This window comes from Cupressus sempervirens, chromosome 9 (assembly GCF_028749045.1).
Source record: "Cupressus sempervirens isolate cs-2001-9-10 chromosome 9, ASM2874904v1, whole genome shotgun sequence".
NCBI lineage: Eukaryota > Viridiplantae > Streptophyta > Pinopsida > Cupressales > Cupressaceae > Cupressus > Cupressus sempervirens.
Genome location: NC_143126.1, coordinates 382,750,878 through 383,327,593, shown reverse-complemented (window position 1 = coordinate 383,327,593; position 576,716 = coordinate 382,750,878). Strand labels below are relative to the sequence as shown.

The following is a 576,716-nucleotide window of genomic DNA, read 5'->3' as shown; positions in this document are numbered from 1 at the left end:
GTACAATAAAAAAATGTCATAAAAAATCAACCTAGACCTAAGAATAACTTCCCCTTTCATGTGTCAGCTATGTTGGAGGAGGAGCTAGGAGTGCCCTCAATGGTGGATGGTCTGATCTACCAGTACACTCTGAGTACATTTGTACCCATTGATCCATAGGAACTGCAACAATTTATACCCCATGGTAGTAGGCTACCCTAGCCATATTTTTCCTTAACTCTCATCAGGCCTCTACCAAATTATCTCTTAGAGATTTCTCTTGCCTATCTGCCTCTACCCACACATCCATCACCTGCTGATCTTGCATAGTGATAGTCACTCAATCTGCCTGCAACTTAGCCTCTATAGCCCACAACCTAGCATATTTCTCATCATCACCTCTACCTAGCTACTCCACTTACATCTCCACTCACTCCACTCTCCATCATCTCAATGGCTCCTCCTCCTCCTCCCTCATGACCTGGGCCCATGTCTACCTCCTCCCAGCTCAAAAACTATTCCCAACCTCCATCTATCTAACTTTGACTTTGCCTCTACCACCATCTTAGGACCATTTGTCCACTGTCCTATTGTTGCAATTGGGGCATCTAACTAAGTAAACTATGGGAATAGATGCCTCTAAGTTTCATAAATATGTAAGTAGAATGAGAGCTAGGCTAAAATGCAAAAATGCAAGAATACTTCAAGTCTCCAAAATCACTAAGAAAACTTGTAGCATAACAATAGCATGAGAGACTAAGCACACATAAAAATGTATGCTATATTTTTGTCACACTTTAAAACCTTCTATACAAATGATTCCATGAGTTCAGAATACTTGGATGTCAGTTTAGAGCTCCCTATCCATTGAGTGTAAGAGAGTATGTTTCAAGCATAAGAAGACTCTTAGCTAAGCCTTAGAAATACTTGCTTCCTACCTAGAGAGTGTAAGAGAGTATGTTTCAAGTATAAGAAGACTCTTAGTTGAGCCTTAGAATACTCTTCTTTCTAGTAAACCATGCAATGGGAGGTTCTCCTAGAGACAAGATGAAAGAATGAAAATGTTCACAACGAATGCCTCAAAAATGCAATACAAATGTAGACTAAACTAGTATGAATATGCAAAATACAGCTATGTTAACAAGAATGAGAGCATTACAAACTAGCCTAATTATGCTATGTGAGATAGATTATTGTAAAATAAAATCTAAAGTAGCATGTGACATGATTCTAAGCTAAAATATTATGGTATGAGAGAATGTAGATAAGAAATAGAAGTTCTCCACAAAAGGCTCTCAAGAATTCAAATAGTAAAATTGTAGCATAATAGCACTCAATAGTGTGGATCCTTTGAACGGGAAGCTCTCTCTCTTTTAAAGTTGTATGGATGGTGGAGATCAAGATCAAGATGATGGAAGATCAAGGATAGAGTTTGAAAATGAGGTTGATCCATGTGCACACATAAGTCAACCAATAAACAAATGGTTGCCTTTGCATATGAGACAAAACAGTCTTTTCTTTTGATTTGCAAAATAGAAATATTATTTATGTGTGCACATTGAGTGGGTTAGAAGAAAGGGGGAATTTATTCAATTAAAATGGGACATGTTCTTTTAATAAAATGATGAACTTAGGATAGTATAGTCAAAACTATACGTTATAATCAAATTAATTGATTTTTGGCAAGTTGGCCTACGTAAATTATTAAATGATATAGCCAAAATGCTGAAAAGGGGGCTAATAGTCTAGATGACCAATTTTAGGTGATTGAAAATATGAAATTATGAAAATGCCAATGGATTGTTCTACATTTAAAGACATAGTAAAAACTTGGCCACACTTTAAAGAAGAACTTTATCATCTCAATATTTCACTAATAGTGGACAACGTCAATCCATTTGGAGATATGCGATCTATTTAGTCAATGTGGCCTATTTTTGTTATTAACAATAACATTCCTCCTTAGATGTCCATAAAGAGTGAGCACATAATGTTGTCAATGATTGTACCAAGTATTTTTTCATTTAATAGTTCTAAAATAATTTATAAACACCACATCAAAATGGTTAGATCATTATTATGTAATGTTTATATTTTTTCAATGAGGTAAGTACCGAGTTAAAGATATGAACATATATATTAAGTCCCTTATTTATGAGTTGTTAAAGTTATGGAAGGAGATCACTATGTATGACATCTCTAGACCAATAGGATAAAGACAATTTCAATTCCATGCAAAGCTTTTATGGACAATACATGATGCCCCTAGGCTAACTCATTTTTGTGGTATGTTATATTGTTAAGGTCACATATTTTTGGTATGTTATAGTGCTTATATATTATTTTTGTATGTTTAAGTTTTGCATGATAATTGTACATAATCTTTTAGGTCTTCGGACAAAGGAAAAATTTGCATGTCCAATATATGGTCTGAAGATGAAATCTTGGTATTCAAGAAGTTTAGAAAAGTAGGTGTTTGATAAGTTTAGGAACTTTCTCCATAATAATCATAAGTATCAAATTACTAAAAACATATTTTTAATGTGAAAAAAAGAGACAACATCAAGGCCATGAAGAATGAGACCTCATCTGTGGAAGTTGGAATATAATAAACTAAATTGCCAAGGTAATGTCATTCCATCTAATGATTTTTGTTTGAAATTTCTATTTTGATATTATCTTTTATTTAGTAATGATGTAACTGATGCTCATGAAAGTTTTCAAAGCATTAATGACCAACTTCCTAGAGGAATAAAAAGTAATCTTAGTAAATTTCATAAGTTGTACTACAAGGATCTCCCAATTGTGCATTTAATTGATGCTATGCATATTGGAATGAATGTAACAGAGACACTATGGAAATTATTGAATGGAAAGCATGAAAAAGAAAAAAATTTCAAAATTTGTAATGACATTCATAAATCTAATTATGTGCTAAATTTTTTTGTTAAATCAAATAGAAAAGAAATGGAGACTACATAAATACAAGTGTCCTTACTTAGTTATTAATGGAGGAACAAAGTGATGCATAAAAAGAAGTCATAAAAAAATAAATTCCCACGAGATTTGTCACAAATATAAGAAATCTTATATCAAAAAAAGGTGATTTTGGGAAAGGGTTGAAAAAATATGATTGGAATACCTTCATCAAGGTTAGTCATGTTCTCTATTTATAATATATTTGTAAAATTGCATATATTTTTATTGTATTATTTTATAATATATTGAAAAGATTATTTTTTAACTATTGCAATATGTCCTACCTCTATCCATCCTACACCAATTTGACAACAATGTTAAACAAGTATCTATATATATATATATATATATATATATATATATATATATATATATATATATATATATATATATATATATATATATATGATGTTGGAACATACATGAGGTTAAAAGTATTATTTCTTAGATTTATTGTACAAATATTATATTTATGACTTCCTTTATATTTAATGTAATTTATTGTACCTTTTTTTTCTAAAATCTTGTTTATATGTTCTTGCAAGTTAAATCGCTTTTAGGTGGTTATTATATAAATAATTTGATAAAAAAAAAAAAAAATATTGGAAGAGAAAAATTACCTAGCTTATGTGTCAAATGCAAAAGTGTCTACCTTCAACTTTTAATGCTCAAGAACACTACCTCATATATCATGTTGACAATATTGAATTGTGCGGATCTATACAAACTAGGTCAATATGGATGGTTGAGAGGTACTTGAAATTTATGAAGGGCATGGTTTGAAAAAGAGCACATTCAAAGGGTTCTATTATGAAAGGATATATGATATACCATACCATGGTGTACATTAGTGAATTTATTCCCAAGTTTACAACAAATATCCATGTAGATTGCATTTGGGATCCTAACTCTATTAACAAATTCAAAGGAGAGTATTTGATGGGGAAGGGTAGATTGAGGAAAGTGAGAGGTAATTATAAGAAGTTACCATAGTTTATAAATTCTTATAAATATTTAATATATGTTATTTCTAAGTGGTCTATTTATTTTCTTTACAATTGGTCATGGGTGGGATGCACTACATTTGTATTTCAAACAATCTCAATAAAATGGTCTCTCGTTAACATGGGATGGTGTTACATCATTGATTAAAGAAGCTCATCATAATGGAGATCTCAATTATATGCCAATAGTACTTGATCTAGTATATGGTTTAAGAGGTAGAAAGATATGTATATTTTTGCTAACCATGACACATAAGTTTAATATCAACTTACAGATCGATGCAAATAAATTTGACATGTTTGAATAATTACAAATCAAACACCACAAAGGTATGTACTACTATGGTAGTAAATTTTTCATAAAAAGGTTAGACGAAATGAAGAAAACTTGTGATTCTAGGATAAGTGTAGTCCTCGATGTCACTAATATTTCGTCTAGAAATGGCATACATCCTCAACAATCTAAAAATTAATACTATGACATTTTGGACAACATACTTGAGTGTGACTTTAATTTATTTAAATTAGTTCTATTTGTCATCAAATGGTACAAACTATGTCTAAATCAAAATGGTCCTGATAGGTTAGTTGTTGAATATGATAGTGGATTTATAATTATTAATACAAGATCATTTGAGCCAGTTGGAGATGAGTCCTATGTTCTTCCAAGCCAAAGTAAGAAAGTGTTCTAAATAAATTAGGTTGGTCATTTTTTGCTAGAAATGATCCAAGAGGAAAGATATTAAAGTATAATTTGATAGAAGAAGAAGATATTGAAGACACAAAAGAAGAAGTAAATGTTGATCATGAATGAGTGTTACATAATAATGATGATGATAATGATGATGATGAAGAAGAAGAAAATGATGATGATTTTGGTGATGCTGACGATGATGAGGACAATTATGATTATGGTGATGATAAAGGCCATGATGGTCATGATGATGAGTCATGATAATGATGATGAAGAAGATGATGATGGTGATGAAGATGGTAGTGGTGTTGGCAATGATGATGATTACAAAAATGATGATGATCAAGGTGACAAGTACGATGATGGTGATGATAATGATGATGATGATGATTATGATGATGATGATGATAGTCATGATGATGGCATAGATGAAGATGATGGCCAATAACATGATCAATGATATGTATGTCAAGGTATGATCAATGTCACATATGAGGAATTCATTTATTCATATAAATGTTTTTGACTTTTATGTTTTTATAATTAATATATTATGTGTTGAATTATAATTTCATGAAGTATATACAATATTTTTTCATAGCTACCACACACTAACTAGAGGTAAGGAATTAAAAATTATACAATGATTTTGATGACCACATCATGTAATGTTTGTCTTCTATGTAATTTGTAGCATACATATCATGTAAATTTTTCCTAACTTAAGATAAAACATTTACATATGTAGGAAATCTAATGCCTTTGACTAGGATCATGCATAGTAACATGGATAAATAGGTCTATTTAAGTAGACCTTATAGATACAATTTATTATTTGTGTATCTTCTCTTTACTATCCATATCAACTTTATTTAGATATCAAATTAATTATTTGGTAGTCTTCTCTTTAGTTAACAAAATATATAGATCCTACCATGTCTCTCATTCGATAAATTATAGGTGTCACCAAATAGGGTTTTCTTAATCTATCTTCCTCGAGTAAGAAAAATGCAAGAATAGAAGACAAAAGTGAGACAACTAGTAGGTCTTAAATAGGGAGATCAACTAGAGGTCAAAAGATTTGAAAAAAATTCAATAAATGAAAGCAACTTTTCCTTGCTAATGGGGATCACGTTCTTATGATAATAAGACCAAAGGCTACAGGAAGGTTCCCTTAAGGTACATAGATCTTTAGAAAAAATAGGTACCCAAGGAACTACCTCTAGTTAACACTAATTTTTCTATTGATGAAAGGATATATCACATAGCTCCATCTTTATTACATGGTTTGGGCTTATTTTCCATGGATGAAATAAAATTTAGTTATAATAAAGTTGTTGAATTGATGGGGTATATAGGACCTTGTTACAATTACAATGATTAGATGTAGATTGTGCAATAAAAAAAAATTATGCATAGGCATTCATTGTCAACAAATTATATAAAATGTAAATAAAAGAATCAAAGTAAAAGGATCACTATGTATATTGATGGAAGGCCAAAAGTAATAGGGAATATTGTAGGTTTCATGAATAGTTCTCAACTTGTGTAAAATAATAAGTGGTCAAATTGTATATTTGAGGAATACAAGGGAAATTATGTTTTTGTATGTGCTATAAAATCAATAAATGCAAGGGAAGAGCTTCTGATAGATTACAATTTGAATCGTATAAATCACTATCATGGGACTAGTAAGTATAACATTTAAACCAATTTCCTCCAATTAAAATTGAATCCAATATACAATCTATTATTTTATTTATAATTTTTTTTTGTAAGTATATTACTTTCATTTCACTACTGATTGCTAAGAATTACTAATCTTTGTCATAGGGTGACATGGATCTGCCACAAGGCATAGGAGGAGATGTTCCTCACACACCTTCTTCAGAAAAGGTAAACCTTAATTAGTTTAATTTTACAAATTATATTGAAATAAATGTCATATTATTATGTTATTTTCTTTATTGATTTAGAGTTATTTTAATAGAATTTTATTGATATTGATGTCACAAATTGATATTTATTGATAGAGAAAAGAAAAAATAAAAGCATATTAAATGTGATATGAAATTGAGGTGTCATTTTTAGATGACATCACATGTAGCATTGAACCTGGCTTCAAGGCTACTCATATGATAAATAAATGTAGTAAGGAAATTCTTACCCACATCCTAGAATAAAACAAAACTGAGGAGACAGAAGCACTCAAAGATGAATTGATACATAGAGTCAATTGTATAAAGGTAAGCAGTAATTAATCTTAAGAAATAATAAAAGTTCAATAGATGTTTATATTCTATACTATGTTATGGATCATGATCTAAAATATGATGTGTTCTTCTTATAGGATTTTTCAACACCTGTGAAATATGGTCAACATGGTGAGGGTTGTAGCACAAAACCTTCATGCAAATAATCCTTAAACCTTTAACCATTCATTGAACATTTGAATGCATTATTGACTTAACTTATGTTTGGGATGCTTCTATGATGGAGAAAAAACAAAGAAAAGAATGAACACATAGGAAAAGGGAAATATTATTATCAATGAAAAATGCCCTATGGGCTTACAGTAGTATGATTCTGGAGAAAGAAATCCTCTACGCAGTACCTTCTCTCCTCTAACTCCACTCAGAACTACCTTTACAATGCTAGAAATATTCTTAAATAGACCCCAATTCATTTAAGGTTAGGAATACATTCTAGAATATGCCAGTTGGAACCCACTACCAAAATAGAAGGTTCCAAAAGTCATGTTAGAAGTTGGCGTAAAATTAGAAGAATCCAAAAATGGTAGTCCAACTTCTAGGAGGCATAACTTTTGAACCGAGACTCTGATTGACGAACGTTTATAGTTTTGGAAAGATCTCAAAGTGCTCTATAGCCCTACGGACTAGCTTTTCTCATCCCCCATTTTTTGTCCCCGTACAAGGCCATTTGATGCCCCATATATGACTTTGAAGTGCCCTTAGGAGGTCTCTAGAAAACATCAAACTGCAATAACTTTCTAACCATGAAGTCTTTTGACTTGATTCTTTTTTTGGAGCTCTTTAAATTACAATTATAATCATCCCTCCAAATTATACCCTCTAACTCATCATAATTTTGGCTCTATTATAAAATAACCCATTTTCTACATTTACATGTATCCCAAAGTGATTAAAAACTCTAACCCAGAAAACTAATAGTGGAATTCTGGGAGTTGAAACTTTTATTTGACCCAAATGGGTATGAAAAACAACACATTAAATAAAAACTATCTCTAAGCATTTTTTTTTTTGGGTGATACAGGATTGTCCTTACACCACTGGATGCTCCTACATCAAACATCTAGGGAAAATTGAAAAGTGATCCTATCAATTTATGGTAGAGGAAAACCTAAATGGACAACCTCCACTACTAATATCCAAGTTGAGACCTCTATTGGTCATCCTTTCCACTCCACCAAGTACTCTTCATACTACCTATTTTTGGTAATCCTACCCATATGACTATCCAAAATCTTCTTCTATCTCCTTCTTAGAAGTAGGAATTGGACATGTATCCAGCATCAACCCCTCATCTACACCATCATCATGATATTCTCTTAAGTCTACAATGTCAAAGATAGGGGAAATGTGAATCCCATCTGGTAACTCCACCTCATATGCATTTCCTGAGTCATGCTTTTTCAAAATTTTATAGGGGCCAAATTTCTTCATCTTTAGCTTGTTGTAAGTATCCATTGGAAATTGTTCCTTTTATAAGTGCACCATAACCAAATCCCCTACTTGAAACTCCTTATGTCTCCTTCTTTTATCTTCCCTAGCTTTATACTATTGATTCATCTTGGTGATGTGTGCATGGACCTCCTCATGTAGGCTCTTGATATGTTCAACAAATTCTTCTACCTCGGCACTTGTCCTCTCCCCTTGCTCCATTTTTCTTAATTTTGGTGCAATCCTTGGGATACTTTCATACAAAATTTGGAATGGTGATCTACCAGTACTTCTATTTATAGAATTATTGTAAGACAATTCTACTTGTGTCAAAATCAAATCTCATCCCTTGGACTTATCTCCCACTAAACACCTCAAAAAATTGCCTAGACTTCTATTTACCAGTTTGGTCTATCCGTCAAACTATGAATGATGTGTAGAACTAAACCTCAATTCTATCCTTAAATTCTTCCATAAAGCCCTTCAAAAATACCCCACAAATTTAGTATCTTTGTTAGAAACAATACTCTTTGGGAGACCATGTAGTCTCACCACCTCTCTGAAAAAAAAAATTGTAATAAGTATAGCATCATGAGTCTTGTGGCATGGGATGAAATGTTCCATCTTGGAGAACCTATCAAACACCACAAATACTAAGTCATTACCCCTTTATGTCCTTAGCAATCCAAGAAAAAAATCCATACTTATGTCTTCCCAAGGCTTTGATGGAATAGGCAATGGCTGATAAAGTCTAGTATTAGGACTAAATTCTTTAGCTGCTTGACATACTTGACAACTTTACACAAATTTCTTCACATCTTGTGACATTTGAGGCCAAAAATAATGTTCTATAAGAATGCCAATGGTCTTTCTCGACCAAAGTGTCCTACTATTCCCCCACTATGTTTCTCTTTGATCAAGTTTTCTCTTATGGAACTCCTTGAAATGCATAATTAACTACCCTTGAAAAACATAACATCTTGAACCAAATAATCTAGCCACCTAGTTCTACCTATAGTAATAGGTTCTTTACAAGCTTTCTATGCTTAAACAAAATTGGGATCCTTTGGGTACAAATTCTTGAGTTCATCAAACCCAATCACTTCAACCTGCATTACTATAAGCAACAACTATCTCCTACTCAATGCATCTGCATCCCAATCAGACCTTCCACTTCTATGTTTCAACACAAATGTATAACTCTACATGAACTCTACACACTTCATATGTCTCTGGTTCAATTTACCTTGGCTATTTAGGTACTCCAATTCCTGGTAATCAGTATACAAGATAAATTATTTTGGCAATAAATAACGCCTCCATTTCTTTAAGGCCTGAATGATTGTGTAGAACTCCTGATCATAAACATAATACTTCTTCTTTGTATCATTCAATTTTTCACTAAAATATGCAATAGGATTACCTTCTTGGCTTAATATAGCCCCAATAGCACTGCCACTAGCATTACAATCTACCTAGAACACTTTACTAAAATTAGGAAGTTCCAACATAGGTTTTTCTATCACTTTCTTTTCAAAAATTCAAAAATCCTTGTAGGTGTTGTAGTCCACTTGAACTCTTTCCTATCCCCCCTTGTTGTTTTAGTCAAGGGTACACATATGCCACTAAAAATTCTTAATGAACTTCCTGTAAAAACTAACTAGAACATGAAATGATCTCACCTCAATAGCAAACCTTGGATTAGGCCATTCCAAGATGGCCTTTACCTTTTCTAGATCCATTTTGAGACCTTCAGATGATACAAAAAAACCCCAAGTAGACTTAACTCTTTTTTCACAAAGCTACATTTCTTCAAATTAATCAACATTTTCTCTTCCCTCAACCTTTCAAGGACACTACAAATGTGCAATAAATGTTCATCCAAAGTCTTACTAAAAATTAAAATATCATCCAAATAGACAATAACAAAATTTCTCAATAGTTTCTTTAGTACCTCATTCATAAGCTGCATAAAGGTGCTTGGCATGTTGGTCAGTCTAAAAGGCATGACTAACCACTCATATAGACCCTCCTTGTTCTTGAATGCAGTCTTCCACTCATCTCCCTCTTGTATCCATATCTAGTGATAGCCACTCTTGAGATCTATCTTTATGAAGTACTGAGCTCCACTCAAGCAGTCCATAAGATCATCCATTCTTGGAAAAGGACATCGATACTTGATGGTTATTCTATTTATAGCTTGAGAGTTTGTGCACATTCTCCACTCTCCATCATTCTTTGGTGCTAGTACTACAGGTATGGCACATGGATTCAGGATCTCTCAAATCAAACCCTTCCTCAATAGATCCTAAACTTGTTTGTTTAGCTCCTTAGTTTCAGTAGGAATCATCCTTTGAGTAGCCTTGTTAGGAAAACTGGCTCTAGGGATTAAATCTATCTTATGACTGATCTACCTTACTAGTAGCAACCCTTTTGGAACATTATAAGAGATGACATTTCCATACTCACTTAATAGGATTGAAAATTTAGATGGAATTTCACTACTACCTTCCTTATCTCTTCTAGGAATCAAACCATAACACATACATTGATGTTTTAGACCATCCAAAAAAAATCTTCCATGAACAAGACATATCCTAGCACTACTGCATACCTTTTCACCTTCCTTTATCAAGGGCCTTAGTTTGTGGTAGACTCGATCCTTTTTCAAAGAGTATGTATTTCCATGACCATCATGTACAACATGTCTATAAATTGCCATAGTCTTCCCAACAATAAATGGTAGACATCCATTGGAATAATGTCATAGAGAACTTCATCATGGTAAATCCCAACCTTGAACTTCACTAAACACTATTCATTGACCAGGACCTTATGATCATCCTTCACCCAAGCAATCTAATAGGGTTGGGGGTGTTTCTCCCTATTGAGCTTCAACTTAGAAACCAACTCCTTAGACACCAAGTTGTTAGTTTTTCCACCATCAACAATCGCATCACAACAGTTATCCTCACACTTGCACCTAGTACAAATCAAACTTCTCCTTTGTCCAGGTTTAGTCTCACTACTTAGTAAGATCCTCTCATTTATGAGAACCTCTCCTCTTTTTGCATCCTTAGAATGTGATGACTATGCATCCTCATCCATATGAGCAACGCTTGCTTGACCATCAGCTTTCCTACATATCCTTCCTTGTCATTGAGGGAATTCAAATGCACGATGACCTTCTTCATTGCAATGAAAATAGGTACCATAGAAGCCTACTCTTCCTGAACCTTGTCCACATCCTTTTCCTCTTCCTCTCTAATCTCCAAAGTTTTGATCATGGGAGTAGTTAAAACCCTCATTCCTCTAGTTCTTGCTAGTACCCACATCTTTATTTTTCTTCTGGGTCTCATTTTGGCCTCCAAATGACCTACCACTACCCCTTCCTCCTTGAGCATGCCCTATTTTCCTTTCATCAATTTTTTTTTTTAGCTTCTCTTCAACTCGTAGGGAAAAATGATATACCTCTTCAATGCTAGTCATTCTAACCAAACTTAACTCCTCTTAAATACTAGGTCATAACCCACTAAGGTAACGAGCAACCTTCTCCTTATTAGCTTTTGTATGCCCTACCCTAATAAGAAGTCGATAAAATTCCTCTATATATTCTTGGATAGATTTTCCTGTTGCTTTAACCCTTGAATTTTCTTAAACAAATCAAGCTCATAATCAAGAGGAATGAATTGCTTCTTTAGTTTGTCCACCATGTGATCCCACCTTGTGATTTTCTCCTTTCCTCTTCTATTCCTTTCCACCTAAATCTCTTGCCACCAAATTTTGGAATGGTCTTTTATTTTGGTCTTCACAAACTTAACCCTCTCTATGCCTCTAATATCCTCATATTCAAAATACTCCTCTAGTTCATTGATCTAATCGATCAACTCATCCAGGTTTAGAGTTCTTGAAAACATACATCAATCATAGGTCTTTTTCCAAGCTTATAAATGGTCCTAGAAAGCCTCTTCTCTGCCTAATTTAGGAATTCTTCTTCACCTTCCCCTTCTTATCCCATATTTTCTTCTTCTTCATTTTCTTCCTCACTTTCGTTACTTGTGGCAATATTTAGTCCTCTGTGGATCTCCTCCTGCAATGCCTAAACTTGTCTCTGGAGGGCTCTAACCTCAAGATTAAATACTCTAGCCTTCCACCATACTCCCTTCATGGAGGCATCTTCTTGTCTCAAACCCAGAACCACACAGTCCTAGTGCAAACTACCTCACAGTCGGTGCTTTGTCTACACACTCAAAAAATCCTACTTTGATACCACTTGATGGAGACACAACCACAGATTAGAATGAACACACAAGAAAAGGAAAATATTATTATCAATGAAAAATGCCCTATGGGCTTACAGTAGTATGATTCTAGAGAAATAAATTCTCCACATAGTACCTTCTCTTTAACTCCACTTAGAACTTCCTTTACAATGCCAAAAATATTCTTAAATAGACCCCAATTCATTTAGGGTTAGGAACACATTCTAGAATATGCCAGTTGGCTTCCACCACCAAAATAGAAGGTTCTAGAAGTCACATTATAAGTTGGTGTAAAATTAGAAGAATCCAAAAATAGTAGTCCAACTTCAGGGAGGTGTAGCTTTTGAAGTGGGACTCTGATTAACAAACCATTTACATTTTTGGAAATCTCTCAAAGCACTCTATAGCCTATGGACTAGCTTTTCTTGTCCCCTATTTTTTAGCCCCATATGAGGCCATTTAGTGCCCCATATCTGACTTTGAAGTGCTCTTAGGAGGTCTCCAAAAAACTTAAAATTGTAATAAATTTCTAACCATGAAGTCTTTTGACCTGATTATTTTTTTGGAGAACTTTAAATTACAAGTATAATCATCCCTCCAAATTACACCCTCTAACTCATCATAATTTTTGCTTTATTATAGAATAACCCATTTTCTACATTTACATGTATCCCAAGGTGCTTAAAAACTCTAACCCAGAAAACTAATAGTGGAACTATGAGAGTTAAAACTTTTATTTGACCCAAATGGGTATCTTGAAATAAAAACACATTAAACAAAAACTATTTCTAAGCATTTTTTTTTGGGTGATATAGGATTGCCCTTACACCACTAGATGCTCCTGCATCAGACACCTAGGGTAGATTGAAAAGTGACCCTGTCACTTTATATTAGAGGAAAACCCAAATGGGCAACTTCCATTGCTGATATCCAAGTTGAGTCCTCTATTGGTTATCCTTTCCACTTCACCAGGTACTCTTCATACTACCTATGTCTTGTACTCCTGCCCATACGACTATCCAGAATCTCTTCTATCTCCTCCTTCTTAGACGTAGGAATTGGAGATGGCTCCAGCATCAACCCCTCATTTGCACCATCATCATGATATTTTTTTAAGTTTGCAATGTTGAAGATAGGAGAAATGTGAATCCCATCTAGGAACTCCATCTCATATGCATTTCCTGAGTCATGCTTTTTCAAAATTATATAAGGGCCAAATTTCTTCATCTTCAACTTGTTGTAAGTACCCACTAGAAACCATTCCTTTCATAAGTGTACCATAACCAAATCCCCTACTTGGAACTCCTTATGTATCCTCCTTTGATCTGCCCTAGCTTTATACTATTGATTCATCTTGGTGATGTGTGCAAGGACCTCCTCATGTAGGCTCTTGATATGTTCAGCAAATTCTTCTACCTTAGCACTTGTCTTCTCCCCTTGTTCCATTTTCCTTAATTCTGGTGCAGTCCTTGGGCTACATCCATACACAATTTGGAATGGTGATCTACCAATACCCCTATTTATAGAATTATTGTAAGCAAATTCTACTTGTGGTAGAATCAAATCCCATCCCATTGGGCTTATCTCCCACTAAACACCTCAACAAATTTCTCAGACTTCTATTTACCACTTTGGTCTGTCCGTCAGAGTGTGGATGATGTGTAGAACTAAACCTCAATTTTGTCCTCAACTTCTTCCATAAAGTCCTCTAGAAATGCCCCACAATTTTAGTATTTCTGTTGGAAACAATACTCTTTGGGAGACCATGTAGTCTCACCACCTCTCTGAAAAACAAATCAGCAATATGTACAACATCATGAGTCTTGTGGCATGGGATGAAATGTGCCATCTTGGAGAACCTATCAACCACCAAAAATACTGAGTCATTACCCCTTTGTGTCCTTGGCAATCCAAGAACAAAATCCATACTTATCTCTTCCCAAGGCTTTGATGGAATAGGCAATGGCTAATAAAGTCTAGTATTGTGAATAAATCCTTTGGCTACTTCAAATACTTGACAACTCTGTACAAATTTCTTCACATCTTGTGACATTTGAGGACAAAAATAATTTTCTCTAAGAATGGAAATGGTCTTATCTCAGCCAAAGTGTCCTTCCATTCCCCCACTATGTTTCTCTTTGATCAATTTTTCTTTCATGGAACTCCTTGGAATGCCTAATTGACTACCCTTGAACAAGACACCATCCTGAACCAAATAATCTAGCCACCTAGTTCTATCTATAGTAATAGGTTCTATACAAGCTTTCCATGCTTTAGCAAAATCAGGATCCTTTGGGTACAAATTCTTGAGTTCATCAAACCCAACCACTTCAACCTACGTTACTATAAGCAAAAATTGTCTCCTACTCAATGCATCTATAGCCCCATTACACCTTCCACTTCTATGTTTCAAAATAAATGTATAACTCTACATGAACTCTACCCACTTCATATGTCTCTAGTTAAATTTACCTTGGCTATTTAAGTATTGCAATGCCTGGTGATCAGTATACAAGACAAATTCTTTTGGCAATAAATAATGCCTCCATTTCTTTAAGGCCTGAATGATTGCATAGAACTCCTGATCATAAACATAATACTTCTTTGCATCATTCAATTTTTCACTAAAATATGCAATAAGCTTACCTTCTTGGCTTAATACAACCCCAATAGCACTACCACTAGCATCACAATCTATCTAGAACACTTTATTGAAATTAGGAAGTGACAACGCAAGTTGTTATGTCACCTTCTTCTTCAACAATTCAAAACTCCTTGCAACTGCTATAGTCCACTTGAACTCTTTCCTATCCCCCATTATTATTTCAGCCAGGGGTGCACATATGCCATTGAAATTCTTAATGAACTTCCTATAAAAACTAACTAGACCATGAAATGATCTCACCTTAGTAGTAGACCTTGGAGTAGGCCATTCCAAGATGGCCTTTACCTTTTTTGGATCCATTTTGAGACCTTCAGATGATACAACAAACCCCAAGTAGACTAACTCTTTTTTCATAAAGCTACATTTCTTCAAATTAATCAACATTTTCTCTTCCCTCAACCTTTCAAGGACACTAAAAATGTGCAATAAATGTTCATCCAAAGTCTTACTAAAAATTAAAATATCATCCAAATAGAAAATAACAAATTTTCCCAATAGTTTCTTTAGTACCTCATTCATAAGCCGCATAAAGGTGCTTGGCATGTTGGTCAGTCCAAAGGGCATGATTAACCACTCATATAGACCCTCCTTGGTCTTGAATGTAGTCTTCCACTCATCTCCCTCTCGTATCCATATCTAGTGATAGCCACTCTTAAGATCTATCTTTGTGAAGTACTGAGCTTCACTCAAGCAGTCGATAAGATCATCCATTCTTGGCAAAGGAAATTGATACTTGATGGTTATTCTATTTATAGCTCAAAAGTCTATGCACATTCTCCACTCTCCATCCCTCATTGGTGCCCGTACTATAGGTACTACACATGGACTCAGGCTCTCTTGAATCAAACCCTTCCTCAATAGCTCCTAAACTTTTCTATTTAGCTCCTTAGTTTCAGTAGGAGTCATCCTTTGAGCAGCCTTGTTAGGAAAACTAGCTCTAGGGATTAAATATGTGTAATGACTGATCTACCTTATTGGTGGCAACCCTTCTAGAACATTATCATAGATGACATCTCCATACTATCTTAATAGGCCTAAAGCTTTAGGTGGAATTTAACTACTACTTTCCTTAATTCTTCTAGGAATCAAAGCATAACACATATAGTGATGTTTCATACCATCCAAAAAATTTCTTCCATCAACAAGACATATCCTAGCACTACTACATACATTTTCACCTTCCTTTATCAAGGGCTTCACTTTGTGGTGAACTTCATCCTTTGTCAGAGAGTATGTATTTGCACAACCATCATGTATAGCATGTCTATCAAATTTCCATGGTCTTCCCAACAATAAATAGTAGACATCCATTGGAATAATGTCGCAGAGAACTTCATCATGGTAACTCCTAATCTTGAACTTCACCAAACATTTTTCACAGACTAGGATGTTATGATCATCCTTCACCTAAGCAATTTGATAGGGTTGTGGGTGTTTCTCCCTATTGATATTTAGCTTAGAGATCATCTCCTTAGACACCATGTATTCAATGCTTCCACCATCAACAATCACATCATAACACTTATCCTCACACTTGCACCTAGTACAAAACAAACTCCTCCTTTGTCCAAGTTTAGTCTCACCACTTAGTAAGACCCTTTCATTTACGAGAACCTCTCCTCTTTTTGCATCCTCAAAATGTGATGACTATGCATCCTCCTCCACATGAGCAACCCTTGCATGACCATCAACTCTCCTATCTATCCTTCCTTTTCATTGAGGGCATTCAAATGCATGATGAAATTCTTCATTGCAATGAAAATAGGTACCATAGAGGCCTCCTCTTCTTGAACCTTGTCCATGTCCTCTAGCTCTTCCTCTCTAATCTCTAATGTTTTGATTATGGGAGTGGTTGAAACTCTCATTCCTCTGGTTCCTACTAGTACCCACATCTTCATTTTTCTTCTGGGTCTCATTTGACCTGCAAATGAACTACCACCACCCCTTCCTTCTTAACCATGCCCTCTTTGCCTTCTGTCAAAATTTTTGTTTAGATTCTCTTCAACTCATAGGTCAAATTGATATGCCTCTTTAGTGCTAGTCATTCTAACTAGACTTAACTCCTCCTGAATGCTAGATTGTAACCCACTGAGGTAACGGGCAACCTTATCCTTATTAGCTTCTACATGCCTTGCCCTAATAATAAGTCAATAAATTTTCTTTATATATTCTTGGATAGATTTTCTTGCTTGCTTTAACCCTTGCATTTTCTTGAACAAATCAAGCTTGTAATCAATAAGAATGAACTGCTTCTTTAGTTTGTCCACCACATGATCCCACCTTGTGATTTTCTCCTTTCCTCTTCTATTCCTTTCGAGCTAAATCTCTTGCCACCAAATTTTGGCATGGCCTTTCATTTTGGCCTCCACAAACTTAACCCTCTCTAGGTCTTTGATATCCTCATATTCAAAATACTCCTCTAGTTCATTGATCCAATCGATCAACTCATTTGGCTTGCCAAATACATACCCACATCAATTTTAGGTATTTTTCCAAGCTTAGAAATGACCCTAAAAAGCGTCTCCTCTACCTGATTTAGGACTTTCTCTTCACCTTCCCCTTCCTATCCAATATTTTCTTCCTCACTTTTGTTACCTGTGGCAACATTTAGTCCTCTATGGATCTCCTCTTGCAATGCTTGAACTTGTCTCTGGAGGGCTCTAACCTTAGGAGTAACAACTCTAGCCCTTCCACCATTTTCCCTTCATGGAGGCATCTTCTTGTCTCAAATCCATAACCACATAGTCTTAGTGCAAACCGCCTCATAGTCGGCACTTTGTCTACACACTTGGGAAAACCTACTCTGATACAACTTGATGGAGACACAACCAAAGACTAGAATGAACACACATGAAAAGGGAAATATTATTATCAATGAAAAATTCCCTATGGGCTTATAATAGTATGATTCTAGAGAAAAAAATCCTCCACACAGTACCTTCTCTCTAACTCCACTCAGAACTACCTTTATAATGCCAAAAATGTTCTTAAATAGACCCCAATTCATTTAGGGTTAGGAATACATTCTAGAATATTCTAGTTGACATCCACTACCAAAACAAAAGGTTCCAAAAGTCACTTTAGATGTTAGTGTAAAATTAGAAGAATCCAAAAATGGTAGTCCAACTTTCGGGAGGTATAACTTTTGAACAGTTACTCTGATTGACGAACCATTTACATTTTTGGAAAGCTCTTGAAGTGATCTATAGCCCTATGGACCAAATTTTATTTTCCCCCATTTTTGGCCCTATATGAGGCAATTTAGTGCCCCATATCTAACTTTGAAGTGCTCTTAGGAGGTCTCCAAAAAACTTAAAACTATAATAACTTTCTAACCATGAAGTCTTTTGACCTGATTCTTTTTTTAGAGCACTTTAAATTACAAGTATAATCATCCCTCCAAATTACACCCTCTAACTCATCATAATTTTGGCTCTATTAAAAAATAACCTATTTTCAATATTTACACATATCCCAAGGTGCTTAAAAACTCTAACCTAGAAAACTAATAGTGGAACTGTGAGAGTGGAATTTTTATTTGACCCAAATGGGTATCTAGAAATAAAAGCACATTAAATAGAAACTATCTCTAAGCATATTTGTGTGTGTGATACATGATTTCCTTTACACCACTGGATGCTCCTGCATCATTCTAGTACCCCGTTTGATCTTTATTCATTTCAAATATCTTTGATAACAATTTATTCTTCAACTCATGATGAAGTGCAGATGCATCCTTTGATCACCACTCTAATGCTACTGACTGCATTGTTGACAATAAGGAGCTTGTGTACATCTTCACATGTACCAACTAAAATTGGCAAAACCTTTTTTTCTGTATTTTGTTATCTACTATTCATGCATTGATTTTTTTTCTTAGGTTCAGTTTATACTCATGGACCTATTTTGTGCACTAATATATACACCTATAGTTGATACAAGATCAAAGACCAATACTACTGAAGCTTAACCATTTCCTAGATCATCCTGTGTTACTAGTACTAGTTCATTTTTGTTGAACATGAAAAATATGTTTCTGTTGAAAGTACCAAAGCTTCTAGGCACTTTAAAAGTATTATTACTTATAGTGTAATTGTAGTTTACTTATACATAACTCATTCTAGACTAATAATCCCATGATGTTTTTGTAGGATATGATTTTTTTATGATACTCTTTTTGAAATGACATTTAAGCTATTTGGGCCCAACATATGTAAAAGAAATGTAGCTCCATATCATTGGTACAACATTTCTCCTTTCTTCTATTTATTGTACTATATTAAAGTCATCTATCTAACAATTTATTTTTTTCAAAAAAGTTGGAATGAATAGGGTCCTAAAATAAAAATCAACTCATTAAATATTTAGAGGACTTCTTTGGAAATAACATTTTTGACAGTGCTCTAATTCTTAAAAGGGTATCCAAACATATAAAGATTGTGAGAGACCAATATAGAAGGGCTCTAAAGGATAACCCAAAGTATAAGAATCCTCCTATGATTCTACCAATGGAGTGGAATGAAATAATGAAAGATGCAAAAGAGAAAATAGTAAAGGGTAAAGGAATTCAACCAGAATGATAAAAGAAGGTATATCATGATAGAATTAAGTAGAATTTAATCATGCATTAATTAGTGATCTTTATAAATATATAATCTAACATGTTCAAAACTTTTCAAAGACTGAATGACAAATCAAAATCTACAAAAGTGAGAGTAAAAAGGTTGGCCAACAAAAACTTGGCTCTGGTGACTATATGAAACTTCACTCTTGACTTGTAAGTAGAAGCAATGGAATTTCATATCAATTTTTTTATATAAGGTTGCAAAAAAATTTGTTTAGTAAAATCATACATGAAAAAATGATAATATTAAGAAAAAAATACAATGCACAAAATTTAATGTAAAGCCCATGGATGAAGACAAAAAAATTTCCTTGAAGGAAGGCTATAAAGTCATGGTTACATGCCTACACCAAGAATCTAAAAGCCATACCAAATAATCTAGTGCACCCGATAACATGAGTAAATTGGTCAAATGAAAAGTAAATAAAATTGAATAGTTGAAAAATATAATGTTTGGTGTTAAATTCCAACATAAATTGATTATTTATGTTTTATATATCAAACAATGATAACAATGTGCATGACATTTCACTACAACCTTCAAATCCTATCACATAACCTATGCATGAAGAAGGCCATGATGTGCATCATAATGGTAGAGGTATTAATTTGATATTGAAAATAAATTATGTAATTATTAATAGAATTTAACATCTTAAATTGCAATTGGATGTGTAATCTTTTTTTGAATATTTAGAGCATGTTGAACATTATCGTAAATGAATGGATCAGGTTTGAAGTGTTCAACATGTTGAGGTGGTGGTTGATCAACATTTTACTATACATGATGTGGCATTTTTAGGTAAATAAAAATGCATGTTATGTTCTACTAGTTAATAAAACACTTGTAATGGTAAAAATAAAGTATGTGAATTTAATCATTTTACTTGTTATTGCAATAGACCCCTAGTGCAGGAGCACTTCTAATGCCTACCATTGCAAGCACATTAGGAGGATCAAACACAAGGGTTAGGATATGATTCTAATTTAGAATCCAATACTAGAAATAATGTCCAAGTTGTAAGGTAAGGAGACATTAGGTGTGTTATAAACCTAATTATCTACCTTAGTCATTTTTATGGGCATTTTCTAAATAGAATGAGGATAAGATAGTCTAGAAGGTTAAAAAAATATTTTTTATTGATCAAATCCTTCTTATAATCCTAGGTAGGGTCTAGGATTAAATTTTAGTAAATTTTTTAGACATTTGACAACTTTTGCGAAAAATTGTCAAAGTTGTCAATGTTGTATAATGTAATTTTTATGCAAAAATGCAAATTTTGAATCCCAACATTTACAACCACCTTTATAAATTGGAACTATTTTGGAGTGGCATAAATAAGGTTGAGAAACCTTTCTCAAGATAGAAGAGAAGAATCTATTGTAATCATTGTTTCAAATTAGTAAAATTTTATTGTTTTCCTATTAAAACTATCTGAGAAACTTCTTGTATAGATTCACATGCAATTTTGAAAGATTGGAAAATTTTAAAAATGTTCTTATGAAATATTTACAAATGGTTTGAACTTCTAAGTCATACTAGTTAAGAGGAATTGAATTTTGTTTGCTTGTTGGTCGCAGGGAGGCCCTAACTAGGGTTTCAAGAGAAAAATTCTCTTTTCTACCACCATGAGAAAAAGAAAAGTCTCAATGGAAAGAAGGGGGAGAGGATGTACATTAAGATTATTTGGGTCTTAGAATAGGAAGCAGAAGATGTTGGGAGACAACACTAAACCCATTGGATAGGCATCTAACTGTGGTTGTCTAGATTTGGGTTTTTGAGGCACAACTTGGCCCAAGGGTGGAATAGAACCATGGGAACTTAGAATTAGATGTTTTGACATGTCCATGAAGTATTCCAATAGGATTGGTTGGAAAAAAATTTGACTTTCTTGTACTTGTTTTGGAAAAGAGAACTAATTAACCCTATTAGTCCTAAGAGAGTTTTGCAAACAACTTGAGTTGGGAGATTGGTCAAGATGTCTGAACTTGATAGAGTTTGTTGATTTAAGGATTCAAGAGTTTGAAGGTGTTCAATAATTTTTGTGGTGGAGTTCCAAGAAGGTTTCCTTTAAAAATCCTTTATTTCTCCTTGTAGCCCTATTTGGAGTTTTAGGTGAGTAAGTTGATTTCTAAAGTATATGGTTGATTTTTAAAGTTCATAGTTGATTTTCCAAAGTATATATTCAGGGGACTTGTGTATAAAAAAATTTGGAGACCATATCTAAGGTTGGAAAAATCCCTATTTCATCCCTAAAAACCTCATCTTAAAGTTTATGTCTTGTTAGGCCTCAAAGAGGTGTCTTAGACTTTGAATTTGATCTAGTCTAAGGAGACGGTATTGGGAATCACATAGTGGAGTCTGGTCTTGTATGGTTGTGAAACATTTGTTCAACCATAAGGGACACACCTTATGTATATAAATGGGGACTCTGCTCTAGGTGGTATCAGAGAAACTTAGTAGATCTTTGGAGAAAGACAAGTTGCAACCATATCAGATGGTGGAAAAGAAAAGAAAAATGAACTTCCTAACAGAAAGAAAAATGCTAAACTACTGAGGGTGGTGAAAGAGCATGATGTTGAGAGGAATAAAATGAGAGGGATTGAAAAATTAAAAGAACAAGTTAGAAAAGGCTTTAGTGGGGATTCTAAGAATGAGAAGGAGGGGAGTGATAGAGAAACCCCTTGGTAGGAGGAGGAAGAAGAGATCCCTATAGAATAGAGGTTAAGACTTTGAAATCCATGGAGAGAAGGACCATGGACACTAAACTTGATCTTCTTCTCTATAGTGGGAAGATGGATTCAAAAGAAGTGATGGATTGGATTGATGTGCTCACTAGTTTATTTGACTTTAAGGAAATAATAGAGCATTAAAAGGTGAAAATAGAAAAATTCAAGTTGAAAGGATCTGCCTTAACTTGGTAGAACTTCACTCAAGAAGAGAGGGTGAAGATGGACAAAAACTAGATCAACACATGGAAAAAGATGATGGCCTTGATAAAGGAAGCCTATGTGCCTAAGGACTATGAGATTCTACTTCACAAAAAGAGGTAGAGACTAAGACAAAAATAGATAGATGTCTCTAGTTACATTGAAGAGTTACACAAACTCACTATGAAGTCCAAAATTGGTGGAAATAGAGCGTGTCAAACTTTCTAGGTATATGCAAGGTTTGAGGAGACAAAATGAGTTTGCATTCTCCTAAGACAATCTAAAAGTGTTTTCAAATTGCATTGAAGGTGGAGGAAAAGCTTAAGAGGAAACAAGACCAAGGAGGGAAAGGAAGAAATTTGAGAGATTTTGGCAATAGAGGAAGAGGAATACGTGGTGGCAGAGGAAAAACTCCTAGAGACCACAGGGAGACTAGTCTAGACAATTCCTTTAATGAGAATAATTCTAGAGGGTCCCATAGGTGTAGAAGAGGAGACTCAAGGGGAAGATATGGAGGAAGATCATTAGGACCTCCAAGATGTTATAGATGTAACCAACCAGGGCACTTGGCATCTAAGTGTCTGGAAAAGGCAAAGAATTAGATTGATAGGAGAGAAAACCTAGTCATGGAAGGGGATAGTCAAGAAGAGGAAAACCAAGGATCTTATGTAGCACTTGAGAAGGGATAATCCCTTATGATGAGAAGGACACTTTTGAATGCACTGAGCATCCATGAACCACCGTAGAGGAAGAATTTGATTAGAACCACATGCAAGTGTGGGGCCAAAGTTTGCAAGATGTTGATTGATAGTGGATCTACTAATAAATTAGTGTTTGAGGAGGTAGTAAAGAAGTTAAAATTGAGGAGGGTACCACATCCAAACCCTTATAAGGTTTCTTGGCTCACAAAGAAGTAGTAGAGCATCATAGAAGAGAAAGCTTGGGTAGAATTCCATATTAGAAAGTACAAGGACAAAGTTTTTTGTGATATTGTACCAATGGATGCTTGGCATTTGCTATTAGGGAGACCATGGAAATATAATGTGGAGGTACACCATGATAGTAAGTTGAACACATATGCCATCAACCATAGAGGTGAAAATGTATCTCTCTTACCATTACCAGATGTTGTAGAAGAGTAGAAAGATTCCAAAAATTTGTTTTTAGATGGAAAAAAAATTCTAATAGTTGTGAAGTAGGAAAAGGCTCCACGTTATGCTCTAGTCATTTTTTTCTAAGGATTGAATACCTAAGAAGGTTGTAAAGGAAGTGAATCCTTTGAGACATGTAGGTCCTAAGGAGGTTGCAAACTTATCAGACCAATATAAGGACATTGTCACAAAAGAATTTTTCAAGTGAGTTGCCCCCAATCAGAGATATAAGTCATAACATAGATCTGATCCCAAGAGAAACATTGCCTAACAAAGAAAAATATAAAAATTAGGAGATGTAAATCTAGATTGAAAAAATCTTAAATGAAGTATTGACTCAAATAACCTTAGTCCTTGTGTAGTAACTACCCTATTGGCACCTAAGAAATAAGGTACATGGAGATTGTGCACTAATTCTAGAGTAATAAATAGAATCACTATTAGGCATAGATTCTCTATACCTAGGATAGAAGACCTACTAGACCAACTAGGGGGAGCAATGCACTATTCAAAAATAGACCTAAAAAGCGGTTAGCACCAAATAAGGATTAGGGATGGTGATGAATGGAAGAATACTTTTAAAACCAATGAAGGCTTGCATGAATGGAGAGTGATGCCTTTTGGCATGTCTAATGCTCCAAGAACATTCATGATATTAATGAATGAGGTGCTAAAGCCATTCATTGGAAAGTTTTTCACAGTATACATTGATGGCATCCTTATTTTAAGCACGAGTAAGGAGGAACATATATAACATCTTATCTTGGTGTTGAAGAGATTGCATGAAGAAAATATTTTTATAAACTTAGACAAGTGTGTTTTTATGTAGGGAGAACTTGTTTATTTGGGATTTGTGATCTCTGAAGATAACATAAAAATGGATCCTAAGAAGGTTTAAGCCATCTTGAGTTGGCCTTCCCCTATGATCATGACTAAAGTTAGAAGCTTCCATGGGCTTTCTCCTTTCTATAGAACATTCATCAAAGGTTTTAGTCAGTTGTGTGCTCCTATCCTTGAGACAATCAAGGGTGGATAGAAGTGTAAGTTTGTGTGGAACAAGGATGTAGAGGAGGCCTTAAAAATGCTAAATGAGGTAATGGAGAAACCTATCCTAGTGTTCCCTAATTTTTAGAAAACATTTACTATTGAATGTGATGCTTCTAACTTGGCTATAAGAGCTATCTTGAGTTAAGAAGGGAGGCCAATAGCCTTTTTAAATGAGAAACTAAATGAATCCAAGAGGAAATACTCCTCTTATGACTTCAAACTATATGCCTTAGTCTAGTCATTGAAGGAATGAAAGAACTACCTCCTTCCAAAAGAATTTTTGGTTTTCACAGACAACCAAGCCTTAAGTTTCTTGAATAGCCAAGAGAAACTAAACCAAAAACACATGAAATGGGTATAATCCATTCAAGCCTACACCTTTTCAATAAAACACAAGAAGGGAGTTGCCAATAAGGTGGAAGATGCACTCAATAGGAGGAATCTAGTTGTGCAAGAAATCCAACTCCAAAGTGTAGGGATCTATGCCTTGAAAGGCATGTATAAAGATGATAATGAATATAAAGACATATGTAAGGTGTGCTCTAACTACTCTAGGGTATAATACACTGAATATGCTAACTACTTGATTCAAAATGGGCTACTATTCAAGGGGCATCAACTTTTCATTCCACAATGTTCTATGAGGGAGAACATCATTAGAGAAAAGCATGTAGGCAATGTGGGGGGACATTTTGGATTATACAAGACCTTGTAATAGGTGAGAAGGTTATAATATTGGCCAAAACTTTAAACTGTAGTGAGGAAGATTATGGAAATATCTATAATTTTTTAGAGGGCCAAGAGTACATCCACTAATATAGGATTATACCAACCTTCTCCTATTCCTGCAAGGCCTTGGGAGAGTTACAATGTGGACTTTGTGATGGGATTGCCTAGATCATAGAAGGGAAATGATAATATATATGTTGTATTGGATAGATTTAGTAAAATGTTCCACTTCATCCCTTGTAAAAGAAGCAATAATGCATCAGCAATTGTAAATTTTTTCTTCAAGGAGATTGTTAGAATTCATGGTTTACCTCTAACCATACTATCAAATAAAGATGTGAAATTTATTGGTCACTTTTGGAGGACCTTATGCAATAAATTGGGAGCTAATCTAAGCTTTAGCTATGCACCATCCACAAATAGATGGGGAAATAGAAGTAGTTAGCAAGTCTCTTAGAAACCTACTTAGATGCTTGAAAAAGTAGTATGGAGACAAGTGGGAGTTAGTCCTACCACAAGTAGAGTTTGCATTTAATGACTCTATCAATAGAAGCACAAGGAAGAGCCCTTTTCAAATAGTGTATGGGTAGAATCCAAGAGGTATCCTAGAACTCACAAAACTACTTTCCAACACTCTAGTAAGTGCTCATGGAGAGGAGTTTGTATAAATCATGAAGGAGATTCATGACTTAGTAAGGTTGGCACTTGAGAAGAGTGAAAAGAATTATAAGTAGGCTAAGGAAAAACATAGAAGAGATGTTTTATTGTAGGTTGTAGACTTGGTCAGGTTATACTTAAAGAAGGAGAGATTACCAAAGGGAAAGAATAGAAAACTACTCATGAAGAAAGTAAGAACTTGTCAGATATTGAAGAAACATGGAATGAATGCTTATGAGATAGAGTTTCCCTCACACCTTGGTATCTCTCCCATATTTAATATTTGTGATATAACCCCATATAAAGGTGATGTGAATGCAAGTTTAGAAGTGTATCTTGATGAACTAGAAGAAGATGTTGTAGGGATACCAACCCATGAACCAAGAAAACTTGACAAGATCTTGGACACCAAGGTCATCAAACAAACTAGGAAAAATGGATAAAAGATGTATTTGATTCTATGGTAGGGAAGTCTTGAGGAGTCTATATGGATGGATGAACAAGAGATCCAGAAGCATGGCCTAATTTTGCAAGAGCTTATCTCAAGAGGAATTGAGATCAATGCACCCCAGGAGTATGGTGCAGGAGCACTTCCAATACCTACCATTGCAAGCACATCAAGAGGATCAAACACAAAAGATTAGGAAAGAATTTGGATCCAGAATCTAATTCTAGAAATAATGTCCAAGTTGTAAGGCAAGGAGGCATTAGGTGTGTCATAAACCTAATTTTCTACCTTAGTCATTTTTTATGGGAAATTTCTAGGTAGAGTGAAGATAAGATAGTTTAGAAGGTTAAATAATGATTTTTCTAGAAGGTTAAATAATGATTTTTTATTGATTAAAACCTTCTTATAATCATAGGTAGGGTCAAATATTAATATTTAGTAAAGTTTGGAGACATTTGACAACTTTTACAAAAATTTGTCAAAGTTGTCAATGTTGCATAATGCAACTTTTGTGCAAAAATACAACTTTTGAATCTCAACATTCACAACCATCTTTATCAATTGGAACTATTTGGGAGTGACATAAATAAGGTTTAGAAACCTTTATCAAGATAGAAGAGAATAATCTATTGTAATAATTGTTTCAAATCAATAAGATCATGTTATTTTCCTATTAAATTTACTTGAGAAACTACTTACATATAGAATTGTATAGATTCACATGCGATTCTAAAAGATTTGAAACATTGAAGAATGTTATTATGAATTATTTTCAAGTGTTTTGAGACTTCAAAGTCATATTAGTTAAGAGGAATCAAATTATGTTTGCATGCTGGTCGAAGGGAGGCCCTAACTAGGGTTATGAGAGAAAAATTATCTTTCCTAGAGATTCCACCATGGGAAAAAGATAAGTCTTGGTGGAAAGAAGGGGGAGAGGATGTAAATTAAGATTATTTGGGTATTAGAATAGGAAGAAAAATATGTTGGGAGAAAATACTAAACCTTCTAGATAGGCATCTAAATGTGACTGTCCAAATTTGGACTTTTGATGCACAACTTGGCCTAAGGGTGGAATAGAACCATAGGAACTTGGGCTTACATGTTTTGACAAATCTCTAAAGTATTCCAATGGATTTTTTTGGAGGATCCTTTGAATTTATTTTACTTTTTTTTTGGAAAAGAGACCTAATTAGCCCTATTAGGCCTAGGAGAGTTTTGAAAACAACTTGAGTTAGGAGATTGGTCAAGATGTTTGAACTTGGTAGAGGTTGTTGATTTAAGGATTGGAGAGTTTGAAGGTTTTTAAGACTTTTTGTGGTGGAGTTCCAAGAAGGTTGAATTCACAAACCATTAGTTTCTCCTTGTAGCCCTATTTGGATTTTTAGGTGAGTAGGTTGATTTCCAAAGTATATGGTTGATTCTCAATGTTCATAGTTGATTTTCTAAAGTACATATTGAGGGGACTTGTGTATAAAAACATTTGGAGACTGCATCTAAGATTAGAAGAAGCCCTATTTCATCCCTAAAAACCTTAGCTTAAATTTTGTGTCTTGTTATTCCTCAAAGAGGTTTCTTAGACTTTGAATTTGATCTAATCTAAAGAGAGTGAGTGTTGGGAATCACATAGTGGAGTTTAGTCTTGTATGGTTATGAAACATTTGTAAAACTATAAGGGCAACACCTTGGGTATATAGATGGGGACTTTGCTCCAAACCCCCTTTAGTGTAGCAAACTTTTACTCAAAGCATGAGGAAGCATCATAATTTGATATTATAGCTACAAGAGGAGGAGAAGGAGGAAGATATTGATGCTCCTATTAGCCTTTTCCTTAAGAAATATAAGGAAAAAAAAACAAGGAATGATTTTTTTAAAATGCTCTTTGATAAAACCTTATTTGATAAGCTTTGTTGGATAATGAAAGAACATTGCTTTAAGAAATTATCTATGAATGTTGCGTATTAATATTGAATTTTATGTCATGTTAATGAATATTTCTATGTGTTAATGAATTCTTGATTTAGTGTTTGGTAGTAATGAATTTTATATCATATTAATGAATGTTATGTGATTTTATTGATTGAATGTTATAGTTCATAAATGGATGAATGAATGAATGAAGTATGCAATGAAATATTAATGGGGAATTTAGATTGATTTTATGGGGATGGGGGATGAGGCTAGATAAGATTCCAACTTCACATGGTTGGCCTTGTTAAGTAGATAATATTAAAGTATTCTTGAAACCAAGTGAACCCCAAACTAACATACCTTCATTAATTAATCAATTTCATTCATTCCAGGTCTTTGCTCATAAGTACATTTTGAATGTGTCATTGTTAGGCAACTATCAAATAAAAAATTGGAAGGGCTAGTACTCAACTTGTTTGGCATAATTCAACTTCATTTTGTGTAAGTATTATCTTCTTGAATGTGTGAAATCTATATAGTTCCTCTTGCAAAGATCAAGTTTTTTGTTTGACATTGAGATTAAATCCTTTGTAATTTGAAAATTATGATATTGAGAAATACCAAATATATTCTCTTTAATTCTACTATAGTTCTATTTATTGGTCTTATGATCATTGTTGTAGTTACTATTAGATTAAAACAAGACCACCTTCAATGATTGATGGGACATAGTAGGGATTGTTGGATACAATTGATTAATTATGTATTGTCTTTGATGTTACACAAATGTCATATCATTATCAGTTAGTGTATTCTAAGCTCACTCGGCTAGTGAAGATATTTTTATATGTCTATCAAGCATTCCTATGTTTGCCTAGTTTAGAAGGCAGTGTATACCAAGTTCACTCAAGTGTCAAAGGAGATTCTACAGAATATGAGTGTTAATTGAACTTACTTGGTTAATGAAGAAAAGTTGGATGGAATTGTTAGAATCTAAAAATATTAATAACCCAAAAAACTAGTACAAAGAATACATATCTAAACTATGAATGCAAATGATACAAAATCAAAATAGCAACATAAAGTTAATCTCCAAGAGAGTAATTCAAATGCTAGAAGAAAAATAGAATTAAGAGGATGCAAAAGAAATCAATGCAAATACAAGCTAGGTAGCATGCTTATATAGGCTAGGAAGAGGGAGGAGGTGGAAAAACTGACCAATGAGGAGCAACTATTTATCAGACTAAAGATAGCAAAATACCTTCCAAGATAGCTACTAGATGCTCACATGTATGAAGGTGACACCTCACAACCATTAACCTAATAAGACATGCTTTATTAACCTAAGTGAGTTTAGTAAAAGTGTAAGAAAAACCTAGCAATATAGGGAAAAATAAATAACCTATTAGGAAATTAAAAACTACACTAACACCCCCCATAAGCAAAGCTTAGATGGATGTAGAAATATGTCTTGACAAATCAAACCTGATGAGGTACCCATGTACATAAAATTTCCCCAAAAGAGAGAGAAAAGTGACCCCCACAAAAAAAATCAAGACTCTGAGTGAGAGAAAGACACCCCCCGACCACCCCCCCCACCCCCCCAAAAAAAAAGATGAAGCATCTTGCACCCCCAACAAAGCTTTCAAATGAAGGAACTTGCTCTTAGTGAAGGGTTTGGCGAATATATCAACAACCTACTTGGAATTCAAACAATAGAAAAGGTCAATGATGTAACCATGGATGAGTTCTCAGATGTAGTGCATGTGGATCTCTATGTATTTGGTCTGTTGATGATGGACTAGATTCTATGAAATCTAAATGGCACTCTAGTTGTCACAATATATGACTGATAGTCATCTAATTTGGATACCAAACTCAATGAGAAGATGTGGAATCCAAATGGCATCAGTTGTAGCATTTACAACCCCCCAATACTTAGCCTCAATAGAAGATAGACCAATAGTAGACTACTTTTTTCTTGACCAACAAATAGGACCTAAACCAAGTGAGAAGTTGTAACTTGAAGTAGACTTGCAATCCTGATAATCACCCACCTAATCTTAATCTATGTAGCCCACAAAATCAAGCTTAATACCTACTACATAGTGAATCCCACAACTGTGAGAATCCTGAATGTAGTGAAGGATCCACTTGGCTACTTTCTAGTGTAGCTCATGAGGCTCATGCATGAATTAAGAGACCATGCATACAACATATGAGATGTTTAGTCTTGTATGAGCCAGATAAATGATACTCCCAACAAGTTGGTAGTACAACATGCTATCAACAAGTGGAGAAGAACAATGAGCCTCAAGTTTGACTGTAGAAAGGAAGGGAGTTAGAGCAAGCTTACAATCAGCCATATGAAACCTTGAGAGTAAATCTAGAGTATACTTGGACTATGTGATGGTAATCCTAGAGGGAGACTAAAAGATCTCAATCCCAAGAAAGTAATGCAACAATCCCAAGTCAGTCATCAAAAAACTATCCTAAAGGGAAACTTTAATAGCCTTAATGGTGGGTGAAGAACTTCTTGTGATCAGCAAGTCATTAACATAAAAAACCAAAAATAGAAGTGAATCACCCTATTGCAAAATGTAGACATTAGGATCAGAATGGCACCAAGTGAACCCAACTGATAGAAGGAAGGAGTCCATCTTGGCATACCAAGCCTGAGGAGCTAGTTTGAGGCCATAGAGAGACTTCCAAAGATGGCATACAAGTGAAGAATCCTAAAGAAATCCCTATGGCTACTCCAGGAAGATCTCCTCATGAAGGTCACCATGAAGAAAAACACTCTTCACATCCATCTAATGTACTTCCCAATGATTAGCTACAACAATGGCAAGAACAAGTCGAATGGGATTCATTTAAGTAACTAGCACAAAAGTCTTAGAGTAGTCAATCCTAGGAACTTGGGTGAATTTTTTGGTGACCAAGCGAGCCTTGTATTTGTCAACTAACCCATCTACTACTAATTTTTTCCAATAGATCCTCTTAAATTGAACAAGTTTTCTTCCCTTAGGAAGAGGGAAAAGATCCCAAGTGTGGTTCCTCATCAAGGAAATATACTCTTCCTACATAGTTATATCCCACTCAAGAATACCAGAAGCATCATGAAAGGACTATGGATCTAAGGAAATAACAATGAAGACATGTGGAGCATCCTAGAATTCTGAATGAGTTTGCCTAGTGTTTAATAGATCCCCAGCCCAATCACCTCTAGACTGCAAAGTTTGTCTAGCCCAAAGTGGATAGAAAGATGGAGAATTTGGAGGGGAATCATTAACCTTTGAATAATGACGAGGAGAGGAAAGAGGTGAGTTCTCTGAATCACTCTCTACATCAAAAATGGAGGTGGACAACTACTCAAGTGAATCTCACTCATTAGAAGATCTGTCATATATTCCAAGTGACTCCAATATCAAAGTAGAAGGAGTTGGAAAAGTGAGAAAAGGTGAGCTTGAAGATTCCTCCTCAAACTAAACACTCCTCTCAATGAACAACTCATGTGTAGTAGGGTGGAGCAACCAATAACCCTTTACACCATTAGGATAACCTGCAAATATGCAAGGTCTACTCTATGAATCCAAGGCCTTGTGTTTCTCTACAAAAATGTGGGCCCAAATAGGAGAGCCAAAAACTTGAAAGTGCTTAATTGATGGTTTTTGACTGCTCCAAGCTTTAGAAGTAACTCCCTTTCAAGCTCTGCAAGGAATACAGTTCTAGATATAACAAGCATAATTAATGGCCTTTGCCCAATACTATGGTCTAAGAGATCTAGAGTGAATCATATAGTTTTCCATTTCCTTCAAGGATTTATTCTTCCATTCTGTAACACTGTTCTGCTGAGGATTGTATGGAACTAAATTCTATAAATCAATCCCCTCTACAAATCTTTCAAATTGATGGTTGACATACTCACCACCATTGTCTGTGCACAAAAATTTGATGGCTTTCCCAAATTGCTTCTCTACAAAATACATCTAACTTCTATTTGAGAAAGTACACCCAAGTATATTGAGAAAAGTCATCAATGAATGTGAGGACATATTGGGCCCTACTAAAAGAAGGATGCTAAAATGGACCAACCAAATCACTATGAACTAACTCTAGTATCTATGAAGCTCTCCATGCCTTACTTTTGTCAAACTTTTCCTTGCGATGCTTTCCAAGAATGCAACCTTGGAAAAAACTACCTAAGAGCTAAATCGAAGGAAACCTTGTGACTATGCTTTGTTGGATGAGCTAATGCAAATAGCAAAAGTTAAGATTGCCAAACCACTCATGCTATACCTTACTCACATCATTAGAGTGTGTGAGAAAAATAGTTGAAGAAGGATTATGAACAAAGTGAGGAAATAGATAGAGTTGTGACTAATGATCTACTCTCCAAATTGCAATTGTAGAATCACTGTGCAACTCACATATCTCTAGTAAATTAGGAGTGAACTCAACCTTCTTTCTTGAACCTATGTGAGTGATCTAGTATACTAATAGGAGATTAGTTGATAATGAGGGTACATAAAGAATATCATAGAATGTGCCATCCCCCAATATCAATAGACCCTCTCCCACACACCTCAATAGGAGTGTCATCACCCATCAAAATATAAGGCATAGTACATAGCTCCAAGGATGCAAATTCTTCCTTAGATGAAGCCATGTAGTGTGAAACACCTGAATCAAGAACCCAAGTGGATGGTGAGGAAGCAACTACAACAAGGGCCTTGCCCTTTCCTTTCCCCTTGCAACTTACTTTTTCCTTGTTAGACCCTTCATTAGAAATTTGTTTGATAAACTTAGGAATACTAATATTATTCTTCTCAAGAATGTATGTCAAGTGATCAATTTGTTTCTTCAAACATTTATATTCATCATGAACAGGTCTTTTACAATAGGCAAATTTGACTTTTTCTTTCTTAGGCTTATCACCCTTGGAAGATGGGGTATCAATAGTTTCTTTTGAAGCAACTAGTATCTAATCCTTCTTTTCCTCACTATTTTTTTCTCATCCTTACTATTGTTATTACTACTTTGTCCTTTTTGTTCTTTTGTGCCTTGGTTGGCAGCCAAGGCATGTGACTTAGAGGACTTAAGAGTGCCCATTTGGATTAGCTTGTCTTGTTCTCAAGTGAGATTGATAGAAAAAACATCTAAAGATGACATGGTGAATTGAGTACCAAGTGCACCCATAGTAGCATAGAAGGTAGAGACAAACACAAAATATTCTAAACTTAGCTTAGAGAGAATACTAAGAATCATTTGTTCATCTTTCTTTTCAATTTCATGTTGTTTTAATTATAGCCTTAGTGATTTCAATTTAGTGAAGAAATCTTGGATTGTGTTAAAATTTCCTAGACTTAAACAAATTAGTTCATTTTCCAACATATGACCCTCATTGAATCTTGTGTGCCAAATAGTTTTTCTAGCTTTGTCCATATTTTATTTGGTGTATGAAAAAACTCAATGTGAAATAGCAAGTCGGGAGAAATAGAAAATTATGCCTCATCACATTTGCTAAACCACTTAGGCTTATCTTCATCTTTATTAAGTTTAGTTTCAAGTCCCATAATTATCCTATTTAATCCAGCTTTCCTTAAGTGAATTGTCATGTGTGATTTCCACTCAAAGTAATTATATGGAGTTATGATGAGCATATTTGTTTGATCCATGATGAAAAAATGCTAAAAAGAAGAGAACCTAATCACGACAATTTTTCCTCCACCCTTTATACTCAATCAAAGAACTCCTCCCAAAGAAATATAATTTGGCACTTTATTTTAGTGCATTTAAAACTATTGCTAGGAAGAAATATTAAGTGGTCTTGATTTCAATGCATTACAAAATCCTTACAAAGAGCATATGTTGAAAGTGAAACTCGGGTACAATACTCAAAGAAACAAATAGCACCACTATAATCTACTTGAAATATCATGTAATTTCAAAAAAAGAATCACCTTGATACAAGGTTGTATGAGAAACTTATGATTCTCTGAAGTTTTCAAATGAGAACTGTGCAAAGTCGCGACTAAGAATTTGCAATTTCTAAAAAATTCATGCATGAAAATACAAAAATAACTACACTAGTGGATAGAGCACCAAAAATAGTCAAGATCATAATAAGAATCATCAAAATTGGAGTCTGTATGAGCAAGAATGAGGCATACAAAAGATGTAGCTATAGTGTAAATTAGACACCTTTAGCAATAAAAAAAAATAGCCCAAACAACCAAAAAATGACTCTAGCAACCAAAAGACATCATGAAAAGACTGATTAGCTACCTAAGTTAATAAATGGCATGCTAGAACCTACAATATTGACTAAAAACACCAAATATGCAAGCTAGTTGTTAGATTTGAGATTGAAACTCTATTTTTGCAACTTGTGTGATGACCTATGATCTTGGTGAAATGAAAGCCAAATTTGACTTTATCAAGCCTCCTAGATGCATTGGAACAACCAAAAATGTTGCCAGTATAACCAAAAATGCTACAATCACCCAAATTTTATAAAACATGTGTAAACCCTAGAGATTAAAACCATTTTTGTCAAACTTTCTAATTCTCAAGATCATTTGAAGATGCAAGAGAAGAGCATACTAGGTTTTTCAAAAACTTACAGTAAAATTTATTATCCCTCATACATCTCTCAAATAAGAAAACTAAAATATACTCTTGCAATAAAAAAGCTCTGATACCATGTTAGAATCTGAAAAGAGTAATAACCTAGAAAACTAGTGTAAAGAATAGATATCTAAACTATGAATGAAATGATACAAAATCAAAATAGCAACATAGATTCAATCTCCAAGACAGTAATGCAAATGCTAGAAGCAAAATAGCATTAAGAGGACGTAAAAGAAATCAATGCAAATATAAGCTAGGTAGCATGCTTATATAGGCTAGAAAGAGGAAGGAGGTGGCAACACTGACCAATGAAGAGCAACCATCTATCAGACTAAAGTTATTAAAGTATCTTCCCAAGATAGCTAATGGATGCTTACATGTAGGAAGGTGACACCTTGCAACCATTCACCTAATAAGACATGCTTTATTAATTGAAATGAGATTATTAAAAGTGTAGGAAAAATCTAGCAATATAAGAAAAAATAAATAACCTACTAGAAAATAAAAAACTACACTAATAGGAACCAGTGTTAACCAAGCTCATTTATTTGCCAAAGGATCTTTTCAAGTTTGCAATATTAATTGAGTTTATGTTGGTTAACATAGGGAATCATTTTTGGGTTAGTATCTACCAAGTTGGGTCTACTAATGAAAGATTTTCTTGTTTTGGCATATTAAGCTTAATTGATTTATTTATTGGTTCTAGCCAACTGAGATTATGAATATTAATTATTCTAAGTTGTATATTAGCCAACTTGGTAATATGAAAGATATAAGTATAAGGTCAAGTTGTGGATTCAATAAGAAGTAAGATGTTATGAATGAATCAAATATTTAATGATGAAGAGAGGAAGAAAATTTGAAGGATAAGTAGAATATCATTTTGGAGTAGAAAAGATATATTCAATCAAGAAGGATCAAGTAAAAGCCAGAACAAAAATTTGTAATCAACAATTCAATTACATTTAAATTAGGTCATCTCATTGTTACTCTTTAACCATTGTAGTAGTGATCTAAATCTCTTAATAGAGTTGGCTTAACAATTATTTGTAAATCTTCTAACAAGGTGGCAGTTCTATTGAATTATCTTAAGACCTCTAACAAGGCCACTCCTAATAGGGTGATTAAATCTTTTAATAGGGTCATACTTGATAGTGTGTTTTTTAACCTTTAATAGGGTTCTCTTAATAAGGTTCATTTTGGAAGAGTCAAAATAGCAACTAGTTGCAATTGATAGTTTTTTCCAAATTGGGTTTCCACATTAAATCCTAGTGTCAAATATGTTCATGTCATTTTCTTTTATGTTTTTGCAACTAAGTCAAAGTAAGGGTAATTACAAATAACATTTAAAGATTTGCATAATGAGTCACCGAGCATCACCAATATTTAGTTTTCAAACTTTATTTCATCGTAACATCTAATGGATCTTGAATTTATTTTAGTAGTAACTGATTCACCTTCCCCTTCTTAGTTACTCCTCTTATATTTCCAACAATTGCTATCAGAGCTTTTGGTTCTTGTATAGAAGGTTTCAAGGACCTAAGCTAAAGATCAGGATGTCTTATAGAAGAGAGATTCTAAAGCTGAACATAGACAATTTTAAAGCGTGGCAAGGACTTATGAGGTTATATTTGGCTACTATTAGTTATTTAGGGTGCAAATATCTTGATACTAAATACAAGACTCCCACTGGAACATTATCAGTTGAAGATATTTCTGAAAAGAAGAATCATAACATCATGATGACTGATATTACATCTACTCTTAGTTATGCTAAATTTGATGAAGTTAAAGATTGCAAAATAGCTCATGATATGTGGACCAAACTAAAATACATATATGGAGGAGATGCCAATTTAAGAAGAGCTAAGGCTAAAAGCCTTAGAGATCATTTTGTTTAGATGAAAATGAGAGAAGATGAGAACATTGCAAAATATGTGGAAAGAATCAAAGCAAGTGTAAGTGCAATCAAAGCATCTAGAAGAGACATTGAAGAGAAAATAGTTGTAAGAAAGGTATTTAGAACTCTTCTTCCTATTTATGCAATTAGAGTGTCTGCTATTCAAGAGATGAGATGAGATGTGATCCAAATAATAAAATATATTTGGATGCTCTAGTTGAAAGATTGATAGCTTTTGAGTTAGATAACTTTGATAACTATGTTCCTAGTTCAAAGTTTATTGAGTTTGTTTTTAAAGCTAAAATCTCAATCAAAGAAAAGGGTAAGAAATCAAAGATTAGTCAATCAGGGAGTGAAGAAGAAGAAATGGAAGAAAGTTTAGATAGTAATCTTGAAGTTGTTAAAGTCCTACTTGCAAGAAAGTATTCCAAAGGTAGAGGAAAATACAAAGGTAAATTTTCTCTGATCTACTTTTCTTAAAAAGAAGTTGGTCACATTGTTGCAAGGTGTCCAAATAAAGAAATCAAAGATGAAAAGAAAAGCAATACACACAAAGGCAAGAAGGATTCCAAGAACTACAAGAACTACAAGGACAAGGACAAAGGCAAGAAATCTTGTTTTATAGCCAAAGATTCTGATAATAGTGAAGATGAAATGGTATATATGGGTATGTGGAGGATCATTGTCAACCAAACTATGGCCTTAAGTGGTAGTGAAAAACTAGCAAATTAGGGTATGTCAACTTGAAACATAATTTTAAAGTGGTTTTGGACTTTATATAAAAAAATTGTAAGAAAATAATATGTAGGAAATTGAACGTAGTTTCTAAACTAGTAGCCTTTATCTGAGGAAAAAAATAATTGATTGGTTAAAATTTTGGATTTTAATGTAGTACTACAAAAACTTCAAGGTGAAAATAAAAAGTAGGTGTATGTCTAACCACCTTAATCAAAATCAAATGATAATTATTTTTAAATATAATTATAGATTAAAAAAATTAGACTCATGCCCGAATGTGATACATATTTTTAGATATTTTTATTTCAAATAAATAATTAAATATGAATTTTCTACTAAAATTTTTTCAGAAAAAGAAACTCCCATTCTTGACCACCTTAACTAATAGAAAACTTTACTAAATTAAATTTTTATTTTATTTTTCTTATACTAGATGAAGCATAGAATGTGACACAAGTTTTGGATTTAAAAAATGTTATACTGTTTGAAAGTTATAGCTATTTTTCAATTAATATGTCAATAAGCACTTTATAATCACCTTCATTGAAAATTATTTAATAAATACTTATCGAACTCAGAATTTGATAGATATTATATTGATGGAATCATGAGAGTTTTATAAAAAAACCCTTTTCGTTTCATTCAATTTCGATGAAAATAACATTGTCAGATGGCTACTTGAATTTTGAGTGTCAGTGAAACCCTTCTCAAACACATTTTTTGGGTTGACCAAATAGGCTTGGTAAACACTGAGCCTAATCGGATACTCAAAATAAAATGGGATATCTGATTTCAAATCAGATACCCAATTTGAAATCAAGTATCCGATCAGGTCTATGATTTTTCAATTGAAATTTTGGAGGGATATTTGAGAGGAAAGATATTCCAATTGCAATTTTGGAGGGAAGGAAATTTGAGAGGAAATAAATTTGAGAGGGAAACTTTAGAGTGTTTTAGAGAGAAATTTATTTGGGAGAAGTGTGGACATTGATATTATTATTATTATATATGATTATAATTATTATTATATTATAGTAATATGTATGATTATTATTATTAAATCTATAATCTAGTAACATATATGATTATTATTGTTATATAATCTAATAATATATTATTATTATATTAAAAAATATAATATTATATTATTATTAAATATAATATTGTCATAAAATGCATCAAAAGGGGTCATAGGTTAACCTATGACCCCTTTCAACGTATTCCCAATGGGTCCCTAGGGGTCCTAGGGGTCCTAGGGACATAAATTGTCATGAAATGCTTTGAGAGGGGTTATAGGTTAACCTATGACCCCTCTCGACACATTGGAACAACCAAATGCGTCCCTACGGGTCCTAGGAACCCTAGGGACATAGGTTGTGATGAAACACATGGAGAGGGGTCATAGGTCATCCTATGGCCCCTTTAGACCTATGGCCCCTTTCGACCCATATAAATGATTACAACATGTCCCTAGGGGTCATAGGACCCCTAGTGACATATGTTATCATGGAATGTCTTCTGACCCATATAAAAAATTATAATATGTCCCTAGGGGTCCTAGAACCCCTAATGACATATGTCATCATGGAATGTGTCAAAATAGGTCATAGGTCATCCTATGGCCTCTTTTGACCCATATAAATGATTCTAATATGTCCCTAGGGGTCCTAGGACCCCTAGAGACATGTCATTAGGGAATGTATTGAAAGGAGTCATAGGTCATCCCATAGACCCTTTTGACCCATATAAAAGATTCTAATGTCCCTAGGGGTCCTAGGACCCATAAAGCCATATATCATCATGGAATGTGTTGAAGGGGGTCATAGGTGATGCTATGTCCCCTTTCAACCCATATAAATGATTTTAATATGCTCCTAGGGGTCCTAGGGCCCCCAGAGACATATGTTGTAATAAAATGTGTTGAAAGGGGTCATAGGTCCTCCTATGACCCCTTTTGACCCATATAAACAATTATAATATGTCCCTAGGGGTCCTAGGACCCCTAGATACATATTTTGTAATAAAATATGTCGAAAGGAGTCATAGGTCATCATATGGCCCCTTTCAAACCATATAAATGATTATAATATGTTTCTAGGGGTCCTAGGACCCCTAGTGACATATGTCGTCATGAAATGTGTTGAAAGGGGTCCTAAGTCATCCTATGACCCCTTTTGACCCATATAAATGATTCTAATATGTTCCTAGTGGTCTTAGGGCCCCTAGAGACATATGTTGTAATAAAATGTGTCGAAAGGGGTCATAGGTCATCTTATGACCCCTTTTGACCCATATAAACAATTATAATATGTCCCTAGGAGTCCTATTACCCCTAGAGACATATGTCATCATAAAATGTGTAAAAAGGGGTCATAGGTCATCCTATGGCCCCTTTCAACTCATATAAGCGATTCTAATATGTCCCTATGAGTCTTAGGACCCCTAAAAACATATGTTGTAATGTGTTGATAAGGGTCATAGGTCATCCTATGGCACCTTTTAACCCATATAAATGATTGTAATATGTCCCTAGGGGTCCTAGGACCCCTAGAGACATATGTCATCATAGAATGTGTTGAAATTTTGACCCATATATATGATTCTAATGTCCCTAGGGGTTGTAGAACCCGTAAAGACATATGTCATCATCGAATGTGTCAAAATATGGCCCCTTTCAACCCATATAAATGATTCTAATATGTCCCTAGGGGTTCTAGGGCTACTAGAGACATATGTTGTAATAAAATGTGTCAAAATGGGTCATAGGTCATCCTATGACCCCTTTCAACCTATATAAATAATTGTAATATGTCCCTAGGGGTCCTAGGAGCCCTATAAACATATGTTGTAATAAAATGTGTCGAAAGGGGTCATAGGTCATCTTATGGCTCTTTTGACCCATATAAAGGATTCTAATATGTCCCTAGGGGTCCTAGGACCCCTAGAGACACATGTCATCATGAAATGTGTTGAAAGAGGTCATAGGTCATCTTATGGCCCCTTTCAACCCATATAAATGATTCTAATATGTCCCTAAGGGTCTTGGGATCCCTAGAGACATATGTTGTCATGAAATGTGTCAAAAGGGGTCATAGGTCATCCTATGGCCACTTTTGAACCATATAAACAATTCTAATATGTCCCTAGGGGTCCTAAGACCCCTAGAGACATATGTCATCATGTAATGTGTCGAAAGGGCCTATGGCCCTTTTCGACTCATATAAATGATTATAATATGTCTCTGAAGGTCTTAGGACCCCTAGAGACATATGTCATCATGAAATGAGTGAAAAAGGATCGTAGGTCATCATATGGCTCCTTTTGACCTATATAAATGATTTTAATATGTCCCTAAGGGGCCCTAAGACCCCTAGAGACATATGTCATCATGAAATGTGTTGAAAGGGGTCATAGGTCATCCTATGGACCCTTTCAACCCATATAAATGATTCTATTATGTCCCTAGGGTTCCTAGGACCCCTAGCGACATATGTTGTAATAAAATGTGTCAAAAAGGGTCATAGGTCATCCTATGGTCCCTTTTGACCTATATAAATGATTCTAATAAGTCCCTAGGGGTCCTAGGACTCCTAGAGACATATGTTGTAATAAAATGTGTCGAAAGGGGTCATAGGTCATTCTATGGCCCCTTTCAACTCATATAAATGATTATAATATGTCCCTAGGGTCACAAGACCCCTAGAGACATATGCTGTAATAAAATATGTCAAAAGGGGTCATAGGTCATCTTATGGCCTTTTTCAACCCATATAAACAATTATAATATGTCCTGTCATCATGGAATGTGTTAAAAGGAGTCATAGGTCATCCTATGAACCCTGTTAATCCATATAAATAATTCTAATATGTCCCTAAACATGAATGAAGATCACATACATGTACAAGCCAGTATGGCTTAAAAATTAAAATTACTCTATTATAAAAATTAACTTTAAGTCACATATGTTATAACAAAAAAATTATACATGTATTGACATAGAAGGAGTCCATGCCTCTACATTCTCCTCCTCTCTCACATTAGGGTTTGCAGCCTCTACATGTGTGTCTGGTGTATCCTCATCTAATACAAAATGATACTCAAGAAGATCACCTATGGGACTTATGAAAATATTCTGGCACATAATACAAGTTTGAGGCACACAAATGTGTGATGAGCTAGCCAATGATGAACAATGCTAGCATCATCAACATGGGGAGGTAGGACTGACCTAGTCTGAGATATCAATAGGCTACTCAATTTATGAATGGTTCTAATGGTCTAAGATCTAGCCTCTACCATAATATTAGGATGCTACACTCGAGGAGGGGGGAGATATCAGTAGGGGAGACAAATGTGCCAACTTTCTTCCATTGGGAAGAGGGTCTATCTTGAGGAGCTCCTAGTACTACACCCATGTTGGGCTTCATGCTCCAATAGTTCACTTTGAGTTTCAACACAAATTCTGCATATAATTTTCTAAGAAAATAAAATGGCACCTCTAAATTTCTATGTGGAGGGATATCAAAAGCAATCCACAAATGATCCCAAAAGTTTGCACATATGGCATCTTTTGTCCACCATTTAATCGATAGTTTGAGGTTTTGCTGGTCAACTGGTATACCAATTTTTGGATTTGCAAAAGGCTAGCCAAATCATCTTTGGTTATATTGAGGGCTGCAACCTCATCATAGTCCAAGCCATCATCAAACATCTCATGCATTTTTTCATCCCAATGAAGAGTTGTATTTTGTTAGTTTGTAAGGGTTTTAATGTTATCCACTATGGTGTTTAACATGGATAACATAGGAGCCAATGCAAGTAAATTATTATATGTTCTTTGCAAAGCCCTCAATTGGGTGAGATTTTCAATTATCAAATACTCGATTTGAGGAGGGTTTTAAGGGGGTAAAGGATCATTTGGTGGACAGTTTTGTAGGGGCATAGGATCATTTGGTGGGGGGTTACCAGGAATAGTATTCCTTGCCTCATGGTCATCATTTTGATCAACCATTCCTATTAATTTGCAAAACATAATTTATATTAAAAAACCCTAAATCTTAACAATTTCTATAAAAAAAACCCTAAATTCTAACAAATTCAAGTAAAACTAACAAATGTATGATAAAATTTACTAAATTTATATTAAAATTGATTAAAAAAACAAAAAAACCTACCTTATATTAGATACACGATATAAAACCCAATCTCTGAGCACTGAGCACGAAATAACACTGTGTAAACAACTTGTGGGTTGTCTTTTTTTTTTTATTAACACTGTTAAATATCAGGTATCCAATATTATATTGGATATTTGATATCTATGGCTATTAAAAACAAAAAAAGAGACAACTCATGGGTTGTTCATGAAACAAGACAATGAAAACAACCCGCAGGTTGTGTTTTGTTTTTTTTTAATAACACTAGAAAATATCGAGTATCTGATATCAAATCTGATACCCGATAAGGGTTGGGCCTTATTTTTTAGGTTTGGTACTTGGATATGTGAAAAAAATTCAAATTAGATTTTGAAATGCTTTTAGATGTTTTCAAACTCTATTTTTTTCACATCACCACTTTTTAGCACATCATGATCCTGCATATACCCATAGTATTGTAAAAGATGAATTTGATGATGAAGGAGACAAGATGACACTTATCTCTCATGTTAGAAAAAATTATATATGGATTATTGACAATGGTTATTCATATCATGTTATTGGAGATAAAATAAAATTTGAGCACATGGAATATTATAATGGAGGTAGTGTGAGATTTAAAAACAATGAACCTTGTAACATAAAAGGAAAAGGATGTATTTCATTTACTGAGGAACTTGTATGTGACAATGATTATTGAGTTGAAGGACTAAAACATAATCTACTAGGTGTGGCATAGTTTAATAACATTGGATTCAAGGTAGAATTCATGAATGGATAGGGAAAACTACTAGATGTAAAAGGAAATCGGGTTGGATCTAGCAAGCAAAAAAAAGGTAATCTATTTTATCTTGATCTCAGTGAATATTCATATTTTATTGCTCAAGTAGAAGAAATTTTTTTATGGCACAAAATAATATGTTATTTAAACTTTGATAATCTAGTTAAGGTAATAAAACATAGAAGAGTAAGAGGTATTCCTAGTTTGAAGAAGCATGATATGGGTTTATGCAAGAATTATCAAATGGGTAAGATGGCAAAGACTAGTTTTAAAAGAAAAAACTATCAGTTAGAAGAATTATTAGAAATTGTTCATATAGACTTATGTGGACCTATTGTAGTGAATTCAGCTCCAATGAGTTGAATAATTTCTGCATTGAAAGAGGAATTAAAAGACAAGTATTAGCCCTTGGTAAACCATAGCAAAATGCTATAGCTAAAAGAAGAAACATATCCATCATAAATTATGCAAGAATCCCGATGATTGAAAAATATGTTGAAATAAAATACTAGAAGGAAGCTATTAACATTATAGTTCATACCTTGAATAGAGTATAGTTGAAGAAAGATCTAAACAAAACTCCTTATCAACTATGGTATGGCTACAAACCTAATGTAAGTTACTTGAAAGTATTTGGTACGGAATATTATATCTCAAAAGAATCTAGAAAAGGAAAATTTGATGTGAAATGTGATGAAGACACATATTTCTAGGATACTCCTATAGAAGTAAAGCGTAAAAATGTTTGAATTTTTCTACTCATAAAATAATAGAAAGTGCACATGTTAGAATTAAAGAGTTTGCAGAAAAGAGTGAAGAAGAAAGCAAAAAAGAACCAAAGGATTACAAAAGATTTGTTTACTATGAAATTGATACACTACAAAACCTATTTGAAAGAAAGGAGGCTTCATTTCCTGAGTCCCCAAAATCTCCAATAGTTACCAAGTTGCAAATAGTGCAACCCGAGTCACAATCTGAAGGACCCCAGTCATAGTCAAAGGCTACCGGGCTAGTTCAAATCGAGTCTAATGGACCTGAGTAATAGATAGTGGGACCCAAGCTTGATACCATAATTCATGATGAAAATAGTGGAACTCATTCAAAACCCAAAAAACCTATATTAGCAAGATATATCAGAAGGCATCATGCACTTGATCAGATCATTAGAGACAAATCTGATAGAACAATGACAAGAAGCAAATTAAAAGGTACATGTTTACTTGTTGAATACGAACCTATAAATGTTAAAGGTACTCTAGAAAATGAAAGTTGGGTCGAAGAAATGCATGAAGAAATAGAACAAATAGAAAAGAATAAAACTTGGACTCTTATTCCTTGACCTAAGGATAAAAATGTAATTGGCACAAAGTGGGTGCTTAGAAATAAGTTGAATGAAGATTGAAAAGTTTCTAGAAACAAGGCAAGATTGGTATATAAAGGTTATTGTCAAGAAGAAGGTATTAATTATGGTGAGATTTTTTCTCTTGTTGCAATATTAGAAGGTTTTAGAACTTTGCTAGCATATGCAACACACATAAGTTTTAAAGTATATCAAATGGATGTTAAATCTACATTCTTGAATGGATTTCTTGATGAAAAAGTCTACATTAAACAACCAGAAGATTTTGTAGATCCTAGAAAAAGAGACATGGTTTGCATGTTACACAAAGAATTATATGGTCTCAAGGAAGCTCCTAGAGCTTGGTATGAAAGACTTCATAATTACTTGGTAATGATTGGTTTTCAAAGAACAAATGATAATAGTAGTCTATATATCAAAGAAGGACTAGACAAGAAGATTGTGTTGGCAAAAATATTTGTTGATGATACTTTACTCACATGAAATGATGACTTGTGCAAAGCATTTTCAGAAGAAATGAGTAAAGAATTTGAGATGTCCCTGTTTGGTGAGATACAATTCTTTGTTAGGTTGTAGATATACTAGAACAAAAATGGTATCTCATCACTCATTCTAAGTATATCAAGGAGATATTAAAGAAGTTTGGAATGGAAGATTCAAGATTAGTTGGAACCCCTATTTCTACTGGACATAAGATTTCCAAGGATGATGATTCCAAAGAAGTATATCAGACCACATGCAGATCAATGATTGAAAAATTGTAGCATGTAGTACATACCAGGCCTGATACTGCACTAGTAGTTGGAATGGTAGCAAGATCCTCAAAAAATCCTAAACCAAATCACATAGCAACAATCAAGAGAATCATGAGATATTTGAAAGGTACTAAAGACTATAGCTTATGGTACAAACTTAGAGGCAATTTGGACTTGAAGGTGTTTACTAATGCTGATTGGGTAGGATGTCTTGATGATAGAAAAAGCACTAGTGGTGGAGCATTCTTTCTTGGTAAAAAGACTAGTGCCTTGGACAAGAAAGAAATAAAATTGAATCTTTCAATCTATAGCAGAGGTAGAATATGTGGAAGCAACAGTTAATTGTTCTAACATTGTAGAGATCAAAGATCTAGTAGTTGTAATCACCTAAAAATGGTCATCTAGACTATTAGCCCCCTTCTCAGCATTTTGGCTAAATTAATTTAATCATTTACCTAGACCAAATTGCGAATAATCAATTTATTTGATTATAACCTATAGTTTGACTATGCTATCCTAAGTTCATTATTTGATTAAAAGAACATGTCCCCTTTTAATTAAATAAAAGACCCCATTCTTCTAACCCACTTAAAGTGCACACGTAAAGTCCTTTTTCTATTTTGCAATTAAAAGAAAAGGCTTTGTGACTTTTGTCTTATATGACAAGTCAACTTATATTCTATTGGTTGACTTGTGTGTGCACATGGATCACTCCTCTTTTTGAATTCCACCGTTGATCATCCACCATCTTCATCTTGATCTCTACCATCCATACATATTTAAAAGGGAGAGAGCTTTCCCCCTCAATCCATCCTCATTTTGAATATTGTTATGTTGCAGGTTTTTTAACAGGTTTCTTTGGAGCTTTGTGGAGAACTTCTATTTCTTGTCTACATTCTCTCATCCATGGCATCATGGCATTCTAGCTTAGCTTAGCTTTGATTTTTACATGTAGCTTAATCTCACATAGCTTAATAATGGTATTGTAACACTCTCATACATGCTTAACATAGCTGCATTTTGCATTATCATCTTAGCTTAGTTTCCATACTTGCATTGCATTCTTGAGGAATTTCTTGAAGATATTTACACTCTTTCTCTTGTCTCAAAGAACCTCCCGTTGCATGGTTTACTAGCAAGAAGTACATTTCTAAGGCTTGGCTAAGAGCCTTCATGCTTGAATACTAACTTCTTGTACTCCATGGATAGGGAGCTCTAATCCGACATCCAAGCATTCCACCTCATGGAATCATTTGGATAGAATGGTTTAGAGTGTGACACATTTCTAGTGTACATTTTTGGCGCCCACCGTGGGGCATGAATCAAGTTTCTAGCTCCATTTGCTTTCATTTTTCATCTCTAATTTTTTTTATAGAAGCATATTGGATCTAATCAAGTTCTTTTGTAGAATTATCACTTTGGTTTTAAGACTAACCCATATATAAATTGGTTTGAAGGCCAAAAATTTAGTTGGTTTAAAGATTTGATCATATCTTTTAAACCGATTGGAGTCTGGTTCTGAATTTTTTTTTACAAGTTTTTTATGTGTTCAAAATGTCTCCGTACAATTTTTAGAGCATTTTGATATGATTTGAAAAAGTTATAATTTTTTCTTTATTTTTCATAAAAAGTTGTTTCTGATTGCAAATTAGGACATTTTTCAAAAAAACTTATATTTTCAAAAATCCTTTTGAATTATAAGAGGGTTAATATCTTTTTTTTTTTGACTTTTTAGGTTGTATTAGGGATCAAAAACTCAATTTGATAAATCTAGCCTGTTTTGACAAAATTGATCTCTAGGGAGCAAATGAAGAGATTTTTTTGAATTTCTTACATTTTTGGAAATCTCTCTAATTTTTGGTAGGAGTCTCTTATTTTCATTTCTATTTTTGGATCCGAAATCATAGCAAAAAAGTCTAATCTTGTTGACTAGATCAAAAGCAAGGAGTCAAAATGAGAGCATTTGTGATTAGTTTGCACTTTCTTTGCATACACTTGATTGGAAGATAACTTAGATATTTGAGGCAACTAACCACTTTTTATTGTAGTATTTTATGTTATTTCACACTAACTTTTGGTGCTAACAAGTTGTGATTGTAGGTTTCCATCCTTGTGAAAAAAATTGAAACATTGCATAAAAAGAACGCATGTCAAAGCTTCAAATGCACAAGGGCTACTAACGATTATTTGCAGGGCTGCCCAATGCATAAAATTTCAATTTTTCTTTTTCTTTACTTTTACATGTGTGGCATATACTAGTTTTTTATTTTTAGGCACATTAAAACTTACAATTGGGATCTTTTGGTGATAGGAGAGTATGCTCTTCACCCTTGTGGTGAATCAGAAATCTTGACTTACCATTTGGTTTCAAGAGTAAGAGGCAACTAGATCTTCTTGGCATGTTTTGAAGAAAACAATTGGAATAAGAGAGTATGCTCCTCACCCTTGTGGTGAATCAAAAATTTTGACTTCCAAAAGTTGATCCACTCTTTGTGTAGTTTAGAATCTTTTAGAGGGCCTGCTCTCGGACAACCTGAGAGGAACGACCCAAGTGGGGACAAGCCAATTACCTAGCTCTTCCAACCCACTATAAACTAAAGGCTACCAAGGATACAAAATTTTGGTAGACATAGTGTTTATCTTTGCCTAGTGTGATCGCTTATGGGATTTCGACCATAGGGAGATCACTAGGCAAGAATCCTTAAGGTACTCTTGTGGTCGTGAGATCGGTTACTCATCACAAGTGAGGTGTCCTGTAATTGGGAGCAAGAGGAACACTATGAACGGAAGCCCTATCTAAACACCCTAAGTTAGTAACTACCATTTTTAGCCACTCAACTTCTTGGTGCAAGGATCGATCCTAGTGGACTACCCGGATCACCCCAAGATTTACACTCACCATATGTGTTCCCTTGGTTGTGCTTATGGCACTTCCATGAAAAAGCCAATATCTCTTGTGGGAAACCACTTGGTGTGAGGAAAAGGAGCATCAAGCATGGGCCAAGTTGTTGAGTAATGAACCATGTTCTTTAGGTAGATATTGCTTGATGTGTTATCAAATGTGGTATACCAGTGAAAATATTTTGAACATACACATGACGATAATTCTAGGGATTTCTTTTAAGACCTCACATATGCTTGTATCATGCAAGGTTGCTTTGTCCCTTTCTTGATTTCTTGAAGACTACTCCATGTGTCACTATCTTGCTTGGAAAGAAATTGCTTTTGAACATCAAACTTGCTATGCTATCAACTATTGTCAAACTTTGTTAACCAAGTCAAAGCATCAAGTCTTAACATTTTTCTTGTGTTGCTTGCTAAGGGGAGTCTCATCATTTGATTTTTATTTTCTATGTCTCTAGTGCTTAAACATGCTTAAAGTGGCTCTTTGGTCTTAGTGCTCTTGGTCTTTTTGTCTTCATGGTCTATACATGCTTGCTAGTTATCCTTTTGCTAAAATGGTTACCTTGATTTCTTGACTACACTTTTGGGTTGGAGAGTTGTTCACTTGTCACCCTGCTTGCTCTATCTATTTGGCTATTTGGGCATCTTGCCTAACTATTGACTTGAGTCATTCATGTCGTAAGTTTCTTGGACATATTGTTTGACAAGTCACTTTAATCTCTCTCTACTATCTTGGCAAGTGAACACTCTACCTCCTATAGTTTCAACATCAAGTTATCTTCTAGGCTCTTTTATGCTTGGTTTTGCATCTAAAACTATGAGATCTAAACCTTGTGCTACCAAACTTCAACCAAATCTAGATGATCATGATATCCTCCATGTCACTAAAGAGTTTCAAGATCTATATGTGCAATACAAAGAACTAGAAGAGACAAATGATCTTTCTTACCTTCATTTCTCTAAGCGCATGACAAAAATGAAGTCTAAACTTGAGAAAAGGTTAGAGGATAAGATTGCATCATTACATGAATCTTAATTAAGGTCTTTACATGCATGTGAGTCACCTTCTTTGAGGTCATCCTCTTCTTCTAGGTCTACATGCTCTACTTCAAGACATCAAATGTCTTCATCTTCTAGACCTAAAGACCTCTTTAGAGAACAAGCAAGTGATACCTCCTTTGAGCCTATGCTAAAATTTCATGATGGACCTATCTTTTACCAAGATAATGATGAAGACATGGATGTATACCATTCACTTGAGAAACAACAAGAAGATCCTAGACATATTTTTGAGAGGATTTTTACTCCCTTAGAACATTCTTATGATGACATTTTGCAAACACTTCTTGAAACTAAGCTCATCATGTTGCCTAAGTCTAGCTACTATGGAAACCCATTCTTGGATATCTATTGTGCTTATCATCAACATAATGAGCATAGTACTTAAGATTGCATTGAGCTAAAACATAAAATCCAAGATCTTATTGATAATGGAGTTATTGATACCTCTAATGATTCATGCGATGAGGATACTTTTCTTGAGCAAGATTACACTAATGAACCTATGTCTAGTAGAAGCTCTATTACATCTTCCACTTCTTCCAACACTCGTGCATCTCCCAACACTTCAAATCTTTCCAACATACCTCCATCAAATAAAGAACCTAATACTTTCCACATTGACTATGTGTATCCTCAAGGGCTATCTCTAAAAAAAACTCAAGCTAACCTTCACTTGGCTGCAAACCTTTTCCATGATACTAATCCTAAACATTCTCAACCTTCATGCACTACTATGCCTAATCCAAACACTACTCCATTCACTCTTTATTCTCCCTTGTCCTTGGAAGTGGCTCCATGTCAAGAGGACTCTCAAAAAGAAAAAGCTATAAATGTCAAGAAAGATCAAGATCAAGCATCCTTTCATCTCTTTCAATATTTTCCCCCTCCATATCCTATATCTTTTCCACCCCCGAAGTATGATGAAGATACCACTTCCATTATCTCCCTTGAGTTTACTAAAAATTATGAGAAAAGTTCTCTTCATATGCTATCCAAAGCTACTTGTCAAGATCAAAGCATCCCATCATGTTCTACTTCTCCACATCCACTTCAAAATTGTGCTCAAGCTTCAAGTTCTTCTATTAAAAATGTTGTTCCTATCAAAGCTACTCATGAGTCTGTTGATGGCTTTTACCATGTTGCTCACTCTAAAGATGTTGATATCCCTTCTCACTATCCATTTGCATATTCTAATTCTATCCTTGGTCCTCATCCATTAGAGCTAAAGCCTTCAAACCTTCCATCCATATTGGGGCCTTATGTTCCTCCATCTCCTACATTCACTCCTAGCTCATTCCCTAGCTCTCCTATAATACCTCAAGATCAACAAAGACACTCATCCTTGATGAATTTTCACCCATCTATACATCTAAACCAGTCATATCATCCTTATTCATCCACAAATCCCAAGTCCTTTGGAATTGAGAATAAACATAAGAATCCATTGAAAAAGAAAGATCACTATGTCCCATCTAATCGACATGTGAATGCTAAGAAGGAGAATGCACAAAAGAGACCACAAAGGTCCACTATTAAAAAAGCTAAATCAAAGAAAATATGGGTTCCTAAACCCATTATTGAAGAAATGTGTTTTGAAGTATCCAAAGGAAAATCTAAATCTATATGGATTCCAAAGTCTCTTTTAGAAGACTTGAATATTGAAAATACTTCAAAGTTGACATTCAAGCTTCCAAAGGCTTCCATTCCATCTTCTTCCAAAAAATTTTCTAAAAATATTCCAAAGCCTTCCACTCCACTTTTTTTCCAAATCTCTTCTACCACCTCATACATCTAAATCTCAAGCTATTTCATCCATGATTCCTCCATTTTTCCAATACCCTTCAAGTTGTGTGTCAATGTTGATCTTGTCCAATATTTTAGCTACCCACATGAAATCCTCTAAAGCTTACACCCCCTTTCTATACATGAACTCTTATCCTCCATATATTCTTCCTACTACCATTTCCCTTTCATCACCCTATCAACATCTTTGAGCATACCTTTCTATGGTCTTGGCTTATCATGACTTATCTTTTCTATAGGAGCATTATCTACATTCAAACAACTTTAGCTCTTTCTAAAAATTCAAAAAAAAAAAGAAAGAAGAAAAAATACAAAAAATGAAAAAAATGAAAATGTGCCTTAGTGAAAACCACATCTTGTGGCACCTTGGTAGCAAAAGTAAAGAGAAATAAATGCATCCTATGGTGAAAACTACTTCTTGTGGCACCTTGGATAAGTACCATGATGAAAACCTAGTAAATAGGCATCATGGGTAATTCTTCTATCATCCACCTATCCCCTCTTCTCTCTTTGATCTTGACAATGTTGATCTATCTTTGCATATTGGCTATCTTATCCACAAGATTTTCTATTGTGCTCTCCCATTCACTCATAGCCTCTATCTTGAGCTTTATTCTTATTGCTCTATCCCATTTCTATACTATCTAGTTGACCCCTTGGTCTTGATCACGATAAATAAAAATAGTTCTTAGGTCTCTTGACATGGCTACTCTTTTGGACTACACGCTTTCATGCTATCTTACTCATTAGCTTCCATCGCTTATCTTATATGCTATCGCACTTGTTGGCTTCACCACTTATCCTACATGCTATATTTCTCATTACTTCTATTGCTTATCCAAAACATACTTCATATGACTATTTCACCTCTTTCCCTAGCTTGGGTACTCTTGAGGAGTCAGTCCTTGAGGATCACTTTCACTTGCTTCACATTCCTTTCTTATGCATCTTTGCTTATCTATTGGCTTGTTTCTCCATCGTGTCCTATACCTTGCTAGACATTGGGAGAAAATGATGTGATCTTGCTTTAGAACTAGTAATCTCTAAAGTATTCTAAAAAATTCTAAAAATCAGAAAATGTCCTAAAAAAAAGATCATCTTAGTGAAAACCTAGCAATAGGTGCTTTGATGTATCACCAAAAAAAATCAAAAAATCAAAAATACAAAAAAAATTGAAAAAAAGTCTTGAAAAAAATCTGTCAAGTGGTGAAAACCTTGAAACAAGCACTACTTGAAACCCTTGCACCTATGTTAGTCAGTCTCAATCATCCATTTCACTACACATTTCTTGACTTGGAATTGTTTCCTATCCTTGTCTTGGGGGCATAGCTACTTAGCCTATTGAGGTATTCTTGTGCATGAGGGTTCTTTGACAACTCACAATACAGTGTTTCTCAACACTTCCCCCACCTTGACATCTAGTGTTTTTCAACACTTTTCAAATAGTTTACCTACGGTCTTTGATGTCACGATATTTCTCACTATCAGAATCAAGTCTTGAAGAAATGGCCAAGTGACTTACACACACACACTTTTAACACTTAAACAACTAAGCTATGCTGATCTTTATCTACTTTGTGTGTTGTCTATGACGATTTATTTACTATATGTTCCATCCCTAATAGTCTTTCAAGGATGTCATTGACTAGAAGACTGGAGGCATGGGGCATTTTTTTTTATTTCTGCTTGTGGGTATACTTTGTTTGTCTATAGTGTTGTAAGCATTCGTGCTTGTCCTATTCAACACTTTGACTTATAAATGTATCATCCTTGACTGTTTTGCAAGACCACACTTAGGGTTTATCCTAGCGCTTATGGATTGATACAGGTGTAATCTTGCTAAATTAAACTTAGAGAATCTAATCGTGTAGTTATCTTGACTTGCATGTCTCTGATGCTTAGATTGGATTTCCACATACCTATCTAATATTGATCATATTCATATCCTCATAGTTATACTAGTGATGGTTGTATGATCTCATGATGTCCCTAATAAATGCTCAATGATGAAATTAAGAGTCTAAATGTTATGCACTTCTTGCTAGTAAACCACTTTTCATATTAGCTTGCATTTTAGGTTCATTTTCTAGCTTAGTCTTGCATTCTTGCATATGGGGAGAGCTCTCTCTTCATCTTTTCACAGACATATCAGCTAACTCCTTTCATATATTTCTTTACTTTCTTCTTGTTCATGTCTTTTCACCTTCTTAATCTTTCGCTTCATCTCTTTTCTATCTTATCATCACATTATATAAATTTTTGACCTATTAAATAATTTCAATGTCCTAGATTCATTTTAGAGATCAAAATCCAAATTCGAGTTCATCTTGATGGTCAAAATTGTCTTTTAAAATTCTACTTTCTTCTGAGCAGTTAGCTGACCTTTTGAGGTCTAATCTCTAAATCATCACTGGGGCATCTTCATTTCTTCATGTCTTCATCATTTCCATACTTCATATCTACTTCAATTCACTATTTCATGTCTAAAATACCTTTCTACTCATTTCAACCTAATTTTTATGCTATATCCTTCAAGGTCAACTCTAGTCAAACTGAGGCATTTTATCAATTTCTTATAGTCATTCTTGGGTTCTAATCATCTATCTGTCATCTTGGACATTGCTCTATTCTAATTTTTTGATGTCTAGCTAGTTTTTGCATCCCCTTACCTCATTTCAATTTTGATCTCGAGGGGGCAGAAATACTCTATTGCTGATTGTTACAGCTATCTATTTCTTAGGAGCATTTGTTTGACCTTATCACTTGCTCTCAATCTATTCGCTTTTCTAAGTGTTAGCATTCTTCTTGAATTCTGACATCATATTTTCCTAGTGTTCAGTACTACCACTATCAGGCTGTACATTTAGGACTTGTTATCTTTTTCTACATTTTGTTCTTCAAAATCAGATATCTATATCTATCACTGCGTCAGGCTTTCTATTTTCTTTGACATAATGTGTTCCCAGATCGATCACGCATTAGTCAAAGAGGGGCAAATGTAATCACCCAAAAATGGTCATCTAGACTATTAGCCCCCTTTTCAACATTTTGGCTAAATTAATTTAATCATTTACCTAGACCAAATTGCTAATAATCAATTTATTTGATTATAACCTATAGTTTGATTATGCTATCCTAAGTTCATTATTTGATTAAAAGAACATATCCCCTTTTAATTAAATAAAAGACCCCATTCTTCTAACCCACTTAAAGTGCACACATAAAGTCCTTTTTCTATTTTGCAATTAAAAGAAAAGACTTTGTGACTTTTGTCTTATATGACAAGTCAACTTATATTCTATTGGTTGACTTGTGTGTGCACATGGATCACTCCTCTTTTCAAATTCCACCATTGATCATCCACCATCTTCATCTTGATCTCTACCATCCATACATCTTTAAAAGGGAGAGAGCTTTCCTCCTCAATCCAATCCTCATTTTGAATATTGTTATGCTGCAAGTTTTCTAACAGGTTTCTTTAGAGCTTTGTGGAGAACTTCTATTTCTTGTCTACATTCTCTCATCCATGGCATCATGGCATTCTAGCTTAGCTTAGCTTTCATTTTTACATATAGCTTAATCTCACATAGCTTAATAATGGTATTGTAACACTCTCATACATGTTTTAGCATAGCTCCACTTTGCATCTCATTCTAGCTTAATTTTCATTTGCATTGCATTCTTGAGGAACTCCTTGGGACATTTGCATTCTTGCATCTTGTCTTTGGAACCTCCCATTGCATGGTTTACTAGAAAGAACAGTATCTCTAAGGCTCATCTGAAAGCCCTTGAACTTGAAATACACTCTCTTGCACTCCGTGGATAGGGAGCTCTAAGCCGGCATCCAAGCATTCTGAACTCATGGAATAGTTTGGATAGAAGGGTTTAGAGTGGGACACTTTTGAGTGTACAGTAGTCATATATTGTGATAACACCAGAACAATTAATAATATCAAAGAATCCAGTAGTGCATACCAAAAAAAAGCACATTGTTATAAAATATCACTTCGTAAGAGAGTTGGTACAGGATAAAGAAGTTAGATTTGAATATTTAAATGCAAAAGAATAGATTGCAAACATATTCACCAAGTCATTACCTAAGGATGCATTTATGTATCTAAGAGATAAGCTAGGGGTCATTTCCCTATCTAAAGTTCACTAACTAAATTTTAGTGATGCATCAACTAGAGAAAGTTGAAGATCAATCAATTGGTGCAGAATTGATGAGGGCATATTACAAATGAATCAGTACTTATGGTACATTGATATTAATAGAGTTGTTGTCTTTGGTATGTGTTGTCAAAGAGGGAGAAGTTTACTATCATATCTCATGAGAAATTTTAATTAGAAGGAGAAGTTTATTGTAAGAGGGGGAAAGTTTGTTATCATAGAAACTTTATGAAGAGATATTTGTGAGGGAAAATGAACTTAGTAGAAGTTTTTATAGACAGAGCAAGAAATCAATGAAAGAAAGAGCTCATACTAATAGAGTGAGTTCTCATGAATAAAACTAGGATATGTTCCTTACTTTATTCTTGTTCTAAAATTCCAATGTGTTATTACATGTGTTTTCATCAATTCCAAAGAGGGAGATTGTTGGATACAATTGATTAATTGTGTACTATCTTTAATGTTACACAAATGTCATATCATTATTATTCAATGTATTTTCAGCTCACTTGGGTAGTGAAGATAGTTTTTTGTGTCTACTAAGCATTCCTGTGTTTGCCTAGTTCAGAAGGCAATGTCTATTGAGTTCACTTGAGTGAAGAAAGAAAGTTTGCAAAAGATGAGTGTTAATTGAGCTTACTCAGTTAATGAAGAAAAGGTGGATAGAACTAGTGTTAACCGAGCTTACTTAGTTGCCAAAGGATCTTTGTAAGTTTTTAAGTGTTAACCAAGCTTTTGTTTGTTAACACAAGAAATCATTTTTGATTCAGTGTTTATAGAGCTAGGTCAGTTAATGAAGAATTTTCTTGTTTTGGCATATTAATCTTAATTGATTTATCTATTGGTTCTAGCCAATTGAGATGATGACTATTAATTATTCTAAGTTGTATATGAGCCAACTTGACAATATGAAAGATATAAGTATAAGGTCAAGTTGTGGATTCAATAAGAAGTAAGATGTTATGAATGAATCAAAGATTTAATGATGAAGAGAGGAAGTGAATTTAAAGGATAAGAAGAATATCCTTGTGGAGAAAAAAAAATATATTCAATTAAGAAGGATCAAGTACAAGTTAGAATAAAGATCTATAATTAGCAATTTAGTTACATTTAGATTAGGTCATCAGTAGTGATCTAAATCTCTTAATAGAGTTGGCTTAATAGCTATTTATAAATCCTCCAACAAGGTGGCAGTTCTATTGAATTATCTTAAGACCTCTAACAGGGCCATCCTAACAAGGTGATTAAATCCCTTAATAGGGTCACACCTAATATTGTGTTTTGTAACTTTAACAGGGTTGGCTCCTAATAGGGCTCACTTCAGAAGAGTGAAAATAGTAACTAGTTTCAATTGGTAGTTTTTCCTAAATTGGATTTCCATGTTAAATTCTGCTGTCAAATTTGTTCATGTTATTTTATTTTATGCGTTTGTAACTATGTCAAAGAACGGGTAATCATAGATAACACTTAAAGATTTTCATAATTAGCACTTATCGAGTTACAACATTTTATGTGTGTTTATCGAGCATTAGTAGCATTCAATTTTTAGACTTTATTTTGTACTGACATCTAATGGTTTTGGGATTTATTTTAGTAGTAAATTATTCACCCCTCCCCTCTCAGTTACTCCACTTATATTTCCAATAATTAGGGGCATTGAAAAGGAAATAGATAGATTAACTACAATATTTGATGCCAAATTGTGACCAAAATTTGTGATGGTAGTGTAATTTGTCATGATTTCCAAATTTTTTCAATTTTTCCTCAACATCATTACAATATTGATTTTGGCATCGTAATTGTGACACCCACATGAGTATAAAAAAACATGACATAAAGCATTCCCTATTTTTTTTGAATGTGGAGAGTTTCATGTAATAGAGTGTGGAGAGCTTTGAACAAGGGTGGAGAGCTCTGAATGTTGTCATGCCCTTGTGATTGGTGCATTTTTTTGTTAGTCCCTTGTGATCTATGTTGTTTTTTGTTGTTCTCATGCTCTACAATTTTTTTATTATGTTGTGCCATTGTGATATTCATGCCCTTGCTCTGCAATTTTTTTCAAGGGCTATGTAAATGTTCTTTTCTTTTTCTTTTAAACTTGCATCTCTTTATATTTCCTTCTAAACATGTATGTCTTTATATATAGAGAGAGAGCTCTTTAAGGTGCTTATTACATCTTAGTACAATAGAAAAATTGATCTAGTTGTATACATATTCCAAATTCCAAATAAAAAATAATAAAACTCACTCAACCCATGCTAAGTGTCTTACCTCAAGATCCTACACAAAAATAATGCAGACTAGGAAAGATGGGTAGAGTTCGCAAGAAATTTTACAAAAACATATTACAACAGATATTTTTAGAAAGAAACAAGCCATAAACTAGTTAAATGGGTCTAGTTGTTGATTAGCTGGGTTGATTTTTGTAATCACCAAAAAATGGTCATGTAGAGTATGAGCCTCCTTTCTAGCATTTTTGCATAATTTATCTAATAGTTACCCTTGATCAAATCTCCAAAAATCCATTTATTTGATTTTATCCTATGGTGTGACCACTTTATCCCAAGTCTCTTATTTAATTAAAAGCACATGCTCCCTACTACTAACTTATCCTAAGTGTGCACACATAAGATATTTCCCTTATTTAAAACTAAAAGAAAATGCATTTTTGTCTACACATGAATGCACAATTTTTTGTGTGAGAGGAATCTTATATTTTTAAAATAACTTTGAATTCTCCTCCACATATTTCAAACCCTCTCAAAACCATTAATTGTGATTGGTTGAGATGCTTGTGCACATGGATCACTCAAGATGCATTATCCTCCCTTGATTATGCCTCTTTTGCCTCTTAATCTCTACCATCCATTTTTTTTTTAAAGGGAGGAGCACCTACTCATTCAAGGAGCATTCTTTTATTTTTACATTTTAGCTTGGCTCTCATTTAACTTACATTATGGCATACTTTTTAGCTTAGTTTCCTTTATGATTTATCTTAGTTATCTTTATTAGCTTTCATTCCATTTAGAATAACTTACATTTGCATTGCATTTTATTCTATATTCTTGGATATTGGCAGTCTATCCTTTACTTTTTGAATCTCTCATTCTATGGTGCTCCTTGCAAGGGTTACATAGTTTGGTTCATTTGAGGGCCACCATCTTATAGCCTTTGCATATCATATATAGAGAGCTATGAGCTTCCTCTTGAGATGACCTCTTTCATAAGTATTCTCAATAATAATGGTTTATAGAAGTGTGACACTTTTTGTACAAACAATTGAAAATTCCTATAGAACTATCATTAGATTAGGTACAATAAAATGAATAATTAGTTGTTCCTAACTAGCAGGAACAAATACAGTTTTCCAAGTTGATAGATTTGAATAGATGCATCACTTGCATGCTAGGGATGAAACACATTCCCCAATATATAATGAATAGTTAGATATAAAGGCTCCATATTCTATCCCAAAAATAGAATCCAAGAATATAACCATGCATGTATTAGCACAATCTCCCTATGAGGATCCTAAGTATCTACTATTGATGTTAATTTGGGAATTAGTATATGATCCAAAATGTTATGAATTACTAAAGCCAATAGTAACTTATCCTATGTCTCTAGAAAATGTATCATAGGTTCAAGTCCCTTGGCTCTGAGGAATTTGTAGTAGCTATTCTCACTACCGGAAGAATAACTTTAGTGAAGAGTTGAGTTTAAGGAGTTGAAGAAGAAATTTCTACTTCTGTGTAAATTGCATAATCACAAGGTTCATTCCCTTGTAGAAGCCTCTACCACAATGAAATTACCTCTAAACCATGCAAAGGATGTTGAAGTGGTTCCCAACCTTGAAATACTCTTATAAGTAATGGATACTTGGGATCATCACAAGAGACTATGTCAATACTTGAAACCCTCTTATAAGAAAATGCAGATACAAAACATGACAAATTGCACAACTTGTAATCCTCCCAATATTTGGACTATAAATTCTCAAAGAAACTTTCAAGTGATTCCAATACCATAGTACCTACCATGATACTATCTTGGATTCTATCTAGTGGCTCCCATAATATCCTCTATGTTGTCTAGTTTTTGTTTTTGCCCTGCAGTCTCTTTCTAATGTCACTCCTTCTCCTTCTAGTATATTTTCATGGACTCTCTCTTGTGCCTTCAATTTTGATTATCAAAATTCTAAATATCTATTTATACCATATCTAAATTAACTTCACATTTTTTTGTAACTTAAGCATAGGTGTTTATCATCGATAGCTTTCATTTCAGCATTCAAGTTTTCAAGATTGGTCAACACCTTCACTTGTAGACCTCTCATTTCAAGAACTTTCTATACAATTTCAACACCATGCTCTTGCTTTTTAGATATTGGTTCTTTAGGTGCATTTTCTTGTAAAACATTAATTTTTTTGAACAATTATAAACTCTTAGAAGTGCATTATTGTTTTCATGTATGTATGTATTTATGTATGTATATATATGTATGTATATATGTATATATGTATGTATATCCATACATACACACACATCTATGTGTTTATGTATGTATGTATGTAGATGTACAAAGAGATCTTGTGGATTGTGGATTATGGGTTATAAACAAAAAAAAAATACAAAATTAATCATTCCCCATTTGTTTTGATCAATTATGGAGAGTTGCATGTGAAAGAGGGTGGAGAGCTCCAAATGAGGGTGGAGAGATTTGAATGTTGGTGGAGATCAATGGAGATCTAGGATTTTATTTTTTTTCCCTTATGATCATTGCATTTTTTTCCATGTCATGCCCTTATGATCTTCATGCCCTTGCTCTATGATTTTATTCAAAGAAGAGATACCTATGTATATGTTATTTTTTTCCCCTAAATATCTATCTCTTTATATTTCCCTCATTAGGTAAATAGAGAAGTTTCTCTTTATGTATATACATACACAGTGTGCCTATGTATGTATGTATGTATGTATATATACAGAGATATCTTTTTAAGTTGCTTATTACATCTTAGAACAACACAAAAATTGATCCAACTACATAAATTTTCTAGAATCCAAATAATAAAACAATAAAACTCACTCAACCTATGCTAAGTGACTTACCTCAAAATCCTACACACAAATAGTGTAGACCAAGAAAAATAGGTAGAGTTTGCAGGAAATTTTACAAAAATATATCATAGCATATCTTTTTAGAAAGAAATAAGCCATAACCTAGTTAAATGGGTCTAGTTGTTGATTAGTTAGGTTGATTACAAATTCCTATAGAACTATCATCAGATTAGGTATAATAAAATGAACAGTTAGTTGTTCCCAGCAAGTAGGATCAAATACAACTTTCAAAGGTGATAAAATTAGATATGAAAATGCATCACTTGCATGTCAAGCATGAAGCACATTCCCCAACTTATAATGATTGGTTGGATATAAAGGTTGCATACTAATGTAGAGGTAAGGGTGGTGGGATTCAAAAGAAAGTAAATCACACTTAAACCTATAGGGGAAGTATAGGGTTCCTGAAACACTCTACAAAGAAAAAAGTACACAAACAACTCCAACACTCCCCAATGATTAGGGTGGGTTTATTAAGCCAAATCAAGGTGGATTTAAAAGGTTTCAACCAATTTTTTGTCCTCAAGTAAGATCAACCACCCAAATCCCCAAACTATCATAGAGGCCTAATTGATTTCATAGTAGCCCTGCAAGGAACAAAAGTAAACTTTCCTCTCAAACTTTCCAAAATACTTCCCAAAAAAATGGTGGATTTAGATACCCATTAAGCCATACTACAACATATAAGAAATTTTCCATGTGTTCCTTTGGACCATATCCTATTGTTACCATATTCTAGCACAAAAATGCATGAAAAGAGGGCAATTCAACAAAGAAACTACTAGTTTCTTGTATTCCCAAGACCCCATACTCTAGAAAATCTCTTATTATGTTTTAAATGTTCCAAATCCATAAGGAATTATTCCTAAAGCTTTTGTAACCCCAAATTAGTCTCCTACAAACCCTCAAAGTTAGGTTTTTCTAAATCTCTACCTTCTAAGCACCTTCAGACTCAATTAAAGGTTGTTTCACCTTGTCTCCAACATACCAAAGCACTTCCAATGATTAAACATTGATGTCTAATGGCTAAAACTCTTGGTGCTATTCCATAGCCATGAATTCAGTGCCCTTTACTTCACAAACTCCAATGGTGATCACCAATCCTTAAAAATTCCTATCAAAAAAATAATAGATATGATTTGTACATACTGTTACAAGATCATTCTATGAGAATCAAACTCCTAGATTAATGGAATGATCAACATTTCAAGTAGAAACTCATACTTGTGAATGAAAATAATGAAACCCTTAAGCAGTGACAACAAACTTGAAAGGAACGAACTTCACGAATCTTAGTGCATTAGGAATTGATAAAACAATATTCAAAAAGGCTTGTGAGATTATAAGACTACATGAAATCAATGATAGTCAAGCCACCATGCACCAAATGCTTTAAAAATGAATTTTTTATTAGCTCTCTTTACATAGTTCTTACAATTGATCAATCCCAATACTGCTCTCTCCGTACAATGCCTCAAACTTGACTTAATAGCATCCATTACAACTATGAAAACCAATTTGGATTATGTGAGCAATGTTTCTGGATTAGATTGTGTGAGTTTTTTTAGCATCAACGTTTCAGATCATACTACATGATCCATCATCAGGACGAGAGAACATCAGAATATGGAATGTGCAGACCAGGAAACCACAAGCAGTCCTAAAAAGAGAGGGAGGGAGGGGCACAAAGACCAAGAGGACCAAAAATAAAGACACAACCACCAAGAGAACCGGTACAGAATAACCAATCATATGTATAAATGCAGATAATGTATATATATGTAAAGGAATTTTATATAATGCATTAAAAAATGATAAAAAAATAAATAACTAAATAAAAAATAAAAAATAAATAAATAAGTAGATAAATAAAAAAAATTTAAATTTTAAAAAATTAAGGATCAGTGTGAAAAAGGGGAGGAAGCACACGATTATGAAAATGAATAAATAACTATAAGAGGTTAAAAATACAAAAATTAGGAATTAAAAAATTAAATATTAAAATAATAATAATAAAAATAAAGAAGACTCAATCCCTTACATATATATATATATATAAACAAAAAATAAATAAATAAAAGCATGTGCAAATATTAAGAACTTATATACAACTATATCGAAATCGAACAAGCCAAAAAAAAATTTTAACCCCAAGAGAAAAACAAGAAGAGAAACATTAGAAAGGACCCTAATACCATAACAAAGAAGCTAGAAACAAAATAAGTAAAATTAATCTCACGAGCAAAAAACCCTCAATAAATAGATCGAACCTAAAAACTAAAAATGCTACTAAAAGAAAATGTGAAAATAAGCCATAAGTGTGAAACAGACACAACACTGGAACCAACCCAGATTAAAGAATACAAGCACAAAGAGATGAAAAACAACTCATAAATAAATAAATGAGGATAAGAAAAAAACAAGACATCAAGATGGAAGACCCAAGGCTGAAACCAACGGCACAGGAAAGAGCTCGAGGGTTAGAGCGACACAGAGGGCTAAGACGAAATGAAAAAAGAGAGGAGAGACAACAGGAAGCAACCTGAAAAAAGAACACAGAGAACATGAGGAGGGAGGAGCTCAGAGACCACAAGGTGGGGCCAAGATACTGAAGACGAAAGGGGGGGGGGGCTTCCCCAAAAACCAAACAGGCCAAAACGGGGGAGCGACAAGGGAAGACTAGGGGACACACCAGGGGGGGCAGGAAAGCTCAAGAAGCATCAAGGGTGATGCTGAGTATTAAGCGAGCCCAGGAGAGGTTGCCAAGACAAGCTAATGGACCATCCATCATCTCGATTGAGGTTGATGGGATGATAGTTAATTTCAATAGCTTCCTTAAGTTTTCTTTTGAAGAAGTTATCCTCCTTGGAAAGAATTTTGGCAGTCTCTAGACAAATGTGATGTTTGGTGGTCGAAGAATGCTCAGCAAGGGCAGATTTATGGGTTCTGTCATGTCTGATGTCTACACCATGCTCACGAATTCTGGTATGAAAAGAATGGCCTATTTCCCCTATGTAAGGGGCCCCACAAGAGCACTCAATCTTGTAGACTCCCGAGTTGAGGAAAGAGTTTTTGGTGTGCTTAAGGGGAGGAACTCGATGACGCAACTGCGAAAGGGGTTTGAAAGCAGTATGAAGACCCTTTTTAGATAAGATCTTGGCCAACTTCTGAGAGATGCCATCGACAAAAGGAAGGGTGGCAAACTGGGGAGGCCAGTTGGGTGGAGGACTAAGGGTACACCTAGAAAGAAAGAAGGACTTGGCTCGGTTGATAGCCTTAGAGATTTGCTTGTGAGAATATCCATTCAACATGAATACATGACGAAGATGAGTGAGCTCTTCATGCAAGTTGTCGTCATCGCAGATTCTGAAAGCTCTGAGGGCGAGCATCTTAAGGATGCCAACCTTCTGGCTGGGGTGATGGTGGGAGGATGCGTGCAAGTACAAGTCAGTGTGGGTGGTCTTACGGTGAACCTTGCGACCGAATGACCCATCAGCCTTTCGGATAAGAAGGACATCTAGGAAAGGCAACTGATAGTCTGACTCGAGCTCTTTGGTGAAGGAAATGTTGGAGACCAAACTGTTGATGTGAGAGTGAAATAGTTCAAGGTTCTCAAGCCCATGTGGCCAACAAACATTAGTGTCATCAACGTATCGTTTCCACCATTTGGGTTTGAGGGGGAAGGACTGGATAGCCATCTCCTCAAAATGCTCCATGAAGAGGTTGGCAATGATCGGGGAGAGGGGCGAACCCATGGCTACTCCATCGACTTGTTCATAGAAGACATTTTGGAAAGAGAAGAAGGTGGATCTTAAACAAAGCTCAACCAACTCTGCGATCTCATCCCCGACCTTGCGTTTGACAAGATTGATGGAGTCAAGAATGGGGACCTTGGTGAAGAGGGAAACCACATCAAAACTAACCAAGATATCGCTAGGTTCCAACTTGGTGTCCTGAATGAATTGGACAAAATGGTTGGAGTCTTTGATGAAAGAGTCAGACTTTCCTAGTAGAGGCGAGATGATCTTGGCAAGGTGGGAGGCCAACAAGTACGTGGGAGAGCCAATGGTATCCACAATTGGTCTTAAAGGGATGCCATGTTTGTGAATTTTCGAAACCCCATAGATGCGAGGGGTCACCTCTTTAGAAGGTAACAATTTTTTCTTTGTTGACTCATCAAACGAGGACTTGGCCAAACTGGACTTGACTCTCTTAAGGATCACAGAGCAAGGGTTGCGAGAGAGGATCCTATAGCTATTCAGGTCTGAGAGTAAGTCCAGAACTTTAGACATGTAGTCCTGCCTGTTCATAACAACAGTGGCATTACCTTTGTCTGCTTTGGTAATGACAATGTCATTACTGCGAATTAAGTCATGGAAGGCGCGCATCTTAGAATTGGGGATATTGCGCTTGGGTGGCTTGGCATGCCTCAGGGCCACCGCACAGTCTTGCCTAATTTCTTCGGCGACAACCGCAGCTAGCCCACTGATGGCATTCTCAATCTCAATCAGAAATTTGACATGAGGGATGGCAATGGGGGTGCAGGAAAAATTGAGACCACGCTTAAGAAAATTAAAGGACAGCGGGTCAATGCTGGCACAAGATAAATTGACCACGAGTTTATTCTCCCAATCATGAACCGAAGAGGTGGAAAGAGGAGAGCTTAGGGGTACAGGCAGAATAGGGGGAGTGCACAATGAGACTGAGGAGGGCGAGATAGCCCGAAGGTTGAAAGGAGAGGAGGTCTCACCGAGAAGGGAGGGCAAGGAGGACAAAGGGACAAGAGAAGATGACATTGGCAAGGTCGAACCGAGGCCTAAGGCAGTGGTTACGGGGGCTGCTGACATAAGGTCGGCACACCTTTGGGTGATAGGACCCGCACCAATAAGGGGAGGGGGTAGGTGCGAGGGGCACCTCAACACATCAAATCCACGATCTACTAATTTAATGCGAGACTTATCAAGCACGAAAGAGGAGGACGCGTGAGCAGGAGGCATACCTGTGCAAGTTGGAAGAGATCCGTTGAGCAAAGATGACCGTTGAGAGGGGGAGGACCTCTGATCGAGCACACCAAGGAAGGGAGACTGCTGCAACTGAATACTAGAGGACCCCGTGATAGGAATGACCAAGGGGTCATTGTGCTGCCTGTGCACATTAGCCACCAACGAGTGGTGAGGATCAGGGCTAGAAGCGCTCCGAGGAGAGACACATGGATCCAAGACAGGAGAAGGCGCTGGAGTGATGCTCTGAGGAGCTGGAGCCAAGCGTCTGGGTGAAGAAGCAACCGGCGAGGGATAATGGAAGACTGGTGAGGAAGGAGCGTGCCAGGCTGAAGATGACTGGTCTAGATCATGCGAGTGATGAGGACACGCAACATTGGTCTCACATCAACAGTTTGGTCTCCAACATTTCCTTCACCAAAGAGCTCGAGTCAGACTATCAGTTGCCTTTCCTAGATGTCCTTCTTATCCGAAAGGCTGATGGGTCATTCGGTCGCAAGGTTCACCGTAAGACCACCCACACTGACTTGTACTTGCACGCATCCTCCCACCATCACCCCAACCAGAAGGTTGGCATCCTTAAGACGCTCGCCCTCAGAGCTTTCAGAATCTGTGATGATGACAACTTGCATGAAGAGCTCACTCATCTTCATCATGTATTCATGTTGAATGGATATTCTCACAAGAAAATCTCTAAGGCTATCAACCGAGCTAAGTCCTTCTTTCTTTCTAGGTGTACCCTCAGTCCTCCACCCAACCGGCCTCCCCGGTTTGCCACCCTTCCTTTTTTCGATGGCATCTCTCAGAATTTGGCCAAGATCTTATCTAAAAAGGGTCTTCATACTGCTTTCAAACCCCTTTCGCAGTTGCGTCATCGAGTTCCTCCCCTTAAGGACACCAAAGACTCTTTCCTCAACTCGGGAGTCTACAAGATTGAGTGCTCTTGTGGGGCCCCTTACATAGGGGAAACAGGCCATTCTTTTCGTACCAAAATTCGTGAGCATGGTGCAGACATCAGACATGACAGAACCCATAAATCTGCCCTTGCCGAGCATTTTTCGACCACCAAACATCACATTTGTCTGGAGACCGCCAAAATTCTTTCCAAGGAGGATAACTTCTTCAAAAGAAAACTTAAGGAAGCTATTGAAATTAACTATCATCCCATCAACCTCAATCGAGATGATGGATGGTCCATTAGCTTGTCTTGGCAACCTCTCCTGGGCTCGCTTAATACTCAGCATCACCCTTGATGCTTCTTGAGCTTTCCTGCCCCCCCTGGTGTGTCCCCTAGTCTTCCCTTGTCGCTCCCCCATTTTGGCCTGTTCAATTTTTGGGGAAGCCCCCCCCCCCCCTTTCGTCTTCAGTCTCTTGGCCCCACCTTGTGGTCTCTGAGCTCCTCCCTCCTCATGTTCTCTGTGTTCTTTTTTCAGGTTGCTTCTTGTTGTCTCTCCTCTCTTTTTTCGTTTCGTCTTAGCCCTCCGTGTCACTCTAACCCTCAAGCTCTTTCCTGTGCCGTTGGTTTCAGCCTTGGGTCTTCCATCTTGATGTCTTGTTTTTTTCTTATCCTCATTTATTTATTTATGAGTTTTTTTCATCTCTTTGTGCTTGTATTCTTTAATCTGGGTTGGTTCCAGTGTTGTGTCTGTTTCACACTTATGGCTTATTTTCACATTTTCTTTTAGTAGCATTTTTAGTTTTTAGGTTCGATCTATTTATTGAGGGTTTTTTGCTCCTGAGCTTAATTTTACTTATTTTTTTTATAGTTTCTTTGTTATATATATATATATATGTAAGGGATTGAGTCTTCTTTATTTTTATTATTATTATTTTAATATTTAATTTTTTAATTCCTAATTTTTGTATTTTTAACCTCTTATAGTTATTTATTCATTTTCATAATCGTGTGCTTCCTCCCCTTTTTCACACTGATCCTTAATTTTTTTAAAATTTTAAATTTTTTATTTATCTACTTATTTATTTATTTTTTATTTTTTATTTAGTTATTTATTTTTTATCATTTTTTAATGCATTATATAAAATTCCTTTACATATATATACATTATCTGCATTTATACATATGATTGGTTATTCTGTACCAGTTCTCTTGGTGGTTGTGTCTTTACTTTTGGTCCTCTTGGTCTTTGTGCCCCTCCCTCCCTCTCTTTTTAGGACTGCTTGTGGTTTCCTGGTCTGCACATTCCATATTCTGATGTTCTCTCGTCCTGATGATGGATCATGTAGTATGATCCGAAACGTTGATGCTAAAAAAACTCACACAATCTAATCCAGAAACATTGCTCACATACTAATGGATTGTGGAAATCTAATTATGTCAATTTGGATTAGTTTCAATGTGTACTTATGCCTAAAACTCATTAAATCTATGATGAAGGGTGCTCCTCTTAAAACCATAAACTCATAACAAAAACAAAGAAACAATAGCAAATGTGAGAACAAAATATGGACTCCTTATTTATATAGCAAGTGCAAAATTACAGAATTCACAAGGACAAAATGCTAATCCACATGGGCATCTTCATTACAGTAATTTGTAAGACTAATTTGTGAACTACCACCCATAGTTGTCCTAAATAATCTTTGGGCCTTTCTTAAATAGGCAATTTTATGCCACCCAGGAAGGTTCTAGACATTGAAACTTAATACTTAGGGCTGACAGACCCTAACAATACATATAGAGTTGACCAAATACATTTTTGATAATTATTTTAGATATTTCAGGTAGCCCAACTTTGAAAGGCCATAACTCATGAACCATTGCTCTGATTGGCTATTATAACCACTTTTTGAAAATGTCATCTCATGATCTATAGGCTTAGAACCATGCAAGTGCACTTTAGTTGAGTTTCAAACCTAACTTGGGCACTCTAAGGCCTGCAACAATGAGCCTAAAGATATTTTTGCAAATATTTCTACCAAAAATCTGCAATAACTTCTCTGATACTTAAGCTAGAGCAATGAGATTTTTATGGTAGGCTTATGACTCTATAATTAACCTTCATGTAGAAAATGAGAATATTTCAATCTTGTATGATAAACTTGCTAAAATAGCAAGTTCCCATAAATAGTAACCACCCTGTCTACTAGTCCTTATTAAAATAAAAAATATTAAAAATAAAATATTTTTAGGTGATGCAAAATTGCTCTTACACTAAGGATGCTCCTGCATCAGACACTCAGGGTAATTTGACAAGTGACTCTGTCACATCTTAGGTGTTCAAAGGGAAACCAAGATGGTGAACCTCCTCTCTTGCTAGCCATGATGAATCCTCTAATAGCCTCCCTTTCCATTTGACTAGGTATTCCTCATAAGTTTTGTTCCTTGTACTTTTGCCAACAAGACTATCTAGTATCTCCACAATCTCCTTTGTAGCCAAACTAGCTATTGGAATACTTCATACACTTCTACAACTTCATCTCCATCGCCTCCTTCATAATACTTTGTCAAATCTAAAATATTAAACACTAGGAAAATATTCAATTCAGTAGGCAACTCCACTTCATAAACATTTCTAGAATCATGCTTCATGGTCCAAACTTCTTCATCTTCAACTTATTATATGTATCCACTGGAAAATGCTCTTTTCTCAAATGAACCATGACTTCATCTCAAATCTAAAATTCCTTATACATCCTTTTCACATCTACTTTATCCTTATATTGTGTATTCATCCTTATGATTTGTTTCCTCACCTCCTCATGGATGTTCTTCAAATGTTTAAAAAATTCTTCTTGTTCAACACAACTTATGTCTCATTTATCCAACTATCTCAATTTAGAAACATTTATAAGACTACTCCCATATACAATTTGGAATCATGATTTACTAGTACTCTTTTTTATAGAATTATTATATGCAAATTTTTCTTGTGGTAAAATTAGATCCCATCATTTTGGTTTGTCTCCAACCAAACATCTCAATAAGTTTTTAAAATTGTGATTCACAACTTTTATCTATCCATCAATCTGTGGATGATGTGATGAACTAAACTTCAACTCTGTCTTGAATTTTTTCCATAATGTATGCTAGAAATACCCAAAAAATTTAGTATCTTGATATGAAACTATACTCTTTGGAAGACCATGTAGTCTCACCACTTCTCTGAAAAATAACTCTACCACATAAACACCATCACTAGTCTTCTTGCAAGGAATAAAATGTGCCATCTTTGAAAACCTGTCAACCATGAAAAAATAAAATCATGACCATGTTGCATCTTTCGTAATCCAAGAAAAAAATTGATGTTGATATCCTCCTACAACTTCTCTAGTATAGGTAATGGCTGATACAACCTTGTATTCTACTTCACTCCTTTCACCATCTAACATACTCTGCAACTTTATACAAACTTCTTCACATCTTGCTACAACTATGGCCACTAATAATTCTTAGCAACCAAAGCTATGGTTTTATCTCTACTAAAATGTCCAACAAATCCTTCATTATGCTTCTCCTTGATGAGATTCTCTCTCATTGAACTTCTAGGAATGCACAACTGGCTTCCTTTGAATAAAATACTATCCAAGATCATGAAATCCAACCATTTTGTCTTCTCAAGTGTAACAAGTTTTGTACAAGCATTCTATGCTTCACCAAAATCAAGATCATCTAGATACAAAGTATTGAGTTCCTTGAACCCAACCACCTCTATCTGCATTTATGTCAACAAAAAATTTCTTCTACTAAAAGCATCTGCAAATTTGTTAGACTTCCCACTTATGTGTTTAAAAAAAAATGTATAAATATGTAAAAACTCAACCTAAACTCAACCTACTTCAAATGCCTTTGGTTCAATTTTCCTTGACTATTTAAATATTGTAAAGCTTGATGATTAGTATACAAAACAAACTCCTTAGGAAGAAGATAGTATCTCCACTTCTTCAATGCTTGAACGATAGCATAAAATTCTTGATCATAAACAAAATATTTTATTCTAGCATCATTCAATTTCTCACTAAAGTAAGCAATAGGTCTACCTTGTTGGCTCATAATAGCTCCTACTATAGTACCACTAGGATCAGAGTCTACTTGAAACACCTTGTTAAAGAACTGCTAAACTAGGTTTCTGAGTAACTTTCTATTTTAATAGATTACAACTTTTATCTACCCCTATAGTCCACTTAAATTCTTTCTTATCCCCTCTCATTATTTTAATAATGGGTCCAGAAATACTACTAAAACCTCTTATGAACTTTCTATAAAAACTAGCCAATCCATGAAAAGATCTTACCTCTATCATACTCCTTGGAGTGGGTCATTCAAAGATAGCCTTCACCTTATTTGGGTCCATTTTTAGACATTCTATTGAGACTACAAATCTCAAGTACACCAAATCATTTACAAAACTACACTTCTTCAAGTTTATCAACAACTTTTCTTCCCTCAACTTATCAAATACCTTGTGAATATGGATCAAATACTCCTCCAATGTCTTACTAAAGATCAAAATATCATCTAGGTAAATAATAACAAACTTACCCATAAAATCCTTTAGTACCTCATTCATGAGCCTCATAAAAGTGCTTGGTGTATTAGTTAGCTCAAAATGCATGACTAACCACTCGTACAATCCTTCTTTTGTCTTAAAAGTGTTCTTCCATTCATCACCTTCTCTAATGTGAATCTTATCATATCCACTCTTCATATCTATCTTTGTGAAATACTCAATAATGTCATCCATCCTTGGAAATGGAAATCTATACTTGATTATGATCTTGTTGATAGTGCAAGAATCTATGCACATCCTCCATTCTCCATTCTTGTTTGGAGCTAATATTATTGGTACAACACATGGAGTTAGACTCTCTCAATTCAAGCCCTTCTACAAAAACTCATGAACATGTCAATTTAAATCTTCACTTTCTGTTGGTGTCATTCTGTGCACTACCTTATTTCAAAAATTGGCTCCGAAAACCAAATCCATCTGGTGACTGATCTTCCTGATTGGGGGAAATCTATTAGGTACATTATCTAATACAATATCAAAAACCCTCCCAACATAACTACAAATTTTGTAGGTACCTCATCTACTTCTTCTTTACTATCTTTTGGAATTATAGAAAAACACATATGCTCATACTTTATACCTTTGAGAAACTCTTTTAAATTAACAAAACATATATTGGTAGCACTACATGCCTTTTCTTCTTTCTCCTTCAATGACTTCAACTTTCATTTTACTCAATCCTTGGTCAGAGTGTAGGTATTTTCTTTCCCATCATGTACAACATTTCTATCAAACTACCATGGCCTACCCAAAAACATATGACATATGTCTATAGGTATGATATCACAAAGTACCTCATTTTGGTAGCTTCCAATCATGAACTTCACTAAGCATTGCTCATTGACCATGATCTTATGGTCATCTTGCTCCCATGCAATACTATATGGATGTGGGTGTTTTTGTCTCTTCAACTTCAACTTGGTGACTGTAGTTTTTGACAATAGATTGTCAATACTTCCATTGTTAATGATCACATCACAATAGTTATCTTCACATCTACACCTTGTGCAAAACAAGCTCCTTTTTTTATTGGGTTTGTTCTCACCACTCATGAAGACTCTTCTATTAACTAGAACTTCTCCTCTTTCAACATCTTTAGAATGTAAGGACCTGGCATCTTCATTAATATGTGCAACTCTAGCCTAGCCTTCTATGCTTCAATCTATCCTTCCTTGGTGTTGGGAACATTCAGATACTCTATGCCCTTCTTCTTTATAATGAAAACATTTTCCATAGAAGCCTCCTCATCTAGATCCTTGTCCTTTGCCTCTTCCTCAATCTCTATTGTTCTGATCATGGAAATGATTGGAATTTTTTCCCTTTGGTTTTGACTACTACTTCTAGCCTCATCCTTGTTCTTTTGATCATCATTATGGCCTCTATAAGAGCATTCACTATATCTTCCACCACAACCTCTTCTATTATTCTTGTTGTCAAACTTCTTGTTCAGTTTTTATTTAACTCTCAGGAAAAACTAGTATACCTCCTCAATACTATTCATTTGAACTAGACTCAACTCATCCTAAATGCTTGGCCTTAACCCATAAAGATGATAGGCCACCCTCTCCTTATCAGCTTTTGCATGGCTGATTCTAATGAGAACTCGATAGAACTCTTTGGTATACTCTTGAATAAATTTTCCTGCTTTCTTTAATCCTTGCATTTTCTTCAATAGATCAAGGTCATAATCCATGGGAATGAATATTTTCTTCAATTTAGCTATCATCCATTCCCATCTTGTGATTTTTTCCTTTTCCTTTCTATTTTTCTCCAACTAAACCTCTTGCCACTAGATCTTTGCATGTCCCTTTAGTTTTTTCTTCACAAACTTAACCCTATCAGGATCCTCAATATCTTTATACTCAAAGTACTCCTCCAGTTCATTGATCCAATCAATCAGCTCCTCTGGGTTAAGATTTCCAAAGAATGTGGGAACCTTAACTTAGGTCTTTTAGAACCCTAAAAAGCCTCTTTTCCTCTAGGTTTAGAACTACCTATGCTTTGGCATTTTCTTCTACTTTTTCCTCATCCTTGCTTTCATCTCTTATGGGAAGATTTATTCCTTTGTATATTTGTTCTTCCAATTCTTGCATTTGTCTTTGGAGGGCTAGGAAACCCTCATGTGTAACACCTATGGCTCTTTCGATACACTCTCTTCATAGAGGCATTTTTTGTGCTTCTGCTAAAACCCTAGTGCAAACTATATCACAATCGATGATTTATCTACACGGTTAGTCCAAACCATGGTCTTGGTGTGAACTGCCTCACAGTCCACAATCTATTCACATACTCAAGAACTCTAGCTTTGATACCATTTGATGAAGGGTGTTCCTCTTAAAACTATAAACTCATAATAGAAATAAAGAAACAACAAAAAATGTGAGAAAAAAATGGACTTCTTATTTGCACCACAAATAAAAAAATATTGAATTCACAAGTACAAAATGCTAACCCACATGGGTGCCTTCATTATAGTATTCTACAAGACTAAGCTATGAACTACCACCTAGAGATGTCCTAGACACTATTCAAGCCTTTCTTGAATAGGAAATTTTATGCCACCCAAGAAGGTTCCGAAGATTGAAATGTAATACCTAGGGTTGACAGACCCTACTAATACATATAGAGTCAGCCAAAAAAAAATTTGACAATTATTTTAGGTATTTTGGGTAGTCCAATTTTGAAAGACCATAACTCACAAACCATTACTTTGATTAGTTGTTATAACCAATTTTCAGAAATATAGACTCCTAATCTATAGGTTCAGAACTATGAAAGTGTCTTTCTGTTAAATTTTGAGACCTCATCCAGGAACTCTAAGGCCTAAAATGGTGAGCCTAAATATTTTTTTGCAAATATTTCTACCAAAAATCCACAATAACTTTTCCAATACTTAAGTTGGAGCAATGAGATTTTTATGGTAGGCTTATAACTCTAAATGAACTTTCATGTAGAAAATAAGAATATTTCTAACTCATATGGAAAACTTACTAAAAGTAGCAAGTTTCCATAAATAGTAATCACCCTATCTACTAGTCCTTACTAAAATAGAAAAGACTAAAAAGAAAATATTTTTGGGTGATGCAAGATTGCTCTTACACCTAAGATGCTCCTACATCAATCTAATTTCCCCCCAAAATGGAACTAACTGTTGTGATTCAAATATTTGAATTTCCCAACTTATAATTTATTGAACAAAACAACTAATTATCCCGCTAAAATTTCCTATTAGGTACTCAAGACCAATTTAAACAATCCTAAACCTTTCTAAGACTCCTAAGGACCCAATTAACTTCAATATACCATTATACCCATATTTCACTATCAAAGATCCTAAGGTCCTTAATAGGCCCTTTAGGATTCATTACATTTTTATCATCTTTAAAGCCTTCTAAGGCCATGATTAGCTTCAACACATGCCAATTGATTCGTTTGAACTCATCCTTTCCTTTGATCCATATTCTTTTGTCTTCTTTAGGGATCCTTGCATGTCCTAATGCTCTTGGATCACATATGTTGGCCCAACAATGGAAGCCAAGGATGTAACCATGCATGTATTGGCACTGTCTCCCTATGCGGATCCCAAGGATCTACTACTACTACTAATTTGGAATCACTATATGATCCAAAATGTTATGAAGTATTGAATCTAGTAATAACTTCTCTCATGTAACATAGCATAGGTTTAGGGTCCCTTGGCTCCCAGGAATTTCTACTAGCTATTCTCACTATTGGAAGAATAACTTTAGTGAAGCGTTGAGTGTAAGGAGTTGAAGAAGCAAGTTAGGCTTCTATGTAAATTCCATAATCACAAGGCTCATTCCCTTGTAAAAGCCTCTGCCACAATAAAATTACCTCTAAACCATGCAAAGGATGTTGAAGTGGTTCCTAGCCTTGAAACACTCTTATAAGAAATGGCAAAGCAAATGCAAATGAAATACATATATTACTATTATTTATGTATATGTATGTATGTATGTATGTATGTATGTATGTATGTATGCATATATATATGCATGTATATACATGTTAGCCAACTGGATGGGCCCGACAGTGTTTCTATAGCCGACAGGGTGATGTCTGGTGGTATTTTGTATTATGTAGCCGATGGGGTGATGTTCGACAGTGTTTCTGTATTCTGTAGCCGATGGGGTGATGTCCAGCGGTGTTTTTGTATTTTGTAGCCGATGAGTAAATAGTTTGTAGTGGATGTAATGGTGTGGCCAATGGACTCCTTCGGGAAGGTTCAGCAGTAGTATTTATATCCCGTCTGGGATCATTGTAAAGCATCATTCATCTACTATTGCGAAAATTATGAAGCCTAATGTATGTTCTGGCATATGCAAATATTATTCTTCTATTATTGTCTATATTTGTTAATTTCTTTACCTATATGATAAACAATACATATATATATGTATGTATGTATATATATGCATACACACACACATACGTGTGTGTGCCTATGTATGTATGTATGTATGTATATAGAGAGTTCTTCCCACAAAAAAAAATTTGATCTAGCTGCATAGATATTTTATAATCCAAATAATAAAATAATTAAACTCACTCAATCTATGCTAGGTGACTTACCTCAAGTCCTGCACAAAAATAATATAGACCAAGAAAAATGGGTAGAGTTTGCAAGAAATTTTACAAAAATAGATCATAGTAGATATTTTTAAAAAGAAACAAGCCATAACCTATTTAAATTGGTCTAGTTATTGATTACAAATTCCTATAGAACTTTCATTAGATTAGATACAATAAAATAAACAATCACCTGTTCCCAGCTAGTACGATCAAATACAATTTTCCAAGGTGATAAAATTACATATTTGTGTATGTATATATGTATGTATGTATATATATGTATATATGTATATATTTATGTATGTATGTATGTGTAAATGTATGTACGTATGTATGCATATACATATGTATCTATATATGTGTGTGTATATACATACATAAACACATATGTGTCTATGTATATATGTATGTATGTATGCATGTATATATAGAGAGAGATCTTGTGGATAGTGGATTATGGATTATGGATTGTAAACAAAAAAGGAAAACACAACATTAATCATTCCCCATTTTTTTGATCAATTGTGAAGAGTTGTGCGCAAAATAGGGTGGAGAGTTCTGAACAAGGATGGAGAGCTTTGAATGTTGGTGGAGATCAATAGAGATCTAAGATTTTTTTCCATGCCCTTGTGATCATTTTATATGTGTGTATGCATGTATGTATATAAATACATACATACCTACATACACATGTTTGTTTCTATTATGTATTTATGTGTATAAACAAAGAGATCTTGGCACAATAGAAAAATAATAAAACTCACTCAACACATAGCATGGCCACCAATGCGATATAAATTCCTATTGGTAAGTAGAAATTCCTCTTTTTCTCTCTCATTTTTCATGTCTTTATTTCACTTGAACTATTATTTCTTAGGAAGCATTTTGTAATATTGGATTCATTTTATACAAGAGGTGATGAGGACATTCTTGGATGTACCCATGTTAGATGTATGGAAACACTAAAGAATTATGATGAATTTCTCGTGAGCAATGAAGATGGACTTCCCCTAAGAGTAGCGCAACTTCTAGGTACTTTAAAGATTGATCCTTTCTTAAAGATTTTAGATGTTATAGGGGCTAGGGCCAACTCATCTTTGACCTTCATGTGGTTAGCCCTGATTAGTAGAGAACATTAAACTATTCTCAAAACCAAGTGAAGCTCAAAATTAACCTATGATTGCATGACAACTAACTTGTATAAATCTCTTGGTTTCAAGCAATGCTGAAGGATGTCATAGTTCAATATGTAATCTCTTGGTTTCTTCCAATCTAATTTTATACTATTTGATAATATAGAATCCTCCATTAGAAAGATTGAGACCTAACCATATGAAATAAGTACATCTTTATGTGCTATTTTGGATGCTTCCACCTCATTTGCTTGTACCTAGTATATGATAATGGGGTAGCATCTCCATGAGAGTCCTCTCCAACTTCTCCTTATATTGAAAGTAAGTTTTTGCTCCCTTTACTATTTATTTATTTCCTTTTCTTTACTTTTCAAGTAGACAAATATATTCTTCTAATGCATAAATGTTTTTTCTACGTTATGAAAACATGGGATGAACTAAAATTCTCTAATGTAATAAATATAGTTTTCATCTTGCAAGTGAAGATTTCTTTGGAAAAAATAGTGATATACAAATAAAAATATAAAAGAATGATTCACTACAATGGAATTATATTTCTTGATATGTTGATCCACCATATAGTTCTATTTGAACAAATAAAGCATGTGGATTGTTTCTTGTTCTAAGATGAAAGAATCTCAAATTGAAGCTCTCCAAAAGTTTCAAGATTTCTACAATCTACTATAATGTATAATTTTTTCTTTATCTCTCTTGTATTTTAATGATGAAATAGTCCTTTACACAATTATATTCAAAAGTAATGTAACAGATTTTCAAACCAATTGAAACAACAACAAATGAAGATGACCAAAAAAAGGGTTTACAAAAAAAGCTAATAAAATGGGTAGCCAAGAAACATAGAGAGGAAAATTCCTACGGATAGAAAACCTTAATAACTTCATCTGGTAATTATGATTTTTTCTTATAAATATATTCTACAAGTTATCTTTTGTAGGCTGCAACATTCAAGATGGCACAATATGCTTATTTCAATGGAAGGACATATAGTAATCAAATTGAGAGGTATAATATGAATTTAATATTTTTTAAATAATTTAGCTAGCCATTGTAATTGCAAGAGAACATTCTAATGGATATCCATCGCAATTGTGATGACACATTCTGATGGATAATTGTGACTTGCACAACACAACTATCACAACACCATTACAATTCTAATGATTAGTTCTGAAGGATCAACATTGCTTCCACAACACAATTGTCACATGGATGTCACAATTGCAATGATGTCAACATGAACTCTTGACCCTTCCTCCTTCCAAGTTGTGATAGTTTTATTCATTGCAATTGTTATGGATGCCCTTTTCATTCAATTTGTGAAAAAAAAAGTTTGATGGCATCTGATGGGAGCCAATTCATGGTTTTGTCACTTGAGCGATGGGTGACTATCACAATTTGGGTCCAAATATAGTAGTGATTTATTGGTATAATTTTACTTATCTTCAATTAATATGGCTTCACAATGTGCATTGAAAATATATGTTATCTTCCAACTTACAAAATGTAACTTGAACTTTTGAATTTAAACTAGTACTTCTACATAAGGATGCAATGAAAAAATACACTAGGAATGTACTATATGTAGTCTTGTTATCTAATCCACTTAGCTTGTGAAAAATTTCAAGTTACGTTCAAATAATTTTTAAATTAATAATGTTTCCTTCATCCCATCTATGGATGCAAATCAAAGATCAAGTATAGATTGAAATCAATTACATTTGACTGCCAAATTAGGTAGTAATTTGGTCTATGATAGAGTCACTTAGATGCATTCATAATTACTTAAAGAAAATTCAATATGATACTAATTAACAATAAAGTATATTACTATTCAAGTAAGAAGTTTATTATTGGCAATATGTCATTTTTATAACTCATATGATTTATGATCTTCTTGTTCATATTAAAAGTCTTCCCTTTTTGTTAAGCATCTTAACATTTATCATAAACACTATAATAGATTGAAGTTAATTGCATTTGAATACCAAATCAGCTAGTAGTTTGGTCTATGATAGAGTTACTAAAGGATGCATTCATAATTACTCATAGAAACTTTGATATGATACCGATTAAAAATAAAGTACATCACTATTCAAGTTAGAAGTTTATCATTGGTTATATGTAATTTTTATAACTTATATGATTTATGATCTTTCTTATTCATATTAAAAGTCCTCTTTTTTGTTACTTTTTCTATGAAATTTTGTATATGTTGTGCAACATGTGTTAGAATTCTTTAGAATAACTGAGAGGGGGGTAAATCAGTTATTCAAGGTCCAAATGCCCTATTAATACCTTTTTACTACTTTTAATGAATCCATACCCTTTTCATCTATTCAAACTTAAATCAATCATATAAGCAAGTTACAGTAAATCAACATGCAAAGATAAAACATTCAAGATCAACACATGACACAATGATTTACGTGGAAACCCAATTTGGGAAAAACCACCAGTAACATGCTACTTGATTCTCACCCTTCTGAAGTGATGCCCTGTTAAAAGCCTGCCCTGTTAAAGGCTTACAACACACTGTTAAATGTGACCTTGTTAGAGGATTTCACCAAACTGTTAGGAATGGGCCTGGTTAAAGGTCTTTAGAACATTCACTTGGAATGTCACCCTGTTAAAGGATTTTTCTAATGGCTGTTAAACCAACCTAAGTCCATAGGATTTAGACTTATAGTTACAATTGCTAGAAAGTAACAATAATGGTCTTTGATCTGATATAACTTACAACATACTTTGCAGATTTCAGATCACACTTTCAGTTCAATCCTTATGCTTGGCTTTAATCTCTTTAGTTCTAACTACTTGTCTTCCTCTCAAGCTTCGTCTCCTTGAGTCCTCTAACTCATTCTGCCAATGCAATCATCTTTGTGGTCATCTATACAAATAGAATTTCCTATGCTATCTTCTCTTAGGCACATTCTTCTGTTAACTTAATAAGCTATCTATTAATTTAACTAATAATATTATTTAGAGTTTATTATAAAAATGAAACTCCTAAATATATTATTATTAACTTAAATAAATATAATTACACAAAAATTAGAACTTTAATTAAATATTTTTTATTTTATTATTTTATTTAATTAAATATTGAATTTTCTTTATAAATTTTTTCATTAAATTTTTTATTAAATTATCTTTTAAATTTGATTCAATTATAACTGAAATTCAAAATAGACCCATAAGACTAAACATGAAGACTCATAATAAAGTATAGACCTTTGTTTGTTCATTTAATATTATAATTTATAATATTTAGAATTTTTAATATTAAATTTTCTTTTATTTAATTCTGTCTCTCAATTAATCCCATTTAATTAATTAAAATCAAAATATCAAAAGATCATGATATTATAATAATTTTTCCTTAAATAATTAAATTATTAATTAAATCTTTTAATTTAAGACTTAATTAATATAAAATTCACCATAGACCTCCAATTTTCTTAATAATTAATAAATTGATAGCATATTAATTAATTGATAGCATATTAATTAATAGGCTATCTTCTCTTAGGCACATTCTTCTGTGCTATCTTCTCCTAGGCACATTCTTCAGCATTTCATGCTTTTATGCTTGACCACTATCTCTCTTTCCTTCTATCCCCTCTCACTCTCTTATTAACTTATGTCTTCTTATATAGAAGTCTGATTTGCCTTTACCGCTCAATTCTCCCTCTTCAATTTTAGGGTTTCAAAATTGATTAGGTAGGATACAATGTATCTACCCCATATCTTGTTTTCTTCTTGAAACTTTTCTAGTTGTATCTTAAAAATGTTCTACATGGTGTTCTGTGCCACCAACTCATCATTCTTATCTTCCTTTTAATTCACAAATTTCTAGATAACAACCTTGTCAGCTTAGATCTGGCGAATCTTTGATTTCCTAAATAATGCAGCAACTCAAAATTATTGAGTTACTGGTGCTCGGCACCTATACCAGCTCGGCACTTGAACTTGCTCGGCACTTGAACTTACTCAGCACTTGAACTTACTTGGCACTTGAACTTACTCGGCACTTGAACTTACTCGGCACTTGAACTTACTCGGCACCACTTGACATCTGAAGTTTACTCGGCATTAACTAGAACTTGCTCGGCTCTTACTAGCTTGCTCGGTTCCTTCTCTCTAATGAACTTAGTTTGAGCTTTACAAAAGACTTAGCTAAAACCTTAAATCTTTGATATGTTTCAGTGTGCCCATTCTTTGTAGTATGTCATCAAATACATTCTTTCATCAATGGCTTAGCTGATCCTTGTACTTCATTACAACATCATAACTTCAACCTTTCTCTAGGTATTTTAGTTACATCTTATTAATTGGCTCTACCTTGACAATTAACTAATTGATAGTATTTGGATCACTAAAGCAATTGTCATCCTTGCAAGTAGCAAGTTTGACATCAATGACAAAACAATGATTGAGGACATTCTTTACTAGTTCCATATTTTATTCCAACAATCTCCCTCAACTTTTCTTATAATTATTTCAATCATTTCCAACAACATGTCTTTAAGATAGAAGAAGATGAATACAAAGAAGAAGAAATTAATTGGAGTGGCATTAAATTTCATAACAATCAAGATTTTTTGGATCTAATTGAAAAGGTCTTTTCTAATTCTATTTCCTTTTCTTTTTAAAAATAATTTATATGCAAATAAAGGATGTGTGGATAAATGCAAATTCAATGTTATTTTCAATGTCTCTTGATAAATGGTTCTATCAACCCATGTTTAAAGCTTCAAATACTAAATGTATTTCTATAGAATTCAGCATCTTATGGTGTAAATATATAAATTTAATGATCCTTTCCTTAAGTAAACTTGTAATGGATTTATGAGATCATAAAATCTTGATCAATTGAGAGAAATGTGCGGTTTAGCAAACCAAAAACCTCACCTCACTGACTTCACAATTCATCACTATAGAAAAATAGTGAGAAACTTCTTCTTTAACTCATATTTACAATATATTATTTGTACAAGTCTTGCATTTTTATAATAGGAATTCTCATCTCCTCTGTCTTATGGGTATGCTAGGTTACATATGAGACCGATTTATTCCTTGAAAAGAACAAAGATTATGATGTTGGAAAGCATCAAGATCTATTAAGTTCTTCAAAATGTACTTTTTCTTATAAAATTATTTCCTACTTGATATAAGGAACCTAAGGAACCTTCCAAGTCATCCAAATTCAACTCAATTGGTGCATATTTAGAGGTAGGGTAGATGCTTGCTTGTATACAGGTGACAATGTAGTTTCTAACTTTTAGACTTTCATGATTCTAACTTATTTTGTCTATCTTCTTACCTTTTATAATTTATTCTTCTTGGAATTTGTGATGGGTACTCATATGCATCTATGATTTTTTTGACATCAGTAATCTTTGAAGTATTGAAATGTTGATTTATTCTTTGTTTCTATTTAGGAACAATTGAAATTACTCCTAGTGACACTGAGCTCAATAGATCCTCACTACATATGATGTGTGAAGCCAAAAAATAATCAAGAGCCATGCAATATTGAGAACAATAACATTCTACAACAACTATATTGTGGAGTAAGCATCTTCTAATAATATATTTCTACAAATGATTCTCTAAGTTTGATAGTAACTAGAAAGTAGGCATATTTTCTTTATTAATGACTAATGAGATTTCTAGGATCAATCATTAAGATAAAATTCTTAAATATAGAATTTTCATTAGAATTTATGCTTCAACTATATTGTAGGTGTTATGGAGGTTATCAGAATCAACTATGTGGGATATCCTTTAAGGATACCATCTGAAGGGTTTCTTCATTGCTTTTATACTCATGTCCCCGAAGCCTTGGATAAGAGGTATGTTCATATTTTGCAACATTGATTTATTAAAAAACCTTAGTAATGGTCATTAGTGAAATTTGATACAATGGTTAATTTAGATAATTGTTTCTAAAATATAAATTTCTAATAGTTTTATTAATCACACATTATAGCTATGATAAGAAGATTACAATTCAAAATTTACTGGAGAAAGTGGATCTCCAAGGCTATCAGGTATGCACAATTTTATGTCTTGATAAGTCAAATAATTTGTTCATTTTGCATGACTATATTACATGTTAAATTGAAAAGCTAAATTTGGCTAATGTAAAATATCATATTTTAATGGTAGCTTGTCTAATTCCAACACTTCTCCAATAACATACCTCATAAATTCATGATTCCTCTTACACTTCTATGTTTACAACTATTGATGTTTAGATTATTCAAATTTCAAATACATTACCCACTTAATCATTCAAGAGAAATAAACATTTCATCAACTATAATTTTTATTCAACTTATTATGTAGATACCTCAAGTAAGCACATCTAATAATTGGTGCAGTTGCATCATTTGTGCCTATTCTTTACTTTGATAGCATCAACCCCACCTATGCTTATGGCAGCAAGGTCACCAAAGATTTCAAAGTGTGTCTATTCATCTCTCACCTAATATCATTGTTATTATCAAGAAATGTAACTTTGAGAACATGGTGCAAAATGTAAGCAAGATTTGCTATAGAAGAATAAATGAATCATGGGATATCATTGACAAAATACCTTCATTCCAAAAAATGAATTGGGTATTTAGAATACAAAGTAACACCTAAAGGTAAATATCTATACTAATCACTAACAAAGATGTCATTGGTGATTAGTTAGGATATTTATATTTAGGCATTATTTTTTTAAAACATTTTATATTCGTAAAGATTTTGACCAACCTTGGTCAAAATATTAACCAAGGTTGGTCAAAATTTTGAGCAACCTTCATCAAAATTTCAAAAAAATCACCGACCAAGGTACCATTGTGGCTTTGGCATCCTGGTCAGATGGACCAAGATTTTTGACCAACATTGGTCAAATTTTTGATGACCATAATGGCCAAATGTAGATGTCAATTTTAACCAAGACTTGAGTAGAAATTTTGAAAAACCTTGATCAAAACCTTAACCAAGGTTGGTCAAAATTTCAACCAACCTTCATTGAACTTTCCACCAAACCAATGATCAAGATACCACCATTGGTTTAGAATCATATTCAGATGGGCTAGGATTTTTGACTAACATTGGTGAAATTTTTGATGATCACAATGGCCAAATGTAGATGCCAATTTTGACCAATACTTTCATAGGAATTTTGACCTCAACAAGGATTTGTCAAAAATTTGAAAAGAAAAATACCAACAAGACCATTTGTAGATCATTCAACCAATTTGGGTAGAATATTTGACTAATTTTCATTGAAAATAGAGGCCAATTATACTAGTGTCACCTCCATTATCTAATCTTAGGGTTTTGATTTTCTATCCAGACTAGTTTTCAACTAGGGCTTTGAATTCTTTGAATTTGGATAACACTTTAAGTTATTCCTTTTGTTTAAGGAATTAAATCCAAGTTCTCTTGAATACTCATCTATAGAGATTATAGGGTAGAGACATCCATTTAGGGAAGGTACAAAAATAAGACCACATAGATCAATATGAATAAGTTCAAGTACAAAATTAGATTTTTGTTCACTTTTGGGAAAGGACCCTTTTGAATTTTTACTTAGGACACATGCTTTACAAATTCCTAAATGATCAGGTTTAAGACTAGGTAACCTAGTTACAATTTTTTCTATGGATGATAAGGCACAAAAATGAAGGTGACCTAGTATTCTATGACATATTTCATAGCTTCATGATTTAGGGCTAAATTTTTCTGGTTACAAAGTTTATGTAAACTTCCATCTCCAAATCCAATAGATATAGCTTTCTTGATATTGGAATTCTTTGGCCAAGATAGTACTTTATCTTCTTCGAAGGTGATTTGATACCCTTAATCAGCAAGACTGAAGATAGAGAGTAAATTTCTTTTTATGCCAAGTACAAAAAAGATGTTCTTAAGTTGAAGAGTAATACCTAAATTTAGTTGAATTTAACATGATCAAATACCTTTTACTTGGTGTCTAGAGTTGTCTCCAATGGTTACTTCTTTAGAGGAGTATCCTTCAAAGCTTTCAAATTTATCTCGAAAACATGTAATACAATGTGATGCACTACTATCTATAATCCAAGTTTTTTTGTTGGATTTTAATTCACTTGAGAGTGTTAGATAGAATGTGCAGTTTTCATGTTTTTTATCTTTGATTTCTACTAGAGTTGCTTGAATTTTCCTTTGTTCTAGGCACAAGTTATGAATGTGACCAAATTTGTCACATTTGAAGCATTACACTTTTGACCAATCTCATTTCTTGTATGATTTGTTAAATTCCTTTTTATTTTGTTTGAATTTACCTTTATTTCCTTTATTCTTTGTATTTTCTTGAAGAGCTTGAATATCTTCCTCTTGATTTAAGTTGATTTCTCTACAAACTAATCTTGACTCTTCTTAAGTACATTCGTATTTAAGTAGTTCAAACTTAGGAAGATTAGGTTGAGAACTTAGACCATGAATAAATATTTCCCAAGATAGTGGTAGTCCTTTTAGAGCTATAATATTAAGTTCTTTTTCATCTACTTGATTTCCAATAGTCACAAGTTGATCTTTCAACTCTAAAATTCTCAAAAAATAAGACACAATTGATTCTCCATTGTTCATTTTGATGTATAGTAGATCTTTCTTCAATGTTAATAATCTACTAGTGCTATTAATTTATAAAGTGTTCTTAATTGTGGAAAACATCTCAAAATTTGTCTTAAGACTTGATATAGAGAGGAGAATGTGATCCTTTATAGAATCTATGATAATCTTAATAGCTTTATTGTTGTGTCTTTCTCATGTTGTTTTTGTTTGAATCATTTTTTGGTATATCTTTATTTATCTCTATATATTCTTCCAATTCTATCTCTCATAGGATAATCATGACTCAAATTTTCCAAGATGCAAAGTTTGAAGCTCCTTTAAGTCTATCTTCTATCCTTATGTGATTCACCATTTTGAGAAAATTAGAATTTGATATAAAAAATTATGATTCTTGAATTTCTCTACCAAGATGTTTTTGATATTATGTAAAAGTATATAGGTTCTTTGATAGAGATCAATCATGATTTATATTTATGTAAATATATTGGTTCTAATTGATTTAGAAAGTCTAAATATGGTTCAACCTAAATTTCAAATATAACTAATAACATTTTAAATGTATTATAGTCTAATATTGTAAATGGTTATATATATAATGTATGATAGTCAAATACTGTGATGTGATATAGATTATATTGACCAACTAATGAAGATATAAGGCATTGTCATTTTGATTGATGCTTATAACCATGGTGGTCCTCATTATAAATATGAGCAGAGGAATATGTTAGAAATAGATAATACTAAGAGGGGTGGTGAATCAGTATTTTCAATCTTTTTGCCCACAACTAGATATTATTAATTACTTTGCCACATGCATAAGGAAGTAAACCAATAATGTTGAATAGTATAAAAAACCATACATAAAGAGAGCTCATAACACCATATTTTGTTAACTAGAGAAACCCTAGCCAAGGGAAAACCCTAGTGAGGATGAAACCCACAAGATGATTCACTATATAAAGAATCTGGTTAAGGATATTAACCTTGTTAGGAGTCTATGAAGAATGTATAGTTTCTTGACTATATGTTAGGAGACTAGGCCTTATTAGAAGCCTCAACCCTATTAGGAGTTTCTTCAACCCTATTAAAAGTTGGTGGTTAATATACAAATTTGTGCAAGAAGAGCCCACTGCCCTAACATGCAACTATACAATTAAGTTCTTCAAGAGAATAGATATACATATAATACTAGATCACTTATTGTACTTTTCAATTCTTTTGATTGCCAACTCTTTATACAAGCCTTTGGTAGACTATAGAAAACCTTCCCTTCTATTTCCTCAATATCATAAATAAGGAGTAACTATGCATATATCAATTTGCATCATATCTCACATAACATAACCTTGCATCCACACCTAACTTCATAAATGAAGTTATTTACTTACATCAATCATATTAATAAATCCTTGCTTAGTTATCTCACATATCATCCTTAGAGTTTTATCATCAAGAATTAGTAATCAAAATAATTCATTAAGTCATACAACTCAATTTTCTCACTTGCTCTATTTTTTTATTGTGAAGTATTTGCATTGATATTTCCTTCATAACTTGAACTTGGTTGACTGTGAAAACATGTGCACTATATACATCATCAGGATGTTGTCATGCATCTGTAGTCAACTATGCAAGAGAATATTCTTAAGGAATATTCAAGTATCAATAAATCTCATCATCTTGTTATAACATTGTCCAATACTTAGATAATTTTTCATCACAAACAATCATAGTTATACTATAAAATATATGTTTCCATAAATGCTATCATACCAATCAAAGTAAATAAACATACATAACACAACATAGTATATCTTAGATTATATCAAAAAGATTACATCCCTTATAACTCTGATTGAAAATCTTGCTTAAAGAAAGCTTACTACTATACTTCAAAATAAAACTATATAACTTACAATTACAATTTTCTTTATTTCTCACCCTTTGAAATCAATGAGAAAGGTGTCAAAAAAGGAAAAAATCTTGTCAAAATCTAAAAGCTACATCAAAATTTGGAGAAACAATCATTGAAGTCATTCTTCAATTACGCAAGGTGTTTCTTCCAACTATCTTTTAGTGCATCTGACACACTTATTAGCACACATAGGACATATGTAGCTAACTCTACTACATTCAAGCCTGTAGCCACAAACTTTTCATATGAATTTTAGATGCCAAGCATTCCTCCAACTGATTCTGTAACAATGTAATATGTGGGGATAAATGATTGCACAAAAGAGTAAATATTTTAGGGCTTTCTCTTTTTCTACTTGTATATCCCAAATGCTATCATGAATTGCTTCCATTGAATGCTCAATTTTTTCTAACTAATGATCTTGTTTTAAAAAATTATTAGTAAGTGTCTGTAGCTCAGTTATCTTTCCTTTGATCTATTCATCAAAAATGTGAAGGTGAAGGTATGCCAAGTTGCACTTAACATATATCTGCTTCCCTTCCTCCATAATCTGCCTCAATACCTTAATGCATATATTTAATGTTTCTATGTTATTCCTTATATTTGTACACATAGTATTAAGAATATTAGCATCATGCTCAGTCTATACTTGCATTGTAGCAACATTGGTAAGCATTGTAAACTCATTGTCAAAACTTTTACACACAATTGCTGCTCTCTACTAAATGTCTACAGATGTATCAACAAAACTTACTATCTTCTCTAATCTATCCAAAAATGAATTTAAACCCTTCTCAATTGACTTAACTAATTTCTTCTTTTCAATGAATTTATTCAAAGAAGATATAAGGTTTTGTGTTTCATCTTCATCATCTCACTATATTGTTGTGGTGACTATTGTCACTTGTGTAGGTGGTGTAAAGGGTTTTACTATTACTGTGGCTATGGGCACACTTGTAGTAGCTACCTCAGTGCTAGTTGACATAGTTTCAAATTTCTTTTCAAAAGATACATCTTCATTCTTTTTCTCCTCTCCTTCTTCATCAAAAGAGTTGTTGTAGTCAAGAATATTGGCAATAATGTTAGAGCCAAAATCTTTGAATGGATCTTTAGTTCCATCCATATTACATTAATATTATCTACTTGAATGGATTCACTATCAATGGTAATGTGTGTTGAATCACTTGGAATTGAAGCTTTAGCTAGTTGCTCAAAACTATGAGAAGGACTAACTATTGCCATAGTAGGGTGTATCTCCCCTAATTGCACACTCTTCTCATTCTCCTTAGGCATAGTAGACATGTATGTGACTATTACCTTTTGAGTTTCCATATTTACCTCTTCATAATTTCCTCCCAAAAGAAGAATAGATCTCTTCTTATTCCTTAGCAAGGGTGTTATACCTTTTCAAAATTTCCTTTTACCCATCCTCATTGTTTACTAAACATATCTTTTTCACCATATTCATCCTTATTTTTTTAATCTTCCTTAATTACTCTACTCTTTCTATTTCTCAGTCTATTATACAAATCTTTAGGGATTTGACCTTTTGTGCTATCAATCCTTTTATCTTTCATAATCATATTTTTAACTACAACATTCTCTAGCTGTCATCTATCCATATTATTGTACAAGTCAAAATACTTATTCAATTGCAAAAATTTGTTGTCATTAATAATTTTCATATTAATATTTTCTACCTTTGTCTTCCATGCTTTCCTTCCTATTGAAATATTTACTTCATGATCTGCAGGCTCTACTGATCTATCACTAGTCTCTTCTTTAGATTCCAAGGAACTAATCTGCACAGTTTTACTCATCTTACTTGGTTCACTTGTTTCCTTAATTCTCTTCTTAGGAGATAGGATCTATATAGGTTTTTTTTTCTCAAACCTTCTAGACTTTCTTGGCATTGATGCTTCCTCTATTTTCTTTTGGTTCCTCAGATGTTGCTACTGCATAACTACTATATATGACACTGCAAATGCTTGCACACTTGTCTGTGCAACTATGACCTCTATAGTAGGTCCAACCATTACAATAGGTGTAGGACTTAATAGTTTAGTTTGACTACTAGCCTTCATCTCCAAGGCTATCCCTTTCACCTCTTCAAATTCTTTTCTTGGCATCCTTGATTCTTTTAAGATAGAATTAATTACTTTATCTACTTTCTTCTTGATGTCCTTATCCATTAGATTTTTTTGGACCTCTTTCATCTTTTTAGTATATGTACCCCATCTAGGGTATCTAGAATCTACTTTAAAGTTTAGAATTATCTACGTATAGCCTTTAATTAGTTCAATGCTCATTTCATAACCCATAGGTTTAATGAACTTTACTCAAGGAACTACTACCTCCATGCATGTGAAATCTATTTCTACCATGAAACACAACTCATCCTTATATTTCTCTATTAGCACAGGTGGTATCCTATACCTCTACTTCATTTCAGCTTGGAATAATTTCATCATTCTATCAATATCATTGTCACTAATTGTTTCTAATTTAGATCTGTAAGCTTGAGTGATAGTTTGCATTGCATAATCGCTTTTGTCCCAATTTAAAATACTAAGAAACATCTTTGTTGTGTAGAAGAATATATGAGTCAATAGAGATTAAAATCTAAAGACTACATTCTTAGACTTCTTGATCTTTTACATGTTATCCAACAACTAAGTTTTGATAATATCACATAGATTAGCATTTTTACCCTTTATTGCCATCACATAAGCTATGTGAAGAAATCTAGTTGGGACTGAATCTATCCTAGATCCATGGTTGAACTTATTACCCAAAATTTTACTTAGGAATCTTACTCCATCATCTTGAATGGCATTAATCTTCATGTTTCTACCATAAAAACTTGTGTTGAGATTTGTTTCAACTATTCTATGCACATTCTTTATGTTTGCAGGATTGCATCCTTCATTTCTCAAACTAATGACCTTGTGAATTAGGTCATTATCAATGCATATAAGTGAATCTTCTAACCATATAAGGTCATCATTAATTATGCTAAATTAATTTTTTATCTATTCGTGTTTTTCAAAGTCCATACAGAACATGTAGTTAACTAGGTTAACTTGCTCCAAGTATGCATATTTTGGTTTCAATGATAAATCATTGTTGCAAATTCTCTCCAATTCTTTATGGATCCTACTATCTCCTATTCTTTCTATATTATAGTGAATATAATTTCTTATGTCCTCAACATGAAGAAAATTTTCCAATACTTGCAAAAATGCTCCAATGGGGTCATCAAGCAAAGAAATAAATGGGGATTTATTGAAGTTATATCTAGGTCTATTATTGATATCAAACACTTCTTGTGTTTCCATTATTGAAAATATGCTCAACAAATTTGAAAAATACCTCAATTTCACATTTTAGGGCTTTTAGCAATTGTGTGTATTTGTATGTTTCTTCAACACTTCAAATCACTCTTCAATATTGTCGTTAAGATTTCACACAAGCAAATGATGCTCGTAAATCAATTTGCATCCTTAAAATATTTTACAATCTATACTTTGCATTAAATGCTTATCTACCACAAATTTAAAATACTATCTCTTTGTAATAGAGAGATTTATTTTTTGCATAACCTTATACTAATCATATCAAGAAATGCACACTTTACTATAGACTTCTCTTAGTGTCTAGTATATACTGCATATACACAACTTGTGGTATTCTCTCTAACATCAATTTTTATTAACTAACATGTTGTTTTACTTAGAATTCTTAATTCAAGTAGGATGAGTCACATACAATAAGTGATTTTACTATCTTATCAAGTACATTAGGATGTACTTCTTCCAAAACTGTATGAGAACTTTTAGGTTCTTTTGCTTGTATAAATGTTTCCTTGAATTCTTCTGTCAGGTCCTTCATTTCTTCCTTCGAACTATCATCATTTATTCTATTGTTCCTTATGTAATTCTAGTTCCTATTTAGGTTTCTTCTATCCATTCTATAGAACTTTGTTGTGTGTCCAAAGTTATTACATAACTAACATATAGGTACATTCCTTCTTTGTTCATTATACTAGTTACCAGCTGCTTTACATTTCCTTGCAATGTGTCCAAGATTATTACATCTATAAAACACAATTTTTCTTCTTTCTCTACTTTTATTGCTGTGAGATCTTCTTCTATTACCTACACAATTAGTGTTCCTAAACATTCTACTATTTGCATTATTATTATCAAAGTTAGGTTTCTTACAATCCACTGCATAATGTCCATATCCATGACCATTATGAGAATAAAAAATTGAAATAGGTTTAAAAGACTTACCTTTGTAATTGTCTCCAATATGTTTAGGTTCATCACATGTAAATTATTTAACTTGAGATTCCTTTGTTTCTTTATTTTTCCCATCTTGATCAAATTCCTTAGATTTCTCAGAGTGAGTAACATTCTCTTTGTCTTTAGATGTATCACTAGATTTTCTTATCTTTAGATCTTTCTTGACTTCAGGAATATTAGGTTCTTTTCTCTTAATAGATTTCTTGGTGGATTATCCAAGAAAGAATCCAAGTCCAATCTTATCATAACTAGGTCTTTGTACAAATATTTTTTCTTCAATCTTTTCACTACTGGTATACAATTTCTAAAGTTGTTTTTTAGTTCACACCAATTCACCTACAATAATATTGTATTTCTCTAATTATCCATGTTTCAACTTGACAAATTCTAACTCAGATCTTACTTTGCTTAACTTGGGTCTTAGATCTACATTTTTTAGCTTTTATTTTAGAATAATTTTTTCCTCCATTTTTCTTAAGACTTAGCTTGAGTTCTACTATTTTTAACTCATGTTTCAAGATCTCATTTTCTTTCTTTAGATCTTCAATATCATCATCACTAGTTCACTCACTAGATCATTTTTTCTTTAGGTTATCTATCTTGTCCTTTAGTTTACAAATATAAGCTTTTACATCTTCCTATATATCCTTTAGGCCATCTCTTTCATTAGTAAGGAGATCAATTTACTCAAGAGCTTCTTCAAGATTCTTCTTCAATTGTTCCATATTCATAGGGATTTTATTTGAGCTATTAAGCCTCTTTTAAATAACTAGGCTTTGATACCAATTGTGAAAAATAGATAATACTAAGAGGGGGGTGTGAGTCAGTATTTTCAATCGTTTTGCCCACAACTAGATATTATTAATTACTTTGCCACATGCATAATGAGATGCCTCTTAGCTATACTTTATATATTAGCTATACTTTAACAAGGGAAAGGGATACCTCTACATCTCATTAATATATGTTGGATTAGCCCCTACTTCTGCTAAGTTTGGATGGTAATCCTAGGGCTCTCAAATCAATGTTGTTATGTTCCTTAGAGTTTTTTGATAGTCTAACATGAGTAGCCATCCCTAGTCCTCCCATCTATGGAAGTGAGCATATTTTGTGGTCTCCATCAAAATCACTTGTCTCTATCCAAAATGCTTCCAAACTTGATTGATAACAAATTGATCAACTATCTTAGAATGCATTCAAACCAATCACCTGTTATAATACATGTACTTCAACTCCCAAGCATTTGACCATCTAGCACACTACCGATATGGCTTCCAAAAGAAAGATGTAAGCTCATCAAAAATCTGCATGTAGTATGTCATGTCCTCACTATGCAATTGAGGGATGTACCCTATGTATCTATAGATGAAGAGTCGGCTACACTCCCTTGGTTGCACCCATGGTCATATAACCTCTATGTGCTTCCAGTGTCATATATGTGCTAGAATTGCACCACACACCTAGGTCTCATTATCTCAATACACTATCTCATACAATTCATGGTACATGTCTATAAGGATAGTTGGTCCCCATATCATCCACCTAGGTCACCCAATTAGTTTAGCTACTAATCAACCCCATCCTAGAGGGAAGCCCTTTTGGCCCTTGTCACTAACTAGAGCCTAGGTAAATAGTGAGAAAATTAGGTAGGGAAAGGGATACTAATCTCCATACTCATCTATCAACCTCTCCCTGTTGAGGTGATGTTCTATGATGGTCACATCCTTAAACAATTTTTGGACTATCAATATCCCCTCCATTAGGGTTTGGTCATAGTAAAACTATGACATGTAAAGGTTCATATCAGCACATCTCATATGGAACTCAAAAACTTAAACATGAACAAACATAATAACATAATTATCATACTCATAGCGTCTCTGTGGCATGGTACATGAAGGGGATAATACACATCCTCAAGAGTAATGGTGGCCTCACTAGTGGGCAAATAAAAAATGTTATGAGTGTTATGTTTAGTATTCCACTGCTCATCTAACATAGTCAATAATCTATGGTTTTCTCAAATATGGGGTATGCACAACAACCACTAGAATCCCATATTATCTATAGCAACCTTCTCATCATTCTATAGATGATGGAGGACACACAATCCCACCACCTTGGGGGCTTGGATTAATAGTGCTAGGAAAATGATCTGCATAATCAATTTAAGAAAATATCAAAACATCAATATCTACTATAAAAGATCAATTGACATCATAAACAACTAAGTGTGACAATAAAAAATGATCCAACATGCAAAATCTACTTCTAAACATTCAAAAATACTCAAAATATAACTTTGTGATACTTTTTCTAATAGGCATGTGATACATTTTGATGATGAATTATCATGTGATTCTTTTTACAACTATTAGGTGGTAATTTTGTGCTATGTGATAGTTTACACACTATCGTGTGAGATTTGGGTATCCCTAATATGATATACATTGCCAAGCCATGCGATACTTTTTTGTTCACAAAAGTATCACCATAGTTCTCAACATAGACGTGAAGCTTTTAAAAGTATGACACAATCTTTTGTCAAAAACTCATAAAAGTGCATTAAAAATATGTTAAAATGCATTTAATTATTCAAAAAGCATAAAATTTTCAAAGACTCGTTAGGGCTTCATAGTTGAAAATTTGCTTGTGCAACCGATTGAGCTCAAAATGGTGTTTGTGAGTCAAAATGCTTGCAAGAGCCATTGTTCTTTCTCAAAATCACTCAAAGCCTCTTAAGATCACAAAAGGACAAATGAATTGAAAATGACCCTTGGACCCTTATATAGTCCTTTGACCTATTTTTTAAACTCCTCAAAATTCTATGAAAATTGAACCCTTGGCTAATTATTTCAACATCTTGGATCCATTTCAGGATCAAAATCAAAATTCAAGTTCATCTTGATGCTCAAAATGTCATTTTAAAACTTTATCTTCTTCTATATAGTTAGCTGACCTTTTGAGGTTTAATTTTTTAATTTTCACTGGGGCATCTTCATTTCTCCATGTCTTCATCATTTCTACACTTCATACCTATTTGAATTCACATTTTCACCTCTAAATCATCCTTCTACTTGATTTGACCTTATTTTAATGCATTACCCTTCTTGGTCAACTCTAATCAAATTGGGGATTTCTTTTATTTCCTTACGGTTACTCTTTGGTTTTAATCACATATCTATCATCATGTACCTTTCTCTATCTCAATTTATCTCAATTTATCTTTCTCATTTCTACATTCCCTTTACCTCATTTCAATTTCAATCCTGAGGGGGTAGAAATACTCTATCAATACTTGCTACAACTATCTATTTCTCAGGAGCATATGCTTGATCTTTTCATTTTCTCTTAATCTATCCATTTTTATTGATGTAAGTAATCTTGTTGAGTCCTAATATCATATCTCTCCTAATGTTTAGTATTGTTGCTACCAAGCTATGCATTTAGGACTTGCTATCTAATTTTGCATTTTGTTCTTTGGAATTAGATTTCTCTATCTATTGCTTCCTAGTTGGCTTCTCTATTCTTTGATGTAATGTGTTCCTAGATCAATCACACATTAGTCAAAGAGGGGAAATTTTAATCACCTAAAAATGGCCATCCAGACTATTATCCCCTTTCTTATCATTTTGGTTAAATTATCATTTACCCAGGCCAAATTGCTAAAAATAAATTTATTTGATTTTCACCTATAGTTTGACTATAATATCCAACGTTTGTATTTGATTAAAAGACCATGTTCCCTTTTAATCACCTAAAAATGGTCATCTAGACTTTTAATCCCCTTCTCAACATTTTCATTAAATTATTTAATCATTTACCTAGGCCAAATTGCAAAAAATAATTTATTTTATTTTAACCTATAGTTTGACTAAAATATTGAAGTCTATGTTTGATTAAAAGAACATGTTCCCTTTCAAGGAAGTGCAAAAAGGAGTAGAGTGTTTGGTGAATGCAAGTAAGAGATCTAAGAGATTATTGGATGAAAATTTTGTGATCTAGTTATAAGAATAGAAGGAGCAAAAGTCTAGTTAATAGGACAGAGAAAGAGGAAGTAGTAGTATAATTCAATTCAATTATTCTGCAAGGAATAATATGATGATCATTTGAAAAGTGGTTCTTGCGCTTGAAGCTATTCAGATAATGGGTCCATATACCTTCTATAACTACTTATAGGGTTGGAATCTCCTAATAGACACTAATATGTACTGAATGTATTTTATAGACACCTAATAGGGTCTATCCTCTAACAAGGAATACTTATATTAGTACATCATCTTTTGGGTACCATCCCCACTGAGGTTTTCCCTCTAATCAAGGGTTTCCCTAGTCAACATATCTAGTGCATGAGTATCTTTTTGTCATTTATGATTATGTTGCTCATATGGTTAAGATTTATTAAGGTTGATAATTGTAATAATAGTTGGATAACTTATTCACCCCCCCTCTTAGTTATATTGTTAGACTATATATTCTAATAGTTGGTATTAGAGCATTAGGTCCTTGAAGAGAAAGGTTAACAACTCTTGGAGATCAATGATGAATCTTTAAGAAAGGATAGTCCTAGATTTGATGGAGTCAAATATGATAGTTGGAAAGAGAAGATGAAGAATCATCTTCTATGTATAGGTTTAGGTTATTGGCTTTTGACTAAAGGTAACAAGGTGATTGTAAAAGAAGAGAATCTTGAAGAATGTAGTGAAATAGAGAGAGATCTATTTATATGTAACATGAGAACTAGAGAAGCCTTACTATTAGCTCTTCTAGAGAATGAATATAGTCAGGGAAAGTTACTTCAAACATCTCATGAGATTTGGAAAGCATTTTTGAAGGTGATGCACATGCAAAGAGGATAAGATTTCAGAACTAGATATGTTCATTTCAAGGTGCTAAAATGATAGAAGATGAATCTATAAGAAACTATATTAGTATAATATTTGAGATTGTTGTAGGAATAAAATATTATGGTGGCACCAAGGAAGAAGATTAAGTATTGTGGAAGATCTTAAAAACTTTGACACCACCATTCAAGAAAGTGGCATAGATGATTAAACTATTGATACCCTATACTAAGAAGTTTGCCAGGGAAAATTTTCATGGTAGATTAGAAGCAATAGAACTAGGTTTGAGATAGTCTGGAGATTTGAGAAGATTGGATACATATTTCTATGCCTTTAAGTGCTCAACAAAGTTTCTATAGAAGTGTAAGAACTCATGGAGATTTTCCTAGTAGTAGTAGAACTAGATCTAATGAAGATAGGAGGATTGAAGAAGGTATAGTACCTCTTATAAGAAGAGAACTAGATGCTAAGTATATCTTTAAATGTTGGAATTATAATGAATATTGTCATTATGTATCTAAATATCCTAAAAGAGAGAAAACGTATAAGGGAAAGTTAAATCCTAGGAGACCTAGGAATTGTTTGTATGCAAATGAAGAAGAGGAATCTGGTGAAAGAGTTTAGAGTGAAAGTGATGATGAGATAGTATTTTTAGCCATTAAAGAAGATGATCTTGATAAAGAAATTAGAGAAGAAAAAGATCTAGTTTCCCAAGTTGAAAAGAAATCTGATTGGATAATAGATAGTGGATGTTCCCATCACATGACTAGTGATATGAAAAAGTTTGTTAAATTCAAGAATTGTGATGGAGGTATTGTTAGATTTGGTAACAATGTAGCCCATCACATTATAGGGATAGGATCTATTACTCTTGATCAAAAGACTAACACTAGAGATGTTTACTTTGTTGATGGATTAAAGCATAAATTGTTGAGTGTTGGATAATTGGTGGATAAAGGTTAGTAGTTTCAATTCATAGAAAAGACTTGCATTATCAAGGATAAAGATGGTTTTAGAAAGGACAGGGTTGTTGTTGCACAAAAGATCGACTTGTTAATTCTTGATACAACCAATAGTCTTAGAGAACCACAAGAGGTGGTTAAACAATGTCATAAATCCAACGAGGGATGTTGGCCCACTACCAAAAATCTCTCTCCCAACATCACTCACCATAGCTTGTAGGATTTGAACCTATGACCAAGCTTTGATGCTAATTTTTATAAAGGACAAGGTTGTCATTGCACCAAAAGATTGACCTACTAATGCCTAACACAATCAATAGTCTTATAGAACCACATGAGGTTGTTAAGCCATGTGATGAATCTGACAAGCATGATAGCCCACTGTCAATAGATGCTAAGCTAATTGAAACTAGAACAAGGTCCAAAGGTAATGTATTTCAATTGAATCCTACTAAGATGACATGTTTGGTTGTAAAAGTAGATAACAGTTGGTTATGGCATAGGAGATTTTGTCATATAAACTTTGGTAACATTATGAAGGTTATTAGCACATTTGTAGTTAGAGACTTGCCTAAGATAATAAATCCTACTAATGCTATTTGAAAAGAATGTATTATGGCTAAGAAGAAGAAGATATCATTTCCTAGCAAGAAGTTCACTACTATAGAGAAGCTAGAAATTGTTCACATGGATTTGAGTAGTCCTACAAGGACAAGAGGATTCTATGGAGAAAGGTATTTTATGATTTTTGTTGATAATTTTTCTAGAATGATGTGGGTAAAATTTCTTAAAGAAAAATTTGAAGCATTTGACAAGTTTAAGATATTTAAGAATAGAGTTCAGAATGAATCTGGTGCTAAGATAAAATGTTTGAGATTAATTAGAGGAGGAGGGTTCACCTCTAAAGAGTTTAACATGTTTTATTAAGAGAATGGAATTAAGAGATAATTATCTTCACTTAAGGATCTTGAGTAGAATGGGATTGCAAAATGGAGAAACAAGCCAATTTCAAAATCAACAAGAGCAATGATGTTTGAAAATTATGTATCTGAGACATTTTGGAGAGAAGCAATCAATACAACAATGTACACCATGAATAGAGTACAAATTAGAAAAGGTATGAATAAGAACCCTTATGAATTATGGTTTGGTCCTTCACCCTTAGTTAAGTATTTTAGAATATTTTGAAGCAAGTATTACATTAAGGGAGATGATGATATTGGTAAGCTTGATCCAAGAGTGATAAAGGTATGTTTCTTGGTTATTCATCAAAAAGCAAAGCATATAGAAGTTTTAATCATAGCACCAAGAAAATAGTTGAATGCACAAGTGTAAAATTTGATGAAAAGTTTAGAAATAAGGAAAATATGTTAGACTATAATTTTGATGAAGAAGATGATAATATTGGAATTGTTAGAGGGAATGTTGAAGTTTTCTTTGAGACTAACACTGATTTGTAAAATGATGTGAAAATTATTATTTATAGCTCTAGTGTGATGGTTCTACTTTTGGAAAACTATCATACCTACCTCATCAATATATATAATGGGCCCTATATATTGTGGGGGAGGTCTATATCAGCATGGAATAGAAGTACAATATAGTAAGTAAGATACGGAAATAAGCAGAGCTTTAGGAAACCATCACTACAAGAAAACATCTAGAAGTGGATTCGGTAATCAATAGCTTATTCACCTGAGTAGAATCCAACTATTAGAGCTATACACCCTTCCATCTAGAGAAATTCTCACAAATCTATCTATTCCTTTCCCCCCCTCCCTATTTAACAACCTGTTGGCACTCAAAATTGCATGGTCAATTTTGAGCACTATTGTGAAATTCAAGCCTATAAATGCTTTGTGAAGCCTATGTACCTCATCGTTGAGTTAATGCATAAATGGTGTTTAATGTTTCTAACACCTTCCATTCAGCTTGTCTACCTATTCCATGAGGTCAGATTGTCATTTCGAGTCATTTGGTGAAGTCTTGTTTTAAGCAATTGCCAAATTTGCAATTTTCACCTAAGTGTCAAATAGTGACAAGGCTATGTTTGCACCCAAATATCTTGCACCCAAAATTTTTTTGTGACTTTCCACTTTGGGAGTGTCTAGCATCCATACCTAAGAACCTATGTTTCAGATTTCGAGTTGTTTTGAGTCTGTTTGACTAGGTTTTTGAATCCCTCAAAGTTGGTATTTTAAATTTGTCATGCTGATGCACTTTGCACCTAATTCTGGGAGGCCCTTTTTGATGTGCTATAACTTTGACCAAGTTGACAAAAATCTTGAAATTCCTTTTGTGTTGCATCATAGATGTCAGAGACTTTTTATGTTTTAATTTTCAAGTCTTGACGAATCTGTTTAATATGTTTTCAAATGTGATTCCAAATGGAATTTCTAAAGTTTTACTAGTGTTAGTTTTGCAGATTGATTGGAACCCCTGTTCAAGACGTTATAACTCCTAACCTGTGATTGGTGAGTTTGAATGGATTGTACCATTATGTTTTCCTCTAAAAATACTCTGAGTGTGTCAGTTTATAAACCTGGATGAATCCATCTGTACACTTTTCCAGGGCCTTTTCATTTGCAAAAAACACTTTTCAGTTGTTGTCTCTTGTCCTGCAATTCTGAGTAGCCAACTTCAAACGCTTGCCATTTACGCCCTGTTATTCATCATGAGCCCAAATCATAGATCCATAATGTCCTCATGACAAAGAATTGATGCCCCAGTTTTTGTCTTCCCAAGTGTCCATTTGCCCAGTTTTCAAAGCCATATTCGAACCCAGTTTATTCTTTTCTGACTTGTTTTCTTGCAGATAAATCTAAGAGGGCAACTTTGACGTTCAATATCTTTTGACCCGAGATTCATCATGATACGAGATTTGATAGGATGGAAGAATACAGAACAAATATTTAGTGGGTCTTTTTTCGGAGCTCAGTCGGGTGTTTGGATTAGGTTTTAGGGGCAGTCATTGGACCTCCTGACACAAATTTGGCAGTTAGCAGAAAGTGATAAAATGGGTTTTATTTGATTGTTCTGTGATCGAAATTGATTCAAATCAGTTCGAGATGGTTGATGGATCAATTCGCCATATCAGTTGTTTGAAAATGAAAATTTTTTTAGCCGGACCCACTTTGGGGCTCAACTGAATCTAGCAAGACTGATAGAACTCGAGCAAATTTAAAGATGTTTTTGAAGAGAGAATGATAATAGTCTTAATAATAAATGTGTATTATATATCTGTCATGCTGTTTCAAAAGGATGAATGTAGGGCGACATTTGATATACATTTATTATCATTTTAGTAGGAGCATATGGTGTTACACACAAGGGGAATCATTGATTGGTTGCTGGCTTTGGTATCTCATTACATTCTAGATCATAAGATTATTGCCACAATTAATGATATCATTCAATTACCTCAGAAGGCAAATTTTAATGCTGATTATAGAGTATATGCTTTTCAAACACAATATATCTGTAGTTGTCTACATCCACTTGATGTTGAAGATGCAATACATACAATGAGAAAGGATACCTGCGTGAGAGCAAAGGGAGTTGCCAAGTTAGAGAAGAGTGCCCTTGTATGTTGATAAGAAAAAATACCCCAAGTTGCCTTACAAGGAGGACAGACCATGTATTTAAAAGGTTTCCCACGCCATCAATCAAAGACTCACGCCAGTTTGAAGGCAGGTAAGTCATGAGAAAAGTGTAGGCCCATGTGTTAAGAAAAGTTTTAAAGCTGCAGCTTCAGCAGGTGGAGATCCATCCATGCCCAGGCAGCTCCACATTGTGGCAGGGAGGAGAGTCCATGTTTTTCAAAACATTCCATGTAACAAGTAGCAATCCGCATTTTTTAAAGGAAGTTGAATCTACTCCCAACCACTTCATTATAAGAGGGTGCCCATCTGTCAACAAAGGAGGCAAGAAAATGTATGAAGAAGAGTTTGCATTAAAAAATGTGGAATCCATGCAAAATAGAGCCTCTCATGCATCATACAAGTAGATTGGGAGTGCACTGCAAAAAAGAAACTCCACGTTTTGAAAATGGGCGACATGAAGAACATGCCAACCCACACATTCAAAAGTATAGAAGTCGCTTTGTAACATGAACAGATGAACCCGCAGTTTGAAAAAATTGGAACCCATAGCATGAAGAAACAAAGACAAGTCAAATACTGAGAAATGAGCAATCCTTACATACATCACATATCGGTTTCCACAATAGTATATATGTATATAGTGCATAGTATAATAGCTTTGTGAACTCAGCCACATGAAACTATACATCCATAGGCTCCCACAACTGTAGTAGATCCATATCTTCGTGCAAGATTTCTTTAGTTAGATAAGTGAGATGCATATTTTGAACATGGGGGGAATAACAGATGTTAGCAGTGAAGCCACAGACCATAGTGAAGCGGCAACATTTTTGAAAGAATACCCTACGTTGATTTAAAAGGGAGATCATGACTTAAAAGGAGCCACGAGTTCAAACTAAGGGAGCTCTATCCCAACCGTTGAGCAATAGTGTTTATGCAAATTAAAAGGAGCATCCACGTGGGTAGCCAACATTCAAAACAAAAAAGGAGATGCCACAGCAAATAAAGTTCGCAGCTTGATATGAAATTGACACATGGAGAAGGCAGAGGATTCATGTTTTGGCATGGAAGTTTGGTCATGCATCGATTGAAGCTGCTCAAATTCCTCATACAAGACGCAACCTCACACAATGATCAGGGAGCTGGATATTAAGGGGAAGCTGTAGTTTTGGGAAAGGTAGTAGCAACAAAAAAGGAGATGCCATTAGTAGCAGACGTCTTAAAAAGAAGATCTTGCGCCAAGAAATAGCAGCATCAGCACATGTGAAATTATTCTAAAATGAAGCCAAGGCACAGTGAAAGTATAGAAACTCGCAGGTTGTTGAGTATAAAGGAAAATCATCCAATGGTATGATCTCACATTGCCTCTGTGGCAGATGTTTTTGTTATTTAAATACTAACACCTGTTACTTATTGTGTCTTGAAGACACACCCTTTTTAGAGAGCACCGACACAAAGATTGAAGTGAACACTGTGAGCTATGGATGATGTCAGCAGGTTTGCATAAGGAAAATTTTTAATCGAAAGTGTAGTAATGATGAGTTGGCGCCCAAAACTGGAGATCGCAGCAGATGTCGACACGTGGATTGATCCGACGGCATGCGTATCCTCACAAAAAGAGTTGCGTTGTAGTTAAATTATGTGAATATGTGCTTGGGTGCCACATGGCATAGCGGGTCCCACGGATGATGCGATGGCAAGGATGAGCAGATTAAGACAGAGGCATAGGATTTTGCCACATGGTGAGATCTAACGGTCTGCGCATCCCTGCAATATGAAGTTGTAGGAATTTAAGTAATGCGGGGAAGTGCATTCTCGACACGTGGCACTAGGTCCCTGTGGTGCTAACGTGGCATCTGAGAACAATGGTCGGCCAATCAAAGGCTGCCACATGGCAAAAAAGTTAGTCAATTGAAGGTTGACCTCGGATTCAAAGGCAAGGGCAGTTAAAGAATTAAAAAATAATAATATTTTATTATTTTATTTTATAATGGATGCACGTCAAATTTTTTGAATTTCAAAAGGGGATATTATTTCTAAAGTTTTAACTTTAGAGTTTTTTGAACTTTTCAAAAATAAATTTAAAAAATCAAATTTGAAGACCATGGTTTTCTAGCAGAGGAGTCATTTCCAAAATGACTTTCAGTGGGTTTTTGAGATGCAAAATAGGCGATGTTATATATCGCCAAAATTGGGAGAAGACGAACTATCCAATTTTGGAGTCAGTTTTTGCACAGGTAGTAGTTGGCTCAAGCTACAAGAGGTTTTCTTTTAGGTTCCCAGATTGCAACAGATTTCAAGTATCAGAGTTCAAAATTAATTTCTAGCATGGAAATGACTTGGATATGCATAAAAGATGGTAATAATGCAGTTGGGGTTGAATTGGTTACATTAAAATCAGTAAAAACTCACAATTTCACCAGAATTGCATAAGGTTTCAGATGTTTTAGATGCAAAAGGATTTCATCATTGAGCAGAGATATTTCAAAGCAGTTGCAATGTAATGATGAAACAAAAAATCAAATCAGATGGAAGAAAGAGGTTAGAGAGAGTCTTTTCAGTTGCAAGAGATGAAATTCTAAGGGGACACATGTTGATTGTAGGTTCAATCTGGGAATTCATCTTCATCCTATATTATTCTTTCTTTCTTCCATTTGAGGGGTTCCAATTTTTGGGAAGTTCCAGTTCTTTGGAGAAAATCTGCACATTACTGTGATACCAAGGTCTTGGATCCAGTTTTGGTTGCATTCCCATGACTGTGACACCATTTTCCTTCAGCAATTTCTTCTCATGTGAACAACAGTAGTGTAAAATTAATACATATAGTTCTGATACATTAGGTTGTTTCATGTTTTAATTTCATGCATTTGATTGTATTGTTTCAAGGAAATGAATACATATGAGCAAGCATTTCATTAGTTTCAGTCTGGTTCTCGTCTCCTATCTCAGTAATCTGTAGTCTTATGTGGTCCTATAATGAAGAGCTAAGATCAATTTTGTTTCCCTTAAGGTTGTGTATCTAATATATTTTGCTGTTGGAACAAAGTGCCAAGTAAATGCTTAATGTGTTTGACAGGGTTACTGGTTATGTTGAGAAGGATAATTTTTGACAATGAGATCTGAGTGAACATTGATGTCTGAATCACAAGGTGATTAGATAGATCTAACGTTGGCGTACACAGAATATGTCCTGATGTCATAGATGTATGTTTTGGATTCATGAAATTGCCCAATGGATTAGACACTGATCAGAGATAGGATCATTATGTTTTGCTGCATGTTTGAGGATTTGTTGAATATCAACATCAATAATCAACGCTTTTTCCTTTCATGTTGAAGAGCTATAATAGAATGTCCTCACTCAACTTTTGAGATTCCTAGATTTGCACTTAGCTACTATAGATTGATGTTATTTCATGAGTTATCAGAAGAAATAAGGGTTTTATCTACTTCATAATAGATTCAGTGTATGCTTTGACAACTGGTACCATATAAAGAATTTGTAGGTCCACCCGACTAGGTTTTGCAGAGCCTGAAGAAGAAGAAGGGTCATGCCTTATAGTTGGCCTAGTGTCTGAATGGATGTGTTGATAATGGGAGTTAGCTGCCCCTAGATGCATCAGTTTCTCATTGGGATAATTGAAAATAGTAAAACATTTTCAAACACCAACAAAATGGCGACTCTGCTAGGGACTGTATTGAATCAGATGTAAGACAAACTTTGAGAATTTAAAAGAGGAGATTCAATACAACAGATGAAGTGCATAAAAAAGATGTAGCAGTAGGTGATCTGATGTGTTTTCCAAGTCTCTTACTCAAATATTATGCACCCCAGTTGAGCTTTATTCATGGACAACAGTATGTTGTAAAAATGGATGAAAATTGTGTTCTATGACTGTCATAGGTCTATCTTCAATCAATTTAGTTTTTTCAAGTGCTGTTGAGAAAGTCCAAAGTCAAGAATTGATTTATAAAGTATATTTTCTTTTCAAGGTGTTACTTATTTTCAATTTCCTCCTACATTGAAGGTTTGGTTCAGATTTGTCAAAGTGACAAATTATGTTTTATTTCTCAGAAAGTGTGAGTGGCGACTCTCAAATCTATGTAGCAGTTTGTTCCTAGTTGATTTCATTGCAAATTTTTGAAGGACTTTCAGTTGTATGGTCAGATCTGAAGTTTTTGATAGATCTTGGAAAGAAAGTTTTAAATTCTTGATAAGTTTTATAGTGTTGTTTGCAATCTTCTATTATAAAGAATTGAAGTATAAAAGTAGATCATAGCAGTGGTTATTTCATTCCTTGCGTAAAGAGGTGGCAGCTCTACAAAGTTTGATTAGTAATGTAAAGAAATTCAGTCTTGCACTTATGCCAAATCACCAGATTGAAGTTCAGCATTAGCACTAGAGGTATTTTGATTTTCATGCTTCTTTTCATGGAAGTCAAGTGTTTAAAAAAGTTGCCTCTATTCAGTGATTTTCAGCACTAGTAAGAAGAGGTAGAAATTTTGTTGTAAGATGGAGTTAGATCTCAGATTTGAGATTAGTTTACCAAATTCTGAGAGTTTAGAAACTGTGAGTAATAACATTACTATGTTAAATACAATGGTTTACAAAAGGATTGTAAATCTTATAAGAATTGAGGTAGGTGGTACTCAAGGTCTAAGTGTCGAACAATGTTATTTAAGGCTTAAATCAGTAACCAGTAAGATGCCTTTTCATTGTAGACCCAAGGAATCTTCCTTGCCTAGTGTTTTCTTTGATGTTCTAGTACCCGATTCAGTCGATTAACCAGCACCTATAAGGTTACAAATAATTTTGCAAATTGAAAAATTCATTAAGGAGATGGAAAGTGGTGATTATAGATTTCATGACATGTCTTCTAATGATAATGAGTGTGCTGAAAGCCAAGGTAGCAATGAATATAATGAATCTGTAGAGCAAGATAATCTATCTTCCTTATGTGAAGAGGTGGATTCAAATTTTAATGAATCAGGTAATAGCAATCAGCATGAAAAAGATGGATATAAAAGAGAAGATAAATTTTGTTACAGTACATATGAAGTTGAAGAAAGTTGTAACAGTAGTAAGGGTAGTGATTGCCATGATAAGAAAGAATGTTGTAATAATTCTGATTTTTTAGATTGTTACACTAATGATCTTCCTGTTGTAAGTTCTTCATATTATCCAGATGACAACCACAGCCAGGAGAAGATTTGTGAGGCAGTCTTCTTGAGTTTTGATGAAATCTCTATTTTGTTGGCTCGTGAGTTTGAAAAGCACGTAAGTATCTCTAAGGATCTTCATATGTTCTCTCATAATACTTTCTCATTCAATCAAATCAATTCCCCAAAGTTTGATGTGGAAAAAGAGGTAGAGTCCGAACAATCCTTATCAAATTTTGGAGGTGTAGGTGATAGTTCCTCAAATGTCTTTGCACATGATGATTTTCTGGATGTAGAGAATGTTGATGAAGGAAATTTTAATGTTGTTTTAGATTATTTTCATGTTGATCTTGCTAAAAATTGTTTTGATGTCTCATATGGTGAAGTGAAAAACAATGAGTGTTGTCAATCCGATTACAGATTTTCTTCATGCACTAATAAGTTTTGTGAAGATAAGTTCAAGGTGTATTCTGACTTTCAGTTTGATGAAGCAGATGATAGTGATCAACCTAGTTTGGATCAGTACTTTCAGAATGAGTTTTCAATTTTGGTGACTAATCAGTTGTTTGAATGTGAAGAGGTTTCAGCAAAGGATAAATCTAATTCGATGAGCAACATGGTTGCAAGTAGGCAACGATCAGATTTCACATACTCTTCATTTACGGAGGCACAAGGTGAGTTACAATCTGCTCCATGTAACTCGTTGAATAAAGTTGAATATGAGCACTTTGTGTTTCCAGTTGAAAGAATCCATGATTCAGTCAGTAGTGATCAGTTTTAGTTTGATATCAATTTTCATGGTCATGCTGATCCATATTTTCATAGTGAGCAAGGTGTAGAAAGTATGTATGATTTTTATATGCACTATGAAGATGATGACAGTAGTTTTGTTTTGCCTATTGAGATGATTACACATGTTGATATGTTGGGTGAAACAAATGATAATGAGAATTTCAGCTTACCTTAGGGAGATGTAAATGAGAATCAGGTTTTTGACAGAGGTAAGAAGTTCTGAAACTTTTGGTGGCTTGAGGCCATCCCTTGTATATAGTAGTTGTAGATTTCCTTATTTTCAATAAAGTTGTTCAAGAAAGTTTTGCTGCTAGATGTGTGGTCTGCTTCTCCCAGAGACCTGAATCCTTGCCATGCCCGCAAGGGGCATGTATCCCCAGATAGAGCCACTGGTGGTGCTCAAAATTGCATGGTCAATTTTGAGCACCATTATGAAATTTAGGCCTATAAATGCTTTGTGAAGCCTATGTACCTCGTCGTTGATTTAATGCATAAATGGTGTTTAATGTTTCTAACACCTTCCATTCAGCCTGTCTACCTGTTCCATGAGGTCAGATCATCATTCTGAGTCATTTGGCGAAGTCTTGTTTTAAGTAATTGCCAAATCTGCAATTTTCACCTAAGTGTCAAATAGTTACTGAAGGCTATGTTTGCACTCGAATATCTTGCACCCAAAATTTTTTTGTGACTTTCCACTTTGGGAGTGTCTAGCATCCATACCTAAGAACCTATGTTTCATATTTTGAGTCATTTTGAGTCTGTTTGACTAGGTTTTGAATCCCTCAAAGTTGGTCTTTTAAATTTGTCATGCTGATGCACTTTGCACCTAATTCTGGGAGGCCCTTTTTGATGTGCTATAACTTTGACCAAGTTGAAAAAAATCTTGAAATTCCTTTTGTGTTACATCACAAATGTCAGAGACTTGTTATGTTTTAATTTTCAAGTCTTGACAAATCTGTTTAATATGTTTTCAAATGCAATTCCAAATGGAATTTCTAAATTTTTACTAGTGTCAGCTTTGCAGATTGATTGGAACCGCTATTCGAGATGTTATAACTCCTAATCTGTGATTGGTGAGTTTGAATGGATTGTACCATTATGTTGTCCTCTGAAAATACTCTGAGCGTGTCAATTTATAAACCTTGACAAATCCGTCTGTACACTTTTCCAGGGCCAAAAACACTTTTCAGTTGTTGTCTCTTGTCCTGCAATTCTGAGTAGCCAACTTCAAACACTTACCATTTACACCCTGTTATTTTTCATGAGCCCAAATCATAGATCCATAATGTCCTTATGAAAAAGAATCGATGCCCTAGTTTTCGTCTTCCCAAGTGTCCATTTGCCCATTTTTCAAAGCCATATCCGAATGCAATTTATTCTTTTCTGACTTGTTTTCTTGCAGATAAATTTGAGAGGGCAACTTTGACAGTCAATATCTTTTGACCCAAGATTCTTCATGAGAGGAGATTTGACAAGATGGAAGAATGCAGAACAAAGATTTAGTGGGTCTTTTTTTAGAGCTCAGTTGGGTGTTTGGATCAGTTTTTAGGGGCAGTCATTGGACCTCCTAGCGCAAATTTGACAGTCAACAGAAAGTGATAAAATGGGTTTTATTTGATTGTTCAGTGATCGAAATTGATTCAAATCAGTTCGAGATGGTTGATGGATCAATTCACCATATCAGTTGTTCGAAAACGAAATTTTTTTTAGGTGGACCCACTTTGGGGCCCGATTGAATCCAGTAGGATTGATAGAGCTCGAGCGAATTTAAAGATGGTTTTGAAGAGAGAATGGTAATAGTCTTAATAATAAATGTGTATTATATATCTATCATTCTATTTCAAAAGGATGAATGTAGGGTGACATTTGATATACATTTATTATCATTTTAGTAGGAGAATATGGTGTTACACACAAGGGGAATCATTGATTGGTTGCTAGCTTTGGTATCTCATTACATTCTCGATCATAAGATTATTGCCACAATTAATGATATCATTCAATTACCTCAGAAGGAAAATTTTAATGCTGATTATAGAGTATATGTTTTTTGAACACAATATATTTGTGGTTGTCTACATCCACTTGATGTTGAAGATGCAATACATACAATGAGAAAGGATACCTGCGTGAGAGCAAAGGGAGCCGCCAAGTCAGAGAAGAGCGCCCTTGTATGTTGATAAGAAAAAAGACCCCAAGACGCCTTACAAGGAGGATAGACTATGTATTTAAAAGGTTTCCCACGTCATCAGTCAAAGACTCACACCAGTTTGATGGTAGGTAAGTCATGAGAAAAGTGCAGGCCTGTGTGTTAAGAAAAGGTTTAAAGCCACAGCTTTAGTAGGTGGAGATCCCATCCATGCCTAGGCAGCTCCACGTTGTGGTAGGGAGGAGGGTCTATGTTTTTCAAAATATTCCACGTAACAAGCAGCAATCCGCATTTTTTAGGGGAAGTCGAATCTGCTCCCAACCACGGCATTATAAGAGGGCACCCATCTATCAACAAAGGAGGTAGGAAAATGTATGAAGAAGAGTTCGCATTAAAAAATGTGGAATCCACACAAAATAGAGCCTCTCGTGCATCATACAGGTAGATTGGGAGTGCACTACAAAAAAGAAACTCCATGTTTTGAAAATGGGCGACATGAAGAACATGCCAACCCACACATTCAAAAGTATAGAAGTCACTTTGTAACATGAACAGAGGAACCCGTAGTTTGAAAAAATTGGAACCCGTAGCATGAAGAAACAAAGGCAAGCCAAATACTAAGAAATGAGCAATCCTTACATACATCACATATCAGTCTCCACAACAGTATATATGTATATAGTGCATAGTATAATAGCTTTGTGAACTCAGCTACATGAAACTATACATCCATAGGCTCCCACAACTGCAGTAGATCCATATCTTCATGCAAGATTTCTTTAGTTAGATTAGTGAGATGCATATTTTGAACATTGGGGGAATAGCAAATGTTAGTAGTGAAGCCACAAACCATAGTGAAGCAGCAACGTTTTTAAAAGAATACCCTACATTGATTTAAAAGGGAGATCATGCCTTAAAAGGAGCCATGAGTTCAAACTAAGGGAGCTCTATCCCAGCCATTGAGCAACAGTGTTTACAAAAATTAAAAGGAGCATCCACGTGGGTAGCCAGCGTTTTAAAAAAAAAAGGAGATGCCATAGAAATAGAGTTCGCGACTTGATATGAAATCGACGAATGGAGAAGGCAGAGGATTCATGTTTTGGCATTGGTCATGCATCGATTGAAGCCACCCAAATTCCTCATATAGGACGCAACCTCACACAATGATCAGGGAGATGGATATTAAGGGGAAGCCATAGTTTTGGGAAAGGCAGCGACAACAAAAAATGAGATGCCATTAGTAGCAGACATCTTAAAAAGAAGACCTTGCGCCAAGAAATAGCAGCATTAGCACATGTGAAATTGTTCTAAAATGAAGCCAAGGCGTAGCAAAAGTATAGAAACCTGTAGGCTGTTGAGTATAAAGGAAAACCATCCAATGGTATGATCCCACATTGCCTCTGTGGCAGACATTTTTGTTATTTAAATACTAGTGCACCTATTACTTATTGTGTCTTGAAGACACACCCTTTTTAGAGAGCACCAGTGCAAAGATTGAAGTGAACACCATGAGCTATGGATGATGTCAGCAGGTTCGCATAAGGAAAAATTTTAATCAAAATTGTAGTAATGATGAGTTGGCACCCAAAACTGGAGATTGCAGCAGATGTCAACACGTGGATTGATCTGACGGCATGTGCATCCCTGCAAAAAGAGTTGCACGATAGTTAAATAATGCAAGGATGCACCTAGGTGCCATGTGGCACGGCGGGTTTCACGGATGATGCAATGGAAAGGATGAGCATATTAAGATGGAGGCACAAGATTTTGCCATGTGGCGAGATCCGACGATCCGTGCATCCCTGTAATATGAAGTTGTAGGAATTTAAGTAATTCGAGGAAGCACATTCTCGACATGTGGCATGGGTCCCTGCGGTACTGACATGGCATCTGAGAATAGTGGTTGTGTTGAGATAATAGGTGTTGCACACATTGCATAATATTGTTATTTTATTATTTTATTTTATTATGTAATGTTGTACCTAGATGGGCGTGCAACATGTAAAGATTCCCATGAAATATTCTTGATGAGTTGTATTGTAACATTGTGATAATATTTGATGTAATTATTTAATATTGGGGAAAAGAATTAAATGCCCAATATTAAATGTGGGGTCAGTGGGTTAGGTAGTACATGGTTTTAACACATGGTTTATGTAATACCACTTGGTGGTTTTGTGGGACTTGCTACTATATAAGCAGCCACAAGGGTAGTTGTTGTAGTGTGATAAAGAGTGACAAGGAGAAGACAAAAGGCAAGAGTCGAGCGGGACAAGGCTTGACAGGTTAGCCAAGGGAGCATTTGTGAAGGTTGAAAGCATGGCATGGGATGTGTGGATTCATGCTTGTTCACATAGTTTGCTCGGTTGTAGCTATGGCCATGAAGGCTTCCATGGTTGTATGGCAATGATTATTTTATTGAATAATACATGGTGATGGATGCTTTTGGAGGCTGGGTTTTTCCCTCAATGAGGGTTTCCCAGGGTATATCTTGTGTCACATTTTATGGGTATGTTGTCTATTCTCTTACATGTGGATTTTAATTCCGTGATTATTTCAGATTTATTATGGGTTATGTAGAAACGGTTATATTCTTTGTTGCCAAGTTTCCTTACAGGTTGGCCAATCAGAGGCTACCACATGGCAAAAATGTTGGTCAACTAAAGGTTGACCTCAGATTGAAAGGCAAGGGCATTTAAAGAATTAAAAAATAATAATATTTTATTTTTATTTTTATAATGGATGCACATCAGATTTTTTTAATTTCAAAAGGGGATATTATTTCTAAAGTTTTAACTTCAGAGTTTTTTTGAATTTTTCAAAAATAAATTTAAAAAATCAAATTTGAAGACCATGGTTCCCTAGCAGAGGAGTCATTTTCAAAATGACTTTTAGTGGGTTTCTGAGATGCAAAATAGGCAATGTTATATATCGCCGAAATTGAGAGAAGACGAACTATCTGATTCTGGAGTCAGTTTTTGCATAGGTAGTAGTTGGCTCAAGCTATAGGAGGTTTTCTTTTAGGTTCCCAAATTGCAATAGATTTCAGGTATCAAAGTTCAAAATTGATTTCTAGCATGGAAATGACTTGGATATGCATAAAAGATGGTAATAATGCAGTTGGGGTTGAATTGGTTACATTAAAATCAGTAAAAACTCAGAATTTCACCAAAATTGCATAAGGTTTCAAATGTTTTAGATGCAAAAGGATTTCATCATTAAGCAGAGATATTTCAAAGCAGTTGCAATGTAATGATGAAACAAAAAATCAAATCAAATGGAAGAAAGAGGTTAGAGAGAGTCTTTTCAGTTGCAAGAGATGAAATTCTAAGGGGACACATGTCAATTATAGGTTCAATCTGGGAATTCATCTTCATCCTATATTATTCTTTCTTTCTTCCATTTGAGGGGTTCCAATTTTTGGGAAGTTCTAGTTCTTTGGAGAAAATCTGCACATTACTGTGATACCAAGGTCTTGGATCCAGTTTTGGTTGCATTCCCATGACTGTGACACCATTTTCCTTCAGCAAATTCTTCTCATGTGAACAGAAGTAGTGTAAAGTTAATACAGATAGTTCTGATACATTAGGTTGTTTCATGTTTTAATTTCGTGCATTTGATTGTATTGTTTCAAGGAAATGAATACATATGAGCAAGCATTTCATTAGTTTCACTCTGGTTCTCGTCTCCTGTCTCTGTAATCTATAGTCTTATGTGGTCCTAGAACAAAGAGTTGAGATCAATTTGCTTCCCCTTAAGGTTGTATGTCTGATATATTTTGTTGTTGGAACAAAGTGCCAAGTAAATGCTTAATGTGTTTGACAGGGTTACTAGTTATGTTGAGAAGGATATTTTGTGACAATGAGATCTAAGTGAACATTGATGTCTGAATCACAAGGTGATTAGATAGATCTGACATTCGGGTACACAGAATATGTCTTGATGTCACAGATGTATGTTTTGGATTCATGAAATTTCCCAATGGATTAGACACTGATCAGAGATAGGATCATTATGTTTTGCTGCATGTTTGAGGATTTGTTAAATATCAACATCAATAATCAACGCTTTTTCCTTTCATGTTGAAGAGCTATAATAGAATGCCCTCACTCAACTTCTAAGATTCCTAGATCTACATTTAGCTACTGTAGATTGATGTTATTTCATGAGTTATCAGGAGAAATAAGGGTTTTTTGCTTCATAATAGATTCAGTGTATGCTTTGACAACTGGTACCATATAAAGAATCTGTAGGTCCACCTACCTAGGTTTTTGCAGAGCCTAAAGAAGAAGAAGGGTCATGCCTTATAGTTGGCCTGGTGTCTGAATGGATGTGTTGATAATGGGAGTTAGCTGCCCCTAGATGCATCGGTTTCTCATTGGGATAATTGAAAATAGTAAAATGTTTTCAAACACCAACACAACCATAAGTGCAACTGCAACCGCAACCACAACCGTAACCACACATTGTTCAAACAACATTGAAACCTTGAGCCTACCCCATCATACAAAGAGGAGAAAAAATATCTAAACCAAGAGAAGAGATAAGAGTTGAATTAGAAACTCCTAATTCTAACAAGAATATGATAAAGAACCACCCACTAGAGAAGATAATTGGAAGAAAATACAAATGAGTGATGACAAGAAATAGATTTAATGAAGAATAATGTTTGATTTCTCAAGTTGAATCTAAAAGTATAGATGAAGCATGAAAATATGATCATTGGATTCAAGAAATGAAGAAATAATTAGATCAAATTGTGATGAATGACATATGGGAGTTGGTTCCTAGACCTAAAGACAAGAATGTTATAGAAACTAAATGGGTATTCAGAAATAAGATGAATGAAGAAGGTAAAGTTGTAAGAAACAAGGCAAGAGTTGTGTGCAAAGGATATTCATAGTAAGAAGGAATAGATTATGAGGAGACATGTTCCCCTATAGCTAGAATGGAATTAGTAATAATGTTCTTGTCTTATGCAAAGACAAGAAGTTCAAAGTATATCAGATGGATTTCAGATCAACCTTTCTGAATTAAGAACTTAAAGAAGAGGTATACATTGAGCACCTTGAAGGATTCCCTCTGAGAAAATAAAAAGGTATGGTATGAAGATTAAATAAATCTCTATATGGACTTAAGAAAGCACCTATAACCTAGTATGAAAGGTTCAACAAGTATTTGGAAAAACTTAGATTTTCTAAAGGTACAACAGATAGTAACTTGTGTTTGAAAGAAATTGAGAATAGTTTCTTGATAATAGTAATATTTTTTGATGGCATAATATTTGGAGGAAATTATGAAACAAGTGACAAATTTGATGAAAAAATGAAGAATGAATTTAAAATGAGCATGATAGGAGAAATGAAGTCCTTCTTAGATTTACAAATTATGCAAAACACTGATGGTATTTTCATCTCACAAGCTAAGTATTTGAAATACTTGTTGAAAAGATTTGGATGGGGAAGTTGTAAGCCTATTGATACACCAACAATAAGTAGTCACAAGTTATCTAGAAAAGATGAAACACCTTTAATAGATTAGAATAAGTACATATCTATGATTATAAGTTTGAATGTCTAACTCCCACTAGACCAAATATAAAAAATTGTAGTTGGAATTGTAGCTAGATTTCAAGTTGATGCTAGGGAGTATTATTATGTAGTAGTAAAGAGGATATTTATATATTTGAAGGGAATGTTTGATTATGGGATATGGTATAACAAATCAAGTGATTTCACTCTATTTGGTTATACTAATGCAGATTGGGCAGTAGTATGGATGATAGAAAAAGCACCAGTGGTGGAGAATTCTTTCTTGGAGGAAGATTGGTTTCTTGGCTAAGAAAGAAACAAGATTGTATTTTTCAAAGTATAGCTAAGGTAGAGTATGTAGTAGCAAAAAAAATTGTAATCAAGTTATGTGGATGAAGAAAATGTTGAAGGATAATGGAGTAGAAATCTCATAAACTATTATCATATATTGTGATAACACACCTATAGTAAGTATGTATAAGAATCTTGTATTGTATTCTAAGACTAAGAATATATCTATTAATTATCATGTTTTGAGAGAAAAGTAATGGGGAGTCCTAACTAAATCCCAAGAGCCCTTCTAGCTCTTCCTAAGACCTATACCCTAGTCTTGATAGGGTTCTTCTCCTTACCCTACTTGGAGATCACTTCTAGTATCCCTATCTCCTTTAGAACTCTCCATCAACTTCAAACATCAAACATACATCAAACTCAACTATGCACTCATGAGCTCACTTTAGCCACTTTCCTCCCAAACTACTCCTAGGAATAGGTATAGCTGTTCTTGCTATCCCTAACTTATCTTTAATAAATTTTGATCCATTTTGATGGATTCTTTCTTGGGTTTCCTATCGAGTTGTAATCTTGCTAGGTTTTAGGACTTGTAGCCTTTTTGCCCCAATTAGACCTCCCAAATTAACTTTTCTTGGAGTATCTCCCAACTTCTCCAAACCAACCTATAAAATATTTAGGGATTATTCCTAAGGTCTTCCTAGGCTTTAAGATTTCCTAGGTCTTGGCCTCCCAAAGTGTCTGTACACATGATATTCACCAAACCCCTATTTTAAGGGTTTTTATGGCATCTAAACCAATCTAGTTTCTTGGCTTTCAAAAAGTACTTAAATGGTATCCCTTACACTCCTCATTGCTTATAAATTTCTAAGACACATGCCCCTTTACTTTTAAACTTCTTGGTTAGCACACCCAATCCATTTAGCAAGCCCTCTTGCTACTGTTCTATACAAGCACCTAACACAAAATGCATTCACACTCACCTAGGGCTTGTTAGTCAAAATAACTCCTCTACAACCCATGACTCCAAAATCAATATCTACACTATTTATAGAATCTCCTAATTGATTCCAAGAGGCCATGGAATTTTAGCCACAAGAACTCAAGTAGTAGCCATATTTACAATGTTGGCTTTGGACCACACAATGAATCAACAAAATACAAATAATTAGCAAAATGATAAGTAGTTATGCAAAAATAATCAAACCAATGATACAATAGACAAGTACATAACAAAAAGTCAAATTTCAACAAATTACTTCAGTCCTTTCAATCCATGGATGACTGGATGAAGGCTCTCTTACACAAATACACTCAATTCTTGCTCTTGCGAATCCATAGTCTGTAGAATGTCCTTTCTCTCTATCAGGTTAGGGTTTGGATGATTGTATATATCCCCTTCTCACATGTTTGGACCCTTAGGTTGGTCTTGTACACTTGATTTGTGTCACACTCTAAACCATTCTATCCAAACGATTCCATGAGTTTGGAATGCTTGGATGCCGGCTTAGAGCTCTCTATCCACGGAGTGCAAGAAGTTAGTATTCAAGCATGAAGGCTCTCAGCCAAACCTTAGAAATGTACTTCTTGCTAGTAAACCATGCAATGGGAGGTTCTTTGAGACAAGAGAAAGAGTGCCAATATCTTCAAGGAATCCCTCAAGAATGCAATGCAAGTATGGAAACTAAGCTAAGATGATAATGCAAAATGCAGCTATGCTAAGCATGAATGAGAGTATTACAAAATGAAATATTAAGCTATGTGAGATTATTGCAAGAATGAAAGCTAAAATAACATGTAACTATGGTAAGAATGCCATATGATCCTATGCTAATATGATGGAATGAGAGAATGTAGACAAGGAGTGAGAAGTTATCCACAAAGCTCCCAAGAAACCTATTAGAAAACTTGCAGCATAACAATATTCAAAAGATGGATGGGATCTTTTGAGGGGAAAAGCTCGCTCCCTTTTAAAGATGTACGGATAGTGGAGATCAAGATGAAGATGGTGGATGATCAATGGTTGAATTCGAAAATAGGAGTGATCCATGTGCACACACAAGTCAACCAATAGAATATAAGTTGACTTGTCACATAAGACAAAAGTCTCACAAGCCTTTTCTTTTAATTGTAAAATAGAAAAAGGACTTTGTGTGTGCACTTTAAGTGGGTAAGAAGAATGGGATCTTTTATTTAATTAAAAGGGGAAATGTTCTTTTAATCAAATAATGAACTTAGGATAGCATAGTCAAACTATAGGTTATAATCAAATAAATTGATTATTAGCAATTTGGTCTAGATAAATGATTAAATTAATTTAGCCAAAATGCTGAGAAGGGGGCTAATAGTCCAGATGACCATTTTTAGGTGATTACATTTTCCCCTCTTTGACTAATGCGTGATCGATCTGGGAACACATTATGTCAAAGAAAATTGAAGCCAAGTAGGCGATGATAGATATAGATATCTGATTCCAAAGAATGAAATGCATAAATAGATAGCAAGTCCTGAATGCATAGCCTGATAGCGGTAGTACTGAACATTAGGAAGATTATGTTAGGATCCAAAAAGAATTCTAACATCTAGCAAAGTGAATAGATCGAGAGCAAGTGATAAGGTCAAACAAATGCTCCTAAGAAATAGATAGCTGTAACAATTAGCAATAGAGTATTTCTGCCCCCTCAGGATCAAAATCAAAATGAGGTAAGGGGATCAAAAACTAGCTAGACATGAGAAAATTAGAATAGAGCAATGTCCAAGATGATAGATAGATGATTAGAACCCAAGAATGTCTATAAGAAATTGATAAAATGCCCCAGTTTGACTAGAGTTGACCTTGAAGGATATAGCATAAAAATTAGGTCAAAATGAGTAGAAAGGTGATTTTAGACATGAAACGGTGAATTGAAGTAGATATGAAGCATAGAAATGATGAAGACATGAAGAAATGAAGATGCCCCAGCAATGATTCAAAGATTAGACCTCAAACGGTTAGCTAACTACTCAGAAGAAGGTAAATTTTTAAAATGCAATTTTGACCATCAAGATGAACTCGAATTTCGATTTTGGTCCTGAAAAATGAATCTAGGATGTTGAAATTATTTAAGAGGTCAAAACTTTATATAATGTGATGATAAGATAGAAACGAGATGAAGTGAAAGATTAAGAAGGTGAAAAGACACAAACAAGAAGAAAGTAAAGAAATATATGAAAGGAGTTAGCTGATATGTCCACAAAAATATGAAGAGAGAGCTCTTCCCATATGCAAGAATTCAAGAATAAGCTAGAAAATGAACCTAAAATGCAAGCTAATATGCAATGTGGTTTACTAGCAAGAAGCGCATAACATTTAGACTCTTAATTTCATCATTGAGCATTTATTAGGGACATCATGAGATCATACAACCATCACTAGTATAACTATGAGGATATGAATATGATTGATATCAGATAGGTATGTGGAAATCCAATCTAAGCATCAGAGACATGTAAGTCAAGATAACTACGTGATTAGATTCCCTAAGTTTAATTTAGCAAGATTACACCTGTATTAAGGCATAAGCACCAAGATAAACCCTGAGTGCGATCTTGCAAAATAGTCAAGGATGATACATTTGTAAGTCAATATGTTGGATAGGACCAGCATAAATCCTTACAACACTATAGAAAAACAAAAGTATACCCCCAAGCAGAAATCAAGAAAATATGTCCCATGCCCCCAGTCTTCTAGTTAATGAAATCCTTGAAAGACTATTAGGGAGGGAACACATGGCAAAGAAATCATCATAGACAACACACAAAGTAGATAAAAATTAGCATAGCTCAGTCATTTAAGTGTTAAAGTGCGTGTGTGCAAGTCACTCGGCCATTTCTTCAAGACTTGATTTTGATAGGGAGAAATATCGTGACATCGGAGACCATAGGTAAACTATCTATAAAGTGTTGAAAAACACTTGATGTCAAAGTGGGTGGGGGTAGTGTTGAGAAACATTGTTTTGTGAGTTGTCAAAGAAACCCTGATGCACAAGAATACCTCAATAGGCTATGTAGATATGCCCCCAAGACGAGGACAAGAAACAATTCCAAGCTAGGAAGTGTGTAGCAAAGTGGATGATTGAGACTGATAGACATAGGTGCAAGGGTTTCAAGTAGCACCTGTTTCCAGGTTTTCACCACTTGACAGTTTTTTTTTTTTTTTTTTTTTTGGTGATACATCAAAGTGCCTATTGCTAGGTTTTCACTAAGAAGATCTTTTTTTCAGGACATTTTCTAATTTTTAGGATTTTTTTAGGATCATAGATATATACAAGATAGCTGAGCGACAAGCCTCTAAGTATAGAACTTCTTCAAGTGTAGGATATGGATAGGCTCTGCAAGTTCTTCTCCCTCTGAAGTAGACAATTGGTAAGCACTAGATCCAAATGCTGCTATGATAATGTAAGGACCCAACCAGTTAGGTTCAAATTTCCCTTTTTGTTCTCAATTTTGTTGATTTTTGGGATTCTCTCTAAGCATGAGTTCACCAACTTGGAACTAACGAGGGTGAACCTTCTTGTTATATTGTGTAGACATGTGCTTCTAATAAGCTCTCATGTGATCAAAAGTAGCCTTGCAACATTCATCCAGAGACTCTAATCCCTGTACTCACATAGCTCTATGGTCTTCATCGATTATTAACCCATTTTAGGAGATGCACAAGGAAGGTATCTTGACTTCTAACGGGAGAACAGCCTCAGAGCCATAGACTAGAGAAAAGGGTGTAGCCCTTGTAGGAGTACGAATAGAGGTTCTATAGGCCCAAAGTGCCAGATTTATTTGCAAGTGCCAATCTTTCCCAGACTTGTGAACTATGCGGTGTAGGATTTTCAGCAATGTTTTATTAGAGGCCTCAGCTTGGCCATTCCCTTGGGGATAGTAAATGGAGGACCAGTGTTGCTTAATTTGAAACTTTTTGCATAGTTGTTTTAAGTCTTTATTCTTGAATTGCCCTCTATTATCTGTAACAATAGAGGATAGGATACCATATCGACAAATGATGTGATTCAGTATAAACAGGGCAACATGTTTGCCTGTAGTAGCAGATAATGGTACAGCTTCAACCCATTTAGTGAAATACTTCGTTGCTGTGATGATGAATTTATGACTATTGGATGAACTTGGATGAATCTTTCCTACCAAGTCAAAGGCCCATTGCTAAAATGGCCAATATGTCACAGAAGGAATTAACTCTCACCCAGGAGCATGTATCAAGTTGCCATGGAGCTGACATTTCTGACAGGACTTTGCATAGCACACAGCATCAGCTTGCATGGTGGGCCAGTAATAACCCATCCTAAGCAATTTTTGGGCAAGTGCAAGGCCATTAGAATGTGCCCCACAAATGCCATCGTGGACTTTGGCAAGTTCCTTCTCAAACTCTTCTAGCTCTAAACACCTAAGCAACGTTTCGTCTAGACCTTTCCTATAGAAGTCACCAAAGACCAAAGTGTAGTGTGAGGCATTACAAAGGAGTTGGCATTTTTGGTTGTGCGTGAGGGTTTCAAGAATAACCTGATCATGTAGGTAGGAGTAAATAGCCACATAGTAGGAGGAATCATGACCTACAACAGTGTAGATCACCTAGTTATCTGAGGAATCATAGGTTGGATGACACAATTCTTCCACCAGGAACTCAAATCATGATTCATGTTCTTGTAATTAGAGGATAGATGCTAAGGTGGCCATAGCATTAGCAACCTTATTTTTTGCTCTAGGAATCTGTTGGAATGTTACAAAAGTAAAATAATTCTTTAGAACATCTATCAACTTTTTATAAGGGATCAACTTGTCATCCTTTGTTTGATATTAATTATTCACTTGGTTCACAACTAGTTGAGAATCTCCATAGATGTGTAGCTCAATTATTCACCATTCAAGGGCCATTTTGATCCCATTTGTTAATGCTTCATACTCTACACTATTGTTTGTACATGGGAACAATAGTTTGTAGGACTTTGGAATTGTATAACCATGAGGGGAAACAAAAAAAATCCCTACTCCAGCTCCATTATGTGTGTAGGATCCATCAAAAAACATCTTCCATGTTCTGTTAGTAATGTACATGATCGAGGTATCTGGAAACTCAATTTGCATAGGTGCTACATCTTCAAGTGGGAAGTCAGCCAACTGGTCAGCTATGGCCTATCCTTTGATTTCCTTACGTTCAACATACTCAATGTCAAATTCGGAAAGAATCATCATCCATTTAGCAAGGCAACCAGTAAGTGCAGCTTTACTTAATAGATATTTCAAAGGGTCTATCTTGGAAATCAAGTGAATTGTATGGGTCAACATATAATGATGGAGTTTTTGGGAGGCAAAAACTACAGCAAGGCATGCCTTCTCTATACTTGTATAATTTAGCTCATAAGCCACCAAAGTTTGATTGATATAGTATATGGCTCTTTCTTTACCGTTGTCATCACTTTGGGCTAAGAGTGCTCCTAGAGAAAAATCTGTAGCTGAAATGTAAAGAATCAATGGTTTTCCCAAAATGGGTGGCATCAAAACTGGCAATTTTGCCAAGTAGCCTTTGATTTGATCTAAGCTTTGTTGACAATCATTGTTCCAAATATGGGTAGATCCTTTATGCAGATTTTTATTGAAGGGTTGAGCCTTATCAGCTAATTGAGAGATAAATCTTCTTATGGATTGTAGTTGTCCTTGTAGACCTCTAAGCTGACTGATAGTCTTTGGTGGAGGCATATCCATGATAGCTTGGACCTTTTCGGAGGTCAACCTCAATGCCTTTTTCTGAAATGATATAACCTAGCAATTTTCCAAAAGTGACACCAAAGGCACATTTTTTTGGATTCAGCCTAAGTTGGAATTTTTCCATATGGTCCAATATCAAACTAAGGTCTTTGAGATGTGTGTCTCATTTCTTTGATTTTTCCACTGTGTCATCAACATAGTCTTCCATGTTTTTATGCATCATATCATGAAAGATGGTTGTCATTTCTCTTTGATATGTAGTGCTAGCATTTTTGAGCCCAAAAGGCATGACATTCCAGCAAAAGGTACCCCATGCACATGTAAAGGCTATCTTTTCTTGGTCTGCTAGAGCTATCTTTATTTGGTTGTACCCAAAAAATCCATCCATGAGTGAGTACATCTCATAACCTGCAGTCATGTCCACTATCATATCGATGTTTGGTAGTGGAAAGTCATCCTTGGGGCACACTTTATTGAGATCTCTAAAATTAGTACAAACTCGTATTGATTTTTCATGCTTGGAGACAGGTACAATGTTGGAAATCCACTCGGCATAATCAATGGCCCTAATAAAGTTTGCATTCAATAGTTTTTCTAACTCTATCTTGACCAGTAGGGCCACATGTGGATGCATTTTTCTCAACTTTTTTTTGACAGGCTTGACATCTGGTGAGATTGATAAGTGATGCATGGTGAGATCTATATCAAGCCCTAGCATGTCAGAGTATTTCCATGCGAATTTTACCTTCTTGTCTTGAAAGAATTGAGCAAACTGTGTCTTTTCTTCATCTGACAAAGATTGAGCTACATGGATAATCTGAGGACATTCTTCTATTTCCAAGTTGATAGGCTATGTAGGTTCAACTAGAATCGAAGATCTATCCTAGAAATAGCTTGGCAGACTACCAAGTACCTCATCCGTAGGTGCCTCAGAGAGGTTTTCACCATTAGATACGCCTTTATTTTTACTTTTTTAAGGATCAGACACTGCCATAATGTGGTTTTTGCCATCTGATCGCTTATTTTTCCTTTTAATTTTTTGACTGAGGTACTTGATATTTGATTTTGTCATGTTAACCATGGGTTTTCTGGTGGAAGAACTAATAGGTTCAATTGCGTTCAAATAAAAAGCAATCTCATAGTCATTTTGGAAAGACCGTATTTTAGGTCTTTGATTTTGGATAGACCAATCTATGAGATCTGGGTGAATTAGTGAGAGTGAGAGAGAAGTTACAATGTGATTGATATGGAAGGAGTCATCTCTGGTGACCTGTGAAGTTGAGCCTATAGAAAATGTCGCAAAGGAGTCCAGCTCAGGAATAGTCCTGGAGGAACTAGCATGATCCATTGAGACATGTTGTGAGTCAAACTCATCTGACCCCATACTAGACCATTTGACTACATCGGGTTGGGTTGCATAGGCATGAATGAAATCCACCCCTAGCTTTCAAGATGCATCATAGAGGCTTTCCCACTCATACTCATGAGAATCTGTACTTTGACCCCTAGCTATGAGATGAGCAATATTCTGCCTAATTCGTCCTCTATTTATGTCCTCAGAAGTAGACCCTTCTTGTTCCTGTTGTTGGGAGGTAGAAGCTTCTTCATTATTAGTAGTCACTATTTCTTCTCCCCAAAGGAGGGAAGTGAGGGGAAAAAAGTCTTCGTCTTGTTTAGCCCAAAGCCTAGACCAGCGGTGTCTCGAGCATCACGACCTTGAGTGTGACTTTAAGGTTCAACTAGAGCGTTCTTACAACCAGTTAAGGACCCGTGGCCCTGGTAGCCCATTTTTGTTAGAAATTTATAGCCTTTTCCATATTTTTTTAGGAGAAATAGGAGTAGTCACTATAACCTCCTCGTCTTCCTCTTCTCTGTAGATCCAGTCCCTAATGGTCTGTTCTTCCTTCTCTGCTTCTAGTGGTATGGAAGATTGCACAAAAGTGTCAAAAAGTTTCATAGTAGAAGCAAAAGACTTCTTTGCAATAGTTGGTTTCCCATAGGACCGAGGGGAAATTGGTAAGGCAGCAATAGAGTCCAAAGTGTACTCGCCCATACCAAGGCTCATCATTTTCAGTTTTTGTTCACATTCTGTGAAAGATGGTGCTAGCTCATGAGAAGAGCGATTGTGCGGGACTAGCATTTTAGCAGCAGATAATGTGTTGATAGACATAGAGTTGTCGCCAGGGAGAACTATTTCAGTACCATTAAAAGGGAACTTAATGCACTGATGGTATGTAGAGGGTACTGCTTGCATATCGTGAATCCATGGCCATCCCAATAACAAGTTGTATGCAAGTGGTATGTCTAAGACTTGGAAAATGACATTCTTCTCAACTAGACCAACTCTGATTGGAAGTACAATTAGACCTTTAGAAGGCCTTTTAACCTCATCATAGGCCTTTATAGTGATCTTGCACTTAGGATTGATGGAAAATTTAGACATGCCCAATTCTTGGATTACATTAAATGAAATGATATTTAACCCTACACCATTGTCACACTCGAAACCATTCTAAACCATTCTAAATTTAGACACAATTTGAGGGAGAAAGCTCTCTCCCTTTTAAAGTTGTATGGATGGTAGAGATCAAGATGAAGATGGTGGATGATCAATGGTGGAATTTGAAAAGAGGAGTGATCCATGTGCACACACAAGTCAACCAATAGAATATAAGTTGACTTGTCATATAGGAAAAAAGTCACAAAGCCTTTTCTTTTAATTGCAAAATAGAAAAAGGACTTTATGTGTGCATTTTAAGTGGGTTAGAAGAATGGGGTCTTTTATTTAATTAAAATGGGACATGTTCTTTTAATCAAATAATGAACTTAGGATAGCATAGTCAAACTATAGGTTATGATCAAATAAATTGATTATTAGCAATTTGATTTGGTCTAGGTAAATGATTAAATTAATTTAGCCAAAATGCTGAGAAGGGGGCTAATAGTCTAGATGTATTTTTAGGTGATTACATTTTCCCCTCTTTGACTAATGTGTGATCGATCTGGGAACACATTATGTCAAAGAAAATAAAAGCCAAGTACGCAGTGATAGATATAGATGTCTGATTTTGAAGAATGAAATACATAAATAGATAGCAAGTCCTGAATGCATAGCTTGTTAGCGGTAGTACTGAACACTAGGAAGATGATGTTAGGATCCAAAAATAATTCTAACACCTAGCAAAGTGAATAGATCGAGAGAAAGTCATAGGGTCAAACAAATGCTCCTAAGAAATAGATAGCTGTAACAATCAACAATAGAGCATTTTTGCCCCCTCGGGATCAAAATTGAAATGAGGTAAGGGGACATAAAAAGAAGCTAGATATGAGGAAATTGAGAATATAGCAATGTCCAAGATGATAGATAGATGATTAGAGCCCAAGAATGACTATAAGAAAGTGATAAAATGCCCCAGTTTGACTAGAGTTGACCTTGAAGGATATAGCATAAAAATTAGGTTGAAATGAGTAGAAAGGTGATTTTAGACATGAAATAGTGAATTGAAGTAGATATGAAGTATGGAAATGATGAAGACATGAAGAAATGAAGATGCCCTAGTGATGATTCAGAGATTAGACCTCAAAAGGTCAGCTATCTGCTTAGAAGAAAGTAGAATTTTAAAAGACAATTTTGACCATCAAGATGAACTCAAATTTGGATTTCGATCTCGAAAATGAATCTAGGATGTTGAAATTATTTAAGAGGTCAAAACTTTATATAATTTGATGATAAGATAGAAAAGAGATGAAGTGAAAGATTAAGAAGGTGAAAAGACATGAACAAGAAGAAAGTAAATAAATATATGAAAGGAGTTAGCCGATATGTCTACGAAAAGAACAAGAGAGAGCTTTCCCCATATGCAAGAATGCAAGACTAAGCTAGAAAATGAATCTAAAATGAAAGCTAATATGCAAAGTGGTTTACCAGCAAGAAGTGCATAACATTTAGACTCTTAATTTCATCATTAAGCGTTTATTAGGGACATCATGAGATCATACAACCATCACTAGTATAACTTATGAGGATATGAATATGATCGATATCAGATAGGTATGTGGAAATCTAATCTAAGCATCAAAGACATGTAAGTCAAGATGACTATGCAATTAGATTCCCTAAGTTTAATTTAGCAAGATTACACCTGTATCAAGGCATAAGTGTCAGGATAAACCCCAAGTGCAGTCTTGCGAAATAGTCAAGGATGATACATTTATAAGTCAAAGTGTTGAATAGGACAAGCACGAATGCTTACAACACTATAGACAAACAAAGTATACCCACAAGAAAAAATCAAGAAAACATGCCCCATGCCCCCAGTCTTCTAGTCAATGATATCCTTTAAAGACTATTAGGGATGGAACATATAGTAAATAAATCATCATAGACAGCACACAAAGTAGATAAAGATCAGCATAGCTTAGTTGTTTAAGTGTTAAAGTGTGTGTGTGTGTGTGTGTAAGTCACTTGGCCATTTCTTCAAGACTTGATTTTGATAGTGAGAAATATTGCGACATCAGAGACCGTAGGTAAACTATCTGAAAAGTGTTGAAAAACACTTGATGTCAAGGTGGGGGAAGTGTTGAGAAACACTATTTTGTGAGTTGTCCAAGGAACCCTAATGCACAAGAATATCTCAATAGGCTAAGCAGTTGTGCCGCCAAGATTAGGACAAGAAACAATTCTAAGCTAGGAAATGTGTAGCAAAATAGGTGATTGAGACTGATAGACAGAGGTGCAAGGGTCTCAAGTAGCACCTGTTTCCAGATTTTCACCACTCGATAGATTTTTTCAAGACTTTTTTCAATTTTTTTGTATTTTTAAATTTTTGATTTTTTTGGTGACACATCAAAGCACCTATTGCTAGGTTTTCACTAAGATGATTATTTTTTCAGGACATTTTCTGATTTTTAGGATTTTTTCAGCATCATATATGATTTTTTGGATTTTTTAGAAGGTTTTAGAGATCACTAGTTCTTAAGAAAGATCACATCATTTTCTCCCAATGTATAGCAAGGTATAGGACATGATGGAGGAGAAAGTTGGTAGATAGACAAAGATGGATAAGAAAGGAGCATGAAGCAAGTGAAAGTGATCCTCAAGGATGCACTCCTCAAGAGTACCCAAGCTAGGGAAAGATAGCCATATAAAGTAGGTTTTGGATAAGCAATGGAAGAAATGAGCAAGATAGCATGTAGGATAAGCGGTGAAACCAAAAAGTGCGATAGCATATAAGATAAGTGATGGAAGCCAATGAGTAAGATAGCATGAAAGTGTGCAATCCAAGAGAGTAGACATGTCAAGAGGCCTGTGGCAACCATGTTTTATTTATTGTGATCAAGACTCATGGGGTCAACTAGATAGGATAGCGATGGGATAGAGTAATAAGAATGAAGCTAGATGCGAATGATATGAGAGAATGAGAAGGATGGGGTGAGTGATAGATAAGATAGCCAATACACAAGGATAGCTCAAAAATTGTCAAGATCAAAGAGAGAAGAGGGGATATATGGATGATGGAAGAATTACGCATGATGCCTTTTTACCAGGTTTTCATCATGGTACTTATCCAAGGTGCCACAAGAACTAGTTTTCACCATAGGATGGATTCACTTCTCTTTACTTTTGCTACCAAGGTGCCACAAGAAGTGGTTTTCACCAAGGCACATTTTCAATTTTTTCATTTTTAATATTTTTTGTTCTTTTTTTTTTTAAGAAAGAGCTCAACCTTTTTGAATGTAGATAGTTCTCCTATAGGAAAGATAAGTCATGATAAGACAAGACCATAGAAAGGTATGCTCAAAGATGTTGATAGGGTGATGAAAGGGAAATGATAGTAGGAAGAATATATGGAGGATAAGAGTTCATGTATAGAAAGGAGGTGTAAGCTTTAGAGGAATTCATGTGGGTAGCTAAAATATTGGTCAAGATCAACATTGACACACACCTTGAAGGGTATTGGAATGATGGAGGAATCATGGATGAAGTAGCTTGAGGTTTAGATGTATGAGGTGGTAGAAGAGATTTGGAAAAAAGTAGAGTGGAAGGCTTTGGAATAATTTTAGGAAGATTTTTGGAAGAAGATGGAATGGAAGCCTTTGGAAGCTTGAATGTCAACTTTGAAGTATTTTCAATATTCAATTCTTTTAAAAGAGACCTGGGAATCCATATAGCTTAAGATTTTTCTTTGGATACTTCAAAACATATTTCTTCAATAATGGGTTTAGGAACCCATATTTTCTTTTATTTAGCTTTTTTAATAGTGGACCTTTGTAGTCTCTTTTGTGCTTTATCCTTCTTAGCATTCACATGTCGATTAGATGGGACATAGTGATCTTCATTTTTCAATGGATTCTTATGTTTGTTCTTACTTCCAAAGGAGTTGGGATTTGTGGATGAATAAGGCTGATATGACTAGTTTAGATGGATAGATGGATGAAAAGTCATCAAGGATGAGTGTCTTTGTTGATCTTGAGGTATGATGGGAGAGCTAGGAGTGGAAAGTGTAGGAGATGAAGGAACATAAGGTCCCAATATAGATGGAAGGTTTGAAGGCTTTAGCTTTGATGGATAAGGACCAAGGATAGACTTAGGAGATGTAAATGGATAGTGAAAAGGGATATCGACATCTTTAGAGTGATCAACATGGTCAAAGCCATCAATAGACTCATGAGTACCTTTGATAGGAACACCATTTTTAATAGGAGCACTTGAAGCTTGAGCACAATTTTGAAGTGGATATGGAGAAGTAGAACATGAGGGGATGCTTTGATCTTGACAAGTAGCCTTGGATAGCATATGAAGAGAACTTTTCTCATAATTTTCAGTAAGCTCAAGGGAGATAATGGAAGTGGTATCTTCATCATACTTAGGAGGTGGAAAAGTTATAGGATATGGAGGGGAAAAATCTTGAAAGAGATGAAAGGGTACTTGATCTTGATCAAAAGATTTTCACTGGTATACCACATTTGAGAACACATCAAGCAATATCTACCTAAAGGACATGGTTCATTACTCAACAACTTGGCCCATGCTTGATGCTCCTTTGCCTCACACCAAGTGGTTTCCCACAAGAGATATTGGCTTTGTCATGGAAGTGCCATAAGCAAAACCAAGGGAACACATATGGTGAGTGTAAATCTTGAGGTGATTCGAGTAGTCCACTAGGATCAATCCTTGCACCAAGAAGTTGAGCAGCTAAAAAAGGGTAGTTACTAACTTAAGATTTTTAGATCGAGCTTCTGTTCATAGTGTTCCTCTTGCTCCCAATTATGGGACACCTCACCTTTCGATTAGTAACCAATCTCGCGATCACAAGAGTACCTTAAGCATTCCTGCCTAGTGATCTCCCTATGGTCAAAATTCCATAAGCGATCACACTAGGCAAAGATAAACACTACGTCTACCAAATTTTTGTGTCTTTGGTAGCCTTGAGTTTATAGTGGGTTGGAAGAGCCAAGTAATCGGCTTGTCCCCACTTGGGTCGTTCCTCTCAGGTTGTCGGAGAGCAGGCCCTCTAAAGGATTCTAACTACACAGAAGTGGATCAACTTTCAGAAGTCAAGATTTTTGGTTCACCACAAGAGTGAAGAGCATACTCTCCTATTCCAATCATTTTCTCCCAAACACACCAGGAAGATTCAGTTACCCCTTGCTTTTGAAACCAAATGGCAAGTCAAGATTTCTGATTCACCACAAGGGTGAAGAGTATACTCTCCTATTACCAAAAGACTCCAATCACAAGTTTTATGTGCCTATGAAAAATGAACAATTAGTCAATGCCACACATGAAAACAAAAAAGCAAGAAAGTTTGGGTTTTTATGCTTTGGGCGGCCTTGCAAACAATGTTAGTAGCCCTTGCACATTTGAAGCTTTGACATGCGTTCTTTTTATGCAATGTTTCAAATTTTTTCATAAGGATGGGAACCTGCAATCACATCTTGTTAGCACCACAAGTTAGTGTAAAATAACATAAAATACTACAATAAAAAGTGGTTAGTTGACTCAAAAATTCAATTTATCTTCCAACCAAGTGCATGCAAAGAAAGTGCAAGTTAATCACAAATGCTCTCATTTTTACTCTTTGATTTTGACCTAGTCAACAAGATTGGACTTGTTTGTTATTATTTTGGATCCAAAAGGAGAAATTCAAAGAATAGACCCCAGCTAAAAACTAGAGAGCTTTCCAAAAATGTAAGAAATTAAAAAAAATCTCCTCATTTGTGCCCTAGAGACCCATTTTGTCAAAATAGGACAAATTTATCAAATCGAGTTTTTGATCTTTAATACAATCTCAAAAATCAAAACACAAAGAAATTACCCCTCATAGAATTCAAAAATATTTTTGAAAACGTAAGTTTTTCTAAAAAATACACTGATTTGTGACAATAAATGACTTTTTATGAAAAATAAAGAAAATATTATAACTCACGCAAATCACCTCATAATGCTCTAAAAATTGGATTGAGACATGTTGGACACATATTCAACTTGAAAAAAAAAATTAGAACCAAAATCCAAATGGTTTAAAAGATATGATCAAATCTTTAAACCAACTATATTTTTGGCCTTCAAACCAATCTACTTATGGGTTGGCCTTAAAACCCAAGTGATAATTCTACAAAAGCACTTGATTAGATCCAATATGCTGCTGTAAAAAACTATAGATAAAAAATAAAAGAAAATGGAGCTAGAAACTTGATTCAAGCCCCACGGTGGGCGCCAAAAATGTACACTCGAAAGTGTCCCACTCTATACCCTTCTATCCAAACGATTTCATGAGTTTGAAATGCTTGGATGCCGGCTTAGAGCTCCCTATCCATGGAGTGCAAGAAGTTAGTATTCAAGCATGAAGGCTCTCAGCCAAGCCTTAGAAATTTACTTCTTGCTAGTAAACCATGAAATGGGAGGTTCTTTGAGACAAGAGAAAGAGTGCCAATATCTTCAAGGAATCCCTCAAGAATGCAATGCAAGTATGGAAACTAAGCTAAGATGATAATGCAAAATGTAGCTATGCTAAGCATGAATGAGAGTGTTACAAAACCAAATACTAAGCTATGTGAGATTATTGCAAGAATGAAAGCTAAACTAACATGCAACTATGCTAAGAATGCCATATGATCCTATGCTAATATGATGGAATGAGAGAATGTAGACAAGGAGTGAGAAGTTCTCCACAAAGCTCCCAAGAAACCTGTTAGAAAACCTACAGCATAACAATATTCAAAAGATGGATGAGATCCTTTGAGGGGGAAAGCTCTCTTCCTTTTAAAGATGTACAAACGGTGGAGATCAAGATGAAGATGGTGGATGATCAACAGTTGAATTTGAAAATAAGAGTGATCCATGTGCACACACAAGTCAACCAATAGAATATAAGTTGACTTGTCACATAAGACAAAAGTCTCACAAGCCTTTTCTTTTAATTGTAAAATAGAAAAAGGACTTTGTGTGTGCACTTTAAGTGGGTTAGAAGAATGGGGTCTTTTATTTAATTAAAAGGGGACATGTTCTTTTAATCAAATAATGAACTTAGGATAGCATAGTCAAACTATAGGTTATAGTCAAATAAATTGATTATTAGCAATTTGGTCTAGATAAATGATTAAATTAATTTAGCCAAAATGCTGAGAAGGGGGGTAATAGTTTAGATGACCATTTTTAGGTGATTACAGGTCTTAGAGTACCATTAATCCTAATTCCAAGTTTTTAGGCAAAGTTGTCATGAGCAACATATGCAACTTTTTGCTCCTTAAGCAATTTCTTCTCCTAGCTAGCATAACTCAATCTAAGATCAACTCCTTGAATAAAAAAAAATTGGAAAACATCAAAACTACAAGTGTCACTCTATTTTGGGATTTTGGTCAAACTTTGACCCTTTTATTGACTTTACTAAAACTTGGACTCTATTGCCTAATTGAGCATACAATCACAAACTCTAAGCATCTTTAACTCAACACACACACTAAATCAACCTAGGGGCTTTATGATTAGTCCTTATTACATTGGTGACTAGATAGAACCACCTACAAGCCAAAACTAAACTAGAATCTAAGAAAGACTCTAGGGTTCTCATGTACCATTCTCCCCCTGCAACAAAAAGCTAAGGGACCTGTGGTGTTAAGAACTCCATATTGATGGCATGCTTCTTGAAGTCACTTTCTTCTATCCAAGTAGCCTCTAACTCTAGTTGATGTCTCCACTTCACTAGGTGTTCCATAAATGTCTTGTACCTATTCTTCATCTTCACTCTTGAATCCAAAATCTTTTGCACAAACATCATTTTGGTATAAAGGGGAAGAAAACCTAGATGCTGGAAATTTAGTTTTAACACTTGGGAAAATTTTCATTTTTTGAACCTGTCATCAAGGTGCCTAGGTGTACCAACAATTAATTGCTAGTTTCTATTTTTGAACATTCCATGCACTGAAAATGTATTTTGATAGCAGTTCAACTCCCAGAAATACCTTAAAAAGACTGAGACTCTATTTATAGAGCTTCTAGAGACTCACAAATCATCTCATAGCTTCTATCTTCTTATCTTCTTCTTATTTTATTATTTTAAGTCATGTAAAGGCTCACACACCCATTAATTAGTATAAAAAGGGTGGAGACCTAATTAACATCATTTAAAGAGTTAGATTGTATATAATTAGTTTTTTAAATTAGTTTTTAGCATGTGTTTGTATTTTAAAAGCTCTTTCCCTAAACACAAAAAGAGGAGACAATTTCCTATAAATACATGGATGTAATATGTACTCCAAGTCATTATTTTGATGCAATAATGTATGCTATTGGTGCTCTCATTCTGAGTGTAGTCTTAGGATACCATTAGGTTAATCTTAGGATACCATTAATCCTAATTCCAAGTTTTTAGGCAAAGTTTTCATGGGCAATGTTTGCAACTTTTTGCTCCTTGAGTAATTTCTTCTCCTAGCTAGCATAATTCAATCTAAGATCAACTCTTTGGATCGCAAAAAACTAAAAACAACAAAAATACACATGTCACTCTATTTGGTATTTTGGTCAAACTTTGACCCTTTTGTTGACTTTCCTAGGACTTGGACTCTAGAGCCCAATTGAGCATACAATCAGAAACTCTAAGAAACCTTAACTCAACACATACACTAAATCAACCTAGAGACTTTATGATTAGTCCTTATTACCTTGGTGATTGGATAGAACCACCTATAATCCAAAACTATACTAGAATCTAAGAAAGACTCTAGGGTGCTCATGCACGATTCTCCCCCTGCAAAAAAAGCTAAGGGACCTATGGTGTTAAGAACTCTGGACTACTTTCATGCTTGTTGAAGTCACTTTATTCTATCCAAGTAGCCTCTAACTCTAGTTGGTGTCTCCACTTCACTATGTGTTCCATATACATCTTGTGCCTAGTCTTCTTCTTCCCTCTTGAATCTATAATCTTGTCAAGCTATGGTTTGATCTAGTCATGTATCTTGATTTCTTCCACATCCTTATTCACCTTAGTATTGTACTATTCATCCTTCATCTCTGGTCCTTTATATTTGATCAAGTCCTTCACATTGAATATAGGAGAAATTGACATCTCCTTGGGTAATTCCATCTTGTAGGCATTTGGTCCATATTTAGCCAACACTTTGCATGGTCCAATCCTTTTCATTTGTAGCTTGGTTGGTATGTCTTTTTGTAGTCTAGCTTTGTTTAAGAAAACTGTCATTAAATCTCCTACTTCAAATTATAGGTCTTTTCTTCCTTCATCTCTCTTAGCTTTCAACTTTTGATTAGTCTCCATTAGTGTCTTTTTTACTTGATCATGTACTTCTTTCATTAACTGAGAATAATCATTAGCATGACCATTGATTTCTTTATAACCCTTCAATTCTTTAAGCTCAAGAACACCTCATGGATGCAACTCATATACCACTTCATTTGGACTTCTACAAATAGTCTTATTTGTACCATCATTATAAGAAAATTCTACTCCAAGAATGACTTTTTCCCATCCTTGTTTATACTCCTTCAAACATCTCAATAGGCTACCAAGTACCTTGCTAATTACCTCTATATTCCCATCCATTTTGGGATGGTATGAAGAGCTATGAGACCAGTTGGTTCCTAGTCTCCTCCAAAGGGTCTTCTTGAAATGGCCCATAATCTTGACATCTCTACTTGCAACTATTCTTATTGGCAACCCATGTATTCTTACCACCTCCTTGAAGAAAAGGTGGGCAATGTGATTAGAATCATGTGTTGTTTTGCATGGGATCAAATGAATCATCTTACTGAACCTATCCACTACCACTAACACATTGTCTAAACTAGTTGGTGTTGTGAATAGTGTTGAGCTATCATTTTGCACAATGCTAATGACATGAATCCTTTCAAACTCCTCTCTTGAAAAGCTAATATAGGATTAACTCTAAGGTCTTTGGCAATATTGTAACCTACTAGAATCCGCTCAATTGAAGATAAATATGTATTTTCACAAGGAGCTCTTTGTTGGTTTGAATAATTTTGGATAAGTTTTTTGATCTCTAATTTGAAAAGTAAACACAAAAGAGATTTTTGATTTTTTTGTTTTATGATAAATGCAATTATATGAATTCCTAATTTAACCAAGTGTTATCTAATCAAATAACAAGATAGGGTAATGAGAGATTAAAGAAAATAACTTGAAAGAGAATTTCCTAATGGACATAAACCATGGTAATAACATGTCTATGAGTTAAATTTTTTAAAAGATTAGGTAGCAAACCAATAAAAATAGGAGCAATGCTTCCTCAATTTCATTGATACAATCATTGATAAAAACTTAATAATAACATAAAAATGTTTCATTTCTCATCAAATCACAAGGGCACGAAAAGTGCACTCATGCAAGACAAGAAGCTACACAAAAATAATGGGTGATCCTTTCTCCAATTCATTACATCAGCAGAGTTCATTAACATGAGACAAACACCAAAACTAAAAGATAGCACAATCATAACAACATAATAAAACCATTGGATCAATTATTATTCATGAACATGCATTCACAAAACTCCAACAAGAATACCTACACTCAAAATGAGAACACCAATATCATATATTATCACCTCAAAATAATGGTTTGGAGTACATATTACATCCATCTATTTATAATAAATCATCTCCTCATTTTGTGTTGAGAGCAAGAGCTCTTAAAATGAAAACACATGCAAAAAACTAATAAAACAAATCTAATTATATACAAACTAACTCTCTAAATGGTGTTAATTAGATCTCCACCCTTGTTTATACTAATTAATAGGTGCATGAGCCATTACATGACATAAAATAATAAAATAAGAAGAAGATAAGAAGATAGAAGCTATGAGATGATCTGGGAGTCTCTAGAAGTTCTAAAAATAGAATCTTGGCCTTGTTTAGGTATTTTTAGGAGTTGAATTGTTGTCAAAATACATTTTTAGTGCATGGAATGTTTAGAAATAGAAATTGGAAGTTAACTATCAGTGCAATACTTCTTCTTCAAAACTATTAGTACACCTCTATGAATAGCACACCTACACACCTTGATGAAAGGTTCAAAATATGAATTTTTTTTCTAATTGCCAAAACTAAATTTCTAGCATTTGGGTTTTCTTCTCCTTTATACCAAAATGATGTTTGAATGTTTTCTATTGAATTTTTCAATTATCTTCATCTCTTGGAAAGCTTTTGGAAAATTCAAATCTCCATATTTATCCTTTACTAATTGCTAGTAGTTACTAATTTTTATTTGAGTAGTTGTAAATTCCTCAAGTTTAGTGTCCAACTCCAACAATACCTCTTCGGTCATGAATGCTTGCCTTATGTCTTTATCTGATGAAGCATCTTCAAAAGTTCCTTGGAATTATTGGACCATTGATTGCACTGCACTAAGCTTAGTCTTTGACTCATCTTCAAAAATCTCAAGGCAAGTGGCATTGTAGTACCTTTCTACTTCCAAAATTTGTTCTTGAGTCTAATCCCTTATTTTATAAATATCTATATTTCATCCTTCCATGACTTTATTGCTGGTAGATATATTTTCAATCCAATCATCAAGCTTATCTAGCTCCTCAACTATGTAGACCTCCATGAGAATATGATACCTCTGACCCTTTATTGATTTTAGCATCTGTAGGTCTTTAGTCTAGGTATGTACCTCATCCACTAACATAAAATCTTGGTTCACTATGGATACCAATTTATCCACACTCAACTAAATATGGTGCAACAAGTTCAAGTTACCCTATATTATTTGTACACCTTTCTCCTCAAAATTGTTATGCCATTTCTAACATGCCTCCAAAAATGGATATAGTCATATGATCCCCATTCCTTTTTTCTCTAATATCATAGAGAGAGTAATCTCTAGATTATCTAGGTCAATATGGCTTATAACCTCATTCAAATAGCCTCTTAAAAGCTCATTCTATTTTTGTAGCACTATTAATTCAAACTTATCTTGGTCCATATGTCTTAACACCTCTTTCATCCCTATAGTGATTATCACTTTTTTCGTGTCTACTGTGGATCTACCCAACATAACCTCCTTTATTTTATAGTCCTTGGGAGTCATTTTTTTGGTGTCAACATGTCGAGGATGAATAGAAATATGTACAAGTAAGTCATGATCTTGGTTCTTCATTATGAAGGCCAGTATTTGTGCATCACCTATAGGTGGATCAGGCTTCTTGATTACTTTCACCAGTTCTCTCATTCCTTACTTAGTGGTTAGATCCAACAAGATTAGCCTATCTAATGGATATTTTAGGAGCTTCTTTGGGTTTTCCAAAGTGTTAGCTACCCTTAGGTAGGTGAATGTTTTAAACTGAATGTAGTTTGCACCGACCTCTATGATCCTAGTCACTGCTTCTAACATCCTTTTTGCATAATTACCTTCTATGAATTTGATGATTGTGAATATAAAATTTTCATTCACCACCTTGTATTCCAAACTCTGCTCTAATATTTTCTTCTTCATGAATTGTGCATACACCACATAGGGCCAAGCATTAGCATCCTACATTCTCCCTTTCCTTTAGAGTCCTGGCCAGTTTGTGGTTTTTTTTTCCCAATAGGTGCACCATGTATAATGTCATATATAATCTTGGATTGCCTCTCATAGTTATGAGTTTCTCATGTAGATTATCATTAAGGATAATATCTCAATCTATTGGCATCTTGGCCATCCTAATAGTTTCAATAAAATGGACCATCCAAGTTTGAAGGTGTCTTGTTGCTGGTAGTCCCATGACTCTTCTTAAAAGAAAAATTATGTATCCAATGTTATCTTTCATATAACCCCTAGTCATGTCCACTTTGTCAACTCTATGTCCCACAAGTGTTCTATGTCTCTTTGGATTCCTCTTCATTCTCCTAATACCATCTCTCTAATCTATCATAGGTTATCTTCAAAATACTGATCAAATTTGGGAAGATAGAATACTTTCTTGATATTTTTTGATTAGAGGTCTAGGACTATTGGCCAATTAGCTTAATACCTTATTAATAAAGGATTGAATATCCTTTCATAGTGACTCTATATTGAATAGATAGAATCACATGTTTTCCTAAGAATAACATACTAACTTCATTTTATTTTGTCAACTCGAGAATGCAAACTTGAGAGGGTGGATATAAAGTATATGCTCTAATTCCTCTTTAAGTCATTACGACTAAAAAAAAAGGGAACATTGAAGGAGACTTAAACTAGGAAGTGAAATGACATCTTGTCTTAGAGCTTATAGTAATGCTGAAAATTGTAAATCTATCTATACACCTATGTTTTAGGAATAATAGAACTTTACCTTATGAAGAAACAAAAAAGGAAATGAAATATATTCTAATAGAGTAGTTCACTCACCAAGTGGGCTCCCTTGGATTAATGAACAGAAAAGACAATCAAGATAGAAGATGGAAACTTGAACTTTATATTCTATTCATTCATGGTAAGAGATTACATTTGATAAAAACCAATATCACACATTATCGTTATGAGAATCAATCTATTCTATTTCTCTCCTTCTCAAAAACTTCTTTCAAAGCTACAATAGGTATTATTTAAAGGGAAACTACAACAACTTCCTACTTCTATGATCACTCCATCAATGAGGATCAATTATAGGTTCCTAATGTTTGCAAAAGAAATATCATTAACCATGATTAAATCCTCAAAGAATATAGCAGGTTGAGGGAGCTATATTTGTATGCTACCATAATAGAAATCACACAATAATTTTCTTATTGCAGTGATTCAGTAATCTAGTCAACATTGACTTAGCACTGAAGTCTTGACTTTGAATATGTGTGGCAAGTACCTACAAAACATTGAATACATACAACTTCCACATACATATATTCATTTCATCATCAATGTTAGAAAAGGTATAATATTCAAGCTATCACTCTTTGTAAATCCTTTGGCTAAAGGAAGGAATCTACCCAAATATAGCATGGACAAGGAAACATTTATCAACATGTAACTTCCCTTCATTATACCATAAAAGTACATAGATTTAAGAAAACATAGCATATCTAAACTATCTATTCTTCAACTTCATGTCTTCACATATAGACAACATGTTCATAAAAATATAAGTTCATTTTCTTAAAACCATAGAGTTGTAAAATGTTTCTGCAAGATAATTTTCTAAAGACAAGATTAAAAGGATCTCAAAATAATGGCCTTTCAAAGGCTCATCATTCCCCCAACTAATCTATTGCTAGTCCCTAGCAATCATGAAATTCCTGATCTAGGCCCAAACTCTCCAGTCACTAGGTGTCCTTTCACCCTATCTAATTCTTTACATAGTCAAAGTAACCATAATTTGTCTTAAGCCTTTTCTAGTATTGTACTATAGCTATCATATCATGATCTTCTACATTTTTGTTTGCTACTACTAGTGGCTACAAGAGAATCGGAGGTTGATACCTTAGTGGAAGTCAATGTTTGCATTGATTTCTCCCTAATTCAATATACCATGGAATCCTAATAGTAGTAAGAGTCAAGTTTTAAGGAGAGTGGGGTTCTCTTACTTTTAGGTCATGTGGCATCCTAATCCATTGTTTCCTTGACTAAACACACCTTACTAGATCTTGTAGGATTGCCTAGAATAAAAATCCAATCTAGATATGTCCTTCTAGAATGTTGAACTTCTGGTCTCCTAAGTAATAGTGTCATCATTGCACTTTCCCTGTAAGGTGCAACTTAATGTTATTTTCTTATCTCATTTTGTATACATGACATCACTTCTCTAAGTTACACCTCCCCTACATACAGGAGTGAATTCCACTCTATGTCATTAGTTACTACTAGATTATGGAGATACAATTCACACAGTAATTTTTTAAAAGCTATGGGAATAGATTGGAATGTGTCATAAAACTCATGTAGGGTAGAAATAGAGGTATTAAGACTTTCCACAATTCTAGTCAATTAAAAATTTGCAAGTTACTCTTTAAGAAATAAGGCATACACTAGTGATGGTGACCTGCATTCTATTAATTAAGGAATCAATTCTATGATCAATTCAATTCTTCTTTTCAAGAATTCATTCTAGTCTAAACTTTGTTTCAACTGGTAACTCTACTCATTGATAACATGTTTTAATTTTTCTTTCTCCAATTTCCATTGAGCTCTCTCCCATAACAACTTTTGAAACAAATTAATACCTTCAAATAAAGGTGCAGATAGATTGAGTGGTGGCAATAATTTTTTATTAAAGAGGTCTATCCATTCAGATGCCAAATGGGGAGCTTTGTTGACACTCTATTGTGTGGAGCATTTTCCTTTTCTCATGAAAATTATTATTACCATATTTTCTTCCCCACTAGATTTAGTTGCTGATGTAGCTAATGTGTCTAACCCAGCTTGATTCAATTTTACTATTACTTCCTTAACAATTTTGGGTCTAAATTCTAGATAGTCCTCCAAAGGGAACTCTGTAGAATTTTCACCAATAACTTGCATATTGAGGTTTTTCTCAAACTCCTCAAATACTCCTTATCACTATCAATAAGCACATAGTCAACATTACAATCAAATTTTGGTTGTAGATTTTTGATTTTGTACTCATTCTCACTGGCTATGTTTTGCTACAATTTTTCCTCCAAAGAGGACTCCTTTTCACATTTAGAAAACTTATGGATAACTATTGGAATAGAGGTTTTAGGAACCCTACCCTTAGAAAGCCTCCCACTTCACCTCATGGGTGGTGTTGAAAGAGGATTCTTTTGTTTCCTCTTGCTTATAGGTATTTCCACTGTAGGTGCTTTAGGAGGTTTTTTTGAATCTTTCTCCTCTTGTGATTGCAGGGTTTCATTAATGGTACTCTCTTCATTTGGTTGTTGTTCTAAACTTTCTACCTTGGTCTCCATAATTTTTTCTTTATCTTCCTTCATGGTAGACCTATTCTTAGTAGATGATGTGGTCATAGGGGCACTATTAACTTTTATATTTTTGCTTCTCTTTTTGCTAGCAATGGAGGGTTTAGCTTTGTAAATCCTCTTCTTAGTTGGTCTAGAACTAGAGGGAGAGGCTTTAGGAACACTTTTGCCTCTATGAACAACTTTATAGAAACCAATAGATGTTCTTTCCCTATATCCAATAGCTGGGCCTCTAGGACTTACCAACCTAGGCTCTACCTCTTTTAACCACAAAAACTCTTCCCATGTCCCAATCACTTGCTTATTTAACTCAATTTATATGATTAATTTAATTAAGAAATGGTGAGAGACAAATTTATCCTTTCTTAATTGTAGTAAAGAAGCTTGCTTCTTAATAATGTTACATAGGAAACTTGGAAGGTTTACCTATTTGTAATCATTTTGTAGGTGAGCCAAAATCTTGAAATGTAGTGCATGCAAGTATGTGTAATGTCCTTCACATGTGAAGTACTAGATGATAAATTCTATTGGCTGAATAAACTCCATTGGAAAGGATAATCTAGAAGTACCTTGTTTCTTGTCAATGTCTAGTGGAGGGTCCTGGTGTATACTAAACTGTGCCCTAGAGGCCCATAGGTTAAACTCATTTTCCCAATTTTAGCCTTCCTAGGGTAACCTAGTGAACTTGGAAACTATGTCCTTTGTGAAATAAATTATTAGGCCCTTAACTACTACAATGTCATCCTTTAAGGTGCTTATGAATTTAAGAGTGACCTCTTCATCAAATCCTTTTAAACTAAGACAATAATCCAACCATCCCCTTCTTCTAAATATTTCACAACTAAATGCATCACCTGGAAGAACCAGATGATCAAGTGGTTCATTCCTCTAGAGAACTCCAACCATTGTTAGTTTTAGTAGAATTTTGGCAAAATCATGATGTTTTACAGCTTAGTGAATCAAAGTTTTCAATATTACGATACTAGATAATTTATAAAAAATAGTGTATACTATTTAATGCACAATATCTCATAATATCATTCTTTCATCAAGTTTCATAATTTCTACTCATGTACAGGTTTGTCACTTGAACACATTACAAATTATCATTAAAAGTTAAGTAACTACTCTTAATGTCCTTAGTTTCATAATGACACAATCATAGAAGGACAATTCATCAACATGTGAGATTAAGAATTCAATTACTTCCAATCTTAGGTTAGTGTCTTTTAGGTTAGATTATCTTATAGGTTAGTGTCTTTTAAGTTAGGTTGTCTTATAAGGTCTTTGTGTGAGTAGAGGTGTGCGAATGCATACCTTATGGAGGTGTGCATGTGTATAGCTTCATAAAGGGATAACCTTAGTGTGTTGCAACTTGGGAGTTGAGGAGACCAGGGAATGCACATTAAGGGGTGCGAGGGTGTAGTGAGAATAGGAGCAGAGTGTTAATGAAGAAAGAAGGGGGGTCTAGGGTCTTATATAGACCCCAGGCTACCCTTAGTGTGCATCTCTTAGGGTATGCACTTTCAAAGGTGTACACCCTCTTAAGGTATGCACATACACATCTCCAAAAAGAGATGAAGTACACTCTTGCACACTACACATACATGTGCAATTGTACATTATGTACTTAATAACTTTAAAACCTAAAAAAACTTCATTTTCTCAAAACCTAGGCTCTCCAAACTTCTCTAGTCAGAGACTGGGGCTTAACCCAGACTCCTAGGGGAGTCCAAAAGTGACCTAGACTCTAGACTAGGAGTCTGGTAGACAAAAATTACTAGGGGGTCCCCATTTATAGGAGAAAAATGGGCATGCATTGTGAGACCACAATAGGTAGCCCTACTAAAAAATCCATACTGATACATTCCCAAGGTCTATTTGGGATGGGCAATAGATGGTAGAGACCTACATTTGATGATTCCCTTTGCCTTTTGACACACTCCATAGTGCTCCATATATCACCTTAAATATTTCTACATCTTAGGCCAATAGTACAACCTCTCTACCAAGTCTAGGGTCTTGTTCAACCCAAAGTTTCCACTCAAACTCCTATTGTGTTTTTCTTTAATAAGATTCTCCCTTATAAAGCCTCTTGAGATACACACACACAACTAGTTTCCACTATAAATGTTTTATCAAAACTTGACAACACTAGTATAGGTTGGGTAGCCACTTCCTTCTTCAATCTTTCAAAACCTTGATTAGCTTCCTTGGTCCACACAAACTTTGTCTTGAGTAAACCTTTTATAGTGTCAAGGATTATTGCACTAATTTCACTTAATCTCATTATAAACTTCCTATAAAACATGCCAACCCATGAAAACTTCTAACATTAGTCCCTATCTTGGGAGTAGGCCAAATTAAAATGGCCCAATCTTTCTCTTGTCCATCTTCAAGTTTCCTTGTTCTACTACAAATCCTAGGTAGACTAGTTCTTTTTTCATGAACTCACTCTTTTCAAGGTTTATGGTGAGCTTCATCTTCAAGTTTCTTCAACACAATTTCTATTTATTTCATGTGTTCTTTTTTTTTTACTAAACTTTAGGACATCATCTAACTAAACTACCACAAAGACTCCTATATATTCCTTTAGAACCTCATTCATTACCCTCATAAAGGTACTAGGTGCATTTATAAGCCAAAATGGCATTACTAGCCACTCATATAACCCTTATATAGTTTTAAAGAATGACTTTCACTCATCCCCCTCTTTCATTCTAATATGATAGTATCCACTTTTTAAATCAATCTTGGAGAAGTATTTATCACTTGCTAAGAAATCTATTAAATATTCTACTCTAGGAATAGGAAACCAATATCTAATAGTTATCCTATTTATTACCCTAGAATTAGTACACATTCTCCACTTACTTCCCTTCTTAGGAGCCAAAAATACTAGGACAACACATGGGCTTATACTATTCCTAATTAGGCCTTGGTCCAAAAGCTCTTGGACTTGTCTTTCTATATCCTTATTTTGTTCTGGTGTCATCTTGTATGCAGCCTTGTTAGGCAATGATGCCCTTTGCACAAAATCAATTTGATGGCTGATTTCTCTCTTTGGCTACAATGTAAGTGGTTTACCTTCACAAATTATGTCTTTCAACTGATCTAGTAGTTGTTTCACCTCTTGTGACATAGGTAACTTTTTAGATGCCTCCACCTCCCTTGGTTTCACCAATATGGCATGGCCAACTCCTTCCTTCTTCATATAGTTTATGAATTCCTTCACACTCATCAAAAGTGTATTGGATTCTACCTTCTCCACTACATCTTCTTCTATCAAAGATTGAATCTTATAAGTTACTCCATTCTTCTCGAATGAGTATTTGTTCTTTGTACCATGAGGTATTGTCTCCTTGTCATATTGTCATAGTGTGCCAAGCAATAGATGACATGCATCGATTGGTAACACATCACAAAGTATTCTATCTTGATACTTTCCTATGGTAAACTCAACCCATAATTTATCATTAACCAATATGTGTTTCCCCTTGTTCAACAAGTTAACTTTATAGGGAGATTCATGAGGTATCATGGTGAGATTCAACTTTTGGTCTACCTCATCTAAAATGTCATTATTAGTAGATCCTAAATTAATTATGACCCTACACACTCTTAGTATCTTGCACTTGACCCTAAAAAGATCCCTCCTTTATTTTTTCTCTTCCTTGGTACGTTCTTTGATCAATATCCACCTTAGTGTTATATTTTCAGCTTTCTCTTAATCTAAACTCACCTCCTAGTGTTTAGGAAAAGCCTCCTCTTGCACATATGCTATCTTTGTCTCCCCTTGTAAAGATGATGGTTTATCAAGACATATATAAGCTACATGACCCAACTACCCACAATTAAATCACTTCATGGAAACAAAATGTAAACTCCTTCCAAATCCACTTGATCTTCCTCTTCCATCACTAGAAAAACTTATTCCTCTACCATAACCACCTCTTTTATTAGGTTCATGTATTTTTTTAATGAATTGGAGTCTCCTTGGCCTATGTTCTTATTGCTTCTTCCACTAGAATATCCTCTATGTCCACCTCTAGAATCTCTGCCTTTTCCTCTACCCCTAGTATTTGAGTTTTGTTTCTTCTTCAACTTTTCTTTCACTTTGATAGCCATCTAATAACAACTATGGAGGATAGTGAGTATAAAGAGACTTAGTTCTTCTTATACACTCCATCTAATACCATTCAGATACATAGTAACCTTTATCCTTTCACTATCTTGCACTCTAGACCTAAGCCTTAGTTTTTGGAACCTCTTAGTATACATACCCAATTCTAGGTCTCTCTATCTAAGATTTTTTCTTTTCTTATGTAGTTGGATGTCATGATCCTCTAGTAGATAGTTTTCATTCACTTTATCTAGCATCATCTTCCAATTGAATATTGGCTTCTTGCCTTCCTTCTCTCTATCTTCTTGTAAAAACTTCCACCAAGTTAATGCTTGTCCTCTTAACATTGATTTGGCTATCTTCACCTTTTATGAATCTATTATTCCATCACATTTAAAGTGATTTTCCATTCCCTCAATCAATTCCATAACTAACTCTACATACACTCTTCTAGTATGCCTTTAATACTTTGAGAAAAGGTTCCTCTACTAATGGAGAGTCTAGCTCTGGTTCTATTTCCTCTTCTACTTTATTCTTTCCCTTGTCCTTATCCACTTCTAACTGTTCTTTCATCTTGCTAGTTTCAGAAACTTCCTCTAGAAGAATGTTCTTCTCTTGCTGATTTTTCAAATATCTTTGTCAAATATCTTGAAAACTCTACATTAATTACCATGGTACTTTTTCCTATGGATTCACTTACCTCTAACATGCACTCTGCACTACCCAAGCCTTTCAATGGCTCTAATATGACTTTGATGAGGAGTCCCAATTATCTCTCAAGGACCCTTCTAGCTCTTCATAAGACCTATAACTTGGTCATGCTAAGGTACTTCTCCTTACCTTACTTGGATATCACTTTTAAGATCCCTATCTCCTTTAGAACTCTCCACCAACTTCAAATATCAACCATACCTCAAACTCAACTATGTAGTCATGAGCTCAATTCAACCACTTTCCTCCCAAGATGCTCCTAGGGATACGAATAGGTTTTCTCACTATCCTTGACTTGTATTCAATCCATTTTGATCCATTTTAATGGATTCTTTCTTGGTTTTCCTATCAAGTTCTAGCCTTTATAGGTTTTAGGCCTTATACCCTTGTTCCCTAATTAGGCCTCCCAAATTCACCTTTCTTCGAGTATCTCTCAACTTCTCCAAACCAACCCCCAAACTATTTTGGGATTCTTCCTAAGGTCTTCCTAGGCTTCAATATTTCCTATGTCTTGGCCTCCCAAAGTGTCTATACATAGGATTTTCACCAAACCCCTATTTTTAAGGGTTTCTAAGGCATGTGAACTAGTTTAGTTTCTTGGCTCTCAAAAAGTTCTTTAGTGGTCTCCCCTATGCTCCTTATTTCTTATAAATGTATAGGACATATGCACATTCACTTCCACACTTCTTTATTGGCACACCCAATCCATTTAGCAAGCCCTCTCATTGTTGTTATGCATAACCACCTAACCAAAATGCCTATGCACCTGCCTAGGGTTTGTTAGTAAAAGTAGTTCCTATGCAACCCATGACACAAAAATCCATATTTACTCTATTTATAAATTCTCCTACTTGAGTCCAAGAGGCCATGTAATTTTAACCATGAGAACTCAAGTAGGATCCTTATTTACAATGTTGGCTCTAAACTAGGTAATTAATTAGCAAAACACAAATAATTAGAAAAATGATAACCAATCTTGCAAAAAGAACCAAACCAATGCTTCAATGTACAAGTACACAATACAAAGTAAAATTTTAATGCATTGATTCAGTCCTTTCAATCTAGGGATGACAGGATGAAGGCTCTGATATGAAAATACAGTCAATTCTTGCTCTTCTAAATCCATAGTTTGTACAATGTCCTTTCATTGAGTCAACTTAGGGTTTGTATGACCTTATATATCCCCATTCCACATGTTTGGACCCTTAGTTGGGTCTTAAAACACCATTAATCCTAATTCAAAGTTTTTAGGAAATGTTGTCATGAGAAAGTTTTGCAATTTTTTGCTTCTTGAGGAATTTCTTCTCCTAGCTTGCACAACTCAATCCAAAATCAACTCCTTGCACTAAAAAATACTCAAAAAAATAAAAAACCAAGTGCCACTCTATTTTGGGACTTTGGTCAAACTTTGATGATTTTATTGACTTTTTCAAGACATGGACTCTAGAATGTAATTGAGCATATAATCACAAAATCTAACCATCCTTAACTCAACACACACACAAAATCAACCTAGGGACTTTTTGATTAGTCCTTATTACCGTGGTAACTGGCTAGAATTACCTACAAGTCAAAACTAAACTAGAATCTAAGCATGACTCTAGGGTGTTTCTGCACTATTCTTCCCCTACAACAAAAAGATAAGAGACCTATGGTGTTAAGAACTCTAGATTGATGACATGCTTCTTGAAGTCACTTTATGCTATACAAGTAGCCTTTGACTCTATTTGGTGTCTCCACTTCACTAGGTGTTCCATATATGTCGTATGCTTGTAATCAACTAAAAATGGTCATCTAGACTATGAGCCCCCTTTCTAGCATTTTTCCATAATTTATCTAATGGTTATTTTTTATCAAATCCTCAAAAATCTATTTATTTGATTATAACCTATGGTATGACCACTTTATCCAAAGTTTATATTTAATCAAAAGAACTTTTCCTCCTTTTAATTAAATAAAATTCCCCACTCATGTCTTATCCTAAGTTTGCACGCATAAAGCATCATTCATATTTTATAAATACAAGAAAATGCATTTTTGTCTACACATGAATACACATTTTTCTATGTGAGAGGAATCTTCTACTTTTAAAATAACTTTAATTCTCATCCACACATTTCAAACCCTCTCAAAAGTCAACCACTAATTGTGATTGGTTGAGATTCTTGTGCACATGGATCACTCCCACTTTCAAACTCCACCCTTGATTACACTCATCTTGCCTCTTAATCTCTACCATCTATTTTTTTTTAAAAAGGGATGGCTCTCTTCTCATTCAAAATATCTTAGTCTCTCATGTTATTATTATGCTACAGGTTTTCTTGGTGATTTTGGAGACTTGGAGCATTCTTGCATTTTTGCATTTTACCTTAGCTCTCATTCTACTTGCATTATGGCATGCTTTTTAGCTTAGTTTCATTATGCTTTAGCTTAGTTCTCTTTGTTAGCTTGCATTTCATTTAGAATAGCTTGCATTTGCATTGCATTTTATTTTAGATTTTTGGATATTGGCACTCTTGCCTCTACTCTTTGAATCTCTTGTTCTATGGTGCACTTTGCAAAGGTTGCATGGTTTGGTTTATTTGAGAGCCACCATATCATAGCCTTTTCACATCATATATAGAGAGCTATAAGTTGGTTCTTGAAACTCTCTCTTCCATGGGTTCTCTCAAGAATAATGGTTTATAGAAGTGTGACACTTTTATGCATGCAATTTTGGTGCACTGTGGGGATTGAATCAAGTTTCTACCTCCATTTGCTTCATTTCTCATTTCTATTTTTTTATGGTAGCATATTTGATCTAATCAAGTTCTATTTTAGAGTTCTCACTTTGGTTTTAAGGCTAACGCATATGCAGCTTGGTTTGATGGCCAAAACCCTAGGTTTTTGAAGATTTTATCATATCTCCTAAACCAATTTGAGTTTGGTTCTAAAATTTTCTTTTGCAGGTTGACTATGTGTCCATGATGTCTCAGTTTGATTTTCAAATCATTTTGACTTGATTTTCATTAGTTATGATTTTTTCTTTTTTTTTCATAAAAAATATTTCTGGTAACAAATTAGCAAATTTTTCAAAAAAACTTACATTTTCAAAAAGGTTTTTGAATTACACAAGGGTTTCTTTCTTTGTATTTTGAATTTTGAGGTCATATTAAGGATCAACAACTCAATTTGATAAGTTTGGTCTATTTTGACAAAAATGGGTCCCTAGGACACAAATGAAGAGATTTTTTTTTAAATTTCTTTCATTTTTGGAAAGCTCTCTAATTTTTACTAGGGGTCTCTTCTTTTCATTTCCATTTTTGAACTTGAAATCATAGCAAACAAGTCCAATATTATTGACTAGGTCAAAATCAAAGAGTAAAAATGAGAGCATTTGTGATTAACTTGCACTTTCTTTGCATGCACTTGGCTGGAAGATGAATTGGATTTTTAAGGCAACTAAACACTTTTTTTTACATGTCTTACTTGGTTTTTATGTGCTAAACTTGGTTTCTTTGTAGGGAGTTTCTTATTTTCATTGCTAAAAAAGAATGCATGCCAAAGCTTCAAATGCACAAGAGCTACTAACAATTGTTTGCAAGGCTACCCAAAGCATAAAAACCAATCTTTCTTGTAATTATTTTATTCCATGTGTGGCATTCTACTAGTTTCTTTCATTTATTAGGCACATTAAATTTGTAATTTGGGTTCCTTGGTGATAGGAGAGTATGCTCTTCACCCTTGTGGTGAATCAAAAATCTTGACCCACCTTTGGATTTCAAAAGTAAGTGGGTAATTGAATATTCTTGGTCTGTTTGGGGGAAACAATCAAGGTAGGATAGTATGCTCTTCACCCTTGTGGTGAATCAAAAATCTTGACCCTTGAGAGTGGATCCATTTTGTGGTAGTTAGGATCCTTTAGAGGGCCTACTCTTGGACAACCTAAGAGGAATGACCCAAGTGGGGACAAGCAAATTACCTAGCTCTTAACCCACTATAAACTCAAGGCTATCAAAGACACAAAACCTTGGTAGATTTAGTGTTTATCTTTGCTTAGTGTGATCACTTATAGGAGTTCAACAATAAGGAGATCACTAGGCAAGAACACTTAAGGTACTCCTGTAACTGTGAGGTCTGTTACCTACCCAAGGTGAGGTGTCCCTTAATTGGGTGCAAGAGGAACATTATGAATGGAAGCCCTTTCTAAACACCCTAGGTTAGTAGCTACCCTATTTTGTCACTCAACTTCTTGGTGCAAGGATCAATACTAGTGGACTACTTGGATCACCCCAAGATTTTACACTCACCATATGTGTTCCCTTGGTTGTGCTTATGGAACTTCCATGACAAAGAAAATATCTCTTGTGGGCAACAACTTGGTGTAAGGTGAAGGAGCATCAAGAATGGGCCAAGTTGTTGAGTAATGAACTGTTACTTTTAGGTAGATATTGCTTGATTTGTTCTTGAATGTGCTAGACCTGTGGAAATCATTTGAACATACACATGATGAATATTTTTAGGGCTTTATATTAAGGCCTCACATATGCTTGTATCATGCAAGGTTTATTTTTCCCTTGCTTGATTGTTTGAAGATTACTCCATGTGTCACTATCTCACTTGGAAAGAAATTACTTTTGAACATCAAACTTGCTATGCTATCAACTATTGTCAAACTTTATCAACCAAGTCAAAACATCAAGTCTTAACATTTTTCTTGTGTTGCTTGCTAAGGGTAGTCTCATCATTTTATTTTTCTTTTCTATGTCTCTAGTACTTGAACATGCTTAAAGTGACTCTTTGGTCTTAGTGCTCTTGGTCTTTCTATCTTTATAGTCTATGTTTGCTTGCTAGTTATCTTTTTTCTAAAATGGTTAATTTGATTTCTTGACTACACTCTTATGTTGGGAAATTTGTTCACTTGTCAACCCACTTGCTTTATCTACTTGGCTATTTGGCTTCTTTCCTAGATCTTGACTTGAGTCACTAGTGTTGTAGGTTTCTTAGACACTTTCTTGACAAGTCACTTTATATTTATTATTTGGCAAGTGAACACTCTACCTCTCTAGTTTGGACATCAGGTTATCTTGTGTCACCTTCTTAGCTTCCTCTAGTCTCCTTCAGGCTTGAACATCTATCTACCACTATGGCATTCAAAAATTGTGCTACGAAACCTCAACCAAAGCTAGATGATCATGATATCCTTCTTTCCACCAAAGAGTTTCAATATCTATATGTCCAATACAAAGAACTAGAAGAGACAAATGATCTTTCTTATTTTCATTTTTCTAAGCATATGATAGAAATGAAGTCTAAACTTGAGAAAAAATTAGAGAACAATATTTCGTTCTTAAATGAATCTCCCTTAAGACCTTTACATACACATGGTTCATCTTCTTCAAGGTATACATATTCTAATCCAAGACATCAAATCTCTTCATCTTTTAGATCTAAAGACCTCCTTAGAGAGAAAGAAAGTGATACCTCCTTTGAGCCTATTCCAAGCTATCATGATGGACCTACCTTTGACCAAGATAATGATGAAGACATGGATGCATACCATTCACTTAAGAAACAATAAAAGGACTCTAGACATAATTTTGATAGAACTTTTACTCCCTTGGAAGATTCTTATGATGACACTTTGCAAACACTTCTTGGCACCAAGCTCATCATCTTACCTAAGTCTAACTCATGTGGAAACCCATTTTTGGATATCTATTGTTCTTAACATCAACATAATGAGCATAGAACTTTAGATTGCATTGAGCTGAAACATAAAATCCAAGATCTTATAGATGATGGGATTGTTGATGCCTCTAATAACTCATGTGATGAGGATACATTTCTTGAGAAAGATCATATTAATGAACCTATGTCTAGTGATGGTTTCCCTAATACCTCCACTTCTTCCAACACTCACACACCTCCCAACACTTCAAATCTTTCCAACATGCCTCTTTCAAATAAAGAACCTAATGTTTTTCATGTACACTATGTCTATCCTCAAGGGCTACCTCTAAAAGAAACTCAAGCTAATCTTCACTTGGCTACAAACCTTTTCCATGCTACCAAGCCTAAAGATCCAAGAATTAATCAATTCACTCTTCATTCTCCCTTGTCCTTAGAAGTGGCTCCATGTTAAGAGGAGTCTGAAAAATAAAAAGCTATAAATGTCAAAAAAGATCAAGATCAAGCACACTTTCATCTCCTTCAAAATTTCTCCCCTTCATATCCTATGTCTTTTCCATCCCCCAAGTATGATGAAGATAATACTTCCAATATCTCCCTTGAGCTTACTGAAAATTATGAGAAAATTTCTCTTCCTATGCTATCTAAAGCTACTTGTCAAGATTAAAGCATCCCCTCATGTTCTACTTCTCCATATCCACTTCAAAATTGTGCTCAAGCTTCAAGTGCTCCAATTAAAAAATTTATTCCTCTCAAAGCTACTCATGATTCTATTGATGGCTTTGACCATGTTGCTCACTCTAAAGATGTTAATATCCCTGTCCACTATCCATTTGCATATCCTAATTCTATCATTGGTCCTCATCCATCAAAGCTAAAGCCTTCAAACCTTCCATCTATATTGGGACCTTATGTTCCTTCATCTCCTATATTTTCCACTCCTAGCTCTCCCATCATACCTCAAGATGAACAAAGAAACTTATCCTTGATGAATTTCCACCCATCTATCCATCTAAACCAGTCATATCATCCTTATTCATCCACAAATCCCAAGTCCTTTGGAAGTGAGAATAAACATAAGAATCCATTAAAAAATAAAGATCATATGTCCCATCTAATCGACATGTGAATGAAAAAAAGAAATTCAACAGACCACAAAAGTCCACTATTAAAAAAGTTAAATCAAAGAAAATATGGGTTCCTAAGCCCATTATTGATGAAATATGTTCTAAAGTGTCCAAAGGAAAATCAGAAACTATATGGATTCCCAAGTCTCTTTTGAAAGATTGAATATTGAAAATACTTCAAAGTTGACATTCAATCTTCCAAAGGCTTCCATTCTATCTTCTTCCAAAAATATTCCTAAAAATATTCCAAAGCCTTCCACTCCACTTTTTTCCAAATCTCTTCTACCACCTCATACATCTAAAACCTCAAGCTATTTCATCCATGATTCCTCCATCATTCCAATACCCTTCAAGGTGTGTGTCAATGTTGATCTTGTCCAATATATTAGCTACCCTCATGAAATCCTCTAAAGCTTACACTTACTTTCTATACATGAACTCTTATCCTCAATATATTCTTCTTGCTACCATTTCTCTTTCATCACCCTATCAACATCTTTGAGCATACCTTTCTATGATCTTGGCTTATCATGACTTTTCTTTCCTATAGGAGCACTATCTACATTCAAATAGCTTGAGCTCTTTCTAAAAATTCAAAAAAAAAAAAGTACCTGGTGAAAACCACTTCTTGTGGCACCTTGGTAGCAAAAGTAAAGAGAAATAAAATTCATCCTATGGTAAAAACTACTTCTTGTGGCACCTTGGATAAGTACCATGATGAAAACCTAGTAAATAGGCATTATGCATGATTCTTCCATCATCCATCTATCCCCTCTTCTCTCTTTGATCTTGACAATGTTGAGCTATCTTTTCATATTGGTTATCTTATCCATGAGATTTTCTATTGTGCTCTCTCATTCACTCATAGCCTCCATCTTGAGCTTTATTCTTATTGCTCTATCCCATTACTATTCTATCTAGCTAACCCCTTAGTCTTGTTCACAATAAATAAAACATGGTTCTCATAAGTGTCTTAACATGGCTACTCTTTTGGATTACACATTTAATGTTATCTCATTTGTTGGCTTCACTTTTTATCCTACATGCTATCTTGCTCATTACTTCCATTGCTTATCCAAAACATACTTCATCTGACTATTTCACCTCTTTCCCTAGCTTGGGTACTCTTGAGTAGTCAGTCCTTCAAGATCACTTTCACTTGCTTCATATTCCTTTATTATATTTTTTTGCTTATCTACCATCTCATTGCTTCATCATGTCTTATACCTTGATAGATATTGGGAGAAAATGATGTGATCTTTCTTGAAATCTCTAAAATGTTCTAAAAAATCTAAAAAATCATATATGATGCTAATTTTTTTTTATAAATTAGAAAATGTCCTTAAAAAATGACCATCTTAGTGAAAACCTAGCAATAGGTGCTTTGATGTATCACCAAAATTAAATTTTATTTTTTTTGAAAAAAGTCCTAACAAAAAATATGCCAAGTGGTGAAAAATAGAAACAGGCACTGCTTGAGACCCTTGCATCTATGTCTATCTATCTCAATCACTCATTTTTCTACTCATTTCCTAGATTGTAATTGTTTCTTGTCCTTTTCTTGGGGGCACAACTGCTTAGCCTATTTGAGGTCTCCTTGTGCATTAGGGTTTGTATGGCAACTCACGAAATAGTGTTTCTCAACACTAACCCCAACTTGACATCAAGTGTTTCTCAAAACTTTTCACCTATTTTACCTACAATCTCTAATGTTGCAATATTTCTCACTATCAAGTTGAAATCTTGAAGAAATGGCCAAGTGACTTACACACACGCAAACACACACACACACACACACACACACACACACACACACACACACACACACACACACACTTAAACACTTAAACTACTATGCCATGATGAACTTTATCTTCTTTGTGTGTTTTCTATGATGATTTCTTTTCTATATGTTCCCTCCCTAATAAGTCTTTCAAGGATGTCATAGACTAGAAGATTGGGGGCATAGGGGCATGTTTTACTTGCTTTCTACTTGTGGGTATATTTTGTTAATCTAAGGTTTTTAGAGCATTCATGCTTGTCCTATGTGACACTTTGGACCTACAATGTATCATCGTTGTCTATTTTTGCAAGACTGCACTCAGGGGTTATCTTGGTGCTTATGCCTTGATATAGGTGTAATCTTGCTATACTAAACTTAGAAAATCTAATTGTATTAGTCATCTTGACTTGCATGTCTTTGATACTTAGGTTGGATTCCCACATTTCTATTTGATGTTGATCATATTTGTATCCTCATATTTTTACTAGTGATGATTGTATGATCTTATGATGTCCCTAATAAGGCTTGATGATATAAACTAGGACCTACTTATGTAACCCTTGCAATTGCACCTTTTCATACTAGCTTGCATGCTAGGGTTCATTCTAGCTTAGCCTTGCATTTTGAATGTTGAGAGAGCTCTCTTCTTTATCTTTCATGGACTTGTTAGCTAACTACATTCATCCTTCTCTTGTATCTCATCGATCTTATATTATCTCTTCTTTCCTATTTCTTACTTCTTTTCTATCTTACCAGCTATTCTATGCTTTTGACTTATCTTTGCTTATCTTGATATCCTAGATCCATTTTTGGGATTGAAATCCAAATTTGGCTTCATCTCCCTAGTAAAAATTTTCTTCTTTCATCTATGTAGTTAGCTGACCTACTAAGGCTTAATCGTTTAATCCTGTAGGGGAAATCATCATTTCTTCATTTCTTCATCATTTCTACTCTCTTCCACTTGACCTAATTCTTATGTTTTATCTTTCTTGGTCAAAGATAGTTAAACTAAGGTATATCTTCATTTCTTGGTAGTCACTCTTTGGTTCTAATCCTCTATCTATCATCTTAGACATTGATATATCTTTATTTTCTCATATCTTGCTCATTTATGCATCCCCTTATCTCATTTTCATTTCAATCCTGAGGGGGTAAAAATATTCTATCATCACTTGCTACAACTATCTATTTCTTAGGAGCATTTGTTTGATCTATTCATTTTCTCTCAGTCTATCTACTTTGCTAGGTGTTAGCATTCTTCTTGAATTTTGACATTGTCTTTTTCCTAATGTTCAGTACTACTGCTATTAGGTTGTACATTTAGGATGTGTTATCTCTCTTTGCATGTCATTCTTTAGAATTAGATATCTATATCTAATGCTGCCATCTTGACTTCTTTATTGTTTGACATCATATGTTCTTGGATCGATCACACATTAGTCAAAGAGGTGCAAATGTAATCAACTAAAAATGGTAATCTATACTATGAGCCCCCTTTCTAGCATTTTTCCATAATTTATCTAATGGTTATTTTTTATCAAATCTTCAAAAATCTATTTATTTGATTATAACCTATCGTATGACCACTTTATCCCAAGTTCATATTTAGTTAAAAGAACATGTCTCATTTTTAATTAGATAAAATTCCCCACTCATCTCTTATCCTAAGTGTGCACACGTAAAGCATCATTCCTATTTTATAAATAAATGAAAAGGCATTTTTGTCTACACATGAATGTACATTTTTCTATGTGAGACAAATCTTCTACTTTTAAAATAACTTTAATTCTCCTCCACACATTTCAAACCCTCTTAGAAGTCAACCATTAATTGTGATTAGTTGAGATGCTTGTGCACATGGATCACTCCCACTTTCAAACTCCACCCTTGATTATTTTCATCTTGCCTCTTAATCTCTACCATATATTTTTCTTTAAAATGGAGGGCTCTCTTCTCATTCAAAAGATCTTAGTCTCTCATGTTATTTTTATGCTGCAGGTTTTCTTGGTGATTTTGGAGACTTGGAGCATTCTTGCATTTTTTCATTTTAGCTTATCTCTCATTCTACTTGCAGTATGGCATGCTTTTTAGCTTAGTTTCATTATGCTTTAGCTTAGTTCTCTTTGTTAGCTTTCCTTTCATTTAGAATAGCTTGCATTTGCATTACATTTTATTTTAGATTTTTGGATATTGGAACTCTTGCCTCTACTCTTTGAATCTCTTGTTCTATGGTGCACGTTGCAAGGGTTGCCTAGTTTGGTTTATTTGAGAGCCACCATCTCATAGCCCTTGCACATCATAGATAGAGAGCTATAAACTAGCTCTTGAGACTCTCTCTTCCATGGGTTCTCTCAAGAATAATGGTTTATAGAAGTGAGACACTTTTATGCACACAATGCCTAGTCTTCTTCTTCACTCTTCAATCCAGAATCTTGTAGTCTTATGGTTTGATCTGATAAGGTGTCTTGAGTTTTTCCACATCCTTATTCACCTCATATTATACTATTCATCTTCATCTCTGGTCCTTTTTTTTTATCAAGTCATTCACATTGAATATAGGAGAAAAGGAAATCTCCTTGGTTAGTTCCACCTTGTAGACATTTAGTCCATATTTAGCTAACACTTTGCATGGTCCAATCCTTTTCATTAGTAGCTTACTTGGTGTGCCTTTTTTAGTCTAGATTTGTTTAACAAAACCATCACTAAGTCTCCTACTTAAAATTGTAGGTCTTTTCTAACTTTATCTCTCTTAGCTTTCAACTTTTTATTAGCCTCCCTTAGTGTCTTCTTTACTTGATCATGTACCTCTTTCATTGATTGACCAAAACCATCAGAAATAGCATTGATTCCTTCACAACCCTTCAAGTCTCTAAGCTCAAGAACACCTCTTGGATACAAACCATATACCACTTCAAATGGACTTCTACTAGTACTCTTTTTTGTACTTTCATTGTATGAAAAATCTACTTGAGGAATGATTTCTTCTCATCCTTGTCCATACTCCTTCATCAAACATCTCAGTAGGTTACCAAGTGCCCTATTGATTACCTCTGTTTGCCCACCAGTTTGGGGATGGTATATAGAGCTATGAGACAAGTTGGCTCCTAGTCTCTTATAAAGGGTCTTCCAAAAATGGCCCATGAACTTCCTATCTATATCTACAACTATGCTTATTGGAAACCCATGTATTGTTACTACCTCCTTGAACCTTGATGGGCAATTTGATTGACATTATGTTCTTTTTTACATGGGATGAAATGAATCATCTTTCTAAACCTATCCACTACCACTAAAACACTATATACACTAGTTGGTATCCTAGGTAGCCCTACCAAAAAATTCATACTAATACATTCCCAAGGTCTATTTGAGATGGGTAATGGCTAGGAGAGACCTACATTTGATGATGTTCCCTTTTTCTTCTAACATATTTGAAACTACTCCACATATCTCCTTACATCTTTCTACATCTTACTCAAACATTAGAACCTCTTTACTAAGTCTAAGGTCTTGTTCAATTGAAAGTGTCCACTCAAACTCCCATTTAATTTTTCTTGAGTAAGATTCTCCCTCACAATGCTTCTTGGGACAAACAATAATTTTCCCTTGATAGTAACCTATTTTGGAATGTGTAGTCAACATATTCACTATGGAAATGATTATCAAATTCAGTTCATAACTTGTGAATCTTTGAGAATTTTGAATCTCCTTTTTAGAGGTCTTCAAATTTATCAAGTCTAGTGCTCTACAACTAGATCTCCTTAGCATTGAGAAAGCTCCTACCAAGTAAATCTATAACCTTATTGTTGACTCCCTTTTGGTCCTTGATGGTAAAGGTGTAGAACTATAGTAATTCCATCCACTTGATATGTGTTAAACTCAATTTTTCTTGAGTGTTGATGTAACTTAGGGCCTAGTTATCAGTGTAAACCACAAACTCCTTAGGAAATAGTTAATGCCTCAATCTTTTAAGGGCTTTTACTAAGCATATAACTCTAAGTCATAAGATGAATACCTAGACTTGGCCTCATTTAACCTTTCACTAAATAATGTCACTGGCCTACCTTCTTGACTTAAGACTACACCCATTGCAATGTTGCTTGCATCACATTCCACTATGAATGGTTTATCAAAACTTGGCAACACCAATATAGGTTGGGTAGCCACTTCCTTCTTCAATATTTCAAAGCCTTAATTATCTTCCTTAATCTACACAAAATTTGTCTTGAGTCCTCCTTTTATGGTTTCAAGGAATGGTGCACATATTTAACTAAATCTCCTTATAAAATTTCTATAAAACTAAGCCAACCCATGCAAACTTCTAATTTCAGTCCCTATCTTGGGATTAAGCCAAATTAAGATGGCCTTAACTATACTCTTGTCCATCTTAAAGTTTCCTTGTGAAACTATAAATCCTAGGTAGACTAGTTCTTGCTTGATGAACTTAGTCTTTCCAAGTTTTATGGTGAGCTTTTCCTCTTGGAGTTTCTCCAACACAAGTTCTAGGTGTTTTATGTATTCTTTTTTGGTTTTACTAAAATTGAGGATATCATCTAAGTATACTACCACAAAGACTCCTATAAAGTCCTCTAGAACCTTATTCATTACACTCATAAAGGTAATAGGTGCATTTGTAAGCCCAAATGGAATTGCTAGCTACTCATATAAACCCTTTGTAGTCTTAAAGGCTAACTTTCACTCATCCCCCTCTTTCATTCTAATTTGATAGTATCCACTTTTTAAATCAATCTTGGAGAAGTATTTAACACTTCCTAAGAAATTCATTAAATCTTCTATTCTAGGAATAGGAAACATATAACTAATATTTATCCTATTTATTACCCTATAATTTAGTGCACATTATCCACTTACCTCCCTTCTTATGAGCCAAAACTTTTGGGACAACACATGGTCTTATACTATTCATAATTAGACCTTGATCCAAAAGCTCCTGTACTTGCCTTGTTATCTCCTTATTCTATTATGGTGCCATCTTGTAAGAAACCTTGTTAGGAAATGATTCCTTTGGAACAAAATCAATTTGATGATTGATTGCTCTCTTTGGTGGAAATATAGTTGGTGTAGCATCACAATTGATGCCTTTGAATTGATCTAGTAGTTGTTACAACACTTGTGGCATAGGTGACTATGCCTCCTTCTCCCTTGGTTTCACCAATATGACATAGCCAACTTCTTCTTCCTTCTTCATATCCTTTAGGAATTCCTTCCCACTCATTAAAATTGTATTGGTTTCTACCTTTTTCCACTGCATCTTCTTCTATCAAAGATTGAATCTTATAAGTTACTCCATTCTTCTTGAATGAGTAATTTTTCTCTTTTCCATAGTGTACTACTTCCCTATCATATTGCCATGGCCTACCAAGCACTAGATAGCATGCATCCATTGGTAACACATCACAAGGTATTCTATCTTGATACTTTACTATGGTGATATCAACCTATACTTTCTTATTAACCAATTTGTTTTTTCCTGTGTTCAACTAGGTGACTTTATAGGCACATTCATGGGGTATCTTGGTGAAATTCAGCTTTAGGACTACTTCCTCTAAAATGAAATTATAAGTAGATCGTGAATCAATTTTGACCCTACAAGTTTTCCTAATATCTTCACTTGACCCTAGAAAGAGCCCTCCTTTTTTTGTGCTCATCCTTGGTAGGTTCTTTGACCAATATTCTCCTCAACATCAGATTTTTGCCATTCTTTAAATCTTAACTCACCTCTGAGTGTTTAGGAAAATAATCCTCTTGCACATGATATGATATCTTTTTCTCCCCTTATAAAGATGATGGTTTATCAAGACAACTCTAAGCTAGGTGACCCAACTGCCCACAATTATAACACTTCATAGAAGCAAAATGGAAATTCCTTCCAAATCCACTTGATCTTCCTCTTCCGCCGCTAGGAAAAATTCTTCCTCTTCCATGACCACCTTTTTTATTAGTTTCATGTGCTTATTCAACAAAATTGGAGCATCCTTGGCCTCTATTCTCATTACTTCTTCCACTAGAACATCCTCTATGTCCACCTCTAGAATCTCTACCTCTTCTTTTGCCCCTAGTATTTGGGTTTAGTTTCTTCTTCAATTTTTCTTCCACTTTGATAGCTACTTGATAACAACTATAGAGGGTAGCGATTGTAAAGAGACTTAGTTCTTCTTATATAATCTATCTAAGACCATTTAGATACCTAGCAACCTTGATGCTTTCATTTTCTTACACTTTAGACCTAAGGCTTAGTTTTTTGAACTCCTCGATATAGGAAACCACTTCTAGGTCTCTCTATCTGATATTTTTTATTTTGTTATGTAGTTGGATGTCATAATCATCAAGTAGATATTTTTCCTTCACTTTAACCACCATTGTCTTCCAATTCACTATTGACTTCTTTCCTTCCTTATCTCTTTCTTCTTGTAAGAACTTCCACCAAGATAATGATTTTTCTCTTAACCTTGATTTGGCTATCTTCACCTTTTGTGCATTTGTTATTCCACCACATTAAAAGTGATTTTTCGTATCCTCAATCCATTCCATAACTAACTCTACATCCATCCTTCTAGTAAAGATTGGAATTCCTTCTAATTCCTTGCCACTTAGTGCCTTCAATGCTTTGAGAAAAGGTTCCTTAGCTAATGGAGGGCATGGCTCTAGTTTTAGTTGCTCTTCTACTTGATTCTTTCTCTCGTCCTTATCTACTTCTAACTTCTCTTTCATCTTTCCTATAGTTTCAACAACTTCATCTAGTTTTTTCTTCATCTCTTCCACAACTTCCTCAAGAATCTTATTCTTCTCTCATTTTCCTATCAAATCTCTCTCTAACTCTACATTAGTCACCATGGTGCTTTCTCCTATGAATTCACTTACATCTAACATGCTCTCTACATTGCCCAAGCCTTTCAATGGCTCTAATATCACTTTGATGGGGAGTCCTAACTAACTCCCAAGATCCTTTCTAGTTCTTCCTATGACTTATACCTTGATCTTGATATTTTTCTTCTCCTTACCCTACTTGGAGATCACTTCTAAGATCCCTATTTCATTTAGAACTCTCCACCAACTTCAAACATCAACCATACCTCAAACTCAACTATGTACTCATCAGCTCAATTCAACCACTTTCCTCCCAAACTACTCCTAGGTCTAGGAATAGGTGTTATTTATATCCCTAACTTGTATTCAATCCATTTTTATCCATTTTGATGGATTATTTCTTGGATTTCCTATAGAGTTCTAACATTACTAGGTTTTAAGGCCTTGTAGAGTTTTTACCCTAATCAAGCCTCCCAAATTCATCTTTGTTGGAGTATCTCCCAAATTATCCAAACCAACCCACAAAATTTTTAGGGATTCTTCCTAAAGTCTTCCTAGGATTCATGATTTCCTAGGTATTGGCTTCCCAAAGTGTTCATACACAGGATTTTCACCAAACCCCTATTTTTAAGGGTTTCTAGGGCATGTGAACCAATCTAGTCTATTGGCTCTCAAAAAGTTCTTAAATTGTCATTCATGCATCCTCCTTTCTTATACATGTATAGGAAACATGCCTCTTCACTTCCACACTTCTTAACTAGCACACCCATTCTATTTAGCAAGTCCTCTTGATGTTGTTTTGTACAAGCATCTAACCAAAATGTCACTACACTCACTTAGGGATTGTTAGTTGTTAGTAAAAATAGATCATCCATAAAATATGGAAAAAAAAATCCATATTTATACTATTTATATATTCTTATACTTGATTCTAAGAGGCCATGAAAGGCCAATGATGAGAACTCAAGTAGGAGCCATATTTACAATGCTCACTCTAAACCAGTCAGTGAATCAACAAAATCATAATAATTAGAAAAATGATAAAAAGTCTTGCAAAAAAAACCAAACCAATACTACAATAAAATATTACACAAATCCAAGTAAAATTTAATGCATTAGTTTAGTCCTTTCAATACATGGATGATTGCATTAAGGCTCTATTACCCAAATATAGTCAATTCTTTCTCTTCCCAATCCACAATCTATAAAATGTCCTTTCTCTCTATCAAGTTAGGGTTTGAATGACCTTATATATCCCCTTGCCACATTTTGATTCCATTAGGTTGGTCTTATAACACCATTAAGCCTAATTCCAAGTTTTTAGGGAAAGTTGTCATGACAATTTTGTAAAGTTGCAAAGTTGTCATTAGAAACTTTTGCAACTTTTTGCTCCTTGAGCAATTTCTTCTCCTAGCTTGCATAAATAAATCCAAGGTCAACTCCTTGGATCAAAAAATAGTAAAAAAACATAAAAAAAATACAAGTGCCACTCTATTTTGGGATTTTGGTCAAACTTTGACCCTTTTGTTGACTTTCCCAAGAGTTCGACTTTAGAGCCTAATTGAGCATAAAATCAAAAAATATAAGCATCCTTAACTCAACACACACTAAATCAACCTAGGGACTTTATGATTAGCCCTTATTTCCCTGGTGATTGGCTAGAATCACCTAGAAGCCAAACTTAAACTAGAATCTAAGCAAGACTCTAGGGTGCTCCTACCCCAAAAAGGCAGCATAAAAAGAGACTATATTGGAGTATGTCAGTACTAAAGATTAGATTGCAAATATATTTACTTAACCATTACCTAAAGATACATTTGAGTACTTGAGAGGTATGCTTGCAGTTATTTCCTTTCCTACTTTAGAATAGACAATGTAGAGATTGCATAAGTCTAGTGGTACAGAGCACTCTATGATGAGCTAAGTCATTGAGGACTCTTGGTATTTGATCTTGGACACTATCTTTGGACACTTGATCTAGTTGAAGAGTAGGAGTAGTAAATAGACATAATGAGGCCTTTTTCACTAATGTCAATGGGGGAGAGGAGTGCATGAAAAATATCTCCCAAATATGTATGAGTGAGAGATATCTAAATTGGGAGAAAATATCTACTTCATTAAGGAGATTTAGAAAGATTCATGTAAGTAAGAAGAAGGAATATCTCTATGAGGGAGGTATACAACATTAAGAGTTCTTGTGTATGGAGAGTTTTTTAATGTGAACAATTTTTTTGATCCTAAAGAAGATGCAAAATAGAGCAATGTTCCAAAGGATTTAAGATTAGATTTATAAAGAGGATTTGAGAAGATGAGAATAACAATAGCAATAACAAAGTACTATTTGGTATTCTTAGAGCCTAGATGTTTTTAATTGATGTTTCCATCAATGCCAAAGGGAAAGATTGTTAGCATAAATATTGATGGCATTCCTTTGGGGGAGTATCCTAAGAATTGGATATCATGTGGTAGTATTAAAATGTTGCATTAATGAATGTGTTTGGCATTGATGTTAATAGAGTAGTAAGTTTGTGAAGACTAACATAGTAGCAGATAGCGATCAAGGTTAGATAGAAAAAGTTTTTTGTTGTAAGTTGACATGCAGTTAAGGATGTGTTCTTTATTGTGTCTAGATGATGAGGTTCAATGTGTGTAACACAAGTCAAAGACATACAGAAGTTATAAGTGATTTACCAAGAGTGGTGTAGAGATAGAGTAACTATTAAGTAATTTTTTATGATTGCATTATATCTTCTAATAGAGATATAATCTTGAGGTTCACAATTATTAGTGATAGAACATAGTCTAATGGTGGTGTTAATGAGTGTGCAGGCCCAAGTATCTCACATGTGAGAAGTTTTATAAAGTGTGAGCTGACAGTGCTATTGTAATTGCAAATTAATTAATTATCTTATAATAGTTAATTGGGCAAGCCTCAAGGTTGACTAAAGGAATTATTTCGAGGATATGGTATAAGGGAAAGATCATTTCTTGTTTTTAATGTATGTTTTATGTGATGTAATAAAGGAAGTGCAAAAAGGAGTAGAGTGTTTGGTAAATGGGAGTAAGTTATCAAAAGCATTATTAGATGAAAATTTTTTGATCTAGTTACAAGATCAGAAGGAGTAGAAGTCTGGTTGATAGGAAAAAGAAAGAGGAAGGAAAAGTACAATTCAATTCTATTATCCTACAAGGAATAACACAAAGATCATTTGGAGAATGGGTTAATTAGTCTTGCCCAAAAATTTGTTTGGACAGTGGGTTCATTTGCCTTCTACAACTCCTAATAGGTTGGCACATCTCCTAACTATAATTCCCCTAAATTGACTCATTGATATTTTGAACCAATTTTGGTCTACCAATCTTACTTAAAGTCCTATTGTACTAGTCAATTCTAATTTTGATAATCTCTACTTGACCTAAGTGTCAAATGCAAAAAACATTAATCTACATTAATCACATACTTTATTTAATTCCTAAATATTGATTTGAATTAGCTAAATTATCATATTAATTGAATTTAATTTAGTTATAAGTCTTAGTACTTTCATTAAATTAAAGTCACCCCTTTAGCTAATATACTATGAGGAATTAAATATATTTGATTTAATTAATACACCCTCATTTTGATTATTGAATTTAATTATTCAATTAATTAGATTATTCAATTATGAGGTCATATTTAACATTTTAAATCAAATATCTTCTATTATATTCTCTCTTTAGTTCAGAATTGGAAACACTAAGTGGACTAAAATCAAAAAAGCAATTAGATTAGTTAACTCTTTATTACACTTAGAAGTGATCAGTAAACTTCCTTTTCATAACAAAATTTTCTATTATGAATGAATCTCATCTTCAATCTCAACCATTCATTCAGTTTCATCTCAATCATTGATCAAATTCTAGGATTCTATATAAGAAACCTTCGACCTCTCATTTTGGGGGATGCACATGAATGGTATTGAATTAATGCTAATTTTTTTACTCAAGAATTTGCATTCATAACTCCATTTCTTTTACATGCTATCTCATATAGATTACAATGCATCTATTTAGATTAATTTTCTTATCTTATTCTTAGATTAACTTACATACATCTTACCTTAATTTTGTATTCATCTAGATTAAATCCTTCATACTATTTGGTCTTGTTGCTAACCTCTCAATTATGAGAGTGAATAGAAAAATCCATCTAGTTAGAAGGTAACAGATAGATTTTTTGGGACATACGGGATGGATAATCCCATGTTCATTTTGGGATGTTTCTAGCATGTAAAGATCATGTTGAAGTGTGTGTGGATTTAGAGATCCATAATTAGCATGTACATTTCTAGCACCCACTATGGGGTAGAAAAATCAATTTTCTTGCCTCAACTTTTGATCATTTTTTGACATTATGATATTCTAATATTTATGTATGTATGATTCAATGAATTCTAGTGCAATAAGATCAATTCTCTCATGAAGAAACAAATTTTTTGCCTATGGTTTTGTACTTTCTCATGCAAAAAAGTGTATTCCTACATGATTTCTTGTGCATTACACAACATATTCTCACGCAAGACTATGTTGAAGCTCATGTGAAACTTATTAAAATAACCTTCATGTTTCTTTTTAATGCTCACTATTATATCTTATTATATCTCTGTAAATATTAGAATGTTTCTAATATTTAGGTGTAGTCTAGAATAGAATGTTTCTATTCTATTCGACTCCCCTCTTTGTATATATAGATCAGTTTGATCTCTGATTAATTCATTCAAGTATTCTGCCATTTACATTTGTAACATGGTATCAAAGCTAGGGTTTAAACCCTCTGTGCAAATCGATTGAAAAATTGTGTCTTGAGCTACTGGCGTTCTTGGAAACCCGTAGCTTAGTTTGTAAGTCACAAATTTGAAGGTCATTTTTTCAAATCTGGAGGTCATTTTTTCAAATCTGTTCACATCCAGATCTCAAAAAGTGGGATTTTTTGGTTGTTTTTTTTCAAAAAGGGTCTGTCTATCCCTGTTGGATATTCTGCTTGCATTTTAGCTGCTGGCTTTTGTTGTTTTTTTCACCTGCAAACATCTTTTTTTTTCCTTTTTGACCTTTTTGGCCGCCGACTGTTATTTTGCTCAAAACCCTAGTTTTTGACTTCGGAAAATTTTTTTGAGCACATATTCTTGGTGGGTTTTTTGAAATCTCAAATGGGTCTTCATCAGATTTTTGTGGGTGCCTCATTTTTTGTGCCTCAATTTTCGAGCCAGCGGATCCGAATTTCGACAACATTTTATTTCTGGGTTTTTCGAGCTCTTTTCTAGTTACTTCTCCAATTTTTTTGGGTCTTTCATTTTCTCACTTCGAAGTTTGTGCCATTTGAAATATTCACATATTATAAGCATATGTATCAGCAGCATCAAAAGTTGGACTCAATTAAACAGCACGCCAATGCTGCCCAACACTCAAAGCAGAAAGAATCTATCTACCATGCCTTTATGGCCAGTATACCTGCAAATCATGTGAAATATTTTGCTTGGTACATCGATTTTGGTGCCTCCGGACATTTCACTCATAGGCATGATTGGTTTTTTGAATTCACTCCCTATTCTGACTCAATAATCTTTGGAGGCGGTGAAGAATACAATATTGTCGGCAAGGGCAATGTTCAGATTTAGTCTGGAGGAAGAAAACTCATGTTTCTCAATGTATGTTATGTTCCTGGCATGAAACATAATCTTTTTTCTGTTAGTCAGATTATGAAGCACTCTCCTCAGTTGGAAGTCATTTTCAGTGGAAATAAGTGTTCGATTATTGATCGTGTTTCCCGCACTACCCTTGCTTTTGGTCTTGAGGATCATGGTATTTATAGGCTTGTAGATTCAGGCGATTCCCTTGAGCATGCCTTCATCACTGAACCATCCACTCTCAGTAGTCTCTGGCATCAGCGATATGGTCATCTGAACATTCAATATCTAGCACAACTTGCTCGAGATAATTTAGTCCATGGCCTACCTAATATTCAGACCCAGAACCATCGCATTGGCACCAATAAAAGTAAATTGCAATTTATAAATGTAATTTTTCATAATATTGATTGATTTGACACTTGTCTTTGAAGCATTTTTCTTTTATTTTTAATTTTTGAGATAGCCTAATAGTGGTGTACAAATTGTTTGTTGAACATACCTTATCATGAACATACAAATGGTACAAATAGTTTAATTGTAAGATGTTTAGTCAAAGATTTGTTGGTCAAAGAATGTATTCAAACAATTCAAATAATGTGTCTATTTTAATGCTTTCTTACACACATAGTTTAATAAGGTTTGTGAACTTCATAGGGCTCTAGACAAAGGAATAGGGGAGTATGTTCTTTATTACTTGGAAGTGATACCTAAGAGTAAATCAAAAACCTAGACACCTTTGGAAGATGGTATCTAAGGGAGGCAAGAAAGTTAGCAGTTCTCTCAACAAAGCTTTTTATGAAGAGATGTTCACTTCCTTTTAGGAAAATCAAAATCTTGGAAAAAGACATGTTGGGATTGATAAACTAATTCGGTTATGAAAATGTTTGGTGTGTTTGGGTAAGGTGATGAGGTAGAGGAGTATGCTTTTTTCCCTTTGAAAAAATTAGAAAATTTGACCCTTGAGTCTAAGCTATAGTCTTAGTCAACCTTTAGAGGGTTTGCCAGAGTGATCCAACCTCCAGAAATGACCCAAGTGAGCACATGCCTTTTACTGCTAATTTCAACTCACTATAATAAAGAAGCTTTGTAGAGAAAAAGACTCCAAATCCATGTTAATTTCCTCTTCTCTATTCTAATATCACATATCAAGAAGAGGCTCTATCTATTGCATTAGGTAGTATCACCCTAAGGCTTGCTATTCAAGTGTATGCACTTATAGATGTTGGTGTGGGCTATTGGCCTCAACTTCATTTGCAAAGCCAACAGGGATTAATGTGAATAGAATCCAAGTAAACACTTTTTAGATAGTTTCTACCTGGCTCACCTCTAAAAGAGGACATGATATTTGTGCAAGGAGGGGAAAGAATGTCTCTTGTGGATACTCACTATAGGCATGTACTTGGATGCTAGTGTTGAAAATAAATTGATATAAATATGATAAATATGTTTCAATCATTATTTTTCATTGATGTCAAACCTACTACTTGTTGGTAAGATAATTTCTTATATGATTTAACTACTATTATTTATTTGATTGATGAAGAGGATTTGACCAAATGAGGTAACAATAGCACCTAGAGGAAAGGTTGAGTTATGATATGAAAAGGAGTACAAGAATTAGTTAAGAAAGTGATATTATAGTGCATTAATAATATAATTAAGGTTACAAAGGTTGGATTACATTGATTAAGTCTAAAAGAACAAGTTAAATGAAATTTGTCTACCAAGCTTGATCGAGTGGAAAGTAGGTGCTAGGAAAAGTTAGTACAATCCGAGTAGAAAATCAATTGGAATGAAGCAAAGTCAATTTTAGTGTAATACAAGTGAAAAAATGTAAGACAAGTAAATTTTAGTTGATTTCAAGCACCAATAAACTTTAATTTGTGCTAAGTGTTTTGATAGTGGATATCGAGCAATGTAGTTTGTGTCAAGCATCAAAAGCCAATTAATGTCGAGTGTCAGCATTATGAAAAAAATCAATAATTTGATGAACCTAAGCTAAAAAATCTGATTTTTTGGATTGTGTGAACCATGTGGAAGATAAGATTGATGATTTGGTGGCACAAAACTCATGGTGAAATATTTTGAGGTGAATTCAAAGAGAATTGAAGGAGAAGTTTCTAGAATGGAATGAAATGAAATGAGAGGTAGATTCATTGAATCCTACCTAATCTAACCTAATTATAAAATGAACAATGGAGGATGACCAAAAAATTATCTTAATTCTCTATTTATAAAGATGGTTGGTTATAAGAAAGGGTTGTCATGTGCGAGAACCTAAGGAAGACAAGAAGTCTAGAGTATTGCTTCATTCGGTGACTTAAGAGAAGAGAATGCATTGGCAAGAAAAGCAAGAAGGCTTAAGGACATAAATTATTGAAGGGTGAACATGTTATCAAAGCTAAAGTGTATGAAAGCCAAATAGAATGGAGGACTGAAATAGAGATCTATAATCTATAAGTATGTTGTATGTTGTTATCAAATCAAACCTTATTGTTACTCTCTAATCATTGTATCAGTCTAGGGTGAATCCTTTTGATTAATGTTGACCTAACAATCATTTGTAAATCCTTTAACTAGGTGATATTCCAAGTGAATGATCTAAAGTACTCTAACAAGGCTCATGCCTAATAGGGTGATTGAAATCCCTTAACTAGGTCAGATTTAATAGTGTGCATTGTAACCTTTAACAGGGTTGGTCTTTCATAGGGCACCACTTCAAAAGAGTAAGAATGAGTAGCATGTTACTGGTGGTTCTTCCCAAATTGAGTTTTCAAGTTAAATCATTGTGTCAAATGTGTTATTGAATCTATTATGTTTCATGTTTACATTTCTGCAAATTGATTTGACAGTAACCTACAAGTTTGAGTGATTGCATATCTAATGGATGCATGCATGATGAAGATGTTTTATACATATGGGTTTACTAAGCTATAAAAAGTTTTATTTGTACATTTGGACCTTGGATAAGTGATTCACCCCCCCTCCCCCCTACTCAGTTATTCTAGAGAATTCCAACAATTGGTATCAAAGCCATCTACTTAAGAGGAATAGTTTGAAGGTACTAGAAGCACAAAGATCAAGATGTCAAAAAGAGAACTACCCAACCTTAATAGAGATAATTTTCTTACATGAAAAAGTTTGATGAAACTACACCTACCAGGTCTTGGAGATCATGCATAATTTGTCATTGATATTGAGCATACTGATCCTATTGGAACCCTAATTGTTGAAGATCTAAAAAAGAAAGAGGAATACAACTGGACAATGATGGAGATTGCCTCTACCCTAAGCTATGCCAAGTTTGATGATATCAAAGGTTGTGATAGTGCAAAGAAAATGTGGGATTCTCTACACACTATTTATGGAGGTGATAAGAATTTTCTAAGAGCTAAAGCTAAAGGTCTTAGAGGTAAATTCGATGACATGAGAATGCAAGAAGGTGAGAATATTGCTCAATATTGCTCTAGGATAAAACATGTTGTTAAAATAATAAGAGGAGCTACTAGTAAAATTGATGATGATACTATATTAAGTAAATTTTTGAGAATATTTCTTCCTATATATGTTATTAGAGTTCCTTCTATACAAGAACTAAGATGTATGCTAGGGAAACATCTAACTCTTAAAGATCTAGTAGGTAGGCTCAGTACTTTTGAACTATCTAACTTTGATAATTACATACCTAAAAAATATTGAATCTACATTCAAAGCTAAGTTGTCATTAAAGGAACCTAATGAGAAGAATAATAAGAAAATGACAAAATATATGCCAAGTGACAGTGATACAGATGAGGAAGATGTAGATCAACTTGAACCATTAATAGCAAGGAGATTTCATAGAGGTAAAGGAAGGTTTAAAAGTAAGTTACCTATCATGTGTTTCAATTACAATGAGGTTGGTCATATTCCTACTAGATGTTCAGAGAAGAAGAATTATAGAGGTGGTAATAAGTACAAAAGTAGAAGAGATGAAGACAATAATTTTGGAAATGATTGAAAAGCTCATGATTGAGGAGTAATGGAACTGATAAAGAATGTTTTCAATCATTGTTTTGCCATTGATGTCAAATTTGCTACTTGCAGGAATGACAATTGCTTTAGTAATCCAAATACTACAAGATGATTGATTGACAAGGAGGTGGCAATCAATAAGATGTAACTAGAGTACCTAGAGAAAGGTTGAAGTTATGATGTTGTAATGAAGTATAAGGATCAACTAAGCCATTGATGAAATAGTGTATTGATGACATGCTCTAAGACATACAAGATAGACACACCAAGACATATCAAAGATGTAAGGTTTTAGCTAAGTCATTTGTATAGCCTAACTAAGTTTCATAAGAGAGTGTCGAGCAAGCTAGTTAGTGCCAAAAAAATTCTTAGTTAAAGCCAAGAAAGTTCACCTTTAGAGTGTGTCGAGTGGTCTTTAGGTGCCAAGTGAAGGTCAGGTGCCGAGTAGCAAAAAAGATACAAGTGCTGAGCAAGATACAAGTGTCGAGTAATACAGAGGGTGTCGAGCAACAATAAACCAATAGATGCTAAGCAAAATATAGGAGCTGAGTAATAAAAAGGGTGCCAAGCATCAGTAAATCAATAATGTCGAGTTGCTGCATTATTTTGAAAATTGAAGATGCCAAAACTGAGCCGACATGGGAGTTATCTAGAATTTTGTGAACCAGATAGAAGATAAGAATGATGAAATGGTGGCACAGAACACTATGTAAACCATCTTTGACAAATACAATTGGATTCTAGATTAAGTTTTTGGATAAGAGTAAAATATGGGATAGATACATTGTATCTTACCTAATCTATTGAAACCCTAAAATTGGAGAGGGAGAATCAAGTTGAAAAGAGATTCCAAATTTCTATTTAAGGAGTCATAAGTTCATGAACCAAAGTGTGTGGTGTGGCGGTTAGGTATGAAAGCATGAAGTGTTGAAGAAGGTGCTAAGGAGAAATAAAGCACAGATACTCTATTTCAATAGGTGACCATAGATATGATTGCATTGGTATGATGAGTAAGAAGACTCAAGGTGATGAAGCTTGAGATGACAAGCTAATAGATTTGAAGTGATTAAAGCTAAGTAAAGGATTGAACTGAAGTGTGATATGAAATTTGCAAGGTATGTTGTAAGTTATATCAGATCAATAGCCATTGTTGTTAGTCTCTAGCAATTGTAACAGTTAAGATAAATCCTATGAACTTAGGTTGGTTTAATAGCCAAGTTGTAAATCTTTTAATAGGGTGACATTCCAAGTGAATGTTCCAAAGTCCTTTAACTAGGCCCATTCCTAGCAGTATGGTGAAATCCTCTAACAAGGTCACATTTAACAATGTGTTGTAGCCTTTAATAGGGCAGGTCTTTAATAGGGTAGACCATCAGAAGTGGTTGAAATTAATTGCATAGTTATTTTATGGGTATCATCCCCACCCCATTTTTACCTTCTTATTCTTGGAGGGTTTCTGTGTTATCAAATTCTTAGTGTTATGGTGTGATGCATGTCTACTTTTCATAGTTGTTTAAATGTTCAAATTACATGCATGATAGTTTCAGTTATGTGTTATTGAGGATTTTTTAAAAATGGCATTGGACCTTGAATAATTGATTCACCCCCCTCCCCCCCCCCTCTTTGTTATTCTAAAGAATTATAACAATTGGTATCAAAGAAATGTTGCTGACTTAGTTTAAAGGGACTAGAAGCAAAAAAGATCAAAATGCCTAAAAGAGAAGTTTCCAAGCTCAACAAAGACAACTTTGTTGCATGGAAAAGCTTGATGAAGCTACATCTAGGATCCATAGGAGATTATGCCCAAAATTCAATTATTATTGAACATGTTGATCCAACTGGTACTCTAACTGCAGAAGATTTGAAAAATAAATAGGAACATAATCAGACAATGCTAGAAATTGCTTCTGCACTCAACTATGCTAAATTCGATGATATCAAAGGATGTGACACTGCATTCAAGATGTGAAAAGCCCTATCAAACATTTATGGAGGAGATCAGAATGTCCAAAGAGTAAAAACAGAAAACCTCAAAGGAAAGTTTGATGATATGAAAATGGAAGAAGGTGAGAATGTTGCTCAGTATGTCGCTAGAATAAAGCAAGTGGTAAGTGCAATAAGATGTTTCAGTGGTCAATTAGATGATGATACTATTAATAGTAAGTTCCTAAGAACCTTGCTCCCTATCTATGCTATTAGAGTATCAACTATACAAGAGCTAAGATGTGTGCTACTAAACAATCTAAGTTTTGAAGGTATAGTGGGTAGACTCACTGCATTTGAGTTATCTAACTTTGACAACTACAGACCTAAGAATGTTGAATCTATTTTCAAGGCCAAGCTATCACTAAAAGATGTTGATTAGGTGAAATAAAAGAAGGGAAGAAAGATGAAATATGTATCCAGTGATAGTAGCACCGATGAGGAAGATGTGGAACAATTGGAAGCATTGCTAGCTAGAAGATTCCACAGAGGCAAAAAAAAATTCAAGGGTAAGCTGCCTATTATTTATTTCAATTGCAATGAAGTAGGACATATTGCTACAAGGTGTACATAGAAAAAGGAATACAAGGAAGGTAACGAGTACAGAAATAGAAGAGAAGATGATAAGAGAGATTACAAAGACAAAGGCAAGAAGTGCTATATTGTTGAAGAAGATTCTGATGATAATGATGATGAAATTCTCTATGTGGCCATGAAGGACCAATCTGATGAAGAAGAGCCTACAACACTGGTAACATGTATGAACAAGAATGATAGATGGATCATAGATAGTGGATGCTCACATCACATGACATGAGACAAAAGTAAGTTTGTTAACTTTACTCAGTATGATGGAAATAGTGTTAGATTTGGCAATGATGCTCCATGTCAAATCAAAGGGAAAGGTTCCATTAAGCTTACAGAGCAAATTTCATGTGATAATGCATATTATGTTGAAGGACTAAACTACAATTTTCTAAGTGTCTCATAGTTAGGCAATGTAGGGTGCAAAGTAGAATTTGGAAACAAAACTGCAAAAATCTATGATACTGATGGCAAATTGATAGGAAAAGGAGATCAAACAAGAAGTAATATATTTTATCTTGATATGGAAAATGGTTCTTGTCTTGTTGAAAAATTTGATGATGTGTGGTTATGATATAGAAGGCTATGTCATGTCAACTTTGATAATCTAGTCAATATCAGCAAAATGAAGAAAGTCAGAGGTTTACCTAAACTAAAGAAGCCTGACAATATCATGTGCAAACAATGTCAGCTAGGGAAGATGACCAAATCAAGTTTCAAGAGTAAAAACTATACATCTAAAGAAGTACTTGAGTTACTCCATACTAACTTATGTGGTCCAATAGAAGTACAAAGTTACAAAGGGGATAAATATATAATGTTGTTTGTTGATGACTATTCCAGGATAATGATTGTTATGTTCTTAAAACAAAAATTTGATGTTTTTCAAATGTTTAAGTGGTATGTGGCTAGAGTTGAAAAAGAAACAAGAAAGAGTTTGAAATGTCTGAGATTAGATAGAGGTGGTGAATTCACATCAAACGAATTTGAGATATTTTGCAAAGACAAAGGAATCGAGAGAAAAACATTAGCTCCTAGAACTCCCCCACAAAATGGAATTGCTAAAAGAAGAAATAGATCTGTGATTGACTGTGCCAAAACATTAATGATGGAAAAGACTATTGCTTTGAAATATTGGAGGGAAGCTATAAGTGTGGCTGTTCATACATTGAACTGAGTACAAGTCAAGAAAGGTACAAATGCAACACCTTTTGAATTATGGTATGGTCACTCACCCAATGCAAAGCATTTCAAAGTATTTGATTGCAAATGCTTTATCCTTAAAGATGCTAGAAATGAAAAATTTGATGCAAAAATTGAAGGCACATGCCTTGGTTACTCCACTAGAAGTAAAGCGTACAAGTGTTTAAATACTAACACTGACAAAATTGTGGAAAGTGCAAATGTAAAATTTGATGAGCATGCAGATGTCAAAGCTGAAAAACCAAAGAGAATGGATGAATACAGAACCTTTGTATATTCTTATGAAGGAATGCCTATTGATGAGGATACTAACAATCAAACTAGAATTCAACAGCAAGTTTTAGTCTCAGTTGAGTCACAACCAGTGAATGTCAAGCTGCATTTAGAAGTTGAGTTACAGAATGAAGAAAATTCTCATTCTGACTCTGAAGTTAGTACACATGAAAAAGATGTAGAACTACTTGACAACGAAGTGCATAGTGACCCTTAATCTAAAAGATCAAATGTGGAAACAAGGACAGAACTAAGGTTGTCCAAATATGTGAAGAGGCATCACCCTGCTAAATAGATAATTGGTGACAAAGATGCAAGACCAATGACAAGGAATAGACTAAAAAATGAATCATTTCTGTTAAGAAAATTTGAACCTAAGACAGTGTATGATGCATTACAAGATGGTGACTGGTATAAAGCTATGGAAGAAGAGATTGATCAAATAAAGCAGAACAAAACCTAGAGTTTGGTTCCCAGACCAGTTGACAAGAATGTGATTGGCACCAAGTGGGTATTCAGAAACAAGCTAGATGAGAATGGAGAGATTATTAGAAACAAAGCCAGACTAATATGTAAGGGTTATGATCAAGAAGAAGGATTAGACTATGGGAAAACATTTTCCCCTATTGCAAGAATGGAACGAGTAAGAACTTTACTTGCATACACTACATATAAAGGTTTTAAAGTCTATCAGATGGATGTAAAGTCTACTTTTTTGAATGGTATATTGGAAGAGGAAGTCTATATTGAAAAACCAGAGGGATTTGTTGATGAAAATAATAAAGATATGGTTTGTACACTACATAAAGCACTCTATGGTCTGAAATTAGCACATAGAGCATGGTCTGAGAGACTTCACAAGTATTTATTGCAAATAGGATTTGAAAGAACTGATGATAACAACAACATGTACATCAAATCAGAAGAAGGTAAGGATATTATTGTATCTAAAATCTTTGTGGATGACATAGTGTTTGGAGGAAAGGAAGTACTTTGCAAAAGTTTTGCTGACAAAATGAAACATGAGTTTGAGATGTCTATGTTTGGAGAAATCAAATTTTTTGTTGGTTTGCAAGTACATCAACTAAAACATGGTATATTTATGACACAATCAAAGTACATCAAAGAGATACTTAAAACATTTGGATTGGAAGACTCCAAACTAATTAGCACACCTATGGCAATAGGATCCAAACTATCCAAAAATGATGTATTAGCTAAAGTTAATCAAAAAATGTATAGATCCATAATTGGAAAACTACAATATGTTGTACATAGCAGACTAGACATAGCATTAGCAGTTGGAATAGTGGCTAGATTCTCTGCTAATCCTAAGGAGAATCATCTCATAGCAGTAAAAAGAATAATGAGGTATCTCAAAGGAACTGATGATTTTGGCTTATATTATAAAAAGAATGAAAAGTTTGAGCTCAATGCATACACAGATGCAGATTGGGGAGGCAACATTGATGATAGAAAAAGCACAAGTGGAGGAGCATTATTTTTAGGTAAAAGACTAGTCACTTGGACTAGCAAGAAGCAAACATGCACATCTCAGTCCACTACAGAATTAGAATATGTAGCAGTAGCAGTCAATTGCACAAACATTATGTGGCTCACACATTTATTGAAAGGAGTGAAAGAAGAGGTATCCAAACTTGTGATAATACAAGTGCTATAAACATATCCAAGAATCTAGTAATGCATGCAAAAATCAAGCATATTACAATCAAGTATCATTATGTCAGAGAACTGGTAGAAGACAAACAAGTGAAGATGGAGTACATTCAAACAAAGGAACAAACTATAGATATCTTTACCAAACCATTGCCTAAGGATGCTTATGAATATCTTAGAGGCAAGTTGGGGGTAATCCCCCTAACTCAAGAATTTTAAAAGCAAAGAAGCTGCCCTACATCAACAGGAAAAAATCATTGAAAAATCAGAAGAATGATGCAGAGGATGACAGCAGGAGCAAGAATTCTAAATTAGTCACAACCATGGTGACAGAGGGAGAAAACATGAGATTCAAAGCTTATATTTCGCATGTTAAAGAAGCTACATCTTTGGCATTTATGTCAAAGAGGGAGATATATGTAGAAAACTAATCAATACAAAGTAAGAAGGAGATACTCATGAGGGAGATATATATGAAAGAGGGAGATTTATGAGAAACTGAAAAGGTAAAGATATGGAGATATATGAGATCAGTAGTAAAGGATGCAACAGTAAAAAAGGAAGCAGAATGTAGCAAGAAACCAATATGATTTTGGTGGTACCTAAGTTGATCAAGTGATCAGTTTGGTTTTCCATCAATGCCAAAGAGGGATATTATTGGAAATGATTGAAAAGGTCATGATTGAGGAGTAATGGAATTGATAAAGAATTTTTTCAATCATTGTTTTGTCATTGATGTCAAACTTGCTACTTGCAGGAATGAAAATTGCTTTAGTAATCCAAATACTACAAGATGATTGATTGACAAGGAGGTGGCAATCAATAAGATGTAACTAGAGTACCTAGAGAAAGGTTGAAGTTATGATGTTGTAATGAAGTATAAGGATTAGCTAAGCCATTGATGAAATAGTGTATTGACGACATACTCTAAGACACAGAGGATAGACAACCAAGACATATCAAAGATCTAAGCTTTTAGCTAAGTCATTTGTATAGCCTAACTAAGTTCATAAGAGAGTGTTGAGCAAGCTAGTTAGTGTCAAACAGATTCTTAGTTGAAGCCGAGCAAGTTCACCTTTAGAGTGTGCCGACTAGTCTTCAGGTGCCGAGTGAATGTTAGGTATCGAGTAGCAGAAAAGATACAAGTGCCAAGCAAGATACAAGTGTCGAGTAATACAGAGGGTGTTGAGCATCAGTAAACCAATAGATGCCAAGTAGAATATAGGAGCCAAGTAATACAGAGGGTGCCAAGCATCAGTAAATCAATAATTCCGAGTTGCTACATTATTTTGAAAATCGAAGATTTGTCAGATCTGAGCCAACATGGGAGTTATCTAGAATTTTGTGAACTAGATAGAAGATAAGAATGATGAGATGGTGGCACAGAACACTATGTAAACTATCTTTGACAAATACAATTGGATTCTAGATGAATTTTTTGGATAAGAGTAAAATATGGGATAGATACATTATATCTTACCTAGTCTATTGAAACCCTAAAATTGGAGAGGGAGAATCGAGTTAAAAAGAGATTCCAGATTTCTATTTAAGGAGTCATAAGGTCATGAACCAAAGTGTGTGGTGTGGGGGTCAGGCATGAAAGCATGAAGTGTTGAAGAAGGTGCTAAGGAGAAAAAGAGCATAGATACTCTGTTTCAATAGGTGACCATAGATATGATTGCATTGGTATGATGAGTAAGAAGACTCAAAGTGATGAAGCTTGAGATGACAAGCTAACAGATCTGAAGTGATTAAAGCCAAGCAAAGGATTGAACTGAAGTGTGATCTAAAATCTACAAGATATGTTGTAAGTTGTATCAGATCAAAAGCCATTGTTGTTAGTCTCTAGTAATTGTAACAGTTAAGATAAATTCTATGAACTTAGGTTGGTTTAATAGCCAAGTTGTAAATTCTTTAACAGGGTGACATTCCAAGTGAATGTTCCAAAGTCCTTTACCCAGGCCCATTCCTAACAATATGGTGAAATCCTCTAAGAAGGTCACATTTAACAATGTGTTGTAGCCTTTAACAAGGTAGGTCTTTAATAGGGCAGACCATCAAAAGTGGTTGAAATCAATTGCGCAGTTATTTTTTGAGTATCATCCCCACCCCAATTTTACCTTCTTATTCTTGGAGGGTTTCTAGGTTATCAAATTCTCAGTGTTATGGTGTGAGGCATGTCTACTTTTCATAGTTGTTTAAATGTTCAAATTACATGAATGATAGTTTCAATTATGTGCTATTGAGGATTTTAAAAAATGGCATTGGACCTTGAATAAATTGATTCACCCCCCACCCTCCTGCCCCCCCTTTCAGTTATTCTAAAGAATTATAACAAAGAAAAACTTAAAAAAAGATGGATCTAAAGATATTGATGATTAAGTGGTATATGTTGCAATGAAGGATGAATTTATTGAGGATGATGCAACTACACTAGTGTCTTTTGTGAACAAGAATGATAGATGGATCATTGATAGTGGTTGTTCACATCACATGACTGGAGATAAAAGTAAGTTCATTACCTTGAAATATTATGATGAAAATAGTGTAAGGTTTGATAATGATGCACCATATTTGATAAAAAGAAAAGGTTCTATCTATTGGAAATTTGATTGAAAATGAATACTATAAAAGAGGGAGATTGTTGCAAAGAAGGAAGATGGTTGATAAAGTATGTTTTCAATCATTGTTTTGTCATTAATGTCAAACCTGCTATTTGCTGGAATAAAAATTGCATATAAGATCCAAGTACTATCACTTAGTTGATTGATGAAAAGGATTTAATCAAAAAGATGTAACAAGAGTACCTAAGGGAAAGGTTGAGTTATGATTTTGTAATGGAGTACAATGATCAGTTAAGACAATAGTAAAATGATGTATTGATAACATACTTGAAGACATTAAGGTTGGCCACACTTAGAAACATTGGAAGAATAAGTTGCAATAAGGATGTCTACAAATCTTAACTAAGTTCATCAGTGAGTGTCAAGAAAGCTAGGTCAAGCTGAGTGGATTTTTAGTTAGTGTTGAGCAAAAGAAAAATCTAGTGTATGTTAAGTGATGCAGAAGGAGCTAAGTGTGTTCAAGTGCCAAGTAAAGTAACAACTATTGAGCATAAAAAAAACTTAGTGGATGTTGAGTGAATCCAAAGTAGGTGCCAAGCATCAGTAAAATGTAGTTGATGCCGAGTAACATAGTATGTGTCGAGCACCAGAATTTCAATAGTGTTGAGCTACTTCATTATTGAAAAAGTCAAACATTCACAAGATTTGAGCCGACAAGTTTGTTACCTTGAATTTTGTGAACTAGTTGGATGAAGGATGATGAGCTAGAGGAAAAAAAATTTATGTAAACCATTTTTGAGTGAATTCATTAGGATTCTTCATAATGTTTCTAGAAGAAACAAGATATGGGTTAAATTCAATAAATCCTACCTAGTCCATTTGAACTAAAATTCAAGGAAGGAAGAATCGAGTGGGAAGAGAAATTCCAAAATTCTATTTAAGGATTCATGAGCTAAGAAGTAAGAGAGGTTGGGGTGTCAAATTGTGAAGTGGTTGAAAGGTGTCAAGGACAAGGCATCAATAAGTTAAGGAAGAATAGAGCACAAAGCCTCTACTTCCATAAGTGGTGAGAAAGAAGATTGTAGGAGTACATTGAGAATGAAGACTTAAGGAGATGAAGCTTGAAAGGAGGACAAGTTGTCAAAGCTATAGAAACTAAAAGCCAGGAAAGTTGTGAAGAGCTAAACTATGATCTAAAATCTGCAAGTTAAGTTGTGAGTTGTATTAGGTCAAAAGCCCTTGTTGTTACTCTCTAACAATTGTGCAAGCTAGGGTAAAATCCTATGGACTTAGGTTGGTTTAACAACCATTTGTAAATCCTTTAAGAGGGTGACATTCCAAGTGAATGTTCTAAAGTCCTCTAACCAGGCCTACTTCTAACACGGTGGTTAAATCCTCTAACAAGGTCACATTTAATAGTGTGTTGTAGCCTTTAACAAGGTAGGCCTTTCACAGGGCATCACTTCAAAAGAGTTTGAATTGAGTAGCATGTTACTGGTGGTTTTTTCCAAATTAGATTTTCACATAAATCATTGTGTTATGTGTTGATCTTTCATGTGTTATTCATGCATGTTGATTTATAGTAACCTACTAAGTGGGAAAGTTTAAGCTTGGATGAATGAATAGTTTTATAGGTTCACTTTACTTGATGAAAAAGTTTTAATTGGACATTTGGACCTTGAATAACTAATTCACCCCCCTCTTAGTTATTTTAAAGCATTTTTAACAATTGGTATCAGAGCCATCTGATGATTTAGTTTAAAGGTACTAGAAGTAGGAAGATCAAAATGTCCAAGTGAGAAATTCCCAAGCTCAACAGAGATAACTTTACTGCATGGAAAAGCCTAATGAAACTTCACCTTGGATCAATAGGTGATTATGAAAAAACCTCAATTGGAGTGGAACATGTAGATCTAGCTAGAGCCCTTACTACAAATGATTTGAACAAAAGGAAGGAGCGTAATCAGGCAATGCTAGAGATTGCCTCTACACTTAGCTGTGCTAAATTTGATGATATCAAAGGATGTGATTCTACATTCAAGATGTGGAAAGCCCTATTAGATATCTATGGAGGAGATCAAAATGTTAAAAGAGTAAAAAGAGAAAGCCTTAGAGGAAAGTTTGATGACATGAAAATGGAGGAAAGTGAGAATGTTGCTCAATATGCCTCTAGAATGAAAGAAGTGGTAAGTGTAATAAGAAGTTTGGGTGGTCATTTGGAAGATTACACTGTCAATAGAAAATACTTAAGAGCTTTGCTCCCCATCTATGCTATTAGAGTTTTAGCCATCCAAGAGTTGAGATGTGTCCTAGGAAATTAACTAAATTTTGAAGGAATAGTAGGGAGACTCACTACTTTTCAGTTGTCCAATTTTGATAACTACAAACTTGAGAATCTTGAATCTACTTTCAAGGCTAAGCTATTGTTGAAAGATATTGAGGAGGTGAAATCAAAAAAGAAGAGTAAGAAAGGGAAACATGCATCCAGTGCCAACAACATAGATGAGGAAGATGTGGAACAATTGGAAGCAGTATTGGCTAGAAGATTTCACAGAGGCAAAGGTAAAGTCAAAGGTAAGCTACCTATCATTTATTTTAATTGCAATGAAGTAGGACATATTTCTACAAGTTGTACATAGAAGAACTTCAAAGAGGGAGATAAATACAAGAATAGAAGGGAAGATGATAGTAGAGATTACAAAGGGAAAGGCAAAAAATGCTACATTGTTGAAGAAGATTCTGATGAGAATGATGATGAAGTAGTCTATGTAGCCATGAAGGATGAATTAGATAAATATCAAGTGAAAAAATTGGTAACTTGGATGAAAAAGAATAAAAAATGGATCATAGACAGTGGATGCTCACATCACATGATAGGAGACAAAAGTAAGTTTATTACCTTTGCCCAATATGATGGAAATAGTGTTAGATTTGGAAATGATGCTCCATGTCAAATCAAAGGAAGAGGTTCTATTAAACTTACAGGAAAAATATCATGTGATAATGTATACTATTTTGAAGGACTAAACTACAATTTTTTGAGTGTATCATAGTTAGGCAATGTAGGTTGCAAAGTAGAATTTGGAAACAAAACTGCCAAAATCTATGATACTAATGGAAATTTGATAGGAAAAGGTGAACAAACTAGGAGTAATTTATTTTACCTAGATATGGAAGATACAAGTTGTCTTATTGTTAGACTAGATGATGTGTGGCTATGGCATAAAAGGTTGTGTCATGTTAACTTTAACAATCTGATTAGCATAAACAAAAAGAAGAAAGTTAGAGGTTTGCCTAAGTTGAAGAAGCCTAAAAATATAATGTGCAAACAATGTCAACTAGGAAAGATGACCAAATCAAGTTTCAAAAGAAAAAATTACACTTCCAAAGAGGTACTAGAACTAGTCCATACAAACTTATGCGGCCCAAAAGAAGTGCAAAGCTACCTAGGAGACAGATACATAATTTTATTTGTGGATGATGGATGACTAATCTAGGATGATGACTGCCATGTTTTTAAAGCAAAAATCTAATACATTTCAAATGTTTAAGTGGTATTTGGCCAAGGTTGAGGAGGAAATAGGAAAGAGTCTAAAGTACTTGAGATCAAATAGACGAGGAGAGTTTACATCAGAAGAATTTGAGATATTTTACAATGAAAAAGGAATCAAGAGACAAATAGCAACACCTAGAACTCCACCATAGAATGGAATTGCAAAAAAAAGGAATTAGATCAGTGATAGAATATGCTAGAACATTAATCATGGAAAAAAATGTTGCTTTGAAGTATTGGAGAGAAGTTGTAAGTATTTCTATTTACACCTTGAATTGAGTACAAGTCAAGAAAGGTACAAATGCAACACCTTTTGACTATGGTATGGTCACTCACTTAATGTCAAATATTTCAAAGTGTTTGGTTGTAAATGCTATATTCTTAAATATACTAGAAATGTAAAGTTTGATGCAAAGAGTGATGAAGGCATATTCCATGGATACTCGACTAGAAGTAAAGCATATAAGTGTTTGAATATTAACACTAACAAGATCGTGGAGAGTGAAAATATAAATTTTGATGAACATGTAGAAATCCAAGTTGATGAATCCAAGATATTAGAAGATTATATCTTTTTTATACTTCTATGAAGAAATACCAACTAAAGATGAAGCTATCAATCAAGTTGAGAATCAACAACAAATTTTAATATTAGCCAAGTTATAGCCAGTGAATGTCAAGCTACATTCAAAAGCTAAGTTGCAAAATGAAGAAAATGAACATTTTGATTATGAATATAGAACACATGGAAGAGATGATAAAATACTTGAAAGTGATGTGAAAATTGACTCTGAAGCTTAAGGACCAAACATGAAAAGAAGGACAAAACCAAGACTATCTAGGTATGTGAGAAGACATCACCCTATAGAACAAATCATTGGAGACAAGGAAGCTAGACCAACGACAAGGAACAGACTAAGGAATGAATCATGTTTGTTGAGCAAGATTGAACCCAAAATAGTGAAAGATTCATTACAAGATGATAATTGGCATAAAGCTATAGAAGAGGAGATAGATCAAATTGAGAAGAACAAAACCTAGACCCTATTTCTAAGACCAGCTAATAAAAATTTAATTGGTACCAAATGGTTCTTTAGGAATAAACTTGATGAGAATGGTGAGATAACATGAAACAAGGTCAGACTAGTCTACAAAGGTTATGCACAAGAAGAAGGATTGGACTATGGGGAAACATTGAGAACACTACTTCCATATGTTGCTTACAAAGGTTTCAAAGTCTACCAAATGGATGTAAAGTTTGCTTTTCTAAATGGCATACTAGAAGAGGAATTCTACATAGAACAACTAGAGGGATTTGTTGATGACAACAACAAGGATATTGTTTGTGAAATGCATAAAGCACTCTATGGTTTGAAACAAGCACCTAGAGCATGGTATGAGAGACTACATAAATACCTTGTGAAGATAACATTTGAGAGAATAGATGAAAATAGCAACCTATACACCAAGGTAGAAAAAGGTAAAGATATTTTGATATCTAAAATCTTTGTTGATGATATAATATTTGTAGGAAAAGATGCTCTATGCAAAAATTTTGCTAATCAACTGAAACATGAGTTTGAGATGTCAATGTTTGGAGAAATCAAATTCTTTGTTAGATTGTAAGTACATCAACGTATGGTAATAGGTGCTAAGCATCAAAAAATGTAGTGTGTGCCAAGTGATACAGAAGGAGCCGAGCATGTTCAAGTGTCGAGAAAAGTAACAGGTGCCAAGCATCAGAAAAACTTAGTGGATGCCGAATGAATCCATAGCTAGTGTCAAGCATCAATAAAATGTAGTTGAAGCTAAGTAACACAGTGTATGTCAAGCACCAAAATTTCAATAGTGTTGAGCTACTACATTATTGGAAAAGTAAAAGATTTGCCAAATTTGAGCTGACAAGTTTGTTACCATAAATTTTGTGAACCAGTTGGAGGATAAAGATGATGAGCTAGAGGGAAAGAATTTTATATAAACCATTTTTGAGAAAATTCAAGAAGATTCTTCATGATTTTTCTAGAAGGAACAAGATATGGGTTAGATTCAATGAATCCTACCTAATCCATTCAAACTAAAATTTAAGGAAGGAAGAATCAAGGGGGAAGAGCAATTCCAAACTTCTATTTAAGGAGTCATAGGCCAAGAACTAAGAGAGGCTGGGGTGCCAAATTGTGAAGTGGTTGAAAGGTATCAAGGAGAAGGTATCAAGAAGTTAAGGAAGAATAGAGCATAGAGACTTTGCTTCGATAAGTGGTCATAAGGAAGATTGCAGTGGTACATCGAGCATAAAGACTCAAGGAGATGAAGCTTGAAAGGAGGACAAGCTATCAGAGTTGTAGAGATTGAAAGCCAAGAAAATTGTGAAGATTTGAATTGTGATCTAAAATATGCAAGTTAAGGTGTGAGTTGTATCAGGTCAAAAGCCCTTTTTGTTGCTCTCTAACAATTGTGCAAGCTAGGGTAAAATCCTATAGACTTAGGTTGGTTTAACAACCATTTGTAAATCCTTTAATAGGGTGACATTCCAAGTGAATGTTCTAAAGTCCTCTAACCAGGCCCACTTCTAATAGAGTGGTTAAATCCTCTAACAAGGTCACATTTAACAACATGTTGTAGCCTTTAACAAGGCATGCCTTCCACAGGGCATCAATTTAGAAGAGTGAAAATTGAGTAGCATGTTACTGGTGGTTTTTCCCAAATTGGGTTTCCACATAAATCACTATGTTATGTGTTGATCTTTCATGTGTTATGATTGCATGTTGATTTATAGTAACCTACTAAGTGGGAAAGTTTAAGCTTGGATGAATGAAAAATTTTATAGGTTCACTTTACTTGTTGAAAAAGTTTTAATTAGACATTTGGACCTTGAATAACTAATTCACCCACCCAGTTATTCTAAAGCATTTCTAACACTATCAAGCTCACAAAAAATATTTTTTGTGACAATGCTTACTATGTTGAAGAACTTAACTATAATTTGTCAACTATTTCAGAACTAAATAATTTGGGATGTAAGGTTGAGTTTAGGAACAAAATTGCTAGGATATATGATAATGATGGAAAAATGATTTAAAAAGGTGATCAAACTAGAGATAATCTATTATACCTTGACATAGAGGATGTTACTTGTTTAGTTGTATAATTTGATGATGTGTGGCTATGGAATAAGAGGTTATGTCATGTTAATTTTGATGACTTGGTTAGTATTAGTAAAATGAGAAGAATCAGAGGTTTTCCTAAGTTGAAGAAGCATGAAAATATAATTTGCAAATAATTTTAGTTAGGCAAAATGACAAAGTCAAGTTTTAAGATTAAGACTCACATCTCTAAAGGAATATTAGAGATTGTTCATACTAACTTGTGTGGATCAATTGAAGTGAAAAGCCACAAAGGAGATAATTACATTATGCTACTTGATGATTATTCTAGAATGATGATTGTTATATTTATGAAATAAAAATCAAATGCTTTCCAAATGTTTAAGTGGTAGTTAACAAGGGTTGAGAAGGAAACTAGTAAAAGTATGAAATGTTTGAGATCTAATAGAGGAGGAGAATTTATATCAAATGAGTTTTAGGTGTTTTGTAATGACAAAGGAATCAAAAGACATACATATTCTCCTAGAACCCATCCATAAAATGAAATTGCTAAAAGGAGGAATAGGCCTATAATGGACTATGCTAGGACACTCATGATGGAGAAAAATGTTGCTTTGAAATATTGGAGAGAATTTGTAAGTACAACCATCTATACCTTGAACCATGTACAAGTCAAGAAAGGTACTCATTCAAAACCTTTTGAACTATGGTATAGATACTCACCCAATGTAAAATATTTTAAGGTATTTGGAAGCAAATGTTGTATTCTCAAAGATTTTAGGAATGGTAAACTAGATGCAAAAAGTAAAGAAGAAATATTTCTTGGTTATTCCACAAGAAGTAAAGATTATAAGTGTTCAAATACTAACACTAAATTTTTTTTTAAAAGTGAAAATGTGAAGTTTGATGAATATACAAAAGTATGTGAGGCTAAACCTATGAAGGAATAAGAAGAATACAATGTTAGAAACAATAGTCCACAAAGATAACTAAGAGGGGGTGAATCAGTTATCCAACAATTAAAACATTTGTCTTCCTTAAATAAACTTAAACATTCAACCAAATTAAATAGAAACCATAATGAGATACACATAGACAATTACACCAAATATGTTAACTAGGAAAACCCTTAATTAGAGAGAAAACTCTAGTGAAAATGATGCCCACAAGATGATGTACTGATATAAATATTTATTTTTAGAGGATGGACCTTTTTAGGACTCTATTACAACATTTAGTATATATGAGTCTCTATTAGGAGACTTTAAATCCCTATTAGGAGATTCCAACCCTATTAGGAGTTATAGGACAATGTATGCAAGATGAGCCCATTGCCCAAAAATACAATTTCAACTACAAGAAGAGCTCACCACTCAAACATGTAATTTTTCTGTTATGTTCTTCTTTCCTTTGTTCTATCAACCAAACCAATTACTTTTAGACCTTTTAGACTAGGTCACAAACCCTGGATCCAAATATCAAACCTCAGATCACTCAAAAAAACCTTAGTAATGAAGTTTCCTTCACTTCTTCTCTACTCTGCTCAACTTTGCATTCAACTCTCTCTGCTACTTAAAATCACTTTGCATCAATACAATTCCATACAATAACATGTCATACTTGATAAAGGAAAATATCCTTCCTTTATATTGAGTCCATAAAAAAATTCCCTGAGTTGGTTGTTAAACCTTCTCAATTAATCACTATAGGACCACATTAAGAACACATTACACTTAGCAATAACATTAATTTTCCACCTTGCAACTTGAATATCTTTCTATACATGTAATATTATGATGAGAAAACTTAGCCAGATCATCACCAACATGTCTTATTCACCTTGTAAACCTTGATTCTCAGAATAATAACTTTTCTAAAAGATATGACAAGTTTACTAGAACATGCCTCTGTAAACTCTATCTCAAAATAGACATCACCAAAACTTACATGACTTCTTCCAAATTTATCATTTCTTCTTTCGATGTTAACTACATATACTAGATACTCAAAAATATCTCTCATAACCTTAGATAGTGAGAATACTCAAGTATTTGTTTGTACCAATTTGATCTTTCTGCTATTCTTCTGTCAAATACCACAAAAAAATGCTATGTTGACATCAATGACAAACTTAGTCATGAATGTAACATATCATCATAGTAACATATCTACAATACTCCCCCATAGGAATATCATCAAAATTAATGCTTCCAACAATATCTCAACATACAAATCATTTGTATACTTTTATAAAAGTATGCCTACTAATGAAGATGTTGTAAATCAAGCTACAAACCAATAGAAAGTTTTAGTGGCTACCAAGTCACATACTATGAATGTCGAGTTTCATTTAGGAACTGAGCTACATTTAGGTATTGAGTTATAGAATGAAGTTGAGGCACATTCTAATTATGAAATTAGTGTACATGAAAGAGATGATTAACTACCTAACAAAGAGGTGCATAGTGATTCAGAAGTTGAGAGACCAAATGTAGAAACCAAAGCTAAACCAAGATTGTCTATGTCAAGAGACATTATCCTGCTACACAAATCATTGGAGATAAAGATGCTAGACTATGAAAAGGAAAAAATTGAGAAATGATACATATTTACTAAGAATGAAAGAACCAAAAATGGTGAAAGATGCCTTAAAAGATGCAGATTGGAGTAAAGTCATGGAAGAAGAGATTGAACAAATTGAGAAAAATAAGACATGGACTCTAGTTCCTAGAGTAGAAGATGAAAATGTGATTAGTAACAAGTTAGATGAAAATGGTGAATTCACAAGGAACAAGGAAAGATTAGTTTGTAAAGGATATGTACAAGAAGAAGGGATAGACTTTGGAGAGACATTCCCTCCTATTGTAAGATTGGAAGGAGTAAAAACTTTTCTTTCTTACTCTACATACAAAGGTTTCAAAGTTTATAAAATGGATGTTAATTTTGTATTTCTAAATGGTATATTAGAGGAAGAGGTTTATATAGAACATGCAAAAGTATTTGTTGATGATAATGACAAAAATATGGTATGTAGACAACACAAAGTTTTATATCGTTTGAAGCAAGCACCAAGAGCATGATTTGAGAGGATTATTGATATCAAAAATCTATACTTGAAGACATAGAAAGGCTAAGGTATTTTCTTATCTAAATTTTTTTATGATATCATATTTGGAGGTCAAGATACTTTATGTAAGGCCTTTGCAAATTAAATGAAGCAAGAATTTGAGATTTCTATGTTTGGAGAAAACAAGTTCTTTGTGGGTTTACAAGTACATTAGATAAAATATGGTATATACATCACTCAGTCAAAGTATGTAAAGGGGATACTAAAAACTTTTGGATTGGAAGATTCCAAACCAATAAGTACAACTATGGTGATACGACATAAATTGTCAAAGAATGATGATTCAATTATTATACAGGTCTATGATTAGCAAATTATAATATGTAGTACATAGAAGACCTGATATTGCATTATCCATAGGAATAGTTGCAAGATTCTTTACTAATCCTACGGAGAATCACTTGATGGAAGTTAAGATAATAATAAGATATCCAGAAGGAACAAATGACTATGGTCTATATTACAAGAAGAATGAAAAATTTGATTTGAAAAGCCTATACTGATGTTGATTAGGTTAGAAATGTCGATCATAGAAAGAGCACTAGTGGAGGAGAATTTTTCTTAGGCAAAAGGCTAGTTACATGGACTAGCAAGAAACAAAATTGCATTTTTCAATCTACTATTGAAGCTAAATATGTTGTAGTTGTAGTAAATTGTACAAACATTGTATGGATCAACAACTAATCAAAGACATGAAGGACAAAATCACTGAACCTATGATACTTTATTGTGATAATATGTAAGTGCTATAAATATATCAAAGATGATGCATACAAAGACTAAGTACATTATAATCAAGTATCATTACTTGATAGCATTAGTTCAAGTTAAAGAGGTGAAGATGGAATATATTAATACAAAAGAAAAAATAGTCGATATCTTCACAAAAATATTACTTAAGGATGCTCATAAGTATCCAAGAGTTAAGCTAGGGGTGATACCCCTATAAAAGGCTATCTAAGAAGCATGAGGAGTGCCATGCATCAAAAAAGTTGATTGACATTTGTTACAAATTGACGCAATGAATCTTACTTTAGGAATTGCCTAAAGTAATAAAAAAGCTAGAGTTATAAATCACTCACAAGCAAGGTGATAGAAGGAGAAACTAAAAAATATTTATTGTGTCATTTTTTTCAAAGAGGAAGAAATTTTTGTCAAGAAAAGTGTACTAAGATTAGGAAATCATAGAGGGAGAAATCTAAATATAGAAGATACAAAACTATGGAATATCTACTCAAAGGGAGAAAATTTACAAGTGTACCTACTAGTTACATCTATCTAGTAAGATGGAGATAATTTTGAGGAAGATATAAGAAGTGATCAAAAGGAAGTCATAAGGATGAGTTGATTGATTTTCTATTGACTAGAACAAAATTTTGTAACCTATTCAAAAGATGGAAGTTGTTGATAGAGGGAGAGATTTCAATACAAGGAATTATTTTCTTTTTGGTATTTTGTTGGTCTTATTGATTAAATATGGCCAATTTGGTTTGCCATCAATGCCAAAGAGGGAGATTGTTGAAAATATATTGATATAAGTATGATAAATGTGTTTCAATCATTTTTTTGTCACTAATGTCAAACCTACTACTTACTGATAAGATAATTTCTTATATGATTTAAGTACTATCATTTATTTGATTAATGAAGAGGATTTGATCAAATGAGGTCACAATAACACCTAGAGGAAAGGTTGACTTATGATATGAAAAGGAGTACAAGAATCAGTTAAGATAGTGATATTATAGTGCATTGATAATAAATTTAGGGTTGCAAAGGTTGTATTACACGGAGTAATCTGGAAGAACAAGTTAAATGAATTTTTTTTGCCAAGCTTGAGTGATTGGACAGTACATGCCAAGAAAAGTTAGTACAAGCTAAGAAAAAATTAGTTGGAGCCAAGCAAAGTCAATTTCAGTGTAAGTCGAGTGAAACAATGTAAGCCAAGTAAAGTCTAGTTGATGTCGAGCACTAGTAAACTTTAGTTCATGCTAAGTGTTTTGATAGTGGATGTCATGCAATGAACTTTGCGCTAAGAATCAAAGGCCAATTAATGTCGAGTATTAGCATTATGAGAAAGTTCAAGAATTTGATAAATCTGAGCTGGCAAGTTTGATTTCTTGGATTGTGTGAACCATGTGGAAGATAAGATTGATGAGCTGGTGGCATAGAATTCATGGTTAACCATTTTGAGGTGAATTCAAAGAGAATTGAAGGAGAACTTTCTGTAAGGGAATGAAATGGAATGAGGGGTAGATTCATTGAATCCTACCTAATCTAACCTAACCCTAAAGTGGACAATGGAGGATGAATGATAAAAGATCTTAATTCTCTATTTATAGAGATGGTTGGTCAAAGACAAGGGTTGTCATATGGAAGAACTTAAGGAAGACAAGGACTCTAGGTTATTGCTTCATTCAGTGACCTAAGAGAATAGACTACATTTGCAAGCAAAGAAAGAAGGCTTAAGGGTATGAATGCTTGAAGGGTGAACAAGCTATTAGAGATGAAGTGTATGAAAGCTAAGTAGAATGGAGGACTAAAATGTGTAATCTACAAGTGTGTTGTAAGTTGTTATTAGATCAAACCTTACTATTGCACTCTAGTCATTGTATTAGTCTAGGGTAAATCCTTTTGATTAAGGTTGACCTAACATTCATTTTTAAATCCTTTAACTAGATCAGATTCCAAGTGAATGATCTAAAATCCTCTAACAAGGCTCACTCCTAAAAAGGTGGTTGAAATCCTTTATCCAAGTCACATTTAATAGTGTGCATTATAACCTTTAATAGGGTTGGCCTTTCACAGGGCATCACTTCGAAAGAGTGAGAATGAGTAGCATGTTATTGGTGGTTTTCCCAAATTGGATTTCCATGTTAAATCATTGTGTCGAATGTGTTATTGAATCTATTATGTTTCATGTTTACATTTCTATAAACTGATTTGACTATAACCTACAATTTTGAGTGATTGCATAATCTAATAGATGCATGCATGATGAAAATTCACCCCCCCCCCCCCCCCCCCCCTCTTAGTTATTCTAAAGAATTCCAATAGCTTGAAGGTGATATATGCCCTTGACCCCTATCACAAGGGTGCCTATTGAGAATATATGTTATTAAGTCTTTGGAATACACCAAAAACATGGGTGCCCTCTAGTGGGGTGACACAGTTGTGTGAATGAACACATACACATAAGTTGTGAGACGGGTTTTGCTTCCTCTACCATTTATAGTAATAGGGATAAAATGTGTCTTTTTCAAGTTTATAAACAATCTAAATCATACAAACAACAAAAGCTCAAGACTCCCCCCATCCTTCGAAGTTGCTTCGTCCTTGGTCAAATTGTTTACAATTACTACTTACATCCCTTGTCTAAAAAACAACTATTTACATGTAAACCATCATGATGTCAAAAATTTGAAAATGATGTCCATATCTACCTAAAACTTGCAAATATTATTAGTCCTCTATTTAGAAACTACCAAAATAATTGGAAATCTATTCAAATATAGTCTAAACCTATTGGTTTTGTCATTTTCTTGCTTACAGTTCTCCAAAATTTTGCGTGAGAAAACACCTTTACAATTGTTTGTTTACATTTCCTTGCATGGTTCTCTATATTTCCTTACACATATGGCTATGAACCCTCACCTGAAAGTCAACCAAAATATTGAATTTTGAGTCAAAACCTACCTTTTTTCTCAATTTGTCCTTTCCTAATGTGGCTTTATCCAAATTCTTGTGTGAGAAAATAGTTTCAAAATTGTTGTTCATAATTCTCACATGGTTCATTGTACTTCCTTGTGCAACTTTATGTGAATGTTCATGTAAACTTTTGTCTTAAAACTATCAAAATTGCTCTACTATAGGTGTTTTCTTACCTAGTTTTCTATATTTCTTTTCCTGGAAGTCATTTCCCCACATGAGTCTATCCATATCTATCTAAAAATAGTGAGCTATTCTGAGCTCCCTCATCAAAACTTGATCCAAATCTGATCTAGGTCTAAAAATATATAGTCATTACCCTATCTACAATAGTGTCAAACTTCAATTTCTTGCTTAGTTGATCACTTTCAATTTGTACATGATCTAGTCTCCTTACTTGGTTATTCTATTTTTGTTCTCGTGTTCATTATACCTTGTGTCACAATAGTCACAACTATTGATTCTTATAGCCATTTCTTAAACTATTTGAACATAGATATGCAACATGCTTATTTACTTTGAAACAATGTTCTAGTATGATTCTTGTTCAAACTTTGTTTTAAGTCATTTTTTGTGACAATTGCCACAAGGAGTGGAAACTTGTTTCTCCCTATATACCACAACAAGGTAAAGCTAGAGGTAAAAATTGTAGTAGAGGTCACTCCCAAGTTTACACATAGTCTGAATCTAGTGAAGGATCCTCATGATCTCTTTCACCTATTGGTCCACCTAGTGCTTGAAGAATGTTTTCCATAAAATTTTAACAAAGTAGGAATCCATTATATCAATAAAATCCTAAAATTGATAGAACACCTAAATCTTTGAATGAAATAACTAACTTTTTGTTCAAAAAATCTTTTCAACTAACACATATTGAAACCTTCTACACTCATAAAATGGCTTATCAAGATCAAGAAATAGGAGACCATAGTAGGAGATAAGACTACCAAAGAAACAAAAGACTGAAAGAACCTTACAACTACACAAATGAGTATGGGGATAGTGAAGAGATACCCCCTAAAGACATAAAGAAATTTTGCAAGGGTTAAAAAATTTAGAAAATGATGGAGATCCTTCTCAATGATGAGAAAGAGAAATATTTTCTCAAGCTCACTCAAGAAGAAGAAAAACTACCTCAACATTTTAATGTCAAAACAATTGTCACACAAGAAGAAGAAACTAAAACATCCAATTTATAGAAAAAACTTTAGGCCATGCAAGAACAATTGGACCAAATGATGTGTGACAAGGATAAACCAATGAAAAAATACATGTCAGACACCATTTGTCCATTTCCTTTTGACAAGGGTTTGGATATGCCTTCTTTTCCAAGAGGAGCTGAGTTACCCAAATTCAACAAATACTTTAGAACATTTGATCCCCAAGATCATTAAAGGGAATTTAATGCTTTGTATATGGAATTCATACACAATTAAACATCTCTTATGCATTTATTTAGACAGAGTCTAGGTGTTTGAGCCATGAAATGGTTTTCAAGGTTACCTATTGGTATTAAAACATTTGATGAGATTGCCAATATATTTATTCAGCAATACTACATAATATACAACATCCAGTCAACATATGCGATCTGTGTAACCTCAAATAAAAGGTTGGAGAACCTTTCCTCATGTTTTCAAAGGTGGTGATAATTGTATAACAAATATTCATGAAAAATTCCTAAAATAGAAAAACTTAACATCTTCATTGATAATCTTTTGCCTAATTTTGGGTATAAAATACAACTTCAATGTCTACGCACCTTTGAAGATATGATTACACAAGTTATCTAAATATAGCAGTTTATGGTCAAAAAGGGTGAAATAACCCTTCAAAAAGATATTAAGCAAGGATCTACCTCTAGCAAGGATAAATCCAAGTATGTAAACAAGAATCAAGAGGTAGTACATGATGGAGTAGTTGATAACATTACTCCAAACCTTCTAAAAAAGATTTCAATCTCATAGACAATATCAATGCATATAAGACTGCTGACAAATCTCCTCTTGATAACAAGACATTTGGGAACAAAATGAAGAACTCATCTTGGGTTACATGACCAAAATGAGAGTACAAATCTCTTGGTGAACCTATAGTTGTGGTCTATAAAACATTGCTTCAAAATTGGATCATTACTCCATTAGATAATACGCATCCTTATGTTCCACAACCATGACCCCCATGGTGGAATACAAATGCATTTTGTGAATACCATCAGAAGAAGGGTTGGAATAAGAATGCATTGTATCAAACTATGTCATAAAGTTCATGACTTAATTGATAATAGTGAAATCATTGTGGATGGACATAATAAAAATTTAGACAACAGGGGTTTTAAGGATCCATTTCCACATTATGAGAAAGGAGAAAACTCTAAATAGAAAACCAATAACAAGGTCAATTATACATACACCAATGAAGATGATGTGATCAACATGATTTAACCCAAAGACTTTGAACATTGTGATGTTATCATGATTAGAGGAAAATATGATGATATGAAACTAAAAATGCCATTTGTATTGAAAGGTGCTATATCTCTTACAACTAATAAAGAATAGTCATAATCATGTGCCAATGTTGTTACGCACTCTCATGCCAAGATAGTACTTAAAGGCCTTGCACTTTCTACTCCCAAGATAGATCAACATAAAGACAAACTTATTGCTGATCCATCTAGCAAAGCTACAAAAATTGTAATATCCTCCATGGTTACCAACTACAATATCCTTGACCAATAGCAATGGATGAACACTCAAATAATAATATTTGAATTACTTACAATCTTGCATGCTAATAGGTAGATTCTTAACAAAGCACTCAATGTGGAAAGTGTACCTCAAGATCTTGACCTTGATAGGCATCAATCAATGGTGGGTCACCTAACCTCACCTCACTATTTTTACTATTCTGAAGAGGATGATAATTCATTGAGTCATCCTCATAACCAACCATAATACAATGAAGTTATGATACACCAAAAATGTGTCTATCATGTGCTCATTGATAATGGATCTGGTCCAAGCATTTATTCTGCTACTTTACTCAAACAATTGGGTTATTATGAAGAGTCTATTGATCCTCATTGCAAAATAACCATCAAGGCATATGATAAAGTTGAGCATTAATCCCTAGGTCTTGTTGTGTCGCCACTTCAAGTGAGTCCAAGAGAAAGAGATGTTACTTGTCAAATCCTTGACATTTTGTTAGCATACACTATCTTGTTAGGGAGACCATGGATACATGAAATGGAAGTTGTACCTTCAACATGCCATCAGTGTGTCAAGTTTCCATTCCAAGGCTCTAAAGTTACTATACCTGCTAATACTAGTTACACTTGCAACATGCTAAAATTTTCTAAGTGATTTGTACCTACTTTCACTCAAGTTGAAAGAAACTAGGATGGGTGAGTATCACATTGAACCTATTCTATCCTTGACATCTCTTCATGAGTCTTCCCACCATTAGAGGAGACCATCTAAAGTGAAGAAATATTTTATGTTATCACCTTAGACCAAGTTTAATGATACCTTTGTCAAAGCTATTATACCTATGGAAGAGGAAGATGAAAAAAAATCCATTGCTGTGTGGATATATAAAGAAAAAATTCTAGTGGATCTCTTAAAACAATCTCGTGAGATTACTTCCAAAAAGTATGGTCCAATTCTTAAGCTCGTGAAACACATTAGTTATAAAGGAAATGGTCCAATTGTATGTAACAACAATGGCTTGATTGACCCCATCAAAGAAATATCTGGATGATCTTAGGATACAATAGGTATAGGTTTCAAGAATATTCCCTTACATCTAGGGAATAATAAATTCATAAAAAAACCTACAAGTTCATCTAAATGTGAGTCACAAATTGGGTTAGATAATCATGAGGACAACTCTAGTGATGAGGATACTTATCCTTATCCAATTCCTTTTGATCTTGCTAAAGGCTTTGTAGAATGAGATGACTTTGTACCATGTGTTAACATTGTGGATGTTGATATTGATTCTTCTAACAACACTACTAATACTCCCTATATTCAATGGGAACAAGGAGAATTCATTCATACTATAGTTGGTGAATGACTTTGTAAAAATCAAGATGATAATGAAAGTAGAGAATTGGTTCCCATCACTGTTGGGGAGTTCTATACTCTAACTCCATGTAGCGTAGATTCTTAAGAGTAAAAATTTGATTCTCTCTTAGAGATAGCTTTAGACAAGGATATAGATCAAGTTCTTATATATGGAAATTAGCTTGAAATAGCTGAACAATCTAGGGTATAGTTGGATGAGTCTCATCCTACTAGTGTCAATGAGTCTTCAATTAATGTCATTAGAACTCAAAGACATTCGAATACACCTTTGGACAAAATCACTTTAGGTCTTGAATTACTTGCCCAATAATTTGATGACTATACCATGAAGTCCATCAAACCCAACACATCTCTCTCACTCACCTATCCCGAGCTCATAGACAAGAATTCCAATACATCTAGTGAAGTCCCTATATTCCATAATGACTATCTCTTTCCTATTATTTAAACATTTTCAAACCAGTAACATCCTCCACTAGTGAACATAGTATCGATATGACTAAAGATGATGTCAAATATCTTAGTCACATAATTAAAGGAAAAAGAAAAAGAAAGTCCAATGGTGAAAACCACATTGTGGCAGTATTAGAACCCAAAATAGTAAAATTAAAAGATGTATCCAAAGATGAAAATCTCTTTAAGGTTCCTAAGGATGAAATATTTGATAAATTTCTTAGTCATTTTAAAAAGATATCATCAGTATTAATTGATCCAACATAGCCAACCAACTTGAGAATAGCAGAACATCCTCATATGATACACATTGCACAATCTTTATTTGTAGAAGAAAAAGAGGAACATATTTTCTTCTTTCAAGAAAAAAAGATTAATTTTGCATGGACCTACTTAGACATGTTAGGCTTAGATCTTGATCTCATAATGCATCATTTATCTATTGCACTAGGAGTAAAACTAGTCAAACAAAAGCTCAAGAAAATGCACATGCTACGCTTAGATCTTGATCTCATAATGCATCATTTATCTATTGCACTAGGAGTAAAATTGGTCAAATAGAAGCTCAAGAAAATGAATCCTTATGTGGCATTACTTGTTAAAGTTGAACTAGAAAAATTTCTAAAAGCTGGTTTCAATTGTGTTATCAATTTGTTGAGAAGATCTGAAATATTGTTCTAGTCTCTAAGCATGATAAGTCTATCCAAGTTTGTACAAGTTTTCAAGATCTAAACTTAGCATGTCCAAAGGATGATTTTTTACTTTCCAATATTGATATGATAGTGGATATGATAGTAAGATATTAAATTTACTTACTCGTGGATGGTTTTTCAGGTTCTAATCAAATTAAAATTGCACTGGAAGTTCAAGAGAAAACTGCTTTCACTTGTGCATGGGGTACCTTTTGTTGGAATGTGATGTCATTTGATCTAAAAAATGTTGGTGCCATGTATCAAAGAGAAGGTAAAATAATCTTCCATGATATGATGCATAAGACAATGGAGGACTATATCAATGACACCTTAGTCAAGGATACACAATGTAACACTCATCTTCAAGATCTGGGACCAATCCTAGATTGTATGGAGAAGTTTAGTATGAGATTAAACCCCAAGAAATATGCATTTGGTATAACTTCCAAGAAGTTACTTGGCTATATTATCTCTATAAAAGGAATTGAGGTAGACTCAAAAAAATTTAGGCAATCATGCAAATGCCTCCACCCCATAGTATTAGTCAAATGAGGGGTTGCAAGGAAGACTTCAATCCATTCATAGATTCATTTCACAATTGGTGGATAGGTTACAAAATTTTCCTAAGACTCTAAATAAAGGTGTGAAATATGACTTGAACAAAGATTGTGATAAGAGTTTAATTCAGATAAAATAATACCTTGCTAGCCCATCGATCCTGATGCCTCCTATTTATGGGAAGCCTCTCATTTTGTATATCTTAGCAATAGAGTGATCTCTTGGTATCTTGTTAGATCAAGAGGACAATGATAACAAGGAATGATCTATCTATTATATTAGTTACATAGTGATTTCTTATGAAATGAATTGCAACATCATTGAAAAAGATTGCTTGGCAGTCATCTTTGCTTCTCAAAATTTGAGACACTGTATTCTTTCTCACACTACATGACTAGTTGCCAAAATAGATCCATTGAAGTACTTACTTAACAAGCATCTCTAATAGAGAGGTTAGACAAATGGGTCATGATACTAAGTGACTTTGATATTACATATGTTGAGAGAAAGGCTATTAAAGAATAGACAATTGTTGATCAATTTGAAAAAGCACTACTACAAAGTCTTCTCCCACTAAATATTGACTTTTCTAATGAATCTATTTTAATGCTAACACATCAAAATCGGGTGATGTTCTTTGATGGTTCATTCACACAACAAGGATTTGGTGTTGGACTTTTATTCATAGCACCACAAAAGTATTTTTTGCCAAAGGTTTACAAGATTCTATTTCCATGTGTAAAAAATATTGTAGAATATGAAGCCCTAATCAATAGTGTGAAGATTGTAGTTGAATGGAGAGTAGATGAATTAAATATCTTTGGTGATTCATAGCTCATAATCAATTAGGAAAATATTTTTTATTAGACAAAAGATGAGAAGTTGATACCTTATAAATGAATGGTGGATGATTTTTAAAAATACTTTGCTCATGTCACTTTTCAATAGATTCCTTGGGTAGACTGGTGTAGGAGCATAGTGCGACAGAGAGTTTGGTGGCAACAGGAAGATGGCATATAGCATACTAAAAGGAAGAATTTTATTATTTCCAAGCTTAGTCCTATTTTCCACGTATTACAATCCAAATAGCACAAATTATAGTTAGTTGTATGTGTTTCACAAGAAATTGAATGTTATGACAGGAAGATTAAAAGTTCCTATCACCTGGTAGTTTTCTTTGTTTATGGCAGAAAGAAAAATTCAATGTCATTATAACTGATGGAATATCAAAGGTCATAATCATATAACTGACAGGAATAGGAAGAGTCATTATAACTACCCAAAAATGAAATTATAAAAAGGCATGAGTGGTTTGAACAAAGGGATACAAAGGGAATAGAAAAAATGTAGTCTCTTGGTTCTTTTGGGCTGTCGACAGTCATTTGCCCTTGTTGTAGTTTTCTTAGTTTTCAAAAAAGTTTCAGTCCTTTTGTTTCTATTATTCCTTGGTGTGATCCTTAATCCATGTCATCAATTATCGAAGCTTCATAGTTTTATTGTGTTTTAACATAGTTTCTAATTTAGTTATGTGGAATGGTTTAAAAGATGTCGATTGTATATGGAAATGTTTCTAATTATGTATCAGTTTTGGATTTTCATTTTAGAGTCTCATTTATATGGGATTTTATATGTTTTAGAGTCCTTAGGTTGCTTTCATACACTAATCGATTGGCTGCAGGAAGAATTTAAGATTCCTGTCATTTTATGACAGAATTAAATTTTTACAGATTTGCAAAAAAAAATGCATGTTTTAGCACATTTTCCTATATTCTATTTTTATGACAGCAAAATAAGAGAAATATATTTGGGTAAAAGAGTTCATTATGAATTTATTTTTGATGTATGAGTCATTTGATGTAATCTAGTTGAGTGTTTAATCCCTCCTAGATTTTCCAGAGATGCATCTACATCATTTTTTGGTATTAGAGCTTAGCGAAAGATTTGGGAAGCAGTAAAGATGTTTTGTGTTTGGTTTAGTAATGGATTTGGTTGTAGGTGCATATCCACCAACTACAAAGGAAGAAAGTTTGAAGTTGTGTTTTTGTGGATAGACAAGAGAAGGTTTGTTATAACCATTCTCCAATGGAGATGAAGTTGAGTAGAAGGTGCAAGGTGAAAAGAGAGGCATCTTCTAGGATTTGTTGTTGGGTAAGATGAATGGTCAAGGGCCAAGGAGTGGTCCTATGATTTTTTTGTATCAGTTAATGAATCTTTGGTTAAAGGTGGATTTCTAACTGATTAAAGCACCCTAGAATTGCAGCCATTTGAATGCTCCACTGACAGGAGTAACTGAAAGGATGATTACAAAGGCAGTCCTCTGTCCTTAAATGGTTCATTGATGGAAGAAGAGGAATGAGAGAATCACGAGAGGCAAGGATGAGGATGTTGAATATTTTAATATAATCTTTATTGCAACTAAATGAAACCACATTTCTATGAGACATGGAAAATTTTCAAATCTGGGAGTATGGTGCAGGAGCACAGTGCAACAGAGAGTTTGGTGGCAACAAGAAGATGGAATACAACATACTAAAAGGTAGAATTTTATTATTTCCAAGATCAGTCCTCTTTTCTACATATTACAATCCAAATAGCACAAATTATAGTTAGTTGTATGTGTTTCACAAGAAATTGAATTTTAAGACAGGAAGATTAAAAGTTCCTATCGCCTGGCAGTTTTCTTTGTTTATGACAAAAAAAAAAAACTTAATGTCATTATAATCAATGGAATATAAAAGGTCATAATCATAGAACCAACAGGAATAGGAAGAGTCATTGTAACTACCCAATAATGCAATTATAAAAAGGCATGAGTGGTTTGAACAAAGGGGTACCAAGGGAATAACAAAAATCTAGTCTCTTTGTTCTTTTGGGTTGTCGATAGTCATTTGCCCTTGTTGTAGTTTTCTTAGTTTTAAATAAAGTTTAAGTCCTTTTGTTTCTAGTATTCCTTGGTGTGATCCTCAATCCATGCCATCAGTTATGGAGGCTTTATAGTTTTATTGTGATTTAACATAGTTTCTAATTTAGTTATGTGGAATGGTTTAAAAGATGTCGATTGTATATGGAAATGTTTTTTATTATGTATCAGTTTTGGATTTGCATTTCAGAGTCTCATTTATATTGGAATTCATATGTTTTAGAGTCCTTAGGTTTTTTTCATACAGTAATTGATTGGCTGCAAGAATAATTTAAGATTCCTGTCATTTTATGACAGAATTAATTTTTTACAGATTTGCAGAAAAAAATGCATGTTTTAGCACATTTTCCTATATTCTATTTTTATGACAGAAAAATAAGAGAAATATATTTGGGTAAAAGAGTTCATTATGAATTTATTTGTGATGTATGAGTCCTTTGATGTAATCTAGTTGAGTGTTTAATCCCTCCTAGAGTTTCCAAAGATGCCTCTGCATCATAGACAACAAGGTAGTTGATACAATGGCTACTCTCCCTTCCATGCTAAAAATGCTTGAGAATTATTTTCAACATGAATTCCTATTGGATATGTTACTCTACCATGCTTATAATTCACTTGAATCTTAGATGATCTATTCTATTGTAGGACATGATTCGTCCCACTACCATCATATCTTTTCTTACCTGCATGACCAAATAATTTTGGACAATCTAACCCAAAATAAAAAATGTCACCTTATTAGTAGTGCATCATAGTATGTTATTATTGTTGATGAATTGTTTAGGAGAGGTCTTGATGGAACACTCCTTTGATGTCTAGAACCTGATGAGTCCAAATGTGCATTAATTGATGTACATGAAAGCATTTGCAGATCTCACTCTAATGTCTTGACACTAGCTCATAAACTTATCAAAGATTATTACTATTGGCCAAATATGGAGCAAGAGGAAATTAAATATGCCAAGTCCTAAAAATAATGCTAGCTCCATGGAAATTAGATTCATACTCCAGCCAAGGAGCTAATTCTATCTATCATGCTTTGGCCATTTCAGCAATAGTCTTTTGACCTAGTAGGTTAGATTCATCTATCTTCTTCAAATGGACACAAGATCATTATCATAGCTATAGGCTACTTCACTAAATGTGTGGAAGCAGTCCCTCTTTCTAAGGAAAATGGAAAAACTATAGCTCTGTTCATTCTTAACTACATCATATGAAGGTATGGTGTACCATCCTCTATCATCACTAACAATGGGGGACAGTTTAAAAATAAGGATCTTAAAGAGTTGTTCTTAAAGTTTAGAATAAGTAGCATTAGTCTTGTATTTATTACCCCTGGGATAATGGAAAAGTGGAAGCCTCCAAAAAGGCTATCCTTAAGATCTTACATTGCATATTCAACAAATTTGGAAGGGACTGGCACTTTCATATTATTCCAACTTAATGGGCATACAAAACTAGCATCAAAACTCTAACTGGAACAACACCCTTTGCTTTGGTATATGGAGCTGATGTTGTACTTCTTATTGAGGTCAAGATTCCTACTTTGAGAATATTTATCAAATGCCTCATTAATGATGATGATTACAAAATATCTTAACTTCAAGAGCTAGAATTGCTAGATGAATGTCAACAAGTGGCATGTAATCATCTCCAAGCTTATCAAAAGAGTATGTCTAAAACATACAATAAGAAATTCAAGCCACATGACTTCGAAGTGGGTGACCTTGTCTAGAGGCAAAAGCCTAAGAATAAAAAACAATGGATATAGAAAGGGAATTTTGAACCTAACTGACTTGGTCCATACATAGTTACTGCAGTGTTTGGATTTGGTGCTTATCAACTTTCAACAACTAAGGGAGAATCACTCAAGGATTCATTCAACACTCTCCATCTCAAGAGGTTATATTTCTTACATGCTTTCAAAAGCTCTTTGTACATACTTAAATGTCCTTAAAATTTTATTATCTTGGTGAAAACATAGCAATAGGTGCCTTGGTAATACTAATAAAAGTGAAAAAAAAAAAATTAAAAAAAATAAAAAATAAAAAATAAACAATACAAAAAAATTGAAAAACAAAAAAGTGTCATTGATGAAAACCTGGCAAATAGGCATCATGGTAGCAAAAATATAATCTCCTTCAAGAAGGTGAAAACCTAGTAAATAGGCACCTCTTGTCTCAAATTCTATATTTTGTAGCACATCTTCTGGCTCTTGTATAGTTGCTTTCCTACTTTAGTTTTCTACTTTCACTCATCCATCCATGGATTGAGTCTTGTCATTGGCTTAGGGGCAACACCCTATAGTGTCATAGAGGATCTATTTCACATTAGTCACGAGTTGTTCTAATTGCATCTTTCCATTGTTGTTTGCTTCACCTATTGAAATTCCTCATAAAGAAAATTTATTTCTTGTCAATAACCAATTGTTATAGCTATGTCTACCTATTGTCACTTACTTCACTATAGAGATTCCTCTCAAAGAAGATCTCTTTTGTGTCAATTATGCATTTCTCTAACTGCATCTACCTACTATCACTTGCTTCACTATAGAGATTCCTCTGGAAGAAGATCTCTTTTATGGCAGTCACCAATTGTTCTAACTATGTATATATACTATTAATTAGTTTCCCAATAAGGTTCTTCTCAATAAAGATTTCCTTCTGATTTTAGTCACTAGTTGTTCTAATTTTGTATACCTATTATTGCTTGCTTCACTACAGAGATTCATCTTGAAGAAGATCTCTTTCACATTAGTCATAGTTGTTCTAACTAAGTCTATCTACTATCATCTTCCTATTAAAGATATTTCTTTCACATATATTCTAAAAGTTGACACTTAACATCAATCCTATAACACTAAAAATGAAATGGAAACATTGACATGATTTTTGTTATGTTAAGCTTTTCTTTGCTTTTTTTTCTTTTTGCTTTATCATTTTCCTTTGAGTGACTTGAGGATGTTTCTTTTGACTAGAGAAGCAAGGACTCCGAGCATGCTATTTTCTTTTCTTTCTATTTGAGGGTTTAGTTCTAATGATTTGAACATCCATAGAAAAGGGGTGTCCACTATAAGAGCCTTTATCTCATATTGGATGGCCATTTGTACCTCAACTCATTTTATATGGATACCTCAGTGAGGTTAGTTCTTTTCCTTACTTGTTTGAGTGAATTCTCTATGCTATAATAACTACCAATACTCATCCTACTAAGTGAATGCATGGTTTATTATGAGTATACTTAAAACACTTATGTCTCAAGTTACATATGCAAGGGTCATTGTGGACATAATCTTTACTAAATAATTTGCATAAGAAGGATCTCTTGTTTTTTTGGTGTGTTTCCACACAAGAAACATTCTAGTCATCCTAGTGTTTATGCTCTGATGCTTATGTTAGCTTATTACATTAAAATGGACAAATGTTTTGGTCATTCTAGCTTCTTGTGCCTTAATGCTTACATTTAATCCTAAGAAAACTAAGACACATGTTATATTCATAGTGTCATGATTACAATGTTAGTGTGAATTGTATGACATTTGTGGGTCTAACTAAACATTCAGTGATGATAATTTTATGAGTTTAGTAACCAAACCTAGGGATGCATCTAGCATAGGGTTGCATTTCAAACTCCAGTTGCATAAGAGTACATTTTAATCATTTCTTTTCTTGCATATTTCATCATGAGAGGTTGTTTGTTTCTTTAAAGTATAATGTTTCTTCATGACTTCACAAGCATTCAGCTCCTTCGTTCATCCTCTCTACTTTCATGGAATAACTGTCACTAATAACAAAATAGAGACCTGCATGAGATATTAGTTCATTCACATTTTTTATTTTATATACATATTTTCATATTTATCTCATCTACACTACATTCATACATCATATCAATTTTCATTTATCAAAATCATATCATTAACATCTTTTGTATGACAAACTATAAGAGAAAAGGTGACACATGCAAAGGTACTCATATCATAGATCTCATATATATAAATATCTCCAATAGATTCAAGTGTACATCAATACAAAAATACATGCTACTTAAGCACTTTCAATCTCAAAATAATGCAAAATGTTGCTGGCACACTAATCAATACATAACCAAAACAAAATTAGAAGAGAGAAAGCTAATTGTTTCCTATTAGAAATAGAAAAAATTGAGAGGGGGGTGAATTAGTATTTTCAATCTTTTTACCCACAATTGAATATTATTAATTACTCTATCATATGCATAGAAAATAAACCAAAAATGTTATATAGTAGAAATAACCATACATAAAGAGAGCTCATAACACCATATTTTGTTAACTAGGGAAATCCTAGCCAAGGGAAAACCCTAGTGGAAAAAAAACCCACAAGATGATTTACTATATAAAATTTCAGTTAAGGATATTGACCTTGTTAGGAGTCTATAAAGAATGTATAGTGTCTCGAGTCCTTGTTAGGAGACTAGGCCTTGTTAGAAGCCTCAACCCTATTAGGAGTTGGTAAACCATATACAAATGTGTGCAAGAAGAGCCCACTACCCTAACATGCAACTATACAATAAGTTCTTCAAGAGAATAGGTATACATATAATACTAGATCACTTCCTATACTTTGCAAATCTTCTGATTGTCAATTCTTTGTACAAAGAGTGACTACACACATATCATATCTCACATAACATTGCTTCACATCACATATTATAATATCACATTCACATTCACTTGTCTCTTAACTTCACATTTGAAGTTCTTTACTTATATCAAAAATATTAATAATTTCTTCCTTCATTGGCTCACATATCATCCTTAGAGTTAGCTCAACAAGATTTAGTAACCAAAACAATTCTGCAAGTCATATAAGTTAATTTGTTGGCATGCTCTATTCTACACTGTGAGGTATTTGTATTAGTATTTCTTCCATAACTTGAACTCGGTTGATCATACAAACATGCACATTGGTATGCATCATCAAGATGATGTCATGCATCTATGGTTGACTATGCAAGAGAATTTTTCTATCAAAAAATCTTGTCATGCTATTGTAACACTATCTAATACTTAGACAATTTTCCTTCATAAATAATCATAACTAAATTGCAAAAAAATTTTTTCCATAAATGGCAACCACATATCTCACCTTATTTGATTGATTGGTCATATTACCAACATTTCCTTCTCCCTCATCCTCAAGTGGAGGAGGAGGAGGTGCATCTATTCCCACTAGATGATGTACACCATATAATGCTCTAACATACTCAAAAAATCTAGACATGTACTTTGAAACCTTAGACATTCTTGTGATATATCTTGCATAATAATAGGTTACTTTGGCACCCTATAATCAAGCCTCCTCTCATTTTTGCTCTAATTACTCATGCAGTGCACAGATCTCTCACTCTCAATAACCTAATTGCATATCATGAAAAACTAGTTGAATTTGTATCTCACTTAGTTGTCATTGTGCTACTCTCAATCTCTCCCTAGCTCTCCTCAAAGAATCATGGGTTTGTGCCTCTCTTCTCTATAGCTTTGGAATAGGCTAGTCCTACATCTTCTCATCTCCCACATCCTACTCTAGCTATTGTAGAGGTTGGTCATCCACTCATTTCCTCTATGCATCACCACCAATGGCACCTAAGGTACCCATCTCACCCTAAGGACATCTATATCCTGTCCCACTCCCACCAGCATTGGGGTCCTCTCTCATCTGACAAGGAGGGATCTACACTAGTGTTATACAATTTCTAGGTCTCTACTATTCCTATGGTTGTTGTTGTGGTTCCTACATAGGCTGTATGGGAACTGTCTATTGGAAATATGTCCAATTAATTAGATAAGGTAAGTTATGGTTGTCATTTATAGCAACATATTTTTTTTGTAGATTAGTCTTGCTCATCTATAAGAAAAATTGTCTAAGTGTCAAACAGTGGTAGCATAACAATTTTGATGATAATAGAATTATCCCTTGGAATATTCTCTTGCACAATTAACCAAAGATGTAGGACATCATAATGATGATGTATACCAGAGCACATGTCCATATAATTAACTAAATTCAAGTTATCAAGGAATTAGTAATGCAATGATGATTCAACATAGAATAAAGCATGTTAGAAAATTGTGTTAAATGACTTGATTTATTTTTTTAATTATTATTTCTTAAAAATCCAACTCTAATTATGTTATATGAGTTGACTAATGAAGCATTTACCAATATGATTGCTATAAGTAAAGAAATTCATTTGCGAAGTTAGTATAGGTGAAGAACATGATGATAATGATGTGTGATTAGTGATTGCAAAGTTGATATGATCTTGTGAGATGTGAGTAATAACTGAATGTGACTTTGTGATATATGATGTGAAGCATTGTTATGCTAGATATGATGCAAATTATGTTGTGCACAATCACTCTTGTATGAAGAAATTTTCAATCAGAAGATTTGTGAAGTATAGCAAATATCTCATAATTATTAAGTTCTGTGTAGTTCCTCTTGTATGAAGAATTGTCAATCAGAAGATTTGTTAAGTATAGCAAGTATCTTAGAATTGTATGTATACTTATTTCCTAAAGATCTTATTATATAGTTGCATGTTAGGGTAGTTGATGTAGGAGTCTCCCCTTAATACCATAAACTCATAACATAAACAAAGAAACAATAGAAAATGTGAGAACAAAATATGGACTTCTTATTTGTGCTGCAAATGTGGAATTAAAGAATTCATAAATATAATATGCTAACCCAAATGGGTGCCTTTAGTACAAAAAATTGCAAGACAAGCTACAAACTATAACCCAGAGCTATCCTAGACATTGTTTAGGCCTTTCTTAAATAGGAAATTTTATGTCACCTGGGAAGGTTCTAGATATTGAAACTTAAAACCTAGGACCAACAGACCCTAACAACACATATAGAGTTGGCCAAATACATTTTTGACATTTATTTTAGGGATTTTGGATAGCCCAACTTTGAAAGGCTATAACTCATGAATCGTTGGCCCAATTGGCTATTATAGCCACTTTTTGGAAATGCCAGCTCCTAATCTATAGGCTCAAAATAGTGCAAGTGCCCTTCTAAGGCCTCCAATGGTGAGCTTGAAGATTTTTTTGCAAATTATACTTATGTTAGAGCACTGAGATTTTTATGGTAGGCTTATAACTCTATAATGAACCTTCATATAAAAAAAAGAGAACATTTTGAATTCATATGAAAAATTTACTAAAAATAGTAAGTTCCCATAAATAGCAACCACCTTGTCTACTAGTACTTATTAAAATAGAAAAGATTGAAATGAAAAATATTTTTGGGTGATGCAAGATTGCTCTTACACCTAAGATGCTCCTACATTAGACACCCAGGGTAATTTGAGAAGTAACCCCATCACGTCTTAGGTGTTTAGAGGAAAACCAAGATGGTTAAGCTCCTCCTTTGCTAGCCATGATGAATCCTCAATTGGCCTCCCTTTCCATTTGACCAAATATTCCTCATAAGTTCTACTTCTCGTACTTTTTCCAACTTGACTATCCAGTATCTCATCAATATTTGTTGTAGCCAAACTAGCTGTTGGAATGCTCCACTGTGCTTTTGCTACTTCATCTCCATCACCTCCTTCATAATACTCTATCAAATCTAAAATATTAAATACTGGTGAAATATTCAATTCAACAGGAAACTTCACTTCATACGTATTTCTAAGATCATTCCTTTTCACTATCTTGCATGGTCCAAACTTCTTCATCTTCAACTTATTATATGAACTCATTAGAAAACATTCCTTTCTGAAATGAACCATGACTTCATCTCCAACCTAAATTTCCTTATATCTCCTTTTCACATCTACCTTAACCTTATACTATGTATTCATCTTTATGATGTGCTTTCTCACCTCCTCATGGATTTTTTTAAATGTTCAACAAAATCTTCTACTTCAACACTACTTATCTCTCCTTTATCCAACTTCCTTAATTCATAAGCATTTATGGGACTACTCCCATATACAATCTAGAATGGTGATTTACCAATAATCCTATTGATAGAATTATTATATGCAAATTCTAACTATGGCAAAATCATATCCCATCCTTTTGGTTTATCCCCAACCAAGCATCTCATCAAGTTTCCCAAATTGCAATTCAAAAATTTTGTGTTTGTCCATTAGTCTGTTGATTCAATGATGAACTAAACTTCAAATCTATCTTCAACTTCTTCTATAATGTACACCAAAAATACTCAACAAATTTGGTATTTCTATCTAAAACTATACTCTTTGGTAGACATGTAATCTCACCACTTCTCTGAAAAACAACTTTACTATATGAACAACATCACTAGTCTTCTTGTAAGGAATAAAATGGGTCATCTTTGAAAACCTTCCAACCACAAAAAAATAGAATTATGCCCATATTGTGTCCTTGGTAATCCAAGAACAAAATCCATGCTGACATCTTCCCATAGCTTCTCTGGTATAGGTAATGGCTAATACAACCATGTATTTTGCATCACTCCTTTTTCCATTTGACATACTATGTACAAACTTCTTCACATCTTTCTATAACTATGGCTAGTAATAATTCTCAGCAACCAAAGCTATGGTTTTATCCCTTTGAACATACTATCCTAGATCATGAAATCCAACCACCTTGTCCTATCAAGTGTAACACATTTTGTGCAAGCCTTCCACACTTCACCAAAATCAAGATCATCTGGATACAAAGTACTAAGTTCCTTGAACCCAACCACCTCTATCTACATTTCTATCAGCAAAAGTTGTCTTCTACTAAGAGAATCTACAACTTTGTTAGACTTCACACTCCTGTGTTTCAAAAAAAATGTATAACTCTAAAAAAACTCAACCTACTTTAAATGCCTTTGATTCAAGTTTCCTTGACTATTCAAATATTTCAAAGCTTGATGATTAGTATATAAAACAAACTCCTTAGGAAGAAGAAAATGTCTCCACTTCTTCAATGCTTGAACTATAACATAAAAATCCTAATCATAAACAAAATATTTCCTTTTTGCATCATTCAACTTTTCACTAAAATAAGCAACAAGTCTACCTTCTTGGCTCAAAATAGCTCCTATTGTAGTACCACTAGCATCATAGTCTACTTGAAACACCTTGTTAAAATCACAAAGTGTTAAAATAGGCTACTCAATAACTTTCTATTTCAATAGATTAAAACCTACAGTCCACTTAAACTCTTTCCTATCCCCTCTCATTGTTACATCAAGGGTTCACAAATACTACTAAAACTTTTTATGAACTTTCTATAAAATTTAGCTAGTCCATGAAAAGATCTTACCTCTATCACACTCCTTGGAGTAGGTCATTCAATGGTAGCTTTCACTTTCTCTAAGTCCATTTTCAAACCTTCTCCTAAGACTACAAATCCTAGGTACACCAACAACTTTACAAAACTACACTTCTTTAGGTTTATCAACAACTTTTCTTCACTCAACTTATCAAACACCTTGTGAATATGAATCAAATGCTCCTCCAATGTCTTACTAAAGATCAAAATATCATCTAGGTAAACAATGAAAAACATACCTAGAAATTCCTTTAATACCTCATTCATGAGCCTCATGAAAGTGCTTGGTGTATTGTGGTTAGCCCAAGAGGCATAACTAACCACTCATATAGTCCTTCCCTTGTCTTAAAACTAGTTTTCTACTCATCACCTACTCTAATATGAATCTGATGGTACCCACTCTTCAGATCTATATTTGTGAAATATTGAGCTCAACTTAAACAATCCATAATATCATCCATCTTTAGCAATAGAAATCTATACATTATTGTGATCTTGTTGATAGCACAAGAGTCTATGCACATCCTCCATTATCCATTCTTCTTTGATACTAATATTGCTAGCACAACACATGGACTTAGACTCTCTCAAATCAACCCCTTCTACAACAACTTATGAACTTGTCTATTCAACTCTTCACTTTTTGTCGGTGTCATTTTGTGTGCTACTTTATTTGGTGATTTGGCTCCTGGAACCAAATCCATTTGGTGGTTGATCTTCCTCAATTGGGGCAATCCATCAAGTACATTATCATACAATATCAAAAAACTCTTCCAACATATCTGCAACTTCTATAGGTACCTCCTCTACTTCTTCTTTACTATTTTTAGGAATTATAGAAAAAAACATATGCTCATGCTTCCTACCTTTAAGAAACTCTTTTCCATCAACAAAATATATTCTGGCAGTACTACATATCTTTTCTTCTTTATCCTTCAATGTCTTTAACTTATGTTTCACTCCATCCTTAGTTAGAGTGTAGGTATTTTCTTGCCCATCATGTATTGCATGCCTATCAAACTACCATGGCCTACCCAATAACATATGATGTATGTCCATAGGTATGATATCACATAGTACCTCATCCTGGTAGCTTCCAATCTTGAACTTCAATGACCACTACTCATTGACCATAACCTTGTGGTCATCTTGCACCCAAGTAGTGCGATATAGATGTGAGTGTTTCTATCTCTTCAGCTTCAACTTGATGACCATCATTTTTGACACCAAATTTCTAGTACTTCCACCATTAATGATCACATCACAACACTTATCTTCACATCTACACCTTGTGTGAAACAAACTCCTTCTTTGATTAGGTTCATTCTTACCACTCAGCAGGACTCTTCTATTAACTAGGACTTCTCCTCTTTCAGCATCTTCAGAAAGTGAGGATCTGACATCTTCATCAACATGTGCCACTCTAGTTGGGTAGTTAGTTCTTTGATCTATCCTTCATTGGTGCTAAGTACATTCAAATTCTTTATGCCCTTCTTCTCCATAGTAAAAATGTTTTCCACAAAAGCCCCCTCTTCCAAATCCTTGTCCTTTGCCTCTTCCTCTCTAATCTCTATTATTCTAATCATGGAAATGATTTGAATTTTTTCCCCTTGGGTTTTTATTGCTACTTCCAGCCTCATCTTTGTTCTTTTGATCATCATTACAAACTCCTTAAGACCATCTACCAGATCTTCCACCACAACCTCTTCCACTATTCTTATTATCATACTTCTTGCTCAACTCCTCAATTCTTAGGGAAAATTAGTATGCCTCCTCAATACTACTCATTTGAACTAGACTCAACTCATCCTAAATGCTTGGCCTTAACCCATTAAGATAACAAGCAACTTTCTCGTTATCAGTTTCTGCATGGCCAATTTTAATGAGAACTCGGTAGAACTCTTTGGTATACTCTTGAAAAAAATTTCCTTCTTGCTTCATTCCTTGTATCTTTTTCAATAGATCAAGCTCATAATCCATAGGAATAAATTGTCACTTTATTTTAGCTATCATTCGATCCCATTTGGTGATTTTTTCCTTTCCCTTTCTATTTTTCTCCAACTAAACCTTTTACCACTAGATCTTTGCATGTTCCTTCAGTTTTGTCTTTGCAAACTTGACCATATTATGACCTTCAATATCTTCATATTCAAAGTACTCCTCTAGTTCATTGATCCAATTAAACAGTTCCTCTAGATTAAGATTTCCCAAAAATGTGGGAACTTCAAACTTTAGCCTTTTTCCAATCTTGGAGATGGCCCTAAAAAGCCTCTCTTCCTCTAGATTTAGAAATGCCTCTACTTTAGCATTTTCTTCTACTTCATCCTTATCCTCACTTTCATGTCTTATAGGAAGATTTATTCCTCTTTGCATTTGTTCTTTGAATGCTTGCATTTGCCTTTGGAAGGCTCAAAAAGCCCTAGGTCTAACACCTATACCTTTTTTGCCATGCTCTCTTTGTGGAGGCATTTTTTTGTTTCTGTTAAAATCTTAGTGTAAACTACCTCACAATGGACGATCTATCTACTCAACCCAAACCATGGTCTTGGTGAAAACTACCTCACAACCGATGATCTATTCACACACTCAAGAACTCTATCTCCAATACCACTTGATGTTGGAGTCTCCCCTTAATACCATAAACTCATAACAAAAAAAAAGGAAAAATAGAATATGCAAAAATAAAATAAGGACTTCTTATTTTCACTACAAATGCAACATTATAGAATTCATAAATACAATATGCTAACTCACATGGGTGCCTTAAGTAGAATAATTTGCAAGACAAGCTGCAAACTATCACCTAGAGCTATCCTAAACAATGTTCATGCCTTTCTTAAATAGGCAATTTTATGCCACACAAAAAGGTTCTAGATATTGAAACTTAAGACCTAGGGCCAAAAAACCCTAACAATACATATAGAGTTGGTCAAATACATTTTTAACATTTATTTTAGAAATTTTAGGTAGCCCAACTTTGAAAAGCCACAACTCATGAACCATTTCTCTGATTAGCTATTATAACCAATTTTTGGAAATGTTAGCTCATGATCTACAAGCTCAAATTAGCACTTGTGCCCTTCTTTCAAGTTTACGGACCTCATCCGAGCACTCTAAGGCCTCCAATGGTGAGTTTGAAGATTTTTCTACAAATTTTTCCATCAAAAATATGCAATAACTTCTCTGATACTTATGCTAGAGCACTAAGATTTTTATGGTAGGCTTATAACTCTATAATGAACCTTCATCTAAAAAAATGAGAACATTCCAAGTTTGTATGAAAAACTTACTAAAAATAGTAAGTTCCCATAAATATTAACCACCCTATCTACTAGTCCTTCTTCAAATCGAAAAGACTAAAATGAAAAATATTTTTGGGTTATGCAAGATTGCTCTTACAACTAGGATGCTCTTGCATCAACAGTGGGCTCTTCTTGCACACATTTGTATATGATCCACCATCTTTGAATAGGGTTGAAGCAACTCCTAATAGGATTGAGACTCCTAACAAGGCCTAGTCTCCTAACAAGGACTCCAAACACTATACATTCTTCATAGACTCCTAACAGGGTCAATATCCTTAACCAGATTCTTTATATAGTGAATCATCTAGTAGGTTTCATCCCCACCGAGGTTTTCCCTTGGCTAGGATTTCCCTAGTTAACAAATATGGTGTTATGATCTCTCTTTGTGTATGGTTATTTCTATTGTTTAACTTTATTGGTTTACTTTCTTATGTATGTGGTAAAGTAATAATAATATCTAGTTGTGGGTAAAAAAATTTGCAAATACTGATTCACCCCGCCCCCCCCCCCCCCCCCCCCCCCCCAAGTATTATGCAATTGGTATCAGAGCTTAGGTATTTAGAAGAGGCTTAATAGCTTGAATAAGATCCTTGTGGTTATGGAACAATTGAAGAAGAATCTTGAATAAGCACTTGAATAGATTGATCTCCTTATTGATGAAAGAGATGGCCTTAAAGACAACTAAAATGATGCAAAAGCCTACAATGGTGAATTAAAAGACAACATTGATGACCTGAAGTAAAAATGATCTAGTAAGAAAACTAGTAATGATGAAATTGAAGATCTAAAGAAAGAAAATGAGATCCTAAAACATGAGTTAAAGATAGTTGAACTTAAGCTGAGTCTTAAGAAAAATGGAGGAAAGAATGACTCTAAAATTAAAGTTGAAAATGTTGATCTAATATCTCACTTAAGGAAGGTAACATCTGAATTGGAATCTATTAAGTTAGAGCATGCAAAATTAGAGAAATAAAACACTATTGTGAAAGGTGAGTTGGTACAAACCAAATAACAACTTGAAAAATTATATACTATTAGTGACAAGATTGAAGAACATATATGTACACAAAGACCCAGTTATGACAAGACTAGACTTGGGTTCTTTCTTGGACAATCTACCAAGAAATCTATTGAGAGAAAAGAACCTAAAACTCTTGAAGTCAATGAGGATCTAAGTAAGATAGGTGATACATCTAAAGACAAAGAGATTGTTGTTCACTCTGAAAAAGTTAAAGAATCTAATCAAGATATGGACAACAAAAGAAAGGAATCTTTTGCCTAGTGTAATGAACTTGAAGACACTGAAGTCAATTGCAAAGGTAATTCCTTCAAACCTATTTCAAAGTTTTATTGCCATAATTATCATGGATGTGGTAATTACATAATAGATTGTAAGAAACCTAAATTTGATAGCAATAATGAAAATAGTAGGATATATAGGAACACTAACCATGCAAGAAATAGAAGAAGATCTCATAGTAATGAAAGTGGAGAAAGAAGACAAATTATTTGCTATAGATGCAACAATCTTGGACACATTGCAAGGAATTGCAAAGCACCTGATGACCAACTAAATGAACAAAAAATAAATGTACCTATATGTCATCTATGCAATAACTTTGGACTCATAATTTGTAAAGGTAAAGGAACTAGAAATTTCTCATATAGTTACAAGAGATGTACCTAACAAGATAATGAAGTCACTTATTGTTTGTGACTCTTATTACCAGAATTAAGCACTCTTAGTGAAATAGAGTATTAGTTATTGATAACTAATGTTAGAGTATGTATTAAAGGTTACACAGTTGATAGTATGTAGTAGATATTGAGAGAAGTCTACAATGAAGTGCGCATTACCTGATAAGATCAGGATAAGGATATGTAAGAAGATTTATCTCTCTGTTGCATAAAGACAGTATATTGCAGTAGTGGCAGACATGCATTTAATGTGAAGTACAGATTGTGAAAGATTTAAAGGATGAAAACTAATTTTCATACATCATTTTCTTGTGTGAAGTTTGAGTGTGAGATTAAAGAAAGATTTGGAGAATTACAGAGGCCTACAATTATAAAAATTCACCAGAAACCCTAATATGCAAAATTGTGCATTTTCATGAGTTCCAAAAAATATTCTTCACATCAACGATATAAGAGGATATATTCATTGAAAGATTGACAGCATAGGTGATTTAGAGATTCATAAGGAATTAGAGAAAATGTGCAGCAATGACTTGCAATTGAAACGTGAACATTGATACCTAGAATGACTTAACCTAGTTAAGCATAAGTGCTACATAGATGTTGACAATAATAAATGGACAAGGATAATTCTGAGAAAAATACATGATAATTTTCTATGGTTGGGAGATTCTATCATATGTATAGATAATGACCTAATTCACAAGGTCATAGGTTTGAGCAATGACAGATGCAATCTAGTAAACATTAAGAGTGTGCACAAGATAGTTGAGATGAGTCTCAATACATATTTTGATGGAAGAAACATGAAAGTTAACACCATTCAAGATGATGGAGTGAGACTCATTTGTAAGATTTTGGGATATAAGTACAATCATGGATCCAGGATAGATTCAATACTTGCAAGATTTCTTCATGCATCTTACTTCGTAGTAAGAGGTGAAGAGATTAATGTATGTGACATTATCTTAAAACAATTATTGGACAACATATCTAGAATCAAGAAATCAAGGAGCGTAGTCTTTACATTTGAATCCCATTGACACATATATTTTTCTATGCTACCAAGAAGTTCCCTAGAATCACAAATTGGAATGAAAATGAGTGTGCAATGTAGCTAATTACTTGAGCATATGGGTCAAGACTTGAAATAGTTAGAGATAGTGATATTGATAGAATAATGAAATCCTTCCCAACTAAAATGAAGCAAAGGTATAGGATACATCTTGTGCTAGTAGAGAAGTAAAGGGATGAATTGTTTTTTATGGTTGAGCTAGATTTTACATGTATGGAGGTAGTGATTCCTCAGATAAAGTTCATTGAACTTATGGGATATGAGATGAGTGAAGAATTGATTGAAGGGTATGCATAGATAATCCTTCATTCTAAAGTTGATTCCGAATGTCCTAGATGGGGGAAATATATCTTAAGAAAATCAAAGAAGTTAAAACTAGTAAACTAATGAAGGATTCCAAGAAAAAGGTGGAGAAACTAATTGATTCTATCATGAAAGAATCTAGGATGACTAGGAAAGAATTTAATGAAGTGAAAGGGATAGCTATGGATATGAAGGCATGTATTCAATCTGAGCTTTTGAACCCTACATGCATTGTAGTGGCAGAACCTATTGAAGAACTCACAGTTACTCAAACAAGTGTGTAGACACCTAATGTACCTTATGCAATAGTTGTACAAAAACAACCTCTAATGAATCTAATAAAGACTGAAGAAGCATCAACTGTAAGGAAGCCTACAAAGCCTGAAAGTACCAAAACACCTCCTAAAAGAAGATTGAAGTAGACTACAAGTGGCCCAAGAAAAAAGAGAAGAACCTTGTAGATTAGTTCATCTAAATCTAATGAAGAAACTAGTGATAGACCAATTGAGCCAACTGATCAAAAAGCAAAGACATCTGCAAGGAAAAAAGCATGGCAGCCAAAGGTAGAAAATATAAACTTGCAAGTCATTAATAACAACAATTTTGTACAATTGAATAAATACTATGATTTGTATAATAATATGGATAAGAGATAGCTAGAAATGTCATAGTTAGAAACATGATTCTTGAAGATAAGAGATTTGATAGTATAAGAGGTAAGATACCTTAAGACTTGTATAATAGATTGAGAAATAGAAAGAGAAGAGTTGTAGAGGAAGAAAAATAGATAAGAATGAATATGGTGAGAAAGTTATGTTCTATAAATAATGAGGAAGAAATAATAGAAATTTTGAAAGGTATAGCACCATTTTTGAGACATAAAAAGAGATCCATTCTCCTCATGGGAGGAAATTATGAAGAAGTTAATAAGGAAACTCAAGAGGCTATAGTTTCATACATGTCTACTATGCCTAAGAAGAGTGTGCAGCTAGAAAACAAAAGCCCAATGATAGATAAAAGTGCATAGATAGAGGAGACAAGCCAGATGCCTAAGGAAAGTGTGTAGCTAGAGGAAGCAAGCCAGACACCTAAGAAGTGTGTACAAACAAAGGAAACTAGTCCTACAGCATGAAATCCTCCTCAAAATTTTGAACTAGAAACCACACCAAGTTCTTCACCACATATTACCATTGGTAGTGAATCTATACAAGTAGATAACACTAAGGTTACAGTTGACAAAATAGAGGATCCATTCAAGGATTTTGGTACCAACATTGTTGGAAATATTGTAGATGATAGCATCTCATTAGATGAAGTAGAAGATAAGGATCCAAAGGAAGAAGAAGCACCTTCTACAAAGAAAATTGAGCCTAGTAGTAAAGTAGCTACTTCAAATGTACCCTTGACACCAACAATAGTAATACCATCCACACCACCTACTCGAGAAATAGTGGTCATAGCAACAGTAGCTCAATCAAATGAAGAAGATGAAGCATAAAATCTCCTATCTTCTTTGAGTAAATTTCTTGAGAAGAAGAAATTAGTCAAGTCAATGGAGAAGACTTTGACCTTAGTTTTGAATAGAATAGAGAAATTATTAAGCCTTGTTGACACCCCTGCAAATATTCAACAACATGCAACAATTTTATGTAAAGCCTTTGATGATGAGTTCACAACACTCACAAATGTGGCTACAATTCAAGCACAAATAGAGCATAATGATAAACTTCTTAATACCATGTGCACTAATATGAGAAATGATATAGAAACTTTGAATATATGTATTAAAGCATTGAGACAGTGTATAGAGGAAGGAAAATAGGCTTATGCTAAGTGCAACTTGATATAATTATCTTAAGAAATTTGATGATCAAATCAAAGAAAAGGTAACTGAGCTTCAGATGGTCACTGACAACTTTTTGAAGAAAAATTAGAAGATGGATACCATTGAGCCCTCAATACAAATACTCCATGATAGCATTAGGAACTTACAAGCAGAAAGATGGTCACTAACAACTTTTTGAAGTAAAATCAGAAGATGGATACCATTGAGCCCTCAATACAAATACTCCATGATAGCATTAGGAACTTACAAGCAGAAAAGGAAAAAGCTCTATAGAGATTCACTCTCATAAGAGAACACTTGTTCCCACAAGTAACTTTGCTAGAGAATCAATTGGAGGAATGTTTGTTAGCAAAAAAATCTTCTTATGACAAGTTTGTGGCTATAGGCTTGAACATAGCAGAGTTGGCCACATATGCCCTATTATCAGTGTATCTAATGCACCAAAGGAAAGTTGGAAGAAACATTTTTTGTAGTTAAAAACCAACTTCAATGATTACTTTTCTAAGTTTTGATGCAGCTACCAAATTTTGACAATATCTTTTTGATACCCTTTTCATTGATGTCAAAGGGGGAGATATATGAAAATTTGTAACTAATCATAATTGTAAGGGGGATCAATAAGTTGTAATAGGAATTTATAAGGGATGTAACCTTTTCATAACATGAATACAAATATTTTTAATTATGTTATGGTTTTTTTATTTATTGGTATGACAGCATGTTTGAGACTTAGCCAATTTTCCTAAAATCTTGCCATCAATGAAAAAGGGGGAGATTGTTGGAAATATGTCCAATCAATCAGATAAGGTAAGTTATGGTTGTCATTTGTGGCAACATATTTGTTTTGCATATCACTCTTGCTCATCTATAAAGAAAATTGTATAAGTGTCAAACAGTGTTATAGTAGCATAACAATTTTGATGGTAACTAAATATTCCCTTGGAATATTCTCTTACACAATTAACCAAAGATGCAAGACATCATAATGATGATGTATACCAATGCACATGTCTGTACGATCAACTAAGTTTGATTTATGAAGGAATTAGTAACACAATGATGATTCAGCTCAAAATAGAGCATGCCAAAAAATGTGTTAAGCAACTTGATTTATTGTTTTAATTATTATTTCTTAATAAGCCAACTCTAATGATGTTATATAAGCTAACTAAGGAATAATTTACCAATATTCTTGGTATAAGTAAAGAAATTCATTTGTGAAGTCAGTATAGATGAGGAACATGATAATAATGATGTGTGATCAGTGATTGTGAAGTTGATATTATCTTGTGAAATGCTAGTAACAAGTGAATGTGACTTTGTGATATATGATGTGAAGCATTCTTATGCTAGACATGATGCAGATTAAGTTGTGTGTAGTCACTCTTGTATGAAGAAATTGTCAATCAAAAGATTTGTGAAGTACAACAAGTATCTCAGAATTATTAAGTTGTGCACAGTCACTCTTGTATGAACAATTGTCAATCAAAATATTTGTGAAGTACATCAAGTATCTCATAATTGTATGTATACTTATTTTCTGAAGATTTTATTGTATAGTTGCATGTTAGTGTAGTGGGCTCTTCTTGTACACATTTGTATATGATCCACCAACTCCTAATAGGTTTGAAGCAACTCCTAATAGGGTTGAGGCTTCTAACAAGGCCTAGTCTCCTAACAGGGACTCGAGACATTATACATTCTTAATAGACTCCTAACAAGGTCAATATCCTTAACCAAATTCTTTATATAGTGAATCATCTAGTGGGTTTAATCCCCATTGGGGTTTTCCCTTGCTTAGGGTTTCCCTAGTTAACAAAATATGGTGTTATGATCTCTCTTTATGTATGGTTGCTTATACTATTCAACTTTATTGGTTTACTTTCTTATGCATGTGGTAAAGTAATTAATAATATCGAGTTGTGGGCAAAAAAAAGATTGAAAATACTAATTCACACCCTCTCATTATTATCTATTTCTAATGCTATCATCCCCATTGGATCTATGAATCAAGGAAAGAGATGACTCACAAAATTCTCCCTATATGTTAGAGTTATCCCCCCATCTACAACTATTGGCATATAATCCTAGTGCACCATAGCGATGGAGCACATTTCAATCATCGATCTCCTCGTGTCCAATCTAAAAAACCACCCCTTCTCCACCTTTGAGGTGAATCGAGCATAGGTGAAATACTCCTAGGATATGTCCTATGGTTAGTCATACTTTTCCCACACACATGTGAAGGAAAATCTCTTGATCACCTAGATTGAGCGACCAATTAGTGGCTAAGAAGCAAACATGCATCCAAGCTCCACTTGTGCATCATCCATCTTTTATCTCTCTCCACAACCACCATATTATGGCCAATAGGTCATCAAGCTGACCTCACCACTACTCGGTCTTACCCAGAGTTGTTAGGGTCATCTACCCTTAGTATCTGCAGATGTATGGCTCATGATCCTGCCTCATGTAAGCACAAATCGGCCTTATAATGGGTAAGTGCTCCCATGTCCATACCTATTGAACATACACTCCCGCTACCATGCTCTTCTTCTCATGATACACAAGGTCATCTGCCCTTAGTATTTATAGGTGTATGGATCATGATCCTACCTCATGTATGCACAAATTAGCCTCATAATGGGCAAGTGCTCCCATGCCCATACCTATTGAACATACACTCCTACTTCCATGCTCTTCTTCTCATGATACACAACCTCATGCATCTCATGATACATGTGTGCCAACATATACTAACCCCATCCAAAATATGTTTAATCCTCTGGCATCCTCTATATCAACCACCCCCATCCACACTCAAGCCCATGTTATCCTCTATTAGGAATTAGAAAGCAACTCAAGAACACTCCAAGTACCATTTCCAATCTATGGGTAGGACCATATGTATACACTAACTCATGCCATGGAATAGCTCTACCCATAATGAGATCCTCCTAAAATAGGGCCCTCAGTGCCAATGTTCACATTTGTGGTTGTATGTCATACTCAACTTGTGGCCTATGGAAAGGCATCTATAGAATCTTGTATATGTCCTGAGTGGTGATCATCATCTCTCCAAGGGAAAAATGAAAGGTGTTTGTCTCTAAGTAGAAACACTCTACTAATGCTATCAATAACCCATGATTCACTCACAAATCGAGGATATCACAAAGATGTGAGAGGTTGAGGGAATCAATATGTGTCATCTCTATAACATTTAACTAACAAATCAGCACCTTGATGGGGGGATAGTGAGATCTGAATGAGACATCTAGAAAGGTAACTTGGGAACATGAAAACAACATTATACAATTAGTATTCACTATCTAAAACATTGTACTATTCCTAAATGCACTATAACATATAGCATACATGTAACAATGACTAGCAACAATGCAAAATGACGATAAAAATACCATGTTTTTGACAAAATATTCTTGCAAATAACACCAAAATTTTGTGTGAGATTTTAAATTCTCACGCAAGTTTTCACATTCTCACACAAAGCTATGGTTTCCTTGCATGAGATACCCCACTGAATCTAGCAATGAAACTCAGTCATGTGAAGAAACTAAACATTACAAGTGAGAAATATATGGGATTTAGGGTCTCTTGTGTGAGAGATGGGTAAAATATTTAATGCAAAGGTGGATAGTCAACTACTCACCAGAGGTTCACAATCCATTAGCTGACTATGTCACCTTGAATGCTTAAATCAATGAGAATGCATAGAACCACCATGTTTTCTCCTCAGAGCTCTTTTCTACACAAAAGACAAAATGCAAAAATGATTTTAAAATGACCATTTGGGCCCTTATATAGGTTTTGACCTAATTTTTCAAAATGCTTTGATTGATGTGAAAATTACCTTATTAGTTAATTTGGCTACTATGAACTCATTTTCGGGAGTAGATTTGAAACATGACACACTTAAATAGCTCAAAAAAAACACTTTAAATTTTTGGAATCAATGCAATCAAATGCTTGTGTAGTCCATTTTACTAATACTTTGCAAAATCTTGGAATATTTTCAAATCACATATTTTGTCAAAATTTCCAATTTTTTTGGAAAAGTCAACTCTGATCAACTTTGGTCAACCAAAGCCAAACTTGGTCAAATGGACCTAAAAATCACTCTGAATCAACTCAAAATTTTCTTAATGCTCTTCTAATCTATTTTACCTTCTTCTAAATCTTTAATCACGTACATGTCTTCCAATATATGGCTCCACATCACTATTTTGGTGTGTCATCTTTCAATTTCACTCCTAAGGGGGCAAGACAATTACATCATTGAATCTTTCAAAACTGGCTTCAACTTAATTTGAACATTGAAATGTCTTATATGTTAGGGGCATCTCATCACCTAGGGTATCTTTGTTCCCTCAATCTAGCATCATATGCTATTTAACTAATCAATCTTATAATAGTCCTTGTTATAGTTGGATGGGCAAGTATTGGGGTAATCTAACCTTGACCCTTGAGAATTAAGCCTCATTCTAGGGATGATCCTATGACTCATAATTAGGTATTATTAGCTTTTTATGAACCATTATTTAGGTGTTTGATCTAGAATCTAGAGGATTAAGCTCTATTCTGGAGATAATTTTATTTCTTGTTGAGGATTAAGCTTCACTCTAGAGATAATTCCAAATTCCTTCTTTCAATCACTATTTAATGGATAGGTATCAAGGCAATTTAACCCTATGTCATGAGGATTAAACCTTATTCTAGGGATAATTCTATGAATTATGATTATTATTGTCACCTTCTAATGGACAACTATTAGACTCATGTGAATTGAGTCTCATTCTAGGAACAATTTTGTGAAGTTTGATAATATTTATTCTTTCATATCAGTATCTTGGTGTTCTATCTAGATTCCCTAAGGCTAAGCTTTTTTCTAGAGATAACCTTCAAAAGCTCATCAATTGGTCTTTGCATCATCAATCTCAAAACCAATCTCCCTTCTTGGTCTATGTTCTCATACTTTTGATTTCTTTGAATCAACATGATGCTCGCACATTCATTCAAAGAGGGGAGAATTTAATTCCCCTAAATTGGTACATTGGTATTCTGAACCAATTTTGGTCTATCAATCTTACTTAAAGCCCTATTGTACTAGGCAATTCTAATTTTGATAATCTCTACTCGACCTAAGTGTCAAATGCAAAAAATCATTAATCTGCATTAATCACAAACTTTATTTAATTCCTAATTATTGACTTGAGTTAGCTAAATGAAACATATTAATTGAATTTTATTCAATTATAAGTCTTAGTATTTTCACTAAATTAAAATTACCCCGTTAGCTATATACATGAGGAATTAAATATATTTGTTTTAATAATACACCCTCATTCTGATCATTGAATTTAATCATTCAATTGATTAGATTATTCAATTATTAGGTCATATTTAACTATTTAAATCAAATATCTTCTATTATATTCTCTCTTTAGTTTAAAATTGGAAACACTAAGTGGACTGAAATTAGAAAAGGAATTAGATCATTTAACTCATTACACTCAAAAGTGATCAGTTAGCTTCCCTTTCATAAGGGAATTTTCTATTCTAACTAAATCTCATCTTCAATCTCAACCATTGATCAAATTCTAGGATTCTATATAAGAAACCTTCAAACTCACATTTTGAGTGATGCACATGAATAATATCAAATTAATGCCAATTTGTTTACTCAAGCATTTGCATTCATAACTCCATTGCTTTCACATGATTTCTCATATAGATTACAATGCATCCATTTAGATTAATTTTCTTATCTTATTCTTAGATTAACTTTCATACATCTTAGCTTAATTTTGTATTCATCTAGATTAAATCCTTCATACTAGTTTGTTTGGTTGTTGACCTCTCAATTCTGAGAGTGAATAGAAAAATTGTCTAGTTAGAAGGCAACATATCAATTTGTTGGGTCATACCAATTGGAAATCTCATGTTCATTTTAAGATTTTTCTAGCATGTAAAGATCACGTTGAAGTGTGTATGGATTTAGAGGCCCATAATCAACACATACACTAATAGGGTTGGAATCTCCTAGCAAAGATTCAAAGTCTCCTAATAGGGACTAACATATATTGAATATGTTTTATAGACTCCTAATAGGGTCCATCCTTTAACAATGAGTATTTATATCAGTACATCATCTTGTGGGTATAATCTCCACCTTGATTTTCCCTCAATCAAGGGTTTCCTTAATCAACATATCTAGTGTTGTTGTGCATGAGTATCTTGTTGTGGTTTTTGATTATATTGCTCATATAGTTAAGATATAATAAGGTTGATAATTGTGATAATAGTTAATAATTGATTAACCCCCCCGCCCCACCAACAAGTTATATTGGTGAACTATATATTCTAATAGATGATAAAGACGGTCTTGATATACCTATACTTGAGAAGGCATATGAGCCCCTATACCAAGGCTCCCAAACAACTCTTCTCTTTTTTGTATTGTTGTTGGTGAACTTGAATGTTTCGAATGGTCTATCCAATGTAGAAATCTCACATATGCTAAGGTATGTCATTTTTGTCATCTTCAATGTTAGTGTAACATTAATATTTATTATATTAAAAAAAAAAAAATTCACCATAGGTTGATTGGTGATTTTTGTTACTATCATCAAACATTTTACCTCACTCATACCAAGAATTATCTTCCATTATGAAAGATATTGGTATGGAGTATCAAACAATACATGCATGTTCCAATTATCATATAATATATTATAAAAAACACAAATTTTTAATAGAATGCCCTGATTTTCATATTAGTAGATATCAATAAGATCAAATAAAAAACAAGGTACCACACAAGGTCATTTAGTACATTCTCATTATTCTATGTCTATGACAATTATTTAGGTGCACTAGCTTGGTACAATTTATGGATTACAATGCACCCAATTGAAGTCAAGATGTCATTATACGAATATCTATGGACTATTTTTCATTTAAGGACATAGAAGAAACTTAGCCATTCTTCAAAGAAGAACCTCATAATCTCAAGCTTTTATTGACAGTGGGCGATGTCAATCCATTTGGAGATATGAGATATTTTTACTTGGTGTGGGCTGTCTTTGTTATTAACAATAATATTCCTCCTTAGATGTCCATAAAGAGGGAGCACATAATATTGGAAATGATTGTATTGAGTATTTTTTATTTAATATTCATCTAAATTAATTTATTAACACTGCATCAAAATGGTTATGATAATTATGTAATATTTTTGTTCATTCAACTAGGTCCAAGTTAAATATATGAATGTATATATTGAACCCCTTATGGACAATTTTTTGGAGTTATGAAATGGATTCACTATGTATGACATCCCTAGACCAATAAGACAAAGACTATTTCAATTCCATGCTATGCTTGTATAGAATACATGATGCCCCTGGACTAATAAATTTTTGTAGTATGTTATAGTATTAACACATATTTTTGGTATGTTTTAGTGCTAAGACATTTTTGTTGTATATTTAAGTTATACACAATAATTGTAAATATCAAAATCAACACATTTAATCCAATTATACATGATCTTGCAGGTCTTTAGAAAAAGGAAAAATTTGATGTCTAGTTTGTGGTCCAAAGATGAAATCTTGTCATTCAAAAAAATTAGGAAAGAAGATTTTCAATGTGTTTAGGCCCTTTCTCCACAATAATTTTAAGTCTCAAATTATTGAAAAAATGTTTTTTCAATGGGAAAGAAGAGATAGCATCAAAGCCACAAAGAGTGACACTTCACCTATAGAAGCTAGAATACAATAAAATAAATCATTGAGGTAATGTCATCATCTTATGATTTTTATTTGAAATTTTTATTTTAATATTGTCTTTTTATTTAGTAATGATGTAATTAACTCTTGTGAAGGCCATCAAGACATTAACAACCAACTTCTAAAAGGACTAAAAATTTGTCCTAGACAATTTTATAGGTTGTCATACTACAATCACCTCCCAATCATGTATTTGTTTGATGCTATGCATATTGAAAAGAATACAATAGAGATACTATGAAAAATATTGGATGGAAGGCATGGCAAAGAAAAAGCTGTCAAAATTTGTAATGAGATTCATGAATCTAATTATGCACTAAAAAATATCATTGAATAAGAAAAAATAGAGACCAAATTAATATAAGTGTCCTTTCTTGGTTATATATTAATGAAGAAAGAAAGTGATGCCATAAAAGAATTCATACAAAAACTAAAATTTTCCACATGATTTTCTGCAAACATAAGAAGTCTCACAACAAAGAAAGATGATTTTGGGCCAAGGTTGAAAACACATGATTAGCATACCTTCATCAAGGAAAGTTATTATCTTCTCTATTTATAATATATTTGTAAAACTCCATTTACTTTTAAATATATTTACATTTTATTTGTATTATTTTATAATATATTGAAAAGATCATTTTATAATTATTGCAATACATTCTAGCTCTGTCTCTCCCACACCACTTCAACAACAATGTCAAACAAGCTATATATGATTTTGGAAAATACATGAGCTTAAAATTATTTTTCTAAATTTGTTGTATAGATATTATATTTGTGACATGCTCTAATTTTTATGTAATTTATTTAATTTTTTTGTAAAGTCTTGTTTATATGTTCTTGTGTGTTGAATCTCTTTTACGTGGTGTCATCTACAGGAATTGATATTTTTAAAAAAAGATATAAAAACTTGGAAGAGAAAAATTTCTCAATGTTATGTGTGAAATGAAAAAATGCTTACCTTCAACTTTTTTCAATGCACAAGAATACTACCTCATACATCAAATTGATGAGATTAAATTGTGTGGACCTATACAAACTAGGCCAATGTGGATGGTTGAGAGACACTTGAAATTTATGAAAGGCTTAGGTTGAAAAAAAGAACATTCTAAGGGTTTTATGGTGGAGGGATATATGGTATACCAAACCATGGTGTACATTAGTGAATATCTTCCCAAATTTTTAGCAAATATCCATGTCGATTGCATTTGGCATCCCAACTCTATTAAAATTTTTGAAGGGGAATACTTGATGAGGAAAGTTAGATTGAGGAAAGTGAGAGGTAATTATAAGTGGTCTATTTTATCTTTTACAGTTGGTCATGAGTGAGATGCACTATATTAGTCTATTACAAACAATCTTGATTGGATGAATTTATGGATTGAACTATCTCAAAAAAATGGTCACTCATTAAAATGGGAGGATGTTGCATCATTGGTTAAAGAAACTAATTGTAATGGAGATCCCAATTTTATCCCAATGGTAATTGATCTAGCATATAGTTTAAGAGGTAGAAAGGTATGTATAAGTTGATTAATCATGACCCATATATTTAATATCAACTCACATATCAATACAAATAATTTTGTCATGTTTAAAAAATTGCAGGTTGAACACCACAAAGCTATGTACTACCATGGCCATAAATTTGGTATTAAAAAGTTTGATGACATAAAGAAAATTTGTGATTCTAGGATAACAACAATCTTTGAGGTCACTAATATTTCATTTAGAAATGACACTATGGCATTTTGATGATTTAGTTGATGGCGACCTCAATTCCTTCAAATTAGTTCTACTCATCATCAATTGGTATAGGTTACATTTGAATCAAAATGATCTAGATAGAACTAATAGTGAACATGATAAAGGATTTACAATGATTAATACAAAGTCATTTTAGCTAGTTGGAGGTGAGTCCTATGTTCTTCGAAGAAAATGTGAGCAATTATTTTACTTTAGCATTTTAGATAAATTGGGTTGGTCATTTGTTGTTATACATGATCCAAGAGGAAGGTTGGTAATGTATAATGTGATGGAAGAAGAAGATACTAAAGAAGTAGAAGATGAAGTGGATGATGATCACAAACGAATGTTAGACAATGAAGACGAAGAAGAAGATAATGTTGTTGATGATGGTGATGATGGTGATGAGTATGATGATCATGATCATGGTGATGAAGATCATGATCATGAATATGGTGGTGGTGGTGGTGGTGGTGGTTGTGGTCATGATGATGATGATGACAATGATGATGATGATTATGGTGACAATGGTGATGATGATGATGATGACGAAGATGGTGATGATGATGAGATTGATGAAGAAGATGATCAATGAAATGTATGAGATATGATCAATTTAATGTATGAGGTATTGATTTATTCATAGAAATTTGTTTAACTTATTTGTTTTTATAATAAATTTATTACATGTTGAACTCTAATGGCATGGTATATATAATTATATCATTAAGTTCAATTTTATCATAATAACACGGGTGATTTATGATACACATGTTTCCAATATTTCTCATATATCTAATGTATATACTTTATGCATGAGTATCACCCTTTGTGGATACAGGCAAATGACTACAAACACCATCACGCATTTTGTTGACAATCTTGCATAGCTACCATACATAAAGTAGAGGTAAGGAATTATAAAGTATACAATGATTACAATGAATGTGTATTGTTCATGTTGTCTTTTATGTAATTTGTAGCATACATATTAGGCAATTTTTGGATAACTTAATATAAATGATTTACATATATAGAAAATTTAACCCCTTTGACAATGATCATGCATAGTGACATGGATCAATATGTATAATTCAACATACAATATAGAAACAATTTATTATTTTCTTTCCTTCTCTTTACCATCATATCAATTTTAGGCTGACATCATCAACATTACCCTCATTTAGCAAAATATAGAGATCCTTACCAACTATATATCTCATCAATGGACTATGGGTACTGTCAAATAGGTATTTGTTGTTAGAGTAAATAATTATTATTTACCCTTTTACTTAAGTTTACTTAGGTTAATGCATTTAGTTATTAGTTGTTGTCTAGGATTTGTTGACAACACGAGAGTTTGTTCCTACCTATTCATACTTGTTTTCTCACCTACATGGAGGATAATCCACCTTTTGTGGATGTATGCTTAGTTATCAAACTTATCTCCTAGCACTTTCTAGCTTGTTCTACAAGCTTCCTAGAGGCCTTTACAAATGGGTTCTCCTATTGTATTTTCATATCATATCATATTGTAAAACAATTTACTTTTTATCTAATAATACAATTTTCTTATTTTCAGACCAAACCCTTACCTCTTCTTGTCTTTTTCTTCTTTGTGATAGGTTTTCTATGTGCAGGTGATTCAAGGGCTTGTGGATTTGATTTGCATATTTGCTCAAATCCAACATGGTATTAGAGCCAGATCTATTGTAGCTTGTTTAGTATTTAGAAAAAAAGGAGAAAGAGGGTTTGACATAATAGATCTGACAATTTTTTGGGCTTTTTCCTTTATTTTTTAGAGGTCTAACAGTGGTGATTTAGAAAAAATAACTACAAAGGTGAATTTCAAATAGTGATATCTCCCTCATACAAACTCTTTTTTTCAAGCAATTTTTTTTGTTTTGGGGTAGAATTTTGTGATTTACACATTGGTGCAAGAAGTTTCACATCTCTATTCCTAATTTTTTTTGCAACTTGAAAATCTCATTTTTTGCACCTTCAAAGGCTTCATTAGGGCTCATATGGACACATATTTCAATGTTTTTTTTTTTTTTAAAGTGCATGATTTATTGTCTACTTTCCAAATCTAGAATCAATTTGGAGTAATATTGAGCTCCTATTTTTGGTGTTGAAGTAGAGGCTTCAGTTCCCTCCCTCTTTGCATCCAAAATCCAGGTTCTTTTCTTAGTTTTTGTGCTTTCTACTATGTGCAGGTGATTCAAGGGCTTGTGGATTTGATTTGCATATTTTCTCAAATTCAACATTTTTCATATATTTCTTTCACAAGTGAGTAAAATAAAAGAATAGAAGATGAAAGTGAAACCTATAGTAGATCTAATATAGAGAGATCAACTAGAGGTCACAATGTTTGAAGAAAACTCAATAAAGACATTCAATTTTTCCTTGCCAAAGGAGGGTCATGTTCATATGATGATGAGAGAAAAGGAAACATCAAGGTTCCCTTAAGGTACATACATCTTTAGAAATAATGGATGCCCAAGGATATGCCTCCAATTAACACAAATTTTTGTGTTAACAACAGGATATATCACATAGCTCCATCTTCATTACATGGTTTGTGTCTATTTTCCATTGATAGCCTAAAGGTCAGTTATAATAAAGTTGTTGAATTGATGAAGTATGTAGGACCTTGTTACAATTACAATAGTTAGATGTGGATTGTACAATATATAAAAGGTATGTGTAGGTATGTATGTTAGCAGATTATATCCAATGCAAAGAAAATAATCTAAGTAAAAGGCTCGCTATGGACATTGATGGAAGGTCAAAACCAATAGGTAATATTATAGGTTTTATAAATAGTACATGACCTGGGTCAACTAATAAGTGATCCAATTTTATATTTAAGGAATGCAATAAAATTAATAAGTGCAAGGGAAGAGTTGTTAATAGATTACAATTTGAATTGCATAGATAAAAAATTCATTATCATGGGACTCATAAGTATTATATATATATAATTTAAACTAATTACCTCCAATTAATTGCTCCAATATACAATCTTCCTATTTATTAATAAGTATTTTTGTTAAGTATATTACTTTAATCATTGCGTTGATGCTTTTAAATTTAATCTTTGTCACAGGGTGACATCGATCCATTACATGGTAGAGGTGGGGATGTTCCTCCCACCCCTTCTTTGATGAAGGTAAACCTTAATAATTGTAATTATACAAATTAGAGAGAAACAAAATATCATATTGCCATGCTCTTTTCTTTGTGGATTTGGAGTTATTTTGATAGTTTTAATCATATTGTTGTCATAAATTGATGTTTATTAAGAGGAAAACCACAAATAGCAATAGAACAATCACAATCTAAAATGGAGGTGATAGTATTATGCAATGATGACATCACATATATCACTAACCCCATCAATATGAATAGAAAAAGAATTAAAAAATCAATGCACAAATTCTTATTCTTGTGATCGAACTAAATCAAACTAATGAGATCCCATCAATATGATTAGAAAGAGAATTCAAAATATCAATTCACAAATTCTTGGCCTTGTGATCAAACTAAATTGAACTAAATCAAGTTGAAAGAGGAATTAATACATAGAGTGTGTTGTTTGGAAGTAAGTAGCAATGAATAGTTAGCTATTAAAAAACTTTAATAAAGGTTTATATTTTATACTATTTTATGGATCATGATCTAAAATATGTACGTATTTTTCTTATAGGAATTTTATGAGACCTCGACAACTTGCTGCACATGATGAGGGTACTAGAAAACTTCTTTTACATAAATAATCCTTAAGGGACTTTGATTTTACTTAATGAGGAAATTTTTCTATGGAACATTCACAAACTAGATTAGACTTAAATGATTTTATGAAATGAAATTTATTTTTCCTAGCAATGTATTCTTTAGGTCATGATGAAGTGCAAACACCTCCTTTATGGATCACCACTATGATATTGCCGACTGCAACATTGGTAACAAGGATCATGCAAACTTCCACATCTACACCAACTATAGCTAGTAAATCCTTGTTTTTCTATATATTTTTTTATGTGTTCATTATGCATTGATTTTTTTTCTTGGGTGGGTTTCATAGTCATGGATTAATTTTGTGCAATAAGTGATACACCTCTATGGGATAGAACAAAGACCAGTACTATTGATAATTTACCATCATTTCCTAGATCAGATCTTGTTTCTAATACTGGATTGTTGAAGGAACCATTATTATTGACCAACATGGATATAATTCGATTAAAAGTACATAAGCTTCTAGATACTTTAAAATTGTTATTATTTATATTTTAATTATAGTTTACATATACATAACTCATTTTGGATTGATGATCCCATGATTTTTTTGTAGGAAACGATCCTTTTTATGAAACTCTTTATGAAATGACATTGGATCTTTTTGAGCCCACCATACATAAAAGATATGTAGCTTCCTTTAATCCATTTATTGCACTATATTCAAGTTACGTAGATTAAATTAAAAAATTTATCAATTTTTTTTTCTTAAAAGGTGGAATGAGCAAGATGGTGGGTTAGAAAATCAACTTATAAAACCTTTAGAGCTGCTCTTTTGAAATAATGGTTTTTACAATGCCAAATTTCTTCAAAAAAGCTTGTAGACATCTAAAGTATGCAAGTTACAAATATACAAGGGCTCTAAATCTTAACCCAAAGTACAAGTGTCCTCCTATGATTCCACCAATGGATTGGAATGAAATCATGAAAGATGCAAAAGAGATAAGGCAAAAGGATAAAATAATTCAACTAGAAGAGGGAAAAAGAAGGTATGTGATAGTATTAAGTAAAATATAATCATTCACTAACTAGTGATCTCTATATTTATATAACTTAACATTTTTTTTTTTAAATTAGACTACAAGACACATCAAAGGCTACTAGGCTAGACTAGAAAAGCATGGCCAACATAAACTTGGCTCAGTTGGCTATATGAAACTTGACACAAGACTTGTAAGTAGCATTAAATGAAATTTTGCATCAATTTTTTAATATAAAATTGTAAAAAAATTTGTTTAATCAAACCATACATGCCAAATTGACAATATTAAGCCAAAAATTGAGGGCTCAAAATTCAATGTAGCATCAATGAAAGAAGACAAAAAAATTCCTTCAAGAAAGGCTATAAACTCATGGCTGCACTCCTATACCAAGATTCTTATGACCCTAACAAAAATTCTGGTGCATCAAATCATACACAAGTAAATAGGTAAAATGAAAAATAAATAAAATTGAATACTTGAGAAATAATGTGTTTGATGTTAATTTTGAACATAAATTAACTATTCTTTTTTTATAAGAAAACAATGATAACAATGCAGATGACATTTCAGTGCAACCTGTAGATCCTGGCAAAGAACCACCACATGACAAAAGGCATGATGTGCATCATAGTGATAGAGGTATTTATTTTCTATATAAAATAAATTATGTAAATATTCATACAATATAACATCTTCAATTGCAATTGGTGTAAAATTTTTAAAAATATTTTAGAGCATGTCAAACATCATCGTGAATAAGTGAAGCATAATCTACATGTTCAACATGTTGAGGTGGAGGCTGATCAAAATGTTATTGTAGATGATACAACACTAAAAAGTAACAAAAAATCCCTATTATGATCTTTTGATTAATTATATTTGTAATAGTAATTAAAATGCTTTGAAGTTAACCCATTTATGGGTTATTGCAACGGACCACAAAAACCTTGTGCTCCAAAAAAATGAGGAAGTATCACATGTTGAGATCACACCCACAAGAGGAGAAGAATGAAAAAGATATTGATGTTCCTATTATCCTTTACCTTCAAAAATAAAATAAAAAACCAAAAAAGAAATGATTTTTATAAACCTTGTTTGATAATGAAAGAACATTGTCTTAATGAACGAGTTAATGAATTATTGATGAATGTTGTGTATTAATGAATTTTGTGTCATATTAATGAATGTTATGTGATTGTATTAATTTAATGTTATAGTTCATAAATGAATGAATGAATTAAATATGTAATTCGATGTTAATTGGGAATTTAGAGTGACATGGTTGACCTTGTTAAGTGGAGAATATTAAAGTATTCTTGGAACCAAGTGAAGTTCAAACTAATATACCCCTTCTTTCTTACCTTGATAAGATTTCCAAAATTTACGTGACCTAGCCTCCTATGCCATGAATAGATTTTATCTTTCTGTCCCATGATACATTGTGACTCATTTAAATCCTTGAGGTAATACACATTAGCATCCATCCTCTTACCTTTGGAAAGAATCTTCCCATTACTTTTTTTTATGATCTCACATCCTTTTGAATCGAAAGTGATTTCTATCTAATTTTCACATTTGGATCACACTAGGAATGTTTTAGACCTTCAATGTATAGTATGCATTGTGATCTTTAAGCTTTGTATACATTCTAAGTGTTCCTTTTTTCAAGGTTAGTATTATTGAAGTACGATACATTAGATGCTTGTCTCTATTCAAAATTTCACTCATACCTCTTCACACACTCTCATATCATCATATTCTCACCCTTGCACTCTCTACATATTGATACAATGTATTTTATTTATATAGTTAATCGACCAATATATGTTGGCTAAGAAATAGAAATAATCTATATCATCATCAAACATGCAAAAACCCCCAATAATCACACCTTGATCCTTCGCAACATCCAACACCATCTTATCAACCAAGAACATGAAAATAGTAACTCATTAGATACTAATTCCTAAAAGATGATTACACTAATTAATGTGATCTAGAAACGCCAATAGAACATGATTTAGAAACATCAAAAAACACCACAAATTCCATAGTGATTCCTACAACAATTCTATCTTAGAATACATTACCATATCTAAACTATTAAAAAAGAACACTAATAGGAACGTTTCTCAATTAAGAAAAATATTGTACAATCCTCCAAATCACAAACTAGTTGAGATGAGGAAACAAATCCATGTCCTAAACACTCCAAGTATGGTCAAAGACATGTCTATATTTCAAAGGAAGACACTGACCTCACCCATTATTATTATTTTTCTAATTCATTTTTATCCATCTTAAACAAGTCTTTTTTTTCTAAACAATATGGAAACACAAGCCTTACTTTGGCAACTCATTTAAATAGGGATTATATTTTTCTTTTAATAAACCATGCAAGATAAATAATATAGAAGGAAAAGACAAATATTCTTGTCTCAAACAACTCATCAAGAGCTTCATTCGAATTACTAAAAAAGGTTCGTGCTTTGATCATCATTAAATTCATATTGGAACTTTGATTTCCTAATGTTGTCATATAAATGAAAAAGAAAATCAGAAAAAGGAGGAAATGATAAATGAAAAACACACCAAATTGTGCATTGAATTCTCATTTATTGAAACCTCAAATTGTTGCAATTCATGGCATTGGAAGCATGGATGTATTGTAGACCACATCTCACAATGTTTGTGATGTTTTTGTTTTGAATTTTGGATTGTTGGTGCTATAAAACTTCTACTTTCATAGTTTGTGATATTTTTGTTTTAAATTTATGGTTGTTGGTGCTATAAAAATTCTTCTTTCATGATTCATTTATTGATTTTATTGCAATCCATGCAATGTTTCCTTGCAAGGGCAATAGTTTGGAGTGTGATCATGGAGTAATTATAATTATCTTGTATTGTCTATTTTTTTTGTTTTCTACTTGGATGTATGTTTAATGTCATTCTTTATTGATTTAATTTTGATTACACATTGAACTTTTAGTATAATCTACATATATGTGCTATACATTTTTTGGTTGAGAAACTTGACTGGTCTAGGATTTGTGCATGGGTTACATTTTGGATAGATTGGACATAATTATTAGCATTTTTCTTGTTTGATTTCCATGATTTTAGATTTCATTAATACAAAGGTAATATGTAAAGTTTGCCAACTTCTATTTGATAACTATCTTGAGGTATTCAAGATCTACCACCCCTTGACCACATATGTTTCTTTGTTATTTTAACATTAGGGTAATGATGTGACTTCATGTTCACCAACATCCTTTGTACTTTGCTAATCCAAATACTGATGGCTTCATGAGCTATAATGTTGCCATTTTAAATGGAGCAACCTATGAAAGAGAAAGATCACTAGCCTATTAGCCATGGCCTTAGAAATAATTTTGTAAATAGTAATGTGTTTATGGATAATATTTGTAGGTTTCATTTACATTTCACTTATATTTAAACTAACAACTTCATATTCTCTAATTTTTTGATATTTGCAATCTCCTATACTTTATTTCTTGCCAATTGTTGAAATATTACCTATCTATTCAAGACTTGTCAGTAATGCTTTAACAATATGTTTTCCTATTCGATTGTGGCTTTGGAATCAAATCCTTGACTGACTTTGTGCCTTAAGGCATGAAACCTTTGTCCTTTCTCATCTCAAACTGGGCATGAAATTTTTCAAGTTTTTAAAGTTTTTAAGGGTTTTTTAATTTTATTTACCCATTTTGGCATAGGTAGAATGGATAATAGAAAATAATTTGACTATGTATTTGGCAATTGTATGTGTTTGAGTTTTTTTAAAAGCCTAAATTAACAGATTCATTCTTTGCAAATTTCAAACTCAATGTGTCATGTAAGATGACATGTTTTTGAGGCCCAATTGTCACACTGAAGCAATCATGAAAGAATAAACAAGAGACCACACAATCAAAAAAGAGAAAGAAAATAAAAGCATTAAAAACAAGGCACAATTAGAGAAAAATCTAGACAAGAAACACGTTGCAAGGTATTAGAGCTAAGGTCTAGAAATGTTTTCCTTCCATATGTAGTTGTAGAGCTCCTTTTTTCTAATCTCTGTTTTATGTTTATTTTTGCAACTTAATACCAATATTTAAATACATTTATTAACTAAACCATACTTATTACGTATAATTCCTTCCTAATCTACTAACTATCTAATTATACCACTTTTCTAATTTAATCCCATCCCCTCTACATGCTATCTAATTTACAAAAAATACTAATTAATTAAATCCATAAGATGGAACTAAAATTAACCTATTAAATTTTACTATACTACTTACCCAACATTACTTTACCTATATTTAAACATAATCACTTATTAAATATTAATAACTTACTTAAATATTAACAAATTTAATACCTATTAAAATTCTAACTAATATGTAGTTATTAATTAACTACTAACAATATTAATAAAATACTAACTAAATTATCTTAACTCTATTCTAACCTACTAACTAATTTCCCTAATGAATCTTACCTTGCTAAATTTTATACACTTTATATTTAATAAAGTTTTTATTAAGCATTGATTTACATAACACCTAAACCATACTTACCATTAACTGTATTATTTACCAAAAAGAAATACAAATTAGATACTCTAAAACATGTTTACCTATACCTAACACCACCTGCATCCTAGTACCTACCTAGCCCCTAGCTCACGTACTCCCCAGTGTCAGACAAGTGGGGGGGACAACCTAAATCAACATGTAGCCCCCACTTCCCAAGGTCAATGTGAGTTCTAAAGGAGAAGTAGGCATGGAAAGATAGAAAGAGTACGGTGAAAGGGAGGATGGATTTGGGGGGATCCCACCCAACTAATGGGTACTATTAGAGTAAATAAATAATATATTATTAATTATTTATTCTATTTACTTAAGCTTACTTAGGTAAATGCATTTCATTTATTAGTTGTAGTCTAAGAGTTTGTTATAAGTTGTTGACAATACGGGAGTTTGTTCTCTCCTAAATCATACGTATCCTCTCACTTTGTTTGAGGACTTTCCACCTCATGTGGATGTATGCTTAGTTTTCACACTTATCTTCTAGCGTCTTCTAGCTTGTTCTAGGAGATTCCTTGAGCTCTTTATATTTGAGCTCCCTCATTGTATTTTGATCATCACTTCTTACATATTGTAAATACATATTTTCTCATTTGCAATATCTTGTGGTCTCTCATGTCAGTTTATAGTTTTTCTCTAGCTCCATGCTCTTCTCTCCTTGGCTTCCCTTTGATGGGTTTCTGCATGTAGGTGATCTTGGGCATCTTCAAAGTTGGATTTCATCAACTCCAACATGGTATCAGAACCTTCTTGCTACTACTTCATTGAAGGATTTTTGAAGCCATGATTTGAAGTAACAAACCCTAGTTTGTTTGTGCATTTTTTCTTCAAATTGTGGGAACAAAATTTTTTTGGAGCGCTTTGGGGTTTAACGAATGTTTCCATTAGATTCAAAAGGCTATTTGTAGTCAAGATTCATATAAAACTTGTCAATTTTGGAGACAGGGCTCCAGGAGGCAAAATTTTTTTTACTTGTATGGCTTTCTGTACAATCATATGAACGATTCAATATTAAAAATAATAAAAATTTCACAATGCAACCACCACGCCACTACGAGGCCACTGCTGCACCACTCGTGTGCAACCCATAGTGGTTGCAGCCGACAGCGCCACCCTTCTAGAGGCGCGGCTTGGTCTCACACTGCACTCCACCTAAGCGCCACCTCCTCCTGGTGGTGACACCTTTGCTCTCTGCTCTGTAAGCATTTTCCATTGACACACAGCTCCTCCTCTACCTACTTGCATGAACACAGTTTGCAGCTCTATTGGCAGTCTCTGCATGTGACACATAGCACATTGCCACATGGCCACTACCACGTCATCCTGTCTACCATGTGGCTACCACATGGCATGCCACATGGCCTCTTTTTTGTTGCGATGATTGCTAGACCATCAATTTTAAGCTTATAATTTTTTGACATCAGCATGACATCACTGCATCATAGCCCTTGCACCCCTCCTAGGTCCTTTTTGACCTACTTGTAGTTTTTTGGCCATAACTTGAGCATACAGATGTATTTTTCCAATCTAAAAGAAGCATTAGAAAGCTAGTTTTGAGACGAGGACATTGGTGTAGGTATTTTTAGGTTTTGATGCATTTTTATTGCCCATATTTTTAGTTGAAGTCTAAAGTTATATTTTTGGCTTCGGTAAGCTTTTCTTTTGCGTCCCATGTCAATTTTTTGAAAATGTTATATTTTTGGAAAGCTGGTTTTGTTACCTTTTTAGAAATGTCATCCTTTTCTTTAGTTTTTTGCCCATGCTCTTTCTATCATATTTTTGGCATTTTTCTTTATGGTGGATATCTTGAGTGTTTTAGGCCTAAGGATTGTTTTCCTAGCATGGTTTCATTTGTTTTGGGTTGTACTTTATTTTGTTATAGCTTGTTTTTAGTTTTGATCATTGTAGACATCATTTGTAAGCACTTTTGTATATGCACTAAGATAAAGTATCACTTTTGTATTTCAGGTTCATGAACATTGTTCTTGAGTTAGTTGTACTTGCACTATTTTTATAAAGCACCATGGGGGGGATAGTTGTCTGCTATTTTAGGCCTTCTCCCTTTGTCAAGTGAGTGTCCCTTCCATGACATTAGCCCCATGCAAAGTCAATTTGACCATGTCTTTATGGGTTTTTGTACCTCTTTCCCTCTCTTGTCATTCTTGGTTCATTTGCAGGAGACTTTGGCCCATCTTCTCAGTTGCTTGTCATCTCACCATGTTTGCATTAAGGGGAAGTTATGCTATTGTTCTAATGCATCCTTGGTTCAATGGTTTGACAGTATGAACTATGTATTTAGCGGTTGATCCTATATACAAGGTGATTGCAGTGGCTGACTATCTATGCATTTTGGTGAGATGGATCATCTACCATATAGACACGCTCAATTCATGCCATCTTCTTCCTTGGTGGTTCTTTAGATTAGTAGTTGCAATTTTCTTTTAGATGGAAAATTTTGCGACTTCTTCAAGCTTCAGTGATGCTCTTCATGATCACTCCTTGTTCTTGTTTTAGGGGACATTTCCCTAGTTGGAGGCTTCTTCAGTTCTTCACTAGGTTCTTACCTCTTTTTGGGGGAGGGTTTTTCCCATGTGGTTTTCTCTCTTTCCCCATTTTCAGAGGTTGCATTCCTTTGCATTTTTACATGGGTATCTAACATGGCCTTGTTGCCAGGACCCACTCCTGCATTTCTTAGTTTTGTGAGCTTAAGGCATTTCCCTAAGTTGCACTTAAGGCGGGGTGTTAGAGTAAATAATTAAAAAATAATTAATTATTTATTCTATTTACTTAAGCTTACTTAGGTAAATGTATTTCATTTATTAGTTGTAGTCTAGGAGTTTGTTATAAGTTGTTGACAACACTGGAGTTTTTTCTCTCCTAAGTCATACTTATCCTCTCACTTTGTTCAAGGACTTTCCACCTCATGTGGATGTATTCTTAGTTGTCACACTTATCTCTTAGCGTCTTCTAGCTTTTTCTAGGAGATTCCTTGAGCTCTTTATATTTGAGCTCCCTCATTGTATTTTGATCATCACTTCTTGCATATTGTAAATACATATTTTTTCATTTGCAATATATTGTGGTCTCTCATGTCTATTTAGGGTTTTTCCCTAGCTCCACACTCTTCTCTCCTTGGCTTCCCTTTGATAGGTTTCTACATGCAGGTGATCTTGGGTTGCTTCGCAGTTAGATTTCATCAACTCCAACAAGTACACTAGTGCATTTAACCCTAAATTTTGACCAAAAATTTTGACCAACTCTTTTAAATGGGTTAGTTGGTCAATTTATAAAGAAAAATTTTGATTTTTTTTATAACATGCACATGTTGGTCGCAATTGTGACCAATTATTTTGGTCTCAATTGTGACACACACAAGAACATAAAGACAAAAAGGAAAAAATTGCAAAAATCACATTTTATCTAAGTAAGTCAGTGTCAAGGGTTCCAGAGCATTCCAGCATTTTGCATGAGGTCATAGTGTCTTCAAGGGGGGTTCTCGAAGAGATGACTTGTGTTAGGCACATATGTTGATATAGTCTTCACCAAGGATGACCAGCTTCACTAAAAATTGAGATGATATTGTGTAGGGCCAAACTCGGCTAGTGAAAATTAGTCTTTGTGTTAACATTCACGCTGAAGAATTGGACAATATAAATGTAGGTGTTTGGCCAGAATCAAAAAGCTTCAGTGATGCTAGTTTTCCACCAATACCAAGTCACTTTAAAGGAACATGTCAAATAGGATCTAACTTCGATGCCAACCATTGTAATAGGTAAAATTTTAGTCTATATCAATTGGGTTTTCAGCCAACTACTGATACTTTTCTTGGATATTACAAAATAGTGGAGATTTTTTACAGTACGCGGTGTTATTTTTTGTATGTTTCAGAGATAGTCTATAGTCTTTCTCTAGTAGGGGTTTCCCATACAATGTGAATATGATTGGGGTCTAGTAACCTATGTGGCTAACTTCATCCTTCACTTTTCCTTCTCGAGCTGATAAAATTGGAAGAGGGTTTTATGGCAAATTGAGGGCATTAGATTGTGATGGTTAAAAATCTTTGCTTTTTGTGGGTTCTTCATCTACCCTACCTCCTCTTTCATATACAATTTAGTTTTGGTGAAAGAGAATTCAAAAGTAGCTAGAGGTCTAACATCAGTGCTTGGCTATAAGAAATTGAATGATAGAATTTACAAAATTACTTCAATAAGCCTAGGAATATTAAATGTGTGTCCACCACTCAAGTCTCTATCTTGGCATTTGACTCATCCTCTATTACTTTCAACTTTGCAATTTTCTTATCCAGTTCAACCAAGGTATCATCTTGAATTGACATTTTTTTTCTAGTTACAACTAGATCATCCTTGGCATTTCTCTTAGACAATAATCTTTTCAATGAGTGTCAAAATATTATATATCCTTTTGGCATCATTTTCTTCCCTATAATTCATTTATTTTATTTTCCAACTCATCAGACTTTACACTATTCATTCCTAATCTTCTATTCACTAACCTATATTTTTTGTTCCTTTTATTGGTGTTCCACTACTATATTTTTCATTTTAAATGTTTTCCTTGTGTTGCAGAAGCACTTGAGAGATAAAGGAACATTATGTGATCACTTGATGTTCCAATAGAAAATATAGTTTAATATGACCTATAAGGTCATTCTATAATGTAATTATAGTGATCAATGCGATATGAATGTAATTTGAGTCAAAATATGTCTAACAAAGGCTAAAGAGGGTTGATGGGGTAAACTAAGAAATAGTCAGCAAAATGTGTTCCTTATATTGTGAAGCAATCATTTGGATATAATTTTCCAATATTCATATGCAAGGGAAATTTAATTTGTTATCAACTTGACATCTTAAACATAATGTAATAGACTAAAAAAATAAGTAGTTTGTGGTTAGTTCAAGGGTAGTTACGGTTGGTTGTTGATTTTAGGAGTTAGTATAAGATTATAAAATTTTCAATGATCGATGACATGAGGAGAATGAATGTAAACCTATTTTAAACAAATAAAGTATTGAATTTCCTGCATAATTCCTATATATTGACATTTTTGATAGTCTAATTCTTTTTTCATAGTTTTGTATTGTATTGCTAAAGATCCATTAGTATAGATGGTGTAGTATTGAATATCCATTGCTTTGGCATTTGCAAGGATTAAGACCCTATAATATTTGCAAAGATCAAATCATTTTCCTAGGAATTGTCAAAACCTTAATATAGGTTAAGTAAGAACATTATGAAATGTATTTTAACATCATCTTACATGCAATAAGACCTAAAATTTGGGAAATAATATAAGGAAAGGTATATAATATCTATCCACAAGGATGCAAGATGCCATGCACAAAGAAACATGTGCAAAAGGTGCAAGAAGGGTCTAAGAAAATCATCTTACTACTAAGAAGATGGAGACAAGAGTGAGTAGATGTGGATTTGTCCATACAAGACAATAGGGAAGCATTGGGAGGGGTGTCAAAAAAAGAATGTGGAGTCTAGAAGATGTCTAAATATATGTGTATATTCAAATCATGTTCGGTTCAAAGACAATTTGGAGAAGTAATCAACTAGTTCTTTTGATAATAAAGAAAATTCAACATTGTTCTTGGGTGAGAGATTTGTGATAGGGTAGGTTAATAAATATTGAGGTTAGTGTGGAAAATGTCTTGAAGTTACAAGGGTTGAGTTTCCAAGGGCAAGGGGAAGAATACTATCTATGAGGATTAAAGGGCATAAGGTCACAATTATTTAATATATCAACACTTGATGCATTATCTGAAGAAATTTCTTTTGTGTGACCTTGTTTAGGATGATGATAAATATTTATTTAAAGTAATTGACATTATGGTGGTTGCCACTACTTGTAAATCTATTCTTTGTTTAGTTAAGCCTATGCTAGATCAATCAAATTCAACTCTACTTGTCTAGTTCTCTTGACTAAGATTTCAAAATCCAATATGGAAATTAGCCATGGACAAAATGGGAGCTTGAGAAGCTTAAGCCTATGCCAAGTCAATTAGATGCAACATCACTTGTTCTAGTTTCTTGACTGAGATTTCAAAATTCAATAGTGCAAACAAATTGACAATGGCCAAAGTGGGAGCTTTAGATGATTTATCCAAGAATCCATCCTTAGGTCCTCAGGATGCAGTAGAAGAGGTTGTAATAGGGTTTAGGGTTCAGTTTACTATCATTACAGAAATAAGTGCTATTGTCAAGTTCAAAAGGCATAATCACCTATACAAAATTAATATGGTCAGTGATCAATTGGAAGGCATAATCTCCATTTTCTCATTAGAATCTAGATACACGTTAACTATAGAACTTAGAAGGCATTAAGCTGGTATCTAAATTTTAGATTCATATAGGCATCAAATTTAATGAACTTTGACTACAAACCATCTTTGAGAAGGATCTCCAATAAATATATCTTAGAGAATTAGTACTGCAATGTAATGTCCCAAGGTGATGTATTAGCTTATTTTGCTAAATTTTTAGAAATAGAATACAAATGATAACACATTTTTTATTTATTTGATCATTGAGATCCCAATATGAGAAATTTGAGAATATACATTAGCTAGGATGTGAATAGTAAATAATTTATTTCACTTACGTAGTTTGAACAAGTTAAGAGTGCATGTTAGCTGGGGTGTAAACAAGAAGCAATTTATTTTGCTTATTGGTGTTAAGCTGCATAGTATATAGGCTAATCCAAAAAGTCAGAGACAATTGGTGGTGCACTAAAAATGTTGAAGTTATGATAATGCAAGAAACAAACTAGAGTTTTCTCTCTCTTATTTTTTAGAAAAAGTTTGTCCACACGTGCTTAGAAGAGAAATAGTTCATTAACTATTGTGTAGTTTATACATAATCAACATAGATATATGGCTAGGAAAAGGAAATGAATGAGAGAAATAAGAATGTTAAATGATTACTAAAGATCATAATGATGTAGTAAAAAAAATGCAATGGCCTTTCACAATTTATACATTTAGTGTATTTATATATCTTTATATACAAGTACAGACCAAAATCTGATGCTCTCACAGAACTAGGCTATGGAAAGTAGGGGTTTCCCCTATAGTAACAAAGAACAAACTATCACACACACACACACACACACACACAGATTTAGTGAGTTAGTTAGTTTCCAGTATCACGATGGATATATATGGTTTCTTTCATCAATCTGAAATTAATATGCTCATCACTATTTCTAATGTTCTTCAATTTTGTGTATGTGATGATCCACTTTTTTATCCAAATGATGGATTGATGTAATGGCCAGTCTAAAGTTTTTTATCATTGTTTTTGATATTTAATCTTATTTCTTATGTGATGTTCTTGTTAAGATCATCCTCTCTGATTGAGGCTATATGCACATGCAATCTTTATTTCTTACCAATGGTGGATTGCTTCCACCCTCCTTGGTTGCTGTAAGGCTCTTGGAGTCCTTAGTATGCTACTAAAATAAGGTTTGATAACTAAGTCCAAATATTCATATTACTTTGGGTTTCAATTTAAATGTTTCAAAAATTTCCAAGAATTAATGAAAGTTTCTAAAGCCAATTTGTTTATGACCATTTAAACTCATTCTATTTTATGTTAATATTAGGATTAAATGGAATTTATAGAAGTAGAAAGTACCATTTTACTTTGTGTTGCTTTCTTTGTTTTGAAGTGTAACTTGCATTTCTTGGAAGTGTTCCACAACATAGATCTCCTTCAACAAAATTATCTAGGTTGGGCAATTGGTGACTTCCTTTCTTTCTATGGAAGATTGTAATTGACAAAATTTAAGACCTTTATAAATACTATAATGAAGCTTTTAATTATATGATTTCTCATTGGATAAGTGGATTATTGAAACAAAAAGACCAAAATATTATGTGTTTTCATTTGGGTGGCTTTGAAGATTAAATTTTATTTTAAAAATAATAACCTTATTTCTTGACAAGAGTATGTATATAACCATTAAAAATATCTGTAACTATATCTTGAATTAGAACTAATATTTAACATTCAAATCTTCTTCTATTTCAACATTTCAAACTATAATATATGATTTTGATATCCTTCACAATCAATGAATACCATAAATTTGTCTTCAACTCAATCTGGACTATTACTATACTTTCATTCTACTTCTTTTTACATCAACTTATCATGGAAATTGTTATCAAATATTGATGGTATTCTTTTTATATAAATTGGATAAGTGGCACTAGTGGAAGTTAAATAATCAACAACTCTTTTCTTTTCAAAATAGAGTTCAAGCTTCATTGAATCAAAGCCTACTTAAATAATAGGAGCTAAGAAACTGAAGATAGTACCTATGCCTTTCGAAGTCAAGTTGCACTATAAAATTTGACTTATGAAACCAAATTGAGCATATTGATATTTTGACTAGTCACTATAATTCTTTGTATCAAAATGTGTTATAGAGCTAGTAAGCATTCTATTTCTTTTTGAAAGTGAAATTCTCTTACCATATGCAACAAGACATCACCTTTGAAATGATTTCTCTAATGAATGGTCTTTAGAACCTTCTTGTTAAATTCAACCAAATCTAAGTTAAGTTTTTTGGCTATTCTACTATCTTCATTATTTTTGAAGAACAAATATTAGTTTTGTTCAAGGTTAAGTGAGCTTTATTTGTCTCCAATTTTGTAAAATTACCATCCATGTGAAGTATGTGAAAAATACTTTGTTTGTGTTGGATGCTTCCCTATAATGTTTGTTACCACCATCAAACATTCTACCTGACTCATACTGAGAATTATTTGTCATCATGAAAAATATTGGAATGGAGTATCAAACAATATATGCATGTCTGAACGATCATATTATATATCATAAACTACATGAATTTGCAACACAATGCCCTATTTTTCATATTAGTAGATATCAATCAGATCGATTAACAAAAAAGGTGCCTCACAAGCTTCTTTGACATATTCCCATTATTCCACATCTGCAACGATTATTTAGGTGCAATAACTTGGCACAATTTATCAATTACCATGCATGCAATAGAAGTCGAGATGACATTATGCAAATTCCTACAAATGGTTTAGCATTTAAGAAAATAGAGGAAAAATGGCCACACTTTAAAGAAGAACCTCTTAATCTCAAGCTTTGATTGGCAACAGACGGTGTCAATCTTTTTGGAGAGATGAGATCTAATTACTCAGTGTGGCCTATTTTTGTTATCAACAATAACATACCTCCTTGGTTTTCCATAAAGAGAGCACATAATGTTGACATTGAGTGTTCTAGGTATTTTTTGATTTAGTTTTTATCTAAATTAATTTATTATTACTAATCCATCAAAATGGTCATAATAATTATGTAATATTTTTGTTCATTCAACTAGGTAAGTACCAAGTTAAAGATATCAATGTATATATTGAACCCCTTATCGACGATTTGATGGTTTTATGGAATGGAGTTACTATGTATGAAATCTGTAGACCAATAGGACAAAGACAATTTCAATTTCATGTAATGCTTGTATGGACAATACACAATGCCCCTGGGCTAAAACATTTTTGTGGTATGTTCTCCTCTTAACACCTCTTTTTTGGTATGTCAAAGTTAACACATTTAATCCAATTATACATGGTCTTGTAGGTCTTCAAACAAATGGAAAATTTTCATGTCCATTTTGTGGTCCAAAGATGAAATTTCATTATTCAAAAAGTTTTAAAAAGAAGGTGTTTGATGAGAATAGACACTTTCTGCATAGAAATCATAAGTACTGAATTATCAAAAAACATCTTTTCAATGGGAAAGAAGAGACTATGTCAAAGCCATAGAGAATGACACCTCACCTATGGAAGTTGGAATACAATAAAATAAATTGTCGAGGTACTGTCATTCCATTTGATGGTTTTTGTTTCAAATTTATATTTCGATACTGTGTTTTTTTTACTGATGATGTGATTGATGCTTGTGAAGGTCATCAAGGCATCAATGGCCAACTTCCGAAATGATTAAAAATTTATCCTACATAATTTACTAGGTTTTCGTACTATGAGAAACTCCCAATTGTGCTTTTGTTTGATCCTATGCATATTGGAAAGAAAGTAACAAAGACATTATGGAAAAATCTTGGATGGAAGGCATGACAAAGACCAAATTGTCAAAACTTGTAGTGACAATGAAGAATCCAACCATGTAATAAAAAATGGCATTCGATCAAATAAAAATGGAGACTAGATTGATACAAGTGCCCTTAGTTGGTTATTATCAAAGCAGCAGAGCAATGCTATAAAAGAAGTCATAAAAAAAATACAATTTCCCATAGGATTTTCTATGAACATAAACAATCTCATATCAAAGAAAAGTGAATTTGGGCCAGGGTTGAAAACACATGATTGGCATACATTTATTAAGGTAATTCATGTTATTCTATATTCACTGTATATTTATATACTGCATGTAGTTTTAATTGCATTCTTTTATAAAATATTGACAAGATTATTTTACAAATATTGCAATACGTTCTACCTCTATCTCTCCCACACAACTTCACCAACAATGTCAAATAGGTTATATACGATCTTGGAAAATACATGAGGTGGTTTTCATCTAATGAAATCAATAAAGAAGATATAAAATATTGAAAGAGAAAAATTCCTCTTCTGATGTGTGAAATGCAAAAGTGTCTACCTCCAAGTTTTCTCAATGCACAAGAACACTACCTCATACATCAAGTTGAGGAGATTGAATTGTGTGGACCTGTACCAACCAGGTCAATGTGGATGGTTGAGATGCACTTGAAATTTTTGAAAGGCTTGGTTCAATAGAGAGCACATCCTGAGGGTTCTATGGTGGAGGGATATATGGTATACTAGACTATGGTGTACATTAGTGAATATCTTCCTAAGTTTGTAGCAAAGATCCATGTAGATCGTATTTGGGATCCCAACTCAATTAAATAATTTGAAGGGGAGTACTTGATGAGCAAAGGTATATTGAGGAAAGTGAGAGATAAATCTAAGATGTTATTGTAGTTAATTAATTCTTATAAATCGTCAATATAAGTTATTTATAATTGGTGTATTTTTTTTGAAACAGGTGGTCGAGAGTGGGATGCAATACATTTGTATATTGTGAACAATCTTGATTGGATGACGGAATGGATTGAATGATGTCAACAGAATGGTTTCTCATTAACATGAGAAGGTGTTGCTTCATTGGTTATAGAAGCTCATCGTAATGGAGATTCCAATGTTATGCCAATGGTAGTTGATCTAGTAAAGGGTTTAAGAGGTGGAGAGGTATGTAGAAATTTATTAATGATCATAACTTGATGTATGTTTCGTATCAACTCACGATGAAAATAATTTACACACACTTCAAAAATTGTAGGTCAAGCATCACAAAGCTATGCACTATCATGGCCACAAATTTTTCATAAAAAAGTTGGATCACACAAAGAAAATTTGTGATTTTCGGATAACTACAGTTTTTGAGGTCACCAATATATCATTTAGAAATGACATACATCCTCAACAATCTCAAAATCAATACTATGGCATCTTGGATGATATAATTGAGTTTGAATTTAACACCTTTGAAGTAGTTTTATTCATTGTCAAATGGTACAGGTTAAGACTAAATCAAAATGATCCAGATAGAATGGTTATTCAACATGATAGTGGATTTACAATGATTAATACAAGGTCGTTTGAGTTAGTTGGAGATGAGCTCTATGTTCTTCCAAGCCAATGCAAGCAAGTGTTTTACTCAGAGATTCCACATAAATAGGGTTGGTCATTTTTTGTTAGACATGATCCAAGAGGAAGGCTGATAAATTATAATGTTAAGGAAGAAGAAGATATTGAAGATGATGATGAAGTAGATCATGAAGATCAAGATGATGGTGATGACGATGATGGTGATGGTGGTGATCATGATGATGATGACAATGATGATGATGATGGTGATGATGATGATGATGATGGTGATGGTGATGATGGCGATGATGATGGAAATGATGATGGCGATGATGGTGATGATGATGGCGATGATGATGATGATGATGATGATGATGATGAAGATAATCAATTGCTACAAACATCGTCACCCCTTCTGTTGACGATCTTGCATTCTATTTATAAGGTAAATGTGTTCATGTTTACGATGTTTTATATTGTTCATGTTGTCTTCTAAGTTATTTGTAGCATACACATATCATGTAATTTTTACCTAACTTAAGATAAATGATTAACATATGCAGGAAATTTGATTACATATTTATTGTGTTCATTTCTAATGATTACAACATATGCTATTTATAATTACCAATGTTTATGTTGTGTCTAATTATCACCCTTTTTGAAAATATTCAATTGACTACAGGTACATTGTCACCCGTTCTATTGACGATCTTGTATTCCATATATAAGGGAAATTTGTACATGTTTACGATGTTGACTATTGTTCATGTTGTCTTCTAAGTTTTTTGTAGCAAATTTGTATCATGTGATGTTTAGCTAACTTAAGGTAAATGATTAACATATGCAAGAAATTTGATTACATATTTATTGTGTTTATTTCTAATGATTACAACATATGTTATTTATAATTGCCAATGTTTATATTATGTTTGATTATAACCCTTTTTGCAAACAGTCAATTGACTACAGGTACATCATCACCCCTTCTGTTAACAATCTTGCATTCCATATATAAGGTAAATTTGTTCATGTTTGTGTGTATCATGTAAATTTTAGCTAACTTAAGATAAATGATTAACATATGTAGGAAATTTGACCCCTTTGGCATGGATCATGCATAGTGACATGGATTAGCAGGTATAAATAAATAAATAGACATAATTTTCTTATATTCTTCTTGTTTATCATTGAGCATGAATGTTATAAATAGACATATTATATAATCATATAATGTATATATAGAAAAAGAAGGTTTGTATAGAAATATAATTGTATAATCACTTTCAACTTACTATATTTTATATTTGTCACTTTCACTTTCCATTTGATGGATTGCAGGACCCACCAAATAGGTACTTGTTAGATCTATCTACATCAAATGAGGGAAATGAGGAAATGGTAAATGAAAGCTCTACCTATAGTACGGCTAAAATAGGGAGATCAACTAGAGGTCAAAAGATAAGAAAAAAAATTGATAAATGCATGAAATTTTTCCTTGGTTATGGGGGGTCATGTTCTTATGATGATGATACCAAAGGCGACATCAAGGTGCCCTTTCGGTACACACACATTGAGAAAGAATGGGTACCCAATGAGCTACCTCCAATTAACACAAATTTTTTGTGTTAATGAGAGCATTTATCACCTTGCTCCATCCTCATTACATGGTTTGGGCCTATTTTCCATGGATGGGATAAAGGTATGTGTAATGCCCCGCCAAGGAATCCAAAGAATTAACCTAGAAAATCACTAAGTTTAGTAGCAATTTTTTTTTTTCTAACATGAAAGTAAATACAACATATAACTTATGCACAATAATGGGAGCAATAGTAATGTCCATCTAAAATTAAACATAACATACATAATGGATTACATTCTTTAAGATCCCTTAACATTAGATTACATCTAGATACATGAATCCATCTAATACAACATCCACATGAAATAATAATGATAATTCCAATGTTTATACATTACATTTCAAATACTCAATCATCCACTATACATGTCATAGGGTATGACAAGCTCAAAGAATATACATACGTAGAATAAGGTACATCATCCTATTCTAATTCATGATACATCAAGTAAAGATAATCACATGGTACACATGATACATCATCATAGAAGATAAAACATAATAAACTAAGTACACAGTTTCTCCCAACCGTTAATAGCATCATTGGACCATCATGGATCCTAGCCATCCCTTCATGCGTAACATTCTAAATCATCAAAGAGATCATCGGTATTAATATAGTAAGAATGTCACTCCTAACATATACAACATCATATGCAGAAAGTAATCTAACATGCAAATAAAAGCATAAAATAACATCATCTAGCATATACTAATCATCAATGAAAAGGATACATATCCACCATCATGTAGGATGCATCAGCCACGATGTCTCAATGAATCTCAAAATTATAAGAGTGGAAAAATACACTACCACCCGACCACGTGGTACCTAAGTGGTCCACTCCCACCGTGCTGAGGAGATAACCTCAAGTCCCAAATAGGCTATCCATAACAAAAATCTCCATAAGTCCAAGAATCCTAAAAGTATACTAACTCAAAGGTTCCAAACACAAAATCTGACATCTAATCCCAAAGGCACACAATGACATGTAGTAACCTACTATGCAAGCGAGAAAGTGTCATTGCAATTATCACATACAAGTTATCCTGGCAGTTAGCTAAACTCCACGGGTTCATACTGATCTCATGAGGCCACTAGTATCCTCTCATACTGATGAGGCATACTATGGAATGCAAGGTCACAACCATGCGTCCTCACTACTCCCATCCTAGCCTGTACAAGCACTCAAGGCATGGGCAAGAAAAAAACTCTTATCTTTTTAGGTTCATTCAATTAGTATTAGGTGTGAATGTTATCACTTATTAATCCAACTTACAATGAGTTACCCTAGCAGTCTCTTAGGGCCCTGACCCCCATTGCAAGCCACTTCCCATCACTACATGCAGATATCCTACCCTAATGCTCATGGAATCATAAATCTCAAAATCACAAAAGATAATCCATAATAAAATCATCAAATATGCATAAAAGCATCAAATCTCCATGAGAAAACATCCATAGAAAATCATGAACACAACAGCTCTCTATTGGGAACTGAAGTATCACTGATAATCAAAGTATCCAATGGTTCTCAATAACCAAAATATATCTCAATCATATTGATCGAAGACTCCAAAAATGGTTGAGTCAAACATGTCACATCATGACATCATCAAGAATAAATCTACATCACAGTCCCATCATGGGGACTAGAAAATAACCAAGATTAACTGATCGATGACCAAAATAATGGTTAAGTCAAGTGTCTCATACATAAGAATCTCAACTATAACAATCAGTAATTACAAACAATACATAGAGCATTCCATCACATAACCATGGTCGGGTTTATAAAGATCGAGATTAAAACATCATCATGACATCACAATCACATAACTCCCAAGCCGCTGGTAGACGTCCTGTAACTGGTCAACACTAGTCAACCCAAAACCCAAACAATAACATAACGAATACACAATGTAAACACATGTTTTGGTTTTACTAAATTTACAATTTGAATTTAAATGCAAAAGTCTCGATTTACATTTTCAAGTTTAGAGAAAGAACTTGAAGGAACATTTATACATTTAGAATGAATACAAATCCATTCTTTAATTATAATTTTAATCCAAACGTCCCCCACCAAATCAATATTTAATATACTTAATAGAACAATTAATTTTAATCATGAGCCTTTGATATAAATCAATTATCAATTTACAATTATAAAACATATAATCGTATTTACATACTATATACATACTTATATATATATATATATATATATATATATATATATATATATATATATATATATATATATATATATATATATATATATATATATATATATATGAATATATAAATACATATATGAATATATAAATTATTTTATCATTTAACAAAATTGAATTAATCAAATTCGATTAATGCCAAAATTGAATATGGCAAACGTTTTTAAAAAACAACACACATTACATAATATGACTGCCGGTACACAGGACCCTGTGGTCATAGGGCCTACGACGGGGTACACTACGACTGCAGTGGGGGGTGCGGATCTCGTCCCCCCCCCCCTCCCCCCCCAACTCAATGTTTATAAAATGTTTATATTATTTTTTAAAATCGCTAAAACGATTTTCATTTGCGATTTGGTTTAAAAATTTTATTAAAATGTTTTCGCCCACAGATATGTTATCCATTTTTTAACAAATATATATTATATATACATATATATGTATATATATATATATATATATATATATATATATATATATATATATATATATATATATATATATATATATATATATATATATATATATATATATATATATATATATATGTAAGTATAAGCAAATTGACAATATAACAATACAAACTTCAACTTTTTCAGAATTCTCCCATAAACTTTTGATCTGCCAAAATTTCCAATAATTAATCTAATGGGTTTGACTATGAATCTCAACCCCAGCCCCGTGTTCTTTTTAGATCCATGCATATAAAAATTCTCAAATAAATTAATCTATCCATATTGAGAATGCACAATAAATTATGAAATTCTTCAAAAGACATATGGAAGACACGAAGAAGACAGGGAATGCATGATGCGGAAATAGCATAAGTAAAATCACAAGAATCTACCCGGATTCTAATGCTAATTCACTCTTCCTCAGAAAACCCGCAGAGCAAGATCCTCCCTTCTTCAGAGTTCTCGAGTCCTCCAATGCTCCAATTTGCACTCCAACCGCTATGTCTAAGCCTCTATGAATGCCTGAATATAAAGAGCTTTCAGGAAACATCTAGAATGCTTCTAGAAATAGCTGGAAGGTGTCACCAACTAAGCATGGGTCTTTTCCAACCTTCAAGATGAGCCATAGGGTTGTAGACACCATGTGCTTAATTGATGCACTAACCCCCGTGTTGTTGACACTTGAGAAATAGAAAAGTGCGTTAACTCCCATGCAAGCTTATAACTCCAATTCACTTTTTATATAATTTCTATTTAAATATTTATAACTTCTATTTTAATCTTTATAAATTTTCATTTTCATTTTTATAACTTTTATTATTATTATTTATTTGTTACTTTATTATTTGATAATTATTATTAATTTTAATTTCTAATTTTCTTTTATTTAATTATTTTTCCTCAATTAATTCTCATTTAATTAAATATAATCAAAATATCAAATAACATGATATTTTATATTAATTTTCTCAAATAATTAATTTATTAATTAAATCTATTTATTAAGACTTAATTAATAAAAAATTCACCATAGACCTCCAAGATAAAATATGAAAACCCATCATAGAACAAATCACTCAAAATCAGTCTAAAGGGTTAAAAATCATGAATCATGTCATCTAACACATTCAGTGGGTAAAATATTCAGATACTTGTCCTACCTCACTAGGACAATTGGCTTAAAGGTTTGGGATTTGGACTTGAGAATTTATCTCCCTTCTCTTATCATTGAGATAGTGTAATAGGATACGCTCATCTTGGCAATTCAGGGAAGTCGATACCCAGTACCTGCAACCTGTAGAAAAACCCATGCATGTACATATAATATATATAATGCTAAGCTAAATAGACAAGGGCAAGAAGTGGTGCATCGTGTAGATCCCGACTAAGCAGGTAACTACGACTCCCTTCCTTAACCACATCAGAAATGCCATACAATAAGAAAACACACAAACCATACACATGCAAGTATGGGGTAAGTATCCATAATAAAACACATGAGATAATAACCATCAACTAATCATCAACCATAGCTGAAAACAATATAATGATCATCATGTATGCATGAAATGTAAAGTCTAAATGATCTCATCACATAACCACTAAATCCATAACATAATGTCTGATAGTGTCAAAACAATACCACTAATCCATCAACATAAAACTAGTCCATCATAGTCTGATAATAACAACAACAATGTCCCAAAAAGATGTGAACGAGGGTAGGCACTACAGTATGTTACAACAAAGTTGTCAAATTGTTCAAGTATGTTGATCCATCTTACAATTACAATGATTGGATGTAGATTGTTCGATATAAAAAAATATGTGTAGGTATGCACTATTAGCTAATTATATATACAACAGAAAGAAAATGATCAAAGTAAAACATTTGCTATGTACATTGATGGGAGACCAAAAGCAACATGTAATATTGCAAGTTTTATAAATAAAATGTGACCTTCCTTAACTAGTAAGAAACCTATTTGAATATTTGAGGTGCATGAGGGGAATGAAGTTTTTGTTTGTGCAATAAAATCAATAAGTGTAGGGGAAGACTGCTAATAGATTACCATTTAAATTGTGTAGATATAAAAGAAGTTACTATCATGAGGGTTGTAAGTATTATATACCATTTTGTTAATAAGTTTTTTTTTGTTGTCTATTACTTTCAGTTAGCTAAATTTTTTATGTTTAATCTTTGTGACAGGATGATATGGATCCGATAGATGATAGAGGCCACCAAGATGCTACTCCCACCCCTTCTTCAGTGAGGGTAAACCTTATTGAAATTGTATAAATTAGATAGTTGAAAAATGTTATATTATTATGTTATTTTATTTATAGTTTTTGAGTTTTATGATAGTTTTACTGATATTCCTCTCACAATTTGATGTTCAAGATAAGGGTAAAGCACCAGTAGTAAGTACTAAGCCACTAGCTATGCCTTCTGATGAGGATATTGCTAAAACTCCCAATGTAACAAAAATTTTGAAGAATTTTTTTTTAAAAATTAATTTAAAAATAATGAAAATTTTGGGTGAGGCAAATATGGAATCTGAGGAGATGATGAAGAGGCTATCAAATTTAAGAGCACAAGCTCGTCGTTATGAAGTAAGTAGTAATGAATCTTTAGTTATAACAAAATTTCAATAAAGATTTATATTTTATTATCTTTTATGTTGTGAAGAAAAATATGTAATATGTGCAAAAATACTTTATTGATGAAATTTTTTTAAAGAGCTGTAAGAAACTTTAACTACCAAATTCTTGTTATACAAGATTTTTTGGCAACTGATTCACAACTTGGTCAAGGACAACATAGTGAGGCTCATAGTAGTAGAGCTCTGACTGCTACTGGTAAAATAATCTTTTAGTTGACAAGTTAGAAGGAATTTTTTATTTCAAACATTCAAAACTTCTTAACTTAACTCTTACTTTTATTATTTCAGAATGTCTTTGCTAACAATGTATTATTCAGGTCATCTAGGTACGAGATTAACTACTGCAATGTTGGCAACAAGGGGGCATCCAGCTGGTAAATCCTTGTTTTTCTATATTTGGTTTTGTGTTAATTATGAGTTGATAATTTGTACTTAAATCTTGGGTGCATCACATAGTGCTTTTTTTTTTTGTGATAGGAGTTTTGTGGTAGGAGATGCACCGTCTAGTACGCCACCAGATGCGGATCATAGTGCATGTATTGGTGATAATTCACTGTCATTTCTTGGAGCTACCTATGTTTCTAGCATAGGAGCTACGCAAACATCATTTTTGATTGATGATGATGAATCAATGCCTTTGAAATGTCCTAAGATTCTAGGTACTTTAAATAATTATTTTTTATATTGTAATAAGGATTTTTTTGCAAGACGTAAACATGATAGGAAGTGGTAAATGCAAGGGCTTTTGATATGGAGTGATGCCTCATGACCTTATTTAGTATGTCATATTGTACAAGTTGTTTGATTATTCTGGAATTCCTTTTTATTAGGGGTTTGGCGGATCATCTAAATTATCAATGACCTTTTACCTATACTAGTAATTCTCTAGTTTAGTAATTCAATTTGAGCTATGAATTATTTGATTCAATACCAATGGTGGTTTTAATTTGGATTGCTCAAATGGTAATATTGTAGGTACATCTTTTTTGGTCAATTTTGGTCAAGTTGACCCTCCAACCCTGAAATAGATCACTAAAAAGATGAAATGTATCTCATTTTATGTATTTTTTATTCACTATGAAATGTATTCTTTGCATGATTCATTTTAATGGTTCTTACTATTAATTATCCCATGACATTTTTTGCAGGAAATGATACATTTTATAGGAGGCTTTATGACCTCACGTTGTGAAGATTCAGGCCCACCATACGTACAAGGTGGAACATCATAATTGAACTAATTTTATCCCATTTTTTTTTTCATATCATTAATTGGTGCAACATTTTTCCTTTCATTCGGTTCTTTTCTTATACTAGCTATATGTAACAATTTTGTGTTTTTTCTTAAAAGGTGGAACTTCCAAGATAAAAAATTAAAAGATGAGCTCATCAAAGATATAGAGCATGAGTTTGGTAGTAATATTTTTTATCATAAGAAATTGTTACAAAAAGATTGCAAACATCTTAAGGTTGTGAGGGACAATTATAGAAAGAGTCTCATCCTAAACCTAAAGTACAAGCGTCCTCCCTTTATTTCAGTGAGGGAGTGGAATGAGTTCATTTTGGATGCAAAGGAGAAATGGGAAGGTCGAAAAGAAAGTACACCAACAAATATGGAAAGGTATGCAATAGTATTAACTACTAGTACATTAATTTAATAATGCACTAATTAGACTGATCTTTATATCTATATCATCTAACATATTTCAAACTTTTCATAGGTTGCAGGACAATAAAAAGCAACAAAGGCTAGGCTAGAAAAGGTTGGGCAACACAAACTTGGCTCTAGGGGATATTCTAAAATCAAAGCACGAGTTGTAAGTAGCAACAAATGAATTGCAAAGAAAAAATATTTATAAAATGAAAATGATTTTTTTAATTAATAAAAAATGTAAATAATATGCAAGGTGCTGATTTTAATTTGGAGGCCATGGAAGAACACAAAAGGATTGCCTTCAAGCAAGGCTATACAACCATGGCTGAATGCCTACAACAAGCTTCCATTGCCCCAACCGAACAGTCTCCTACATCATGTGCACAAGTAAATATGCCAAAATATATATTAGAAATTGAATACGTGAGCAACAATCTATTTGATAATAATGTGCATGACATTGCAATGCAGCTTGTTAATTGTGACACAGATCATATGCAACATCATGAAGCCCCTGACGTGCATCGTACTGTCAATGGAGGTTCTCATTTTCTATTTAAAACTAATTATTTAATTATTAATAAAATTTAACATCTTTAATTGAACTTGGTGTGACCTTTTTGTGTTGAGGATATAGAATCATGTCATGTTATTTGAGTGCTGGAGGATGTTCAGACTGATTAGTAGGTAGATCATGTCGCACATTCAAGTAAAGAAAATCTATGTTTTGTTCATTTAAATTGATGTTTTTATTTATAGTTCTTTACTTAAATAAAAACTCATAATTCACTAATATAAAATGCTGTGAATTTAACTCATGAAGTACTTGTTATTGCAGCTGACCCTCCTTTGGTGCAGTGACCTCATGATGTTCCTGAACAAATGAGGAGGAGACATGTGTTAGAACTAGTAGAGGAGGGGGATGATGAGGACATTGATATTCCTCCTAGAAATTTTATGAAAAAAAAAACAGAAAGAAAGCCAAAAAGAAATGATTATTCATGAATGACTTACTCTTGAATATTGGTAATGAATATTTTGTTAATGAATATTATTCATTAATGTTGGGTGTTAATAAATATTGTGTTAATGAATTATTCATGAATGACTTACTCTTGAATGTTGCATGTTCATGAATTTTGTGTTAATGAATTATTCATGAATGTTGTGTGTTAATGAATTTTATGTGTTAATGAATGTTATCATGTGATTATAATGATTGAATGTTATATTTCAAAAATGGATGAGTGAATGAATGAATGAATGTTATTAAATGTTAATGGGGAATTTACAATGATGTTAGGTGGGGGAAGGGGCCAAACGAGTTTCCACCTTCATGTGGTTGGCCTTGTTTAGTAGAGAATATTTAACTATTCTCAAAAGCAAGTGAAGCTCAAACTTTAAAGATAAGCTTATAGTTAATAGTGACAACCGATTAGCAAGTCGAAATGAAGTTCTTCATTATAGATACCTTTTTGGTTTTTAAAGCACGATATCATGTTTTAATATTGTGTATTTTTTTTCTTAAGTTAAAGTATTATTTTACCATAACAACATAATTTATGACCATTTTACTAACTATTCTAACATCACTTTATGACAAATCCTATTTTAGCAAAGATGGCGATAAGTGGTGCTATCTATTCCTTGGGAGATTGGATTGCATAGGTCTGTATCTCAAAATCATTTGCATGTGGTAGAAATGCATACTTACAACCATTTCATTCTACATTTAAAAAAATTGATGATAATATTGCTTGTTTTAATTTATATTTTTGTCTCTAGTCATTATAAACGTTGCAACCTTAGTTAGCTTTTATAGGCTATGAAGAACATAGTTGAATACTACAATTATTTTGTGGTTAAGCATTTGTGTTTTCCCTATTCATAGTCCAATTTATTTACAGTTTGGAAGGGTATGATTAGTGCACAATCTACAATTTTATACTCATTCATATATTTATTTCATAATCAATTCTGTCATTGAGTTTTCTTGAACTAATTTGTAATAATATCTCTAATCTAGGGGCCTCTAATTTCAACTTCAATGGAAGAAAGAAGTTCAATACAAGAACACATCAGAAAGTCAAATCTATGAGTGTTGAAGATCACTCCAATGTATTTAACTATATTACCTATTGTACTCTTTACATTTAAATATATATGTTGTTCTCTGATAACCACTCATCTTGTTATATGGCAGGCTGAGAAAGAGAACAGAGAGAACAAATCATTTGGTTTGATGTGCATAGATTATAGTATTACAAGGATAAATATATTGTTCTTGGAAATTAAGAGAAGATATTCATCTCTTTCTGCTTATGATACAGGTTGGTCTTTAAATATTCTTTTATATAGTTTGATGATATTTTTATAATGATCATGTAAATGTAAGAGACATTTGTTTGTTGGTGCAGTGCTCGGTGCTTATCCTATCAATTTGATTCTTGGCTTCTCAATGGTAAATCACTTGGAGAGCTTGGGTATAGCAAGACATTTCAAACATGAGATAAAAGAGGTTCTAGATGATGTCTATAGGTAATTGGGAGATATTTTTTCTTACTAATTGTAGTACATTTTATGAATTGATTTGCATATTGTTTGAAATAAATGTTCTTCCTAGGAAGATTTTGGATAGAGAATGAAATGGGTGAAGAAATGCCATCAACATCAAACATAATAACCATTTCTAATAGTTAATTCTTAATTTCACATAATTCTTGTTTCTAGTATATTTTATTCTATTTCTTAAGTTGTTAAGAATTTTCTTTTATTTGTATAGAATTAGGTTTTTTTGGTAAAGTCAATTAGATTACTTCTTATTTATTTTCTTAGTTTATATATATAATATAAATTATGTTCAATTTTGAAGAAATATCTCTTATAAAATTGAACAACAACTTTAAAGAGTTATACATTGTGTTATGAATTGATATTTAAGATTGAGTGTTTTGATTGTGAAGGAGAAAGAGAAAGGTGAACATTATGTATAGATTCATACTCAGTGTCTAGACACAACCTAAAACCTTATTATCTTCAATAGTGTTTTAGGATACTATTCTTAGATAAATACTCAATGTCTAGATTCTTAGATAAGAATAGTGTGAACATTATGTGCATATTCATACTCAATGTCTAGATTCATAATATTCCTAACATCCTATAACCTTGTTATCTCACTCATGAATTCTCTAGGAAGGTAGTGTAGTGCAGGGTCCTTGTAGAATGCCTCATGATGACCTTGAGTGCACAAAGCTATATCACTAAGCTTGGATACATGTACTAGTCCATCCATGAGAACTCTAAAATCAACAAAAGTGCCAAATGATTCTATTCTTCTCACTATCCCTATAAAAGTTGCACCCCAAACTAAATCTTCATTTGGCACTCTTGGATTCCCATTCTTGCTAATATTTCTAGTGGGTACTGACTATCCTAAACTAGAAGGATCTTCAACAGAAAGTGATTCAATTTCTAATAATGAGCCAGACACATATTATTTATTGCCTTCTGATGGCTTATCTAAATCTCCACTTTGTCCAGGAGCATCAATATTTGGCTCCTCAAGTGTCACTTCATTCCAAACTAATGCTGAAATTCTTTGTAATAGTGAACCATGTCTTCTTTTGGAATATTTCTCTTTCTAATAAAAAGTGAAAATATTTGAAAATGATCTGAAAAATAGTGACTTATTTGCTATTGTATAATCTATAGAATTTTGGGAAGATAATGTTCTTTTTGAATACTTCCTAGTCTTTGTGTTTACAACCCTTCCTGGCATGTACTAGATAGACCCAATGGGACAAATAATTATAGATACTATGATTATGTGACTCCTTAAAGTAACTAAGCTCTAGCTAGGAACCTATAGAGACTTCACCCCTGAGACCATGCTTGTGTAAATGATTGGTAAAATAGTAAATATATACAAACCTTGGGAATGGTAAAATAGTAAAACAGTAAATAGCTTGGAACCTATAAAGAATTCACCCCTGAGACCATGCCTATGTAAATGATTGGTAAAATAGTAAAAATACAGACATCATACATGTTGTGATTTGGACGTTTGAATATATTTATATATTTTTTGCATAGAAATAGTTCTTTATTATATGAAAGTAGATTATTTTATAGATATAATAATTGTTATAAAAGATGGCTTAAAAGTTCATATCAAGTTCTTTAAATCTTACAGTTAGTATATATTATTTCAATTAACAACTTGAAATAATTTGCTTAGGGTTGAGGATTCTAATGATAAATTTCAAAATTTTGTGTTGTAGGAGATGCATATTGATCATGACACTGAATTCAAGATCATTAAATTAACATTATCATCTTAATTAAATCTAAAATCAACATAGATTCCAAATCTAGTGTAATGCCCATATCTCGAGAATTTCTTTGGAATTCACATCCCTACACTTTACCAAAGATCTAGAGAAATTACTAAAGATGAAAACAAAACCATAAAATTTTAACATAGTTAATTTCACTTGCAGCTAAATGTACCACAGTCTTAAAAAAATTCATGGCAACTAGTGGCCCTAATGATAATGTACCATCCTGCATGCTTCACCTAGTTAAAATGACTTTCTATAATTTTTTGAAATTTTCGGTAAAGTTGAGTGTAGATGTGAGAATTACTCCAGTGTGCTAGAAATAGGCATTTTGAACAAAAAGATCGAACCTGTATCTGGTTGATGTGAAGGCATAGGCCCTAGTTTTATTAACTCCACTTTTTGTATGAGCCATTATCCAAGAGGTAGTTTGTGATTATGTAATATTTTAGATTTTGATTGTTATAGCAAAAATGATCTTCAAAGTATAGGGATGAATTTTGTTTGGATGGTAATAATATTCAGTATCTTGGGCTGATATTTGGGACTCTTAAATCCTTTCTTTGGTGATTGTTTATCAGAGCAAGGTATTTTGATTTTTGTTACATGTGGATATCTGGTTGTTTGCTTCTTGCATAAAGTTTTCCTAGGTATTCATCTTCAATAACAGACGTAATCCTAGCTATCTAGAATCAATAAGCATAATTAGTGTGACAAGGAAATTTAAGGAACTTATTGGAAGCTCAAATGTGGGAACAAATTTATGTGTCCCAGATGGAGAATTTTTTCAATGGAAGGATCCTAGGTTAAAGAAAATGTGATGTAAATGGAACACCAAGAGCCAAAGCATACAAGACAGAAAGTTTGATACAAAAAAAATATTTTTAATGTTTTAGCCATCTAATTCTAGTTTTTTGGTTGATATCCATTTCTTAAAGGAATGTATCATTTCTAATGTTTTTTCTTCAGACAAAATTAGCCTTGGTAATGATCAACCAAGAGACCTAAAAGTCAAATAACTTAAAATCATAATTGAAAAATTGGATGCAGGTGGGAGAATTTTCATTCATAAATTTTTAGACACTGTCAAGATGACATTTTTCATTCATTTTATCATTTGTGTGCTAAATACCTTAACTTTGGGAGGCTATGGAGGAAGATTTTTCCAGATTAGGCAAGTCAAATTCTCTGTAGGAGTATGATTTTCTGCAAAAAAAATGACAAAAAGAGAAGGATCAGAGTAATGGACATAATGATACTGTTTTGTTTCCAAGTTCTAACAATTATCTAAAGACCATGGGGTGGTTGCAGTGGAAAAACAACCTTTGCTCACTTCAAATGATCTTTAGATGTAAGATCACCACATGGATGCTCTATTCCAGTAAATCCCAATACTATTTTTTTGCTGAGAATAGCTATTGTTAAGATATATGTTTGGTAAATTTTTCATAGTGATTTTGGTATGCTCATTGTTTGAGGGATGGGGAAGGATATAACTTATATTAATTACCCTAGAGATACATGATTCATCTTTTAAATTAGGTGAGCATAATGATTACAAGGATCAACCTCAGAAAGGGAAGAAATTACCTAGTCCAACCTCTCCATGAATAAAGAAAGCCAAATCTTGTCTAAAATGGTGCAACCCTATTTATATGGAGTAGGAAGGTGACTTTTTGAGAATAGCTTTATAACTTGTTACAATGGAAGTAATAATGTCAACCAAATTGTAAGCTATTTAATTTGTTGTTTATTTTGTGTACTTCTATTTCTAGAACCCTAAAAGCTACTTGATCTCTTGGAAGATTGTGGATAACTTTGGCAACTAAAGGGATTTATCTTCTTCCAGCTTTATCAGTGTCTTGGAAAAAGAAATTTAGGCTTTACTTTGACTAGACTACTAATATTTTGAGGACACATTTAATCATCCTTGATTCCTTTGAATGAGATGGTAGTCAGTTTATGATCCTTCATTTTGTAGACAACTGGCATGTCTCTAATGTTGTGTTGCAAGTTTCAATCATCTATTCCATTTTCATCTCATTCAGAGGTAAGAAGAAGATAAATTGTGGAAGGTGAATTGATTACTGAGCTCCATGCACCTAGACATGTTATCATGTTCATATACATTTCATTCTTAATCTTACAATCCACTTAGATTTGTTGCAAAAAACAACAAAAAATGTAATGTAATGTGGAGTACAAGAATATATGTCTATGTTTTGACATCAAGGCAGAGCTGAATGAACATTGAAAAAATAAATAGAATAGTGGAGATAAGGGCTCAAAAAGGAGGCAATAAGATAGATTTTTGGCTAATCTAGTGAGCTTGTCTCAGTACCACTATGTTGTCTCTAAGTTGAAATTACTAAAAAAGTGATTAGGTGGAATGTCCTTGTCTAATATGATAAATGCCAAATCTTGCTTGTCAATGTTCTCTACTCTCAAACCTCTTTTTTGTATGCAGTGAAGCCCTACAAAGGAAATGCCCTATTGTTCTTCAGTCTATACCTAGATGCTACAACCAATGATACCAGTTTGCATGGTAGTTGCCCTGTTATATGTCGATGAAAACCAACTTTCTACTCAATATATATTTGTTTAATAGTCATGGAATTTAGCTTTATACCCAAAGATTGCATTAGTTTGAAAGATTCTAAAGCCTTTTTATAAATGTGTAAACTAAATATTAATGTTATGTAGTCCTTATATAGGTGTGTGTATATGTGCAGATTTAAGACAATGAGCTTTGTATTTTTAAAAAATTACCATGTTAAAGATAAAGGAGAAAGATATTCGATTTTACAAATTTTAATGTATAGTTTTAATTAATACTCCAAATTTAACATGTATATTTTACAAATATAACATATTCGACTACTTCTCAAGCATTTGGGCTGTGATCCTATTCTCACTTCTCCAACTTATAGTTTCAGTTTATATGCAAGTACTTTTTGATTTCACAGATTGTATAAACTATCAGTGTTGGAGCTCTATTTCTCATGACAGATTTTGAGTTTTTGATCTCTTCATGTATAAATCTTTTAGGCTCTGAAGAAATTTCTAGATGGAGATGCCATATTAATGTTAGATCCAAAAATAAACAAAAACCCTGCTGCAAACTTAGTGATAGAGAAAGTGCTATTAAGGAATGGTTAAAAGGCTCAGCAATGATTTGGTTTTGATCAATCAGGTACACTTCATGTGTCCAAACTTTGTCTACTCAAAATTTAGCTCTTGTTTATGGCCTATTATTATTATGAGCTTTACAAGTTTATATAGTTCATTTCTCTGTTAAAAATTGCTATTACATTTTGGTTTTCTTTATGTTGTACATAATCAAAATTAAACCCATTTATTTCTTATTACAGAGCTACATCATCCTTATGCTCAAAAAAAGAAGAGGAAGCCTCATGTTATAAGATTAGAACCACAAGAACCATAGGAGAATGTCAAAGATAGTCACCATGTGCCTATTAGCAATAGGCACATCGTGACTATCTTCAGCTAATAGGCACATCATGAATATCTTCAGCATTCTTCGATCAAGAATTCTCTTTCAGTTGAGCTTGCAAGGGAGATCAGCTAGTGAAGATGCTCTGTTAGCACCTTTAGAATCAGCAAGAAAGTGGGGTGTGAGACCTCCTCCAGATAATGGTACCATTGGATCAAATCCAACATTAAGCAATCAAGGTTTAGAACCAGCTCCAAGGTAGTTCATCATATTAGAACATGGCAAATGGTGCCTTGTACTACCTTTTTATGTTTATCGCTTACCTATCTACAACTCCACAATCGATATTGACAGTCTCTTGCCCTCAGCGTGCAATTGAACTACTTTACTTTTATTGATGCAGCTGAACTATGAGTGGCTTTTATTTTCTTCACAAATTGTAAGCTTTCAACTTTTGTGAAGCCATTACGGATGCAAATGAACCACAATTGGTGAGGTGTCAATTTTATGGCAATTTTTGTTTCTATAACATATAGTTCAATTGCTAGAAATATTTCATCTAGAGGTGTCAATTGATAGATTGTTAACTTTTCATGTCATTTTCTACTTTGGTTGGGTAGTTCTCCTTGCATTTTTAAATCTTGCTACAGTCTTTAGCCTAATGACAATTTGGTATTACATCATCCAGGGCGATAACATAGTTGACTTAAAACTTTGCATTAAAGAAAACATCAAGGGATAATATTTGAATTGTGGATATTTGTAAATTATGTTGGTTTTGGACATAGTTATAGTTATATATGCACTCTTATGATGATGTGATTGGGATTGTAAGTTTTTTTGTCACTTTATCTGTTTGAAGTGAAACTATTGGCTTTCATTCCTAATAAATAATTCTTTCCTAATTTTATTTTTCCCTCCAGTATTCACAAGAAATGTTGTCTCAAGAACCAAAATTTAGATGGGTTGTGCCAATTATTGCAAAGGATTTTCTCTCATAGGAGCCTTTTAAACTGCACAAAATTTGAGTTGTAAAGCATAATTTCTTGGTGGAGACTCAAGATATCATGCACATTTCTTCCTCCTTCCCATTGTTTTGTATGAAATAAATCATGTGATGAATGAAAAAATGGTTTGGAGGTAGAAATTTGCACAATACCCTGACTCTCATGCACTAAGCAATTATGCTTTAGAATCAAATTTTGCGTAGTTTAGAAGGCTCCTATGAGAGCAAAGCTTTTACAATAATTCACACAGTTCATCTAAATTTCTACCTAGCATTGGTCAAAATTTCAATGCACATGTCTTCCCTTTGACATAAAATGTATTGCACCGGCATAGAAAATTAAGGGGCATTGGTTGCAATTTTGATGCAAAATTGGTCATTTGGCTATCGCAAGTGAAGGGGTTTACATCAAAATTTTGACCAACGATGCCCACAAATGGGAAAATAATAGTTCACGCTAGACTAAGGAAATCGACGAAATTCGCATCGATAACTCCACCTTTATGAAGTCAAATTTTTGACACAAAATGTTTGCATCAAAAAATTGACTAAAAAAGATCAACGACAAGTTTTGTCACCAATTCGACCAACTCTGTTCACAATTTTGACCTTTTCGTTTCGAAATTTAAGCCCACATTTACTAGTGGTAGCCATAAAAGATTTACTTGCAATTTTTTTGGTTCAACTTAAATTTTCTTGCAATTTTGTGTGAGTTTTGGGAAGAAATGGGGAGGATGGGGTGTGGGCCCCATGTGGGTCACATCCCCATCTCCCACTTACAATTTTAAAACTATTATAATTTGGAAATGTAAGTAGGTCATTTTTTGAAAAAAATATTTTATATTGATTTTATATTTATGTTGGCCTTTAATTTGCACAACCATATTTGAAAAGTTAATATTCCTTGTTGCATCTCTTTTGTGAATCAATTTTTGCTCCATACATTTTCCAAAGAGAAAATTTTCTCTCAGGGAAAATGTATGCGCATAATGCCAATTACTAGCACTCTTCATTTTTAGCTTATATTTTCTTTGTGACAATGTCTTTATCTATTTGGTAGGGAATATATGTTATTGACATCATGTTTTACTAATGGCTAATACATTCTTTCATCAACATATTAAATTAGTTAATTTAATCTAAGTTGTTTGATCTATTTAGTTCAATGGATCTAATAGGATTTACAATTGGAATGAACTTGATAATAAGACCATTATTTTTCTCCAATATCATGAATGCAAATGAATTCTATAATATAATCTAATTAAGAATGGACATGGATAATCTTACTTGAATAAAAAATGAAATATCCTCAATCTTGATAGTATCATCTAATCTTTTGTGATATACATCAAATTGATAACAAGATACAATAACAACTTTTCTCTTAATGTTTCTATTTTACAACTTAATCAAATGCATCAAAATCATTGGCAAGAAAGGACCCATACACCTTGTTCATTTTATGCACTATAAAATTGCAATAGAATAGAATTCTAAACTTCATTACATTTTCATTGAACTTTATTAATGAAATCATTTAACTTTCCTCTCATTTCCATTACAATAGAAGAGAAAAATATACGAGAAATCCCAACCAATGATATCAACAAATACATCTTTTATTCCAACATTAAGATTCACACAGTGCAAGGAGTTTGGCATATAGAGTGAGAATTTCATCACTCAACTCATTGCAATACATGGAAGAATAAAGACAAGGAATGCATAACTCTCCAACACCACCACTTGATCACAACAATCATAAACTCCTTTATTCACAAGTTTCCAAGAGGAGGTTCAAGGAATCTCAAGATATCTAACAAGAATCCATAAAACCTACAAATAAGAATGAACAAACCATGGAGATCTCACCTCCAAAACTAGGCCTCAAAGAGACCACCCACCAAGCTGGATAACCAATGCTAAACGAGTCAGAACCAAAATCAAATCACAAATGCAAGAGCATCACAAGAACTCCAAACCTAAGGATTCACAATAGGTTTCACCTAAGAACTCATGACAAAGGGTGAAGGTGGAACAACCATGAATGAGATGACAATACCAATACATATAATTTAATGCCTTTACAAGGCTCATAGTAAACACAATTCTTCCATATACATTCTCCTCTTATCTCACCCAAATGACATCAAAATCATTGGCAAGAAAGGACCCATACACCTTGTCTTTTTTCCCTCTTCTATATGATAAGAGACTCTACACTTTCATGGAGGTCCAAACTAACCCCTTCACCCCACAAGGCCACTTCTTCCCTTTCCAATGGTGAGTAATGCATTCATGCCCATGAAAAATCCCTCAAAGAAAATGCAATAAAAACAAGATTGAGGACACCATTTCCCAACCCTTATAAGCATAAAATGACAATACATAAAATATAAAATATGCATGAACAAGATCTTCAACATGCTAATATATTACAAAGGAATGAATAACACCCTTGGTATGAGAATCACCAACCTCAAAATGTGATGGGATGGAAAGTTGAGAAGAGCTTATCCTTTTTGCTCCAATCTTCAAACCCTGGTGTCTTTAAAATTAGAGAGTGGGTGAATACCCACTAAGTTATCCTAGGCCCTCTAAAAAGGCCTCTAAATCCCACCCACCTACTAGAAATAACTTCTTGAGTTGACCTAAGCCCTTGGCCATCATACTTGTCTCCTACTATTAGTGCAAGTTAGGGCAAGTGTGTGGGTAAGGGTAAGGACATAATACTTCTCCATTTTTGCAACTTTTGGAAAATGAGTTGTTTGGAGGGTCCTTAAAGTTTCCTATACCTTCTAGTGGTGATAATTAGGTCCTTAACTCACACCTCTACCACATGGGCACTTAAATTCCACTAAATTAAGCTCTTAGGACCACTTTTTGGCCTCTAAAAGTGACCTAAAATTTTGAATTCAAATTCCTATTTGATGGGACTTCACATGAAACCTATAAAAAAAGATTATTAGCTTAGGCACTTAATTAAGTTCATTTTTAGGGTTGGTTTCTCATTTTCAAACCCTAATTGACATGTCATTTACACATTCAAATTATGATTACAAATAAAATTATGTAACAATGAGGTTTGAATCTCTTCCTTAGATTCAACCTTGGATTCATGGCACATATGTAGGTTTGGCTCTTGGTTCTCTAATTAATACCAAGGTTAATTCCCTACACACTCAATTTGAATATCAGTAGTTCGATAAAATCACATATATATAAATTTAACATGCATAATCAAATTTAACTCGAAACATTCCAATTTTCATTTCAATAATCTTTTCTGTTTCTGCACATTGATTAAATACAACAATTTGCATAATCAAAACACCACGACGTATTCATCAATTCAATTTAAATTAGTGAAATAAACCATCACAATGCATGAATGTGTGTGTGTGTGTGTGTGTGTGTGTGTGTGTGTGTGTGTGTGTGTGTGTGTGTGTGTGTGAATGTCTAATTAGTCGAATAATCTCTCAAAATATTGAATCAAAATGTATAAAAAAAAATGTATTAGCTAAGCTATGATGGGTCAAGGTCAGGCCTCACAGTTTTGGCTAGTTTGGATACTAACATAAAGATCTTATTTACTCTAGGAATGTACTTGAAGATCTTGTTCAAGTTCATCATGCCTAGAGATATTAGGTTTTCCAACATCTTGAATATGTGATAGTGGTACTGACAGTGGTTGGGGATCTTGCAAATGTACTTGCGATATTGTGACTTCCTTTTTTTGGCCACTAAAATATGATGACTAGGTTCTGCGAGTGCGTTTGGCTGACCTTTCTTGGCTTCCACCACATGTAAGATTCTTATCCTTGTTCATGTTCAACATCTCTAATTCTCCAAAGAAATATAGACTACCAAAAAATCAACTTGTTGAAAATGTGATAGCTCACTATTGCATATCCAAACTAACAAATTGGTTGATGATAAAAATTGACCAATTGATGAATATTCACCACTAAAGTAAATGTTTCTTTCAATATGGAGGTTGCAACCTATTTAGACTATGGAAAATTTATAATAGCCTTCACTCTTGTTTGTCCCAATCCTAGCTTACTACCAAGATTTTTCTACATTTTTCTTCTTTCAAAGCAATATCATTGGTTCTTTTTATAGTCAACATACCTCTAAAGTATTAATTGGTATCCTCGTTGTTTGTAGCTAGAATGAAAACTCCCTACTTGTTTCTCAATCAAATTTCCATTATGCATTGACACCTGTGAGCTGTAATTCATTGGATGTTAAATACGCTACTAGTTAACCTTACTACTCGACCTCTAACAGTAGTATTCCTCCTTTGATACTTGGAATATAGGTGAATATATCCTGCTGAAATATACAGACTCATAACAACTTTGCAACATTTCTTTTTCGGTGTTTTCACATTTACCTCTTAGAAAATTCCATATTCTCCCTCTTGAACTCAACATAGTCAAAATCAAGGTTTCAAATCACTGTGAGTGTGATACTTTTTGCATGGCTTCTATTAAGTATTGATCATTCAACAATATTCTAGCAACATTGTTAATTGATTCATTGATCATTATCTTTCTGTTTGGACAACCCTATCACACTTTCCTCTTTAGTTCATTTAGGACTATTTTTTTCACTAGATTTTCTTGGCTTTAATGAAAAATGAAATATTCTCTATTGATATTGTCATTTTTCTTTCACTTCCAACACTATTGACTGTCCCCTTTCTTCATGTTGAATTTGACCTTCATAATAGATATGCATATCAATGTTATGATTTATTATCATTTGGCTATGTGATCTACTGTGATCCTGAACTGAAAATATCCATTTCTTTTGATATGGAAAACTGCATAGGTGTGTTATTGTATTCATTGCTATAGTGAATGATAATTTTTCCTATTTCACCAAGCTTATGATTCTTCCCATAACATGAATGTTTCTTATTAATGTTGATAGTAGATCATTACTAGAATAGGTTCAATGCATACCTCATGTTATGTTACAACTAGATCCACATGACCATCTACTATGACTAAAGAAGAAATAATGATTTTGACTTGAATCTATATAATATTTTTGTATTAACCATTTGAAAAAATGATTGGTTGCACAAATCTATACTTTAGGTATAGAGGGTGCTCATGTGATCTAACTTACATTGATGAATTATCATTTCAGCATCAGTACATGTCATTTGTAATACGAACATGTATTTTCTTGTAACAACATTGTGTATTTTGACTGATTATATTGTTTGTTGTTTGAATAAACCTGATTACATGTATGTCTTCCCTTGAATGTCTTTTAGAAACTTGATATGACTTGCATTCACTACAATTATTGTTTCCATATCTACCCCTTGCTAAAACACACATTACACCTTTTCATTTTCATCCATTATTATTAGTTCTTCTATTTATTCTCCAACCCATTACTTCTTATCCTAATTAACCTTTAAGGTTTCAAGTATGGAATATTGTCCCATAAAAAACCAATTATCATTTTTCTTACAATATGAATTTCAATATAATAAAAGGTTTCATGCATTATGATCATGTATCCCTTTGATAATGCTCTTCATTCTTATAGTTAGATCTTACCTATCACTAACATGCTCAACTCAAACCCTTGTGGGAGCCACATTTACATCCACATGTTAATCATAAACCAGGTTGCCATGCATAAAATAAATAAATTAGAAATAAATGTGGGTTTTGGGTTTGCAACATGGATGCATGTGTGGGGTATAATGGTGAGTTAGGGCTAGTCATTGCTTAGACTCATTGGATATAACCCCCCTTATGTTGGTATTTTAACAAATTAGCTTTGGAAGGAAAGATGAAGGGAGTTAACAAGATAGTGGAGCACAAGTGGCCTACACAACAACACAATCGTCAATCCTTCAATAAATGATTAACCCTAACTTTGTCTAGTCCTTTTATGTTTTATTCACACGTGTCTTTGTTTTAGATTCAAAATCAAAAATCATTTTCACAACTTGTGTGAAGCAATAATAATTTACTTTGATGATTACAATTTCTACATTTCAGAAAAGATATTAATAGTGTATCATCTTGTTTTATTATGTTTTAATTTCTTCATAAAATGTACTACTTATATGCATGAATGGATAAAAGTAAAAGTTATAGGGCATATAATACATTATTTTTTTTGGATTTGTTATTCCTTAGCAAACATTGAGGGCTCTAACATTGAGGATGTAAGTGAAAATAGGTAACATGAAGCTATTATAATCATTGGTTTGTGACCAGGTGTTGTCTCTTAGTTATAGGGTGATGACATGGAGGCTCTTGTATTACCCTTTTTTGTCAATTGTGGATAGCATGATAGAGTTGTTGGGGCAGATTGAGAGCTATGTTTCTTGCACCAATTTTGTAGGAAAAATTATATGTATTTGTGAAGGGTGCTTGATATTCCATGTGTTTGGTTACTATGTGTTTTGTTTGTGGTCATGTGTTGTCCCTTAGTTATAGGGTGATGACATGGAGCTTCTTGTATTACTTTTTTTATCGATTGTGGATAGCATGAGAGAGTTGTTGAGGTAGTTTGAGATATATGTTTCTCGCACCAATTTTGTAGGAATATATATATGAATGGTCCTTGGTACTCCATGTGTTTGGTTACTATGTGTTGTGATTGGTAAACTTTGTATGCCATTACTCTTTCAAATTTCACGTTACCATGCAGTGCAAATCAATGTATATGTTTGGTCTTGATTGATTTGCTTACATATGGATCTTGAGATTGCAATATATGAATTGGTTATGTAGGTGGTATGAGTTTGCTAATGTTTGATGTGGGTGCTAATTAAAGTCACGTGAGTTTATAAGTTAGATGGGAACAATCACTTTGATTATTATTTTGGCTAGTTTTTTATCTTGTTTCCTAGATACTTCATAATTTTGCACTTTGAAGTTCATGTTGTTGATGCATTTGTATAACTTGTGAGTGCAATGGAGTAGTGGCATTATCCTATAGCTTTTAGTTTCACTAGGATATCTTATGTTTGTATTCTTTGAATTGGTTCATATACTCTTTGGCTTGATACTTTTCTTTCATAGGTGGTATTTTGAAGGATGATAAGGATTGTTGCCTAAGATGGTGGGCATCTTAGATATTGTAGGTGTTTTGATGGATCACATTTTGGGATCTATGTGGTTTCAAGGATGGAAATAATGTGTTTTCTTATCACGCAACGCTTAGCAATGCAAATTTTGATGTTTATAATGACTCTATAACTCTTTGACAAGTGGGAAAATATTGGGATCCAAATATCTCAACCTTTGAGGCCTATCATATATTATTTAGGTATTATCTATCCAATATGGTGCATTCCTAAATTGGTGCCACTTGGAGATTTAAGTTTTGAAAATATTTGTGTAAGAGTTATGCAAAAGAGAGTTCCTAATTACACATTGAATATGCATCGAATGTAAACAAATTTGAAGCTTGAGAAACTACTATATTTTTTTCACTATGAAATCTATAAGACACTTGTTGCAATAAGAGCTCTACGAGATAGTTGTTCATTCCAAAGTGAATATGTTGTCGAATTATCTCTTAGATAGAGTAAAATGTAAATCTCCACGTTAAAGCTTAGAGCTTGAAGATTGTCTTGTATTTATATTATTTTACTAAATAATATAATGTCTCTACAATTTTGGAGGATTTTCACCCAAAAAGATTTCACCCACATAGATTCTATGTTCTTATATCTTATTCTTTTTGTTTCATGATTTTGTATTGTTGAAGCATAATGCATGTATGGTGCATGATTTCAAGAGAACAAAAATTGCAAACATTTTTGTCTAAGGTGTCCCAAGAAATAAATTGTGTCTGATTTTTCTTTATTACATAGTAGTATGTGTTTGTATTAGCATATTATAACTTTTTTGTGGACTAACAATAGATACCAGATGCACATACTCATCTTATTAAATTGCATTTATGAGATGCCAGAATTCCCTTCATTTTGTTACTTTCCTTAATCAAAATTTGAGAACATGTGTATGTATAAATTCATATACATTGTTAACTGTAATCACCCAAAAATGGTCATCTAGACTATGAGCCCCCTTTCTAACATTTTTGCATAATTTATCTAATTATCCTCTATCAAATCTCCAAAAATCCATTTATTTAATTTTATTCTATAGTTTGACCACTTTATCCTAAGTTCATATCTAATAAAAAGAGCATGTCCCCCTTTTAATAAAATAAAATTCCTCACTCATCTCTTATCCTAAGTTGCACACACAAAAAAAAAAGTCAACTCTTCATCACGATTGGTAAAAATGCTTCTACACATGGATCACTCCCACTTTCAAACTCCACCCTTGATCACATGCATCTTGCCTCATGAACTCTATCGTCCATTTCTCTTTAAAAGGAAGAGCTCTCTCCTCACTTCACAACTCCACTCTTTTACTAATGTTATGTTGCAGGATTAAAGATCTCATGCTTGTGGAACTCCTCTTCTTCTATCCTCTATTCTTCATTCTCCATGCTTCTCATTCATTCTAGTTTCTCTCCATGCTTATAGCTTAAATCATCTAGTCTAAATAGGGGTTTTTATATTTATTTTCTAGTTTAGCTTGCATTCTACTTTCTCTCATTTAGTTTTCATTTGCATTGCATCCATTCTAGATTCTTGGATATTGGCACTCTTGCCTCTACTATTTGAATCTTTCATTCTATGGTGTACCTTGCAAGGGTTTTCATAGATAGGTTCACTTAAGAGCCACTATCTCATAGCTCTTGCACATTATAGATAGGAAGCTATAAGCCGCCTCTTCAAATGCTCTCATTCATGAGTATTCGCAAGAATAATGGTTTATAGAAGTGTCTCCACATTTTTCACACATACATTTTTGGTGCTAACCGTGGAGCAGAACATTTTGGTTTTACCTCCTAATATGTACTTTTTCTTACATTTTTCACTACTTGGTTTCTTTTATGTTTTTTGCAATTGATATTATCGGGTGATACTTCCTCAGTATCGTATGATATTTCTTAGTAATTATGGGTGATACTTTTCTAGTAAAAGTATAACACACCCATACAACATCTATACCACCAGTATAATGGGAAGTATTGTACAGAGAAGAAGTATCATACCCCTATACTAAAAAGTATCGTATGATTTTCTGTCAGCAAAAACTATCACCTAGCCTAAAACTTGTTGCTATTTGGATTCTTTGATTAGTTTTTGGTTCTTTAGCAGTCTGTTTTTTAGGTTTTGCAGATTCATTTTTGTTTGACAAAGGTTTGTTGTAGGTAAATATTGCGTAGGTATAGTGGGAAGTATTGTATAGAGGAGAAGTATCGTACCCCTATACTAAAAAGTATCGTATAATTTTCTGTCAGCAAAAACTATCACCTAGCTTGAAACTTGTTGCTATTTGGATTCTTTGATTAGGTTTTGGTTCTTTAGCAATCTATTTTTTAGGTTTGCCAAATTCATTATTGTTTGACAAAGGTTTTTTGCAAGTTTTTACCTTTTTTTGGACTAACCCTTGCCGAACTAATGTTTTTGCTTGTAGAGTTGCACTAAATACTTCAAAATTTTCCTTAAAATAATGCATGTAAAAGATTCAAATGCAGAAAGGCTACTAACAACTGTTTACAAAGCTTCCTAAAAGCATAAAAACCAAACACGTGCTTGTATTTCCTTTATCTTGTGTGCAACATCATACTCGTTATTCATTTCTTATAGGCACATAAAACTTTTGATTAGGATCTCTTGGTGATAAGAAAGTATGCTCTTCACCCTTGTGGTGAATCATAAATCTTGACCCATCTTTTGATTTTGAAAGCAAGGGGCTAATTGAGCTTCTTGGCGTGTTTGAGGGAAACAATTGGGATAGGATAGTATGTTCTTCACCCTTGTGGTGAATTAGAAATTTTGACCCCCAAGAGTGGATCCAATCTATTTTAGTTTAGAATCCTTTAGAGGGCCTGCTCTTGAGAAATTAAGAGGAATGACCCAAGTGGGGACAAGTGAACCCGACTATTCCAACCCACTATAAATTCAAGGCTATCAAGGATAGAAAACCTTGGTAGATGTAGTGTCTGTCTTCGCTTAGTGTGAGTACTTGTGGGATTGGGACTATGAGAAAAATGCTAGGCAAGTATGCTTAAGGTGCTCTTGTGGCTGTGAGGTTCATTACTTATCGCAAGACAAGGTGTCCCTTAATTGGGTGCAAGAGGAGTAATATGAACATAAGCCCTTTCTAAACACCCTATGTTAGAAGCTACCTTATTTTTTCGCTCAACATCTTGGTGTAAGGATTGGTCCTAGTGGATCACCTGGATCACCCCAAGATTTTACGCTCACCATATGTGTCCCCTTGGTTATGCTTATGGCATATCCATGACAAAGCTAATATCTCTTGTGGGCAACCACTTGGTGTGAGGCGAAGGCGAACTTAGTGTGGGACAAGTTGTTGAGTAATAAACTATGACTCTTAGGTAGATCTTGTTGGGCATGTGTTTTCAAATGTGCTAGACCCGTGTAAACGTTCTTACAAATCAAACATCTTGTTAGCATTGGTAGGAATTTTCTTTGATATCACATTTCTACATTCACAAGGTTTCTTTGTCCCTTGTCCAACTATTTGAGACATGTGAATTACCCTTACTATTTGCAAACCATACCATTCTTTGATGAAAATTGAGGTCCTATACTATTTGCATAACATCTTGGTCTTGAAACATTCAACAATCAACCCAAAACATAAGTGGTTTTAGCTCAAAACTATCTTTTTCAAAATTCACTATCACTCTATCGTATGACCTTTTGAGAAATATCATGCGACATTTTGTACTAAAAAAGTATCACCTTCTTATTGTGAAGTCTATCGCTTGACACTAGTGAAGCCTATCACCCTCCTTTAGGGAAAGTATCATTTGGAAGAAAAGTATCACCCAACTACTGTCAACTCCATCATACGATACATTTTGTTGTCCTAATATTGCCCGGTTCTTTGATAAATATCGCCTAGTTTTTGTTGCTTCCAAAACATAGTCAAAATTGCATCTTAGTTGATTTAGGGGCATCATCACTTCATCCTACCCGAATATGGTTTAAAATCTCCATGTTAGGCACTATTCTAAGTTGAAAAGATGGGTTTAGTTCGTCAAATGTAGTATCAACATGTCGATAATGGTCACTTGTCAAAATCCGGTTACCTTTCTATTTTAGGTACTTGCTAATGAGTTTCTTGCTCACTCTCTTGACTCGAGTTGTTAGTGCTGTAAATTCTTGAGCACTCTCGACAAGCCGCCTATTTTATCTTTGATAAGTGATCATTTTTTACCTTATGAGCTTCAAATTTGAAATACTTTTATAATCCTATTAAATGAAGACATACCCTTTCATGCCAATCATAGCTAGGTTCCAAGTCAGTAAAGGTAGTTGTCCTTCTTTCACTTTCAAACAATTAGAAACCCTTCCTAGGCACCCTCATGGACAACCTTGTCTGGAAGATCATGTACCTAATAAACCACAAGAAAACAGTACTTGAAATAACCCTCTCTACAACTTCAAGAATCCATTCGGTGCAACCTTTGATACACCTAAGGGTGAAAACAACATATTGCTCACCATGCATCCTAAGGAAAGGAAATGTCGCTTAGAAGAACAAGCACACCTAGAGGTCATATGTATGGCTAATAGAGAAAGGACCTATCATCAAGTTGAGTCTGATGCTCATGCCCACAATGTTAAAAAATAGACATGGCTAGCATAGCAATCCCTTCGAGAACTTTCCTCTTGGTGGCAATGACAGAAAAAATACACCTCCTAGAACTCCTAGAATGAAGGATGGCAGGTGTTCGTCACCATCTAGATTCTTGCAGTAACACCATAAAAGTGAAACCAATGACAAAATTACTAGTGATTTCCTCATAAGATTCCAACAAGACAAAGTTTCCCAAAGGCTAATGCTCAAAGCCTTGGAACAAAATGGGGATCAATTCTTTCAATACATGACGGCTAAGGGATTGAAACTCCCTCAAGACTTTGATGTGCAAAGAATAATCCAAAAACGAGAACCTACTGAAGCTGAGATCTTGAGGGAGGAAATGCAAGAACTTAAACATCAACTTGCACAACTACAAGTTTCTAAGGAACAACCCAAAACCTCCTTTGTTAAATCAATATGTGTTCTTCCTTTTGATAGGAGTCTTTACATGGTCCCATTTCCTAGGGATATAAAAGGTTCCCAAATATGATAAATATGACGGAAATGGTGATCCTCACGACCATGTAAGGCACTTTTATGCTATTAGCATGAAATTTATGCATGAAGACACTTACCTCATGAGGTTGTTTCCTAGGAGTTTGAGCAGCCAAGCCATTGAATGGTTTATGAAACTATCACCTCCTCTCAAAATGTTTGACGAACTTGCACGACGCTTTATCTAATAGTATTCTTATAACATTCAACATCCTGTTACTATGTTGGATTTGTGCAACATTAAACAGAAACAAGGTGAACCCTTTGCAACATACCTCCAACAATGGAGATCTTTGCATTATAGGTACCCTCGACAAGTTCTTATGACCGAGAAGATTGACATTTTTGTCAATACACTTGTACTTGAACTCTACTTTGATCTTAGGAAAAAATGTTCACATCCATCAATGCCATGGTTGAAAATGGATATCGCATTGAGGATGTTGCTATTAAAAAAATGACATTGTGTTGAATAAAGACAAAGTGGCAACAAGAATGGCAAAGAAAAAAAATAGGCTTGGAATAAGAACAAATATGTCATCAATGATGGAGTAGTGGATGCTCCTAAGACTAAGGAGTCAGCCTTTAACCTTTCTAATGTCATTTAAGCTGCAAAACAACAAGAGACTTCAAAGTCTCAAACATTTGATAAAACTAAAAAAAATTCTAAGCCAAAACGTGTTTACACACCTATGGTAGAAACTTATGAAGTGGTCTTGAAGACCTTGCTTGCAAATAAACTTGTCATGCTTCCAGACAATTCCTAGCCCTATGACCCACTTGTTAGACCTTCTTGGTGGAAGGAAGATCATTTCTACAATTATCATAGGAGCAAATGGCATAACAAATGTCTTAGTAAAAAACTTCGATCACAAAGCCTTCAAACAACCATTACCGAAATACGAAAAAGGGGAATCATCCAAGGCTACCAAGAAAAATCACGATGCAAAGGTCAACTATACCTACATTGATGCTGACAATGTCATAAACATGCTAGATCCTATTGAAAATCTTTACATGATTGGTCCTAAGATTTACAATCAACCCAATTATGATACAGATGATGAAAGACCTACAGTAGTCCTCAAAATGTGTAATTCTCAACAACAACATAGGGACACTCGACCTAAGGTAGTTCTTAGAGTTGTGGAACCTTCCTTCTTGCATGGTGAGACACTTAATGCTGTCGCTAGGGGGAAAATCTAAAGTTTTCATTAAAGTTGCACATGATCCTAAGAATGTCTCATCATCTAAACAAACAACTAGGACCTATATCCAGCTATGACCTTGTGAGTCAGTTGCAAAGAACCCTGACACAACTTTCAATCTTTGAGTTGCTAGAACTATCTCCTTTGCACAAGGAAATTCTCGAAAAAGCTTTACAAATAGCCAATGTTCCCATAGATATTGATGCTGAGTGATTCTAAGCAATGGTGAGCCATATCTCTTCACCACATTACCTCACATTCTCTGAAGAAGATGACAAGTGAATTAGTCATCCCCATAATTTATCCTGATAGATAGAAGTCCACATCTTTCAAACTTGCATTCACCGAGTCTTCATAGACAATGGTGTAGGGTTAAACATTATCTCTTTAAATGTTATTCAATAGCTAGGCATGTCTGAATTTGCTATTGACCCTAGGCGAAAGATCACTATCAAAGCCAATGATGAGGTTGGACAACCTTCCAAAGGTCTTATTGTGCTGCCAATCTATGTTGGTCCTATTGAAAAAGATGTGGTCTTCCAAGTTTTAGACATCCAACTAGCATATAATTTGTTGCTAGGAAGACCTTGTATTCATGATATGCAAGTTGTGCCATCAACATACCATCATTGCATAAAGTTTCCTTTCAATGAAACCAAGTTAGTTGTTCCAGGGGACAAATCAATATCTATCAACACTGTCTGCAATTGAAATGCTAGTCCCTCACAATCGCTCTTCTCACAAGCTCAAACTCTCTTTCAAAGAGTGTGAACAAAAGTTGAAAATGATGAGCCTTTGTATAGGTGAGTACACTCTAGACTATTGCTGCTTTACCGGTTTCTCTTCTATCTTATAGGAAGCCTTATGAGAAAAGGATGCCCTCGACTTCAGCTTGACCATTTTGGAACATTTGTTCAGTCCTCTACTACCTTTGAAGTATAAAAAGAAGACCAAGCTATAAGAGATTGGATTTATAAGGAAGAGGAAGATATGGAGGAAGTTACAATCTCTTCTCCTATTTCCATGAAACGCTATGGGAAAGGCTATAATTTTTTTTTAAATGTGAGATATCAGGGCCAAGGATCCCTAACTAGTAATAAGAAAGCTCTTGCAGAACCCTTAAGTCATACTAAGGGACACAAAAATAGAGACACTGTTGGACTAGGCTTTGTCCTCAAAGATGAATTACTAGGATTGGATAGAAGGGCTCCCATGTTTAGTGACTTAGAGGATGATGATCCACCCTTTGTTACTACTGTTCTACAAGAAGAGGATTTCATGCCTCCTACTTCTCTCCTTTGGGTAGAAGAACCAATGGTCACCCACAATGATGTTGAGGCTTCTACCTCCAAACAACATGAACCCATTGAATCTGACCATGAAGATCCTAATATAGGAAGGATAAGAGAGAACATTGCTTGCTTCATAGCTCGGAACCAGAGTATAGATTCTATTGAATACGAATGGGAATCCCTTTCTGATGCATCTCGTGAGTTAGGCGTGGATGTCATCCATGCCTATGCTACCCAACCAAATGTAGTTGACGAGTCTAGTCTAGGATTTGACGAGTTTGGTTTGCAATTTGCTCCAATGGATCACGCTGGTCCCTCTAGGTCTATTCTTGATTTGGATTCCTTTGGAACTTTCAATATAGGTTCAACTTCTCATGTCACCAGAGATGACTCTTTCCAAATCAACAACTTTGAAACCTCTATGTCCCTCTCATTAATCTACCCCAATCTCATAGATTGATCTACTCAACACCAAAGACCAAAACTACTATCAAATTCAGAATGACTATGAGATCACTTGCTACCTCAATGCTATTGAACCCATGATATCTTCCACCAGTGAACCAACGGTTAACATAACAAAGACATATAAAGTACAGTAAAAAAATCAAAAGAAAAACCAAAAAAGGCAGTTAGATGGAGAAAACCACTTTGAGGAGGTATCTGAATCCCCAAAAAATAAAAATAAAGATGTATCTAAGCGTGAAAACCTTTTTGAGGTACTTGGTAGTCTGCCAAATTATTTTCAAGACAAATTGTCAGCTGTTATTGAACCCACATAACCTATTGATTTGGGTACATAAGAGTCCCCCAAAATCATTCACGTTGTTAAATATCTATCAGTTGAAGAAAAAGAGCACTTCACTAAGTTATTTCAAGAGAAGAAAATCAACTTTGGTTGGACTTATTCAGATATGCCCGATCTCGACACTAATCTCATTATGCATCATCTATCTATTTCTCTTGGTGTCAAGCCTGTTAAGAAAAAGTTGAGGAAAATGCATCCACGTGTGGCTCTATTGGTTAAGGCAAAACTAGAAAAGATCCTAAGTGAAAACTTCATCAGAGCTATTGATTATGCAAAGTGGATTCCAACATTGTACTTGTGTCTAAACATAACAAGTCCATTTGAGTGTGCACCGATTTTAGAGACTTCAAAGAAGCATGCCCTAAGGATGATTTTCCACTACCAAACATAGACATCATAGTGGACATGATCATGGGTTATGAAATGTGCTCTTTAATGGACAAATTCTCTAGGTACAAACAAATCAAAATTGCTCCTACAAATCAAGAAAAAACCACCTTTACATGTGCATGGGGTACATTTTGTTGGAATGTCATGCCTTATGGGTTAAAAAATGTAGGAGCCACCTATCAACGAGCCATGACCACCATCTTCCATGACATGATGCACAAAAATATGGAAGACTATATTGATAACATATTGACCAAATCTAAGAAAAGAGATCCACATCTTGATGACCTTAGTTAGATATTCGACTGCAACAATTTTAGCTTAGGCTAAATCCCAAAAAGTATACCTTTGGTGTCACATCAGGCATATTAATAGGATACATCATATCTGCTAAAGGCATCGAGGTTGATCCCAAAAAGGTGCAAGCCATCATGGAAATGCCACCTCCTAGGAATACCAGTCAATTAAGAAGTCTTTAGGGACATCTGCAATCCATTCAGAGGTTTATTTCTCAACTACTTGATAGAGCAGAATCCTTCAACAAAACCTTGCACAAAGGCTCCACGTGTATCTAGAATGAGGAATGTCAACAAAACTTCGAACAAATCAAAGGGTATTTGGCCAAACCTCGAGTATTGATGCAACCCATACCATGAAAATCTTTGATACTATATAGCTCAACTACAGATTCTTTCTTAGGAGCACTATTAGCACAAAGTGATGAGACTAGAAAGGAACATGTTATTTACTACATTAGTCACACTTTGATGGCTTATGAGATGAACTACAACAACATTGAGAAAGTTTGCCTTGCAGTGGTATTTGCTCCCAAAACTTAGGCACTATATGTTGGCTCACACAGTGCATCTCATTGCAAAAATGATCCCCTCAAATATTTACTAAGAAAAGTTGCACTTACTAGTCATCTGGCTAAACAGATGATGTCTCTCTCCAAATTTGACATTTAGTACATCAAGAGCAAAGCTATCAAGGGGCAAGCCATAGTTGACCAACTGGCCGATTTTCCATTACCAGATACAACTCCAATGCAGATTAAATTTCTCGATGCTTCCATCATGTATATCATTGAAAGAACTTGGAAGATCTTCTTTGACAGTTCTCACACCCAAAATGGGGCTAGTGCAGGCATTCTATTTTTCACACCTCATAGTTACACAATCCTGAAGCCTTACAAACTCTTATTTCCATGCACAAACAATATAGTAGAGTATGAGGCTTTAACAAATGAGATTAAAATGACTTTAGAATGGAGGATCACAAAATTGCACAACTATGGAGACTCCCAGCTTGCTATTAACCAAATTAATAATGACCATCAAACCAAAGATGACATGTTGGTACCCTACAAGAAATTGATTGTTGCTCTACGAAACTACTTCACATTTGTCACTTTTCAACAAATTCCTAGAGTAGAGAATAAGGTTGTAGATGCTATGGCCACCCTAGCATCTATTCTTCAGTTACAAGAACATGAATCATGTTTTGAGTTTCTGGTTGAAGAATTATGTCATCTTGCATATGACTCTCTGAAAATCATGTGATCTGCACTATTGTTGGTTAGGATTCCTCTCGCTATGCTACCATTTTCTCTTGTGTGATCAAGTCATTCCTAAAAATCTCACGCACAACCAAAAGCGCTAACTCCTTCGCAATGCCTCACGCCACACCTTGGTCTTTGGTGACTTGTATTGGAAGAGTCTAGACAAAACACTTCTTAGGTGTCTAGATCTAGAAGAATCCAAAAAGGCATTAGCCAAAGTTCACGACAACATTTGCAGACATTAGCCAAATTCTATGTTCTTATATCTTATTCTTTTTGTTTAAGATTTTGTATTTTTGAGTCATAATGTATGTATAGTGCATGATATGGAGAGATTCAATATTGCAAACATTTTTCTCTAAGGTGTCCCAAGAAATAAATTGTCTAATTTTTCTTTATTGCATAGTAGTATGTGTTTGTATTAGCATATTGTAACTTGCTTGTGAACTAACAATGGATAATGGATGCACATACTGATCTTACTAAATTGTATTTATGAGATGCATGAATTCCCTTCATTCTACTACTTTCCTTATGCAAAGTTTAAGAACACGTGCATGCGTAAATCCATCTACATTGTTAATGAGGCTTCAAATATTATTATTAATATGTTGACTACAAAGAACGAGTGGTAGCATTTTCCTTTTCCATAATGGATTAGTTTTCTAAAGGAAAACAATATTTGTAAATTGTATTTTAATTATCACTGACACAAGTCAAAATTGACATGGAGAATTAGATTGATAAATTTAATTACAATCTTATAATCCTCTCTAACAAGGCCATATTTGTGTTGCATACCCAAGATGACCTGCAACGTTTATATGTTCTCAATCTAAAATATTCTTCAAATGAATTAGGACTGAAATTCCCGACTAATCCTTGGTTGCTCCATTGGTTATTATTCATATTCATCTTATGCTTTGATTTCCTTTTGGAATGAAGGAAACTGCACATAATAAGAATGATTATGTTGTTGAATGCTGCAGTTGATTATTTGCTACTCAAGATTGGCAGCAAGGGATTTTCTTCCGATAGAGAATTAGGATTGACGACTAGTTCTCGTTGTTAGTCCACCAGCAAGAGGAAGATCATAACTGTTGTAATTTGATAAAAAATAATATATTATTCTATATATTTATTCATTGCGAATATTTGTCAGTTTTTTAAATTCTCCTTAAACAAGTTTATGGAGGAGTTTTTATTTTCACATTGACTATTCACATAAAAATTTTAGAAGATCATGCCCAGGAGGAGTTTCAACAGTAATAAAAATGTTTTCTTCTAGAATTTGAGCTACTACTGTTGTTTTTTTCAATTCAACATGCCAAAGAAAGTTGAAAATAACACATAATCAATAATAAATAATTACAGAATGTAGTTGCAATTTATACATCTTGATTATACATCTTGTCCAAGGTATTAAAAAACTATGTTGCATAACTCCATCACTTCTCCAATTTGCTGATGAAGGAGTCCAATGGAGGCAACTCCTTGATTATCTCCTCCCAATCTGGCATCCCCTGGAAAACAAAACTCACACAGTCAACTTCATTTCTTTTGTATCAAAATTTTCAAGAGTAAAAGAAACTATCAACTAGAGATATGAAGTCATGTTTTACTAAATACATGACCTCAAAGGTATCTACAAGCCTCAATGTAAAGATAGGTGATGTTTTCACGGTGCATTTAAAAGATTTCTATCATTATCACTGTATCACAATCGTAACATTATTATTCACAGATTTTATTGTGATAAAGTTTCTAGTTGCGTAAAGGTTTAATAATCCATAGGAGGATGCAAAAGGAGTGATTGGAGAGTTCACAATTTTGGATTGTAAGAGGCAAAACTGGGGGATTAATTTGTATCAAGAAGTGAGGAAATTTTATTAATTACAACAGGAATACAACATTTTAGCTCTTTTTTTAAGAACATAAAGCCTATGCATTACATAGTCAGCTGGTGTTTATAAAATTTGAACCAAATTTTGTTAGAATAGTGACTATTAAGATTTATACTTCAAAACTTTTGCAGCCTATTAAAACTTCCCAAGGCAAGGAAAACTCTAAGAAATCTAGCCCATAAACAGTATCATACAGTAGCAAGACAACTATATGAAGACAATTTTTGACCACTAGCGAAGGATGTCACATTTGAGCATTCCATGACTAGGAATTATATCTAGTAAAAATGTGAAATTTTTCATTGTAAATTAAAATAGAAAAGTGGTTAATTAAATGTGGAGCTACAAGAAGAGTTGGAGTTTTTCAATTAGCATGAGAGTTGCCCAAGTACACCCTCATCGATTGGTACTTACTCTATGATTGCTAAAGAAGTAGTGGGTGAACATAGATTTTGCAGGAGACTCATTCTATATGTTAATATGGAGATTGATCAAATAAAATATTATGATTTAACTTATAGTTTCAAGTCAAACTCATTGACCAAAGTTTCATCAGTAGAGGTTCACAAATACTCATCTCCTATTAGAATGAATGGAACACTAAGCACTCATTACATCTAGGTAATGCTTACAAAGGTGAAGCATTAAGCTTTCCTAGGAGGTCGCACATCCCAATACTACTCCAACACAAACTAATGTTCACCACAACCTTGCACATGCTTAGCAGAGCCTCTATAGTTTTGATAATAATTTTGAATTATCTGTCATGTCTCCATTTTGGAGGCAATTTGATTTAATTAATTTAATTAATTAGGTTGTCCAAAATAATGAATATTTTATGAGGATGACTAATTAATTATTTTAATTAAATAAATAAGTGGTATTAAGTTAATTATTTATAAAGTTATCAAATAAATAAATATTAAAAAGTAAATTTATATTTAATTAATTTAATAAAGTGACTTGAGTTATAAAATATTTTATAAAATCACTAATAGATAAAATAAAATAATGTTCTAGAAGTTTCTGGAGAAAGTGGAGAAAAAGAATAAATAGGTACCCCGGGCTTCATTCTAATCATCCAGTTGTTTATTTCTCTCTTGACATCAAATTGTGATTCAGTCACATAGTCTATTGTGGAGCCAAGTGGTTTCAAATAGTCAGTTGATCTTTGGGAACGAAATCTCCCTTGGATTTGCATAACTGAGGAAGTGAAATATCTTCTGTTTCAGCATTTCAGCATTTCAGGAGGCATTTTTAGCAGGCCGAAAAAGAAGGCCGAAAAAGTAGTCCAAAAAAGCAGGGCGAAAAAGCAGTTCAAAAAAGCAAAACGAAAAAAGAAAATCTGGAAAAAGCAAGTGGAAAAAGCAGATCAGAAAAAAAAACAAAGCAGAAGGGGCAGCATTGAAGGAAATTATTGCAGCCATCTACAATCAGGTTCTTCACTTCTCATTTGGCATATTTTCTAAGCAATGTAGGTTTTCAACTGAGTACAAAATATAGCTTCAGCACTTCACTATTTCACATTGTACTTGTCTTTGTTTGCCATTTGGCATTATTGGTATCAAAGGAAGGCTAGGATTTTGCAATTGAAAGAGCATTGTAATTTTTAGACTATCTATATTGCAAACCTAGAGTTTGATGATCAGCTTATTAGTTTGCATGCCAATTGTTTGACAAAATGTCAATTGGTTGTAAGTTCTTTTTTTGGCATAAATAATGTTATAATTTTGCATACTAAGTGTTTATATTAATGACACTTGGTTGTAAGTGCATTAATGCCATCTTAGGTTGCATTAAAAGTATTTGTCATCTTCAGGTAATGGTTTATCTGCATCATCTTCACAGGCAGAAGTGGTTACAGATGTTGTGCAGGTTGAGCTAGTTGCATCGGAAGGTGATATCACAAGCACGCCGGATTGCGTCATTGACACAGATAGTGATTACAGTACAATTGGGCTGGATGAAGTTACAGCAGTTGAGGATACTGTCATGTTTGAGAATAGTACAGTTGATCAAAAAGTGAGCATTCAGGACTTTGCAGAAAATGAGTATCAGGCACAGTTGGATGCTTCTTCACATGAGATAGAGGCTAGTAGCTCTTCACTTGGTTTGGCAAGCCAGCTGAAGACAAGGGACAAGGATATTGTCGTGGCTTTATCTCATCATGACAGGATGCATAGATTGATTGAGAATCACATTTGGATGATTCAACTACAGGAGAGACAGAAAGGAGTCACAACAGGTTCTTCTTGTGTTGACGTACAGGCGATTAAGGAAGGAATGGGAACGATGAAGTTGAGTTATTTACATCTTCTATCAGATCGTGACCATCTTCTTAGCTTTGTCAGAGACTATTCAGATGCCTTGAGGAGGAAGGAGGAGGAAGTTGATAGGCTTTCTCACGAGCTTGAGGACACTCGAGCTTCTTTGGTGAATACTCCATTGGCATTATAGGACTGGGAGAGACATGGGGATAAGCATGGCATGGAGTTGAGTTTAGTTTCATCTTGCACTCTTGATACTCAGCTTTCTACGGCACATAAATCATATGTGGTCATTGATAATGTTGTGAATTCATCTTGCATTCACATCCAAGATACAAGGACAATGTCAGACAGGTATGTGGAGTTAGTTGGTATTGGTCATATTACTCAGCTAAGGAGTTTGCTTGAGTTACCAACTGATTCTAGTTTACGAATATGGACTCAAGATTGTTTCATTGGCGTTTGGGATTTAGTTGACTGGAGATCTTTAACACTTTTTGGTAGCAGTGATTGTTTGGGTGCTATCATGGATTTGATTAGCAGATTACACGGTGTTGTCTTTTCTTGTGCCAGCAGCTCGTCCAATGTTGGTATTAGTTTTTATACACCGGTGTTGGGCTTTGTTCATATATCCAGTCGACCGTTCTTGCTGGAATGTGTTGATGATCTTTCATATTTGGCAGTGTGTACAGATGAGTCCCAGGATCATATTGGCATTGATGACATCCAGGAGGATGCAGTGGGCAGTTTTGAAGACTTAGTTTCCTTGGCAATTTCTTTTGGTACAGAGGAGTTGGATAGCGGTGCTACAGTTTTTGATACTCCATATGTTGATATGAGCTTTGGAGTTGATTCGCAGGATATGGATGGTAATACTCTAGAGACCAGTAACTTTGAGGATACTCCTTTAGACAGTGTGTCAGAGGAGGTTGGTAGGAGACAGTCTAACCAGTGCCATCATGTGTCTAGTCAGTTGAGAGTTAGTGAGCGAGACATTGCTATAGCTTGCCAGCATTTCGATGTTGCTCATCAGTTGTTAGCAGTTTATGGATGGGGTTCTCCTACTAGTGATGAGCAAGGAGGCAGTTATCTTTCCTTGACAGAGATCCACTCTTTATGGGAGGCTATTCGGATTCTGAGACAGAATTATATGCAGTTGGTAGCCGACAGAGATTATCTTATGGAGTGGGGGAGTACAACATACGATGCATTATTGGCCAAGGAAGATGAGGTGAGTGAGCTTACTCAGCAGCTCGAGGTGACTTCTGAGATTCTTGAGAGTACACAGTTGGCTTTCGAGGAGTCACAGTTTCATTTGGCTAAGGTGACCATGGAGTTAGAGCGACTGCAGTCTTTACTAGATTCTGTACAGTCACAAGCTATGGTGTCTGGTGATCCGAGGATGTCCATGGTCGAGATTGTCAAAGATAGTGGAGATGGGGATGCATCCATCCTTGATACTAACATTGGCATATTGGGTTAGTTCCCACTAGAGTCAGGTTCAATTGAGTTGGGTGTTGTAGCAGATTGTTGTGGTATGCCTGACATAGTGGTGGCCTCTAGTACTGATGGCACAGAGACTAGAGATGTTGTATCAAAGATCATGTGTGATATTGGTGAGCCGATAGTTGGCATGGTTCCTGCTAGTAATACTACTCCCTTGGCGATGTCTTCGGAGGTAGTAGTCAGTTCCAACTTGGTTAGTGATCGATTGCAGTTAGTTACATCTGGATTGCAGTCTGAGCCACTAATTGAGATTGGCGCATTCTATCGGCATTACACTGTGAGGTATGCTCATCAATTTACCTTTGATGACCATGTTGATGAGATGATGATACAGAGATGTACTTTGGTTCCTAGTGCTTGTCATCAGTTATGGGACGGTTTGACGCCTCGGGATGAGAGTTGTGATGGGCATGACATGGCGATAGGTTCTGCGGTTGACAGCTTGATAATGCATGACTTAGAGTGGGAGTTTGGGAGTGATGCTTCAGCGGTTGTTATTGATTCTACTCTGGCTATGACATCTCCTGACTTAGCTGGTGATCAGTCACAGTGGGTTGTATCACTTGTTCATGGTGAGCTATTGACTGAGGTTGGCTCTTTTTATCAACATTATACTGCAAGGTATGTACATCAGTTAGCATTTGATCCTTGTGTTGAGGAGTTGATGGCAGACAAATTTGGTTTGGGTTCCATTTCTTGCTGTTTATCTTGTGATGTCTTTTCACCATCAACAGTGCATGGGAGTTATGGTTATGAGACAGTGGCCAGTGATCTGTCGAGTTGTGTTGACTACAGGAGTTGTACAGTGTGTGGATTCTCCATACTTGGTACAGTTTCATTCGGGAGCGTTCACCATTGTTGTAGAGTTGGATTGTACATTCCGTATAGGCCAGTGGGATGCGTTGATGGTATTTACTGTGTTGGCAATTTGATTTGTCCACTTTACTTGGGTTTTGATTTTCTAAGAGTTTGTGTCTCGTGGGTTTCTGATTGTTAGTTTGATTATGGATTCCTCTTGGTTATATTGCAGAGGATATTACAGGAGCCTGTGTTAATTGACAGTAGTATAGTTCATGACGACATTTGGGATCCAGGCAGATTAATTGGTTTATTGTTCAACCATTACTTGGGGACAAGCAATTTCAGGAAGGGCGGACTGTCATGTCCCCATTTTGGAGGCAATTTGATTTAATTAATTTAATTAATTGGGTTGTCCAAAATAATGAATATTTTATGAGGATGACTAATTAATTATTTTAATTAAATAAATAAGTGGTATTAAGTTAATTATTTATAAAGTTATCAAATAAATAAATATTAAAAGGTAACTTTATATTTAATTAATTTAATAAAGTGACTTGAATTATAATTTTTTTTTTATAAAGTCACTTAATAGATAAAATAAAATAATGTTCTAGAAGTTTCTGGAGAAAGTGGAGAAAAAGAATAAATAGGCACCTCGGGCTTCATTCTAATCATCCAGTTGTTTATTTCTCTCTTGACATCAAATTGTGATTCAGTCACATAGTCTATTGTGGAGCCAAGTGGTTTCAGATAGTCAGTTGATCTTTGGGAACGAAAACTCCCTTGGATTTGCATAATTGAGGAAGTGAAATATCTTCTGAAGGGTTGCACATTTGGAGGTGATAATTCAGTCACTTCAGCTAGGGCATCATCAGGCCTAAGGCCATTTTCAGCATTTGAGCATTTTAGGAGGCATTTTTAGCAAGCCGAAAAAGCAGTCCGAAAAAACAGGCCGAAAAAGCAGTCCGAAAAAGCAGGCCGAAAAAGCAGTTTGAAAAAGCAAAACGAAAAAAGCAAATCAAAAAAAAAAAACAAAGCAGAAGGGGCAGCATTGAAGGAAATTATTGCAGCCATCTACAATCAGGTTCTTCACTTCTCATTTGGCATATTTTCTGAGAAATGTAGGTTTTCAGTTGAGTACAAAATATAGCTTCAGCACTTCACTATTTTACATTGTACTTGTCTTTGTTTGCCATTTGGCATTATTGGTATCAAAGGAAGGCTAGGATTTTGCAATTGAAAGAGCGTTGTAATTTTTAGACTATCTATATTGCAACCCTAGAGTTGATGATCAGCTTATTAGTTTGCATTCCAATTGTTTGACAAAATATCAATTGGCTGTAAGTTCTCTTTTTGGCATAAATAATGTTATAATTTTGCATACTAAGTGTTTATATTAATGCCACTTGGTTGTAAGTGCATTAATGCCATCTTAGGTTGCATCCAAAGTATTTGTCTTAATTACTAGTTGCTGTAGCTGCATATTGCAAGTAGTTTAAGTCACATATTTGTATTGAATATTGCCAAAATTAGTTGCACATTCATGTTATGTCATTGTTTAGACAATTTGGAGTCTTTTTGTAAGCATTCTCTTTGATGCAAATCGAAAAAAGTCATTGCAGCAATCTGAAAAATTATATCAGTCATATGACCCCTTGTATGCAAAGTGTTTGACAAAATTTTTCGAGCCTTCAATCAGCATTTTAAGGTCGGAATTGAGCAGGATTATTACAGTGGTATCAGAGCTTGCTTGCAAAGTGTTTGACGAAATATCAAACAACTGAAGTATAAAGATTTTTGGTGTTTGAAGAAGTTATAACCTATTGGGGTTATTACATTATCTCCCTCATGCGCAAGCTCCAATATGATCTAGACTAAAACACTTTCTAACTACTTGAGAATTATGGTGGTTTTTACACCCTAGATTGTAACCCTTTTCTAACTACTTGAGAATTGTGGTGATTCATTGTGTTATTGGTGGAGGAGAGGAGTTTTGAAATCCCTCTCAAGTTCTAAAGTCTATTTGTACTCTAAGAGATACATTGATGAACACTTTGACCTTAGTTGTTTTTAACATAGCATGTGACCATTTATTTAATTCTTCACTACTTGAAAGAAGCACTTTGGGGAGCCACTTCTCTTTTCATAACCAATAAAATGCTAATAAAGCTATGGTTCAACTTTATCTGCCATGAAGTGTTAATTCCAGCCATTAAGTTGTTCCTAAAACCCATATAGGTGTCGATGGGAGTCATGAAAGTTTTGACCTCCATTTTTTCTCTTGTTTTGAAATTAATCATTAGAGAGGTTTTATATACATTGTTGGGTTTTGACAAGGTTTTTGCAACCTTGTTAACTTTCAACAAATCTTCCAAAACTGTTGAAATTTTAACAAGTAATTTATTGCTTTGAACCCAGAAACATTTTTATAGGAAAACTTTGACTCAAAACTAAAATTAAGCTTTGAAGTTTGAAACCCATAGCTAATGCCTCAAGCAAGAAAATTGTGTTTAAGATCATTCTTCTAGAAGTTGTAATGTGTTAGCAAAAAGATTTGTCCTTCAAAAGTGAATATACAAATTGATTCCAAATGCCCCAATACCAACGAATGGACAGATCATCATTGCATTGATGATGCTCCTCTGTATTGAGAGGCACAACTCCCTCCTAGATGATATTGAGCGAATTGAATAACTTGATGTCTTTAACCTAAAGACACTAAGGCGAACTAACATCCATCCATAAATATGAGATGAATGTTGTTATTAGACTTGCAAACTCAACAAGGACATAAATATCAATAAACAACCCCAAGATCACTTATTACGCCTTTCACATTACAAAGGAAATGAATATTTTATTTTGCAAAATATGAGTATGTGGACCAACTGATTTACAGGCATGTATGTACTTGACAGATAATAGAGAATTGTAATTAAAATATGGAAGAAGTGGCCACATGACCAATTTCAACCCAAGAAATAAATATTTAGACCTCGAGTTTTGGTATATATAAGTTCCTTTCAATTTCAAAAACATATGCCCCTGCCATTAAAATCAAGTTCCAGGAAATAAAATAATTTCCCCTATTTCTCTGTGTTACAATCAATACATAAAATGTCTTACTTCCCTCCTGTAGCCTCAATACCCCTCAGAAAGAAGAAGCATCGCTTGCTCTGCTAAGTTCTCTACAATATATTCTATCTCAAAATTACTTCTCAGTTATTGTAACTGATTTAAGTTACTTCAAAATCCCTATTGAATATTCAAGTAATATTTTCAACCCCCTTTTGTATAGAAATGGCTATGCAATTGACAAAATGACCATATATAATAATTTATTTATGAATTGAAATTCATAAAACAATAAACTTACAATTTTAATTTAATATTAAATAACAAATTAATACCCTATCTGCTGAGTAGACGCTTCACTTTTGTACAAGGTGTGATAAAACATCAGAAGAGGCAAATACATGTACTCAACATGTGGACTTCCCTATTGAGCCGAAACTGTTGTCCATTCACTTGCTTCTTTTTCAAACACTTTGTTGGTCGGATGCGTCCCATTCGAGCTTTGGATAATTAGGCACTAATAAACCATGATTTCCAGTTGAAGCATATCCCACCATTGGCACTGCTTCTTCCGAAATGTATGGCTTTTGGGATGAACATAGAAGATTAACGAAGATCATTACGAAGCAACATGGAGAGCATAACTATTGCAGTGAATACGCAGTGAAAAAGAGCTATCTCATATCTATTAATTTAAGAATACAATTTGAACTTACAAAGGGAACGCCCAAGGTCTGCGTGCCGCTTAGGACGCAGTTTGGTGAGATCCGAGGGCATAGCTTGCCAACAAAGACACTAAACCTACATGTCTCACATTCGTATTGACTCTTGTTGGCATTCCACAGATTAATCGTGTGTATTTAGAAAGTTCTCCATGAAACAATTCAGGAATCTTGGTGACAATTGTCACCATTCAAAATGCATAAAATATTTTCTTTCTCACCATTTTAAAACTGTTCTTACCACTTAAACCATCGTGTGGGCATTATTGTTTCACGTTTATGGCTATCACCAAATATTTTTCAAACTATTGCCATTTTAATATCTCAAAAATTGAATGAGGAGGTTCTTCACTTAAATCCCAATTGTGAATTCAATGATTAAGGGGTCTTCTCTCTGTATTAAGATGTTTTAATAATGGCAACATTGCGTCAAACAGGTTGCGTGCTTCTTCAAAGAAACACGCCACTTCAAATCCAAAGTCATCCTCTTGATATCGATGGGAATAGAGAGTTTCCCACTATTCTGCTTCTGCAAAGGTACAACAACCGCCTTCATGATTTGCAAGGAGGGGATATTAACACAACCCATTGTCTTTTAGCACCATGGCTTGTCAATAATAGTAATTTCTTTGCCATCGGCGAACTCCTTGTGTGCGGTCGTTCTAAGAATAATCCAATAGAAATTATGAATGATAGCTATGGAGATCGTCTGCCCTGTTGTGATGATGCTCAAGCATCTTATATTGAGAAGTTTAGCCCCGATGATATCAGTGACATTTGGGATTTATAAACTGTCACTTTTATAGAATGCAAAGATTCTCCACCAGTGAGATGCGAACGTTCTCTGGTTTGCACAGGTAGTCTTGTTGTTCGCAATTAGGAACATGAGTATCGTAAGACGTATCTGGGTATTGTTATTCTTGTTAAAGCCACATACACGATAATGTGATATTATTTGAACATTGTCTACCACCTGCCCACGCACAATATCAGAGGTGCAACTATTGACTTTTCGTCAAACAATTTGGGGTCATCTTTCACATATACACAATTCATCTTCAAATGTGTGCATAAGAACGTCCACGGGGTCTGATTTGCATATGTGAACCCATTTCTCGACATATCGCTCTCTTTTGAGAACTGCCTTCGATGGCTCTTTAGGCTATGTCAGATTGGAAGAGCATCACCCAATCTCTTTGTTTTACCCTGACAAATTTGCATAATAGTTAAGGACTAACTATGTGTGCAAAGGCCAGAGCACTATATAATAGTTCCACCTTTGGAGCATCAAACCCTTCTATTTACATGGGGGCACCATTTATTTTTCGAAAGCTTCGTCCATATCCTTTCATTGTCGGGACCACTTAATCCATTACCCTCCTAATTTTTATGCCCTTGAACTCAGACATTCATTTCATAAGCTCTTCAATGAGAAGCAGTATAGAGGATGTTGAGCATCTCCAAATATGGACTACTGAACTCAAACACCTTGTACTAGCAACATAAAAAATGGAACGAGAAGACTGTGTTTTTGATCTTCTGAACCTTTTGGTTGATTGCAACTTCAGGCCTTGAATTTGCATTCTTGAACTTTGAAACTTGATTCTACCTTTCTGAACTTTAAACCTTGAATCTGCCTCTCTAAACTTTGAACCTTGAATCTGCCTCTCTGCACTTTGAACCTTGTACTAACTTGTTCGGTTTTCAAGTTCATATATCTCTTTATGGTGTTGTCTTTTCACAAAAACATCATTAACAAAAACTGATATAACTAATGAGAAAATGGGGCAGATTCTTCCCTTGGGCTCAATTTTTAGAATTTTAAAAGTTGGGTGCCAAGGACAAGCCAAGAATTGGCTCTAATCAGGGATTTGGGCTGTAGGGACATAATGAATTCAGCTATCTTTGGTATTGAGAACCACTGCCTACTGCCATTGGGAAATAGTCAACATTATAAGCAAAGGGAGCTTCTCGCAGAGAGGGCGGAGGGCGGCAAAGAAAAATTAGCAAGCTAAAACTAAAACCAACAAAGCAAGCTACACCTAAGCACAACAAAAACTGTATTTACAAAGAATAGGGTAAGAATCCCATACATTGAAGAATGCACTCAACCGCTCATGGGAAGTAACTAATTGGTTGTGAGAAGTATATGTCGGAGAGGAAAAACGGTTGACATGAGAAATGCATCACTCCAAGCAACCATCCTGCAACAACTGTGAGGAAAAACCCAAACACCATCTATTGAATGAGCCAGTTTGCATCACAAACACCATAATACCTGCCATCTTAGGAAAGGGAGTTAAACCTATGATAGGAGGAAGGTTGAGATATAATGCAAAGGTGTTCTAATCAAAATCTGAAATCAGATTCGTTGAGAATTTGTCCCTAGTGGATGCATCATTGACTTCATTTTCAAAACAAAAAGTCTCCATTACATGAGAATTATCAGGCAGCTCATCTTCATATTTAACTTCAAATACTTCCATTTCAGCCTGTGTAAATGACAACATAGGAATAGATAAGCTTTCCTCACATACCTTTTGAATGTCTTTGTGACTCTCCAATACTTTGGGCTGTAACCATCTCTCTTGATACGGTGTGCAATCAAATGAATATTTTGTCTCCTTATCAAGATGAGTAGTTTCTTTTTTTTCTTCACTTCTAATTCCTTTCTGTTCATGTTGATCTTCCATACTTTCTTGAAACAATATCAATGGCTGGACTTGCAATGGAAATTTCCTATGTTCCCCAGGGATGCATACCCGGCCTAAAAATAGAAGTTTCAAAAAGGGGGACATCCTAGGGACGGGGGGACGGGTATGGGACATCCCCGAGCTGTCCCCAAAAAAGACAAATTACTAGGGGACGTCCTTGAAACTCGGGGACGTTTGGTTTAAAAACGGGGGATGGATGGCCGTCCTCGGTATGGAAAGGGGACGCCTAGATGTCCCCCAACCGTACCGGGTACGGCCAGCCATCCCCCAATTTTTTTTAATTAAAAATTGAATATTAAAAAATAATTTTAAGGCTCCTTACTAGGTCATCGAGGTGGACCCCACCCCTCCAAATGCAGTAGGGGCAAAACAGGAGCAGCAATTTACTTCAATTTTCTATGCTATGTTTTTAACTTTTTTATGTTGAACGTGAACATGATTATGATACATTGATACTAATTACTTTATGGCAGCCCTCTAGCCTTTGGACATATAGCTTTAGGCATATTTAGATTTAAATTTTCAGATTTATCATGTTTATCATTATGATATTGTTCATTGATATTGATATGCATTTTGACGATTGAGTACTGAAATTAGATATTGTTTCCTAGATGGCATTCAAATGTTGTATGTTATGGTTCTATAATGTTTAAACTTTAAATGACATGCTTTGTGCTTAGTTTCATATGAATGACATGTATATTTGCAAATTTCAATGTATATTTAAAAATTTCCCTACATATATATATAGCCGTCCCCTACATCCCCAAAATCACCAAAAAAATTTGTCCTCCCGAAAACCCGTCCCACCATCCCCTATCATCCGAATACCAGAAACTCGGGGGAACATAGAAAATTTCAAAAGAAAAAGATTCAAATTCTAGAAAAGAGGTAGGCATTGATAGGCTTTCCTTTAACTTGTCATCAACAAGTTCTTTCTCAATAGGAGGCTGACGTAGTGCAAGGCAGGAGTATCCCCAAAGGAGATGTCCTAGCCCCCAGCTATACAACCATGCAGCGGAAACACAACAACAAGAAGCAATAATGCAAGTCTGATACCAAATTATAATACTTGATTTATAAAATATAACTAATTACATGCAATATGCCTAGTTGTAAGGCCAAATACAAAAGCAAATACAATAACAATCAGTTCTGCAGGATCCTTCAAGATCCAACTTACAAACCAATCTTAGCTAGCCCAGATCTGTAACATAACAGCAATCTGGAAGAAACCACCAAGGAAATCTAAACTTATGCTTGCAAGTCCACCAAGCAACCTCCTTGTTTTCCAACCGCAACCCTAGCTCTTCTCCAAGATCCAAGATCCGAGTGTAAACTACCTCACATTCGGTGCTCTATCCACACATTCACAACTCCATCACAATCCTGCTGTAAATTGCCTCACATTCGATGCTCTGTCCACAAACTTAGGAAAACTCGCCCTTTAGCTGCTCCCACCGATCACTATGTTGGTTATAAAAATCGATGGTTAGAAACGTACGAGCCTTGCCTGCTCGATTCTGGGTATCTAACTGATTTTGGCCAACGTGATAGGATTGAATCAAATCCTCTGCGCTTTTGGTTCCGTTGGACCAAGGCCTATTTACCTAAATCCTGAATAACAAAACTCGGATCCAATAGCAATTTACAATAATAAAACAAACTCCTCAATTAGCAAGTATCAAGGAAACTTTCTAGATTGTAGTTAATAATGATTTATCTTCAAACTTTGATTACTTTAAATTTGTATGTTGTTGAAAGGAAAAAATAAAATGAGTTATCTAACGAAATCAAATCCTTTTAAAGAAAAAGTTTGAGAAATGCCAACTTTGAAATTAAAGTTTATGAGCAAATTTACGATCAATGCCAAATTCTAATTGGGTGATAGAGTTAGACACATTCCTTACGTACAACTTTATGATATTGATGATATTATATTTGTTGATAATTCAATTATTAACGATGCCACAAATTGTTACACTTTTGCGTATTCCGATTAGTCTATCATGCTTTAACCCTTACGTGGACACAATAGATACAAGTAATGAAAAATACTATACCTTGCAGTACTTGTATTTATCAAATCTGAATAGCAAATGCACGATTTAATGTACTTATCGAAAACAATAAATTATAAATGAATAAACAAAAGAATCATAAAGGACAAGATATATATTCTAACTCTAAAACAGAATAAAATTCTTACGGATTACTTTGCCGGAAAAAATGATATTAAAGACACTTCAACCATCAGTGATCTATTCAACACCAACTTGATCCAATGCAACCTTGAGAAATTATGCCCAAAAATTTTCAATTCCTCCTGCTTAGTTCAAATCTCAAAACTCTTCCTTTGAAAGGAAGAAAATCTTAATAGTCTTTATACAAAAATAATAGACCTTAATAAAAGGTGTCTCAATGTGTTCTTGATTGGCACATGGTGCATATATATAAACATTCAAAAGGGCATCAGTTATCTTCCAAATGATGCAACCTTTTATAAAAAACTGAACATCGCACCTCTTCAATACTTTAACAAATTACACTTTACTAATACTCTTATAACCTTTCCGGAGCATAAATGGGAAATTCCTGTCTTCAAGAACTGAAAAACTCCAAAAACATTGCATAGGAAAAATGGCTACATGAATCCCGATTCACTCATTGTCTTTGAGAAACAATTTCCGCCAGATATCTTGCTTCATTTTGGGCTAGAACAAACGCATGTATGAAGGCATTTTCGGGATCTTTTCCTTGTATTTCAGCGAACAAATACATCCCGCTTCACTCAAATGTCAACCCGACTCCTTGCTTTAAACCTGCCCTCATTCTCTCATTTTCGTGGTCACCTCTTGCATGTGTCCCTTTAGGCAGAAAACCGTCAAAATATGCTATATCATATATCTTTTTGTTTGGGCGTCTCACTGTAGGATGAACTGGACTTCTTATGCATCTCATTGCTCGCTCTATGTATCCATTCGCACCTGTGAAAAACAAGAAGCAACGTTAGACATTTTATAATTGTTAATATGAAATCACCCACGCAAGAAGTCCCAATAGCGTATTTGCTCCACATAATTTATCCAGGTAACATCCAGGGGTCACTTGATTCAGTATGCCCATTCTAGGTTACATCGTGCTCCATCCTTATATAGTGTCTTGATGCGTGGTCATTTCAATAAAATCCCTTATATAATCTTTGTTTGTCGCTGGCAAAAGGATTCAATTCGAGCAAGCGGCGCTTTCAACAAACTAGGGGAAACAACATATCATATCTAGATCCAGTTCTCCATACTAAGACAAGATCCTGGTAGAACTATCACTGATTCTTCCTTATTCGGAATAGGCATCGAGATTAAATATTAATTTGTCTTCTACGTTTTCAAAACCCAGCAAATTGGAGGAGTTTTTAATGCCTGCATCCTGCATCCGTCAAGGTGAAGGTTTGCTTTCTATAGATATCACATCAGAGCAATCATAATTATCTACAGAGGCATTAATCATTTCTGAATTATCCAATATTACCTTCCCAGAATCGAATTGAGCCTAGGGAGAAAATGCAGTTGGTGATTGAGTAAACAATGACTGTCTGTACATTACCATCATATCTAGCTGGCCATCCTCTACATGGGTTGGCAGTGTTGCTGTCCCAATCTTCTACTCTGCTCTAAAAATTGGAAGGATGGATGAATTAATATAGCCTGTGGGTCTTGCTGATAAGGTTGATCCAGGTTTTGCAGTCCTGAACCTTCCTGTGAATATGATCGAACTCTTGGTTGCTGCAACATCATTATGTGCACTTCCTCCTTTTGCATGACCGTCCATTTTGGTAATGATGACAGTTCCCACTGAAACACTCTATTTCAAATGCCTGTGCTTGACCAAATGCCACTCGTCCAATACTACAAGTTTTACAAGATATGGTCTTGTTGCCACAGACACTTGCTGCATCTCTTCAATAAATGCAACTTCCTGCTTATGTCATCCACTTGTATATGTTACAAAGTGACAACAAAGATCACCAAGAATCATTGATACAGGATACCAGGATTGGACATTTCATAATATTTGCTTGCCACATAAATAACTAAGATCTGCCTGCACCTATCAGGATAAAGTGTATGATCCTAGGATTGCATATTTCACTGAAGACTTCAGAAACCTCCTTGATAAGACTACACTCTTAGCTTTAAATCTGCAATTGCTATCATTCGCAATTTAGTGTGATGAGGAGTATCAACTATCTCATATTCTTAGAAATTTTAATAGCCCATTCACTTGTTGTTGAACACATCACATGATCCTAAAACCGTCTGCACTTCATACTTGTGCCAAGTGTGCTCCTTGATGAATTGGCCAAAAAATGGGCTCCATCAGTGGCTCTTGCTGGGGACGTATACCCCTTGTGCGTATAGCAAGATCCCAGTTGTCTCTGGGGGAGCAGACCTGCCAAAAGATTATGAGCAATCAGTTCGTGGAATAATACAATACAGACATCAATAATAAAATAAGAATAAAAATACAAAGAAAAGGAAAAAGGAAATAGTACTCCCCTATACATGCTTACTGAAAGAATGGCTTGAGGTACTGTCTATGGATTGGAGAATCTTGTCTACGACCCTCTGTATCCTACAAAAATAAGATTGTTCTCCAGCTTTGTCAAAAATAATAAATGGTCCAAGCCACAAAGCCTCGAACTTACCATGCTTTCCTTTTTCCTGATCCTTGGCGTTCCACTTCAAAACCCAATCGCCTGTCTTAAAAGTTTGTTTGGAAGACCTTTTGTCATGAAAGAACTTGACCTGTTGCTGCTTATTTATATTTTGTTCCTATGCTAACCTTCTTACCTCATCTAGCTCAATTAATGCATTTAGCCTATTTTCCATAAAATTGATATCTTCTAATTGTTACTGAGTAACGAATTTGTAAACAGGCAGTAAATTATTCAAGGGAAGCTTTGCTTCTTTCCCATAGGCCAAGTTGAAAGGAGAGAAACCTGTTGACTTCTTTACCGTGATTCTATCCACCCACAATGCTGGATTCAGCTTCGAATCCCAAGCGTGCTTGTTGTTATCCAACATTCTTCTGATAATCTTCAAAATATTTTTGTTGCTAGATTCCGCCTGTCCATTGCCTTGGGGATGATAAGGAGACGAATATGAAACTGCAATGCCATATTTCCTACAAAACTCAGTAAATTCATTAAATCTAAAACACATACCGTTGTCTACTATGATCTTTTGAGGTACTTTGAATCTAGTCAAGATATTTTCAGTAAGAAACTTAATAACCACTTTACTTGTTGATTGCTAAGTGGGTATAGCTTTACCCATTTGGTAAAGTAATCGGTAGCTACTAAGATCTAGCGATGTCCACCACTTGACTTATCACTAATCTCTCCTATAAAATCAATTCCCCACATTTGGAAAAGTTCCTCTGCTTGTAATGTCCTTAAGGGGAGTGCGCCATCATACTTCAACTTACCAGAGAACTTTTGACAAGCTTTGCACTTTCGAACATAGTCATGACAATCCTTGAAAAGTTGAGGCTAGTAGTAACCTGCTTGTAATATCTTATGCGCAGTAGTCTTGGTTGAGAAATGACCACCGCAAACCCCTCATGCATATCTTTGAGAATAACTGCTAATTGAGCAATATCTAAACAAAATAATAGAATCCCATCCTGACTTTTCCAATAGAGATCTCCCTGAATTAAAACATACTTCGCAGCCTGTAACTTAATAGTTCTTTTCTGATTTTCATTCAAATCATCTCTACATTTAGTATGTTGTAAATAATACACTATATCTATGTACCAAGGGCACCTCCCAATACTAACTTTAGTATGTTCATCATCAATTTGGTTAACTTGCATGGCCTCCAAATTTGACTCCGCCATAAGCTTCGCTAATTCCTGCCCTCTACCCAATTTCGTGATTTGAATATCTATATTGAATTCTTGGATTTGATTTATCCAACAACATCGCCTCCCAGTAATTTCTGATTGTCTAAATATGTCTTCAATGGCAGCGTTTGGCACATAAGCAATAACCTCAGCTCTGACTAAATAAGGTCAAAAGGATTTCACTACCTTAACAAGAGCATAAGCCTCCTTTTCATTTATGTCATAGTTTAGTTCAGCTGCTTGTAAATTCTTGCTAAAGAATGCAATTGGGTGTTCATGCCCCTCGTCGTTCTTTTATAACATAATTGCAGCTATGGTATGGTAAGAAGCAAATGGAAATAATTGGAATGGTTTCTTAAAATCAGGAGAATTTAGAACCGAGGCTTCTTTTATAGCTTTCTTTATCTTAGCGAATGCCCCTACAACCTCATTATCCCAAGCAATTTTTGCTCCCTTCTTAAGCATCTTAGCAATAGGTTTTACAATTTCAGCAAAATTAGAAACAAATCTTCTCACAAAGTTGATTTGCCCAAAGAACGATTGGATTCCTTTAATTGTCTTAGGTATCTGAATATTGTCAATAACTGCTACCCTTTCTGGATTAATTCTTACCCCTTCCTTAGAGATGATATGCCCTAAAAGTTTTCCTTCAATGACTCCAAATTGACATTTTTTAGAATTCAAAGAAATTCAAAATTCAAGGGTTCTTATGAAGATCTTCTCTAGATGCTTACAATGGTCTTTTGCTTTCTTAGAATAAGCAGTGAGGTCATTTTGGTAGACCACCATGATTAAGTCAATTAATCCATCAAAAGCAACATCCATTGCCCTTTGAAAGGTAGCTCCCACATTTGTTAGCCCAAAAGGCATCCTAGCATAAACATAGGTACCCCAAGGTGTCATGAAGGCAGTTTTATACTGCTCAGATTCTTTAACTTTGACTTGATTGTAACCCGAGAATCAGTCCATCATAGATAATAATTCATTACCAGTTACCTTTTGTAATAAGATTTCCATATTAGATAATGCATAATTATCCTTAAGAGAAGATATGTACAAATTTTTGAAATCTATACATAAGTGAATATCACCATTCTTCTTTCTTACTAGGACTAAATTTGAAACCCACGTAGAGTGCCTGATAGGTTTAATAATTCCAGCATCTCTCAGTTTAATGAGTTCATCTTTCATTTTTGGAGCTAAAGTTGGATTTATTGGAGGTTGTCTTTGTCTAAAAGGTTTGGCATCAGGTTTTAAAGATATTTCATGTTGAAACAAATCTTCCCTATATGCTTTAAGCTCATCATAACTCCAAGCAAAGACATGTCTATATTTTCTTAACAAAACAATTAAGTCAGCCCTTATTTTTTATGACAATTTCTTTCCTATGTAAACCTTTTTGGGAGAACTTTCACTTCCTAAATTTATTTCCTCAATTTTATTTTGGATCTTAGTGGATTTGTTGTTTTTTGGACTTTCCTTTTCATCAAAAATTTGCTCTAAAACAACTAAACCCTTAGGTATTTTATTCGTTTTTAATTGCATTATTTCCTTTCCAAACAATGTTTCCTTACCGTCTTTCTCATCTACACACCCATTCCAATCAATGAATTGATTTTCATAATCCTCTTGACAAGTTAAAAATTAAATAATATCCTTATCATCTTCAAAAACTTGCCAGTTTTGGACATTGTCTAGTATCGAAGGTCTGTTTTTCATTTCAACTTGAATAACCTCATCGAAAGGGATATCTATCTGCCTAACAGCAAGATTTGCCATTATATCAGCTAGGTAATTCGTTGATCTATCAACCCATTTAATTGAAAAGGCATCAAAGAATTCTAGCAAATCCCACACATAATTTCAATATTGTTTTAACCTTGGGTTCGGAGTTGAAAATTTATGCCTAATTTGTGAAATAATTAAATCCGAATCCCCTAAGACAGCAAGCATTTTAATCCCATATGCCTTTGCGATACCAAGACCAATAATTAACGCCTCATATTCAGCAATGTTATTAGTACATTCAATATTTAACAAGAAAGAAAATTTAAAAGTTTTACCTGATGGCGAAATAAATATAATGCCAACCCCATTTCCTTCCTTACTACAAGCACCATCAAAAAACATTTGCCAAATATCATTATAACCTTCTTTTACATAAATTGAAATTGGATTAACAATTTTAGAGGTAGGTTTAGTTATGCTTACTTGGAAGTTGTCCATGTCAGATTGGCAAATATTGACTGCAGGATCCAGAATATAATCTTCAACTAAGTAGTATGACTGGGGTTCCTTTTCAATTCTAATTTTCTTCCCTCCTACAGGTATGGTAGCGTAAGACAAATCCAACTGCACATGACCACCAACCAAATTCGACCATTGCATAGATAACAACGTACCATAACTTGCTGATATCTCAACTATTGTAATGTCAGTTCTATATGATATATGCGAAAATGATGGAAAACAAAATTCAACATTTTTAATAATTCTGACTACAGGTATAGATCTGTTATCCATGGCATAGCATTTATCAAAATGAGTATCAACTTTAAGACCTATTTCTTTCATTACATCAGCAGACATGATATTGACTGCAGCACCAGAATCAATCATATAGTTCTTTACCAATTTATTATTTATCAACAGTGTTAAATAGAATGGGTCTACTTGATTTGACTTTTTATTTAATGTTGTTCCTAAATATACAATAGGTGTTTTTTTAACATCATCCTAATTGTTAATATCTTGCACACTAGATAGTATCTTCAAAGTCTCGTCCCTATTATCAGAAAATTTCATCATTTCCATTAGAGGCATAGCAATTTTTAACTGAGATAAAGCATGACTCATAAAACTCTGACAATCAAATATTTGTTTACCATTAGCTTGCATGACTAGTTGCTTGGTCATCCTATAAGATTGATTACCTTCTTTTTGTTTGGCTTGTGCTTGATTACCAGGCTTTTTAGATGCTTCAATCTACTGCTGATTTCTTGCAAATATACCAGTGGGACTTCCTTGATCAACATTATTGTCTTTATTCCTTCTTTGGTAAGTGTGCTTAGCATGCTCAACTGTTGCAATAGTATAAGCTCTTTTTCTTCTGCCATTAATCTGTGAAAAGTAGGTGTATCCTCCTCATCTAAAAACACTTGTTGAGCACACCGCTACTAGTTAGAGCCCCTGTAATAACAATCAGTATTTTGATCTTCATCCGTAGAGTCATCTTCATCTCTTCCCCATAGTGGTTCGGATGATATAGTGTTGACTACAGGTTTCTCTTCATTTTCCTGATTTTCTTCCTCAAAAACAGCTTGTGCAACAATACAATGTTTAGGATCATGGGGTAATCTGCAAGCATCACACCACTGGCCATCATCAACGATATTGACCTTCTTAAAAGGATTGGGAGTGTCTTTAGCATGACTCGGTCTTTCTGGTTTCCCATCTTTCCAATTAGTGTTGTATGGCATATCATGCAGTCTTACCCTATCATTTTTATTAAAGGGGGGTCTTTCATTTCTACTTTGTTTGACCTTTATCTCCTTTAACATATCCACTATTTCTTTAAATTCGTCCTTCTTAGGGTTTTTAGGATTGTATAATTTTGGATCATCACTCTCGTTGACTATTCCTGCTGCCTTCCTATCATCTTCAATTGTCGTGGCAATTTTGAAGGCTTGGGGCAGCGAAGGTGGTCTTTGAGATCTTATTTCATAGTGAGTTTTACTATCAAAAACACTTAAATAAAAATCAATCAAAAATGAATCCACAGGCCTAGTTTCCCTCAGAATCTTGTTGAGCACTTTGTTAAACCTTTTGTTGAATTCTGATACTGATTCATTTGAGTTCTTTTTAATGCTCGTTAATTCATGTGACACAAAGGATGTATCAATGTGATCCCCAAATTGCTCAACAAACTGATCCGCGAAATTACACCATCCAGAGATGGATCTATCTAGCAAACTTCTATACCATTCTGCAACATCCTCGGTTAATGATTGAACAAACAATTTCATGAATACATCTTCATGATCTTCCTCAAAATCTTCAATCACATTCTTTAGGTTAATAACATCTCTTTCAGCTGATTCAATTCCATTTCCTGAAAATTTTGGGATAGCATTCCTTAAGTCATTTGATATAAGATTCGGATATCCTTGAATCCCATTGAAATTAAGTTGTCTATATCGTTCGATTGCCATAGGTTACCTTATCACTTGATTTCTATTGCCTTGATTTTGCATCACATGTGCTTAAATGTTTTGATTATTGTTATTCTGATTCAGCCCATAAGGTTGTCTAATATTTCCACCATTTTGTTGAATTCCTCTATTATGTTGCCCATTGTTCCATGCCTGTTGATTGTTATGTCTTTTAAAATTATTATTTTGATTTCTATCTCTTTTGTTCTCATATAATGGATTATCACGACTAGTAGCAATTGTGCTTCCAAATTTTTTCTGTGAGGAGGATTGTACTTTGGTAGTGTGTTTTGATCTGACTTTTCTTCCCTCCATCTATTAGACCTCTGTTCATTATCAGCTTTAGGCGGGGAAGTGATAAGATCTTTTGATATTCCTATTTTTGCAAGGATCTCATCAGGCTGCATTTTTAATGTTTTTGCCAATATTGCACTATTACTGTTTGTAGTTTCAGCCATCTTCTTTATTATCATATCCCATTGCATTATTTGTTCTTGTTCATCATCATCCTCAATACGAGTTATCTCGCATTGAGGCTCTTCATCAACCCTAGAAATGTGAAAGAATGGGTTACAATTTTCCTCATCCTTTTCGAAACTGTTATGACTCGATTCACCTTTTTCGGGTTGTTTGCTGGTCCTTTCTTGGAAATTTCTCTGTCCCATGGAAAACATTTTTGCCTTTTGATTTTTACCTTTCTTGTTTCATGGCTTTTTCTCAAAAGTTAGTTGTGCAAATCTTTTAGGCTGGGGATTTATTGATCTTCTACCCCACATACACTTCAAAAGCAAACAATTGATACTAAGAATATAATATCCAAACAAGGTAGAGTCGCCAGTTTCTCTTAAACAGAAAGAAATAAAGATTTAGGTCTTTTATCCAACAGAGTTAATGCCAATAACTTGAGAACAATTTGCTGAAAATAAGAAAAGAACTTTTGTTTTAGTTGCTGTTTAGTATTTATGTGAAATGTATACAACTAAGATTCAAGCCCAAGCTTAAGATTTTTTAACACAATTTGAAATCTCAGAAAAGATTTGTAAATTTTATCCAAATGCTGATTAGAAATCTGAATATTAGAATTTGAAAATTATAAACAGCAAATGGAAATAATAAAAGAAAGCTTACTAATGTGTTTACGCTTGTAGTGAAAGAAACAAAATCAGAGAACTCACCACAAGGCTTGTGCTTAAATGAAACTCTATACTGGTCCTTGGAATAAGTAAACCTTACTTGCGATATCCCCAGTAGAGTCGCCAATCTGTTGGTTATCAAAATTGTTGGTTAGAAACCTACGAGCCTTGCTTGCTTGATGTTGGGTATCTAACTGATTTTGGCTAACGTAATAGGATTGAATCAAATCCTCTGCGCTTTTGGTTCCGTTGGACCAAGGCCTATTTACCTAAATCTTGGATAACAAAACTCGGATCCAAGATGATTTATAGTGGATTAAAATAATAAAACAAACTCCTCAACTGGCAAGTATCAAGGAAACTTTCTAGATTGTAGTTAATAATGATTTATCTTCAAACTTTGATTACTTTAAATTTGTATGTTGTTGAAAGGAAAAGACAAAGCAAGTTATCTAACGAAATCAAATCCTTTAAAGAAAAAGTTTGAGAAATGCTAGCATTTAAATTAAAGTTTATGAGCAAATTTATGATCAATGCCAAATTCTAATTGGGTGATAGAATCAGACACATATTCCTTACGTACAACTTTATGATATTGATGATATTATATTTGTTGATAATTTAATTATTAACGACGCCACAAATTGTTACACTTTCGCATATTCAGATTAGTCTATCATGCTTTAACCCTTATGTGGACACAATAGATACAAGTAAGGAAAAATACTATACCTTGCACTACTTGTATTTATCAAATCTGAATAGCAAATACACGATTTAATGTACTTATCGAAAACAATAAATTATAAACAAATAAACAACAAAATCATAAAGGACGAGATATATATTCTAACTCTAAAACAGAATAAAATTCTTATGGATTACTTTGCCAAAAAAAATGGTATTAAAGACACTTCAACCATCAGTGATCTATTCAACACCAACTTGATCCAATGCAACCTTGAGAAATTATGCCCAAAAATGTTCAATTCCTCCTACTTAGTTCAAATCTCAAAACTCTTCCTTTGAAAGGAAGAAAATCTTAATAGTCTTTAGACAAAAATAATACACCTTAATAAAAGCCGTTTCAATGTGTTCCTGATTGGCACATGGTGCATATATATAAACATTCAAAAGGGCATCAGTTATCTTCCAAACGGTTCGACCTTTTATAAAAAACTGAACATCACACCTCTTCAATACTCTAACAAATTACACTTTACTAATACTCTTCTAGTCTTTCCAGAGCATAAATGGAAAATTCTCATCTTCAAAAATTGAAAAACTTCAAAAACATCGCACAAGAAAAATGGCTACACGAATCTCGATTCACTCACTGTCTTTGAGAAACAGTTTCCGCCACATATCTTGCTTCATTCTTGGCTAGAACAGACGCATGTATGAAGGCATTTTCGGGATCTTTTCCATGTACTTCAGCGAACAAATACATCCCACTTCATTGAAATCTCAACCCGACTCCTTGCTTTAAACCTGCCCGCATTCTCTCTTTTTCGTGGTCGCCTCTTGCGTGTGTCCCTTTAGGCAGAAAACCCTCAAAATATGTTGTATCATATATCTTTTCGTCTGAGCATCTCACTCTAGGATGAATTGGACTTCTTACGCATCTCATTGCTCGCTCTATGTATCCATTTGCACCTACAAAAAACAAGAAGCAACGTTAGACATTGTATAATTGTTAATATGAAATCACCCGCGCAAGAAGTCCCGACAGCATATTTTCTCTTCACTTGATTTAGTATGCCCATTCTGGGTTACATCACGCTCCATCCTTACATAGTGTCTTGATGCGTGGTCGTTTCAGTAAAATCCCTTATATAATCTTTGTTTGTCGTTGGCAAAAGGATTCGATTGGAGCAAGCGCCTCTTTCAACAAATTAGGGGAAATTGCATATCATATCTAGATCCAATTCTTCATACTAAGACAAGATCTTGGCAGAACTATCACTGATTCTTCCTTATTCGGGCAGGCATCGAGATCAAATATTAATTTGTCTTTTGCATTTTCAAAACCCAGCAAACTAGAGGAGTTTTTAATGCCTGCATCCTGCATCCGTCAAGGTGAAGGTTTTCTTTCTATAGATATCACATCAAAGCCATCATAATTATCTGCAGAGGCATTAATCATTTCTGAATTATCCGATATTTCCTTCCCAGAATTGAATTGAGCCTGGGGAGAAAACGCAATTGGTGATTGAGTAAACAATGACCGTCTGTAGACTGCCATCATATCTAGCTGACCATCCTCTGCATGGGTTGGCAGTGTTGCTATTGCAATCTTCTACTCTACTCCTAAAATTGGAAGGATGGATGAATTAATATAGCCTGTGGGTCTTGCTGATAAGCTTGATCCAGGTTCTATAGTCCTGAACCTTCTGGTGAATATGATCGAACTCTTGGTTGCTGCAACATCATTAAGTGCACTTCCTCCTTTTGCATGACCGTCCATTTTGGTAATGATGACAGTTTCCACTAAAACGCTCTGTTTCAAATGCCTGTGCTTGACCAAATGCCACTCATCCAATACTACAAGTTTTACACGATATGGTCTTGTTGCCACAGACACTTGCTGCATCTCTTCAATAAATGCAGCTTCCTACTTATGTCATCCACGCGTATATGTTACAAAGCGACAACAAAGATCACCAAGAATCATTGATACAGAATACCAGGAATGGACATTTCATAATTATTGCTTGCCACATTAATAACTGAGATCTTCCTACACCTATCGGGATAAAGTGTATGATCCCAAGATCACATATTTTACTAAAGACTTGACAAACCTCCCTGATAAGACTACACTCTTAGCTTTAAATCTGCAACTGTTATCATTCGCAATTTGGTGTGATGAGGAGTATCAACTATCTCATATTCTTAGAAATTATAACAGCCCATTCACTTGTTGTTGTTCACATCACATGATCCTAAAACCGTCTGCATTTCATACTTGTGCCAAGTGCGCTCCTTGATGAATTGGCCAAAAAATGGGCTCCATCACACTACATCATGAATGAATGACTAAAAGACTCCACAAGACCCCTACTTATACCAATCTAAGCCACAAGTTGGCCTAGAATACAATCTAAATACAAATACATAAATTAAATGCCACAAGTCGGCTTGCAACAACAATTAAATGTCCAGCAATCGATATTCGAGTAAAATCGTGATATCTCCTAGCTCTAATTGAATTAGAACTCATGCTTCGAACCATATGTAGAAATCTAGGTCCTCTACAACCCCTTAAATGCGCAAAGGCTGATTCCCCAAGGAAAAGTGTGCATCCATCCTGAAAGTCATCCATAAAAACCTGTCACGCAGTATGCCAGAAATTGATATTGTAGGAGAATTGTCATATCTCCCAATCTATAAACAGTTAGAACTTGCGCACTTGACACAAGGAAGTACTCTAGGCCCTCTTCAATCTGTGAAGTGCACAATTTCTCATTCTTTAAAGGTAACTAGTTATACACTATGCAACAGGCACCCAGAAACCAGAAAAACATAGTTCCAACAGCAAGCTTCAAACAGCTCAAACTTCAACTTAATCCATCCAATCTCTATGCAATTATGAGGAAAGGTTCCCCAATGTTTCTCCAACACATCCCTAACCATGAAAAGCATAACCCCACCAAATCCAAACTCGATGCTCCACAACACTTCCTCCAAACATGCAAGATTGCAAGCAAACCCAAGATGCTCTTGCATCAGACTCCTCTAGTAAATAGAAAAGTGTGTCCCACACTTTGATGCCCAAAGAAAGAGTAACAACCATCATCACCTTCACCAAAGGCTTCCACTCCAACAGGGACAAGAAAACCAATCTGCACATCATCCACATCTGCATCATTCTGTCAAACTCCAAAATCTCAACCACCCAATCAGCATGCTCATTCCTAGGAACAAACTAAACATAATGCTTCATCAGCAAACTCTCATCCACATCAACTACTAGTGAATCCCGCACCAGCAACAACAAACTCCACATTAGTAGCAGCATGTAGATTCAAATCCCCAATAAGAACATGTAAATCCCCAACCATGTCAACCATAGGCAAATCAGGAATATACAGATCCTCAGTATCATGTAGATCCAGAACCAAATCAACAATCTCAACAATCTCATTGCTCACAACAAGATGCTTTGCAACACACAACTCATCACCAACAGTACTGGATCATCCATGACCAAGTGCTCTGCAATTTCCACGTCAGATTCAGCCAACTAGTCATGAAAACCAACCTCTATCCCAGCATCAACAAGGTTAGGAATATCTTCAGCAATAACCTCCAGCTGCTCTGCAAGTTCTGTATCAGGCTTCACAAATTGATCAACAAATCAACCTCTTCCACCTCAACCTTGCAATGCCATCTTCTCTTACGAACAAGTCTCTTAACTGACCAAACAACTCTCTTCCGGATCGGTAAACTCCAGTTCCACAAACATTCACAGAATTCCTTCCTCACCCCATCCTTAACTCGATTAGCCAAGCTAGCTACAAACCGAGCAGCCATCTCAAAAAAATTCCTCTCCACCACATCATGGATATTCGCAATCATCTCAGGGTCCAATCCTCTTGGAGCCATCTTCCAAGATCTTAGTAAACCCTCTGCAACAAATCCTTCCCACGCTCCTTGTGACCAACCTTGAATTGTTTGCAAGTCAGATCGCAACCTGCCACCTTGCATGAACAATCAAGAACCAAATCACAAGTCTAGGAACACGGATCTGCAATCCACAAACTCTCTACAGTCATACCTCAACAAGATCAGTCTTCCATCTTTGGATCCGTCAATCCATTTGTAAGCCCTCTGCAATTGCAAGTCAGAACCACGATCTACCACCTCACAACCAAGAGATCTAGGACTCTAGAAAGAAAAATCCACCACCAAATCAAGATCAACTCAAATCTACTTCTCCAACCCAAGTCCTGGTGCAAACTGCCTTAGCTTTAGGAATCTGTCTACACACTCAGGAACAACCTTCGCTCTGATACCACTTGACGCAGTGCAAGGCAGGAGTATCCCCAGAGGAGATGTCCTAGCCCCCAGCTATACAACTATGCAGCGAAAACACAACAGGAACCAATAATGCAAGATTTGATACCAAATTATAATAATACTTGATTTATAAAATATATAATGTCCTAGGCTAGCAACGGAGTGATTAGAAGATTTTTTTTTTTTTTACAAAAAATGGCTGCGAATATGTTCTTGAATGAGGTTTGTACGGTGAGGGCAGCTATCTGAAGTAGCCATACAATGGAGAGGATAAGTTGCAGAGGTCATACAAAGTTCAGGAAAGTATGTACGAAGTCACAGGAAGCCGTACGACAGTTGAACCCGGCTGTTATGGAGATATCTGGCCATACACGAGACAAGACAGTTCGTACAAATGTTATAAAGGACTGTACCATTTATTTAGAAGGTCGTACAATGTTTATGGAAGGCCGTACGATGACTTGAACAGACCATACGATGATTTCAGCAAGGCCGTACGGAGGATGCAATGCAGAATGTGTGATCGTACGTTGTAATCAAAAATCTCAAGCTGTACAGTGATGTGATGAATAGCACGGATTGATGGACAAGGGCTGTATGGGTGAAGAATACACAGTCAGGTATTTAAGACCGAAACACAATCTTGCTCATGCACAAACATAGAAAATGTTGATGAAATCCACACAACAATAAAGACTCGAATGCAAATAATGATTACCGGAAGATAATGCTCCGATTTGCAAGATCCGAGAGAAGTAATACATGCAACAAGGGAATAGGATGAGGGTTGAATCCCACCGAAACCGCACGAGCCAAATAGGGAAGATCTTTCACTTCCGAAATGGCAAATTACAGAGAACTCCAACAAGAATTCGCAGTACAGAGATATAATCCAACGCATGCCCACAAACTACCTACAAGCCGTGCTTAAATAACCATTAGGAAACTTTTCGAGGGTGTACAAAGATAGCCGACAGTGACACAAACTTTGGAAAAAAAATAAAAATGAGTTCGAGATACATTAAATCAATCAGCCCATTACAAAAGTTTGATTTATTATTTATTTTATGACAAGAACATTACAGTGGTATCAGAGCGCTTCGATCCTGCCAGCCTGTGGACAGTGAATCTGTAATGTCCCAGGATAGCAATGGAGTGATTAGCAAATTATTATTTTTAAACAAAAAATGGCTGCGAATATGCTCTTAAATGGGGTCCGTACGGTGAGCGCAACTATCTGAAGTAGTCGTGTGGTGGAGAGGATGAGTTGCAGATGTCATACAGAACTCAAGAAAGTATGTACAGAGTCACAGGAAGCTATATGACAGTCAAGCCCAGCTATTATGGAGATATCTAGCCATACACTAGACAAGGCAGTCTGTACTGATGTTATAGAGGACTCTATGGTGTATTTAGAAGGCCGTAGGTTACTTATATCAGGCCATACGGTGATTTCAGCAGGGCCGTATGGAGGATGCAATGGAGAATGTGTGACCATACATTGTAATCAGAAATCTCAAGTTGTACAGTGATGTGATGAATAGCACGGATTGATGGATAAGGGCCATACGGATGAGGAATACACAGTTAGGTACCTAGGACCGAAACACAATCTTGCTCAGACACCCACAAAAAATGTTGATGAAATCCACACAACAATATAGACTCGAATGCGAATAATGATTGCCAGAAGATAATGCCCCAATTTGCCAAATACTAGCGAAATAATACATACAACAATGGAATAGGGTGAGGGTTGAATCCCACCGAAACCGCACGAGCCAAATAGGGAAGATCTTTTACTTCCGAAATGACGAATTACAGAGAACTCTAATAGGAATTCGCAATACAAAAAAATATAATCCAAAGCATGCCTACAGACTACCTACAAGCCGTGCCTAAATACCCATCAGAAAACTTTCTGAGGGTGTAGAAAGATAGCCAATGGCAACACAAACTACGGAAACAAAAATAAAAATGGGTCCGAGATACATAAAATCAATTGGCCCGTTACAAAAGTTTGATTTATTATTTAATTTATGATAGGAACATTATAGTCCTCCAGTCCAAAATTTTACTTGTCCTCAAGCAAATGCAATGTTGGGTGTTGAATAATGTGCTTGCCCTCCCACATCGCGTCGTCCAACAGCAGATGTCGCCAGCGTACCAAGTATTCCTTCATAGAGCGATTCTGTAGGGCCCTCTCACGTACTTCAAGGATCGCAACAGGTTCCAAAATGAGCTTTCCTTCTTCATTGAGTGGCAGAAGGTCGGTAGCAACTGTGACGTTTTGCCCTACGACTTTCTTCAGACAAGAGACACGGAAGACATTATGAATACGGCTACCCTCCGGAAGTTACAGCTCATAGGCAACTTCACCAATGCAGCAAGTTACACAATAGGGGCCACAAAATCGAGGTTTTAGTTTGTCTTTTCCCTTTTCCTTTAGTGGGGATTATCAATATGGATGGAGCGGGAGATAGACCAAATCCCTCCACTTTGAAACTTCTCTCTACTCTGTGTCTATCAGCGTACCTCCTGTAAAGACCCTTACTATAAAGGCCACTGAAACCCTCAAACTGGACTTAGGAATTTTGTCAAACAGTTGGCATGTAACCGAATAAGGCTGCAATATTACTAATTGTTGTACAACGAAACCTCAATATATGATGCCAATAATGTATGAACAACAATTCCAGATTATAACACTACCAATCTAAGAGATAGATGACAATATGAAACTCAAATATGAAGTCCAATGCAATTCTGATTTTATGACAGCAAATAGAACTGATTACAATGAGAGACTGTCACAACTATGCACTTCTAATACATCAAGCTCTTGACAATGCAATGTTATGACATGAACAATAACCCAGTTCAGATTTGGAATGCAAATGACGAAACTTTTACAACAGTTATTAATGACTGGAAATAACTATTTATGCAATGACAGTGCTGACTGTTCTAATCCATAACATGCAATATTTTGGCAATCAAAACTTCAGTTTGTGCACCTGAAATAGCTCCAATTTTGCCGGATATGAATGCTGAATTAATGCCACACGAAGACCTCACAATCTGCCCCAAACAGACTCACAAAATTGCTGTTGCTGCCCAACTGACAGGGCCGTACAGGTACGGCCTGGTACGGCTGCTAGATAAAAATACTGCAGCGTTTTTTGTCACTCCAAAAGCAATAAATCTGGGCGCCTAGGGTTGCTGAATAACCCCCTAAAATATGAAATTCATCCGTCAAGCCAATTACGAGTTATGAGCAAAAACGTGGGTCCAAACCCTGGACTGGCAGTCTGAAAATAATGCACAACTGTGTCTTCAAACCCGGTTAATCAATCCACAAATGCTAGGGCACAACTGAAACCCTTATTCCAACCAAAGTAAACCCTTATAACTGAATCTCAATGAAGTCCAAATGAGATGGCTGAATTACCAACTCCTCAAATGCAACAATTCAGGTGATATTTCACACCCTCAAAGTCGCCAATCCAAGGGAGTGATTCGTTCCCAAAGATCAAATAATAATTTGCAGACCCAAGGGACTACAAATTTGCTCCACAATGGAAGAAGTAGAAGAAATCTCAAATCCAAGCATGTCCAAAATGAGAGGCCCAGCCCTCTATTTATTCACTTTTCTAAGAAGTTGCTAGAACTTCTAGAAACATCCTTTATAAAATCTCAATATAATGCACTTTTTCTAGAACTTCTAGAAACATCCTTTATAAAATCTCATTATAATGCACTTTTTATAATAAAGTAATTTTATAAAATAAAAAGTGCAACTCAACTTAAAATTATAACATGTAGGCCCCAATAACACATAATAATAAAATATAACCTCTTAACACTTCTTCAAGAGCAAGATATGACCATCTGATCCGCAAAATTGACTCTCTCTCCACACCATTTGCCTACGAGAGTCTGGAATAGGCAAAATCCATGATCAATGTCATGTCGAACTAAAGAGGGGACATTACACCTCCTCTATTGATTTTGTGCCCTCTGTAGATTTTCCTTCAAACATCTCAGAATGTCTTGTCCCTCCTAAAGCCAGTCCCGCGCCCTTGGTGAACAACTGTTTCCTAGAACTGTGTCGATGAAGGAAAGGGGTTCGTATCCATACAGAGCTTTGAAGGGTGCCATTCTGATGGACATGTGGTACGTGGCATTGTAGCAATATTCTCCCAGATGGATCCATTTTACCCACACTGGTCATTGTGCCGAAACGTAGTTCCAAAGGTAGCCTTTGAGCCATTTGTTCACAATCTCTATTTGTCCGTCTGTCTGCGGGTGGTAACTTGTACTTGGCGATAGTTCTGTCCCTGCCATCTGAAACAATTCTGTCCAGAAAATACTAATGAATCGTTTGTTCCAATCACTGACAATGTTTCGGGGTAACCCGTGCAGATGAAAGACTTCTCTAAAGAATAGATCGGCAACTTGTGTGGCCTAAAGGTCGGAGGGGATTGCAAAGAAATGTGCATACTTTGCCAATCTGTCAAACACCACAAAAATACAATCCTTTCCGTTTACCTTGGGAAGCCCTATTATGAAATCCATCGATATACTTTCCCACTTACGTTCAGGAACTGGCAAAGGTTGTAGCAACCCGGAAGGTAGAGTATGTTCAAAAAATGTTCTGTTGGCAAACCGTACACTCTCTTACATACTGCAACACGTCCCCTTTAAGTCCTTTCCAAGAAAACCTCTCCCAAAGACTTCTGTAAGTTTTGAGGAAACCCAGGTCTCCCACTAGGGGTGAGTCGTGTACTTCCTTCAAAATTTTCTGCTTTAGTTTGGATTCTAGCACCAAATATATCCAATTTTTATAGTAGATGATGTCATCTACCACTCTATATTGATCATAATAGGTCTGGCCATCCATTATTTCATAAGCAAATGTATTTTTAGAATATTCCACTAACAGATGTGTCTTCCAGTTAACTAAAATCTGGTCTAGTGAGCAGATGGTGGGTTTCTGGGACAAGGCATCTGCAACCACATTGTTTTTCCTTTTCACATGTTCAATGTCAAAATCAAAAGCTCGAACCTTGCTTACCCGTTTTTGTTGCCGTTTGTTCAAGTCTCATTGCTCCTGAAAATATCTCTAACTATTGTGATCCGTACAGATGACAAACTTGGCACCCACTAGATATTGCTAAAACTTGGTTAATGCATGAACGATGGCCAACATTTCTTTGTCCTAGATGGAATATAGGCGTTCTGCTAGGGTAAGCTTCCTGCTCTCATAAGCGATGGGGTGTTTATCTTGCATCAACACCGCTCCAATGCCTTCCTCGGACGCGTCGCACTCCAAAATGAATGGTCGAGTGAAATCAGGTAGTGCAAGTATGGGACAAGTGCTCATGGCCTCCTTCAGCTTATCAAAGGTGAGTTGTGCCTTTTCATTCCACTGGAAAGACACTTTCTTTGTTAGATCCATTAAGGGTGCGCTAAGCTGAGAGAATCCTTTAAAGAACCTCCTGTAGTAACTGCGCAGTCCAAAAAATCCTCACAAATCTGTGAGTGATTTTGCAGGAGGCCAGTCAAGGATAGCCTGAATCTTCTCCTGACGCACTTGAACTTTGTGTTTATTAACAACATGCCCCAAGTACAATATTTCTATCATACCAAATTCACATTTAGACTGCTTGGCGAACAAGGATTGTTCCTCCATGATACTTAGAAATTCATTTAGATGCTTCAAGTGCTCCTCCTATGTCCTGCTATAAATAAGATCATCAAAGAATACCAATAAATACTTACGCAATTGTTTGTTGAAAACGCAGTTCTTGCATGACTGAAATGTAGCAAGTGCATTGGTCAAGCCGAATGGCATGACCAGAAACTCAATGTCTGTAGTGACAATGGAAAGTCGTCTTCTCCACATCTTCTTCCCCCATGTGGATCTGATGGTATCCGAAACGGAGATCTATTTTTGAAAAATAGACCGCGCCATGCAATTCATCCAGTAGCTCATCTATCCTTGGAATGGGATATCTATTCTTTATTGTTTTTTTGTTCAACGTGCGGCAGTCCACACACATGCATAGTCTTGTCCTTCTTTTTGACCAATACCATAGATGATGCGAATAGGCTAAAACTGGGACGAATCCATCCTTTCTCTAGCAATTCCTGAATCGTCCTTTTAATCTCATCTTTGAATTTCTTGGGGTGGCGGTATGGTGTGGTTATGACCGGCTTTGCTCCTAATTCCAACTCGATAGTGTGTTCAAACCTTCGATGAGGTATTATGCCAGGAAGAATATCCATGAAAACTTTATCATGTCTACTTAAAATATCCTGAAGTTCATCATCCTGTGGAGATGTTTGACGCCACTTTATAGGTTCCGCCGAGATAAAACAATGCGCAGCCCACGCAACGTCATCATGTCGAAAAATTGCCTCCATCTGATGTGCAAAAACTTCCTTCGGACCTTCATTTGCCATTCCTCAGAGGACAACTTTCTTTTTGTCAACAACAAAAGTGAAGTCCATCCATTTGAAACTCTAAGTGTATTCATCAAGGGTCTCCATCCACTATATGCCAAGAATAACTTCCATGTCAGCCAGATCCATTATGAAGAAGTCCTCAGTCACCGTGTGATTCGCCATTGTGATACTTAGTTGAGGAACAAGGTGCATGCAGGGCAGGAAAGTCCCTTCGGCGACCTTGACCTAGAAGCTTGTGTGCGCCTCCGTAGGTAGACTTCTTCGTTTGACCAAGGATGAGTTTATGAAATTTAGAGTAGCTTCGCTATCCAACATCACCGTAACCCTTTGTTCTTGAAGGGTACCCTATACACGAAAAACTATGCACCTCGGGCTGCCAGCCAAAGCAATGGTTGTTCTGCATTGTACCAAAGCAACAATTTTCTTCGTACGGTTTAAACTGATGTTTGTGTTATTGTGGGGTTGGTTATCTTCGACTAGCATTTCTTCCTGTTCATCCTCATCATCGGACACGACCTCAATGTAATGGATCTTCCCTTTTCCGAGGCATCAGTGGCTAGGCTCCTAAGATCCCTTGCAATTGAAACACAATTTCTTCTTTCGGAGTTCCTATCTGATAGCTTCGTCCAACGTCAGCTTCTTGGGTGGAGGTTTGTCCCTCGGAAACGTCGGTGGTTTAGGATGTGAGTAACTTCGAGAGGATGATGCCGATGACGATGCCATACTCTGTGCTTTATTGATTGCTTCCCACAAGGTGGCAGGATTGAACCCCTTTACCCAACCTTTCAGAGGTTCTTTCAGTCCATCCATGAAGAGCACTACCTGTCTTTTTTCGGAAATGTCCATGACCAAAATAGAGAGTTTCTGAAATTCTGCAATGAACTAATCGACCGATCCAATTTATCTCAGTTGTGCCAAATCTTTAAAATTGAGCTCCGGATCTTTACCATAAATTGTTCTATCAATCTCTCCGTGAATTTCGCATAAGTGTTTGATTAATCATGCCCTAATGTGATGGTGTCATGGTGTCAGCATTTATGTGCAACTCCCTCCAAGTGCAGTGCGGCAAATTTGATTGCTTCTTCTGGCATAGGATTCAGCTAGAAGTAGGTATCGGCTTTCATTACCCACACTTGTGCAGATATGAAACCGGATCCGTCAAATGGAGACAGATTTACCTTAACTTTCTTCTAAGATCATTGTTAAAGTATCCTCTATTTCCACCTCCCGAATATCTCATTCTTAGATCCGCGTAATCTTTGTAGGATATATCTTCTTCAAGGTTTGCATTCTTCCAGTTTTCTCTTAGTTGTTCCTGCATCTCTTTGAAGTTTGGTTGTCTCCCTCCGTGTTGTGCCTTCATCCGTGGTCAAAAAGTCGGCATGGAAAGTCGAGAGCGGGCTAGCTGAGGGTTTGATTTAACTGACACCAAGTCTGCACTATGACCATTTTGTTCTTTGGATATTTTTTTGTCTACCAACTTCTTGAGAGTTTCTTCCATGACTTGCTATGTATCAGTGATTTGTGCCTTCCTGGCAAGTTCCCACAGTAGTGCCACAAGTTCGGCAATGGTCAATTCCGGTTCAGCAGCCATTCGATCAACGGAATGTGTCCTTCTCTTCCAGCTATAAACTCTCATTCACTGTCCACCAGGCTCACAGGATCGAAGCGCTCTGATACCACTGTAATGCCCCAGGCTAGCAATGGAGTGATTCGCAGAAATTTTTCTTTTATACAAAAAATGGCTGCAAATATGTTCTTGAATGAGGTCCGTACGCTGAGGGCAACTGTCTGAAGTAGCCGTACGGTGGAGAGGATAAGTTGCAGAGGTCGTACGGAGCTCAGGAAAGTATGTATGGAGTCACAAGAAGCCATTAGACAATCAAACTTGGCTGTTATGGAGATATCTAGCCGTACACAAGACAAGATAGTCCGTACAAATGTTATAGAGGACTGTATCATGTATTTAGAAGGTCATACAATGTTTATGGAAGGTCATACGGTGGCTTATAGTAGGCCGTATAGTGACTTGAATAGACCATACAGTGATTTCAGCACGGTTGTATGGAGGATGCAATGGAAAATGTGTGACCGTACATAGTAATCAGAAATCTCAAGCTGTATAGTGATGTGATGAATAGCACGGATTGATAGATGAGGGTCGTACGGATGAGGAATAAACAGTTAGGTATCTAGGACCGAAACACAATCTTGCTCATACACAAACACAAAAAATGTTGATGAAATCCACACAACAATAAAGACTCGAATGCGAATAATGATTGCCGGAAGATAATGCTCCGATTTGCCAGATCCAAGCGAAATAATACATGCAACAACGGAATAGCGTGAGGGTTGAAACCCACCAAAACTACACGAGCCAAATAGGGAAGATCTTTCACTTCCGAAATGGCGAATTACAGAGAACTCCAACAAGAATTCATAGTACAGAGAAATATAATCCAAAGCATGCCTACAAACTATCTACAAGCCATGCTTAAATACCCGTCGGGAAACTTTTCGAGGGTGTACAAAGATAGCTGACAACAACACAAACTATGGAAACAAAAATAAAAATGAGTCGACATACATTAAATCAATTAGCCTGTTAAAAAAGTTTGATTTATTACTTATTTTATGACAAGAACATTATAAAATATAATTAATTACATGCAATATGCCTTGCTGTAAGGCCTTCTGGGTTAGGGCCAAATATAAAAGCAATTACAATAACAATCAATTCTGCAAGATCCTTCAAGATCCAACCTACAAACCAATCTCAGCTAGCCCAGATCTGTAACATAATAGCAATCTGGAAGAAACCACCAAGGAAATCTAAACTTGTGCTCGCAAGCCCACCAATCAACCTCCTCGTTTTCCAGCCGTAGCCCTAGCTCTTCTCTAAGATCCACGATCCAAGTGTAAACTGCCTCACATTCGGCGCTCTGTCCACAGACTCAGGAAAACTTGCCCTTTAGCTACTCCCACCGATCACTCCATCATGAATGAATGACTAAAAGACTCCACAAGACCCCTACTTATACCAATCTACGCCACAAGTCGGCCGAGAACACAAATTAAATACAAATACATAAATTAAATGCCACAAGTCGGCATGCAACAACAACTAAATGTCCAACGATCGATATCTGAGTAAAATCATGATATCTCAGAACTCCGATTGAATTAGAACTCGTGCTTCAAACCATAGGTAGAAATCTAGGTCCTCTACAAACCCTTAAATGTGCAAAGGCTGATTCCCCAAGGAAAAGTGCACATCCATCCTGAAAGTCATCCACATAAACTTGTCACGCAGTCTACCAAAAATTGATATTGTAGGAGAATTGCCATATCTCCCAATGTATTAAGAGTTAGAACTTGCACACTTGACACAAGGAAGTACTCTAGGCCCTCTTCAATCCCTGAAGTGCGCAGCTTCTCATTCATTAAGGATAATTAGTTATACACTATGCAACAGGCACCCAGAAACCAGAAAAACACAGTTCTAGCAACAAGGTTCAAACAGCTCATACTTCAACTTAGTCCATCCCATCTCTATGCAATCATGAGGAAAGGTTCCCTAATGTGCTTCCAACACATCCCTAACCATGAAAAGCATAACACCACCAAAATCCAAATTCGATGCTCCACAACACTTAACCAAAATCCCTCCAAACATGCAGGATTGCAAGCAGACCCAAGATGCTCCTGCATAAGAGGCGCACCTATGCAAGCAGTTAAATCATCTAGTTGTGAAGCATAATCAACATCATTCTCAACATGTAGGTATTAAATTCATGTCATATTAGGAGGACTACATTCGATCATAAGAGACATGAAAATATTCATCATTAAAAACTATTAAATTTTGATGAAAAGTAGGGAGCGTTGGTTTTGCCACTTTAAGAGCATGCCTCTTTCATGTAGATTTTGTCTTAGGAGGATATTTTAATACTGGCAGCATTTTGTTAAATAGGTTGGGTGCTTCTTCAAATAGACACGCCACCTTGTTTGCAAAGCCATGCCCTTGAGATCAATGGGAATGGAGAGGTTTTCCATTGTTCTACTTTTGCAAAGGTACAACAACCGCCTTCGTGATTTGCAAGAAGCGGATATTAACACAATCCATTGTCTTTTAGCACGATGGCTTGCCAATAACATAAATGTCTTTGCCACCGACAATCTCCTTGTGCACAGTCCCTCTTTTAATAATAATCCAATAGAAATTATGACTGATAGCTATGGAGATCGACTACCCTGTTATGATGATGCTCAAGCATCTTATATTGAGAATTTGAGCCCCGATGATATCAATGACATTTGGGATTTATAAACTATCACTTTTATAGTATGCAATGATTCTCAACCAGTGAGATGCAAACGATCTCCGGTTTGCACATGTAGTCTTTGTCTTTGCAATTGGGAACATGAGTATTGCAAGATGAACTTGGGTATTGGTATTCTTGTTAAAGCCACATACACAGTAATGTGATATCATTTGAACATTGTCTACCACCTGCCCATGCACAAATATCAGGGTGCAACTATTGGTATTGTGTAATGTCCCTTGTCCCATATAGAACAATTCAATACATGCTAGATGGACTAACCTCATATTTTACTTAGAATATTGAAATCTATGTTAAGTCTAATTTGGAATGATTTTTGTTCTCTAAAACTTCTTCTAACTCGAGCATATCCAAGAGTGGACAAATCTGAAACCAAACTTCCAATGATGTATTTTATCTCTTATTCGAGGTCTCAATCTTCTACATCATTTCAATATTAAAACCAGTACTAATGCTAAAAAATACTAGAATTTAAAATCATTATTTATGCTTCTCTTCAAATCTGGTATGCCGTTATATTTCATATCACTTTTGTTTCGATGCCCTTGATAACTATTTTGACAAGACCTTGAACATTAATCGATTCTCGATAAGACACTTCTATTTGATGACTTCACCAAGTATGATATGGAATTATACTCTTGGCGAGTCAACTCCTCTTAGCTTTCTACCGTTACCTCTCCATGTTCCATATATCGTTGGTTGAATATTCTTCTTGCTTGCCCATGGTGTGAAGCTAAGGCTCTATCCATAACTTCGAGTCAATTTCTATCTTGTTCTGATGTTTCCATGAAGTAGTCATGAATCCCATTATCACCCGATTATTGAATAATAATATCGACTGTAAGGATGACGTCAAAATAGAATGTTGAATTTATATTAAATTAAGCATATGTAGAGGGCTCTTGTAATTCTCTTTGACACCATTTCTAATCCCATTGATGATGGTCCAATATGGACGCTTAAATGGAGAATATTATATTCATTCGATGTTTCCCTCCTTCATTGATTTGTCAATGTTAGAGAAGTAGATATTAATCTTTTCTTTTCTATTCTTGCCCTTAGTCTTCTCCATCCAAAATATACGTTGATGAAACATTTAAGATAATAATCCCATGCTCAACATTGAACCATATAGCAATTACTAAGGGTGATATTCAATATAATCGTTGTCTGTGGATGTAATATAAGTTGCTAAATCATTTAGTTGATGATCACTGATTGATCTGTAATTTCTGACTAAGATAAACCACCTATAATTCATTCCTCTCCAATAAGCATAACATCCTCTACCTAGTATGATTACGAATAGATCACACTTCGATAAGGGTTCCTTCTGAATTCTCATCGTGTATATATATATGCTCCATCAGTCCTTGGTTAAGGTCCTCCAATAAAATTAAGTATAATCTATTGCAAACTCAAAGGTATATTGGTAATGTTGTCGTCTGTTGTTGTTGAACACGATGGCTGCATAGCTAAAGTTTCTTCCTCCCAATGAACATCAAACTTAGAGTCTTCTGTGTGATATTATTGACTGGCAAATGATGATCACTTTTAACTATTCTCATCAACTATAGGTCTCCTTCCAAAGGTAATTGATTCTCCTTGTCCTGTGACATGGTGCAACCTTTGGGTTTGATGTCGTTCTTTTATAAGTATCCTCTCCCATTAATGGTGGCGCTAGACTATATATATTTAAGCCTTTGTCTTATTCGATTTAAATGGCTTATTATGATTGTCATCTTTGTTCCAGTCACCTACGTGTTCCTGTCCTTAATCATTGAGTTGGAGATACATTCTGGTAGTATATTGTTTTCTTCTAACCTCTGTGAGAACTAATGTTATCTTCCACAGGAGTTTCCTTGACTGAGATTCACCGATGTGGTTCTTAATTGCCTTGACATCAATGGTTTACGTGATGCCCATTATCTGATTGGTTCTGCCAGCTCTTGTCAGAGGAGATGGTATTTACTTGAGTTTGTCTCTCGTCTCTTCCTGTACCATGCTTGCCGTGGATCCTCCTTTTTCCCTCGTGATTGCCTGATATCTTCCATTACATATCCCCTTATTTCTATGTTTTCAAGTCCTTGTCTCACGTGAACCATGGTCTTTGTTAATAAAGCCTTGGATGAATTCATTCCTTTTGATGTGCAGGATTTCTTCATCTATTTGGGTCTGCAATTGTAGTAATGTTTTCCTCTATATGGTATGTATCCTATCCCCCATTATGCACTGAGTTTTATTAATTTATATTTATTCAATCCTCTAAAAGACACGTCCCTTTACCATTCATTTAATTTCTAATAACTAAATTGTTTGTCTCATTGCCTAGTTAAAATCGATATTAATGGCTCCTAATATTCTTTATTTATTTTCTATGAGAAAACATTTTATTACCAATATTATTAATCAATAATATTATATTGTATTATTTTCATATACTATTATCTCAAATTGATATAATAATATATTACATCAATAAATAGTATATTTAATAATTATAACACTTGTTTATCAATTCCTTACTCCTTCCTTCAGGTCGATTCTTGGTTATATAATGAAATAATGGGGCTGAAGAAGAAAATGGATACCTTGCAACATAACCAGGAGGCTGACAGAGCTATTATTCAACACATGGAGGTGCAAATGGGAGATATCCCAAAAAAATTAAAGAATTATGAGCAGAATCTTAGACTGCTCATCAGGGAAAGTGGAACAAAAATGGAGCAAGTTACCTCTAGCATCTGTGCAGCTGCGGCGACTTTGGGTAAAAGAGTTAATGAAGGAACCATATCTTCGGAGGGCATAAGCAAGAGGACAAGACAGAGTTCGAGGAAAAAAGCTTTGATTACTGCTGCTTCTTCGGCTGCTAACTCCATCCAGGACACGGCTAAGATTGGTAAGGAGGCTATGAAGATAATTACGGAATTGCAATAGGTTCCTGGGTCTTCTTCTTTGGTCGGGTTCTTGTGTGGGTCCTATTTGCTAGCTGGTTCTTCTAGTTCCTGTGTTTGGTTCTATTTTTTGGATTTTAGTTTTTAACTTGCACCGTCGGTTCCAGATCCTTGTAAAACCTGGGTATTTTCTCTGGACTTTTTTAGTGGTTTCAGGTCCCTGTAAAACCTGATTTTGATGCTACTTTTCAGTAGGTTTATGGGCTCTTTCCTAATGGATGGCTCGTTTTTTCCTTTTTTGAGGATGTGAAAGGGTTTCGGGGTCCCTTCAAACCCTGTTTTTACCGTAATCTAAAACACTTGTTTATCAATTTTCTTTCTTTCTTTATTATTATTATTTCAATATTTTTATTTATCAAATTATGATATTTATATATAGTATTAATATCTTCTTGCATTATTATAATGACTTAGATAATTATTAAATAATTTATTCTCTTTAATCAACATACTTATAATAATTATTATTATATTATAATTATTCGTTTATTTTGATCCTATATTGGAATTCCCTTAAATCCATCTCAGGAGTGGGGACATTACACATTGTCATCAAACAGTTTGGGGCCATCTTTCACATATACGCAGTTCATCTTCAAATGTGCGCATAATAAAGTCTATGGGTCCAATTTGCAAATGTGAACCCTTTCTCATCACGTCGCTCTTTTTTGAAAACTAACTTTGATGGCTCTTTAGGCTATGTCAGATTCGAAGAGCATTACCCAATCTCTTTGTTTTACCCTAACAGCTTTGCAGATTAGTTAAGGACTAACTACATGTGCACAGGCCAGAGCAATGTATATGAGTTCCACCTTTGAAGCAACATCACGCCTTGTTTTATTTACACGGAGGCACCATTTATTAATATTTGTAGAGAAAAATGGCAATCTTTGAAAACTTCCTCCATCTCTGTTGATTGTCGGGACCACTTAATCCATTACCCCACTAATTTTTATGCCCTTGAACTTGTACATTCATTTTATAAGCTCTTCAATGAGAATCAAAATGGAGGATGTTGAGTATTTGCAAATATGAACTCCTGAACTAATACACCTTGTACCAACAACATCAGACATGGAACTGAGAAGACTCTGTTTTTTATGTTTTGTACCTAACCGATTGGAGCTTCAGGCCTCGAATTTGCAAATTTTGCATTCTTGAACTTTGAAAATTGAATCTGCCTTTGTGAACTTTGAACCTTGAATCTGCCTTTCTGAACTTTGAACCTTGAATCTGCCTCTCTGAACTTTGAACCTTGTACTGTCTTGTCCGGGTTTCAAGTACAATATCTCTTTTTGATGCTTTCTTCACAAAATACGAGCTTCACAAAAACAACGTTAGCAGAAACTGATATAACTATTGAGATAATGGGTGCCAAGGGCAAGCCAACATAATGTCCCCGAATTTTGGTGCTTATTTCAGTATTATTCAGTTCAGTGTCCTATTTTATTTGTGGTGTACTTTCTGGGGATCATTCACAACACTCTGATTCACACTTACTATTTTTAGCAAGTTACTTGAACTTTTTGCTCGTACTTACTTTTATAATAAGTCACCAGGGCGATCACTTAGCATCATAACTATATTTAGAAAGTGGATGATGAATTATTCCCATAAGTTGATATTGGTAATTATCAAGTATTTAATCATTTAATCATTTAAATCAAATTATTATACTTAAAACAAGTTTAACTTTAATTATATTAATTATATTAAATGAATTTATGATAAGTGAACATGAAGAGGGTTGAAGTGCATTTAAGTCATTTTCATAAAGTGCCTTTATAAAAGGACAATATATAGTCACTTTAACTAATAAAGCTCTCGAGCTTATTTGAGAACCTACGTCACATGGAGGAATTAATGGTTATCCCACATTGAGCATGGAGGTTCACTTGGAGTTTGAGGAGTCTTTATAATCAGACCTTGTCTTTCTTCAAGAGCATGTTATGAGAATATTATATTGAAGCTATTTCTCCATTGTTGCTGGAAACCAGTGACTGGGTTGTTCTAAGGAGGAAGTCCCTTGGATGGAAACCTGTTCCTTCAAGTTGGTGCATTCAAACAGAGTTTGCATTTGAATGTATTGGCGAGTTGCGAAATCAACAAGCACTGCAAATGGCCTCTTCTTGCAAACAAGGTCAAATTGTACATGCTGGGTTCAGATGACTAGCTACTGTTTGTGAAGTATTGATAGCATAGGAGCAGAATTAGTCATTCATTTTCGGGCAGCATTGAACTTTCTCTCCAATCACCTAACACAGGGTTTACTTATATGGCTTGGCACTGATGTTGGAAGGAAATATTGACAGTGATTGGGATGTTTGAGTCCCCCAGAATGAAAGCACTAGAGTTTTAGATGGACTGCGGCTGCTGTGCATGAATGTCTGGAATTTTGGTAAGCAGTGGCATCAACTCCAGGCACCCATTGCTGGATATGATCCCCAACCAAGCAAGACGTCATTGCCAGGTTCAAGTATTCAGCTGCATCATTGAGATCAAGAATTGACTGGCGATAATCAGTTTATAGATGAGTTGGTACAGGGGCATGTGTTTACCAGCAGTCAGAACTTCAAAACCTTTCTTCTGGCTGAAGCTAATCATTGCTAATATGGACTGGTTAAACATCTAGCAATGAAGTTGTGAGATGATAATGAAATTTGCAAATACATAGACATTTGCTGGGGCATTGTAATTGATAATAAATCCGCGTCTCTATTGAAATCTGAGTGTTTGATTTGCCTTAGCATTTACTTGTGAGGAGTCTGCCAAATGTTTGACAAAAATGATTCAAATTCAATAATGATCAGAGGTATATAACCAGTTTCCATTCTAAGTATTTGATATAATGATGATGCATAAATTTTTTTTATTTTGGCAAGTTTAGCTTGGATGCCAAGTGTTTGGGTTTATGTGTTTGTGATACAATCAAATTTATGTCATGTCCCCACTTTAGCAGTCGACCAAGTGTGTGTGCATTAGCCTAGTTCTACATGGTCCAGAGGGCTAACGAAGGGTTTAAAGGGATCTTAGAGTGTTTTGGCCTAGTTATCTCCAGTTTGGGCCAAAACAGAATTGATTTACTCAGTCTCAAGCATACTTACTATTTTTAGTAAGTCAACAAGACACAGGGGAGGCTAGTTTTGGTGATTGAATTTGATTCTCCTCAGCGAGAGCTTTCCGACAAGCTATCACTCGTGCTCTTTGGAGTCCGATAGCTAATATATTTTTATGCTTTAAGTATTATTAAAGTAATATTTAATTTAGTTGTAAAATATTAAAGTGTTACTTTAATATTAAATTTTATGGGAATGTGTGCAAATCAAAGGGGGCACCTAAGGGAGACATGAGTGATTATTTTAATATGTTTTATATTGCACATCTTTTATCCCATGTTGCTCATGTGAGTTGATTAGACTCTTGGAGAAAGAATAAAAGGGAGTGTTAGTGGCTTCATTCGGCAAGTTGAATATGAGAAGAAAATTGATATGTGAGTTGCAGATCCTTTCTTGGCATAAGAGGACGTCTATCCTCTCTTGTAACATTCTAGTCGTCATTCCCTTGGGTTTTGGCCTTTGGAATCCATTGTTATCAATTTCATTATCAAGCAGATTGGGTGTGTTTCTAGCTACAGGCAGATTTGATGTTTTGCTCATATCTTTTTCTTCACTCATCCGACACTTATGCTACTTTTAAGGAATGATTTTATGAAGATATTGGACTGCTTGGAAGACAAAATACTGTAGCAACACTGTTCACGCAGGTACTGTTCATTCGGCACTATTCGTGTGGCACTATTCACGCAGCACTATTCATGTCACTGTAGCAATGGGTTTAAATAACATTTCCTAGAATATCATGTCAAGAATAGTGGAGCGATTAGTGAGTTGATAATCTACCATGTATTTGATTATATTTAATTCTAAAAATGACATCTTATTAGCTGTAATACAATTTCCAATTTGCATATCATTGTACTTTCTTTGTTCATGTTGAGTGATTTTCAATTCCATGCAAGCAAACAATATAAATCTCTCATTTTTGAAGTCATAATGGGTTAAATTAGTAAATGGAGGAATAAGGGGTTGGATGCAAACTGTTTGACAAAATTCCTATAAGCAGTTGTTTAGTTTTTGGGCATTTCCAGGGTGTCCATTACAATTTATTAGAGTTCAATTGTCATGCAAGTGTTTGACAAAATTCCTATTCAAAGGCTTTGTGTTTTGTGATGTGATTTTTGGCTCAAGAACTCAAAATCTCAATTCAAACCCCTCACTAATCGTATGATAAACTGCCTTTGATACAGAACTGAAAATTTGAAGATAGAATAGATAGGGGATCTTACAGTGGTACTAGAGCCATGATTATGCCAGCCTGAGGGTATCAATCAGTTTGCTTCAGCCACATATAACATTAATGGCAAGAATCAAGGATGGAAGATTGTTGCCTACTTTCCTTCCTACTTCACCAACAAAGGAAAAAGGGCCTAACTGGGAGGAAATAACTAAGGACATTGCAAAGTTAAGGGGAACAATAAAACATACAAAAATAATTCTTAATCAGTACGATCAAGACAATCCACTTCTATATTACAAAACAAGAATGAAAGGCATGATGCAACTTGTTGTCCTACATTTTGTCATCACAAAATGTTGGTAACAACACAAAACTTTTCCAAGTTAGTTTCGCGTATCTCTAAGTTTGAATTTGATATTCAATTGCTTAATGTTGATCAATCAATCAATTTCAATTCGTATACCAAATTGTTTTACTGAAAGCTTTCGTCAAGTCTTTTTCGTTTTGCTTTTTGTCAAACCTTTACTTGATTTTTGAAGCCTTCATCGTCCTTTTCTTTGCTTTTGAGTTTGCATGCGTTAGTTTTTAGTTCTTTGGTTTTGCTCATATCATGGCTTTTGGTTTCCTCTTCGTTTTGGTCTAACCTAGAGCTCAATCGGAGTTGTCAGTCAAGAGATATGCCCGTTTTAGTGACTCAAAAGTGGACCTTTTTGGTGCAACAACACAAATAAAAAATATCATGTTATATTTTCAATTTGACATTCACTTTTTGAAAAAATATAACTTAAATTCACTTTATGTTATGTTTTTAAGTTACTTTATCATTTAAACTTTCACTTAAAGTCACTATATAAACTATATAATCTCAATTTAATTTTTTATTTTTAAATCAAATGCTCATTTAAATGTTACTTTTTAAATGATATTTATGTGTTGTATTTTTAAATATGATATATAAATGTTGTTTATGTCCCATTAAGTAACATTTGTATGAAATTAAGTTGATTAAATAACTCTAGGTTATCAAATGTGGACCTTTTATATGCAATTACATGTAAAATCCATCAAAAGTTGACATTTACATGTCACTGCATATAAAGTTCAACTTGAAATCATAAGTGGACTTTTTTTATGTCATTATATCAAAAGGTAAGTTTTTATGTCTTTGCATCCAACATATGAGATATAACTTAAAATATGAATGTTCCTCCAAAAGGTGCAATTTTGATCACTTGTATATTTTAAAACATGTCGTTGCATCCACAAGATCTGATTTGCCTTGTTGCAAGTTTCTAAAATGTGCTTATCACCCCAAAAGGTGTGATTTTAACCAAAGGCATATATTAAAATGTATATTGCCCTCTAAAAGGTCTAATTTTGAAAGATGCATGCGTTTTCTCTGCAAGAACCCAATTTTGTGTAATGTTCCCAAATACATTTAATTCCGAATACACCAAAACTATAACACGATGGACAAACATGATGATGTACAGCCAGGTCAAAATGACATCCATACTGTGTGTGGCCATACAATTGAGTACCTAGAGACTGTACGGTGTCCTTTGCTGGTCGTACGATGGCATATGAGGGGACTGTACAATTGATGGCCGTACAGAAGGCAAGTCGTACGATGGCTGGGTTACAGTCGTACAGTATGCTTAAAGCTGGCCGTATGATATGCTTAAGCTAGTCGTACAGTGTTAGGAGGCTTGGCCATACGATGTAGCAGGAGAGGCCGTACAGAAATCAGACAGGAGGGTGCAATGGTATGTGTCCTAAGTGTTATGAGTTGTGGACGGGACATGTAGAAGAAATGATTTAGACCTATACTGAACGATTAATCACGAATACATCAAATAATGCCAACAAGAACAAAGATGCTGGATAAAAATAACCTTCAATCAATAATTGCCAAAAGATGGTGCTCCGAATCGCCAAATCCGAACAAAGTGTTACAAGCGACAGAATAGGGTGAGTGTTGATTCCCTCCGAAACCAGACAAAACCAAATAGGGAAGATCTTTCACTTCCGAAATAGAGAACAATAGAGAATCCCAACTAGAATTCGCAGTACACAGAAATAATCTAAAAATGCATACCTAAAGACTACCTATAAGCCATGCTTAAATACCCATCCAGAAAAACTTTCCAAGGGTGTACAAAGATAGCCAATGGCGACAAACTACAGAAACAAAATAAAAATGGGTCTGAGATGCATTTAATCAATCAGCCCGTTACAATAGTTTGATAAATGATTTATTTTATAACAGGAACATGACAGTCCTACCATCCCAAATTTTGCTTGTCTTCAAACAAATGCAATGCCTGGTGCTGGAGAATGTGCTCACCCTCCCACATCACGTCGTCTAATGGAAAGTGTTTTCAATGCACCAAATATTCCTTCACCGTGCGGTTCCGCAAAGTCTTCACATGTACTTTGATGATCTTGGTTGGTTCCAATATGAGCTTTTCTTCTTCATTGAGTTGTGGAAGGTCAGTGGCTGCCGTGACGTTCTACCCTATAGCCCTCTTCAGGCATGAAACATGCAAGATGTTATGAATCCGACTTCCCTCCAGAAGTTCTAGCTCATACGTGACTTCACCAACACGACAAACTACACAATAGGGGCCATAAAATCATGATTTCAATTTTTCTTGTCCCTTTTCCTTCAGTGAGGATTGTCGATATGGCTGAAGCCAGAGATAGACCAAATCCCCTACTTCGAAACTCCTCTCCATTTTGTCTATCGGCGTACATCTTCTGTTGATTTTGTGCCCGCTATAGGTTTTCCTTCAAGCATCTCAGTATGTCCTATCCCTCCTGAAGTCAATCCCTTGCCCTTGGTACACAACTGTCACCCAAAACTATGTCAATGAAGGAAAGGGGTTTGTACCCATACAAAGCTTTGAATGGTGTCATTCTAATGGACATGTGGTACATGGTATTGTAGCAATATTCCCCTAGATGTATCCATTTGACCCATGCTCGCTATTGTGTCAAGATGTAGTTTCGAAAGTAACCTTCGAGCCATTTGTTTACAATCTTCGTTTGTTCGTCTATCTGCAAGTGGTAACTAGTATTTCGTGATAATTCTGTCCCTGCCATCTGAAACAGTTTCGTCCAGAAGATACTGATGAATCACCCATCCCGATCACTAACAATGTTTCGAGGTAACATGTGCAGACGAAAAACTTCTCTAAAAACTAGATTGGCAACTTGTGTGACCTGAAGACCTGAGGGGATGGCGAAGAAATCTGCGTACTTTGTCAATCTGTCAACCACCACAAAAATACAATCCTTTCCATTCACCTTAGGAAGCCCCATTATGAAATCCATCGATATACTTTCCCACTTATGTTCTAGAATTGACAGAGGTTGCAGTAATCCGACATGTAGAGTATGTTCGAATTTGTTCTACTGGCAAACCACACACTCTCTTACATATTGTAAGATGTCTCCTTTTAGTCCTTTCCATGAAAATCTCTCCCGGAGACTTTTGTAAGTTTTGAGGAAACCTAAGTGTCCTGCCAAGGGTAATTCGTGTACTTCCTTCAAAATTTTTTGCTTCAATTTGGATTTCGATACTAAAAATATTCGATTCTTATAGTAGATGATGTCATCCACCACTCTATACCTATCATCCTGAGTGTTGCCATCCATTAGCTCACAAGAAAATGTGTTTTTAGAGTATTCTATGAACATGTGTGCCTTCCAGTCAGCTGAAATTTGGTTTAGTGAGCAGATGGCGGGTTTCTTGGATAAGGCATCTACAACCACATTGTTCTTTCCTTTCACATATTCAATGTCAAAATCAAAAGCCTGAACCTTGCTTCCCCATTTTTGTTGCCTCGCATTCAAGTCCCATCCCATTGCTCCAGAAAATATCTCAAACTATTGTGATCCGTACAGACAACAAACTTGGCACCTACCAGATACTGTCGGAACTTGGTCAGTGCATGTATGATGGCCAACATCTCCTTGTTGTAGATAGAATATAGGTGTTCTGTCTGCGTAAGCTTCCTGGACTCATAAGCTATGGGGTGTCTATCTCGCATTAGTATCACGCCAATGCCTTCTCTAAACGCATCACATTCCAAAATGAACGGTCGAGAGAAATCAAGTAATGCAAGTATAGGACAAGTGCTCATTGCCTTTTTCAACTTGTCAAAAGTGAGTTGTGCCTTTTCATCCCACTGGAAAGATCCCTTCCTTGTCAGATCCGTTAAGGGTGCGCTAAGTTGAGAGAATCCTTTAACGAACCTCCAATAATAACTGCATAATCCAAAAAATCCTCGCAAATTTGTGAGCGATTTTGGGAGAGGCCAATCAAGGATAGCCTGAATCTTCTCATGATGAACTTGAACTCTGTATTTACTGACAACATGCCCTAGGTACAATATTTTTGTCATACCGAATTCACACTTGGATTGTTTGGCAAACAAAGATTGCTCCTCCACGATCCTTAGGACTTCATCCAAATGCTTCAAGTCCTCCCATGTCCTGCTATAAATAAGATCATCAAAAAATACCAATAAGTACTTACACAATTGTTTGTTGAAAATGTGATTCATGCATGATTGGAATGTAGTAGGTGTATTTGTCAATCCGAATGGCATGACTAGAAACTCATGATGTCCGTAGTGGCAATGGAAGGCCATCTTTTCTATGTCTTCCTCCCTTATGCAGATCCGATGGTATCTGGAACGGAGATCTATTTTTGAAAAATAGACTACATCATGCAATTCATCCAACAACTCATCTATCCTTGGAATGGGATATCTATTCTTTATTGTTTTTTTGTTCAACGCATGGTAGTCCACACACATGCGCATCATCCCATCCTTTCTGACCAATACCACTGATGACACGAAAGGGCTAGAACTGGGACGGATCCATCCTTTCTCTAACAGTTCCTGAATCGTCTTTTCAATCTCATCTTTGAACTTCTTCGGATGGTGGTACGGTGTAGTTATGACTGGTTTGGCTCCTGCTTCCAACTCAATTATATGTTTAAACCCTCGATGCAGTGGTATGCCAACAAGAATGTCTATAAAAAATTTATCGTGGTTGCTCAAAATCTTCTGTAGATCGTCATCCTAGAGAGGTGTTCGTTGCCCCTTTATAGGTTCTGTTGAAACAAAACAATGTGCGGCCCACGCAATGTCATCACGCCAAAAAATTTCCTCCATCCGATGCGCATAAACTTCCTTCAGACCCTCATTTGTCATTCCATAGAGAACAACCTTCTTTCCAACGACAACGAAAGTGAAATCCATCTGTTTGAAATTTTGAGTGTATTCATCAAGTGTCTTCATCCACTGTATGCCTAGAATAACCTCCATGTCATCAAGGTCCACTATAAAGAAATCCTCGGTCACCGTGTGATTCGCCATTGTGATACTTAGCTGAAGAACAAGGTGTGTGTAGGGCAGAAGAGTCCCTCCAGCAACCTTAACCTGAAATCTTGCGTGTCTCCATAGATAGACCTCTTTACTTCACCAGAGATGAGTTTATGAAATTTAGAGTAACTCCTCTATCCAACATCACCGTAACCCTTTGTCCTTTAAGGGTATCCTATACACGAAAAATTGTGCATCTTGAGCTACCAGCTAGGGCAATAGTTCCTCCGCGCAGTACCAAAGCTGCAATTCTTTCTGTACAGTTCAAACTAATCATGTTAGTGTCGTCATGATGTTGGTTGTCTTTGGCGAACATCTCATCCTGTTCATCCTCATCATCAGATACAACCTCAATGTAGTGTATTTTTCCTTTTTTGAGGCATTTGTGGCCAGGTCCCATGGTCCCTTGCAGTTGAAACATAATTTCTTACTTTGGAGTTCTTGTCTAGTAGCTTCGTCCAATGACAGCTTCCTAGGTGGAGGTTTATTATCTTTGTCCCTCGGAAATGCCAGCGATTTGGGGTGTGAGTAATGAGAGGATGATGTCGATGATGATGCCATGCTCTGTGCCTTCTTAACAGCCTCCGACAAAGTGGTAGGATTGAACCCTTTGACCCAAACTTTTAGTGGTTTTGTTAGTCCGTCCATGAAGAGCACTACCTATCTTCTTTCAGAAATGTCCATGACCAAAACAGAGAGTTTCTAAAATTCCGCAATGTACTAGTCAACTGATCTAGTTTGTCTCAACTGTGCCAAATTTTTGAAATTGAGTTCCCGATCTTTACCATCAAATCGCTCTATCAATCTCTCAGGGAATTCTGCGTAAGTAGTTATTTGATCATGCCCTAGTGTGATGGTGTCGTGATGCCACCATTCATGCGCAACTCCCTCCAAGTGCAGTGCCGCAAATTTGATTGCTTCTTCTAGCATTGGATTTAGCTAGAAGTAAGTATCGGCCTTCATTACCCATGCTTGCGCAGATATGGATCCGGATCTGTCAAATGGAGACAAGTTTACTTTACTCAACTTTCTTCTAAGATCATTGTTAAAGTATCCTCGGTTTCTGCCTCCCAAATATCTCATTCTTAGATCCGCGTAATCTTTGTAGGATATATCATCCTCAAAATTTGCATTCTTCTAGTCTTCTCTCAGTTGTTCTTGCATCTCTTCAAAGGTTGGTTGTTTCCCTTCGTGTGGTGCTTGAAAAGACGGCATGGAAGGTCAAGAGCGTGCTAGATGAGGGTTTGTTTAACTCGACATCAAGTCCGCGCTATGACCATTTTGTTCTCCAGATATTTTATTGTGTGCCAACTTCTTGAGAGTCTCTTCCATGAGTCGCTGATCATCAATGATCTGTGCCTGATTCTTTGCAAGTTCTCTCAGTAGTACGAGTTCGGTAGCTGTTGGTTCCAATCTGGCAGCCATTCTATCAACAGAATGAGTTCTTTGTCTCTTTCGGCTATAAACTCTCATTCATTGTTCACAGGCTAGTAGGATTGAAGTGCTCTAATATCACTGTAATGTTCCCAAATACATTTAACTCTGAATAGACCAGTACTGTAACATGATGGACAAACAAGGTGATGTATGGCTAGGTCAAAATAACATCCAGACTATGTGTGGCCGTATGGTTTAGTATCTGGAGACTATACATTGTCCTTTGCTGGCCGTATGATGGCATATGAGGGGATTGTACGGTTGAGAGAGCAGTTGATGGTCGTACGAAAGGCAAGGTGAGTCATACGATGGATGGATTATGGTCATACGGTATGCTTAAGCTGGCCATATGGTGTTAGGAGGCCTGGTCGTACGGTGTAGCAGGAGAGGCCGTACAAATATCAAGCTATACGGCAATCAAACAAGAGGGTGCAATGGTATGTGCCCTAAGTGTTATGAGTTGCAGATGGGATATAGAGAAGAAATGGTTCAGACCTATACTGAACGATTAATCACAAATACATAAAATAATGCCAAAAAGAACGAAGATGCTGAATAGAAATAACCTTCAATCAATAATTGCCAAAAGATGGTGCTCCGATTTGCTAAATCTGAGCGAAGTGTTACAGGCGACGGAATAGGGCGAGTGTTGAATCCCATCAAAACTGGACAAAGCCAAATAGGGAAGATCTTACTTTCGAAATGGCAAACAATAGAGAATCCAAATTGGAATTCGTAGTACATAGAAATAATCCAAAAATGCATACCTAAAGACCACCTATATGCCATGTTTAAATACCCATTGGGAAAAACTTTCCGAGAGTGTACAAAGATAGCCGACAGCGACACAAATTACAAAAACAAAATAAAAATGAGTCCGAGATGCATTAAATCAATCGGCCCGTTACAATAGTTTGATAAATGATCTATTTTATAACAGGAATGTGACATTTTGCTAATTGTGAGAGATTTTCTTGGTGGATTTGCATGAGATCTTCTCCATTAAAAGGCATTTTTGCTTGGCAATGAGTTTTCTTGCATCAAGAATGGATTTACTATGCTAAAAATCGTTTTTGGAAGCTCTTTCCTAAGGCACATTTTTGAGAAAAACTTTAAAACACCATTTCTAATCAATGTTTTTGCTCTAATATGAATTAATTTGTTCTTATTTGGTGATTACATTACATGTTGGTGCATCTTTTAGTGTTTAAACATCAAATCGATTTGATCATGCTCCTTGGTGAAACATGTTTTTCACTAAAAACATCCCATAACACATGCATGCAAAAATATTGGATCATGGAGCAATGATAGGGCACATTTTGGCATCTTCTACCAAATATTCCTTGTTTGTTGCCTTCTCCCATTCGAATTCGCAAAGTTGGAAAAAGTCTAAGTGTTTTTTAAGACATTTTCAACATTGCAGCATCTTTTTCCTTCAATTTTGGCACTTAATCTTCATCTCAAATGCAAGAGATGCCCTCATCATCAAAACCCAAAAGAAAGATGAAATATCAATACGATAAAGAGTTGGCTCATGCAACCTCACCATCAATTGCATCTGTTCTTGACAATGTAATGGACACAATGATCGGTCATGTGGACATGACTGACTTTCTATGAAGAGTTGAAAATCTTGTTGGTCATTGTTTACCGTACTGGTAAAGAAATCAACGCATACAGACAATGGAACAGAATAGCAGCATTATATTCGCATATGCCAGACATACATTATGCTTGATAAGATTAATGATAGAAGATGAATTACAATGATCCCAGACAGGATATAAATACTATTCGCCGAACCTTCCCGAAGGAGTCCGTCGGCCACAACCATTATGTCCGCTACAAACTATTTACCTGTCGGCTACAGAATACAGAAACATCGACGACAATCATCCCGTTGGCTACAGAAACACCGACGACAATCACTCCGTCAGCTACAAAAACATCGACGACAATCCAATCGGCTGACACCATCCCCCCCCAAAAAGAAAAGTCGTCTCCTGACGACTAACAAAATATCTAAGACAAATTAACAAACAAAATACATTAACGGACTAATTACAACAAGATAAATCTGCTTCTGACACATTACTGTCACCTTCGTCCCGTGCCTGTAGTCTCTACTAACACAACACTGCCTCCTTAATGAAGCTAACCTTGATAGCCACCTGTGCTACTTTCTTTGTTTTCAATTCCTCGGTACCTTGAGCCAAGTGTCGCTGCACTGCCTCCAACTGGATGATTAGCTCCTCCCGAGCTCTCCATGCATCCACCAAGACAGCCTCCCGGCCAACACCTACTCCTAGTGCCTCTGGTACACAAAAAGTCCATGCCTGCAGCAACTTCAACTCTTCTCAACTGGTCAAACTCCCACCACTGATATCCGCAACGACTGGGGGTCCAGGGGCAGCGCCCTCGCGAGGTCCTCCGAAACCCACACAAAACTGCACGGAACACACCATTTCTGTCATTTTCTGTCGATTCTACACTCTTTCTGGCAACCACTGATCCTTCCCCTTCCCTTTGGCATCATCTACTACTCATTCCGAACAACTTGAACCTGTGGTCGCTTTTTTTTTTTTTTTTAAAATAAGAAAACCCCTCACACCCATCTTCTACACAAACTCGAATAATATCTCCTCCACAAATGAGAAACAGAACTCCAACAATCTTTCGCTGAAGATGGCATGGAATAATAACAATGGCGGTTTATTGTTTTTCACCCGCGGCAATTAGATTGAAATCCAAGGCCTCCAAATAATGCAGCGGGAACAAGTCCTCCACCAAAAGCAACGAAGAGGAATCGAAACCCGCAAAAGATGTAGAATTCGTGGCTTGACAACCCCGCGAGACACCTCTAGTGGACAGGGGCCTGCGGAGCACCTCCCGCAGACAAATGCCCGCGGAGCACCTCTCGCGGACAAATGCCCCCAGACAGATGCCCACGGAGCACCTCCCGTAGACAAGTGCCCACGGAGCACCTCCTGCAGACTGTTTTTTTTTTTTTTTTCAATTTTTTTTGACAAAAATAAAATTAAAAAACAGCACCTCAATTTTGCCTCCACGCGTCGCCATTCTGCAATGACGATGACAAAAGAATCATCAAATCATTCTGTGACAGTGGCGACGACGGCATCTTCCTGGCACGGTAGGATCCGTTGACTACATGAGGTACCTCTTGCCTGTCCAACGTCCCCAACTTTACCACTCGATTTTCGCAGACCTCCCGAATTTGATATGGTTAAACCCATCTTGCCTTAAACCTTTCCTATTTGTTTTCATTCCGATCGTCGTACTTGAGTACCAATTGCCCCGGCTGAAACCTGTTGAGTTTTTCATGCCACGCCTTATGCCTGTTTTGTGTCACCTTCGTCGCCCACTGTGCCTATGGTCATCGCGCATCTAGCTTATTTCCTTGCCGTCGGTACCCTTCAAGTAATTTTATGGTACGATGCATTATTTTCTTCCTATGCGGTCCGTTCACCATGTACCGAATGATGGAATTTTTCTTTTTTCTGGATTTGTATTGTATGTCCTTCCCTTCTTTAGCCGTAACCTCCTTTGCGTCATCTGCTTCTCTGTATTCCTTCGAACACTCATTTTCCTCTTTTTCCTCACCTTCGTCGACCCTTAGCATATTACAACTCGGAAAGAGTTCGTAGTCTTCTATTTGCCAATGATAAAGGCCATTCACCGAGTCTAGGTCGTCGTCATTCGATCCTCCTTCTAATGTCAATACTCCTCCTTCGTCTGATTCCATTCTCCTCTTTCCTTCGTTGTCACTGTCGCCTTCACCTTCTAAGTCTGACAATGCTACCTCCTCACCTACCATTTGTGTGTGCAGATCAATTATGAATCTTTTGCCTCCGTGCTCCATTGATAGGGTATTTCGATTCCAATCATGTTTTACTTTTGCTTGCACCAACCAATCCCGTCCCAGAATAGCATCATATCCTTTTCTTTTCAATGGAATGACCACAAAATCCAATAAAAATGGTTGCATACCAATAGTTATCGGTTGCACCCTTAAGGTTCCCAACGGTTTGATCCCGTGTTGGTCTGCCGTGAGCAATTGGAATGTAGGTGGCCACAGCGTCGGCTTTCCCAACTTCTTCCAAGTATCCTTCGGCAACACATTCATGCCGGACCCTCCGTCAACAATTGTGTCTGTCAAAACATATCCCAAAATCCCCATCTCGACGACCGTCGGATGCTGTCCGGACGTGAGTGCCAGCAGCATTGGGTTTGTTGTCATTACTTCTCTACTGTCCCTTCCTGTGTCCTCCGTTGCTTTCAAAAACGGTGTATGATTCAGAATGGCCATCTGTAACTTGGGCATTGTGAGGAGGAGGTCACTTATCTTGACCGGTATCTCCATTTGTAAGATCTGTCGTACAATGTTTTGTTCTGCGAAGTTCCTGGCCAAGGTATTGGTGATGTCCTTCAACTAATATGTTCTTGCCGACGATGTCTTTCCAATTTCCATTTGCGCTTCCCCCAATTTTCTTTTTTCCTCCGCCGACAGTTTTGCTTGCCTCCGTGTAATTGCCAGAACCTCCTCTTCATCCATGCCGACAGTGATAAGTTTACTCCAGACTTTGGGCACTTGGCATCTTCATGGTCGCCGGGTCCGCACCATCTACATAATAATTTCGGTGTGTTTGCCACTATACAATCCTGCACAAAATGAACCCACAAATTACATGCTCAGCATTGAACAATCGATCGTCCATTTGCATCATACTGGGTTCGACTTCGGTTCCCATTATTATTGTTATTGTTTGCATTGTTGTTATTTTGCCCTCTGTTATTATTCCTGTACCCTCCGAATGTGGCACCTAAGCTATTCGTATTTCTGCTACTACCTGACGGGGAAGCCTCCTGTGTGAGAAGCACCTGCGAAGATTCTCTTGTCTTCATGTTAAAGGGGCACTCTTTTGTCGAATGGCCCATGATCTAACAAATGTCACAGAATTGGTTCTTTGGAAATGATCCTTTAGTATGACCGTCAATCTTACACTCTATGCACCATAACTCACTGCCTTTTGGCTCCTTCTGCATGTTTTTAAACTCATTCATCATGCAGATCATGTCCTTCTGTAAAGCACGGACCTTCTTGCTACTACCTTCATTGTCGCTGCTATCTTCTCCGGTGGGCTCGTCGTCATCAGAATCAGATGAGCTAGTGTTCTTCTTCTTTGTTTTCTGCTCACTTTTGAGGTCCAATGCTTTGTTATAAGCTTCCGTGTATGACGACAGTGGCACAATTTTCATTTTCCTCCGCAACTTCGAGCGTAGGCCTTCCACGAACCATCTTTTTTAAAGTCCGTCTGCTGGCTTACTTTCCATTTTATTTATCAAATCTTTTAATTTCCTAGCGTAAACGCAGACGGTTTCGTTCTTCCCCTGCTTAGTATTGAAGATCTCTGCTACAATTTCATTATCATCCCGCAACAGTTTAAATTCTGCCAGAAACTCCTTTTTAATGTTATCCCAACTGTTTAGCTTTTGTGGATTTGTATCAGTAAACCAATCAATTGCTACACCTCGTAGGGTGGCTGGAAATTGCCTCATCCAGTCGTCTTTCTCAGTTATCCCATTTGCCTTCCAAATCGTTTCACATGTTTTGCAATGTCGAATGGGATCGGCCGTACCATCGCCATTGAACTTCGGCAGTTTCTCTTTCAATCCTGCCATCATGATTGGTTTCTGTAAACAGCCATTGCTCGGTCCTGCAACACTGCCGCTCTTCACTCCCACACCGTGGCTTTGCACTCTCACACCGGCGATCTGCACTCCCACACCGGCAGACTGATCTCCCTCACCAGCAATTTGCACTCCCACACCGGCGGTCTTCTCTCCCACACCGGCAGACTATTCTCCTACACCGGCGGACTGCACTCCCACACTGATGAACTACACTCCCACACCGGCGGTCTACTTTCCCACACTAGCGGACTGCTCTCCCACACTGGCGGACTCAACAACTGCGAACCTTTGTGAAGAAAAAGGATCTTCTGAATTTCTCCCGCAGAAGTGTATCCCGGACGAAGAGGTCACTCCACGCTCGTGCTACCTCGGTACTCCAAGCCGTGCGAGTCGATGCTCTTCCGTCTGAATTCTTTTCCCTCGACGAACACAAATTCAAGAACTCCTCCCGTGCTTCTTCCACCAACTCCACCCGCTGTCGAGTCTCCTCCAACAATTCCTCCGCGCTTCTGTTTCCGTCGGCAATCTTCTGGAATCTCCGTCAGCGTTCGGCTTGCTGTGCCAGAATTAAATTCTCTTGCGCAGTACGGATTCCATCTTTTCCCTTGACCTTATTCCGATATTTGTTAAGCTGATTTGACATTAATCTTCATTCTTTCCACCTTCCAGGTTCATAAGGCAATGGCGCCAAATGTTTACCGCACTGGTAAAGAAATCAACGCATACAGACAATGGAACAGAATAGCAAAATTATATTCGCATATGCCAGACATACATTATGCTTGATAAGATTAATGATAGAAGATGAATTACAATGATCCCAGACGGGATATAAATACTATCCGCCGAACCTTCCCGAAGAAGTCCGTTGGCCACAACCATTATGTCCGCTACAAACTATTTACCCGTCGGCTATAGAAACACCGACGACAATCACTCTATCGGCTACAGAAACACTGACGACAATCCAGTCAACTGACAGTCATGAGATGAAGCGCATCAAAAGAAGTAACATTCACTTGGTGTCTGCATTTCCTATGGCAGCCATGGAACTTGATTTTGTTCTTGGATATGCACGACATTTCACTCTAAAGATGAAGACTATCAAGGATGTTGATGGCAAGGCTATGATTAGCCTCGATCCAGAAGTTATTCAGCAGATCTAACCAAGGAATCATCTTTGGCATGTTGGAATGGGATAAAGGGTGATTATCAGAAGTTTGTCAACCTATACTGGTTAGACAATAAAAGGAACAAATTTTACAGATGGCCAAAGACCGTTCATCGATCTAACTTCAAACAAGAATATAAAGATCCCATCATCTTTCTTAGCAAAATTTTTTTCTCAAAGATTCTACTGATTTTGAACCATGGATGTATAAGTTCATATTTCAAATAATGGAAAACAAAGAACACATCTTTTGGGGAGAGCTCATCAACAGTGCACTTTGCCAATAGATAGACAATGTAGAAACTTCAGCGCCTTTTTCCATGAACTCTTACCTTGTGTACATTGCTGCTGTCATGGGTTCTTTCTCTGGTCTCTCAACCAAGGCAGATTGACTTCAGGTTCCTATTTGGGACTACTATGACCAAATCGCTTTAGCAAATAGTAAATTTCATTACAGAAGAGTCTAAAATGTCTTCTTTGGACATTTTCGGTGCTTGTTTGATAGATAGTTATCTGTCAAAAGAGAATCTGATATAGCATGGGAAAAGGTGAATAAATACGGCTGTATTTTCATTCAATTTCCAACTTTTACATACTTGAGAGTTGGATATTTCAAAGGTGAGTTGTATACCTTACTTAGGTATGTTACGGATCAAATCATCTTGATGGAGCTAGCTAGACAGCTCATGGACGTGCAAAGAGATCAACATGCTATGCTATGCCTGGTTTGGTATGACCTCAGCGAAACCCTTGGCTATTGGCAGCTATTCAATCAATTCTATGCCCAAAGAGGAGAACATTAGAGTTGCAGTTGATCACCTTGAAGAAGTTCAAGGCCAAATTTGACTTTGATTAACAAGAGATGAATTCTCAGACGAAAAGAGCTTTCACACATGTTCATCACATCAAGGATATTTGGATTGATATGAGAACAGAGCTTGACATTATGAAGATGGACTACTGTGGATTAACCCTGCAGCAAATAATCGATCTCAACATGTTAAAGATCGCTTCAGATTTCCAAGTTGAAGATGACGACAACATTCTTGATCTGGAGTTTCATCAAGCCAGCTTTGATAAGAAGTGCCCTTTTCCTATTCAGTGGTAACAGGAGGGAACATTTATCATGGATAGATTTCAATCCATCTTGGTAAACACTAACACATGGCTGAAAAATAAAGGCCTTAAAAGAGTTAATCCTAAGATGGGATTGGATTGTGGAAGCTTAAGCCCTCCTAGCAGAAAGTCACAGCTTGAGATTACAGGGAAAGACAGTGCCTCATCTTCTGATGCTAAAGGTTCTCAAATTCAAATTTAAGGGTCAAAAGGTTATAAGTCTTCTTAGATCTCTGAACCAGTTGAAGAGTCAGAGGAAGAATCAGAAGAGGAACTAGAGACAGAATAGGATAAGGAACATACAGATGAAGAAGGAGAAGTCATGATCATATCTGCCCCAAAGCTTACACAAACTCATGCACCATCTATTCATGAAGCACCTTTTCTGGATGAGGTAGATGACGATGTGGATTCATTCACCACGATTTTCACTACTATTCCAGTCTACGAAATTAATATAATGGCCCTTCCTATTTCTTTTTTTTTCTCCTCTCATTCCTACAAATGAACAATATGAACATTTGGCAAATGTGTTTGAGGATTTTCCAATTCTCACAAATGGTCAAGTTTTCCAACTTGATAAGTCTTTGACAGGTTTTGAGCCTTTTATGATAGAATCTTCTCAAAATGTTCCTATGCCTTCAGCTGTACAAACTGAATCTTGTTCCGTTACAATAGAAATAGAATTTGTATCGATGCCAATGTTCTCCACTATATTTGCTTCTACGGATGAAGATTTCAGCTTGCCTATATGGTTGAGCAGAATCACAACAAAGAGAAGAAAAGTGGTCGTACTGCCACATAATCTTCTTGTTAAAAAGACAAAATCCAAATCTTTAAAAGATAAGATTGTTTCAAGGATTTTGGTTGTGATGTAGGAGCATCTTGGGTTCGCTTGCAATCCTGCATGTTTGGAGAGATTCTGGTTAAGGGTCTGTGAGCTCGGCATAGTCTGGGAGCTCGACATGCTCTATCGAGCTCAGCTTTGCTTAGGAATTTACTAGTGCTCGGCTTGGTCTTGGTTTCTACTGTGCTAAGTTGTTTGTGAGCCGACTTTTGGCATTTAATTCATGTATGGGTATTTAATTTAGTGTTCTGACTTATGGCTTGACCTATATTTAATGTAAGGGATTTAATTTAACTTGTAATGAGTTGGGCCGACTTGTGGCTTAGTTGGGTATAAGTAAGGGGATTTGTGAGCCTTTAGGAAAGTAGTGATCATTCCAGCTTTAAGAAGGGGATGAAGGGTAGATGTGAAATTTAAAGAGCTAGGGCTACGGTGTGAGAACCAGAGGATTGCTTGGTGGACCTGAGGGTACAAGTGTGGATTCTTCCTGGTATTCTTATCTAGTTGTGTATCTAGACTAGCTAGGATTGGATTTGTTAGTGGATCTTGTTTGATTTTCCAGAACTGATTTTGTAATTGTTGTTTGTATTTGGCCCTAACCCAAAAGGCCTTACAATTGAGCATATTGCATGTAATCAGTTATTATATGAATAAAGAGTTGTGATTTGATATCAGATCTTGCATTGTTCTTGTATTGTTGTGTTGTTTCCACTGTATGGTTCTTTGCTTGGGGCTTGGACATCTCTTTTGGGGATTCTCCTGCCTTGTGCTGTGTCAGATAGTATCAAAGCAAAGGTTTTCTTGAGTGTGTAGACAGATTCTCGAAGCTGAGGCAGTTTGCACTAGGACTTGTAGAGAAGGTTGATCTTTTGGCTGATTGATCTTCTGGATTGGTGGATCTGTTGCTTAAGGTTTGCTAAACTTTTAAAAGATGCCTCCAAGAAGATTGGACACTAGGGAAATTGATGATCTTAGAGATGTTGTAGAAAAACGGATCTCAGAGAAGGTTAAAGCAGATTTCAGATCTGAGATGGAGGAGGTTAAAGCCAGTTTCAGATCTTAGATATCACTAATGAAGAGTGACATGATTGCTAAAATTGTAAGTGCTTTAGGTGGTGTGCCTAGGCATGTAGGTACTGAAGGTAGTTATGAGGAAGTTGCCGAAGACTTTGAAGTTGCTGGATATAGTGGTGAGGATAGAACTAATCGTGTGGTGAGACCTATTAGAACTAGGGCTGGTCAGTTTGCTCGACCTGGATCTCAATTGAAACTAAAGCATAAGATGTAGGTTTCTAATTTCTCAAGTACCTTGACTCCTGAAGAGCTGATTGATTGGATTGTGAGGAAGACTACTTTGAGCTTGAGGATATTGAGGATCCACTTAGAGTAAGGTTGGCACAAACTAAGCTAAAGGGACATGCTACTCTATGGTGGAAGGAACTGCAAAGGGACAAAGAAGAGGAAGGTAAAATGAAGATCACTAGATGGAGATTATGATGGCTAAATTGAAGGCTAAGTTCATTCTAGCTGATTATGAACTTGAGTTGTTTAAGAAGTTGCAGAATCTGAAATAGAAGGATATGACTGCGAAGGATTATACTGAGGAATTCTACAAGTTGACTATTCAGTCTAGTCATAGAGAATTGTCAAAGGAAAAGGTAGCTCGGTACATTAATGGTTTGAGATTCAATATTTAGGATGAGGTTGGTATGTTCAATATTTCTTCAGTTGAGGATGCTTATCTGTATACCTTGAAGGCAGAGGATAAGTTGAAAAGGAAAAGTCAAGGTAATGCTAGAGGGAAGGAGAAGCAGGATAGCTTGGCACAAGCTAAACCGAGTGTTGAAAGTGAACCAGAACTTGCTGATTAGAAAAGGAGGACAGGTAGAGGTGAGTTCAGAGGTAATTGTTTCAGATGTGGTCAAGAAGGGCATAGATCTTTCAAATGTCTGATTGGATGAACAACTGCTGTTGTGAATGAGATTGCAGTCCAGGACAGTCAACTTGAGCAAGGAGAAAGTTTTTTGGCTCGGCGAGTACTAGTTGATGAGAGGACATTGGATTCTTGTCAAAGGACTAAATTGTTTAGGACTTGTTGTAAGTTTGGTGGTAAAGTCTGTAAGGTGATTGTGCATGGTGGTAGTATTGATAACCTTGTTGCTGAGGAGATGATTAGAAACTTGGTTTGAAGTGAGAAACATCCTTGTCCTTATAGGATTAGCTGGTTGCAAGGTCAACATGCTTTGAAGGTGAGGGAGCAATGCCTTGTTGATTTCTAAATTGGGCAGTATAAGGATCAAGTGTTGTGTGATATTGTAGACATGAAGAGTTGTCATGTGTTGCTTGGTAGACCTTGGCAGTATGATTGCAAGATTGTGCATGATTGTGTCAAGAATGTATTTACTATTGAGAAAGGTGGCAGGAAATTTTCCCTGATCCCTTTGCAGAATGAACTCAGTAGGAGGACCTGAGTATTGGTAGGCGAGTCGAGTTGGCAGATTCTGAGAAGGTTGGAGATCAGCATGGAAAGCAAAACTGTAGCATACCTAAGATGAATGTGAAGAAATAGAAGAAAAACAAAGAAAAAAGTGTACAAGTTGAAGACTTGGAGGATATGTATGTGAAGAACCAGTTTGGGATTTATGTGTTCAATCCCAGAAGATGTTCTTCCAGCTACTGAGAACATCTTTTTGAACTTGGGGTGTCTGATGCAAGAGCATCTCGGGTTCGCTTGCAATCTTACATGTTTGGAGGGATTTTGGTTAATGATCTAGGAGCTCGGTATAGTCTGGGAACTTAGCATGGTCTGGAAGCTCAGCATGGTTTGGTAGCTTGACATGGTCTATGGAGCTCGGCATGGTTTGGTAGCTTGACATGGTCTATGGAGCTTGGTTTTGCTTAGGAATTTATTAGTGCTCCGCTTGGTCTTGGTTTCTGTTGGTGCCGAGTTGTCTGTGAGCCAACTTTTGGCATTTAATTTATGTATGGGTATTTAATTTAGTGTTGTAGCCGACTTGTGGCTCGAACTATATTTAATGTAAAGGATCTAATTTAGTTTGTAATGAGTTGAGCTGACTTGTGGCTTAGTTGGGTATAAGTAAGGGGTTTTGTGGAGTCTTTAGGAAAGTAGTGATCATTCCAGCTTTGAGCAGGGGATGAAGGGTAGATGCGAAATTTAAAGAGCTAAGGCTACGACGTGAGAACTAGAGGATTGCTTGGTAGACCTGAGGGTACAAGTGTGGATTCTTCTTGGTGTTCTTATCCAGTTGTGTATCTGGACTAGATGGGATTGAATTTAATAGTGGATCTTGTTTGATCTTGCAGAACTGATTTTGTAATTACTGTTTGTATTTGGCCTTAACCCAGAAGGCCTTACAACCAGGCATATTGCATGTAATCAGTTATTATATGAATAAAAAGTTGTAATTTAATATCAGATATTGCATTGTTCTTGTATTGTTGTGTTGTTTCCGTTGTATGGTTGTTTGTTGGAGGCTTGGACATCTCCTTTGGGGATTCTCCTGCCTTGCGCTGCATCAGGTTGATTCAGATAAAACCAAGTTTGTTGAAGTTGTTGAGCCCTTGGTGGAAAAACCTCCAGAGGAACTTATTCATTCTAATTACAAGTTCACGAAAGTAGAAATCGAAAAATAATCATGTTTGAGTTATTTACAAGATGCTCAAGATGCATTGGCAAATGTATCAAAGAAAAATCATGAGCTATGGGAGAAGAAAAAGCTACTGAAACGCAACAATCTTCTCAAAGTGTTGTTACCATGTCTAAAACATCCAAGTAGAGGAAGATGATTGAACCCGCCAAGTCTTGGATAGGAGAAATCATCTTTGAGGGAGTCCGAGCCATCACAAAGGCATTTGCAGTACTTAGGCGTGCCAAAGAGATGAATGGAATGGAGCAAAACTTGATCTCTTCTTTGACTCAAGAAGTGGATTGACTCAAGAAGTGGATAATTTGAAGTAAATCCTCAATGATTGGGATGAAATGGAAAGTTTTGATCTAGATGCCTTGGTCTCATTCGACATTCTTCTGTCATATGAAAAGTTCTTCAAATTTCAAGGACTCATTGGTTACAAAGAGGAAACATTGAAGAAGCTGATCACAAAGTTGCAAGCGGCACTTGGAGATTGTCAAGCAGTTGAAACAGGTGTTATTTTTGATTTGGAATAGATGAGATGCCATGTTATTGATGATTCCAGTAATCTCATTGCCGTTGAAAGGGTAAGCTTGGAATATACAATCAGGATCAATGCTTATGTAGATTTTGAAGACTTTGGTTCGTACACAATGAACAAGTTTGTCCTGTATAAATCCTCAACAAAATACTTGTTAGATACTATGGCAGCAAATTCCAAAGTTGTGTAGTCAGCATATGCAAATGCAGTGAAGATTGAAGCCTTATCAAAGACCATGGCAAATGTTGATCTTCCCATAGTGCATGATATCATCGTCAAATTCAAGGCACTGAGAAACAATTTTTAAGATTGTTGTTTTTTTTTTTGGGTTCTTTTTTATGTTTATAGGTTTAAGAGGATGCATTACATAAAAAAGTGTAACTATATGTAATGCAAGTTACATGTATGTAAAAGGATGTAATGCGATTTGCATGTGCAATTGCATGTAACCCTATATTTTCTCTTGTAGTTAGACTAGGTCAAAGTTGGTTGAGTTGCTCCCACTTTTTCTTCCACCTTTTTCTCAACTCAAGTGCCTATATAAAGGAGTGCTCCCTCATCGTAAAATCATCATTATCTTTATGCAAGAAAGCTTCGTAGAAATTGTGCTAGCAAAACTTTGTTTGTGTAGCATTATTTTGAGAGAAAGTGAATACAAAGGAGCATTTGAAACTTTGATTAAGTGAGATTGTTACTTGTGTGAGTTATACGCTTTGTTTATAATTCATTTAAGTTATCTTTGATTCATGTTATCTTGTGTTTTGGATATTTGTATCCTGTGAATTGAATATAAAAGAGTTAAGAAGCAATTGGAGCCAGAGCTTTGACCAGGAGCAATTGTGGAAGTATATAGCTAGAAGCTTTGTCTGTAGCTTATAATTCTTTCTTAATTTGCAAAATAGTTAAGCTATTCTTACTTTTAGGAGTCTTTGTGGCCTAATTGTAAAGTTTTTCATATAGAAGTATGACCGAACTTAGAGCCAAACCGGTACATTTTCAGCTAGCCTTTGAGTTAATGGAAGTTTATTGGTATCATTGTTTCCGGCTCTTGATAGAAGTGTAGTTAGACATTCACCTTGCCCATTACTCGCTCCACGAGTAAGTGGATTCTTTCTTGAAAGATAAGAAGAAAGAATATTCGTAACACCCATTTTATAATATCTCTCGACTTCTTGCTTACCTTGAGTTGATCCAAGGAACGGTGAGAAGGGGAGCCTTGCCTTTAAAGTAGGGGAGACTTTCTCTCACATGCTATGGCTGGTCATCCTATTTTGCGACTGGATTTTTACCCAAAACTATTGGTTGCAAAATATCCACCCAACACAACTACAAGTGAAGTATCTAAAAATAGGTATGAGGAGTTCTCAACAACTACTATTCAGCCTATAGGTGAACAAAGTTTCAAACTATGCATGGAAGGGAAAATTGATTAGGAGATAGAAAATGAACAAAAACTTACTTCATGGGTTACAAGGTATCCCTAAAAGAGTAAGATATCTTTCACATGTTAGAAGATGTGGACACCAAACGAGGAGAGAGAAGATATCTTCCACATGTTAGAAGATGTGGACACCACATCACAATTGTGTGGTTAGTGAGGAAGATGGGCCAGTCAAGGTGAAGTATGAAGAACAGATTGAATTTCTAGTTGGTGATCTTGAGATAATATAGACAAATATTGTACAGGTGATGGTCTAATTCCATGTCAGAGTCCAAGAATGCATTGTAGCATACTAGCATGTGACTATCAGCAGCATATAATAACTTATGTTGAGGATGTGATAAGGACGGAACACAATTCTGATTTTTTGAATGCAATCAGTAGTCCTCTATCAGCCCACGAGAAGTCCATTGAGGATAATTGGGTGTGGATTGAGAAATAAATGACAAAGTTGAAGCTTCTGACACTAGCAATCTAATCTCAAGACAAGTAGTAAAGAAGAGCATGAGGTAACAAAACTAACTCATAGGGATGTTGACAACTGGTTTGAGCATGAGGTCGCTATGCTTGATGGAAAGAGTTATCTCAAGACAAGTAGTAAAGAAGAGCATGAGGTAACAAAACTAACTCATAGGGATGTTGACAACTGGTTTGAGCATGAGGTCGCTATGCTTGATGGAAAGAGTTCTTTGGATGATCAGAATGCATCTTCAAGTGTGTCAAATGACTCTCATGATGGCACAATTCCTACACGTGAAGAAAAATCAGAACTGGCATTCAAAGGCAATCAACTGCATTGTCATATGAATTTGGTTTTCCTCACACCTATTAACTGACATAATTTGGAGGTAGAGCTATGCTACGAGGTTGATCAGACTAGTGAATATGAGGGGCATATTGATAGCCCATACGAAGATGTTTTCCAATCAGCCAATGAGGATGACTCCACATCTCATGTGAGTGTTAATGCTTATGTTACTTTGAGTGAAATGGTACCTACATATAGCATTGGTCCTGCTTGGAATGTATCTACTTTTGACCACAGTGCTATTCCCAGTTCTTCTACATAGTTGGGCATGAAAGATGACATTAATGATGTTGATATTAACCTCAAAAAAAAATCAAATTTAGAGTTGCATGATGCTGATCATAAATCAAAAAAATTGTATGAGGTTGATAGGTCAGAGGATTCCTATTATTTGGCAGGGAAGTTGAAGGTAAATGAAGACCAAATTCTTGCAGCCATTGAACATTTTGACAAAACCCATAAGCTGATGGGAAAATGTTGTTGGAGGTCTTCATGGATGCATATGGACCTTGGCAGAAGCTTTCCCTTTTAGATTCACAAACACTTCGAGAAGCCTTAGTGGTAATGAAGACAAATTAACTATAGCTACTTTCCGACAGAGATCACCTTCTTATGCTTGGTTAGATCTATTTTGATGTGCAAGAAGGGAAAGAAGAGATAGATAAGCAGACTGTTGAGCTTAAGGTTACCCAAGATTCTTTGAAGAACACTTAGATGGCCAATCAAGAATCAGAAATCTAGATTTATGATCTTTGTGAAGGATTAATATCACCATTCACCACAGAAATTTAGTCTTCTATGGCTTCCATAACACTTGAGAATGAGAGTGGCACCCAATTTTGAGGAGAGAACTTCTTATGATGGTAAAGCATGAAAAACTTTCAGATTTGCATGGGCTTGAAGACAGGTATGATTTTAAAATTATTTAGCATACACAACTTGCATCATGGAGATCACGAGTCACCTTGGAGGGAGAGACAATTGAGCATACACCTGGCGGATATGGATATAAAAGATGCGCCTAGAAATGTTGAGAATATGGCAGAAAGGTATGACATCTATTTTGATTTTTGCAAGAGCAGATCTAATTGTGAGGTAACCATGCAGCAGCATCCAGGTGTATGTGCAATCCTCTTCACACCCCCCAAAAAATTGTTTTGGTCTCAATTTTGATTTGTTTGAAATCAGTCATCAGAAGTGACGAGGAGTCGTTGCGAGCTATCAAGAACCACCATGCTAGTTACAGTTTTGACTTTTAGCTTTGGCTTGGTTTGGATTGAGTTGTCAGGAGCAATCATGAGCCATCAAGAGTGATCTGGCCCAATCAGGAGTTGTTAGGTGCTATCTTACATATTCAATGTATTAAAATTGTAAATATATATATACACTCTTTGTGGCTGCTGAATTTCTTTTCAACTCCTTAATTTAAACTTGGAATGACTATTCACTTCCCTCCACTTCCTTTCCCTCCTTATCTATTTATATGTATTTGAGCTCATTTGAAGGGGCTGCTTGTGGAGTCTTCTTTTGAGACTGATTTCTGATTGTAGATATTGATTCTGGAAGAAAAACAATGAGGTCTTTTTGGAGGCAGAGTGTCTCTTCATGTTTGATGGGCCATAATTCCAATTTTTGTGTGCTGTTGAATTTCAATTAATTGCTGCAATTTTATTTATGTGTTGTTGCTGTCTTTCTGGGCATATTCCCAGGCATGATTTCTCCTAGTGGTATCAGAGCATGTTTGAGGAGAATTAAAGGTGTCAAAAACAAAGTTCTGAAGGAGTTTTTGTTGTGGCTAAGGAGAGGAAAAGAGCAGACTAGCAACTGCAGAGAACTTTTGTGAATAGGCATGAGGAGGACATGGAAAGGCAGGAGGAGCACATAGAGGGGCAGACCCTGTCATGGAAAAAGTGTTGAGAGGAATAACAACCAAGCTAGAAGTCATTTAAACATCAAAGCATAGAGGTATTCATGTTGAAGATATAATTGATGACAAAGACGAACAAGTTGAGGCAGCAGAAGAAGAAACCCAACCTGCAGTCAACCAAGGAGAGGAAAGGTTTATTCGAGCCATAACCAGAGTAAACACCAGACCTTGTTTTGATCCTCCAAGCTATAATGGTAATTTGAATCCAGATGAATTATTGGTTTGGGTCTCCAAAATGGAGAAATATTTTGAATTTGAAAGTATAGAAGAAGATAAAAAAGGTGAAGGATGCATGTACGGAGTTGAAAGGTCATGCATCCCTTTGGTGAGATCATTCACAAACTGATATACAACAAAGAGGAAAAGCTAAAATAAAATCATGCCGTAGAATGCTAACAATATGGAGGAAAAACGTCTGCTACCAAACTACCATATGAGTATATTTCAAAAATTGCAAAATTCGAAACAAAGCAAAACAAGTGTCAAAGAGTATATATAAGAACTTTATTGGTTGAACATATGAGCAGTCCATGTTGAAGATGATATGGAGCAAGTTTCAAGGTATTTGAATAGTTTGCATATGTCAATACAAGATGAAATAAGGTTATTAAACTTAAATAATATTGAAGAAGCCTATTAATATGCTTTGAAGGCTAAAGAGAAATTGAACAGAAAACAAAAAAAACAATATTAAAGGAGGCAGAAATACATATGGTAGAGGTCATAATAGTGTCGGAAGAGGAAATTATACCAAACAAGATGAAGCTGGTACCTCTCAAGAGAGTTCATACACTCAAGAAACAAGAGGGGAAAGAAATTTCATAGAAAAAAGAGTCCTTTAGAAGATACAGAAATTTTGGAAGAGGAAGAGGATGACTTCACCGGTACATGCTACCAATGTGGAGAAATTGAGCATAGAGCTTTGAATGTCCATAGATACAACTATAATCACCCAACTTTGGTCCAGAAAACTATAAGCCCTCTTTTTCAGTATTTTTAATCAATATGCTAGACCACATTATGCTCTGATCACTTTTGCATAATTTATCAATCATTGATCATTGATCAAATCATCAAATAATTGTTTATTTGATTTTATCATATGGTTGACCACCTTATTGTAAATTTATTTGATTAAAAGAACATGTCCCCTTTTAATTAAATAAACATCCTCTTTTATTCTATGTGCACATGCAAAGACAATTTTCTAATTTAAAAAGAAAAAGAAAAAGGATTTGTCGACAACTTAAAAAGTGCAAATTCCAAGGTGAGCGGAATCTTGACATTTCAAAAAGGCTTTTGCCTCTTTATCTCAACCACTCATTTTTTTCCCTCTTAACCTCAACCACTCATTTTGCCTCTTAAAGACATGAGCACATGGATCAACCAAGACTTAATCTTCACCATTGCTTTTGCCTCTTAATCTTAACCGTTCAAATCTGTTTAAAAGGAGACTCTCTCCTTATTTTCTTAATCTTAGACATATCTAGAATTCATGCTATTGTAATTCTGTCATTTTGATTCTTGAGCACTTGAGCACTTTTCACTCTTGCATTCTCATATAGGTTCCTTGCATTCTAGCTTAGCATTTCCTTTTATTGCAACTAGTTTACCTCATCTAGCTTAATTAGGAGGAAGTAATCCTAAATCTTGTTAGCTTAGCTTTGCTTTCTAGTTTTTGCATATCACTGTGAGGATCTTGGATACTTGCACTCCTATTGCATGCTATCTTCGAACCTCTCATTTTATGGTGCACCTTGCAAGGATATCCAATCCTAGGTTCATTTGAGAGCCACTATCACATTATTTGGATCTTGCACATCATAGATAGAGAGCTATAAGTCGCCTTCCAAGTCTCCTAATCAATGAGATCTCTTGGGAATAATGGTTTATCGAAGTGTACCATAATTTTGGTATACAAAAACAAGGTGAAGGCAATGGAAAAGAGGTTAGACTTCATGTTGTCCAAGAAGAGATGAAGTTAGAGAAACCTCAAAATAAGGAGAGAATTCAGAGGATGGAAAATCTTTGACAATGAGATAGATATTGTTAAATCCAGAGAAGGAAGAAGTTGAAGAAATATAAAGGAAATTTGTTGAGAAACAGATGTAAGAGTCTGGTGGAAAATGTTGTAAAGCGATTCTAGATAGTGATAGTACATACTACAGACAATATTGCGGCTAAAGAAATGGTAAGGAAGTTGAAGCTGAAACATCCCATCCTATACAAAGTTTTGTGGATGCAAAATGACAGGCAAGCTAATCATGATGGGAAAAATAATTCACATACTATTAGGAAGGACAAACAACTACGTATTTTCAATCCCATAAAATAAAGAAGATGTAGAGAGAAGTTCAAAAGTTTGTTTAGTTTCTGGAAAAAAAGGGCTTCAAGAGTTGGAAGAAAGAGAGAGTGTGTTTTGTTGTTGTTTACCAGCCAATGCAAAATGAGACAGCAAACAAGTGGATTTTCCTATAAAAATTCAAGAGCTGATTGATGAGCATGCAGAGATTATGATGAAAGAGTTACTAGATGGATTTCCACCGGTAGAGAAATCAGTAATTGTATGGATTTAATTCCAGGCTCAAATTTTCCAAATTTAAGCACCATATAGAATGACACCTCAAGAAATGAGGAAATAAATAGACAAGTTAAAGAATTGTTGGACAAAGGGCTGACTAGAGAAAGTGACAGTCCATGTGTTGTGTTGTACCAACAGTACTGGTGCCATAGAAGGGAGGTGAATGGAGGATATGCACAGATTTCAGAGCTATTAACAAGATCACCACTAAATACAAATTTCCAATACCCAGAATGGGTGATTTAATGGATTGTTTGAGTGGGACAAGGTAAATTACAAAAAATGATTTAAAAATTGGATACCATCAAATTAGAATTTGTGAAAGAGATGAATGGAAAATAATATTTAAACAAAAGATGGATTTTATAAGTAGCCGGTCATGCCATTCAGATTGACGAATGCACCAAGCACATTCATGAGATTGATGAATCATGTATTAAAACCTTGTCTTGGAAAGTCTGTTATTGTATAACTTGATGATATTTTAATTTTCAGCAAAACCAAGCAGGAACATTAGGATGGTATTGCAAAAATTAAGAGGAAAAACTAATGGTGAATCTGAAAAAGCATACTTTTATGAAAGAACAATTAGTTTATTTGGGATTCAAAGTTTCAACAGAAGGGCTGAAAATGGATCCAAAAAATTGAAGGCCATTGTTGATTGGCCATCTCCAAATAGTATGTTTGAAGACCGAAGCTTTCATGGGATGGCAAGCTTCTATAGGAAGTTCGTAAGAAATTTCAATGGGATATGTGGTCCCATAACTGAAACAATGAAGGGAGTAAGGAAAGAACTCAAGTGGACAACAGCTGCAGGGAAAAGTTTTTAGACATTAAAGAAGAAAGTGAAAGAGAAGCCAATGCTGGAACTGCCAGACTTTGGAAAAGTATTCCAACTGGATTGTGATGCGAGTGGAGCAATAATAGGAGTTTTAAATCAGGAGGACAAACCAATAGCATACTTCAGTGAGAAGTTGAATGAAGCAAAAAAAAAATACTGTCTATGATCAAGAATTTTATGCAATTGTGCGAGAACCCAAGAAGTGAAGACACTAATTGTTACCAAAAGAATTTGTGCTGTAAATAGATCATCATGCATTGCAATTCATTAACATCCAATGTAAGTTAAACAAGAGACATATGGAAAGGATTGAATTTCTTCAAAGCTATTTTTTTTTAAAACATAAAACTGGGAAATCCAATAGAGTTGCTAATGCATTAAGTAGGAGTTCATTAATTAATGAGCTGAAAGTAAATATTGTTGGATCTACTTCTTTGAGTGAGTTGTATGAACAAGACCTAGATTGGAAAGGAGCATGGGCAACATGTATGAATCCAGCTGGAATAGATCGAGGGCCAGTATTTTATTCAAGAAAAATTGTTGTTCAAAGGTGAGAGGTTGTGCATACCTCAAGGTTCCATAAGAGATTATTTCATTAGAGAAAAACATAGTGGTGGATTGGGTGGACATTTTGGCATGGATACAACCACAACTTTGTTGAGTGAGAGTTATTACTGGCCAAGAATGAGTTCTTATGTAAAGTCATTACTGGCAAGGAATGATTTCTTATGTAAAATAGATGGTTCAAGGATGTAGAGTTTGCCTATAGCAAAGGGGTTGAAACAAATTACTAGGTTGTATCAGCCACTATCAATAACAAAGAAGCCATGGGAACATATTAGCATGGGTTTTGTTTTGGGATTGCCTAGAGAGGCAATTATTCAATTTTTATTGCAGATCATAGATTTTCTAAAGTGATGTTGCTTCCCATATTGCCAATTTATTTTTTAAAGCAGTTCAATTGCATAGTCTGCCTAAAACTATTGTTTCAGATCAGGATACTAATTTTGTTGGCCATTTTGTCGTATATTGTGGAAAATGTTAGGCACAAAATTGAGTTTTAGTTCCTCTGCATTGTACCAACGCTGCAATTCTTTCCATACGATTCAAACTAACCATGTTGGTGTCGTCGTGATGTTGGTTGTCTTCGGCAGGTATTTCTTCATGTTTGTCCTCATCATCGGGCACAACCTCAATGTAATGGATCTTCCCTTTTCGTAAGCATTTGTGGCCTGGTTCCCAAGGTCCCTTACAATTGAAACATAGTTTCTTCCTTTGGAGCTCTTGTCTGGTAGCTTCGTCCAACGACGGCTTCTTGGGTGGAGGTTTATTATCTCTGTCCCTCAGAAACACTAGCGGTTTGGAATGTAACTTCGTGAGGATGACATTGATGATGATGCCATACTTCGTGCCTTCTTAATAGCCTCTGACAGGGTGGTAGGATTGAACCCCTTTACCCAACCTTTTAGTGGTTCTATTAGTCCATCCGTAAAGAGCACTACCTGTCTTCTTTCATAAATGTCCATGACCAAAAGAAAGAGTTTCTGAAATTTTGCAATGCATTGGTCGGCCGATCTAGTTTGCCTCAGTTGTGCCAAATCTTTGAAATTGAATTCTGAATCTTTACCATCAAATAAATCTATCAATCTCTCAGTGAATTCCGTATAAGTATTTATTTGATCATGCCCCAATATGATGGTGTCGTGATGCCACCATTCATACGCAACTCCCTCCAAGTGTAGTGCAGCAAATTTAATTGCTTCTTCTTCTGGCATGGGATTAAGCTGGAAGTAAGTATCGGCCTTCATTACCCACACTTGTGCAGATATGGATCCGAATTCATTAAATAGAGACAGATTTACTTTACTCAACTTTCTTCTAAGATCATCATTTAAGTATCCTCGATTTCTGCCTCCTGAATATCTCATTCTTAGATCTGCAAAATCTTTGTAGGATATATCTTCCTCAAAATTCGCATTCTTCCAGTCTTCTCTCAATTGTTCTTGCATCTCTTTAAAGGTTGGTTGTTTCCCTCCATGTGGTGCCTCCATCCATTGGAGAAAAGACGGCATGGAAAATCGAGAGCATGCTAGATGAGGGTTTGATTTACTCGATATTGAGTCTGCACTGTGACCATTTTGTTCTCTGGATATTTTATTGTCTACCAATTTTTTGAGAGTCTCTTCCATGAGTCGCTAACTATCAGTGATCTGTGCCTGATTCGTAGCAAGTTCTCTTAGTAGTGTCACGAGTTCGGTAGTTGTCGGTTCCAGTTCGGCAACCATTCTTTCAACGGAATGTGCCCTCTTCCGGCTATAAACTCTCATTCACTGTCTAGAGGCTGGCAGGATCGAAGCTCTGATACCACTGTAATGTTCCTAAATACGAAAGGCTGGATGATTGATGGAGATGAGCTCAGAAAACTCATACTATGTGGAAAGGCCAACTGTACAAGGCAATGAAGGGATCTGTACAGTGGAGAAAGGAGGGGAAGTACGGTTTATAGCGTCCAAGAAGTTTGTACAGTGCTAGGGCAATGCACAAGAAAGGCCGTATGGTGTCACCAAGAAGGCCGTATCGTGGGCGTGAGGGTGTCTTCTGTACGGTGGAAGGTGATGGTATGGTAGGCTGTATGGCAAGATATTTCCAGGCCGTATGGGGGAGGTAGTAGGCCATACGGCACAAGGACACGCAGTACGGTGATGAATATATGATGGTCGTACCTAATACTAGTTGTACGATATCAGAGGGAGACAATTGTCGTGTGGAATGTAGATCAAGTGAGTAGCAAAAAGTGTACAGATGAAGGGGAAAGTCCAATGATGCTGCTATAAACTTAAAAATCACAATTCCTCAGAATGAACCAAACATAATGGAGATTAGCACATAAATAACCTTCAAATAGTATTTGCTCTGATTTGTCAGATCTGAGCTAAGTATGACATGCAACAACAGAATAGGGTGAGGGTTGAATCCCACTGAAACCGCACGAGCCAAATAGGGAAGACCTTTCATTTTCAAAATGGCGAACAATCCAGAACTCCAACAGGAATTCGCAGTACATAGAAATAACCCAAAAAGCATACCTACTACTACCTACAAGTCATGCTTAAATACCCGTTGGAAAAACCTTTCGAGGGTGTACAAAGATAACTGACGACCAAACTACCTATGGAAACAAAATAAAAATGGGTCCGAGATATATTAAATCAATCAACCCACTAACAATAGTTTGATAAATGATTTATTTTATAACGAGAACATTACGCAAATGATTTGAAGAAGATTCTTAATGACTGGGATGAGATTGCTAAATTTGATTTAGATGCCATGGTTTCATGTGATATTCTTCCATCCAATGAAATGTTCTTCAGGTATCAAGGGCTGATGGGTTATAAAGAAGAAACATTGAGAAAATTGGTTACAAAGTTGCAGACTTCTCTTGGAGATTGCCAAACTGTAGAAATAGGTGTCACATGTGATTTGGGACAAATGGGATGTCAAGTTCTTGATGAACATGGTAATCTAATTGCAGTTGAATGGGCAAGTTCAGAATATACAATCAAGATCAATGCTGATTTAGATTCTGAAGATTTTGGTTCTCACACTATGAACAAATTTGTCTTGTATAAATCTTTGACAAAACATTTACTAGAATCCTTGGCGGAAAATTCTAAGGTTGTGCAATCAGCATATGCAAATGCAATAAGGATAGATGTCATATCAGAGACAATGGAGATTTCTAATCTTCCTACAATCTGTGATGTTATCATCAAGTTCAAGGCACTCAAGAACAATCTTTAAGATTGTCATTTTGTTTTTATTTTTGTTTGTAGATCCAACAGGATGCAATGCATGAGAAGATGTAATTACATGTAATATGAGTTGCATGTGCTTGTAAAGATGTAATCTGAGTTGTATGTACAGTTACATATAAACCAATAATTTCTCTTCTAGTTAGACTAGGTCAAAGTTGGTTGAGTTGCTCCCACTTTTTCCTCCATCTTTTTCTTAACTCCTGTGCCTATATAAAGAAGTGTCCCCCTCATTGTAAAATGATCTTATATCTTCATTGTATGCAAGAGAGCTTTGGAGAAATTGTTTCAGCAGAACTTTGTTTTTGTAGCACTATTTAAAGTGAATATAAAAGAGCAATTGAGACTTAACTTTGATTGAGTCAGATTGTTACTTGTATGAATTAGAAGCTTTGTCTGTAATTCACATACATTATCTTTGATTCATATTATCTTGTGTTCTTGATAATTGAGTATAAAAAGAGTCAAGAAGCAGGAGCAATTGTGGAAATATATAGTTATAAGCTTTGTTTGTAGCTTGTATTTCCTTCTTTATTCACAAAATAGTTAAGATATCTTTAAATTCTAGAAGTTTTTGTGCCCTATTAGTAAAGCTTTCACTTTGGTGCTTGCGAACATTAAATGCAGCCACAGAATTTGATACCCCTGCTGCAATTGAAATTACAGGCCTACAACAAGTCAGGTTTACATATCCAGACTGTAATTTTCATACTTCAGTTATCTGAATGGTGGATTAAAGATATTTTGAAGACGCATGTTTTATAGGAACTCCTATCAAGTATGTGCACATGATTTGGTGGAGCCTTGTTAACCATATTCTTGCTGCCAGACTGTAACAGCACACCTCCAGTCCATCTAGTATCAAACACAAGGTGTCGTGTGATAATAGACATCTCTATCCAACCGCTGAAATGATTAGATGCTTACTCCATTTCCTTTTCACAAAATTGGTTGCTTCTATAATGGTCAATCTCTGTTCACTCTTATTACACCAGTATTATTACTTCACTATATTCTAATCATGGATTTCAATATATATACAAGTATCCTCTAGTCATAACTTTCTGAACAATCTGAACCTGCAACCGTCATACTAATTTCTTAATGGGTAAAAGTGAATGATATATGTATTTACATTGCTATTTTGTTATGATCAAAGTGCTTCCTTGTTGCTGAATATTCTCTAGTCATAATCAATTCATGTCCTGAATATGTTTCCAGGTTCAACAAATATTCCTGAATAATAGTTCCAATATACACAATACAAGTTGAACATTCTAATCGAAGTATGGCAGGAGCATATTTGAAGACGAGGATTACACCTCGTGAATATGAAGATTCTCCCCTTCGTATGGCAATTGGGATTCTAAATTTTGCAAAAAATTAGAGTTCCATCAGGTTGTTTAATTCCTCCTCTTCTTTCCAAATCCCTTCTCTAGGCAAGAATGGGGTTTTGGGGTACTCTAATGTTAGAGGTTACATTGTTGTTCTCTAAATGATTTGAACTAGTGTCTCTCCCTTGGTTGGGACAACTTTTAATTACTGATCGAATCCCATGTTTTAAAGGACCTGGAGGAGGGCCTGATTTGATTTTTTTCATTTAACTTATCACTGTTTGGTTTCTTTGTTCCATATAGGATCTCATCTCATTGGCTATGTCATTCATGGAGTCTTTCCTTGTTCTTCTCTTGTAAGTTTGCATAAGTTTCTACTCATAGGATGATGCTTTGATACCACTATAATGTCTTTTTTTCCAGACTGAGTATCTGGATGCTAAAAACCTGTCGCAACTGCTAGCAGATACAAAAGATACATAAATATATATATATGAACATATAATTATTATTAGTAAAGAACGAAATAAATTGTTCGTTAAATTATCTAACTACTAGTTCCCATACTGCACCCACCTAATCCTTAGAAGAAGATTCTACTTAGATTTGCATAACACTTGGATAAGAACAATTCTCAACTAAGCAACCATCATATTGAGAGTGTCCTTCTAAGGCCTTTGGGATCTTTATTAATGAGTGAACTCATTAATAATAAATACTTGGCTGAGATCCTACCTCTAACCAAGCCTCTTATCTGTAACATATGCATATGATCAACCACTACATTTTATATATATATATATATATATATATATATATATATCTCCCTCTCTCAATTCCAAATTGGAATCTCAACATTCACAACAAATGCCCTCTAATCTCTATGAGTTCTCTTTAAGAGAAAACTCATCATCCATATCCAATGTCCCCTACCAAGATCTACTTGGCCTCTATGTGAAATATAAGTTCTCATTTAATTGTAAATTCTACATCAAATTAACAAAAATTAAATCTGGCATACCTCTGATTGTCTCTAATTCTGCAACTCTATTCTCAGATATTGTTCTTTACAACGCTGATTACTAATTGGATCAATCTTAATTGTCATGGTATCTCTGTGATGTATTTATATCGCTGCAATCTTATATTTTCTTTATATAAATATTTCCACTTTTCATTCACTGCCTTTGGATTTTTTAGTGGCTCCTTGTATATCACTAACTCCAGTCACTATGTGTTAACATTTGATCTCCTTATGGCTGTCACTGCACATTACCAACCTTGACGGGTTTGGATGACTTTCCTTTGCTCTGCATACTCTGAAAACTCGTCTTATTCTCTTCGTCTTCTTCTAATGTGGCCATCATCCATAAATGTGTCTTACAACTTCTGTTTGGACAGCGACCTTGGTCGCTTTGACCAAAGTCTGCGAGCTTTGGTCACAGCCTTTGGTGCAACCAATGGTTGCTTTATGTGTTGCATTTCACTCTTGTAGTGAAGTCGGCCAATAACATGTTATTTTGATTTAAATATTTCTGCTAATAAATTCTCTTTTGTATGATATTGACTTGGTTGTGGATGATGTTATGTGTGTGTATTAACAATTATGTTTTGAAATAATAAAGTTACAAATATGTTTTGAAATGTAGAATAAAATTACACATACATATGTATGTATGTTTTATTTGACACTCATATAAGGGGAATTTCAGATATCTATTAACTTTCAAAGTTTTACAATTAGATTCATTTAGGGGTCATCACAACAATATACACACCCGACCAGATTTTCGAATACGACCATCCAACCGTAATATTATGTACACGTCTTCTCCAGGTGTTACTCCTTCAGACTCTTGTTGCTCACGAATCCAACTGAAAATTTATAAACAAAAATTGAATCAACCATCAGCTAAGACAAATAATCAACAGCATGATGATACACCTTTTATTTACACTAAAGACAAATTACATGTTATGATGCCTTCAAACATTTATTTTAATTAGGGGCATCCTTGAACAAATCATCCATTCCATTTTCCAGTATTCATATTGCATAATAGAAAATCGTAATTTTTACATTCACAGCGCATATTCAGTTTTAAAACAGTTTGTGGTTCCATCAAACAAGAGAACAACATATTTTACCTAATTTAATGATTTCATCTCAGTAGTTTCACGAGACCAGTGAACAACAAAGGAATAGAAAAATAATAGCCAAGTAAAAAATTTGTAGCACCAATTCAATGAAAGAAGGTTCAAACTATAAACAGAACTTAGAATTTCACAATAAATAAATAAAACACTTTTTGAAGTTTCTGAACTAAAATTTAAGAAGGTTAAAACTATAAACAGAACTTAGAGTTTCACAATTTTAAAAAAAACACGCTTTGAAATTTTTAATATGTGATTAAAAAGAAACTACATTGCAATATCTATTTGAACTTGTCTGGTATTGTCATGTCCCCTATTTTCCTCCAGTAAAGTTTTGTAATAAATGATACTAAAATAATATAAAATTAATAAATAAACTATACTATAATTTATTATTCATTTAACTATATTAATTTATATACTAATTAATATAATAGAACATTATAAGTAAATAAATAAATATAAATATACAACTGATTTAATAAACGTCAATCTAAGCTATACATATATATACATATATATATATATATAGTTTAATAAGTAATAAATAAAAATAATAAATAAACAAATTATATATTTATTATTTATTTCATATATAATATAATAATTAAAATATTAATAAATGAATGAAAAGCCTCATATTAATTTAAAATGCAAATATCAACCATCTAAATCGGAACAAAAGCTAATATGAGGACCAATAATTATAATCACTGAGAGAATTATCCATATTAGGGATTAGTATAACTAATTACCAATTTCCACTAGTGTCCAAATACGCAAGTAATGAAGTGGTGTGATTAGTATTAGAAAAGAAATATATGAGCAGAAGACATGCCCTTTGGCAATGTAACTCTTCAATCAGCAATAAGATATATTAGGAGACAGCTACGTCAGATAGGGAAACAGAGATGAGAATAAAAAAAAGGAACAAGGAATTATATCGGGACGGAATCAATCAGCGTTAGAAGTCCATGTCAGAATTGAATTTACAGTAAGAACCAACACGTTGATAAACTCACATCTAAGGAGGAGAAACAGGGAACAATAATTCAGCTGGAATATTACATAGCCCCTTTGATGTTTGTTATCACATTCAGTGTCATCAACCACTATACTGGAGTCGGAAATGAATAGCTATAAACGTGGCAGACACATCTGGAACCAGCGAACAAGGAGGATGTAAGAAAGGGTTCATAGAAAAAGAAATATAAGACCAATGTGTATAGCGAAGAATCCGCCAGCCTGCAAAACAAAGAGACAGAGATACACGGCAGTAGAAGGACCTTGGAAAGAATATATGAATAATAAATACTAAGTATAAAAGACTGAATCAAAACAATTCAGAACTCACCTTCACAACATTCCAGTTGCAGGTGCTTACTGAGTACTTCTCTAGGAGCAGACATAACCAAACTGAATGAAATGAAGATCGCCGACAAGAGAGGAATTTTGAGAACAGCCTAAATTCAATCAAACCAATAATTTGATTATAACAGGCAGCGACAAACACTATACATGTATCGGGTGTTTCCAAAACAAATTGAAATTTAGCATCATCACCAATCCATTTCCATACTTGAGGCAGCAGGGAAATCCTATAGCAATAAATAAATTAAGCTTCATATAATAGACTGAAGCATAATTTCCATTGTACAAATAATCAGAGCAAAAATTTTGGAATTCCTAAATAGGAGAACATATATCTTAGTGATAAATATCTGACACATTTGGTGCAACACTTTGGTACAGGAAATCATATATATTACTTGGGATATGGATTTATCACAATAGGTCAGTAAAGGTATATCAAAATAATTATATAGTAATCATTATCCTATAACCGGATCAAAAGTAGGAAATTTTCACAGTTTGTTATAATTTCCAACAAAGGGACCTTTTGGTGGTATCAAAGCATAATCCTGCCATCCTGTGAGTAGTTCATGCAAAACTTATGAGAGAAGAAAGAAAAAGACCATTGTAATGTCCCCTTCATAAAATAAATGTATTTAATTAAACTTTGTAATGGGCCAATTAATTTAATTTATCTCAGACCCATTTTATTTTGTCTTTGTAGTTTGTGTCGCCATCGGCTATTGTTGTACACCCTCGGAATAGTTTCCCAACAAGTATTTAAGCACGGTTGTAGGTAGTCTGTAGGTATGCTTGAGATTTTATTTCTCTGTACTGCGGATTCCTATTGGAGTTTGGGATTATTCACCATTTTGGAAGTGAAAGATCTTCCCTATTTGGCTTGCACGGTTTCGATGGGATTCAACCCTCACCCTATTCCATCAGTGTTCAACTAGACTGTATCCGGCAATTGGAGTGCATCTCATTATTTGCAAATCTTATCAATCTATGAATGTTCATTGTATGGTGCTTATTTTATTGTTTGCCATAAATCAAATAATATCAGTTGATGTTTCTGTTGTACAACTTGCTTTCCTCCATCTGCAAATCACACTATCAACACAAACTCAGTTATTCTGTCTCACCATCCATACAGCCTGGAATTGCTTGGTACGGCACGTTGCCTTCACCATACGGCCATATTGTGCCTTCCCACAATCCATACGACTTCTCTGAGCCACAGTACAGTTTCCCTGATACACTTAACCCTCCATACGGACCTTCCTAATAGGCAATAGCACCGTACAGCTTCATTAATATTCACTCATTCCTCCTTGAGTGATGTACGGCAATCCAACTTCCCCTTATGGCAATCTTATCCACCGTACAGCTGCTTGCACTTTTCGTACGGCCTGTCCTCACATTGTATTATAGCCGTACTTTTCATTTAGAATCCGTATGGCCTCTTTAGAACAGCCATACGGCATCTTGGGCCACCGTACGAACTTCCTGCAATTGCTTACCTTGTTTCAAAGTGCGTACGGATCCATATACAGGTTACACAAGCTATTGTTGATAAATTCCACCGTACGGCCATTATTTCCTCCTCCTTGTACTAACATCCGATCTCCTGGGATTCTGTATGGCCAGTCATGACATCAAAGAGTCGGAACATTACAACCACCATGAACAAAATCGGCAATGAGTTAAGAGCTTTTATGGAACAAACAAATCAGACCATTATGAGTCAAAATGAAAGATTAGAAAAGTATAATCAGGATCTCATACAAAACTTACAGAATATGCAAAAATCAATTGACAACCTCAAAAACAATTCCTCCAATGAGAGAGACAAGCTCTAACCATTCAAAAAATAATGAGTCTTCAAGTGCGCCAATATACCCCATCCTGCTCAGGGAAGAAATACAGAGGGAGGAAGATGAACCACAAATGACTAGAACTGAAGACATTGGAAGAGCTTATGCAACTCTAAAAGCTCACATTAGAGAAGTGGTAACATTTAGGGAGTTTTGTGAAGATAAGCAAACGGAAACACATAGAAGGCATGTAAATGAAGATATCAAACTCAAAGTCAACAAAATGACACTTCCAAACTTTGATGGATCAGAGAAAATTACAACACATGCATGGTTGGAGAAATTGAATACCGTAATGTCCCCTTTCTAAGATGACAAACATTTGTTCATGTATTGGCCTACTACTGGAGTTCCCATAAGCCAATAGAGTGTGTAGGGGACTCATATAGGGCATATAGAACTAGACATGAGCCTTTCAGGTTGGTTTGGGCAGTCAACAACAAGTTTCTAAAATTTAGGAGGGATATCTAATTTTAGGGGACTGATTAGGACTTGTCTAGGAGGTTTCCAAAGATCACTGGGGACATTTTGGAGACATTGGATGCATCTTAATTGTTAGGAAGAACTCCCACTTCACTGACACACTCTGAAGAGGCACACAATAGAGGAGATTGATTAGTACTAAGTTTCAGAGTGATAGACTCAATCTCCTACATTTTAGGAGGCATTTCCTTGATTGTAAGAGGAGATTCCTACCTTTTAGGAGGTTGTGACATTTTCTAAAGTTGAGGTTCTATGAGATCACCCCCTAGTCTCAATTTCAGGAGATTTGGGTGTGTTTCCTATTTTTCAAGAGTATCCCTAGATTTAAGGGTCTGACTACCAATTGGCCTAGGTTGTCCGGCATCAATCACATGCAAGTGACAAACTCAGTTTCATGTTTTGGAGGTGTTTGGGTTGTTCTTTGGCTACTTGGGAAAATATTTTAATATATTTAAATATTCTCCTAAGTTAGCATTTTAATAATTTAAATAAGGCTAAGTGTTTAGCCATTTTGGAGTAATGAGGAGTTTTTTTTGGCTCCATCTGGATGATTTGCCCATGTGTGATAGCTTGTTGGAAAGAACTCAATCTTTACTATTTGATTATAACTTATCAGGACCTATTTGGTGCTTGGAGCTATTTGTCATTAATAAAATAATGATTTATTTCTGTTTGGATGGCTTTATTGGAGAAATATTATAAAGTTCAAATGAAATCCACTTTAGGGATCTTTTAAGATTCGATTTTCCTTGGAGAGGGGATATAAGGAGATGGTAATCTAAAAGTGAGCATCTCATATCATTTTGTCAACCCATTTTGGATGGCGTTGCTTTGGAAGAGCATTCATCACCTAGGATGCAAACCCTAGTGCTAAGAGCAGATTTGTTGGGATGTAGCCCTCAACAAAATCAGATTCGAAGGTTCTTACGCATATAGTTTGATCAAGGCAGGGGATCGATGTCTAGTATTGCAATCACACTTTGTAGACAATGAATTTTTAGGGAAGGCGGCCACTTTGGTTCAAGTTCGTGTTCTTTATAGCAGCTTAAGTGAGGAATTCTAGAGTGTTTATTTGTAGCAGACTGACGTCGTTTTATTGCAGCAACTTGGGCTTTACAATTCGAACTTGTTTGGCTGTAGTTGGTTCCAATTTTTAGTTGGCGTCAACCTTGTTTGAAATACATTTGTATTGGTACTATTCTAAAATAAATCAGACTCTGCTGGTACAGTTTTAGAATCACTTTCAAATTAGTACGTATTGTTGCATATGATTTCTATCACTTCTATTTTATTAGTTACTATTATTTATTCATTGTAATACCTATATTCTGAAAAATACAAAAAAGAAACAACATTCTTCTACAACTTCTGTCTAGCTCTATAAGATCAAAGAAAAATCTACAGAAAAATATAATTTATATAATTAAACATTATAGCAGCAGCAAAGCAAATATCCATTTGGGATATTTCAGTGGTATCAGAGCCTCGAACCTGCCAACCTATAGGCTTAGTTGCAGGTCAATACTATGGCTAGAATTAAAAATGGGCACTCTGAGGTTTCATCTCCGTCAACTAGTATAAGTAAGATGCCTTCTACTAAGGCTTTCAATGATGCAATAATGAGCAACTATTATCAGTATCGTTCTCTTCCTAAGGAGATACAAGACATGCTTGCATTCACACAATTTATGGATATACTAGATGTCGAGGATGATTTGGTATCGAAAAGTTCATATCAGCAGCAAAGAAAGAAAGAAGAATCAAAGGATAGAAAAGAAAGTATTGGGGGAGAAGATAATTCAACAAAGGAAACAAGGACCAGCAATAACCAACAAGAAGAACTACGAGATGAAGATCTTGAAGGGGTATAAAAAGAGGATATTGAAGAGAGCCCTACTCTTCAATGGTGGTCCACATCCTTTGCTTATGGATTTACACATGTCCATAAGCTTGTTTTGGAGAGCCAACTGAAGGTTGGTGAAAAAAAGGTCATTACAGCCTTGACACATTTTGACAATTCCCACAAGTTAGTAGAGAGCTACATTTGGAAGATCCAACCTAAGGGAAGACATAAATGTAAAGAAGAGGCTTCACCAATCTCTAATTTGCATGTGCTTAAGACAATCATTGAGACAATGAAGAATGATTACTTAAACCTCCTTTCAGATAGAGATCATCTCCTTGACCTTGGTGTTATTTACTCTATTGCTTTGAGGGGGAAAGAAAAGAAGGTTGATCAGCTTATTTTAGAACTTGTAAAGGTTAAAAAAACTTTGGGAAATTCTCAAGTAGCTCTCCTCATGGTAGAAAATCAAATTGAAGAACTGGGTAAGGAGTTGAGTTTAATCCATGCTTTACCTACAAAATCACAAAACCTACCTCTTGCAACAGCGCATTCGGATAGACAACATATTCATGAGGTCAAAGAGGAAGAAGATCCACTTGATGATACATTATCCAATGATACCAGTAGTTCCATTAATACTAAGGATATACAAGATGATTCCAAAGAAGGTATAGAGGAGGATTCCAAAATTCTAAATTTGGATAGCAACAATTTTACTTCCCTTTCTCATGAGTTTGCTACCTATAGTCTTGCAGAAGTTGATGACATACGTTCAATCATTGTTGATAAACCCTTTTCCGAGATGAGTGCTGATTTGATTTTAGATAAACCACTCATTGAATTGGATGATGAGGAGGCTCTTGATCTTGATGACACAAATGATATGAAGAACTCAATCTTGGAGTATGATTGTGAAGTTGAGCATACACTTGGTGGGCCAGCCACTCAAGAGTTGTCCCTTATGGACATGGATGGCACATATATTTCTGTTAAGCAATGGCCTCACGGTTTTCTTGACAGGGCAGAAATAACCTTGTTGATTGGTGAATTTATACTCTTCAATCCATTGAGGATTAGTGACTATCCTAATGGGATCTTATGACTCATTAGAGCTTTTCATTATCTACATTGCGTTTCCAACAGTATGGGAGTGTTGGGAGGTGCCCTTATAGGTTAGCGATGCAATGGAGAGTGTTTGTTGTTGATTGGAATTGGTTTGATAGCATGTTTGATATCACTTGTGTTGCTGGTCAGAGTTATGACAGTGAGATAGGGTGGCCATTGTTGATAGTTTTTGAGCATGCAAGATATTATTCACCAATAGTTATGGTGTCTTGCATACACAGAGGATAACTTGATAGTGATGGTGATAATATCAAGTTCTTCTACATCACACACAGTACGGCATATGTTTGGTTATGGGACCCAGGTATTGATTTGCAAGCTACATTACTTTACACAGACTTCCATATATTGCTTCATGGTTTGGAGTGTGTTGGTTATCAAAATCGTTGATTAGAAACCTACAAGCCTTGTATGCTCGATGCTAGGATATTTAATCGATTTTGGCCAACTTGATAGGATCAATCAAATTGATTTGAATCCTCTACGCTTTTGACTCTGCTAAACCAAGGCCTGTACACCTGAGCCTGGGTAGCAAAACTCGGATCCAAGACATTTTATAGCAAATAGATTATAATGCAAAGGCAATCTCCTTAAATGGCAAGATTCTAAGGAAAAACTTTTGGATTACGAATAATGATTAATCTTCGAATTTTAATTACTTTAGTAGAGTTGTGAATTGCTGAAAGAAAAATTTTAAATGAAATACTAAAACAAATAAGTATCAAATCCTTCGAAGAAAAAGATTTAGAAAATCGCCAGCACTTGAATTGAGAAGTATGAATAGTTAAATGATCAGTGCCAAATTTTAAATGGGCAATAGAGTCAACAGTATATGTTCTCACATACAATTTTATGATACATAGTATCTATAAACAATTCAATTATCACGATGCATCAAATTATTTCGTTTTACGCATATTTAAACTAGTCTATAATGTTTTAACCGATACAAGGACAAAATAGATAGAAATATCAAAACAATCTTATCTTACTGTATTTGTATTTATCAAGTCTAAATAGCAGTGAACAATTTGATTTACTTACCGCAATAATGAATTATTAATAAAAAATAAAATGATTCACAAAAGATGAACTATATAATATTTAACTCTAATGCAAATAAAATTCTTACTAATTATACTGCAAGAAAGTCATGTTGAAGACACCCAATTATTGACGCTCCATTCAACACAATTTCTCACAATATTTGAAATATATGCCCAATTACCTTAATATGCAGAAGCTTAGTTCGACTTCAATCTATCCCTAGGAAAAAATTTAATAACATACATGCTTCAAAATATGTAGAGCTTTTATTTCTAAAAAAAATATCTTGAATGATATCTTTTTGATTTTGTATCACACATACTGAGGATTAAAGAATGTTGGTTGCATTGTCAAACATTGCAAAACAAAACTAACTAATATCAAACTTCTAATGTGGTTTAAACATAGTTTTACTGTGTCATAATATAACTGGCGGTTTCACGCATATACACCTAAGCCTTACACATGATATTATTTGATATACAAATCTTGTGAAGCTGCAAAAGTTCATGACACTGAAGAAAACTATGGGCAAATTGCTGTGGAACCACGGGCCATCATGCTCCTCAGACTCTATTAAGATTTTTCCCAGAACACATTTATACTACTTTTTCAATCATATCTCCATATATGATATTTCTTCCCGTGACGTTCCTGCTCTATTTGAATCGGTTCCAAATTCTTCTTCGGTGCTGCAGATATCAAGTGCGTGTGCTCACTCTCACATAATTTCTAGGATTTAAAACATACAGTAATCCGGTCACGAAGACCCTTCCATTAAAAAGCTAAATCCCATGAACATGCCAGTACTCTTGTTGGTGCCAATTTGCCTCTTCCGCTCGAACGCCTGTGACAAACACAACAAGATAGATATTAGTATTCAAACCCAAAAAATATCTTGCACTTAAATCTTGGCATCAAACTATAGAATCAAATTTTATGCCGGCCATTTGATCCCACAATTTCCGTTTTTCCAACTTCTATTTGTAAATAGAAAAGTAATCGAACATCATCAACACTAAGCTGCTTTCTATATCATAACCTGAGAAGAATATTAGGTGGTTGCACGAGTCGTCATCCTAAGCAAACATTGCCTCAGATAATAAGAACATTAGCATGGTAACTCATCTCCAAATGATATGCGTAAGACTTTTTCCTTCCGCATATTTGCTCACCAGGCATTCCAATTTATATTGGTCCTTGTTCATTCAAAATTGCAAGCATCAGAGTATGCTGACATCCATGCAGATTGTATTATTCAATTCTTGAGACATCTTCCTAATATGCTCCTCACTGGTATTATATTTCTAGCAGAGACTTACTCTCAGATTTGCAATGAGAAGAGGCATTTGTTACATTGAAAATTTTATTTCTCTTGCTAGCTCTGACTCATTGTTTGATCCTCATCCTCAACGATTGTACACGCAGTTGTAAATGTGCAACCTCTTCAAACATGTATTCCCAAAAACCTATAAGATTCAGAATTCGGGGATATCTATACTCAATGGCTCATATTGTACATATTGTGGCTCCTTCTCGATTAAGAATTGCTCTTTGCCTTTCCTAGAAATAAATAACAATCTGAGATGTGATGAGAATAGACTTGCTTCATTATCCCAATACAGCATTTTATGTCCAAGATTGAAGGACATTTAAAACTGTTTTGCAAATATGCTTTCAGACTCATGCTTCTTTACAATACACCACTTGGCAGATTAGGGAAAACATTGTGTAGAAAATACTTTGCATAGTATATCTTGAGGTTACTTGTCTTTCATGTCTACACCAATCAAGAATAATCAATATGCTCAGCACATGTGCAACAAATTTGAAAACTAGAACAACTGGCAGCGATCCTGTCTAATCAGACAATTTTCAAAAATGCTCAATCCCACTTCAATATCTGAACTTCCTTGATGTCTACTTCTGAGACTTACTACACTCCTTAAATCAAAAAGAAAACCAAGAAATTTTGGCTCCATCGGTGGCTCTTATTGGGGACATATGCCCCTTGCAGCCATACTGAGCATCTCAGTTATCTCTGGAGGAGCAGACCTGCCAAAACATAAGGGGTAATCAATTCATGAAATAATACAAATAAAATTCTAAAAGAAAAGTAAAAATACAATAAAGGAAAAAAGAACTCCCCTTTAATGCTTATTGAAAGAATGGTTTAAGGTATTGTCCATGGATTGGGAAATCCTGCATGTGACCATCCATATCCTACAAAAATACGATTGTTCCCCAGCCTTTTCAAAGATGATAAACAGTCCTAACCATAAAGCCTCGAACTTACCATGCTTTCCTTTGTCTTGATCTTTTGTTTTCCATTTCAAGACCCAATCACCTACTTTAAAAGATCGGTTTGAAGATTTTGTGTCATCAAGAAATTTAACTTCTTGTTGCTTATTTATATTCTATTCCTATGCAAGTCTCCTTACCTCATCTAGCTCAATTAATGCATTTAATCTATTTTCCATGAAATTGATATCCTCTAATTGCTCCTCAGTAACAAATTTGTAAACAGGCAGTAAATTATTTAAAGGAAGCTTTGCTTCCTTGCCATAAACAAGGTTAAAAGGAGAGAAGCCCGTAGATTTTTTCACCGTGATTCTATCCGCCCATAGCACTAAATTGAGCTTCGAATCCCATGTGCACTTATTGTTGTCTAACATTCTTCTAATAATCTTCGAGATGTTTTCTTTTCTAGACTTGGCTTGTCCATTGCCTTGGGGATGATATGAAGACAAGTATGATATTGTAATGCCATATATCCTACAAAATTCAGCAAACTCATTAGATCTAAAACACATACCATTATCTGCTATAATATTTTGAGGAACTCCGAATCTAGTTAAGATGTTCTTAGTAAGAAATTTAATTACCACTTTACTGGTAGCCTGTCAAGTGGGTATAGCCTCTACCCATTTGGTAAAGTAATCAGTAGCCACTAGAATCCAACTATTTCCACCACTCGATTTATCACTAATTTCTCCTATAAAATCAATTCCCCACATTTGGAAAGGCTCTTCTGCTTGTAATGTTCTTAAGGGAAAGGCACCATCATATTTCAACTTACCAGAGAATTTTTGACAAGCCTCGCACTTTCAAACATATGCATGACAATCTTTAAAAAGATGAGGCCAGTAATAACCTGCTCGCAATATCTTATGCGTCGTGGTCCTAGCTGAAAAATAATCGCCACATAACCCCTCATGCATTTCTCTAAGAATAACTACAAACTGAGCAACATCCAAACAAAACAGTAAAATTCCATCTTGATTTTTCCAATATAAACCTCCTTGAATTAGAACATACTTTGCAGCCTGTAATTTGATAGTTCTTTTTTTATTGTCCCTCAAATCATCTCTACATTTTGTATGTCGTAAATAATAAACTATATTAGTATACCAAGGGCATCTTTCAATACTAACTTTAGTATGATCATCATTAATCTGATTCACCTACACAACCTCCAAATTTGATTCTGCGATGAGTTTAGCCAATCCCTGCCCTCTAACTAATTTTGTGATTTGAATATCTATATTAAAGTCTTGGATTTGATTTATCCAACGGCATCATCTTCTAGTAGTTTCAGATTGTCTAAATATATCCTTAATGGCAACATTTGGCATATAAGCAATGACTTCAGTTTTGACTAAATAGGGTCGAAAAGATTTAACTGCTTTTACAAGAGCATAAGCGTACTTTTCATTTATATCATAATTACATTCAGCAACTTGTAAACTTTTGCTAAAGAATGCAATCAGCTGCTCATGCCCCTTGTCGCTCTTTTGTAACATAGCAGTGGCTATAGTATGATAAGAAGCAAACGAGAATATTTGAAAAGGCTTCTTAAAATCAGGAGATTTCAAGACTAGAGCTTCTTTTATAGCTTTCTTTATTTTAGCAAATGCTTCTACAGCTTAATTATCCCATGCGATTTTTGCTCCCTTTTAAGCATTTTAGCGATAGGTATAATGATCTCTGCAAAATTTGAAACAAACCTTCTCACGAAGTTGATCTACCCAAAGAACGATTGGATATCGTTAGTTGTTTTCGGCATCTGAATGTCATCAATGGCTGCTAACCTTTCTGGATCTATTCTTACCCTTCCTTGGAGACAATATGACCTAATAGTTTCCCTTCAATGACCCCAAAATGGCATTTTTTAGGGTTTAAAGAAATTCCAAATTCAAGAGCTCTTATGAAAATTTTCTCCAAATGCTTACAATGATCTTCTGCTCTTTTCAAATAGACAGTGAGGTCATCCTGATAAACTACCATAATCAAATCAATTAATCCATCAAAAGAAACATCAATTGCTATTTGAAAAGTGGCTCCCGTGTTCGTTAATCCGAAAGTTATCCTAGCATACACGTAAGTACCCCAAGGATTTGTGAAAGCGGCCTTATACTATTCATACTCTTAATTTTGACTTGATTATAGCCCGAAAATCCGTCCATCATGGATAACAGTTCATTACCAATTACATTTTGCAATAAGATCTCCATATTAGGTAATGCGTAATTATCCTTTAGAGAAGATATGTTCAAATTTCTAAAATCTATACATAATCTTATATCGCCGTTCTTCTTTCTTACTGGCACTAAATTTGAGACCCATGTAGAGTGCCTAATTGGTTTAATGATTTCGGCATCTCTTAACTTAATGAGTTCATCCTTCATTTTTGGGGCTAGGGTTGGATTTATTGGGCATTGTCTCTATCTAAAAGGTTTCGCATCAGGTTTTAAAGGTATTTCATGTTGAAACAAGTCTTCCCTATAAGCTTTAAGTTCATCGTAACTCCAAGCAAAGACATGTCTGTATTTTCTTGACAGAGAAATCAGGTCATCCCTAATCTTGGATGACAACTTCTTCCCTATATAAACTTTTTTGGGAGAATTTTCACTTCCTAAGTTTATTTCCTCAATATCGTTTTGGATTTTAGTGGATTTGCTATTTTTTGCACTTTCTCTTTCATCAAAGATGTAAGGCTACTAGACCTTTTGGTATTTTGTTTGTTTTTTATTGCACTTTCTTTTCCAAATAGCATTTCTTTGCCATCTTCTTCTTCCACACATCTGTTCCAATCAATGAACTGATTTTCATAATCCTTCTAACAAGTTAAAAAGCTAATAATATCTTTGTCATCTTCAAAGACTTGTCAGTTTTGTACATTATTTGGTATTGAAGGTCTGTTTTTCATTTTAACTTGAATAACCTTATCAAATGGAAGATCAATTTATCTATAGCGAGGCTGGCCATAATATCAACCAAGTAGTTAGCTGACCTATCAATCCATTTTATAGAAAAAGCATCAAAAAGTTCTAACAAATCCCATACATAATTACAATATTGTTTTAACCTTGGCTTCCTAGTTGAAAACTTATGCCTAATTTGAAAAACAATCATATCTGAATCCCCTAAAACAGTAACTTAATCCCATAAGCCTTAGCAATATCAAGACCAATAATCAAAGCCTCGTATTCAACAATATTGTTAGTACACTCAAAATTCAATAGGAAAGAAAATTCAAACATTTTACCTGATGGTGAAATAAATATAACACCAGCCCCATTTCCTTCCTTACTACAAGCACCGTCAAAGAACATTTGCCAAATGTTATTAAAATCTTCTTTCGCATGAATTGAAATTGGATTAATAGTTTTAGAAGTAGGTTTAGTTATGCTTACCTAGAAGTTATCTATGTTGGAATGGCAAAACGTGACTTCAGGATCCGGAATATAATCCTCAACCAGGTAATATGACTGGGGTTCCCTCTCAATTTTGATTTCTTTGCCCCCAACTGGTATAGTAGCATATGACAAATCTAGTTGTACATGACCACCAACCAAATTCGACCACTGTCTAGATAACAACATGCCATAACTCGCTGATATCTCAACTATAGTGATGTTAGTCCTATATGATATATGCTAAAATGACGGAAAATGAAATTTAACATTTTTAATAATTCAAACTACTGGCACAGATCTATTATCCATAGCATAGCATTTACCAAGAGGAGTATCAACTTTGAGACCTTTTTTTTTCATTACATCAACAGACATGATATTAACTGTTGCACCAAAATCAATCATACAATTCTTTATGAATTTATTATTTATCAACAATGTTAAATAAAATAAGTCTACTTGATTTGATTTTTTATTCAATGCTGTTCCTAGATATACAAAAGGTAATTCCTCATTATTTCTTGTATCATTTTTATTACTAACATCCTCTATGCTAGATAATATCTTCAAAGTTTCATCCCTGCAATCAGAAAATTTCATCATTTCCATTAAAGGAACAGTTATTTTCCACTAAGACAATGCATGATTCATAAAATTATAACAATCAGATATTTGCTTACCATTACTGTGCATAACCGGCTGTTTGGTTAGCCTAGAAGACTGATTATTTTCTTTCTACTTACCCTGAGCTTGGTTACCAGATTTTCTGGATGATTCAACCTACTGTTAATTTTTTGCAAATATACCAGCAGGATTACCTTGATCAGCATTGTTGTCTTTATTTCTTCTTTGGTAGGTGTGTTTAGTATGTTTTACTGCTGCAATAGTATAAGCCTTCCTTTCTTCTGCTGTCAATCTGCGTAAACTAGGCATATCTTCCTCATCTGAAAACACTTGCTGAATACAACCTTGTTGATTAGAACCCCTGTAGTGACAATCAAAATTTTGGTCCTCATCTATAGAATCATCTTCATCTCTACCCCACAATAGTTCTAATGATATGGCGTTAACCACAGGTTTTTCTTCACTTTCCTAATTTTCCTCCTCAAAAACAAATTGTGCAACAAAACAATACTTAGGATCATGGGGCAGCCTACATACATCACACCATGGCCCATCATCAACAATGTTGATTTTCTTTAAAAGATCAAGGGTGTCCTTAGCATAATTTGGTCTTTCTGGTTTCCCATCCTTCCAATTTGTATTGTAAGGCATGTCCTGAAGTCTTACCCTGTCATTTTTGTGGAAAGATGGTCTTTCATTTTTATTTTGTTTGACCTTTATTTCTTTTAGCATATCCATTATCTCTTTTAGTACATCCTTCTTAGGGTTTTTAGGATTATATAATTTTGGATCATCCCTTTTATTGATTTTGCCTGCTGCTTTCCTATCATTTTCAATTGCCATGGCAACTTTGAAAGCTTGTGGCAACGAAGAGAGTCTTTGAGATCTCATCTCATAATGAGTTTTACTATCAAATGCATTTAAGTAGAAATCAATCAAAAATAAATCCACCGGTCTAGTCTGTTAGCCGACTGGACGGTCCGGCGGTGTTTCTGTATTCTGTAGCCGACGGTCCGGCGGTGTTTTTGTATTCTGTAGCCGACGTCGTCGGTAAATAGTTTGTAGCGGATAGAATAATTGTGGCCGACGGACTCCTTCGAGAAGGTTCAGCGGTAGTATTTATATCCCGTCTGGGATCATTGTAAAGCATCATTCATCTACTATTGGGAATATAATTTTGTTGTTCATGTTCATTGTCCGTATGTGTTGATTTCTTTACCTGTACGGTAAACATTTGGCGTTGTTGCCTTATGAATCTGGAAGGTGCGAAGAATGAAGACTAATGCCAAATCAGCTTAATAAGGATCGGAATAAGGCGAAGGGAAAAGATGGAATCCGTACTGCACAAGAACATTTAATTCTGGCACAGTAGGCAAACCGCTGAAGGAGGTTCCAGAAGGTTGCCGACAGAAACAGGAGTGCGGAGGACTTGTTGGAGGAGACTCGGAAGTGGGTGGAATTGGTGGAAGAAGCACGGGAGGAGTCCTTGAACTTGTGTTCACCAAGAGAGAAAAACTCTGACGGAAGAGCATCAACTTGCACGGCTCGCAGTGCCGACGGAGCACGAGCGTGGAGTGATCTTTTCGTCCAGGATAGACTTCCGCGGGAAACAATTTCAGAGGATCCTTTTTTTTCACCAAGGTTCGCAGCTGTCGACACCTCTGGTGCGGAAGTTCAGACTGTCGGTGCAGGAGTTCCAACTGCCGGTGTGGAAGTGCTGACCGTCGGTGTGGGAGTGCTGACCGTCGGTGTGGGAGTTCAGACTGCCGGTGTGGGAGCGCCGACTGTGGGAGTGCTGATTGCCGGTGTAGGAGTGCAGACCTCCGGTGTGATAGTGCAGACCTCCCGTGTTGTGATGGCGAGACCCAAAGAGAAGCTGCCGAAATTTGAGGCTGATGGCACGACCGATCCCATTCGACATTGCAAAACATGTGAAACGATCTGGAGGGCAAATGGCATAACTGATGAAGACGACTGGATCAGGCAATTTTCGACAACCCTACGGGGTGTCGCGATTGATTGGTTTTCGGATATGGATCCGCAGAAGCTGGATACCTGGGATAAGATTAAAAAGGAGTTCCTGGCGGAATTTAAACTCTTGCGGGAAGATAATGAAATTGTAGCGGAGATTTTCAATACCAAACAAGGGAAGCACGAAACTGTCCACGTCTATGCCAGGAGATTAAAAGACTTAATAAACAAAATGGAAAGCAAGCCGATGGACGGATTGCAGAAAAGGTGGTTTGTGGACGGCCTACGCTCACAGTTGCAGAGGAAAATGAAAATTGTACCACCGTCGTCATATGTGAATGCTTATAACAGAGCACTGGACCTTGAAAGTGTACAAAAGACAAAGAAGAAGAAAACTAGCTCCTCTGACTCTGATGACAATGAATCTGCTAGAGATGATAGCAATGACGACGAAGGTAGTAGCAAAAAGGTTCGTGCCTTACAGAAGGATATGGTTTGAATGATGAAGGAGTTTAAAAATATGCAGAAGGAGCCAAAAGGCAGTGAGCTGTGGTGCACGGAGTGTAAGACAGACGGGCATACTAAAGGATCGTGTCCCAAGAACCAATTCTGTGACATTTGTCAAATCATGGACCATTCGACAAAGGGGTGCCCCTTTAACATGAAGACAAGAGGATCTCTGCAGGTGTTTTTCACACAGGAGGCTTCCTCGTCCGGCAGTAGCGGAAATACGAATAGCGCAGGTGCCACATCCGGAGGGTATAGGAATAATAGCAGAGGGCAAAATAACAACAATGCAAACAATAACAATAATAATGGAAGCCGAAGTCGAACCCAGTATGATGCAAACGGATGGCCGATTGTTCAATACCGAGCATGTAATTTGTGGGGTCATTTTGCACGGGGTTGTACAACGGCAAAGACACCGAAATTATTATGCAGATGGTGCGGACCCGATGATCACGAAGATTCCAAGTGTCCAAAAGCTGGAGTAAACTTGATCACTGTTGGCACGGAGCTAGAGGAGGTTCTAGCAATTACACGGAGGCAAGTGGAGGAAAAGAGAAAAGTGGGGTTAGCGCAAGTGGACATTGCAAAGGCATCGTTAGCGAGGACATCTCGGTTGAAGGACATCACCGGCACCTTGGCAAGGAACTTCGTAGAACAAAACATTGTACGACAAATCTTACAAACGGAGATACCGGTCAAGATAAGTGACCTCCTTCTCACAATGCCCTAGTTACGGACGGCCATTCTGAATCATACACCGTTTTCGAAAGCACTAGAGGACACAGGAAGGGATAGTAGGGAAGTCATGACAACAAACCCAATGCTGCTGGCACTCACATCAAGACGGCATCCGGCGGTCGTCGAGATGGGGATTTTGGGAAATGTTTTGACAGAGACAATTGTTGATGGAGGGTCCGGCGTGAATGTCTTACCGGAAGATACCTGGAAGAAGTTGGGAAAGCCAACGCTATGGCCACCTACATTCCAGTTGCTCACGGCGGACTAGCATGGAATCAAACCGTTGGGAATTCTGAAAGCGCAAACGATAACAATTGGTACGCAACCATTTTTATTGGATTTTGTGGTCATTCCATTAAAAAGAAAAGGCTATGATGCTATTCTGGGACGGGATTGGTTGGTGCAAGCAAAAGTAAAGCATGATTGGAAACGCAATACCCTATCAATGGAGCGCGGAGGCAAAAGATTCATAATTGACCTGCACACACAAATGGTTGGCGAGGAGGTAGCATTGTCAGATTCTGACAGTGAAGGCGAGAGTGATGACGAAGGAAAGAGGAGAATGGAACCGGATGAAGGAGTATTGAGACTTGACGGAGGATCGAATGACGACGACCTGGACTCGGTGAATGGCTTTTACGACTAGCAGATAGAAGACTACGAACTCTTTCCGAGTTGCAATATGCTAAAGGTCGACGAAGATGAGAAAAAGGAGGAAAATGAATGTCCGGAGGAACGCAAGGAAGCGGAAGAAGGAAAAGCTGCCATGGTTGAAGCTGAGGGGAAGAACATACAGTCTGAACACAGAAAAACAAAAGATCCCCCTGTTCGGGACATGGTGAATGGACCGCGTGGAAAGAAAAGGTTACACCGCAGCATAAAATTAGTGGAATGACACCACCAGCAACGAAATAATCCAGTTGCGCGACGACCGCAGGCACGGTGGGTGACGGAGGTGGCAAAGAACAAACGTAAGACGTACGACGGTCGGAATAAAATCAAAGTGGAAAAGTTTAAGGCCAGATGGCTTGGACCATATCAGATCCGGGAGGTCGGCGACAATCGAGTGGTAAAGTTGAGAACTTTGGACGGACAGAAGGTACCTCCGGCAGTCAACGAATCCAAATTCAAAATATATGGTGCCAGGAAGACTCCGTCGCTGTCACAGGATGGCCAGCTGACTCCGTCGTCGTTGCAGAATGGCGACGCCTGGAGGCAAAATGGAGGTACCTTTGTCAGTTGATTTCTTTTAGAAAAAAAAAAAAAAAAACAAAAACAAAAAAAAAAAAAATTGAAAAAAAACCGCGGACAGAAAGGCCCGCGGGCAGCTGCTATCCGCGGGCAAAGAAAGCCCCGCGGGCAGATGTCCGCGGGCTTAACATTTTATGAATCCTCGCCCAGTTAGCCGCCAGCGAAAGAATGGGCCACGGGTAGAAAAAGAAAGGCCACGGGGAGGACAGAAAGGCCGCGGGTGAGGACAGGAAGGCCGCAGGTGAGGACGGAAAGGCCGCGGGTAGGAGAAGAAAGGCCGTGGATAGGACACGGGTGTAATTAAAAGATTCAGCTCCGCCAGTCAGAGTTTCTCCTCTGCCAAAAACATGACCGAGGGCATAAAACTTGTCTTTCTCCGCCGGTAACAAGGGAAGGTCCGCGGGCAGTCTTCGCCGGTAAAAAGAAAGGCCGTGGGTAAAAAACATTCCCGCCAAGCTCCATTCCCTCCTCCAGCCAGACTTCCGTGGGGAAACAGAGACATAAAAAAGAGTGCTTGTTCTACCAGAAGGAGAAGAATTTCTGTGTGCAAAGGGATTGGTGGTGGATTGTAGAGGAAGCAGTAAAAAAAAAAAAAAAAACGACGGCAAAATCAAGTTGTTCAGAATGAGTGACAGATGATGCCAAAGGGAAGGGGACGCATTCGTGGTTGCCAGAAAGAGTGCAGAGTCGGCAGATAATGACAGAAATGGTGTGTTCCATGCATTTTTGTGTGGGTTTCGAAGTGCTAATTTGATCTTGGCGGCAAGGGGCGTTGCCCCCTGGACCCCCAGTCGTTGCGGATATCAGTCGTGGGAGTCTAACCAGTTCAAAAGAGTTGAAGTTGCTGCAGGCATGGATTGTTTGTGTACCAGAGGCAGTGCGAGCAGGGGTTGGCTGTGAGGCTCTCTTGGTGGATGCGTAGAGAGCTTGGGAGGAGTTGATCATCCAGTTGAAAGTAGTGCAGCAACACTTGGCTCAGGGTACCGAGGAATTGAAAACAGAGAAAGCAGCACAGGTGGCTATCAAGGTCAGCTTGAGGAGACAGTATTGTGTTAGCAGAGGCTACAAATGTAACGGGATGAATGTGGAAGTGATGTGACAGAAGCAAATTTCTCTTGTTGTAGTCACTCTGTTAATGTATTTTGTTTGTTAATTTGTCTCAGATATTTTGTCAGTCGTCAGGAGACGACTTTTCTTTTTGGGGGGGATGGTGTTAGCAGACTGGACAGTCCGGCGGTGTTTTTGTATTCTGTAGTCGATGGTCCAGCGGTGTTTCTGTATTCTGTAGCCGACGTCGTCGGTAAATAGTTTGTAGCGGATAGAATAATTGTGGCCGACGGACTCCTTCGAGAAGGTTCGGCGGTAGTATTTATATCCCGTCTGGGATCATTGTAAAGCATCATTCATCTACTATTGGGAATATAATTCTGTTGTTCATGTTCATTGTCCGTATGTGTTGATTTTTTTACCTGTACGGTAAACATAGTCTCTCTCGAGATCCTATTGAGAACTTTGTTGAATCTTTTGTTAAATTCTAATACTGACTCATTTGTATTCTTCTTAATACTTGTTAATTCATGTAATGCAAAGGATGTGTCATTGTGATCACCAAATTGCTCAATAAACTGATCAACAAAATCGCACCATCTAGAAATGGATCCATCCGGAAAACTTCTATACCATTCTGCAGCATCCTTAGTTAATGATTCTACAAAAGGTTTCATGAATACATCTTCGTGATCTTTCTCAAAATCTTCAATTACATTTTTCAAATTAATCACATGTCGCTCAGCAAATTTTGTTTTGTTTCCTAAAAACTTTAGAATAGCATTCCTTAAGTCATTTGATATCAGATTTGGATATCCTCTAATCCCATTGAAATCAAGCTGTCTATATCTTTCGATTGCCATAGGCTATCTTATTGCTTGATTTCTAATGCCCTGATTTCGCACCATATGACCTTGGGTGTTTTGATTGTTATTATTTTGATTCAAACCATAGGGTTGTCTAATGTTTCCACCATTTTGCAGAACTCCTCTAGTATGTTGCCCATTATTCCAAGCCCGTTGATTATTGTGGAAATGTCTGTTAAAATTATTATTTTGATTCTTATCCCTTTTGTTTTCATATAATGGATTAACATGACTAGTGGCAAATTGTGATTCCAGATTCTTTCTATGGGGTGGATTGTACTTTGATGATGTATTTACTTCATTTTGCATTTGATCAGACCTTTCTTCTCTGCACCTATCTGACTTTTCTTCATTACAAGTTTTTCTAGGTGGAGAAGCAATAAGATCCTTTGATATCTCTATTTTTGCGAGGATATCATCTGGCTGCATTTTTAATGTTTTGGCTAATATTGCACTGTTACCATTTGTTGTTTCAGCCATTTTCTTTATAATCATATCCCATTGCATTATCTACTCTTTCTCTTCGTCATCCTCAATACGAGTTAGCTCGCAATCTGGCTCTTCATCTACCCTAAGAATGTGAAAAAATGGATTATAATTTTTTTCATCCTTTTTAGGACTATTATGACTTGATTCGCTCATCTCAATTTGTTTGTTGGTCCTTTCTTCAAAATTTCTATGTCCTATGTAAAGCATTTTTTATTTTTTATTTTTAACTTCTTTCTTGGTTTTTTCTCAAAAGTTAATTGCTCAAGTCTTGTAGGTCGGGGATTCACTAATCTTCTTCCCCACATACACCTCAAAAGCAAACAAATGCTCTTCAATAAAATATATCAATGAAATACAATAAAGTCACCACTTTCTCTTTTTTTTAAAAGAAAGAAATAAATGCCTAGGTGTTTAACCAGCAGAGTTAACAATAATAACTTGAGAATGATTTTCTGAAAATAAAAATAAAACAAGAGGTTTAGTTGCTTTCAAATCTTTGTGTGAAATGGAAAAAACTTCAGATTGAGCACGAATTAGAGCTTTGAACACAGTTAGAAACTTTATTCTTAGGAAGAACTTTATGAATTTTATACTTAAATACTGATAAGAAAACTAGATCATAGAATCTGAAAATTATAAAACAGCAAATGAAAAGTACTAAAAATAAACTTAATGGTATATTCATGATTTGGTCAAATGCTTATAAAAAGACAAAATCTGAAAACTTACCACAAAATTGTGTTTAAATGAAACTCTACACTGGTTTGATGGAGTAAGTATGCAAAGCTTACTTGCAACTTTGTCCCTAATAGAGTCATCAATCTGTTGGTTATCAAAATCATCGATTAGAAACCTACGAGCTTTGTCTATTCGATGCTAGGATATCTAATCAATTTTTGCCAACTTGACAGGATCAATCAAATTGATTTAAATCCTCCACGCTTTTGGCTCTGCTAAACCAAGGCCAGTACACCTGATCCTGGATAGAAAAACTTGGATCCAAGATGTTTTATAGCGAATAGATTATAATGCAATGGCAATCTCCTTAAATGGCAAGATTCTAAGGAAAAACTTCAGGATTACGAATGATGATTAATCTTTGAATTTTAATTACTTTAGTAGAGTCGTGAATTGCTGAAAGGAAAATTTAAAATGAATTACTAAAACAAATTAAGTATCAAATCCTTCCAAGAAAAAGATTTAGAAAATCGCTAGCACTTGAATCTAAGAAGTAAGAACAGTTAAATGATCAGTGCCGAATTTTAAATGGACATTAGAGTCAACAGTACATGTTCTCACATACAATTTTATGATATATAGTATCTATAAACAATTCAGTTATCACGATGCATCAAATTATTTCCTTTTATGCATATTTAAACTAGTCTATAATGTTTTAACCTATAAAAGGACAAAATAGATACAAATATGAAAACAATCTTATCTTACTGTATTTGTATTTATCAAGTCTAAATAGCAATGAACAATTTGATCTACTTATCGCGATAATGAATTATTAATAAAAAAAATGATTCACAAAATATGAACTATATAATATTTAACTCTAATGCAAATGAAATTCTTACTGATTATACTGCAAGAAAGTCATGTTGAAGACACCCAATTATTAATGCTCCATTCAACACAATTTGTCACAATATTTGAAATATATGCCCAATAACCTCAATATGCAGGAGCTTAGTTCGACTTCAATCTATCCCCAAGAAGAAATTTACTAACATACGTGCTTCAGAATATGCAGAGCTTTTATTTTTTTAAAAATATCTTGAATAATGTCTTTTTGATTTTGTATCACACATACTTATAGAGGATTAACGGATGTTAGTTGCATTGTCAAACATTGCAACCCTTCACAAACAAAACTAAACAATATCAAAATTCTAATGTGATTTAAACACAGTTTTATTGTGTCATAATATAATTGGCGGTTTCACACATATACACCTAAGCCTTGAGCATGATATTATTTGATATACAAATCTCGTGAAGCTACAAACGTTCATGGCACTAAAGAAAACTATGGGGAAATTGTTGTGGAACTACGGGCCATCATACTCCTCAAACTCTATTCAGATTCTGCCCAGAACACGTTTATACTCCTTTTTCAATCATATCTCCGTATATGATATTTCTTCCCATGACGTTCCTGCTCTATTTGAATCAGTTCCAAATTCTTCTTCGTTGCTGCAGATATCAAGTGTTTGTGCTCACTCCCACATAATTTCTGGAGTTTAAAACACATCGTAGTCCGATCAGGAAGACCCTTCCATTAAAAAGTTGAATCCCGTGAACATGTCGGTACTCATGTTGGTGCCAATTGTCCTCTTCCACTCGAACACCTGCAAAAAACACAAGATAGATATTAGTATTCAAACCCAAAAAATGTCTTACACTTAAATATTGGCATTGGACTCCAGAATCGAATTTTATGTCGGTCATTTGATCCCACAATTTCGGTTTTTCCAACTTCTATTTGTGAATAGAAAAAGCGATGGAACATCATCAACAATAAGCCGCTTTCTATATCATAGCCTAAGAAGAATATTAGGTGGTTGCACGAGTCATCATCCTAAGCAGACATTGCCTTTGATAATAAGAACGTTACCATGGTAACTCGTCTCCAAATGATATGCATAAGACTTTTTCCTTCCGCATATTTGCTCACCAGGCATTCCAATTTATATTGGTCCTAGTCCATTCAAAATTGCAAGCATCAAAGTATGCTGACATCCATGTGGATTGTATCATTTAATTCCCGAGACATCTTCCTAATATGCTCCTCATCAATATTATATTTTTGGCAGAGACTTACTCTCAGATTTGAGATGAAAAGAGGCATTTGTTACATTGAAAGTTCAATTTCTCTTGCTAGCTCTGAATCATTGTCTGATCCTCATCCTCAACGATTGTACACACAGTTGTAAATGTGCAACCTCTTCAAACATGTATTCCCAAAAACCTATATGATTCAGAATTCGGGGGCATCTATACTCAATGGCTCATATTGTACATATTGTGGCTCCTTCTCAATTAAGAATTGCTCTTGGCCTTTCCTAGAAATAAATAACAATCTAAGATGTGATGAGAATACATTTGCTTCATTATCCCAATACAGCAGTTTATGTCCAAGATTGAAGGACATTTAAAACTGTTTTGCAAATATGCTTTCAGACTCATGCTTCTTTACAGGACACCACTTGGCAGATTAGGAAACACATTGTTTAGAAAATACTTTGCATAGTATATCTCGAGGTTACTTGTCTTTCAAGTCTACACCAATCAAGAATAATCAGTACGCTCAGCACATGTTCAAGAAATTTGAAAACTAGAATAACTGGTAGTGATCTTGTCTAATCAAACAATTTTCAAAAATGCTCAATCCCACTTCAATATCTGAACCCCCTTGATGTCTGCTTCTGAGACTTTCTGCAGTCCTTAAATCAAAAAGGAAACCAAGAAATTTTCGCTTCATCAGAGTATTTAGGCATTTTTGTCAAAATTGAACAAGTAGTTGTATGTTTGAGAGATATGGAGGCTCGCATGCTGTGGTTGAGCATGTTATCTTGTCAATTTCCTCGAATTGGATCAGGATCAAGGATTGTTAGTAGGTACCTCACAGAAAGTCATCGGCAATATGGGTTTGCACATCTATTCAAATAGGTGCCATATGAATATGTTGCATTTTTTTTGAAATTGGTTTGGAATCCAAGAATCAACATGTCTAATACATTCCTGCAGTACATTTATGGTGAGATGCTACACTTTGAAGATCTTGATGTTTATATCAGAGTAGTGTAGCAGTTGGGTGGAGCAGTGTGTTCCAAATTGATATGGGAATTCACCAATTGGTTTTTAGTATGTTAATGCAAATTGTTTGCGGACAAGCAATCTACGAGAAGGGAGGATACATAATGTCCCCTTTCTAGGATGACAAACATTTGTTCATGGATTGGCCTACTACTGGAGTTCCCATAGGCCAATAGAGTGTGTAGGGGACTCATATAGGGCCTATAGACCCACACATGAGCTTTTTTAGGTTGGTTTCGGCAATCAACAATAGGTTTCAAAATTTAGGAGGGATCCCTAATTTTAGGGGATTGAATGGGATTTGTCTAGGAGGCTCCCAGAGACCACTGGGGACATTTTGGAGACATTGGACGTATCCTATTTTTTAGGAAGAACTCCCACTTCACTAACACACTCTGAAGATGCACACAACAAAGGAGATTGATTAGTACTCAGTTTCAGAGTGATAGACTCAATCTCCTACTTTTTAGGAGGCAGTTCCTTGATTGTAGGAGGAGAATCCTACCTTTTAGGAGGTTATGACATTTTTCAGAGTTGAGGTTCTATGAGATCACGCCTTGGTCTCAATTTTAGGAGATTTGAGTGTGCTCCCTATTTTTTAGGAGTATCCCTAGACTTGAGGGTGAGACTGCCAGTTGGCCCAAGTTCCAACATCAATCATAGGTAGGTGACAAACTCAATTTTATGTTTTGAAGGTTTTTGGGTTGTTCTTTGGCTACTTGGGGAAATATTTTAATATATTTAAATATTCTCCTAAGTTAGCATTTTAATAATTTAAATAAGGCTAAATGTTTAGCCATTTTGGAGTAATATGGAGTTTTTTGGCTCCATCTAGATTGATTTTCCTATGTGTGATAGCTTGTTGGAAAGAGCTCAGTCTCTACTATTTGATTGTCACTTACCGGGACCTATTTGATGCTTGGAGCTATTTGTCATTAATAAAGTAATGATTTATTTCTATTTGGACAGCTTTATTGGAAAAATAATGTTATATTATAAAGTTCAAATGAAATCCACTTTAGGTTTCTTTTAGAGTTTGATTTTCCTTGGAGAAGGTATATAAGGAGTTGGTAACCTAAAGGTGAGTCTCTTATATCATTTTGTCAACCCATTTTGGATGTCGTTGCTCTGGAAGTGCATTCCTCACCTAGGACACAAGCCCTAGTGCTAAGAGCAAATTTGTTAGGGCATAGCCCTCAACAAGATCAGATTTGAAGGTTCTGATGCATACACTTTGTTCAAGGCAGGGGATCGATTTCTACTATTGCAGTCACACTTTGCAAGTAGTGGATTTTTAGGGAAGGCGGCCATTTTGGTTCAGCTTGGAATTTTTTATACCAGCTTACATGAGGAATTCTGAAGTGTTTATTTGTAGTAGACTAGAATTGTTTTATTGCAGCAACTTGGGCTTTATCATTTGAACTTGTTTGGCTGTAGCTGCTTCCTATCTTCAGTTGGCGTCAACTTTGTTTGAAGTACATATGTATTGGTACTATTCTGAAATAAATCAAACTCTGCTAGTACGGTCTTAGAATCACTTTCAAATTAGTATGTACTGATGCATATGATTTCTATCACTTCTATTTTATCAGTTCTTGTTATTTATTCATTGTAATACCTATATTCTGAAAAATACGAAAAAGAAACAAGATTCTTCTACAACTTTTGTCTAGCTCTATAAGATCAAAGAAAAATCTACAGAAAAATATAATTTATATAATTAAACAATATAGCAACAATAGAGCAAATATCCATTTGGGATATTTCAAATACCTACTTCACCTTGAGCCCCATGACAAAAGAAGACACTTCAATTTGCAATGGTGGCATCATGAGTGTATTTCCCTAGGTCACCAAAATGTAAATTCCTATGGGGAATTCTTTTAAAGACTAATTAACTAATTTGACGATAAAGCCCCCGAATGGTATTTCCAAGAACCAACTCAACTCAAACAAATTGGAAAGGTCGAAGAATTCGCTTGCAAACTCCAAGTGTTATTTGTGATAAGCCCAAGCCTTTCCCAAAAGAGAATCACTCATATGTTTAGAGGACTTAAAGTCTCCACTAAAATCTTGGTAAAACTATTTGAACCTCAAAACTTGGAAGAAGGCATTAGAAAAGCAAAGAAGCTTGAATCAAATCCTTCAAAAGAAAGAAGTAAAGAATTTTTCAAGCAAGTCAAACAATAAGCATGGAATCTCAAAGAAGGACAATACAGGGAAGAAATGTTGTGTGTAACAAAAAGTGGAGCATTGAGCATCAAGGCCTAGCAAGAGATGAGTTAATGAAGAATTTTTATTGTTTCAAATGTAAAGAACCATGCAGACATAATCATCAGTGCAAAAGAGGACAAATAAATAAGATAGAAGAAATGGTTAATAAAGAAACACCCAATAAGAGATTAGGACATCCTTAGTAAGTGTCATGGATACAAGGCACTCTTAACGAGTGCTAACAACATTCTCATTGAGTATCAAATATTCAAGGCATCTTTAGTGAGTGCCAAGGACATTCTTAGTGAGTGTCAGAGATTCAAGGTGTTCTAAGTGAGTGCCAAGGACATTCTTAGTGAGTGTCAGAGATTTAAAGCATTCTTAGTGAATGTAAAAACATTCTTAGTGAGTGTCAGAGATTTAAAGCATTCTTAGTGAATGTAAAAACATTCTTAGTGAGTGTCAGAGATTCAAAGGCATTTATAGTGAATGCAAAGGACATTCTTAGTAAGTGTTAGAGATTCAATGGCATTCTTAGTGAGTGCCAAGGACATTCTTAACGAGTGTCAGAGATTCAAGGTGTTCTTAGTGAGTGTCAATGATATTCTTAGTAAGTGTAAAGGAATCAAGTTGTTCTCAGTGAGCACCAGGAGACAAGGATATTCTTAATGAGTATCAAGATTGAGGACATTCTGTGAAGGTGTCGAGACTAGATCTAGAACATTCTTAGTGAGTTTTGAAACTAATTGAACATTCTTAGTAAATGTTATAACTACTAGAAAGGAATTAAGATGAATATTCTATATCTCTGAAGGCTTGCTCATAAAGTAACAACGCTACACAACTACCACCATGCAGCAAGATAAGTTTCATCTTTGAATTATTCATAATATTTCAATTTAAATATTATGATTTATATCATTTGATAAGTTATAGATTATAGTTCTAACCTCAGGTTGAAATTGTCATTTTAGGATTAGAGTTGCACAAAGGATCTAATTGCTTGAGGTCAAGCAATTTGAGAAAGGGTGGACTACCATGTCCTCTATTTTCCTCTAGTAGTGTTTAATAATAAATGATAATAAAATAATATAATTAATTAATTAATTAATATATAATTTATTATTCATTTAACTATATAAATTTATATACTAATTAATATAGTAGAATACTATAAGTAAATAAATAAATATAAATATATAATTGATTTGATAAAAGTCAATTTAAGCTTTATTTTCCGATCACTCTTGCAAAGTTCATTCAACAACTAAGAAACTAGCGGACAGTGGAGAAGACAGGATGACTCAAGATCTTCTTCCATCAAAGAATCAAATTTGCTCACGAACCTAGTACCTGCTCCCAGCAATATGATTACCTCTGACAATGGTAGTGGATCTCCCGAATTTGATTCAGATCATGGGTATTGATTAATCTTAGTATCTATTCTAAATTTTGGCTGCCTATGTTACTATGAACCATACAACTCTTGGTGCAGGTTCTTTTGGATGTTCCGATGTATTTCCGAAACTATGATAGCAACTGAACTTTATCCCTCATAATTTTTTAAACCCTCTCAAGATACTGATTATGTACTTTGATTTAATTATCAATAGAAAAAATAAGCTTTATATATATATATATATATATACATATATATATATGTGCTTTAATAAATAATAAATATAAATAGTAAGTAGACAATTATATGATATGATATAATATATAAATAACCAAATATTATTATTTAATTTATATATAATATCAATAAATAAATGAAAAGCCTAATATTAATTTAAAAGGCATATATCAACCATCTAAATTAGAATGAAAGCTAATATGAGGGCCGATAATTATAATCAATGAGGATTATCTATATTAGGGATTAGTATAAATAATTACAATTTTCCGATAGTGTCCAAACACGCAAGTAATAAAGTGGTGCGATCAGTATTAACGGGAAATATATGAGTAGAAGACATGTCCTTGGCAATGTAACTCTTCAATCTAGCAATAAGATATATTAGAAGGTAGCTATGTCAAATAGTAAAACATAGGTGAGAATAAAAATAAGGAACATGGAATCAAATAGTAAAACATAGGTGAGAATAAAAATAAGGAGCATGGAATTATATGAGGAAGGAATCAATCAACATTGGAAGTCCAAGGCAATTGAATTTACGGTAAGAACCAACACACTGATAAACACACAATATCTAAGGAGGAGAGTCAACGAACAATAATTCAGCTTGAATATTACATATCACCTTCAACGTTTGTTATCACATTCAATGTCATTGACAACTATACTGGAGTTATATTTAAATAACTATACACTATAATGTCCCCATTTTTAGCAGATTCTTGTAGTTTCCTTGGTCAGTTCACCATCAAGACCCTTGTGAGCTGACAATAGGATTTGAGGGTCTCAGTTGTGTGGTTATAAGCTTTCCAGTCTATGGTGTGTTTTGGCTCCATTTGAGGGACTTACTATTTATAATAAGTCAACTATTGGTTCTGATGAGTTTAGTTGAATTAGAGGAGTTGAGTGATGCTCTCAATTTCTTTTCAGGCTTCTGGTTTGGGCTCTAAGAATCTTTGAGGGAGTGTCTATTTATAGTAAGTCACCCCGTCAGGTTCATTCATTGTCTTTTTTCATCAGGATCACTCTGGTGTTGTCAGATTTCAATTCTAATGCTTCTTTAATTGTTTTCGCAGCACAAGTGAATTATTATTTTTATTCATCTAAATATGTTGAGGTTGTTTTTTTTTGTTCATGGTGTATGTTGGTTAGCTCATTATCATAGCTCATTGGAACTAGGTTGAAAAGTTTTAAATTGTGGACACAAGAAACAGTGGCCTTGTGTGTCAGAATATTATAACATGGTGGAAAAGGTCATTTTGGGAGCCTAAAAAAATTAATAATTTATATTATATGGCACTTTAATATATTTAATGTTATAAAATGTTCTTGTGTGGAGGAAGCTTCTTAAGTGGAGTTACATTTGGGAAACTGGTGTCACTTGGAGATTATAAAAATGAGCCCATTTGATAGGAAAGGCATTCAATTGATTCTTTGTTTTTGTTGCCTGTGAAATGTTCGTAAGTTTGATGATTTATGTGTCCTTGCTGAAGTATAAGGGTTTGGAGTTGAGAAGTATCTTGTAATTCACAGCTGATGTGTTGTGAATTAGTTTTTGGAGAATTGTTTTGAATCACTACTGAAGTATAGTGATTTCAATATTTGTTTGAATCTTCATTTTTGTAATACTATGGCTTTGGAGAATATCTTTGGTGCTGAGAATTTGTGCAAGTCTGCTATTACTTCTCTATTGTAATTCATTCTGTATCTGAGAAGTAAATCTACATTGAAGGAATTGTTGGTACTTGGACAGACATTGAAGCTGCTATAGCTAATTTGACATTAGCATTCAAAATCTGGGAGACATCTGTGTGGTTTTTTAGAGGCTGATAATCATCTCCGAGGCAGCAGTTGGTCAGTTTATGTGGGGTGATGCATTATACAGGCAATGTACAAATCTGGGCCTGCAATTTATGCTGAGGGTCATAATTCATCATCATGTAGCCTGCGTCTAGCTGGAAATCCTGCAATTAGAGCCTGGAGGCCTCGGTTTAATATCTGGGATACCTGGGCTAAATCTCAGGGAACTGTGATCAGCTTGCTCGTTGTAGAAGTCCAGGCAAAATTACAATTATACAACATTCAGATTCTATTCATGATTCAGTTTGTAATTTTTAATTTGCAGCAGGTTGGTTAATAAATAAGTTGCATAAGAATTCAGAGAATTAATGTGATTGATATTGTCCCAATTCAAGGTTTTCATATCAAAACTTAGCGATCCATTTGTGAATCTTATTTGCAAAATTAATGAACTCCTCATTTTGAAATTTCAAAGTTCAAGTTGTATTCGATTGATTGGCACCTTTTGTAAGAAAGCCTGCTCTCAAAGTGTTTGACAATATGTTAAACAAATGATTTATAAATAACATTGATGTTTTCAAAACTATAACCAGCTGTGGCTATTACATAAACGTGGCAGACACATATGGAACCAGAAAAAAAGGAGAACATAAGAAAGACATCATAGAAAAAGAAATATCCCACCTACATTTATAGCAAAGAATCCACCACCCTGCAAAACACACAGACAGCAATACACGGCAGTAGGAGCACCTTGGAAGGAATGTATGAATAATAAATACTAAGGAGTATAAGAGACCAAATTATAAAAATTCTGAATTCACCTTAACAAGATAACATTCACAGGCACTTGCAGAGTAATTGTCCAAGACAGTAGACATAACCAAATTGAATGAAAGAACTTTGAGAGCCCATCTAGAAAGCCAAGTTGGTAATATTACTGAGAAACTAAAGGAGTATGAACTGGAACTCCAACAATTGATCAAGGATAGTGGGCAGAAGATGGAGCTTGTTAATTCCAGTTTATGTGTTGCAGTGGCCAGTTTAGGTAAGAAAAGTAACAAGGAGATAATGTCTCCAGATACAGTTGGAGCTAAGAGTCTAAGCGGACCAAATAAGAGAACAAGGCAGGGTATGAAGAAAAAAGTTCCTGAGGTTCCTAAGGCTCCTGGGGTTGCTATGGAAGATATCATCCAGAGCATTGCGGAGGCAATCAAGGAGATAGAAAAGATCATCAAATAGCTTCTCTAGTTGCTGGTTAGGTTTGTTGGATAGCTAGTTTCTGGTCCGTGCTGGTCTGTTGGCTTTGCTTTTTGTTGTTTTTCCAGTTTTTTGTTTTAAAACTCTTGGTTCCAGGTTCTTGTAAAACCTGGGTGTGATTCTGGTTGTTTACTCTTGTGGTTTCAAATCCCTATAAAATCTGGATTTTTTGATGTTTTGTGGTGAACTTTAGGTTTCAGGTCCTTGTAAAACCTGGTGATGCTTCATGTTTATCTTTAGCTTTTGTAAAGGGTTTCGGGTCCCTTCAAAACCTGCTTTTGCCATAATCTAAAACCAAACTGAATGAAATTAAGATCACCGACAAGAGAGGAATTTTGAGAATATCCTAAATTCAATCAAATCAATAATTTTATTATACCAGGCAGCGACAAACACTAAACATGTATAGGGTGATTCCAGGACAAATTGAAATTTAGCATCATTATTGATCCATTTCCATACTTGAGGCAGCAGAGGAATCCTATAGCAATAAAAAATAAAGCATTATCTAACAGACTGAGGCATAATTTCCATTGTAGAAATAATAAGGGCAAAAGTTTCAGAATTCCTCAATAGGACACCATATATCTAAGTGATAAATATCTAACACATTCAATGCCACACTCTAGTACTGAACATCATATATATTACTTAGGATATGGATTTATAACAATAGGCTAGAAAAGGTGTATCAAAATAATTATATTGTAATCATTATCACATAACCAGATCGAAAGTCGGAAATTGTCAAAGTTTATTATAATTCCCAACAAGAGGACTTTTCAGGTATAATTATAGCTAACACATCTGCAAGTAAAGACTATATTTTTAATGACCAGACAAATGACTCATAACACAAAAACTTTCGAGCAAATGCAGATACTAGAAAGTGCATGACTCCAAAAGCTTGATTGGATATTTCTAGCACACGAGTCAAAATCTCACAAACCGAAGTACTCGAGCATTACCCCTTTGCACATTTGTTTGTCCTTAAATATTAAGTTTATTTTATTTTAAAGGAAAAGTTGCTTGAAAATGAAAAAGTAGGACAGCCCCCTCCCCTACCATGAAAAAGACACCTACGCTCCAAAAGATAACTCTACCGAATAAAAATATTGTGTGCTAAAAATGTTCAAGAGTGACACATGCTGAGTATTCAATTGATTCTAATTTTAGGCACTGTCTAGAAACAATTGTCTGTGCACTTTCTAAAATTAGAAATCACTGTCAAAAATCAAGATTGTATAAACTGCCCTTATGGTGAGGTGATCTCCTACAGATCTACTCCTCTCTTCAAACTATATTCTCTAAACACCTTTATCCCTATTTGAACTTTAGCTAGATTAGGCAAAGCTATGCTCTAAATGCTAGATTCAAATGTTCACCTCCTTATCATTTTAAACAATCATATTTTTGTACTGCTACTAAACTTAGTGAAATATCCCAAATGGATATTTGTTGGACTGCTGCTATAATGTTTAATCATATAAATTATATTTTCCTACGGATTTCATTTTGATCTTATAGAGCTAGACAAAAGTTGCAAAAGAATGTTGTTTCTTTTTGTATTTTTCAGAATATAGGTATTAAAATGAATAAATAACAGTAACTGATAAAATATAAGTGATAGAAATCATATGCAGCAATACATACTAATCTGGAAATGATAGTAAAACCATATCAGCAGAGTCTAATTTATTTTAGAATAGTCCCAATACAAATGTACCTCAAACAAGGTTGACACCAGCTGAAGATGGGAACCAGCTATAGCCAAACAAGCTCAAATGATAAAGCCCAAGCTGCTACAATAAAAAAACTCCAGTCTGTTTCAATAAAACAACCCAAAATTCCTCACGTGAGCTACTGCAAGGAAATGTCAGGCTGAACCAAAGTGGCCACCTCCCCTAAAAATCCACTGCCTGCAAAGTGTGACTGCAATAGTAGAAATCAATCCTCTTCCTTGATCAAATTATATGCATAAGAACCTTCGAATCTGATCTTGTTAAGGGCTACATCCCAACAAATCTACTCTCAGCACTAGGGTTTGCATCCTAGGTGAGAAATGCTCTTCCAGAGCAATGACGTCCAGAATAGATTGACAAAATGATAAAGATGCTCACCTTTAGGTTGCCTTCTCCTTATATCCCCTCTCCAAGGCAATTTGAACCCTAAAAGAACCCTAAAGTGGAATTCATTTGAACTTTATAATATAACATTATTTTCCCCAATAAAGGTGTCCGAATAGAAAAAAATCGTTGCTTTGTTAATGACAAATAGCTCCAAGCATCAAATAGGTCCCGATAAGTGATAATCAAATAGTAGAGACTGAGCTCTTTCCAACAAGCTATCACACATAGGCAAATCGATCCAAATGGAGCCATAAAACTCCTTATTACTCCAAAATGGCTAAACACAGCCTTATTTAAATTATTAAAATGCTAACTTAGGAGAATATTTAAATATATTAAAATATTTCCCAAGTAGCCAAGGAACAACCCAGACACCTTCCAAAACATTAAACTAAGTTTGTCACCTACCTGTGACTGATGTCGGAGAACTGTTGGCAGTCTCACCCTCAAATCTAGGGATACTCCAAAAAAATAGGGAACGCACCCAAATCTCTTGAAATTGAGACCAGGGGGTGATCTCATAGAACCTCAACTCTAGAAAATGTCACAACATCCTAAAAGGTAAACTGCCTCCTAAAATCAAGAAACTGCTCTCAATTGATCTAATACTACCTATAATACCAAATCCAGACACTGAAAACCTTGATCGAGTCCCTAATCACCACTGCCAGCTAACAAGACTCCATAATAGGCTAACTCTCATGTCACTACTAGACAAAGCTAAAGAGACACTTAGCTTGTCTAATTTTGTCTTCAGTATAAATTGATTTGCCTATGAAATCCTCCTCCATGTGCTTTGTGAAGTCCTCACATTCACGCTTTTCCCTTGTTATCTTTTGCATCTTTTGGTAAACAAGAGATAAAATCTAGAAATGAAATAATTTCATGCTTCACCATATTCTTAATCATTTCCTTCAAACAACCTTAATATTTACCATAAGTAGTCTCCTGGTCTCATACCATTCAAAAGTATGATGACATTCTCCTTTTTGTCAATGTATTATCTGTCTGTTGTAATTCATGTGTGTTGTAAAATCCACTCATTTCACATTAAGGGTGGATGTTGGAGTATTTTAAATATACTTTCATGAATGCTTCATTATAACTATGCATTTAATGCTTTAATGCCATAAGAAAAGGTTGGTTTAATAGGGATTTGAAGCCTACATGTAATAGTGTGAAGCTCATCCACATTGACTCTACCTATTGATACACAAGTTTGCTCCATGTCATTGGCCAAATCTTAGGTCATTCTTGTGACATCAAAGTTATCTTTCTAATCTTTCCTATCAGAGATTGCTTATCATCAAGATTATCAATGTCATGAAGTCCTTCGGTGTTGGTCTATCTTGACCTACTAATAATTAATGTGATTGTTTATCATAAAGATTACCAATATAATCTTGGAGGAGGATATCGTAAAGCCTTCATGTTAACAGGGGCAGCAGTGACTCAAATTGATCTCAATGTAGAGGAAAAATATTATGCCAAACACAGGACAAGCTTGAGATCTACAGAAATCCCCAGATATAGATAAAAAAGATCCCTTTTCAATCACTTCATTTGAAAGGTCATCAATACTTATGATGCACTATGTCAGGTGTTAGGGAAGAGATGGTGCCCATAGGATGCTAATAGGGATGATGTGTATGGCTATGCACATTCTAATTCCAGAACTGAATGTTGGGTATGACTTTGTTTCATACCTTATCCAGCACATCCATGAAGTTCTGGAAGGAATTAAGGAGAATCAGAAGAGAATTAGTTTTAGATTCTGCTCCTAGTTGTGCCATTTTATTTTGTATGACGATAGAGGTTGTTGTTTACCATATGGGTTAATTAAGCAACGCACACAGGAAATAGACACGAACACCGAACAGCAACAGCAGAACTATTATTATTATTCGCATATACCAACAGCACATTATGCTTCGATATATCCTCATAATGATAAGATCTGATTACAATGCTTTCCGAAGGGGTTATAAATACTTTCCGAAGAACTTTCCCGAAGGAGTCCATCGGCCAGATACATTATGCCCGCTACAAACTGTTTACCCGTCGGCTACATAACAAGACTTTCCCGAAGGGACCCGTCGGTTGATACACAATTTCCTTTCTGAAGGGACCCGTCGGCCGATACACAATTTTCTTTCCGAAGGGACCCGTCAGCTGATACGCAATTTCTTCCGACGACAGTTGTTGGGACAAAGGTCTGCAAATAATAATGCAGGAAGTGAATGGGAGAGGATTGCCAATCCAATGTTGGACATATGTCTGGGATATGAGTTGCCCCAGTGCAGACAATGTTACGTTCCATAATCTGTTTGTCATAAAGATACTTGGTTTAATAGGGAGTGGGGTTCAGAGGTTGCAGCCATTGATTATAACATTGTTAAAGCCCAAGGATACTAGGCCAAAATGGGGGCCATGAACAAAACTAGGGAGATTGGCTTTTCCATGAGGGTTCTATTGTCATTAAACTTTATGGATACACCCAAGCTCCCCATGTTGTGCCAAAATTTCTCACTCAACTTGCACCTGTTGAGTTCTTATGGCAGTTGATGTGGGTAGAAAACGAGCACATGGAAAAAAACACTTTTCTACCTCGGGTCTTAGTATTTCCTGACTTCACTTTAGGAGATAGTTTGGTAGAGCCACTTTACAATCATATCAAGATGAAATACCGCTTGAGAACTGCTCCCTTGAGACCATATCACCCTAAAGAGTACATGGAGCATGTAACCGAGAATTTCCTAAGAAGAAAAACTTATTAGCATGAAGTGTTGCATCAAGAAGACATTAGAGGAGATTGTGAAAGAATGTAGGACAATATATTAGAGAGGGAAAACTGTAACATCCCCTTTTCTAGCATGTGTTGTATGATATTGCTGTTAGCTATTTCTCCTTGGTCCTGTAGGCTAACCAAGACTTTTAAGGGATCTTGTTGATATTTGGCCTAAGTAATTTCATCGCTGACCACATTGAAGGGCTTTGAGGCAGCTTTGGGCATACTCACTATTTATAGTTATTCATTATGGTTATATTTGAACTTTCAGTGCAGTGCTATGTCGATAGTAAATTGCTCAAATATCGATAGAATCATTTATTTATCATTGATATAATCTTTTACATATTAATAAAGCCTTTTATAAAGTTAATTTAATTATTTAACTTTATTAATGCATAATCTATAGCTGGTAGAAAAATATCAAAATAAATGGTTGCCCTTTATTTTATAACATAGTGGAGATACAAAAGGTAAAGGGGAGATATTTTCCTAGGGAAAAGGCAATGTTATACTATTTTTATCCCACATTGATGGAACAAGTGAGCCAGCCCATAAGCAAATGTATAAAAAGGAACGAAGTGCTCCCTTTGCAGCATGCTTAGATATGAGATGAAATTGGAAAAAAAGTAGAGATTATTGTTGCAAGCTAGGGTTGTCATTGCACCAAAATATTGACCTCTCAATGCCCGATACAAACACTAAACTTATAGAACAAAACAGGCGGCTAAGCCATGTCATAAATCCCAAAGGTAAAAATTGGCGGGTAGTTTGGGAATCCCCACCCCCTCAGCGTTACCTAACAAGATTTGAACCTATGACCAAATTCTGATACCACTCGTTACAAGCTAGGGTTGTCGTTGAACCAAAAGATCAACCTATCAATGTTTGATAACTTATAGAACATAAGAGGCAGTTACACCATATGACGAATCCCAAAGGGGAATGTTGGCGGTTAGTCCAACAAATATTCTCTCAAGGCTTGGATGACAGAATCCCTATGTGCTAACATTCTTCTTGGTGTTGAAAGATACAGTAAGGAGAATTTGTGGAGCTTAAGATAAATCAGATTGTTTGTGAAACTTGTTATTTGCATTTGAATGAGATTGCCAGCTACTTGAAGGTTTGATTTTTAGTTCCAGAAGTAAGGAATTCAAAGGTCATGCTATTTGTGTGCATATACAAGCCAAAAGAATCAACTGAATGTTGCATTGAGTGTGACTGGGTTAAATGTGACTGAGTGGGGGTGTTGTACTGTTTGGGAAGGCATCTGGAGGCTTCTGTACATGTTTGGACAGGGTTGCAGCACTCCAAAAAAAACATTCTAGCAAGCTGCCTAGGTCTGCAATCACCTAGGATGTTGTCGTACAGGTCTGCATTGTGTTTACAAAATCTGAGATCAGTATTGAGGGTGGCATATAGAGCTGCAAACAGCTAGGCAGAGACATTAAGGGTCTGTACTTGCTGCTATTGTACTTAATGGACAATATCATCGAAGAATAGAGACTTCAGTACGAGCATGATATTGGACTAATGGTCTTTTATGTATTTTATATCTGATTTGTAATTGTTGGAATTCTGAATAAATCTGAAAGGTTTTTGGAATCTGAAATAAGTCTTAGTTATTTTTATTTTATTAATTTGTAAACTCAAGCTTTCTTATACATTGTTCTACATTAATGAAAAACTGAGATCCTTGGCAAACCAATAAAGACATTTACATATGCCATTGGAAACAAATCAGAACTTGCCATTCAGATTGAAAGACAACTGTTTGACAAGATTTCTTGTGATTAGAAGAGGTCACATTTGTCAAAATAGGGGGGGTTCTCACAAAAACATGGGATATTTTGATGATACTTGAAGTTGAGAAGAAGGCTAAAGATCCCACTTTTAAGGGCTTTTATGCAGAGGTTGCAAAACCTATTAAAAGAATTAATCTGAGTTTGGATAACTTTGAAAAGTTATATGGCAAGTCATCTGTGATAGAGGAAAGACCACCACTTGTGTCAACACAAAAGCAACCAGCTAAGTCTGCTAGCATTGAGATTGTTGAAGAATATGTTCAAGTTATTCATGCAACCTCTGCAATCCCAACCTGAGCAACCTGCAAAGAGGCAGAGGGTTGAGCAACCACCACCATTGGTAGATTATTCAGTAGCTGCAGAAAAAGAAGAAAGAAAGAACATAGCAAGTGACAGAAAGTACAAGCCAACCTGGAGAGGAGGAATAAGTTGAACAGCCAATGAGGTTAACTCATAATGAAACAAAAATCAATCAAATGCTTGAGGGCAGAGCCAATGTGCATTGAGAGGTTCCTACAAAGCAAGTATATGATGAAAGAATTCTAGTGATAACCCAATTTCTTGAAGATATTGATTATTAAAGGATTTTGGTTAAAGCTATGTTGGTGAACAGATTTGTCTTCCCACAATAAACCATCAAAACAACTCTTATTTGCCCAAAAATGCAGATGCAAAAAGATACCGACAGTTGGGTCGCTTTGCCATTGAATTGTGCAAGCGCCCTTTGAATTTTACAGGGTACAGCTCCCCAATTAGATTTACAATGAATAAGATTTAAGAAATGCTTTTAACCTGAAAGAGAAGGCTACTCGCACTATTCTTGGATAGGGGGCAAATTATTACAACTGAAATAGAAATAAAGGACTCAGCATACAGCAATGGAAGTATACAATCTTCTCATCCATATATGCACTTGGAAAGAAAAAGAAAGATTAAACAAACAGTAAATAGCCCCAACAATAAATGAATACAATAGTAGAACTCGATTCCATAATTCAGTCCTGATTCGCAAATAAACCAAGAGTGAGAACAATCTGAAGCACACAGTCTTCAAAATGATGAAATCCTCATTCAACTCAAAAACAATACTACTTCTGAATACTAGTGCTGATCAAATTATTTTCAGAAAACTAGAAAAGAAAACTAAAATAAAAGCAGGCATCTCTGATTACAATCAAAAACTGCCCCCTTCATACAATCAAAATTCTTCTTCTCACGCAGCACACAGTCTGCCCAAACAGTGGAACTCTGGAACACAACAAATCAGAAAAACCAGAAACATGGCTTTCTCTTCTATAGCACAAAGTCTTGGGAAAGAAAGGATCTGAAAGTCAGAACCCCAATTCTATCTTCAACTGGCATATTTATCTTTTCCCTTGTTGGTTTCAATTCAGTTTGGGCAACTGATTCTGGAAATTATCATAAATTAAATCTCCTTTCCTTTGATCATTGTTCACGGTCACTTTCCTTTATCCATTTCCTTCTATAACATAAAGTCTTTATAAACATTATAATTAAGACTTTATGGATATCATTTTATAATGTTTATAAGAAGATTTTGACATGTGGTATTGATCGGTGATGAAATGTTGTCATCTTTTCATAATTGTCATGACAGTTTTGATAGTTCATGGAAATTATCATAAGTTTTGATCCGTAATAGATATGACAAAACTATTTGGAGAGGATTTAGAGAATTAGGTCGGTCAAAACATATCCAAAATTCAGACAAATCCAACAGTTAGAATAAAATTTTTGACCCCCGAAGTATGACTGATATTTTGCGATTTGCATATTGTGACTATTAGTGCTGATTTTGACAGTGCCGCACTCAGAAACCCGTAACTTTTGATCCATAAAGAATATGATAAAAAGCTTTGGAGGAGATTTAGAGAATTAGGTTTGGCAAGACATATCTGAAATTCAGCCCAATCCAATGGCAGATATGTTTAAAAATCTATCTTTATTGAAAGGTTCACTAAATCAAAGGATAAAATTATATTTTTATATTGTGAGGGAAAACCGACACGTTATAAATACGTAGGCTAATTAAATAGATAAGGCATTAAAATACAAATAAATAAACTGGGCCAGGTATCAAATAATTGAGATAAATGCTATAATTACTGCAGAAATAAAATGAATCATATATAATCTATTTAGCTCTAAATCTGATGACAATTGCACTATGTATATATCAGATATTCACTTGTAAAGATATCTGAAAATAAGAAAATGTCAGGCCACTATCACCGACCTGCAAATCTGACTGAAACTTTCTAATTCACTTTTTGCAAGTGACCTTTTCACGCATCCCACAATTGCAAATGGGGAACCCCTTTTCTTGTAGGCTACTCTTTTGGCTCCTGTTCTTGGTAGTTCTAGCGTCAATCCCTTGAGATTACTTGTGTTTTGAATGAGAATTGATGAATTTGGTTAAGTCCGGAGTGGACAATTGTTTCTGACCCTTAAGGATTTCAACTTTTGAGGCTTTCTTGATTAAGAAATGTAAATTTGAGTGAAGTGTTGAGTTGAAAATCCTTCCGAGAGTAAGCCACTGAAATTTTAAGTCTTGGTGAAGTTCCTATTTTTTCGGGTTTCCTATTTTGATGGAATTTCTATTTTTAGTAAGCCTTGGTTTGGCTTCATATCAAGTTTTGACAAAACTTTTATTTTTAGGAATTCCTTTTTTTTTGTGTTTGCTACCTTTTAGTTATGTCTATTTTTACGAAATACTAAAATGCCCCAATTTTGCATTTGAACAAACTGACAATTTATGAGTAACTCAATATTTAGCAAGTCCTTTTAGGAAATTAATGAACATTGTGTGAAGAGGAAGAAAAGCAGGCTCCCGAAAAAGCAATCCAAAAAAATAGTTTGAAAAAGAAGACCTAGGAAAAGCAATTCAAAAAAGCATCACCAAAAAAAGGAGTCCGAAATAGCAGCTTAAAAGTGAAAAAGCACAAAAAAGGCATACACATGATTTTTCTCAAAAGAGGATAGGATATCCAGAATCCAGATACTTCATATTTCATTGCACTGTTGCTATAATTACAAAACACACATCAAAAAAAATTGGTGCTAGAAGACCAAACTGAAATTTATTCTTGCAACAACATAAAAAATCAGAGTGTTGTGTAATGTCCCCATTTTAACATGTTCTTGTAGCTTGGTGAAGTCAGTTCATCATTACGACCCTCGTGAGCTGACAGTGTAATTTAAGGATCTTTGTTAAGTCACTTCCTTAATCTTTCAACACCAAGTTTGGCATTGCAATTCCTCGGGTTTGCTGCAACTGAGTTGGACACTATTCATAATCAGATTCCTAAATTTTAATTGCAATTACATGATCATAGATTGTAATAAAATGCAAGTGCTCTAATTGCAAGTATTTAGTTCTATGCTGCCATTGTATTGGCATTGTAAATAGTTGCAAGATTGCACTATAACTGTTTATAGAAATGCCTAGTAGTTATAGGTGCTCATTGGGATGCATGGCCAGTGTTTGTCTTAATGTTTATTATCTGTAATAGTTATTTCAGTCATGTATATGTTTGTCAGAGGTCTGAAACAGCTAGTATATCATTTCTATAACAACCTTGCATTATCAGAAGAATTCCAATAACTTTATTTGCAGCCTACAAATTTAGAGAACACATTCCGAAAATAAAGTACAGCAAATTAAGCTTGCATACATAGTATTTGATGAAATTCCAAACATCTGAATATTAAAGGAAATTGGTGTTTGTCAAAGTTAGAACTAGTAGGGGTTCTTACATGTTGGTGGTATGCAAACCCACCTTTGTCATAGCATCAACATAAATTGGCGATAGAAAAGGAGGGCAAGAACATCAAATTGTTCATTTCACCATATCAACTGAAGAAATTCAGTTGGCTGGAACCAGTGTGAGCTTTCGAGTGTCAAATCGGAGATAAGTTCAATGTCTCATATATCAAAAAATCCAACAATAAGTAAGAAAATTAAAAAATCAAAAGAAAAATTGATGGAGGAGCAGCCACTACATATGTTTTTGTGTCAAGACAAACAACTAGCAGGTATTGTTCAGATTCAAGAGGATTTGAATGCACAATTGCACCCCAGGAAATTGTCCTTGTTTACCATACCAAGGAAGTGCCAGATTTATGAGACTACCAAGTATGATATGAAATGTTTGACCACCTTGTCAAGGATAGAGCTAGTGTTGTAAGGGAAGATTTTCTTTTGGGATGTTCCAAAGGGAGAATTGTGCATAAAGCCCAATGATAATTGCAATGGAAATAATCCTTTTGCAAGATTCAAGTTGAGGATTCAAAATCAGATTGAGATTGGTAATATATGACTCGAACATGTGTTGCTGCCACATTGGTGTCAGATTCACAATGCGCCTCACTCAAAATTCAATTGTTCAATATGTGAAACTGAAAGAGAACATCAAATTGTTTGTTTCACTATATCAACTGTAGAAATCCAGTTGGCTGGAACCGGTATGAGCTTTCAAGTGTCAAATCAGAGATAAGTTCAATGTCTCATATATCAAAATATCCAACAAAAGTGAAAAAATTAAAAAATCAAAAGAAAAATCAATGGAGGAGCAGCCGTTACATATTTTTTGTGTCAAGACAGACAACTAGTGGATATTGTTCAGATTCAAGAGGATTTCAATGCACAATTGCACCCCAAGAAATTGTCTTTATTTGCCATACCAAGGAAGTGCCACGTTTAAGAGACTACCAAGTGTGGGACGCAAACCCCTTGTCCGTGGAGACATCACTTTAGGTGTCTCGTATGCATTTACAGGTTCTTCTCTTAGTGTTCCAATTTGACTATAAAATTGTGTTTTAAGATTGAATTTTGAATGTTGGTTATTGTATTGTTGTTATATAATGCAATAACATGTTTTAAGGAGATGTACGAGAGTTTACTGGGTTTATACTGTTGCTTTTTAATGCATTTTCATATGCTTGAATCCTAAATATTATTTTGAGAAAGAACAGGTTAAATATCTATTTGGGATATTTCCTATGGTTTATATTACTGGGTTTTTATAATGTAACTTCATGTGTTTAAGTTCTATATTTTTTAGGAAAAATCAAGTCAATATCCATTTTGGGATATTTCAGTTTAGAAAGGAAAATGACCCCCTTTTGTACACCTTTTTAACCATATTTGGTTCAACATAAATAACCAACATGATAACTATCCCCCCTTAAATAACAAATAAATCTTCTATAAACAACCTATCCTTTTAAATAATGGCTCGTATGATTTCGCCATACATTCTAAATATTATATATGTTCTATTTTGGATTTTAATTTGTTCGAGTTCAGATTTAATTAGTTAAGTAAGAAATTCTCCATAACTAATCCCAAAATATAGCATGGTGCAGCGGTTCTCTTGGTTATTTGGAAGGGGGTGGGTAGAGGTTCTAATCCAACTGATCATGATGTTGACGTTTTGTCTTATTTATCTTTGTCTTATTTGCACTAACATAAGATAAAACCAAATGCCACCAAATTATTTAACCATATGTACTAATGGTGTAATGGTGGAAGAAGTAAATAGCAAGGAGTACGTTGGGATTACAAATCCCAGCAGTAAGTTTTGCTTGGAAATGTATGAGTTGTCAGCCCATTGGATGGTCTCGGCGGTGTTTCTGTAGCCGACGGAATGATTGTCATTGGTGTTTTGTATTTTGTAGCCGACGGGTAAATAGTTTGTAGGGGATATAATGTTTGTGGCCGATGGACTCCTCCGGGAAGGTTCGGCGGATAGTATTTATATCCCGTCTGGGATCATTGTAAATCATCTTTTATCACGGATATTATGAAGCATAATGTATGTCTGGTATATGCGAATATAATTCTACTATTTTGTTCCATTGTTTGTATGCATTGATTTCTTTACCAGTACGGTAAACATTTGGCGCCATTGCCCGATGGACCTGGTACGCAGGCAGGCGGATGGAAATTAAATGCCGAATCTGTTGAATAAAAATAAGAACACGGTGAAGGATAAAGATGAGATTCGCGCAGCTCAAGCTAATTTAATTCTGGCACAGCAGGCAAAGCGCCGGAGGAGATTCCAGAAGATTGCCGACGGAAACCGAAGCGCGGAGGAATTGCTGGAGGAGACTCAACAGCGGGTGGAGTTGGTGGAAGAAGCACAGGAGGCGTTCTTGAAATTGTGTTCACCGAGGGAAGAGAATTCAGACGGAAGAGCATCGACTCGCACGGCTCGAAGTGCTGAGGGAGCACGAGCGTGGAGTGACCTCTTCGTCCGAGATACACTTCCACGGGAGACAACTTCAGAAGATCCTTCTTCTTCACCAAGGTTCGCAATTGTTGAGACCTCCGGTGTGGGAGTTCAGACCTCTGGTGTAGGAGTTCAAATTGCCAGTGTGGGAGTGCAGACCTCCCGTGTGGGAGTTCAGACCTCCGGTGTGGAAGTGCAGACCGCCGGTGCGGGACCTCCGGTGTGGAAGTGCAGACCGCCGGTGCGGGAGTGCAGACCGCCGGTGTGGGAGTGCAGACCTCTGGTGTGGGAGTGCAGACCACCGGTGCGGGAGTGCAGACCTCCGGTGTTGGAGTAAATAGCGTCAGTGTTGCAGGACCTAGAAACGCCTCTCTACCAAATTCAGTTGTGATGGCGGGACCCAAAGAAAAGCTGCCGAAGTTTGAGGGTGATGGTACAGTTGACCCCATCCGACATTGTAAGAAATGTGAGACGATCTGGTGGGCAAATGGAATCACAGATGCCAACGAATGGGTCAGGCAATTTTCAGAAACCCTACGGGGTGTGGCGATTGATTGGTTTTCGGATACGGATCCACAAAAGCTAAATAGCTGGGATAACATTAAAAAGGAGTTCCTAGCAGAATTTAAACTCTTGCGGGATGATAATGAAATTGTAGCAGAGATTTTCAATACCAAACAGGGGAAGCACGAAACTGTCCGCGTCTACGCCAGGAGATTAAAAGACTTACTAAACAAAATGGAAAGCAAGCCGGCGGATGGATTGCAAAAAAGATGGTTCGTGGACGGCCTACGCTCGAAGTTGCGGAGCAAAATGAAAATTGTGCCACCGTCGTCATATGCGAACGCGTATAACAGAGCACTGGACCTTGAAAGTGAGCAGAAGACAAAGAAGAAGAAAACTAGCTCCTCTGATTCTGATGACGACGAGCTTGCCGGAGATGATAGCAGCGACGACGAAGGTAGCAACAAGAAGGTTCGTGCCCTACAGAAGGATATGGTTCCCATGATGAAGGAGTTTAAAAACATGCAGAAGGAGCCAAAAGGCAGTGAACTGTGGTGCACGGAGTGTAAGACCGACGGTCATACTAAAGGATCGTGTCCAAAGAACCAATTTTGTGACATTTGTCAGATCAAAGGCCATTCCACAAAAGAGTGCCTCTTTAACATGAAGACAAGAGGATCTCCGCAGGTGTTTCTTACACAGGAGGCTTTCCCGTCGGGCAGTAGCAGAAATACGAATAGTGCAGGTGCCACATCCAGAGGATACAGGAATAATAACAGAGGGCAAAATAACAACAATAAAAATAATAGCAATAATAATGGGAGCCGAAGTCGAACTCAGTATGATGCAAACGGACGGCCGATTGTTCAATGTCGAGCATGTAATTTGTGGGGTCATTTTGCACGGGATTGTACTGCGGCAAACACACCGAAATTATTATGTAGATGGTGCGGACCCGACGATCACGAAGATTCCAAGTGTCCAAAGTCTGGAGTAAACTTGATCACTGTCAGCACGGATGTAGAGGAAGTTTTGGCAATTACATGGAGGCAAGCGAAGGAAAAGAGAAAATTGGGGGAAGTGCACACGAAAATTGCAAAGGCATCGTCGACGGGGACATCTCAGTTGAAGGACATCACCGGCACCTTGGCAAGGAAATTTGCAGAACAAAACATTGTACGACAGATCTTACAAACGGAGATACCAGTCAAGATAAGTGACCTCCTTCTCACAATGCCCCAGTTACGGACGGCCATTCTGAATCATACACCGTTTTCAAAAGCAACGGAGGACACAGGAAGGGACAGTAGGGAAGTGATGACAACAGACCCAATGCTGCTGGCACTCACATCCGGACGACATCCGACGGTTGTCGAGATGGGGATTTTGGGAAATGTTTTGACAGAGACAATTGTTGACGGAGGGTCTAGCGTAAATGTCTTACCGGAGGATACCTGGAAGAAGTTGGGAAAGCCGATGCTATGGCCACCTACATTCGAGTTGCTCACAGCAGACCAGCACGGGATCAAACCGTTAGGAACCTTGAGGGCGCAACCGGTAACTATTGGTACGCAACCATTTTTATTGGATTTCATAGTCATTCCATTGAAAAGAAAAGGATATGATGCTATTCTAGGACGGAATTGGTTGGTGCAAGAAAAAGTAAAACATGATTGGAAATGAAATACCCTATCAATGGAGCACGGAGGCAAAAGATTCATAATTGACCTACACACACAAATGGTAGGTGAGGAGGTAGCATCGTCAGACTCAAAAGGTGAAGGCAACAGTGACGACGAAGGAAAGAGGAGAATGGAACTGGACGAAGGAGTATTGACACTAGAAGGAGGATCAAATGATGACGACCTAGACTCAGTGAATGGCCTTTACCACTGGCAGATAGAAGACTACGAATTGTTTCCGAGTTGTAATATGCTAAGGGTCGACGAAGGTGAGAAAAAAGAGGAAAATGAGTGTCTGAAGGAATACAGAGCAGCGGAAGAAGGAAAGGCAGTTACGCCTGAAGCTGAGGGGAAGAACATACAGTCCAAACCCAGAAAAAAGAAAGATCCCACCATTCGATACACGGTGAACGGACCGCACAAGAGGAAACAAACGCTTCGCACCATAAAATTACTTGAAGGGTACCGACAGCAAGGAAACAAGCTACATGTGCGACGACCGCCGGCACAGTGGGTGACGGAGGTAACACACAATAGACATAAGGCGTGGCATGACAAACTCAGTAGGTTTCAACCGGGGTAGTTGGTACTCAAGTACGATGGTCGGGATGAAATCAAACAAGAAAAGTTTAAGGTAAGATGGGTTGGACCATATCAGACCCAAGAGGTTGGCGACAATCGGGTGATAAAATTGGAGACATTGGACGAGCAAGAGGTACCTCCGGTAGTCAACGGATTTAAATTGCAAATATATGGTGCCAGGAAGACTCCGTCGCTGTCATAGAATGGCCAGCTGACTCCATCGTCGTTGTAGAATGGCAACGCCTGGAGGCAAAATTGAGGTGTTGTCTTTCTATTTCATTTTATTTTTGTCAAAAAAAAAAAACAAAATTGAACAACAAAAAAAAAAAATTGAGAAAAAAAAAAAAAGTAAGTGAAAAAGCGTCGGAGGTGCTCCGCGAGAGCCTGTCCGAAGGTCCGCAGGAGGTGCTCCGCGGGCACTTGTCCGCGGGAGCCTGTCTAGAGGCCCGCGGGAGGTGCTCCGCGGGCATAGGCCCACGGGAGGTGCTTCGCAGGCACCTGTCTGGAGGTCCGTGAGAGGTGCTTCGCGGGAGCCTGTCCGGAGGTCCGCAGGCACCTGTTTGCGGCAGCCTGTCCGGAGGTCCTCTTCCCGTTGGGTATTCACACGCCTTGCGAAGATCTCTTTCCAGTTTGCGGAGGGGTGAATGTTCTATTAAGATAATATCTTATACTTTCTATAATAGTCAACTACTTGTCTATAGTCCGTCTTTCTGTCTAGATAGGAATGTTTCCTATCCCGTCTCTTTTGTCTTCAATCCAGAGAGGAATGTTTCCTATCCTGTCTCTAGTTTTGTTTCTAATTCCGTCTTCAGTCTACATTGTTTCTTTTAGAAACAACGTCCTTGTAATTCTTTATAAGGAACACATTTGTTCCTCCGTTAATCAATCATCCGGAAATCCATTAATCTGCCAACTCTTCTTGAATCTTGTAACATGGTATCAGAGCCATAATAAGGAATTTTTCGAAAAATTTATAATTTCTTTTGAAATTATCTAAGTTTCAGCTAGGGTTTATGAATCTGAAAATCGTGTCCATGCAAAATGAAAGCCGTTTTTATCTGCTCATGACTGGTAAAATCGTGCTTAGCAAATCACGTCTGATATTATTTTGTTTGCGGATTCTTGGTGGATTTTTCGAGACCTCATTTGGGTCTTCGTCAGAATTTTTTGGGTACCTCATTTTCCATGCCTTGATTTTCGACCGGCGGATTTACATTGCGACTACAGATTCCTTCTGAGTTCTTTGTCTACTCTTCTGGGCACTTGTCTTTTTTTTTGGGTCAGCCTCAGCATTGCCTCGAACTTCGTGCAAATGGCATCTTTGACTAATATGATGTTGGAGGGTAGTCTACGATTCAATGGCCACAATTATAATCACTGGAAGCAGCGCATGTTGACAATCTTCGAATATCGTCATTTGGATGAGCTTGTTCTGGGCACAAAGACTCGTCCGATCTCCGACCAAGCAAAACAGGACAAGTTTGATGATCGCAATCGAGAGGCTGTTATGCTTCTTAAGCTCTCTATTATCGATGATCAGCTACCACAAATTCCTTTCGGCAAGTCAGCTGCAGAAATCTGGAAATATCTGAAGGAGCTGCATGAAACATCTGACAAAAGTCGGGCATTCTTTCTAAAGAATCTGTTGTTCTCCATTATGATGGATGAACGTATGTCCTTACAAGAGCATCTGACAAAGATTAAGGACATCCGCGATCAGCTCGAAGCTATTGGTCAGAAAATGGAGGAAGAGGATATGGTAGTCATCACTCTGAAAAGTCTACCAACATCCTATGAGCACTTCATAGAAACACTCAACATTAGGTCAACTAATGTTGATCTGAAGTTTCCAGAATTATGCACCAAACTTATGCAGCAGGATCGTTGGAAACAACAATTTGGCAACAGTGCTTCTACAGCCTCCTCAGAGCAGGCATTTGCTGCAAAATCCTTTCAACAGAACATTGGCACCATCAATCTTCTCAGCCTTCCCAGCACCAACCTTCTGCTCAATCCTTGGATGGCTCTACGAAGCAAAATGTACAGTGTAATTACTGTCACAAGTTCAGCCATATGAAATTCGAGTGCCGGAAACGTTTGGCTGCCCAAGCAAGGCAAAATGCTTCCCAGCCAACAGCACAAGTTGTCGAGCTTCCTGATCAAGGCGAAGCTGCATTTTTCGCCTTCTGAATTTGTTTCTGTTTTTTTGGGTTTGTCAATTTTCTCCTCAAAAATCATTTCAAGTTGTCTGTAATACGCAAGGTTGTGTGAGATTCTAGGTTTTACCGTTTTTTCCACAAAAATGAAGTTTTGTAATTGCAACTTATTATGAGTCATAGCACTCTTCTGGCAAAGCTTCTTGGTTTCAGCATTCTGTAGATCTAGGGAGGGTCTCAGTTATCACAGAATGTTCCAACATCCGTACGTTGACCATTAAGGGAGGTTATTAAGATAATATCTTATAATTTCTATAATAGTCAACTACTTGTCTATAGTCCGTCTTTTAGTCTAGATAGGAATGTTTCCTATCCCATCTCTTTTGTCTTCAGTCCAGATAGGAATGTTTCCTATCCTGTCTCTAGTTTTGTTTCTAATTCCGTCTTCAGTCTACATTGTTTCTTTTAGAAACAACATCCTTGTAATTCTTTATAAGGAACACATTTGTTCCTCTGTTAATCAATCATCCGGAAATCCGTTAATCTGCCAACTCTTCTTGAATCTTGTAACATGTTCATGGTTTTAGTTGTTGTAAGCTTCCATGGGAGAAAACGAAATATTAAGCCAGAGGTATTGTTGGAGTTTCGCACAGAACATGGCCGCGGAAAACAAAAGCGATGGAAGGAGGAACTTGTAGAGAGTCGGAACAGCAACAAACAAACAGAAGTAGGAGGGTTTGCTAAAAAAAAAAATGACGACAGAATTGAGAAGAGTTGAAGTTGCTGCAGGCATGGATTGTCTGTGTACCGGAGGCATTGGGAGTAGGTATTGGCCAAGAGGCTGTCTTGGTGGATGCGTAGAGAGCTTGGGAGGAGCTGATCATCCAGTTGGAGGCAATGCAGCGACACTTGGCTCAGGGTACCAAGAAATTGAAAACAGTATTGTGTTAGCAGAGGCTCCAGATGTAACGGAATGAATGTGGAAGTGATGTGACAAAAGCAGATTTTTCTTGTTGTAGTCACTCTGATAATGTATTTTGTTTGTTAATTTGTCTCAGATATTTTGTAATTGTCGTCCAGAGATAACTCTTCTTTTTGGGGGGATGGTGTCAGCCAACTGGATGGTCCCGGCGGTGTTTCTGTAGCCGATGGAATGATTGTCATCGGTGTTTTGTATTTTGTAGCCGACGGGTAAATAGTTTGTAGCGGATATAATGTTTGTGGCCAACGGACTCCTCCGGGAAGGTTTGGCGGATAGTATTTATATCCCGTCTAGGATCATTGTAAATCATCTTTTATCACGGATATTATGAAGCGTAATGTATGTCTAGTATATGCGAATATAATTCTGCTATTCTGTTCCATTGTCTGTATGCGTTGATTTCTTTACCAGTACGGTAAACATGAGTGTCCAACTAGGTGCCACATGGCATCAAGTGATTTGAACTTGGTAGGACACAAGACTTGTTCTAATTGGTCACTCGTACACATTACCATAGCCACATGTGTTGCCACATTACTATCCATCTTCCACGTATCATTTTCTGATTGGCTGATTCTGTTGATTGGGTTGTTGATATCATACAGTCAACCCTTTCCTTGGGTAACTTTGACCGGCCATAACTTCATACGGGCTCCTTTTGTGAAACTGAAAATAGTTTCAGAATCAGCGCAATGAGCACAATTTGGAATAATTTTTACTTGGATTCGAGACAATCCAATTTTCACCTTTTTTTAGTCAAGTGCTAGTTTGCCAGTTGACCAGACCAATGACCATACATAACTTCTATGTATGAACTCCTTTTGACCCCGTTCAAATTGCGTGTAGTCCAATTTTCTGAGCTCTTCAAAAATGATGTGGATTTTGAGAGTATCGACACTGTGAAAACTATAGCTTTTCTAGGTCCACCTAGATCAGGTTTTAGACAAAAGTATCACTATTGATCACAGTCTCAGTCTTGGATTCCTAGTTGAAAAAATATGGAACACCGAGGGGAATGAGGCTTTCTTTCTTTTTTGTGGACTATAAAAAAGCTTTTGACATGGTGTCGCATGATAAACTCTAGGATAGAATGGAAGATCTAGAAATTCCTAATGAACATAGGTCTATAGTTCATAGATTGTATGAGTACAATAAGGCTAAAATTAGAACTATAGAGGGGATGTCAGAATGCTTTAGCAGAGACATTGGGGTCAAAATGGGGTGCCCATTATCTCCAAATTTGTTTGGGCTTTACATTGACAAACTAGAAGCATTGTTATACAAGTCCAATGGTGACGGGGTACAATTGGCAAGCTATGTGATAAAACTACTTTTATATGCAGACGATCTCGTCATAATCGCTAGGATGGCCAATGGTTTGAGAGAACACTTGAAAGCATTAGAAATTTTTTGTCAAGTGGGAATGCAAGTAAACACTAGTAAAACCAAAGCTATGATCTTTTCCTTAACGAGAAATAGGAAGCCCTCAAGCACTTTCTTTTTCAAGGTTATCCTCTAGAAATAGCGAATGAGTACAAATGTCTGGGAATCGATTTTCAAACCAAGCTCAGCTAGGAAACATGCAGAACAAAAGGAATTCAAGGGGGCTGGAAAGCGTTGTATTCTCTATAAAATAAGGGTAGAAAGGCAGAATTATGGGATTGGAAGACCAAGAGAATGATGTTTGGACTGCTGGTCACCCCAGCTGTCTTGTACAGGTGTAAAATTTGGGGCAGCAGTATGTCAAATCAGAAGTGGAGACAGGTTGAGAAAATTAAAAAACACTTCATTTTCAGCAGCATCAAAATCAAGACAACTATGCCTTATGAGATCTTATCAGTGAAAGCTGGCTCCTTTCCTTTCCAAGTCGTTGCAATGGTTTGGCTACTAAGTTACCTAAAGAAAACTCAGGGTATGGAAAGCCACCATTGGCCTAAGTTAGTCATGAAGGAAAGGCTAGATATGAGAAAAGGTATGCAGATGAAGCAAAAGGACAAGTGGATGAAAAAATGAGATGTTAACACTCAAGAGTGTCGGGTTAATAATGAAGAATTAAACAAGTTTGTTTGTGAAAAGCTTCAAAGTATCATATGGACAAGGTACAATGGCTGAAAAAATCTGATTATATCAAGGAATTTAATCCCACAACAAATCATGAGAAAAAAGCATATACAGGAGCAAATATTAAATGGAGAACAAAATGCTCATAGCCCAACTTAGAACTAGCTCCCATCAATGGAGATGTGAAACAGGTAGATGGAGCATTCCAAAAGAGGAATTGGAAAACAGGGTGTGCCCATTCCACAACATATGGGTTTTTGTGATGGAACACCACTTTATCATGGAGCGATTGGCATAAAAAGACATCAGATCCCGATATGCAAAGACTTTAGAGGAAGGCAGGTTGAAGTTTGAACTACATATTTGAGGAAAAAGAGTTGGGCAACACCGCAAATCCGATTATCAAAATCCATCAGCAAAGAAACGAATTAATCAAGTTATTATAGCTTGCTTAAGTTCTCTTCCTTCTTTCTTGGGATGTATGCTAGCTTGTGGATCCCATAGGCTACTTTAAAATATTTCATTCATTCATTCATAATGAAGAAATTTAAATTTGAATGAAGCATTGAGTTGAAACTCCTTCCAAGTGTAAACTGCTGAAATTTTAAGTCTTTTAGTGAAGTTATATTTTTTTGGCTTTCCTATTTTGTAGGGATTTGTAGTTTTAGTAAGTCTCGCATTGTCTTCATTTTGCGGTTTTGACAATAATCATATTTTTTAGGGTCTCCTACTTTTCAGGGATATCTAGTTTACCAAGTCCCAGATTGCCCTAGCTTTTTGTATTTGAACAAACTAATTATTTATAGTAAGTTAATTTTTGGCAAGTCATTCCAGGCAATTGATGAACACTGGTTGAAGAGGATGTAAAGCAACCTCTGGAAAAAGAAGTCTAAAAATATTTCAAAAACCTAAACTCCTAAAAAAGCCATCTTGGTAAAAAGCAATAAAAAAACACCACCAAAAAAAGAAGTCCAATAAAGCATCAAAAAGCGAAAAAGCAACTTAAAAGTGAAAAGGCATACACGTGATTTTTCTCAAGAGAGGATAGGATATATCAATATTTTATTCTACTGTTGGTATGGTCACAAAATATACATCAATAGAACCCAAACTTAATGCATGAACTGAACCATTAATTCATAGATCTGATCTAGCTGAATCATGCCATCTATCATTTGTTTGCCTCTTCAAAATGTTCCAAGTTTGATAAGGATCAAGTAGCATTTATAAACACCATTTGGCAATCTAGTCGGTTGCAAGGCTGTTGTTGTCCTTAGTTAGACCCTTGACTAGTGATGAACATAGACTGTGAACAATATTGCAAACAAGTAGTATACTCCTAGGATGATAAAGCAATGCTGGCCTAAATCCCTTCTACCTTTTTGCAATTCAATTCTAGCTCACTCAGTACGCCACCTTAGTATGCAATATGAAGTTCTCATCATTTCGTAAGTTTAAACAGCAAGTGGGAAAAAAGAGATGGGCTGCTAGATGTTCAGATCTGTAAGTGCGAATATGGTCTCAATCAATTCGTCACTCACGAACTTGAACTAGGGTGACAAATAATAAATATGAAGATTGAATCAAATCTCCAAAGTGATGGCAAGATTACTATAAATTAACTTAATTTCTAACTTAGACATGGAATATGTTATTTTGCACACTACTAGTTCCATACACTACAACCTAGCCTTCATTGAACAAAAACATAAGGGGAAAGGACATGAGTCTGGTTTTCATTATTATACATAATCTCCATTAAGGTTGTCTAATGGTCATAAAATCAAATCATATGTGAACTTATAAAAGTACATAGATGTTGGAGATAAATGCATAATATAAAAACACAACATTATACTTTGTAACTTGATAATAGGGTAAAGTGCATTAATTAGCCTTGCAAATAAAGGTCAGTTTACGATTGATTGGCCATCTCTCTCACTTTATGTTTTTACCAATTTCATTTATTGATTGAACTGACAATAGGACACAAACCTTCCCTTCTATGTTCAAGGCTTTTTTGTTGACTTTGTTTATTTAGTTGTAAGGGTCTACAATTACCTTTCCCATGCATTTGGAGAAACAATCTCTGCCTTGAATCTTTTCTCAACTTCTACAATCGTCTTCGTGACAATATCTTTTGCTCTTTTTCCAAATTCCCCCTACCAAAAATCCAAACTAACAATAATCAAGAAAATTACTTCAAATCTAAACCACCTTTTTATTGAAGTTTGTAAATCACCTATAAAATTAAAGTCAAATCAAGATATGGATTTCATATAGTTGAATAATTTCATCACTAAAATATCTAGCATATAATTTTCATTTGAAGACATATGAGATTGTTAAATTGAATATGAATTAATTACATCAGACAACTAAAGAGAGCATAATTCAAAACAATAGTTTTCTTTTTTATTATACGGACTCACTATATTATTTGTTGAATTTTACTATTAAATGCATAAATCAACAATAGAAATCATTATAATAACAAAGAAACCTTGATTTGTGGAGTGTGTTCTCCATAAAGGTATAACACTTCCAATTGGGACAATTGGAGGTTTATTATAAACATGGAGTTAATGTCTCCAAACCCAAGAGCTTTGTGGTATTCAACTTGTTTTTGTAACATCAAATATGTTTCATTAATAATTTTACATATTAAGAATGTGAAGGGGCACCAATAGTGACTTGTAAATTTTATGAAGCAGTGAATACCATATATACTATGTAATTATATAATGTTGAGATTTTTGCCAGGTTGGCCTTAATGGCTTTCTAGGATAGTATTCAAGAAGTTCCATTGAGTTAAATTTGTGGTTTTGAATCTAAAAGAGATACTTTGTCAAATCTTGTAATGCGAAGAATTGAGACAATTTTGGTGCTACGGAAATGCATTCCAAAAGGCAGATTATTTTTCAATGCTATGTCTTTATGTCAAAGAGGATGAGAAAGTTTTTTTTTCCAGATTTCTCCCCTTTGAAAGTTTCAAATCTGGATTAGGGCATGTGGGTGAGCATTTCTGGGTCTTCTGTCGATCTGCAATAAAAGAGGCCTCCGATTTTGGTAAGATACTAACACCTTTCTGCCCTAAGTTTTGACCACATAGTAGGTTATTGAAGAAGGGCCTATCCATTCCGCAAGAGAAGGTGAGAAACTTGGCCAGGGGTCAGTTTGGGTCCTGTCCATGTTATTGGATATGCATATTTCTCTCCTATTTTCTGCCAGATTGGCCTCAGGTTGCCTAGAATTATGCACAACTGAAAATATTTTAGATCATTTATTAGGTTTTTAGGTTGTATGGACATTGTCAGATTGCATAGCAAGTATTACTAGCGATTTTTTGTTAGATCTGCTAGTTTGATGCCCATAACAAGAAAGGGAGAGTGTTGGCATCAAAGAGCCATGTTATTCAGTGATCAAGGCTCTAAGCAACAGTTGGAAGAACCTAAGACACTGCAAAATGAATATCACAAAAAACCAAAAGATAGCCTTTTGATGATATACTTGTCCTCATGCACCATGTGCTGCTGCCATTCTTGAGTAGAAGGGATCAGAATAGATATTACAAAAAGAAGCATCTAATGTTATGGCTGCATTCGCTTCATTTCTCGAAAGTTTGAAGGTTGGGAAAGCTCTAGAGCTGTGCTGATACTTGAAAACAAATACAAAAAAAGGGTCGAAGCTGTACCCTTTTGAGACTTGAAATTTTTTATGGAGATTGCTTCTGCACAAATCAATTCTCTTCACAAGTCCTTATTTGACATGTGGTACACTCTTTTGCTTGAAATTATTTTGTTCTGTAAAATTTCTCCTTCAGAACTCAACAATTATCTTGATAAAGCAAAAACAGAAAGCCCTATCTTTTTTTCATTAAAACATTTTGATACTCCAGATGAAAGCAGCAACTGAGCATGCTACAAGTAAGATCTGAAGTAAATTTCTTGCTAAATTTACAAAATAAAATTGAAGACAGATTTTTTCTATAAGATGCCAGTTTCTACAACAGAAGAAAAGGATCACTAACTGTAAGACATGTAACATTACACCTCTAATACCTCTACTTCCAAACAAAATATTTGGATGATGCCATAATCCATGTAATAAATCCAAAAGGTCTTCATCCTCCAAATCCCAATGCCAAGAGGGCTTTCATCCTCAAGCAAAATGATGAACAAAAATGCCCAATCTTCAAGAAAAGTGCTTATATGTTCGGGAGCATTCCTTTAGCCTATTTTATTCCCATAGGCTAATTCGGAGAATAAAAGAAGGAATCATATTATTAACTAAAATACTCCCCGTTATATTCCCTTCTCTGACTTAAGCACTTCAGAGTGTTTAATTAGCCTATTTTATTCTTGTAGGTTAATTCAAAGAATTAAATGAAGTAGTCTTAAACTAAGGTTGTGGGCCACTTTATTTGTATAATTTTTATCAAGTGACTAATGTCAAAAGCAGAAATTTAAAAAAAAAAGTCATTTCTTGGGGGTATAATGCCCTCTTATGTAATTTCTTATGGTTTGACCTAATTACTAAAATTGCAAGAGACTTCTTTCTAGCTTATTATTTTATTTGTTACTATTCTGTGTTTTAATGATTTGTGATATCCCCTTCTTAACTAGAATTTAATAAATAAATAAAATAAACTAATTGAAAAATAGACAATAATTGATTAAAAAATTAAATATATTATTAGTATAATATAAATTGATAGAATACAATAGAAAAATATAAATAAAGTAACATTGTGATTATTATATTATTATTGATGACAATAATAATAATATAATATATGAATATAATAATATAATAATATTATAATAATTATAATTCATTAATATAATAAGACAATATTAAAAATATATAATAATCCAAGAAGATGAATCATATTTCATGTCTCATCCACAAGGGACATTGCATATAATATAATCCTAACATAATAATCTCATTACAAAATATAAAGGAATACTATTAATATATTGTCTATGAAATAATAATTACTAATAATCAAGATAATATATATCAATATACATATGAAAAATAGCAAAATATTACATGGTATTATGATCAAAAACAAGGATATAAGGGAGATTGAATGACAAGTGTGTGGGAAAAAAGATCCAGCACAAAGTAAATAAGATTGAGGTCTGCGGTTGACTCAAACATGGCTTGGATATCACCAAAACACACAAACTATGCAGGGGTAAAACCACACAAACTCTGCAAGGTTTAGAAACACATGAAGCTCCAAAACAACCAATGCAAGCACAAAATTAGTTTTGGGAGAGGCAACATTATCGTTAGGAAGGGATTACTTATCATGATGGATTGTATCCCTTGAGTACGTAGAGACTCTTCATTCCTTCTATTGGGATATTTAATGAAAATCATCTAAATGCATTTTAGGAGAGATAGGAGGACACACAGCAACATCAATAGAAAATTGTGTAACCAATTCAGGGCACATTCTGAGCAAGTGTTAAGATTAAGGATATTCTGTCAATATTGGATCAAGGGCATTCTTAGTGAGTGTTGAAGTTACGAGGACATCTTAATGAATGACATAATTCTTAGAAAGGAATTAAGACAAAACTCTAAATCTCTAAAGTTACACAACCAAAAAGCAAGAAACACTTAGGAAGGGGAGAATCACAAGTGTTTTAGATTACGATAAAAGCAAGTTTTGAAGGGACCCGAAACCCTTTACAAAACACTAAAGATAAACAATAAAGCTCCACTAGGTTTTACAAGGACCTAAAACCAAAAGTTTAAACCATAAAAAACGACCAAGTTTTACAAGGAATTAAAACCTAGAATTTAAACAAGATGAAAAGCAAAAAAGAAAAGACTAGAAAAACCGCCCAAATCAGCAACCAACACACCCGCACCACAACCAACACCTATAGCAACTCTTTGATAATGTTTGCCACCTCTTTACCTGCTTTTGCAATACTCTAGATAATGTCAACCGGAGAAAGAACAGGTGCCTCAAGAGCCTCAGCAACCTTTTTCCTTGCGCTTTGCTTGGTTCTCTTACTAGGGCCACCTGGACTCCCCATCCCTGCATTACCAGGAGATATTATCTCCTCATTACTCTTCTTACCCAAAGTGACCGCTATGGCACATAGACTGAGAGTGACTTATTCCATTTTTTTACCACTTTCCTTTATAAGGTGATGAAACTCCTGCTCATTTTCTTTAAGCTTCTCAAGGATGTTACCAATTTGCACTTCCATCTAGTTTCTCCTAGTGCGTTCAACATCCAATTCTTTCTGCATAACCCCCATTTTCTTCTTGAGAACCATTATTTCATTATACAGCCAAGAGTCACCTTAAAGAGAAGTCTCTGCTTTAAGCTTAGCAGTGTGAAGAAAGGAATGTTTAGCATCATCCCTTCCATCCACCACATTCCTAGGCTTAGTAGTGGTCATAGTATTGATCTCGGTATCAATATTAATGTCCAAATTCTTCATCCTTTCCTCATTTTCTTCTTTACTCTGGAGAATCACAAGTGTTATTGTACATCAAGATAAATTTTATTTAAATTTATTTGAAATATTTTCAAGTTGATAAGATTATATACGTGAATGTATTGCAGTTCTAACCTCAAGTCAAATTGTCATTTCAAGATCGGGGTTGCACCAGAGGTTCACATTGCTTGAGGACAAGCGATTTCGGGAAGGGCAAACTATAGTATCCCCTTCTTAACTAGGATTTAACAAATAATAAAAATAAATTAATTGATAAATAGACAATAATTGATTATTAAAAATAAATATATTAATAGTATAATATAATAAAAAAAAAATTGTTTATTGGTAAGAGGCCAAAGCCAACATTAATTATTTTGTGTTTTGATTAATTATTATTATTTATTTATTTAATGAGTAGATTTGAACCCAAGACATCTCGGATAAGAGGCTCACAATTTACCGTTGTGTTGTAGGCTCTTGCCTATTAATATAATATAAATTGATAAAATACAATAGAAAAATATAAATACAGTAACATTGTAAATATTATAAATTTATAATAATGGATAATAATAATAAAACATATGAATATAATAATCATAGTAACACGGGGACACATCCGCATTAGTTTTGGCTGCCGCAACCGAGATGAGGATGCACCTAGGACGAGGTGACAGTGATCTGGCATCCCAAGTGGCACCACCAATTTGCCGCCAGTAGGGGACGTCCATACATCCCTGTTGGCGATTTGGGGACAGGAAAATGTTCCTCAACCTAGTTGGGGACAACCGGTCATCCCCCCTTTTGGGACAATAAAAAGTGCAAAAAAAATATAATTTTAAAAGGATTTTTATATTGTTTTTTATTGTTTGCAAAACCTAGGGTATGTGGGGCCCATTTAGAGGTTGAAATCCTATTAAACCTCTGTGTTTTCTCATTTCTATTCATTTCATGGTTTTCTAATTTTTGCAACAGCAGCAAGAAGAAGAGTGAAGAACTCATACAAAGGAGATTATTTGAGTGAAGAAAGTGTGTGGAAGGCAAAGAGGAGTAAGGAACAAGAAGAAGAGAAGCAAGATTTTTCAGCTTGTTCAAGAAATTTGTGAAGCATAAGGTAGGATTTTTCATATTTTTTATTTTCTTTCTGACTTTTCAAGTCACAATCATTGTTTTTTGTTTCTAGCTTGTAGCTCTTAGTTCTTACTTGAATTTCATTTCTAGATTTTAGTAGATGGTTCTTGTTTCATTTCCAAATTTTTGTTACTTAAATCTTACTTAAAGAAATTGTGATTTTGAAGGGTATAGGCTGATACATGTATTTATTTTATATTTTTTTTAGTTTGTGAAATGCAATGTGAAAATGACCTCCCAAGGTCATGACTCAAGTGGGTCAAATCAAAGTGACAATGAGATAGATTTAAATGCCCATTCTCATAGAAGCCTAGAAAATTATAACCTCGAGGCTTGTGATGTTTTGTGCTACCGATGTGGTAAAAAAAATAGTAAATTATGTGGTCATAATGTCTGTGTGTGAGCATTGGAATGAAGTCCGCACAAGACGAGAGGCTACCAGAAGTATGTCATAAGGTGGAGTGGTGCAGGTAATGTATGGATGAATCCATACGGTGCAGTTGGAGCTGCGTACAGCAGCAAAAAGAGGGGCACAATACAGTGGAGTGAGTGGAAGTACGGTAGGGGAAGGTTGATGGCCGTATGTTGCACAAACAAAAGACCGTACGAGGTAAGGAAAAGGCTATACAGTGGCTTAACGAGAGTAGTACGGTGGTTGTAGGAGTACAGTGGGGGGAGAGAGGAAGATGTACGGTGAGTGTTAGACGTCCATACGGCAAGCCATACTTGGTGTGCATGAGTGACAAGAGCAATGTCCGGCAATGGAGGGTGAAGGCCGTACAACCAAGGAAGAAGCAGTACGGAAATGACGGGAGGCCACACAGTTAGGTATCCAAACCCAATACAGAATACAATCTTGTTCATACACAAAACACAAAAGATCTTCATAAAATCCACACAATAATAGAGACTTGAATGCGAATAATAATTGCCGAAAGATGGGGCTCCGATTTGCCAGGTCTGAGCAAAGAATTACATGCAACAACTGAATAGGGTGAGGGATGAATCCCATTTTACCGCAAGGCCAAATAGGGAAGATCTTTCACTATCAAAATGGCGAACAATCCAGAACTCCAATAGGAATTCGTAGTACAGATAAAATAATCCAAAAGCATCATTAAAGACTACCTACAAGCCATGCTTAAATACCCGTCGGGAAACTTTCCAAGGGTGTACAAAGATAGCCGACGGCGACACAAACTACGGAAACAAAAATAAAAATGGGTCCAAGATACATTAAATCAATCGGCCCATTACAATAGTTTGATAAATGATTTATTTTATAACAGGAACATTATAGTCCTCTCGTTCCAAATTTTGCTTGTCCTCAAGTAAATGCAATGCCGGGTGCTGGAGAATGTGCTCGCCCTCCCATGTCGCGTCATTCAATGGCAAGTGTTTCCAATGCACCAAATATTCCTTCATAGTGCGGTTCCACAGAGTTCTCATGAACTTCGATGATCTCGGTCGGTTCCAATATGAGCTTGCCTTCTTCATTGAGTGGTGGGAGGTTTGTGGCTACCATGACATTCTACCCTATGGCTTTCTTCAAGCATGAAACATGAAAGATGTTATAAATACGGCTTCCCTCTGGAAGTTCTAGCTCGTAAGCAACTTCAACAATGCGATGGATGATGCGATAGGGCCATAAAAACATGGCTTCAATTTTTCTTTTCCCTTCTTCAATAAAGATCGTCAATATGGCTAGAGCCTGAGATAAACCAAGTCTCCTACTTCGAAACTCCTCTCCATTCAGTGTTTGTCGACGTACATCTTTTATTGATTTTGTGCACGTTGCAAGTTTTCCTTCGGGTGTCGTAGGATGTCCTATCCCTCCTAAAGCCAATCCTTTGCCCTCGGTGCACAGTTGTCTCCCAATACTATGTCGATGAAGGATAGGAGTTTGTACCCGTACAGAGCTTTGAATGGTGTCATCCCAATGGACGTGATACGTGTTATTGTAGCAATATTCTCCCAAGTGTATCCATTTGACCCACGCCCGTTGTTGTGCCAAGACATAGTTTCAAAGGTAACATTTGAGCCACTTGTTCACAATCTTCATTTGTCCATCTATCTAAGGGTGGTAACTAGTACTTGGTGACAATTTTGTCCTTGCCAATTGAAACAGTTTTGTCCAGAAGATATTGATGAACCACCCGTCCTAATCACTGACAATGTTTCGAGGTAACCCATGCAAACGAAAGACTTCTCAAAAGAAAAATTCTACAACTTGTGCGGCCTAAAAATCTAACGAGATGGCGAAGAAATGTGTGTACTTTGTCAATCTGTCAACCACCATGAAAATACAATTCCTTCCGTTCACCTTAGGAAGCCCTGTTATGAAATCCATCAAGGTACTTTTCCACTTATGTTCTAGAATTGGCAAAGGTTGCAATAACCCGGCAGGTAGAGTATGTTTGGATTTGTTTTGCTGGCGAACCGCACATTCCCTTACACACTGTAACACGTCCCTTTTGAGTCCTTTCCATGAAAACCTCTCCTAGAGACTTCTGTAAGTTTTGAGGAAACCCAGATGTCCAGCCAAGGGTGAGTCATGTACTTCAAGATTTTCTACTTTAATTTGGATTCCAGCACCAAAAATATCCGATTCTTATAGTAGATGATGTCATCCACCACTCTGTATCAATCATCCTGGGTGTTGTCATCCATTAGCTCACAGGCAAATGTGTTTTCATGTAATGTCCCCTATCCATCCAGCTTCAAATATAGGGACAATGTTCTCAAATCTTCAAAGACTTGTATATATTTTCTTTTATTTTTATTTTTAGTTTCACACAAATAAACTTGTTTACCATAATCTCGATCATAATTGTGTTCTTCCTCGACAAAGAACAAATTGTCTCAATCTAATGACCCCGTTGTTGGTCCCTTAGAAGTTGGTGTTGAAGCTTAGTGATCAATGTTAATGAGTGTAATTCGTAGACTAGCATAACTTATAGCAGTCTGAAGCCTAATTATACATTTGTTTTTGACTGATGCTCTTTGCATTTGATGATGATAAGTGAATCTTCCCTTAATGATATGTACTTGCTGAATAGATAAGCTTTATTCATGTCTATCTTACCCTCTCTATGTCGGCCCTAGCGTGTGCATTATTATTAGAGCTTTTTTCCTTATGTCTGATCCAAATATATAAATCTGCACCAATTGGCTTAGCCCGATAAATTGGATTGGCTTCAGACGGTAGTTGGTTGTTTGTCCTTGTACAAGTCACTGGGTTGGTGATAGTGCTTCCTTCACTATTATCTCTGCCCTTTCAATGGATGGGATTAACCTTTTGATTTAACTCACTATTTTCTGTTCTTACATACAGCAGGTGCTTGTAACCTCTAGGAATTCATTGGCTTATTCTTAGGATCGTATTGAATGTTCCGGTTATGATTGGTAGATTTCTCCCCTCTACTCGACATCAGATTTATCATTTTCAGTGAAGGGTGATCGCATGTGCTCACTGTGCGATCCTTCTCTCCTTCGGTTAATGCTTTGAATGTCACGTAATGCCCGTCTTTCAAATTGGCTTGAGCTTTGTCTTATCTATTACCCACACCGGTGGTGATTGGAATGCTGCTTTGTCACTCTACGTAGGAATGCTTCTTTTAATATTGTTGATGTCCGACTGTTCAGTATCTGCTGATACCTTTGTCTTGCTCGATGGTTATTCCTCCTCTATTGGCTCATGCACTTGGTGTGATCTCCTCCTCTGCTTTATATGACATTAGGTTACTGATGTCCAATCTGGTCCCCCCACCTATTCCCTTCAATGCCTTATATATGCATATAAATGAATGGTCACCACCGCTCATTATATTTAGTTCAACATGTTTTATTTATATTGAAGGGTTTCATAAATTAATGTATTTCTTTTTAAATGATGTTATATATGTATTATATTACTTATATTATCTAATCAAATATTATATTTGATATATTTCAATAATGGACAATATAATTTAGAGTTATGTTAAAATATTATTTATTTGATTCATTGATTTGTTTGATGTTATATTATTTATGTCATTTCATTATATATTTTAATATAATATATCATTGTATTAATATAATATATTACTTTTAACTATGGTGATATTATAATGTTATATTCATCTTATTAATACTTAATCTCTCTTTTATTTTATTTTATCTATGTTTACTTTTCTTTTAAAATATAGTTTATTATCATTTATTATTAAATTCTACTCAAGAAGGGGGTCATTACATTTCAGAGTATTCTACCAACAGATGTGCCTTCCAGTCAACTGAAATCTAGTCTAGTGAGCAGATGGCAGGTTTCCAGGACAAGGCATCAACAACCACATTGTTCTTCTCTTTCACATATTCAATGTCAAAATCAAAAGCCTGAACCTTGCTTACCCATTTTTGTTGTCTTTCATTCAAGTCCTGTTGCTCCAGAAAATATCGCAAACTGTTGTGATTCGTACAGACGACAAACTTGGCACCCACCAAAGACTACCGAAACATGGTTAGTGCATGTACACTGGCCAACATTTCTTTGTCATAAATGGAATATAAGCGTTCCATTTGTGTAAGCTTCCTGTTCTCATAAGCTATGGGGTGTCTATCCTGCATCAGTACTGCGCCAATGCCTTCTCTAAACGCGTCACACTCTAGAATGAATGGTCGAGTGAAATCAGGTAATGCAAGTATGGGACAAGTGCTCATTGCCTCTTTCAATTTTTCGAAAGTGAGTTGTGCCTTTTTGTTCCACTAGAAAGACCCCTTCTTTGTCAGATCCATTAAGGGTGCGCTGAGCTGAGAGAAACCCTTCACAAACCTCCAGTAATAACTGCACAGTCGGAAAAATCCTCGCAAATCCATGAGCGATTTTGGGGAAGCCAATCAAGGATAGCCTGAATCTTCTCCTAGTGCACTTGAACTCCGTATTTACTGACAACATGCCTCAGATACAATATTTTTGTCATACTGAATTCACACTTGGATTGCTTGGCGAACAAGGACTGCTCCACCATGATACTTAGGAATTCATTCAGATGCTTCAGGTGCTCTTCCCATGTCCTGCTATAAATAAGATCATCAAAAAATACCAAGAAGCAATTGTTTGTTGAAGATGCGGTTCATGCATGACTGGAATGTAGCAGGTGCATTTGTTAATCTGAATGGCATGACCAAAAACTCATAATGTCCGTAGTGACAACGGAAGGCCATCTTTTCTACATCTTCCTCCCTCATGCAAATCTAATGGTATCTGAAACGAAGATCTATTTTCAAAAAATAGACTGCGCCATGCAATTCATCCAACAACTCATCTATCCTTGGAATGGGATATCTATTCTTTATTTTTTTGTTCAAGGCACGGTAGTCCACACACATGCGCATCATCTCGTCCTTCTTTTTGACCAACACCACCGATGACGCGAATGGGCTCGAACTGGGACAGATCCATCCTTTCTCTAGCAATTCCTGAATCATCTTCTCGATCTCATCTTTGAATTTCTTGGGATGGCGATACGGTGTGGTTATGACCAACTTGGCTCCTGTTTCCAACTCGATAGTATGTTCAAACCCTCGATGAGGCAGTACGCCAAGAGGAATGTCAATGAAAACTTTATCATGTTTACTCAAAATATCCTGGAGTTCATTATCCTATGGAGGTGTTCGTTGTCCTTTTATAAGTTTCGCCGAGATTAAACAATGTGCAGCCCACGCAACATCATCACGCCAAAAAATTGCGTCCATCCGATGTGTTGAAACTTCCTTCAGACCCTCATTTGCCATTCCGCGGAGAACAACCTTCATTCCATCGACAACAAAAGTGAAATCCATCCATTTGAAGCTCTGAGTGTATTCATCAAGTTTCTCCATCCACTATATGCCCAAAATAACCTCCATGTCATCAAGGTCCACTATGAAGAAATCCTTGGTCACCGTGTGATTCGCCATTGTGATAGTTAGCTGAGGAACAAGGTGTGTGCAGGGCAGAAGAGTCCCTCCGACAACCTTGACCTAAAATACTGCGTGTGTCTCCGTAAGTAGACCCCTTCGCTTCACCAGAGATGAGTTTACAAAATTTAGAGTAGCTCCACTATCCAGCATCACTGTAACCCGTTGTCCTTGGATGGTTCTCGGTACACAAAAAACTATGCACCTTGGGCTACCGGCTAGGGCAATGGTTCCTCTCCACCGTACCAAAGCTGCAATTCTTTCCGTACAATTTAAACTGACCATGTTGGTCTCGCCATGAGGTTGGTTGTCTTCGGCAGGCATTTCTTCCTATTTGTCCTCATCATTGGATACGACCTCAATGTAATGGATCTTCCCTTTTCCGAGGCATCTGTGGCTAGGCTACCAAGGTCCCTTGCAATTGAAACAAAAAAGTTTCTTCCTTCGGAGTTCCTGTCTAGTAGCTTTGTCCAACGACTGCTTCCTGGGTAGAGGTTTATTTTCCCTTGAAAATGCCAACAGTTTGGCATGTGAGTAACTTCAAGAGGATGACGCAGATGATGATGCCATACTCCATGCCTTAATGATAGCCTCCAACAAGGTGGCAAGGTTGAACCCCTTTACCCAACCTTTCAGATGTTATGTCAGTCCATCCATGAAGAGTGCTACCTATCTTCTTTTGGAAATGTCCGTGACCAAAACAAAGAGTTTTTGAAAAAAATTTGCAATGTACTGATCAACCGATCCAATTTGCCGCAGCTGTACCAAATCTTTGAAATTGAGTTCCAGATCTTTACCATCAAATTGATCTATCAATCCCTCAGTGAATTCTGCGTAAGTATTTATTTGATCATGCCCCAGTGTGATAGTGTCATGATGCCACCATTCATGCATGACTCCCTCCAGGTGCAGGGCCGCAAATTTGATTGCTTCTTCTTCTGACATAGTATTCAACCGGAAGTAAATATTGGCCTTCATTACCCATGCTTGCGCGGATATGGATTCGGATCCGTCAAATGGAGACAGATTTACTTTACTCAACTTTCTTCTGAGATCATCATTAAAATATCCTCTATTTCTGCCTCCCGAATATCTCATTCTCAGATCCATGGAACCTTTGTAAATTATGTGGTGATAATGTCTGTGCGTGAGCACAGGAATGAAGTCCGCAAGGGACGGGAGGCTACCAAAAGTATGTCGTATGGTGGAGGAGTGGTGCAAGTAATGTACGGATGAATCCATACGGTGCAGTTGGAGGTCCATATGGCAACAAATGGAGGAGCACAGTACAATGGAGTGAGTGGAAGTATGGTAGGGGAAGGTTGATGGTCGTACGTTGCACAAACAGGAGACCGTACGAGGTAAGGAAAAGGCCATACAATGGCTTAATAAGAGTTGTACGGTGGTTGTAGGAGTACGGTGGGGGAAGAGAGGAGGATGTATGGTGAGTGCTAGACGTCCGTATGGCAAGCCGTATATGGTGTGCATGAGTGACAGGAGCAATGTATGGCAATGGAGGGTGAAGGTCATACAGCCAAGGAAGAAGCAATACGAAAATGACAGGAGGCCACACGGTTAGGTATACAAACCCAATACGAAATACAATCTGGTTCATACACAAAACACAAGAGATCTTGATAAAATCCACACAATAATAGAGACTTGAATGCAAATAATAATTACCGAAAGATGGTGCTCCGATTTGACAGGTCCGAGCGAAGAATTACATGCAACAACGAAATAGGGTGAGGGATGAATCCCACCGAAACTGCAAGGCCAAATAGGAAAGATCTTTCACTTCCGAAATGGCGAACAATCTAGAACTCCAACAGGAATTCGCAGTACAAAGAAAATAATCCAAAAGCATCATTAAAGACTACCTACAAGCCGTGCTTAAATACCTGTCAGGAAACATTTCGAGGGTGTACAAAGATAGCCGACGGCAACACAAACTACGAAAACAAAAATAAAAATGGGTCCAAGATACATTAAATCAATCAGCCCATTACAATAGTTTGATAAATGATTTATTTTATGAACATTACAAGGTTGAGCATGATGAAGAGAATAAAGAAACAGATTTAGAATCAATGAATGATTGGCCACTTGGTCCACCAGCTACAGATTGCCCCTCCTCTTTTAGCAAAGTGGGCTAGGGGTAGTTATGATCCTAAACCTCCTTTCAAACAGTTTGCAACAAAGATAACTACACAGACAACTATAGGTGGTGGTACAACGAAGTGGAATGTAACATTTGTAAGACAAAATGGTTTGGGAGCATCACTAGAGTGAATGCACATTTCCTCTTTTGAATAAGAAAGGGTGTGGGTTCATGCAAGTGTTTGACGGAAAAGAAAAATTTGCATGACAGAATTGAGTTCACCAAGCTTTGGGGTGTTCTAGATGACTTGGGAGTTGACGTACCAACCACCTTCACTACTAGGCAACAAGTTTAGAGTCTTCAGCAAGCTTATGAGCAAGAGAAGCCACATTTTTCTACTCCTAGTCAAAGCTTCGGGTTCGATTGCTTCTTCACTCACTATGCTCTATTGTTGAACACACAATAATAACATGAATCAAAGACAATAGGCACAAATTATAGTCAAAGCTTCTAATTTTCTCTATCACAGTTGCTTCCAATCAAAGCTTTCAATTCAATTGCTTCTATTATTCAATTTTATCCCAAATTGGTACACAATCAAAGTTACGCTTGCACAAGTTTGGCAGAGCATTCTTGCATACAACAAAGATGATTTTTACAATGAGAGAGCACTCCATTATATATGCAAAGGAGTTGAGAAAAAAGTGAAGGAAAATGTGGGAGCATGTCAATCAACTTTGACCCAGTCAAACTAGGTGAGAGAAATTATTGGATTATATGTAATGAGGACATACAATCGAATTACATGTGTTTGAGTTACATGCAATTGGATTATATGCAATCTATCTTCTACATCAAAAAAGCTAGAAAACACTTGAAGATAAAATGTTGAGGTTATTGAATCTCAATGAATCAATCCTGTAGATTGTCAACAAAGGCCTTGTACTTGATGATGCAATCCAGGATGATCACAAGATTGAGAGTTCCTGTATTTTGTGCCACTGCATTCACCTTGATAACCATGGTGTTCGTCTTTTCATAGCCTCTGACTCTCTTTGATGAATTGTTTGTTGTCATTTGAAAACTTGATGTGATCAAGGTTTTTATCATTTGAGTTGGCATCAATTCTCCTTTGTAGATTGGCACAATCTAGAGTCTTTGACACTTTGAAAACCTTCTCGATGGTGTCTGGATGTAATCTCGGAACGACTTTCCATCAGCACCTTTAATTTTATTTTTCTTCTTCTTTTTGAAGCAAAGTGCTTGGCGCATTCCCACATGAACTAAGGTTCTTGAACAACCATTGGGAAAATGGAGACCAAATGAGTTGCTTCTTCCTAAGGATCAAAACATATGTTCTCGACGAGATGTCTCTGTTCTTTCAAGAAATTCTAACATATCTTGAAGAGTGCACCACAACATGAAGATGAAAACATCCTCCAATGAGATTGGATCCATGAAAACTAGCGGATTTGACGTAAAATAACGAAGCCATGAGGGATGAGAGTTTGAAGTATGGATTTAATACTTATGGAATACATATAATGCTGGAAATCAATCGGAAAGCATATGTATTTGGGCGAAAAGGGCCAAAGTCGGACTTACAAAGATGATTGCATGTCGGCAAAGATGGGCTTTTGTGGGTATGGCCAAGAATGCAAGTTGGGATGCATATGGATGTGTACAAATGACAACTTTAGTGTTTGAAGAGTGACCTTCTACCAAGGTTGGATTCTCCAGATACAATTACATGTAAAGTGATTTACATGTAATCATGACTTAATGTAAACATGTGATTAGGTTTGGAGGATGGAATTACATGTAAGCGGGTATGGAGGTAGTTATGTGTAAATGCGAATGGAGAATGAGATTACATGTAAATGTGAATGAATGTATTTGCATATATTGGAAAATAGATGCAATGTACTTTGGCATGTGTTCATGGAATATGAAATGGTGTAATGCACTTGCATGAAAAGGTGGAAAGTGAATGGATGCAATATGCACTTGCATTTTGGGAAAATCTTCAACTTTTTTCAAAAAAAAAGGAAATCAAAACAAAAACACCTTTGGTTTTTTACTCAAATATGACAAATACCAAGTTGCTTTCCTAACCAAATTTCGAATTTGGAATTTGGGGAAATTCCAAACACTTAAACATGGAAGTTTTCATCTTATTTAAAGAAAATTTGCAATATACGTGGCATATGTTTGGAAAAATGTACAAGGATGAACCAAAATATGCAATGAAATAGCAAAGATTGAAAACTTCAACTTACTTGGAGCCCAAAGAGCCATATGTGGAAGATTTATAGGTTTGAAAGAGAGTTTCTCCTCCAATTTCAAATTTCTAACAAATTTTGACATTTTCAATGCTTGCAACTGATGGATTTGTATGAGATGTTTTTGTATGTAAATGCCCAAAAATGTGATCGCAAACCTTCAACATGTAAACATTTTTGAAGAATACATGCATTTGGACATTTTTTGAGCAAAAACATGGTCTCTGGCAGCAATAACATGAATCATTTTTTGCAAGGAAACTCAAAAATGTGATTCACAAAGGCACTAGCAAGCATTAAAACTAAAAAACACACCCTATTGTTCCAAAAGTATGGGCTGGAAACACCATTTTCTGGGTGTTTTTAACAAAAATATGTGCCCTTTTCATGCAAAAATCTGTGTCATTTTTGCATGAATGTGGCTCACAAAGGCATATATATTGATCGTTGTTTACGTATAAATGCAAAAACGTCTTCAACAAATGATAAAATATGGATCCAAATGCAAAAACATGGATAAAAATCCAAATTTTTAGGCATTTTTGGTAAAAACGTGCCCTAAATATGCATGTATTTGAAACATTTTTTACTTCAACATGCAAAATCGTGGTCTCCAAATGCATATGCATGAGTTACAATGTCAAATCACACTCTCTTGGAGAGTTTGCATATTTTAAAATGCATGTATATGTAAACAAGAGGCAAATCGCACTCTCTTGGCTTCATTACATGTTTTGAAACTTGCAACATGAACGAACAATGCAAATCGCACTCTTGGACCCTCATTACATATTTCACTTTAACATATAAATGGTCATTTCCATGCAAGTAGCACTCTTTGAGGCACATTGCAGATTTAAAAACTTAGCTTTTATTTGTCTTAAGTCCACGAAAATGACTTTTATAGTACAAATCGCACTCTCGGGATGCAATTGCATGTAAAGGGGGTTTTTCACACAAAGTGGACTCTAGGAAGTCCATTACATGCATTTCTAGTGCAAAATCGCATTCTCTCAAAGCATTTACATGTAAACATGTAAATGGGTTGGAATACATGTATTTGCACAACTTAAGTGACCAATTAAGCACGTCTAATTGATTTTTGAGGAAATATCACTTAATTGGGTCAAAAATAATATTTACAATATATAATTAATATACTATGTGCAAATATCATTTCAAAAAGTAATATTTAACTTAGATTTCTAAATAAAATATAAAGTAAACTCAAAAATAAATCAAACTATATAGTTAATAAAGTCACTTCAGTGAAAAATTTAAAAAGCAAGTCTGAAAATACAACATAAAGTGCTCTATAGTCACTTAAGTGATAAATTTAAGTGATAAAACAACTTTAAAATATAAGATAAAGTGAATTATGCAAGGTTGCAAGGGTAAGCATGCCCAAACCCCTGGTACATGTACCAAGTACTCGGATGCATATCCCATACCAGGTACGAACTAGGGTACATTTTCAATACTTGGAAATGACACATCGGCTTTTAAAAAAAGTAGATGCCACAAAATTTGTCATGCTGGAAAGAAAACCTAATATTGACCAAAAATGCGGCATTATATTGACCAAAAACATGACTCTTATTCACCGTTTGTTGTTTTTGTTTGTCGTCACAAGTTTGTAAACACAGGTTAAACACAAGCAAAGACATTGCTGGGAAACGCGGACTTAGAGACACCATTGAAAGCCACAGGGAAGAAAAACACAAGGAAAGAAGACGTCGCTAGAAAATGAAGGCAAAGAAGACTTCAGTTTTTCATCCGTGCACAAAGACTTCATTTTCCATCCACGTGCAGAGATAGTTTTTTGAATTTTCCACACTCGCTAGACTTTTGCTTATCGTTGTTCACAGAGGTATTTGATTTTTAAAAGTTAAAGACTTTATAAGTTTATAATCTGCAATCAACTATATAGTTTAGAATTTATTTTTCTATTATATAATATTTTACTAAACTTTTTCGTTTATTATTTTATTTTTAACTTTTCTAAGTTTTTATATATAATCGACATATATAAGTCGATTATATATGATATATTAAAAATTTAAAATAATACGTTTAAAGTCAAACCAAATAAATTAATAATTATTTTTAAATTTCAATAATTCATACAGTTTATTTAAATTAAATGTTATCATTTAACTTTAGTCTTTATATAATTTAAAATCAAAAAAATTTACAATTTACACTTTACACAACAGACAGTCATATTAATAAATTTAAACTATAATATAGATTTTTAAATAGATGTTTACAATTTAAATAATCATTTAAATTATAATTTATTGTAGATATTAAATTTTAAATAATATTATATTAAGAATTAAAAATTAAAAATTAAATCCAAATAACATGTTGCTTATTTATAGGCAAGAGCCACACAACGGTAAACTGTGAGCCTCTTATTTGGGAGGTCTTGGGTTCGAATCTACTCAAGGTTAATAAATAATAATAATTAATCACAACACATAATAATTCTAATGTATCTTGGCTTCAGCCTCTTACCAATAAAAAAGAAAAAATGTTTCTTATTTATACTGTCTATAGTATTCATATTTAATTTTAAATTATTAACAGAGGTAACATTTCTGCAGATCATAGGATAAGCATGTTGTATATGAAACTTAAAAATTATAGAACCATAGAATCTGCAAATTATTAAACCATTGTCACAAGAATTAGAATATTCAAAATATGATCAACTATTTGACCAATGCATGTATTCTTGAATTTTGTAGACAACCATTATGTATTTGATAAAAAGCTAGTGTGGATTATGAGTTATTGGTCATTTAGAATTCAGATATTGTTGTCAACAGCAGTAAGGCTACTGCAGTGTCTGACTTTTTAAAATTGAACTTTTACAACTACTTAGTAAGTTAGTACTATGGACCCATTATGCAATATAAAGCTACTTTAATTCTTTTTTCTTTACTATACAATATCCTCTCGATTGAGTTTACAGTTTGACACTAATTATCGAATTTGTTTTATTTTTCCAAGTAGAATGTTAGGCGGAGGAAAGCAAGGGTTGTATCCTTTGTGGAAGTGTGTTGATCATGTTGCAGGGCCGAAGGGTTCAAAAGGATCAGCCAAGGTCAAATGCAAGCTTTGTCCCTTGAGATGGAAAGGTTCTTACACAAGAGTGAAGGGTCACTTCCTTCACATAGCTGGGGTAGGTGTTGAGCCTTGTACAAATGAGGTGGAACAATATGATCTTACAAGGGAGCAAGAAAGGGCTGAGGGGAAAGTTGCTAAGAAGAGCTCTAATGCTTCAACAATAGGGCCCATACGGAGTCAACATAGAGATTCAGATGTAGATGTCTCAACTACAGATGTAACAATAGAACATGCTCACAAGAGACAACACATTGGCAGCTCAAATCCCATTGAAAAGATTGATCGATGTGCATGGTCGAGATGTTGATGAAAAAATGCACGATTCTTTTATGCAAATGGAATATCATTTAATGTTTCTCATTCCCCTTTTCTACACTGAGATGGTCCAAGCTATTCTTCATGCACCAACAAGGTATAAACCACCTAGATATGAAAAGCTTCGCACTACTTTACTTGATAAAGAGAAAAATCGATTAGATGAGCAAACTACTCCAATGAAAAGAGTGTGGGCTACAGAGGGCTACAGTCTTGTGATGGATGGGTGGATAGATGCTAGAAATCGTCCACTACTTAATATCATGGTCACATATAGAAAAGGGCCTTAGTTTTTGAAGGCATAGTCAATTCGGGGGAAGAAAAAAATGCAGAATTTCTACAAACCCAGCTATGTGAGGGCATTGAGGAGGTGGGGGCTATACATGCCGTCCAAGTTGTTACTAATGCTGACCTTATTTGTAAAGCAACAGGTATGTTTGTGCAAAAAAAGTACAAGGATATATTTTAGAGACCCTATTGTGTGCATTCGTTGAATAATACACTCAAAGACATTGGCAAGTTTCAATGGATTACCAATCTCATAGAAAAGGAAGAAAAATATAAATGTTTATATAGAATCACCACCACACACAAGCGCTAGAAACCATTAAAAGTAAGGATTTTTGAAAAACGTACTGTATGGACACTTTGAGGACTTGAGACCTAGAAAATCCTTAAGTCCAGGTCAATACAAGACAATGTCTATTAGACATTTATAGGCCTTGTTAAGAGATTTTACAAGTTATAGAAGAATCCTTGTTTCTATGAGGGCTAATAGGGGCTCATAGGGCTACAAGGATAAACAAAGCAAGAATGGGTTGTGGGTGTGTGAAACCTAACAAGATGGTGCAGAATGACTTGAAATGAGTAAAGAACCTCAAAGGGAAGGCCTAAATTTGATGTTTTCCCTACTGGTAGCATATGGAGGATTTTTTGGATTAATAAGCCAAAAGGTGCATAGTTGGGGTTTTGGGAGTTAGAGGAGTGAAATTTGAATTGATTGGTGAGTTTCTTGGTGGAAGGGGATTAGGAGAGAATCCTCTAGGTTAGGGTTAGAGAAGAGACCCTAAGAAGGCTAAGAGATAGCCTTGGTAGAGAAAAAAGGTTCTAAGAAGTAGAAGCTCCCCATCAAAGTGGTATCAGATACCTAAGATTAAGGCTTGTGGTGGTATGTTGTTTCCTACTGAATCAAGTGGGTCTACAAAGATGGTGACCAATGCAGAATTGGCTAAGGACACAGATGAGTAGAAGAAGATCATGGATGAGAAGACTAGGCTTCTAGATGAGGCTATAGAAGAGATGAAGGACAAATTGAAGGAAATGGACGAGGCAGCTCTAGCAAAGGGAAATGAAGACACCAACACTAGTAGAGGCAAGAAGAAGGTAGACTTGGAAAACGAGATTCCTGGACCTGATCCTCCACTTGGTCAGCAAGAACCATTCCTCAAGGCCCTCAAAGCATTTGGAGGAAAGAGTCTTGAGAATATTCCAATGTTTTATGGGAAGATGGATATAGAAGTAGTCCTAGAATGGATTGAAAGCATTGAAAATCATTTTCAATGTGAAGGGATAACAAAGGCTCAAAAGGTAAAGGTGGAAAAGTCAAAATTGAAAGGATAGTCGCTAACTTGGTGGAAGTTTGTGCAAGAGGAAAGAGAGAGTGAAGGAAAGAAACCAATAGCCAACTAGAAGGCTATGGTAGCAAAGATAAAGGAGACCTATTTATCAGAGGACTATGAGACCCAACTTCAGAAGCAAAGGCAAAACCTCAAGCAAAAGGATCTTGATGTGGCTTCCTACACTGAAGAGTTCCAAAAACTAGCTCTAAGGTCAAGGGTACAAGAGGCAGAAAGCATCAAGGTGGCAAGATACTTGAATGGCCTTAAGTGGTCTATCCAAGATGAACTAAGTTTGTTCAGTCTCACTACTTTGCATAGCTGTTTCCAAATGGCTCGAAAGGTGGAAGACAAGTCGAGAAAGAAGAATGACTCAAGCTCTAAAGGCAAAGGAAAGGGGTAAATATTTCAAAGGCAACTTAAGGGGTGGCCCTAGTGGAAGGGTCAATGATCAGAGGAGCTATGGAGAGACCAAATGGACTAAGCAAACTAGTGAGACCAGTCAAAGGGGAGGCTCCAATAGAGGAAGAGGTTCCAATAATAGTGACAAAGGAAGATATGGGAATAGCAACAGGGGATCACATTTTAGCAACATTAAATGTTACCAATGTGGAAAGCTAGGGCATCCTGCCTATAGGTGTCCATAGAAGGCATCAACATCTTATGGTGAGAAGAAAATAACCTATGTAGAAAAGATGACAGTCAAAAAATAGGTGAGGTAGACCTTGAACTAGAAAAGGGTGAAAACCTAATGTTGAGAAGAGTTTTCATCAAGGAAGCAGTGAAGGAAGAAGCTAAGCAAAGGAGGGCCCTTTTCAGGACTACATGTAAGGTACTTGGAAAGGTATGTAAGGTGATCGTAGACTCAAAGTCTACTGATAATGTGATATCGAAGAGGCAACACACAAGCTTGGTTTGACAAAAATTCCACACGTGTCTTTATAGGGTAACTTGGTTGAATAAAGGGCAAAATTTATTGGTGAATGAACAAGTATGGATCGACATCACCATCGGAAAATACCAAGACAAAATCCTATGTGATGTACTTCCAATGAATGCTTTCCATCTATTGTTAAGAAGACCTCGGCAATGTGACAGAGAGGCAGTGCATCATGGAAAGGAAAGCAAATATTCCTTCAAGAAAGATAGAGTCACCTATAGGATACAATCATCATTAGAAGAAGACAAGGGGGAAAAGGCTACTGCCAAGACATATTGATGAGTGGGAGAGAGTTCCTTAAGGACCTAAAGGAAGGTGAAGTAGTTGGATATGCTATCATTGTGAAGCCAAAGGAAGAGGAGGCATCAATACAAGCACCTATACCTGTAGAAGTACAAGAATTGCTAGATCAGTTCAAGGATATCATATGTGATGGAGCACCACAAACATTACCCCCAAAGAGAGGAATAAGTCATCAAATTGACTTCATACCAGGTGCATTTTTACCAAGTAAGGTTGCATACAAGATGAAACCGAAGCAGAATAAGGAGATAGCAAGGCAAGTCCAAAAATTGCTTGATCAAGGGCTGATTAGCAAGAGCATCAATCCATGTGTAGTCCCAAGTGTCCTAGCCCCTAAAAAGAGAGGTAAGTGGAGAATGTGTACAGATTCTATGGCAATCAATAGAAATACAATTAGATATAGATACTCTATTCCTAGGATAGAGGATCTAATAGACTGTCTTGGTGGAGCTAAATACTTTTCTAAAATTGATCTTAAGAGTAGCTATTATCAAATAAGGATGAAAGAGGGTGATGAATGGAAGTCTGCATTTAAAACTACTGAGGGTCTCTATGAGTGGTTGGTAATGCCATTTGGTCTTACTAATGCACCAAGCACCTTCATGAGAGTTATGAATGAAGTCTTAAAGAATTATATAGGAGTGTTTGTAGTTGTGTACCTAGATGACATCCTCATCTTCAGTAAGACAAAAGAGGAGCACATGAAACACTTAGAAATAGTGTTGAGGAAACTTCAAGACGAGAAGTTCACTAGTAAACCTTGAGAAGAGTGAATTCATGAAAGAAGAGCTAGTGTACTTGGGCTTTGTAGTTTCCCAAGGACGTCTAAAAATGGATAAGAGTAGGGTAGAGGCAATCTTGAGCTGGCCTGCTCCTAGATCTACTACTGAGGTCAAAAATTTACATGGCCTAGCATAGTTCTATAGGAAGTTTGTGAGGAAGTTCATGAAATTTGTGCACCTATGATGGATACCATTAAGGGACGCATGAAAACAAAGTTCACAAGGACCAAGGCTGTAGATGAAAGTTTTGAAAGGCTAAAGAAGGAGGTGGCAACCCAACCAGTATTGGTCTTGCCAAGTTTTGAGAAACCATTTGTGGTAGAGTGTGATGCTAGTAACATGGCAATGGGGGCAATATTAAGCCAAGAAGGGAGGCCTATGGCATTTTTCAGTGAAAGACTCAATGGGGCCAAGACAAGATATTCAGCGTATGACTTGGAACTTTATGCACTTGTCGAAGCCCTTAAGAAATGAAGGCATTACTTACCGCCTAAGGAGTTTGTTGTCTTCACTAACAACCAAGCACTAAGTTTCATTAGTTCACAAGAGAAACTTAGGCATAGGCATATTGAATGGATGGAATTCCTACAATCCTACACCTTTACAATCAAACATAAAAAGCGCACCAATAACAAGGTGGCAAATGCTTTAAGCAGAAGATTGTTGACAATCCAAGAAGTCAAGTTGCAAAGCATAGGGATAAAAGGATTCAACATGTATGGTGAGGATACTGATTTCTCAGTGGCATATAAGGTATGTACTAACTTTGAAAACCATTTTCATAGTCAATTTTTTGAATATACATTGCATAATGGTTTGTTGTTTAAGGGTCAGCAGTTGTGTATCCCAAGGGGATCCATGAGGGAGAACTTCATTCAGGAAAAACAGAATGGAAGCATGAGTGGGCATTTTGGCCTTAACAAGACCCTAGACCTAGTGGAAAGGTTCTACTATTGGGCCAAGATACAAAGAGATGTGAGAAGATATGTAGAACAATGTGGCATATGTTAGAAGGCAAAGGTCACCTCATACAATGCAAGACTTTACCAACCACTACCCATTCGTAATAGGCCTTGGGAGTGCATAAGCATGGATTTTATAGTGGGCTTACCTATGATTAAGACAGGGTTAGACGGTGTGTTTGTGGTAGTTGACAAGTTCAACAAGATGAGCCATTTCATACCATACAAAACAACTCATGATGCTAGCAATATAGCTAACCTATTCTTCAAGGAGGTGGTCAGAATTCATGGACTACCAATGAGTATCATTGCTCACAGAGATGTTAAGTTTATGGGGCATTTTTGGAAGACCCTATGGAAGAGATTGGGTACAAACTTGGCTCATGGTTCTGCCTACCATCCCTAAACAGATGGGCAAGCAAAGGTCATTAACAGGGTCCTAGGCAACCTATTAAGATGTCTTACTAAAGAATATGGGCAGAGTTAGGAACAAGTCATCCTTCAAACAGAGTTTGGCTATAATGATAGCAAGAATAGAAGAACTGGATTGAGTCCCTTCCAAATAGTGTATGGGTCACATCCAGGGGGCATAATGGAGTTGAGAGAACTACCAGCACATGACACCATCAATGGACATGCAGAGGCTTTTGTTCAGTCCATGAAGGAGATACATGATCAGGTTAAGAAGACCTTGATGGACACAAATCAGAGGTTAAAAGGAAAAGAAGGATGAAGGGAGGAGAGAACTCCAATTCTAGGTAGAGCATTTGGCCATGGTCTATTTGAATAAAGCTAGACTACAGAAAGACATTCCATGCAAGTTGGAAATGAAGAGGTTTGGGCCATGCAAAGTGCTAGAGAGGTATGGTTCCAAGGCCTATAAAGTTGGCTTACCAAAAGACATGTCCATCTCTCCCATTTTCAATGTCAAAGACTCGATACCTTACAAGGGTCCAGATATTGATGAAGTGAAGTATCAGGTAGAGCTAAATAAAGACAAATCAGACCTGCAGTTACCTAAAAGGAAGCAACCACAAGTGGAGAAGATACTAGACTCTAGGGTGAAGAAGAGCACAAGGAAGAAAGTTTACAAGGAACATCTAGTAAAATGGAAAGAAACCCCTGAAGCTGAGGCAACTTGGATCGCTGAGAGTGACTTCAAGAAGCATGGCATCAGCAAGGAGTTCCTCTCACCATAGGTACCTTAGTCTTCTTCTTATAGGGGGGGTATGGTGCAGGAGCACCTTGGGTAAGGGCAAATCCCTAAAGCAATTTTCGCTTGTAAATGGTCTAGCCAACCATTTGATGAATAAGGACTAAGGATGAAGTCCCACGTTTAGAAGGTGTGGCTAAGTAGGATTTAGGGTTGATTCATGATTTTAGCAATGAGGTCCTAATAAGCCTAGAAATGCACAAATTGCTCCAAAAGAGAAAAATATGGAAAAATGCCTTAAGGGGAGCAAGAAGTGTTTAGGAAGGTCCTTAGATATCTTAGGATCATTTTATAAGGATTGAAACCCAATTGGACAAGTTTGGAGGGCTCAAATGTCAAATTGTCAAAAATTGTCAAAGTTGCTCATTGACAACTTTGCATTTTTGCAAAGTTGCAATGACAACTTTTTGCACTTTGGTGAAACAGGCATAATATGAATATAACATCTGACCTATGGGTCAGGGTAGTTAGGGAAGGCTATTTAAACAGAATTTAACTCCTTAGAAGGGGTTGGTTATGCCATTGTATGGACATTTGATGAAAGGAGGAGTAATTGCTGATAGAAAACGTGGTTTTTGAAGGATTTCTTTAAGGACTTGATTGATTTGCTTACTGTTTTTGATGGACTAGATGCTTGTGATCATGTGATAACTCTATGCAATCTTGTTTTGATCATTAGCATTCATTTTATTAGGTTTTCAAAATTATTTAGTTTCATTGTTCCTGCTGGTTGGATTTGACAAGGTCACACAAAAATGGCTAGAACTTGAGTTCCCATGGTTGAAATCCTATGGCCTTTGGGAATCAAGTAACAACCTATGTAAATATCAATTATGAAGGTTGGGGAAGGTTTTTTTCTGTTTTTGCAAGAACACCCTAGGTAAGCTAGTAGAAGCTTGGCAAGGCACAGATGTGCTTGCAAGAGAGAAATGAATGGAAAACTTGATTGGTGTGTGCCAATCTTGGTCGAGTGATGATGGAGTAGTCTGTCTAGTGTCCTTGAACCGAAGGAGGGAGTCTGGAGTGAAGTTTTACTTGCATTAGAGGTGAAGTTGTTGTCATTGCCCTAAAAACCCCTAAAAGTAGGGATTTCGAAAAGGTATTGTATGGACACTTTGAGGTCTTGAGACCTAGAAAATCCTTTAGTCTAGGTCAATATGAGACAATGTCTAGTAGACAGCTATAGGCCTTGTTAAGAGATTTTACGAGTTATCAAAGAATCCTTGTTTCTAGAAGGGCTCATAGGGGCTCATAGGGCTACAAGGACAAATAGAGCAAGAATGGGTTGTGTGTGAAACCTAACAAGCCCATTCAAAATGACTTGAAATGAGTCAAGAACCTCAAAGGGAAGGCCTAAACTTGATGTTTGCTCTACTGGTAGCATCTGAAGGAGTTTTGGCTTGATAAGCCAAAAGGTGCATAGTTGGGGTTTTGGGAGTTAGAGGAGTGAAATTTGAATTGATTGGTGAGTTTCTTGGTGGAAGAGGATCAAGAGAGAATCCTCGAGGTTAGGGTTAGAGAAGAGACCCTAAGAAGGCTAAGAGATAGCCTTGGTAGAGCAAAAAAGCTCTAAGAAGTAGAAGCTCCCCATCAGTATGGTTCTTGATGAGAATTTTTTGGCTGATGTGAAATTTGTTGTGGAGTTTATTAAGCCCATATGTGAGCTGATTTTAGATTTACAAATTCAGAGAAGGCATGTTTGGGAGAAATTTATGAAGCAATAGATTCCATGTGTGAAAAAGTCAAGACAATAACTGATATAAAAGACCCTTATCTATATCCTTTGAACGAGGAGAAGTTACATAGAAGATGGAATAAGCCTAACACATCTAGGAAGAGTTAACACATCTAGGAAGAGGGCTCCACATCTGGATAGAGAGGTAACTGAAAGGATTTTGGTCTACAATAAAAAGGATCTAAGGCCAAGGTGAGGATGTTTCAATTGTGAGGAGTCAATAGAATAAGTTTTCACGTGGGCAAGGTGAGTTTGGTTCTGTAAAAGCTTTATATGATATGAAATTAAAGATAAGACCCTATAGAGTGGTGGTGGAACCATGCAGGTGGAGCCCCTGAATTGCAATCATTTTTATCACAAGTAGCTAGCTCTTCATCTTGTGAGAGAAATTGGAGTACTTACGGGTTCATTCATTCACTATTGAGGAATTGTTTATGGTCAAAGGAAGCAGAGAAATTGGTGTACATGCACGAACCTGAGCTTGAGAGTGATGACTATTTGGATAGCATCATAACCATAGTAACGAGAAATACGGCGGTTCATGTGATTTATGTGATTTGATGACTTGATTCAAGCCAAATGATTTTTTGTGAATCGGTGAATCAACTCAGAGATAAAGAGTTTATGAAATAAGTTAGTCACTAAATTTCAAGGGTTTTTTGAATCTTCCAATTCATGGCTGATTCGATTCTAATTCATGGCCGATTCACGATTCCATAATTCCGATCAAGGCATAGAAGACTAAAAAATAGATTAAGATGTCTCATTTGAGTTTTAGGTTTTCGTTTGCATATCAGCTTGCTGTTTATCAAGCTTATTTCGATATGTAATCAGTTTGAAACTTTGGTACAATACTAATTAATAGTAATCTATAAACTTATTCTGATTTTCACTGTTGAAACTTTAAGTTAAAACTAGAAATTTATCATTTTTAATATCAATATGTCCTATATGATTTATGATCTTATTGTTCGTATTTAAAATTTATCTTCTCTATTAAGTATCTAAAGTTTAAACATTCAGCAGTAGCATACATTATAATCTATGAATTATGGCTCATATTTTCAAATTTCTTGTTTTAAATGTGCAATGTCATGACTCATGACTGATATTTTATGATTTTCAGATTTTCTATAAGATATTAATTACATATATAAAAAATTAGACATACACATGTACCCCCCTCCCCTGTTTTGAAAAATACCCATACCCGTACCCGTTCCCATTCCCGTACCCACATACCCGTGCAACCTTGAATTTATGTTATATTTTTCAAAAAGTGAATGTCAACATTAAAATATAACCTGATATTTTAAATCATGCAATTGCACCTAGAGAGTCTACCTTTTGAACACTTATTTGGTCATATCTTTTGATTGCCAAGTCCAATTAAGCCGCAAGATATACCGAATCGAAGGGAAAACCGAAAGTAAGGGTTTGAACAAAACCAAAAGACTTAAAAGCAAACAAACACACACTCAAACAACAAGAAAAAGGATGATGGAGGCTTCAAAAATCAATCATAGGCTTAACAAATAGAAAAACTAAAACGACTAGAAGAAAGCCTTCATTAAAAGGAATCATTATATCTATTGGAGTCAATTGGTTGATCAATGCCGACCAATTAATTAATGAACTAACTCAGAGAAAAACGAAACTAAGTTGGAAATGTTTCGTACTGTTACTTATATTTTGTGGTGACAAAATGCAGGACAACATGTTTCAACTTCCCTTAAGAGAATTTAGGAAGCATCATCCAAACCATTTGAAGATTGCATTAAAACAATGTCACTAAGTCTGGATGAGGACAATGAAGTCTGTAGACAATTACAATCAAATTTGCTACCTTTTTGGAGAGGGGAATATATAGTTTCACACACAGTTTAAGAGCTCACAAAAGAGTTAATTGAGCATAAAATTGAAAAGTTTCAAGAACACATGACAACAATGAGTTGACATTTACTGGTATACTGGTTGCAGGACCTTCGAACTTGAGCAAGAACCAAATGAGGAGAGAGCAGCTTGGTTTCACTTGCAACTGTGCTTGGTCTTTTGACAACATTTGTGTGGGTAACAAGGAAGAAGAGTCAGCCCAAAAAATTCAGATCAGCATTGAGGAAGCTAAGAATGCTACTATTTAATTGCAACAAAATGATACTCAAGCTTGCAAGGAGATGGGATCAGCTATGGTTAATGGTAAGGATTATACTAGCATTTTATTTGGTGACTTGGAAGTAGTTATCAATAACCCTTTACATGCTAATGTGTATCTACAAAATATTCCCAAAGATGAAAATGAATCTCTCCACCAGGATGAACTATTTGAAAACCATAATATCATAGTTGATGAGACAATACATTTTGAGATGTACAACAATCCTAAAAATGATGGAGCTGAAATTGAAAATTCTTTCAACCAAGGGGATGCCCAATCTAGTGTTCCTGAGCTAGAGCAAGATGAAGTTAATATAGAATCGGATATTCTTTGTTTAGATGATAAATTTAGAGCATATAATTTGGAGGACAAGCTGAAAGTATCGGATGATATGGCCATTGCAATATTAATGCATTTTGAAAAACCCATATAAACATTGAAGAGACCATGTGGGAAGTTCAATTTGAGTAGAAGGAAAAAAGGATGATGAGTGGAAATAATAGTGCTTATTACCATCACACTCTAAAGGGGCATTGGAAAGAATGAAATCAAATTATTTGAAGCTGCTCAAAGATAGAGATATGGCCATCAAGCACGCAAAAGGTAAAGAGAAGGTAGATGAGATTTGCCTACAATTCAATTTGACACACTATTCGTTGCAGCAGGCTGAAAATCAGATTTGTATAATTAATACAAATGATCTTAATTCTAAAGCCAAGGAAATCATACAAATGGTAGAAGGGATTCATACCCTTGGTGAGAATGAGAGTGAAAATTGTTTTGTCACTTCACCTTATCCAAATGAAACATATTATGCCAAGGAAGACCTTAAGAACTAGCATGAAGTCAACTACGAGAATTTTGATTTTTATATCAGCAGTTATACACCTTCACACTATCATGTGGATAAAGATGAACTGAGTGATACTACTTCTGAAACTACATGTGACAGTGATCATTTCATTGGTGGACATGTAGATTTGATTGATAATACTTAAGGTGAATAAGAAATGGAGTTGTCTTCAATACATACTGAAGGCCTCTACAATCCAGCTAGAACTTTGAGACTGAGATGGTATGAGATGGCAATTGTTAATCTATTGGTTGGTGACTTTTTCTTCATCCATGCTACAGTTATCAGTGGCTTCCTTCTTGGTCAATTAGTACATTTTCAAATTTGATTTGGCCTACAGGGATTAGTTTGTTGCGAGTAGATGAGTGGGGACAACACACATTGTGATATATTCCATATGAGATGTTTACCCTTTCAGTTCAGTGGCACAGTGACAACATTGTTGATATTCTTGTTGCTGATCCTGGTTATGGCAGCAGAGTTTGGAGACCTAGTGAGTTGGTATTTATACATATTGGAGGTATTGTTGGCATAGGTAGAATGTTGCACTTGTGCAACTGGATGAAACAAGATGATAGCGGATAGATGGATCACCATTACGGATCTCAGGATCATGTTGACAGGATGGCATGGGATCCAAGAGTTGATAGAATGAGTGCCTTGCATTTTGTGGATTGTTTTAGGTTACTTATCCATTTGAGGCAAGGAATAGTTGGATTCAAAGTAGCGCAACAAGAAAAAGCAGTAGTGGCTCTTAGGTTGACATGGGATCAAGGAAACATATCGATACATAGGTGGCATTCTTATTTTTGGTAGCACAACATGCAATGCCTTGAATTTAGAGTTACCAATAACGGCCATACAAATGCTAGCAAATGGATATGGGATCCTTGTATTGGTTTAAAGTTTAAACAATCAACTTTTGATCTTTAATTGAAAGAAACCTAAATTCTATCCATTGGTAATTTGAAAGGATAACCTTAGGTGATGGCACTATGACTGATTCTATTCCAAGAGGTTATTAATTCTTCTTTGATGGGAGATGCACTAGGATCCCAAAGCTTATTTTCATCTTTGCCTTTGTTGCTAAACTCAGTTTTATCTTTCTTCATCCTTTGTTCATTTGATTTCTCCAAGCCACTGTTAGCTTTCTTTATTTTTAACTTTCCCAGTTTATCAACTTCAAGATGATGACATGGAACATGCCAAATGACTATCGCATTACTCATCTTGTTCGCAAATAGGGATGACAGAATGTTATATATTTAAATAACTTCAAATAATCAAATTTATAGGTTCTTGCTTCAACATCTCTTATGCCTTCTCTGGAGTAAGATTCTGATGATCACGTACAATCAGACTCATGATTTTTATAAGTTGGTGTGCCTAATTTATTTGTTATTAAAGATAAGCCTGAAAATTCCTATGCTTACAATTCCTTATGGATGTCGAAAATGATTTCTTCTTCAAACATTCCTTTACTCCTTGGGAAGTATAGTGACCATTCCCAGATTATCATCTTCTTTTTGTGTTTGATGATAATTTCTCACTTCGACCTCTTCTACACTTTCTTCTTTTGATGAACCTACATCTAATGCCTCCATTTCCTACGAGGAGTTGATGGTTGAAGTTTTAGATGCAATGTTTGTTTTGCAATCATCCATCTTCTTCTCTTTGAAGTCTTCATGCTTTCTATTTTCTTTCTTTATGATCAAGTGGTGATTTGTTTTCTTTTCACACTCATACTCCATTTGCAGATCAATGGAATCCTCTAAATAGATATCTTGATGAAGACTACTATGCACCCAACCATGTTGAAATTGCTCATATACACTATTGATTTTGGCTCTTGTCACTATTTATCTTGTAAATCTGCTAAAGTAATTTCCTATCGTTTATATTTGGAAGGAAAGTAGGAAGTGTTGGTCTATTTTTAAGGGTATGATGCTTAACATTCATTTTTCCTTCTTGTTTCCTCCTGCTTGCTATGGTCAATATTGGTCAGTAATTCCACTAACTAGGCCAATTCTCCTTGAATCTCTCTGAACATTAATGGATTCATCCTATCGATTATTTAATTCTTTCAATTTCTTCCCATTTTTATCCTTCTCTGTTATATACCAGTTCCAGAATTGTTTCCATTTTATACATCTCATATATGTTTATCACACAAGTTGGGAAGATTGTAGCTCCATTACCAATTGTAATGGCCCCTTTTTTATATTAATTAGGACACTGTTGGGAATACCTAATTCCTTCTACAAATGTCAGTAATTAACAATGCAATAATGATAAAGATATGATAGGTCATTCCAAATGCCGTAATGTATTAATGGTATTAGTGAATGTGATACAATAAACAACAGTATGAGATGTTTGTGCAATGGTAGTCATTAATGTATGAAATGTATTATGATGCAGACAATGGAAAATGCAATGACTGCAAATGGAGATGAAAATGTATATGTATAATGATGATTCCAATGCCAATGGAAAAATAAATTTCAGATTATGTCTGCAATAATAGTTCAGACCTTGATGTGATGCTATGGCCGTCTCTGTTATATTGATGCGGTTCATGCACATTCCCTCCTAGTTTCTCTAATGAACTTCGCAATATATGTAGTTGTTCAATAGGGATGATCACTGACAGTATGTCATCTCTGATATGATCTCTTTGTAGATCCAGTCTGCAATTCCTTGAGCCATCTCTGATATGAAGATAAATATATGCCCAATATGGTGTTGTGTCTGATATAACTGATATGATGCTTGCACTCTCCTTATAGATGTTGTGCCAAAAACCGAGCACTTCCTTGATGGAGCGATAAATCCACAAAGGGAATAAATTGTTATTTTATCTTCAAATAGACATCCTCATAGTCGACTAGCATGGAATATAAATGTCTATAAATAGGCATGTGAAACATCTGACAATATAGTTATTTGTTGTTATGATTATTTAGCATCATAATCAGTTATCATAAACCAATAGCATATTGCGATCCAATACTAATTGTGTGAGATGATTGATGATTTGTCTACTCGACAATCATCGGCATGTTTTAGTTGTCTCTCTTTGTCCATGTACATGTGCAAGTCGCGTTGGGCATGAACCACATCAGAGACCCTTCTCCTCAGATATGAGTATTATATCAATTGCACCCACCTTTGTAGATGCAGGATATATCAATTGCTATGTACTAAACTGCACTGTCGTTCCTGGCTGATATTCATTCAAATGGTCCTGAATTTAATTCAATCATTCATTGTTCAATATCATGGCCTCAATGTTGTGACGTGATCCTCCCAATGACAATGTCTCCAATACACATGTTACCTATCTACTATTCTATCCGCTAGTTTTGTCCAACCATGATAGCTTTTCTTGATAATTCCATGTGCCCAAAATATGAGATGTCTAATTAGCTCCCATATCAATCAATTTCAATCTTTTCATGAATATTTATTATAGATCATATTTCATTGAATTCAGGGACATTACAATTTCCCCTCTTAGAAGTTGCTTTCCCACAAGCATTCTTATATTATCAATGATTCCTTTGTCCCAAATTTGAAAATGCCATCCCTGCATAGCATAACTGTGTACATGATAATAATTATCCATTGTGATGGAGGTAAAGCTTTGAATAGGTGATCTCAATGAGGTCACTAGATCCTCTACTGATGTCATCTTAATTGGAACACAATGTCAGTGGTACTCATCTTGCATAAGAAATATGATGGAAGTATGATTCCCCTTATCAATGGAATTTGAACAACCAAGTTTTGATCATTGATTTAAAGAAAAAATTCTTATCTAAATTATAACCTTTGGTAATTTGAAAGAATAACCTTGGGTGGTGACACTATTTTCATTCTATTCCAAGGGGTTCTTAATTCTTATTTCATGGGAGTGTAATGTCCCCATTTTCGCTAGCAACAGATTTTGTGGTATTAGCCTATTATTGTGATCCTCATAGGCTAATAATTGTGGATTGAGGGTCTTCTGAGGCAGACGATCGGTTATGGGAGGCTCTTGTCTTCTTCACAATTTAGTATGCTCCGGTTTAGTCTTTGTTTGGCTTGTATTGGACTTCTTTTGGACTTAGTTTCATGTACTTACTACTTACGGAAAGACTGGTGATGATTGAGAGGGACCCTCTCTATTTTGGAAAGTGCATTTGGTCTTGTGGGGAAATAATAGGTGTGACTCTTGTTTTTGACGGTATGTTAAAAGGAGAAGTATTTTGAGAGTTATTATTATTTTTGTGGCCAAATTACTATTAAATCATTAAATGGCTTACCATAAAGTTTTAATTCAATTTTATAATTTTACAGAAGTTGACGGTTAAGTCATCATTTGAAGGGGCAATTATATAATTAATTCTTGGAAGCCTATGCCAAGGTATTAATTAAATTCTACATTAAGTAATTACATTTCAAAATTCAAAAATGTTATTAATAAGCAAAGTAAACCTTTAACTGAAAAGTGTATGGAAGAAGCTATTAGCCATTGGTTTGTTGAAGAAGATTTTGGCCTTAATTGTTATGAAAGCAAGCCTCTAGATTTGATTTATTCATCCTATTTGCTAATATATTTGTGAGTTTGGTGTTATTCAAGGCTTTGTGAAATATGTTGCTGTGAAAAACTTGTGAATACTCTTTAGATGTTGCACTCTGAGTTGGTGATCAATACAAAACTTGCCTTGTCACTATTGCTGCAATTTGGACTGAGATTTGTGAAATGATTCATGTTGAAGGCTAAGCGAATTTTCTGATACTGGTTGAGTGCTGGGACATCCAAAATTTCTGATCATTAACAGGGTAATTGGACTGAGATAATGGCAGCCATGTGGGGTTATAATTGTCTCAGATAGCCAGCAAGGGAATTTCTAGCAGGGCTGCAGCTCTTTCATACATGATGCATGCACTTTTAGGGGCTCAAATTTAATTCTATTTGGTCCATGATTCATACTAGCAATCATGTCAATTATTCGTTTGCATTTGGGGTTGTTGTAGATCAGCTGCAGATTCAGTACAGACATCTATACTCACAACTAGTGATAACAATACATCCACGAATTGTGGTGATGGATGTGTTGGAGATGTGTCTACATCTATCTCAGATACCAATACAGTGTGCATCGCAGAGCCTCTTGTTGCACCTTGTTCTCTCGGGGTTGGTCCATCGACAAATGATGCACAGTAGATTTTTGATAGCCAATGTGATTTAGAGGTAGTTTCGGCTGTGAGTTGTGTGACACTTCACAACGCCACTCTTCTTTACTAGACACATGTCGAGTATCATCTACTTTGGAGAACGGCCCTCGTGTTGATTTGTTTCCCTCTCCTAGAAGCAAAATAGTTATTTCATCTCATGCAGCTGATGGCATTAGATGGTTGTGTCACATAGTTAGAGGGATAAGTTGTGGATTACAAGGGAACAGGCTGATTCTACCACATATAATTTCCACAACACAAACAACTTTATCGAATACTTGCTTGAGAATCTGAAGCTTTGGGAGGGACCCTTCAAAGTCCCTAAGCTTACTCTTATTCGAGGTTCTCGCAGTATTCGACGTTTAGTGGGAGCAATTGTAAAAACTTTGACTACAATGCTTCCTCATAGGGATTTTGTGGTTGGGTTTGTAGAGAGGGTTACCAAAGACTCTAGCCAATCAGTTGTTTAAAGTTAGAGATTAGAGTCATCTTCTGATACTCGATTTGCTAGAAATGAACCACTAATAGAGATTGGAGCTTTTTACTGTAACTACACAATTAGTAGTGCTCATCATTTTTGTTTTGGTCCACGTGTTGAGCATTTGGTTATGCGTCGGTGTAGATCGACTCTGATTTATACATCCGCTATGGGATGGGTTAGCACCATCTTTTGAAGATGGGGTTAGCCGCTATAAGTTGGATTACTTGCAATATCAGCACATCCACTACACTTTGACAAAGTTTGGAGGTGGTGGTTCTATTACTAACTTGTATGATTATTACTATGTCTGCAATGTAGTTGGATGTGAATATCAATTATATTGAGACTCCAATGTTCATAAAGTTTTCATACAGTTGGATTGAGTTCAAAGTGAGTTGTTTACTCCATTGGTGCCTACAATTAGATTCTAGATGATTCTATTATTGATGCTAGTTATTCAGGTGTTGATGGTACAGGAGTCGGTTGTGCACGATGGGGACATCACAAACTTTTACCCTTGGGATCCAAGTGGACCGTGATATTTGTTTTTGCCTTGGGATTGCTTGGGGATGAAGGGCAGGCAATAATGTCCCATTTTCACTAGCATCAAAGTTTGAGGGATTAGCCTATTATTGTGATCCTCATAGGCTAATTATTGTGGATTGAAGGTCTTCTAAGGCAAGGGCCTGGTTATTGGAGGGTCTTGTCTTCTTCACAATTTAGTATGTTCTCGTTTGGTCTTCGTTTGGCCCAAATTGGACTTCGTTTGGGCTTAGTTTCATGTACTTACTATTTATGGCAAGCTTGGTGATGATTTAGAGGCACCCTTTCTATTTTTGGAAATTGCATCTGGTCACAAAGGGACATATGAGTTGTGACTCATGTTTTAGACAATATGTAAAAAGGATAAGTATTTTCAGGAGCTATTATCGCCAAATTAGTATTAAATCATTAAATGGCTTATTATAAAGTTATAATTTAACTTTATAATTTCATTGAAGTTGAGGTTTGACTAGTCATTGGAAACCATTTATTTAATTAATTCATGGAAGCCTATGCCACGGTATTAATTAATAGGTAAATAGAGTAATTATATTTCAAAATTCTAACATGCAACCAAAAAGAAAATCTTGCCTTTAAGTGAAGAGTGTGCGGAAGAAGCTATTAGTCATTGGTGTGCTGAAGAAGATTTTGTCCTTAATTGTTACAAAACAAACCTCTAGATTTGATTTATTCATCCTATTTGCTTATATATTTGTGAGTTTGGAGTTCTTCAAGGGTTTGTGATATCTGTTGCTAAAAGAATAGTGAATTCTCTTCAGATCTTGCAGTTTAGGTTGGTGGTCAATATCAATGAATTGTGCCGTCACTACTGCTGAAATTTAGACTGAGATCTGTGAAACGATTCATGCTGAAGACTAAGTGAATTTGTTGATACTGGTTGAGTGTTCGACATCCAAAATTTCTGGTCATTAATAGGCTAATTAAACTGAGATAATGGCAGCCATGTGGGGTTAAAATTGTTTCAAATAAGCAGCTTGGGAATTTCTAACAAGGCTGTGGCTCATTCATACAGGCTGTGTGCACTTTTAGGGGCTCAAATATGGTGTTATTTGGCCCGTGATTCATACCAGCAATCATGTCAATCATTGGTTTGCATTTGGGGTGGTTGTAGATCAACCTGAAGACTTCAACGCCATTTGCATCATCCAGGTGTTATATATATATATATATATGAAAATAACTAGATGTTGCATCAAGATACTGGCATTGTGATTATTGCATTAATTTAATGGAGTTAAGTTTCATGCCTCATGCTGTTGCAATGGTCAGAATGATAAGTAAATAGCTTGCATGCTAACTGTTTGTGAAAATGACAGCTGGCTGTAGGTGCATATTTTGCATGTAAAATTTCTTATATATGCATTTGAAAAGACCAAAAGAAGTTGGATTTGTACCTAGTTTCTAACTAAGTCATTATATTGTTAATTTGCAAGCACTTGAGCATTATTTAAAACCATTTAAAGCAAGCAAATACAATCTGAAAATAAAGGACAGCAAGATAGAGGTTTCATGCAAAGTGTTTGACAAAATGTCATACATCTGAAAAGTAAAGCAATTTGGCATTTCTCAAAGTTAGAACCAGTTGGGATTCTTACATGGAGATGTACCAGGATTCCAAAGCTTATTTTTATCTTTTCTCTTGTTGCCAAACCCAGTCTTATCTTTCTTCATCCTTTATTCATTTGATTTCTCCAAGCCATTGTCATCTTTCTTTATTTTTAACTTTCTTTGACTAGCATGCTGGAGGATAAACTATATACCAAGATGAAGATCATACATTCCAGACTACTGATAATCCTATTGTCATAATGTAGATCCCATTTTTCTCAAAATGATGCTTAAAGAGTTATCATGGAGTTTCTTGTTGGATCCCTCTTAAAGAGCTTCTTAAAACCAGCACCCAAAGTTCTTGTTAAAAACATAGAAGGCATGATGCTCGTAGGTCTTACATACAATGCTTTTACAAATAGAAGGTAGAATGAAAAGGAAGAGATACCTAATGCTTATAGATTTGACACAATATGAGATACCTATGAGAATAATAGATACCCCAAAGAGACATTGAGAAACATGTGTAAGTCAATTGTGGGATGCATCTCCTATATACACTAGGAATTCTCGAGAATCTAGTGTATTAACTAGATAAAACAATAAAGCACAATCAAAAGATTAACTGCAAAAATAATGTCAAAGGCTCTGGACATATTTATCCAAAAGATGTGACTCTTCATGTTAAAAGTAACAGTGACTCTTCATGTTAAAAGTAACAATCTCCTTTGTAAAGTGTATATATATGAAGAAGATTTTGGAAACATAGACACATTCGAAGAACATCTATATTCAACAAGAAGTATTTAATATCTACTTGTACGGAGAAATAAGAGCTTAATATGACTTTTTAATGTAAATTCAATTATTTCATTTTAATGATAAAATAAAGTTCTTTGTTTATTTTTAAATGGCATGGAGATTTAAACTGCAAATGAATCGTCCTTTGTAATTTTTTTTGGAATTTTGTATACAATTTAAATGTCGGATAAGTGGACATGGTCATTTAGCATTTTAAATTCGATCATTACAGATATTGGGAAATATTAAATTGTTTTCGTATGTGTCCAATTTGTCTCCCTACCAAAGGAGTTAAAATTCAATTTGGACTAATTTAAGAATGCATAAATATTTGATCTATCGCATCTTGATTATTTAATTGTTGGCAATATAAGTGCGTAGAACATCATAAAGTTGGACATGAAAATTCACTTAAGTTGACTCTATTGCCCGGATGAGCAGAGGCACTAGTCTTTCTATTATTGAAGTCAGAAAATCTATATTTCTTCCTACAAGCATCAAATTCATTACTAACAAGACCTTATACAAAGCATTCAATTCAAGCACTCAACATTCAATTTCATTTTAATCGAGTTCAAGGACCTTCCCAGCCAAAGAACTCCAAAGCTTAAATTCACTTTATAAAAGCTTTGAACCAAGTAATCAAGTTCCAGGAGGTCTACCCGCCTAGGTGTAGTGGAGCCTAAAGTGCAAGGGAATCAAGGTGATTCTCGTTCATTAGCCAAAACTGATTGCGGAATCCTATCAAAGAAGTGGCAAGCTCTTGGATTTCTAGTCTGCAGTTTTGGGAACCAACAGAACCCACTCGTTGTTCTCTATTGAACTGGGCCACACATATGCTTAGCTCAATTGCTGAAACATTGAACGAACTCTTTCCACTCAATCATCCTTCTCCTCACACATAAATATGAAATGAAATAAGCTCACTTCACACAACCAAAGTTAAATTAAATGACCTATATTCAACAACCAAGAGACAGCATAAAGCATGCGGTTTCTATTTATGAATGTTCCATGTAGGGCTATGAATTTCACTTTTTCGAGACACTTTAATCCAGAAGTCTCTCTAACGAAGTTAAGATGTTCAAGCTATTATAAAAATACTCAAGAAAACTATTATGGAGACAAGTCCTTTATGGCTCCATTCAAGTTCCTTAACTAAAGGTGCAAAAGCTTGGACCACACAAGTGCACAAAGAAAATTATGGAAATAAGTGCTATAAGGCTACACTTATGTCCCTTAACTAAGAATGCAACAACCTGCACAGTGCAAATGCATGAAGTGCCAAATTTTTATCTTACAGCAGATGAAGAGCTTGCAATGGCAAGCTTTCGTCGACCTCCAAAGCCTTTCTTTCTGATTGGGTTTTCTCCTTCACTTCTCCACACTAAGGGTACAATGAGAATTCCCCTTTCAATAAGTTTGGTGCGAAATTTCTCAGCTCTTTGTACTGCTTTATTCACTTCTTCTTTTGTTCCTGCCAAAATTACCTACAAATAAATTTCTGTAAGTGTCCTGCATGAATAGGAGAAGATAAACCCCAAAAGATACAAAATTTATTGATAAACAATTGAATATTCAATTAAGTGCAATACTAAAAATGCTCACAGGCCGAGCTGTATCTCGTAACTGTACAAGTTCAATTACACGATTAGTTGACAAACGTAAAGGCAATCTGGATAGTGTTTCATCACGAGAAATCTGAGCAATTTGCTCCTCTTCTTTTCTGTTTTCCCATTTGAACAGTGCTACAAGCATGACGATACCTGCAAACATTTGGGGACTTCGATTAGACAACATTCCATTACATTACAATGCTGAACATCTAATATACAGCTTGCTTACTTTAAACAAAAGTAATTCTGCTAGTGTCCTAAAGCACCACAAGACTTTATTACTGATCTAAAAAACTACACTAAAATAAAGCTTTGAGAAAACTACTACTGTCTTAAAGGATATCATTTCAGAATTTCTATCTTGACTGTCAATAAATAGAACTTTGGGGAGCTTTACAACTAAGAATGTCAAATAAGAGGGAACTTGGCCAAAAGGGAGATACAAATTCTTTAATTGCAATGTTTCTAGAGTCGATTGTGTGAGCATTTGAATTACACTATGTGATCCATCATTAGTATGAAAGCCAGAAAGCCAAAATCTAGCTTTCATCCTGATGATAGATCAGGGAATGTGATCCAAAACATTCATGTGAAAATCCTCACACAATCAAATCCAGAAGCATTGCAGTTAATATCATGGATTGTGGAAATTTTCTACTCTGACAAATTATTTAGTTCATATAGAGATTGAAATCAAAAATATGGCAAAAAAATTTAACTTTTCAAAGCCTTCAAGTAAAATACTAAATAGCAAGCATCTCAATCTGTTCCTTTATCAGAAGCATTTGCTAGGAAATCAGCCTTTCTAAACATGATTGTGTATGCACGTGCTTGAAAACAGTCTTGTTACTATGTTTAAAAGGCATTAGGAAGTTAATATTACTTTTGGTACTTGTCTTTGATGTTATTATAACACGCATCTCTTGATAAACAATGGATTTTCACTTGAAATTTCACTGGGACTCCAAAATACTCAGACACACTGTGTAGCAAACTAGTTTATATGTGAAGTAGCAAACTAGTTGATATGTGAAAACTAGGAAATGTGCAAGAATGTGTATGATAGATCATTTTAAGATTTCTTCATTGATATTGGTAGGTAATCAACCTTACAGGAACATAACAGAGTTTGTTCATGTCTAGATAGAACTTCTATCATTATTTGTTCTAAGGGCTAAACAGGTTGGTTGGCCATTCAGTTCACTATGATTAGTTGGCCATTCAGTTCACTAATACATATATGGGTTAGACAAGCATGCTTCATGTTCAGATCTATTCCTGCCATAAGCCCGAGACTAGTAAGACACCTATATTTCATTTTATCATGCATTTCGTTGGTAAGAAAGGCGCAGAGGAAGAGCCAATGAAGTTGTTAGAAAATTGAGACTGAATCCTAATTGGCTATATTACACATCTTATTCCTTTTTTTCAATGACATGGAACATTATTTCTTTTGGCAACATTGACACTGAATAACTGTAATTTTAGGTTACTTGGGCATATCTTTATATAATTTTCTTTCAAAAGGCTGAGCGATACACTATATGAGAATAAAAAGTGGTGTGAGCTGAGTATCTATAGAGATTGAAGCATTGCAAGCACCTTATACTGGATTAAGACCTCTCCAAGCCATCTTGTCACCTTGCACCTTATGCAACATTCAGACACCAAGTTGTATAACACTCTGCACTTTCATCTTTCTTGCCTACCTAATATTATGTAAAACTGACTGTAATGTCCCCTCTTTAGTTCGACATGACATTGATCATGGATTTTGCCTATTCCAGACTCTCGTAGGCAAATGGTGTGGAGAGAGAGTCAATTCTGCGGATCAGATGGTCATATCTTGCTCTTGAAGAAGTGTTAAGAGGTTATATTTTATTATTAGGTGTTATTGGGGCCTACATGTTATAATTTTAAGTTGAGTTGCACTTTTTATTTTATAAAATTACTTTATTATAAAAAGTGCATTATAATGAGATTTTATAAAGGATGTTTCTAGAAGTTCTAGAAAAAGTGCATTATAATGAGATTTTATAAAGGATGTTTCAAGAAGTTCTAGCAACTTCTTAGAAAAGTGAATAAATAGAGGGCTTGGCCTCTCATTTTGGACATGCTTGGATTTGAGATTTCTTCTACTTCTTCCATTGTGGAGCAAATTTGTAGTCTCTTGGGTCTGCAAATTATTATTTGATCTTTGGGAACGAATCACTCCCTTGGATTGGCGACTTTGAGGGTGTGAAATATCACCTGAATTGTTGCATTTGAGGAGTTGGTAATTCAGCCATCTCATTTGGACTTCATTGAGATTGAGTTATAAGGATTTACTTTGGTTGGAATAAGGGTTTCAGTTGTGCCCTAGCATTTGTGGATTGATTAACAGGGTTTGAAGACACAGTTGTGCATTATTTTCAGACTGCCAGTCCAGGGTTTGGACCCACGTTTTTGCTCATAACTCCTAATTGGTTTGACGGATGAATTTCATATTTTAGGGGGTTATTCAGCAACCCTAGGCGCCCAGATTTATTGCTTTTGGAGTGACAAACAACGCTGCAATATTTTTATCTAGCAGCCGTACCAAGCCGTACCTGTACGGCCCTGTCAGTTGGGCAGCAGCAGCAATTTTGTGAGTCGGTTTGGGGCAGATTGTGAGGTCTTCATGTGGCATCAATTCAGCATTTATATCCGGCAAAATTGGAGCTATTCCAGGTGCACAAACTGAAGTTTTGATTGCCAAAATATTGCATGTTATGGATTAGAACAGTCAACACTGTCATTGCATAAATAGTTATTTCCAGTCACTAATAACTGTTGTAAAAGTTTCGTCATTTGCATTCCAAATCTGAACTGGGTTATTGTTCATGTCATAACATTGCATTGTCAAGAGCTTGATGTATTAGAAGTGCATAGTTGTGACAGTCTCTCATTGTAATCAGTTCTATTTGCTGTCATAAAATCAGAATTGCATTGGACTTCATTTCTGAGTTTCATATTGTCATCTATCTCTTAGATTGGTAGTGTTATAATCTGGAAATTGTTGTTCATACATTATTGGCATCATATATTGAGGTTTCGTTGTACAACAATTAGTAATATTGCAGCCTTATTCGGTTACATGCCAACTGTTTGACAAAATTCCTAAGTCCAGTTTGAGGGTTTCAATGGCCTTTATAGTAAGGGTCATTACACTGACATTGTGGAACATAAAAGTTGCTTCAGTTTCCAAGTATACTTTTAGATTGAAATGAGCCCATTACCTACTAAGTTCTGGCCTTTTTTTCTCTAAATATAATGGCAAACAGTTTTTTGGAAAGGATTTCTTGCTGAGTTTTGTTGCCAAAATGTGGATCTACTGATTCAATGTTTTATGCATTTTTGCAGTTGTGGTGATAAAGATGTTCAGCTCGTAGGTGAACAAGAAATAAACATGTAACTTAACAAAGTAAAGTATTATTCATTCATCAAATGCTTTCATACAAAATAATAATATTCAATACCAACATGATGCCAATTACATAAGTGTATGCCATATTTATAACATCCGACACAGTGCCAATGAAGTGACACAGTCGTGCCCATACCCATAACCATCTAACTACCCAGTTTGCCAGACAACATCATCCCCCCCAAAAGAAAAGTCATCTCCTGGCGACTTAAAACTGACAAAATTAGGAGATAACTTACAATTATAGAAACAAACATAGACTAGGGAGGAGGTTGTGCCCCTGAAGTGTTCAACAGCTGGCGCAACTCGTAAACCTGATCGGTGCATTTATGTAAGTCCTCCTGTGTCTGTGTGTTGACCTCCACAGCCTACTTCAGTAGAAGTGTTGTCTCCATAGCCTAAGTCTAAGGCACTTGCAATCGTTTTTCAGCCTTTTCCTTGTCTTGCCAAAGCATTGCTTGCTCTGCTGCCCATGTCGCCTGCTGACTAGCCAATTCAACAACTAGCTCCTCCCGAGCCTTTGCCTCGACTAACCTGGACCTCGCAACTCCAACCTTCTTTGCTTCTCTATCTACCTCTGCACAGCGATGAGCATAGTAGACATCTTTATATGCCCCTACTATCTCATGTGCAAGCTTCTCCATAGCAGTATTACATGGTCCCAACTCAGGTTCTGTAGTCCCATCAACCAACATCTCTAACGTTTCCACGGTTGGCCATCCTCTGGCCTAAAAGCAAGAAAGGAAACGCTCCATGCAGACCCTCTAGATATAGGCTCAGATCAACTACAACTCCCTTCTACGAGTCAAAGCATGTTGTCCAATAATTCGACCTCTCTCCAGCACAACCTCCATGGCCCTAATGTATCCCATAGATCTCTCCTGATCTGACCCATAATTCAGCCTATGCTCAATGTCGGCATCCTGCTCCATACCCATCTCTGTATCCATCTTTGCCCCTTCTGTAACAACCACATCCACCTTTGGTGTGGCCCCCTCATCTCCGAGCACATCCGCAGACTGTGGTACTCTCGACTCCTGTGGAGCTAAAATCGTAGATACTCCCGTCAATATCTCTCCCTGCTTCAGGGATTGGATGGAGGGGCCAACATCTGCAAGGGTGAGTTAGAATTGTTGTCTTAAGAACACAGTGGCTCGGTCCATCACTTCAACACCCTAGTCCTCTGGTTGTGTTGGCTGTGTTAGCTGGGCCACATTCACAGGTTCGGCCAACAGTGATGAAGCTATAGTGACAACAGCCTCTGTGCCAATCATGTCTAGTCAAACTTGAGGCTCGAGATCTGCTGCCTAGTGTATCTCCACGAGGCCTACCATTAAAACTATTGCTACTAGATTTGGGGCAACTGAATCTGTTGGGACGTTCACAACTAGAGTTCCCTCAAGGGTGGCTAGCTGGGATGACTCCTTGACAACCTCCATCTAAGTCGATACATCTATGGTCTCTACCATGGCTGTGGGTGGAGTCATAACAACAGATGCATGTCTCTGGCCGAATGGAGGAATAAGCAGCATAAAGGTGCTGGCTATCAAGTGCATGGAAGTTGGCAACTAAGGAGTAAAATGTGTCGTAGGTGGGGAAACTGCATCTGCATCATTATTCCCAACCTCCGCCGAAGTACTATCTCCCTCTAGATCGGTCCCACCACTCTCCATGGTATCCTCCCATCTACTATCAGTGTCACCGTAGGCATCCAAGGCTTGCATTGCCCTCTTTTGGCCAACCATCGTGCCACCTGTGTCCAAATGCCTCAAGTAGAATATTGGGGGTTCTCCTAGTGCCAATCTTCCTCTCGGTGGGACTTCAAACTCATCCGTTGGAATTTGATGAAGTGTTGCTTCAAGAAACAACCCAATAGCATGGTGCAACATGTAGAATGTGCGATGTTGTAGTGTCATGAATTCCTTCATTTTATCAGCGAGGACGGTCGCCCAATCGTATACCATACCATTCATAATACCATTCATGAAGGTAATCTATGGCAGGGCGATATCTGAAGCCCTTAACCTGCTCTTTATCACATCAATGATACACTACCAATGGCCTTCCCTAATGAAGTCCCGCCGCAGTCCTCGACTCTTAGTACCCTTTATGACAGAGTCAAATTCTTCTAGCGTGAGGCCATGTCCCACCAACTTCACCCAGTACTCCTTGCATTCTTGCGGCAATTTGTGGTTCGTAGTTACCACTTTGCGGCCTTCTTGGCCAAAAATGCCAAGAAACCTAGTCAAGTCGCAGACTTTGTACAAGACCGTGAGACAATGCTTCTTGTATGCAAATGTACTTGTCTTGTTGTGTCTATTGTATGCTTCAATCATAGCTCTTAATGTCGGCTCAAATAGTTGTATGGAACACCGGAAGTTGAATCGTCCATGTAATTGTACACGGATCAGTATATGTTTGATGAGGTCTGTGTTAGCCATTTCCTGCCACCATCTATGGCACTCACTACCATTCAATCCTTCAAACTGTAATGTGAAATGAGAAAGGACAGCCTTCTATGCGAATGGCTGCACTTTAGGACGCACCTTCTGCTTCATGCTACTCGATGCTCCTAGCCCTGCAACCCCGACTCTTGAGGCCAATATTCTCGCATTCTTCTCCATTTTGGCATTATTCTCCTTCAACTGATCTTTCCACTGTCTCCTTTCCCTGTAGACTGCATACTCCAACTGATTAATGATCTCTTGTTTTGTCTTTATTACAACAAAGAAGATTAGGTTTTGTAGTTGCTTCTCCTTTTACTTCTCCATGGCATGTCTTGCTTCAGCCTCCCAGTATTTTCTATCCCTCTCCCGTGGTGTATATTTCCTTCTCCCTTCATGCCATTTTGTTTTACTACCCGTGGAATGCTTTCGTTTTCTTCTTCTAGTAGCAATACTTCTCCGGACGTCAATGGCTTCCCATCTTGCTTATTAGATCCTTGAGCCTTCAACTGTAGGGTCGTATGGTTTTCTTTTTCCTTTGTTTGCAATTGTATACCTCAGCAATGACCTCATTGTCATCCTGCAGCAGTCAAAACCCTACTTGAAATTCTTTTTTTAGATTGTCCCATGTGTTGATCTTCGCCTTGTCCATATCAGAAAACCAATCCACCGCCACTCCCCGTAGGCTCGCTAGAAATTGGTTCAACCATTTGTCCACATCTATGACCGAGTTGGCGATCCATATGGTTTCACATGTATGGCAATGTCGTACTAGGTCTTCCTTCCCGTCACCTATGAACTTCGAGAGTTTTTGTTTCTGAGAAATTGTGCTTCTTGTCCTCTGATGACTAGTGTGCATACCACTCAATTGTGCCCCGGAACTTGTAATGTTCCCGCTATAAAATAAATCATTTATCCAATGATTGTTAATGGATCAATTGATTTAATATATCTCGGACCCATTTTTCTTTAGTTTCCATAGTTTGTATCGTCATCGGCTATCTTCATACACCCTTGGAAAGTTTTCCCGACTGGTATTTAAGCAAGGCTTGTAGGTAGTCTTTAGGTATGCAATTTGGATTAGTTTTTGTATACTGGGAATTCTTGTCAGGGATTCTCTATTGTTCGCCATTTCGGAAGTGAAAGATCTTCCCTACTTGGCTCTCCAATTTCAATGGGATTCAACCCTCACCCTATTTCATCACCTGTAATACTTCACTTGGATCTGGCAAATCGAAGCATCATATTTTGGTATATATATTACTAAAAGGATTATTCGTATTCAAGCCTTTAATATTGTGTCTCGATTTCATCTAAATCTATTATGTTTGTGTATGAACAAGATTGTATTCAGAGTTGGGCTTAGAAACCTAAGCATGTGGCCTCCTATCATTCCCGTACTGCTTACTCCTTGACCGAATGGCCTTAACCCATCCGTTCATCCATATTACCCAGTATTTCATTTGTACGGCTTTGTGTTTCGACCACCATACAGCCTTATTCACATCTTACCTCCATACTGTACAACTTCACCTCTATTCACCGTATAGCCAACACCCACGATTGCTCCCTCACGCCATACGGTCATTCTGTATGGCCATCCCTTGTCTCCACCGTACGACCTTGATACCGTATAGCCTCTGCACATTCCTCCTCCCTCAACCGTACACCCTCCTCACCTCTGTACGACCACAACATAGACACTGTACGGCCCATCTGCACCAATATTATTGATGTGTACAGCCATGCCCGATGTCATACTCGATCCGTACCACACCCTCCAACTACTTGATAGGAACGAAATTGAGATTCAGTGAAATCTTGTCTTCAACAGCATCGGGACATTACAGAACTGTTAGGAATTGGTCCCAGCGGATTACTCTGACCACTGTATAGTGTCCCTCTAACACTTTCTTGTGCCCTAGTATCCTCTGTTGGTCTTGCCTTCTTTCCTACTTCGCGGGTTCCCTCTCATAGTGGTGTACTGGATGAATGTAGAAATTGTTACCTTGTCTCCTCGAGCACAATTAATCTATCTTTTGTTTCCTCGAGCAACTCCTCTTTGCTCCATACCCGCCATTGAGGCAAACTATGGCACCCTTCAATGGTTCCTGTGCCACCCACGTAGTTGCCTTCTACCACACTTGGTGATTCTTCCAACTACCCCACAATCCGTTCTTCAGCAAGTTGTCTCAGTCGCCACCTTCGTTCAGCTTTGATTAAATCTCCATGCATAGATTGTAATTCATCAATATCCTCCCTCAGGTTCCTATTTTTATTTAAAATATTGGAAATTTGACATAACCATCATATTCAAAAACCAAAACAAAACACTCTTTTATTTATTCAATCTGTATACATCATGTGGTCGACTCATGCAATAGTTACACAGTGTTGAGTGCTCTTGCCTCAAAAGCTCATGGTTCAGTTTTGTGACGTCGTGCATCTCTCTCATGGAAATTCTTGAGGATTTGTTGACGACGTTCCTCTTGTTCCACTTCTTTCCAATGTCTCTTCTGTGACAAGTATGCTTGTGCAATTAAATGGTGGAGTTGGTCTAGGAACCTGTTCGTTGTTGGGCTTGCATGCATGGCATCCCACATAGTATCTTGTGTAACCTCGTTTTCTGCAGCTTTTCTCTGTACGAAGGTTTCAAGGCTTAAGTGGTACAAGATGTGGAAGTTCTAGGTCGCCTCATGCTCACCTTCAAGGTGTTTTGTCTCATCCTCATCATTAGTTCTCTGGTTGTCTGGTACAGGAATTCCAATTTATCCTCAGGTTTCCATTTGCTACCACTCTAGATTTGAACTAGCAACGGCGCCAAGTGTTCAACCCGTAGGTGAACAGGAAATAAACATGTAACTTAACAAAGTAAAGTATTATTCATTCATCAAATGCTTCCGTACAAAATAATAATATTCAATACCAACATAATGTCAATTATATAAGTGAATGCCATATTTATAACATCTGACATGACGCCAATGAAGTGACAAAGTCGTGCTCATACCCATAACCGTCTAACTACCCAATTTGCCGGACAAAAAGAGAAATTTACAATTTTTTTTGCAACAGAATAACAGTAGAAAGGAAATAACAAACAATCCCATTTATCAATATGTAATCTCCCCATCATAAAATATTAAACCTTTGTATGTCAAACCGATTGATTAGTATATCTCAAGGCCCTTTTCTATTTTAATTTTTTGTAGGGGTTTCCCATGTCATGTGTCAGCACTTAGATTCTACCTCAGGAGTCTTCCTTTGACAAAGTATATATGTTCCTCGTGTTGTATTGTTTAGGCATGCAACTTGGTTTATTTTAATTGTACTGCATTGGGAGTTCAACTCGTTTACCATTTCTGAAGTGAAAGACCTTCCCTATTTGGCCTGTGCAGTTTGATAGGAATCATCCCTCACTCTATTATGGTTGTACTCCTGGGTTTTGGATCTGGCAAAAATTAGAAGCACTATTATTGTTTGATTCTGAGATTCTTCTTAATGTTATTGTCAACTATTTTTCATCTCTCTAGTATATCTTGTGCAATATTAGTGTAACTCCATTAATCATTCCTTAGGACAAGAACTACATTATCAAATATCAAAGGTCCTCATGTCGCATACTAGTGAAAGCTAGCCTTGAAGAGACAAATCGTACCACACATCTAACCGTACACCAAGCCCTCACTTCCTCCACTCACCCACGTTGTATACCTTCACCTAACATTCCACCGCATGCCCTTGTGAATTACCCAGCACCATTCGGCCTAGTCACAACCACCGTATGCCTGCAACTTCCCTTCAGCTAGAGGTGTAACCACCGTACAACCAAGTGGAAGGACACTATACACCAAAGATGTCGTACAAACAGCAAGTTCACCTAGCTCTCATACCCTTGTATGGCCCGTGGAAGACCACCAAATGGCCATCAATTAGCCATACCCCGTACAAACAGAATTGTAGCACAACGAGCTTGGTTTGAGTTGGTGCTAGAACAAAGCATTACAGCAGTCTTAGAGCCAATGATCCTACTAGCGTGTGGACAATAAATGCAAGTTTATACTTGAAAATGAAAGCGGTACCACTTGGTAGAATGGGAGACTCGCAAGATCCTGCTGGAAAAGTCATGTTGCTAAGAGAGTTCACAAGGAATCAAGTGTAGATTAAAGACACTCATTGGCTCATGGAGGAAACATTATGAAAACAAGCCAAAGGCAAAATTTCTAGAGAACACAAAGGACTAAAAAACAACTTGATTACAAAAAAAGTGAATCCTCATCCTGCACATTCTCAACACTCCATGTTGACCTTCCCTCTACGAACAGAAGCACCTCCTAAAGGATGTGAACCAAATTTTGAGGAAATGCAAGAACAGTTACAGGAAGATTTGAGGATGCAAATATGCAAGAAGAAATATCTCACAAAGATTATGCCAAATTGAGAATGAGGTACTCAAGTGGTGGTAACTGTAGCTATTTCAATGATGATCTCAAAAGAAAGTTAAGCAAGGTAAATCTATCACCTTTTAATGGATCTGGATCACTCTCTTCACCAATGTGGGTAATGAAAGCAAATACATACATCCAACTCAATCTGATGCCTAAAGAGGAAGCAATTAAATTTTTTGCACTCCACTTGGAAGGAGTGGCACACGAATGGTGGCATCATGGTATGTTTGTGTTCGGACATGACCAAGTAAATACTTATGTTGAGTTTACAAAAAGACTTATTAATTGGTTTTGAGGGCAAAGATCCAAAACTTAATTTTAAAGAATTGGCACAACTGAGCCAAACTGAATTTGTTGATAATTACATCACTAAATTTCAGTGACTATATTTTGGTTATCGACTTCTCAGAGAGACGATGGGTCTTTCTGTTCATGGATGGCATAACAGAACTACTGAAGGGATGGATGAAGCGGTTTAATTACATCACTAAAAATTAGGTGATGATTACATCACTAAATTTCAGCGACAATATTCTAGTTGTCGATTTCTCAGAGAGACAATGGATCTTTCTATTCATGGATGGCCTAACAGAACTACTGAAGGGATGGGTGAAGGGGTTTAATCCCAACACCCTCACCAAGGCAATCAAGAAGGCTTGGAGCATGGCGTCGTCATAAGCCTCATCTTCTCAAAGCTATTCACACACCAAACCACCATTGGCTTCAAAGGAAAAAGACAACAAATCACCTTCAAAGAAGCCTTCATTGGATGAACCTACCAGATGGGAACTTAAGCAGAAAGCTCTGCTTTACCTGTAAGTGGTTGTGGTAACCTGGGCACAAATGTTTAGAAAAAGGAAAAATACACTACATGGAAGTCATGCCAAATGGTGAGAAAGAACAAGAGGATTTGGTACCTGAAGGGAATAGCCGACAAGAGGTTTCCAAGGAGGTCAGCATAAACTGAACATAAAGGATTATCAGACCGCAACATAGAGGCACAATTGCTCCTGTCAATTTCCAAAGGTGCACGATTTTCAAAGTACGAGGGACCCTCCAAGGACAGAGTGTCATAGTAATGTAGAACAACAGAGCTACACTTAATTTCATAAACTTATCACTCGAGAAGCAAAGAGGTTTACCTACAAAGGCAATGTGAGATTCCAAGTCAAGTTGGCAGGAGGAATTGTCTTATCATGCACCCACCTAGTCCCACAACTGAGCATTGCCATGGGAAATCATATGGCGGCAAAGGATTTCTTTATAGTGGATTGAGATGACATGGAGGTCATTGTGGGCATCCAATGGATGGAAACTCTGGAGTAAACACAGAGCCTCAAGCGAATGGATTTCTCCTTTGTGGTTGATAGAAAGAAGGTTGTTATGAGAGGGATGACAAATGATGGACCGAAGGAGGTTTCAGCATTACAAATGGTGGCCATCTTCCGACATGACAACAGGGCCTAGGCAGCACAATGCTTCATTTCGACATAACCCATAAAGGAGCAAAAGGCATATTACCTAGATAATGAGCTTCAAGTCATTTTGGACAAACATGATAGGGTTTTGGCTAACATTCCACGTAGCATACCTCCGAACCAAGGTTTTGAGCATACTATCGAATTGGAAGTTGGCACCAAACCTGTCATCACACACTGTACCCCATCCCAAGAAATTTAAAGATGAGATCAAATAAACAATTCAAGAATTGCTCAACAAGCGAAGGATCCAACCCAATTTTAGCCCCTTTACAGCATTAGTTGTACTAGTAAAAAAGAACAATGGGACATTATGCATGTGTGCGAACTATCGTACATTGAACAAGAAGACAATCAAGAACAGATACCCTATCTATAGGATCGATAAATTACTAGATGAGTTGCATGGCACAATCCATTTTTCAAAAATAGACCTTTGTTTCAGATACCATCAAATTCGTATGAGAGAACACGATGTGGAAAAGACAACTTTCCAATGACACTATGGACATTATGAGTTTCTATTCATGTCATTCGAGTTAACAAATGCGCCAGCCACATTCCAATCCTACATGAACTACATATTAAACAAACAGTTGTTGTTGTCGGTAAAATGCATAGTGTAGCCAACGGGTAGAGTAGTATTCGAACGGGCACGTGACGCTTGAGTCACCCCTTCGAAAAGGTATATGTACACGTTCGAGATGGACTTTGGAAGGCAGGTTGTAATCATTGTGACCATTGTAGTCATTGTATTCGGATTGTAATCAGTAAATGCATATATGAATAAAGTATCTGTTCTGCGTTGTACGTGTTATACATGTGTTAAGCTTTTTACCCTATACGGTAAGTTCCTGTTAGTATTTTTTGATGACATCCTTAACTACATAAAACGTGAGAAGAGCATTTGAGACATTTAGACGAAGTCCTCAAAATAATGGAGGCACAGTAGTCGTTCATCGACTTGAATACAATGGGTTCTATATTGGTTTCTTGTGCAGTTTCAACAACTAGGAACTGAAATGATTCCAAGATGCATTTGTAAAGTTTTATACATCTTGATTGGTGGAGACTAAGCAATTGTATTTCAGATGGACTTAATTGTTCTTTTTACTTGATTCCTTGATCTGATATAATCTGTGAACTTGTATTCTGATTTCAATCTGAGATCTATATGCCAATGTCATTGATATGATCTACAAATAAAAAATGAATATAGTATATATATACATTGAAACATAACCAAGTAGGAGCATGACCCTACATGGTCATGCCTCAATATATATAATACTTTTAAACCTGTTTATAACAAAAACTAAGTTAATTACCACCAATGACAATTCCTTTAAGACCAAATCGTTTACCAAGGAAAATCCCGATATACCAATCGGTGTTAGTGTCGAATATTAACATTGATCTGTAATGACACCCGATGATAATCGGGACAGTATATAATGCAATTTACATGATTGAATGTGTAATATACTTTCGATCTGAATACCGATTGTCACAGGAAAGTAAATAACAGTTATGAAAGATATTTCTGCAGTAATGACAAATCATTATATGTATATATATATAGACACACACACACTATCAGTAATTTACATTCAACAGCAGATGTAAATGCTCAGTGCTGACATTCTTAACAGTATTTTGTATCAACCTTTTTCCCTAGAAATGATATTTTGCTCCATACATCTCCAGGACGTACAAACAGACCTTCACAAGCAACATAGACCATATCTTCCTAAGGGTGTCGTCATAATGCAATCACTAGCATACACACAGAACCACCAGCATTTTTCTCTGTCATAAATGTGAGACTCGTGCAAGGAGTGTTGACTCTATAATCTATTCAAATAGAGCATTCTTGCCCGCATTAAGCAACCTCTTTTGCAGCCTTCTCATAGATGGTTGGTAATCTTCACATAATCAATACAAAAGACGTGTGCTCACCATTCCACTGTAACCATCCGAAGAACACCACTATACTCCAACAGTACCTTCATTCAACACTCATACAGGCATATCTTCCTCACTCCTTCCCTTCAATGATTTCCTCCACCATGAAATTCACGATAGTTGCAAGACCACTCTTTCTAGTGTCAAGACTATTGAAGCTGAGGGGGCTACGTCCCTATAGTTACAGTAAGGTACACAACGCAATTCCCAACAATCGCCCGAGTGTATTCTTTTAGACAGCTCAATTCAAGCCTCTTTTTCTTCTTGATGATCTTCCCTAAGTCTCCTTCCCAAAATACCCCATGTCATCTCCTGACTATCATAATGCCCATCTCTTGGACTCCTGCCGTTACACCATCCGTGTGAGCAAAAAGGACAGTAGGAAGTGTTTTTTTAACCAAGCATACATGGTCATCCAAGTCAGCTTGACTGAAGACAAGGATTGAAATAAACGTAAATTGTTTGAAGAGGTCCCAAGTTAATGTTTAAAGTAGTCCCTGCAGGCTCACTACAAAACTATGTTGAAGAATGGCTTTTATGTGTGTTTTGAGTTTCTCAAATTTGCAATTATTTTGTTTTGTTGTTTTTCTGATATATAGAAATGCTCATAAAACTTAAGTCAAAATTAGAACTAATATGAAATGCTTGCACAATAATTTCAGTTGCAATTAGTCTAATTTGCCTTTATTACAAGCATGAACATATAAGAATTGAACTTAATAGATTGGGGCACCTGATATGCAACTTGGCGTCGTATATTTTGCAGCAAGTAAACTGATTTGCAGCAGTTCAAACCCCGTGCCACATTCCTTGTATGGATGCTTACACAACCAATAACACAAATCCCTGCAGGTATATGGTAGAGACACTGTTGTAGATCAAACGCAGCCTTTGTAATGGCCAGACTCACAGCAGCAATGTAATTGAGTATGCAGCTCCTCAAATGTCTCTAGAGCTATAATCACGGTGTTTATTTTATACTCCCAATCCAATGTGTGTCAGCAGTAGATATAGCCACCAGGATGAATATTATTTCCTTCTCTAAATGACAGCAGCAACAATCAGAACTCTTCAACAATCCCTTCACTTTCCAGTTAAAAAATGTAGACCAGATAATTAATTGAATGGTATACAACACCATTCAATCCTCAGATAAATCTCTGACCAATACTCAACAGATAGTGCACAATTCATCTTGTGTTTCATAGATTCAAAGTGTTGAAATGGTCAAGAATTCACAATTCTCCAACACTGTTGAAACGCATGTTTCAATCTCTTCCCAAATTCAAGAAAATGCAAAACACAATGCTATGTTTCCATCCTTGCAATTCAGTATATTTATAACATTTTAATGCAAAGTCTTCTTCTTTACACTCAATGCCAAGAGTCTTCATGAATACACTTTTCACTTAAATCCCCTTTTCTTTATACTTAGGTACATATTTGAATAATGAAATTTATTAACTCTCTTTGGCTCCAAAAATGACCTTTTCATCAATATTATGATATTCTGACACACAATGTCATTGTTTCCTGTGCCCAAGATTTTAAAATCTTCAAATGGTTCCATTGAGTTAGACACTAAGGTGGCCAATATACAATACCAGCAAAAATAGCAACCCCGGCATATTTAATTAAATAATAATCATATTGCAAAATGACTAAATAAGCGTCAAAATCAAAATCTAACAGCACATGAGTGATCCTAATGAAGAAAGATGGTGAATGAACTTGACAAGGTGACTTACTATACATAGACACTCCCTCCAAGATTCTTGGAGCCCAAACTAGAAGCCAGTGGTAAAAACTGAGAGCATCATTCAACTCATCTGAGCTCTTCAAAACCATCCATTGACTTACAATAAAATAGTACATCTCAACAGAGACGGCCATAATCCTCAACAGGGTCCTCTAATCACTAGTATTAGCCTACAAGTACCCATTAATAGACTAAATCCATCTGCTATCATGGTCATGCTAAAAAGGGGACATTGCATTTGTGCCTTTAACCTTGTTCTTCATTTTTGTAGAGGCCATACTATATTTGATTTGTAGGTGTTGCCCCTTGCTCCCTATATAGTTTCTCGTGGATGTGCCCTTTCCAAGGTTCCCAATACTCTTCTTTACCACAACATATGTTTTATTTAATATTTCTCCTACCTTCTTCACTTCCTATTTAGGGCTTCAATCGCCACTTTCCACCCATGTTGTTTCTCATCTTCCACACCACTAGTACCTATTGAATTTTTTCCAATGTACGGTCTACTAGTCTACGACCTTCTTCCATACAACCCTCTTGCGTACAGGCCTTCTATGCACAAACGTCCATACAACTATGATTGTTCTCTATCGTGTACAAGTAGCGCCCAATCTACCAATACACCCCTCTTTTTGATTCGTATATCCTCTGCTCCTCACTCGTACACCTATGCTCCTCCCTCGTACACCTATCCTCCACTTACGTACATTTCCCTGCCAACTCTATACACCTTCTGTCACCTCTGTCATCTTTGTCCATATGACATGCCTGGGCTTGTCATATAACCCTATCTTCTTTGTGCATTCTTGTTCGTACGCTTCAGCGCTCCTTGCCTCATGCAAAAAAATTCGTACGCCCTTCTCATCTTGCTCTACCTCCTTGTAGGGTACGCAACTGATTTGGGCTGCTTTATTCGTTCAATGATGCTTTTGTAATCTTTTAGGGTTAGGTTAAAAACAACTAATAAGTTTATAACTTATTTGAGATGTTCCTTTCCCTTTTCCTTCTTATCAATTGTGCTTTTTTCTATTTCCCTCCCTTTTATTTTTCTATTTTTCTGATTTTTCCATTTATTAATTTTCTTAAGGAAACCTTCATCCAAGTCTTTGTACCTTTTAATTTGCTTAGGTCTCGTACTCCTTGTTTCTCCCTCATTTGGTGTACATCCATTCTTCTCCCTTTTGAACTTCTTTAAAGATCCTTCCTCTTTGGCTGACGTCCTTTTTAAACCTTTTTCTTCTTTATTTCTAACTTTTACCATGGATGCATATAGCCACACTCAAATGCCTGGATATGTTTGGTAGCACTTATTTTTACATGGTCCCAAATATTTGAGATCAAAGATCTTGTTCACCAAGGGAGAGCAGGTCTCACTCCTTTAAAGCTCCCATCTATATACCTTTCTCCTTATTTTTGGTACTACACTGCCTTTTTCCCATTCATTGTTGGAAGTTCTGCTGGATTTGGGATCACCCACCATAGGGAATTTGATTTCTTCTTGTACGGTGCATCTTCCCCTTCATTCCTGCAATTCTCAATTATCTCATTCACATAGCTATCTCCTTCGCAAATGATAAGATCATATGCCTTACTATTGCCTTCAGAATTGGTCTCAAAGTTGCACCATATTCCTCCAAGTTGATCTCTTCCTCCAAGTCTTCCTCAGGCCTATCATCCCTCATCGCCTACTTCTTTACTTGTTATTCTTTGGCTTCTTTGTCAATATCATAGATGGTGAATCCTTTTCTTCTTTCCTCATAGGGTGCTCTTAATTTCCAATAGTCTTTAATCCTTACCCAAAGTGCACAGGGAACAAACAGAGTATTCGTAAGATGTTTGTGCTTTGGGAATCGCTATACCTTCCACATGTTTTCTTACTAATCGTTCTTTGGGATCCATTGTTGGCTTCTTTCAATTCCATCTCACCTATAAGGTTCTTGAATTATTACTGGATATTCTTATATCATACCTTGGTGGCTAATCATCCAGTCATCCTTGGTGACATACCCCAACATGTTGATCCCCAAAGTATAAATCTTCATTTCCTAATAGGCTTTCAATTTGGACCTTTTCACAAGTTCCTTGATTGGTGTTTACCGTACTGGTAAAGAAATCAACACATACAAACAATGGAACAGAATAGCAGAATTATATTCGCATATGCCAGAACATACATTAGGCTTCATAATATTTGCAATAGTAGATCATAGATGATTTACAATGATCCCAGACGGGATATAAATACTACCGCCGAACCTTCCCGAAGGAGTCCGTCGGCCACAACATTTCATCCACTACAAACAATTTACCCGTCGGCTACAAAATACAAAACACCGACGACAGTCAATCCGTCGGCTACAGAAACACCGCTGAAACCATCCAGTCGGCTGACACCATCCCCCCCAAAAAAAAAGTCATCTCTTGACGACTAACAAAATATCTGAAACAAATTAAGAAACAAAATACATTAACACAGTAACTACAACAAGAGAAATTCACTTCTATCACATCACTTCCACATTCTTCCTGTTACATCTGTAGCCTTGCTAACACAATACTATCTCCTCAAGCTGACCTTGATAGCCACTTGTGCTGCTTTCTCTGTTTTCAATTCCTCGGTACCCTGAGCCAAGTGTCACTGCACTGCCTCCAACTGGATGATTAGCTCCTCCCGAGCTCTCTACGCATCCACCAAGACAGCCTCCCAGCCAACACCTACTCCCAGTGCCTCTGGTACACAGAAAGTCCATGCCTACAGCGACTTCAACTTTTCTCAACTGGTCAGACTCCCATGACTAATATCCGCAACGACTGGCGGTCCAGGGGGCAACCCCCTCGGCGGGATCACCGCCAAGACCAAATTAGCACTTCGCAACCCACACAGAAATGCACGAAACACACCATTTCTGTCATTTTCTGCCGATTCTACACTCTTTCTGGCAACCACTGATGCATCCCCTCCCTTTTGACATCATCTGTAACTCATTCTGAACAACTTGAATCTGTCGTCTTTTTTTTTTTTTTTTTTTTTTTGAAATACTGCTTCCTCTTTCCTGCTCCTCTACAATCCACCACAAATCCCTCTGCACACAGAAATTCTTCTCCAACTTGCTCGAATCTTGAACAGAGGATTATGAAGCTGAATCCCCTCGGAGTTATGACTGCAGAACACCTCTAGCTACGACTTTAGAATTTCAAATGTATCGCATCAAGACCACCCAATTTGAATGCCGCGAGCGAGGAAATGAAGGCAAAAGCGGGGTACATGCTACATCGATCCTCCTGATACATTGGAATAGATAATAGTTTTGCTTCCAACCGCGGACCAACGAAGGCAAGCCGTCCGCTGTTATCATCCATTACCCGCGAAAGAAGAAAAGGCTACTGGCAGTTTATGTATATCCACGGAAAAATGAAATCCCCCGCAGAGAAGTCTTCCGCGCTACGCCAAGCTAGAGGAGGGAGTTTGAAGTCGGGCGAATTTTTTTTTTGTTTTTATGCCCGCAAGGCTTTTCACTTACTCACGGATGTCCGCGGGCCTTTTTTCACTTGCCTGCGGACAGCCTTTGCTTCTTTTTTAACCCGCGGGCAGACTGCTCGCGGGGCCCTTTTTCACCCGCAGACAGGCTGCCCGCGAGGCCTTTCTTACACTCGCAGACAGACTACCGACGGGCCCCCCTTTGTTTTTTTTTTCTTTTCTTTTATTTAATTTTTTTTTTTTTTTAAATTTAATTTTTTTTTTATTTTTTTTCGCCAAAAATTTAAAAAAAGAGAGCACCTCAATTTTTCCTCCTGGCGTTGCCATTCTGCAATGACGACGGAGTCAGCTGGCCATTCTATGACAGCGACGGAGTCTTCCTGGCACCATATATTTGCAATTTAAATCCGTTGACTACCGGAGGCACCTCTTGTTCGTCTAATGTCTCCAATTTTATCACCCAATTGTCGCCGACCTCCCGAGTTTGATCTGGTCCAACCCATCTTGCCTTAAACCTTTCCTGTTTCATTTCATCCCGACCGTCGTACTTGAGTACCAACTGCCCCGGCTGAAACCTATTGAGTTTGTCATGCCATGCCTTATGTATGTTCTGTGTTACCTTCGTCACCCACTGTGCTTGCAGTCGTCGCGCATCTAGCTTATTTCCTTGCTGTCGGTACCCTTGAAGTAATTTTATAGTGCAATGCATTCTTTTCCTCCTGTGCGGTCCGTTCACCGTGTACCAAATAATGGGATCTTTCTTTTTTCTGGGTCTGTATTGCATGTCCTTCCCTTCTTCAACCATAATCTCCTCTGCGTCATCTGCTTCTCTGTATTCCTCCGAACACTCATTTTCCTCCTTTTTCTCACCTTCGTCGACCCTTAGCATATTACAACTCGGAAAGAGTTCGTAGTCTTCTATTTGCCAATGGTAAAGGCCATTCACCAAGTCTAGGTTGTCGTCATTCGACCCTCCGTCTAGTCTCAATATTCCTTCTTCATCCGGTTCCATTCTCCTCTTTTCTTCATCGTCATTTCTTTCATCGTCACTGTCGTCTTCACCTTCTGAGTCTGACGATGCTACCTCCTCACCTACCATTTGTGTGTGCAGGTCAATTATGAATCTTTTGCCTCCGCGCTCCATTGATAGGGTATTTCGAGCCCAATCATGTTTTACTTTTGCTTGCACCAACCAATCCCGTCCCAGAATAGCATCATATCCTTTTCTTTTCAATGGAATGACTACGAAATCCAATAAAAATGGTTGTGTACCAATGGTTACCGATTGCGCCCTTAAGGTTCCTAACGGTTTGATCCCGTGTTGGTCCGCCGTGAGCAACTGGAATGTAAGTGGCCATAGCGTCGGCTTTCCCAACTTCTTCCAAGTATCCTCCGGCAACACATTCACGCCGGACCCTCCATCGACAATTGTGTCTGTCAGAACATTTTCCAAAATCCCCATCTTGACGACTGTCGGATTTCGTCCGGAGGTGAGTGCCAACAACATTGGGTCTGTTGTCATCACTTCCCTATTGTCCCTTCCTGTGTCCTCCGTTGCTTTTGAAAACGGTGTATGATTCAGAATGGCCGTCCATAACTGGGGCATTGTGAGGAGGTCACTTATCTTTACCGGTATCTCCATTTGTAAGATCTGTCGTACAATGTTTTGTTCTGCAAAGTTCCTTACCAAGGTGCCAGTGATGTCCTTCAACTGAGATGTCCCTGTCGACGATGCCTTTGCAATTTCCGCCTGTGCTTCTCCCAATTTTCTCTTTTCCTCCGCTTGCCTCCGTGTAATTCCCAGAACCTCCTCTACATCTGTGCCGACAGTGATCAAGTTTACTCCAAACTTTGGACACTTGGAATCTTCGTGATCGCCGAGTCCGCACCATCTACATAATAATTTCGGCGTGTTTGCCACTGTACAATCCCGTGCAAAATGACCCCACAAATTACATGCTCGACATTGAACAATCAATCGTCCGTTTGCATCATACTAAGTTCGACTTCGGCTCTCATTATTATTGTTGTTATTTGTATTGTTATTTTGTCCTCTGCTATTATTCCTGTATCCTCCGGATGTGGCACCTGCACTATTCGTATTTCCGCTACTGCCCGACGGGGAAGCCTCCTGTGTAAGAAACACCTGCGGAGATCCTCTTGTCTTCATGTTAAAGGGGCACTCTTTTGTCGAATGGCCCATGATCTGACAAATGTCACAAAATTGGTTCTTTGGACACGATCCTTTAGTATGACCGTCAGTCTTACACTCTGTGCACCACAATTCACTGCCTTTTGGCTCCTTCTGCATGTTTTTAAACTCCTTCATCATGCGAATCATATCCTTCTGTAGGGCACAAACCTTCTTGTTGCTGCCTTCGTCATCGCTGCTATCATCTCCGGCAGGCTCATCGTCATCAGAATTAGAGGAGCTAGTTTTCTTCTTCTTTGTCTTCTGCTCACTTTCAAGGTCCAATGCTCTGTTATACGCGTCCACATATGATGACGGTGGCACAATTTTCATTTTCCTCCGCAACTTCGAGCGTAGGCCGTCGACGAACCATCTTTTCTGCAATCCGTCTACCGGCTTGCTTTCCATTTTGTTTATTAAGTCTTTTATCTCTTGGCGTAGACACGGACAGTTTCGTGCTTCCCCTGTTTGGTATTGAAAATCTCTGCTACGATTTCATTATCATCCCGCAAGAGTTTAAATTCTGCCAGGAACTCCTTTTTAATGTTATCCCAGCTATTTAGCTTTTGTGGATCCGTATCCGAAAACCAATCAATCGCCACACCTCGTAGGGTTGCCGAAAATTGCCTGACCCATTCGTTGGCATCTGTGATTCCATTTTCTTGCCAGATCGTCTCACATGTCTTACAATGTCGGATGGGGTCGGCTGTACCATCGCCCTCAAACTTCGGCAGCTTTTCTTTGGGTCCCGCCATCACAACTGAAGTTGGTAGAGAGGCGTTACTGGGTCCTGCAACACTGGCGTTGTTTACTCCAACACCGGAGGTCTGCACTCCCGCACCAGTGGTCTACACTCCCACACCGGAGGTTTGAACTCCCACACCGGAGGTCTACACTCCCACACCGACGGTCTGAACTCCCACACCGGCAGTCTGCACTCCCGTACCTGAGGTCTGCACTCCCACACTGACGGTTTGCACTTCCACACCGGAGGTTTGAACTCCCACACCGGAGGTCTCAATAGCTGCGAACCTTGGTGAAGAAGAAGGATCTTTTGAAGTTTTTTCTCGCGGAAGTCTATCCTGTACGAAGAGGTCACTCCACGCTCGTGCTCCCTCGGGACTGCGAGCCGTGCGAGTCGATGCTCTTCCGTCTGAATTTTCCTCCCTCGGCGAACACAAATTCAAGAACTCCTCCCGTGCTTCTTCCACCAATCCCACCCGCTACCGAGTCTCCTCCAACAATTCTTCGGCGCTCCGGTTTCCGTCGGCAATCTTCTGAAATCTCCATCGGCGTTCGGCTTGCTGTGCCAGAATTAAATTCTCTTGCGCAATACGGGTTCCATCTTTTTCCTTGACCTTATTCCGATCTTTGTTAAGCTGATTTGGCATTAATCTTCATTCCCACCTTTCAGATTCATAAGGCAACGGCGCCAAATGTTTACCGTACTAGTAAAGAAATCAACACATACAGACAATGGAACAAAATAGCAAAATTATATTCGCACATGCCAGAACATACATTAGGCTTCATAATATTCGCAATAGTAGATCATACATGATTTACAATGATCCTAGACGGGATATAAATACTATCGCCAAACCTTCCCGAAGGAGTCTGTCGGCCACAACATTTCATCCGCTACAAACAATTTACCCGTCGGCTACAAAATACAAAACACCGACCACAATCAATCCATCGGCTACAGAAACACCGCCGGAACCATCCAGTCGGCTAACAATTGGGTTGTCTTCTAATGTTGATAGCTTTACAGTGTCATTATCCCCCACTTCTCTTATCTTATAGGGTCTTAACCAATGGATTTTAAAAGATACCTTATTTGGTTTCGTTTGCGGACTAATTGGCATGGCCAGAAATTCATTTTGTGGAGGTGTTTATCATGCCAAAAAATTTATTGGAAGTTGGCTACCTTAATTGCCAATTGCATTGTCCTTCATCTTTCTTCCATTTTACCAAGTTGATTAATCATTCCTTCAGGCTATCACTATCTCTCATCTATTTTCCACTTCCACTCTCAGACTCGGTACCATGTATTTTGTCAGTACGACTGCCTCTTGGTTGTACATCAACTAGAAAGGTGTGCCTCATTGTTACTTTATAGGTTGTCCGATACTCCCAAAGTACATGTCTTATATAGGACAAATACTAGTATTTTATTGGTTGCTTCAGATTGTCAATTAGCTCACAACTAGTATGGGCTTGATAGATTGTGGAATATGGAAAATTTTGTAGCTATATTCTAGATTGCCTAGTTAACAAAGTGTACCCCTCTATCACTTGTAATTGACATAGGAATCCCAAATCTAGTAACAATATGTTCGTACAAGAATCGGGTGGTACTTAGTGCAATGTTGTCTGGGACTGCCAAGCCTCCACCCATTTAGTTAGATATTTGATGGCAACCACAATGTTCTTGCAACATCTCGCCATACTTGTTCTAAGCGGCCCCACAGAATATATCCCCCATCTTTTAAACAATACCTGAGGTTGACAAGGAAGCAAGGGCATGAAGTCTCTTTTGAGAGGTAGTCCCATCCTTTGGCAAGTGTCACATCCTAACACTGATTCCTTTGCATCTGTATGCAGTGTGGGCCACCACAATCCAATTAAGTAACACCTTCCAAGATGTGGCATCAAGCCACATGTATACTCCTACGAGGCCTTCATGTGACTCGTTATACACTAGGAATTTCCTCCTCCATAACGCATCTACAGAGTATGTGATATGGTCCCATATTGTAGAGTAATCCTTGGATGAGTTGAGATGTCTTACTTTTCAAGCCAATTTTGTCCATTGATTTGGTGGCATCTCAGGTGGGAATGAGGTTGTGAGAGGTACCTACCATTACGTTCATACCACAATGCTATCTGGATAAGAAAATACCATATGATGAAAATGAGAACCACTTCACATGTCATTCATTCCCATAAGAAAATGTACATCCATTCATAAACCACAGGATTCATTACTCAAATGATTTAGATATAAAACCACAAGATTTTGTACATCTATTGCATCATATGAACTTTTATCAAATCCAAAGTAGAACATAAAACTAAAAACATAAGTTTTACCGTCAAAAACCAAAGTGTCAGCCTTATCGAATTCTTTAAAACAAACATAAATAGTCATGTAGGGCTAAGATTCAGTTTTAAAAACCGATTCTCACATCAATCGCTAAACTACCCAGTAACTTAAGCATAATCTTGAAAAATAAAACTAGGCTATAGGCTACTAGGCTCTCCATCTATTTTCAATTGCCAATTGGAACATGGGCATTGCATTGCTGATCCTGGTCCATAGTGAGGCCGACACCTACTTCCTTCAACTCCTTGTATGTTGTTGCAAGCCCAATCAGCTCCTTCTGTTGCGGGACTCCCATGTGCTCGAGCCATAACTTCAAGATTTAATTTACGTTGCTGATATGCTCCATTTTCTTCTCATTGACCTGAAGATGATCCTTGCAAATTATTAACATAGAGTCTACAGAAACTAGAGATAGTAGTGAAGTCTTTGATGGAGATCTCCTTGATTTCCTTCATGGTTTTCATCTTGTCCTTGAACAAAGCAATTATCTCTTTATCCCTTTGATCACATTTCTCCTGATTTTCTAACAATCTAATATTAACGCACTTGATATCGTTATCCAGGATTCCTTTAAGGCATTCCATTTCTTTGAGTAACTTTGATGACTCATCCAGGCTCTATTCAGTAATAGCATTTCTCCACTCCAAATTTGCCCTGGCCACAAACAGGAAGTGATCATCAACCCCGACGGAAGGTTTCTCAGCTAAGACTTTTATCACACCATATGCCTGCACTTCACTGATCTGAATGATATATTCGTCCCATTTAACTTTCTCTGTCTCCCAAGCGTTAAATTTTGATTCCAATTCACCAATCACCTTGTCTTCTTGTTGCTTTGTTTCAATGAAACTTGTGATGTAATTCACTCCACTGGCCATCACGAAATCTGTCCAGTCATTAAACATTTTGGCTACTACCCTGTCTCTTTTCATCTGTTCGAGGACCTTTTGGTTAGCAAGGGACATGACATCTATTGCTAAAGTTGCACATGGTAAGGTGAAAGCATCTGGATTCTGCCGGGCATGCATATATTCAGCCATCAATCTCATGGACTACTTCATTTCTTGCTTGTCCTTCCAATCCTTTCATATCCTATTAGCAATCTTTTGATTGTTGACATCAAAGATCTTCATATCTGTTGCCCTTGCTACCAAGCTGAGATCGGTCCTTTCTACTACATAATCCTGAGGCATGATTTCATCTCGGCTCTTGTCATTAGCTGGCTTGAATACATCAACAACCCAATGTCCAGTCTTTTCATCAAGTTCAAACATGGCCTCTACTTTTGGCATTTTCGCTTTTGGTGTCTTCCTAAGGCATTTAGTAACCATGTCCTGCACTGCGACAGTCACGGGCACAATGTTGCGCTTTTTATTAACAAAAATGTCAAGCCAGTTAGGAGTGTTAGAAGTGTTAGGATTACCCTTAGCCTGTGGGGTTTGAAAATTTGCAGAATTATCTATGGCTAGTGCATTAGTGGCACTGGTGCTAGCCTCTGGTTGTTTTTGTCCTCAACTTTGGCAATTATTGATTTGTCCATGATGGAAATTTCTGCTAGTCCGCCTCCTTCTGGTTCAATGTCTAAGTCTACTACCACTGGCTCCCGTAGCTTCCTCTTCTTAGCAGATGGTTCCTCTATCTTCTTCTTGTGGCTCCTTAAGAGGGTGATTCTAGTCAATGATTGAACTTGAACTTTGGTTTGTTTTTTAATAGGAAGTTCAATTCAACTTTGGATTTTGGATTACCTGCAGGACATTGGGCAATTTCATCAATATGTTCAGGAGGATAAACTGAACTAGAAGCTGCTAAATCTAATTTGGAACTCTGCCCCATTTTCCTCTTTTTCAGCTTCTTTTTTCTCTTCAGCCACTCTATTGTTCTATTTATAATGATGAGGGTCCTTATTTGGAGATCATCTTCCTCCTTTTTGCTCCAGTCAATCTTAGGTAGGAAGGGCTTTAATTTGTTCAGTGAATAAGCACCCCTTCACCTTCAGCTTCTTCCACGCCAGCTATATTCATATGTAAATGAAGATCTACAATCTGTCTAAGAATGAACCTTGACAAAAACCTCTTCTTTACTTCATAGTTGTCCTCACAATCAGCCCAATAATCTTCCATTTGGGGTTCGTAAGAAAATGTGGGGTCCAACTCGAATTGAATTTGAGCAAAACGTTTACTGTCAAAATGGGGCTGAGAATGATAGGGTTCCAAATTCATCTCTTTTGTCTCAGGTTCCAACCTAAAAGCATCTTGAATGTTCTTACATCGGCAGTAACCCAGCTCAATAGGAAAAACACCCAGAACCTCTTCTAACTTTACAACTCCTATCCACATCGGCCATTTGCCTACATACTTCAATCAGTATGTATCAATCCAAACAGTATCTAGATAATTTCAATGGATCACCTTACAACCCACCAATCCTTAGATGTGTGAACTTAGGGAATAGTGTTATTGAAATCCTTTTCAGGCTTTAAAAGCGAATTCTTTACAATAGTGTGTGAACTTAGGGAATAGTGTTATTGACCACCCTTTTCAGGCTTTAAAAGCCAATTCTTTACAATAGTGTTATTGAAATCCTTGGTATTGGTAGTGAACTGAAAATATGACAGGTTTATGTATACTTCTTTTGGTGGAATTCTCAAGGCACCCATGACAGTAACACAACCCATATAGACCTAAGTTTCCCCATTATTGGCTCTAATGCATCTCTCAGCAGCATCGTATTTATCTATGAACTCAATAACAAGTTCTAGGCATAATGAAGCTTCAAGGAACCCACAGGCTTGTATCAAACCACTCTTAACCACCCTATCTACCATCGAACAAGCTTTAGCATTTTTAAATCTTGCTACTACTTTTTCAATGCTTTAGTCTACCAGATTGCCCTAGGCCAAGATCGTCTTTGGAACATTACAATTGTTGAGAAGAAAAGATCCAAAAGAATAAATTCAACAATTTTCATCCTCTCCAAATCATATTTGAGGATTACCATCAGCATAGGTCCTTTCCTTTGGTCTGTCAACTTCACTTGGAAATGAGCAATTGCAAAAGTGGAATGATTAGATATTTTCATCCACCCAATTGCCCAAGAATTAAACAAATTGTTACATCCCAAAATTTTGCTACATTAACTAATATTCTAGCTGTTGGAAAAATTCATGTAAAGTAAGTGGTTTGGTAAAATTGTTGACAGTTCATGTGAAATGGATTTATTGATTAAGTTGTTGAGATATTTTGGTTCTTATGAAATGGAAATTTGGTTTATAGTTAATATGCCATGTGGCATGTTAGTTAGCCACTAAGATGAAATTGGAAAATGATTATCCTAGAAACTAGAATGATAATGTGATATTTTATTATTGGAAATATGTTATTATATGGAACCGTTTCTTTTGCAAACGCATGATGACTAGGGGGAGCGTTGCCAAAAGGAGAGTTAGGAAAGGGACACGCAAATCCACCGTCAAACCATCAGGTACGAACCTAACCACCGGGACAAAGGACTAAAACAGCTAGGCAAACAAGAAAGTACAAGGATTACCATGAGCTATATAGATAAACAAATAAAACATTATAAAGAACTTAAGTAAGAATATTAACTTCATTGTGTTTTGATCTTTGTGCACCTTGCAAGCTATCATGCCTCAGTATAGTAATATCTCATATGTACTCATACTTGTGTGGGTATGAAATATGTATGTATGCATATGTGTGTGTATATATATATACCCACATATCATAATTACTCAGGCAAGCAAGAATACATGGTAAATGACATTATTATACTAAGACATGAGATAGGCGTATTTTGCCACCTTTATCTTTATATCGTTTGACTTGGACATGGTCATTTATTTAATTGCTAGATCAATTACGTTGTGTTGTATTCGCCACCTTTTAGAATCGAGCTATTTATATTTGTTGGTATTTCTTTTGAATTTTTAAACTTGGCAAACATTTCTTGCCACCTCAATCTTGATCTAATTGAACCAACGCAGGAGGTCTTTCTCATCTTGGTCGATACTTGCCTTTCATTTATGCTCCTCGATCATGTCATGGGAGGACATCTCTGTATATTTTCTCTCTACACTTTACTCCGAGCATTATTGTTTTATTTTCTATCATTCCCGCACATTTGTTTTGCATGATCAAGCTCATTCTAAGAGACTAGCAGTGATACAATTATGAGTCGGAGCTCGTAAGGCTAAGCCAGTGTTACTCATCGAATTGTTTGAGATCTTGGTGTCGGCATTACCACAACTTTACCATATATACCAGACTATTGTTCTAAGTCAGGTTATGTTTTGAGTATTCCATCATATTTTTATTGTGTTTTTCCTTCTTATGCCAATGATTATAAGCTCGGCACTTTTTCATTTGGCTGTAAGTACAGAGTCATATGTTGTTGTTTACCGTTATGCTTTGTCAGTATATTACAGTGTTGCATGTTCAAATGACATGAATTAAGGGACACCATTTAAAGACATAACAGATATGTCTCTAAGATGGTGAGCTCTCTTGATGCAATCAAAACAAAATTATAAAAATCTTATCTTATAAATACCATTAGCTGAAATGGCATGATGAATGGAAAAGGAGTAAGATTTCAAGAAAACCAAAGATTGATGATTCCTCGAGTAATAAGGACCATTAATGTCAAGCTAAAGGGGAAAAGAGTAGGAAATCCTGCAATGAAAGAAAGAATAAAATCAGCATTAGCACTTGAAAAATAAAAATAAAACAGTTCATGGTAATATTTTGCATTTTCTAGTTGTCATGTTGAGTGGTGGGTGATCGGGCACATAAGATACCCATCCAAAATCCTTGGCCAAGATAGTTAATGGCGTAAGCCACCATGATCACCAAAGGTCAAGGTGCTAGCAATTGTAAGATAGACTGGATAGGAGGTGACCACAGTCTAGACAATTGACTAGTCAACACTTAACACCAGGATGCTTAGTGGCTGGAAAAGGGTGTTCCAAGCCAACTCCCAAGGTAGGGAGGGCCTTTCTCATAAGAGATTGTGAGGGGATACTAAAGGTCTGTGGTTGGGAGGTTAAGCCCATGACAATGCTTCTCCTCTCTTCCACACGCCAAGGCTTGTACAACTCAATGTCATCAATTGTTCTTATTATAGTAATCTTCTTAAGTTTCATATGCATTTATTTGTTATAATAAGTTGCTATCCTTTGATTATGTTGGAAATGAAATGGTAGTTAAATAACTAAATGTCACGTGAATTGGTATTAATAGGTTGTAATTTCTATTTATTTGCAACTGGGATTATAGTTAGTTCAGATTTATTTTTCATATGAAGTAGTTGAGTAACTAATTTAAGTGTATATCTATTCATTCGGTTTAGAATAAGATCTGATTCCTTCATTTTAAAGTATTAATTAGATTCTGAAATTTTAGCATGTTACATATTGTATCAAAGCCTAGTTCAACTTTGAAGCTCGAGCTCACCACAAACAAAACTGAAAATATAGATTTGAATGGTAAACAGGATGTATACCCATATAACACCTCGCCAGAAACCACGACATCCCGTATTTTTCTATCTGATAAAGGATATGCCAAAACATGACTATCCTACTGCTCCATGCCCAAGGATAATGAGGCCTTAGTGCAAGCACTTTAGCGAATCAAGAAGGAGAGAGTCAGGTGGGCTCCGGCCAGGAAGGCAAAACTGAGACACAATCTTATGAAGGCATGGAATGCCAAAGAAATTGATCCTCTTATGATCTTTCATATACTATGCAAAGGGCAAGAGAAGCCCAGAAATGGAAATTGATAGAATACCCGGGAATAGGGTGTCCAGATTATTTGTTAATCTATTCTTTTGATGTGTCCTCAAGAAATGATTTTTTTTGTAAACAATGTAGTTGAAGTTGCAACCAGCAAAATAATATATAATAAGCATTTAATAAAATCTTCTCTTTTTGTTCAGCATAATCTCTTAAAGCAATTAAATGTTCGTTGTAAACAAATGGGAGCATAATATTGACCTAGAAAATAATTGTATACAACAGGAACAAAACAATCTCAAAACATGGCCAGCAATGGAAATCCCATTAAGTACGAAGTAAACAGCAGGGCCCATCCCCAGAACTTGTCGGATCTGATGATCCAAAGCTTGCAAGAAACTCAAGCAAAGCTAGAAAACATGTAAAGGAGGATGAATGAGTTAGAAGCCCAAATTGGGCAGGATCATGAGGAGACTTACTCCTCACTGCCTCCAAGAACAAAACCTGGAAACTCTTGTCACAGTGAAAGAAAAACAAGATTCCACAACACCCCTCAATAAACAAAAGAAGCAGGAATTATTTAACGATCTGTCCAAGGACATTAAGAAAATTAAACCTCCTAAGTTCTCAAGCTCCAAGTCTGGAGAAGATGCTGAGGCATGGCTAACTGAGATGGAGCAATATTTTGAAATTAGAGGTTTCTCAAAAACATCTAAAGCAGTCTGGGGAATATACCACCTTTCTAGAGAAGCAACCACCTCGTGGGGAAATGCCAAAATAGAGCTCAATTTCAAAACCACCAAGATCACAAGGGACAGGTTCGTCTCTATCTTCAAAAACCAATGGCTTCTTCAAATCTTCTATGATTAGAAACTATTGGACTTCCAAAATCTCAAGCAAGGAGAATTGATTGTGCATAAGTACTGGGAGAAGCTCACCCGCTTGTTAAAGTATGTCCCCCCTTGCCAGCAAGACAAAATTTTGAAAGTTAGAGAATTTATCAGGGGTTTAAACAATATAGTTGGGGGAACTATGGATGAACTCACTCCACGAACTATGGAGGAAGCTCTCGAGAGAGCCATTCAGCAAGAACATAAAATCAAAAGGGATGATTCCGTCCAAGACTATAAGAGGAAAAACAATTGGAATAATGATTATGCGGATTCAGGAACCCATAAAAAGATTTTTAAGAACTTTTAATCCAACAAATCAGAATTCACAGGAGACAATGGGAAAGAGGTTAAGGGTAAACCCAATGGCAATGGCAGTAATAAAGGGGGCGAAAAGAAAGGGCCACCCAAAGGATGCTTTACTTGTGGTGTGGATCACTACGCCAACCAGTGCCCCAATAAGATCAACACTAATCAACAGCCACGACCCCCACTACCCACTCAGCGGGCTGTTTTTCAGCAAAGAATGCATGCCGCAGTGCACAATCGACAAGCAGAACATTAAATGGGTCCTATAGAAACTCCGAGTAAGATTTATGGTAATCCTATCTCTATATTGATTGATATAGAAGCAAAAGAATATTTTATTTCTCCAAAATTGTTGATTAGGTTCCCTAAAAGAACTAGATTTATGGCAAAACCATGGACTGTTGAATATGCAAATAAGGCCAAGGCTAGAGTAGAGCAACATCTGCTTGAGGCTCAGGTTGATATTCCGAACTTCTCAACTGAGGTGAATTTGTATGTAGCATCTTTAGGGTCTTACGATATCATCATGGGAATGAGTTGGCTCAATCGGAACAAGGCTAAAGCTGATTGTCTTGCCAAAATAGTAGAGTGTTTAGACGATCAGGGAAACATTGTAAGCATTCAAGGGATGATGCATGAGGTAAGACCTCATCAAATTTCAGCTATGTCGCTTAAAAGATGCAAGACGAAAGGATGTGAAATCTTCGTTGTAAAAATACAAGATTTGCGAGAACCCCTAGAAGATAATGATCAAGATGACTATCTCCATGAAGATGCAGAAATCACTAAAAAACAAAGAGAATCTTTTCAAGAAAAGTATCCATACCTTAAACACTTTCAAAATGTATTTCTAGATGAGCTTCCAAACTTACCTCCATCCAAAGTATTTGATTTTACTAAAGAAATGGTGCTCGGGGTGGAACCCATATCAAAAGCACCCTATCAAATGACCACTACTAAATTGATGGAACTACAAGTGCGGTTACAAGACATATTGGATAAGAAACTCATTTGACCAAATATCTCACCTTGGGGAGCTCCTATCCTATTTGTCAAGAAGGATTGAATGATGAGATTTTGTATAGATTACAAGATGCTTAATAAGCTTACCATCAAGAATAAGTACCCACTTCCCAGGATCGACAACCTATTGGATCAGATGAGGGGAGCAACAGTGTTTTCCAAGATTGACTTCAAATTAGGCTATCATCAACTTCGAATCAAAGAAGAAGACATTCACAAGACTGTTTTTAGAACCCGTTATGGGCATTATGAGTTTACGGTATTACCTTTTAGGTTAACAAACGCACCAGCAACCTTTATGGACCTCATGAATAGTATATTTCAAGACTGTTTGGATAAATTTGTGTTAGTTTTCAATGTTCATTAATGATAATCTTATCTATTCTACAAATGAGGATGAACACCAGAAACACCTAGAGATAGTTCTTCAGAGGTTGCGAGAACATAAGTTGTATGGAAATTTTTCTAAGTGTTCTTTTTACCAAAGGGAAATTCAATATCTAGGGCACATTATATCAGCTCAAGGAATAGCTGTGGATCGTGCCAAGATAAAGGCAATCAGAGATTGACCAGTACCCAAGAATGTGTCAGAAGTCAGAAGTTTCATGGGCTTAGCCGGATTTTACTGGAAATTTGATAGAGATTTTCCTATAATTATTTATCTTATTACATTGCTCCAAAGAAAATGAGAGAAGTTCATATGGATAGAAAAATGCCAAGCAGCTTTCGACTACCTAAAGGAAAAGTTAACTATCGCCCCCATATTAGAGTGCTTGATCCCGAAGGTCAGTTCGTCGTTATAGCAGATGCATCAGGACAAGGATTAGGAGGCGTATTAATGCAAGAAGACTGAGTTATCGCCTAAGTCTAGGGAATTAAAGAATTATGAACAGAACTATGCACCGCATGACTTGCAACTAGCGACCATTGTGTACACCTTACAAATGTGGAGATGCTATATAATCGAAAAGCCCTTTGAAATTCAGTCAAATCATCACGGATTGAAATATATATTTACTCAGCCTAACCTCAATACATAACAAAAAAAGATTTATTCGACATAATTATATCAAGGGTAAGAAAAATGAAGTAGCAGAAGCTTTAAGCCGGCGGAAGCATATATCAGCTATGATAGCCATGAACATTGGGCTCAAGGAGCAAGTACTACTTGTTTGTCCAGTGATAGCTTCTACAACAAGGCCCACCAAGCACTTCAGAGAGATCATACCATCTAGAGGATGGACTCTTGAGATATAGAGGTAGGATGTATATACCCAGGAATCCGGAAATTAGAAGGATGATCTTAGGAGAAATTCATACTACACCTTACTCCAGACACCTGGGGTTACCAAAACGATGGTAGATATAAAACCCTTGTACTTTATGAAAGGGATGAAGAAAGAAGTCGCGGATTATGTGGCAAGATGTCTCGAGACTCAAAGGGTCAAAGCAAAACATCAATACCCCGCAAGGCTACTGCATAAAAAGAAGCTCCAGAATAGAAATGACAAATAATTACCATGGATTTCATTGAAGGATTAATCAACTATGACTTGGAACAAGCATCATACCATTCTAGTGGTTGTAGATAGATTGACTAAAGTGGCTCATTTCATACTAGGAAATCTAACAGATGGAGCATCAGACATTACTCATAAATTTGTAAGAGAAATTTTTAGGCTTCGTAGAATTCCATAAAAGATTATATCCAACAAAGATGCTAGGATAACATCCAAACTTTGGCAGACTTTATTTTCGGCCTTGGGAACCAAATTGAATGTTAGTTCTGCTTATCATCCTAAGACTGATAGTCAAAAAGAAAGAGTAAACCAAGTACTATAGGATATCCTGGGGGAATATTATATGGATCGGCAATATCAGGGGGAAACATATCTTATGTTAGTAGAATTTGCATATAACAATTCTTACCAATCTGCAATAAATATGTCACCCTTTGAAGCTCTATACGGGCGTAAGTGTAGGACCCTAGTGAGTTGGAATGGGATTGAAGATCGAACCATTATCAGCGCTGAGATGCTCATAGAAATGGAGGACCAAGTGGTTCAAATTCATCAAAGACGGAAGGAGGCAAATGATTGACAAAAGAGCTATGCAGATGCGAAGAGGATTCCTAGAGAATTGTCAGTAGGAGAAAAGGTTCTCCAAAAAATTAAACTGAAGAAGAGCACTATCAAGTTTGGCAAAAACTCAAAATTAGCCCCGAGATATGTAGGACCATTTGAAGTCCTAGAAATCATAAACCTGGAACCCTACAAAATTTCTCTACCCATAGCCCTTGCCAAAATGCATAATGTGTTTCATGTATCAAACCTTAAGAAATATATCACATCATGAGCATGTCATTGACTCGAAGCTCTTGCAAGTCCGAAACCCAAGGGTTGTGGGAATAGAACCACTCAAAATACTCGAGGTGCATAAGCTTTGCTTGAGAAATCGAGACATAACTCAATGCAAGGTCCAGTGGGACTAGTATTCTAAGGAAAACGCCACATGGGAAGACTATGATCAGCTCTTCAAAAACTTTCCTCATTTTTTTTTCAGAGCTTCAACTATGAAAGAACTTCAATTATATGTATGTATGTATGTATGTATGTTTAGATTTGCTATTAGGTATAGTTTCTTTTGTTTTGTTGCAAGTTCATTGGGGAGGATGAAACACAAGGGAGAGGGTCTGTTACATCCAAAAAAATTGCTACATTAAATAATATTCTAGCCATTGGAGAAACTCATATAAAGTTAGTCGTTCGGAAAAATTGTTGATGGTTCATGTGAAATGGATTTATTGATTAAGTTGTTCAGATATTTTGATTCTTATGAAATGGAAGTTCGTTTTATAGTTAATATGTCATGTGGCATGTTAGTTAGCCATTAAGATGAAATTGGAAAATGATTATCTTAGAAACTGGAATGAGTATGTGATATTTTATAATTGAAAATATGTTTTATCTGCAATCATTTCCTTTTTGCAGACGTGTGACGACAAGGGGAAATGTTGCCAAAATGAGAGTTGGAAAGGGGACACCCAAATCCACCGTTAGACCATCACGTACAAACCTAACCATTGGGACCAAGGACTAAAATGATTAGGCAAACAAGAAAGTACAAGGATTACCATGAGCTATTCAGATAAACAAACAAAACGTTATAAAGAACTTAAGTAAGAATATTACCTTCATTGTATTTTGATCTTTGTGCACCTTGAAAGCTATCATGCCTTAATATGAGTAATATCTCATCTATACTCATATTTGTGTGGGTATGAAATATGTACGTATGAATCCACACAAATATATATATGCATGCGAGTTTGTCATTAGTGTATATATATATACCTACATATCATAATTACTCAAGCGAGCATGAATATATGGGAAATGACATTATTATACTAAGACATGAGATAGGCGTATTTTGCCACCATTATTTTTATATCTTTTGACTTGGACATGGTCATTTATTCAATTGCTTGATCAATCACATTGTCTTGCATTTGCCACCTTTTGACATCATGCTATTTATATTTGTTGGTATTTCTTTTGAAATTTTAAACTTGGCAAATGTTTCTTGGCACCTCAATCTAGATCTAACCAAACCATCTTGGTCGATAATTGCCTTTTATTTATGCTCCATGATCATTTCGTGGGAGGACATCTCTCTATATTTTCTCTTTGCACTTTACTCTAAGCATTACTGTTTTCTTTTCTATCATTCTTGCATTTTTTTTGCATGATTGGGCTCATTCAAAGGGACTAGCAATGATACAAATAAGAGCCGAAGGTCATAGGGCTAAGCCAGCGTTCCTCATCGGATTGTTTGAGATCTTGGTGCCGGCATTACCACAACTTTACCATATATACGACACTGTCGCACTGAATCAAGTTATGCTTTGAGTATTCCATGATATTTTTGATGTGTTTTTCCTTCTTCTTATGTCGATAGTTTATCAGTTGGGCCTTTATTTTTTAATTTGGTTGCAAGTGCAGAGTTGTATGTTGTTTACTGATATGTTATGTCAGTATATTACAACATTGCATGTTCAAATGACCTGAATTAAGGGATACCATACAAAGACAGCTGATATGTCTCTAAGATGGTGAGCTCTATTGATGCAATCAAAACATGATTATAAACATATTATCTTATGATGCCATAGGCCGAAATGGCATGATGCATGGCAAAGCAATAAGCTTTCAAGAAAATCAAAGATTGATAATTCCCCTAGTAATGAGGACAAGTCAAGCTAGAGGGGAAAAGAGTGGGAAATTTTGTAATGAAAGAAAGAATAAAATCAGTGTTAGCGCTTGAAAAATAAAATTAAAACAGCTCCTGGTAATCGTTTGCATTTTCTTTTTGTCAAGTTGAGCAATGGGTGATCGGGCATAAGATGCCCATCCAAAATCCTTGGCCAAGGTAGTTAATAGCATAAGCCACCATGATCACCAGAGGTCAGGGTGCTAGCAATTGTAAGATAGACTAGTTGGGATGTGACCACAGTCTAGATGATTGACTAGTCCACTCTCTAACACCAGGATGTTGAATGGCTAGATAAGGATGTCCCAAGCCAATTGTAGAGTGGGAATATCACTCAAGTTCATAGATACAGAATAACACAATTGATATACACATAAGTAAAACATAGAATGTACCAGTAATACCACAATACCAATAGGCAAGGAAATGATTTATTTATTAATACCAGAAAAACAACATGAGTACATTAACAATCATCCAAGTACTCATAGAAGGGTTGGTTGGTTGGAAACCAACCAATGCATTCCCTTACCTCCTAACTACCCATCCCGACTAGCTTAAACAAGTGCTAAACATAATAGTTACTTTATTCTGACTACATCTATCCCCCCCCAAAAAAAAAAAAAGTCATCTTCCAAACGACTACTGAACATGAAAACAACAAAAAAAGAATGTTGACTGCAAGAAGAGGGATGGGAGGACATCCCTGTGCTTAGATCTGCTTTCTCTATCTTGCAGGCTTCCTCCATGGTCACTCTTTCTGCTTCCCATTGACGAGAGGTGGCAGCCATAACCTGCCAATGCTTTCGCTGCTCTTTGCCATCTCACCCTTGCCCTTTGCCATCTCCTTTATCTCTCCCTTTACTTTCACTATCATCTACCTTATCTCTTCTTCTTTAACTACTTGTATGTGCCACCTATACCAACCATTCTTGTGATGTGATTACTTGTAATAGACTTCTTCCATGTATGGCAATGTGGTACGGACCAGGCATGTATCTAGAAAGCCACTAGACGACCTTGAGCTTCCTCCTATCTTGGAACTGAAAAGTATAGTTGGTTGTACTGTCTTCGACTCTTCATGTACATATGTTATATCTGCCTCCTATACTGATTTTGTCTGTTGTCTCTGTCATACGAATGTCACAGACTACTCATGTCGTACGACCTGTTGGTGAATTTTGCTGTACAAAATTATACCAAAAATGTTGCCATACAGAATTCTTTTGCCTTGAATGATGCAATACGAAAAGCTAACGTACAAAATTATCTACCCTAGAATGATGACATACGGGAAGTTGGCGTACGGGTGGTTGTACTTCCTTCGTATGGCTAATAATGTATGCCTTCCATTGCTTCGCTCTTGTGGTATGGACGTCTATACGAATGGTCCTTTCTCTGGTCGTATGGCTGACATCCATACGGATGTTCCCTTCTCGGCTCCTTTCTCTACTCATACATCTGGTACTTTCTCCACTGTTATGGAAAGTATGTTCTGCAATTCCTCCTTATATAGACCTCGTACACGTTGTTCTCCTTCAATACTTGTACTTTTTGTTTTGCATACTTTTTCTTTTTCTTTTTGTGAACTTATAAAATGGTTGCTTGCCAATTCATTTCTGTCCTTATATGCTTTTAACTTAGACCCGTTTATTAAGTCTCTGATAGGGTTGTTATCCCAAGTAGATAACTTTACTGCCCCATTCTCTTTATACTCCATGTACTCCTTCGAGTGCCTTCCTTTCGACTGAGTCTTGTATTTGTTACATATTACATTCTACGCAGAAAACTTCAAAGTCTCCCATTTGCTAGTGGAATAATCCATTAAGGGAATTTGTGTCGTGGTCTGAACATTCCCCTAGTCTGAGCACCCCATCCTCATTAGAATTCATCCCTTCATAGTTATCTCCTTCAAAGTCTGATGCCAAATCCTAACTTACTAACTGGTTCCTGAGATCTATGTTGTTCTTTCTTCCTTCAATCTCAATAGATAGCGTGTTCCGTTTCCAATTATGGGTAGCTTTGCCATGACCAACCATCCCCTACCTAATAAAGCATTGTACCCTTTCTTTTCTAAAGGGATAACCACAAAATCAATAAAGAATTGTTGTGTACCAACAATGACTTTTTGTCCCATCAGTGTTCCTATACTCTTGATTCCAAGTTGGTCCGCTCCTACTAGTTGAAAAGTCAGGGGCCAGAGTGTAGGTTTCCCTAATTCCTTCCATGTTTCTTTTGATAAGACATTTACACTAGAGCCTCCATCCACAATAGTATTTGAGAGTTTGCACCCTAGTATCTCCATCTCTACTACCACTGGTGTTCTTCCCATCCCTATGGTGAACAATGTATTGTCTTCTCTGTGTACTTCTCCTTCCTTCTCTTTCTTTGAGGTTGCCTCTTTCGGTTTTGCCCCCTGTATTAGTGCTACCTGCAATTGGGGTAATGTTTCTAATAAATCATCTAATTTTACTGGGATAGCAGTTTCCAGTACTTGCCTCACAATATTTGCTACACCCCTACTGAAAGTAGGTTTTTCCGACATTGTCTTTCCTCCCTCCCCCATGCTATCTTGAATGTCTTTTTTTGCTTCTTGAAATCTTTCTATCTCCGTACTAGCATCTGGGTAGGTTAATTGTCTATCTTGCATCTTGGTGACCACACGAATTTTGTCTTCAATGTCTACCATATTTACTCCCTTCTGTCTCAAGCAATTTGCATCTTCATGATTGCCTAGCCCACACCATTTACAGAGATCCCTCCATTTCGTCCTCCTCCACTTTGGCAATCACATGCAAAGTGTCCCCATTCATTGCATCTCCTACACTGAATCATTGGTCTCCCTTTGGAATCATACTGAAGTGGACGTCAGAGTGTGTTGTTATTGCTATTGTCATTGCTATTATTGTTACTTCCTCTCCTGTTGTTTATGTATCCTCCTAGTGAGGCTTCCGTATTTATATTCTTCTGAGGAATGGAGGGTGGTGTGGATTGTTCCCCTTGGGTTAGGAATACTTGAGCGCTCTGTGTTTTTAAATTGTAAGGACAATCTTTAATTGTGTGCCCTATTACCTGACAAATCTCACAAAATGCTTTCTTCGGGCAAAGACCCTTTTGTATGGCCTTCCTTTTCACAGTCAGTACACTAGAGTACTCTCCCTTCTTTCTTTTCTTCTTTACTCCCTGCCACTTCCTTCATCAACTGTCGCAGATCTTTTCTTAAGGCTTGAATAGTTTTGGATTCTTCTTCGCTCTCTTCCGAGCTTTCACTAGAGCTTCGATGCCTTCTCGCCTTGGAGGTTTTACTCTCAGTTTCTATGTCCATGGCACGAGTAGACACATCCCCAAAGGTTAATGGTGGAATTATCTTCAGTTTTTTCCAAAGGGACGGTGTTAGTCCTTCAATGAACCATCGTTTCTTCAGTCCATCCGCTAGCTTGTTGTCCACTTTCCCTATGAGCTCTTTCAATCATCTAGTATAGGCTTTAACAGATTCACTCTTCCCTTGTCTTGTGTTATAAATCTCTATTACAATTTCATATCTCTCAGCAATCTGAATTCCTCTTCAAAAGCTGTGCGGATATTATTCCAAGTGTTTTTCCTTGCTATGTCCAAGTCAGTATACCAATCAATGGCAATACCCCTTAGTGTGGCCGAAGAAGCTTTTAACCATTCCACCACGTCATTTTGTCCATTTGCTTGCCATATTGTTACACATATTTTACAGTGGCGAGCAGGGTCCTCCAAGCCGTCTCCTGTGAATCTTGGTAATGTTTGTTTGTCTATTGCCATTATGTGAACCCCTCCCAATGGAACACTACTTCCCGATGGAACACTTCCTCCCCCTGGAACACTTCCTCCTGATGGAACACTCCCTCCCGACTGCAAGTTCGTTCTCAAGGAGGAACTACTGAAAGTATCCCCTTCTTGACTTTTCTCCTGTCGGAAGTCTCTTCCTGTCAGTGTCTCTGGATTTTTGTATCCCAACTTCCTTGTTGGTGTCTTTGAGATGACCAAATTTGCTATATCTTCAATTGTATGCTTGATCAGCCCTTCTTGGATTCTCGTGGAATCCCCTTGTCCTCCCTTCAAGTTGCAAAATCTCTCTTGCTGTTGCTGGAGACATAGTACCCTCAAGGCGACTTCTTCCTCAGTTTCTTCTCCTTACACCCGCCTGGGATATATATTTGGAATCAGGGGCATGAATCAATTTTATTGTCTTTCTCTTTTACTCGTAACAAATTGCTTGCTAGTAGGCAAGGAATCTCTCCCAAAAGATTGTACACCGCTAGTGGCACTAGAAGTTCGTCCCAAACTGTACCTTAGGGACTGTTCTCTCGGGCTTCCCTTCGTATGTACTGATCGACCACAACTTCCCAAGCCAACACCAAATCACGTGTCAACTAATCTTCCCTAGTTATTTCCTCCTCTTCCCGTCACTATTTGTTACTTGGTACAAAGGCCCTTCCCATTACTTCATCCTTCCGACCTCCAAGTTTGGACTTAGGCAATGGCGCCAAAAATGTAGAGTGGGAATATCACTCAAGTTTACAAATACAGAATAACACAATTGATATACACATAAGTAAAACATAGAATGTACCAATAATACCACAATACCAGTAGGCAAGGAAATGATTTCTTTATTAATACCAGAAAAATGTGAGTACATTAACAATCATCCAAGTACTTATAGAAGGGTCGGTTGGTTTGCATTCCCTCACCTCCTAACTACCCAGCCCAACTAGCTTAAACAAGTGCTAAACATAATAGTTACATTATTCCGACTACACCAACTCCCAAGATAGGGAGGGCCTTTCTCGTTATAGATTGTGGATACTAAAGGTCTGCAGTTGGGAGGTTAAGCCCATGGCAATGCTTCTCATCTCTTCCAAATGCCAAGGCTTGTACAACTTAGTGTCATCAACTTCTCTTATTATAGTAATCTTCTTAAGTTTCATATGCATTTCCTTGTTTTAATATGCCGCTATCCTTAGATTATGTCGGAAATGAAATGGTAGTTAAAAATCTGAATGTCATGTGAATTGGTAGTTAGATGGTTGTAATTTCTATTTATTTGAAACTGGGATTGTAGTTAGTTTGTATTTCCTTTTCATATGAAGTAGCTGAGTGACTGATTTAACTGTATCTATATTCATTTGGTTAAAAATAAGATCTGATTCCTTTATTTTAAAGTATTAAATAGATTATGAAATTTTAGCATGTTACACAAATTACCAATCAACCATCCTGAAGACTCCAACAGCCATAGAAAAAGGTCTTCCAAATTTATCAACCACCCAACACGAATAATATTGTTTTATCAGCCTCGTCGAATGGTTTGTTTCTAAAAACTAATACAGTCGACTTCCTTTGTATTTTACTGCCCAAAACAGTCCACAGAAGCAAGTTATAGTCACGGAGCCTTCCCAAAGTCAAAACCATTTCAACCTTCAAAATACCAGAATTTCCATCCACAAACTTCAATAGAAACATGTGTGCTATAGAATACTCATTTCTCACCTCATCAATTGCTTTCAACTTCTGCAGCCATTCAAGCCACTTTGTTAGCCAGACTCACGTACAGCACTTCATCAGCCAACATGTACACTTTACCAGTCACTTTATCGGCAAAAATGCATCCTACAGCACTTCATCAAACAACTGCATATACTTCAACAGATTTGTCCACCTTCAACTTACTTTATCAGCAACTTAAAGCACTCATTATCCACAAATACGTAACAATGTTTTAGTGCCCAAATTGTCATATAGCACATATGATAAGTTGATAACTCCTTGAGCACTGCTGTGATGTTCCAGACCATCACCAAGAATTCCTGTAAGACGTCCTTAACCACAAACTTACCTGTTAATTATACTGCTGAAACCATTTTGTGAAACTGACCTTATTAATGCTCCAAGCATCTGCACAATTTAAGAACCAAACTGGTCAAAACTCTCAACTTATTCCAGATCATTAAACCACTTGCTGCTGGGATAACTGAAGTGGACTCTACAGCCTTTTCAAACCCAAAGAACATAACTATTAGTAACATCTTAGATATGATGGAGGAACAGAAAAAAATTATCTCTAAAGTTAATTTATGAGGGATGGGGAATGACACCTATCTGCATCTGAGTAGTTTGTAGTGGCAGGAGGGCGTAGTCCTAAAGTGATAACGATATCTGCATCCTTTATGATGACTCCAAATGTTACTTATCTTATTGTATCAGAGATGTAAATTCATAAAACTATCAGAGCTAATGCCCTTTGGTTTATTATTCTTAATATGTGCAATACCGATAGTCTGCTCACGTCAGATGCTTTGGTCAATTGGGCCAAACTAATAGTAAGTTTGGATTCTGGACATTAAAATCCTCTCATATGAAAACTTATCAGCAGGGATAGTATCTATCCATTCCTAAGTCTGTAGCACTAATCAGATAATCTATCCATTCCTAAATCAGTAGCACTCATCAGATAACTATCTTTAGCAATGCACAATGGGCAGTTAAAGTGGCACAGTGCGGCACTTAAACACAGAGAAATGTCACTCTTAAATTATCATGTAAGCCTGGAATATTAATCAGTAAGGGAAAATCACTATAAAAATGTATCTTCTGATTAGATAAGGCACTTCTTGAGAGCAATTAGCTGTCAAGAAGGCTTAGCATAAGTCCTGAGTATCTTAACTGTTTGTTTACTTCCTAAACCATCAGAAAACATTTACCTCCAATATTAATGGCAGTGTTCCCGAGAGTTTCCCAAAACTCTGGAGCACCATCACCCCCCTGAATAACTCGTGATAGCCTGGGTATAGTGAAAAAAGTTGAAATTCCTGCAGCCACACACAGGGCTGCATAGAAAAATTTTCGGACAGCTCGAAATGGAGCTTGCACTTCACTAATTAGTTTCAAGTCCCTTCTGAAGCTGCCTCCTATATCATCACCACCCAATCTAGCCTGCACAATCAGAAAAGCAACTGGATATACTATTATAAAAAATAAATGTTTTGCCAAAGCTATTAACATATGTAGAGCTGCACGGTCAAACTCAAAAAAAAAACTACCAAACAATTCAAATAGCCATATTTTGTTCAACCGTATTTAATCATCTATTAGAAATTTAGATTTATCAACCACCTGAACTATCCTAAAATGGTAGCAATTTACTTTCCAAGTATACAACAAGTGCTACAATGAATAGCTCAGTTTCATCCTTATTATGTAAATTTGAAATATGAGGCACACAAAACTAACTTAAAATAAAATAACATAATAAAATGTATCTTCCGATTAGAAACATGCTGATAGCCAATATTTAACATCAGAATCAACCATTTGTATTTCTGCAGTCAAAAAACAATCATAGAAACCAAAGATTTCGAAGATTAAAACTTCCAAACCAAATATGTCTCAGATTGAAATACACCCAATGTCAAAGGACAATTGTACAGTAATCTGACCTCATTTTGAAGTTCCCTAAATTCAGGCATAGCTCGAAATGCAGCCATGTCTGGATCATTGAGAATTACGCTAAAATTGAGGTTATAATCCCGTAAAGCCTTCCGTAAAGCTTCTGCTGTTTTTTTCCCTTCTTCTCTGTTTTGAAAACAAATTTATTATAATACAATATATGTACATTTTAATTATTTAAATTATTTTGCTAAATACCTACAGAAACACACTACGAATATTTTCATGAAACTTGCAATAATTGAATAAGAAAAAATTTCCAAAATCAACCAAGTTACAATAGAATACATTAGCCTTACTTGTAAAATGATAATCAGCCAATTATAGAAAACATGATTAGGGCAAATAAAATTGCAGAAAAATGCTAAAATTAACCGTGCAGAGTGTTAGCATTTTTATTCACATCTTTCAATATAACATAAAATGGAATAGATGAGTGGTAGAACCAGAACTGTGGTAAAACCACACTTCAAATTAGAAGGAGAAGCTCTTTGAGAGTAGAAACTATGTAATGACCCTCTCTATAAAGGCCACTGAAACCCTCAAACTGAACTTAGGAATTTTGTCAAACACTTGGCATGTAATGAATAATAACAGTAACAATATTCAGAATATGGCAATTTCAGATTTGATACTTTCAAAATATAATCGCAGAATTACAATATATATAAAGCCTTTGAACGATATTTCAATTACAATGCAATAAATTCTGAAATTGTTTTATTACCAATTCTGGACTGATTATTACAATGACTGTATGACAGCAAATTTACCCAAAAATTGACATATATTTCAGAATGCAAGAACCTGGTTTGAAGAACTATGGAAGAACACCACGTTTTGCTGCAGATCGTTGATGAAGACCTCCAACTGCACCCCCAAACTGTCCTTAATTTGCTACTGCTGCCCAAACTAGCAGGGCCGTACCAGGCCGTACCTGTACGGCTGCTGAAATAAAATAATATTAGGGTTTTGGGACCCCCAATTGCAAGGAAAATGGGCGCCTAGGGTTAGGTAGTAACCCTGTAAAACCATAAAAAAATAACTCCAAGGGGTTGAGGAGATATGAGCAATTATGTGGTTCCGAACCCTGCTTTGCCAATTCTGAAAATGCACTTATTCTGTCTTCAAACTCTTGTCAAATGCTTCTCCAATGATAGGGCAAATCTGAAATCCTTATTCCAACCAAAAACAAACCCTAACAACGAATTCTCAATAAGCTCCAATGAGATGGCTGAATACCAACTCCAATTATGCAACAATTCAGGTGATATTTCACACCCTCAAAGTCGCCAATCCAAGGGAGTGATTCGTTCCCAAAGATCGAATAATTTGCAGATCCAAAGTCCACAAATGTCTTCACAATGAAGAAGTAGAAGAGTTCTCCAATCCAAGCATGTCCAAATGAGAGGCCCAGCCCTCTATTTATTCACTTTTCTAAGAAGTTGCTAGAACTTCTAGAAACATCCTTTATAATTTCTCATTATAATGCACTTTTTTTATAATAAAGTAATTTTATAAAATAAAAAGTGCAACTCAAATTAAAATTATAACATGTGGGCCCCAATATCACATAATGATAAAATATAACCTCTTAACACTTCTTCAAGAGCAAGATATGACTATCTGATCCGCAGAATTGACTCTCTTTCCACACCATTTGCCTACGAGAGTCTGGAATAGGCAAATCCATGATCAATGCCATGTCGAACTAAAGAGGGGACATTACAGTCCGCCCCTCCTGAAATTGCTTGGCCTCAAGCAATCTCAACGCCGGGTGCTGCAAAATAGCCTCCCCCTCCCAAGTAGCATCCTCAACAGGTAAATCTTTCCACTTAACCAAGTATTCTCTGATCACCCTTCTACGAAGCTGCTTTTCTCTGCTCTCCAGGATGGATTCTGGTACTAAAATCAATTTTCCCTCATCGTCTAAAGGAGGTAATACTGCAGAAGGCACCACATTCTGACCCAACGCCTTCTTGAGGCGTGACACATGAAACACATTGTGCACTCTGCTGTCTGCGGGAAGCTCCAACTCATAAGCCACTTCACCAACTCGCCTGATAATCCTGAATGGTCCATAATAGCGTGGCTTAAGTTTCTCTGCCCCACTCTTCTTAAGAGTAGATTGCCTGTATGGTTGCAACATGAGGTAAACCATATCATCTACCTCAAAACTACGCTCAGTTCTCTTCTGGTCTGCATACTGCTTCTGCTGGTTCTGAGCTCTTGCAATATTGTCTTTGAGGGTAGCAACTATATCCTTACTCTCCTGTAATAATTCACCTGCACTGGGTACCCGGCTGTCGCTCAACAACAAATCCAAGAAACTAGGTGCTTCATAACCGTAAAGTGCCATGAAGGGTGTCATCTGTATAGTCATATGATATGTAGTATTGTAACAATACTCGCAGAGATATATCCATCTGACCCAAGCTCGCTGTTGAGCTGCCACATAATTCCTTAAATACCCTTCCACCCATTTGTTCACAATTTCTGTCTGACCATCGGTTTGTGGGTGATAGCTAGTGCTGGGTGTAAGCTCCGTGCCACATAACTGGAATACCTCCTGCCAAAAGTGACTCATGAAACGGCTATCCCTATCACTCACAATGTTCTGAGGCAAGCCGTGCAATCTGAAAACCTCCCGAAAGAAAACCTCTGCCACCTGAGCTGCTGAATGTGTAGTGGTGATAGGAAAGAAATGAGCATATTTCGTTAATCTATCTACCACCACATAAATACAATCTCGTCCTTGTACCTTGGGCAAACCTGTGATAAAGTCCATGGAGATGCATTCCCACTTCCTGTCGAGAATCGGAAGTGGCTGTAGGAGCCCTGCCGGATAGCTGTGTTCTTGTCTGTTTTGCTGGCAAACAAGACACTCTCGAACATACTGCAAAACATCAGCTTTCAGCCCCTTCCAAGTGAACCGCTCTCGAACTGACTTGTAAGTCTTGAAGTACCCGGGATGGCCTGCTGTAGGTGAATCGTGAAGTGCTCTCATAATCAGTTGCTTAACCTTTGATCCTGGGACCAGGTAAATCCTGTTCTTGTAAATGATCAAATCATCCACAAGTGTGTATCTGGTATCAATCACTGTTCCCTCTACTATATCGGAGGCCCATGTATCCCTGGCATACTCTGCTATAATCAAGTGTCGCCAATCCTCTGATATCTGAACCATAAGAGTGAGGTGTGGCCTTCGAGATAGAGCATCTGCAACAACATTTTGAGTTCCCTTGACATATGAGATGTCAAAATCATATGCCTGCAACTTACTTACCCACTTTTGTTGGCGATCATTCAGGTCCTGCTGTCCCAAGAAATGCCTCAGACTGTTATGATCAGTTTTAATACAAAACTTGCTACCCACAAGATATTGTCTGAATTTGGCCAAAGCATGCATGATGGCCAACATCTCCTTATCATATATACTGAATGAACGCTCAGGGCCTCTGAGCTTCCTGCTCTCATAAGCTATGGGGTGCTTATTCTGCATAAGTACAGCACCTACTCCCTCTCCAGATGCATCACATTGAAGCTCAAATGGCTTTGTGAAATCAGGTAATGCTAGAACTGGGCACGTAGTCATTATCTCCTTAAATCTCATAAAACAGTCCTGTGCCTTCTGAGTCCACACAAATTCCCCTTTTTTCAGTAAATCTGTCATGGGAGCTGCATGTCGTGAGTAGCCACTGACAAACCTGCGATAAAAACCACATAAACCAAGGAACCCCCTCAACTGTGTAAGGTTCTCTGGTGGAGGCCAATCAACAATAGCGCGAATCTTTTCAGGATCCATCCGCACTCCCTCTGCACTAATGATGTGTCCTAAATATAACAGCTCGGTCATCCCTAAGTCACATTTGGACTCCTTTGCATACAAGGACTCCTTCTGTAGAATGCTCAACACCGTCTCCAAATGCTCTAGATGCTCCTGCCATGATCGGCTATAGATCAAAATGTCATCAAAAAACACCAGCACGAATTTCCTCAACTGATGGTGGAAAACTCTGTTCATAGTGGACTGGAAAGTGGCAGGTGCATTGGTCAGACCGAAAGGCATGACTACAAACTCAAAGTGCCCACAATGACATCTGAAAGCAGTTTTCTCAATATCCTGTTCACGGACTCTGATCTGGTGATATCCTGATCTCAAATCAATTTTCGTGAAATAACAGGCCCCATGCAATTCATCTATCAACTCATCAATGCGAGGAATAGGATACCTGTTCTTAATGGTTCTCTTATTTAATGCCCTGTAATCAATACACATCCGAAGCGTTCCATCCTTCTTTTTTACCAAAACAACAGAAGATGCAAAAGGTGACTTACTAGGTCGGATGTGCCCCATAGCTAGCAACTCCTCAATGGTCCTTTCGATCTCATCCTTGAGTCGCTTTGGATGTCGATATGGTGTGATCATGATAGGTTTAGCACCTTCCTCCAGTTCAATAATATGCTCAATACCTCTGTCCGGTGGCCTGCCTGGTGGAATCTCACTGAATACCTTTTCGTACTTAATCCTCAACTTCTGAATATCAGGATGATATTCCGCCTTATGTTGCTCGTCCTGTGTAGGTATCAAAGTACAAACTGCTGCCCACTCTATATCATTATGCCTAGTTAATCTCTCCAGCCGCCTAAATGAGATAGTCCTGATGTCTCCATTACGGATAGCCTTTAGCACATGAATCCTACCATTCATTTCGAATTGTATCTCCATATCCTCTAATCTCAGGGTAACCACCTTCAATGAATGTAGCCACTGCATCCCAAGTACTATGTCCATGTCACCCATGTTGACCACATGATAATCCGCCTTAAACTCATAGTTGTTCAAGCGCAAAGGTAAGTCTCGTACCATCCTGTCACAACGAAGAGTGTATCCATCAGCTACCTTGACTCTTAGTCCTTCGAACTCCTCAGTAATGAGTCCACGCTTCTCTACAAATCGTGCATCAATGAAATTATGCGTGGCACCTGTGTCCAACAATGTAATAACCTTCTGTCCAGCCAAGACTCCCCGAAGTCTGAAAGATCCCTCTCTCTGGATACTAGACAGTCGTGCTTCCTGTAAATGTAGCTCTGTTTCCTGCCTTTGCCCTGCACTGTCTATCTCCTGCTCTCCCTCTGCTTCATCAGGATCCTCATCATGATGTTCTGAACCATCTGAATCTGAGCCTTCGTAATAAGCCCACATTGCCCGATTGGCCTTCCCTTTTGGCCTCATAGGACAGTCATGGCCGTACTCATACGGGCCTTTGCAATAGAAGCATAGCTTCTTCCTACGCAAGTCATTAAGTGTCTCCTTGTCCAGCCTCTTACTTTCTTCCTTAGGTAGCTGTGCCTCTCTATGAAAGGGTTTCCTGTCCTTATCTTTTCCTGAAGGGAAACTCTTTGCCTGAAATTTATTTTTAGAAGCTGAAGAGGAATCCATGTCACGAGCTTTCTTAATGGCTTCCTGCAAAGTGGGAGGGTTGAGAGCTTTAATCCACCCTCTCAACGGATCAACTAACCCATCCATAAATAAAACCAATAGCCTTCGTTCAGATACATCTGTTACTAACACTGCAAGTTTCTGAAACTCTGAAATGTATGTTTCCAATGAGCCCCACTGTTTAAGCTGGGCTAATTCCTTGAAATGGAGTTCTGGATCTTTCTTATCAAAACGTTCAATCAGTCTCTCCATAAACTCCACATATGAGGTAATGTGTGCATGACCCATAGTGATCATACCATGATGCCACCATTCGTGTGCTAACCCATCCAGGTGAATTGCTGCATACTTAATAGCTTCTTCCTCAGACATAGGATTCAATTGAAAGTATGTGTCAAGCTTTTGAACCCAAGCTCTTGCTGTAGAATTCCCCGAGCCATCATAATATGGTAACTGTAGTTTTCCTACTTTCTTTCGTAGCTCATAGTTCTGAGTCCTGTCTTGTCCACGGGGCATATGCTTCATCCGCACATCCATATACTCTCTAAAGGTGATTGCAGCTGTAAAATCTGGTCCTCCTGCTTCCCAATCTCTCCTCAGCTGATCCTGTATGTTAGTGATCTGGGGTTCTGGTACCGGCTGCTCTGGAGCTCTAGGAAGGAACGTAGGAATCATAGGCCTCGAACTTACTGTCCGAGCTTGCTGGGGGGCATGACCGAAATTGTTCCCAATTTGTTCGCCTCCATTATGTCTCTCATCCTGATTATTCCCATTCTGATTGTGACCATTCTGATTATTTCCTCCACCTATGTTAGCGTTCAACCCCATTTGTCGAGCCATCATCTGCATCATAAGCTCCATTCTCTGATTCTGTTCTTGTGCTCTTTGTTTGGCTAATCGCTGTCCCTGTGCCAGGGTGTCTAATACCTGTAAAAATCTTTCCTCTTGCGGATCTGGACCGGCATTCCCGCCTCTATCCATATTGTAGTCGTAGTCTTGATCAAATAATACCTCCCCTGTGTCTATATGACTGGATTCTATGTCCACCTGGATAGATGAGCTAGACTGTTCGCTCTGCAGGTCAGAAATCCTATCTTGTCTTGCTTTGGTTTTGCGAAAATTATAAGGCCTTTGTCGCATGCTCTGATTTTAGTGTTTTGACATTTCGTCAAACACTTTCCCTCCTATCCAGCTGTTCCAAATTCCCTATAAGACCTCCACAGGATGGCAGGACTTATAGCTCTGATACCACTGTAATGACCCTCTCTATAAAGGCCACTGAAACCCTCAAACTGAACTTAGGAATTTTGTCAAACACTTGGCATGTAATGAATAATAACAATAACAATATTCAGAATATGGCAATTTCAGATTTGATACTTTCAGAATATAATCGCAGAATTACAATATATATAAAGCCTTTGAACGATATTTCAATTACAATGCAATAAATTCTGAAATTGTTTTATTACCAATTCTGGACTGATTATTACAATGACTGTATGACAGCAAATTTACCCAAAAATTGACATATATTTCAGAATGCAAGAACCTGGTTTGAAGAACTATGGAAGAACACCACGTTTTGCTGCAAATCGTTGATGAAGACCTCCAACTGCACCCCCAAACTGTCCTTAATTTGCTGCTGCTGCCCAAACTAGCAGGGCCGTACCAGGCCGTACCTGTACGGCTGCTGAAATAAAATAATATTAGGGTTTTGGGACCCCCAATTGCAAGGAAAATGGGCGCCTAGGGTTAAGTAGTAACCCTGTAAAACCATAAAAAAATAACTCCAAGGGGTTGAGGAGATATGAGCAATTATGTGGTTCCGAACCCTGCTTTGCCAATTCTGAAAATGCACTTATTCTGTCTTCAAACTCTTGTCAAATGCTTCTCCAATGATAGGGCAAATCTGAAATCCTTATTCCAACCAAAAACAAACCCTAACAACGAATTCTCAATAAGCTCCAATGAGATGGCTGAATACCAACTCCAATTATGCAACAATTCAGGTGATATTTCACACCCTCAAAGTCGCCAATCCAAGGGAGTGATTCGTTCCCAAAGATCGAATAATTTGCAGATCCAAAGTCCACAAATGTCTTCACAATGAAGAAGTAGAAGAGTTCTCCAATCCAAGCATGTCCAAATGAGAGGCCCAGCCCTCTATTTATTCACTTTTCTAAGAAGTTGCTAGAACTTCTAGAAACATCCTTTATAATTTCTCATTATAATGCACTTTTTTTATAATAAAGTAATTTTATAAAATAAAAAGTGCAGCTCAAATTAAAATTATAACATGTGGGCCCCAATATCACATAATGATAAAATATAACCTCTTAACACTTCTTCAAGAGCAAGATATGACTATCTGATCCGCAGAATTGACTCTCTTTCCACACCATTTGCCTACGAGAGTCCGGAATAGGCAAATCCATGATCAATGCCATGTCGAACTAAAGAGGGGACATTACAAACTAACCTAATTTGACTAATATATACTTTCTATTCATTATCTTTCCAATTTTTTCTAAGGTGGCTCGTGATCCTGCTCAATAAAACTGTGTATCATTTTGGATTCTCCTAGGGCAAAGACTAGCACGCACTTCAACACAAAGAAAAAGATTTTTATGCATTTTGACTAAGAGAAAACCCTCCAATGTTATGTCCTCTTTTAAAGATTGAAGGATCTATTTTTATTTCCATAGGTTACAAGATAAAATGAGAGAAATAATCTCATAACAGCATTACGATTCGGGCCCAATCATCTTTATGAAAAAGATAATTTAAACGTTATTATTCACAGTCATCTAAATGAAACACCATAAGGCTTGTACATTATTTTATTTCAAAGTGCCTTTTAAATCACAAAGATAAAAAGTGACATCAATAGATGGCCAAGAAAGAGGACTCCTATATAAGAGAGGCAAGCACCCAAAATAAAGCATCCTGTCGTCACTATTTTGGATTCAATTTTCAAAACTCAGCATTTGTTCAAGGATGAAACCCTTAGTGTCTGAAGGGATTCTTAGTTACAAAGCAATTAAAAGAATTCACATTGGTTACTCATTCATTGTTCAAGCGTTATTGCTAGTAAGTTTTTCTATTGCCATTAGTTATTTGGACAAACACTCAGATATGAAAGTGTTTTATTGAATAATATTAAATAATTAATAAGTTTATTCACTTGTAACCTAACTTTAGCCTTTGGCAATAAAATAGGCTAATGGTTGCCTCCTATTACTCCTCGAAAGGATACATAACAGTCCTCTCTTCCCAAAATGGCTTGCCCCAAGCAATTGTGGATTAAGATGTTGTAATGTTCCCATTTTTTGCAAGCTCCTGAAGTTGATTGAGTCAGCTCATGTAATGTCCCCTTCTTCGTGCTAGCTTTAATGGCGCACAGTTGGTCTATCTTTCCATCCGTATAGGCTAACAGCATTTGTTTTAGGATGCCAGCTAGTCACAGGAGTTTAGGTTTCAGTAGAGGAGATTTTAAGTAAGAGATTCTAAGGTTAAAGTCACATTGTTTTATTAAGTTGGTTTATAAAGTGCTTTATTATTTAAAGTCACTTTATGACAAAAGGACTTGAGTGACTAAAAGACAAAATCGGCTTTAATCCCACATTGCTAAGTTATTCGCAACTCCCCTCACTTCGAGGTTATAAAAAAATGCAATTGCTTTGGGATTTGTCAAGATGGAAAAAAAAAACTATATAATATTGATGAAAACGGTTGCTTAGTTGTGGCTGGTTGCCTAAGGATGAAACCCCCAAGGCATTGGAGTAGTGGGATGTAGCCCCCAGCTGCTCTTGGAATTGGTCTTGCAAATTGAGTTAATATTGGATAGGCATATCTTGGTTTTACTAGCTTGCAGAGACGTTTGTCATCACCATCAGACGTGTTTAGATGGAAGTTTGAAGTGCAACCTGTAGTAGCTAGATTGTCGTGAGTAAAGAAGATTACCATAGCTGCGGTACAGAATCCCACGAGTCACATGCATCCAAAGGTTATTCGAACAACAGTGAGAAGTACCAGTTCCACAATCCAGTGTTGGTCAGCATGTGCTTTGGGCCGAGTTTGGCATGCGGGTGATTCACTAGGATATACGGGAGGACATTTGAAGGTTGCAGGCAGAAGTATTGATCACAGCGGCAATGTTTAATGCACTCATCAGCAATAGTCGACTTTCCATGTGAGACGTGACAATCTAGGTGTTGAATCGACATCCTTACTTTGAGCACCCATGTGCGTTAGTTGCTACAACAGCCCTACTCCACGAGACAACAACACCAATTTGTTGGAGGCATACCAGGTTCTTGATCTATAATGCATGTGTGTTTTGATATTTAATGTGAGTGGGCTATATTAAGTCCAAACCGACATATGCAATATGTTTGGTTCATTAGTGAAAATTTATATGTAATGAGCAATAGAGAACTCTGAGAATTTGATTGTATGTTTGATGTTAAAGTTCAAATTTTAAACTTAGTACTATATTCTTTGGAAAGCTTCATTATTATCAATGATATCATAACTTAACATCCAGGTAACACACCAATTGCTTGACAAAATTCACGAGTCCAAGTTTAAATTTTCTAATTAGATCAAGCAAGGATTATTACAGTGGTATTAGAGCTATAAGTCCCTCCATCTTGTGAGGAAACTTATTACGTAATAGGTGGGATTAAATAGGAAAAATGACAGCCAAGTATGAGAAAGAAACTTTATAAATTTAGTCACCTCCAACTTGAACAAGCAAAGTCTTTAGAATAGATCGACATAGAGGATAGTTATTCAATGGATGAGGAGTTAACTTTTGGAATAGGTGAAAAGGTTGAATAGGGTAAACAGGTTGAACAGATTTAATAGGCAAAATAGGCAAACAACATTCATATGGCTCATAATGAAACTGAATTGTATCAAGAAGTAAGGGAAACATTGCAGACCATTAGAGATGGACAGAACAACATTGCTAATGCATTTCAGCAGCTTGCAGGTACTATGCAGCAATCCGCCCCGGTTAACAGGAAAGCCCCAAACCATCACAATGGAGGTGGTAATGTGGCAGGATTATCCCAAGCTATTAGGGGCCCCACACAAAACATTGATAGGCCTTTAATGCCCATTTTTTATGCAGAGGAAGAGGTAGCGCCACCAGCAGCACCAAACCTACTGCCAGAAAACGTTATGGCATGTACGATGAATGGAATTTGTTCCCTAACCTAGTTAAATAGAATATGTCCTTTATTCAATACTTAAATAAAAAAAGGGAGATAGAAAGACTACAGCAAGACAGGATACCTAGAGCACCGAACAAGGACTTGAAGCATGCTATGGGCAAACTCTCTCCCTACTTTTGATAGTGGCAGTAAGACATCTGCGAGAGCTTGGATTGACAAGCTAGACACTAACCTACCACTTAAACCCATGTCAGAGACAGAAGCCATCAGATTTGCTACGATGCGTTTAGAGGGAGCGGCATATGATTGGTGCCATCATGTGTTAGTCACCCAGGATCATGGTCTCATTACGTCCTATGAGACTTTCAGCTCTAAGTTGATTACTCTCATGGGATCATCAAATGTATTCATACTCTCTGCATCGACATCTCCTGACAAAGCCTCAACTGTGGACTCCTAACTCTGCACACATGACTCAATGTCAGGCTATGAATCAGTAATACTAGAGCATAAACCCACATCTACTGACTCTGCTGAAACACCCATATCGCCAACATCATAGCTAGGTGACTCTATACGTGTCTCAGTCCCACCTAAGGAAGCAACTGCCTCCTGCACTGTAACAACACCATAAGATCGAACATACAAATCTCCAGTAATAATCCTATCCTCGAGAGAGTCGAAAGTATCAGTGGTAACAACTGCATCAACTGTCTCTACACTAACTAGCAATAGCTCTGGGAGTCTCAACCTGCTAAACCTCAATGCCGCTATCCTTTGCTATCACTGACACAACCACATGTCCCATAGAAATAAGTTCATCATCAACACTACGGATAGGACTAGTAAGTGTCGTACTAAGTATAGGTACATCTGCATCATGGACACCTATCAGGGAAAACTCCAACTTTTTTCCTTGCAACCTCGATGTCGGCCTTCTAAAGGCGGAAACCATATACCTCGTTGCCCTTTCAATTGTCTCTGGATCCAACAAGCTCTTCATCAATCTTTGTTGATGAAGCATAAGTCTCTCCATACTCTCTTGCAAAGCATTCACCTTTGCACTAACTTCGTCATTACTCTACTGACTTCTAGAATTGTCAGTCCTCTATATCTGTCCATGGCTAGAAAATGCTAGAGTGCTGGTCACTCCAAATGCAACAGCAAATCTGACAATAATATAAATTTCCTACCCCACAGCATGGCAAGAAATCACTCTGATACCACTGTAATAACCCCAACCGATTATAACTTTAACAAACACCAAATTCTTTACTAATTCAGTTGTTTGTCATTTTGTCAAACACTTTGCAAGCAAGAGATATATTGCATATCTAAATTCTGATTGCTTTCTAAATACCAAACTTTAATAAATATGCTTGCAAGAAACACACCAAACATCTAACAATCAAGATGCAATTGTTTTTGTATAACATTAATTACAAATAGGAAAATATGCATCTACATCAACAAGACATTAGGGCAACAAATTCTGATATAAAACTCTGATATAAATCAAATTACAATAGATTTTACAAACCCTACCAATGCCGTAAATATCTACTCTCAAACAATGCAAAATGTAGTAGATAAAAACTTGGAATTGCTCCAAAAATATGAATTTTCCTGTAGCAAATCATTGAAGCGACGACACTGTAGCAACGTCACTATAGCAGCAGTATTGTAGCAAAGTTATTGTAGCAGCATCACTATAGCAGCGGTATTCTAGCAAAGTTATTGTAGCAATATCCAACTTATTCCTTACTCCACGAATCTGGCCCTAGGCCACAAATTTGGCACAATGAAAAGACTTATTTGTCTTCTCCAACAGTCGCAACCGTTCGGAAGATATTTCACCACCTCAATTATGCAAATCAATGTGAGTGTTCATTCCCAACAATCAATGTAGCAACTGCAGAAACCCTTGGCTCCACAAGTTATCCAAAAGAGTAGATGGCAACACATTCGATGATCAACGATGAGGCTACCCTCCCTATTTATTATTTTCCTCCTATTGGGTGGATATTTTGCAACCAACAGTTTTGGGTAAAAATCCAGTTGCAAAATAGGATGACTAGCCACAGCGTGTGAGACAAAGTCTCTCCTACATTAAAGGGAAGGCTCCCCCTTCTCACCATTCCTTGGATCAATTCAATGTAAGCAAGAAGTTGAGAGATTTATCAAATGGGTGTTACCAATATCCTTTCTTCGTATGTTTCACGAAAGAATCCACTTACTCGGGAAGCAAGTAATGGGTAGGGTGAATCTATGAATCTCTAACTACACTTCTATCAAGAGCTAGAAACAGTGATACTGATAAACCTTCACTACCTCAAAGGCTAGCTGAAAATGTACCAGTTTGGCTCTAAATCGTGTTGTACTTCTACATGGAAAAGCTTTACAATTAGGGCACAAAGACTCCTAAAAGTAAGAATAACTTAACTATTTTGCGAATTAAGAATTAAGTATAAGCTACAGACAAAACTTCTAGATATATATTTCCACAACCACTCCCAGTCAAAGCTTCGGCTCCGATTGCTTCTTAAATCACTATGCTATATTATTGAATACACAATAATAACATGAATCAAAGACAATAGACACAAATTACAGTCAAAACTTCTAATTTGCTCTATCACAATTGCTTCCAGTCAAAGCATAGAATCCAATTGCTTCTTTTAGTCACTTTTCTCCCAAATTCATACTACACAATCAAAGTTATGCTTGTACAAATGTGGCAGAGCTTTTTTGCATACAACAAAAGATGACTTTTACAATGAAGGGGCACTCCTTTATTTAGGCACAGGAGTTGAGAATGCAGGAAAAAGTGGGAGCAACTCAACCAACTTTGACCTAGTCTAACTAGAAGAGAAAATATAAGGTTACATGCAACTCGCATTACCTCTTTTCATGTACATGTAACTTGTATTACATGTAATTATACATTCTCATGTAATAATTCTCCTCAATTACAAACATGAAAGAAGAAGAAAGAAGATGGAAGTGAATTGAAACAATCTTAGAGATTGTCTTGCAAGACCTTGTACTTGACGATGCAATCCCAAATGATCACAAGATCGAAAGTTCCTGTATTTTGTACCACTGCATTCACCTTAATAACCATGGTCTTGCGTCTTTTGATAACCTCCGACTCTCTTTGATGAATTATTTGTTGTCATTTGAAAACTTTGACATGTTCAAGCTTTCCTCACTCAAGTTGTCATGAGTTCTCCTTTGTAGATCAGCACAAACTAGAGTCTCTGACACTTTGAAAACCTTCTTGACGATGTCCGGATGTAAACTCGGAATAACTTTCCATCAGCACCTTTAACTTTTTTCTTTTTTTTCGAACTAAACTGCTTGGCGCATGGGAATGCATGCAAATGAGAACTTTTGACTTTTAAAAAGTGACTTGGGCTTTCAAGATGTCATTGCATGGAATTGGATTACATGTAATGAGGAATGGAAAGTGAGATGACATGCAAATGCGGATGGAGGATGGGCTTTATGTAAGTGCAGATGACGGATAAGATGAAATGCATAATGATACGGGAAATGGAATAATATGTATTTACTCATGGAGGTGTAAGTGCATATGGAAGGAAGGAATACAATGTGCCTTGAGGTGAAGTGAACTTTACAGATGCCTTCGAGGAAATGTAAGGTCAAAGTACACAGAAAAACATGCACATGACATTTTTGACCTTTTAAAAAGTGACTTTTAATCAAAATTGGACCTTTTTGGGGTGCAATTACACGTAAAGTATTTTGTGTAATTGTGTTGTGCGAATGGATGTGGAAAGTGAAATGAGTGTGAAAATGAAAACGAAAAATGGGATTACATGCATGTGCGGATGGTGAATGAGATGGAAAACATGTAATTGCATTTGTCGGATAAGATGTGAAGTGTTGTAACATGGGAGATGGAAACGAAACGTGATGATGCTTTCACATGAAGTGAAGCAACAAGTTCTTGGGAAAGAACTTGTAACTTCTCCAAAGTGGAGGAAACTGGCAAACAAACACAAAGCACAAAAAGTGAAAAGAAAAGCGTACCTTTGGAAAGTGACTCAAACATGTCACCAAGCAAGTCACTTCACCATGCAAATTCGAATTTGGAATTTGGAAAAATTCCAGAAGTGTGAAAATGAGAGTTTTCATCATTTTAAAGGCAAAATGCACTTTCATGGCATATATATGGACAAGTGTGCAATAACAAGCCATAATATGCATGGGAATAGCAAGATTAGTATGAATTGATAAGCAAGTTTGAAAATGTCCACTTACTTGGAGGTTAAAGAGCCAAAATAGCAAGTTTTATAGACTTGAAGATCAATCCTTCCTCAAATCCGGAATTTCAAACAATTTTTTGAGTTTTTTCACACTTGCATTTAACAAAAATTAATGAGCAATGAAGGGTCGAATTTGACATGAAAGTGCCAAATACATGGTCTCCAAAGACAATATCATGCATTTAAAATTCAAAAACAATCCCTCTTGATCAAAGGTATATGCTGCAAATGCATTTTTTTTGAATATTTTGAACAAAAACATGACATTTTTATGCAAAATATGGGCCATTTTTGCAAAAACGTGGCCAAAAAATGCATGTTTTTAAGTCATTTTTGACTTGTGAATGCAAAAACAACTTCCCCAAATGCATATACATGGATCCAAATGCAAAAAAGTGTATAAAAACCCAATTTTCTGGGCATTTTTAGTAAAAACGTGATTTATTAAAGGCATGAAATGAATTCGTTTTTGGCTTCCAAGTGCAAAAATGTAAGCCAAGATGTATTGCAAATGATTGAAGATGCCAAAACGCCTTTGTTCCTTGCAAAAACGTGATTTAAAATCACTTAATGGATTTAATTGAAGATTTTTCCAAAAACGTGCCCTTGGAAGGAGTTTTGGAAAAAAAAATTAGCAAGATAAATCTTTTTTTTTTACGGTGGTTTGTTGAAAATTGAGAATATGGCTATGAGCTCTACTAGGGTTTGTACGGTTTGCGTCTGAGCCCTTTCTACATTACTGTCTATCATTCCGCATTTAGTGCTGGAATTTATCTTAGAATATAATGGCCTCGGCTCTCTCTGGTCCAGCGATTACTATTGCTACTACATGCGAAAATGGCCCCGCCAAGCAAACGCCCGCACAAATTTGTGCCCAAGGTATTTCACGAGGTAATTCCTCTCCTGACTTGGTTCTGAATATTTTTGTTTTTGAATCTACTTGCCAATGGCTAGAAACCCAAACCCTTATTGGGTATTTTGTGGGTCGCACTCCATCTGAAAGGATGCTACGTGAATGGGTATCCAAGGCCTGGTCCCCCCAGGGGATTCGCCTTGAAGGGATTCAAAACCTCACCAAGGGTTTTTCCTTGTTTCGTTTTGGTAACCCCTCCCAGGCTGAGAGTATTTTCAGCCATGGGCCGTGGATAGTTCGCTCGCCTCTGCTTGTTTTCCAGAAATGGTCTCGAGACTTTTGCATCTCGGATGACCGCAAACTTAAGGTTCCGATTTGGGTAGAGTTCCCTAGGTTGCCCATCCCTTGCTGGTCTTTTCTCACTGAAATTGCCCAAACTATGGGCAAAGTCATTTGTGTAGAACCGGACAAATTTTTTAATGCCCATCCTCAACAGAGGGTCTATGTTGAGGTCAACCTTTCTAGGGAAAAGAGACCATGGAAATTCATATTGGTGCTACCACCTTTTCTCAAAAGGTACTTTACTTGAATCTCCCGAATAGTTGTTTTCGCTGTCAATCTGCTAGTCACAAGATCAAGGATTGTCCTCTTCTTGAGCACAATCTCTCTTCGGTGCAGGAACCCAAGCCGGCTCTAGTTGTTAAAAAAGATGAGTGGACAACAGTTGTCAAGAAAGGCAAGGGCGCTACTAAGCCAAACCCTATTTCTCAAGAACCTAGTTGTCCCAGCTCCAATGCGGCTCCTCTTGTGCCCTCGGCACCAAAGGCTCCTATGGTTGTGCTGCCGCCTGTTTCAAACCCTGCATCGTAGGGGACAGCTAAGCCGAAGGTATGAGTTGCCTGGGTTCGGGCACCTCCAACAGCTTCTATGATTTCTTCTCCGTCTCTCCATCGCTCTCGCAGCCCTAAAGGCCAGAATGTAGTCGCTATTACTGGGGATAAGCGAAGAGCCATCACTTTGGGTGACTCTTCATTTGAATCCTCCACTTTCTTGCATAACAGTTTTTCCTCGCTTGAGGACAAGGAGAATATGCAAGCTGGTTTATGATGAATTTTCTCTCACGGAATGTGCAGGGGCTAATAGACCTCCCTAGAAAGTATTTTGTTCATGATACCAAGCGTAGACTTGCCAATATTGATGTTCTGTGTTTGCAAGAAGTCAAAGTCTCTGGGTTCCTTCTATGGCCAGATGGAGTTAGTTTTGCTTCTCAGCATGAAGCTGGTCGAGGTGGTGTAGTCACTCTCCTCTCCCCTCGGCTTTTCCCTTTTGTTATTTCCCATGGTTTTAACACCATGCAGAGAGCAGTTTGGATTTTGATGTCTTTTCAAAATCATTCTTTTGGCATTGTCAATATCTATGCCCCTAATGATGTGATTGAGCGCTCACACTTGTGGAGGTGGCTAGCTTATTCTTTGCCATCTGCCACCTGGTTATTCTACGAGGATTTTAATATGGTTGAGTTGGTTGTTGATAAAGTGGGCCTTCTGCCTTTCCGATGGTCATCTGGTAAGCGAGAAGCCTGATTCTACATGCGGAAAAAGTTGGGTCTTTTTGATCCCAATGTTTATCGCCGCCGGACTGATGGCGTCTAGTACACATGGTTCAACTTTCAAGAGGGAGCTAACAAGGTCCTTAAAAGGTTGGACCGTGCTATGATTTCTGCTCAGTCATTTTTTCTTTTTCTCACACGAGTCTACTACCTGTCACTCCGCTCCCTAACATGACTCTTTCAAATCATTTTCCCATCCACTTCCCCATTACCTGGCATTCTACCCCTCCTCATAATTGTTGTAAAACTTAGTTTTACCTTAATACTTCCGTGTTGTCCCATCCCCCACCGCCACTCATATTTTACAAACTCGGAACCTTGAACCTAGGCCCCACTCATCCTCTGGGTGGATTCAATGGTGGAATGACACCATCACCCATATTGCGAGGTTTCTTCACATTTATGGGAGGCAATTGGCCACGTACCGCAAGAGATCCTATGAGGCCACTATCAAAGATCTCCATACAACCACTAAAGCTCTTGCCATGAATTCGTTTGATATGGATCTCTAGATTCAACTTGCCAACCTTCACCATCAAAAACAAGTTGCAAACAATTATACTGCCTGGGGAGCTCAACTCAAAGCCCACCTTCATTGGCTGAAGGTTGGTGATCAAGCTTCCGAAGAATTCTTTAATGCGTTGAGGGCACACCACTCTGTGGTGGGGATCAAACGCATTCGCGAGGGTCAACATACCCTCTGTGAGCTTCCTGATATTCTTCAAGCCCTTGTTCGCCACAATGAAAAAGTTTTCACAGCGCAGGGTCCCTCAGTGGCCAAAGACCAAGCCTTGCAAGTTTGTTTGGCTGTCATACCTAAAAGACTCACTCTAGGACAATATGCGTTCTGTGAGCAGAAGCTCACTCTAGAGGACCTCAAGGAAGTTGTATTCTCCATGGCGAATGATAAGGCCCCTGGTTGTGACGGCTTCCCTTGTGAATTTTACAGAGCATTTCGGGATGAGATTGGTCCAGACCTACACAAGGTTTATATTGAAGTATACAATTCCCGTTCTGTGGGAAATCTTATTAACAAAGGGAATATTAAGTTCATACCTAAGGCAGGCGACCCTAAAGACATCTACAATTGGAGGCCTATCACGTTGTTGAACGTCTCCTATAAGATCATTGCCAACGCTCTCGCTTAAAATCCGTCATCTTCTTCCTCAGATCATTCGCCCTGAACAAATGGGCTTTATCAAGTCTCGTTATATCTTGGACAATATAATTGCTGTGTGGGAAGGGATGGAATGGACTCGTCATTCCAAGCAACAGGCCATCTTTCTCAAAATTGATTTTGCCAAAGCTTACAACAAGATTGAGTGGCCTTTCATTCTGGCCATGCTTCAAGCTCTTGGGTTTGGCCCTACCTTTTTGCAGTCAGTCCAAATGCTCTTTGGAGATGCCTCTGCTTGCATCTCCATTAATGGCCATCAGTCTCGAGCGTTTGGGCTTTATTAATCAATTCGCCAAGGATGCCCGCTGGCACCCTCTTTATATGTATTGGCAGCAGAAGGTTTTGGGTATTTGCTCGCAAATGCCATCTCCCAAAGAAGGGTCCAAGGTATTTCCCTCCTAGTTTTCCCTAATCAACTTGTGAATGGTCATTTTGCAGACGACTTTTTCCTCACTCTCATTGAGGATGAAGAGAATATTGCCTCTGCTTTGCAATGTCTTGACACATTCTGTCTTGCTTCAGGGTCTTCCATTCAATGGCACGAAACTCTTTGTTAGAAGCACTCTTACCTTCCTCGTCTTGCTTGGCTTAAGCAATATCAATGGAAATGGGTTCAACATGGGAAAAAATTTCGTTTTCTAGGTATCCCCTTCACCTTCCAAGCCTCAGTTGTTGAGCTCTGGAATGTGGTTCTTGCCAGAATAGAGAAGAAGCTGGAGTATTGGATCACCAAACCTCTTTCCCTAGCAGGCAAATTCCAAATTTGCTCCAAAGTGTTGGCCGCCACCGATGTTTATTATTCTTCCTATTGGGCTCCTTCAAAGGCCTCATACCTCAAACTTGAGCGCCTTTTACATGACTTCCTTTGGGCGTCAAACGCTTCTCACCAAGGCTTTCATAGAGTTGCCTGGGATTTCTATTGTCTTCCTAAGGAGTTTGCTGGCCTAGGCTTGTTGTCCACCCAGAAGTAGGGTACTAGTTTATGTGCCAAATGGGTGATTCGAGCTCTTTCCAGCAATGAAGCCTAGAAGATTTTGTTAAGACATTGCATTTCCTCAGGCTTTCCGGTTCACCAACCAACCTAGAAGGGGATTGGGTTTCAAATCCTTCTAGTTACCCCTGAACCTATCCAAATTCAAGGTACTTTTGTTGCCAAGAGTATTTGGAAAGCCTGGGAAGCAATTAAGCCCTAGCTTCGCTGGGTTCGCAATGGATTCAAAGATGGGCTCTCCTTGAACCAGCATAATCTCTAGTGATCACCTTTATTTGCCATCCAAGGTGTTCCCCTAGCTAAGGTACATGGGGCTAGTGCTTTGCGTTTTTTTAAGCATGGCATAAGGACCCTTAAAGATCTTTTCTCCAGAGTTACTATGAGCTTGCGGTCGTGGGAAGACATGAGAGTGCAATTCCGGCTCACTCGTCCAGATCGGCAAACTTTTGATCTAGTTTCTATGGTGCCTTCACATTTGTTACATAAAGTGGGCATTCAGTCTTCTCGCCCTTGGTGGAAAGACTGGAAGTGGTATCCAAACACTCTGATAACCAACTATAAAACCTAGGCTAGGTTACCAATGGTTGGTTCCTCACCTGCCCATGGTTGATGTGCTCAACCACCATTGGCATTTGCAAAACTCACATCGCACTTGGAGTCATAGGTTCTCCACTATGTGGCATGCCATTGCTGAACCCAAAATTGCACATTTCGCCTGGTGTATTCTTTTCCAAGGCTTGACTTTGGGCTCCCGGCTACGACACCTAAGAGTTCTTGACCCCCGTTGCCCTTTTTGTGGTCAACCAGAGTCCTTTTTGCACATTTTTTGGTTTTGTAGATGGGCTCAGTGTTACTAGCGATGGATCCATGATCTCTTTCGCCCCTTTCGCCCAAAACCTTTTTCTTGGCATATGGTTCTTCTAGGTGATAATACTTTGATACCCTTCAAATACGCCCAGATATAGCATGCTTTTAGATTGGAGATCTTATTTACCATTTGGAAAGATCGCAATGTAGTCATTTATGCTCACATTACAATTGACATTAATGTGGCTATGTAAGCTAAAGCATGTATTTATAACAATGTCATGTTGCATATTCAAGTACAGACGAATAAAGTGGCTTTGGAGGTGGCACACTTATAGGAGCTTTTGGCTCATTGGGGAAATGCCCCTTGTACGGTTGCTCGTGTTCCATTGAATTTGGCCTCCGGCAACCGTACCCCTCCTCACAGTCGTCGTCGAGGACGTAGCAGTTCTGCTCGCCACTCGCACACACCTCGCTCTCAGCAGCACCGCTCTCCCAGCGGTGGTGCTTTTGGTTGGCACCACTCTTTTGGAGGTTCTAGTAGTTGGCACCGCTCTGCCTCGCCTCCACGAAGGTCTGGTTCGGGGTGGTCCCCAATGGCTCCTCCTTCTGCCACTGCTACTTGTTGGCCCTCTGCTCACTCAGACCCCAAGTGGGTGTTTCCTCGGCTAGATTTAGCCATTTCTCCTCCCAGGCCTGAGGGAGAGAAAGATGAAGATAATGTTGTTGCTACTAATGACGGATGGGCTCCCCTTGAGCCATCTACTCACCCCACTCTTGGGTGGGGCTCTAATGATAAGGACCCTCCTTCCTCGGCTGGTGCTGCAATAGCAACAATGAGGATTTCTTTGTTTTCTGTTGTTTTCTAAAAGTTTTTTGATGAATAGCTGATTTTCGGCCTGTGGCCGTATGAACTCTCAAGGTGATCCTATTTCCCCCAACCCCTTTTTTGTAAATATGTAACCTTATTGTATTTTTTTTAATATAAGGAAGGGACTATTCATCAAAAAAATCCATTTTTGATGTTAGAAAATCCATTGCCAAGCAAAAACGGCCCTATTGAAGAAGATCTCATGAAAAACTATCAAGTAAATCTCTCACAATCTCCAAAATCGGGTTCTTGGAAGCCAAATGCATGCATTTCTTCAAAAGTGGACTTTTTGGAGGTCAATACACATTTTAAAACATGCTTTTGGCTAAAATCGGACCTTTTTGGGTGCATAGCATTTTTTAAAATCTTTCAACAAGGCAAATTGGACCTTTTTGGGTCAATAGCATATTTTAAAATGTGCAAGCAATCAAAATCGGACCTTTTAGAAAGGAATGCACATTTTAAATTAAATCTCACATTTTGGATGCAAATACAATAAAACTTACCTTTTGATGTAGTGACATCAAAAAGGTCCACTTTTGATTACCTTTTGATGTAATGACATCAAAATGATCCACCAAGTTGAACTTTATATACAGTGACATGTAAAATGTCCACTTTTGATGGATTTTACATGTAATTACATATAAAATGTCCACTTCTGATAACTTAAAGTCATTTAATTCACTTCAATTTATAAAAATGCTACTAAATGGGTCATAAACAATATTTATCTATCATATTTAAAAATATAACATATAAACATCATTTAAAAAGTAACATTTAAATGAACATTAATTTAAAAATCAAAAATTAAACTGCTACTATATAGTTATATAGTTATTTTAAGTGAAAAATTAAAAAGTAACTCAACTTAAAATTATAACATAAAGTGCACTATAGTCACTTTAAGTAAAAATTTGAAATTAAAGTAACTTAAAAACATAACAAAAAGTGAATTTAAGTTATATTTATCAAAAAAGTGAAAGTCAAATTAAAAATATGACATCATATTTTTAATTCGTGTTGTTGCACCAAAAAGGTCCACTTTTGAAACACTAAAACGGGCATATCTCTTGACTGACAACACCAATTGAGCTCTAGGTTAGACCAAAACAAAGGGAAAACTAAAAGACATGACACGAGCAAAATCAAAGGACTAAAAACCAACAAACGCAAACTCAAAAGCAAAGAAAAAGATGATGAAGGCTTCAAAAATCAAGTAAAGGCTCAACAGAAAACAAAACGAAAAAGACTTGAGGAAAGCCTTCAGTAAAACAACTTAATATAAAAATTGAAGTTGATTGATCGATCAACATTAAACAATTAAATATCAAATTAAACTTAGAGAAACAAAAAACTAGCTTGAAAAAGTTTCGTGCTATTACCAACATTTTGTGGTGACAAAATGCAAGACAACACCTCCAATAGATGGACCTCCTTCTAGAAGAAATAAAATAATACTTAATTCCTCCTTCTAGAAGATTCTTTTAATTTATTTATTTAACTTTATTCACTTTAATATAAAGTCACCTTTTAATTTTAATTTATTTAATGACTTTATAAGAAATTAATTTAATCAATTTCTCCTTATTTCTCCACTTAGCCTTCGGAGAATGTAAAGGCTAAGAACTCCACTGAGAGGCTAAAAAGATAGGACATTATAGTGCATGTAATTGACAAGCAACCCAGGCAGATTAATGATTTGGATGGCCCGCAATACCAATGGAATGGCTTCTGCAAGCTATCTTTCAGCTCTTCTAACTCTAAGCCTACTCATACTGCTACTTTAACCACTATCTCTACTTTTGATGAATGCAAAGATGCAACGTAACTGAGAAAAAAAAACAGAATTGCACATGAGGGGCAAAAGGAATTTCTTTTACTGTTAACACTTTACCAAAATGGAATCCGGCAAGTCAATAACAAGTTCACGTACACTTGTGTTTCAATTCCATGAAAACTATTGTAACATGCAGTGCAACCAAGAAAAAGAGCATAAATACATATGAAAGGCAAATAGAATCACTTTAATTGAGAACACTTATCTAAAATGGAATTTAGTAAGGAATTAGTAGCTTCACATGTATTTGTCCTACAATTTCAAGGGAAAAACTAATCTAAATGCAAGTGAGCGACAAAACAACCAAATAAACTAGGTGGATGGAACTACAAAGCTCATTCACCCAAAAGTGTGTCGATCCTCTATTCAACTTTTAAAATTACATCTATAGGCCCACTTAGATTTGGGCAATTACATTGCATGATTAAATTTCAAAGCATTTGAATGGGAAAGCTCAAAATAGGATTTGCTGACAGTCATCCATTACAAAATGCATTTATGCGAGGAGAATCGCTATATTTAGCTACAATAAACAAAGGAAGCAGAGAGCGAGAAAAAGGAAAATTAGGACTAGAAGGTCATCATGAGAAACACCGCAACGCTTTAGTTCTTCTTTTCCAAAACTGCCTTTTGTGCCCTTAATGCGTCCAGAATCATCCTTATCTCCTTGACACCTAGGATGTAGATGTTGTCAGCTCTCACCACCCATAGTCGTGTTCCTTTGTCAGATTCTCCATCATGGTAACCTTAGACTGGAGCTTCTCTAACACTCTCTTTAGTGTTCCATTTTTAGCAACCAACTCCGAAATTTTAGAGTCTTGAAAGTTTGCGTGGCTATTTGACTCATCTATGAATTCAAGGAACTTTACCTTCATGATTTCAATATCAAGCAACTAATTATTTGTACTGACGTGTGACTCAGTGTCCAAGTCTTTAAGATACACATAGACCTTCTCAATTATCTTCTTTACAGCATCATGCACCACTTTCAACTCTTGCTCGGCTTTAACCAGGCTCTCATATTTAAACTCAGCTTATTGCTTCCAATGAAGAAAGGGCTCTTTGCCAGTTATGAGTATGCCAAGACTAAAGACAACATCAGCTTTCATGTCAACACTTCTTCGATCAATCTCAGTTCACCTTTAAGCTTCTCAGACTCTGTCAACATTGAGACTTGATGTGAAGACACTGCCTCCCTTAATTTATGTGCATCCAAAATCAGATTGCCCAAGTTCTCCATCAGAGGACCTTGTGAATTAAGATCTTCAATCAAAGCTCGAGCAATCTATCCAAACTGCCTCTCCTGCTGCAATTTCATTAATAAGTTCCTATTTTCCTCTGCACTTGGATCAAACGTGCTTGGAGAAGCACTATCCACCAGTGCAATACCCAAAGGTCTAAGCATAGCTCTGCTATAATTAATTAATTCTTTGTCGGAAGCCTTCAATGTTTCCTTTGCTACTTTCAACTCCTCCAATCTGTCTTCAATCCTGTAATTTGTGGATTTCCATTTATTGACCATAGAATCATGGATTGTAAGACCTGTATCTAATTTTATTCGGAAGTCACTAGGAGCTAAGCTCCCAATTCTTCCTTCTTGCTGAGGATCAACTACCTCTAACACCATGTGCCCTGTAGCCAAAGTAGCAAAAGTCTTTTGCTTCTTTGCTTTAGATGTTGATTGTGGTGGTTGTATTGCTTGTGAAATCAAGTTCTTTGGTGGGACACTCTCCTCCATTCTCCTTTTCTTTCTGTCAATAGTCTCTTCTAGCCAAGAATTTGCTTGAAGGACATTGAATGCTGACTCGAGAGTTGATGGATCAAATAGCTTTCTAGCTACGGGAGGAGTCTCCTTTTTCCTACTAGAAAATGGAAAGAAAATTGTTTTAGTAGCAGAATGCTCAGGAATATTACCTTGATCTGCATCTCCTTGATGCTGAGTGTCCACAGTTTGTTGGCCACCACCTTGTTCACCTTTTGAAGGGTTGTCACCTGGCTGGTTGTCTTGTCCATCTAAATAACGATTGGCATGGCAGCTTGTTCTCCTTCTTTACCCTTCTCTTTTTCTCTCTCTACCTCAGCTTCTTCAACTTTTCATGTCTCTGGCAAAGAGCCTCCTCTACAAGTTGGAGGGACTTGGATGTTCTTCTCAAGTGGCTGATCCACCTCCTCCACCTATTCCTTATGAAGGACCCATTGATGTAGAAGTAGAAGTAGTTGTGGTAGAGGTGGTAGTTGATGAGGAATGGGGAGTGCCTGAAGATGCTCCCATGGAAGTACCGTTATCTCCAGTCATTTTCCTCCTCGCTCTAGCTACCCACTTGTCGGTTCTTTTCACAATTCCCTCCATTAGGATCTCCAATTTATCAATCACTAGGCCCTCAAATGGGATGGACAGCATAGGCTTATCCTTTATCTCTTTTTCATAGGTTGGGGATGTCATATTAAATTTGTCATCATCAATATCATCCACATTAACGTTCACATTATATAACTTTATTTGCTCCACAATGAGCCTCGACCAGTATCTTTCCCGAGTCTCATATTCAGTATAACACTCAGCCCAATAATCTTCAAGGTCGGGAACATGCTTGAATCTTGCACCCAACTAGAGATTATTCTTCATAAAGCTGACAGAATCAAACTAAGGCCTAATAACTTCATAATCTTTGAATTTGAACTTGCTTTGAAAGGCCTTAACGAGGTTCTTTGCATCAAACCTTGATGCACATGAATAAGATCCTATCTCAATTGGAAAGGGGATTCCAGCCTTTTTGTTACAACACAGAGAGTGTTTACTTCAAGCACTTTCTTGCAAAGCTCAATTAGCACAACTTTGTCATTAGGATACCTAGGTAGCCTGCAAGGAAAACCATCAAAACCACCAATTCGGATGTAGGAGAAAGAAAGGAATTATATAAAACAACAACCAAATTGAGTCAACACTACAATGGCCTCTAGAGAAAATCTTCTTTCAGGGCACCCATGAAGCTCCCTACACAGTCTCATAGTGAAAGCATCATTTATCTTCACAAATTGTTCATAGCTTCTTTCTAGCTGAAGACAAGTATAAAATTCATACACTTTGGTAGACTCGTCAAAATCTTCATTTAGGGCAAGCCTGGCCATAAGTGATGTGTTGCTAGGGCATAAATTAGATAGGAAGACATGTAAAATTATTTAAAAGCCTTAGCTGAGTTCATCTAGCTTGTCAATTCATCACACAATATTTGTGCCCAATCTAGATATTGTCCTTCAGCACATACAACATGGACTAGAAAGAAGTGATGTTCAATGAAATTTAATGCCTCCTAGTATCCGTTTAATCTTAACAGCAGAACCAGTATATCCACAATTTCTCTCTTCAAATTAGTTCCAAACAGAGTCTTTGGCATCTTACTTTTTGAACTCCTTAGTGGTTGAATTCAAGTGCTCAGAATGTCACCTCGCCTCAAAGTTCTCTTTTCATTATACATGGAGGCGGATGACCCAAAATCAATATACAAAATTCATCTCTATCTGGCAACCCAAAAGCACTTTGCATCAAAGCTCTACCAAAAGTTAGTAACACAGAATCATCAGGAATCTTTACTTGTTTCGTCATGTGGTCATACCAGGCAATGCACTCCTAAACCAGCTCAAGGGCTTGGATGGCCATAGGGAATCCCGCGGCTTCAACTAGACCACTCTGCTTGAGTCTCTCTGTGACTGGTGAATTGGTTGGGAATTCAGTCTTCTCTGAAGATCAGATACATCGTAGAAGCGGAAAGAAGTCTCTGTTAAATCCTTTAATTTGCTCACTAGGCCAAGCAACTTGTTTTGTATCTCAGTTCTTAAAGTCGTGAATTACATAAACTTAGAACAACTCGCACATAGAAAGGAATAGTGTCATTGCAAGATGTCATGGAAAAAGTGCCCATTAGATCTTTTATTTGATTCAAATATAACCAATTAAATTTTGAATCTCCCACGTCACACAAGTGGGGCGTGGAAAGATGAGAAAATCAGACCAATTAGGATGATAACGTTTATATTTGCCATTAATATGGTGGGTAAACAGCCTTATAATTTCATAAATTTCACCTCTTAGGCTCGAGTATAGCAGAAATGACACTTTTCCAACAATTAATTGCATTCTAGTTAATAGACTCTAGAGGCCTCAAGGAATCAACAACTATCCCTTTAATAGGTTGAAGAAACGACCAACATCTCACTTTTTGCAGCTCTCTTCTTTAGCGATTTCAGGTGCGTAGATGTTTGGTGATTTTTTGATAGCTTCAAAACTTAGCTTATTTACCTTTGGTCGAATGCAAAGCATTTCTTACTTATTTTCCAAAATTGAATGCTTCCTTCTAATCTTTTCTTTTTACAATTCTACCGAGCATAGCACGTTCCTTCTAATTCTTCGCTTTTTACCAAATTCATTCACCTATATGCTCTAAATGCATTTGTTCCCCCTTAGTGCCTTTAGGATTCCAAAACTCTATATATATATATATGGTAAAAGTTCTCTAAACTCTAATTTCGGCAAATAGGAGGCGCGGCTCCGCAATGAACATTGCGTAGCATCAAGGGCCAACTTCCGAAATGGAGCTTTCACCTCCATATTGCTTCTCAAAAATGATCTAGCATGCATAAAATCATCTAAATTGCTTCCAAGAGAGAAATCGACACCAAATATGACAAGAACTTATCCAATTTCACTCTTTTCCGAAAAAGGAATGCGTGGCCCCACCATGAAGAACACAGAGTAGCCAGAAAGATAGATTTCAAAATTCCTTTAGCGCTATCAACAAAACTCCATACTTTTTCCCAGCTTAATAACAATCTTCCAAATAACTCCAAGAACGAAAAAATTTCACTTAGAACTTACCATCTGACCTAATTGGTGAGTTTTGAAAAATTGTGTCTCAAAGTACGCTACCTGAGCTGGCGGAGAGACGAAGGTGCTTATCCGAAATGCATATATTTTGATAAGATTGGTTGATCTGATCAAATGAACACTACAAGTTGTGTGCAAAAACTAGAGAGGTGATCTCATCCAGCTCAGAGACCAAACCAACACATTCAAGTATGCTTTCGACTAACTGTAAATGCAGCTCCGCAATGGCCTTGGCGCATTGAGAAAGCTGGTTTCCGAAATAGATGGTGGACAACAGATTTATGCTTCTTCATGAGCGAACAGGTGACCAAGATCATTTCTTTACTAGCTTGCAATCAAAACACATCCTTTAAATGTTGGGGCAAATCTACAACTTCCATTGCACCGCGAACAATAGATGGCTCATGACTTTTAAAAGCGGGGTAACAGAAGCTCATCAGAAATAGGGTTGAAGAGCTCTATTGTGGACCCGAAGCATAGGTTTTCCAAAACTGCCCAATTAGGTGAAATTATTAGTATGCCTTCATTCAAGAAAGTTGGCCTCTGGATCCCAAGAGCATGAATTTCATTTTTTCAAAGAGCATTCTGGCATATGTCACTTGGAACATGCATTTTGGTCAAATCTCCTTCATATGGATGTTGAATTTGATGTAAGTGCTTTTAGAGCACATGCTGCATAACTAGTCTTCTACATACCAAGGAAAATGCATGGCATTTCCCCTTCCAAACCTATAATTACCTAACTTGACTGATATACACTACTTGCTTAATACCCATATTGGTAAGCTTAAAGAGGAAGGTTAGAAAGAAGGCTCCCTAAGGGCTAGCTTAATTTGGATATGAACTCAATAGCCTTGAATTATGACCAAACTAGAAGCTTGAAAAAGGGAGATGGAAAAGTCTAAAAACAAAGGCATAGCTGTTTTTGAGGTTGGGAGAAGCCCTGGGTGTTTTGTAGTTAAGAGAATGAGCCAGAATTGAAATCAGAGGATAGGGAGATAGGGTAGATGCTGGAGTAAAAGGCATAGCTGATTTTGAGGTCGTATGAAGTACACAGGCCATAAATGGTAACATAGGGCCTATGTAGGCTAATAAATGATGGAAAAGGAAAAATAATAAAAGATCATGCCCAAAAATATGGGGTCAATAAATATTTGGTGAATTTGAATCAACAAAAGACTCATATTATTAATTTAAAGGTCCCATGAGCATTAGGAGGGCGTGAAATCGATGTGGGAACCCATAAATGCTAAAATCGAGCTTAATTTGAATATCTAATTATAGGTGCTAATTTTTTAGGATAGTGCACCCTAATAATTTCTATTATTTGCATTTGTGGTCTTCATCATCTAGGTTATGGTTTGAACAAATTGTTGTCCTATAGCTAGATCACTTAGCATGGCCAAAGCACTACGATCCTGCTGATCCTATCTATCCCCCAATTTCCTTCCTCTTCTGAGTCAAAACTAAGGACACCTCTCTCTCCTCCTACTTCTGTAAATGATATATTTCATATCCTTCAGGGTCATTAAAAAGTATTAGACTTTAAGTTTGTTTCAAACCCAGCCAATTTGGCAAGATCACTTGCTTTAATGCCATCGTAAGATCCCTTACTTCATAAACTTCACCAATTTTTCACCCTCATAAACATTTTGTTAAACAGTTTATATGAAGGGAGTAATGCTTTCTGATTTGTATTTTGTTTGGTGATGATTTTATTCCCAAGTTGTTTTGTTATATAACCTTGGACATTATGCTGGAAATTCATGCATGACATAAAGAAAAACAATGCGAGTCTAGCGATATATTTCAAAACATGCTTCTTCTGTTACAATAGAAATTCAACTATTTATTTCAGAACAGAGGTAGAATTAAATAGTTGTTTACCTTATCATATACACTTCTACCTTGTCTGAGATGGAGCAATAGCAAGGCATCTATCCAAAGTAAAACTAGCTTGTCTCTCAATTGCCCATAAATTACTCGTGCTCCAATGCACAGACCTGCAATTTCAGAAATTAAAATCTATCTATTTAGTTGGTTTTCTCCCACTTTGTACGCACGGTCAGTAGAGAGACTCTTCCCCTCCACTAGAGGAGACTAAAACATTCAACCAGCTCTATATTTGTCACACCAGAATGAAGGAAGGTGTGTTCTTATAGCTAGAGTGTGCATATGATATTCGCCCAGACTTCACTTCCAAGAATTCAAACCCATGTTTAGCAATCACAGTGAGAAGAGACACTATTAACCAGGTGGTCAGTGTTGATGCTAGTTTTGTATCACTTACATAACATATTAGCAATTGAACATTTGATACGGAGTATCAAACATACAATTCCTCTCTTGAAAAGTTATTGCTCATGGGATATGAAAATAACTCCAATGTTCCTTTATTTTTGTGGATACTCACTCAGTTTTATCGATGTGATTCACTGGTAATCACATAGGCGGCCTTATGCAAATTGTTGAGGATGACTTGGACTTTGGTGGGATGATGAAGGTGATGGTGGCTCAGTTTGTGAAATGTGCGGACGCAGATAATGTTGATGGTGGTGAGGATGTAGGATGGGTCTGCCAATGATGATGTTGATGGGAAAGCGATGGTGGTGGAAGGTGAATGGATGTGTTCTGATATTTGACTTACTTCTCTAACTTCCTTCTCTAAACTTCGACTACCCAGCTACTCACTATCTTACTCCTACTCCTATGAATGGAAGGTTAGCAAATGGACGGGGATCGAACCTAATGAGAGTTGACCAGCGGCCTCACTTCCACAGGTGCAATGATTCAAAAGAATAATAAACTAGTTTACCACGCAAGGCTTCCCAACCAGCCGCTAGGATGCTAGTGGTCTAGTATTGATCCCTATCAAACATTTACCAATGCTACCATACAACTATCCATCTACTTCACTCCTACTTAGCCACTTGAAATGAAATTTACTTCAACAACTTGAAAAAAAAATCTAACTATGTGGAAGTAGAAAACATGCAATAACACTCAATGTTCTTAATCAACATGCAAATCGCAACAATGGAAAAAAGAGCAATTTTGGTATTATCTTCACAACAATTTCTCCAACACTTTACAAATGGGAGCAAATGGCCTTATATAGGGGCCAAAAATACAACGAACAGTGGAGATCAAAACAAGATCAACGATCCAAATTGGATCCTCAAAACCCTAATTAGGGTTGCCACCCCATCGGCCAATGAGAAGTTGCCACCTCGTCAATGGACCAATGAAAAAAGTGCAAAAAGTGGCAACCAATGAGAAGGCACCAAAATGGTGGCCAATCAAAAATAGACACTTGTCCTATTCTAGAAGAAAGGGAAATTGCCACTTGGGCTTACATCAAATGATCTTCTAATATAAATCTTCTTTTTTCCTTCATTTTCTTAGCTAAGGCAATGAACTTAGCTAGCCTTTCGTTAACTTCTTCCATAGGAGGACAAGGTGTGTGCTTCGCCCTGAGTTCCACTGACTTCACCACGCTGCTTGCTACTTGTAGCATCTTTTCATGATCCTTCTCATATTCTTTCGCAAATCCAATAAGAGCATTGAGAGAGGAAAGGGTGCTTAGGTGCTTCTTCCTGATGGCAACCTTTTCTAGCTCATCCAATCTCAATCCAAGTCTTATCTCATTGATATCCTCTTCTCTGATGTCTTCAAAATCAAAGGCTGCTCTGTTGTCGCTCATCATGGTCATAATGGAAGTGTCGATGTCTGGGCTGTGATGTGCAACTGCCTTTTGTATATCCTTTTATTGTACCACCATTGGTATCGGTTATTCGCCTCATTTTCAAGAAGAAGGGTGTTTTGGGCATCATATCCTCTTTGTCTTAGTGTTTGTCCCCTTAAGATTCTTGCTTGTACTAACATCCTCCATCTCGTCGCCCTATTACGAGATGGTAAAGTGGTGGACAATTAGACTAGCAGAACCAAGGGAGGCAGTCGTTAGACTAGAACGAAAGAGAGAAATCCGCTTAAAGACCCCTTTCAACTCTAAATGATTTGAAATTACCTTTACCAATAGCCAAGGGGGATTGTCCTTCCTTTAGTCTATCCTTCATCCATATCATGTCCAGTGCATCAATATTGGTGTCGATTATTCACTTCATTTTCGAGGAGGGTGTTTTAAGCATCATATCCTCTTTGTCTTTCTTAGTGTTTGTCCGCTTGGGATTCTTACTTGCACTAACATTCTCCATACCCGTTGCCCTATTACGAGATGGTAGAGTGGTGGACCAGAAGGCAAGTAGAACCAAGAGAAGCAATCCTTAGACTAGAACGAAAAAAGGATGTCAGCTTAAGGACCCCTTTCAACTCTAAATAATTAAAATTCACCTTAACCAATAATCGTACAGCGACTTTTCGGAATTAGGACTAGACCTCAAGAACTTCAAATTCACTTGCAAATCAAAAATTTATCATGTAATTCACCTCCAAATAAAATTACCCAACCTAGGGCAAAAATCACAGCTTCTTGTAAAAATCAGAATTTTATCTCCCACAAAATTCGACTCCCACAAAATTCGGCTTCCACAAATTTTGTCAAGCAAGAAAAGTGCAGATCTGCTTTTGCAAAATCGCCAACACCCTGAGAAGAAGAAGTGAGAACTGAGGAAGAAATGGGAGAGAGCCCTCCTCTTATACCCAACTTTCTTACTCCCTCCAAGCTAGCCGACTTGGACCTTGGGAGAAAGAAAAACAAATAATTAATGCAAAATTATGGCCCACAATTAAATACTTAGCTAAAATTAATTTTGCCATGATGAAAATTAACTTTTTAAATTGCCATTTGGACCAAAATTGCAAAAAGAAAATAAATAATGCCTTAAAGGTGTTAAATATTTTTATTTAATGAAGATTCAGTAATTAATACGTCATTAAAATTGGATTTTGGCTAACCAAAAGCCATTTTTCAATATTAAATTACCAATTTCATTAAAGACAAAAAGTTTTCAAGGCAATTTAGATCTATTAAAGCCAATTTTTTGCAATTTTCCTCCAAATCAATTTTGCTATGCCAATTAGAAATTTTTCACAAAAATAAAATAAAATTTCTCTTAGAGCCAAAAATCGATTTTGCAATTTGACTTCACCATCACAAAAATTAATTTTTTTCACCAAAAAAATAATTAAGATTTCCCAAAAGACCAAATTTAACAAAAAAATCATTTTTTGAAAATTATCCAAATTTATACAATTATATCCAAATTTTCAAAAGAAAATGTCTAAGTACAAAATTCACAATTTTATCCTGCCAAGTTGGAATTAACTATGAAATTTGTTCAGCCTAAGGATAGAATTGGTGGCTCTAGAAAATCAAGTTAAAAAAAAATCGGGTGAAAATAAGCTAAGTCTCTCCCATTGGCCTAAAAGTGTTCAAGGCTCAAAATTCTCAAAAAATCAAAATTGTTGGACAATCCAAAAATTTGCCAAGGCGATCAAAAAAAAGGGGGTCCCCAAAAATTTTGAGGCGATGGTGTGAAAACCTCACAACAGTCAGCTTCAGCATTATTCGTGCCTAGCATTCCCATTAACATATAAATATTTAAAAAAATCCCTTTAGAGATATTGGCGCTCAGCCCAATGTTTGATCTCATTCCATTTTTGTCTTCAATCTTCCATAATGTCCTTGTTTTCCAGCAATACTTCATCCACAAAACTCAACAATTTTTCTTAGTAAAAGGCTTCACAAATTTCTGAGACCCCAATTGTTGAATCCATGGTTCAAAAGCTTTGACTCAGCAAGGAATCGACTGGCCCAAAAAAAATATAACTTGATAAAAAATCCACAAAATTTAAATGTAATTATATAAAGCATTTCTAACATTTAGATACTGTCAATACAAATATATATGTATATATATATAATAGAATTTAATGTCATATATTTAATTTTGAAAATAGTACAAATTAGTAAAAAAATTGTATAGTGTTATATTAACTTTTGCCTTTAATTATTATTTTTAATAAAAATAACTGAAGTTAACAAAAGCTGAGGTGAAAAACTGGAATAAAAACAATTTAAAAACCAAACCATAAATATACAAAGTTTTTATATATTAAAAAAATACCTACATAAAGGAAAATTTAGAAAGTTTTAAGAAAACAACATTTGAAAAAAAAGCAGCACAATCTCTTTGCCCATTGGCCCCCGCATGCCCTAGTTGAACTCCTGCGTGTAAACTGTGCCTCAAAAGAACCCAAAATCAGTTTAAAATGATAGTTATTAACAGGATTTCAATTTAATTCTTTTTTGGGGTGAATTTTTGCAAGATTACGAAACAAAAATACGAGTAGTTGACAAGTTTTATGTGGACAATTATTGTGAGTTCTGATAAAAATTGACATTGGCTTTTTGTGCAAGTGATTCACCAATGGTCCACTTTTGTGAGTTAATGGCAATTTTTTCATCTATGATTGAATCCACCTGTGAAACCTATACAATTTTACCACTAACCAATGAGATTAGAAGCTACACTGTTAAAACCAAATTTCCTGAGGGTTTTCATCTTAGATTTTTTGCTCCACAAGAAGCTCTCCAAATTCTAATATATAAAAAATAATTAAGCAGGAAGAAATGAGCTCCAAAATCTCCTTGTATGCAACCTCATAGGACTTTCCCAAAGGTCTTTTCAAATTCCTATATTGAGTTTAATAACTATGAACCATTTAATAAATTGATCCTAATATCTCCTTTTTAACTTTCACTTAAGTCGCATCTTGAATTAACTAAATAAAGTTGCCTATTAAATGTATTGTGTTGGGAAACATTAAATAATTAACTATATTTATGATTTTATTCCCTTACATCCTAACTTTAGCCTGAAGGAGTAAAATATTCTAAATTATCAGCTCCAATTACTCCTTCGAAGGGACACTACAAAATCCCTCCAACAGCTATCTCTCTTTCTTTGCCAAGATGGATGACTTCAAGAAGCCCTTTCAATGATCATGGGAAAGATGACAAAACAAAAAAAGTGGACAAGTCTAATCATGACTAGCACTAGGCAAAGCAATAGACATTAACTTAGACCTTAACACAAAACGAAAATTTTATATGGATACAACAAATATTAGCACATTCACATGCACACACATACACACACACATAATTGAATCAAAGCATTTTTTTTAATAATTTCTGCCTTCCCATGCTATATCTACATAATGTATATATCTAGTGATCCACCAGAATCATCTTATCCCTTTCTTTTGCATCTGTATGCTACTTGGTCCAGAAATGGAAGACAAATTTCTGCTTTAACATAATGTTTGCATTAAGTATGGTAAACTTTCAAGATACTTTGAACAACCTTCTACTGGTTGGACGTGACAATAATATAAATCAACTTCTATCTTAAGGTTCTGGAAATTATTTTGAAAAAACCATCAGATGTTATGTGGAGGTTGTACAACTAGAAGGTTTACTATTTTCCATTCACTATTGTTGCTTAAAGCATAATAAAAATTAAATGATAACCATACCTGGAGGCATGGCAACAGGCTTTGTTGTATAGAGCTGCTTTTGCTTCATCTGGATTTGGGTCTAGAGTAAGAGCTTTTTCAAACTGAGTAATTGCATCCTTTATCTGTCAAATCCAATGAACTCATAAATAAAAAATTAAAATGCATTTGGTTCAGCAAATCAAAACCTCACTGCAAACATTTCTACAGCAAACAAAAACACAACACACACAAAAAGCAGACAAAGATACAAAAAATGCCTGGATCCAGAAGTTTGCACGGCCAAACTTTTGAAGTCCTAACATAATTCAAATGTAAATTAGAATATGTGTCATGCATACCGAAGTACCAATACTATCAGTCTATCAAGAATGAATAGCATTTAATTTTATTTAGCTTGATGAATGGAAAAAGAAGCTAAAATTGGTTTCAAATGCATCTTCAAGACTTCACTGATACAAACAGAAGTGTAAATGCCTCCCATGGCAATAAACAGATGAATTCATAAAGCAACTCTTTCAGCATTAAATCATCACTGGTATATGTAAGGCAGTAAACTCTTACCTAATTTGAGTGGTCATAATGAGGTTGATGCTTGGAGGTTACCAGGGTGTTGACCAAATCTGCCAAAATGATCAAAATTGTTTTTGAATCTACAAACCTAGATAAGCAAGAGATTTGGGAGACTCATACTTACCTATGCATTGTCCATCAAGGCTAGCAACGGAAAAAGTGAAGAGAACATGCATCAAAGAAATATTATATCTTTTACCCCTGATCTGTACTAAATCTATCAGCAGATTATATTTGACTCAAGCTACCTCTAGGTGGGTAAAACAAGTTTTATAGCATACCTAGGTCCTAATAGGAGGATGGTTCTGACTTAGAGATGCTTATCGACAGATGGGTTTGTCAGTGGTTGTGCTCTGAACTATTTGTGGTTCTAGAATGAGACCAAGCTTCGTGCATTAGGGTTAACAAACTTAACAGATTTAACTATCTTAGTTAGGCCTCTCGTAAACCCCATTTTACTGTCATTTATTCAATGCCTTAAAGCATTAACTCCTTTTTCTATCCTTGATTTCGACTTCATTTTTACCAAGAATAAGCTCCTTAAAACAAAGTGGAAAATGAATGAGTTTGGAAAATGGATGAAGTATGGGAGGTGGGAACATGGAAATGCACTTGCATTCTTGGGTGTAAATCTTCAAATTTCTTCCAAAAAAGAGATCAAAACAAGCAACAAACAAGCAAGAAAAACTAAGAACAAAACAAAAACATACCTCTTGCTATTGACTCAAACATGACAAACTTCAAGATATCCCTTTGCATGCAATTTTCACTTCTGGAGTTTGGAAGAGTTTATGCATTTGTAATGAAGGGATTTCAAACTTATTTAAAGACAAAATGGGCTGCATTTGAACAAATGGACAAAAACAAGCCAAAGAATGCAATAATGTAGCAAAACAAGTAAGGAATCCAAACAAAGTTGAATCCTTCTACTTACTTGGAGCTCAATGAACCAAAAATGGAGGAAACGGAAGTTTGGATGAACGAATTTTCTCCAAAATTGTGTTCTCCAAGTGCAAATGCAAGCAACAACTAAGAGCCTTTGAAAAGTTCAAACTTTTAATGCAAATTGTGGTCTCCAAGGTCAAATGCATGCGTGTTTTTGCTTGTAGATGCCAAAATGTGATCTCAAAACTCCTTTACATGCAAAACGTTTTTGGAAAATGCATGTTCTTTGGCGTTTTTGGAGAAAAGCATACCCTAGACTTGGAGATGAGGAGACTTGGAGACTTTAGAGACTGGTACTGGTACTGGTATGACTATCAAAATAGGGAACTTTAATAACATCAAACTTTGAAAACAAGAGCAATGGAAAAGTTTAAGATTGAACTTGAACATTAACTAAGAATGTATAGGGTACATTCTTCTAAGCATCCTCTGAATTTTGTATCCTTTGACAATGTGGTGTGACTGCTCCACATTTCGCATACATTTCTTCTAGTGCAGTTGCACACAACTGTACTGACAAATGTATACAAAATGTCGAAGCACTCACACAGCATGTGAATGCTTAAAATTTAAAAATAAAAACTTGAATCGAAGAATCTCAGTCTCATCGAATGCCATGATTGCAGGCCCATGGCAGGTTTAAACAACAAGAAATTTGAAAACAAATGTAAATGCAAACCTGGTTGGAGTCTTATGCATGCATTTCACTCTCTAGGGCACCTTAAGTTCTTGCATCAGTGAAGAAAAATAATATTCGGTGTTATTTTTTACGCCTTTCATGTGCCTTTTCGCGCAGGAGACACCTGGAAACTCAGTGGGAGACGGGTAGACAGCGGGAGATGGCAAGGTAAATTCTTCAACCAAAATTGAAGACTCCAGGTGCATGAAAAGACTTGGAGATTCATCTTTGTCTCTACGATGCATCCGAGGGGGTAGACACATACCCTGGCTTCACTGATTTGTCTATTGTTTGTTTTTGTCAATCAGCTCTTGATTATTTAAACAGAGTCTATGATAAAGAATTGTACCACTGTTTCAAGCAATTAAACAACGGAGACATTGTTTGTTTGGTAAAGAAAATGTGGCACATGTACGAACCACCAACCTCCGAGATATTTACATTCAGAAAACAGATTACAACAAGGAAGGCCTTCTAAATGGATTGGATCTCTGTAATAATTCCATCTGATCATAAAAAAAAGGAAACTAATAATGTTGATAGATTTGTTGTCTAAGCCACCTATCTTAGCAATGGCTACAGCGACTCACTTTGAAGCCTTTCATAAAACATGCTTTCATTGAAGACATGGGATAATGTCACAGAAAATATATATATGTTCCTTAATGCTCAGAAGTAGTCCTATCCACGAAGTACAATTCTAATTTTTTTTTATCTATAAAAGGTAAAATCCCGCGAGGGAAAGAAACTGAGAAAGTGAGAATTGAAAACTTCAGTTGGTTGGAGGAGTAAGGTTTGTTAGTGTAGAGAGTAGTTGAGTGGGTATACAAGTACAGTAATTGTTGTATAAACTCTATATGAGCTCTTTTTAGATACTTTTAATGAGCTTTTTCCACTTCCAAACGGCTCTATCTGAGCTCTTTGTAAACACTTTTGATCAAAGGAAGGAGAAGAAAATGAGCATTTGCCCCTTCCAAACCGTTTTCCTCGGGATTTCAAAATAAAAAGTTTTTGAATTATCATTTTATTATTCTTTTAAGGATTTACAAACAGGAAACACGTTACCGAAAAAAATAAAAAATTTAAAATTGCCCCAAAAAGTTGTTCGTACTTAGGATTTGTATAGCTGCATTAAGCTCATATGATTAGAAAACTAAGAAACGAGAGCAAAGCTCTTTAAGTTTTGACATGAAATGAAATGAGTCGAAAATTTACTACCCGGCCTTGGTTAAAAAGGGAAAGCCCCAGATTGACAGCATCCTTAGCACTTGTGGAGTCAATAGATGTAGTGTCTGTGGCAGAGGCATAGATAACTGCAGCTCTGCATTTTTTCCCTTTGTCACACCCAATTTTGTTTGACAATACTAGATGCTTTAATCTAAATGTGGGTAATCTTCTTTCTACCAATTCCCAACTAGGTGCTGAACAGTGGACGACTATACTACTAAGAATTACGACGTTTGCAAGGGCCATGACCCTGTGTAGCTGCACACGCACTTCTTTGGCTGTAATGCTCTCTTTCTTAGCCTTGCTCTTTTAATCAACCGCCCAATACCTTTTGCTTAGGTCCCGGTTCTCAATCAAGTGCAATCAAAGCACGAATCGCCTTAGCATAACTAAGATGTTACCTCAAGAGTTGGTAGCAAATGTAAACAATATCCATTTTGATGATTAGAGCTATCAGATTTCCACAATCCATCAGTGTTGTGCATTTGATTTCTGGATCTGATTGTGTGAACAGATTTTTTATATCAACGTTTTGGATCACACTCCGTGATCCATCATTAGGATGCATGCAAAAGAAGAGGAGGAGGATTGAGTGTCAATTGAAGAATACTATGCGATTTGCTTTGATGTCCGATTAAGAAGCTCTCTCATTTTTAACCCCACTACGGGAGAGGACCAAGTACACGTTCCATTAGTTGTAAATGGAGTTGTTCACTTGATACTTACATTTAACTTCTTAATGTCCAATTTTTTTTGACAATATTGTACCAATACTTGCAACTTTAAAGTTGTTAGTACAATGCTAACTACCCAAAATTGAATAAAATGTACCCTTAGTTATAAAAATTAACCAATGATGTGATGCCACATCAACTATTCAACAATGGGTACCCTTTATGCATGACCATTGGTCTCACTTTTTTTTTAGGTTGTTTTGGACAACTTGGCAAAAAGCATGCTGATGTGGCATCATAATGGGTGATGTGGACTTGAAACGTTAGTTATAAGTAAGCGACTCGCCAAGTAAGCTACTATAAAAAACTAGGAGTGATTTGAAATTTTTACGTAGAGTTTTGATAAGCGCAAAGTTAGGTTGTTCAAATACTGAGTCCTCTCCCCTAATGCTTAAGACAACTTTAAGATTCACCCTCTCCTATGAATATCTAAGATCAATGGCCAATAACTTGAGAATTTCTTAAGGGAAGGAATATATCTTTTACGTTGAATTCAATAAAACTAGGGCATGTGTACCATCTTTTGCAATATGCATACAATATGTACATTTTACTACCAGATATGATAAATAGTAAATTATTTCCATCTAACATTAATTTACAAACAAATGGATACAAATGGATCTCTTTATAATTGACTCCATTCTAATAACATCATTAAATCTAGTTTAGGAGAAAAATTCTTATTTTAACCCTACTTCTAGATACAATATTTGATTTGATCTGATTGCTAGAAAATCATATAACTTTGACCAATACCTTATTCTATTTGAATGAAGTTGCACATTTAATGAACTACCATTTATTATACTCACAAATATAAAGCTCATGCCTTACTCCATTAGAACAAAGTCGCACATTTAATAAACTACCATAAATTATACTCGCAAATATGAATGCTCACACATAACAAAAACAGTCCAAATTATCACAAAAGATCATAAGAATAAGTAGATTTCCACAATCCATGAAATCAAGTGCTATTATTTATGGATTAGATTTTCTAACTTTTTTTGCATCAACAAGTCGGGTCACACTTTATGATCCATCATCAACATGAGTAAAAAAGGGCATAAGGAGTAAGTGAAGCCTCAACGTTTCAGATCACACTTTGTGATCCATCATTAGGATGAGTAAAAAAGGGCATAAGGAGTAAGTGAATAATCATTAGGATGAGCAAAAAAAAGCATAAGGAGTAAGTGAATCATCATGATGAGTAAAAAAGAACATAAGGAGCAAGTGAATCATCATTCACTTACTCCTTGTGTTCTTTCTTGCTTATCTTGATGATGGATCCTAGAGTATGATCCAAAATGTTGATGCAAGAAAAGATATGCAAACGAATCTAGAAAATAATACCAATTGACAAAATATCATATTAAAGAAATCACTATTGTCCTCCCCAAGCCACTATAATATATCTAAAAAAAATGTATCTCTTCCTTGAAGAAAACTAGGAGACACATCATACATTAATGAAATTATTATGAAGAAAAATTTAGCCATTCTAAATTGATAAATTCATATGACTGAGAAAATTGGAGCAGGAGCAATCTACAATGATATTTTGAATTAATTTATATAAAGTCATATATTCATTTTACATAAGACTATGTTATTCTATTTCTTACAAAAGATTAATTATGTATATTATCTTATTTGTTTGTATACAAAGATTTTCTTAGAACCCTAAAAATGGCCTCGGTGTTCCTTCTATAGACACAAGAACATGTAACAAGCTATGAGCCATTCTAGTACATTTCATTTCTAATTGCGACTAGCTAGTCACAAAGAATATCTTTTTAACAAGATTTGTAACCTCTAGTTTGTCTTGTAGTGAAGTTAATTGCATGATTACATGAGATGGCCCAAGGCTTGAGTGCTTTAAAGAAGTCAAATTATCTTCTTTGGATCCAAGTAGACTTGTGATCCATGTTATGGTCACAATAATGTTGTTATTGATTTAGAAATTGCCAAAATTGAAGATTTTCACTATGTCATAATAAAGAACTTTCAAACTTCTTCTCAAAGCAAAGTAGGCTTATACAAACCCACACTCTTGGCACTTGCATTCATGCCACAATTAGTATCTTGCCACTTAGAGAGAGTCAAAACAAAAGATAGAAGGGATTGAATCTTGTATTAGCCACAACAAGCTCATATAGCTTTACTTGAAGCATTAGCAGATGGACCCATAAGTTAAAAAACCCCTACAACTGCCCTTGAAGTAAAAATGAAGCACCATCACAGTGTTGTGATCTTTATATACTTCTTTTAATGGGGCTATCTTCAACCTCTCTCTCAAGAAACAAAAAACACTACTCACAATAGTCCTAATCATTATCATTTTGTACATAAAGAGACTTTACATTATAAGAAAACAATCCTAGAATGTGCATTTATCCTTTCTCTACTGGGAGTTATACATCACACTTCCATAGTTTCAAAATGATGGCAATTACATGTCAGTTCTACCAAATTTTATATTGAACACTACAATTATGAAATTTTTTCACCTTCACTTCCTTAGTTATACTTAAATCAAAACTTCATGAAAAAGAAATGGTTCGAGGCACAATAATTCTTTGACCTAGAGAGTAAATTAGAAGTACGTAACATTCCTTCAAATGTCACTTCTAATATTGAATCCTACCTAATGTCATATTTCTTTTTAATATGTGATAAAAGAAGGTTTGACCCTTTCCACTTTACAAATCCTTTCTTACATGGTGGTGCATGTCAGCACCAACTAACACAACTTAGCTCAATCAAGCAAGAAGATAAACAAGACACCACAACATGTCGAAAAGAATGAATAATGACTTCTTGACCAACAAATAATGAACATGTGCATTGTAAGGGTTAACTCATTGTGCATTAGAGAAACATTAAACTATAAGTTAGCTTAGGAAATATGATTGGGTCATAAAATATAACATACGTAGCTTAGGAGATAGAATAGAGTCAAAAAATACCACAAATAGTGACTATTAAAGGTAACTAACTTAGGATTTAATAATCATAAAGTGGTCGATGAACTAATAAACTTCAACCCTTGCATTTATATTACACTTAAGAACATTCAATCGGGTCCACAAATCAACATCAAAAAAGAAGATTGCACCAAGATTTGAAGATATATTTCAAAAACCCTAACCTCAAACTCCTTGTTGTAAACATGTCTAATAGAAGCAATATATTAAAGGTTGTATTGGATTTTTTTCTATCAAAAAATAAGTTAGTATATGTAAGAATAAGTTGAAATCATGGATTTATATTTTGATTTAAAAATTTCTAGTGACTTTGGCAACATTTGACTAGGTCAATGCATTTTGAGTTGTACCCTCTTTAATTGGATGTATTCTAATTTAATGAAGGTTTAGCACCTATTTAATGTGAGATCATCAATCTCATTGCACCTTTCCTTCTTTCTTTTCTTTTTTTTCCTTTCTCCTAAGTGGAATTGGGATAAAGCCTAATAGATCCTCTCTAAAGCTCTTATTTTTATGGCATTAAGCTCGAGGCAGGATCTATTCCCTGAGATCCTCTCTTTACTTCATATATCCACTTGGAATTTTCTCTCCACACTAAAACATCTATATCTCAGACTCTGTGTTTGATTTATGAGATCTGAGACTTGTTTTGGGATCCATAGGTTCTAGCCCCTGGTTCATAGGGGCATAGTACGCCCTTAATGGGCCAATCAAGGCTACAATACACTCATGATTGGGCCCTATTTTGGGTCCTCAGTTCGTTCTTATCTAGTCCTTCTTCTATATAGACATCTAGCAATTTTTAGTATCTTTGACCCTTTATTACTCGCAATGCCTCCAAATCACTTGTCCAAGTGGACACTTCATCCATCAACCCAAAATCACAGTCAATTATTGTCACCAACCTCTTCGCATTCCTCTACATACTATGCAATAGATGCATATCCTCTTCTATTATCTCTACCCCACTCTCCTCAAAACTAAGGTGCCATCTTTTACAAGTATTCACAAATGAGTCACATTGTTCCAAGGTTAGAGCCTATTTCTTGGGCGTAGTTAATAAAGCTATCTTAGGGTAATCTGGGTTAATGGACCCGCTACCTCTTTCACAAACTCCCATAAAATATCATTTTTCTTCCTTAAAACTTGGAGCTCCTCCTCACCTTTTTCTAAATGGTGAAACACCTATTTGAGACCCATAGTTGTCAAAACTTTGGCCATATCCTTAGTGGCATTTCCCAAAATAACCTCCTGCACTTAGCAATCCTGGGTGGTGATGGTCCCCATATTTGCATGAGGAGGAGGAATGACTATGTGTACCATCAAATCTTGCTTCTTATTCTTTATGATGAAGGCAAGTTGTTTTGCGTTCTCTTAGATAAGCATTGTCAACTTCACCACATATATCAAAATTGTCATTCCTTCCTTAAGGGTCTTCACATACCTCCTTTGTCAAGTCTCTACTTCCTATTTCAGCCAAGATGGACTAGCCCATCAAAAAAAATATTGATCAGATGCCAAAGTCATTGTAGATACTGGTCCTTTTCCTTTCTCTATCCTCACCAGAGTCTTTTTTACCCTTGACTATTCTACAACTGGAATGGTCATTATGGTGTTAGGAGGGGAAGAGAGTGGTTACACTAAAGGTGGAGCTTTCTCTTTTGATGCAAAAAAATATCTTTCCTTAGAATCTCCCTTTGTATGGTGCACTACATACACCTTGTCCTTTGTAGTCTGGCTCTATTGCTCTATAATAAGAGGAGGCAATTGCACAACATTCTATTCTAGCAGAGGTAGCATGGTGTTTCTAGTTTTCTCGAAGGTGGAGGAGGTATTCTACCATGTGGGAGTGGAGGTACTGTAGTCTAATCATCGCCCAATAGATCATGGCATGGTGTATCCCTTATTTCTCCCTCCAAATACGTCCCCATGGGCATAAAGTTGAAGTGAGCAAGATCAAACTGATCTAACCCCTCCCCTAGTGTAGACTTGGTCCATCCTTCCTTCTTTAAATGTATAGATTCTTTGATCTATAGATTGATTGTTCTTGGGCTAAAATGGGTGTTTGTGTTGAACTTCCCCTCCTTTCTTCTTCAACAGCTCTGGTTGAATGGGTCCTTTTATTCAAAAGAAGATATTCAATTTCCTCTTCTTATTCCCCCTCCTCTTCAACCTCTAGGACAGTCTTGGTAATCTGAGGTGAAGGAGTACTTTTCTTCTTCAATTGCCTTCTCTTTACCCCGATTACTACTATCTCTATTCTGCCCCATTTAGGTACTGATGGGGAAGGTTCTATTTGTATAGGAGGTTCTTCATGTTGGACTTCTTATGTCATCTATCACTTCTTATTTTCCTTAGGCTTTCCTTCCCTGCAAATATACACTATATCCCTTTCATGACTATGTATTATTGCAGGTCTAATTGAGGACTTCTCCTTGTAAGCGGGGATAGTGACTTTGGCTCCTATTCCCTTTTATGGAGTTGTTCGTGCCTTCAGAGTTGGGATATTTGGGACAACATCTAAGTGGAAAGGCCTCTTGATTGAATCCCTTTTCAAATCAATAACATGTCCAACTAGATGTTGGATGTCATCATTCTCCTCTCTACTCAGTTCTACGTTTGTGATGGGATGCTCAAAGATCTTGTCTCTATTGTAGATGGGATCTATGATGTTGAAGCTATCTTTATTCCATGCCTTGAGAGGTATGTATAGGTTTAGGACCTTCTCTACCACAATTAGACTCATCCTCCAAGAGTCCCTTATTTGGACTTCATAGTCCTCTACACAATTCAAACAATGATCTTTTATGATGACATCTATAATGAACTATTTTCCTACAACATGTTGGATCATCCCAATGCTATCAAAATATGGGCAGGTCATTGGATAATCCTCCAAAGGATGCTTCTCCTATTCCACTTTATATCTACAGATGTCTTTCTTGTGCTTTACTTCATAAGGCCCAATAGTGATTGACCATACCTATGTCTTCCTATGCTTCTTTTGAACCCTATCATATGTCCAATTGTCAGGTGATCTCAAGCAGAACACACTTATCTGATGGATAATGTAGTAGCTTCTTTGGGCACAAAAGGGTTCTAGCTACTTGACTATAAGTAAAGGTCTTGTACTAGATGAGGTAGCCCACCACTTGTATTAGTCTCACTATTGTCTCTACTAAAAGCCTCTTCTCATAATCCCCCTTTATGAACAAGTTTACTACAAAGATGAAGGCATCATTTTCTATTATATACTTTGGGCTCTCATCTAGGATCTTCTTCTATACCAACTATAGGTACACAATGTGTGGCCACTCATTGGGGTCATGTATGCTTCCTCTCTTTATTGGACCTGGGAAGTTTGCCACTTTGGCTGCAAGTAGGTAGTCTATATATGAAATCATATAAAATTATGGGTCATTTTGAACTAAAAAGAGTTACTCATATGAGTTGCTTATGATGGTGCCCCAATAAATCTTGTAGTACTTAGTTTTGATTGTTTCAATGAAATGCACTATCTATGTCTTCAGATGGCTTGCAATAGGAAGTCCCATTACCCTACTTAAAAGGACAATACAATAGCCAATATTGGTAATTATGTAGAGTCCTAGTGATCAAGTTACTTATCCTATACTAAGTCCTTGGCAACTTGCTAGTTTTCTCTATACCAACATTCTGCACTCTCATAAGTGATCTATGCATATCCATCAATTGAAGGGAGGTGGAATACCTTCTCTATATTGTCTAGATGGATGTCTAAGATAATTTCTCCTATTACACTCTTCACTACCTTCTCATTTGGTACATAGTGGTTGGCCAAGGTCATGACTAGTTATGATGACTTCATTGATATTGGATGTGATGCTACATTCACCAGGCCACTATGATAAGTGTTACGACCATCTAGGATCTCTCATGGGTTTTTTTGCATAATACAAGGAACTCATTTCAATCTATATGCTCGAGCTCTGTATCTTTGATCTCCAAGTGCAAGTCAATAAATTGGGACTTCTCAGGTACCCCTTAAAATTTGAAGGTCGTAGGTTTTAGTGTGATATTAGTTGTTGTGAAAGATGAAGTCATGATAACCAACACAAAAGACAAACATCAGTACATTTGTTATCTCAAGCCCCAAGGATGCTTAACAACTCAAAAAAAGTAGAAAAAATTGACTAAAGGCTAAAAAATTAAAAGAAAATTACAAGGTGAGCACATGCACATCTTGCATAGATGCACATTCACACAAGTGCGCACTAGCACAAAACTAGCTACATGGGGAGTTGGGCTATCAAACATGTGAATGTTGTGTAGTTTCACACCTACACATGGTGCACAAGTGCACACCATGGGTTGAGCACAAAAGACATTTTAGCAAAGTTAGTTTACAATAGAGCTATAAAGTAAGTGCACATACACACCTTCACATGTATGCAGGGTGCGCATGTGCACACCATATATTTACCTTAGCATAATATGCTATAGAGGCTCAGAGTCTGTACACCTTCAGGGGTGCAATGGTGCACAACTAGGGAGCTTGATGAAAACAATGAGTGGATGCAAAAGGGTTTGCCCCTATTTATAGGGTGAGGTTGTGTGGAGGTCGAAAGATTGGGCACCTTGATAAGGTGCTCAAGTGTGCAAGGTGCACAACTTGGTATTTGTTTGCCAAATGGGGGCAAGTGAGAGTTGTGCACTTATGCACAAGAGCATAAGGTATATACTTTACTTTAGTACATAGAATTTACCCTCTTAAACTGCTAGATCCAGACAATGCATACTTCTCTCGACTCCTAGACCCAAGCCACAATAGTCCTACTCTTCAAGGTGCCTTAGACCATACCCTATTTTGGAGAGAAGGCTTCCTAGGCTCAAAAGAAGAAAAGGGGATCCCTATTTTTGAAGTAAAAAATGGGGTGTGTTTTGTAAAGCCCAACAAATTTAAGGATATCTATCATTGTCATTGTACGAAATGAATGCACAACACCACCTTATTCTATTGATTCCTTTCATAAACTTTATAATGTATTTATACAAAAAAATCATAATAATATTGGTCCTTATGTTTCTTTGAATAATTTGAGCATTACAAAAAAGGTCCTACAGAGAAAGTGACTAATTTTATTAGTATATTTAAGCATTTTCATGCTTAAATTTCTTATCATGTGTCATATTCAACATATGTTTATTGTGAATTTATAGAAATACACTAGAGATAAGAATCTGCTTATTGAGTTTACTTCTTCTTCACAAGTGAGTTAGTTTGAGAGCACCACTCCAATGGCTCATGTACTTGTTGATAAGAGTGATGTCACACCTAGTCATAACATGATTTAGAAACCCAACACCTACATAGCCAAGATTAATAAAGCTACAAATATAGTAGATGATCAAGTAGTTGTTGCATCTTGAGGTGGTGCTACTTCTTCCTCTCTTTTTTTGGATGAATCGTAAGTGTACTCCTCTTTCTGATTCTTTAAATTCCATTATGGGTTGGTTGGTTAGTGCTAATATGATTATAGTTCCTCCTATTAAAATGCTTCTTCTTTCTACTACATAGAGTCCACACTTTAATCCTAAAGCCTTTTTTATCATCTCCAACTTGAACATGATACCAAAGCCTGTTATTCTTTGAAACATAAGATTTGGGTTTTGATTGATTCCAATACCTTATTTCTTGATAGTCATGATACTAGAAATAATCTGGTGGCACATCCTAATAAAACTCTTCAAATCTATACTAATTATTTACCTCAACACACTACTAATAATATTGTTCAACATAATCCTACTTCTTCTTCTTCTCTTGAAGTGAATGTTGTTTATGATACCTTACAATGAGAGAAGATAATATTGTTAATGTTTTGGAATGTGTAGTTCAACCTCTGGTCCTCTACCTCCACCTAAGAAATCATTCCCTCTACATCTAATGATTAACCTAAAGCTAAACCAAATCACAAGTGTGTTAGAGCTCTTGTTATCTCATATACTGATGTTGATAAGTTCAAGACTCCTAATGGTCCTCTTTATAGTACTACTCAAATTGCTAAATATCTTTCTTATGCATATCATGTTGATCCAACTTCCATGGTTAATGTGATTACTAAGTAACATTTATATGCTAAACAAAAACATCATGATTCCTATGACTCAACTAATAGTTGGATTCAGACTTGCAATGTTTTTTTGTATCCTCCTAAAGGTTCCATTTCTTTTCTTGTTGAACTCTATCATAAAGTGGTGAATAATGCACATCTTTTTTGTCATTCCTACTTCTGATTAGTTCCAAGTGAAGCTTGGTTTACCTTGGTTGATTTCCATGCAAGCTATTTCTTCCCCTATTCATTAATGCATTAAGTTTCCTTATGATGGTGAGATTAAGATGTCAATCATAGTCTTTATCATCCTTCTAGACCTCAACATTGTGCTACTCTTGATTTATTTTGGCCTTCTATTCCTACTACAACTCCACTTGTCCAGATTATGTTTTTTGGACTTATCAAGCTCATCAATAACGAAAGATCACTAAGTTAAGTATGCCTAGGGATACTTCTTGTTGTCTTTTACCTACACCTTCTATGCCTATATCTTTTGATTCTTCTATTTCAAATGGCACCTACCAATCCTCCTAGCGTGATTCTTCCCTTGGTTTGGTTCCTTCTTCTAGTATGGATCATCCTCCTAGTGTGGTTCCTTCTCCTAGCATGATTCCTCTTTCTACCTCTCAGCCTCTTGTTGTTCCTCCTCTTGTGCCATCAAAAGGTAAGGAAGCTATGGCTGTTGATCCTCCTTCTCAACAAATCTCTAATAAAACTAAGCATAACCAACATGCTTGTGAATATCGAAGGAACTACTAGGCTTGTGCTAAATCTCGTATGAATACTTCTTGTTAGCCCATGTTTGTCAAGGAAATTAATCATAGCAATGAGATAGATATTCCTATTTTGGATTATATTGCTATTAATTTAGATGAAGAAGATACTTTATATCATGATGAACATGAGATTATAGATCTTGATGTTGATTTACCTAACATTCTTTCTCTACAACTTACATACAAATAATCTTGAGCATAGTGACTCTCTAGGGGGTCCTTCTTTAGATTTAGCTATTGTTCCTACCATGTTGCATATAGCTCCTCTTGCAAGTTATCCATCTTTTTTTATTACTATTAAATGTGACAAGGGAGGAGGGAAACATGATTGAAGTGGGTGCTCTAACATAGTAGCTTTTTGTGTGTTTTCTTTTTGTTACATCTATACTATATTTTCAGAATGTTTATCTAGATTTCTTTAAATGACCCTTGTTTCTCTATTGGTGCAAGGTGATAAAGAAATTGAAAATATTGTATCATTATTTCATTTGTATCTTAGCTCTTCTATTTGTCATTATATGTTATGTTGTACATGTGATACTATTAGTAGTTGTATCTTGATGTTGCCAGTATGGATTTTCAATATGGTAGCACCAATTCATTTTGATCTCCATGGTGATAGTCCAAAAAGACCCTTCTTTGTAACTCTTACATATCTTTCTTCCATTGTGTTGTAGTTCTACTTCCTTTGGGGATGATGATATTTTATACTTGATCTAATATTTATATGTTATCATATGATCATACTGACCCTGAAGTTAGTATATCTGTTTGTGCTCTTACATGTTATATACTCATATTACTTGATTTATCTTCTCTTGGGGGCATCTCATAGTGAAAACATCTCTCAATGATTTTACGTATACTCTGCTAAATCTATTGCTTCTATTAACATGTCAGTAATAAATATAATGTGGGGGCATACACTCTGCTCATTTTTGCATTCCATTCATATGGTGGTGTATAAAAATTCTAAGTATAGCTTGGGGTACTTTAGCACAGGATGCATAGTATGCTTCCTAAGTTATCCTCAAATCTATGCATTACTACTTCATCCCTTTTTCTATGCACATATCTTATGAAATTCCTTTATGCATTATGCACAATCCTAAATTTGGATTCTTCATGCACACATTAAATACAAGTAGTGAGCATCCTTCGCATCGGGTCTTTCTTTCCTTTATATGCACATATGCTAAATCTCATCTATGGGTAACACATAACTATTTTCTAAGTCTTATGCATGGGTAAAATAGTCTTATTAGACCTTTCCTTGGTGATACAAAGAACATTGATATATGGGTGGGACTTCTAATAGGTTGACTAGTGGGCTACCACCCCATTAGACCATTATAATGTCATCTTTTGCAACAACTCTTTAAGTGATTCACAATAGAGTGGGAACTCTACATGGTGAGATAATCACTCCTCTCCTCTTCCTTCTCTTCAGTCAAGAATTTCTCTCTTATTATGATTTGGGAATTAGCAAAGTCAAAATCCTTTGGGGGATTCATGAACTCTCTGTCTCCTTGATTCTAATGAGAGTATCTTATGCTTTGTGCTCTACTTTGCCAAGAGTTTGGCTAGCTAAAGTGGGGACTAAAGGTACTATCTTAAATTGGACACACTCCGATTTAATAAAAGTTCTTTCTTTTTATGTCCTTTATCGTAGGTGGAATTGGGGTAAAATTTAATAGATCTTCTTTAAAGCACCTATTTCCATGGTGTTAAGCTTGAGCTAGGATCTACCCTACTAGGTCCTCCATTTCCTTCATCTACCCACTTGGAATGTGTTTTTTGCACCAAAATGGCTATTTCTTAGACTCTATGCCTGATTTATGGGATCTAAGGCCTATTTTGGGATACCAAAAAGATATCAGAGGTTCTCGCCCCTAGTTGTTAGGGGCGAAGTGCATCTCTAATGGTCCAATGAGGGCCACAATATGCCCCTAGTTGGGCCCTATTTTAGGTCCTCTATTGATGCAGGAGCACCTAGTCAAAGCTCCTTGTTTTGATTTCTAGTTTTGGTTTAGGCATGTATTAAATCTAGCCAAGTTAGGAGTTTGAGTTTGGACCTTTCTAGGTCATGGGTGAGTTTGTTCCTAGGTGGAGTTGACCAGGTTCAATCCATTCTATGAGGTTTTGGTTTGCTTGCTTAATGTTGCTTGTGTTATGGGTTATGGGTCTAGGACCATGAAAGCATGAGTAAGGTATGGTTTGTAATCTATATTTTCCTCCATGATGTTTTTACATTCCCTTACATGGATTGGAGATCCTACATATCATTTGGAGCAAGAGATGAGAAAGATGTCAAAAAGATGTCAAATATTGACAAGTTGTCAAATGGGGCAAAGTGGTCAATAAAATGTGGATTGATGCTCTAAAGGATAAATAATTCCTAGAAACCATAAATGGACCATGTTAGACCTACTTGGAAGGTTCCAAGTGATAGGTGTTTAAAAATTGCAAAAATGCAAAAGTTGTCAGCAACTTTGAAAAGTTTCTTGATAATATTTGAACAAGAATTGCACATGTCATTGTTTTGAGGTTGATGGTTGCCATAACTATTTGAAACCTCTTAGTAAACATATAAACACTATGCAATGAACCATTCCAATGGTTGGAGATTGTAAGGGGAATTTTTTGTCATTAAAAACTATTAATTATGCCCCAGTTTTGCATGCTTTAGGTTGCATGATCATAATAATGGATTAAAGTTTTTGTATTGGATTATTGTAGTTCATGTTTGTAAAATTCCTTTTGTTTCATATTACTAGGTATTAGAAGTTCATTTCATTAGGTTTTGAAAATCTTTTCTAAACAAACTATGTGTTGTTCCAGTCTTGGCAGTTTTTACAAAAATGGCTCCTCTATGAGTTCCCATCGTGGATTCATCACAGTCTTAAGGGGAATAAAACTGGAGCATATGTACATTATTTATATAGTTTTTGGGGCCCTAGAGAGGTGGTTAAGCATTGCAAATGTGATTTCCTAGGCAAGTCATAATCATTTGTTTAGGTAATCACAATATTGTCAAGAAGCTTTTGGAGGTTTGAATCTGATAGATACTTCAAACCATGAGTTTCAGAATGGAGAGGGGTGATTGATGATACAATATGCAATAAGAATAAGTTTCAAAACAAGTTTTGAGATGATTTTGATTAGCCCCTAGTTAGCACTATCATTCTTGATGTGAAACCCTTAAAAATAGGCACAAAAATAACTTTTAGGTGTATGGATAACTTATGAACCCGAGACCCACAAAATCCTTTAGGTTTTCCAAAAGGGTACTCAAATCCATGATTTTTTACCACCTTGTTTAGAGAAATCTGGAGTTATAGTCTAAAAACCCAAGTAGGAGGGCTAATCCAATTAGGCCCCTTTTTGGCAGTTTTGGTGTAAATTGTAGTGTTTGCACCTAGTTTACATTTTTGCTATCATTTTTGAACTCTTTTAGGCTAGTTTTATGTTAGATGATTAGTATTATTGTTTTGAGATTATCAAATATTGTTTCAGATTTAGTTGATATATGATGAGATTACTTGGTACTCTATACTTCATGTGTGCATGATGATTATTCAGTGATTTTAGTTATTGATGATGATTAGTTAGATGGATTATTATGTCTTTTTATGGATACTTACCCCATACTACATGTGCATGGTGTGTGTGTATGTTTTCTTTATGTATGGCGTTTCTGATGTGGTTAAGGAAGGGAGTCATAGTCACCTATTAGTTAGGATCTACATGATGCACCACTTCCTGCCATTGTTTATTTACCTTAGAATAGTGTGTTTGTACATGCGTGGATTTTATGTAGGTTACAAGTACTAGGTATCGACTTTCTTGAATTGTCAGGATGAGCATACCCTATCGCATTATCTCAATCGTAAAAGAGGGGAGATAAATTCTTAAGTCCAAATCCTAAACTTTTAAGCCATTTGTCCTAGAAAATTAGGACAAGTATCTAAGTTGACTACCTTCCAAATGTGTTGAATGACATTAATTCATGATTATAACCCTTTAGTTTGATTTTGTATGCGTTTCTCTATGATGGGTTTTCGTATTTCATTTTATGAGTCTTTAGTGATGTTTCTATTAATTAAGTCAAATTAAATTATTAAATTAATGTTTTAATTTTAATGCAAATTTATTATGGTGATTTAATATTTAACTATATTTAATTAATTGAGAAATTAATTAAATAAAAAGAATTAAATCTAAAAATGAAAGTTATAAGAACAATTTTAGAACATGATAATATTTATTTAATTATATATATATATATATATATATATATATATAGTTCATTTTTAAATAAATACTAAATAATATTATTATTTAAGTTAATAAATAGTTTATCAAATGAAACATTTGAAAATAAATTAAGAAGTGGAAAAATAAATTAATTTATTAAAAGTTTATGATTGCGTGATGTGTACATGAGATTAAATTTAATAAATTAATTAAAAGAGAAGTCAAGTGAAAATTAAATAAAGTTATTTAATAATTCAATAAATGTGCATGGAAAAGGAAAAGAAAAGATAAAGAAAAGTTAATTTAGAGTTGAAGTCTGGTGAGTAAGGAGTTCTCTCAGGTGAATGCACAATTAGTGCTCTGAATTTAGGAAGAGAACTCCATATCACAATTTGGGGGTTCATTCTCGAAGGACCGTGAATTTTGGAAGAGGAAGGAATTTTCAAAAAGAAGGAGGTTCTGGGAGGAGGAATTTTCTCTACAATCTTCTTGGGCGTAGTGATTAGCATTAGTGTCTAGGTAGATGCTCGTGATTATTCGCTAAATTTATTACACTCTTTCTTTCCTGTCTTCATTATATCTGTTGAATGTTTTTCTGAAGAATTCTTGTGACAAATGTTTTAGTAATATGCTTTCCTAGTATGGGGAAAATCAAAAGATCTATATAACCCTCTTCCAATAGATTAAAGAAATGAGAAATTAATCAAGGGTTGAATTTAAATAGAAATCTTATATATATATAAAATTTGGTGGGTTCACTATAATTGCTCCATTAGATTAATGCTAGGGTTTTTATTTAAAAAAAATATGTTTTAAATAAATTTGTTTTATTTAGTTTTGTATATACAAAATTTTATAAAATAAATTATTTAAAAAAATATAAACTTTTTAACAAAAACATTATTTATAAAAAAAATTATATACAAAAAAAATTATAAAATAATTTGGTGGGAGGGTGGATTGACCACACCCCTCACCCCTGCGATTTATGGCAGGTTGTGCGACTACTGCCGCGAACTACGGCAGTAGTGGTACAACGTACCACTGCAACCGCAAGCCTATGACAACAAGGCACGTTGTGGCTGACCCTTTTAGGGAAGGCTGCCGACCTTTTTAAAAAATACATAAATGCCAATGTTATTAAATTTTGTAAATTTATTAAGTTTAAATTAATTTAATTTAATTTTAATATTATATGATATTAATAATAATTATTAAATGGAATTTTATTAATTAGTTTTTTTAATTATTAAAAATTTAATTAAAATATATTTATTATATATAATTAAATTTAATTCATTTTAATTTTATGTATAATTAAATTTAATTCATTTTAATTAATGAACTCATTATTGAATTTGTTAATTTTTAATTAAGTTTGTTAATATAGATAATCCATTTGCATGGTCATTAATTAACTTAGTTTAATGGAATTTAATTAAGTTTAATTATTAAAAGAGGAGTATTTAATGGATTTAGATTCATTTTGTAACAAAAATGATTTTTAATAAAATTGAAACTATTCTATTGAAAGACCATTAGTTATTATTTTAATGATTTAAATATACAACATAATTACCCTTAGAGTATTTTAGAAAAATTATTTAAAATATTATGGGGGTAATTCTTTATTTTATTCAAAAAAATGCATAGGTTAACTATAGGGTAAACAAAGAATCTTTTTACTGAAACATACACTGAAACGATAACTAAAAACCTTACATTTAACTCAACTGTGTGTTTTCAAAATAAACCAAAACATGAAACTTACACTTTGCACCTGTATGTTATCTATCTTTAGGAATTGGGTTAATTAGATTGTTGACCAGTCCTAGAACATATTGGGTATTGTGATTTATCTTTTGATGTTTTCCAGTCACTTGTATAGGATTGAGGTGATTTTACTATGATTCTTTTATTTGTGATTTCATGAGCTTAGGGTAGGTAATCTATATGTAATGTCAGGAAGTAGCTTGCAGTGGGGGTCGGGGCCATAAGTGGTTCCTAGGGTAACCCATTGTAAGTTGTTTAATAAGGGGAAATACTACACTAAATGGGAATAAAATGAACCTAATAAGAGTCTTTGTATCTTCTCACTCATGCCTCAAGTGCTAGTACAGACTAGGATGGGAGTAGAGAGAATGCTTGGTTGCGACCTTGCATCCGTAGTATGCCTTGTTAGTACGAGAGGATACTAGTGGCCACATAGGGATCACTAGGGGGCCAAGGTCCTGAGAGACTACCAGGGTAACTCTAGCTTGATTCGTGTGATGACACTTGTCTGCTTACATAGTAGGTTTCCTACGTGTCTTGTGTGCCTCTAGGTATAGATGTCAATCTATCTTGGAACCCTTGAGTTAGAATACTTTTAGGATTTCTTGGACTTAGAGAGTACTTTTGATATTTGGTTGATATCTTCTTTGGGACTTGAGACTATCTCCTTAGCACGGTGGGAGTGGGCCATTCAGGCTCCATGTAGTTGAGTGGTAGTGCTTTCTTTTACTCTTACCATTGAGATCTATCTGTAGTCATCGTGGTTGGAGCTTCCTTGTCTGCATTTCCTTTCATTCTACCTATGTATCATTATGATAGATGGTTATAATTTATGATGGATGTTTATATCTTTTATGATGGATGGATATATCATGTATGGTGAATGGTTTCATTTATTTTATTGTACTTTATATCATGGATCCGAGGAGGATGATGTATTTCTATTTCTACATATGTATATTCTTTTAAGCCTTTCATACCCTATGACATGTACAATGGATGATTGAGCATTATGAATTTTATTTACCACGAGGCATTTAGAACAAATGTATATTATTTAAATGGACATTGAAATTTTTAGTTATTCTTTCATATGGATGTGGTATTTGATGGACTTAGTATTAATTAAATTTAAATGTGATTCAACGTCATGGGATCCTTAAGAGATGTAACCTGTTATATATGCTTAGAGATGATTGTATGTGATTGCTTCTAATACTTTATGTTTGATGTGTATGTTATTCTTCTTGTTTAATTTTTTTTTTTGGCAAACTAAGTAAAACTTTAGGTTATTTCTTTTGGATCCCTTGGTGGGGCATTACATCGGTATCAGAGCCCAAGTTTCTACATTGGGAGCTCTGGGTATATTGGAACACCATTGGTTGATATCTAGTTGAACAAAAACAAAAACTTTAAATTGTTATTTATATCAATTTCAAACTAAAACTTGAACTAGATAAACTAAAACAAAATTTAAACTTGTAGTTGTATACTTTCTAACATGAACACTTAGACTTCAAAACTGAAATGATATGTAACCCTAAATATAGGGAAATTGAAAATTGAAACTTATTCTATTTTCAAAACCATGTGTCTTTTATATATGCTTATAGTAGTATTCTTTATGGTTGTTTGAGTATCTTGTATCTTGGATATTATTGTAGGATGGTATCTGGGATGAGATCTTCTATTAGAGGTCATAGCCTTGGCTGTGGTAGAGGTCGTAGATGAGGCAAAGCTATCAGTTTACATGAGTCTATCCATGAAGGCCCCATTCAAGAAGAGAATAGGGAAGAGTATGCCAGTGAGCATCAGGAAGAGAGCCATAGAGAGCAGTAGGTCGACTCTGGGGAGGTTTATCTAACACAAATGATGCAAACCATCATTGATCGCCTACCTCCTAATCAAAATTAGGATGGAGTACATCATAGAGGACATGAGAATAGATTTAGGTCTAGGAGCCCTCAGACGGATCGAGATAGATCCATAGTAGCTGCTTACATGAAGGACCTTATGAGGTCCAAGGTTAAGCCCCTTAATGGGCATGGTTTAGGATATGTAGTCAAGTAGTGGCTTATTGCTCTTGATAGGGTTTTCACTATACAAGAATTTGACAGTAATGTGAAAGAAATGTTTGCTATTACCAACTTGGAAAACTTTGGAGCCACTTGGTGGACTATTGAGGAAAAGAAGTTGGGCATAGACATGAATAGTGTTACATGGGAGATATTCTTGGAAAACTTCCATGAGTGATTCCTACTAGAGGAATGGAAGCAGCATAGAGTTGGTGAATTCCATAACTTGAGATAGTTCAGTATGATTGTTGTAGAGTATGATCACAAGTTCTATGAGCTCATGCTCTTTTCGGGATTTAGTGACAAACCAACACAGTTGGCACAAAATTTCTTTACAGGCTTGAACAACCATATAGTTGGGGGTGTTAAGGTGTTTGAGCCTAAAATCCTCAAAGATGTGGTACATCAAGCCATCCTTGTAGAAAAAAGTGTCAACCTTGGACATGGGTTGTTGGAGCACCTACAACATCAGGATTTAAGGGCAACCACAACTTAGGTGGGAATAAGAAGCCTCCTTTTTCTAAGGGTAATCAAAACTAGTAGCAGCCTCAATAGTCACATCAATAGAAGGGATCATACCCTCAGGCATAGAGTGGTGGCGGTAGTTCTAACTCTAAGAGCAATCACAATGCATAATGCAATAGGAAAAATCAGTACACTTAACCTACATAGAGTAGCCAATCTTTGCTAGTAGGGATAGCCACCAGTGGTCAAATGCACCTCCTATAGGGAGAGGATCAGGCAGAGGCACATGATGTTATACATATGGGTAGGTTGGACACATTGTAGCTCACTGTCCACAATGAGCACCTTAGTATCTAGATCCTAGGCCAGTGGCATCTAAGCCCACAATCGAAGATGTAGGTAGAGCTCATAGGGTATTTGTAGCAGTAGATCATCATCAGGAAGACCATCAGGGGATTATGGTTGAGACTATAGGAGCTATCTAAGGTACACCTCTCTCTGTATTGTTTGATTTAGGTGCCACGTATTCTTTTATTTCACCATCTCTAATTGCTAAGTGTAAGTTGGAAGTGGTTAAGTAGGATTGGGGTTGGCAAGTGGAACTAGCCTCAAGTGCTAAGGTTTCCACATATTCCATAGTCTATAAGTGTGAGCTTGGCATAGGAGGGTTTGTGATATCAGTTGACCTTTGGGTTATTCCTCTTAGCTCCTATGATGTGGTCTTAGGTATGGATTGGCTTGGCTCTCATAGAGCTAGTATAGACTGTAGGAAGAAGACCATTGTGTGTCAAGATGACTAAGGGAAGGATATGGAGATTGTGGGGATACCGAGCCCTATATCTCTACGGATGATATCCACTATGGAATTGAAGTGGAGCTTTCATAAGGGGTGTTAGGTATTTGTTGTTATGATAAGTGAGCTAGATGAAGAAGATCTTGTGTGAAAGACCTTGGACCACCCTATTCTACAAGAATATGCAGATGTATTTCCAAGTGAGATTCCAGGCATATGCCTCCAAAGAGAGATATTAATTTTAGCATTTACCTCACTCTAGGAGCGAAGCCTATCTCTAGAGCTCCTTATCATATGACCACTCGGGAATTGAGTGAGTTGCGCCTATAGCTAGATGACCTTTTGGCTAAGGGTAGTATCAGACCAAGTGTATCACCATGGGGAGCTCTAGTGCTCTTTGTGAGGAAGAAGGATGGTTCTTTGTACCTTTGAATTGATTATAGATAGCTAAACAAGGTGACAATAAAGACCAGGTATCCTTTACCAAGGATCAACAATTTATTTGATCCGATTAAGGGAGCTATAGTATTCTCCAAGATTGGCCTTAAGGTAGGATACCATTAGCTTCGCACCAAGGATGCTGATATTCATAAGACCACCTTTCGAACTCACTATGGGAAATATGAGTTTACAATAGTTCCTTTTGGGTTGACGAACGCTCCATCAGTTTTCATGTGTCTGATGAACGGAGTGTTCCATTCCTACCTTGACAAATTTGAACTCATGTTCCTTGATGATATACTGATATATTCTAGATCATAGAAGGAGCATGAGGAACATCTACATTTGGTGTTGTAGTACTTGAGAGATAATCAACTTTATGCCAATGCAGCAAAGTGTGATTTCTTTTAATCAAAGATACAATACTTAGGGCACATCATGTCATGAAGATCCAAGCAATAGTAGATTAGCCTACACCCACTACTGTGTCAAAAATTCATAGTTTTATGGGTCTACCTAGTTATTATTGTAGATTCGTCCAAAACTTCTCTAGAATAGCACATATTATCACTTCCCTTCAAAGGAAAGGAAAGAAGTTTTTATGGATGGAGAAATGTGAGGAAGCATTTCAGAAGCTCAAGGAGCTTTTGACCAGTGCACCGAACTTAGCAGTAACTGATCTATAGGTAATTTCATGGTGTGTATAGATGCTTCCCTTGAGGGAATTGGAGTGGTATTGATGCAGGGTGGATGAGTGATTGCCTATGAATTGCGCAAACCCAAGGATCATGAGCTAGATTATCCTACACATGATCTTGAGTTAGCAGTAGTACATGCCTTCATGAGATGGAGACATTTCTTGTTGGGGCATCGATTTGAACTTCATAGCAATCATTGTAGTCTCAAGTATATTTCCACATAGCCTAATATGAATGCTAAACAGAGGCGACAGGTGGAGTTTCTATGTGGGTATGACTTTGAGGTGAAGTATATTTAGGGGAAGGAGAATGTGGTAGCTAATGCTTTGAATCGTAGGAGACATGTTACATTATCTATGATTCTTAGTGTTGATTTGAGGAGTCAAATATTTCAGGCACTCCTTACTGATACTTGTTATTAGGAGGTGTGCAGAGAGATAGATTCAAGGAGGCCATTGGAGGGTAAGTTTTTCAGACTATGTTCTTGAGTTAGATGGCCTCCTAAGACATTTATGAAGGATCTATGTGCTGCTACTAGATGAGCTTCGCACAATGATACTATTAGAGGCCCATTGTGCACCTTACTCGATACATCTAGGTGTCAAGAAGATGCATGAAAACTTGTGACATTTATTCTATTAGACAGGGATGAAGTGCGACATTGCTAATTTTGTGGCTAGGTGTCTTGAGTGTCAGAGAGTCAAAGCAAAGCACCAGCATCCAACAGGGCTTTTATAACCAAATATCATTCCTTCATGGAAGTGGGACATCATCTCTATGGACTTCATTGTAGGATTACCTATGACTGCTCGTTGTCATGATGCTATCATGGTCACCATTGATCAGTTGACTAAGGTGGCACATTTTTCATTGATAAGATCTTCCTACACTACAACTTCTATAGCTAATGTCTTCATGTGTGACATCGTGAGACTACATGGTATTCCTTGGAAGATCATTTTAGATAAGGACCATATATTCACTTCTGCATTTTGGACATCGCTGCAGCATGATCTTGGAGCACAATTGAATTTCAGTTCAGCATATCACCCAGAGACAGATGGATAGACAGAGAGAGTGAATCAGGTTCTAGAAGATATGTTGAGGATGTATGTGATGGATAGACAGACTCTTTGAGAGGACTATCTCTACCTAGTGGAGTTTGTTTACAACAATGGATATCATAGTTCTATTGACATGGCACCTTTCCAGGCCTTATATGGCCATCCTTTTCATACACCTTTGAGTTGGGACAATCTTGAGGACTGCATCCTATTGGGTCCTGAGATGCTTTGAGATATGGAGCAACAAGTAATGCACATCTAAGAGCACATGTCCATAGAACATGATAGGAAAAAAAAGTATGCCGATGCTGATAGGATAGATAAGTAGTTTGTTGTGGGAGAGAAGGTTTTCTTGAAAGTGTGCCCGCTGAAGAGTCCAATCCGTTATGGAAAGGGTTCGAAGCTAGCACCTCACTTTGTGAGACCATTCAAGATTCTTGAGAGGATTGGTCTAGTTGCCTATCATCTTGCTTTAACACCCATCCTATCTCTCATTCATGATGTTTTCCATGTTTCAATACTTACGTAGTATATTCCTAATGTGGCACATGTTCTTGATTGGAATGCATTATAGGTAGAGGATGGGAAGCTGGCTTGGAACCAGTTTGCATTTTAGAGTAGTGGGAGTTAACCCTTAGCGATTGAATCATAGAGTAGCTAAGGGTTCAATGGGACCTACTAATGATTCATCAGTTACATGGGAGGATGCATCTAGATTACGAGATTTATATCCCTACTTGTTTATAGGCTTCCACAAGTAAGCCTAATTCCAGGGGGGGTGGATGTAGTCCCTGCCCCTAGTTTACATTTTTGCTATCATTATTGAGCTCTTTTAGGCTAGTTTTATGTTTGATGATTAGTAGTATTGTTTTGACATTATCAAATATTGTTTCAGATTTAGTTGATATATGATGAGATTACTTGGTACTCTATACTTCATGTGTGCATGATGATTATTCAGTGATTTCAGTTATTGACGATGATTAGTTAGATGGATTATTATGTGTCTTCTTATGGATACTTACCCCATACTACATGTGTATGGTGTCTGTGTATGTTTTCTTTATGTATGGCATTTTTGATGTGGTTAAGGAAGGGAGTCGTAGTCACCTGCTAGTCAGGATCTACACGATGCACCACTTCCTGCCATTGTCTATTTAGCTTAGAATATTATGTTTGTACATGCATAGATTTTATGCAGATTGCAGGTACTGAGTATCGACTTCCTTGAATTGCCAGGATGAGCGTACCCTATCATATTATCTCAATGTTAAGAGAGGGGAAATAAATTCTTAAGTCTAAATCCTAAACCTTTAAGCCATTTGTCCTAGAAAATTAGGACAAGTATTTGAGTTGACTACCTTTTGAATGCATCGAATGACGTTAATTCGTGATTATAACCCTTTAGTTTGATTTTGTATGTGTTTTTCTATGTTGGGTTTTTGTATTTCATTTTATGAGTCTTTAGTGATGTTTCTATTAATTAACTCAAATTAAAATATTAAATTAATAATTTAATTTTAGTGGAAATTTATTATGGTAATTTAATATTTAACTATATTTAATTAATTGAGAAATTAATTAAATAAAAATAATTAAATCTAAAAATGAAAGTTATAAGAATAATTTTAGAACGTGATAATATTTATTTAATTTAATAATATATATATATATATATATATATATATATATATATATATATATATATATATATATATATATATATAGAGTTCATTTTTAAATAAATGCTAAATAATATTATTATTTAAGTTAATAAATAGTTTATCAAATTAAATGTTCGAAATTAAATTAAGAAGTGGAAAAAGAAATTAATTTATTAAAAGTTTTATGATTGCATGATGCGTGTATGAGATTAAATTTAATAAATTAATTAAAAGAGAAGTCAAGTGAAAATTAAATAAAGTTATTTAATAATTCAATAAATGTGCATGGAAAAGGAAAAGAAAAGATAAAGAAAAGTTAATTTAGAGTTGAGGTTTGGTGAGTAAGGAGTTCTCTTGGGTGAATGCACAATTAGTGCCCCGAATTTAGGAAGAGAACTCCATATCACAATTTGGGGGTTCATTCTCGAAGGACTACGAATTTTTGAAGAGGAAGGAATTTCGAAAAGAAGGAGGTTCTAGGAGTAGGAATTTCCTCTACAATCTTCTTAGGTGTAGTGATTAGCATCAGTGTCCAGGTAGACGCTCGTGATTATTAGCTAAATTTATTACGCTCTTTCTTTCTTGTCTTCATCGTGTCTGTTGAATATTTTTCTCAAGAATTCTTGTGATGAATGTTTCAGTAATATGTTTTCCTAGTATGAATATTAAATCTTTTGTTCATGGGAAAAATCAAAAGATCTGCATAACCCTCTTCCAATAGATTAAAGAAATGAGAAATTAATCAAGGGTTGAATTTAAATAGAAATCTTCTTTTATATATATATATATATATATATATATATATATATATATATATATATATATAATTTGGTGGGTTTGCTATAATTTCTCCATTAGATTAATGCTGGGTTTTTGATAAAAAAATTATATGTTTTAAATAATTTTTATTTTTTTTCGTTTTGTATGTACAAAATTTTATAAAATAAATTATTTTAAAAAAATATAAATGTTTTAACAAAAACATTATTTATAGAAAAAGTTATTTATAAAAAATAATAATTTGGTGGGAGGGTGGATTGACCACACCCTCCACCCTTGCGATTTATGGCAGGCTGTGCGATTGCTATCACAGATTGCGGTAGCAGTGGTATAGTGTACCACTACAGCCATAGGCCTATGATAGTAGGGCATGTCACGACCGACCCTTTTAGGGAAGGCCATCAGCCTTTTAAAAAAAAAATGCGAATGTTATTAAATTTTGTAAATTTATTTAATTTAATTTTAATATTATATGATATTAATAATTATTATTATATGGAATTTTATTAATTGGCTTTTTTAATTATTAAAAATTTAATTAATTTTAATTTTATGTATAATTAAATTAAATTTGTTTTAATTAATGAACTCATTATTGAATTTGTTAATTTTAAATTATGTTAATATATATAATCCATTTGCATAGTCATTAATTAACATAGTTAAATGGAATTTAATTAAGTTTAATTATTAAAAGAAGAGTATTTAATGGATTTAGATCCATTTTGTAACGAAACTATTTTTTAATAAAATTGAAACTATTCTATTGAAAGACCATTAGTTATTATTTTAATGATTTAAATATACAACACAATAACCCTTAGAGTATTTTAGAAAATTGATTTAAAATATTATGGGGGTAATTCTTTATTTTATTCAAACAAATGCATTAGTTAACTAAAGGGTAAATAGAGAATCTTTTAACTGAAACATACATTGAAACGATAACTGAGAACCTTACATTTAACTCAACCATGTGTTTTCAAAACAAACCAAAACATGAAACTTACACTTTGTACCTGTATGTTATCTATGTTTCAAGATTGGGATGTCTACTAGAGGCTCAAGAGTTTTGTTAATGTGGTATCATGGTGACTCCATCTTGATTATTTTTACTTAATCATGGTAATGTGTTGGTATGCTCTAAGTTGAGTGTGTTTATATTATTGGCTACCATTTTTAGTGTCTTTGTGGGATAGTGAGATTTATGCTATGAGATATTTGACTTAACTATTTTGAGTCATTGATCAATATTATTGGGATATTTTCTGGTTGCTCATTGAGGACTGATGGGTATTGTGATTTATCTTTTGATGCTTTCGAGTCACTTGTATAGGATTGAGGTGATTTTACTATGATTATTTGATTTGTGATTTTATGAGTCTATATGTAATGTTAGGAAGTGGCTTGCAATGGGGGCTGGGGCCCTAAGTGGTTACCAGGGTAACCCATTGTAAGTTGTTTAATAAGTGAAAACACTACATTAAATGGGAATAAAATGAACCTGATAAGAGTCTTTGTATGTTCTCGCCCATGCCTCGAGTGTTAGTACAAACTAGGATGGGAGTAGAGAGAACGCTTGGTTGTGACCTTGCATCCATAGTACGCCTTGTCAATATGAGAGGATACTAGTGGCTGCATAGGGATCACTAGGGGGCTGGGGTCTTGAGAGACTACCAGGGTAACTCTAGCATGATTCATGCGATGACACTTGCATGCTTACATAGTAGGTTTCCTACGTGTCTTGTGTACCTCTGGGTATAGATGTCAATCTATCTTAGAACCCTTGAGTTAGAATACTTTTAGGATTTCTTGGACTTAGAGAGTACTTTTGATATTTGGTTGATATCATGTTTGAGACTTGAGACTATCTCCTCAATGCAGTGGGAGTGGGTCATTTAGGTTCTACGTGGTTGGGTGGTAGTGCCTTTTTTTTACTCTTACCATTGAGATCTGTCCGTAGTCATCATGGCTAGAGCTTCCTTGTTTGCATTTCCTTTCATTCTATTTATGTATCATTATGATGTATGGTTATATTTTATGATGGATGTTTATATCTTTTATGATGGATGGATATATCATGTATGGTGAATGGTTTCATTTATTTTATTGTACTTGGTATCATGGATCCGAGGAGGATGATGTATTTCTATTTCTACATATGTATATTCTTTTAAGCCTTTCATACCTTATGATATGTATAGTGGATGATTGAGCGTTTTGAATTTCATTTGCCAAGAGGCATTTAGAACAAATGTATATTATTTAAATGAGCATTGGAATTTTTAATTATTCTTTCATATGGATGTCGTATTTGATGGACTTAGTATTAATTAAATTTAAATGTGATTCAATGTCATGGGATCCTTAAGAAATGTAACGTGTTATGTATGCTTAGAGATGATTGTATGTTATTGCTTTTGCTATTTATGTTTGATGTGTATGTTATTCTTCTTGTTTTTAAAAAAATGTTTGGCAAACTTAGTAAAACTTTAGGTTATTTCTTTTGGATCCCTTGGTGGGGCATTACATAAATATGATGAACTTGAGGAAAACTTGTGGGATTTGTGTCCAAAAACCTAGGATAAGTTTAATATCTCATGCATGAGCCCCTCGCTCCATGTAGTTGAGGAAATGAGTAAGAAGGATCAAGACATGAAGTTGGCAAGTTATCATGTTGAAGAATTTGGTGAATGAAGAAGTAACTTTCATTGGTGTAACTTGGTAGTGAGAAGTTGGAGGATAGGTTAGAGATTGACTAGGGGTTAGGGTACTAAGGTGAACCCTAGTAGGCTAAAATAAATCATGAGCTAGTCCATGAGAAGATATGGACTAAACAAGCAAACTACCTAGTCTTACATCATATGTTAAGGTCTTGTGTCTAGATACCCTTGGCGTGTTAATTCCTAGGCAAGTTGGCTTGTGAGATTTAGACATTTTTGATCTCTATATATTTGCTTCTATTTTCTCCATTTCTCATCCATCCATGATCAATCAACTTCACATTCAAGCATTCTATGATCAAGCACTCGTGTACTAGCACTCAAACACTTGCATTCAAGTCTTCAAGCATTCGCCAAAGCATTCCTCCATATAAGATCAAGAATTCAAGCATTCAAGAAAATGAATGAGTTTATCTTTAAGATCTTCTTCGATCCATTCAAAGTCCTTTATTGCATCTTCTACATCCATTCATCTTCATCTTCTTGATCCAAAATAATTGGTGAAGTAAGGATATTGAATTCGATTTGTGAGATCCAACTATTATAAGGGAATTCATACATTTACCTTTCATTCTATTTCAATTATTTTAATTCAAAGGTTAATTTTTAGATTGGGATTTGACCAAGCAAAACCCCCCATCAACAAAAAAAACCCCTTTTTATTGTTGGCTATAGATATTGAATCAACGAACATGTTGTAGATCTAAGTACCCTTTTAGAAATACAAAACCAAAATCAATGTCACATACATTCTATCACGACCAACCAGGGAACCCTTGATAATCCAGTTCACCCCCAATCATCTAGTTCACTTCTACCAGATTGTTGAACAATTTATGAGTTTTATCCATTACGCAATTTTAGGCCCAGATTCGATTATTTTCATTCATTTAGATAAGTACAACAAGCATAAAATAGATTATAAAGGTGTGTTCTCTAACTTCTTTGTTCTCATCATATTTATTTATATTTAGTTGTAGCTTCTTACATCCTTTGGGGTTTATAAGGATTTCAATATCTTTCCCTAATTCTTCATAGACCTATTTTGCATTGATGCTCCTTACTTGTTTGGTTAACACGAATCTCTCTAGACCTAGTTCTAGAATTGGGATTGAAAGGACTCATATCCTTCACTTCCCTCCCTATGTTATGTTATATGTGTGTGACTATGTGATGAACTTAGGTTCCATATCCTTAATTCACATTTCCAACTCCACATTGGTATTATTTAAAAATAATAATTAATTAATTAATTTTTTTTTTAAATTCCTAATTTTGGATAAGGACTATAATTCTATATGATGCACATGAGGATATATTTTAATGTTGGTCATAGTTATATGCTTATGAAATTTATGTTATATGATAATTCTAATGATTAATGATTTGTTTTATGAGATATATAAAATTAAAAATAAATAATTTGATATTAGTTCCTCCTATGACAAGAATACTTATGCAATAGTTTAGTTCAATTAAAATATATTATAATATACTTGTTACCAATAGAATTAAAGTTTTTTCAATGAATCTAATATGTTATACAGTTTTAACATTTTTACATATTTTTCAATTGTACTATTTTCTAATTATTTCAAATACTATTGGATGTAAGAGAAAAATGTAAGGTGGAAAAATAATTTTCAATTTTAAAAATTATCTGAATTTTCTACTTTCAATGCATTGAATTAATGCATTAAATGAATTATCAGTTTGTACTAACTGTCATGACACACACTTTGCAAACTATAACATAAGTACATATAATAGTAAAATTAATATATCTAGTACAAGTACTAAACACCATTTCACATATTACCCTAAGATATCCTTGAATTTGCTTCCAAAAGATGACCTTTGACATTACAATGACATCTTTTTTTTTGCATTATGGAGTGATTCCTAGAGTTTACTAGGCATTCCTTTATTTGTTGAATGACCCCTGCAACTAAAGAATTGTCTGCAACTAATGCACTCTAAGCTCTATGGAATGCACTCCAAGACATTTGGATTTAATTTGCACCTTTCCTATTCGCAAATAATTATTGAGGTAGAGGTAGATTTTCTACAAGATTCTACATCAAATTTATTAATTTGTTATCTAAAATTTGGTAAATATTTTATATTAATTAGATTTATTTTTTCTATTAATAATTGGTAGATTTTTATAGGAATTATACCTTAATACTAATTTGTTATTTCAAATTTGATTTTTTATCAGTAATAGTATATTGTATTAATATTAAAAAAATAGTTACATCAAGTATTATCAAAGGATGCACCATAGCCATGTCATGCTATCCACACAAAGTCCCATACCAAAAACCCCCTATCTATGAAACAACAATCAAATCTCCCAAACATGTATTGGATTTTAATTTACATAATAATATCCAAAAATGTCCACACCTAAGACAAAATTGCAAGCTCCATACATATACCGAAAACAAACCACCCATACTCAAGAAACTAATCTAGGCTCACGTGAACCAAGTAACAGCTTCCTCCCTTGAGAAGTTAGGGATACCTGAATATAGCATAGGGACAACACAACCATGACCTTTCCTCCCACTATAAGTAGAAACACGTTCTGGAATAAAAAAGATGTCAACCCCTACCACAGGGAGTTGATCAACCTATAAAGTTGGGCCAACCTCCTTGCTACCCACAAGGCTCATATTTTGCAAACCAAAAGTTCTTGCCACTACATCCACACCATAACCACCTATAGAAAAAGCACCAAAATCTCTAGGGTCTCTCTTTCTCTGTGATGGGAAAATTTTCCTTCAAATTAGTGGTATCCCATCCTCACCAATTGATGTATTAGATCTCCCTAGTGTCTTCTTGTACTTCCTCACCACTCTATTTCTCATCAATTCCCTCTCAAAATTTAGAGACTAGAGGAATAAAATTAATTTGTGCCAACCCCAAGCAACAAAAGGGAGGAGAACTTCAATTGGATCCATAGATGACTAAACCAATGATAGTTGAAGTTCACCTAGCCTTGTCCCCCCATCATTCCTCAGGGATGGTTCTTCATGTGGATGCTAATACCAATCTCATCTCTTTAAATCACACTATCAACACCATCCCCCCCTCCCCCCACTTGGGCTTGATTTACTCCCTCTTTACATATGCCACTTCTGCATTTGAGTCCATCACCAAGAGTGCTAGGGATAAGAAGAGAGAAGAGATGTCCAAATTGAACCTCAACCTCAAATATGCTTCTAGGTTGTGCTCACCAAAAATCATCTTAAGAACCTCCCATAAACTATCCAATTGTGCTTGAAGATGTATCTTAGTTAAATCATTGAGATTGAACCCTTAAAAGAAGGGATTTGTCCATCTATCAATAGTGAGAAGTTGGCCTCCATTAACTTCAATCAACAATCAACATACAAAAGGATAATTGTTAAAATAGGTGCCAAAGGCCTTTAAGGATGAGGTATTTAATATCTCATGGATACCTCTAGAAGGCTTGTCCCAAAAATCTTAATAGGTTGTGATGTGTAGTTCACACAAAAGTTATATCTCCCACCAGTCCACCCACATAATGCCAAGAAGATTCATCACCTCGATTCCCATAAAGGTAGATTTCCAAGGGTTGGTAATAGATACCAAGGATGGGCTGACATCACCAAAAAATAATTACCTTAGGTACAAACATCTTGCCACCATAGTTGGGATAAAATTATAGGTGTGAAGGGATCACGTTGCCAACTCATGGTAAGGTATGTCATTAAAAAACTTAATGATTTATGAATTGTCATTCAAATGACATGCCACCCCAATAATTGAATGCTTGTTTGCTAACTCATTTTCTTTCTTAGGCATATGAGATAGCCTGGAATTGTCTACCTCCTTCAACAAGTCTTTGATTTGCATAATATTCTTGTCAAGGTACCATGGGTCTAAACTTCATTTTCTATCCTATTTATCACTATCTGAGAGTCTTTGTCTGAATGGATTCATTTGATTCCATGTTTGATTGATAACATGGTAACATCAATAGAGACAAGGCATTCCCCTTGATTATTTTTTCGGTCCATCACCCTTCTAATGTCAAGAGCTAAGAAACTACCATTTTCAGACCTTACCAATGCACTTCCCCCATCCACCCTAGATTACCTTTGGATGCCCCATCAAAATTGATTTTGGTCCATCTAGGGTCAAGAGGAACCCATACTATAGGGATAAGGGGGAAAGAGAATCAACTCTCAGGATCCCATGAATCAGGTATTTCAAATTTGGTTCTAACATATAGTTGGTATGAATAATTTAGTTTATAAGGTTTCTCTCTTTTTTATAATTATATATTTTTATTTAATTTCATTTGAAAGTTAAAATATAATAATGTATTTTATAGTCTATTTTTTCTTTATAGATGGTACTATATAAACATATTCTAATATTATTTTTTATATAGAAAATCTAGCTAATCTTGTTTTACATATTGCAAAGAGCAGATCTTACTAATCACATTTTACATGATTTTGTCTTGAATCCAAACTCATGAACTCCATGTCCATATTTATGACAATTATAGAAATATCATTTAAATATAGTGAATGAATCACTTTTCTTTGATCTAAATTCATGTGCTTGATGTCCTCCCTTCTTGCATTTAGAACAATTTCCAATAGACTTAGGTTTAGAAGTTTGCATACCATTCTTGCTTCTACAAATGTTAGTTGTGTGTCCAAGTTTGTCACAATGATGACATGTAGGTTTGACTTTGGATTTTGCATTTCTTTTTTCTCCACTCTTTGATGACTCTCCTTCTTCAGTAGATGAATTTTTTTGTTGTATCCCAGTCCAGAGGTGTCTTTTGTTGATTTAGGTGATCTCATCAACTCTTCCAAGTATTTAATAGCCTCACTTGGTTTGTTCATTCTTTCCAAAAATTATGTTCATTCCTCAACTCATATCTTAGTTTCTCATTTTGTGACCTTAGGTTTGTGATCTCCATGTCCTTTCTATTTGTTTCTTGAGTAGCAATTATCAATTGATTTATCATATCCAACTGATTATTTGTTAGATTCTATACTTTGAATGATCTCTCTTCAAGTTTGGTTTCCATCTATCTTTTTTCTTTTTCTCTATTACTTCATATAGTCTTACTGATTGAGTTTCTTGTTCTTTCTTGAGTTCTTTTACCTCTTTTCTCAGTATACTATTCTTCTCCAATAGTTCTATTATTGCTTTACCATTATCACCAGTCTTTCCACTGTCAAGTAGTCCTTCTATGTCCACTTCCTTGTATTGTGTGTTATTTTGTTGAACTACTATCTCTTTCCTTTTTCTTA

The 576,716-nt window shown here is 35.6% G+C and overlaps 1 protein-coding gene across 5 annotated transcripts; it reads right to left on the bottom strand.

The window, feature by feature from the left end:
• Nucleotides 1-285,389: 285,389 nt before the first annotated feature.
• LPA1 (tetratricopeptide repeat (TPR)-containing protein) lies at nt 285,390-544,627 on the bottom strand. Of its 5 annotated transcripts, XM_089800232.1 has the most exons (11): nt 544,071-544,627; nt 540,677-540,780; nt 505,216-505,351; nt 504,481-504,712; nt 461,176-461,333; nt 460,869-461,057; nt 421,073-421,173; nt 366,026-366,122; nt 305,397-305,537; nt 305,249-305,292; nt 285,470-285,806 (listed from the first exon to the last, which is right to left on the bottom strand). In XM_089800232.1, the coding sequence occupies exons 1-10, from the start codon at nt 544,323-544,325 to the stop codon at nt 305,290-305,292; spliced, it is 1,416 nt and encodes a 471-aa protein (XP_089656358.1). In that variant the 5' UTR covers nt 544,326-544,627; the 3' UTR covers nt 285,470-285,806; nt 305,249-305,289. The 5 variants fall into 5 exon arrangements, 3 of the variants coding, with proteins under 3 accessions (XP_089656359.1, XP_089656358.1, XP_089656357.1); XM_089800231.1 differs by lacking the exon at nt 305,249-305,292 and having other exon boundaries at nt 285,482-285,806; nt 544,071-544,574; XM_089800233.1 differs by lacking the exons at nt 305,249-305,292; nt 305,397-305,537 and having other exon boundaries at nt 285,390-285,806; nt 544,071-544,574.
• Between the last annotated feature and the right edge of the window lie 32,089 nt (nt 544,628-576,716).

Bases quoted from the DNA above. Each gene is read 5' to 3' on its own strand.
- LPA1 (XM_089800231.1), bottom strand. From the start codon at position 544,325: ATGGCCCTTGCAAACGTCGTAATTCTTAGTAGTATAGTCGTCCACTGT. The intron at 461,058-461,175 runs GTGAGCATTTTT...ATTTATTTGTAG, and splicing joins TACGAGATACAGCTCGGCCT to GTAATTTTGGCAGGAACAAA. The intron at 285,807-305,396 runs GTAAGCATAACT...TTTGTTTTCCAG, and splicing joins CTGACATGGACAACTTCCAA to GGGATGCCAGATTGGGAGGA.